The sequence below is a fragment of the Taudactylus pleione genome, unplaced genomic scaffold (assembly GCF_031769625.1).
Source record: "Taudactylus pleione unplaced genomic scaffold, aTauple2 ptg000671l, whole genome shotgun sequence".
Classification (NCBI taxonomy): domain Eukaryota; kingdom Metazoa; phylum Chordata; class Amphibia; order Anura; family Myobatrachidae; genus Taudactylus; species Taudactylus pleione.
In genome coordinates this window covers 2681767-3258482 of record NW_028285073.1, presented here as the reverse complement: position 1 = coordinate 3258482, position 576716 = coordinate 2681767, and the positions used below count along the sequence as shown (strand labels likewise).

At 44.0% G+C, this 576716-nt stretch overlaps 1 protein-coding gene across 2 annotated transcripts; it reads right to left on the bottom strand.

Moving 5' to 3' along the window:
- Window positions 1-180972: 180972 nt before the first annotated feature.
- MARCHF4 (membrane associated ring-CH-type finger 4) lies at window positions 180973-455676 on the bottom strand. Of its 2 annotated transcripts, XM_088455740.1 has the most exons (5): window positions 454934-455676; window positions 322163-322324; window positions 315472-315664; window positions 223848-224063; window positions 180973-181354 (listed from the first exon to the last, which is right to left on the bottom strand). In XM_088455740.1, exons 1-5 carry the CDS (start codon window positions 455384-455386, stop codon window positions 181329-181331), a joined length of 1050 nt encoding a protein of 349 aa, XP_088311866.1. In that variant the 5' UTR covers window positions 455387-455676; the 3' UTR covers window positions 180973-181328. The 2 variants fall into 2 exon arrangements, with proteins under 2 accessions (XP_088311866.1, XP_088311865.1); XM_088455739.1 differs by lacking the exon at window positions 180973-181354 and having other exon boundaries at window positions 221444-224063.
- Between the last annotated feature and the right edge of the window lie 121040 nt (window positions 455677-576716).

Genomic DNA, 576716 nt, shown 5'->3' with positions numbered 1-576716 from the left:
GGAGAGGTCCAAGAACAGAACCTTGGGGAACACCTACTGTAAGAGGCTGTGGGGGGGAGGAGTCGCCATGAGAGGAAACAGAGAAGGAACGGTCAGAGAGGTAGGAGGACAGCCAGGAGAGAGCAGTGTCACGTAGACCAAGTATATGCAGCAGTAGAGGGTGGTCCACAGTGTCAAAAGCAGCAGAGAGATCAAGGAGAATGAGCAGTGAGTAGTGGCCCTTGGATTTGGCAGCAAGGAGGTCGTTGTTGACTTTTGTGAGGGCAGTTTCAGTGGAGTGGAGAGAACGGAAGCCAAACTGAAAATATATATATGTGTGTGTGTTTTGTTAAAAACACACATACACATATAGGGCCTGATTCAGAGCCAGACGCAATTAGCGCTCGCTCGTCCAGAAAATAGGGGTGGCTATTCAAATCAACCGTTCGCTCTTTGCGGTCTGTTCACGCCTCTAGGTCTGAACGAGCGAACAAAACTTGCGGCCGTTTTTTGAAGAAATACGCCCCCTGGCCGCTCGCATCCTACGTCATGTCCGCTATTTATTAGATTAATCGAGTACATCGACCAGGGTATGAACTGCTCGCTATTCTTGTGGTTGGTTTTTGCTACCACAATTTTGCGAGCAGTTCTGGCTATAAAATAACCCAGTGACGTGGTCAATGACGCTGCTGTTTTAATTATGCACACCCATAAAACGCCCGTTTTGACCTTTAAGCACGCCTGCGTACGGATCTCCACTCCCCGTTTTCAAGCACCTTCCCCCGTTACCACCCACATACGCCTACTCCTGTCACTCAAATTATCAGGCATTCGCTATTTTGCGAGCACATGAATTTTCACCGCACTGACTGGTTCGCGCATGCGTATAACAATCCGTACGCATGCGCAGTTGGGCAAACATCGCTCGGAACGAACGAGCGGCCGCTTACGAGCGGCTCTGAATCAGGCCCATAATATATACAGCATAACACACATGTACATGTTATATATAACACATATACACATATATCCACACTAACATGCGTACATACACATATATTAAAACTTAAACATACATACACATATGTACACTCTACACATACAGATATATACATACGCATATATACACACTAACACATACAGACATACATACCCATATATACACACTAACACAGACATATACAGTACATACCCATATATACACACTAACACAGACATATGCAGTACATACACACTAACACAGACATATACAGTACATACACATATATACACACTAACAGACATATACAATAACACAGACATATACAGTACATACCCATATATATACACACACTAACAGACATATACAGTACATACACACTAACACAGACATATACAGTACATACACATATATATACACACTAGCACAGACATATACAGTACATACACATATATACACACTAACACAAACACAAACATATTTATTACTTACACTTCTGCACACCAGCTGGTTGCTAATGGGTGGCGGGCACCTTGCATTATTAGGCCCCGCCTCTAAGGAACAACGCGATTCGCTGGTGTTTGGGGGGCGTGGCTTGACACTGGCTTCACCCCCATTTAAAGCCGACTGAAGAGGGAAGTAGGGGAATCGTGATGGAAGGGGGAGGGAGGGGTTTCTCAGATTGGAGCAGGTCTACTTAATCAAGTTGTGCACACTGCATGCTGGTAGGCGGTAGCAGCGCCCCACTCCCTTTTCATTCAAGGGGGTAGTGCGGGGGACTATGCAGCAGTTGCAGGAGCAGGCCCGGGCCCCCTCCCGTTCTCTCCCGTTTTGCCAGTGTCTGGGCCCGGAACTCGAGTACCGGCAGTCCCCCCCTGATGGCGGCCCTGCGTAGGATCACATGTTAGCATTTTATATGTCACAGTGTCGGACAGCTGTCTATCAATTTTACACATATATTCAGTGATATTTTGTATAACAATTGCCCCGCCTTTATCCGCGGTGCGAACTATCACATCATCATATTTAGACAAGTCTCATAAAGCCCTCCATTCACCCTTAGACAGGTTACTGTAATTATATCTGTCATTCATCACGCTAGAGAGCTGTTTCACATCTTGATCAAGTAGACGAGTGAAATTCTTGATGGCAGCATTGTAGGACACCAGTTCAAATTGTGATCTAGGCTGTAATTTGTGCAAGGCCTTCGGAATATTACTATTCATCAATTGAGGGGATTGTGTACACTCCATTGTATAATTTGTGTGATTTCAACTGTCTATTCAGACGGTATCTCTCAATCTCCCATTGCATGGGATCGAAACTGGTGGTTGGTACAAAAGAGAGACCCAGGCTAAGAACTCTCTCTTCAAGTACAATGAGTGTATAAGAGGAAATGTTAATTACCGTAGATTCTGGTAAATTGGTGGTCTCCCCACCTTTCTTCTCTCTCGACCGCGTCCATTGTCTGCCCCTCCTGGTAAACGTCCACCTCCTCTTGGGGGCACTGAATGGTTGGTACCTCTCCCTAAAGGGCCCGGTAAGGTTACTGTATTAGTGGTGCCAGCATCTGAATCACTGGTATTCTGTTGTGATGAATCAGAATAACCATACGTCGGGCGAAAGCCCCGTTTTTCAAACCGGCGTGGTTAACTGCGACCATTATTAATCCAATTATAGACCCGGTTTTGTTCATAATCAAGAGTTACCTTGGCCATCTTATTCTTTTTAAATTGGATCAATTTGTGTTTATATGATGTCACCTGTGCATTAAGTTTTTCAAGCCATGCCGTATTTGTATCCAAATCAAATGCTGGTTTAAACTCTTTTTCAAAGATGGATAGTTTGTCTCTAATAACTGCAAGCTCCCTTGTAGCCTCCTCGATCACAAGCAATATAAGATCGTAGCTACTCTTATTGAGTATGGCTATCCACCTTTTACAAAAAGTAGTGTTGTGTCTGCCGATAGTAGGGCAATTCCTTATGCGAAATCCCCGCGGGATGCGTTTTTGTTTAAAGTAGTCGCTGAGGGTCAGACCATGCTAATGGAAGTCCAATTCCTTTTGTTTCAATTGTAGCTAATCATGATAAAGGTGCTGTAATGATCTCGTTGCTTCATCCTCACAAAATTGTTCCTTAAACAGGATGGTTTCAGCCTCAGAATCCAAATAAACAAATGTGCTCCACTGTGTTAGTAGGGCCATATTAATGGTCTGACAGGAACCATCAATACCCAATACCCTACACCAGTAGGGAACAATCACAGAGATGATGTGTAGTAAATGGTATAAATTTGATTTTGGGTGCCCAAACCCAGTGTAAGCAGTTCCTGTATAGCTGCTCACACGCACATAGAAAATCCAAGGGTGGAACTCTGAATAATCCTTAAATAAACCAGGTGCCTACCAATAGGGTCTGACACCAGTCAGCCCGAAATACAGTACCAATCCGGCGGCACTCTGGGCCTGATTCAGAGCCGCTCGTAAGCGGCTGCTCGTTCGCTCCGAGCGATGTTCGCACAACTGCGCATGCGTATGGGTCATAATGCGCATGCGCCAACCAGTCAGTGCGGTTGGAAATCGAGTGCTCGCAAAATAGCGAGTGCCTGCTAATTTGAGTGACAGGATGAGGCGTTTGTTGGTGGTAACAGGGGAAGGTGCTTGAAAACGGGGAGTGGTGATCCGAACGCAGGCGTGCCAAATGGTCAAAACGGGCGTTTTAAGGGTGTGCATAATTAACAAGCAGCGTCATCGGCCTCGTCACTTGGTTGCCTGAACTGTTCGCATGATTGCGGTAAGAAAATCCTACCACAAGCACTGCGAGCAGTTCAGATGCCTTTCGATGTACTCGATTAATCTAATAAATAACGGAGATGACGTAGGATGCGAGCGGCCAGGGGGCGTCTTTACAAAATAGCGAGCGCATGTTTCGTTCGCTCGCTCAGACATAGAGGCGTCAACAGACCGCAAAGAGTGAGCACTCAATTTAAATAGCAGGCCCCTTTTTCTGAATGAGCGAGCGCAAATAGTGTCCGGCTCTGAATCAGGCCCTCTGTTCAAAGAAGCAGACTTGACATAGGGATATACACCAATGTCTCGGAGCTTTAATACTCCATCATCAAGGTCAAACTTTATAATACAAACAAACTTATAAATACTCACATAACACCACGTGAGGTCCAGCACGTCCTGCGTCCGATATCGGGTCGCCCTGTTGTGACGTAACATCACCTGACCACTGTGGCGGTGCCCTCTGATGAGCTCTATGAGCACACAATTCTGTGAATTAGCAGCTCCACCATTTTGTGAGTGACAGCAATCTCATTCTGTGAGAGTGCTGAATCTGCCGTTAACCACAGGGTGTGATGGCGTACCATATATGTATTCTGCAAGGAACACATCCATTAAGGCATCAGCCTTAATGATCGTAATTTCATTGCTTTTTGAAGTTTGAGTGGCAGAAAATAGGTTTTGTGAATTTTCAGATTATGTCTAAGCAGCCTTAAAGGGACATGTGAAACCGTAAGGTTTTTTGTCTATGGAATTTCATAGCTTTTTTAAAATTTAATAACTATCAGGGTTTGGATGAGCAAACCAGGCCACCTGCATGGGAGAAGGGCAACAAAATGGTACACTAATGCAAGTGGAACAGGGGACAGCACACAGGTTTGGGAGGTGCAGAGTGCGAGACGGCTGTAAGCGTGTGGGGTAGCGACAGCAGCGGTGGTGAAGAGCAGTGGGAGCAGTGCAGTGCAAAGGGGGCATCTGTGGGCAACAGAGGGCTCATTGGTAGTGCGTTTGCACCTGAGAATATCAAATCAATAAGTCACAGATGCACGAATGCAGAAGTGAGGTCCATCTACGCATCTGGTTAAAAATTTAATGTATATAAAAAAAAAAGCGTAGCCCTACCCCCTAGAGGACAACCAGCACCGGGCTTCCTAGTACTGGTTGTGCTAAATACAGGGGACAAACGATGTAAGGGTCCCCCATATAAAGCACAACCAGCACCAATACGGGGACAAATGACATAGGGTTCCCCCGTATTTAGCGCCAACCAGCACTGGTCTCTGATCTTGTCCTGGTTCTGGAAATACAGTGGGGGAATTAGTAGGGTCCCCGTGTATTCTCCAGGACCAACACCGGACTATTTCTAACGAGGGACTGATGCCACAGCCAGGGGAGCTCTTTCACCGGGCCCCCCAGCCACAACATCAGCCCTGACCACTAGTCAGTCCAGGCCGGGGATCCCTGAGGACCTGGAGACACCCCAATGGAGGGGTACTCCCTCCTCAGGGCACCCCAGGCCTAGGCTGATAGCCCAGGGCTATCCCCAGCACCCCTGGGCGGTGGGTGCTGGTTTGATTGTGTGGTATGGTGCATTTTAAAGAATATTTTATTTTGCAGGTGAACTATAGGTCCCAACACGCCTCCCTGCATGCTGGAACTTGGAAAACCACAAGTACCTGCATGCTAGGCATTAGGGCCCTACTGTATGTAGTCCACCTGTAAAAAAAAATATTAAAATAACACAACACACTTTAATATTGTAATATTTTATTTTACAGGTCTTCACCTGGGGGACAGCGGCTTTTAAGCTATTTTACGTGGCCACCACCACCCCAGGGTTTAGGCCTCTTCGCCTGGCGGGTGCCAATCCACCAGGGCTTCAACGACTTCGCCTGGTGGGCGCCAACCAGCCAGGGCTCTGTGCCCGCCAGTGTGGTGATTATAGCCATTCACTATCTTGGTGAAGTTATACAAAGACAGAGCGATGGGGGGTATTTATAAGAATGCTGCATTAATACGTACCGCCCAACTGTCCTGAGTTTAGCGAGCGAGACAGACCTCACTCGAAGTCGGGATTCTGGTGTCGGTGTTGTGGTCGCATGTCGGGATTCGGGGGCAGGGATTTTGCCCGCCGGCATCTCTGTTGTCGGCCAAGTAACTACATCCCCCTAATGCAAGGACAGTCAAAATAACACACTATCTAATTCAGTGATTTATGCAATCAATATTGTGGGACCTTACATGATTAAATAAATCCTCAAACCAGCTACAGTTTTTTAAAACATAAATCTAAATAATTTATTGCCAGGTTAAACTCACTGCCCATGAAAACGAATTGTTTTCCTCTACGCTAGTTCCAAGTATCAATGACCAATTCGATTGTAATTAACTTGTTAAGTAAATCATGTAGCAAATAGAATTGAACTGTTCAATGGCTTCAAATAGATGCTCTGTGATCAGACACAGGCAATTGAGCCAAGAGATAATATGCTACAAGATGTTATCATTGCAAATAGACCACCCACACTGGTGTGATTAACATGTAATGGGCAATGCACACTATTAAGCAGATATTATGTTACTACATGTTACATCCGCATAGATAGTTTTTATTTGGAGACATTTTCGAACAATGGAAAATCACAGTACTCATCGCAGTACTCAAGGCAAACCCCAAACATGTGAGAAACATGTAAATCACGTGAGATTCCCCTGTAGGGTAGATCTCGCTTTGGATTAATGTTTTAATTTGTTTATTTATGTTTTTATTGTGCTTGTTTTTTGGTGATAATGAAGGAAATTGCCCGAGAGCTGTAAGCATTAACTCATCGTTGTGCCTTGCCAAATGCATGCAGCATGAACTAGATTGGTTCCACTTTGTGTAAGAAAATGTAAAAAAAAATATGTACATTTATCTAACAAAATAATCTTTTATTTATTTGAATTTTTTTGGAACATCTTTCAAGAATAGAGCATTTTTGTAATGCTTTTGGCTGTCATTACCAGGTACTTCGCTAGCAATAGCAATTTTTTTACCTTTTGCCATAAGGTTGACTGCGTCCGTCATACTGTACATGTGGAAATAGTAATTTCTGCATGTTTCATATGACGAACCCATTCACCAGTGCTGTCCCATTGTAGCCATGCATGCTCAGTGGAGTCAGCCGGGACTGAGACCCAATGCATCAGTGCTAGGCTGATGCACTGCATACTTGCCTACCTTTTGCTTCTCCTCCCCGGGAGAAGCCTGGGGAGGAGAAGCAAGTGGGTTGTGATGTGGGCGGGGCCTGATGGTTTGCATCATTAATCCCCACCCCCTTTCATAGCAAATTGCCACGAATGCCTTAAACTTAAGTAGGGATGGGGCTAAATGATGCAATTCATGGAGAATCGCGTCATTAAGCCCTGCCCCCTACACAGGGACCTGCGATCATTGGAGAAATTCCCTCCATTCTGCCCACTTCACTAGGAAGTGGGCAGAATGCAAGAGAAGTGCCTATCCTTCCTGGGGTGCGGAGGGTTACCCGAAAAATTGGGAGCCTCTCGCGAAAAACGGGAAGGAAGGCATGTATGATGCACTGTGGTCTCTAGCAGGGATTGCCAGAGAGGGAAGTTATCACTTCCCCGCTCCGGCTGATGAGGTGGTAATACATCTCATCGTTAGGGCTTCCTGCTTCGCCTTGGTAAAGAAGCGAAGCAGGAAGCCTTATAGAGGCACAATACATCTCCCCCACTGTTCCATACCATAGACACAATCCCTATGTTACATAGACCAACCAATTATACTGGAAAGTAGACAAGATAAGCAGTCCTTTAATATTTAATAATATTTATTAACATAAACAAAAGGAAAGACAAACCGTTACCAAAAAAAGAGACCATATTATGAAGGAAATTAAAATATTAAATTAATTGCATGGCCTTTACACAAGTAACCCCACCTGCAGGGAATACATACCAGGTAGGTCACCCTCTGCAGCACAGTTTCAGAGGGAACGGAACACTGCAAGGCTGCATATACTGTGCTGGGAACCTGCACACAGAGGCCCTGATTCAGACCCGCTCGCAAGTGCATAGCGCTCGCAAGCGGGTCGATGGTGGCCCAGTGCGCACGCGCGAGCGCAAAAAGCACTCGCTCCGTGGCTCACTACAAAAGGGGCGGTTGTCAAGGTTGATCTACCACAAGGGTCTCGTCGCAAGCCCGATGATCAAGACCATCGCAACCATCATCCTGGCCGCTCGCAATAGCTGTAGGTGGTCACCCACAGCTATGAGAGCGGCCAGGAGGCCGCTCCAAAATGCGCCCTGATTCAGAGTGAGCGCTCTTTCAGAGCGTCCATCTCTGAATCATGGCCAGAGGACACTATACTGCACATGCTGTGCTGGGAACCCACTACATCCATCACAGGGAGACCACTACACACACCACTGAAACCTGCCTATGGAGAGGCTATGCCAGTCCTCACCTGCTCGGTTATGTGCACCCTCTGCACGGTTATGAGGATCCCTAGACCCAGCATGTGTAACAACATCCCGTCGAAGCCACGAATGGGTGCATCAAGATGACATCATTGCGTATCAACACGATGCACGTCAGTGTAAACCATCACCATAGCAACAGGTAAGGGAAATACAATAACATAAAAAAAACATGGCTATTTTAAACCAAATTTATATCAAGAAAACAAAGTTGTACATAAATAATCATGGCATAAATGCATATGTCAATATGCAAAAATAGCCTTCAGCAAATCAAAAAAGAATCAATGGTAATACTATATGAGGATGCAGATACATCTAATGACCAATCATGTCTAACAATGCATATGGGACCTGATTCAGACCTGCTCGCAAGTGCTATGCACGAGACCCGGCTAGCGATGGGCACTCCGTTGCTCCGGGTCTCGCACCAAGAGGGGGCAACTGCCGATTTTGATCGACAGCTTGCACCGTTTTGGAAGCGGGCAGGGGGGGTGGCTGGCCAAACGGAGGCATTCCTGACAGAACGCCTGCTGTTTGGGGGCGGCCCCACTGACATCACGAGTGATGTCAGTGGTGAGCTTCCGGCTCTATTAAGAGCCAGAAGCTCACTGGGGCTTGCTGGAACGAGACCCTATCCAAGGGTCTAGTCGCAAGCCCCGATGGTCATGATGGTCGAGACCATCGCGACCATCACCTGGCCGCTCGCAATAGCTGTGGGTGGTCACCCACAGCTATGCGAGTGGCCCGGAGGCCGCACCATCTCTAGGGGAGATTACATCAAGGAAGTGTATCCAAAAAGCTTTTCGTTTAAGTAAAAGGTTATTACGATCACCTCTTCTCTTAAGTGGGGGAATATAATCAATCATCCGGTAACGTAGAAAAGCCAAATTGTGGCCAGCCTCAACAAAGTGCCGAGCCACAAGCTGATCACTGCTCCCATTCAACAAAGCTGCTCGTATCGAGGAACGATGTACCCCCATCCTCTCTTTGAATTTCCTGGATGTTTTGCCAATGTAAGTATAAAGGAAGAATCGCACATCAGATGGTGCCTAAAATGTAATTTTTTGCCTGAGTGTGGATTGAAAAATACGTCACCTGTAAGGAGATACCTACAGGTGACACATGTGCACTTATAGCAACCAGGTTTCTTGGCCAGTAAATTGTATTGATCTGGAGTAACATGGCATCAAAGTACAACCTGATAATCCAAGATCCTTATCTGTCTGTACTAAATTCCAGAGTTTTTTAGAACATACATGCCTACCCTCACGGTTTTCGCGAGAGCTCCCGATTTTTCGGGTAACTCCCCGCACCCCCGGAAGGGTAGGCATTTCTCCCGCATTCTGCCCACTTCCTAGTGAAGTGGGAGGAATGAGAATTTCCGTGGCGATCGCGGGTCTCCGTGAAAGGGGCGGGGCTTAATGACGTGATTCTAAATAAATCGCATCATTTGTTCCCGCCCCCTATGTAAATTGTAGCTAATCACAGTAAATTTACAGTGAAGGGGTGGAGCTTAATGATGCAATCATCAGGCCCCGTCCCCGTCACCACCCTCCTGCTTCTCTTATCCAGGATTCTCCTGGGAAGAGAATTTAAAAGGTAGGCATGTATGTTTTAGAAGCCTTATTAATGACGGGCGAAGCCACATTCTACTGAGTCACCCACGGAAACTTACTGGTAACCTCAATCTGTTGTTTTTTACATAATAATTCCTTTCTAGAATTTTCCAAACTATTCTGCACATTAGTTTTGAAAATTCTAGGATCAATACCACTGTGTTTAATAAGCAAACTGACTGTAAGAAGTGGATGGCAGAAGTTGCATCACTGCCATCCACTTGTTATTGTAACCCTGGTTAGGGTTTCGGAGATATAGTACATATAAATATAATCCATATATACAATTGAAACAGGTATATATTTTCATTCATCTATTTACAGCAAAATGCCATGTTTGAGGTAAATGTTAAATATACTGTAGGGATATATATGATTTAAATATAAGTAAATATGTGGAAATGTATGTACCCTGTGCATGTTAGATATCTATGATGCCAGTGGACTTTAGTGCTTCATGCTGCAGATATACATTTCACAGACATTGTTGATAGTTGCAGAAGGGGGCGGAGTAATATAAATGGGAGTGAATCGGTTCCTGCCAGTGAGCAGCGATATGCTGCCCGGCGCAGGGGGGCAGAGCCAGAGAGGGAGCCCAGCCGGAGCTGGGGAAGAAGGTGGGACAGCGGCACCCACTCTGTCTTGCCGATGATGCCAGAGAGGCGGCATCGCGAGAGGTTGACCCGCACCGATCGGGGCGTTCCCTGGTGAGAGGAGGCGGCTAGCTCAGACAGCAGGCCAATGGTCGCAGTGGGACTGCCGGCATCATGGAGCAGGCGCCGGCTACAGTTGGCCAGGAGGTGGCTGTCGGGAGTCCCCCTATGATGGAGGTCTGAGAGGCGGGTCCTGGGCAGGCAAATCAGCCTGAATTCAGGCTGACTGCAGAGGCAGAAGAAAGCAGCAGCTCCCACTACAAAGGACAGCCCGGAGGCTGTATCTTTATACCGCAGGGCTGTGAGTACAAATACAAGCACCACACTCACAATAATCACCAGCTGCCCTTCAAACATTACTCAAAGGTTTAATTTCTGCCTAATCATATAACCGACTTACTAGCAAGCTGAGGCAGCAAAGAGGAGGGACCAAAAGGGATAGATAACTCAATATCTATTACAGACTGGGGGGCCTATTCATTAAACCTAAAAATTCTCTAGAAATAATTAGGTTTAGAACTTGCATGGAGTTCTACCTAATTATAGGTGGAATTCATCATTCCACCTCTCCATAAGTATCTATTCCAAAAAGCTGTAATTTTTGCGATGACAGCTTTTCGGGAAATAGATACTTTTCCCTGCCTACACTACCTTATTGCATCTGGAAACAGTGCTGCACCTGCGCTGTTGCATCTGTAAAACCAGCACATGCGCAGCACTGCCTACAGATGCGTTAAGTTTGTGTACCCCCCTCCAGCCCCCTCCCCCCTCCGCTCACCCCCCCCCCCGACTTACCTGTCATCGCAGCAGCCTCCGGCTCCGTCCTGCTGGTCTGTCATGTGGTTTCCCAGCAGACCACATGACAGATTAGAAAAAAAACAAACTTTTTTTTTTTTTCTAAACTTTCTTGTGCTCTGCTGGGGAGCACACATGTCCGACCAGCCTCCGGAGCCTGAGGATGGAGCAGAGCACCGGAGGGACTCGTCGGGGGACCTGCACACGTGGATACAGGTAAGTCAATTCTGCTATTCGCCACCTCACAGTGGCGAATAGTAACTGCATCAAATTCCGAAAATTCATAATTTTTCGGAATTTGATGAATACCACAATTTCCACATCCCCATACTAATGTATGGGGAGTGTGGAAATTAAAGCAGGGGAACTTAGCAAGGAGATATCTGTGATATCTCCTGTGCTAAGTCTGTTCATGAATACCAAAATAACGTTATTTAAGGAAAATGTCCTTAAAAACGTTATTTTAGTGTTGATGAATGGGCCCCTGGGACTTAGGAAATAAAAAAAAAATTTCCTCAGGGAATACAGGAAGAATTTGCAGCCTGAGGCAGATATAAGTCAGGGGGATTTGGTATATGCATCTACTATCTAAAATATTGCCAGTTAAACTTATAATCCACAGCACACAGCACCAAACTCAGGTTTTTGCATTGGCAGGACGGCTGTATAAATATAATTATTTTGGAGTATGAATAGTTATGTTCATTGTGACTGTGATGGAATAACCCCACAGGACTATATTTGTTGATATTGCAAGGCTTATATACTTACCAAGGAACCAGCATAAGCACATTATATGGACTTACCTATATTGTGGAGGGGAGTCCAGTTATACTAATCTATGGCATGACAAAGGGCCTGATTCAGACCCACTCGCGAGCGGCTGTCCGCTCGCAAGTGGGTCGATGTTATGCACTGAGCATGCGCACGACGGAGGGAGCTCCGTCGTGCGCATGCGCCAGACGCGACGAGCGAAGGAAAGTCCTTCGCTCGTTGTGTCCGATCAAAGGGGGCGTGCTGTCAATGTTGATTGACAGCACGCCCCCTTTGGTGGGCGTGCCTCCCTGACGGGGGCGTTCCCACGGGAACGCCTCCCGTCAGAAGCCGGCCCACTGACATCACTAGTGATGTCAGTGGGAGTGATTTTGGCTCTGATAGAGCCAAAATCACTCCGGAGCTTGCGGTTGAAAACCTCAACCGCAGGCTCCGGCTCGCAATTTCGATGGTCGCGATGGTCTCGACCATCGCGGCCATCAAAAAGCACGCTCGTATAGCCTGTGGGTGGTGACCCACAGCTATACGAGCGTCCAGGAGGACGCTCCATGAAAATGGAGCCCGGCCCTCATTCAGAGCGTGCGCTCTGCTCAGAGCGTACGGCTCTGAATGAGGGCCAAAGTCTATAATACGACCAAGGAAAAGTGAAGGCTTGCTAGAGGAAAAGCCCCATAAGGATAATTAACAAAGACAATGGGCCTAATTCAGACCCGCTCGTGAGCGCTGAGCACTCGCAAGCGGGTCGATGTTGGCCAAGTGCGCATTTGCACGACGGAGGTGGCTCCGTCATGCACATGCGCGAGACCCGAATAACGATGGCCAAGCAGTCGTTATGGGCCTCGCACCAAAGGGGGCATGCTGTTGATGGTGAGTGACAGCACGCCCCCTTTGGTGGGCGTACCGGGGGCGTGGCTGCCCAGACGGAGGCGTTCCCATGGGAATGCCTACCATCTGGGGCCGGCCCCACTGACATCACAAGTGATGTCAGTGGGAGTGCTTTTGGCTCTGATAGAGCCAAAAACACTCCAGGGCTTGCGGCAATGAGACCCTACCGCAAGGGTCTCGTCGCAAGCCCAATGGTCGCTCTTAAATTCAGAAGGCCGGCCCTGATTCAGAGCCAGCGCTTTGTCAGAGCATCCGGCTCTGAATCAGGGCCAATATCTACACTTCAGAAACTGAACTGGGACTATAAACTCTGGATTGGAACTATTTATAAATATAGGCCCTCATTCAGAGCCACTCGCAAACAGCAGTACGCTCGTTGCGTTCCGATGTTGACTAACCGCGCATGCGTCGTTGTTACACTGCGCAAGTGCGTACGGCAGATTGCGAGCTTTTTTTCTCTCGTTCCTAAAATAGCGTACAGGAAGTGACATGTCAAATGTGATTGACAGAACAGGGCGTTTTTGGGTGTTGACGGGGGTGGAGATGGAAAAACGCAGGCGTGGCGAGGCGTTTTTGGGGCGTACATACATTAGCAGATGCGAACGTCAAATGTGTTCGGACCGTCACATACGTCACTGGAACATCCTCTTTCCCTTCAAAATGCTCGCACAGTTTAGGGTCTGGATTACTCGACCACATTGGCGATGGCCTTCTCCTCTGTCCCGGGACTCCATGATGTTGCAGCGATTAATCGCGGGTGGTCACAAAAGCAATTAGTGTTGTATTGAAAACCGGCTTGGTATGTGTTTGGAAAGCAGTTTATTGGGATAGCACAAAACCGTACGCAGGTGGAAATCATACCTGCTAATGTCAGGATTACACAATCAATTGGCGTACATTTTTTGGGGTTTTTTTTGGCCTCAATTTGTTGTTTATGGCCTATTGTGACAATAATGTCATCATGTTTTAATTAGCTCCCCTTTTTTTTTTTAATGTGGAATTTGCATCGTTATGTGATTTTTTAAACGTTCCTTCAAGAGGCCTTTTTTTTATACAAATGAAATGGTTTTTTGTGTCCTTTTTTGCCTTTAGGGCCTGGATTAAATGTAACCCATTTGTACAATAATGTCACAATACAATGTCAGATTTTTTTCATAAATTTATTGTTTAAACACAAACCAATTGGCATAATATATTTTTTTTTTTTTCTGCCAAAGATACTTTTTATCAAAAATAAATAATCAATAACTGATAACATAAACATACAAAAATAACTTAAAAACATTTCACAAGAATGGAGAGGGAAGTTTTGACCAGAAAGGAATATGAGCCAAGCACAGAAGGAGTGTGGGAAAAGTCACCATTGCTGTCACCGTTTTTTCGCCCGTTTGGATGGGGGAGGGTGGGCGCCAGACCGGGTCCGGGATGCCATCGGGCTGGCCTGTCCAGAGGCAGATGTTGTGGCCTCTGGACTAGGCACAGGGCTAGGCACATTTGGAGGATTGGCTGATGTTGTGCCAGAGGTGGAGGATCCTGATGTTCCGGCAGGAAGGGAGGTCGGCTCCACCATGTGCTGGCGAACGAGCTGCTCCAGGGCATCGGCGATGCGGATGTTGGCCCTGGTATTTTCCGCCAGGGCCTGACCAATGGTCACGTTGGCCGCAGCATTTTGCTCCAGGGCCTCAGCCACCCGTATCAGACTGGCGTCCATCCTCTGCAGAATCTCCGTATGGAAATCCGATTTGAAATTGAGTTCTGTGAGGAGGGCCACTGCCTGCGAGGGGGCACGCCCTGGACTGGCTTCTGCAGGGTCCTCAGCCGGATGTACTGGTTCCTCCCCTGCAGAGCCAGCAGAAATTCTGCGGCCAAGGCTTCCCTCTGGAGCAGACTCATCCGCCTGTGTCTCTGTTTGAAAAATGAGAAAAGAGTCACATTAGAATCTACATATTGGCACAATAGCATTTCAGAGTTGGTGACATCACAATACTTACCTGGGCCAACATGAGGAGCCGCAAAGTCTGGCATGTCCGTATCCATGTTGGACACGCCAAACACCTCCACAGGCTGCACACACCCCTGTGCCAGCTCTTCTAAATCCGTCAACTCCAATGACACAGGGGTGGGACCCCCACCTGTCCCCCTTGCATGCCTAGCCCTGTCCGTGAGTTTTTGCTTTAGGCGATATTTGAAGTCGCCCCATCTGTGGGGAAAAATGGAAGCCATTATCCTTTGGTTTAAAATGGGGTTTGTTTTTAGGGGGGGCAAGGGTTTACTTACCGCCGTTTGACATCCCGGGCTAGACGGACATAATCACCCACTCTATTGACAGCAACGGCTACCTCTTCCCACATTCTCCACTTCTGGCTTAGACTCATATTCCTGTCTGCCTGTGGCAGGATGTCCACACACTTCTGGATCAAAACCTCCATCTCCTTTCTTGTGAAATGTGGCTGCCTTTTTTTTTTCCCGCTTTGGCCGGAATACTGGGCCCAGCAGCCTCTTCCATGTCATCCTCCTCACCTATTTGTGTAAATTTACAGAATTCACAAAATCACAACTTGCCTAATCTTATGTTTCAAATTAATCGTTGATAGAAAATGCATGAAAGACTTACCGCCTGACTCTTGTGCATTTTTTCCCTGGTCTGTCGCCATGTCTGCGGTCCAAACAAGAAATACACCAGAATTTGAATGTGTTTTCGTGACGTATTTATACATGCATCCTTATTTTGCGGCCGCATCATTGATTGTGCGGCCCTATGATCCCTCCTTAATTTGTGCGGGAAACGAAACACTATTTATGGCTTGGTGTGTCTCAAGTCGAGGTGGCGTTTTTGGCTTGTTGGAGGTTATCTTGGCTGGAGTTTATTGATTGCGTAGAAAGGAGTTGGAGGTTGTAGATTCGTTTGTTGGTTAGATTTGCGTTTTTTTTTCCGTTATCTTTGTTGGTTTATATTTTTGGAACCTCGTTTGTTGATTTGGTAAGTTTTGTGAAGTCTAACTTTTGTTCAATTGTTGTTTCATTGTGTTTCGTATATTTTGTAATTTTTGGATCCCTAATTTCTTCTATTTTAGATTTTGTTTATTTTCGACCCCAAAGACCTTTTGATTTTGCATCTTAGATATTTGCTCTTGGTAAGTCCATTTTTTATCTTGTATTACCGAACTAATTAGCGATTTTTTAGTAGTTACTCTTGTGACTTGTATTAGCGAACTAATTAGCGCATTTTTAGTAGTTACTCTTGTGACTTGTATTAGCGAACTAATTAGCAAATTTTTAGTAGTTACTCTTGTGACTTGTATTAGTGAACTAATTAGCGCATTTTTAGTAGTTACTCTTGTGACTTGTATTAGCGAACTAATTAGCGAATTTTTAGTAGTTACTCTTGTGACTTGTATTAGCGAACTAATTAGCGCATTTTTAGTAGTTACTCTTGTGACTTGTATTAGCGAACTAATTAGCGAATTTTTAGTAGTTACTCTTGTGACTTGTATTAGCGAACTAATTAGCGCATTTTTAGTAGTTACTCTTGTGACTTGTATTAGCGAACTAATTAGCGCATTTTTAGTAGTTACTCTTGTGACTTGTATTAGCGAACTAATTAGCGCATTTTAAACAGCTTAATAATCATTCTAACTTTTTGGTGGTTTATCTTTCGCTTTTTGAGCCAACATTTCGACCCGTTTTGATGTACTGTGTTAAATGTCGCTTTGCGGTTTTGCTAAATGGGTGTTTGGCATATTTGAACTTTGGTCTAGCACAAAATGTATAAACAAAAATGCACAGAGTGAAATGTGTCAAGTAATTTTGTTGTTTATTTTCAGTTTGGACGTATCATGACAATACCCCGGCATGTAAGCAGCAATGGATGGTATCATCAAGCTAAGTTGTTTTAATATAGGTTTGGGGTGGGTCAAAAGCCTTACTTTGAAATCTTTGATTTTCAGGTTGATCTGGGGCGGATTGTTCTGGCCATGCTCCCGGAAGCCGACCAACCTCAATCTCATCCCAGGCATAGGCATCGTAGGCATGCAAGGCCCCAGATATTTCGAACACGTGTCACCCTTTTTGGAATGCCCGATGATGAGGTTTTAAGACGCTACCGTCTACCTCCCAAAATCATCATAGACACTCTCTCATTAATAGAAAGTGATCTTGAGCGGCAAATTGACAGTCCAACAGCAATACCACCACTGACGCAATTTATGGCGGTGTTACATTTCTGTGCCTCAGGATCATTTCAAACAACGGTGGGAATAGTGGTGGGCATCTCCCAATCCTCCTTTTCCCGGATCCTGAGGGCAGTGATGGAGGCACTTTTCAAGCACCTCCATCATTTTATTCAAATGCCTTTGGATATGGGTGCCCTTAGTGTGGCCAAGGCCAATTTTTACCAAATAGCTGGCTTCCCACACATCATAGGGGTTGTGGATGGTACTCACATACCACTTCAGCCTCCAGCATGGCTGGAGGCAATATTTAGAAACAGGAAACACTATCACTCCCTGAATGTAATGGTGGTATGTGATGCCTCCCTACAGATCCTGTCCCTGAATGCTAAGTTACCAGGAAGTGCACATGACTCCTTCGTCATCCGGCAATCAGGGATATGGCAGAAATTAACCAACCTACAAGCTGGTGATGCGTGGCTTCTGGGTAAGTGGAGACCTGTAGTACATAACAATGTTAAGCTTGATACACAGTGTTCCTGATGTTGTCTCTTATTTTTCACAGGAGACAGTGGATACCCTTGCATGTCCTGGCTGCTCACTCCTTATTTGGCTCCCACACCAGGCCCACAAAGTGAGTATAATTCTGCACTTACAGCCACCAGGCAAGTGGTGGAGCGCTGAATCGGCCTTTTAAAAGGCCGATTCAGATGCCTCCACCACTCTGGTGGCGAGCTCATGTATTTGCCGGATATGGTGTCGAAAATTGTGGTCCTGTGTGGGATATTTCACAACATCGCCATAAGGAGTGGTGTCCCAATGCAGCCAGAGGATGCCTTACCTGAGGATGGCCCCCCCGAGGTTGGTCGGAGGTCAGTATGTGGGGGGGCCATACGCGATGATGTGGTGGCCAGATTTTTTAGGTAAGTTTGACCCAAACTACAGTGTTTATACCTAATGTGTTTGTGTTTGTTTGCGAACATCTAATTTATTTATTTTTCTTTCACCATCTTCTGTTTGTTCACATAATCTTTGCCACTCCAACGCTCACTACTTCCTGCTACCCTTACCAAACCTGGATCTGGTGATTTTGGCCATATATTCTGGAACCCATATCGCAACGCCATGTTTGTGGAATCATGTTGGCATGGTCCTTCGTCAACCAGTTCTTGATTGTTTTTTTTTATTTAAATATTTTATTTGTATGTGTTGTATTTGAGATTATCACTGTTTTTTTTTTGGGGACTGACCACTTTGATTTCTCATTTATGTTGTGAATAAATGTTTGGAGAGTGAAATGGTCTTCCTTTTTTTGGACGTTAACAGCAAGTGTAACCAGGTTAACACACCTTACATTTGACTAAGGGGTAATCCAGTACTGACACCAGTTGATGTAAACTGAAATATGTTTGCAGGTTCCCAACCCACACCAAAAGGAAGCCTGTCCAAACCTTTGGATTTTGAAGATTGGCCTAAGCAGCTTGCACACCAACTAGGAACCAGTAAAATGGCGAAATATCTAATTGACACTACACCCAAAAAGGGAAATGACATTGTTACTGTTATGTGTTTCTTGTGGCTGTTTAACATACAAATACAAAATACAATCTAACTTTTAAAAAAGGGAAATCCTTGCAGGAACAGTCTACTTATGTCAGGGAAAACTATTTTTCTTTTTGAAAAAAAGAATGAGCCAGAACGTATATTAGAACTACAAAATTTATTTACAAAACGAAAATAAACAAAAAAAACTACTGGCGAAGGATGCCAGACAGCCAGTCAAGGCCCACAAGAATGCCAATGACATGTTGGCGCATCTGGCCAACACAATCGTCCACCTCTTGTCGACGCCTCTGTTCCTCTGTGGGTGAGAAAAGTGTGTGGATTAATAAAACAATAGGGAATCCACATTAAAAAAACAAAAACACAACGAAATCACTCCTAAACCGAAAAAAGAAAAACCAAAACAAAAAGGGGGTGCTGCCAAAAATACAAGGCCTATGTACAAATTCACACAGGTGTGATATGTGTATGTTGAAATCAGCAGGAAGAGGTAAAGGCAAACTGCTAAATCACCAAAAGTAAACCAAACAAGCACGAATAAAGGCACGACACATGATTACATACAAACAGTTTGTGGTTAAAAAAAATGAGAAAGAAAAACATACCGGGAGCCAAAACGGGAGCTCCGGAAGTCCCTCCATGTTCCTCCTCCGAGGAGCCTTCATTCCCCAAAGAACGGGGAGGAGTAATGATGGACTCCGGGGAGGGGGTAATTGGAAGAGGGGTGGGTGGAGGAGAGGGGGAAGTGGGACGGAGGGGAAGGAGGCCCGACAGTTCCGGGAGAGGGTCTGGGAAGGCTGGGGAGGAGTGGGGTATAGGGGAAATATTTGGGGTGGAGTGTTGGCTGGGGGTTGGGGATAGTGGCCGGGAACGCCGTCTGGCCGGACGGTGATGGCGTAGTGTTGGCTGTCCTCCTAAAATATGTCAAACAAATTGAGGTTAGTTTCTGGGCAAATCCGGGGCCCAAATAAAAAAAAAAAAACCAGAAACAAAAAACATGCAAATAGGAGTAGAATGAAAAAAACAGAAATAGAGGGAAAACAAGCACACGCTGATATGAGGACAAATAATTAATAGGACAGACAGGAAAACATGCACACGCAGATATGAGGACAAATAATTAATAGGACAGACAGGAAAACATGCACACGCAGATATGAGGACAAATAATTAATAGGACAGACAGGAAAACATGCACACGCAGTTTGCCCCACAAACACAAACATGAAAACCACAATACATAACACTTACTTTCAAGGATCTGCATGCGAAAGCATGCCAGCAAGCGGGGCGTTCGCCGTTGCAGGTCTGACCACCTGCGCTCCAGCTGCCCGATGTTGCGGCGTGAACCCAACGACCGCAGGCGGGACCGTGCCTCCGCATACGCGGAGCGCTTCTGCCGGTTGGTGATGGGTGGAGGCTGGCTGGTGATCCGCCTATCCATCACCTCCGTAAGCACCAGCAGCTCGCGCCTGGTGAATGCGGAGGCTCTCATGATGGCAATGGAGTTTTTCATACAAAACATTTTTGATAAAGTGTGCCAAAAATTTCTGATTGGCTAATGTATTTTGGAAATTAACAGGAGCAATTTTATTGGTTAGTGTATGAGTCATGTGTTCAACAGGGCCAGAAATCTCTGGAGAGTTATGATAGGCTTGATGCAGTGACATGCGTTTGCAAATTTAAATAAAGAAATGAACCCCGGATAATATGCGGGGATCCACAGCAATAGAACAATTGTTTAATTGTGGTTCACATGTTTTTTGAACAATAAAAGCGAATGTTCCATCCGTACGTATTCTGCGGGTAAACACAAACACGGACAAGAGTAAAGTTTCTTGCATTGTGTTGAAAAAAAAAAAAAATTAAGCTAATTGATACATTGATTGGCATGATACGATTGAGGGAGGTAGGCAGAATAAAGGAGCAGGTAATCGACATCTGACAAGGCCACTTCCGGTTTCACTTGTGCGTGCATTCCCTTCAAGCCATTTCGGGGATGTACGCTCGCTATTTCGCACGCTCGTTAGTTAGAGGAGGGGTCGCCTGAGTTTAGGGAGGAATTTTAGATGCGAACGAAAATACGAGCGAGCCATTGAATTTAAATAAGTTTGTACGTACGCCTAACGTACGTGCGCCCGCTTGCGAGTGGGTCTGAATGAGGGCCATAGTCTCCTATCTAATGTTAGAACATTGTTTAAGTTTAAGGGTTTTGTATATTAAGCATTGTATTGATGTAATACATGGAGTTGTGTTTATCCTCTGTATATTAACAGCAGTTTATATGCAAAGTACAAGTGAAGATCCTTTACTTATATTCCTTATAAAAGTAACTTTAATGTTTTTTAACTACTGTGTGTTTACTTACCTGGAGTGATTACAGTGGGAGATCCATTACTGCAGAATCCGTGGAAGGAAAAGACATTGGTGGTAAATGTGAAGTGAAATGATACGGTATTGTATTGTGATTACGCATTATCTATACACCACACTATGGGCTCTATTTACTACAATCCGCATATTGAATGCGGATTGTAGTGTGATATTACCGAGTGAATTCGCATTGGAAATTCAGGCAATATCACAGGGATTTACTATAAATCCCTTGCAGGGACAGAGCTTGTGATAAAGCTCTGTCCCTGCGGATCCCATCTGCACTCTAGTCGCGGTATCTTCGGAAAAAATACCGCGGCTAAGAGCCCGCGCATGCGCTGACCCACCATCGCTGCTACCCCCCACCAATGCTAAGCCCCGCCCACCGTGATCGCAGACCCCCGCGACCCCCCCCTCCCTTCATTACACTTACCTGCATAATCCTGGCCTCCGGTGATATTCTCCGGGCTTCCCGATCAGGTGATCTCCCATACTGCACTGGGACCCGATCACCTGATGACCGGGCCGTAGTGCACTATGGGAGACCAGCTGACCAGAGAGGAGCAATCACCGGAGGCCCGGTCACCGGTCCCTGGATTCAGGTAAGTAAAAAAAAAATGTTTCCATTTTTTTTTTTTTTACAGCAATCAGCTTGCGGTCTGTTTAGACCACATAGCTGATTACTGGTACTGGCTCCCGCCTCTGCTCTCCCCGTTAGAGCAGAGTGAGAGCCCGGAAACCGGGGGAGACCCTAGATAACGCCACCTCCAGGTGGCGTTATTATCGCAGGGCTTCCCCCGGTATTTTGTTACAATTTATTTTTAGTAACTCTGGTCGGATCACATTTCCCATTACAATTATGGGAAATGCGATCTGCTTTACTAAAAATAAGTGATACTAGGGGTTGGAGTAGAATTTTACTAATTCTACTCCAATTGCCCTGTAATAACTACAGGTGAAACTAAAATAATCTGAAAAGGGTGTGAAAACACACTTTTTCCCTTTATTTTAGTAAAAATAATGTTAATAAATAGAGCCCTATATATTCTATCACTGGGTTTTCCCAGGTGAGCCCTTTTGACATTTAAAATAATTAACCTGGGTGGAGGCACTGACGATGGGGATGTACATCACTAAGAGGGATGCTAAGGGTGGGTACATTAGGAGTAGGGGTGAGCGGGTTCGGATTTCTGAAATCCGAACCCCTCCGAGCCCCCCCCGATCCGAGGCCGATCCGAGTCAGGCTCGACTTTTTCCGCCTGACTCGGATCTGAAATCGAGGCAAAATGTCATCATCTCGCCTTCCGGGTCTCGCAGGTTTTGGATTCTATATAAGGTACCCGCGTCAGCGCCATTTTCTCACTTGGCTGTGGACAGTGAAGATGGAGGGTGGGAGTTAGGGCTGCCTGGGCTGTGTAGTGTAGTATAGTGTAGTGCAGTGTAGTGTTGTGCTTTGCTGTGCTGCGCTGTGCTGCTGTTTTCCATAGGGGCTGTGTCCACTCCTCCAAAGTCCATAGGGGCTGGCTGTGTTGTGCTGTGCTGCTGTTGTCCATAGGGGCTGTGTCCACTCCTCCAAAGTCCATAGGGGCTGGTTGGGCTGTGTTGTGCAGTCAGTTCTCCATAGGGGCTGTGTCCACTCCAAAGTCCTGTGCAGTGTCCCAGTCCTAAAGGGGTGCTGTAGTGTTGTCCAGGGGGTGCTCTGTCCATCAGGGGTGCTCCCCCCAAGTGCAAACAAAAAATTTTTGTCTGTGTTTGTGAATTGTGTGCGCAGTAGCCGCACGTTCATCAACAAGGTAGCGCCAAGCGTGTGCCTGTGTCATAAGTAAAGGCCCAGCTGGCTAGTCCGTTAAAGGGTGCTGTAACCCCCAAAGTGCACTCCAATAATATATATTTTTTTTCTGTGTTTGTGAATTGTGTGCGCAGTAGCCGCACGTGCATCAACAAAGTAGCGCCAAGCGTGCGCCTGTGTCATAAGTAAAGGGCCGGCTGGCTCATCCATTAAAGGGTGCTGTAACCCCCAAAGTGCACTCCAAATAATATATATATTTTTTCTGTGTTTGTGAATTGTGTGCGCAGTAGCTGCACGTGCATCAACAAAGTAGCGCCAAGCGTGCGTCTGTCTATCATAAGTAAACGGCCGGCTGGCTCGTCTGTTAAAGGGTGATGTAACCCCCAAAGTGCACTCCAAACAAAATAAAAAAATAATTTCTGTGTTTGTGAATTATGTGCACTGTGGCTGCACATGCATCAACAAAGGAGCAGCGCCAAGCATGCACCTGTGTCCCATAAGTCTGTTAAAGGGTGGTGTAACCCCCAAAGTGCACTCCACAAAAAATAAACAATTCTTTTTTTTCTGTGTTTGTGTGCGAAATGTATGCGCAGTAGCCGCACGTGCATCAACACAGCAGCAGCGACAAGCATGCGTCTGTCTGTTAAAGGATTACATCGGTGACAGCATCCAAATAGGCATGTCAGACAGTCCGTACCTGTACTGGCAGGAAAAAGAGGCAAATTGGAGGCCCCTGTACAAACTGGCTCTATTTTACCTGAGTTGCCCCCCCCTTCCAGTGTGCACTCCGAAAGAGTGTTTAGTGCAGCCGGGAACCTTGTCAGCGAAAGGTGTAGGAGGTTGCTTCCACAAAATGTGGAGAAGATGATGTTCAGAAAAATTAATTATCCAGGGAGACCAGCCTCCAGAACGTACAGAGGGACCTGTGATGGTGGATTCCAGCGGGGACGAATTAATACTCTGTGAGGATGAGGATGTACACAACACTGAAGAGGGTGAGGAATCGGTGGATGAGGAGGATGAGGACGACATCTTGCCTCCGTAGAGCCAGTTTGTGCAGGGACAGATTAATTGCCAGCTTGTTTTGTGGGGGCCCAAACGAACCAATCATTTCAGCCACAGTCGTGTGGCAGACCCTGGCACTGAAATGATTGGTTTGCTAAAGTGTGCATGTCCTGTTTATACAACATAAGGGTGGGTGGAAGGGCCCAAGGACAATTCCATCTTGCACCTCTTTTATTTCTTTGCATTATGTACTGTTTGGGGCCTAGTTTTTCAAACTGCCATCCTGTCTGCCACTGCAGTGTCACTCCTAGATGGGCCACGTGTTTGTGATGCCCACTCGTGTCGCTTAGCATAGTCATCCAGCTACTTCGGTGCAACCTTTTGGACATAAAAACACTATTGTGAAGTGTGAGGTGTTCAGAATAGACTGGAATTGAGTGGAAATTAAGGTTATTGAGGTTAATAACAGCATAGGAGCAGAAAAACCCACAAATTCTGTGATTTTAGCTGTTTTTATGCTTTTTTTAAAAAAAATACAGATCCAAAACACAAAACCCAGAACCCAAAACACGGAAGGGTGGTTTTGGCAAAACCAATCCAGATCCAAAACACGAAGAAAGATCCAGATCCAAAACCAAAACACAATACACGAAAAGTGGCCGGTGCACACCCCTAATTAGGAGTAACAAAGGTGGTAGTAACATGGTGACCCTTTAGTGATAAAAGGGGGGTTACATTATACAGGAAGTGCCTCTGCAGCCAATGTTCAGCATGTCTACAGCCAGTAAAGACACATTACTGCAGCTCTCCAGCATCCTATGGTGAATTTCAAACAGCTCATTTACATGGTATAAGAAGTCTGCCTGTGATGGCACAAGGTCTACGATAGTTTTCGACTACACCATTATGGACGCATGGCTCAAGTTCAAGAAGGAATGGCGCATATACTGTTGTGCTTGGCTTTCAGACAAGTCAAAAAAGGTACAGGCACATACTCTGCTCAACCTAGCTGTTACTGATGCTGTTGACGAAGCAGACACATCTGTCTATTCAGAGGAGGAGGATCAGAAGGATTCAAATAAACACTAATAAAAAGTTTGGTGAAATATGCTTACTGGTGAAAAATGGTATAATGGACATATATGCTTTTAACACTGCTGTGCAGAGCCCCTGAGAGTATCCAGTCATATGCTGCCACATTGAAACTACTGTACTAGCAATGAAATGTGATTATGGTGCATTAGGCAAGTGAGCTCATCAGGGTCGGCATTGTGCGTGGGCTTATAATGTTGTAACTTGTGCACATTTATTACTTGAGAAGGAACTAAGGGCCTGATTCAGCAAGGATCGCAAATGCGATTACGCATGCAATCGGCCGATTGTTGCATTCTGCGTATTCATCGCAGTGCACGTGCATGTGCACGAACCAGCCACTACGATAGGGACTGCGATCGCAGTGACTACGCAGAGTGATTGACATGAAGTACCATTTGGGGATGGTGATGGGGGGGTGGTCGGTGAAATGCAGGCGTGCCAGGGCGGTTGAATGCCTTTGCAGGGACGTGCATATATTATCCACTGTGATGCCATACGCAGCTTGCGTACTCACTGCGTGCAATGAAGTTTGCAATTCCTGAGTAAGGTCAGAGCTTGTGCAAGTGTGCATGAGGCTGCGATTGTACTCAATGTTACCGATGGTTTTGCAGTCTTGCTAAGTATTACGGATGTGTGTAAGGTAAGGTGGGCGTCCTTATGTTGTGCTGCAATGGCATAGCGATCGCAGTGGATTAGCATATCATCATAGAGAGTCTGTGTGCATAAACACTACTGCAATCGCAGTTGCAATCCGTAATGAATCAGACCCTAATACTAGACATTGCCATACACATATGCATGCTGCATGGGCAGTGCAATAAAAGTGCAATTCTTATGTATGCCCAATTATGTCCGGCTTTCAGTAGATGCTGCAACGCTTGTGGCAAACAAAATAATTTTGCACACTGGTGCAGATCCAAGCCTAAAGTTGTCCTGCAGGACTAAAATGCACGCCGTCTCCACGAAAACAAATGTGCATCGCGGAATTGAATAAACACCTACTCCAGTACACCACCACTATTCTCCACTACTCCACCACCATTCTCCAACATGTACCTCACCACTGCTGTATTTACAATCCTCCTAGCAACATCCAACCGCGCACCAGAACCAGCACACCACCAAACACTCCTGTGGACAATGAATAGACCACAACAACTGGCAGGAAGGCAGAGCTTCTGCTATCAAATGGATCTAATAACAATAGAGCGCAAATCCAATGCAGTTCGCTGACCTAAGTCATTCCCAATGATGGTAGAGAGGGAAAGAGTAGTCTGCAATTGTTGCACAGAATTAAATATAACTTTTATTAGTCTTTAAAATATGTATATCAATAATACAGCCCGTGAAATTTTAAAAGAAAGAAATTAAAGTGTTATATAGGTAAGAAAAAGTGTAATTAAAATAGATTCTTGGTATCGATACAGGTGTGTTTTGTAATATTTTTCTGAAATATATGGTAGTATCCTGGATATCTATATATTATTATTTATTTAATCTATAGCAATTAGGGGTGAGCGGGTTCGGATTTCTGAAATCCGAACCCCCTCGAGCCCCCCCGATCCGAGGCAGATCCGAGTCAGGCTCGACTTTTCCCGCCTGACTCGGATCTGAAATCGAGGCAAAACGTCATCATCCCGCCTTCCGAGTCTCGCGGCTTTTGGAACCTATATAAGGTACCCGCGTCGGCGCCATTTTCTCACTCGGCTGTGGACAGTGAAGAGGGAGGGTGGGAGTTAGGGCTGGCTGGGCTGTGTAGTGTAGTGTAGTGCAGAGTAGTGTTGTACTGTGCTGTGCTGCGCTGTGCTGCTGTTGTCCACTACTTCAAAGTCCATAGGGGCTGACTGTGTTGTGCTGTGCTGCTGTTGTTAATAGGGGCTGTGTCCACTACTTCAAAGTCCATAGGGGCTGGCTGGACTGTGTTGTGCAGTCAGTTCTCCCTAGGGGCTGTGTCCACTCCAAAGTCCTGTGTAGTGTCCCAGTCCTAAAGGGGTGCTGTAGTATTGTCCAGGTGGTGCTCTGTCCATCAGGGGTGCTCCCCCTAAGTGCTAAAAAAATAATATTTTTTGTGTGTTTGTGAATTGTGTGCGCAGTAGCCGCACGTGCATCAACAAAGTAGTGCCAAGCGTGCGCCTGTGTCATAAGTAAAGGGCCGGCTGGCTTGACCGTTAAAGGGTGCTGTAACCCCCAAAGTACACTCCAGTCCAAACCAAAAAAAAAAATATTTTCTGTGTTTGTGAATTGTGTGCGCAGTACCCGCATGTGCATCAACAAAGTAGTGCCAAGCGTGCGCCTGTGTCATAAGTACAGGGCCGGCTGGCTTGACCGTTAAAGGGTGCTGTAACCCCCAAAGTACACTCCAGTCCAAACCAAAAAAAAAATGATTTTCTGTGTTTCTGAATTGTGTGCGCAGTAGCCGCACGTGCATCAACAAAGTAGTGCCAAGCGTGCGCCTGTGTCATAAGTAAAGGGCCGGCTGGCTTGACCGTTAAAGGGTGCTGTAACCCCCAAAGTACACTCCAGTCCAAACCAAAAAAAAATGATTTTCTGTGTTTGTGAATTGTGTGCGCAGTAGCCGCACGTGCATCAACAAAGTAGTGCCAAGCGTGCGCCTGTGTCATAAGTAAAGGGCCGGCTGGCTTGACCGTTAAAGGGTGCTGTAACCCCCAAAGTACACTCCAGTCCAAACCAAAAAAAAAATGATTTTCTGTGTTTCTGAATTGTGTGCGCAGTAGCCGCACGTGCATCAACAAAGTAGTGCCAAGCGTGCGCCTGTGTCATAAGTAAAGGGCCGGCTGGCTTGACCGTTAAAGGGTGCTGTAACCCCCAAAGTACACTCCAGTCCAAACCCCAAAAAAAATTATTTTCTGTGTTTGTGAATTGTGTGCGCAGTAGCCACACGTGCATCAACAAAGTAGTGCCAAGCGTGCGCCTGTGTCATAAGTAAAGGGCCGGCTGGCTTGACCATTAAAGGGTGCTGTAACCCCCAAAGTACACTCCAGTCCAAACCAAAAAAATATATATTTTCTGTGTTTGTGAATTGTGTGCGCAGTAGCCGCACGTGCATCAACAAAGTAGTGCCAAGCGTGCGCCTGTGTCCCATAAGTAAAGAGCCGGCTGGCTCATTTCTTAAAGGCTGGTGTAACCCACAAAGTGCACTACTCTCCAGCAAAAATAAAAAAATATTTTCTGTGTTTAGCCGCACGTATATATCAAATCGATATAACATAAATGGAGGACCAAACTTTCTCCGATAAAAATAAAATAGAGAAAGATCAAGAACCACTTCCTCCTAGTGCTGAAGCTGCTGCCACTAGTCATGACATAGACGATAACATGCCATCAACGTCGTCTGCCAAGGCCGATGCCCAATGTCATAATAGAGGGCACATACAATCCCAAATGACAAAGTTCAGGAAAATAACCTAGAAAAAAACATTTAAATCAGCTGAAGAGAAACGTAAACTTGCCAATATGCCATTTACGACACGGAGTGGCAAGGAACGGCTAAGGTCGATCCCTAGTATGTTCATGACTAGTGGTTCAGCTTCACATGACGATGGAAGCCCTCCTCCCACTAAAAAAATCAAAAGAGTTAAGCTGGCAAAAGCACAGCGAAGAACTGTGCTTTCTAAGAAGATATCACAAATCCCCAAGGAGAGTCCAAGTGTGGTGGTGGTTGCGATGCCTGACCTTCCCAGCACTGGACGGGAAGAGGTGGCTCTTTCCACCATTTGCACGCCCCCTGCAAGTGCAGAAAGGAGCACCCACAGTCCACTTGCTGATATGCAAATTGAAGATGTCACTGTTGAAGTACAACAGGATGAGGATACTGGTGTAGCTGGCGCTGAGGAGGAAGTTGGCGAGGAGGATTCTGATGGTGATGTGGTTTGTTTAATTCAGGCTCCGGGGGAGACAGTTGTTGTCCGTGGGATGAAAAAGCCCATCACGGTCATGCCTGGGCAGAAGACCAAACATTCCACCTCTTTGGTCTGGCAATATTTCTATCCAAATCCGGACAACAACTGTCTTGCCATATGTACCTTATGTAAAGGTGGAATAAGTAGGGGTAGGGGCGTTAACCACCTAGGAACATCCCCCCTTATACGGCACCTGCAGCGCGTTCATAATAAGTTACTGTCAAGTTCAGAAACTTTGGCTAAGACCGTAAGCAGTCCAGGGACACCTAAATCCTGTTGTCCTGTTGTATCCAAGCGCCTGCAAACCACACCGTCAACTCCCTCCTCGTCAATTTCCTCCTTAGTCAGGATCGGAAGTAGTCCTGCAGGCCATGTCACTGGCATGACTGACTCTCCTATCCGGGATTCCTCCGGAGGATCCTGCATTGCTACGCCTCCTGCTGCCGCTGCTGCTATTGCTGCTGCTGGGAGTCGTTCATCATCCCAGAGAGGAAGTAGGAACACCACTACTTTTACCAAACAATTGACCCTCCAACATTCCTTAGCGAGGAGGATGAAGTACGACAGCAGTCATCCTGAAGCAAAACGTATAACTGAGGCCTTGACTGCTATGTTGGTGTTAGACGTGCGTCCGGTATCCGCCATTAGTGCAGTGGGATTTAGACAATTGCTGGAGGTAGTGTGTCCCCGGTTCCAAATCCCGTCTAGATTCCACTTCACTAGGCAGGCGATACCGAGACTGTACAGAAACGTCAGAAAAAGTGTCCTGTGTCCTGAAAAATGCCGTTGTACCCAATGTCCACTTAACCACAGACATGTGGACAAGTGGAACAGGGCAGACTAAGGACTATATGACTGTGACAGCCCACTGGGTAGATGTATCACCTTACGCAGCAACAGCAGCAGCGTCACCAGTCGCAGCATCTCAGAAACGCCAGCTCGTTCCAAGGCAGGCTACGCTGTGTATCACCGGTTTCAGTAAGAGGCACACCGCCGACAACCTCTTAGAGAAACTGAGGGAAATCATCGCCCAGTGGCTTACCCCACTTAGACTCTCCTGAGGATTTGTGATATCTGACAACGCCACCAATATTGTGCGGGCATTACATCTGGGCAAATTCCAGCACGTCCCATGTTTTGCTCACACAATAAACTTGGTGGTGCAGAATTTTCTGAAAAGCGACAGGGGCGTGCAGGAGACGCTTTGGGTGGCCCGAAAAATTTCAGGACACTTTCGCCATTCAGCGACTGCGTGCCGAAGACTGGAGCACCAGCAAACACTCTTGAACCTTCCCCGCCATCACCTGAAGCAAGAGGTTGTGATGCAGTGGAACTCAACCCTCTATATGCTTCAGAGGATGGAGGAGCAGCAAAAGGCCATTCAAGCCTATACATCCACCTATGACATAGGCAAAGGAGGGGGTATGCACCTGACTCAAGCACAGTGGAGAATGATTTCCGTGTTGTGCAAGGTTCTCCAGCCCTTCGAACTTGCCACACGTGAAGTCAGTTCAGACACTGCCAGCTTGAGTCAGGTCATTCCCCTCATCAGGCTTTTGCAGAAGCAGCTGGAGAAAGTGAAGGAGGAGCTAAGATGGAGCGATTCCGCTCGGCATGTGGGACTTGTGGATGAAGCCCTTCATTCGCTTTGCCAGGATTCCAGGGTGGTCAATCTGTTGAAATCAAACCACTACATTTTGGCCACCGTGCTCGATCCTAGGTTTAAAGCCTATGTGGTGTCTCTCTTTCTGGCCGACACAAGCCTGCAGAGGTGCAAAGACCTGCTGGTGAACACACTGTCAGCTGAAGTGGAACGTGACACGTCAACAGCTCCTTCCTCATTTTCTCCCGCAACTGGGGCTGCCAGGAAAAAACTTAGGTATCCTAAGCAACCCGCTGGCGGTGATGCAGGGCAGGCAGGACCAAGTTTGGACATCTGGTCCGGACTGAAGGACCTGGCAACAATTTCTGACATGTCTACTGTCACTGCATATGATACTGTCACCATTGACAGAATGGTGGAGGATTACATCGGTGACAGCATCCAAGTAGGCATGTCAGACAGTCCATACCTGTACTGGCAGGAAAAAGAGGCAATTTGGAGGCCCCTGTTCAAACTGGCTCTATTTTACCTAAGTTGCCCCCCCTCCAGAGTGTTTAGTGCAGCCGGGAACCTTGTCAGCGAAAGGCGTAGGAGGTTGCTTCCACAGAATGTGGAGAAGATGATGTTCATCAAAATTAATTATCAGCTCTTCCAGGGAGACCAGCCTCCAGAACGTACAGAGGGACCTGTGGTGGTGGATTCAAGTGGGGACGAGTTAATACTTTGTGAGGATGAGGATGTACACACTGAAGAGGGTGAGGAATCGGTGGATGAGGAGGATGAGGATGACATCTTGCCTCCGTAGAGCCAGTTTGTGCAGGGACACATTAATTGCCAGCTTGTTTTGTGGGGGCCCAAACGAACCAATAATTTCTGCCACAGTTGTGTGGCAGACCCTGGCGCTGAAATGATTGGTTTGTTAAAGTGTGCATGTCCTGTTTATACAACATAAGGGTGGGTGGGAGGGCCCAAGGACAATTCCATCTTGCACCTCTTTTTTTTCTTTGCATTATGTACAGTTTGGGGCCTAGTTTTTCAAACTGCCATCCTGTCTGCCACTGCAGTATCACGCCTAGATGGGTCACGTGTTTGTGCCGCCCACTCATGTCGCTTAGCATAGTCATCCAGCTACCTCGGTGCAACCTTTTGGACATAAAAACACTATTGTGAGGTGTGAGGTGTTCAGAATAGACTGGAAATGAGTGGAAATTAAGGTTATTGAGGTTAATAATAGCATAGGAGCAGAAAAACCTACAAATTATGTGATTTTAGCTGTTTTTATGCTTTTTTAAAAAAAAATACAGATCCAAAACACAAAGCCCAGAACCCAAAACATGGAAGGGTGGTTTTGGCAAAACCAATCCAGATCCAAAACACGAAGAAAGATCCAGATCCAAAACCAAAACACGAAAAGTGGCCGGTGCACACCCCTAATGGCAATAAATAATTATTTAAACCAAATGCCACTCTGTCAGTATTATTTCAAACAATAATTATAGCACTGCATTGAATGGAGTACATATATGTCCACAGAGCATAACATTAGTAGATACTGTATGTTCATTCCCACACAGATGCAACACCTTATAATACGGAAAGAAAAAACACCAACAAAGCAGTCGAACCACATACACATCCTACCGACAAGACATGGCAAAAAAACGTAACAAAGAGGGGGGAAAGGGGAGGGGAACATCGTAGCTAAACAGACTTGAGGCAAAAAACCTAAAAAAACACCAGAGTAAACTAACCATCACGCCATATCATACAATTCAGAAGCCAATTGGGCCCCCGGTGGAAAAATAAAAAATTCCTCATAGAATCACGCATTAGGTCGGCGAGTGGTTAGGCCTCCGGTGAGCTACGTTGGAGCAAAAATAGCCAAGCCCGGACAAATATAACGTCGGAACGCAGCAGACACCACCTACCAAGAGATTGGATATCCCTGTCGGATAAGCCAGCAGAAGCCGCAGATAAAGCAGCTCCTATTCCAAATGAGTGATTACCGAACACGCCCGGCTCGAGCTCTGAAAAAGCCAAACAACGCTGCAAAAAACATGACAAAACTGGTATTTCGTAACCTGGGATACATCCTTGTGCATCAAACAAGCCCCATCCCATCGCCATGTATCTGCTCAAAGGCGCACACCAGCACCACCGGACATACTGCAGGAATATATGGATATGGACTGCAATACGTACTGGAGCACTGTATAAGGCCTAGCATCGCTTCTGGGCATACAAATTATGTCCACAATAGTGAGAGGTGGGTCAGCCCTCTTAAAGGGGGCAACTAATTTGCACACCCAAAACGCTACATGAAGTGTCATGGCAATAACTTAATTGAACCAGCAAGCATTCAAAGCTGAAAAAAAAAAAAACTGAAGGGACCAAGTAAAGCAACATGGACATATCAATGGGACACCTGCAGTCAACCGCTTTAGGGGTCGATCTGGACCAAACCCTGCAGGCCCCTGAAATTATGAAGGACCTGAAGGGGCTGGGACTTTTATATAACACAGAGAAATTAGACACGCCTGCTAAAATATGCCGTACCACAGCAAGCGAGCGCCCTTGCAAATACAGGTCCCAAATAAATATCAGCATGACTCTCTGCAAGCTCTTACATGCCTGAGCCACCGAAACCAGAAGAAACGCTTCCATTCCAGCCAAGCCGCCTGATAACAGCGCAAAGTCCTGGGGGGCAATGGCCCTCAAAACTAATTCCTAAATGCCGGCCTGATGATCTGCCAAACATAAGGACACGGGTCACCTGCCAGAGAGGTAATTCCCAAATTTTTACTGGAAGCAAGAGACAGTGGCCCTTGGATTTTATATTGTGTACACATATATGCACATATTACAACATATCTGGCGTATTGTGTTTTGCGCTTATGAATAAGTTTATGTGGTGCACTACAGAAGTTGCAACAGTTGTTCATTTATTTTTTATTGTTCAATAAATTGATTACTTTAATGTACTATGTCTACATGATATTTATGTTTTACATATAAATGAGAGTACCATCGACTGGGACCGAATGACATATACAGGACCCCAATATCAGCATAATTGGGAAGTATTCCAACACTCTTATTCTGGCACCGTGCACACTTGAAATGTCACAGTAATATTTTCGCTACATATATTTCGAGTGTTTTGGGGTGGTACTATTTTGACATTTTATCTGCAGCCATATCCAAGTGCCATAGGCGCCCAGGATCACTGCAAATCATATTTTGTGTCCCCACCTGCCAGAGTGGCCTGAGGGGCTAATTCCTTGAACGGCAACAGCGCATTCGCAATCCCAATCTGTATACCAGGCACATGCCTGGACACTAATTGGACATTAAGCAGCAGGCAACACAGAACAATTCATGCTAGCAAATGAACAAATGGAAGAAAGGACGAATTCCAAGGTCAAGCACCTGCAACGCGCCCAGGTTGTTGCAATAAAATCATACTCACATTACCAAGTGGTCCTCCAAGAGTTCTAGAGCAACCACAATGGGGAACAGCTCAAGCAACAGCATGTTCTTAGTGAACCCCTACGCAACCCACGTCAACGGCCAAAGTGAAGCGCACCACAAACCATTGAGGTAAACTTAAAAAGCCAGTTGCGACAGCAGAGTCAGTAAAATTGGAGCTGAGTGTTACTGCAGGAGTACTCAGCCTCTTCCCTATGGGGATATAGCCATAGCCAGCGCCATATATGACCGAACCGCACAGGGGATGCCGTCTTACAGATATCCGCCACCGATAACTGGACGGCTGGGGGCAGTGTCAGATTCGGCATGGAGTCAAGCCTTTTCAGGGTGAGGCCTACTTTTTAGATTTTTTTTCCGTAGATATTCAATGACATTCAAATGTTCCTGAGGGTGGGTTACAGGGTAGCACATTGCAAATATAAAGTAAAACCGCCTGCCAATTATGGTAGGAGCAATAGGCCTCCTCACCTGTGCCCCCCTTCCCCAGAGCAGCATGACGCTGGCCAGCCAATGGGTCCAGCCAATGGGTCCAGCTGCGTCTGCACATGAGAAGGCAATGGGGAAGCAGCAACTGCTGATGACTGATCAATTGATGACCCAGATGTGGAAGACTGGGATGCTAGCAAAGGGGTCAAAAAATGCTGGCCCAAGTGACTGCGTATGGAGGGCAGCAATAGCAGGAGCTGGGTCAGAGGGGGGCGCCACAGTCGCGGGAGACAATGCACCCGGCGCAGGTGTAACAACCAGGGGAGTAGCAAGGGTGGTTCCAGAGGACCATGAAAGGGCACCATCCAGAGTTCCAGAATTCATGGGGCACTACATAGTATGACGGCCGCCTGTTAGTTTTATCTCGGTTAGTTTATACTATACCCTAAATAAGTTACAGGTTTTTTTTTATTATTAGGAGACCTGAAATAATAATAATGGTGGTAGACAGAACATGGTTAGTAATACTCACATTAATATAGGTGCAATGTATTTTGTAAAGTAGGAGGATAGCTGAGAAGGGAGCTTCCCATAGGTGTCCCCACTCCAGTGACAGCTGCTTGGGGCAGTGATTGCAATAATAAGCTGTGCACCCTGTAGAAATTCACTGTAGTACATGTATTCTGTAAATTTTTAAGTTAAATGCTCAGAGTACAGTATATAATACAATCTCCTCTATTGACTGATAACAATGATTTAAAGGAGATAAAAGCTAGATCCTAGGTGCTATACATAAATAAAGCAGTTTCAAAGCCATTACCCCTTACTGTCAGATAGCGCATCACTAAAGCATTCTATTCCCCCAATGGGACCTCAATGCCCAGCATAAAAAACTGCCACTGTTTGCTGCAACTGTTTTCTACCATTAAGAGGGCATAATCAGCACTTAAACCAGCTAGAATATACATCATACAAATGTATCAAATGAAATAATTCTGGCATATACAGGACCAGCAAACACAGTAAGCAATTATATGTAAAAGTAGAGCCATCCTGTCTGAGCTGAATCTTTTTATTTCATATGTGGGCTCCATTACACATCATTTGAGCAAGTTGGGGAACCTGGAGGAGGGCAGAAAAATAAACTGTGCACTGTCCTGGACATAGATGTACAGATTGGTCCCCTTATGTACTGGATGGTGTATTATCCAGTATTAATAATTGATCCTATAGATGGTCAATATCAGTGCACCCCAAACAGTGCATGTTTTCCAGATCTCCTAGTTGGTGCATAACTATTTTCATTACTGGCTTTTAAATTTTTTACTACTGGCTGACACATTTTAAAAGATCAACAGGGACTGTAGTGCTCGATATTTCATTGTGACACTAAGGGAATCCTAAAAAGCATGCAACTTTAGTATTATATGCTATTTCTATTGTGGTCATCATGGTGGGGGATGAGGGAGGGGGTTTAAGACAAGGCAACCATAAATCTCTCCTGAGTTTGCCTATGGTGCTGACCACTGCAGCCACAAAGGGGATGCAATTGGGAAGCCGGCTGACATTATACCGACAGCCGGCTTCCCGACTGTCATATCCTGGCGAGCGTGAAATGACAGGTGTCTAGACCGGTGTCGAAGGGATGCCGGGCACCACGAGCGGATAGCCGAGGGGGGGAGGGTTAGGTTTAGGGATCCCGGGGGGGACCTAGGGTTAGGCACCCCAACGGGAGGTTAGGGTTAGGCTAGGGGGATGGAGGGTTAGGGTTATGCACCCCCGGGGGGAGGTTAGGGTTAGGCACCCCCGGGAGGACTTAGGTTTAGGCAGCGGGGAAGGGGGGGTTAGGTTTAGAGGGTGGACTAGGGTTAGGCACTTGGGGGGGAGGTTAAGGATAGGCACCCCTAAGGGAGGGTTAGGGTTAGGGGGGTAGGGTAGGTTAGTTCATACTTACCTGGGGGACGATCGGGATTTCCAGCACTGTCAGGATGCCGCTACCGGGATCTGTTCCACTGTCGGCATGACGCTGCCGGGAATCGAACTGCCGGCCATTCGGGCGGCGGTATTACATACCGATTCCCCACAAAGATGAAATTGACCAGGGGCATTAAGGACTGAGGGGGAGCACCCCTCCCACACACTGGCATACTTTCCACAAACTGCTGCAGCAGCAGCCTGAGGGGGGATAGAACTATCAATAGGGGGAACACCCCTGCAGCCCCAAATAACATGGGGACACTGTGGAGTCAGGGACCAGGGTCTGGGGAGGCTGATTACTAGGCAGGACATAGCCACCCCACCCCTAGCAGAACAAGAAACCAGTGATAGGACAACGATTAAGGACAGAAAGGAAAGGTTAAAGCAATGACAGGAAGTAAGTAAATGAAAAGAATAACTAAAAACAATAAAGAACAGAGGGGAGAAGGAGTAGGAGAAGGAGAAGGAAAGCACTACGAGAGTTTTATTAAGGAAAATGACAACTGCCAAAATGCACTTCCCTGTCCTGCAAAAAAGCTGGAACAAAGAGGCAGATTTACATACATCACTCCATTATATACTCTTAGACCACTCCCCATGAAACATTAATTGGCTGCATAAGACCAGCTAAACTTAAAGGGGCAATATCCAATATGTTATTAAACTGGCAACACTCAAAACACTTGTGGTTAAATGTCCCTCATGTTTACATGTCATCCTTAGGGCTTACTATGAGTGTCCACATTGCAATCCAGAAACTTCCCATTGCAGTAAACCTATGTTTGTTGGACAGCATAAAACTGGAGTTAATAACTTTAAGTGCTCAATGCATGTCATTCAACAGGACATTCCAGTGTTAAGATAAATTGCTGATTTGATCATTTGTAATACTATTGGGAAAATCTTAGTCACCTATCACATGCATTTATATGAGGCTGTTTCTCCCACAGTATGTGTTCTCAGACCTACAGTATGCCTCTGGTCATGATGGGAAAAGTGATAGCATAGTTAAATCAAGTTATAGCCTTGGTCATCATTGCTCCAGTCAAAGAAGCCACCCCGTGGGTGTCGGCTATAGTTGCTACAGTGAAAAAAGATGGTTCTGTGCACATCTGCATTAATCCTGTGCATTTGAACAAAGATGAGACCACATCACCTCCTTAGAACAGTGGAGTAAGTAATAGCTCATATCCCTGTGCAAAGATATTTACCACCTGGAATGCCACCTGGAATGCCAGATGTGGATTCTGGCAGATCACATTGGACAGGGAATCATCCATGCTGACCATGTTCATGACATCTTTGGGCAGGTACACCTTCCTCCAAATGCCCTATGACATATGCACTTGCAGTGAAGTATTCCAATGTTTCATAGAGCATCTCTTCGAGGGGTACCCTTGTGAGATCACTGACATTCTAGTTTGGTGCCAGACAATGGCGGAACATGACATATTCTTCTGCAAGGTCCTCTAAAGAATCCATGGGATCAACTTGCAGTTAAACCAAGAGAAGTCTCATTTCAGAGTAAATGAGGTCCCATATATTGGCCATCTCCTAACTTCAGAGGGTGAAAAGACACAGGCTATTCAATACAGTCCTATCCCTGGAGACAAGCTGAGTCTGCTGTGTTTCTTATGTATGACTAACTGCCTTTTTCAACTGAAGTCTGCTCTTGTTTCTGCCCCAATCCTGTGGCGACCTGATGTACAGTAAATGCCTCATTTAATATGGTAATAGATGCCTCAGGAGTTGTGGTACTGAGTTATTAGTAGGGGTGAGCGGGTTCGGATTTCTGAAATCCGAACCCCCCCGAGCACCCCCGATCCAAGGCAGATCCGAGTCAGGCTCGACTTTTCCCATCTGACTCGGATCTGAAATCAAGGCAAAACGTCATCATCCCGCATTCAGAGTCTCGAGGGTTTTGGATCCTATATAAGGTACCCGCGTCGGCGCCATTTTCTCACTTGGCTGTGGACAGTGAAGAGGGAGGGTGGGAGTTAGGGCTGGCTGGGCTGTGTAATGTAGTGTAGTGTAGTGCAGAGTAGTGTTGTGCTGTGCTGTGCTGCGCTGTGCTGCTGTTGTCCACTACTTCAAAGTCCATAGGGGCTGGCTGTGTTGTGCTGTGCTGCTGTTGTTAATAGGGGCTGTGTCCACTACTTCAAAGTCCATAGGGGCTGGCTGGACTGTGTTGTGCAGTCAGTTCTCCATAGGGGCTGTGTCCACTCCAAAGTCCTGTGCAGTGTCCCAGTCCTAAAGGGGTGCTGTAGTGTTGTCCAAGGGGTGCTCTGTCCATCTGGGGTGCTCCCCCCAAGTGCTAAAAAAATAATATTTTTTGTGTGTTTGTGAATTGTGTGCGCAGTAGCCGCACGTGCATCAACAAAGTAGTGCCAAGCGTGCGCCTGTGTCATAAGTAAAGGGCCGGCTGGCTTGACCGTTAAAGGGTGCTGTAACCCCCAAAGTACACTCCAGTCCAAACCAAAAAAAAATTATTTTCTGTGTTTGTGAATTGTGTGCGCAGTAGCCGCACGTGCATCAACAAAGTAGTGCCAAGCGTGCGCCTGTGTCATAAGTAAAGGGCCGGCTGGCTTGACCGTTAAAGGGTGCTGTAACCCCCAAAGTACACTCCAGTCCAAACCAAAAAAAAAATAATTTTCTGTGTTTGTGAATTGTGTGCGCAGTAGCCACACGTGCATCAACAAAGTAGTGCCAAGCGTGCGCCTGTGTCATAAGTAAAGGGCCGGCTGGCTTGACCGTTAAAGGGTGCTGTAACCCCCAAAGTACACTCCAGTCCAAACCAAAAAAATATATATTTTCTGTGATTGTGAATTGTGTGTGCAGTAGCCGCACGTGCATCAACAAAGTAGTGCCAAGCGTGCGCCTGTGTCCCATAAGTAAAGAGCCAGCTGGCTCATTTCTTAAAGGCTGGTGTAACCCACAAAGTGCACTACTCTCCAGCAAAAATAAAAAAATATTTTCTGTGTTTAGCCGCACGTATATATCAAATCGATATAACATAAATGGAGGACCAAACTTTCTCCGATAAAAATAAAATAGAGAAAGATCAAGAACCACTTCCTCCTAGTGCTGAAGCTGCTGCCAGTAGTCATGACATAGACGATAACATGCCATCAACGTCGTCTGCCAAGGCCGATGCCCAATGTCATAATAGAGGGCACATACAATCCCAAATGACAAAGTTCAGGAAAATGACCTTGAAAAAAACATTTAAATAAGCTGAAGAGAAACGTAAACTTGCCAATATGCCATTTACGACACGGAGTGGCAAGTAACGGCTAAGGTCGATCCCTAGTATGTTCATGACTAGTGGTTCAGCTTCACATGACGATGGAAGCCCTCCTCCCACTAAAAAAATCAAAAGAGTTAAGCTGGCAAAAGCACAGCGAAGAACTGTGCTTTCTAAGAAGATATCACAAATCCCCAAGGAGAGTCCAAGTGTGGTGGTGGTTGCGATGCCTGACCTTCCCAGCACTGGACGGGAAGAGGTGGCTCTTTCCACCATTTGCACGACCCCTGCAAGTGCTGAAAGGAGCACCCACAGTCCACTTGCTGATATGCAAATTGAAGATGTCACTGTTGAAGTACAACAGGATGAGGATACTGGTGTAGCTGGCGCTGAGGAGGAAGTTGGCGAGGAGGATTCTGATGGTGATGTGGTTTGTTTAAATCAGGCTCGGGGGAGACAGTTGTTGTCCGTGGGATGAAAAAGCCCATCACGGTCATGCCTGGGCAGAAGACCAAACATTCCACCTCTTTGGTCTGGCAATATTTCTATCCAAATCCGGACAACAACTGTCTTGCCATATGTACCTTATGTAAAGGTGGAATAAGTAGGGGTAGGGACGTTAACCACCTAGGAACATCCTCCCTTATTCGGCACCTGCAGCGCGTTCATAATAAGTTACTGTCAAGTTCAGAAACTTTGGCTAAGACCGTAAGCAGTCCAGGGACACCTAAATCCCGTTGTCCTGTTGTATCCAAGCGCCTGCAAACCACACCGTCAACTCCCTCCTCGTCAATTTCCTCCTTAGTCAGGATCGGAAGTAGTCCTGCAGGCCATGTCACTGGTATGACTGACTCTCCTATCCGGGATTCCTCCGGAGGATCCTGCATTGCTACGCCTCCTGCTGCCACTGCTGCTATTGCTGCTACTGGGAGTCGTTCATCATCCCAGAGAGGAAGTAGGAACACCACTACTTTTACTAAACAATTGACCCTCCAACAGTCCTTAGCGAGGAGGATGAAGTACGACAGCAGTCATCCTGAAGCAAAACGTATAACTGAGGCCTTGACTGCTATGTTGGTGTTAGACGTGCGTCCGGTATCCGCCATTAGTGGAGTGGGATTTAGACAATTGCTGGAGGTAGTGTGTCCCCGGTTCCAAATCGCATCTAGATTCCACTTCACTAGGCAGGCGATACCGAGACTGTACAGAAACATCAGAAAAAGTGTCCTCAGTGTCCTGAAAAATGCAGTTGTACCCAATGTCCACTTAACCACGGACATGTGGACAAGTGGAACAGGGCAGACTAAGGACTATATGACTGTGACAGCCCACTGGGTAGATGTATCACCATACGCAGCAACAGCAGCATCACCAGTCGCAGCATCTCAGAAATGCCAGCTCGTTCCATGGCAGGCTAGGCTGTGTATCACCGGTTTCAGTAAGAGGCACACCACCGACTACCTCTTAGAGAAACTGAGGGAAATCATCGCCCAGTGGCTTACCCCACTTAGACTCTCCTGAGGATTTGTGATATCTGACAATGCCACCAATATTGTGCGGGCATTACATCTGGGCAAATTCCAGCACGTCCCATGTTTTGCTCACACAATAAACTTGGTGGTGCAGAATTTTCTGAAAAGCGACAGGGGCATGCAGGAGATGCTTTGGGTGGCCCGGAAAATTTCAGGCCACTTTCGCCATTCAGCGACTGCGTGCCGAAGACTGGAGCACCAGCAAACACTCTTGAACCTGCCCCGCCATCACCTGAAGCAAGAGGTTGTGACGTGGTGGAACTCAACCCTCTATATGCTTCAGAGGATGGAGGAGCAGCAAAAGGCCATTCAAGCCTATACATCCACCTATGACATAGGCAAAGGAGGGGGTATGCACCTGACTCAAGCGCAGTGGAGAATGATTTCCGTGTTGTGCAAGGTTCTCCAGCCCTTCGAACTTTCCACACGTGAAGTCAGTTCAGACACTGCCAGCTTGAGTCAGGTCATTCCCCTCATCAGGCTTTTGCAGAAGCAGCTGGAGAAAGTGAAGGAGGAGCTAAGACGGAGCGATTCCGCTCGGCATGTGGGACTTGTGGATGAAGCCCTTCATTCGCTTTGCCAGGATTCCAGGGTGGTCAATCTGTTGAAATCAGACCACTACATTTTGGCCACCGTGCTCGATCCTAGGTTTAAAGCCTATGTGGTGTCTCTCTTTCTGGCCAACACAAGCCTGCAGAGGTGCAAAGACCTGCTGGTGAACACACTGTCAGCTGAAGCGGAACGTGACACGTCAACAGCTCCTTCTTCATTTTCTCCCGCAACTGGGGCTGCCAGGAAAAAACTTAGGTATCCTAAGCAACCCGCTAGCGGTGATGCAGGGCAGGCAGGACCAAGTTTGGACATCTGGTCCGGACTGAAGGACCTGACAACAATTTCTGACATGTCTACTGTCACTGCATATGATACTGTCACCATTGACAGAATGGTGGAGGATTACATCGGTGACAGCATCCAAGTAGGCATGTCAGACAGTCCATACCTGTACTGGCAGGAAAAAGAGGCAATTTGGAGGCCCCTGTACAAACTGGCTCTATTTTACCTGAGTTGCCCCCCCTCCAGTGTGTACTCCGAGTGTTTAGTGCAGCCGGGAACCTTGTCAGCGAAAGGCATAGGAGGTTGCTTCCACAGAATGTGGAGAAGATGATGTTCATCAAAATGAATTATCAGCTCTTCCAGGGAGACCAGCCTCCAGAACGTACAGAGGGACCTGTGGTGGTGGATTCAAGTGGGGATGAGTTAATACTTTGTGAGGATGAGGATGTACACACTGAAGAGGGTGAGGAATCGGTGGATGAGGAGGATGAGGATGACATCTTGCCTCCGTAGAGCCAGTTTGTGCAGGGACACATTAATTGCCAGCTTGTTTTGTGGGGGCCCAAACGAACCAATCATTTCAGCCACAGTTGTGTGGCAGACCCTGGCGCTGAAATGATTGGTTTGTTAAAGTGTGCATGTCCTGTTTATACAACATAAGGGTGGGTGGGAGGGCCCAAGGACAATTTCATCTTGCACCTCTTTTTTTTCTTTGCATTATGTACAGTTTGGGGCCTAGTTTTTCAAACTGCCATCCTGTCTGCCACTGCAGTATCACACCTAGATGGGTCACGTGTTTGTGCCGCCCACTCGTGTCGCTTAGCATAGTCATCCAGCTACCTCGGTGCAACCTTTTGGACATAAAAACACTATTGTGAGGTGTGAGGTGTTCATAATAGACTGGAAATGAGTGGAAATTAAGGTTATTGAGGTTAATAATAGCATAGGAGCAGAAAAACCTACAAATTATGTGATTTTAGCTGTTTTTATGCTTTTTTTCAAAAAAATACAGATCCAAAACACAAAACGCAGAACCCAAAACACGGAAGGGTGGTTTTGGCAAAACCAATCCATATCCAAAACACGAAGAAAGATCCAGATCCAAAACCAAAACACAAAACACGAAAAGTGGCCGGTGCACACCCCTAGTTATTAGTAAACAAGCTTGCATTAACTAAGTGTCAGTATCTTCCAGAGGAAGCAAAACATCCAGTGATGGTCTACATGGACCATAAGAATTAGCTTTATCTCCAATTCACTTTTTGTTTGAACACACAACAAGCTTGTTGGTGACTAGTATTTAATGCCTTCAAACTGTTAATCACTTATTGACCGGGAAAAAAGAATAAGAAAGCAGATGCTTTGTCACATACCTGTAATACTCAAGACAAAGAACCATCAGTAAAGTGTAAACCAATCCTGAATCCATCCTGTGTCATTTCGGTCACCCAAAAGGTCACAGCAGGTAGGACTTATGTGTCTCCTACATTTCATTCCAAGATTCTGTAATGGGGACATACTTCTCAATTTTCAAGCCTCTCTGGAAAAAATAAACCTTGGAGTTCATCTTACGGTCCTGTAGGTGGCCTTCCTTCATCACTTTTATTTCTGCTTGTCCTCAGTGTGCCCAACAATGTGCCTAGACAAGTTCCTTTAGGAACCTCTGCTTCCTTTGACCATTCCTGAACATACCTCTCAATGGAATTTGTTACAGACTATCCTCTATGCTAAAGTTACAACATCATATGGTTCGTAGTTGCCAGATTTTCTAAAGCTGCTCATAACTTTAAAATGACTCCCTTCAGTTACTGCATGAGATATTTTATCTACATGGATTTTTGCTCAAAATAACATCAATTCGGGGAGCACAATTTGTTTTGAAGTTATGAAGAGCTATGTGTATACATTTCAAAAGGGTTGGGTATGAAATACCGGCGGCTGACTAGGTGCAGAATCCCGACAAGTGAAGGTAAGTAACCTAACCCTCCCCTCTCCCTCCCTTAGTGGTACATAACCATAACCTCCCTGGGGGTGCCTAACATTATTCTCCCCCCGGTGGTACCTAACCCTAATCCTCTTCCTGCACCCTAAATCTAAGTCTCCCGGGGGGGGGGTGCCTACCCCTAACCTCCCCCTAATTTCCCGGGCTAATGCGAATACTTACTCAGATTTTAGAATGTATCTCACCACTTCTCAAGATAATTGGGTAGAACTGTTGCCCTGAGCCAAATTCACTCACAACGTATTACTTGAAGCAATCTCCTATTCTCCATGCTTTATCCAATATGGTCGTTACACTTTCATGAAGCTCTGGGTTGCTCATCAGTTTCTACTGCAAATAATTTTGTTCAGAATTTCCATCACGTATGGGAGTCAGTAAAGAAAATCTATTAAAGTCTTTTAGCATTTTTTTGCATATTGTTAGAGCAGAGTAGTGTCTAAACTCTTACATGGTGACTGTGTATAGTCGTCAACTTGCAATCTACACCTTAGAGTGCCAAGTATGAAGTTGTCTTCTTGATATATTGGAGCTTTAAAAATGTGATAAATTATTAGCCCTGTGGTTTATTGTCTCAATCTCTCTTTGGGCTCTATTTACTACAATCCGCATATTGAATGCGGATTGTAGTGTGATATTACCGAGTGAATTTGCATTGTGAATTCAGGCAATATCACAGGGATTTACTATAAATCCCTTGCAGGGACAGAGCTTGCGATAAAGCTCTGTCCCTGCGGATCCCATCCGCACTCTAGTCGCTGTATTTTCGGAAAAAATACCGCGATCGTGGACCCCCGCGACCCCCCCTCCCCCCCGCGACCCCCCCCCCCTTCATTACACATACCTGCATCCTCCTGGCCTCCGGTGATCTTCTCTGGGCTTCCCGATCTGATGACCGGGCCCCAGTGTACTATGGGAGACCAGCTGACTGGAGAGGAGCCATCACCGGAGGCCCGATCACCGGTCCCTGGATTCAGGTAAGGAAAAAAAAATGTTTAATTTTTTTTTTCTTTTTTGTACAGCAATCAGCTTGCGGTCTGCTTAGACCACATAGCTGATTACTGGTACCGGCTCCCGCCTCTGCTCTCCCCGTTAGAGCAGAGTGGGAGCCCGGTAACCGGGGGAGACCCTGGATAACGCCACCTCCAGGTGGCATTATTATCACAGGGCTTCCCCCGGTATTTTTTTACAATTTATTTTTAGTAACTTAGGTCGGATCACATTTCCCATTACAATTATGGGAAATGCGATCTGCTTTACTAAAAATAAGTGGTACTGGGGGTTGGAGTAGAATTTTACTAATTCTACTCCAATTGCCCTGTAATAACTACAGGTGAAACTAAAATAATGTGAAAAGGGTGTGAAAACACCCTTTTTCACTTTATTTTAGTAAAAATAATGTTAATAAATAGAGCCCTTTGTCTTTACGAGTCCCAAACATGTTTCATTTCTCTGTTCAAGAGTACAAAATAAAAGAATTATTGGACTTCAAAATTTCTGTATGGTCTTTACAATTTTCAATTGATTAGAAAGGTTACAGTCCAGAGGAAAAATCTGCTGCAGAATCACAACAGTTGACCTGTAATTGGCCCCTTTTTGGGATGAGTGTTTGGTTCGATTATAAGGGGGACATTTATGAATCCCCAGAATCTCATCCAGCTTTTTGTAGCTTGATCCCCTAATAGTTAAAGCTACCTTGAGATGGCTTTAGCCATTGTAGGCTATGGGCTACAATGGAGTGGGATCCTAATGTTAGCCTATGCTTGCACATGCATGGCCAGGTAGCCGGGCATGCTGCAGGAACTGGAGGCTTCTGGTGAGGGACTGAAAATTACCACTTAGGAGCCCACAAATTCTATCTTCTATTTATTCTTACAGTTTCGGAGATAATGTTACAGCCATCATTCTTAAGGGCAGACCTCAATTATGATAATGTTGTTACAAAAGTGGCATAAAAACTGGTGGATTTCTTTCTCAATTAACAGTTTGCAATTTGCTTTCTCAACAGGTATTCCAATTATACAAATTATCTTTGGATAGACATATTTTGACAATTATGCGATTGCGATTTGATAGTGTAATAATCAGTAAACATTTTACAATTATCTGCACAAAAGAACGTAACAGTAATATATCTTTCCTGGGCCATACAGCTAGTAGAAGTGCTACACCTAGGAGTGTGCAATGGATTTAGTATATTTGTAGAGATATATAAACCATGGAAAATTGTGTTGTCAATTATTATCATTAAACCCAAAACACATACATAATTAACATTTGTATTATGCCGTATAGGGGCTGTGAGGTTGATTTACTAATGCTTCTAAAACTAAAAAGTGGTGGTGCCAGATTCTGTCTATCATTTCTCTTTTGCATCCTAGAAAATGATAGACAAAAGCTGATTGACTGGTTGCTATGGATAACACCACAACTGCATTAGTAAATCTACCTCTTTGCCTCAAAATGATGTACAACGTGTATTTGTGACATACTGTATAATGGTCTAGCAATGCTCTTTATTACTAAAGAGTAATAAAACAGTAAAAAACTACATGTCAGGATAATAAATGATGTGATCAGATCTAAACAGCAATTTGTGGCCAGTTATACAATGCAAAATGTTCATATATTGATGTATATTGTCATTGTCACTAATTAAACAATAAAACAGATAATGTTTAGTACGGCAGGGGTGTATCTAGGGGTCTGAGCACCCTTGGTAAGTAAGGGACTGGTCCCCCCCCCTTGTCAGTTAGTAAACAGATATAGATATACTGTACCTAGCACTGCACATACATAGCACACATACTGTACATAGCACACCACACACATATAGTGTACACACATACCTAGCACTGCACATACATATACATAGCACACACACACACACACATTGTACACACATACCTGGCACAGCACATATATAGCACACATACTGTACATGGCACACCACACACATATAGTGTACACACATACCTGGAACTGCACATACATATACATAACACACACACATTGTACACACATACCTAGCACTGCACATACATATACATAGCACACACACATATAGTGTACACACATACCTGGCACTGCACATACATAGCACACATACTGTACATGGCACACCACACACATATAGTGTACACACATACCTGGCACTGCACATACATATACATAGCACGCACACACACACACACACACATTGTACACACATACCTAGCACTGCACCTTCATGTACATAGCACACACACATATAGTGTACACACATACCTGGCACTGCACATACATAGCACACATACTGTACATGGCACACCAAACACATATAGTGTACACACATGCCTGGCACTGCACATACATATACATAGATAGCACACACACACATTGTACACACATACCTAGCACTGCACCTACATGTACATAGCACACATAAAGTACATGGCACACCACACACACACACACAATCACGTACCTGGGGCCGAGAGGAGGCATTCGGCAGCCGCAGCACTACATACTGTGAGGAGGGAGAGGGAGCAGCTGCTGCTGAGCATGTGCAGCAGCTCCCCAGCTCCCTCTTACATTCTGAGCTCTCCGTAGCTGTGATTGGGGCAGCGTTTGCCGCTTGTATTGAGATGGAGACACAGCTGTCTCCATCTAAAAAAAAAAATAATTGGACTCATCAGGGGGAAGTATTAGCTGCGAATGGCATTTGCCAGGGGCATCGGCCGGTGGGGGGACCCTACCGGCGCCCCCCACTGGCTGGCGCCCCTGGCAAGTGCCATCCTTGCCAATAGGAAGATACGCCCCTGAGTAGCGGGACTCACTAAGCATACTAACATGAAACATAAGAGCTCATTCAGACCCGCTCGCAAGTTGTGGCCGCTCGCTGGCAAAAAGGGCCGGATATTTAAATGAAGTTCTCACACTATGTTTTAGCGAGCTACGGTAAAGTGAGCTCTCAAGTGTATAAAGACGCCCCCTTGCCACTCGCAACACACGTCATCTCCAGGAAATGTAGGATTAATCGGGACCATCGAGAGCCATCGGAGCTGCTCGCAACCCTTGAGGTTGCTCTAACCCGACACGAGCACAGCGATCAGTGCAGGCTGAAATACATGCAGGTGACGTGTACAATGACGCTACTTTGCTAATTATGCACACCCTTTAAACGGCGTTTTGGCAGCCTGACACGCTTGCGTCCACAACACCACTCCCCCGTTTACAAGCACCTTCCCCAGTTACCACCAACAAACGGCACTATCTGTCACTCAAAGTAGCGACCTGAGAGTGGCTTACGAGCAACCAAAAACAGATCGCAAAGACTGGCTTGCGCACGCGCACTGCCAATTATATGCATGCGCAGACGGGCGAAAATCGCTCAGAGCGAGTGAGCGCAACTTAGCGACCGGGTCTGAATCAGGTCCATAGAACAATGACGGGAATAGAGGTTGTGTACAGACTCTGACAGTCAGGGCTGGAATCGGGTGGGTACGTCAAGTACATGTGTAAGGGAGCCAGACTGTTTTGAGGGGATCGGTATGAAATACCGCCAGACCTACAGTATGTCTGGTGGTTCAAATCCCAACGCCGGAAGACCGGCAGCAGTGAAGATCCCGACAACTAAAAAGGTGAGTATAACTAACCCTACTCCCTCCCCTAACCCTAACCTCCTCACTAGTGCCTAACCCTAACCCCCCCTAAGTGCCTAAACCTAACTCCCAAGGTCCCCACAGCCTAAACCTAAGTCTCCCAGGGGGGTACCTATAGGTAACCTCCCCCTGAGGGTGCCTAACCCTAGCCCCCCCTTCCCCTAGCCTAACCCTAATCCTCGTGGGGGAGTGCCTAACCCTAAGTCCCCCCCGGGAGCCCCTAACCTAAACCCCCTCTCCGCGGCTGTCTGCAACCGACGCCCGGCTTACCTTCGTTCGGTATGCTGGGCGTTGGGCTCCCGGCGTAGGTATAATGACAGGTGTCAGGATTTCGACCATCGGCTTCCTGACTACATTCTCGTTTTGAGGGGCACACTGGTGTCTGTCTTTTTTATGATTTTTTTTAATTATTTTTCTCAACCAGGAGAGAGGGAGTGTTTTTGGGGCGGCTGTCTGTACTCATCACCAGTGCCCACCCTTCAGCAGTTACTATATTCATGAGCATCAGCCTAACAGCGAATTAAATTGGCTGCCTGTTATTACAGTACAGCAGCCACATGGAGCTCTCAGCCTGTACGTCATTGTGGTGAGCAGGGAAGCTCTTAGTCTCGCCAAATTATCCTCATCTCCCGAGACTAAGGGCCTCATTTACCAACCAGTTTTATCATTCACAACGAGTGATAAAACTCGTCGTGTATCATAATGGTGCGACAGCTAATCAGCACCCAACTGTCTTCTTTTTGAAAAATTACAGGAGGTGATTGGCTGGAGCACCATATATCATACGCAACAAGTTTTATCACACTCGTTGTGAATGATAAAACTCAATGATAAATGAGGCCCTGACAGCTTCCCTGCTCACCCACCGACATACACCATGCTACCACCTCACTGTAATGACAGGCAGTCCCCCCTCCCCTCACCCCAACCAGGTGCGTGTCTATGGCTATAGTTTTCTATATATATTTACTGCTCTCTTTCTCTATCCCACCAGTTGTGTTTCTTTTTGCACACCCTCACCCTCCATGTGCCTCTGTCCATCTCCTCCATGTATCCTTCTGCCCACCACCTCAGTTGTGCTTCTGCCCACCCTTCCCATCTGTGCCTCTGCATGGGGGCCATACATGTTTACTATGTACAGGAGCACATGAGGAAGGTGGAAGTTATGCACCAAAACCTTTTTTAACACATCATGTTGGTATTTTAAGTTATTTAGCGATGGGAATATATCCATACTTGCCGACATTCAGCTCCCTCCTTCCGGGAGTGAGCTGAATGCCTGCGTACAGCAGGGAGCGTGTCCGGGCTTTGATGCTATTTTGGGGGCGGGGCCAGGGCATGACCACACAATCGCATCATCGTGGCCCCAAAATAAAGAAATAAAGGCATTGTGTAGCAGGGGGCGGAGCCACAATGACGCAATTCAGTGCAAATTGCATCATCAGGCCCCCCCCCCCCCGCCGCGGGGGTTTCTAGCACTAGTCTGGGGGGAGTAGGCGGCAGCCGGGAGGCTTGCCTGCCTTTCTGGGGGGTCAGGAGTGGCACCCGATATTCGGGAGGCTCCCGACCAAATCGGGAGGGTAGACAAGAATGAGTATATATATCGCAGAGGTGGATTCTGAGTACACAGAATCCCCACCTGATGAACCAATTATTTTCTCTATGATGGCTAACCCTGTTATATTAAGGTCCAGTGTCTTATCACAATTGCAAGTGTTTTTCACAATGGCTCCCATACTTACAGCAAATAGGTGTATTTATAATGGGTGCAGGGTGCAGTTTGTGCAAAGCACACAGGCCTCTGCACCCAGATTATACAGAAAGCGGTTCCTTCCACCTCTGCGGTGCATTTTTTTATAAGATGATGCTGCGCATAAAAGCAAAGATTCTGGCACTCTGGCAGAACCCTTGCTCTCTTGGGCGCCATCTTCCTGAATATCGCTTGGAAGATGGCGCAGCAGAGTAGGAGAGACCTGCTTGCCATCCGACAAAAAAGAGAAAGGCACTGCTCAGGGGAAGGCGCTCGTGTGCAACGGGCCCCCTCGGGCATCAATACACTCCTGGTACAGGAAATATGTGCACCTTCAGTTACATCCCTCTTTTTTTAAAACAAACAATGCTCAGCATACCATACACGTGACTTACAACCTTACACCATACTTACCGACATTCCTGGGCAGCTTTCCGGGAGCAGCAGGAAGGGACCTGCTGCTCTCCTCTTTGGGGGGCGGGGCCAGGCGATAGACAGCATTAGGCCCCACTCACTTTACAGAAAACACACACTATTTGCGGGTCTGTGAGGAGGGGTGGGGCTACATGACGAGATTTGCGTCATTTAACCTCGCTCCTCCCTACAGACCCGAAAATTCCAGGTAAAATCTCCCCATCCTGTCCACTTCACTACGAAGTGGGCAGTATGCGGGAGATATGCCTACTCTTCTGGGGGTGCGGGGGGTTACCTTGAAAATCGGAAGCCTCCCGCGATTCCCGGGAGAGTAGGCATGTATACCTTTGACGCCATAGTCAGATACTTAACAGATGAGCTATTTGCACCGGCATAGGATGCCATGCATTTCTAACTATATTATTTTACCCTGTATTGCTGACACTGAATATATTTAGTAGAGATGAGCGGGTTCGGCTACTGTTGTCCATATACAATCATAGGGGCTGGCTGACTACTGTTGTCCATATTAGGGGTGTGCACCGGCCACTTTTCGTGTTTTGGTTTTGGATCTGGATCTTTCTTCGTGTTTTGGATCTGGATTGGTTTTGCCAAAACCACCCTTCCGTGTTTTGGGTTCTGGGTTTTGTGTTTTGGATCTGTATTTTTTTGAAAAAAAGCATAAAAACAGCTAAAATCACAGAATTTGTGGGTTTTTCTGCTCCTATGCTATTATTAACCTCAATAACCTTCATTTCCACTCATTTCCAGTCTATTCTGAACACCTCACACCTCACAATATTGTTTTTATGGCCAAAAGGTTGCACCGAGGTAGCTGGATGACTATGCTAAGCGACACGAGTGGGCGGCACAAATACGTGGCCTATCTAGGAGTGACACTGCAGTGGCAGACAGGATGGCAATTTGAAAAACTAGGCCCTAAACAGTACATAATGCAAAGAAAAAAAAGAGGTGCAAGATGGAATTGTCCTTGGGCCCTCCCACTCACCCTTATGTTGTATAAATAGATCATGCACACTGCACCAATCATTTCAGCGCCAGGGTCTGTCATATGACTGTGGCTGAAATGATTGGTTTGTTTGGGCCCCCACAAAACAAGCTGGCAATTAATGTGTCCCAGCACAAACTGGTTCTACGGAGGCAAGATGTCGTCCTCATCCCAGGGTTGCCTACCCTCCCGATTTTAGCGGGAGGCTCCCGATTTCTAATGAAGCCTCCCGCTGCCCCGCAAAAGGTACATTATCTCCCGATTTATTTTTATTTTTTTTAGGCCATCGGACTGCGCATGCGCGAGTCCGGAAATGCTGGGGGCGGGGCCTGTATGGAAAAGTCATGCGTGACACTATGGTACTAAAAGGCCGGCCACCGCGGGGTTGTGAGTAGCGGTGGCCGGATAGTCAGCCCAGCAGTCCGCGTTCAGAGGGGACAGGCGGGCAGTGCCGCTACTGCGGCACTGATCACCGGCTGAGGTCGGCCCCCTCTGTGGTCAGCCGCTGTCACCAGACTGACAGTGGACCAGGGATGTCTGATGACTGGGCTGTTCCCTGCAACATGCAGCGCAGCACAGCCTCTATGGCCACAGTGCATGGCCCCACTTCCTACCTTTCCTCCCTGGGGCTTCTTTAAATTGAGCAGAAATGCTCTGGGACCCGCTCCTCCATGGCGGCCACACAGCAGTGAGCCTGTACTGCTCGCAGGCTGAAGGAATTGACCTAACCAACACAGAGCTCCACACAACATTGCCTCTCCCAAGGGACCAGCCAACCTACCTGAATGTGGATTGCACATATCAGCCCTCTTCAAACTGCTGACCTGCTCCTTGCCCGAGTCACTGCTTGTGCCACCCTCCTCACAACACTGCCCAGGCTCCCTGCTAAGTTTTTAAAGGAGAAAAAAGGTACCATGGGGGCACTGTGTACTGGGGGGTAATATGGGGGCACTGTGTGTACTGGGGGCACTGTGTGTACTGGGGGGGTAATATGGGGGCACTGTGTGTACTGGGGGGCAATATGGGCCACTGTGTACTGGGAACAATATGAGGGTACTGCGGGTAATATGGTGGTGCTCTGTGTACTGTGGGCTAATATGGGACACTGGCCCTGATTCAGAGCCGGACGCTTTGACAGCGCTCGCTCTGAATCAGGGCGTCTTTTTTTTTTTTTTTATGGAGCGGCCTCCTGGCCGCTTGCATTGCTGTGGGTTGCTACCCACAGCTAATGCGAGCGGCCAGGATGATGGACAGAATTGGCATTGAGAGCGGGCATTTTTGAGATACCAAACGGGGAGGGGAGGGGGGGTTTGTTACTGAAATAAAGCTTTAGAAAGGACCCAGTGGCAGGTGTTCAAAAATATATGGCAACAACAGTGAGCAACCAGATAATAATTGAACAGAATGTTGCACATCTGTGAGATGTCTTCACTCGTCTTATAATCGGACACAGTCCAGGGTCTGATACACAGGAAATCTGTTTCAGCATTGAAGGAAAGAGAAGGCAAAGGCATAGGTATCCAGCAGAAATGGAAGCAATACGAGGCAGTGGCCAAAGCCCAGTTCAGCAGCAGATAGTCCAAAAGGGACAAAGGGCCTGATTCAGAGCCGGACGCTCTTTCAGAGCGCTCGCTCTGAATCAGGGCGTTTTCTTTTTTAATGGAGCCAGCCTCCAGGCAGCTCGCTAAGCTGTGGGTGACCACCCACAGCTTTTGCGAGCGGCCTGATGGTCGCGATGCTCTCGACCATTGCGACCATCGGGCTTGCGACGAGACCCTTGTGGTAGGGTCTCATGGCCGCAAGCTCCAGAAAGCTTTCGGCTCTAACAGAGCCGAAAGCTCTCCCACTGACACTGGGGCGTGATGTCAGTGGGGCCGCCCCCAGGCGGTAGGTGTTCTCATGGCAATGCCTCCATCTGGGCAGCCACTCCCCCGGCCCGCCCACCAAAGGGGGCATGCTGTCACTCAACATCGACAGCACGCCCCCTTTGGTGTGAGACCCGGAGCGACGGATTGCCCGTCGCTATCCGGGTCTCGCGCATGCGCACGATGGAACCGGCTCCGTCGTGCACATGCGCTCTGGGCTACCATCGACCCGGTTGCGAGCGCTCAGCGCTTGCGACCGGGTCTGAATCAGGCCCACTGTGTGTACAGGGGATTACTATGGAGGCACTGTGGGGTACTATGGGGGCATTGCAACCATATATAAAAGGTAAAACTCATGATACATGATTGCAGTCTTTGTACACCTCTGGTAGTAGGCTACCCATAGAAAAACTAGCTCTGGTATGCTGCTCTTAGTACTATATTTTTCAACTGGCAATACAGGACACGCCCCCTGAGTGACAGACACGCCCATAGGTGAAGCTAGACATGCCCTTTGGGCGGAACATGACACGCCTGCGAAGCGCGTGCCGCGCTTTGCATATTCTGCTGCCACCTAGAATCTCCCTGAAACTAGTTTTCAAAAGTAGGCAAGTATGCCTCATCCTCCTCATCCACCGATTCCTTGGATAAAACAGGAAAAAGGGATTTAGGTGTCCCTGGACTGCTTACGGTCTTAGCCAAAATTTGTGAACTTGACAGTAACTTTTTATGAACGCGCTGCAGGTGCCGTATAAGGGAGGATGTTCCTAGGTGGTTAACGTCCCTACCCCTACTTATTTCACCTTTACATATGGTACATATTGCAAGACAGTTGTTGTCCGGATTTGGATAGAAATATTGCCAGACCAAAGAGGTGGAATGTTTGGTCTTCTGCCCAGGCATGACCGTGATGGGCTTTTTCATCCCACGGACAACAACTGTCTCCCCCAGAGCCTGATTTAAACAAACCACATCACCATCAGAATCCTCCTCGCCAACTTCCTCCTCAGCGCCAGCTACACCAGTATCCTCAATCTGTTGTACTTCAACAGTGACATCTTCAATTTACATATCAGCAAGTGGACTGTGGGTGCTCCTTTCAGCACTTGCAGGGGGTGTGCAAATGGTGGAAAGAGCCACCTCTTCCCGTCCAGTGCTGGGAAGGTCAGGCATAGCAACCGCCACCAATTTGGACTCTCCTTGGGGATTTGTGATATCTTCTTAGAACGCACAGTTCTTCGCTGTGCTTTTGCCAGCTTAACTCGTTTGATTTTTTTAGAGGGAGGAGGGCTTCCATCGTCATGTGAAGCCGAACCACTAGTCATGAACATAGGGAAAGACCTTAGACGTTCCTTGCCACTCCGTGTCGTAAATGGCATATTGGCAAGTTTACGTTTCTCTTCAGATGATTTAAATGTTTTTTTCAAGGTCATTTTCCTGAACTTTGTCATTTGGGATTGTATGTGCCCTCTACTATGACATTGGGCATCGGCCTTGGCAGACGACGTTGATGGCATGTTATCGTCTATGTCATGACTAGTGGCAGCAGCTTCAGCACTAGGAGGAAGTGGTTCTTGATCTTTCCCTATTTTATTTTTATCGGAGAAAGTTTGGTCCTCCATTTATGTTATATTGATATATACGTGCGGCTAAGGCGCACACAAACACAGAAAATATTTTTTTATTTTTGTTGGAGACTAGTGCACTTTGTGGGTTACACCACCCTTTAAGAAATGAGCCAGCCGGCCCTTTACTTATGGGACACAGGCGCACGCTTGGCGCTGCTCCTTTGTTGATGCACGTGCAGCCACAGTGCACACAATTCACAAACACAGAAATTTTTTTTTTATTTTCTTTGGAGTGCCCTTTGGGGGTTACAGCACCCTTTAGCGGTCAATCCAGCCGGCCCTTTATTTATGGGACACAGGTGCACGCTTGGCACTACTTTGTTGATGCACGTGCGGCTACTGCGCACACAATTCACAAACACAAAAAAATATATTTTTTTATTTTGTTTGGAGTGCCCTTTGGGGGTTACAGCACCCTTTAACGGACAAGCCAGCCGGCCTTTTACTTATGGGACACAGGCGCACGCTTGGCGCTGCTCCTTTGTTGATGCACGTGCAGCCACAGTGCACACAATTCACAAACACAGAAATATTTTTTTTATTTTGTTTGGAGTGCCCTTTGGGGGTTACAGCACCCTGTAGTGGTCAATCCAGCCGGCCCTTTATTTATGGGACACAGGCACATGCTTGGCACTACTTTGTTGATGTGCGTGCAGCTACTGCGCACACAATTCACAAACACAAAAAAATATATTTTTTTATTTTGTTTGGAGTGCCCTGTGGGGGTTACAGCACCCTTTAACGGACAAGCCAGCCAGCCTTTTACTTATGGGACACAGGCGCACGCTTGGCGCTGCTCCTTTGTTGATGGACATGCAGCCACAGTGCACACAATTCACAAACACAGAAAAAATATATATTTTTTTTGCACTTGGGGGGAGCACCCCTGATGGACAGAGCACCCCCTGGACAACACTACAGCACCCCTTTAGGACTGGGACACTGCACAGGACTTTGGAGTGAACACAGCCCCTATGGACAACTGGCCTGCACAACACAGTCCAGCCAGCCCCTAAGGACTTTGAAGGAGTGGACACAGCCCCTATGGACAACAGCAGCACAGCGCAGCACAGCACAGCACAACACTACACTGCACTACACTACACTACACTTCACAGCCCAGCCAGCCCTAACTCCCACCCTCCCTCTTCACTGTCCACAGCCGAGTGAGAAAATGGCACTGACGCGGGTATCTTATATAGGATCCAAAACACGTGAGACCCGGAAGGCGGGATGATGACGTTTTGCCTCGATTTCAGATCCGAGTCAGGCGGGAAAAGTCGAGCCTGACTCGGATCGGCCTCGGATCGGGGGGGCTCGGATTTCAGAAATCCGAACCCGCTCACCCCTAGTCCATATACAATTACATAGGGCTGGCTGGCTATTGTTCTTGTCCATATAGGGGCTGGCAGTTGTCCTGTCCACAGGGGCTGGCTGGCTACTGTTGTCCATATACATAGGGGCAGGCTGGCTACTGCTGTCCTTGTCCATATAGGGGCTGGCTGTTGTCCTGTCCATAGGAGCTGGCTGGCTACTGTTGTCCATATACAATTACATAGGGGCTGGCTGGCTACTGCTGTCCTTGTCCATATAGGGGCTGGCTGTTGTCTTGTCCCTGTCCATAGGAGCTGGCTGTCTGGCTGTAGTGCTGTTTTGTCCAGGGGGTGCTCTGTCCTTCAGGGGTGGTCTCTTCACCCACCCCCAGTGTGAAGAGCTACCCTTCATCAAAATAATTTTTACAGGGGCTGTCCTGTGGGTTGTACGCTGCCCTTCATCAAAACAAATGTTTACAGGTGTTGTACACTGCCCTTCATCAAACTCATATTTACAGGGGTTGTACGCTGCCCTTCATCAAACTAATTTTTACAGGGGTTGTACGCTGCCCTTCATCAAACTAATTTTTACAGGGGCTGTCATGTGGGTTGTACGCTGTCCTTCATCAAAGTAATTTTTACAGGGGTTGTACTCTGCCCTTCATCAAACTAATTTTCACAGGGGCTGTCATGTGGATGTACGCTGCCCTTCATCAAAGCAATTTTTACAGGGGCTGTCATGTGGGTTGTACGCTGTCCTTCATCAAAGTAATTTTTACAGGGGTTGTACTCTGCCCTTCATCAAACTCATATTTACAGGGGTTGTACGCTGCCCTTCATCAAACTAATTTTTACAGGGGTTGTACGCTGCCCTTCATCAAACTAATTTTTACAGGGGCTGTCATGTGGGTTGTACGCTGTCCTTCATCAAAGTATTTTTTACAGGGGTTGTACACTGCCCTTCATCAAAGTAATTTTTACAAGGGTTGTATGCTGCCCTTCATCAAAATCATTTTTACAGGGGCTGTCCTATAGGTTTTATGCTGCCCTTCATTAAACTAATTTTTACAGGGGCTGTCCTGTGGGTTGTATGCTGCCCTTCATCAAAGTAATTTTTACAGGGGTTTGTACGCTGCCCTTCATCAAACTAATTTTTACAGGTGTTGTCCTGTGGGTTTGTACGTTGCCCTTCATTAAAGTAATTTTTACAGGTGTTGTCCTGTGTGTTGTACGCTGCCCTTCCTAAAAGTAATTTTTACAGGGGTTGTACGTTGCCCTTCATCAAACTCATTTTTACAGGGGCTGTTCTGTGGGTTGTACGCTGCCCATCATCAAAATAATTTTTACAAGGGTTGTACGCTGCCCTTCATCAAACTAATTTTTACATGGGTTGTACACTGCCCTTCATCAAACTAATAAACTAATTTTAAAGCAAGGTAGATTAAAATAGTTAATCTGAGAGGAATAAATAATTGGAACATTATTCATCAGTCTCACTGAGAATTCTTCATATTATTCTCCCGACATTGAGCCCTGTGCCCAGACCCATAAAGCAGAGAGGACATAAGGAGGAACTGGACCAGCAGTTATCACATCCAGGGTAAGTGAGTTTCCAACTTACCTAACACTGCTATATCATGTCAAGAAATTCTCCTGATACTGCGTTCCCTATTTCTGAGGTCACGAGGAGCTGAGACGGAGGTAATTATTCCATCCCTCATGAATTAAGGATTGCAGTACAATTAAACAACACTCTGCCACAAGTTTTTGCTGAGCTGATACATGGTTACATGGGTTTTATCCCCCCACTCCGTTTGGATTAATACACTATATCTTGTGGTGATTATCCATTAACTTTCCTGCAGTAATTTATGGTTTAAATACTACTGATCAAGACTCAGCCTCAAGTTTTTGCCCACCTGAATTGTTTACTGATATAAACAATATTTATCATTGAACTTTTGACACATCATTAGAATAACAATCACAAGATCCAGCCTCAAGTTATTGCTAACCAGAACCATTTTCCCCTGGTTGATATACATAGAAATAGGACATTACTTTAGAACTTAAAAGCCCATTTTGCAGCATTAGTATTCCCCACTATCTCCCACTGTACACATTCCCCATTTTATATTCAGTGGGATTGGCATATATTTCATTTATAGATAGATACCGCAGAGCGCTTCCTCTCAGATTAACTATTTTAATCTACCTTGCTTTGATATTTCTGAGGGAGTCGGGACACTCCCTGAGGCAGCTGCTAGTGGCTTCTTTCATTTCTACCTTCTCACCTACTTTGCGAGCGCTGATCGCATATTTTTTTCTCTACTGTCTAATAAACTAATTTTTACAGGGGCTGTCCTATGGGTTGTATGCTGCCCTTCATCAAAGCAATTTTTATAGGTGTTGTACATTGCCCTTCATCAAAGTAATTTTTACAGGGGCTGTCCTGTGGTTTGTACGCTGCCCATCATCAATGTAATTTTTACAGGGGTTGTACGCTGCCCTTCATTAAAGTAATTTTTACAGGGGCTGTCCTGTGTGTTATACGCTGCCCTTCATCAAATTAATTTTTACAGGGGTTGTCCTGTGGGTTGTACGCTGTCCTTCATCAAAGTAATTTTTACAGGGGCTGTCCTGTGTGTTGTACGTTGCCCTTCATCAAAGTAATTTTTACAAGTGCTGTCCTGTGTGTTGTACGCTGCCCTTCATAAAAGTAATTTTTACAGGGGTTGTACGCTGCCCTTCATCAAACTATTTTTTACAGGGGCTGTCCTATAGGTTGTATGCTTCCCTTCATCAAACTAATTTTTACAGAGGCTGTCCTGTGGGTTGTACGCTGCCCTTCATTAAAGTAATTTTTACAGGGGTTGTACGTTGCCCTTCATCAAACTAATTCTTACAGGGGTTGTACGCTGCCCTTCATCAAACTCATTTTACAGGGGTTGTATGCTGCCCTTCATCAAAGTAATTTTTATAGGGGCTGTCCTATGGGTTGTACACTGCCCTTCATCAAAGTCGTTTTTACAGGGGCTGTCCTGTAGGTTGTACACTGCCCTTCATCAAAGTAATTTTTACAGGGGTTGTACGCTGCCCTTCATCAAACTAATTTTTACAAGGGCTGCCCTGTGGGTTGTACACTGCCCTTCATCAAACTCATTTTTACAGGGGTTGTACGCTGCCCTTCATCAAACTAATTTTTACAAGGGCTGCCCTGTGGGTTGTACACTGCCCTTCATCAAACTCATTTTTACAGGGGTTGTACGCTGCCCTTCATCAAACTCATTTTTACAGGGGCTGTCCTGTGGATTGTACACTGCCTTTCATCAAAATTGTTTTTACAGGGGCTGTCCTATGGGTTGTACGCTGCCCTTCATCAAAATAATTTTTACAGGGGCTGTCCTGGACAAAAGTCCATGAAAGATGATGTTTGTCCACGAAAGATGACGATTTGCCTCTTTCTGAGACCCGATTTTTGGTGGGAAAATCTGAACTAATCTGAGCCTGCAGATCCATAGTCTCTGTTACTGTGGTAACTCTCCTTTTGATAAGGATGAGAGTTATGGCTTCTACTGGATCGGTGGCTGGAAGAGGAATCATATCTGTGTGGGGGAGAATGATCGGATCCGTGACTGTACCGACTTTGGTGAGGAAGATAATGTGATGGCGAGTAACTAGGTTGGGCCATCATTGCTGTTCTGGAAACATGAGGGGCTTCCGACCTATAGAAGTTATTCATCATTGCTTGTCTTTGGAGATTGTCCGGAGAAGAGTAAGATCTTTGATAGTTTGGAACAGGAAGTGAAAGTTCAAAGTATTTTGTGAACTCCCCATTGCCATCATGCCTGCGGTCATCTGTTGATGGACTGTTTCCAGTAAAACTGCCATTTCCTTGTGGTGAGTAGGCTGCGCTATTTTCTTCTTCGGAGCCATGGCTGCTTCCTGATCTGAATTGAATTTTCAGTGGTCTCCCAAAGAGTTTTATTCCATTTAACAAACTCATTCCATAGGGAACAGACTCCTCATGTTTGAAACTGACAAAAGCAAATTGTTTCGACTTTCCATCCTTGTCCTTTGTAATTTTAACGTTAATTGCACAACCAGCCTGCAGAAACAGCTCGAACGGGATCTCCTCAGTGGCCCTGGGATCTAAGTTCCCCATGAACAGCATCCTATCAGCCTCTCTCCTGAGTCCAAACCTGTGTGCCCAGCAGCAGCAGTCGATGGGTGACACGATAAGTCACTGCGCAGCACCTTTTGTGACCTATTTTTTCAAACTGCCATCCTTTCTGCCACTGCAGTGCCACTCCTAGATGGGCCACGTGTTTGTGCCGCCCACTTGTGTTGCTTACCATAGTCATCCAGCTACCTCGGTGCAACCTTTTGGCCTAAAAACAATATTGTGAGGTGTGAGGTGTTCAGAATAGACTGGAAATGAGTGGAAATGTTATTGAGGTTAATAATAGCGTAGGAACAAAAAAAAATTAAAATTCTGTGATTTTAGCTGCTTTTATTCTTATTTCCAAAAAAATACAGATCCAAAACACAAAACACTAAACCTGGAAGGGTGGTTTTGGCAAAACCAATCCAGATCCAAAACATGAAGAAAGATCCAGATCCAAAACCAAAACACAAAACACGAAAAGTGGCCGGTGCAAACCCCTAATATTTAGTAGGATTGTGTAGCTTACACAATACAGCTGGCTATATGGAAATGGTGCATTCACCCAAATTATTTTATCATATAGGGCTTCACTAAGAGGCTTGCTTGGGTAAGCCTCTCAATAAATTATTACAGTCAACTAACATCTACACTTTACAGTGGGATACAGTCAGTTTACCAGCAGATGGGATGCCGGCTGTTAAAATCCTTTCGTCGAAATCCTGACCCGGGACTAAACATAATGACAAATGTCAAAATGCCAAAGTCAGTTTAGATACCGACAACGGAATCCCAACAGTCACCATGTCGATCGTAAGTATAGCAGGGAACCTAAGCTGTTTGCTGCAAGGTGTGTGGGGGGTGGGTTAGGGTTAGGCACCACTGGGGGGGGATAAGGCACTAAGGGGGGAAGGTTATGTTTAGGCACTAACAGGAAGGGTTAGGGTTAGGGAGTGGGGTGAGAAGGGTTAGGGGGAGAAGGGGGAGGATTAACATACTTACCAGACCCCTGTCAAGATACCGAGCATCAGGATGCCGCTGTCTGCATTTTGACAGAAGGCATCCTGACTGCCTGTATTTCATACCGATTCCCTTTACAGTATATGCATTCAACTAACTACAGTCAACTGACATTCACTTTACGGTATTTACATTTCATAACATTGACTATACACGAGTCCATCAGATAATTTCTTTATTTCACTGAACCAGTGACAGATCCCTCTGCTGCACAAGCTGACGTGTAAGCAATTCGGCCAGCCTGCGTAAGCTGAGGCTAACTCAGTTGGCTGGCGGCCCGGTGCCATCCACCATCCACCACAGCGACCGATGTGATACACATCCTGCTGCATTTGCATGTTTGCAAAGCTGGAATTACAAAGCTGCTTGTGTGCAGCTTTGCAATTCTGTCCCTAAGTCTTTGTTAGGTGGTTGCTGGTGATCCAATTATAACTATATGAAAATGGTGCATTTTTATATAGTTACAATTATAAATAATATAGATGAGCGGTTTGGATTCTGTGGAATTCAAACCGCTCCGAACATCGGGGATACGAGTCCACCCAAGCCAAGACATGTTCCCGCCTGACTCGGATTCCACATCAAGGCCGAACATCATCCTCCTGATGTCAGATTCTTACGAGAGTTCATTTCTATATAACGTGTTGCGACCGAGACTCGCACGCTGCGCACTGCTCTTCAATGTCTCTCTGCATATGTTAAAGTGGCTGTGTCCAGAGTGGCTGTGCTGGTAAAGTGACTGTAATGGGGCACACTGCACGCTGATGTATGCTGCACTACTCTGCTGATTAAAGTGGCTGTAGTAGCCTGTGTCCAATCCAGACTCACAAGTGGTTGTGCTGTTAAGTGACTGTGTATAGAGGGGCACACAGCACGGCACACTGATGTATGCTGCGCTATACTCTGCTGATTAAAGTGGTTGTGTCCAGACTCACAAGTGGCTGTATGTACAATGCATGCTGATGTATTCTGTGCTGTACTCATGCCCATCTGCTCCAGTGTAAAAAAAAGTAAAATAATATTTTTTAAAAAAGTATAAAAAAAAGTTACAAAAAAATTTATAAAAGTAAAATAAAAACTGTGTACTGTATGCAAGCACTGTGACTCATTGGGCCATAGCCCTCTATGTATACTGTATACAAGCACTGTGACTCCTTGGGCCGTAGCCCACTGTGTATACAAGTACTGTGACTCTGCTGGCCATACCCCACTGGGTGGCTGGGAGAGCCCAATGACAATTCCATCTTGCACTACCTTTTATTTCTGCCACCGCTGTGGCAATGTTTCTTATACAGTGCATCCGGAAAGTATTCACAGCGCTTCACTTTTTCCACATTTTGTTATGTTAAAGCCTTATTCCAAAATGGAATGAATTCATTTTTGTCCTCAAAATTCTACACACAATACCCCATAATGACAACGTGTAAAAAGTTTTTTTGAGACTTTTGCAAATTGAATAAAAATAAAAAACTAAGAAATCACATGTACATAAGTATTCACAGGTACATAAGTATTCACAGCCTTTGCTCAATACTTTGTTGATGCACCTTGTGCAGCAATTACAGCCTCAAGTCTTTTTGAATATGATGCCACAAGCTTGGCACACCTATCTTTGGGCAGTTTCGCCAATTCCTCTTTGCAGCACCTCTCAAGCTCCATCAGGTTGGATGGGAACGTCAGCGCACAGCCATTTTCAGATCTCTCCAGAGATGTTCAATCGGATTCAAGTCTGGGCTCTGGCTGGGCACCTCAAGCACATTCACAGAGTTGTCCTGAAGCCACTCCTTTGATATCTTGGCTGTGTGCTTAAGGTAATTTTTCTGCTGAGGTCAAGAGCGCTCTGGAGCAGGTTTTCATCCAGGATGTCTCTGTAGATTGCTGCATTCATCTATCCCTCTATCTTGACTAGTCTCACAGTTACTGCCACTGAAAAACATCCCCACAGCATGATATTGCCACTACCATGCTTCACTGTAGGGATGGTATTGGCCTGGTGATGAGCAGTGCCTGGTTTCCTCCAAACATAACGCCTGGCATTGATGCCAAAGAGTTCAATATTTGTGTCATCAGACCAGAGAATTTTGTTTCTCATGGTCTGAGAGTCCTTCAGGTGCATTTTGGCAAACTCCAGGCAGGCTGCCATGTGCTTTTTACTAAGGAGTAGCTTCCGTCTGGCCACTCTACCATAGAGGCCTGATTGGTCGATTGCTGCAGAGATGGTTGTCCTTCTGGAAGGTTCTCCTCTCTCCACAGAGGAATTCTGTAGCTCAGACAGAGTGACCATCAAGTTCTTGATCACCTCCCTGACTAGGGCCCTTCTCCCACGATCGCTCAGTTTAGATGGCTGGCCAACTCTAGGAAGAGTCCTGGTGGTTCCAAATTTTTTTTTTAATTTATTGATGATGGAGGCCACTGTGCTCATTGGGACCTTTAAAGCAGCAGATATTTTTCTCTACCCTTCCCCAGATTTGTGCCTCGAGAAAATCCTGTCTCGGAGGTCTACAGACAATTCCTTGGACTTCATGCTTAGTTTGTGCTCTGACATGCACTGTCAAGTGTGGATCCTTATATAGACAGGTGTATGCCTTTCAAAATCATTTCCAAACAACTGAATTTACCACAGGTAGACTTAAATTAAGCTGTAGGAACATCTCCAGGATGATCAGTGGAAAAAGGATGCACCTGAGCTCAATTTTGAGCTTTATGGCAAAGGCTGTGAATACTAATGTACATGTGATTTCTTATTTTTCTTTTTAATTAAATTTGCAAAAATCTCAAAAAAACTTTTTACAGGTTGTCATTATACGGTATTGTGTGTAGAATTTTGAGGAGAAAAATGAATCTATTATATTTTGGAATAAGGCTGTAACATAACAAAATGTGGAAAAAGTTAAGTGCTGTGAATACTTTACGGATGTGCTTTAAACTGCGGTGTCTGTGCCGCTGCTCAGTCGCTTTGTAACCAGCCAGCTCAGTGCAGCCTTTGCCCAATAATGGTGAAAACAATATTGTGAGTTGCGAGGTGGTCTACATTGATTGTAAATTACTGGAAATTAATGTTATTTAGGTTAACAATACTCTAGGATTAAAAAAAAAATTATGTGATTTTAGCTTTTTTTTGTCAATTCTTGTAAAAAATCCAAAACCAGTCACGGCGGTTAGGCAAATCCAAAGCCGGACGACGAATCAGAGCCAAATCCAAATGCAGCAAAAATGGTCCGGCGCACATCTCTAATTATAACTGGGACAATTTACAGCCATAGTTTTATTTAATAGCAGAGGCTAGTAGCTATTTTGGCTGGAAATGTATTCCTCCATTATAAGTGTAGGTAATCACAGTAGCTGGCGGTGACCTATCAATTATATAAATATATTTATATATACAAATGTCTGTTCACTTGAGATATATGCAATGGGCTCTATACAATTTCCTCTTTCATGGTTGTTTATTATTCCTAACATGCTAAAAGACTCTGGACTTTTACTAGTGTTTGCCTTTGTACTGTAGAAGCCATTTTGGAATAAGAATCCATTTTGTATGCCATGTATGTATGGAGGGTGGGTGCACAGGACAGGATGGAGTTAATTCATTGTACAGACCCTGTCATGTGCACAGAAAAGCATATGTACATATATGGTAAGGTATGCGATTCCAATGTTTAAACAGAGCTATAGTCTCACTGCAGATAATGAATACCAGATGTGTTAAACGGAATCTATAAATGTGGGCTGCTCTGTTAAAATAAAGGAGAGATGGAGATGCTTGTGGTACATACAGTTGTATCCTGTGTCTCCTTCTTTACACACATGAACATATGTAGGTTATAACAAACAAGCCTGTGGGTGACCAAGAACTAATTCATTCATTAGCTCTATAGCTAGTGATCAGAGTTGACAACATGGAGATTCCCACTGAGATGCCCAGCAGTATTGACCACCATTGGATAGATGTGAGATTGTGCTCTGGGGACAGAGTTGCCAGGACAATTTCCCGGGTGAGTAAACTGAAATGTTTTGCCCTCCTGGTAGCTGTGTCCCCATTGCAGTTGATGATCTGTCCTGCTGGAATTAATCCTTGGGTAATTATTGGTCACCATAAAGGTGTTGTTATTAAACATGTTATAATCTGTTGTTATATGTTCAGTGAATGATAGGTGAATGTTTAAAGTCTTGTTTGTCTGTTTGTTATGTACCAAACCTGTCCTTATTGTGTTTTTAGAGTAACTTTGACAATAGTCACTGATTTCATTTTAGAAGAGAGCCCCACACAATGATTTGTTTATGAAATAGAATAATGCCATGAAATTGCATTAGATTTAGAAAAGTACATCAGAGAAGGATTGGATACATTTACAGAAATGTGTTTTCATTTATTAATGTCTGAAAGAACAAAAAGGGAGACCCTGTCAGACAGTGTGTTCAGAAATAGGAGGAAAGTTACATCCAGTCAAAAGTGTTAATAACTGAGGCAGGAAAAGTTAGTGCGTGGCTGTCAGCCTATAGAAAAACATTTGATATTCTTGTGCACGAGAATAGTAACCTCTAATAAGAGGGGGCCATTATTTGGTCTGATTTTAGTCATAAGGGACTTTGACTAAGCTAGACAAGGGAATGTTCTAGCGAAGCTTTATGGGAATCATAAAGCAGGATATTTGATGAATGTTTAAAAAGTTGTCACCCCAGATACTGACTGGTTTAAACCTCACAAAATGAGATATGAGAAGCAGAGGTTAATAAATATAACCTAGATGACACACTGAAAGGTCTGATTGAGAAAAGTAATAAGCGTGAATAAGAATATAGAAATGACCCCCAGATGACAATGGAATGCAGGATGTCACAGAAAATGGCTACCGGGCTGTAACTGAATGTCTGCTTGTGAATGAGATGGGCCCATGTGTATGTGATAAAAGAGAGTCGAGTGAACTTGAGAAAGTAGAGTTGTGTGGAACAATTGTATTGATCAGATGTGACGTGTGAATGAATGTGCGTAGTGAAGGTGTACTAGGGAATTGTGGAGAAGTTGTGCAGGAATTGAAAGGGTTAATGGGGTAGATGTATTATAGCGGCACTTACCGTGCCGCTATAACGCTTCCCACTTCACCTCTTTACCGAGGCGAAGCAGGAAGCACTACCGATGAGATGTATAAACATCTCATCAGCCGGAGAGGGGGAGCGTTAACTCCCCCCTCCGGCGCTACCTGTTAGAGACAGCAGCGCATCAGCCTAGTGTTGATGCGCTGTGTCTCTTCCCGACCGGCTCCACTGAGCATGCGCGAGATCTCGCAAGTATCGCGAGATCCCCGCGTGGAGCTCTGGAGCCGGCAGCCGCCGCAGCAGGGACAGCACTGTCCCTGCTGTGGGGATAGGCTAGCGCCAGGCTGTAGCTGTCGATAATGACAGCTACAGCCGGACGAACGGTCAGACGATCTGACCGTTTGTACATAGCCCAGGCTATTAGCGCTGCTATCTTGTAGATAGCAGCGCCGATAATGACAGGGGCACATAGCGCCCCTGTCATTTACCGCCCAGACCCCTGATCATACATTGGGGAGAAGCGATATCAGCGCACATAACGTGCGCTGATACCGTTTCTGGGCTTCATACATCTACCCCAATGTGAGTGAATTGTCATTTTTTCATGGGGTGCATTGCAAGATTGGAAAAAGGATTGATGTTGAATGCATTAGTAATGAAATGCTTTGTTTGATATTTTCTATATTTTTTTTGTAACTCTGAGATCAAAAGATTGCAGAGACATATTGTAATTCTAAAAGAAACAGTAATTATTTTTGATTGCTGCAGAAGGGATTAATAATAGTAAAAGTGATGTACAATTTCCCTAACAAAATGTTTTATCAGTTCATGATTTCTTTAAACTGTTGAATGATGCATGCTTACAGAATAAGATGTTAATTGTATTAGAGAATATAGGTAGAATAGGGGCTGTTTAGATATGACTGGACTTAATTAATCAGAAGCAGCCCAGGAATGCATATTGCCAATACAGTTGCACAGGTCAAGTAAGCTTTAAATGAAAAGAAAAAAAATCCAATAATTCACTCCAGATGTTCCAAGTTCTGGAGTGTAAGGGAATGTGGTAATATACCCTTTTAGAAGATAAATTATCCTCAGTTGTATAATATCATGAGAAACTGTTAAAAAAGACATAGATTAAGGGATTGATGGATTGATAGGTACTTTCACCCTCGGAAATGTAAGGATGTTGAAACTAATTTTGTTTACAGGCATGTAACTAGAATTACACTGACACTACTTAAAACATGCCGGATGTTTTTTGTATGCTTCTAACTGATTTGGTTAAGATACTCAGATCAATATTAAAGTTTAGGATTAAGTAAGATAAACAGAAACAATTTTTTTGGTTCAAAGCTCCAACCCAACCTAACCAAGAGGGTGTGTCTGGACCCCAAGGGGGGGGATGGAAAATGTCGTACAAAAAGTGCCTGAACTAAAGATATTTAAACAATTGAGAGGATTTTTAGGTCTTATTGTATATTGTATTGTGCTTAAAAGGTGATAGGCAGCAGGAATTTAAAAGTACTGTAACTTAGTTCTGGTGTTAGCTCTGCTATATTACAGCAGTTAGTTAAGATTGAATCCAGATGTCACTTCGTTTCTCATGTATTCAAGAGGAGGGAGGAAATGTACTGTGGGGGGATGATGCTGGCATATGAGAGAAGATCCAGCAGCACAGCATATGTAAATTGGAAGGGTCTGAGGCTGCACATCCCTAATGCAAATACTATATGTAGTTCAGCTAGCAACCACAGGGGACTAGTGAGACACAGGAAGATGAAAATTATGATTACTTTTTTTTTATTTTTCATCTTTCTTTAATGATAATGATTGTTTTGAATTAATGAAATCTTTTTCGATAAGTTATGTTATTGTAAATTCTAGATAGATTCTACATAGTTTGTATTAGATTTTTTGTTTGCTGGTTTTCAAATGCCGACAAATTTAGTTTTAAGTAAGGTCAAAAGCACATATCAGAGAACATACCCCAGAAGAGGAACTGCTCCAGCAAACCAGGTTGGCCAAACAGGCTACAGTAATATACCTACCTGATATTTTGATATTGGTCGACCAGAAACAGCAGAAACATTGAACCTGAATTTGTTAAAAGTTGCAGTTACAGGTTCCTAAGAAGTATGACTTGGAAATGACTAGGTGCACGACTTCGGGTGATGGATGGATGATTAAGCACCACCTCTGTCTGCCACGTGCACTATTCTCAGTCTGAGCCCTAATACTTCATGGAAGCACTCATGAGTTTAGAGATGCTATGGTAAAAATAGCGAAGAAGCACTGGATAGCCCCAGGCTTCAGTTGGGCTGCATAAGCCTACCCCTAATCATTGCACAGCCCAGGAAAAGTGATCCAGGTACTAGAAGAAGAAAGAAAGGAGTACCTCACAGATGTTATTCCTTCCAGAAACTAAAGATTGATTTTATATAGTTGGTTAAGTGTTGGGTATGTTCTGTGCTCAGACCTGTTGTCAAATTGACTATGGTCTTGCAAGGTAGCAAACACAATAGACACAATAGAAACAATATGAACAATAGGAAAAAGGAAAATAAATGACAGAAGTAATTCGTACATGTGAAGTACTTGAGGTAATAGAGAGTGACAAAGGTACACATTTTATTAAAAACATTTCAAGAATGTATCTTGGAGAATCTGAGAATAAATAGGACCCAAAGCAATGATAGAGTGTAAAGACTGAATTATACAGTCAAATTGAATTATGAAAAGTTTGTTAGAATGTTTATTTTTAATATGATTGATAGTCAAGAACAGTCCCAGTGTGAAACGTAGGATGATAGCTTATGGAATACTATTTAGTATAGCTGTTAGAACAAGATGTGATTTCCTACAACAGTTACAATATGAGCATGGTAACTTGATTCAATATGTGATGCATATATAATAGAAACTAACCAAAGTCCACCACCAGGTGTTCTCTTATGTTCTAGATCCTAATTCAATTGCAGCACCTACAAACTGCAACCAGGTGATTGGGTCGTGATAAAGAAGCATCTAAGGAAAAGTCCTAGGACCCAGTTACAAGGTCCTTATCAAGTTCTCCTAACTACTCCGATGGCAGCAAAGGCAGCAGAAAAGAAATATTGGATTCACCTCACACTGCAAGATCTTTATATAAGGGGAGTTGGAGTAATTTGAAGTTATGAATTGTTATATATGTTGCTATGCCTTAAGCCAGACAAAGGCTTGTGAGGATGTACTGTATACTATGATTCGTTCTTGTTATAGTTTTGTTTCTAGTTTTATCAATATCCACACTTAGTGTAAAGAATGGTCACTATATAGAAGCTTTAGCCAGACTATTTAATACTGTTACAGATTAAATATTTGATGTGTTTGAAATAATTATGAATTAATTGAAATTCCAGGTGAAGGTTTTGGGACAGTTTAGGTTGATCCTTGAGTATCTCACAGCTGCACAGAGAAGTATGTGTAAAAAAAAAATGAGACCTGTTTGCTGTAATTATATAACTGATAATTTATCTGACCCGTTATATGTACACTTAGAGAAAGTTAAAAAATTGAATGACCAGTTTAGGAAGATACATAATGATCCAGACTATAATATTGATAGTAATGGATAGTTTACACGGTTGAATATGACAAGTTGGTTCAAGGAAACAGAAGAATAGTTTTCAGGTATTTTCATGTTAATAGCTAAAGGATTGAAATTACTAGTCATCTACATGATTGTCAGGATAGATATATGACTAATAAGGAAAATACTTACACTTGATTATTGTTCTAAGTTTAAAGCATCTAAAGAAATGTCAAAGACAACTATGATCCTGCTACATGGACATACCCAGAACTTTTGTGCAATTTGAAAGACAAGAGAACCATGGCTTTGCAGAGACTTATGTGAACAATGTATGGAAATAATTGAAGGCTTTTACAAGAATACGGATGAAAAGAAGATACAGGACTATAGGAACTGAGGGACTCATCGCCTATGTAGTCTTGAGTGGGCACTGCTCCATGCAGCTACCTTGTTAGGAGGGATAACTTGTTTTGTGATGTAGGGACCAGCTACATAGGGGGTGGGCAATGGCTAGGTAAGCTAGAAAGACAATAGTATGTAAAATTTGAATCAAAAGGGGGGAATATGTAGTAGCCATTTTGGAATAAGAATCCATTTTGTATGCCATGTATGCATGGAGGGTGGGTGCACAGGACAGGATGGAGTTAATTCATTGTACAGACCCTGTCATATGTGCACAGAAAAGCATATGCACATATATGGTAAGGTATGCGATTCCAATGTTTAAACAGAGCTATAGTCTCACTGCAGATAATGAATACCAGATGTGTTAGACGGAACCTATAAATGTGGGCTGCTCTGTTAAAATAAAGGAGAGATGGAGATGCTTGTGGTACATACAGTTGTATCCTGTGTCTCCTTCTTTACACACATGAACATATGTAGGTTATAACAAACAAGCCTGTGGGTGACCAAGAACTAATTCATTAATTAGATCTATAGCTAGTGATCAGAGTTGACAGTATGTATGGTATAAAGTTATTTAGCCCTTGCACTGTGCTGAATAAGGTGTAGGTTGGAGTTTACCTTACAAGGTTGCAATAGCTTTTTTGTTTATGTCACCTGCTGTCAAAAATTGGTTGAGTCAGGGCCAGGCCTCAGTACAGCTGCAGCTGTTCAAGGAGTCTTTGATCATCAGTGGGCTTTACCTTCATTAACACCACCCTCTGTCCATCTCCTGTTACCCCCTTTCGCTCTCTGAGAACCTCCATGCCAGGAATCAGTAGTCTAGTCTAGTCTGCTGCAACATAGGTTTCTCCGGCTCCGGTCCCTGTGAGCACCTAACCAGTGCCCGCTACAGAGATTCTGTGTCAGCTCCTCTGAGCACCTTATCAATACCTTCCTTTCCTTTCAAGATACATGCAGCAACAGCTGCTGCCTTTCTACACAATTCGCTGTTCCTAAGTAAGTTTCTGGCTGCAACACAAGCTACAGCCCTGGTTCTGCCCTTCTTGGTCGGGACAGAGTGTGGATTTGGAGACTGGCTCCTTCATCCTCAGTGACAGTGACTGACAGGGATTCTGTCATTCTAAAGCAGTGACTGAAAGGCAGAAGCACAGCTGTGCTGTAAAGTCACGTCAGGCAAGTCTCTCCTGGTGATACAGGGCCTCATTCAGAGGCGGTCGTAGGATGCAAGCAGTCGCTCAGAAACAGGGTGGGCGCTTGTATCCTGAACAGCCGCCTCCATGTCGGTCGTTAGGCTGTGGGTCAAGACCATCGTGTCCATCGGGGCTTACGACAAGACCCTAGGGTAGGGTCTCGTCAACCTTAAGCCCCAGGGAGCTTCCTGCTCTGTTTGAGCAGGAAGCTCCCCACTGACATCACTGATGATGTCAGTGAGGACGCCCACAAAACGGCAAGCGTTCCGAAAGGAATGCCTCAGTTTGGCCAGGCATGCCCCCAGCCCGCCAAGCAAATGGAGTGAGCTGTCAATCAACATCGACAGCTCGCTCCATCTGCTTCGAGCCCGCTAACGACGGGTGATCAGTCTCTGTCATGCGCTTGCCCTGTGGACCAACATCGAGTTGGTTGCGAGCACTCAGCGCTCGTGATCGACTCTGAATAAGGTCCACAGTCTCACGCACAACTTTTCCCTTCTTTTTACCTCCAGAGGTACCACACATTACAGGTACTGTACCTTCACAATCTTCTCATGACTACTGTAAAAGTGCTCCTTCTCTTATACTGTACCTTTACCTCATGAACTCACCGGGTATCTCTCCTACTCCCACCACATGAGGCTCTAGAAATCTCTGGCACCTTCTCTCCTGGTGCCATTACATTTACATACATTTCTATGTACAGTGGAACCAGTATATTGTTACTATACATATTAGTATGTTTTAGGCAAAAGAAACAGTACATCTATTCCATACACAATTCCCAAATGTAAAAATATAATATCTTGGCTGGTGTCAAAAATAAGACCAATCCTAGATCAGTCGATAGAAAAGCAGCAGCAACAAAGCAGTACTAGTGCTGTGGCTGCTGCCAGTCATGATAGTACTTCAACATCTACTAAAGGTGGTCAAGGGAAAAGAAAGTTTAAGAAAGGGCACCTGAAATTTAAACAATATTTCATAAAGTTAAAGAAAAAAACATCACCTCTAACAATAAAGAGAACATTTAATACCAAAAAATGTAAAATTGGCAACAATCCATACACCACATGCAGTGGCAAGGAAAGGTTCAGACTATAGCTTTCCTTTGCAAGTGGTTGTACTGCTACTATTCTGCCTATTCCAAAAGCAGGGGCCAAACACAGTCAGCCATCTTCTGTATCCTTGCATAAAACACTTTCTCGCTCTGAGTTTAAAGATGTCACCTGTCAAATAGGCAAATCAGGGCACAAAAAGAACAATAAGGATGAAGAACAAAATGTGTGTTCACAAACTTCACAAATCCCTGAGGAGAGTCTAAGGATGTCCACAAGTGCTATGTGTGAGTCTGACATTTTTAAAAACTGTAATTGTAGAGAAGCCTCCTTCCACCATTTCAGCACCCTGCACAAATGTGAGGATGCATATCAGTAAATGTAATAATAATTACATTGAAATTGAGGATGCTACTGTGGAAGTGAAAAGGATGAGGGGGATATTTGTGTATCTGATGCTAATAAGGATATTGAGGAAGAATGTGTTGGATCAGAAGAAGTAGATACAATTTAGGAGGAGGATGTTGTTTGTGTCAAAGTCAGCCACCAGTAGCAACAGTTCTTGCCAGCGATAAAAAAGTTATTGTCATGCCTGGGCATTAGTCCTAAGAAACCACCTCTTTCATGTGGAATTATTTTTTCACTCAAATACTGACAATTGTCAAGCCATCTGTACCGTTCAGGAGGCCAAAGTAAGGTAGGGACGTTAACCATCTAGAAAATTCCTCCCTGTTACGTCATTTGCAGTGAGTTCATGCAAATTATTTGGAAAATTAAAATAAATCCTATAAAATAATAACAATCAGCCCAGTATCAGCCTGCAGCAGCATGGACAGATCCCAGCACATGCAATCTCCACAGCCAACAACTTCATCATCAACTTCCTCATTAATAATCAGAGGTAGTCCTCTGAATCAAATTTCTGGATAGGGGACAAGTCAGTTAGCGAAAGCTCCCCTATCCAGAATTCCTAAGTAGGATCCATGTGCACTAGGGCTGCTGCTGTCGGTGAATCTTTATCACAGAAGGGGACCAAAAAAGGCTAGTAGTTTCAAACAACAATTTACTGTGAAACAATCATTTGTAAGAGGAAGTAAGTAAGAAAGCAGCCATCCAGTTGCAAGACAGAACACCGAAGCCATGATGGTTATGCAAGCATTAAATCTGCATCCAATATCCACCATCAATGCATCTGGTTTTAGACAGTTAATTTAGGTCCTGTGTCCCCACTACCAAATTCCATTGTGCCAAGTATCCACTTAACCACAGATATGTGGACAATCAGTGCTGGTCAAATAAAAGATTATAGGTTGAATTGGAACATTTAACATGTTTTGTTCTCACAATAAACTTGGTGGTTCAACATTTATAAAGAATGATAAGGACGTGCAGGACATGCTCTCTGTGGTCTGTAAAATTTCTGGTCATTTTTGGCATTCAGCAACTGCATGTTGATTGCAACAGCTGCAACAACAGTTCAATTTGCTATTCCACCAACAGAAGCAAGAGGTAGTAACCAGGTGGAATTCCACACTTTATGCTTCAGTGACTGGAGGAACAGCAACAAGCCGTTCAAACCTACATATCAAGCCATGACATAGGGACAGGAGGAGTTATGTACTTTACTCCAGCACAATGGTGGATACTCATTTTATGCAAGCTAATAAAACAACAAATAGAAAGGAAATGTGGAACAACGCATATAGACAAAATATTGGAAATTTGTACAACACTGGTATGGCAATGAAGGATCAAGACAAGTTCAAAATTTTGTAAAAAAAATATAGCAATTTATGGATAAAATATAATATAGTGTACATCAATATCCTAAAAATGACATATGTTATTGTCACCCTTCTAAAAAATTAATCACGCTGATATAATAAAATAAATAAACCTCCTTGGATATATTCAATAATACGTAGTTCGAGTGGGCATTGTGTATACAGTTTTAGAGAATGGATTTGTCTCTATAGAACCACATCTCCCAGAAAGTATATAGTTAGACCAGCTGAATGGTGATGCTTGTTCTTAATTACCAGATGATCCGGCTGTTAGGTAGCGCCCCAGGTCTGACTGCTGTACAGGTGGCCAACCAGTGATTATATCTCCTTTGCCACTCAGCACTGTGGTGTCTTTTTCTCGGACGGACATTTGGTGACAGTAGCCCTGCCACTGAATCAGATTTCCAAATAGGCAATGGGAGAGTCCTTGTAAACAATCCAAAGTGCTATAGAGAAGGTTAAAAACCAGCATAGAAAGATTGTCTGACTAGTTTTGCCCCCTATCAAGGAGGTTTTCTTAATGATAAGGATGATAAGGACTCTCTCGTTGCCTATTGGAAATCTGATTTAGAAGCAGTGCCACTGTCACCAAACATCCATTTGGTAAAGAGATGCCGCAGTAATTATCAGAAAAGGAGATATACAGTGGCCACCTATGCAGCAGTCAGACCTGGGACACTACCTTGTAGTTCCATAAAGACAAATCCATTCTTTTAAGACTTTATATAATACAGTGCCCACTCAAACTATTTTATAATATATCCAAAAAGGTTTATTTAAAGTATTTATTTATATCAGCATGATACATTTTAAATAAGGGTGACAATACCATATGTAATTTTTAGGATATTGATATCCTTTATATTGTATTTGATATTTTATCAATAAATTGCTATATATATATTTTTTTTAATTTTTAATGTGTCTTCACCCCTCATTACCATACCAGTGTTGTACAATTGTCTTTTCTATTTGTTGTTTGCACTTTAATGGGTGGATTGATTAATTAATTCCCAATTGGAAGTAGCTGCTATTTCCTATTCAACTATACATATATGTGGTTTTAGAAATATTTGTACGTGTGTTCACTTTGTTGATCAGCACTGAGGAACCCCTTTCTTTTATTTTACACTACTGAAACCATTTGAAATAGTAACCTATGAAGTGAGTTAAGGCACTGCCGGCCTGAGTCATGTATTTCTGTTAGTTATACTACTAGAAAAGCAGCTAGAGAAACTGAAAGAGGACATAACCTTCTCCAGGCGACCCACTAGTGATTAGTAAACTCAGCGCACCAGAGTGAAACACGATTATGACATCTAGTCAGAATTAAAAGAATTGCCCAGAATTATTCACACTTCTAGTTGACTCAATCTGATACAGTAAAAATCATTAGAATGGTCGAGGATTATTTTAATGATAATCTATAAATGAGCATGTCACACAGTCACTTTGAATACTAGTAGGAAGAATAGGGAATTTGGAGCCCTTTGTACACATTAGCTTTGCTTTACTTAAGCTTCCAAGAAATGGACTTCAGTCCTTAACAAATGTTCCTTATATTTACTATTACTAGTGATAAAAGAATCAAAGTGAGAGACTAACGTGATGAAGGACTAAATTAAGGCAGTTGAGGCCATTCACCTTCCTGTGTTATCCACTGACAGACAGTGTGAATGGGTCATCAAACTACTGTAAGCACACAGCTGTCATATCTTATCCCCAAAATACACAAGGATTTGATTAAGCCTTCCGAGCGGCTGATCATAGCCACCCATTGTTCTTTGTATCAGTTTCCACCTATTTAGGAACCTTTGTTGCAGTCTTGTATACATTACGTTCATTAAGGAACTGCGTTCAGCAACTTCGAATAAGCATTGTGACTCCAAGCGGTGTCTTTGTTGTTAAAAAAAAGTTTTAACGTTTTAAAAATTATATATTTGGTTCTATATTGTTTGGTGTTGGTACGGTTTTGTGTGCTATATCCCAGTGAGTTTGTTCAACTAAGAACTAAAAATCCCTTTAAATCCCCGCAGTGTGAATTGGGCTGCAAATTTAAAAATGGATAAAGATCAGTTTAGAGAAGAGCAGGAGCAGCAACTACATACTTTCGCTGCAGCTACTGCCACCAGTCATGACGATACTAATCCTTCAACTTCATCTACTAAAGTCAATGCCCAAGGGCATAGAGGGTTTAAGTCAGGGCATATAAAATCAAAGAACCAATATTTTACAGTGGTAAAGAAAAAAACACTTTTAATAAAGGAAAACTATAGTGCAGAAAAACATAAATTCACAGCACAAAGTGGGAAGGAAAGGCTAAGGCCTTGGCTTTTATTTATGAGTGGTGGTTCAGTGAGTCATCTTCTTCTGCCTCTCATGATGATGTAAACCCTTTTCACTCTAGAAGAGGTGTCAAAAAAATTAAACCCACTAAGGCACAGGAACCAACTGTGTGCTCAGAAACATCACAAATCCCTCAGGACAGTCTAAGTGTGTCTGTGGGTGCAATGTGTGAGCCTGACCTTTCCAATACTGTACTTGAAGTGGAGCCTCCTTTCACAATTTGTGCACCCTCTGCAAATGTGAAGATGAGCAGCACATGTCAACATGCTGATGTAGAAACTGAGGATGCTAGCGTGGAAGTGCACCAGAATGTGGGGGATATTTATGTAGCTGACACTGGTGCTAATAAGGATGTTGATGAGGATGTTGATTAGGTTGTTTGTGTGAGTCAGACACCAGTGGAAACAGTTGTTGCCCATGATAAGAAGAAGCCCATTGTCATGCCTGGGCATAAGACGAAAAAATCCACCTCTTATGTGTGGAATTATTTCTACCCAAATCTGGATAACAATTGTCAAGCCACCTTGCATGATTGTAAAGCCACAGCAAGTAGAGGAAAGGACCTTAACCATCTAGGATCCTCCTCCCTGTTGCATCATTTGAAGCATGTGCATGAAAAGTTTTTGGAAAAGCCAGAAAGTTTTGGCTAAAAAATTAACAACAAGCAGTCCAGCGTCAGCTAGCTCCCTTCTCTCTGCTAGATCCAAGCACCTGCCATCACCACCACCAACACCTTCATCAACAATATCCTCAATCATGATCAAAAGTAGTCCTGCATCCAATTTGATAAGGCTTACTGAGTCCTCCCCTATGCCTGCTGCTGGGGGAGGATCTTCATCCTAGAGTAGGTGACTAAGAAGACTACTACTAGTACCCTTGAACAACATGGACTAAATGCCGACTTTGAACTCAAGTGGTTTCTATAAACACTATGTATACCATGTATTACCTGCATTTTAATATATGTTTTAACATACGTATTAACATATATTTAGAATTTTTAACATATATATTTTTATATACACTATATATATACATTGTGATTTTACTGTGTATATTATGTTATCATTCTTATTTGTGTGATTTTACATGTTGCTTGGGCTCATTCTTATGGAACAATTATTTATGTTTTATGGGTGGGAACCTAACCACAATGTATATCAGTGGTCCCGCTGGATATTGTCATGTGTTTTATCATTCATATACTTACTGTTACAATCCTCTAGCAATTTCTAGGACTGAGATGGAGGTGTTGGAGATACGTGGCACATCGAAGAACAAACACAAGAAGTATAGTTAAATCATGGCAGTTTACTAAATAAATGATATGATGGACCAGTGAAAACACAACATGTCAATGGTGCAATAAGGAGCTGAAACCATAGGACAGTCAATAGAATATACTGTAGGTTTACAGTCCAAACTAAAGTTGTTAAATGGCCAGGAGGCCTAGTAGACAGCAATGCTTGAAACGTGGTGAAGAAGCAGGATTGCTGGATGGCCTGGAGGGCCTAGCAGACAGCGATGCTTGAAACCTGGTGTAGAAGCAGGATTGCTGTATGGACAGGAGGGCCTAGTAGACAGTGGTGCTTGAAACGTGGTGTTGAAGCAGGATTGCTGTATGGCCTGGAGGGCCTAGTAGACAGCGGTGCTTGAAACGTGTTGTTGAAGCAGAATTGTTGTTTGGCCTGGAGGGCTCAGCAGACAACGGTGCTTGAACCGTGGTATAGAAGCAGGATAGCTGTATTACCTGGAGGCTCTGTAGACAGCGATGCTTGAACCGTGATATAGAAGCAGGATAGCTGTATGGCCAGGAGGGCTCAGTAGACAGCTTTGCTTGAACCGTGGTATAGAAGCAGGATAGCTGTATGGCCTGGAGGCTCTGTAGACAGTGATGCTTGAACTGTGGTATAGAAGCAGGGTAGCTGTATGGCCTGGAGGGCTCTGCAGACAGTGATGCTTGAACCCAGGGTACTTGGGTCACTTCGAAGCCGGTGAGCAGAATACACGCAGCATGTACAAATTATAGCTGGAAATCTGGATGCACAGAAAGCAGGTTGCATAACCAAAAGTTCCACATGAAAACTCTATAGCCGACAGGGCGACGACAGTCCAGGAAGTTCAAATAGAATCAGCTGCCAATCTGGCAACACTAGGAGGAAGCATGTGAAATCCTCTGATGTCTGGGTCTCCTAGCAACCGGCAACCTAGAAAGCATGGTCAGGAGCAGGAGGAATACTGGCAGGAGACAAGACCTGGACTGGACTTGTAACAGTACACCCCCCTTGACGCGCGGTTGAAGAACCCCCAGATCCAGGTTTATCAGAAAACTTCTGAAAGAAAAGTCTTTCCAGTCTGGGAGCATGGAGTGCATCTTCCAAAACCCAGGAACGTTCCTCTGGGCCGTAATCCCTCCAATGAACCAAAAACTGTACTTTACCTCTGGAGAACTTGGAGTCCAGAATTCTTTCAACAACAAATTCCTGTTGACCATGGACAGTCACTGGACCAGGTTTGGTACTAGGCTTACTTCCAAATCTCGTGGAAAAAAAAAATGGTTTGAGGAGAGAGCAATGAAAAGTGTTCTTAATACATAAAGAATTGGGTAGTTGCAACTTGAAAATGATGGGATTCACTTGAGCAATGATGTGAAAAGGCCCGATGAATCTAGGTCCCAATTTATGAGTAGGTTGGCGTAGCTTGATATTCTTAGTAGAAAGCCAGACCAAATCTCCCTTTTTCAAAAAACATGGTCTTCGATGCCTGTCAGCAATACTCTTAGGTGTAAACAACGGAAGAAGACGACCAGGAGGAGCTGTCCGAGGAGTCTTATTACGGGCACAGACTTTACATGCTAACACAAACTCATGGACATCTTTGGCTAAGGATGGCCACCAGACAGAACGGGAGAGAATATCCATAGTCTTAGTAATGCTTGGATGACCAAAGGCTTTTTTAGAATGAAAATCCAAAAGGATAGTTTTCCTAAGTCTCTCAGGAACAAAAAGAAGATGAGCAGGAACATTCAATGGAGCTTCAGATTGGTATCTCTGAAGTGTCTCAGCCAGAGTCCGGGTTAAGGCAAAATTAATGAAATCTTTAGGAATGATGGGTTCTTCAGAAACGGAGACTTATTGGTCAGAGAAGAAACTTCTGGAGAGAGCGTCAGCTTTAACATCTTTAGAACCCGGAACAAGATTGATGGCGCAATCATATGGTTGATGTGGAGGCAATGCATTAGCTTTTTGTTTAGAAAACACATCAGCAAAATCCAAATATTGAGGAGGAATGCTACAAGCGGACGAAACTTCAGGACATTGTAGCATCCGCACAGGGAGTGAAAGGCATGAGGACTGACATTCAGGACTCCACTTAATAATCTCCCAGGAGGACCAGTCAATGGAAGGATTGTGTAATCTTAGCCACAGAAGGCCCAAAACAATTGGTACCAAAGGACTATGCATAAGAAAAAATAAAATGAGTTCTACATGTGAAACACCCACGGAAAGCCGAATAAAAGGTGTCTTAACCTAAAGAGTTCCTTTAGGGATTAAGGGGGTCATTCAGACCTGCTCGTGAGTGCAGGACGCTTGCAAGCGGGTCGATGTTCCCCTACTGCGCATGCGCACAACGGAGGGAGCTCCGTCGTGCGCATGCACGAAACCCGGGCTCTCCATCACTCCGGGTCTCGCACCAAAGGGGGCGTGCTGTCCATGTTGATTGACAGCACGCCCCCTTTGGTGGGCATGCCGGGGGCGTGCCTGCCAGACGGAGCCATTCCCATGGGAACACCTACCATCTGAAGCCGGCCCCACTGACATCACTAGTGATGTCAGTGGGAGTGATTTTGGCTCTGATATAGCCAAAATCACTCCAGGGCTTGCGGCAGCGAGACCCTACTGCAGGGTCTCCATTGCAAGCCCGATGGTCGCGATGGTCAAGACCATCGCGACCATCATCATGGACGCTCGCATATGCTGTGGGTGGTCACCCACAGCTATGCGAGCGGCCAGGAAGCCGCTCCATTTTCATGGAGGAGGGCACTGATTCAGAGTGAGCGCTCTGGTCAGAGCGTTCAGCTCTGCATCAGGCCCTAAGCCTCCATCCAGGCCACAAATGGAAACTTCTTGCTCTAATGGAACTGCAGAAATCTTAACTTCTGAAAGAACGCATAGTCCATAAAATTAGCTGCTGCTCCACTATCCAAAAAAGCCTGTGTCTTGAACTCTTTATTAGCTGAATGAATGGATACAGGAACAAGTACTGAATTCTTGGAGGAAATTGAGGCTAGACCTAAGTGTAATACCTTCTGTACACTTAGACCCTGCCTTTTAGCGAATATCAAAGGACAATCTTTTATGGAATAAGCATTGTCTCCACAGTACAAACAGAGACCTTGTGAACGTCTTCTACGCCTTTCACCCAGAGAGAGACGAGAAGCTCCAATTTGCATAGGTTCCTCGCGATCCAGTGAAGGAGGCAACAAAGAAGATCAGGGGACATAGTAGGCAACTGCTGCTCTCTCCGTCTTTCACGTAAATCATGGTCAATACGTATAACTGTCTGCATTAAGTCATCCAGAGTCTTTGCCGGGGAATGTTGCACAAGAATGTCCTTTATTTCCTCAGAAAGACCAATCCGAAATTGGTTACGCAAAGCCGAATCATTCCAGCCTGATTCCACTGCCCATCTAGGAAATTCAGAACAATAATCCTCAGCAGCTTTTTATCTCTGTTTAAGAGAGCGAAGCTTGGATTCTGCAAGTGATACCTTATCTGGGTCTTCAAACAACAGGCCCAGCTGGTGGAAAAAGGCATCCACAGTCTGAAGGGCAACCTGCGAGGAAGGCAGTCCATGCCCATGTTTGCGGATAACCCTGAAGCAGGGAAATAATAAGTCCAACTCTTTGTGTCTCAGAGCCAGAAGAGACTGGACGCATGCGGAAATAAAGTTTACAACTCTCACGGAAATTCACAAACAAGTTTCTGTCCCCAGCGAAACGATCAGGCAAGTTAATTTTGAGCTCCTTAAGAGCAGCTTGTAACGAGGAGGTACGGACATCTTCAACTTTAAGTGAGAGTTCATTAACTTTTTGAGTAAGAGTCTGAATTTCAGCTGCCAGAATTTGTGCTGGGTTCTGCGTATGCTCCATCGTAGTCCAAAGATTTGGTCGGCTATAATGTTACGATCCTCTAGCAATTGCTAGGACCGAGATGGAGGTGTTGGAGATACGTGGCACATCGAAGAACAAACACAAGAAGTATAGTTAAATCATGGCAGTTTACTAAATAAATTATATGATGGATCAGTAAAAACACAACATGTCAATGGTGCAATAAGGAGCTGAAACCATAGGATAGTCAATAGAATATACTGTAGGTTTACAGTCCAAACTAAAGTTGTTAAATGACCAGGAGGCCTAGTAGACAGCAATGCTTGAAACGTGGTGAAGAAGAAGGATTGCTGGATGGCCTGGAGGGCCTAGCAGACAGCGATGCTTGAAACCTGGTATAGAAGCAGGATTGTAGTATGGCCTGGAGGGCCTAGCAGACAGCGATGCTTGAAACCTGGTGTAGAAGCAGGATTGCTGTATGGCCAGGAGGGCCTAGTAGACAGTGGTGCTTGAAACTTGGTGTGGAAGCAGGATTGCTGTATGGCCTAGAGGGCCTAGTAGACAGCGGTGCTTTAAACGTGGTGTTGAAGCAGGATAGCTGTTTGGCCTGGAGGGCTCAGCAGACAATGATGCTTGAACCGTGGTATAGAAGCAGGATAGCTGTATAGCCTGCAGGGCTCAGTAGACAGCGATGCTTGAACTGTGGTATAGAAGCAGGATAGCTGTATGGCCTGGAGGGCTTAGTAGACAGCGATGCTTGAACCATGGTATAGAAGCAGGATAGGTGTATGGCCTGGAAGGGCCTGCAGACAGCGTTACTTGAAACGTGGTATAGAAGCAGGATAGGTGTATGGCCTGGAGGGGCCTGCAGACAGCGTGATTTGAAATGTGGTATAGAAGCAGGATAGCTGTATGGCCTGGAGGGCTTAGTAGATAGTGATGCTTGAACCGTGGTATAGTAGCAGGATAGGTGTATGACCTGGAGGCTGTAGAAGCAGGAAGGTGTATAGAAGCAGGATAGGTGTATGACCTGGAGGCTCTGTAGACAGCGATGCTTGAACCGTGGTATAGAAGCAGGATAGCTGTATGGCCAGGAAGGCTCTGTAGACAGCGATGCTTGAACCGTGGTATAGAAGCAGGATAGCTGTATGGCCTGGAGGGCTCTGTAGATAGCGATGCTTGAACCGTGGTATAGAAGCAGGATAGCTGTATGGCCTGGAGGCTCAGTAGACAGCGATGCTTGAACCGTGGTATAGAAGCAGGATAGCTGTATGGCCTGGAGGCTCTGTAGACAGCGATGCTTGAACCGTGGTATAGAAGCAGGATAGCTGTATGGCCTGGAGGCTCTGCAGACAGCGATGCTTGAACCATGGTATGGAAGCAGGGTAGCTGTATGGCCTGGAGGGCTCTGCAGACAGCGATGCTTGAACCCAGGGTACTTGGGTCACTTAGAAGCCGGTGAGCAGAATACACGCAGCATGTACAAATTATAGCTGGAAGTCTGGATGCACAGAAAGCAGGTTGCATAACCAAAAGTTCCACATGAAAACTCTATAGCTGACAAGGCGGCGATAGTCCAGGAAGTTCAAATAGGATCAGCTGCCAATCAGGCAACACTAGGAGGAAACATTTGAAATCCTCTGACGTCTGGGTCTCCTAGCAACCGGCAACCTAGAAGCATGGTCAGGAGCAGGAGGAATACTGGCAGGAGACAAGTCCTGGACTGGACTTGTAACAGTACCCCCCCCCTTGATGCGTGGTTGAAGAACCCCCAGATCCAGGTTTATCAGGAAACTTACCATAACCTCATCATCCGTTCTTAATATAGGATGCCAATTGTCATTTTAGATTTAGACACCACATTTAAAATAGCGTATCTAAGTTGAAAACATAAGTAAGCATGGCCATAAGTGGAGTTTTGCATATAAAACACTCATAAGTGGAATTAAATCCCAGCAATCTCACGGACAGAAGGTAAATATACTTGTTGGATGAAATAAACCATAGAGTACACTCCTCTGTCCAGTTATAGTTTGAATTGTAATTCTATAGAATAATGTTATTGAGAGAACAAGTCTCCCTAATGAAAAAAGGGGAGGTGATTACAACACTTCCTATAAATACCTGGTTAAACATTATAAGGATACTGAATTTGAACCTCTATACTCTTCTACCTATACCTTCTAAAACCTGCCTATAAACCTCTAAATTTGATGCTATTTGTGTACGCAGTCATACAGTAAAATAAAGACTTGAGACCTTGAACATGTCTTTCCAAAGCACAAAGTATTATTCAAGTAAAGTACAGTCAGTTTCACGCTGTGATCTAAGTACAATTTAGCGCAAAGAATTATACAGACCCAAGATACAGTTATACATATGCACACGCTCTGGATCAGATACCGGCATCAGCAAGAAACCTCCATCAATCAGCAATCAGCAAGAAGACTCCAGACTGGGGTCACAACACACACATTTATACCCTTACAGAAACAGACAACACAATAGAGAGGTTTGTTGCTGATCCCATTGGTTCCCCATCACGGTGCGTTTGTTACAGGACATTTAACAGGTTGATTCAAATGGACACAGAACAGCCTCTAACAGCTTGTTGCCTCCGTTTTCCCGCCTCATGCAAATCTTGGCTGTTGGTTTTACAATGTACATTTTGGTGCTTTAAGTCTCTACATTCCATAAGTTGAGAATGCATGTTGTAATCTTCACACCGATGATACCGGAAAGCTGTTGAGAAAGTGCAGATCAGAATAATACCAAACATGGCTTACTTATCACATATTAAACCTTAGATACCAAAATAGCCTTTATTTCACAGCATTTGTAATAAATGTTTAAAAACTTGAATCTTATACTTTAAAGCTATGGAATCATTTACGTGAATGTGCAATGTGTGAGTGTTAGGGGTTTTGGGAAAAGACGCTGGTTAACTTGGGGCAGATGTGTACGCACGAAGCTAATAAACAGCGTTTGTATGCTAGGTATTATGCATTCGTTAATGTGTGACATGTTAACAGTGCAACCATGTGTATTAATGTGTGTATGTGGTATGGTAAAAGATGCGATCGCCTGATGCTAATAATTGCATTGCCATATGTACTTAAGTGTGAGTTTAGCTAAAATGGCGCTGGGCGGCCATTCGCAAATTGGCGTCTTGCAGATCTCATTTTCAAGATGGTGTCTTGCGGCCAGTCACAAGATGGCATCGTTTCGATCTAATTTTAAGCTAATCTTATCTCAGCCAATTATCCAGCTTTGACAGTCCACCCTTTGATAGCGAACAGCATGCTATCACACTCTGATGCTAAAATTAATTTAGGCATACATTTATATATTATTTAATGTTATTATGGGATGGCATAAGGTGGTTCTTAATCCATCAATAATGTGTCTCTTGGGGGGTGACATAAAACTACCATTATAGGCACACCGCGGATCTTGGAAGATCATGGGAATAATGTGGGGATGTATCAATCCTATAAAGGAAGTCTTGAGGGGGATTAGGGACTTACATTATTTGAGATGTTTAAAAATAACATTTTAATAATACATTTTATGCATGTCTAAACATAATACATTATATGATGGTATTACCTAGTTCAGGGTTGTAATGCAGTTCTATATTTACCCCAGTATTCATATTGTCATTGCTGACCACCATCATAATGTCGTTCCTTCGTTTTACTTTATCTTTGCATTTTCCACACTTCACCACAGTAGGAGAACACCGGACACATATGCCAATTACTATGATGATGACCAGTATAAAGATCAGGAAGTTACCTACACTTGCGATCATTTCCTGGGCCCATTTCCCTAGGCCTGAGAACCATTTCATGGGGTTCAACCATGAAACCCATTCCTCTACTTTCTCCTCTACTTCAGCCACTGAAGCATTGTGGTTCTTCCGAAATTCCCATTTTAGCTGCAGAATTTCATCCATCTTACGGTCTATCACCTCCTTGGGGTCGCTGGTATCATTGGTGACATAGGTGCAACACTTCACTCCAAATTGAGTGGCCAAAGTTATGCAGTATCCTCCAGTGACAGCAGTTAAATAATTTAACACTAGCCTTTATTGCACCAGTTCTTTCTTGTACGCTTGCAATTCTCTACCTGTATACCTGAAGGTGTCATCATACATCTCGGTGATATTATCTATCAATTTAGCAAGGTCCTGAATATATCTAAAATTTAATGTACCCCGAGCGATCCTGGTGGGATCCAGTGCTACCAAAACTTGAAAGCCAGTTGTATCACTAATTAACTGAGAGGCTTTATGCACGTCACCAGGTATCATATTTCTTTTGCCTCTGTGTTCATACTGCGTGTGAAGATATGGTGATGTTGTGTTTTTATGAATACCAAGAATTTCAACATGTGTGAGGGTCATAACCTCTGGGACTACTCTTCCCAGGTAACACAAATCTTCGGAACTCAGGGAGATCCACTTATACGCTTTTCTTCCACATATAAAATATACATTATCAGGGAGAACATAAGGAATAGTATGCATCGTTATCATTAAACACATTTCCCTTGCAAACAATCCTATCTCAAGCTCTTCCATCTGGTACATGCAAGTTTCTGGTTGTATTATCTTAGCACAATATCCATCTGGTACCTTACCAATAATTTCTTGGTGCAACTCAATGTATACCGATACCTAAAATATCTCCCATTAGATTTAATTGAGTGTAACAGATCATGATTCATAGACTCATTATCGGCTCTCAGTGAGAAGGTCATCGTCTGATTATTCCCCGTCACTTCCCAATTCCCGGGTTTATTGGGGTTGGTTATGTTTAAGCACAAAAGTGATCTATCTACATGGAATTGATAAAGTATGAAATTAGGTGGTTTGGATGAGAGGAATTTCCCATGCAATGTTTTCCCTTTTTGCAATTCTAAAATTTCCATAATATTTAGCGGAAATGGCACCAACCCTACATTATGCTGACCCTGTGGCACGTGTGGGCACACCCAGCAATCAGTCTGGTTTAATACTTTTAACTACAAAAAATATAAGATCTGCACAGAATGGGTGATATATTACCAATCCCTGTTATTAATGAGTATATATTTTTTCAAATTATTTAATGTATACTGTTTATTCTATCTATACATTAGGGATATGGTGCTACCAAACTCATAAACTATTTCAGGAAAAAGAAAAAAGAGAAAGGATGAGTTGTTCTGGTGCACTCTAGGAAGTAATTCACCGTAATGATGATATAATAATTCCAAAATGTCCTATATAATAAAATATAACCTTTAATAACGATATTCTAAAATATGCTTGAAATAAATAAGTAGGCGAAATATTAAAAAGATATTAGGAGTGAATAAAGTATAGAAAAGTGAAATAAAATAGATTGCTATAACCAAGTGTGTGTGTGTGTATTCATTAATCAAAACCTGTTATTGGTCATAAGTAAGGAAAAGCCTGGGTCTTATATGTTAGTAATGATAGGGTAGGTATCTGAGTTACTGCCAAATATAATCTGATAGGCAACAACTCAAGAAACAGAATAATTGTCCTTGGGGTAGTGTATTCCTAGATGTTAAATGCCTGAATATATATAATATAGATTCAATGGAGTCCGCTGTTAGGGATCTTGTTTATGAGAAAGCATAATCTGGTATTATGACCTAAGTACGAGTATCAGTCACTGCTGAGAATCAGCAACAGTGTTATGTATTAAAACATTCAAGAATGTTGCAACATCGATTGTTACATAGATTGTAACATTATCATGTGGTTAGTACTGAACAGGCAGTCTCAGTATTGTAACTTCTATATCCATCTGAGATGCTGGTGTATTGTTAGATATAAGTAGAGCTATTTCACATGAATCAATGTTGTATCATGTAAAAATATCATATATTCATTTAAGATTATTAGGGCTAATTGCTGCCCGATATTAACATCAGCCTTACTCAGATAGAGGTGTCTATAATCGCTAAGTCTCAGTTGGTCTCATGTGTATATGGGCCAAGAGTGTATTGATATTTTATTCTGTGATCAATATATAGACACTACAGTATGGAGGGTATCATAAATACACATATTATCCAGACTGAATGACTGATTCCACAGCTGTATGATAGAAGTTAGCGGTGGCACTGTATGCCTAACAAATGAAGTTATAAAGTGGCTGTCTCTAAGATCGTCACTATAATGTTGCGGCTCTATTATTTATTCAGTCACACAATGAGGCATGGGGTAGGTTCAGATGTACAAATAAACGAGGGGTAGATTCTGATGGATGTTATTGATAATATTAATAATGTAAATTCCAAATAAACTTAGAAACCCTCTCTCATCCTCCGTATTAGTGTCATATGATAATATATGTATAGCAGTCACCTAAATAAATGGGTAAATCATATCTAGTGATCAGGAATCCTGTTAGGAGCTCCCTGCTGGATGAACTAAATTATAGTGAATAGCACAGTACTGACATATATATATATATATATATATATATATATAAATCCCCTGAGAGCACCGCTGAGATATTGCGGCTCTAATAAATATATCAATACCCCTGCTCGAAAATGCTATCTAATAAAGCCACACTGTTAAACATTCACTGTCCTTAATAAATGCCAGTGGATTATTGCTGTTCTATTGTGTATTCAAGAGTACTGCACAATAGGCTGTTAAAGTATAGCATATACACGTGGCACGCTATGTCCCCTGTTCGGAGATGTTTTTACAGCGTGGTTAGATCTCGCGGCTCTGATAACTGTTACAATATTATATTCATCATATTTTACTCGGAAATGCTTCCTGATAATACAACACTGTTGAACATTAATTGTCCTTTGTAAACGCCACTGTATTCAAGAGTACAGCACAATAGGCTGTTACAGTATAGCATATACACGTGGCACGCTATATCCCCTGTTCGGAGATGTTTTTACAGCGTGGTTAGATCTCGCGGCTCTGATAACTGTTACAATATTATAAGCAAACGCCACTGAGTTGTTACTGTTCTATTACATATTCAGCATTACTACACAAACAGGCTTTTCCAATATTGCACACACATACGTGGCACGCTATGTCCCAATGCACATTTCGCCCTTTGGCTTTGTCAAGGTAATACCTTGACAAAGCCAAAGGGCGAAATGTGCATTGGGACATAGCATGCCACGTGTGTGTGTGCAATATTGGAAAAGCATGTTTGTGTAGTAAAGCCGAATATGTAATAGAACAGTAACAACTCAGTGGCGTTTGCAAAGGACAATTAATGTTTAACAGTGTTGTATTATCAGGAAGCATTTCCGAGTAAAATATGATGAATATAATATTGTAACAGTTACCAGAGCCGCGAGATCTAACCACGCTGTAAAAACATCTCCGAACAGGGGACATAGAGTGCCACGTGTATATGCTATACTTTAACAGCCTACTGTGCAGTACTCTTGAACACACAGTAGAACAGCAATAATCCACTGGTGTTTATTAAGGACAGCGAATATTTAACAGTGTGGCTTTATTAGATAGCATTTCCGAGCAGGGGTATTGATATATTTGTTAGAGCCGCAATATCTCAGCGGTGCTCTCAGGGGAGTTCTATATATATATATATGTCAGTACTGTTCTATTCACTATAATTTAGTTCATCCAGCAGGGAGCTCCTAACAGGATTCCTGATCACTAGATATGATTTACCCATTTATTTAGGTGACTGCTATACATATATTATCATATGACACTAATACGGAGGATGAGAGAGGGTTTCTAAGTTTATTTGGAATTTACATTATTAATATTATCAATAACATCCATCAGAATCTACCCCTCGTTTATTTGTACATCTGAACCTACCCCATGCCTCATTGTGTGACTGAATAAATAATAGAGCCGCAACATTATAGTGACGATCTTAGAGACAGCCACTTTATAACTTAATTTGTTAGGCATACAGTGCCACCGCTAACTTCTATCATACAGCTGTGGAATCAGTCATTCAGTCTGGATCAGTGCTCGAAGTGTGCCGGTATGTAACGGTATGACATATCGGCACTTCAAGCACTAACCTTTTTCTTTTTTTGTTACTTTGCCGGGTGCAGGAGTAGGGAACCCGCTGGGACCTCCCTGACGATCGGATCATCATTGATGATCACAGCACTGACAGTCATCAGACTGACAGCTGTCAGCGCTGCCACCTCTCCAGGATTGCCTCTGACAGTGCAAACTGTCAGAAGCAATCCCACTGTCATCTGCACTGTCAGCCGCTGCCTGGCGCCGCTGGGGAGGTGAGCTCGCGAATGTTGCCGGCGGGAGGAGGGGACCTCTTAAGAGTCCTCTCGGTAGCCAATCTCTCTGCCACCCGGCCGGACTACAAGTCAGTGGCATCGCCGCGTCACAAGGGGGGTGCGGACCCACGACATCAAGGTACAGTCTCCGTCTCAGTGACAGGAGCCGAGTGCTGCACTGTAGTATTAAGTGCAGCACTCGGCTCCTGACACCGTGAGGGAGCCGGCACACTACACAGCCCGCACCTCCTCCACCCCCGGTAATAAACACTAGCACAATGTAGCATGGGGTTTGGGCTGCATGGCCATGCCCCCTTGTCCACGAGGCCACGCCCCTCACAGCGTCCCTCACCGGGTGATACCTGCACTGTTAGCCGCTGCCTCCTCCATCCGGTGTCCTGGAGAGCTCTCCCACTTCCTGTTTGTGCTCTGCTGTCCCATCCCCTGCCCACCAGCACATGAAGCCACAGGAAACACATGCATCAGCTGCACACAGACAGACACTGCTGCCTAGACTCTGCCCCACAGCACTGCTGACCTTCTACACTGTACCTAGGTAAGTGCAAATGGTGTCAGTGTTACAGTGCCTTGTTCTGTCACTTATCTCCTTCCTTATGTGACACCCCCGAGGGGTATCACACTTACACAGTATACTGGACATGTGTGTCATTCTGCGCCCTATATTTACTACCCACAGACCTTCACCCTCTGTCTCTATCAGTCCCCCTCTGTCCATCACTCTTTGCCTCTCCCTGTCACCCTCTGCCTCACCTACTGCTTCTCTCCGTCACTCTCTACCCTTCACTCTCAGCCTCTCCCTGTCACCCTCTGCCCATCACTCTTTGCCTCTCCCTGTCACCCTCTGTCTCACTGCCACCCTCTCCCTGTTACCCTCTGCCCTTCACTCTCTGCCCATCACCCTCGATTTCTCTGTCACCCTCTTCCTTTCACTCTTTGCCTCTCCCTGATACCCTCTGCTTCACTGCCACCTTCTGCCTCTCTCCGTCACCCTCTGCCCTTCACTCTCACCCTCTCCCTGTCACCCTCTGCCCATCACTCTTTGCCTCTCTCCGTCACTCTCTGCCTTACCACCACCCTCTCCCTGTCACCCTCTGCCCTTCACTCTCACCCTCTCCCTGTCACCCTCTGCCCATCACTCTTTGCCTCTCCTTGTCATCCTCTGCCCATCACTCTTTGCCTCTCCCTGTCACCCTCTGCCTCACCGCCACCCTCTGCCCATCACCACCTGCTTCTCCCTGTCACCCTCTTCCCTTCACTCTTTGCCTTTCCGATACCCTCTGCTTCACTGCCACCCTAAGCCGCTCTCCATCACCCTCTGCCCATCACTCTCACCCTCTCCCTGTCACCCTCTGCCCATCACTCTTTTCCTCTCCCTGATACCCTCTGCCTCACCGTCACCTTCTGCCTCTCTCCGTCACCCTCTGCCCTTCACTCTCACCCTCTCCCTGTCACCCTCTGCCCATCACTCTCAGCCTCTCCCTGTCACCCTCTGCCCATCACTCTCAGCCTCTCCCTGTCACCCTCTGCCCATCACTCTCAGCCTCTCCCTGTCACCCTCTGCTTCTCCCTGTCACCCTATTCCCTTCAATCTTTGCCTCTCCCTGTCACCCTCTGCCCATCACTTTTTACCTCTCCCTGTCACCCTCTGCCCATCACTCTTTGCCTTTCCTAGATACCCTCTGCCTCACCCTCGGGCCTCTCTGTCACCCTGTGCTCATCACTCTTTGCCTCTCCCTGTCACCCTTTGCCTCACCCTCGGCCTCTCCATCACCCTCTGCCTGTCACCCTCTGCCTCACAGTCACACGCAGTCTCTCTCTGTCACCCTCTACCCATCACTCTTTGCCTCTCCCTGATACCTTCGGCTTTACTACCACCCTCTGCCTCTTACCATCTCCTTCACTCTCACCCTCTCCCTGTCACCCTTTGCCCATCACTCTCACCCTCTCCCTGTCACCTTTTGCCTCACCGTCACCCTCACCCCGGCACCCTCTGCCTCTCTCTATCACCCTCTGCCTCTTCCGTTCACTCTCTCCCCATCAATCACTGCCTGACACACCCCTTATGATGCGTGCCCATGTTCATTTTTTTCTGCGCGCCCTCGACTCGTATCACTGCTGATGCGTTGTTTCTGGTTGCACCACTGCCGCAACTTCTACATTTGCCATACCCCCACTTCAAAATTCCCACTTCGACCTCTGGTCTGGATAATATGTGTATTTATGATACCCTCCATACTGTAGTGTCTATATATTGATCACAGAATAAAATATCAATACACTCTTGGCCCATATACACATGAGACCAACTGAGACTTAGCGATTATAGACACCTCTATCTGAGTAAGGCTGATGTTAATATCGGGCAGCAATTAGCCCTAATAATCTTAAATGAATATATGATATTTTTACATGATACAACATTGATTCATGTGAAATAGCTCTACTTATATCTAACAATACACCAGCATCTCAGATGGATATAGAAGTTACAATACTGAGACTGCCTGTTCAGTACTAACCACATGATAATGTTACAATCTATGTAACAATCGATGTTGCAACATTCTTGAATGTTTTAATACATAACACTGTTGCTGATTCTCAGCAGTGACTGATACTCGTACTTAGGTCATAATACCAGATTATGCTTTCTCATAAACAAGATCCCTAACAGCGGACTCCATTGAATCTATATTATATATATTCAGGCATTTAACATCTAGGAATACACTACCCCAAGGACAATTATTCTGTTTCTTGAGTTGTTGCCTATCAGATTATATTTGGCAGTAACTCAGATACCTACCCTATCATTACTAACATATAAGACCCAGGCTTTTCCTTACTTATGACCAATAACAGGTTTTGATTAATGAATACACACACACACACTTGGTTAGAGCAATCTATTTTATTTCACTTTTCTATACTTTATTCACTCCTAATATCTTTTTAATATTTCGCCTACTTATTTATTTCAAGCATATTTTAGAATATCATCATTAAAGGTTATATTTTATTATATAGGACATTTTGGAATCATTATATCATCATTACGGTGAATTACTTCCTAGAGTGCACCAGAACAACTCATCCTTTCTCTTTTTTCTTTTTCCTGAAATGGTTTAATACTTTGCCTACCATGCTATGATAATCCCCTAAAGGATACCCTCCCAAGTACGGGTTATATTTAGGTTGGCACCATTGGATACAGTTCTCATCAACTAGGGACCCACAAAATTCACAAATACAGGAATCTTCAGACGATAAACCTCCACACTGTTCCCGAGTATCCAGAATAACAGCTCTTTTAACAATCACAGTACTAAGATTGGTCAGACACTCCCCTGATTGGCATAGCACTCCTCCTGACTCCACTCCATCAGCGCTGCCATCAGCTCCCATCTCCTCTATCGGTCCCCTGACACAGAAACCGGACATTCCCGAACCAACCAGGATGGTGAACACTCTAGGAGAGAATATGAAAATGAACACAGCAGGCCAGTCCATTGCCACGACAAAGACCTGCAAATTTCTTTTAGTTCAGGTATCTCACTACGACCTTTTCAATCCTCCCGGAACAAGCTCACGATCGACAGGTCCACTTTATCAGCCTTGTCTCCGCCTTGTTTCTCCACCGGTGGGTTGACCTTTTTGCAGTGAGTGGAATGGACCCAGGTATCTCTCTCAGCCACCTTCAAAGATGTAGTACTTGTCAGCAGCACCTGGTATAGACCTTCCCACCAATCAGTCAAACAACCTGAATGCAAGAAATTTCTGATCATAACATATTCTCCTGGTTCAACATCATGACAGTTAGTGCCAGGCATATCATGGGACAACAATTTCAGTTTCTGCTGTTGCTATTTTAACTATTTAATCATTAATATAAGATACTTTACAGTTACCTCGTTGTTACCCTTCATGTCTTCCTGTGGACTTTTAATCAAATGAGGTTGTCTACCAAACAGTGTTTCAAAGGGGGATAGATTTAGAGGGGGTCTAGGAGTGGTCCTATGTAGGACCAACGGTAATGCTTCTGGCCATCCTAGTCCAGTCTCTGTCATGATTTTACTTAACTTATTTTTAATAGTCCCGTTCATCCTCTCTACCTTGGCGCTGGCCTGCGGTCGATAGGGGGTGTGAAGTCGACTATTAATACCCATCAGTTTGCACATATTTTGAAAAACATCACCTGTGAAATGAGTACCCCTGTCACTCTCAATAATTTTAGGGATATCGTATCTGCATACAAACTCCTGTACTATTTTCTTGGCTGTAAATGCAGGAGTATTAGTGGCCGCTGGGTAGGCCTCAACCCAGTTGGAAAATACATCAGTGCACACTAATACATACTTGAGATTCCTGCAGGGTGGTAATTGGATGAAATCAATTTGTATCACCTGGAAAGGTCCATCAGTCAGTGGAATTTGGGATGGTTCGGTAGGGATCGCTTTCCCTATGTCCTTCCTTAAGCAGGTCAGACAGGACATTGCTCTCTTTTTTGCTTGTGAAGAAAAACCCAGTGCGCACCAGTATGCTCTCACCAATTTGCACATACCTTGCTTTCCCAGATGAGTCAGACCATGTGCTGCCTCAGCCAGGCTGGGGTAATATGCCTTGGGGGCTACTGGCTTACCTTGTCCGTCCCTCCAGAGCCCGGTGGACTCTTGCCCACATCCCTTGGACTTCCAAACTGACTTTTCCTGGATTGAACACAAATTTTGCATCTCAATTAGTTTCAACATATCAATTGTTTAAAAAGACATAATTTATTCTGTTGTTATGTTCATTTTTAACCCGGCTGCCCATTTCGCAGCTTCATCTGCTTTGTTGTTGCCCAGTGACACCGGATCATCCTCACATGTATGGGTTTTACACTTATTTACTGCCACCATTTTGGGCAATTGGATTGCTTTAAGTAAACCTTTTATATGTTTGGAATGAGCAACTGGTGTGCCTGCTGCTGTCATAAAATTTCTCAGACGCCATAGAGCTCCGAAATCATGCACGACTCCGTATGCATACCTAGAGTCAGAATAAATGTTAGCAGATTTTCCTGCTGCCAGTTCACAAGCTCTTCTTAGTGCTACTAACTCTGCCACCTGGGCTGAGTGAGGAGGACCAAGGGGTTCAGCTTCTATGATGTCTGTGTCATTTACAACAGCATAACCTGTACATAATTCACCTGTGTCTGTTTGTCTATGACAACTCCAGTCCATGTAAAATGTCACATCCACATTCTCTAAAGGTGTGTCATGTATGTCAGGTCTAGCAGTAAAGGTCTGATTCAGATATTCCAACCAATCGTATGTATCATTATGTCCGCTGAACTCACTTCCCGCCAGCAACCCATCTCCTTCCACCCTTTGTACATCATGTTGTACATATGGTAAATACATTGCTGGATTCAGCGTATTACATCGTTTAACAGTGATGTTTGCAGGTGCAATTAGAGCTAGTTCCCATTTGGTAAACCTAGCTGAAGAAACATGTCTGGTTTGGGCAGAGTTCATCAGAGCAGATACAGCGTGGGGAGTATAGACAATCATATCATGGCCCAATACTACGTCCTCAATTTTACTCACCAATAGAGCCATTGCTGCCACTTCTTAAACACGTTCGGAGTGATCTTGCCACAGTGTCCAATTGGGCACTGTAGTATGCTACGGGACTACTGGCATCACCATGTTTTTGTGTGAGGACACCTGCAGCACAACCATTGGCTTCCGTACAATACAAATCAAAAGGTTTTTCATAATCAGGTATTCCCAATGCAGGTGCTTTTGTCAGACTATCCTTAAGATTAAGGAAAGCCTGCGCTGATTCCTCTGTGTGTATTATACGATCGGGTTTTGAGGAAAAGACTAATTCCTGTAATGGCAAGGCCAAAATAGAAAAACCTGGGATCCACATTCTACAGTATCCACACATTCCCAGAAGGTATGAATTTGCTGTTGGTTCTGCGGCAGTGTCATGTTCTGTATGGCCTCGATTCTGTCATTTGTGACATGTTGTAACCCCTGAGTTAGGCAGTTTCCCAAATATTTTATTCTGGATTGGCATGGCTGTAGTTTGTCCTTAGCAACCTTGTGTCCTGTGTGCAATAGGTGAAGCAACAAAAGTTTAGTATCATTTAAACATGACATAAACGAATCAGAACATAGCAATAAATCATCCACATATTGAATTAGAACAGACCCATTGGCAGGTTGAAAAGATTGTAAACAGTCGTGCAGGGCCTGGGAGAAGATATTGGGGTTGTCTATGAAACCTTGGGGCAATCGTGTCCATGTGTATTGTACACCCCTGTATGTGAAAGCGAATAGGTACTGACAGTCAGGATGAAGAGGCACAGAGATGAAAGCAGAACAGAGGTCAATGACAGTGAAATGGGTTGCATTTGGTGGGATCTGCATAAGAATGACAGCTGGATTTGGCACTACGGGAAATTGGCTCTCTACTACCTTATTAACACCCCTAAAGTCTTGTACCAGCCTATAACCTCTCCCACCACTCTTTTATACCGGGAAGATGGGACTGTTGGCTAGACTAGCTGTACGAACTAATATTCCCTGTTGTAATAATCGCTCAATTATTGGGTAAACCCCTAATTCTACCTCCTGTTTTAGTGGGTACTGGGGAATTTTTGGAGCTTGCCTACTGCCTTTTAAATTTACCATTACAGGGCTTACGTTTGCCATTAATCCAGTGCCCTGTCCATACTTGGTCCAAAGTGAATCTGGAATTTGGGATAACATTTGATCTACCTGAGATGGATTTTCATTTACATTGGTAGAGTGATACATTATCCTTTGGGAACTGTCCAACATATCCCTCACCTCGTGCGCAACTCTCTCTGGGATATCTAGAAATACACCATCAGTGGTACAATATATGACACATCCCATCTTACATAACAAATCTCTCCCCAGTAGGTTAGTAATAGCAGCAGCAGCCAGAAGGAAAGAATGCCTGGTATGCAACGGCCCGATAGTAACCTCTGTGGATTTTGTTAAAGGATAATGTTCCACTTTACCCGTTATGCCCACTGCTGGTACTGTCTCGTTGGTTACCTGTAAATTAATGGGAGATTTTATCACCGACCTGGTCGCCCCTGTGTCTACAAGAAAAGGATATTTAGTACCAGCTACATCAACCATCATGACTGGTTCTTCCCGAGTACTTCCTGTTTACCTGACTATCTGTAGACTACAGGTATGACCTGACCCCTAGCATTGGCTCCCACACTCCAATAAAGCATTAACGGCCACAATTGGAGCTGGTGCCTGTTAGACATTTGCTGGTCTCTGTGCATATCCTTTATGGGGATATCCAGGTTTTCCCTGGTTTGGGGGTCCTACCCTTTTTACCGTACAGTTTCTACTTAAATGTCCTGGCTGGTTACATTTAAAACACGTCCTTGGATTGGATGAAGAGAAGGATTGTTGTGTTGGTTGAGCAGGAGGGAGAGGTGGTGGGATATCGAGGGAAAGGATATGATGGGAGATATGAAGTTTGTGGGTAGTATGGGACTTGTGGTTGTGTAGGATAAGTGGGGTAGGGCTGTGTTTGCGGTGGTGTGGGATTAGTGAGGGCATGTAACTGTTCGGGTGCCGGTGTGTGTGTGGGTGCAGGTGTGTCTGCTGGCTGTAATGTTACCGTCATTCCTTCTAGAGATTGAATACTGACAGCCATTAGTTTCTTGCTCTTGGTCTCTCTCTTCTTTGAGATGTTTTTTCATGTTCTATGGCGGATTCTATGAGGGTATCGATTGTGACTCCCCTCCAGCCAGGCTGTGAGGTCTGAACCCGGATTTTTAGGTTCTCTTTAAGGCCATCCATGAGTATAGTGACAATAATTCCCCTGTGGTGAGTGCTATCTTTAATATGCTCTAACCCAGTGTACTGGGTGATAGCCTGCAGAGCCCGGTCACAATAATCTTCTGCAGATTCACTCTCCTTTTGCTTTATGGTGAAAATTTTGTTCCAGTTAACTACTACTGGAAAACCCAATTGAGTTACAATGCGGGAAATGTTACCTTGGTTTACTTGGTCTATTAAGGTAACGTCACCATCCAATACACAATCCGTGATAAATTTTGTCACGTCGCTATTGCATGGTATTGCATGGCCCTTAACACCACTCACCAATCTTTATTGGTTGGCTCGTGAGAACTACCCAAATTTCTCACAAATCTTTGACATTTGGCTAGTTCCTTTTTGGGATCGGGGAAATCATTCATGATGGAATTTAGCTCTGCTCTTGTCCAAGGACAATGCATTACCACATCCCTTGTGGGCACTACCCCGTTCGCAGACCGGCCGCACTGCTACCTTTGACCATATTACCTGGCTGGGGGTTTAGTCTGTTGCTGCAATGTATAGTATTAACAACTTCCTCCACGGGCGCAGAGTAGTTTAACACTTCCCGTGCTGTTACTGATGGAGATGGTGGCACCATTAGGGCTTGTCGTGGTGCCGCATCTAACATGTGTACAGCATGGGAAATGGCAGACATAACAATAGGCTCATCATCCACATCATAAACATTTTCCTTATGGTTACTTAAGAGAGGGTACAAATTGCTTGTTAAATTTTTATGGGTTATTTCAATAACTGTACCTGCACCCCCATCCACATAAGATGGTGTTGGTGCGCGTGAACTACTGGCAATACCTCCCGCAATGCTACCGTGCCGCACGTGTGAGTCATTTTGCAGCTCGCACGCATTGCAAATTAGTGCCTCGGGTGTATTTTCTGGCAATGCGTTCACAACGCTAGTTTGCATTGCTTGCACATTTTTAAGCCAAGCATCCCCTTCATGCTGCCACAATTTGAAACATTTGTTATGTTTTACCTTTTTCACTCAAGAACGCATCAGACTGATGTGATCCCGGACATTACTCAATACATCTTTATCAAAACTACCAATTCTGGGAAACGACCTAACACTCTTCATCATTATCTTATACCATACGTCACAATACCTTATTGCATAAGCACCATACTTAGTATGCATAATATGATGGGCCAATCCAAGCGGCGCTTCCATCAGCAGCACATCATTGTCTAACATCTCTACTGTTTGCGTGGCTCCATCTTGAGACAACTCCTACGTTTTTCAGTAAAGATTTAAACTGGTGAAAGACAATCAAGATACTTTCACTTACCTGCAGACACCTTTGAAAAAGGGTGTATCCACGAACCCTATGGAGGACCTCTAGATGCCTCCACTCACCTATGGGAGAAAAGCTGCTCCCACGCAGAAATCCCTTTTTGACTATGTTTCAACTGCTAGGGGGCAGCAAAGTACCCTTTGTTTTCCAGTTGATTTCGTCCACCCTCTCACCAGCTCACAATCATAATCTAACCAAAATTATGCAGTTCAATTATAGTGTTCAAATAAGCCTAACAGATCACACACATTGATTACTGAACACTATAATCACGCTGGGAGCCGAACCCTAACAAAAATAACAACCCATACACCTGACTTGTGTAAAGTAAATGGTATGCTGCTACCGAGTCACTAGGCCAACTTCCTGCGCCTAGCACTTAAGGGTCCTACGATACCCTTAACATTTAGGTCCCGTGTTACACCCTAAACAAGTACTCACAGTTACACACTTTTTTCCTACACAACTGTATGACTTAATGTTAGCTGCGTACGCAAAAGTGTGACTCAGCCGCGTGCGCAATACTGCGGCACCCCTTTTTAGCATGAAATTCTATCAACAAAGGAAAACAAACTTTTTCCTTTCTTGTCCCTGGATTCTAGTCAGCGTACCCTGACTCACACGATAACGGATAGCGATCTCTCAGCACCGAGGGGTTGCAGGTAAAACTTTGTGTGGCCACTATCCACCCTTTGGTGAGATATCGATAACCGTATGTTTATCGTGTGAATAGGTAAGTGACTTCACTCTACGAGCCCCCAACTAAGGATACTGAATTTGAACCTCTAGATGCTCCTACCTATAACTTCTAAAACCTGCCTATAAACCTCTAAAATTTACGCTATTTGCTTACGTAGTCATACAGTAAAATAAAGACTTGAGACCTTGAACATGTGTTTCCAAAGCACAAAGTATTATTCAAGTAAAGTACAGTCAGTTTCACGCTGTGATCTAAGTACAATTTAGCGCAAAGAATTATACAGACCCAAGATACAGTTATACATACACACGCGCTCTGGACCAGATACCTGCATCAGCAAGAAACCTCCGTCAATCAGCAATCAGCAAGAAGACTCCAGACTGGGGTCACAACACACACATTTATACCCTTACAGAAACAGACAACACAATAGAGAGGTTTGTTGCTGATTCCATTGGTTCCCCATCATGGTGCGTTTGTTACAGGACATTTAACAGGTTGATTCAAATGGACACAGAACAGCCTCTAACAGCTTGTTGCCTCCGTTTTCCCGCCTCATGCAAATCTTGGCTGTTGGTTTTACAATGTACATTTTGGTGCTTTAAGTCTCTACGTTCCATAAGTTGAGAATGCATGTTGCGATCTTCACACCGATGATACCGGAAAGCTGTTGAGAAAGTGCAGATCAATATAATGCCAAACACGGCTTACTTATCACATATTAAACCTTATCGTTTTGATCTAATTTTAAGCTGATCTTATCTCAGCCAATTATCCAGCTTCGACAATTACCTCCACATACACCTTGAAAAAGACCAGTGAATGGTCGAAACACGTTGGTGCAGGAGATTGAAGTGGTGTTATCCAGATCCATCCCAGGGAAGGTACTGCTCTATATGGGGAGCATTATACCCCTATATGTGTTTGATTGTACCTTTCATAAAAGGGCTCTGATGGTACGCGGCCATTTTATTATATTTTATACATTGAATAAATGTTTATGGGGACACAAAATTGTGTAAAACCAAATTGTGTTTTACATATGCTGATTTACTTCAAGTGAAGGACGGAAATATCTTCAGAAAAGACACTGCATTGACATTGAGGGGCTGTAGTGTTGAATCTTATTCATGTGATTGGAGGAACCAGGTCATTTCACCTTAAGGGATTATTTACTTCAAGTAAAGAACTGAATATCTTCAGAAAAGTGACTATACTCATTTCATTTATCTTAGGACTAATCATTCGGTAGACTGTACCAAAAAAGAGTGCTTTTAACTGTTTTATAGCTTACTACTAGTAGTAGTTTAAAAAAGCAATTGACTGTAAAACAATCCTTTGATAGAAAAAGCAAGTATGGCAGCTGCCACCCAGTTGCACAGCGGATCACTGATGCCATGATGACTGTGCTAGTATTAGATGGTGAAATAATAAAAATTGAGGATGATAGTTTGGAGGATGTGCAACAGGACGATGAGGGGATATTTGTGTCCTATCTGATGCTAATGAGGATGTTGATAATGAGGATGTTGTTTGTGTAAATCAGCCACCAGTGGCAGCAGTTCTGGCGTGACCCTCTGTTACTACTTGACTGGCTGGATTAGATCCTGGAAACGTTCGGGTGAAACACCAGCCTTATTGTTATTTACATCACTATTTATGCTTGCGGTGGTTTTAGACCGCCTCTTTGGTACGCGCGCTGACCTGGAGTCTCTGTTTTGTTATGTATTAAAACTTTTGTTTATATTTGATGCATGATGTGGCGCCCCCTTTTTGTGTAATATTTCAGATTTCTACCCATTCGGATCTGGGTCTGTGTGAGGGGAAGACACCGGCTGATTTGCAGTGGCTGCTGGCCTGTGCACTATTAAGATTTCATTTGAGACCAAAAAGACACAGTTTAGTGTGTCTCTGTGAAATCACTTCAGGACTGTGGTATCCTGTTCTATTTCATTGACTATTTTGTACTAGCGCACTGACTTTCTTTGTTGTTTATATATATATATATATATATATGTATATTTTTACAGTAAATATATATTAGAGATATGTGTCGACCCCCGTGTTTTGGTTTTGTATCTGAATTAACTTTCCTGTTTTGTTTTTGGTTCTGGCTTTGCAAAACCACCCTCACGTGTTTTGGTTTTGTACCTGTATTTTTTTTTTTAAATTATAAAAACTGCTAAAATCACATAACTTAGGCCTATTTTTGTGCCTAGAGTATTATTGATCTTAATAACAATAATTTCCAGGCATTTCCAATCAATTTTAACCACCTCACTGCTCACAATATTGTTTTAAGTACTTTTCAACAATATATGCCAAAGGCTGCAGCGAGCTGACTGGTTAAAATAGCCATGGCACAAACGTACGGCAGTTTAAAATAATATAGGATATCTATGAAACATTGCCACACAGCAGTAGCATATAGGATGGTGGTTTAATAAACTATAAAAATGGCAGTCAGCAATGACTCAAATAGTGAAAATACAAAGAAAAGAGGTGCAAGATGTAATTGTCCTTGGGCTCTCCCATCCTCTCTTATGTTGGATATTAAAAAGGACATGTACAGTTTAACAAACCAAGCATTTCAGCGACAAGGACTGACACTTTTGTGGCTGAAGTCCTTGGTTTGTTTGGGCACCCACAAAACTATTTTTTGGAAGGACTACTGTAGCTCCAATCATTAATGAGGAGGTTGATGATGAGGGTGTTGGTGATGGAGATTGCATGTGCTGATCAAAACTGCTGGTACTGTAGCTGAGGTAGTTTTAGGCCAAATATCAGCAGAAATATAGAAAATTCTGAAGGGTTCACAAACGTTCGAGCACCACTGTATATATATGTAAGTTCAGGAACTCCTGGGGGCAAAGATGGGTGGAGCTGTGGGTGATGTGGGCATAGCTACAATGGGGGCGAGTCATCAATTGGTGCGTAAACCAAATTGTCAAAGTTTGGGTTGTGGGGGTGAGTGTAATTATAACATGTCAATCTATCATATAATACATAAAACTGTACATATTCAAACATATAGGATAGTAAAATGCTGTAAATTCACACACAATAGAAGACCAGAATCCTTACTAAATATATAGGGAAAGCCATATTGATTCTACATATATAAGAAAATCACTATCCATATTAATATTGAAAAAGCCAGATCTATCTAAAATACAATGAAAAGGCCGGAATCACACAAAAAAACATTGCAAAAGTTTGATCCACATATAATACATTAAAAAAGCCAGATCCACATAAAAAAACATTGAAAAAGTATGATCCACATACTGTAAAATATATGGAAAAAGCCAGATCCACATAAAATACACAGAAAAAGCATAATCCACATAAAATAAATTGGAAAAGTATGATCCACATAAAATCTATATACATGCACCAAACTATGTAACTGCTTCGGGGCAAATTTACGGTTGGACGCAAGTCAAATTTATTACATGCCTCACAGAGTGAGCAGTACATGTCTTCTTTAGCGCTGCAATCATGGGTGTTGCTTTCACAATCTCTATGAAATGGTTTTTCAAAAGTAGGCAAGTATGGTTTAGCTATGTATTGAAATCAAAGAGAAACGTGAATTAATTTTCAATTAAAAATAATAATTGGTAACACGGGCTAAAAGCTCATTATCAAATAACAATAATACATATATAAGAAAGGAATGAATAGAATTGCATTAATTAATTGCTGAATGACTAGATTTTGTCACCCTCCTCCTATAATTTTCCTAGAGGATGTTTTCCAGTTGTGTGCTGTCCATTAAAGATATGAGAGTTGTACCTAGTTATGGTCTGAGTCCATTTAGTAATCACCATGACCAGCAGCCTAAAATGTGGAGCTACTGTAATTGTTTCCTGTTCTGAGCAGCCTCTCAATTGCCAGTAACAAGTGTAATTAATATGAACAGAAGAGGCTCTGCTGACATAAATTTATTTTCACTTCTTCCAGACTTTTTATTTTTCATGTAATTTTATTTGTATAAATTACCAAGACTTAGAGAATCTCCAGATGGGGAATTTTAATTGTATTCCTCATTCCTTTGGAAAAATGTATTGAAATGCTTAATAGATTTTACACAGTAATATGAGATTAATGGGGTGTTAGATTTAATTGATTAAATAATCTCTGTATGAATATATATTATAATATATATAGGCAGATATCTATTGGGTAGTAAGCTTTCATGTCAGAATAGGAACTAATACCACATACCACAATTATTATGTTTCCTAGATATGTACACATTTGCAGTAATGATTAATGCTGATCAGAACTGTTTCTAAATATGTAATATATTTGTGATACCCCTAAGAGGCAACTTACCATTTTGTCCTATGGACCGTGAGTTACTGGGGGTCTACCCATGGTGGTGCTGAGGAGCATTGGAGAGACATTTAGGGAGGAGGATAAGAGGTTGTTGGTACAGACATACACAGTGCAGAGCAGGAAACGGTGTTGACCGGAAGCATGTGCGGATGAGCTGAGGATCTCCCCCGAGGTCTGTATGTGGTGGGAAGACATTGTGAGTGAGTGAGTGAGTGAGAATGCCGAGATGGAGAAGGATCACCAAGTCCTGGTGTTTTGAAGCAATATACAGTGTTCAGTCCAGCGGGGCAATGCCGTGACCGCAACGGGTCTGTGGAAGCTGAAAGGCTACTGAGAGAGAAGACTTCCCACAGTATGTACCTCATTTTAGTATCTATATTTTTTTTAAATAAATTCTTTATTTTAAAAAAGGAAAATTGTAGTGTTGGTGATGCATACATGAACTGTACATGGAAATAACATGTACTGTAGCAAATATACATGGTACATCAAAAAAAAGAAAGGTTGGATTCCATGTAATTTAATCCTCCCAACATAAATAAGCAGAAGTCAAGTACATTTTAATAAAAAAAGAAATTAAAGTACAGTATGTCACACCAAGATGTCACCAAGGATATAAAAATAAAGAAGGAGGAAAAAAAGGGATAGTCAAGAAGATAAAAACAAAAGTAGAAGAAAAGAGGAGAGGGGTATGAGGGGAAGGAAAAGTAGGGGGGTGGGTCAGACAGTTACCAAGTTTGCATAAAAAACAACTCAAAGCCTTATCCGGGAATAAAAAGAAAAAGTCAGGGATTGCCTATCAGCCATAATATCGAGAAATTAGGGTTGTGGAATAAGGGCTATATAAAGCAGAGGATTTGAACTCAATCCAGCTGAACCATAGTGCCACAAGCTCAAAATGTTTTTCAGGGGCCTAGAAAAGGATATCATCCATGGTCATGTACAAGACAAAACGTTGCCTCTACTCCCACACTGGAGGGAGAACAACAGTGAAGTGGAAGCAGCGGCATAGCGGCATTATTAATGTGCTTAAGAAGCAATTTTTATCATACACCTGAATGGAGTAATTATTGAACGATCCCACCAAATATGTATCAGCGTCCCCGTTTCCTTGAGGCACCTCCAGCAGAGAGGGGTTACTGTTTGGAAATATTGGACAGCAATACCATCTTGTCAGTACCTTATATTGGTTTTCATTGCCTCCAAACTAGAGGAGCAGGCATTGGTGACTTGAAAAACTTTGTCCCAGTTTATTTGTATTCCCTTATGGGTGAAGTCTCTGTCCCAAGCCTTCCAAAGATTCAAAGGCCATCATATCCCTAGCTATTACAGAAAACCCCCCAAGGAATGAGGTGAAGTATTGGATCTGAATGTAGAGTTGTTGTGGAAAATGTGGAAAATGGGGGGATATCACTGAAGATGTGGGCCCACTGTCGGGTGGGAGGACAGGGCAATTTTAGAACACCATGGAAGTGTGCTCAAATGGATATTGGATGACTCAACCTCCAAGTCCACACACTGCTTTCACACCATGCCCTGAGACCATTCTAGAACCCTTCTAAGCACAATGGCCTAATAATAGGTGGTTATCTTTGGCAGCTGCTTCCCTACCCCTTATCTCTGTCTAAAAAGCACCTCATACTTGAATCTCAAACAAAATGCCAGTGCTGCCAGTCACCGCTAACTGTATGTGGACACTGAGAGGGAATAATTACCTAGTGTTGTTGATGCATGTCATAATAATATAGATACCTGGTGTATATCAACCACATAAATGTTGACACACTCAGTGGGACTAAATGTTGAGCATACTCTTTTACCTTATACGTGCAGATCAATCTGCAGAGACTGTTTGTGTGAAAATTCCTAGTGTTATGATTGGAACCACAAACACCACACTTATTTATGGAAACCAGTACAGCACCTAAAAATGTTTATTTAAATAAATTTATGTAAGAGTATTTTCACCAATCCATTATGAGTGCTTACCGGCCACAGCTTACTGTTTATAAATAAAACTGCGTCTTACAGACAACATAATTGTTAGTAATATATGATACATGTACTTGTTATAAACAAATACTGACATTGTAGCAATTTGAAAGACAGCAAATCATCCACTACAGAGACTCATGGCCTGATTCAGACCCGCTCGCGAGCGCTGAGCGCTCGCAAGCGGGTCGATGGTGCCCAAGTGCGCATGCGCACGACGGAGGCAGCTCCGTCGTGCGCATGCGCGAGACCCGAATAACGACGGCCAAGCCGTCGTTATGGGTCTCGCACCAAAGGGGATGTGCTGTCGATGTTGATTGACAGCACGCCCCCTTTGGTGGGCATGCCGGAGGCATTCCCATGGGAACACCTACCGTCTGGGGCCGGCCCCACTGACATCACTAGTGATGTCAGTGGGAGTGCTTTTGGCTCTGATAGAGCCAAAAGCACCCCTGGGCTTGTGGCAGCGAGACCCTACCGCATGGTCTCGTCGCAAGCCCCGATGGTCGCGATGGTCTTGACCATCGTAACCATCATTTTGGCCACTCGCTATAGCTGTGGGTGGTCACCCACAGCTATGCGAGCGGCCAGGAGGCCACTCCAAAAAGGAGCAGGGACGGCCCTGATTCAGAGTGAGCGCTCTGTCAGAGCGTCCGGCTCTGAATCAGGGCCTCTGCTCTATATATATATATATATATATATATATATATAAAAACATATTTAAGAGAGTTTAACTCATAGGTATCAGAGACACCCACTCATTATCAGTTGGACTGCAAACAACTTTACTAGCTTATTACATATTACTAATCCTATTGACGGCAGCAACAGGAAGTGTTTTAACCACCTATTTCATATATTTCTTTTACACCTTTTCTTTACTTAATATTTTTAATATTTCGCCATAACATCTGTACACCATATTTTAAAGTGATTAATAAAGGTTATATTTTACTTATTTTCCAGAGAGTATAACATTTATACATTAGACCTATGAATGTGCACCGGACCTTGTTTCTTATCTTTTTCTTTTTGAGGTGATACGGTGTTATACTTGAATAAGATAGTCTGGAGGCACCTCCACATATATATATATATATATATATATATATATATAATAAATTACCTATTGGTGGTTGAACAAAGAGAAGTATCATAATGAATGAATGAGGAATAATTTATTATTCTCTGATGAGGATAAAGAATATAATACATAAAGATATTGTCAGTGCGGTATCACTACAGTTTTTCCTTTACCAAAATGCGTAAAAGAGTATGTGCTTCTGATAAAAAGCTTGAGTGAAGACTGATCGAGGTCATCTGCAATAATTACAAAAGGCGCAGGAGAATATGAGAGAGAGAGAGAGAGAGAGGGGGGGCTCAGAATTTTGTTTTTATTGACAAGTGTGACACAGATTGCTGTTTATTCAATGTAGAGACTTATTGATAAGAACATAGCGCATCTTAATATTCTCCTATTTGTGTGGAACTACCGTACATGTCATTTGCATGGCGACAATTATTCTCTGCTTATCTGTTTCCATAATCTTTATTGTGTGGAACTATATTTCATTTGTATGTAGATCATTATTTCTTTCCTAATATATCATTGCTTGATATTATAACTTTGACATAATGTCCTTAGTTATTACTTTGCTAATAATAAACTTGCCAGATTATCCTGTCTATCAAGGTTGTCATGATAAGTCATTTTATTGTGTGTAGGCCTAGCCTCTCTGCTACAGCGCGGAAGAAAAAGGAGGTTGCCAGAAGAAAAAAGATACACTAAAGCTGCCATCTCTGCTGTAAGGTACCATCTGTACCATACTTATCTGTGCCCACACTTCCACCACATTTTTATGTATATAATTGTATCATACTTTCAAATATAATTCTGAAATACAAGTTCATCCATTGTGAAAAGTATTTTGCAATATTTACAAATATATTTATCTATCCGTATTATGAAATAATTAAAAAAATGAAACACTAGAACCTCCAATATGAACCATAGGGCCTGATTTAGGTCCTGATGGTGTTGCGAGTATTCTCGCAGTTTTCTGATTATTGGAATGGGTCCTGCGATCTTGCACACATATCCCCCAAGCTGCAGCATATCATTTGTTTGGGGGGGACCAGGGCCATGCCTGGACAGCGTTCCCAGAAAGGGGCGAGTTGCCCACATTTTCTGGAAGTGGTAAGGCCAGGGTCTGTTGGTGGACACAGATTTCCTGGCTTAGCAGGCTACCAGTAAGAGCATTGCTGTCAGGAGGCTGACAGCAATACTTCCTTACGGCTGTGCAATTCCGTCCGGACATGAATCAGGCCCATAGTCCATTCTTTTATTTAGGTTTGAAATAAAGAGAAACATTTATAGAATCATATTCCAATTTGTCCTATTCATTTAGGGTTTCAGGCATTGACATTATGGCAAAATAAAGATTGAGATAAATATTTTAAGCCTCATTTAGCATTGATAATGAGACTTTTGTGTAGTTACAAAAACAGATCTGTATACATATTTTGGTGTCACCCCCTTTGTATGGTGTCACCTGGTGCGGCCTGCAACCTCCTAGTCACTGCTTACCAGTAGGTTTTTGGATTGTAGGACAATAGCAGGTAGGGCCCAGGTTGGTATCGAATCCATGATCTCAGTGCTGGGAGGTAACAAAGCTAACCATTGTATTGCAGTGCTGCATGAGCCATAGAATGCACAGGATTACTTTTTATTTTATGTACAAATTAAGCACTATTTAAAATGAATTGCCCAGCTACTGTAGTACTGCAGCCCCATTTTGACTTGTGTTATTGCATTATACATCATGTATATATTTTCTGAATATTGATGCTTTCTAATTTCAGTGTCATTGTAAATGCAGAGCTATTAGAGTATAGATATTAGCAAACAAACAAGTAAATCTTGTCTCATGGACATAAATAACTTAGTCTCCGGGAGCTAGCTTATTAACCAAGTAATTGACAAAAATCTTTGCAAAGCTGGAATGGTTGTTCATTTTATTGACCCAGCAGAGATGCCAGTTGGCGCAATAGATCTGTCCTCAAAATCACTATTATACACATATACATCATGCAACCAGGGAGTTGTCTCATATTTATGAATACAAAATGGCGCAATGTGTTTTTTTAAGCTGATTAATTCAAATCTCAGACTCTTATATAATCTAATGAATAATGAAAAAAATACAAGACAAAAAATAAATAAATATCCTTATTCTTACTCCAAACTCAAAACTTTGAGCTGTGCAGGGAATCGGAGGAAAGACAATGTTGCTGGGTTAGGAGCATTTGGGAGTTTTGTTAGTTCCTCAATTTATAGATGATGTTAGTGGTAAGAATAAAGATTATTAAAGTATTACATGTACAAAACTAGTATAGATGTTGTTTTCTTGTGTGGATGGGGAGTCCATAAGTACTTTTACCTGTAGTACCTACATCTGGAACTCACCATCCAGGTCCTTTCACCTCCAAATACATTGGTGCAGGTTTCTCTGCTCAAGCTGGCTTGACTACAATAAAACATGAGCTCAGTGCAGATTCGGGCATATTACCCAAGTAAAATTTTTGGCATGTCCATCTCTGTCTTATTAAATAAATGGATCAACTTCAATATATTTTCCAAGTTATGTTTCATCATATCTTTCAGTGGTCACATTAGAGCATCACATCACTGATTGGGACTGACACTCTTTCCACTCCATTGGACACACACAGCTTCAAGATACCTCACATTGTGTTCTCTTGACAACAACAGGCCCACTCTCAGAGTCTTGATACTTTTCTGGGTGTCTGGGAGTGCCACCCGGGTGTAGGCAAGTATGACCTACAGCCAGGAGAATTTTTGCTGTTATCATATGCAGTGCCTCTCTCCTTGGAGATGACACCACCACCCGAGTGTGGTGCTGGATTCTGACATCATAGGCTAGCGTCACACTCCCAGTATATAGCAGTATATCACAGACAATGTAGTTTCACAGTTAAGACCAGATGGGACAGTTCCACCAATTGAGCAACATTACATCACTCATTTGGAGTTTGAGGCGTCCCTTAACCTTTGAAAAAACCTACTTGTTCCTAACTTAATACCATGCATTTATGGAATATGTGACTGAAGGTTATGGCAAATATCTCCTGACTACACACTGAACATCACGTTAAATTTTGATCACTTACTGTCTTGAAGATAGACAGGTCTGACAGCCTTTCATGGTCCTAACTATAATCTCCTTCCCTTATCTTCCAGCCCAAGAACCAGAATAATAATTGGATATAATTTCACTCTGCATTTCATGTCTGCATAGAAAACGTCTGTTCTTCTGCCTAATAAGATGACATCTCCTCCTACTGCTTTGAAACCTTCAATATGCTGTGAAATTTTCTCTTCATGTCTATAAACCAACAATCTTCCCTTATGACAGGCAGAACAGACAATGTGTGAAACTGGAACAAGAGGCTTTACTTAAAAAACAGAAAATGCTAATTCAAAAGTGTTTGTGTGTATACCTTATATAATCCATGAAAAATTAGAGTGTATAAAGTCACATTTAAAATTTGAAATCAAACTGAATGTTAGCTCAGATACAGTAGCATAATAAGTAGGGGTTCACGCAGGGCTTGTGCCCTGGGCACCGTGGCAAGCCCTGCAGGGGGGGGGTGCCGCTGCCAGGGCATTGTACCCGCACGCCGCTCTCCCACCCCCTTCCCCACCACCATTGTGTCCTGTCTCTCCTTTAACAAGCTGGCAAGTGTGCTGCTAGCCTGGTGCTGCCTGTAGGGGGAGCTGCAGCGGAAGTGCGCAGCCCCTCCTAGGCAGTCTTCCTGGACTAGAGCTGCCTGCCGTCTGCACTGGGTGAGGACTTGGAGTGAATGTGCCTTCCCCGGCGCTCTCCCTCTCCCACAGGTGAGTTTTGCGGGTGGTCGGTTCGAATGGATGACTAAGTTGCTACGGGGGGTATCAGTGGCTGGATGGCTAAGCTGCCGCAGGGGGGGGATGTGTCGGCAGGTGGATGGCTGAGCTGCTTGGCCCGGATGGATGGCTAAATTGCCTGGGGGGGTTAATTGTGGTGTCGGGGGAGGGGGTTTTGGGGGGGGCTGCTGGGTGCATTTGGGTGAAATAAGTTTGTGTGTCTGTATAGCGTGTGTCAGTGTGTGTATATGTGTGTCAGTGTTTGTGTGTGTCAGTGTGTGTGTTATACATAGGACCTTTCCTTCCCGTAGGTGTAACTGCTCAGGCCCTATTGCCGAGATGGACTTGATCTCTTTTGCTCACTCTAATTGTTACAAGTCACCACCACAGCTTGTTACTTTTATGCCACTTCTGCCGGCTGCAGGAACTGACAACTTCCCCTGTCACCAGGCAATGTGGACACTGAACTGGGATGGCACCCGCAGTTGCTGGGAGACCAAAACGCCAGCTGATCGCGGGTGCTACTGGGTCTGCCGGATAGACGTGCAGCATCCCAGCTCTCAGCTGTCAATCATCTGTGCACTCACTGCCCATTGGTGGAAAATCCTTTAGCTATATGTTTGGACTCGCACCACATTGCCGGTGATAGTTTATGCTTTGTGTGTGAACCCTGGTTCATGTCTAACCTTGCCTGTCTCTGTCTGCCTGTATTCTGCCAGTTCATACAACTCTGCCTTGCCTGTTTACCCAGCCGTTCTCTGCTATCCTGATATTGGTCTCAACCTGCGGCATTCACTACGGAGCGGCAATCTTCATCTCAGTCTGGTGCTATCTGCATTTGTAGCTCACGTCGTCTCCATCCGCTGCCTCATAGGTCACTCCTCAGCACTCAAGGCCACACCTTGGCCCTCCAGGCCGCACCTCAGTCCTCAAGGCTGCATCTCAGCCCTCAAGGCTGCAACTTGCCACACAGGTTGCACCTCATCCCTCAAGGCCGCACCTCGGTCCTCAAGGCCACATTCTGGCCCTCAAGGTCACAACTTTTCACACAAGTCGCACCTCGGCCCTCAAGGCTGCATCTCGGTCAGCAAGGTCATACATCATCAAACAAGTCGCACCTTGCCACACAAGTCGCATCTCTTGACCCTCAACTACCATAGTGACCTTTGCCAGTCTGAACCATTATCAGCTGCTACACATCCAGCGATTACCAGGATTGCCATTTAAGTCCCTACTGTCCTGGGTTTAAGACCAGGCGGCCACCTAAGTACCAGTGAGCGTATCAAGCTCTAAGGGAACAGCAGTGGCTGTGATTGGCAGAAGACCTTGCCGGCATGACTCTAAGGGTCTTACACAGTGGTTCCTCGGTGATTGTAACTATAATAAAAGGTTGCTGTCTTTCTGATGATTATTTCTGAGATGCCATTTGCTACTGAATCTGTCTATGTTAGTAGTCTCAGACAGGCCTATAATTGTATTCTGCTGTTAACCCTCTGTGTTATCATTGTTACCAATAAAAAAACAGTAATGATGGAATAACTTGCGCCTTTTAGTTGCCGCTCAGTCCCACTCACAAGAGCACCAATTCTTGAATAACATACACATATACAAAACAAGAGTAGTCCATAAGCGCTGCTAGAATTCAATATGGATATCTTGATTAAGGCGTCCTCTATACAGTGTTCAAAGATGAAGAACAACAAGGGGGTTGTGTTATCCAACAGTGTATATTACCTCTTCACTGTAATGGAAGGAACCTCTGGACTCACCTCAACTGAGTGAGATGCATTCATATAAATGTCTCTTTAATTCCCCCTGTTCTTCTTTCCAAAGAGAAACAATTCTCATACTCTTTAAGAATCACACTCACATAGGCTATAAGCCCCTACATGCACAAAAAGGTTTCTTTTATCCCTCATATAACTTCCAGATCACCAACATAATAGGCAGAATTAATCAATTTCCAAAACATTTAAAGAAGTTTTATTCCCATATAATAAAAGTTTCACAAAAAGGATATGACTTACATACTGTAGCAATCAGGAAAATAATATAAAAAATATAAAAACACAAAAAATTATACTACATAGCAACCCCTGTAGGTCGGTATGGTATGTTCCACTCTATTACCTAAGGCTCAACAAGATGAAAACAAAAAGATGGAAAAATAAACCACCTCTCCTCACTCCACTGTTCCCAGGAATCCAGTTCAGATGGAGGGTCCTAAAGATGGAAAAAATGGAGCCTAAGTACTATCCAATAGAAGTGGAACCAAACCTCAGGGGTCTTAAAATGTCAGTTTGTAATCCAGAGACCCCACTTTCACTCAGACCCCACTACTAGTTTCTAAATCATGAAATCACTATAGTGTCTGTCTGGGACAGCGCCAACATTGATGCAAGTGAGCGGCTTAAAATTCACAGTCAGTTTGTAATACAGAGACTCCTCTTTCAAACAGAGCCCACTACTAGTTTCTAAAGCCATAAAATCACTATAGTATCTAAGTCAGGGATGCACTGTCTGTGACTCCTGACCGGCTCAACTGGGCATGCGCAGTTCTATGAGACTCCACAGCATAGCGCAACTAGCGGGGTGCTACATGGCATATGGAGTGGCTCCACTGGGCATGTGCAGGAGATCCCATGTTCAACCCCCGGAGTTGGCAGCCACCACAGTGCTGACAGTGCTGCAAGTGTGCGTCTTAAAACGCACAGTCAGTTTGTAATCCAGAGACCCCTCTTTCACTCAGACCCCACCACTATTTTCTAAGTCATGAAATCACTATAGTGTCTAAATCTGGGACAGCACCGACATTGACGCATTAACATTGACAGTCAGTTTGTAATCCAGAGACCCCTCTTTCACTCAGACCCCACTACTAGTTTCTATATGGCGTATGCAGTGCCACACACCACTTTCTTGAGCACACAGTGCATCAGCAGTACAGTGGTATAAAGTAGCATAGATATGCCAGGTGGTATGAAGTTTTGTACAATGTATTGAGTTTAGTAGGCTTTGATAACAATACTGAAATTCAATTGCTCGGTCTTTATGCAATGCTGGGAGTGCGTCTGTTTGGTCAACAAAGATACCTGTATAAATGACAGAACTCACACACCACCAAGCGATTTATTTTTAATCCTGTAGTGAACATTAAAAAAAATTGTTCTTTTCCAGGTCTGAAACCTGAGACAAGCACTGTGCAAGGAGCTCACCCAAACCTCTAGCCCACAAATGCCAGCTGTATCAAGAGCCGCACCTGTCGCGTATGTGATGTGACGTCTGCGAATTACAGCAGGCAATGTGTACAATGTCAATAGCAGGCTCATCCGTGTGCACTCCACCCACCCGCTGCTGTTTTTAATAATAAAAAATGTGTCTTCCTTTCAAAATATTATACTAGTACATATACAGTATACACAGTACCCCACCATTAGAGAATAATTCATCCCATCTCATTGAAAGCTGTGCGTGCGTCTCATTAATCTACAGTATCGGTTATACCGTCATAAGAGCATGGCAATTACACTACTGTACAGTTATTTATGTGTACTGATTTGCGTCCAATTCTAAGAGCTTATGTGATATTAAAAAGATTGGTTGTGCGAACATGCAATATGCAAATACACTGAATGTGATATCCATCCAATTAACAGTATGGTGTTCAGTAATACAAATTTCATCAGTGGAGCAGTCGCCACCCAGTAGTTACGCGGTTTATTACATTCCATGGCTTATCTTTCGTTGAAGAATACCACGATACGCCAAAGTACAACCATCACGTAACGTTCCATGGCGCGACACAGAGGCCTGAATGGCGCAACAAACTAGCTGGGCCCATCTGTATAAAGGTTTCTTTCATTCCCCCTGTTCTTTCCAGAAAGAAACAATTCTCATACTCTTTAAGAATCACACTCACCTGGGGTATAGCCCCTACATGCAGATCACCAACTTACAGTAAAAGTCAGAATTCATCAATTTCCCAAAAATGTTTTAAAAAAGTTTTATTCCCATATACTAAGAGTCCCACAAAAAGCATATGATTTACATAGCAATCAGGAAAATAATCTAAAAAATATAAAAATACATAAAATGATACTACAAAGCAAGAGGAAAAAAAAAAGATGGAAAAATAAAGCACCTCTCCTCACCCCACTGTTCCCAGGAATTCAGTTCAGATGGAGGGTCCTCAAGATGGAAAAATGGAGCCTAAATACTATCCAATAGAAGTGGAATCAACACCTCAGGGGTCCTCTAAACACCAATGCGTTTTGAAATGACTTCCTCAGGGAGTAGAGGTGAACATACCATCTAAACAACAACAGAGCCTAAAAATCTGAATCAGGCGCAATAATAATTGAAACTAATATAGCAGATGTTTATCCTAATAGCAGCTCCAAAAAAGTATTCTGGGGATACTAGATAATGAACAATATTGAAAGACCATAAAGGCACATAGGGAGTGCTTAAAACACTTATTTAATATAATAATTTAGACATTTATATTCTAAATATCACATAGAATTTATAAAAGACATACATATATTAAAGGCTAAAAAATGAATACATAGAGAGTCAGGTGTTCCAATAGCAGGATATTAATCCACTTAGTAAGCTCCATAGGAAAAAATCCACAGCATAATAATTGAGAGAATTCTAATAGTAATAGCCACTTGAAAGCAACAATGTGTCTGAAAAACTGGCATAAATCACAACCTCTCCATTGTAAGATCAGCTCACTACCTGCACAGATATTAATCCCCGGACACAGTCACAGAGTAGCAACGGTGGGAGAAATCCTCAATGCATATTACTTTTTCACTGTAATGGAAGGAACCTCTGGTTGTTGTTACCAATAAACCTGCAAGCCTGGTTAGAGACTCCCTGTGTGGACAAACCTCAATTTCACATTCTGCTGAAACCCTATTGAAACCATCCAGTTTCTACCAATAGGTCATATCAGGGGCGTAACTAGACCTTAGGGGGCCCATAGCAAAATTTTCATGGGCCCCACCCCTAGGTCCCCACGCCCCCTTCTGTGCACCCTCCTCACTTCCCTTCCCTTGACTTACCTGCTCCATGGTCACGCTGCGCAGGGTAGGCACACCTCCTCTCCCGGTCTGCTCCATCTCTCCTCCCTGACTGATACTGGGAGGAGGTGGCCACACCTCTGAGGACATGACCACCGGGGGTGGGGCAAAGGAGCAGTAGAGGGGTGTGTGGTGAGTGAGAGGGGGGTGAAGAGGGGGGGAGGCCTGTCACCATAGGTGCAGGTGGAGGGCTGATCCCCATAGCAGCCACACCTCCTGCACCTACAGTAGTTACGCCACTGGGTCATATCAATAGGTTATGGGCCTAGCACCCCAAGTGTGAAGAATACAGGAAAGTTCTGTATTTGTACAGCACAGAAAATACATGGTGCAGTAGCCTGCATGAGCTTCACAAAATGTAGAGCTCAGAGAATTACACCATGTGGAAATTTGCTATGGAAATGCAGCTAAAGTGAGAGAAGGGGTGGAAATTCACAAATGATCAAGGTTGCAATCCAAACCCTGATGAAGTGCATAGAGCCATAGAAACCATTGGCCTAGCTGTAGAATAACACGTGTATTCTATAATTTAATTGTTAGCACATGTGGATAGCACTACAGCCAACGTATGAAGATAAAGGACTGATGAGGAGGATAAACATGTGCCTTACACTTTAAGGTACCAAACTGAGTGGCTGATGGTGGGCTAACTGCGCATCTGCAATACCCATTCTGCGCATGTGCAGAACGAGTTCTGCAATCACGGTCACAGTGCCCCTTGGGCTGCAATTCTGGAAAAGGGGTTGGGTCATCCCCATTTCCTGGTAGTGTTGAGGCCAGGGTTTGCATCTTAGGACACAGATTTCCTGGCCTTGCAAGTGGCCAGGAGCTGGCCAGGTTGAGTAAGCTTCAGCTGACGCACCCTGGCCAAAGCAGCAACAACCGTAGGTCACAATGGTGATATAAGACAGCGTCTACGGACACAGCACTCGGATTGCAGCTATATGCAGGAAGTGTCTATTTCCTACAGACACCTCCTGCTGCATTTGCATATTAGTTGGCCAGTATTGCAAAACCACTTCCTTGCGTCTGTCAATACTGCCCACATTTGAATTTGATTTCTTCCATTGTGTGAATTGGGTCTTCTGAGTCAGGATGAGACTATCAACATTAAGTGTGACAACAAGAGTGCAATTGACTACAGGGTGTGTGAATGGTGCCCCAGAGCACAGGGCCTTGTGGGAGGCAGTGTCTCTGCACCACGTGGCTTACAAGATGCCTGAAGCGGCACCTTGCAGCCACCATCACTACTGCAGAGCTTCTCTGGTCAGGCACATTGCAGCCTGTGGATCTTTAGAATGTGCCAAGCAATTCCCTAATTATCAGAGCCGTCAGTGGTGGCGCTGCCACAGGGTGGTATAAAGCCCTGTTGCAGCACTGCTTATCCTATAGCACCAAGGGCCTGATTCAGAGGCACTCGCTGTTTGCGAGTGCTCGCTCTGAATCAGGGCGTTTTTTGTTGTTGTTGTTTCAGCCTCTGGGCCGCTCGCAAAGCTGTGGGTGACCACCCACAGCTAGTGCGAGCGGCCTGGCGATGGTCGCGATTATCGCGACCATTGGGCTTGCGTCGAGACCCTGAGGGAGGGTCTCGGCTCCCGCAACCCCAAGTGGACTTCCTGCTCTAATAGAGCAGGAAGTCCACTACTGACATCACGAGTGATGTCAGTAGGGCCGCCCACAAATGGCAGGCATTCCTAAGGGAACGCTTGCGTTTCTGCAGCCACCCCCCCTCCCCGCCTACAAAACGGGGCGAGCTGTCAATCAACATCAACAGCTTCCCCGTCTTGTAGTGAGCCCCCGGGTGATGGAGCTGCCATCGCACGCTGGGGCTCATGCATGCGCACGCCGGAGGCGCATCGACCTGCTTGTGAGCGCTATGCACTCGTGAGCGGGTCTGAATCAGGCCCCAAATACCATGGATGGTCTAAGCACATTGCTATTAGATATTCTTGAGTTAGTGGAGAAAAAGTCTATCAGCAGTACCTCTGAAGAGAATGTTGCTGATATGCCAACAAAGGGACTGACGTCACAATTGCTAAATGAGAAACTGTGGATTGGAATATGTTTGAAGTAGGTGTGTGCACCGGCCCCTTTTCCTGTTTTGTGTTTTGGTTTTGGATCTGGATCTTTCTTCGTGTTTTGGATATGGATTGGTTTTGCCAAAACCACCCTTCCGTGTTTTGGGTTCTGGGTTATGTTGCTTATGTTGTATAAACAGGACATGCACATTTTAACAAAGCAATCATTTCAGCGCCAGGGTCTGCCACACGACTGTGGCAGAAATGATTGGTTCGTTTGGGACCCCACAAAACAAGCTGGCAATTAATCTGTCCCTGCACAAACTGGCTCTACGGAGGCAAGATGTCGTCCTCATCCTCCTCATCCACCGATTCCTCACCCTCTTCAGTGTTGTGTACATCCTCATCCTCACAAAGTATTAACTCATCCCCACTGGAATCCACCACCACAGGTCCCTCTGTACGTTCTGGAGGCTGGTCTCCCTGGAAGAGTTGATCATTCGTTTTGATGAACATCATCTTCTCCACATTTTGTGGAAGCAACCTCCTACGCCTTTCGCTGACAAGGTTCCCGGCTGCACTAAACACTCTTTCGGAGTACACACTGGAGGGGGGGCAACTCAGGTAAAATAGAGACAGTTTGTACAGGGGCCTCCAAATTGCCTCTTTTTCCTGCCAGTACAGGTATGGACTGTCTGACATGCCTACTTGGATGCTGTCACCGATGTAATCCTCCACCATTCTGTCAATGGTGACAGTATCATATGTAGTGACAGTAGACATGTCAGAAATTGTTGCCAGGTCCTTCAGTCCAGACCAGATGTCCAAACTTGGTCCTGCCTGCCCTGCATCACCGCCAGCGGGTTGCTTAGGATAGCTAAGTTTTTCCCTGGCAGCCCCAGTTGCGGGAGCTGTTGACGTGTCACGTTCCGTTTCAGCTGACAGTGTGTTCACTAGCAGGTCTTTGCACCTCTGCAGGCTTGTGTCGGCCGGAAAGAGAGACACCACATATGCTTTAAACCTAGGATCGAGCACGGTGGCCAAAATGTAGTGGTCTGATTTCAACAGATTGACCACCCTGGAATCCTGGAAAAGCGAATGAAGGGCTTCATCCACAAGTCCCACATGCCGATCGCAATCGCTCCGTCTTAGCTCCTCCTTCACTTTCTCCAGCTGCTTCTTCAAAAGCCTAATGAGGGGAATGACCTGACTCAAGCTGGCAGTGTCTGAACTGACTTCACGTGTGGCAAGTTCGAAGGGCTGGAGAGCCTTGCACAACACGGAAATCATTCTCCACTGCGCATGAGTCAGGTGCATACCCCCTCCTTTGCCTATGTCATAGATGGATGTTTAGGCTTGTATGGCCTTTTGCTGCTCCTCCATCCTCTGAAGCATATAGAGGGTTGAGTTCCACCGCGTCACAACCTCTTGCTTCAGGTGATGGCGGGGCAAGTTCAAGAGTGTTTGCTGGCGCTCCAGTCTTCGGCACGCAGTCGCTGAATAGTGAAAGTGGCCAGAAATTTTTCGGGCCACCCAAAACGTCTCCTGCACGCCCCTGTCGCTTTTCCGAAAATTCTGCACCACCAAGTTTATTGTGTGAGCAAAACATGGGACGTGCTGGAATTTGCCCAGATGTAATGCCCGCACAATATTGGTGGCGTTGTCAGATATCACAAATCCCCAGGGGAGTCTAAGTGGGGTAAGCCACTGGGCGATGATTTCCCTCAGTTTCTCTAAGAGGTTGTCAGCGGTGTGCCTCTTACTGAAACCAGTGATACACAGCGTAGCCTGCCTTGGAACGAGCTGGCGTTTCTGAGATGCTGCGACTGGTGACGCTGCTGCTGTTGCTGCGTAAGGTGATACATCTACCCAGTGGGCTGTCACAGTCATATAGTCCTTAGTCTGCCCTGTTCCACTTGTCCACATGTCCGTGGTTAAGTGGACATTGGGTACAACGGCATTTTTCAGGACACTGAGGACACATTTTCTGACGTTTCTGTACAGTCTCGGTATCGCCTGCCTAGTGAAGTGGAATCTAGACGGGATTTGGAACCGGGGACACACTACCTCCATCAATTGTCTAAATCCCACTGCACTAATGGCGGATACCGGACGCACGTCTAACACCAACATAGCAGTCAAGGCCTCAGTTATACATTTTGGTTCAGGATGATTGCTGTTGTACTTCATCCTCCTCGCTAAGGACTGTTGGAGGGTCAATTGTTTAGTAAAAGTAGTGGTGTTCCTGCTTCCTCTCTGGGATGATGAACGACTCCCAGCAGCAGCAACAGCAGCAGCGGCAGCAGGAGGCGTAGCAATGCAGGATTCTCCGGAGGAATCCCGGATAGGAGAGTCAGTCATGCCAGTGACATGGCCTGCAGGACTACTTCCGATCCTGACTAAGGAGGAAATTGACGAGGAGGGAGTTGACGGTGTGGTTTGCAGGCGCTTGGATACAACAGGACAACGGGATTTAGGTGTCCCTGGACTGCTTACGGTCTTAGCCAAAGTTTCTGAACTTGACAGTAACTTTTTATGAATGCACTGTAGGTGCCGTATAAGGGAGGATGTTCCTAGGTGGTTAACGTCCCTACCCCTACTTATTTCACCTTTACATATGGTACATATGGCAAGACAGTTGTTGTCTGGATTTGGATAGAAATATTGCCGGACCAAAGAGGTGGAATGTTTGGTCTTCTGCCCAGGCCTGACCGTGATGGGCTTTTTCATCCCACGGACAACAACTGTCTCCCCTGGAGCCTGATTTAAACAAACCACATCACCATCAGAATCCTCCTCGCCAACTTCCTCCTCAGCGCCAGCTACACCAGTATCCTCATTCTGTTGTACTTCAACAGTGACATCTTCAATTTGCATATCAGCAAGTGGACTGTGGGTGCTCCTTTCAGCACTTGCAGGGGGCGTGCAAATGGTGAAAAGAGCCACCTCTTCCCGTCCAGTGCTGGGAAGGTCAGGCATCGCAACCACCACCACACTTGGACTCTCCTTGGGGATTTGTGATATCTTCTTAGAACGCACAGTTCTTCGCTGTGCTTTTGCCAGCTTAACTCTTTTGATTTTTTTAGTGGGAAGAGGGTTTCCATCGTCATGTGAAGCTGAACCACTAGTCATGAACATAGGGAAACACCTTAGCCATTCCTTGCCACTCCGTAAATGGCATATTGGCAAGTTTACGTTTCTCTTCAGATGATTTAAATGTTTTTTTCAAGGTCATTTTCCTGAACTTTTCCATTTGGGATTGTATGTGCCCTCTACTATGACATTGGGCATCGGCCTTGGCAGACGACGTTGATGGCATGTTATCGTCTATGTCATGACTAGTGGCAGCAGCTTCAGCACTAGGAGGAAGTGGTTCTTGATCTTTCCCTATTTTATTTTTATCGGAGAAAGTTTGGTCCTCCATTTATGTTATATCGATTTGATATATACGTGCGGCTAAGGCGCACACAAACACAGAAAATATTTTTTTATGTTTGCTGGAGAGTAGTGCAGTTTGTGGGTTACACCACCCTTTAAGAAATGAGCCAGCCGGCTCTTTACTTATGGAACACAGGCGCACGCTTGGCACTACTTTGTTGATGCACGTGTGGCTACTGCACACACAATTCACAAACACAGAATTTTTTTTTTTATTTGGTTTGGAGTGTACTTTGGGGGTTACAGCACCCTTTAACGGTCAAGCCAGCCGGCCCTTTACTTATGACACAGGCGCACGCTTGGCACTACTTTGTTGATGCACATGCGGCTACTGCGCACATTCACAAACACAGAAAAAATTATTTTTTTTTTAGCCCTTGGGGGGAGCACCCCTGATGGACAGAGCACCTCCTGGACAACACTACAGCACCCCTTTAGGACTGGGACACTGCACAGAACTTTGGAGTGGACACAGCCCCTATGGACAACTGACTGCACAACACAGTCCAGCCAGCCCCTATGGACTTTGAAGTAGTGGACACAGCCCCTATTAACAACAGCAGCACAGCACAACACAGCCAGCCCCTATGGACTTTGAAGTAGTGGACACAGCCCCTATGGACAACAGCAGCACAGCGCAGCACAGCACAGCACAATACTACTCTGCACTACACTACACTACACAGCCCAGCCAGCCCTATCTCTCACCCTCCCTCTTCACTGTCCACAGCTGAGTGAGAAAATGGCACCGACGCGGGTACCTTATATAGGATCCAAAACCCGCGAGACCCGGAAGGCGGGATGATGACGTTTTGCCTCGATTTCAGATCCGAGTCAGGCGGGAAAAGTCGTGCCTGACTCGGATCGGCCTCGGATCGGGGGGGCTCGGGGGGTTTCGGATTTCAGAAATCCGAACCTGCTCACCCCTATTTTGAAGTGTGTCTATGTTTTACTGTTTATCATTTATTGCATAACCCATGTTTCTGGTTATAGATGGACTTTGCTGAGATATGCTTAAGTAAGGTATAATGTAATATATGTTTATGTGACTGGAAACAACCCTGAGTGGGTGGGAGGGGGAGGTTGTTGGAAAGGAGCGAGCTCCTGCATTGTCTTCTTTCTCCTCTGCAATACACACCAATGAACCAGAGGCATGACCTCCAACCTGATGCTGTAGTGCACATGCATGAACTGGCACATGCCACTATGTAGAGAAGTGGCGTAACTAGGAGGGTTCAAGTGGGGCATGTGCCCTGGGCGCTGTCAGACCTGGCGGTGGGGATGGAGCACCGCAAGCTGCCGTACAGGTCAGTGTGGACCGCCGGGTCCAACAGTGGCACTATACACTAAAACAAACACACCACCGCTGGCACCTGGTAGTACATTTAATGACAGTGAGTGTACTACCCAGCAGTGGTGTGTTTGTTTCAGCAGCCAATACTATTAATGGCTGCTGCACCCAGGGCCGGCACCAAGCTGGAGCTCACTCATGAGCTCCGCCTTCCAGCTTGCGCAGTGGGTGAAGGGAGAGACATCATGATATCTCTCCCATAGTGCCCAGTGGGACAGGAGGAGCAAACGGCTGTGGGTGCAAGAGCGGGGATTCAGGTAAGTATAATTGTGTGTTCTCTGTGTCTGTGTATTTTATGTGTAAGGGTCACTACTACTGGAGGCAGTTATAAGGGGCTCTACTGGGGGCACTGCATAAGATCCACTACTGGGAGCACTACTGGGGGAACTGTATAAGGGTCACTACTACAGGGGGTACTGCATAAGTAAGGGGCACTTCTGGTGGCACTGTATAAGGGGCACTACTAAGGGCACAACTGGGGGCACTGCAAAAGGGCCACTACTGGGGGCACTGTATAAGGGGCACTACTACATGGAGCATTGCATAAGGGGCACTACTACTGGGGGCACTAATACTGGGGGCATTGCATAAGGGGCACTACTTCTGGGGTCATTAAGATGCATATGGAATGGAAAGTAATGTTCCCAGAGTGACAAGAAATGATGGCGTATCATTTTGACCCGCCACCATTTTAAGTGACCACGCCCATTGTGGCATGTGGCCACACCCACTTTTGGCACTACATGTCTTCTGCTCACGCATACAGTTGGGGGGTGCCATTTTCATCTTGCCCTGGATGCCAAATACACTAGTTACGCCACTTATGTAGAGTGTCACAGTACTGCACAGTACCTGCTACATACCACTGCCATAGCCTATTACTGTATACCGCTGTTAACCCTGTGCATCACCGCTGTACTGCTGTAACTGCTGTTAACCTTCTGTATTACCGCTGTTACCAATATATTTTTTTTAAAGCAGCAGATTGGTCTTGCCTTTTACATTTCTGTAGTTTTTCGAAAAAGAGGTGCAAACCCACCAGAATCACGCCAATACCTGCATCTCGCAGGCTGTTACATTATTGAAATCAGTTGGAGACACAATTGATTTGATAATTAATGGGTCAGGTATAACGGTGTATTGATGAAAGCTCAAGCGCATATAGAGTAAAAATATAAATTTAATACTCAGCTTGGTTAATTAGCATGCGATCACATTCCGTTTCCAGTGAATCCCAATTCTGGCAAGTTGTTGGTCAACCATCTGGTATTTCATGCATGGAAATCCAGAGCTAAATTCCAGTGTCACATCATGAAACTCTAGTACCTTCATAGGTCCTGACCAAAATTCTTAAATCAATTCTGGACACTGCAATCTTTCTGTATCTCAGTCCACAGATGAAGCCAACAGGTCATATGACATCTAGGCCTTATATAGACTAGACACGGTGTAGTCTCTCCAAAGATGGATCTCTGCCCATCATATATACTACCCTATATGGCAACAAGCAGCAAAGTAATGGTCTTAATGCACATACGTGTCTCATGCACAGTAGAATATATCAATCACAATAAACAATTTAACCCTATCTGTAACTATTTCCATTTTAGTCTTTTTAAAGTTAATAAATTGTCTGAATATTAGATTTGGTGACTGATTTTTTTTACTGTGATTAAAGGAGTAGGAATTAATTTGTTTTCTCTCCCATTGTTTTTTAATTGGGAATTACTAGTTTTATGTAATTTACGGTATTTGGCAAAACCTTAAGGCAATGATTTTCAACCTTCTTCAACTCGAGGCACACTATGCAAGATTTTAAAATTGCCAAGGGACACTATCCGGTGATGTGGCATACACACATTGGCCTCCACAGGAATAAAACACACTACATTGGCCTCAACAGGAACAAAACACACGTACATTGGCCCCAAAGAAATAACACACACATACTATACATTGGCCCCAAAGAAATAATACATTGGCCCCACACAAGCATAAAACACACATACATTGGCCCCCACAGGAATACAACACACTACATTGCCTCCACAAGAATAAAACACACTACATTGGCCTCAACAGGAATAAAACACACATACATTGGCCAAAAAGAAATAACACACACATACATTGGCCCCCACAGGAATAAAACACACATACATTGTCCCCACACAGGAATGCAATACACTACATTGGTCTCCACAGGAATAAAACACAGTACATTGGCCTCAACAGGAATAAAACACACATAAATTGGCCCCAAAGAAATAACACATACATACATTGGCCCCCACAGGAATAAAACACACATACATTGGCCCCCACAGGAATACAACACACTGCTGTACATTGGCCTCCACAGGAATAAAACACAAATACATTGGCCCCAAAGAAATAACACACACATACATTGGCCCCCACAGGAATAAAACACACATACATTGGCCCCCACAGGAATACAACACACTATTGTAATTTGGCCTCCACAGGAATAAAACACATACATTGGCCCCCACAGGAATAATACACACATACATTGGCCTCCACAAGAATAAAACACACATACATTGACCTCCAGAGGAATAAAACACACTACATTGGCTCCCACAGGAATAAAACACAAATATATTGGCCTCAAAGAAATAAGACACACATACTTTGACCCCCACAGGAATAAAATGCACATGCATTGGCCCCCCACATAAAAAAATAACATTGGCTTGCCTCCGCAGAAACAAAAAGAACACATTGCTCCTCACAGGAAAAACAATCACATTGGCTGGTCACACAGATAAATATAAACCACATTGCTCCCTACAAAAAACCAATACAAAACTTTGGCTGACCGCTACAGAAAAAATATAAACCATATTGCTCCTAACAGGAAAAAAGCACATTGCTCTCCCCCAAAAACAATTATTCACACTGGCTCCCACATTAACAATAAATATACATTTTTGGCACCTACCTGGCCCATAATCAGCTGGCACAGAGCTGTCAGCACAGCAAACTGCAAGCAGGGGGGCGGGCTGACTGGCAGAGCTGGCGGGCGGGCTGGCTGGCAACGCAGTGTGTGTGACCTGCGTTGTCCTGCCGCTGTTTGTAGATAGGTCACGGCCCGGATGCACCTGAGCTTCCCAGAAGAGCTCAGCAGCGCTGCCTGGTCCACAGGTGCCTCTGACCACACCATGGCACACTGAACACTGAAAACTGCTGCCTTAAGGTGATGAATTTGGTGGGCCTTTATCCACCTGATCTGTGTACAGTAGTCTTGCCTCTGGCAATTTGCAGTGAAGTCATTTTGGCAGTGGTGGCTCCAGTGGTGGGGCTGCAGCGTAGTCCAAAACTCATATACGGGAGTCACACCAACTGCCAGTGAGTCCCGGCCAGCGATGTTTGGCAACTTTTGGTGTGGCTCCCCTATTGGAATTTTGGACTGCGCTGCAGCCCCACCTCTGGAGCCGCCACTGTATTTTGGTCCCTCTTTTTGGATGGTGGCTAATGGCAGACCCAATATATAGAAGCGTCAGCAAATATTATCAAACAGGAACTCTTTATTTATGTATAAACAGGAACAAAGGGCCTGATTCAGACCCTCTCGCGAGCGCACTGCGCATGCCAAGACCCGGCCAGCGACGGTCGCTCCATCACTACGGCTCTCGCACCAAAGCAGGGCAGCTATCGATGGTGATTGGCAGCTTGACCCATTTTGGAGGCGGGCAGGGGGGGGTGGCTGGGCAAATGGAGGCATTCCTGCAGTAACGCCTGCCGTTTGTGGGCCAGTGGCAAACGCAGGATTTTGAAGGGGGGGTTTCCAAATAATTGGTTACAGAACCAGTGACAAAAAAGTCTAACCAGAATAAGCCTGCAACATACACTTTATTGTGTACTTCAAGTGTTTTAATATAAATAACTATAAATAATATAAATAACAAGGCATCTGGGCATAAAACTTGATTATGCACTATGGGCCTGATTCAGAGCCGGACGCTATTTGCGCTCGCTCCTTCAGAAAATAGGGGTGGCTATTCAAATGAACTGTTCACTCTTTGCAGTCTGTTCACGCCTCTAGGTCTGAACGAGCAAACAAAACTTGCGGTCGTTTTTTGGAAAAATACGCCCCCTGGCCGCTCGCATCCTACGTCATGTCCGCTATTTATTAGATTAATCGAGTACATCGACCAGTGTATGAACTGCTATAAAATAACCCAGTGACGTGGTCAATGACGCTGCTGTTTTAATTATGCACACCCATAAAACGCCCGTTTTGACCTTTAAGCACGCCTGCGTTCGGATCTCCACTCCCCGTTTTCAAGCACCTTCCCCTGTTACCACCCACATACGCCTCTTTCTGTCACTCAAATTTTCAGGCATTCGCTATTTTGCGAGCACATGAATTTCGACCGCACTGACGATCCATACGCATGCGCAGTTGGGGAAACATCGCTCGGAGCGAACGAGCGGCCGCTTACGAGCGGCTCTGAATCAGGCCCTATGTATGAACAAAATGTAAACTACCAGTGCAATTTCAACATTTGAACTAAAATTAAAATATACTATTATGCCATAGTGGTGCGTCACCTTGACAAAGTGGCGTGTGCACCAAAATGTTGGCTGCTCATTCTAATGGCATGATTCAATTACATGTATGGCTCTACCCCTCTGATGCTTTCCACTGACCTATTTTTCTCCTAATGATATTATTAAAAATGGAACAAACATATTGGTGTACATGATGAAATGGTAGATAAACAATTAAAACAGATTCTTAGGAGGGGGCAGATCCTTTTGCTGATATAACACAAAAAATACACAAGCTTCCTTCAGCAACCACACAACATAAAAATTTGTCAGTCCCACTACTTACTGCTGGCATCTTCGGTGGGCATGATCTCGCATACTGCTTCACAGCCACAGTCCTATGGTGCCCTGGTATATATCACAGACAGACAAGGCAATGTAGCTTTTCAGTATATCACCGGCCGGCTACATCCCCTGCCCAACGGTGACAGCCCCCAGCCGCACAGCAAATGCACACTAACCATGGAGGCGGAGCCGTGAGGTGTCTCTCACGTGCTCCGCAATGGCCCATGGAGGAACTGCAGCGGCTCGGCATCTGCAGCAGCCCTCCCGCGGCCATCACATATTATTGCTGAAGGACCTTCTGTGCATGCGTCAAAGGTCATGACAGCTGCCCGATCGGAGCTGAGTTTCGATCGCGGCAGCGGTCATCAGAGCCGCTGGACAGTCAGTGCAAAGCGGCCCGACAGAGGTGAAAGGGAACCCGCTGGCCCAATCTGCCCCTGGCCATGGGGGGGGGTTTCCAGGTACTTGGAAACCCCCCCTGCGTTTGCGCCTGTGGGCGGCCCTACTGACATCACTCGTGATGTCAGTAGGTGGACTTCCTGCTCTATTAGAGCAGGAAGTCCACTGGGGCTACCCTACTGAAGGTCAACATTACATGTACATCATGCTGCAATTATATATATATAAATATATATATATATATAATTAATCCAGAATGGGCAGCACTCCAAATATATCAGCTGCAACGTCCCCAGGGTGCCCACAAATTTTTAGAGCCCCACACATGAAACTCAGATACAATATCAACATCAGTGGCAATCAGGCATGAATATAAATACACTTACAGGTAAGTATACTGAAGTTTCAAAGCTTTCATGCTTCAACTGTATGTGTATTTATTTTCATGCCTGAGTGCCACCAATGATGATATTATATCACTCTCTTTTTTATATAAAATCACATGGTATCCCTGACCTCACCCTCCATTACCATTATCGTGAGTATCCCTGCCCTGACACTCCCTGTAACTTCCCCTCAGTGTCCCTGCCCTGACCCTCCCTGTAACTCCCCCTCAGTGTCCCTACCCTAACCCTCCCTGTAACTCCCCCTCAGTGTCCCTACCCTAACCCTCCCAGTAACTCCCCCTCAGTGTCCCTGCCCTGACCTTCCCTGTAACTCCATCCCAGTGTCCCTGCCCTGACCCTCTCTGTAACTTCCCCTCAGTGTCTCTGCCCTCACCCTCCCTGTAACTCCCCCTCAGTGTCCCTGCACTGACCCTCCCTGTAACTCCCCCTCTGTGTTCCTGCCCTCACCTTCCCTGTACCTCCCCTTTAGTGACCCTGCCTGCATCCTCCCTGTAACTCCCCCTCAGTGTTCCTGCCCTCACTCTTCTTGTAACTCTCCCTCAGTGTCCCTGATGATATTATATCTCTCTCTCTTTTATATAAAATCACATGGTATCCCTGACCTCACCCTCCATTACCATTATCCTGAGTGTCCCTGCCCTGACACTCCCTGTAACTTCCCATCAGTGTCCCTGTCCTCACACTCTCTGTAACTCCCCCTCATTGTCCCTACCCTGACCCTCCCTGTAACTCCCCCTCAGTATCCCTGCTCTCACCTTCCCTGTAACTCTCCCTCAGTGACCCTGCCCTGACCCTCTCTGTAACTCCCCCTCAGTATCCCTGCTCTCACCTTCCCTGTAACTCTCCCTCAGTGACCCTGCCCTGACACTCCCTGTAACTTCCCATCAGTGTCCCTGCCATCACCCACCCTGTAACTCCCCCTCATTGTCCCTACCCTGGCCCTCCCTGTAACTCCCCCTCAGTATCCATGCTCTCACCTTCCCTATAACTCTCCCTCAGTGACCCTGCCCTGACCCTCTGTAACTTCCCCTCAGCGTCTCTGCCCTCACCCTCCCTGTAACTCCCCCTCAGTGCCCCTGCCTAGACCCTCCCTGTAACTCCCCCTCAGTGTCCCTGCTCTCACTCTCCCTGTAACTCCTCCTCAGTGTCCCTGCCCTGACCCTCCCTGTAACTCTCCCTCAGTGTTCCTGCCCTCATAGAAACATAGAATTTGACAGCAGATAAGAACCACTTGGCCCATCTAGTCTGACCCATTTTTAAACATACAGTACTGTTACCTCAACCCTTATTGATCCTTAATTTTTCTGAAGGATATCCTTATGTCTATCCCATGTATGTTTAAATTGCTCTACTGTCTTAGCCTCTACCACCTCTGATGGGAGGCTGTTCCACTTGTCCACTACCCTTTCTGTGAAGTAATTTTTCCTCAAATTTCCCCTGAACCTACCACCCTCCAGTTTCAGAACATGTCTTCTTGTTCTAATACTTCTCTTTCTTTGAAGAATGTCTCCTTCCTTTACCTTGTTAAAACCCTTTATATATTTGAATGTTTCTATCATGTCCCCCCTTTCCATTCTCTGCTCCAAACTATACATATTAAGATGTTTTAGTCTTTCCTGGTATGTTTTGTGGTGTAGACCTTGCACCATTTTAGTTGCCCTTCTTTGTACAGTCTCTAATGTATTAATATCCTTCTGGAGATATGGCCTCCAGAACTGAACACAGTATTCAAGATGAGGACGTACCAATGATCTATACTGTGGTATTATCACTTCTTTCTTTCTGCTACCGATTCCTCTCCCTATGCAACCAAGCATCTGACTCGCCTTCCTCATTGCTTTGTTACAATGTTTGCTTGCCTTTAAGTCACCTGAAATAGTGACTCCTAGATCCCTTTCCTCTTCAGTAATTTCCAGTATAGTGCCATTAATACTATATTTAGCCTTTGGATTTTTGAAACCCAAGTGCATGATCTTGCATTTTTTGGCATTAAACTGTAGTTGCCACTTTCTTGACCATTCCTCTAGTCTACCTAGATCATCAATCATTTGTTTTACCCCTCCTGGTGTGTCTACCATGTTGCATACCTTTGTGTCATCTGCAAAAGGCATAGTTTCCCTTCAATACCATTAGCAATGTCACAAATAAAGATATTAAAAAGCACTGGTCCAAGTACAGATCCCGGAGGTACTCCACTGGTAACATTACCCTCTTGAGACTGCACTGGACTGGACTACTACAACTCTCTGTACCTATCCTGCAGCCACGATCTTATCCATTCAACTATCTTTGTATCCAATCACATGCATTCCAGTCTATTTAACAGTCTGTGACGTTGAACAGTGTCAAAAGCCTTACTAAAGTCTAGATAAGCTATATATATGGCCCCCCCCTTTATCTATTTCCTTAGTCACCCAGTCAAAAAAGTCACTAAGATTTGTTTGACATGATCTCCCCCCAGTAAATCCATGCTGTTTGGGATCCTGCAAATTGTTGGATTTGAGATAATCTACGACTCTTTCATTTAAGAGTGTTTTCATCAACTTCCCAACTACTGATGTAAGGCTCACTGGTCGGTAGTTGCTTGCCTCTTCCTTGCTTCTACTTTTGTGCAGTGGGACAACGTTTGCTTTTTTCCAGTCCTCTGGAATTACTCCAGTAGCTCACTCTTCTTGTAACTCCCCCTCAGTGTCCCTGATCTCACCCTCCCTGTAACTCCCCCTCAGTGTCCCTGCCTCCAACCTCAATATTCCTTCCTCTCATATAATGCCAGTTATTTACTCCATGACACTCATTCACATTGACCCTCAATTTCCCTACACTCATCATTTACAGTATTCCTGCCAATCACACAATCACCCACAATATTACCATCACACACTCACCCTGCCACTCATGCTAAAGCTAGGCATACACTGTCTGAGAAAATGCCTATCAGACAGAGAGATAGTTTATCAGACAGCCTGTAACCCAGCAAATATCATGGGCATACTTTGTGAGATTTCTCAGTGTATTGGTCATGATATCTGGCTTCCTCCCCTGGGCAGAAGACATTACCCCATTCCTCCCTGGTGAAAGAACAGGGGAAAAGTCTGTCAGTTGGCCGCAGCAGTGCATACACTGCCCTATGTGGCCGACTTGTAACTTCAAAATTTCGCATTAGACAGACATGCTAGATGATACGGCATAGGCTTCATTCTAGCACTCTGCACCTGTCACAACCCATGCAGTTCCTCTTTCCTGTCTGGGGTGTCACTCTCTGCACTAGTGCTTCTAGCTTCACTCAGCTGATGCAGCAAACTTCTGATATACAGACCCGTGTGTGCTAGAAGCACATCATAAGAGAGCCACACCCCAGGTGGAAAAGATGTTCACTCTTAGCAGCACCCCGCTAAAACAGCCTGTGTGTTTCGTCCCCACCCGCAGGCTGCAGTATCCCGTGGGTGGGGAAAATGGCGGTGCAGCGGCCACTGCCAGTGATGGATGCTGGGCGCATGTGCCTGGCATCTATTCACATACACAGCAGTGCTTGGGGGCAGCCCGGCATGTCTGTAAGTGCCGGGCACGCCCCCAAGAGTGATGTAAAGGGGGCATCTTAAATACACCCCTTTTCTCATGGTGACACCCCCTTTTTGGGCACGCACAGCAGTGCTGCTATGTGGCATAAGTTCTGGCAAGGGTTTGGAACTGGGACCACCCATTACCAAATGTCTAGTTTTGCCTAGGAGCATTAGGGTTAGGTTTAGGGTTAGGGTTAGTCACTAGGGGGAGGGTTAGGGTTAGGCTGTGGGGAGGAGGGTTAGGGTTAATCACTAGGGGGAGGGTTATGGTTAGTTTTCGGGTAGGAGGGATAGGGTTAGGCTGCGGGAAATGTGGGTTAGGGTTAGAAAGAGCATTAGGGGTTAGGATACTTACCTTACTATGGGCCTGATTCACACCAGATCGCTATTGCGATAGCAGCTGCAATTACACATGGAGGTCTGCTGCAAAAATATGTTAATGAATGCAATCGCAAAGCCATCGCACAGCCAGCATAGAGATGCCCACTGCCACTCACTACTGCTATCTCACATCTGTAATAGCTTGCAGTCTTGCGTGTAAGTCGGGAACATCGAGTAACATTGGCCCTTCACGCATTACAATAGCCCTGACCTTATTCAGAAATTGATAATCTCATTGTACACAGTGAATACCCAAGCTGAGTATGCCGTCGCAGTGGCTAATTTCTGTACACCCATGCAATGGCCTTCAAACGGACAGGCACGCCTGCGTTTCTCTGACCACTCCCACATCACCACCACCAAACGCTGACCTCCAGTTGCTCACTCTGCGATTGCTTTCTTTCTGCGTGAGTGATTGCAGTGTGATTGCAAAGCTAACTCACGCATGCGCAGTATGCACCATCGACCAATCTGCTTATGCTGTTGCCGTTGCGATCCATGATGAATCAGGCCCTATTTCGAGATTCTGACTGACAGATGCAGCTGTCAGCTTTCTGACTGCCAGCATCCCAAACGCTGGGATCCTGTTCCCATCCCCCTACAAGCACTCCTTCTTTTGCATGAGCATTCCACTTTGAACATTTCTCCTTTGGAACATGTACAAATGCTTTACTTCCAGTTATATTTTATATGTTGTAGCAGGTTTCTTCCCATTCCACAGATCATATGGAGTCTTTTTAATGGTTTTTCCCAATAAACAATTTTGAAGATAGCAGGTGGTCATGATTGCTTCTCCCCAGTAAATTGCTGGCATATCTGCATCAAAGAGCATGATCTACCCACTTTTGCAGAGTGTATAATTCATCTTTCAGCAACACCATTTTGTTCTGGATTGTTTGGTACTATTGTCTGGAACACAGGGCTCTATTCAGACCTGCTCATTATGAAGCCTTCGCTCATAGCTGCCAATAGTTTGCATTATGTGCATGCGTATGCATCGCAATGAACGTGCGTGAACTAGTCCAAGCGATCAGGAAGTGTACGCTCGCCGAGCATAGACAACCCAGCTGAATGAGTGACAGGACAAGCCATTTGTGAGTGGTAATAGGGGCAGGCCACTAGAAATGGGGGAGTGGAGGCGCAAACGCAGGCGTGCTTGAGTATCTTAACGCTGTTTGAGAGGCGTGCATAATTAACAGGCAGCGTCATAGGACACATCACCTGGTTGTATTTTACACTGAAGTGCTCACAATGCTTGCAGTAGGGTATAGTCAACCACAAGCACTGCATTTGCTTCCCATGGTCCTCGATGTACCGATGGTTGCATACACTTCCTAGAAATGACGTGCACAAGTGGGCATCTTTAGACTGGCTGGTGGGCATCTGCATACACAAAGCGATAACATGCCAAGACATAGTGGGCATGCTTAAGCCTTGCTGTGCGATCACCTGCCATACCATCACTTAGCCGAATTTGCATATGCTGGGAGCAAGCGTACGTATCTAGCGAGCGGGTCTGAATCAAGCCCACAATTCCATATCTTTTCAGAATGACTAATGTCTTGCCACTTTATTCTGTAACATTATTTGCATGTAGTGTTTTTGGAAAACAGTCAAACTTGTTCTTTACTTGACCAAGATATTCTTTCCGATACTTCATGCTTACTGTGCAGCAGGTTTTGTGAACTTTAAATAATCATCAATGAAAGTGTATAATATTTATTTTGTCCTGGGTTACATATTTCATTGGTCCACATACATCTGTATGAATTAGGTCTAAACACTTCTGAGCTCTCCTGTATTGGATTTTGGAAAATGTTTTTGTGTCATTTCCATTTTAAATAGCTTACACATTTTATTTCTTGGGTGTGGGGATCAATCTTTATATCATTTGCATGCTGTTCTTAGGCTAGTATTCTTATGGCTTCTGGATTTCTGTGCCCTAGATGACAGTGCCATACATGAATATAGTTAACATGCTCCTGCTTAGTGGTATTAACAGCTTCATTACAATTTAACTGATACAGATGATTTATGATTTTTTTCCCTTCTATAAGTGTGTCTACTGTTTGTAATAATACATTTATTACCTTTAAATGTCACTGAGTAAAGAAAATCCTATCATTTGTCATATGACATGTAGCTCCTGAGTCAATACACAAAGCATTTATCAATGTGCCTGTGGTTGTATTGAAAGCACATTCAGCATTCAAATTTTTTTCCAGCTCTTTTATAGTTCTCTTTGCTTTTTAATTTACATCTTGTTTCTTTATCTGATTCATTCTGGCTTTCCAGACTGCAATTTGCCTTTAACTGACCAAGTTTCTTGCACACAACACATTCACGTGTTTCTAGTCTGTGACTAGTGCTTTTAATAATACAGTCCTGAACTGTCTTTTCTATATAATGCTTATTTACGCTGTCTATCTTGCTATTGAATTCATCCACAAGTTTCCTTTTAACATACTGTACTCTAATGTCAATTCATTATCTGGTCTGGCATGATGTGCTATTACAATTATCTTATAGTTGTCTGGGGGAGATCACTGAATAGTAGGGCTGTTATATGAAAGTCCTGCATTTCTTTTCCTATGCAGTGCAAACACTCAACCATCCCTGAGGTTCATATTATATAATAATGCACATGCTGTCCTATAAACAGTTTAATCTGGTACAACTTTTTTATTAAATATAGCTTATTGCGTAAATCAGTTCTCTTATGCACATTCTGCAGCACATCCCTCATTTCTCTTGCAGTATCAAAGTTACATATACAGTGGTGCTTGAAAATTTGCAAACCCTTCAGAATTTTCTATATTTCTGCTGAAATTTGGCCTAAAACTACCTCAGATTTTCACACAAGTACTAAAAGTAAAGAAAACCAAATTAGACATGCTCATTTTTTTGTTGAGGAAAATGATCCAATATCAAATATCTGTGAGTGGCAAAAGTATGTGTAAGTATCACAGCAGAGGCCCTCTACTTCCCACAACAATTATATAGATAATATAGTAAATGATTTATAATTTTGTTAAAGTAGCTTTCTGAGTCTCCCACCTGTTTGCTTTTTAATGTAACATGACCTATTGATGCACTGTGGTTAAATTTCATTCATAACAATATCAGACCTGATATTAATCGAGAACACAACATTACAGATTCCATAATTTGTCAATCATTATTACTTTTTCTGTGAGAGTGAGTTCTGTAAATAGCTAACTTACTGGGGACCTGACTCTGTACATCAGTCAGGCAGGGTCATACAGAGTTCTTGTATCTAACTACTTGTTAGCTTATGTGTGGCCTGCTGAGTAGAGTTTTCTTTTATACATAAATAGTAGGTATCAGACATATTCATTAGAAATTCTATGGTATCCGAGACCAGTAAAATAAAAGTAACCTATATTCTCAGAGAGCTGATAATGAAGTAAATGAACTGATATATACAATAATATCTATTTCTTTTAAAAATAGTTATCATTGCCATTTATTGCAATACTAAAATACAGATCTTATACGCTGGATGGAGCTGGATACACCATTAGAGGAATGCTATTTGAGCCTAATTATTTCATGAGGTGCAATGTTAAATGTAGAGGATGCAATAGTAGAAGGTAAAAACTGTGCTGCCTATTTGACAATATACACTAAGTGGCCACTTTGTTATTTGCACCTTTCTAGTTCAGGGTAGGACCCCACTTTGCCCCCAGAACAGTCTGAATTCTACTTGACATGGAACCAATGAATGAATTCTTAGACCAGGCATAGACAACCTTTAGCACTAATGCCACAGAATGGCACCTGAGGGGTGTGTCATTCTCCTACTACGCAGCTCCTCCACTCCTGTTGCGCCTCCTTTTCTCACAGAGAAGACATACAGCACACTAGATCCACTTCAACACACAGAGTCCAAGTTTGCTCTTCATACCAAATGTAATTTGGGCCTTGGGTGAGAGAACATACCAGAGTTGTACCTGCTCACAGTTGACTAACAACAGTACAAAAGTCTGAAGGATATTTTAGTCTCTAGATTAAAAAATTCAACCAGCTGTGATCTGAACAACTAGCTTTAAATAATGAAGGATCTTTGTATATGTTGTACTGGAGGTGTCTTTTTTTTTTCTTTTTGTAGCTTGTATTTCTGGCACCCAAAGAGAAAAATGTGACCTACCCCTGACTTAGACTCTAGTCCAGAGATGCTGACATTCTGGCTGCTCCTTCCGGGAGGGGGGGCAGCCAGATTGGCAAAATCGGGGATGGGCAGAGTGGAGGGCGTGACCATGTCATTTTGGCTCCGCCCCTGCTACACAGTGCCGATAATCCTGGCATTGTGAAGCAGGGGGCCACTCCTGGCCTCCCTACCCGGGAGGCCGGTAGTGGCATCCAATTTTCGGGGGGCTCCCAACCATATCAGGAGGGTAGGCAAGTGTGTTCTAGTCCAGGTTGAAATTGTAGCATCACACAGATGAAGTTACTGCAGATGTGTTGGTTACACATTCATGTTGCATCTTTGAAGTTCCCCTGCATCCCAAAGGTGAGATGAGGAGTGCTGAGTGACATGGGAAGTAGTCATTAAAAGATAGGTGTACTGTGGCCATAGAGGGACAAAAATGGTCAGCAACAAAACTCAGGTAGGTTGTAGCATTTAAATGATGCTTTACCTGAATTAAGGAGCTTAATGTGTGCAAGCAAACATTTCCCACACCATTACTCCACCACCAAAATAGACTAATAGCCATGTATGTTGTTAAATAACATTCAATTTCTGTCACTAGGGCAGGGACGTAACAATAGCCCCTGCAGACCACGCGGTGGCTGGGGGGCACAGTGTTTTGTGGGTGCATGTTTGTGGCCAGTGTTTATGCAGTTTCCATACAGTCTAGCAATCCACATAGAATCTGCTGAAAATGTCCCTCCAAAAATGGCTGCTGCCTAGGAGGTAACAGATGCTAAAGGTTGACCTCTAGCGTCTGTCAGGGAAGCACAGCGAGTATAGCGTTACCCGGAAGTGCCGGGAAAGATGCCGCTACTGGGAGAAGATGTAGAAAGCTGCATCTTCTGCCATGAAACCCCTGACAATGAGCATGATACCCATGGAAACGAGCATGGAACCCAGAACATGAAACCCCCATATTTTTAAAACCAGAACCGGGCTCAAGCTATCGGGGTGTAATGCTACAGCCAGGGGACCCTTTCACCAGGTCACCCTCACCAAAGCATTAACACCCCAAACTAGTCAGCCCAGGCTGGGGAAACCAGGGGAGGTGGGGACCCCCCAATGAAGGGGTCCTCCCTCTCCTGAGCACCCCAGGTCTGGGCTGAAGCCAGGGGCTCTTCCCTGCACCCCTGACTGGTGGGTGCAGTGGTAATAGTGATAATATTTAATGTGTACTATTGTTTTTCACAGTGGAACTACAGGAACCAGAATGCCTGCCCTTTGGCACTTTTGGAACTACAAGTGCCAGCAGGTGGCTGGCACCGGTACCCCCACTGTAAAAAAAAAAACAACAGTACACACACCATAGAAAGTATAAGTTTATTGCACACAAAACACACAAATGCATACTTATCTTGTCCCATTTTATCGGTCTCCTTGTCCAAAAAAAAAAAAAATACTCACCTACCTCCTGGCACAGTTTGGTCCTCTTTTCCAGTACAGTCCCGGCCATAGAAAATAACAACCCAAAATAACACTGACCATTCGGACAGTGAAGAGATGTACTGTATGTGTTTCCACATACATCTCTTCCCTGGTAAATGACGGAGACCAAATATGGTCTTTTCTTCCTCAGGGCTCCAAGCAAATGGGTTTTCAGGATGTTTGATTAGTAATTACCATTAATTTTCTGCCCACGGGGAACCCAGTGCTGTAGGATCATACCATGCACATCAAAGAAGAGCAGAAGCATGACTTTACATGCCGAAGGAATCACACAGAATTTTTTGGACGGTAGCGAATTCGCATGTCTCCATACACTGGACTGTTTGGATTCTGGATCATAATGACAAATCCATGATTTGTCACACGTCACAGTCGATGTCAAGAAATCGGGTATCCTCTCTCTCGACATTCGATCGGTGTTCTTGCACAATTCAACTCGTCATCACATCTGCTCTTCTGTGAGATTTCTAGGTACCCACCTAGGACACACGTGATACATGTTCAGTTCCTTTGTCACAATATGCTGAACCCGTTCGAATGAGATGCCAAGTGAGGCTGAAAGTTCACGCAAAGTTAACCTCCTGTCATTTTGCAACATCTCAACAGCTTTGGCAATGTTGACATCTGTAATCGCAGTGGATGGTCTCCCAGAACGTGCTTCATCAGTCATTTACGTATTACCCTTTTTGAAGTGCTTCCACCGTGGAAATACTGCAGCACGGCTAATTGTTTCTCCACTGTATGCTTGCCGTCACATTTCATGAGCTTCATTTTTGCTTTTTCCAAATTTAACACAGAATACAATCACACATCTCTGACGTAATCTTACAGACACGTCTTCCTCATCTGCCATGGCGAAACATACGATGAATTTTAACTCACTGTGACCCAACAAAGAAGATCATGGCAGTTCCACTGCAGGTTCAGACACATCGATGTACTGTATGAGCTTCACAATAACCAGATAGCATTGCCACGTCTATCTATGGGACAGAAAAACAGAGGCAGTCTCATTACTTTTCAATTAGCCCTCGTGTATATACAGTATAATATATATATATATATATACACACACACACACATATATACACACACGAAGATGGGCGGTAGAACTGCGCTCTCGTTGACGAGGGGGTGGTGTGTTGTGGTTTCAGGTGCTGCACCTTTGTGTGGGAGTACCTTTCCCGCACTGAAAACGTATGGGGGTAGGGGGGTAAGGTGCGCTCTTCCTACTAGTAATGGTGATGACTTGTGTGTGTTTGTGAGTGGTGTTAATTAGAATGTTTCTTCTGGTGGTGGTGATGTTTTGGGAGTGAGGAGGGTGTGATTGGGTATGGAGTGTAGTTTGGAGTAATGTGAAAAGGGGAATGGAATAGGATCAAAATGAGGCCAGTGAGACACAGTAATTTTGGGCAAAATCTTTTATTGAGTAGTCACAATGCTGGTCTGTTAAGATCCCGGGCAGGTGGGTGGGGTTCAGTGATGAGTGGTGATGAGACTGGGGAGGTAGGTGGACCCTTTTAGGGGGCTCCTTCCCGTGCGGTTCAGTGACCTTGCACGTCACCCCTGCTGGACCTATGGTCGACAGTCTAGGAAGTCTCGGGGGGTGGGGGAAATTTGCAGAGTGGGTTGGAACACCTGTGCGGCGTCCCGCGTGTTGGTGAGAGTCTTGGCAGTACTTACCTACCGGTAGGTTTTTTGTTATGGTGATGTAGGTCGATGTTGCGGCCGTTGCAGATAGGTTGGAAGCTGCAGGTTTGTTGGTGAGCTGGATCAGCGTGTTGCTGGTGTGCTGCAAGTGCACGGCTGTTCTGATTGGTCTGCGGAGGTCAGCGACCATAGTATGCAGCTGAAATTGGCTCTTGGTCGTGCCGCTGGTGGTGCGGAGCCAGAGGTGTGGATGGGTGAGCTGCTGGGAGGCTGGGTTGCAGCGTGTGTGCTGGGACCACCCCTGGGGGGTGGTCTGCCTGAGATACTGATTCAAAAAAAGCCAGGGAGGAGGGGGGATGTGGAAAGTGTGACCGGGATGGAGCTGGTCACTGGCGATGTTGGCTGGGTGGACTTGCGGCCGGATGTGCGGGATGCTCTTATCACTGACGGTCCCTCGTGGAAATGGGGATCGACGGTGGAGACACCCCTGGCCAGGAGTGAGTTGCTGAGCACACCTGGGAGCAGGGGGGGAGAGGGGCTGGTCCGGGGTGGAGCCGGTCACTGGAGGTGTGAGCGGTGCGGACCAGCAGATGGGTGGGATGAGAGCTTTCTGCACTGGTGGTCCCTGGTGGGGATGGGGATCTTTAGTGGAGGTCAGCCTGGATCGGTGTCGGGTTTGATGTGAGGGTCTCCAACGCGTTTCGGCACAGGTGCCTTCTTCAAGGAGGTGTGAGAGGATCAATGCTTCTGAGGTTCTTATGTAGGGCACTTCCGGGGGTGGGGGTGTGATCAGGTGACTCATGGGGCCAATGGTGTGTTTGAAAGGTAATGTGGTGCAGGTGTGTGCAGGGACTTGCTGAATGGTGATGCGGTGCAGGTGTGTGCAGGAACTAGCTGGAGTGATGAATTTAATCAGATTAGGCCACTGGTGTGTTTGATAGGTAATATGGTGCAGGTGTGTGCAGGGACTTGCTGATTGGTGATGCAGTGCAGGTGTGTGCAGGAACTAGCTGGAGTGGTAAGTGTAATCATATTAGGCCAATGGTGTGTTTGAGAGGTAATGCGGTGCAGGTGTGTGCAGGGACTTGCTGGAGTGATAAGTGTAATCATAATGGGCCAATGATGTGTTTGAAAGGTAATGTGGTGCAGGTGTGTGCAGGGACTTGCTGATTGGTGATGCGGTGCAGGTGTGTGCAGGAACTAGCTGGAGTGGTAAGTGTAATCATATTAGGCCAATGGTGTGTATGGGAGGTAATGCGGTGCAGGTGTGTGTAGGGCTTTGCTTTTTTTTTTTTTTTTAAATGTAATGCGGTGCAGGTGTGTGCAAGGACTTGCTGAATGGTGATGCGGTGCAGGTGCGTGCAGGAAGTAGCTGGAGTGGTAAGTGTAATCATATTAGGCCAATGGTGTGTTTGAGAGGTAATGCGGTGCAGGTGTGAGCAGGGACTTGCTGAATGCTGATGCGGTGCAGTTGTGTGCAGGAAGTAGCTGGAGTGATAAGTGTAATTAGGTTAGGCCAATAGTGTTTTTTTTTTTTTTTTAAAGGTAATGCGGTGCAGGTGTGTGCAGGGACTTGCTGAATGGTGATGCGGTTCAGTTGTGTGCAGGAAGTAGCTGGAGTGGTAAGTGTAATCATATTAGGCCAATGGTGTGTTTGAGAGGTAATGCGGTGCAGGTGTGAGCAGGGACTTGCTGAATGCTGATGCGGTGCAGTTGTGTGCAGGAAGTAGCTGGAGTGATAAGTGTAATTAGGTTAGACCAATAGTGTTTTTTTTTTTTTTTTAAAAGGTAATGCGGTGCAGGTGTGTGCAGGGACTTGCTGAATGGTGATGCGGTTCAGTTGTGTGCAGGGACTAGCTGGAGTGATACGTGTAATCATATTGGGCCAATGGTGTGTTTGAAAGGTAATGCGGTGTAGGTGTGTGCAAAGAATTGCTGAATGGTGATGCAGTGCAGGTGTGTGCAGGGACTAACAGGAGTGATAAAAGGTGAGGTGATAGGGGTTGGGGCTGGAGTAGAGCGTGGGTGGGCTGGTTGGAGATTACTTCGTTATAACGGATTTGACTTCGTTATCAATGTTGAGTCCGCCTCTCCAGTTTTTTTGCATGTGTTTGATTCCTATGAAAGTGGTTCCTTGTGTGCTGCTATGGTGGTATTCTTTGTAGTGTACGGGTATGTTATGGTTCTCTGTTTGTTTGGTGATGTTTCTCAGATGTTCGGCAATTCTGGTTTTTAGTGGTCTGGTGGTCCTGCCTATGTATTGTTGATTGCATGGGCATTGTATGAGGTAGATTACGTTGTTAGTGTTGCATGAATTGTGTTCTTTAATTTTATACGTGGTGTTTGTCTGTGTGGATGAGAATGTTGTAGTGGGTGTGGTGCTTCTATATTTTAGTGTGAGCCGCAGTGGAAGAAACCCCCTGTGAGTTTGGAGTTGTCTAGAGTGCTTTGTGTTCGGATGGGTGGAGGAATGTGGTTGGATACGAGTTTGTTATGGATGTTGGGGGCCTTGTGGTAGATGACTTTGGGTCTGTTGGGTAGGATACTTGTCAGTTGTGCATCTTCCTTAAGTAAGTGCCAGTGTTTGTTGATGATTCTTTTTATTTGTGTCGCCTGGGTGTTGAATTGTGTGATGAAGGGAACGTGGTTGTCTGTGTTTTGTGGTTGTTGTTTGTATTCCAGAAGTGGTTTCCTATCTTCTAGTCCTATTCGGGTGAGTGTGGCTTCTAATGTGTCCGGTTTGTATGCTTTGTCCGTGAATTTCTGTTTAAGTGTTGTGGCTTGTTCGTGATAGTCCGTGAGTTTTGTGCAGTTGCGTCTGATCTGCTTGAACTGTCCTGTGGGGATATTGCTGAGCCTGGAGGGGTGATGACCACTACTGGAGAGGATGTAACTGTTGACGTCTACGGGTTTTTGAAAAGTCTTGGTCTGTATCTGGTGATTATCAATGTATATTTCTAGGTCTAAGAAGTTGACGGAGGATTGGCTGTAATTGGTCGTGAATTTGAGGTTCCAGTCATTGTTGTTGATGTATTGAATGAAGTCAAGGAGTGTGTGTAGGGGACCCTTCCAGATGCAGAGGACGTCGTCTATGTATCTGGTCCATAGGACCAAATTCGCATCCCAGTCATGACCCGTCCATATGTGGGAGTCCTCCCAACTGCTCATGAACAGGTTAGCATAACTGGGCGTGAACTTGGTCCCCATAGCGGTGCCAGTCCTCTGCAGGTGGAAGTCCCCAATCGAACCAAAAGTAATTGTGTGTGAGAATGTATTCAATGCCCTGGAGAATGAATGCAATCTGTTCTGGTTCCAGTGTGCCATCGTGATTGAGATGGTGTTTGATGCTGTCAAGACCCTGTTGGTGATTGATGATCGTGTATAGGGATGTGATGTCGCTGGTGACTAACCAGTGGTCATCCCCCCAGGTGGTGTCCTCGAGTATTTTTAGTATGTGTGTTGTGTCCTGTAAGTGTGAGCTTTGGCGTTTGACGTATGGTTGAAGATAGTGGTCGATGTATTGTGATAGATTAGATGAGATGGAATTGATGCCGGAAATGATGGGTCTACCTGGAGGGTGTATCGTGCTTTTGTGTATCTTGGGGAGATAATAGAATATGGGTATGACCGGGTTTGGGTTATGGATGAAGTTATATTCCTGCTTATTGAGGATGCCTGTGTCTAAACCGGTCAGGAGTATGCGTTTGAGTGTTTGGTTGAACTTGAGTGTCGGGTCAGAATTGAGTTTCTCATATGTGTCTCTGTCTTGAAGGATGCGCTGTGATTCTGCGATGTAGTCGAGTTGTCCAGGAGTACTATGCCCCCCCCCTTGTCTGCTGGTTTGATTATCAGGTTGCTGTCCGATTTGAGATTGTTCAGTGCACTTTTTTCGTTAGTGGTTTAAATCAAGGTAAGCTTCAAATTTGTTAAGAGGGTTATGTGGGGCGAATTTAAGTCCTTTGTTTAGTACGGAGATGTAATTCAGTGTGAGGGTGCGGCTGCTTAGATTGAAGATACCTGTACTGTTGGGTGGTGTGGGATTGGTCAGTGTTTTGGTGGTTTGTCCACTTCTGCATCCTCGTCTCATTGGTCTAGCTTGCATTTTGGCCTTGTTGGGGTGTGTGTTAGGGTAGGTGGTAGGCAGGCACGGTTGCCTGCCTCCAGATCTAAAAAATGCTGTGACCATTGTTCGTCTGTGTGGATGGGTGTACATGGAGGTGGCAGTGGTGGTCGGGTGGCTTCTTGTGTGTTGTCTGTTTGTGTTACTGTTTGGTCTGGTGTCCCTCTGAAACATTCTAATTAACACCACTCACAAACACACACAAGTCATCACCATATATACACACACACACACACACACACACACACACCAAACCCAACAAGCTGAAGTCATGTTATCAATTTATACTATCGCCACCACCCACACATGTAAGTATATATCTATGTGCTCTTTCCTAGTCTAATGTGATGTGTTTTAATCAGTACAGCACTCATTCTCATACATGTCAATGTCCTATTTTAAAGTGGTTTGGTTTACCTCAATGCAAACAATGGCAATGAAGTATGTGCAAATTAATATTATAATGAATACTGTGCCTAGTATACACTATTTCTATACATGTGTTATAGAAATAAAAACTAAAGTGTATAATTTGTGTTACTAAAAAGTTATTAATGCAAACTTTAGTAGGCAAAAGCTGTATAAGCTTGCGAATAAATAAGAATACTGTTTTTTTGCTGATTGGCAGTCATGACAGCCTTGTTGCTGGGCAGTTTAGTTGGTGTAATTTGGTCAGGGGTTTAGTTTGGCCCAATAGAATCCTTGTAGGTGTGGTCTGGATGTTCAGTATATATAGGATGGCTTGCATGGAGTCAGCCTCTTTTTTAGAATCTTTGAAACAGATCCAGGCTAAGTATTGCTGACTCCTCTTTATGTACCCCTAGGCCTTTGTGTACTCTTTTTATATTTCTGCCCCATTTTAATTCTGCTCCTATTTCTTCCTGTATCTGACTATGCCCCCCCGCCGTTATGCCCCCCCTTCCCTTCCCCCCGCTGGCTGGCTGTTTTTGCACGCTGCTGCTGCACACGGGCAGGTGTACCCTCCTGCCTCCCTCAGCTTCCCCCAGTGTAAGCCTTGGCCCCTGTGGTCACGCTGGCCTCCGCTGCACCAGCGGTAGCACCTGCTTCCGTGGTTCCCGTTGGTCACTCTGCCATTCCGCCCCCCCCTCTCAGTGGCTAGCGCTGTGGTGGGGTCCCCGGGCCCTGCTATGACAGGCCCCCTGGTGGCTCATAGTCCGGGCCCTGCTAATGCAGGTCCGGCAGCCATCACTTGTGTGGCAGTAATTTTGGATGGCATTGCTACAGTGCTATCCAGCCACGGCAGCCAGGCTGCCATTCCATTTCTTGCAACCACCCCATCTGCCCAATGGCTTCAAGCTCCCCTTTCAGGTGCCCCCAACAGTTTCACGCCCTCTGTGTCCTGGTTCCCCCTATGGTCTCACCTGCCCCCTTTTTACAATTCTGCCCAGGTGGTTTCAATTGCTGACCCTTCCTGGCATCAAGCATCCTGGAGCTCTGGTGTTTCCTCCCCAGTGTACCCTTCTACTTCTGTGGCCACTTCCTCCTCTGTTTTACCCCCTTTTGCTCTGCCTACCTTTGCTCCTTACTCCTTCCCCTTTTTTCCACCCTCAACCCACTATCCTTACTTTCACCCTTGGTAGTGTGTCCCCACTCCTTCCATGGCTTTCTCCCAGCTCCCACCTGATCTCTGCCCAATGCCCCCCCTCCCCCAGGTTCTGCTGCCCCCTGTTTTTCACTGGCTTCACCGGCATGGTCCAGCTCTGGCCCTCCACCTCTGCCAGCTACTGCCAAAGGAGTCAAGGTACTTGTATACACAAAGGGCTAAGGCCCAAGGAGTCACAGTGCTTATACACACAGAGGGCTATTGCTCAAGGAGTCACAGTGCTTATTCACAAAGAGGGCTATTGCTCAAGGAGTCACGGTACTTATACACACAGAGGGCTATTGCTCCAAGAGTCAAGTGCTTGTATACACAGAGGGCTACTGCAAAAGGAGTCACAGTGCTTGTATACACAGAGGGCAACTGCACTGCCCAAGGAGTCATTTTAATTAGCATAGTAGCGCAGCATCAGCGTGCAGTGTGCCCCCCCTACAGACACTTAACAGCACAGCCAGTAGCCACTAGTCTGGAGTCTGGACATAGCCAACTTCCTTGCAGAGCTTTGCGCAGCATGCATGCTGATTGGGTCCGACTAATAAATGGCGCAAAGTCCCGGATGCGCGGCGCCTTATATAGAGGCCGAACGTCATCCAAGTCTCGCAAGAATCCAATGTCGGGACGATGATGATAGGCCTTGAAGTGGGATTCGAGTCAGAGTCCACAGAATCCGAACCACTCATCTCTAATTGTCTTTTCATAAAGTTTATATATCAATTTATTTTTTTATTGAAGACAGCCCTTTTAAGACCTCCTTCCTTGAGCTTTAGAGGGAAAAAGAATGCCTGTGGAAGGTTAAGTTAAAGTGGTACTCCAAAAAAGTGCTGAAAAATGCGGCCATCCAAGAGTGAGTGGATTTAATCAAACTGCACTACAGTTGTGTGGACACAGAGTGGATATGCAAGAAAATTCAGAACTTCAGGACAGTCTTCTTAAAGGAACATAAAAAATGAAGTCCTCAATGGCTTCAGGAGCAGGGACAGATGACCAACATATCCCATTGCTCTGGTACTATAACCTGATGACATTCACGTTAGATCAGGACCCACATCAGCCTTCCATCATCTCTCTGGAACCAAGGCTGGGAGAAGAGGAGGAGGAAGCTGTGGGAGAAACTTCAAGCGTTGATTTGGTAAGTAGAAACAGTGCACAGACATCATTCCCAATGTTCAACAGTACAATAATACACGTTTTCCTATTAAATTTAATTACTTGATTAAGTCATCCTGACATGGACCTACCCCTACACCATTAAAATATGACATGTATTCCTACTGGACTTGTTTGGCACAAGCAGAGGCTGTTGGTGCAACCCCTGCTGCCACAGAAGACCACCTATCCATGTCATCTGTGTGGTCTGGGTCATCTGGCATAGTTGTGTATGCAGGGGGATAACTAGACCTAGGGGGGCCACATAGCAAAATTTTCATTGGCCCTCTTAGGTCTCCTGCCCCCCCCTATTGTGGCTCCACTCCCTCCTTGACTTACCTTTGCCCTGTGGTTATCCTCCATCAGAGTGTGTTGCGCAGGGCAGGCACATCTCCTCTTCTGGTCAGCTCCATCTCTTCTCACTGACTGATGCTGGGAGGAGGCGTGGCTGTGCTTAGCCTGCTGGGACATCTCCAGATCACGGCCATGCCTCCTCCCAGTATCATTCAGTGAGGAGAAACAGAGTCAAAGCCAACCAGGATGGCAGATGTGCCTTGCCCTGTGCTGCACACTGCTGAAGGAGGACATAACCATGGCTTGACTGGCAGTGTAGGTGCAGAGGGACGGCCGGGCCCCATAGCAGCAGCACCCCCTGCACCTATGGTAGTTACACCAGTGTGTGTATGTTCTCCTTTGCTGGTGAGTTTTGCAGTGTAGGAAATTATGCAGTACACAGCATGCAGTGACACCCAAGTCAATCTTGTTTACATGCAGATTGATGGCTGTATGGAAGATTCTAAAGCAATTGCTTAGAATTCCATTCAAAGGCATTTTCAACAATACTCCATGCTCTTGAAAGCCTGAAGTTGAAAATGCGGTTCTCATTGGTCAGTCCCCTTTGTGCATATGGCTTCATAATGTGCTCATGTAATGTGAAGGTCTTACTATGAACACAAAATTGAGGCCATGCTTTGTTTCCTCAGCAGATGGTAAATTGAGGGTTTCATAGACAGTTGTCTGCTTAAAGGACCCACCACCAGAAGCTCAATCATTCTTGCCAGTGTCCAAAATATGAATTTGTAGTTGGCATTGACCATGGCTATGAGAATAAGAATCCCTTGTAGCTATAGTAATAGGATCTGCTGTTGGCAGGTGGGGTTATCCGCACGTTTCCCATCTATGGCTCCCACACAATTAGGGAAGTTCCACCGGGTTTCAAATTCTTCAGCAACACTTTTACATTCCTCCACGGTTGTAGGGAACTAGAAAAAAAATGTAAATACTTCAACTTACCATATCTTTAATATTTTACAGGCTGCAACACCTGACCTCCCGGTAGACATTTCGCTGGAAACTAGCTGCATCCTCCCGAAATGTGAAGGGGCAACTTCTGTACAACCCCTGCTGCCCCCCACAGAGCCCAGGAAAAAAAAATATAGTGCAATAGAGAGTTGACACATTGCAAATGTCCCAAGATGTCCTGGCAACTGCACAGCAAGTGCTACAAAAATCACATTATGAGTGGGACATACACATTGCATGCAGGATGATATGTGATGAAACGCGTTAGGCGGGACAATTGTTCACACTCACCTTGTTACACTGTTGCCTTGCTGCACTGATTTGATCCTTTATTGATGCTCACGCTCCGGATCCCGTAGAGCGGCTCTTTCGACAGCAGTACCCGGCTTGGACTCTACATATCCTGATTCAATTTATGGGACTCCGGATTAAAGAGAGGGGGCCCGCAATTAGACAGCAACTATCCGAGAGTACATACAGTCCATACCGTTTGAACAATTGTTGCTGGCTGATTGCCTGACAGATTGGACACTGGGCCTGATTCAGACCCACTCGCGAGCCGGCTCCGTCGTGCGCATGCGCGAGACCCGGATAGCGATGGGCAAGCCGTCGCTCTGGGTCTCATACCAAAGGGGGCGTGCTGTCGATGGTGAGTGACAGCACGCCCCCTTTGGTGGGCATGCCAGGGGTGTGGCTGCTCAGACAGAGGCGTTCCCATGGGAACGCCTACCATCTGGGGCCGGCCCCACTGACATCACAAGTGATGTCAGTAGGAGTGCTTTCGGCTCTGTTTGAGCTGAAAGCACTCCAGGGCTTGTTGCAACGAGACCCTACCACAAGGGTCTCGTTGCAAGCCAGATGGTCGCGATGGTCTTGACCATCGCGACCATCTTCCTGCCCGCTCGCGAGTGGGCAGGAGGCCATCCAAAGAAAAAAAAGCCCGGCCCTGATTCAGAGCGAGCGCTCTGTCAGAGCGTCCGGCTCTGAATCAGGGCCACTGTGCGGATATCTCTATCTAGAGATTGTGGGCCTGATTCAGACCCGGACGCAAGTGGCCGTTCGCTCGTCCGCCGTACGAGCTAAAAAATGTAAATTCAAGCGCTTGCTCGTATGTTCACTCGCAGCTAATCTTCCGCCCCATATTCTCCCAACCCCTCCTCTAGCTAGCAAACGTTCGAAATAGCGACCGTCCATCTCCTCTTTGGTTGCAGGGAACGCTCGCACAAGTCAAATCCGGAAGTGGCCCTGTCAGTTTTCGATTGCCTGCTATTTCATTCAGCAAACATACTTGAATCGATTAATAGCAATCACTATATTAATTAGTTTAATTGTTATTCACATGTTTGCAATCCTTTTTTTTTTCAATGTCAATAAACTTTATTATTGTTAGTGTGTGTCATTGCTTCCGCAGAATACGTACGGTTGAACCAAGGGGATTGTTGTTCAAAATTAAAAGTTTGTTTGAATGCTACTCTTGTTTTGCGTTTTTTTTCTAGCCCGATTTTTCATCTTTTTTATTAATATTTAAATTAGCTTACGCATGTCACTGTATCAAGCCTATCATAACTCACATTATATTTGTGAGGGTGTAGGTCACATGACTCATGCAATAACCAATAGAATGCTTTCTGTTAATTTACAAAGTACATTAGCCAATCCAAATTTTTCTAAGACCTTTATTAAAACTGTTTTGTGTAAAAAAAATCATTGCCATCATGAGAGCCGCAGCTTTTTGTAGATGTGAGCTCCTGGTCCTCACTGATGTGATGGACCGGAGAATCACAGAACAGCCGCACCCCATCACTAACCTCCGCAAGCGGCTTGCCTACGCGGAGGTGCGGCGCCGCCTGTGTACGATCGGCTACCGCAGGAATATCGGCCAACTGGAAAGAAGGTGGTCCGATCTGGGGCGCAGATCCTGTTGGCCAATTTGCGTCAGCAAATACAGGAAAGTAAGTGTTTTTTTTATTATATTTAAAATGTAAGCATACCTGCGTGTGCATGTTTACTGTACAGCCCTGTTTCTTTATTTTGGACATACCTGCGTGTGCATGTTTACTGTTCTGCCCTGTTTCTTTATTTTGGACATACCTGCATGAGCATGTTTACTGTATAGTCCTGTTTCTTTATTTTGGACATACCTGCATGTGCATGTTTACTGTATAGCCCTGTTTCTTTATTTTGGACATACCATCTTGTGCCTGTTTACCGTATAGCCCTGTTTTGTTTTTTTTTGGTGTGTAAATTATTGAAACAAAAAATTAAATATGAAATAATATAATATTTTTCAACATCATTTAGGGGCTGAGCGCAGACTACAATGTCACCAACGTCATCAACGTTGGGCTCGTCCCCTATCCCCCACTCCCACCCAAACCTCCTCTGCCCACTCTTCCCCAAATTCCCCCTCCAACCCAGACCTGGCCGACTGTGAGGCCCCTCCCTCTCCTCACATTCCCATCCCTTCCAATTCACACTACCCTCAACCCCCCCCTCTCTTTTCCTCACCCTCAACTTCCTCCCAAATCACCCCTCCTCCATCCCTGCTGCACTGTCCCACCTCTGATGAGGACGATTTTGGGGTTCCAGGACCAGGCACCATTATGACCGGTATGTTTCCCTTTAAAACTATGGCTGTTTTTTCATTATTTTGATTTTGGTTGATGTTGTCCTTTTGCCTGTGCAGTTCAAAATTGTAAAGTATTTGTAATGTTTTTGATATATATCTTTGTGAAACAATGTCTAGGATGTTTTCCCCTTACACATATGACACATGTCCAAACACTCATACTTGTGTCTTTCTTGTTTACGGTACCAACAAATGTTGTATTTTTGCACAGTTGTAACTTTCTTTTATGTTATTTTTGCCAAATATTTTTTGTCTTTGTTTTTCGACAATCTTTTCGTTTGGCATTCCTTTTGTTTTGTAGTTTTTTTTTGTCACCTTTTTTTGTATAGTATGATTTTTTAGTTGTTTTTTCACATATAAATTAAGGTGTCATTTTAGTAATCCGCCCATTTTTTTTACCCACAGAGGACCAGAGGCGTAACGAAGAAATTTATGCAGGCTTGCAGAATTTGAGGGGCCATGTAGTTGCCATGCTTGTGGTCTTGGATCACATTTTGGCGCGCCTGCGCCACTAATTATTTTATGTTTCCCTCCAAAAATGTTTTAAAAAATAAAATTTATTTTGATTGATTTAAGTCTCATTCCTTGTGTGTAAATCTTAGATTGTTGAACCTTACATAAGTCTACTATTTGTCCCTGATTTTTAAAGAAATGTAAATGTGTTTGTCGAAAGCTCAAGTAAGTATGCAAGCTTGCACATTAAACACATAACAATACCAATAGGTTTGGAGAAGTAACCTCAAAATGTGATTATTTTTTGGTGTGGGAAATGTTAAATTTAAAGCTACCTGCTTAGGCCTACAATTGCAAACATACTGATTCACCATAATACCTGTGGTGTTTGTTTTTAGCAACAAAGCAGGGTACTAAACTTTTCCAAATAAGAACTTACAGTATTAGGCATTAAGCAACTTTGCATTTTTAGAAACAGGTTACACTTGGTTGTAATTTACGATGGAAATCGTTGGTGAACGTAAAATAAAATTTTAATACACACAAATAATAAACACAAAGTGAATACACACAATAAATACAAAAATTCAAAACACACACGCACACACACACACACACACACACACACACACACGTCAAAAACACACCAAAACCCCCCAAAAAACAAAATCAGGTACTGTTTGAAGAAGGAGCATGCCAACATGAATCCACAAATGAGGAAAAGAAATCATTGTTCCCGAAGTTATATCCAATGTGTCCACATAAAGTCATTTGTGTCAGGTAGTAGGCATGATTTTTTATGGTCATTTTAGGGATTAAAAACAAAAACACAAAAATCAGTTAAAAGTGTACTTTAAAATATTACATGTCTACATTGTGGCATTTTTAAACATTATGAAGAAATCATTACCTAAAAAATCTGGCCACAACTTCATCGCGTATGGCCCCCCACATACTGACCTCCGACCAACCTCGGGGGGCCGTCCTCAGGCAAGGCATCCTCTGGCTGCATTGGGACACCACTCCTTATGGTGATGTTGTGAAATATCCCACACAGGACCACAATTTTCGAAACCATAGCCGGCAAATACATGAGGTCGCCACCAGAGCAGTGGAGGCATCTGAATCGGCCTTTTAAAAGGCCGATACAGCGCTCCACCACCTGCCTGGTGGCTGTAAGTGCGGAATTATACTGACTTTGTGGCCCTGGTGTGGGAGCCAAATAAGGAGTGAGCAGCCAGGGCATGCAAGGGTAACCACTGTCTCCTGTGAAAACAGATAAAAAAACATCGGGACCATTGTGTAACAAGCTTTGCATTGGTTTCAACAGAAGGTGTCAACTTACCCAGAAGCCAGGCATCACCAGCTTGTAGGTTGTTTAATTTGTGCAAAATCCCTTATTGCCGGATGATGAAGGAATCATGTGCGCTGCCAGGGAATTTGGCATTCAGGGACAGGATCTGGAGGGAGGCATCACATACCACCATTACATTCATCAAGTGAAAGTGTTTGCGGTTCCTAAATATAGCCTCCAGCCTTGCCGAAGGCTGAAGTGGTATGTGAGTGCCATCCACAACCCCTATGATGTGTGGGAAGCCAGCTATTTGATAAAATTTAGCCTTCGCCACATTAAGGGAACCCATATCTAATGGCATTTTAATAAAATGATGGAGGTGTTTGAAAAGGGCCTCCATCACTGCCCTCAGGATCTTTGAAAAGGAGGATTGGGAAATTCCAGCGACTATTCCCACAGTGGTTTGAAAGGATCCTGAGGCACAAAAATGTAACACCGACATTAATTGCGTAAGTGGTGGTATTGCTGTAGGACTGTCAATTTACCGTTCAAGATCACTCTCTATTAATGAGGGAGTGTCTATGATGAGTTGTGGCGGAAGGTGGTAGCGCCTTAACACCTCATCATCTGGCATTCCAAAAAGGGTGACATGTGTTCTTTATATCTGGGGCCTTGCACGCCTACAAGGCCTACGCCTGGGACGAAGTTGAGGTTGGTCGGGTTCTGGAACCATGGCCAATATAATACGATCAACATCAACCTGAAATGTTAAGCAAGGTAGTTATAGGTATAGACAAATGTATTAAGAAAAATATACTTATCTTTTCCAAGAAAACCAAAGATGCTTACAGGCCTGGGACGTGTCATGGGCAAATCAACCTACATTTCAAAATTTTAAAATGTTTAAGATACTAATTTAAAAAACTATGATTTTAAAAAAGTTCGTATTCTAAAAAATAGAGAAGGGAGCACACATTAGTTCTCAAAATAGTACGCTACATTTAGTGGTAAGACATGATTTTACACAGAAAAATTGAAAACACATTAGTTCGCTAAATAGTACGCTACTTTTATAGTTGACTAAGGATACATTAGTTCGCTAAATAGTATGCTACTTTTAAAGTTGACTAAGGATACATTAGTTCGCTAAATAGTACACTACTTTTACAGTTGTATAAGGATACATTAGTTCGCTAAATAGTATGCTACTTTTAAAGTTGAATAAAGATACATTAGTTCGCTAAATAGTACGCTACTTTTACAGGTAAATAAGGATACATTAGTTCGCTAAATAGTATTCTACTTTTACAGTTGAATAAGGATACATAAGTTCGCTAAATAGTATGCTACTTTTACAGTTAAATAAGGATACATTAGTTTGCTAAATAGTACGCTACTTTTACAGTTGAATAAGGATACATTAGTTCGCTAAATAGTATGCTACTTTTACAGTTGATTAAGGATAAATTAGTTCGCTAAATAGTACGCTACTTTTACAGTTAAATAAGGATACATTAGTTCGCTAAATAGTACGCTACTTTTAGTGGTAAGTCATGATTGTTCACAGAAAAAAAACAATTTACTTAGCGAAACATATGCTAAGACCAACACATCAAATTTGTAAAATCATGAAACCAAAAACACTTACCAAAAACAGACAAATATTCCAAAGTTCAAAAACTTCACTCGGTCACTACCAAAATAACTGTAAAAAAAGAAAATATAGAAACAAATGTAAACTATTTACTATTATTTTTTATGGTGGTTTTTTTAAATACTTACTCAAAAATGCAAATCGAAAAAGCCGAAAAATATAAAAAAATGCTAACGGAAAATAACGAAGAAAAAAAGCCAAAAGATCAAAAAAAAACAGTCCTCCTTCTACAAACCAATCACCAACAATCAACTCCAACGCTAAACCTCCAACAATCAAAACATACCACCTCGACTCGAGTCACACCAAGCCATAAATAGGCTTTATTTTCCCGCTCAAATTAAGGATGGACAATAGGAATGATGCGGCCGAATAATGCTGACGCATGTATAAAAACGTCACTGAAGGCCAAAATCGGTCTGCTACATTGACCAAAAAAAATTAGTACAGAGCAGCAAAGTACTAGCCAACAGGCACCATGTAAGTGTTTTGTTTTTTTTATGGGAAAATGAGTATGTTTAACATTACATTTTAAAACATTTTACTAAAAATCTTTTTTAACATTTTAAAAAAAAGGTGTGGAGGATGCCATGGAAGAGGCTGCTGGCCCTAGTAGGCAAACTAGGGCCAAAAAAAAAGGCAGCCACAATTCACAAGGAAGGAGATGGAGGTTTTGGTGCAAATGTGCAATGACAACCTGGCACAGGCACCAAGGAATATGGGTGCAACCCAGAGATGGAAACTGTGGGACGACATAGCCAGTGGTGTCAATGGTGTGGGTGAGTTTGAACGTTCAACCCGGGAGGTCAAACGCCGGTAAAAACTACATTTTAGTAAAAAGTGTTTACAGGTCAAAATACTGCAGGAATAATGCCAAATTTTAAACCAACAGCTGGAGCGACTTCAAATATCGGCTTAAACAAAAACTGGCTGATAGGGCTAGGCATGCAGGGGGGACAGGTGGGGGTCCCACCACTGTGTCACTTGAGCTTTGGAGGAGCAGGCCCAGGGGTGTGTGCAGGATGAGGAGGTGTTTGGCGTGTCGAACATGGATACCGACATGCCAGACTTTGCGGCTCCTCATGTTGCCCCAGGTAAATGTAAGGTTACCAACTCAGAAATGTGTTTTTGACAATATCTAGATTATAATTTTACTCTTTTCTCTTTTTTCTCACAGAGACACAGGCGGATGAGTCTGCTCCAGAGGTGAGCTTTGGCCGCAGAATTTCTTCTGGCTCTGCAGGGGAGGAAGCAGTAGATCCGACTGGGGACCCTGTGGCAGACAGTACAGGGCATTCCCCCTCGCAGGCAGTGGCCCTCCTCACTGATCTCAATGGTAAAATGGATCAGCAGACCGAGATTCTGCTGAGGATGGACGCCAATCTGCTACGGGTGGCGGACGCCCTGGAGCAAAGTGCTGCGGCTAACGTGACCATTGCGGAAAATACTGGGGCCAACGTGCGAATAGCAAATGCCCTGGAGCAGCTCATTCGCCAGCACATGTTGGAGCCGGCCTCCCTTCCTGCCAGAACATCAGGACCCTCCACCTCTGGCACAACAACAGCCATCCCTCCAAATGTGCCTAGCCCTATGCCTAGTCCAGAGGCCACAACATCTGCCTCTGGCCAGGCCAGCAGAAGGACTTCCCGGAAGCGTTCAGGCTCCCTCCAACCCCCGGCCAAACGGCCTAAAAGGCGAAGACAGCACTGGCTAATTTCCCCACAATCCATCTCTGTGTTTGCCCCATATTCCTGCATGGCAAAAACCTCCCTCTCTTTTCTTGTGAATTGTTTTTATTTGTTTTAATTCTGTTCAAATGCCACTTATTTTGTGGGTGTGTGTGCAAAATGATTTGTAGATTTTGTCCGATGAAAAAAAATACGTTTACTTTAATAAAAACTTGCCACAAAAATAAACAAAAAATTATTACACTTTGGAAACAAAATTGCAAAAATCTATTGTTGATTTATTCACAAACTGGTTAAAAGGTAATCCCTCTAACAAACTTACAAACAGTACAACGGAAATATATACATTTCATATTTTGCCTAAAAAATAAGGGTTAAAATCAATTTATTAGTTTTAATTAACAATTATCCAAAAAAAAAGGACGATTGGTTTCTTGGTCAAAAAAAAAAACAAAAAAACATGCGTACAATATTGTTTGTCTACAAAATAAACACTTACAAATATGTAAAAAGCACTCCAAAAACCCAAACATTTGTTAACTAATTGATTGTATGCCCCAGAAATTAGCAGCTGAGTAGTTCACCTGCGTTCAGTTTTTAACTACTAAAAAAGGTCTATTTGCGAAACACCTTAGAAGCTGTTTAGCAATTAAAAGTTAATTGTTTTTGTTGCCTCACTTGATTAATCGCAACACCATCGATGAGTCCGGGGAAGTACGAGGAGACCATCGCCATTGCGATAGACTATACCAGACCCAAAGCTGAGCGAGCAGTCTTAATGGAAATTGGATCACACAGTGACGTGTACAAAATAGCATCCACATTGGACGTTCGCACAAGATAATACATGTACGCCCCAAAAACGCCTTGCCACGCCTGCGTTCTCATCTCCACCCCCGTTACCACCCATAAACGGAACATTCTGTAATCAAATGACATAGGTTACTTCCTGTTCGCTGTGTATACGAGTGATCGAGAAATGGCCGCAATGATCCGGCCGCACATGCGCAATGAGAACCGGACGCATGCGTGGTTTAAAACAATCGAATGCGTAAGAGCGAACGGCTGATAGCGTCCGGCTCTGAATGAGGTCCTGTGTTCTATTTTTCACAGTGGATTTAAGCCTATATAGGACACATTATGTTGGATGATCTCATGTGTGCATACAAACAACGTAAGGCTTACTAAAACCTATGGAATACAACAAGCGCTTGTGACCACAATTCGGTCACTGACTTTAATTGCCTGTCTAATAGGCTGAATTTAATGATCTAACAGCTTTATATATGAGACAATTCTCCAAATCAATGTTTGACCCGTTATTCAAACAGGTATAACATTGTGCTTATTTATGGCAGCGTGATTAATTCCACTTACAAGAAAGCCTTCTCAGTTCACGATCACCGTATCTGTTTGCCTTTTTTTGTATCCAAAAGTGGCAAACTACAATCTAGCAACATTCTAAACAATCTATGTATTAATTACAACAGTGTAACTTTGTGATTTTCCATTTATGTATTGTCAGATTCATATTTATTGTTTATTAATTTTTACAATACTAACCCATCTATGGGTCATTTTTAGTAGTTAATATGTATAAAAATATTTATTATCATTCACCCATTATTTACATCCATTCAGATTGATTTTTTGATTCTAGAGAGGTGTATAGAGTTAGCACAGATCACGTCTTTTTTCTTGCATGACCAGAGGGTTCATTTAGAAAGAATGGTGTATGACCTGGTGGAAATGAAGGATTGCAAGGCTACTGAAGCCACAAATTCACATTACAGATCCACCAGAGCAGCTCCCCGTTACCCGCAGTCCCATACTGCCTTCCACCACATCAGTGGCAAATCCCTCGCCGACCTATCACTCCACCATTTCAAATGGCATTTATTCTGTAATGATAAATTACCCTCAAACCTCACCTGATTAGCCACATTTGTATCATTTGTAAGTTTTTGTAAGTCATTAAGTTTTATTATACGCAATAAGTTTTATGGTCTATGATGTATGTTGCTCCCGCCAATCACTTCCCAGATGTCATTTATCAAACAAGTGACAGTTATAGGGCCTAATTGGAGCACCATATATCATACACCACAAAAGTGATTGCGTATAAAAAAACTTGTTGTGAAATTATCCCAAAAGTTTAAATTGTTTACTATGTGTCCAAATTGTTGTCGGACTATGCCTGATTCAGGAAGGATCGCAACTGCGAATATGCACGTAATCGGGCGATTATTGCATTCTGCGCATGCATCGCAGTGAGCGAACCGACCACTGTGATAGGGACTGTAATCACAGTGACTACACAGGCCCATCGCAGAGTGATTGACAGGAAGTGTCGTTTGTGGGTGGTGATGGGGGAGTGGTCGGCGAAACGCAGGCGTGCCAGTGCATTCGAACCCCTTGCAGGGTCGTGTAGAAATTATCCACTGCGATGGCATACTGAGCTCTCACTGTTTACCGATAGGTTAGCAATTTCTGAGTAAGGTCAGACCTTGTGCAAGTGTGCGTGAGGCTCCGATGGTACTCAATGTTACCAATGGTTTTACAGTCTTGCACAGTATTATGGATGTGTGTAATATAAGGTGGGCGTCCTTGTGTAGTGCTGTGATGGCACAGCGATCGCAATGGATTAGCATATCATCGCAGTCAGACTGCATGCATAATCACAGCAGCGATTGCAGTTGTGATCCGTAGTGAATTAGGCCCTATAACCGTTATATTTAAATTTATAATATTCTCATATTTATGTTTTGTTGCACTTTAAAAAGGAAAAACAATAATTTAAAATGTTGCCATGCTTCCAATACGGTGCAGAGTTTATATTTTAATAAGAAACTTTTTTTCACAAGAAATTGTAGACTAGTGCAGAAGTCCCCAAACATGGTCCTCAAGGTACCACAACAGTTCAGGTTTTAAGGCCTCCATACAAGGTGCAATATGCACCTTGCGACACGACAGCCGATCCAATGGCCGATATATCGGGTGGTCCCCACACATGGAGTGTTCCACTGCCTGACTACCCGATATGCTGGCACCCCCCTCCCCCACCTGAATGGGATCGTACATTGCTCCCCCAGATCAAGTAAACATGCAATAAGATCTGGAGGTGCGATGTATGACCCCACAGGAGTGCGCACAGGCTGATATCATGTCCACACACAGTACGTTATAGCAGAGATATCGTACCAATCCATCAGATCGGCTGCTATATCGCACCATGTGTGGGGGCCTTTAAAGATATCCAAGCTTAACCACAGGTGACTTAATTAGTACCTCAGTCAATTTGATTTAACTACCTGTGATCAACCATGGATCTCTCTAAAACCTGAACTGTTGGGATGCCTTGATGGCCGCCTTTGGGAACCTCTGGACTAATATTTTTCTTACCTTTAAAGTACTGCTGTTTCAGGACAGAAAAAATAGCTTTGCATGTCTCAGGAATGATGTTCCCCAAAGCTTTACGTGAGATGAGGAAGCCAAACTGTAGGTCAGCCAGGGACTTGCCAGTAGACAGGAACCTCAGGATATTTAATTATTTATTACCAGTTATTTATATAGCACACATATCTTCGGCAGCTATTTACACATGGCCCATCTATATTCCCTATCACATGTACACACACACACATACACACTAGGGTTCATTTCTGTTGGGAGCCAATTAACCTAATAGTATATTTTTTTTAGTGTGGGAGAAAACCGGAGCACCTGGAGAAAACCAACACAAGCACAGGGATAATATACAACCTACACACTTTTAGGGACGTAGTGGGAAATAAACTCTTGACCTCAGTGCTGTGAGGCAGTAATGCTAACCATTACAGGGTAGCCACCAGCTTCTCCTCAGGGATGGCCCCCCTAAGCCTGGTATTCTGCCTCCTGATGTAGGTAGTCACTAGACACAGCAAATCCTTGAAGGTGGCATCATCCATGCACAGGAAATTGTTCTCCCGAATCTCCATGAGCAGTGGCATGTGAGATAGAGAGTCCCTCTGCATTAGCCACTCCTTTGTCAAGCAGGACCTCACTCTTCTCCTACTCTGTGCAGTCTCCCTATTAGCCAACACTATACCCAGGGGTATATTTACTAAAGTGAGAGTTTTTAGAAGTGGAGATGATGCCCATAGGAACCAAGAGAATAAAGAATAAAGTATAGAAGCACTTTGTTAAGCCAAGCAATACAAAAAAGAGCAGTAAACCAATGTACAATATTCAGCAGGAATACACCAAGAGTCACTAGTCACAGAGCAGAACTGCACAGAGCCAAAATGGCGGCCACTTTTTATCCCCTCTAAAAAGTCCTACCCACTATTTAAATTTTGGGACGTGGGACTCCAGAGAGGTATTATTATGGGTGCAGGGTGTGCGATGCGGGGTCCCCCTGGACCCAGGTGCCCGTGTTCCCCGCACATCCTGTGACCTGTGTATAAGGTGTGTGATATTGGTGTGACCCAGGGCCGTAGCTAGGATAGTGCGGCTGGTGCCTTCGCACAGGGCACCGCAGGGCAGGGGGCTCTGTTTGGGCCTGTCAAATTTCTGTTTATTATCATTCTTGCTTGTAGCTTCCTCTTATTTCACCCCCAGCATCTCCTGGCCTCTCCTATCTCTTCCCTGGCCCTTCCGCATGAAGCCATGGCCCTTTTTTGGGTGCATTATGTCCCTTTGAAAAATGAGGGGGGGCGCCAATGCACTTTCTGGCACAGGGCACCAAAAAGTCTAACTACAGCTCTGGTGTGACCTGTGCATAAAGTGTGTGACATTGGTATGACCTGTGCATACAGTGTGATATTGTGTATAGAGATCAGCGCATACTGTATCAGGTGTGTTATATAGGTGTGACCTTTATATCGTGATTGTCGTATATAAATGTTACCTATATAGTGATGTTATATTGTGCATATGTGGTAAATAAATAAAACTTTTGTGGTGGAATTAGGCTAAAGGTGCCCACACACATAGCGATTTTTCATCCAATTTGGATGAGGATGACGAACTGGGTAAAAGAAGTCCAAATCGTGAGTTTATACTCACGAGCATGATGCCCACTCGTCGTACCTTGCATCATCTTCCATGCTGTAGGTCAGATTAGCCAACCTGGATCACAATGGGAGCCGATCGTGAGGGTTTTTTTCTCATGACAAATCATACGATTCATCGCACAACGCGGAATTTGATTGACAGCTTCCTGTGCATGTCCCATTGCCATCTTGTGTAGCATTGTGTATGGAGGAAGATAGATGCACATTGGAGCCTGCACACTGAAGTGTTGTTTTGTTTTTAAGTTTGATGAGTATATTTGTACAGTTTAAATGCAACCACACTTACCACCAATATGTGCCCCCCCACTGCCCACCAATGTGCACCCCCAGGTAATAAATGCATGACCCAGCCACGGCCCACTGCAATGAGGTGGGCGGTGGCTGGGTCATGCATTAAGCTCCCCCACTGCCCACCAATGTGTGCCACCCAGGTAATAAATGCATGCCCCAGCCACCGCCCGCCGTAATGAGCCGGCTCCGCGGGGCCCCAATCGACCCGGTTGCGAGCGCTCTACCCAGGAGAGGGACTCCCTAACCTAACTGTGTCACAATATGGTGGAGAATGCGGGCAACCACACACACTGAAGTTGCAGCAAGAGGAAGACTTTCCGTTTAAAAATTAAAGGGACAGACACGCAATTTGTGAGTGTGGAGATAACACTGTGTCCTTGGAGTCCCATAGAGGAGGCGTCAGCCAATGCTCAGAGAGGCAAGGTTCAGCTTCCAACCTACACCCCAGGACAAAATGGAGGACATGAGTAAGGCCTTGCTCCAAGCTACAGCAGCTCAGCAGGAATCTACCAGAGCTCAGCAGGAGACGAACAAACTTCAGCAGGAATCTACCTGGGCTCAGCAGGAATCCACCAGGGTGCAACTGTTGGCCTTGGAGACAGAGGCAACAACAGGTCGCCATCGAGGAAACCCGCCAGGCCTTAGCGGAAAACAGCCAGGCCATAAAAGAGGTGGTACAGCACCTGGTCGCCAAGCCCAGAGATGTTGCTACTGGTCCTCCCACCACCACTCACTCCATACGAGCCAGTCACTTCCTCCAAAAGATGACTTCGGGCGATGATGTGGAGGCCTATCTCGCTGCATTTGAAAGAAAGGCCGAAAGGGAGAGTTGGCCAAGGAGCAGTGGGCAAGTCTGGTGGCCCCTTTTTTGTCTGGGGAGCCACAAAAGGCCTATTTTGACTTATGCCTGGCTGATGCCAAGGACTATAAAAACTAAAACAGGAGATCCTAACTCACTTGGGAGTCACCACCTTTGTTCGTGCCCAATGGGTCCACCGCTGGGAGTTCCATATGGACAAGCCTCCACGTTCGCAGATGCATGACCTCGTCCATCTGTCCTCAAAATGGCTACAGCCCGAGACGCTGACGGGACCACAGATCATGGAAAGGGTCATGATGGACCGGTACCTGGGATCGTTACCTGCGACTCTGCGCAAGTGGGTGAGCCATGCAGACCCTAAGTCCGTGGACCAGTTGGTCGAGCTGGTGGAGAGGTACGTGGCGGCTGAGGAGCTGATAAGTATGCCCCACCGAGCCCCAATGGTGCACCGGCGAACTCCCACAGACACTTGTAAGACTGTTCCAGGGGAGAAGGGTGCTGGGCAGTGGAATGTACCTAAGACTGAGGGTGTAGAACCTGGAGACAGGCCTGCCAGGCCAGGAAGGTTCTTGCCCCGCAAACGACTAGACATTAATATGACTCAGTGTTTCCAATGTGGTGGCTTTGGCCATATTGCCACTAATTGTTCACTTACAACTGAACCTATGCAATGTGATACTGCTCATGTCTACCGCAGGGGGTCTTTCTTTGCACAGACAGCCTGTATGGCTGACCGGCAGGCTGAGACTGAAAAGCACATGTGTGTACTCACTGTAGATGGCAACCAAGTAGAGGCACTGTTAGACTCTGGTAGCTTGGTGACACTTATAAAAGCTGAGCTGAGCCTATGAACCCCTTGAGGCATACAGGGAAAACTGTTGGTGTGACCTGCATACATGGGGATACTCGAAATTATGTTGTGGCCGAGGTGAACATCGAGACACCATGTGGCTCTGCTATAGTTTCTGTGGGTTTGGGACATGGTCTGGTGTATGATGCAATATTGGGGAGAGACTTTGCTCACTTCTGGAAGTTGTGGGAAAGCCGTTTTGTTCCTGAGGTGAACAACCCCGATCCATTTGAGAAGGTTGTCGATGTAGTGGAGGAGGGAGTTTCTTCTGAGTCAGAGTTATTCCCTTTTTCTACTATGGTTGGCGAACTAGAGAATGCGGAACGTGACGGTGGCCCACCAACTGATGTGCCTCCCATTGAGGTGGGAAGTGTTGTTGGGCCAGGTGATCGTCTGCCTGATTTAGAGGTCAGAAGAGAGGTCTTTGCCGTGGAGCAGTTGAATGACCCTACTTTGGTAAAAGCCAGGGAGAATGTAAAAGTAGTTGATGGTAAACCCGTAGACCCTGATAGTCCTTTGTCCTATCCCCACATGGCAATGTGTCAGGATTTGTTATATCAGGTGACTAAGAAGGGGGAAGATATTGTGGAACAACTAATAGTTCCCAAAGCCTACAGAAGAACAGTGTTGGATCTGGCCCATGGTCATATAACGGCAGGCCATCTAGGGGTAGAGAAAACCACTGAGCGAATAATGCAGAGGTTTTTCTGGCCCGGGCTTCATGAAAAAGGTGTCTGACTTTTGCGCATCCTGCCCTGAGTGTCAGTATCATGCTCCCAGGCCACATTTTAAGGGTCCACTAGTTCCATTGCCTATTATAGAGGTGCCGTTTGAAAGAATAGCGATGGATTTGGTTGGACCCTTAATGAAGTTTGCCAGGGGACACCAGTATATTCTGGTCATAATGGATTACGCTACCAGGTACCCGGAAGCGATCCAGTTGCGCAATATGTCAACCAAGACCATTGCCAGAGAGCTAGTTCATGTCTTTAGCAGGCTGGGTATACCCAAGGAGATACTAACTGACCAGGGTACACCGTTTATGTCAAAAGTCATGAAAGAGTTATGTCGCCTGTTCAAAATGGAACAGTTAAGAACTTCGGTTCATCACCCCCAAACCGATGGGCTGGTCGAGAGGTTTAACAAGACGTTAAAACACATGCTTAAGAAAGTGGTCGACAAGGATGGTAGGGATTGGGATTACTTATTGCCGTATTTATTGTTGGCCATAAGAGAAGTTCCCCAGTCCTCCACCGGGTTTTCACCCTTCGACTTGTTGTATGGGAGACACCCAAGGGGGTTACAAGACATTGCCAAAGAGACATGAGAGGGGCAGTCTAGTCCTTACAAAACGGTGATTGAGTATGTTTCTCAAATGCAGGAGAGAATTGGTGCGGTAGTGCCGATAGTGAGAGAGCACCTGGAACAGGCTCAACAGGCACAGCAGAGGGTATACAACTGCAATGCTCGGTTATGCAGCTTTGCTCCTGGGGACAGAGTGTTAGTATTGGTTCCCACTGTGGAAAATAAACTTTTGGCTAAATGGCAAGGGCCCTTTGAAATCTTAGAAAGAGTGGGGCAGGTCAATTACAAAGTTTACCAGCCGGGGAAAAGAAAGCCGGAACAGATATACCATATAAATCTGTTAAAGCCCTGGAAAGATAGAACTGCACTGTCGGCCGTCCGAGCCCCGCCAGTAAATCCAGGGCCCTTAGTTCCCGAAGTGACAGTGGCAAAAACCCTGTCGGCAATTCAACAACAAGAGGTCAAGGAGTTTCTGATCAGAAATAGGGTGCTGTTCTCTGACGTACCTGGGAAAACCTCGGTCATTAAACATGACATAATCACTGACCCAGGGGTTAAAGTTAATCTAAAGCCCTATAGGTTACCAGAAGCACAAAGAGAATCGGTGTCGAAAGAAATTAAAAATATGCTAGAGTTAGGGGTTATTGAAGAATCATATAGTGAATGGTCAAGTCCCATTGTGTTGATCCCAAAGCCCGACGGGAGTGTGCATTTCTGCAATGACTTCCGAAAGTTGAACAGTGTTTCAAAATTCGATGCCTACCCGATGCCAAGAGTGGATGAACTTATTGAGAGACTAGGTATTTAACCACTCTTGACCTAACCAAAGGGTATTGGCAAGTACCGTTAACCGAGAGCGCCAAACAAAAGACAGCTTTTTCAGCGCCAGAGGGCTTGTTTCAGTACAAGATGTTGCCCTTCGGGCTACATGGGGCACCTGCTACCTTGCAAAGAATGATGGACAGGATTCTAAGGCCCCATAGATGGTATGCCGCTGCTTATCTGGATGACGTGGTCGTTCATAGTCCTGATTGGCAGTCTCACTTACCCAGGGTACAAGCAGTGTTGGACTCCATCTATAAGGCAGGTTTGACAGTCAACCCAAAAAAGTGTTGTCTAGGCATGGAGGAAGTAAAATATCTGGGATACACCATTGGCAGAGGCCTGATAAAGCCTCAGCTCAATAAGGTTGATGCCATACAAAACTGGCCACGGCCTCTGAATAAGAAGCAGGTGAGAGCCTTCTTGGGAATTACGCGGTTCTACAGGAGGTTTATACCCAACTTTGCCACCATGGCAGTCCCACTGACTGACCTGATCAAAGGCAAACAAAAAGTCATGGTAGAATGGAGTCCTGAGGCAGAAAAAGCTTTTCAGGAGTTGAAAGTAGCGTTGTGTTCCCAACCAGTCCTGATGACTCCTAATTTTGACAGGGAATTCATAGTACAAACCGATGCATCAGAAGTAGGTATAGGAGCGGTCCTGTCCCAGAACAAGGAGGGTGAGGAACACCCTATTTTCTATCTTAGCAGAAAGTTGAATGTACATGAGAGAAACTATGCCACAGTGGAGATGGAGGCGTTGGCCACAAAGTGGGCAGTAGAGGCTCTCAGGTACTACTTGGTTGGAAGAAAGTTCAAATTGATCACTGACCATGCCCCTTTGAAGTGGATGTCCGAAAATAAGGACAGTAATGCGAGAATTACGAGATGGTTCTTGGCGTTACAAACTTTTAAATTTGCAGTGGAACACAGGCCAGGAAGCCAATGCAGACGCGTTGTCATGCATTCATTGTTTGGGGGCTTCAGTTGTTCCGCCCCACAGGTCGAAACAAAGGGGGGGGATATGTGATAGGATCACTGGTAAAGTGGTCTGTGGCAGGTACATTTGTCCCAGATTCCTGTCTTATGTGTTCTAAACCCCCAGGAGAAAGTCTGCAGTGTAGCAGGCTTGAGTCTCGGCTTTTTGAAAAGCCGGTTTGGGACCTGGGAGTTGTGGGTGAGAGGAGAGGGAGGGCTCCACCCATGGCCACTCCAGGTTTTGGATCTTGCAGCCTGGTAACAGGCTTGTTAGGGTTTCCACCTGAGAGTGGCCAATATAAGCCTAGAATGTTGAGGGCTGATTGTCTCACCTGGGAGAGCAGACAGGGAGTTTGCTCAGAGACACTTGAAAACCTATTTGTGAGTACTGTGCTGTGCCTTGTTGCTGGTGAGGGCGTTAGGCCCTGCCAGGTTCTGGTAGAGAGGGAACTACCTGTGAAGTTAGTGCCCCGACAGGGCTAGGATTTATGTTTATGTTTTCTTTATGTTTGTTTCTGACATTGCACAATAAAGACTGGCGCCGACCAGCTTGTACTTGCATCCAGTCTGGCGCACTGTTTCCCAGCTGCTGTGTGTGAAAGGAAGGAGTCCTCTACCCAGGAGAGGGACTCCCTAACCTAACTGTGTCACAATATATATATATATATATATATATATATATACACAGTCAGGTGCATAAATATTGGGACATTGACAGAATTTTCAGATTTTGGCCTCTATTCACCACCACAATGGCTTTGAAATGAAACAAACAAGATGTGCTTTAACTGCAGACTTTCAGATTTAATTTGAGGGTAATTACATCCAAATCAGGTGAACGGTGTAGGAATTACAACGGTTTCTATATGTGCCTCCCAATTTTTAAGGGGCCAAAAGTAATGGGACTATCAACTCAAAAGCTATTTCATGGACAGGTGTGGGCTATTCTCTCATTATTTCATTATCAATTAAGCAGGTAAAAGATCTGGAGTTGATTCTAGGTGTGACATTTGCATTTGGAATCAGTTGCTGTTGACTCTCAATTTGAGATCCAAAGAGCTGTCACTATCAGTGAGGCAAGCCATCATTAGGCTGAAAAATCAAAACAAACCCATCAGAGAGGTAGCAAAAACATTAGGTGTGGCCAAATCAACTGTTTGGAAAATTCTTAAAAAGAAAGAATGCACCGGAGAGCTCAGCAACACCAAAAGACCCGGAAGACCATGGAAAACAACTGTGGTGGATGACAGAAGAATTATTTCCCTTGTGAAGAAAAACCCCTTCACAACAGTTGGCCAAATCAAGAACACTCTCCAGGAGGTAGGTGTATATGTGTCGAAGTCAACAATCAAGAGAAGACTTCACAAGAGTGAAAATAGAGGGTTCGCCACAAGAAGTAAACCATTGGTGAGCCTCAAAAACAGGAAGACCAGATTAGAGTTTGCCAAACAACATCTAAAAAAGCCATTACAGTTCTGGAACAACATCCTATGGACAGATGAGACAAAGCTCAACTTGTACAAGAGTGATGGGAAGAGAAGAGTATGGAGAAGGAAAGGAACTGCTCATGATCCAAAACATACCACCTCATCAGTGAGCCATGGTGGTGGTAGTGTCATGGCGTGGGCATATATGGCTGCCAATGGAACTGGTTTTCTTGTATTTATTGATGATGTGACTGCTGGCAAAAGCAGCAGAATGAATTCTGAAGTGTTTCAGGCAATATTATATGCTCATATTCAGTCAAATGCTTCAGAACTCATTGGACGGCGCTTCACAGTGCAGATGGACAATGACCCGAAGCATACTGCAAGAGCAACCAAAGAGTTTTTTAAGGCTAAAAAGTGGAATGTTATGAAATGGCCAAGTCAATCCCCTGACCTGAATCCGATTGAGCATGCATTTCACTTGATGAAGACAAAACTGAAGGGAAAATGCCCCAAGAACAAGCAGGAACTGAAGATATTTGCAGTAGAGGCCTGGCAGAGCATCACCAGGGATGAAACCCAGCGTCTGGTGATGTCTATGCGTTCCAGACATCAGGCTGTAATTGCCTGCAAAGGATTTGCAACAAAGTATTAAAAAGTGAAAGGTTGATTTAGGATTGTTTAGTTTGGCCCATTACTTTTGGCCCCTTAAAAAGTGGGAGGCACATATACAGATCTGCCCAGCTATTTTGTTGCTCATGGCGTGGCGTGAGTCGTGCCTTGGACTTGTGGCGTGGCGTGCAGGCCTCCGAGTCGCGCCATGGACTTGTGGAATACCGTGGTATTCTTCAACGAAGGATATGCTACGGCATGTAATACAGTGCTTAACCGCTGGGTGGTGAGTGCTCCACTTTTGTAATTGCATGTAATATAGTGCTTAACTGCTGGGTGGCGAGTGCTCCACTGTACTGAATGTCTTGTGCAGAATGCCATAATGTTAAACTTACAGTAAATTGGGTGGATATCATATTCACAGCATTTTCATGAACGCACAACCCATACTGTATTTTTAATGTCGCATAATATACATATACAGTATAGAGTACTGTACCGTACTGTACGTAACATCTTATAACAGGATGCAAATCACTGCACATACTGTATTGTACATACGGTACGGTGCAGTAACTGAATAGTAGAAAAGTTGCCGGAGTTGTTGTCACGGTACAACCGATACTGTAGATAAATGAGATGCACGCACAGCTTTCACTGATATGGGATGCATTACAGTATGACAATTTTTTTTTTTATTATTAAAAAACAGCAGCGGGAGGAGTGCACAAGGATGAGGCCACTCTCTGTGGTTCACTGTAGCTGTCGTGTGGGCTAGTGTTTAGGTGATCACTTTGGTAGAATTATGGTCCGGGGTTCGATCCCTGGAAAAGAATATACCGTACTGTATGTTTTTTTTTGTCACTGTCTGCTCTGGACACTATAGTGAAACTTGTTTAAAAGGCTATAGTGTTGTTGTTTAAAAGGCTGCTTAAAAGTAAGACATTACAAACAGATTGTGTGTTTCAATAGTGCAAAACATTCGTCAATGTCTGCGCTTTCGTCAATCGGATTTCATGCGCATGCCCAGTGGAGGGTTTACAATGGGATCTGTAGTGCCCAGAGAGGGCTCTGTACTGTACTGTATTTCACTGAATAGTGATTTCATACTGTGGCTATGGTGGATGACAGGGCTCTGCATCTGCAAACTGACGGTGCCGTACAATTTAGCACCACAGAATAGTGATTTCATAACTGCAGATACTGTTAGTGAATCTACTGTCTAGAATGTGAGACAGGGCTCTGCATCACATACTGTGCGCCCAAAAACCGCAAAACGCAAACATGCGACAACGCATATGCGGTCTCATCCTTGTGCACTATGGCTACGTCCCTTGGACTGTGTCTGAGAGTGGTTTCCGTCTGTGAGAGAGCGCTCTGTGTTCAAAGCTGACTGTGCGTTTGAAGCGCAAAATAGTGTTGCATCGCAAACTTATGACATTGGTGATGCTGCTCCAACCTTGCACACTAAGTACGGTAGTAGTGGGATCTGTATGAGAGAGTGCTCTCTGTATTACACGGTTGGTGCTATGGTCGCTGTCAGCCATCTGCGATGGATTACAAATGGAGGGGGGTACAATGGGATCTGTGGCGCCAAGCCATACGCCATGTAGCGCTATGCTATCACTGAGCATGCCGAGTTGGCTGTATTACTGCAGTTGGTACAGTATTGTATTCTGTTGCATTTCCATCTCTGGCGGGCGCATGCCCAGTAGGAGGGTTGCGATGGGATTTCTGGCGCATGCCCAGTGGGCCGACAGTCATACACAGTGCATCAGGTCCCTTCCCCCAAAGCAAGCCAAGAGCCTCACATTACCATAATAAAGGAAGCTTTGTTAATCCATTTACTGTAAGCAGTCAGCTCTTCCCTAGTGTCCTGAAAAATGCTACGAATTGTCACCATTGCCAAGGACACCATCCCCCATCTGCTAGGACAACTAGTGTGCCACTATGAATGTGCCTGTAGTGAATATTCAAAACTGACGGTGCCGTACAATTTAGCACCACAGAATAGTGATTTCATAACTGCAGAAACTGCTAGTGAATCTACTGTCTAGAATGTGAGACAGGGCTCTGCATCACATACTGTGTGCCCAAAAACCACAAAACGCAAACATGCGACAACACATATGCAGTCTCAGCCTTGGCGATGCTGCTCCAACCTTGCACACTAAGTACGGTAGTAGTGGGATCTGTATGAGAGAGATCTCTCTGTATTACACGGTTGGCGCTATGGTCGCTGTCAGCCATCTGCGATGGATTAGAAATGGAGGGGGGTACAATGGGATCTGTGGTGCCAAGCCATACGCCATGTAGCGCTATGCTATCACTGAGCATGCGCAGTTGGCTGTATTACTGCAGTTGGTACAGTATTTGTACTCTATGCTGTTGCATTTCCATCTCTGGCGGGCACATGCCCAGTAGGAGGACGCCGTGCGTCGTGCGTCGTGCAAAGTACGACTTGCGTCACTGGCTAGTCAAAATGGCTTCTATGAGGGCAAGACGCTACTCGTCCGGCGAGCTCTTTGTGTTGGTTAAGTGGCGGGACCAAGCGTTCGCCACTAACCAAGACAAAGAGCTCGCCTACAGAAGTGCAAGCCGTGAAATACACAGGCTATACGGCCTGCGCCGCAACGTTCGCTCACTGCAGCGCAGGTGGTCGGACCTGCTGAGGAGGGATAGGCCTCGCCTAGAGCGCATCCGGAGGCGTATAAGGCGAAGTAAGTACAGTATTGCTGTATAATCACATGAATTACAGTATACTGTACAATAACGAATACAGTACAATGCACGACTCTGACATACGCTACATTACTGTACACTGCACTGTAGGGTGTTGGATAGTACAGTATCTGACGATGACTGACAGTTGTTAACACATACTGACATGACTGGCAGACATTTGATTGACAGGCTGATTAAATCTACAGTACTGTACATGGACTAAAGGGTTACACACTATTGGTCGACATGGCTTGTTTGATTAATAAACCTACAGTAACAAAAGGCAAGTTGATTGATCCACCATTCTAATCTCTGTCGACCAAATCTATGTTAACCTACAGTACTGTACACACTATTTTTCTGTGCTGGCCCTGTCCCCTTTAAGTCTGACATTATTACTGTACATCATGGACAGATTCAGGGGTCTCCAATCAGCTCCCAACTGTCATCTCACAGGCTGTGTTTGAAAAATGACAGTTGGGAGCTGATTGACTTGTATCTTTTCACTTCTCACTCTGTGCCCCATTTACAAACGAACGGAAATACCAGGGGGAAATTTTGTTTGGTATCACTGTGATACAAATGAAAATTCCACTGGTGCTGTATTTATTCATACCGTACGTACCCCTCCGGCGAGGTCTCGCAAAGTCCTCAGCGGGGTCCTCCACTGGGTTCGGGCTCCAGTGTCATGCGCATATGCCATCTTGTACAGCTCGTGGGGTGGCGACAGTGCCACCCACATAGCCTACAGTATGTGTGACGTTGCACCACTTGGTCATACAGTACTTTACTGGACTGTATATTTTTTCATATACAGGACAGTACAGAACCATACTGTTTTATGTTGGGCCCAATGCCAGCTTCACAGACTACAGTAGTTTTTGTACTACAGTATACTGTATTGGTTTGTATTTTAATCAATAGCTAATTCCCTAAGGCCATCTACAGTACTGTACCGTAATCCCTCTCCAATTTGGAATAGAGGTCTGAACTCTTGTTTTCAAATTCTCCTTAATGACGACATGTATTTTTCCCCACAGGGCAAGAAGCCCCCCCTGCCCCGGCAGCGCCACCACCACCGACACCACCACCACCACCGGCAGCAGCCGGGCCCAGTGGGGTGAATTTTCGGAGTAAGTACAGTACACACTACTCTACACTGTTCTTTTTCTCTCTCTCTCTCTCTCTCTCTCTCTCTCTCTCATTTGTGTGTTTGTTTTTGGTGTTATGGAGACTCTGGACAAAATTTGTACAGTTTATTTGTTTTTAAAATGGTTTTGAGGGAAACTGACAGTACAGTGTTCTTTTTCCACAGTCCTACCTCCACGACCACCAGCACCACCACCTTCTGCAGCCTCCTCAAATGACAGTGGTAATGATTACAACAGTTACAGTATGGACACAATAGTGTCATGCTACTGCCTTTTTGATTTTTTGTATAATATTTTTTTTCTTATACTGTACACACAGACAGACTCGTCATTGATGAGGAGGCTGCAGGAAGCCCCCTGCCCTGTAAGTACAGTACACCACATTGTTTTCTACAGCACTGTAGATCTCTCCTTTTCTTCCCTTGTCAGTCTCTCTCTACCTACGGTATCTCTTTCTCTCTCTCTCTTTATCCCTCTCTCTCTTTCTCAGTGTCTCTCTTTTCTGTACTAGTGTAATAGTAACATTATTTTTTTTCAACAGTATCACCAACGGAAGCCTACAGTCCTGGCCCCAGTGGCCTCATCTGGCCTCGTAAGTACACTACACCACATTTTTTTCTACAGTACTGTATCTCTCTCTCTCTCTCTTTCTCTCTCTCTTTTTTTCTCTCTCTCTCTCTTTACATGTTTTTTTTCCCACAGTGCCAGAGACGGTACCCCCAGCTGCCCCCAGCGAGAGTCTGCGTAAGTACAGTACTGTACTTGGGCCTGATTCAGAGCCAGTCGCTATTTGCGCTCGCTCGTCCAGAAAATAGGGGTGGCTATTCAAATGAACCGTTCGCTGTTTGCGGTCTGTTCACGCCTCTAGGTCTGAACAAGCGAACAAAACTTGCGGTCGTTTTTTGGGAAACTACGCCCCCTGTCCGCTCGCATCCTACGTCATGTCTGCTATTTATTAGATTAATCGAGTACATCGAACAGGGTATGAGCTGCTCGCTATTCTTGTGGTTGGTTTTTGCTACCACAATTTTGCGAGCAGTTCTGGCTATAAAATAACCCAGTGACGTGGTCAATGACGCTGCTGTTTTAAATATGCACACCCATAAAACGCCCATTGTGACCTTTAAGCACGCCTGCGATCGGATCTCCACTCCCCGTTTTCAAGCACCTTCCCCTCTTACCACCCACATACGCCTCTTTCTGTCACTCAAATTATCAGGCATTCGCTATTTTGCGAGCACATGAATTTTGACCGCACTAACTGGTTCGCGCATGCGTATAACGATCCGTACGCATGCGCAGTTGGGCAAACATCGCTCGGAGCGAACGAGCTGCCACTTACGAGTGGCTCTGATTCAGGCCCATTGTTCTCTCTCTCTCTTTTTCTCTCTCTCTCTTTTTCTCTCTCTTTCTCTCTCTCTTTCTCTCCCTCCCTCTCTTTCTTTCTCTCCCTCTCTTTCTTTCTCTCCCTCTCTTTCTTTCTCTCCCTCTCTCCCTTTCTCTCTTTCTCTATCCCTCTCCCCCCCTCTCTCTTTCTCTCTCCCTCTCTCTCTTTCTCTATCCCTCTCTCCCCCTCTATCTTTCTCTTTCTCCCTCTCTCTCCCTCTCCTTTGTTTCTCTCTCTCTCTCTCTCCCTCTCTCTCTCTCTTTTTCTCTCTCTGTCTCTTTCTCTATTTTTTTTCTCTCTCTCTTTTTCTCTCTCTGTCTCTTTCTCTATTTTTTTTCTCTCTCTCCCTTTCTTTATCTTTCTCTCTTTCTCTATCCCTCTCTCCAACTCTATCTTTCTCTCTCTCCCTCCCTCTCCCCCCTCTCTCTCTATTTTTCTCTCTCTTTTTTTCTCTCTCTTTCTCTCTCTCTTTCTCTCCCTCCCTCTCTTTCTTTCTCTCCCTTTCTATCTCCCTTTCTCTCTCCCTCTATCTTTCTCTCTCTCTCTCTCTCCCTCTCCTTTGTTTCTCTCTCTCTCTCTCTCTCTCTTTCTCTCCCTCCCTCTCTCTTTCTCTCTCTTTCTGTCCCTCCCTCTCTTTCTTTCTCTCCCTCTCTCTCCCCCCCTCTCTCTCTCTTTTTCTCTATCTTTTTTTCTCTCGCTTTCTCTCACTCTCATGTTTTTCCCTTTCTCATGTTACATGTTTTTTTTTCCCACAGTTCCAGAGACCATACCCCCAGCCAGCCCCAGCGAGAGTCTGTGTAAGTACAGTACATTGTTCTCTCTCTCTCTTTTTCTTTCTCTGTCTCTTTCTCTCTTTTTTTCTCTCTGTCGTGTGTTTTCATTAATTTTTTGACTTGTCAACATTTGTTTTTCTTTGACACACAGATGACTGCTTTATCGTGGAGGCAGGCAGCACCCCTGCCCCGATCTGTAAGTACAGTAGTGTACTGTACATTACATTGTTCTACCACTGTATACTTACTGTCTCTCTCTCTCTCCATGCATCTCCAACCTCTTCTCAATACACGCTAATTCTTTCTCTCCTTGTGTTTTTCTTATTTTCCAGTACTGTACAGTATGTTTCGGTGACCTGTCTTTAGGTGCATACACGCTAGATGATTTGGATGAACGCTAACAATATTGTTCAATTTTTTTTTACCCACAGTGCAAGGCACAGAAGGTCACCAGCCTCCCATGGAGGATTGGAAACGTAGGCAATCTATTTTGTGTAAGTACTGTAACGTTTTACTTTCACAGTGTCTCTCTCTCCCTCCCGTACTACAAAGACCCATCTCACTTGCTCTGGGGCTCGCGTGCGCACTGCCGGACAATCGACCCAGTTGCGCACGGATCTGAATCAGGCCCTACTGTAATTCTTTCTCTACTGTACTTGTATAACAGGAACATTCTGTTTTTTTCCCCCCACAGTTCTGCAACAAGGAAAGCCCCGGCGCCAGTCCCCCACTGACCCAAATTTGGCTTTTTGCCCGCGTAAGTACTGTACCTTACACTACTACAGTACTATAAATTGTCTTCTACTGTATCACTCTCGTTTTTTGTGTGTTTGTATTGGTGTTATGTACAGTATGGAGGTGTCATTTTTTCTACCGTATCATCGTTTTTTCTTAAACACACAGTCAAAAAATTCAAACAGGAGCAACAGGAGCCACAGCTCCCTGGCCTCTGTGCGCGTATGTAGAGTACTTTATCTTTTTCTGTCTCTCTCTTTTTCTCTCTCCCTCTCTATCTTTCTCTCCCTCCCTCTCTCTTTTTCTCTCTCTGTCTTTCTCTCTCTCTCTCCCCCTTGATGGAAACTGTTCTTTTTCCACAGTCCTACCACCACCAGCACCAGCAACACCACCACCACCGAGTGACGTCTCCATGCTGCGTAAGTAAAGTACACCACATTGTTTTCTACAGCACTGTATCGCTCTCCATTTTTTCCCTTGTCAGTCTCTCTCTCTCTCTGTCTTTCTTTCTCCCTTTCCCCCTCCCTCCCTCCCCCATCCCTCTCTTTTTCTCTCTCTTTTTCCCTCTCTCTTTCTCTCTCCCTCTCTGTCTCTCTCTCTCTCTCTCTCTCTCTCTGTCTTTCTCTCTCTGTCTCTGTCTTTCTCTCTCCCTCTCCCACCCCTCCCTCTCCCCCCTCCCTCTCTTTTGCTCTCCTTTTCGCTCTCTTTTTCCCTCACTCTTTCTCTCCCTCTCTCTTTCTCTCTCCCTCTCTGTCTCTCTCTCTCTCTCTGTCTTTCTCTCTCTGTCTCTGTCTTTCTCTCTCCCTCTCCCACCCCTCCCTCTCCCCCCTCCCTCTCTTTTGCTCTCCTTTTCGCTCTCTTTTTCCCTCACTCTTTCTCTCCCTCTCTGTCTTTCTCTCCCTCTCTCTTTCTCTCTCCCTTTCCCCCCCCTCCCTCCCCCCATCCCTCTCTTTCTCTCTCTTTTTCCCTCTCTCTTTCACTCTCCCTCTCTGTCTTTCTCTCACTCTCTTTTTTTCTCTCCCTCTCTCTCTCTCTCTCTCCCCCTCCCTCTCTCTCTGTCTGTGTTTGTTGTTATGGAGGCTCTGTTCAAGATTTATGGTGCGTACACACTGGGCGATAAAGTGGACGACTCAGGGAGCATATTGTGTAGTGTGTACGCACCATTACACAGTTTATTTGTTTCCAAATGGTTTTGATGGAAACTGTTCTTTTTCCACCATCCCAGCACCAGCAACACCAACACCACCAACAGCAGCAACAGTAGCAACACCACCACCACCCAGTGGCGTCTCCATGCTGCGTAAGTAAAGTACACCACATTGTTTTCTACAGCACTGTATTGCTCTCCTTTTTTTCCCTTGTCAGTCTCTCTCTCTCTTTTTCTCTCTGTCTTTCTCTCTCCCTCTCCCCCCCTTCCCTCTCCACGCCTCCCTCTCCCCCCCTCCCGCTCCCCTCCCTCTCCCTCTGTCTGTGTTTGTTGTTATGGAGGCTCTGTTCAAGATTTATGGTGCGTACACACTGGGCGTTAAAGTGGACGACTCAGGGAGCATATCGTGTAGTGTGTACGCACCATTACACAGTTTATTTGTTTCCAAATGGTTTTGATGGAAACTGTTCTTTTTCCACAGTCCTACCACCAACGGCGGCAGCGGAGGCCCCACCACCACCACCAACGGCGGCAGCGGAGGCGGAGGCACCACCACCAATGGCGGCAGTGGAGGCACCACCATTTTCCGCATTTAGAACGCGGCTTGCCGCCCTGAGTAAGTACCGTGCACTACTGTACTGTACATTGTGCTCTCCTTTTTACAGTGCCTCTCTCTTCCTCCTGTACTCCAAAGACCCATCTCCAACCTCTTCTCCTTACACACTAATTGTTTCTGTACTTGTGTAACAGGAAGATTTTTTTTTTCCCACAGTGCAGGAACGTGGAAGGCCACAGCCCCCCACCGGCCAGTTGCCAGAAGCTGGACCAAGCAGGCCGTGTAAGTACTGTACCCTACACAATTGTACAGTATATTGTCTTCTTCTGTACTGTCTCTCTCTCCTTTTTTTTGTTTTCACAGCATCTCTTTCTCTCTCTTCTTTACTACAAAGACGCATCTCCAACCTCTTCTCCTCACAGACTTCGTGTTTTTTTTTTTTTTATAAAGTACATTACTCTAAAGGTGCCGGTATGACAACCACTGCATGATTACAACATTGTAATCATGCAGTTGTTTGTCAGTACAGTAAGTGATGAGCCTACTCTGAACAAGCAGTTGTTCAGTGCAGGGTCATCAATCATTTGCAAACATGCTTTGCAGATACTGTACAGTAATAGTCATTAAATTGTGGGAGGTTACTGTACTGTATCTACACCGCACCAAAAGTATCCCTCTGTCTGCCAGCTTCAGTCAGTATAATCACCTTTGGTGTAGCAAAGTTTAAACTGTATAGTACTTTTCCTGCATTGTACCGTACTGTAGCCATTGTATTGTTCTGTTTGTTTATGTACTGTACAGTACTTTGTTAGGAGCTACAGTAGCCAAACCATTTAAAGTAGCACCATACCATATAAAGGTAAATACAGCACTGTTAATGTGAATATATTTTTTTCCAATACAGTCTTCAGTCATGGACCCTCAGGGAGGCAGGGACCCCAAGGGAGGCAGGGACCATGCCTGACTCGAGGTAGAGTACAGTATTTACGTTAGTGTCAAGATTGTACAATATTGTGTATTAGTGTTGTAATACTGTACCTTTTTTTTCTCTCCACAGAACAAATTATGTTCTTTTTAGGCCTGTACTGGCAGATGACCCACCACCTAGTATATCTTTTTTTTTATTTTTTGGTTACTTTATTTTTGTTTATTTATGATTTTTATTAAAATTTGTTTTATTCAGTAAAACGTTTTCTGTCTTTACTTGGTTCTGTGGATAAAGTACAGTATACTGTATTTACATTTATTGATACTGTAACAACTAAAAGGTAAGAAAATACAGTACAGTAAGTCACCCATTCAGTACTTTTATTAATTGCACTCCACTCTTAAGGGGTGATTTAATAAAGCTTGGAGAGAGATAAAATTGGAGAAACTGTAAATACAGTAGCACCAACCAATTAGCTACTGTACTACAGTAACTGTCATTTTTCAAACACAGCCTGTACAGTGACAGTTAGGATCTGATTGGTTGGTGCTATGTATCTACAATTTTATCTGTCTAAGCTTTAACTAAATAAATACACGACAACAGTAAACTTTTTTTACCCAATCACGTGTTTTTGCTCCAATAGGTGAAAAAGTGCCAACTAATGTGCTCCCAACTGTCATCTCACAGGCGGTGTTTGAAAAATGACAGTTGGGAGCTGATTGACTGACACCTTATCACTTTTTTATCACTTCTCACTGTCTCCTAACACTACTTAGTACAGTAAATACACCCCTTGGAGTGAAAAGACGAGACCGGCTAAAAATAGTAAATAGACCACCCCAAAATTGAAAACGGCCCTCAGTGTATACAGTACTGTATGTCTACTGTACTGTATTCTACTGTAAGTGCCGGGCAGCTGTGAAATCACTGTGATGGGCAACAGGGATACTGTACAGTATATGACTGTGGGCGGCAACCCCCATCGGCCGGCGCGCCCCTGGTGGTTGAAATCATGGCCAATAGGACGATACACTCCTGCACCTTTTAATGACAGATGCACGTGTTGGGTCTCAGGCGCACTTAAAGACTGAATTACATACAGTAGAAACACCAATTGTATAAATTAATGACAATTTTTATTTAACCTACAGTAACATGCTTTACAGAGGGGGGGGAACTTCTTTTGCTTTCCACCCCCGTAGTCCTCTACTGTACCCCGCTTCTTTCTTCTGCCGCTGGCATGTCCAGGAGTTCCAAGCTGGACACGGACATGACTACTGTACAGTACCTAGGAGGAAAGAGATGACGTGAGAACAGTCCTTACTCAATGCTGACCGATACGCCCTACTGGACCGAGGACTACACAAAAAGAGTAGGCTTTTAAGTTAAAATCATCACTGGCACTTTTGGCCTCAGATGCAGAGTTTCACCTATACCAGGTGCAGACTCTACCTTGCATCATAGTGCAAGGTCCACTGTACGCCCTGAAGTAAGGAGGATAGGCAGAGACAAACAGACAGTAAAAGACAGACACACAGGTATGGTAAAGTACATACAGTACTCACCGGAGATACTCTTGTTCTTTGTCCCGCTCAATCCCACACAGAGGTCCCTGTAGGAGAGAGAATATGCCATGCAAGGCCCTTTCCTGCTCTAATAGTGTCACACTAATACTACTGTATCTCACCAGCCTAACAAACTACAATATAAATTAATGTACAGTACAGTTGGCCTCACAGAGGGCCTACCGGTACCTGTTATGGTGGAAGAGGCTTTGATGGGGGGAACTGCTTTAGCTCTTTTGCTTTCCACCCCTGTAGTCCTCTCCTGTCGTCCGCTTTTCTCTTCACATGGGTCTTCCTCTCTTCAGACCTGTTGGTCTACTGTAGGTTGGTTTAATGTTCCGTTGGCCTCACATAAGGCCTATCTGTTATGGTGGAAGAGGCTTTGAGGGGGGGAACTTCTTTAGCTCTTTTGCTTTCCACCCCTTTAGTCCTCTCCTGTCCTCAGCTTCTTTCTTCTGCCACTGCCACGTCCTGGACAGCGGCGGCGCCGGGTCTTCCTGTCTTCAGACAAGTCCCTTCAAGTCGTGTTTCTTGATTGCAGATCTGTACTTGTATGCGTGACTGTCCTCCATGCATGTTTCCTTGGCATGCGCAGCACCCCATTCAGCGTGTCCTTTATCCGGGTAAGTTCTTCTTTTCCAATCCTGAATCTTGTCCGGCATCTTGAGAGGATATCTTCTCTTAAATTGTTGGGGATTGGCACTTTCTTCTGACTTCCATCAAAGTTCACCCGCTTCGTCCAATTGCAATACAGGTCATAGGGCACGTGTTCCAGAAATATTGCTTGTGCATATTGATGCATCTCACAATTCACAGCTCTGTAAATTTCATTGTCCTTGTCAATGTTGATCACAGCCATTGGTATATCCGGTAAGGGTGTTCCAAATACAGTCAGTGTTGCTGGCGTGCTCGACATGACAGGCGTTCCTGGTGAAAGTACAGGCATGCTTGCATTGTTGATCCTTGATTCTTCAACTGACCATTCAGGCAGGCGATGTGATGCCACTGGTGTACTCTCCCACTGAGACAGGCTGCATGATGGCACTGGTGTCATGTCCAAGTGCTCTGATGCTACTGTATTGTCCATATGTAGCAAGTGGAAGGATGGGTCAGTCTCCAAGTTGAAATCGTCGTCGTTCTCCTCAGGCTCAAATTCATCCGGTGTGACCATTTCATACTGGATTGCCTGGTCATGTCTCTTCCTGGTACTCTGGGCAGCGGCCTCTTGCCATTCTTCTTTACTTTGCCGGATTGCTTCTTTCATTGCTTCTGCAATGGTCTCCTTCAGCCCTTCCTTCAGCTCTTCTTTCAAGTTGTCAATTTTCGCTTCCAGTTGACCAACTTTTCCGACGAGGTCTCTCACCATCCTTGCACAGCTACATGTGCATGCGTTATCTTCTTGGAATGACAGTTTTCGCCGAGTTGGTGAGCAGGATACATCTTCAACAAGAGGCTCAAAGGTGTCCAATTCTTCTGGCCCATAAATGACTGGTGTTTCCTCCTGGTTGGGGACGTTCATGGGTTGCTCCACATTCCCTGGTCCATTTTCTCCGATGTCCACTTGCAAAGTGTTGTTCTTCGCCTTTGCATTCTTCCTTGCCTTGACTAGAAGAGGTACCTGTAAATTTTCCTTACCTGTTTTCTTCTTGGAAGGTTTGCTTGTAGACCGTTGTGGGACTAGTGCACTCAGCCTTTTGGTCAGTGGAAGTGGGCAAGATTTGTTTCCGTTGTAAAAACCTTTGCTTTTCACCATTTTGACAGTTCGGTGCACTCTGAAATACACAAGTATAAAGACACTAAATACAATGTTAAGTAAAATAGTGGAAATACATGTACTGTATACAGTAAATGTTTCACATTACAACACTGTAAACAATTACAGTACTCTTTCTGTCTCCTAAGACTGTGCATGTGTTATACAGTATATACAGGTAAATATAGGAGATTACACAGCGCTAAAACTGTTTAAGCACTAACCACTATTGTGAGATTGTATAGAGGCACAAGATAATAAATATGATAAATACAGGTGTATAAAAAACACTCCCTAATTATATACTGTACGGTAAGGTACAGTAGGTGTCAGCTCAACAGTAATAACATGTGTGAATATCTCAACTGATATACAGTACAGTACTGTAAAGTACAGCACCAAATTTGCTATTTTTATAACATAAATCAAAACTTAGTGTGTACATGACCATTAAAACCACTAGTCTCAAAGTTAAATTTGCAAAGTGGTGCAATAATGCAAACACACGTTAAACACAGCAATATTGTGACTGAAACAAAATGGCCACCGAGCAAAACAAGATGGCGGCGGTCAGTCACGGGAAACTATGAGGGGCAACGGGAGGCTAGGAACGATCGGTATGTGTGTGTGATAGTTACTGGATTCACAAGTAAGCCTCTACGGGGATGGGTGAAGGACGGGGCATACCGAGGCAGCGGGACGATAAACAGCAATATTGCGACTGAAACAAAAATGGCCGCCGAGCAAAACAAGATGGCGGTGGTCAGTCACGGGAAACTATGAGGCGCAAATCAGCGTCTAACACAGCAAACTGCAAAAACATAGCAAGCTACCGTACTTACAGTACCAGCGAGTTGATACTGTAGGAAACAGCTGTAGAAGCTCACGGTACAGCAACAAAGGTGACTCGGAAGTCAGGCAGAGTTGCAGAGGTAGATCACGGTAATGAGCAGCAACAACAGCGACTTACAAGTCAGGCAGTGTTGCAGGTAGTAGTACAGTATCTCAAGGGTTCGTACTGTTGATACGTGCCGATGAGACAATCCGAGCAGCAAGTCCGTACAGTTAAGTAGCAGATTCACAGTGTGGATAGCTAGTGTGGTCTGAGACGCTCTTTTATGCTACCAGAGACAAAGAAAACCTTGCCGCCGAAACTCTGCCATGCCATTGGACCACAAGGAAGTGCATTTTTCAAATACACCAATCAGCGGCAAGATTTTCTGCGGGAAGGAATTCTTTTGTCTCTGGTAGCATAAAAGAGCGTCTCAGACCGCACTAGCTATCCACACTGTGAATCTGCTACTTAACTGTATGGACTTGCTGCTCGGATTGTCTCATCGGCACGTATCAACAGTACGAACCCTTGAGCTGCTGCTACTGCTACTACTACTACTGCTACTACTACTACTACTACCTGACTTCTACTGTAAGTCGCTGCTGTTGTTGTTGCTGCTCATTGCTGTACCCTGGTCTTCTACAGGTGTTTCCTACAGTATCAACCCGCTGGTACTGTAAGTATGGGAGCTTGCTAGGTTCACGGTCATTTTGCAGTTTGCTGTGTTAGACGCTGATTTGCGCAGCGAGTTTTCAATGCATATACGGTACCGTTTTGTTTTGCTCGGTGGCCATTTTAGTTTCAGTGGCAATATTGCTGTGTTTATCGTGCCGCTACCTCGGTATGCCCCGTCCTTCACACATCCCCGTAGAGGCTTATTTGTGTATGGAGTAACTATCACACACACAACGATCATTCCCTAGCCTCCCGCTGCCCCTCATAGTCTCCCATGAGTGACCGTCGCCATCTTGTTTTGCTCAGCGGCCATTTTAGTTTCAGTCGCAATATTGCTGTGTTTATTGTCCTGTTTGTCTCCTTCATACGGTAGATGCATATTTGCGTATTTAGGGGCATACTGTATGAAAGCTTGATGTGAGATTAAATTGGGAAATATATATCACAAATTAGCTCAAAACTATCATTTATTAAACACAGCCTGCAAAATGAAATTTACTAGCTGGTTATACTGTACATGTTACGGCTGATGTACAGTAAGAATGTAATACCCCCCTGTGTTTAAGAAACTGAACATTAAATTATGTACTGTATACTGTACTCAGTCTGTATACACAGCAACAGTACTGTAACGTATTTCTCTTGTTCTTTACACAGATTTTGTCGTCAAACATGGCAAAAATCAGCAAAGCCATCAGCAAGATAATTGCAAGCATGAAAAAAGAACACAAAACAACACGACAGATCCATGCCTGGCTGAAAGAGTGTGGTGTTCTTGTTAGTTTACAGACTGTGCGCTATCATGCATTTGAGAGAACGCGGACCAGATATAGATTTCCTTCTAAATGCACATGGTAGGTACTTTACATCAACCTTTTTTTATTACAGTATACTGTATGTTGCTAGATTGGTACTGTATTGTGTTCCAATTTCAACACTAACTGTCCAATAATTGCTATATGCTCTGTATGTGTTCTACCGTAGGAGCGTCAAAAAGATTGTGCACAAATTGACTTGTGAGGATGATGAGCGTACAGCTTTACAAATAAAACGTATTCTAAAAGCAGAATGTGACCTGGACATCTCCTGTTCCAGCATCAAACGGATGCGTAAGGAACTGGGATGGACTTTTGGCCCTACAAGGTACTGTACATACTGTAAAATATATATATATATACTGTATATTAATAATGCACTGATTTTACATGACAGTAAACTAAAACTTGTTTTTATTTCACAGGATAAATCCCATGATAAGGGATGTTAATAAAGTAAAGAGAGTTGAACAAGCACGACGGTGGATAGATAGTGGAGAGAATTTTAATGACGTCATTTTCACAGATGAAACTTTGGTTTCTCTCGAGAGGTTCTCAAGACTGTCCTTCTGACACCGTGCACATCTCTCACTTAAACCAAGTCCGAAGCATCTGTTAAAAGTCCATGTATGGGGAGGTATATCTCGTTGGGGTGCAGGACCGATCTATATTTTTGAAGGTGCAGTACAGTAATGCTTGTTCTAAAAATTATTTACAGTCCTGTACAGTGTACGCTTGTTGCTGACAATTTCTCATCTCTTTAGGCATCATGGATAAGACCTTCTTCCAAGAAAAAATAGTAGATTGCTGTATGGTGCCATTTGTGAGAAAATGCTTCCCATCAGGACATCGATTATTCCAAGTTTTCAGGTTCCTTTAGTTCATATACAGTACAGTAGTAGTGGCTGCTTCAACATCCACATCCATAGTTGCAGACATACAGTAGTGGGTGCACCATGAATTGAGAGACAGGCTTCTACTGTACATCTCCAGTATGATTAGAGCGGCGGTCCCTTCGACATCAGGATAAGGTGAGATTTTTGGTAATGTTAGTGCTCTGTTATCGTATTCAGACAGCTGGTGTTCACCTCCATGTGGGGCACCCAAATAATGTCTTGTTTCATGTTTTTTTTTTTTATCGTTATATTATGGGCTGTGGGCCTAGGGGCACTGCTTACAGTATTTCACCACCAGGCTTAATTACAGTATAATACAAATTACTGTAGTTATTAATAAAATTGTTAGTCTGGTTAGTTAGGGCATATATTAATGTGGAGAAGTGGATTAGTGTGACACTGTTAGAGCAGGGAAGGGCTCTGCACAGCGGATTCTCTCTCCTACAGTACAGGGTGTGTGGGATCAAGCAGGATGAAGAACAAGAGCATCTCCGGTGAGAACCTGTGTGTCTGTCTTTTACTGTCTGTTTGTCTCTGCCTATCCTCCTTTCTTCAGGGTGTACAGTGGACCTTGCACTCTGATGCACGGTAGAGTCTGCACCTGGTATAGGTGAAACTCTGGATCTGAGGCCAAAAGTGCCAGTGATGATTTTAAATTAAAAGCCAACTCTTTTTGTGTAGTCCTCGGTCCAGTAGGGCGTATTGGTCAGCATTGAGGAAGGACTGTTCTCATGTCATCTCTTTCCTCCTACTGTAGGTACTGTACAGTAGTCATGTCCGTGTCCAGCTTGGAAATCCAGGACATGCCAGCGGCAGAAGAAAGAAGCGTGTGACAGTAGAGGACTACAGGAGTGGAAAGCTAAAGAAGTTCCCCCGCCCCCCCCCCTCTGTAAAGCATGTTACTGTAGGTTAAATAAAAATTGTCATTAATTTATACAATTAATGTTTGTACTGTATGTAATTCAGTCTTTAAGTGCGCCTGAGACCCAACACGTGCATCTGTCATTAAAAAGGTACTGTACAAAAAGTCAATAACACACAGATGCAGGGGTGTATCATCCTATTTGCCAGGATTTCACTCACCAGGGGCGCGCCGGCCGATGGGGGTTGATGCCCACAGTCATATACTGTACAGTATCCCTGTTGCCCATCACAGTGATTTCACAGCTGCCCGGCACTTACAGTAGAATACAGTACAGTAGACATACAGTACTGTATACACTGAGGGACGTTTTCAATTTAGGGGTGGTCTATTTACTTTTTTTAGCCGATCTGGTATTTTCACTCCAAGGGGGTCTATTTACTGTACTAAGCAGTGTTAGACAGTGAGAAGTGATAAAAAAGTGATAAGGTGTCAGTCATTCAGCTCCCAACTGTCATTTTTCAAACACAGCCTGTGAGATGACAGTTGGGAGAACATTGGTTGGCACTTTTTCACCCATTGGAGCAAAAACACGGGATTGGCTAAAAACAGTTTGGGAGATTACGTCATTTTGCCAGGCGTAAAATTATCGCTGTATTCAATTTGAAAGCTTTTCTGCCTACTGTAGGTGGGAAGTCAATGCAATGTACAGTAAGACAGTATGTTAAAAAGTTTTGCCTACTGTATGAATAGCAGGCGGAAAAATTTGGTGAATTGGGGTGCAATGTTGCGGGAAGCCTTCAACGTCCCCTAAAGGTACTGTAAACTGAGTAACTTTTTTTTAAAAAAGTCAGAACACACTAAAAATTCACTTTCATTTTGGGGGGCGGAAGAAAAAACATTGGGGGGAAAAAGTGAAACTTGTAGGGGTAAATTTACTAAGATGGGAGTTCTATTTAAGAAGTTACTGTACTGTATGTTGCCCATAGCATCCAATCAGATTCTACTGTACTTTATCTACAGTAGCACCTTCTAGAAGATACTGTACAGTAATACCTGGAATCAGATTGGTTGCTATGGGCAACATCACTTAATAGCACTACCATCTTAGTACATTTACCCCCTAATATATAAAATGTACTGAGTTTAGTAAAAAAAAAAAAAGCGCTAAATGGGTATACAGTAGATCTGGGCATGCGCCTGAGATACGATGATGTACAGTATTGTAGGAAACACTCAAGCCAGGTGCAAACTTGGTATTGCAGGCGGCTGTAGTGTAATGGTAAATAATCAAACCAATACATTACGCTGCCTGTGCAACCCTTTTGCGGGTTCGAAGCTTGAAAGGTTACACTTTTTATTTTTTATTAACAAGGTTAGACTTTTTGGTCAAAGTACTGTGGCATAGAAATACCAGAATTTCTGGATAATGTACTGTATTAGTGAAGATTTAAAACAAAATAAAATTACCGTATACAGTATGTACTTTAAAGGTCTTGAACCAGCGGGACAAGAAAATGGTAGATGCAGTAGGGCTAGGCATTAGCCCCCTAGACTACTGCATCTACTGTACTGTAGTTCCTAGAGTCATGGAATCACTACAATGTCTACCGTATTTTACTTACAACTACAGTTATAAGTACCGTATTATAACAGACAACTGGGCATGCGCACTGCTATGAGACTCAATACGCCACAGTGTAGCGCGCAACTAGCAATGCGGTATACTGTATGGCATACCGTATGGAGCAACAAACTACAGTACTGTAGCTGGGCACATCTACAACAAGACTGAACTACAGTATTATAGTGAACATTAAAAAAATAAATTAAATTATAAAGGTCTCAAACATAAGGAGAGAAGTGTAAGCAAGATGGATCACCTAAGCCCTTGCTCACAAGTCTCTCCTAGTCCTCTACAGTACTTTATGTGACATCTACAGTACCATACGATGAAGTATAGTACTCAGGCGTCTGTAGCGTAGAGGTAAGAAATCGAACTTCTACATTGCAGACGTCTGTACAACCCGGGTTCGAAACCAGGAAGCTTAATAATGAAGCTTTTCATTATTATTAGACAGTCAAGGTTATACTTTTTATTTTTAATATTATTATTACACAGTCAGTGTAATAATAACACACTTTCACTGTGACCCTGTGACTTTTCAATCATGACCCGGTACTGTACAGTATGATATTCCATACTGTATGCCATAGCGCTACAAGGGTATGGCTATGGCGCAGCACCACTTGCAATGCATTGCAACCCCGCCACTGGGCACAAGCCAGAGATCCTATTTGTACCGTAACCCATCAGAACTGGCTATAAGTTACCACAACGCAAACTGTGCTGACATTGACGCAATTTTGCGGTTTAAACGCCGAGTCAGTTTGTACTATAGAGACCCCTCTCTTATACACAGTCAACTATCAGTTACTAAACATATTAAATTACTAATGTTACCAAGTCTAGGACAGCATTTTCATTGACGTAAGTTTGCGCTCTGCATCTGCCCTACAAACTGCTGTTAGTCCACTACTGTAGCACCTTTTGTAGTAATGAATTTACTATTGTGTATACTGTGCGGTACTGTAAGTCTCGGACAGTGCAGAATGGCACTAGTGTGAAAATTCAACAGTACTGTTAGCAATACAGACAACTGGGCATGCGCCATAAAATAGCGCTACTTAATGTATGGCTTGGCTCCACTGGACATGGGGCACACATTCCATTGTGATTAAAATCTGACCACTGGGCACGCGCAGACATTGACGCAATTTTGCGGTTTAAACGCGCAGTCAGTTTGATATACAGAAACCAGTCTCTTTAACAGGGCCCATTGCCACTTGATGGTCATAATAAATCACTATAATGTCCGCGTTCATGTCAGCGCCGGCATTGATGCAAGTTTGCGTTCTAAGGTACAGTACTGTATGTACAATAATAAAAATCCTAGTTTCGCTGTTTGACTCCTGAAGCACTGGGCAGACATGCGCTCCACATGTACTGTATTGAATACTGAATATTTTAAGTGAAGATTTTAAAAATAAATTAAAAAAACATACTGTATTTTCAAGGTCTCGAACCCACGGAACAAGAAGAGAGGAGAAGCAGTGAGACTAGGCATTAGACCGCTAGGCCACACGCTTCACCCATTACTAGAGTTCTGTAGTTTGTAAAGTCTAATGTCTAAGCTTCTGTCAAACAATCATCGGCCGGTGATACAGAACATACCGTATGGTACATTGGAAAGTGACACCTGGTGGGCAAAATGTTGTATTACACGTAATGAAATCAGACGCATGCGCTATGTAGTTTAGGAAAAGTGATATCTGGTGGGCAAAATGTTGTATTACACGTAATGACTTTTTTCACTAATAAACTTTCTTTGTGGCGCGACTCATGGCATGGTGTGTGGCACGCCAAGCGTGGCGTGAGAGATAGCGCTGTGATGCCACGTTATAGCTGGGCACATTAGTAGAAACAGTTGTAATTCCAACACCGTTCACCTGATTTGGATGTAATTACCCTCAAATTAAATCTGAAAGTCTGCAGTTAAAGCACATTTCGTTTGTTTCATTTCAAAGCCATTGTGGTGGTGAATAGAGGCCAAAATATGAAAATACTGTCAATGTCCCAATATTTATGCAGCTGACTGTATATATATGTATATATAACTATGATCAGAAACCTTCCACTCTCTTTCAATGTCTAACTTGACTGATACAAGCTAATTTCCAATAGGTTGCTGTCAGGGTTGTGGCATGGCTAGAGCCGGTGGAGAGTGCGATATAGGACAGGAGGCACTGCCAGGAGCAGACTGCCCATGATTTTATATTCCACAATTCGAGTGATTGACCGCCGGGATCGCCCACCTGGTTCCTGGTGGTTGAACAGATGCCAGAGGCAGCATGCAGTTACTGTATTCCCATTGGTAGCGTAGCTCTTCATCTTCACATGGTGCATCCCATGACCCTTTGCTATGCTCTCTTCATTCCAGCCATCACATCTGGACCTCTGCTCTTTCCTGTTTCCCGCACATGACAGTTTAAGTACAGTAAGTTTATTCCTACTCACCAACCTAATAAGGCTCCTATTTAGTGTTTGTATGTCTGTCTGTTTTCAGCTACACCTGTGACCTCCCCCCACTTACTTCTTCCATTTGCTTATGCTACCCATCTTTCCAGGGGCATTGTAAGAGAGGAGGGGGCCCATGTGGTGACTCAGTGGGGGCCACCTCTTCTCTCCGGTGGTCCCACAGTGCACTGTAGATTCTGGCTTAGTCTGTGCCATTTTCCCAGGGACACTAGTACTGCACATGCATAGGTTACTGGGAAAATGGCCACCAACATTTCCCCAGTGATTTTTTGTGATCTGCACCGCCGGCTCAGCGCTGCAAAGCAGCACAGTGGAAAGGTAGGTATAAGACTATAGGTGCAGGGTGTGTGGTGTAGGCCCCTCTGGACCCAGGGGCCCATATGCCCCACACCCATTATAGATACACCCCTGCATTTTTCCTCTGTGCCCCCGCCACCCTCTTTCCTGAACCATACTTGCCTACCCTCCCGATTCGGCAGGGAGCCTCCCGAAAATCGGGTGCCGCTTCTGTTCCCCCAGAAAGGCAGACAAGCCTTCCAATGGCTGCCGACCCCACATTGATTACTTGAGAAACCCCCACATCGGGGGGAGGCCGGTGACGCGATTCATGCTGAATTGTATAATTTTGGCCCTGTCCCCTGTTTCACAATGTCTGTAATATTGGCATTGTGTAGTGGGGGTGGGGCCAAAATGCCCTTGCGCAGACCACGCCTCCGTTATGCCGATATGACTGCTCCCTCCAGGAAGGAGAAACCAGTAAGTCAGCAACCATGTCCTGAACCCGTTACCCCTTTTTTCTTGAACATCTTCTATCTTTACACCTTAACTTCTTCCTCCTTTTCTCCTGTAGTCATTGGAATCCTACTGGAAACCAAAGTGACATGGAGAATCCTGAGCATGGCAGTAAGGCATAATCTTCTGATTTTAATTATTTAAGTTTTCTGACACCTCCTGCTTAAAAACCAAAAAGTCAGAAAGATTGTGAGGCCGCGTTCACGGTTTGTATTCATACTGAAAATCAAGATCAAGCAAACTTTTGCCCCTCTGCTCCCCTGGTCCTCTCCTCCTAAGGCTATCCCATCTCCCTTGCCTTGGTACACGTCTGAACTTACGCATTGAGGAGATGCAGCAGTCTTACAACAAATTTTAATGTAGTGTGTCTATACACACACACATACATATATATATATTTTTTTTATATTGATGTGTGCCGACACCGGTGTTCTGGTTTTGGATCTGTATCTCCTTCAAGGTTTTGGATGTGGATTTTTTAAATTAAAAAATAGATTAAAAGTTTTAAAAACAGCTAAAATCATATCATTTATGCAATCCAAAACACCAAATTCGGATTTAAAATCTGAATTCTGAACCGCAAAATGATCAAAACCGCCACCCTGATTTACCCGGATCTCCTCAGGAGATTAGTACCGCGACTCGGATTTACGAAATTCATGTGGATTTGGATTTCTGGAGAACCAAACTGCACATCTCTGCCAGCACTGCTGTGCTGGCAGAGTGACTCCTGATAGTTCCCACTGACACAGAGTAGGACCCAAGCCCTTTGGACTTGCCATATTTATTAGGAGTGGGAGACTGTCTTGCCCCAGACACTCTGAAGCAGCCCAGACAGGGCTGCTTTGTCCACCCCCCTTCCTGCTTCTCACTTGCAGAGTACATTCCACCATGCTTTGCATCCCTACTGATCGCATATGCACTAAAAAATGGGATCAGTAGCACAATGGACAGCTCTTCCAATAAGAGTTGTCCTTTGCAATGTGCGCTGTGCCGTGTACTTCCGGGTTTATGACACGGGAGTCCATCTGTGCATGTGCAGAGTGATGCAGAGGCCGCGGGGCATGCTGGGAGGGATCCAATCGAATCCCTCATAGCAGCACGATGCGATAGAAGCCCATAGGCTTCAATAGGGTAACACCAGCAAAAGCTGGTGTTCCCTCAGCATCGTAGACCCAGCAGTCAGGTGATGATGCATACGGAAAGTGCTAGTAAATCCCCGAAAACTGGGTTTTTACTGCATTTTCCATTTAGTACATCCCGCCCTTGCTCTCCAGTGGTAAAAGTTCTTGGGCACTCTCAGTACAAGGAGTGTAGTACCCTCGGGGGCATATACTTGGGCAAGCTTTTAAAGTTGTATCCTCCATAACTCCCCTACCTCACAAATACACACCACTGCCAGTGGTGAGATATGTTCCACATACAAGGGGTTCTAACTTGGACTGATAAAGCAAATCCCCTGATAAAGCGTCAATGTGTATCACGGGCACTACAATGTGGTATAATGTGTATTGAAGGCACTATAGTGTAGCATAATGTGTCTTGGGTCACTATAATGTGGTATAATGTGTATTGGGGCACTGCAATGTGGTATAATATGTATTGGAGCACTATAATGTGGCATAATGTGTATCGGAGCACTATAATGTGGCATAATGTGTATTGGGGCACTGAAATGTGGTATAATGTGTATTGGGGCACTATAATGTGGCATAATGTGTATTGGGGGTACTTTGTGGCATAACGTGTCACGGAGCACTATGATGTGGTATAATGTGTACCCTGGGCACTACAATATGGCAAACTGTGTTCCCGGGGCACTACAAAGTATATTGGCAGGGCCGCAACTAGGGGGGGCTGGAGGTGCACGTGCAGCAGGTGCGTTGCTACACCCGGCATCAGTGACCTCCAATCCGGCGCCGCAGGGAGACTCTAAGGTGGGTGCCTGCTGAGATTTTATTACCAGAGGGCGCCTGGCTCTTCCCTGCAGTGCCGCGCTAGCCGGAGGCTGGAGTTCTCTCCTGAACTCCAGCTTCCGGTTCTCCCCACAGGCACTATGGGAGACACGTCATGATGTCTCTCCCATAGTGCCAAGGAGCAACCAGGTGGACCCAACGGCGGCGGTCACAGGAGCGGGGTTTAAGGTAAGTATTTTTTTTTGTGTGTGTGTAAGCGGCACTATGGGGGTATTACCAGGGGGACTACAGGAGCATTACCAGGGGGCACTATGGGGGCATTACCAGGGTGCACTATGGGGGCATTAGCAGGAGGCTGTACATGGGCAATACTAAATGGGCACTACAGGGGCATAACTATTGGTATTACTACATAGGCACTACAGGGACATTACCAGGATGCTCTACAGGGGCATTACTAGGGGGCACTACAGGGGCATTACTAAATGGGCACTACAGGGGCATTACTAAATGGGCACTACAGGGGCATTACTAGGGGTATTATTACATGGGCACTACAGGGGCATTACTATATGGGGACTACAGGGGCATTACTATTTGGGCACTACAGGGGCATTACTATGGGAACATTACCATATGGCCACTAGTACAGGGGCATTACCTCATCTCTGTATGTAGCCACTTTCATTGACAGGCCCCCACAACTCTCATAATGTTCCCACTGAACGGACAAGATTTTCATGCATTTTAGCCACCTCCCAGTCACCACCCAGGAACACCCATCACTTTCCACAACATATCTGATATCATGCTTCTCCATCACAAAAGTGCTTTAGGGTTTTTTAGGAATTGCAAAAGAAGAAGTTGCAAAAAATTGCTCAACTATGTGAACATTGGCATTGCCTGCAGCTCTATATCAGGTCCATAATGTGTATTGGAGGCAGTACGATGTGGCATAGTGTGTTCTGGGGGCAGTACGATGTGGCATAATGTGTATTGGAGGTAGTACGATGTGACATAATGTTTATTGGAGGCAGTACGATGTGGCATAGTGTGTTCTCGGGGCAGTATGATGTGGAATAATGTGTATTGGAGGAAGTATGATGTGGCATAATATGCATTCGGAGTACTAAAAAAAAAACTGATGGTGATCATTTTAGCATATTCAGAGCACTAACATGTGGCAGTTCAGCTTCAAACAAGGCACAGAGTGGCATTGCAGTGGTAGACAGGATGGCAGTTTAATAAACTATACAACCCCTAGGAATTTTAAAAACCAAGAATGTTTTCCTTAACTAGGTCAGATACCCAACAGAGTTGGAATGTTTATGGACTGAAGACAGGGAAAGGACAGAAGGAATGATTAGATTTTAATTTATTTAATTTAATATTTTGATTCTTTAAAAAAAAAGTATGAGGGTAGATCAATCTAGGATCAAGTTTTTCAGTTCCTAAAAGACATCTTTAATCTGGAGGAGGTTTTTAATTTTTTTAAACATCATGATCTAATAAAAAAAAAAATTAGGTGGCCTTGCTTGTGGAGATGCTGCTAGAACATACTGTAAACAGACGTTTACTAGTTTGTACTCAGGGAGGTTGTTAGGGATAATGGGACAAAGACTTGCTGTTTACATCAGAGGAAAGCAGCCTGTAGTTCTCCGCCCACCCCATCAATTTGGTGGTTCAGAATTTTCTTTAAAAAAAATGAAAGGGGCATGCAGAGAGACACTGTCTGTGGCCATTACAATTTCTGGACATTCATAAACCATAAAATTTAAAAGGTCAGACAGCAATGCCTGAAAAAGCACATAATGCAAAGAAAAGAGGTTTCAAGATGGAATTGTCCATGGGCCCTCCCACCCACCCTTATGTTGTATATATGAAACAGGACATTCACAGCTTAACAAACCAATCACTTCAGCTACAGTGACTGCTACTTGTGGCTGAAATGATTGGTTTGTTTGACCCCCCCACAAAACAAGCTGCCAATGCACAGTGGACATTGGTGGCAATGATCCCATACACAAACTGGCTTTACAACATAGGGAAGATCAGATGTCATCATCATCATCATCTCCAACAGTGTGTACATCCTCTTCTTCTCACAATATTAATTTGTCCCTGCTGAAATCCACCATTACAGATGCTTCTGTATTTTTTGTTTTATTAATTGCTGGTAAAGGTCTTCCTCGTGGAATTTGTAATTCATTTTGATGATCATCTTTTCCACATTTTGGGGAAGTAATATCATACGGCGATCACTGACAAGGTTCCCGGCTGCGCTAAAAACTGTTTCAGAGTACACACTGGAGGGTGGGCCACTTAAGTAAGGCAAAGCCAGTTTGTGTAAGGGATTACAAATTGCCTCTTTTTCCTGCCAGCAGTGAAACGTACTTTCTGACATGCCTATTTGGATGCTATACCTAAAATAATCATCCACCATTCTCTGAATGGTGACTGTATCAGAAAGTCACCATAGACAAGTCACTCATTGTAGACAGTTCTTTCAGACCCAACCAGATGTCATTTGTTTTGCTGACTGATATGCATCACCGAAAAACAAGAAAAAAATGTATTCCTATTTGGGGCACTCATAGGATCATATATTGTATTGATATAATTAATTAATCCTCTAGAGTATAAGAATAAAGACTACTGCTCAAATGACATAAAATATAACTTTTATTTCATAATTATTTTAAAAAAGCAAGCAAAATATTAAAATGTGAAAAAATGAAAAAATCAAATGGTGATAAATTATCTTGTTTGTAATATAATATGTAAGATCTCTATCTAAGATCGTATGTTATACTGGGTTGTCAGATTTAGATAGGTTTCATGAAGACCCACAGATACAGATATACAATAATTAATAAAGTAGTTTGAGATCTAACTGATCCTACAATATTCACAGATATCAAAAATGTTGTTGACTGGACTATCCTATCGTAATCATTGGCAACATGGGTCCACATTTAACAAATGGTCACAATATGACCATCACAGCCAGAAAAATATATTCAACACATATATGTCCTCCGTGGAGACTCAATTACCAGTTGTCTCATTAAAAGGAATATTATGGAGAGTCCAGGGAATCTCTACTGGAATTAATTTAGCATAATCACTATATCCACCAGAGATATATAAATTCTCCAACAGTGCACAAGTCAAAGTAATACTTATAATGATCTGCATGATTTAGTGCCTCAAAACGGGATTGTATATAGCCGCTTAAATAGTTGTTGCTGCACCCCTGTTAATTAATCTCATATTCACCATATGGTTAAATAAAATCATATGTCTAGTTGTCATAGTTATAAGTAGTATAATATTATTACTGTTTATTCAGAGGTATTTCAGTGTCCCTAAGTATAATGTAATACTTCTCACTTAGCGTAATTCACATCTCTCCCTAATGTTTTTAATCAGATTGTAAATGTTGTATTTCACAGATCATATGGAATTGCACTGTTTTTAATTTATTAAAGGAGAATCAATTGTAATTACTTCCTGTTATATTGTAGCAGGAGTAGTGCAGTATGTCAATATTGTCACTATTCACAAAGTATCTCCTTATTTTCTGGGTGTAGATGTTAAACCCATTTAGATTCATGTATCTCTTGTGGGCATTTAATTAACCCTCTTTAGGGTCCACACAATTATACAAGACTGAACAAACCACGTGGAGTGGACAAGATGATAAACTTAGGGTAATAAATCTGACAGATATTGTTTTAAGTGATAGACATATAGATGTATTGAGTAGAGGTCTGACTTTTTCTCCAGAAACACACTTCAACAGATTCAAATGGGAGAAGGATCTCCACCTATTCGGGAGGAGGCTCCTTCTTAGGAAATATTTTGCTGAATCATCACCAATAGAAAGAACGAACATAGAAAACCCAATTGATTCTGAAATTGAACTTGCAAGTGATGAACTCCAAGCTATCTCAGATTTAGAAGAACTGGCCACAGAATCTGATATACCTGAAACCACCTCGAGATATATATGCAAAAAGAGGAGTAACTTTTGTCCATCTGGTAACATCTGTCCAGAAGTAGGGACATTTATGAATTTAGTCTCACGTGATCTGGACAAACTATGGGATGATCAGTCTAGATTTCAGAAAAGGATAACAAATCTGAAAAAAGAGGAAATTGTGGCACTAAAAGAGATTCAATCCTGGGAAGGAGTAATAATCAAACCTTCTGACAAAGGAGGCAATGTTGTTCTCTGGGGGAGAGAACAATATATAATGGAAGCCATGAAACAACTTAATGATGTAACATGCTATAAACATCTATTACTGAGCCCCATGGAAGAATATAAGAAACAATATGAGAATCTTATAAACAGAGTATATGAAAATGGGATCATCACCAAAACAGAACGAGACTTTCTAACTGTGACAAATCCGGTTGTGGCAACCTAATATATGTTACCCAAGATCCATAAAAATGAACAACAACCCCCAGGACGCCCAATTCTATCTGGAATTAAGGGATTAACAGAAAAAGCGAGCCAATTTCTAGATAAACATCTTAGAGGTTTTGTGCACAGTCTCCCTTCTTATATACAGGACACTATGGATGTCTTACAAAGACTGGATCAAATACATGTGGACTCTGATGTGCTACTGGTTACATGTGATGTGGAATCACTGTATACCAGTATAAAACATGAGAAAGGCATAGAGGCCATAAAGTTCTTCCTTGCTAAAGAAAGTATGACAGAATTTAACCAGTTTTTGATGATTTTGCTCACTTTTGTCTTGACCAAGAATTTTTTCGTATTTAACGATAAATTCTATTTACAGATTCGTGGGACTGCGATGGGGGCAGCGTGTGCCCCCACGTATGCCAATATATACCTAGGATGGTGGGAGGAAACTATGGTACTCAATGAGCAAAATGAGAAATATACCAAATATGTGCTCATATGGATGAGATAGATAGACGACCTCTTGTTACTATGGGATGGCTCCAAGAAGACACTAATAGAATTTATTGAATTATTGAACAACAATGATTTAAATCTAAAATTGGCCTATGAAATGAGTGAGAATGAGGTAACCTTCCTGGACTTGAGAATTAAAAAGATGGAAGATGGCCAAATATCCACGGATCTTTATAGAAAAGAAACCGCGACTAATAGTGTCCTACACAAAAATAGTGCACATTTCCCTCCGGTATTGAAGGGTATACCTAAGGGAGAATTTTTACGTCTCAAAAGGAACTGCTCCAGTGAGGCACAGTTTCAGAGTAGATCACAGGAACTCACACAAAGATTAATACATAGGGGTTACAGTAGGAGGGAAATTAAAAAGGCACGTTATGGAGTCACCATGAAAGATAGGAATTCCCTTCTATATAGAAAGGAACAGAAAATTAAATCAGAAGTAATTAGATTCGTTGGAGATTTTTGCATGGAATGGTGACAAATTATGGAAATCATTAACAAACACTGGCATGTGCTTACATTAGATCAAGACCTAGTACTAGGGTCAAAAGAATCTTTAAGTTGGAGACGTTCAGCAAACCTCAAATATAAGCTGGTACATAGCCATTTTGTTAAGAGGAAGAGGAAAACCCTGGAAACAAAGGGTTCCTTCAAATGTGGAGGATGTAAAGCGTGTAAATTTATGCAAAAAACTAAGGAATTCAAGGATAGGTATGGCAAGACACACCAAATCCAAGATTTAATCAACTGCAGAACATCTGGAGTCATTTACTGTATCACATGTCCATGTGATATGCATTATATTGGCATGACTACTAGACCATTAAAACAGAGGGTGTTGGAGCATGTAGGATCCATTAGGAATTCCAAAAGGGATCTTGAAAAATGTAAACAGCTCACATCAGTGGCCAGGCATTTTTGTGATAAACATCACAGAAGTCCCGAAGTATTAAAGGTTTTTGGCATAGAACAAATACATTTAGGTATAAGAGGTGGTGACCTTACACAAGAATTATTAAAACGAGAAAGCCAATGGACTTTTCTTTTTGGGAGTCTACAACCAACTGGATTAAATGAATATATCAATTATAATGTCTTTTTGGAATGAATTTGATATGACACTTGTATATTGCACTTTTAGGAAAATGTATAATATAATCTAATTGAACATAATTTAATATAGAACTTACACTACATTAATTTTAATTCTTTTACCAGGACTAATTAATTGATTGGACTTTGGAATATTGCACTTTCTTTAGACACTATATTTTAATTATGGAACAGTAATCATAATTCTTATAACACGATTAGTCAAACATTTATAAATTCATAGATATTTTTTACACAAATAATTAGTTTTCATTTATCTAATATATTTTTTAATCTTACCAAAGATCAAATAAGGGTATAACAATCGATTTATTCACTTTTTTCCTTTTTTTTCTTTATATAAAAATTATTATTAATTATTATTAATACTTCACATATAATTAATTATAGTTGTTATTTATTATTATTGACATTTATTCACATTAATATATAAGGCTGAGAAGTAATTTAATTTCATCTGTATTTTCAACCTCTTTTATTTTATGACAGTTGTCTATTAGATATATCTCTAAAAACATATATATAATATCATAATATGAGAAATAACTGAAGGACATGGTGAATGGTTATTAATTAATAGAAATCAACATCAAGGACTCTCCACTGATAAGTCAATCGATATCAAAGAATAATTTAATTCATTTTATTTTATCCTATTTTATTCTGAATAAGTAAAACATCTATTATGAGTTGGATAAACAACAGCGCTGATAGGCTTACATCTCCATCTATCAAATCCCGGAGATGTAATTGGTTCTAAAGGTGAATAAAGAAGCAAGCACCCCAGCCGTCGGGTTGCTCCTATGATTAAGCTCAGTGCGAAACGTACGTCAGGGTAGCAGCACGCGCCTGACAGCATGTGCCTGATTTTAACAGTTCTAATCTATATGATGAGATCTTACGAATATATGTGATGTTACATCAGGCTACAACATATGTTTAGTAGCTACACTGGGTCCGATTAAGGTTATGTTTGAAATGCCACAAGGGCTTCATATTTATAATTGTTATTGTGAATGTCCGTCCTCTTAGATACAGAAACTGGGGAGAGACGCTGACCACTCCACGTGGTTTGTTCAGTCGTGTATAATTGTGTGGACCCTACAGAGGGTTAATTAAATTCCCAACAGGAGATACATGAATCTAAATGGGTTTAACATCTACACCCAGAAAATAAGGAGATACTTTGTGAATAGTGACAATATTGACATACTGCGCTACTCCTGCTACAATATAACAGGAAGTAATTACAATTGATTATCCATTAATAAATTAAAAACAGTGCAATTCTATATGATCTGTGAAATACAAAGAATTTATATATCTCTGGTGGATATAGTGATTATGGTAAATTAATTCCAGTAGAGATTCCCTGGACTCTCCATAATATTCCTTTTAATGAGACAACTGGTAATTGAGTCTCCACGGAGGACATATATGTGTTGTATATATTTTTCTGGCTGTGATGGTCATATTGTGACCATTTGTTAAATGTGGACCCATGTTGCCAATGATTGCGATAGGATAGTCCAGTCAACAACATTTTTGAAATCTGTGAATATTGTAGGATCAGTTAGATCTCAAACTACTTTATTAATTATTGTATATCTGTATCTGTGGGTCTTCATGAAACCTATCTAAATCTGACAACCCAGTATAACATACGATCTTAGATAGAGATCTTACATATTATATTACAAACAAGATAATTTATCACCATTTGATTTTTTCATTTTTTCACATTTTAATATTTTGCTTGCTTTTTTAAAATAAATATGAAATAAAAGTTATATTTTATGTCATTTGAGCAGTAGTCTTTATTCTTATACTCTAGAGGATTAATTAATTATATCAATACAATATATGATCCTATGAGTGCCCCAAATAGGAATACATTTTTTCTTGTTTTTCTTTGAGTCTATTTTTATTCCTGGGTGCACCCCTTCCACAATAAAGAGATATTTATTTACTATAGGACAGGAAGGAAATATCATACTTGATTTTGTAACAAATATTGGTCTGTGCGGATACAATTTGTGTTTTTTGTCCTTGATATGCATCATCCCAAGCAGTGGGTCTCTTGGGAAAAATTTTTACTTTCCTGGCATCCACAGAAACTGGAGGAGATGCTGCCATGTAAAGTGCCTCTTGAGCTTACAATTATTTCACCAACAGCTCTTTGTATCTTTTCAGATTTTTGGAAAGAAAGACACAAGGTATGACTTAAACCTAGGACCAAGTGTGGTCGCCAAAATATAGTGATATGATTTCAATAGATTGATGGCCCTTTGATCCTGGTGAAGTGAATGAAGGGCATGATCTACAAGTCCCACATACTTAGCAGAATCACTCCGTTTCAGCTCCTCCTTCAGTTTCTCCAGATGCTTTTGACAAGATCCTGTATAGTGAATGGCATTTAGGCTTTACATGGATGTGTGCTTATATGGATAAATACACTTATCTCACAAGGTGTATCTCACAAGGAATAGACCAAAGTTTAATCCACTGATTAATATATATATATATATATATATATGTGCGCTGAAAAATAAGAAAACATGCACCTAATAGTGTAGTATTTAAAGTAAGGCAAGTGGTGCTCAATATAGGTATTGTGCGTACCAAACAATAACTTTCAATAAAGCTTATCTGATGTCCAGGTCATCCTCCTATGGTCAGGAAACAAAAACTGCCAATAGATTCCGGATATCAATCCAAGGACAGGTACCCTCTTAAATGGACCTTAAATGAAAGGGCTCCAACCAAGCCCATACATGTATTATGGTGTAGTAATTCATTCAGCCATTTAGAGTGGATAACAAATAAATATTTCTGCGTACCAGATAAAGTAAAATGTAGTGTGTATAAAGATAAGCTTCTTCCTGTTCTGTGTGTTACCAGGGATCACCCTCTACTTCATACATCAGGGGTATCCAGCCTCAAACCATAAAAAGGAGATTGATCTCTATAAATAATTTTTTATTTTCCAAACACATGTAAAATGAACAGACAAACTGTTAACAGGAATAAAATAAATAAAAGATGCTTATCTTTAGTAAGTTTAAGCAGAAAAGAGTCCACTTTGTTGGAGGTGCAGAATAACCAGACCCAACGCGTTTCGTCCTATTTGGACTTCCTCAGGGGTGATGCCCTGATTGTGGAGTGCCTCCTTTATATACCCCTTAGTAGGGGTGTGCCCAAATTTCACATTGAACATGCTAAAAATGCCGTCTGCACATGTTCTTTGCGCGGTGGCCATTTTGATGACATCATCAACTTGCATCATCTATTATGGAAACAGATTAACAACACTAAACTTGCATCCGCATTGTTCATCACAGTGAACACGCGGTATAATGCATAAACTGCCTCAAATCAGCATGCACCTTATGCTTAAAAGTCCATATTCAGAATAATAAGCCGCGATCCGTACACCGGAAGTGTTGCAACGCACTTCCGGGTCCGGCGCCATCTTGGTTGGGGACGATGTATTATCCTCTTAATTCCTTATACAGGAAGTGCGGCCGCGCACTTCCGGGTCTGGCGCCATACTTGTGGAAGCTTAATGTGTATCTAAGCCCCAGAATCTAAAAAAATTGTGCACCAGTATTTCTGTATCTCAGTATAACACTATATTGGCTATTGTACCGGCAGCCATATTTTTTCCCTTCACTGTATATTTTCAGATCACTTCAAAAATGTTTAGGTCACATGGTCTAGGTAATAAAAGATCAGATCTTTGCCAAAGAATCTTTGGGGAATCAAATACGGTAACCCACATAAATCAGGACAAGAATATTGATAGTTTCTTTAGGGATATTGAAAAACTCCTTATAAAGGAGACTAAGATTTGGTGGGATATACAAGGCTTAGAATATTCCCTAAAAGCAAATAGAATACCTAGGGGCCTACGTATCCAAAAAACTCCAAGTTTTGGTTTAAATAACCCTCCCTTTATGGAGAAATGGGATTTTATTCTTCACGATTGTGCTAATAATCTAATGAAATTGATTATAGAAGAAAAAAGAAACCAATTGGAGAGTCTAGAACACCAAATCAAACTAAAGGAATCTAACATGTTAGCCCATAAAGAGAAAGAAGATTATAAACAAAATGAGGTAGTACTACAAAAGAAACTAGAAAAGGTTGAGGAGAACGTTATAAAAATAAAAGAGAAAACATTTCTCAGAGATAAATTTGACTACAAAAATAACCAGATTAAAAATTGGAGTTGCCCAAAATTTTTTTATAGGAATAATAATAGGTCCACATCACATAATCGGGCCTACAAGGAATGGAATTTAGTTCCGAAAAAATCGAACACACCAAGATTTAACCCAAGCCCGCTTGATAGGGAGGGGCTACCGCTAAGAAACAGGTTTTCAGCACTAACTAGACTAAATTCAGATAACGATAATGATTTTTTATCCCCTGCTCCTACGCCTTATCAGCAAAGGATGCAGAAAAGAACAATGTTCAGGGATCAGTCACGACCTGCTTCTCCATTAAAAAGAAGACACACAGAGGAAGGAGAGCAGGGTGCAGAAAGGGACTCAAAAAGGAATTTTCAACATTTCAAACCACCCACTTTCCTCACCAGAAATTTCTCTCTTAACAAAAGGTTTAAAATTTGCACCTAATCAGAGAAGCAATACATTTCAAAATGTTTGTAGACCTGAATAAATTTACTAGAAAACTTACACTAAAGAGGCATTTTTTACACAAAGAAACAGCAGTCATGGCAAATTATGAGGCTTCTAAGTCAGGTCTAAATCTTCTAAGTTTTATCCACTCGAATCAAAGAGTTCTAACATCTCAATGTTTCATGAAATGGTGAAAAAGGATTTATTTGATATGGATGTTATAAGCTCTACAAAAAACAATATTAATCCTAAAGAGAAACAAGCTTTAAAAAATCTTCAAAATAATGAAAATATCGTTATAAAACAAGCTGATAAGGGGGAGGGATTGTGATAATGAATAAGGTTGATTATGTTAAAGAGGCTGTACGGCTCTTATCTGATCATAAATCCTATAAATCCCTCCCATCTGACCCTACAGAAAGTTTTGTTAATTCCCTAAGATTTTAAGCAAGGATGAATACCAATATATTATGTTATCTAACCCAGTGATTCCCATATTCTATCACCTTCCTAAAATTCATAAAGATTCAAGAAATCCATCAGGTAGGCCCATTGTTGTGGGTATTGACTCTGTGACCTCGCATGCATCTGAATACATTGAAGTCTTTCTAAAAAAATATGTAATACAGCTACCATCCTATCTAAAAGACACTACAAGTCTTCTAAACTTTAAAACAATAGAATGGGAAAGTGATTTTTTTATGGGTAACTATTGATGTCCAATCACTTTACACTTGTATAGAACAGAACAAAGCCATAGGAGCATGTAGAGATTTTTTAGAACAAGACCCAGAGATGTCCATACAACATAAAGATTTTATTTGTGATCTAAATTTATTTGTTTTAACGCATAATTATTTAACATTTTTAGATCAAATTTAGTAACAAATTTGTGGGACTGCAATGGGCACAGTGTTTGCGAATAGTTATGCAAACTTATTTATGGGCAACTGGGAGGCAAATTTTATCTATGCCAATAATCCTTTTAAAGAGAACATCTGTTTTTACAAACGTTACATCGACGATATTATCATTATTTGGAAGGGAGATGAGAAGGTTTTAAATTAATTTTTTAATCATATTAATAATAATGATTTTAATCTTACATTCACCTCCAATGTACAGAAAAAGGAGATTGAATTCTTGGACATAGTTTTAAAAGGTAAAGGGAACAAAATTGAGACCAAAACGTTCATTAAATCGGTCGACACTAACAGTTACCTTCATTATAGAAGTGGGCATGTCAAAAAATGGAAGGATAACATTCCCTACTCTCAGTTTCACCGTATAAAGAGGAACTGTTCTGATACAGGGGTTTGTTCACAGCAATTGGATATTTATTCTGAGAGGTTCCCAGAATGAGGTTACCCCGAGAATTTAATCTCTGAAGCCAGAAATAAAACTGAGACACTCCAAAGAAATTACCTGATGCAATATAAAGTTAAGGAAGAGAAAGGGGAGTTGGTTCCCTTTGTAACACAATTTAATACTGATGATAAGAGAATTAAACAGGTGATGAATAAACACTGGGGTATTCTGAAACTAGACCCAGTTTTGAAGGATATCCTGCCTCAGAAAGCTAAAAATCTGAAAGACATGCTAGCACCCAGTCTTTAAAAAGAAAAGGATCTATGAAGTAATACCTTGAATAGGTGTGTGGGATCTTTTAAATGTGGGAAATGCAACATGTGTAAATACCTTCACCCCAATAGACAGATGTTCTCGAATTTTAATGGCTCTATCACTTTTTCAATCAAACATTTTATGAACTGCAACACGTGCTCTGTGATTTATTTACTAGAATATACATGTGGTTTAAAATACATTGGTAAGACGAAAAGAAATTTAAAACTTCGTATCAAAGAGCATGTGAGGAATATTAAAAATAAGGTTGAAAGTCATTCTATCTCAAGACATTTCAAGTTATATCATGACTCTAATCCAGAATTACTCACATTTAAAGGTATTGAACTAGTCAGCTTGGGACCTAGGGTAGGGGATTTAGCTATCAAATTATCACAGAGAGAAATGTATTGGATATTTGAGCTTAATACTATGCTGCCCAATGGTTTAAATGATTATTATGAAATAGCTTCATTTCTATTATGTGACTATACCATCCTTCAGTATTCTTAATTATATTGTATTTATTCTTTTATTTTTGAATCAACCCTTTTTTAACACACCTGTTTTAAGATATTGCATTTTATCTGTCTTATCCTTGCTAAAAACTGGTTTTATTATGGGTTCCTTATTTATAGAAATCTCATACATCACAAGATTTTTTATATATGTATATATTCTGCACTGTATAAATTGGTTTCCCGATGTTACCAATCAGTGTTATTGTTAAGAAAGATGGCTGCCAGATATATTTAAATATTACACCTAAAATGGTGGACGATGTCATTTGGTCACTGATATGGGGCTATTACACAATTAAAATGGCTGCCATGAGCACTATGTAATATACAATGGCCACCGCTGTATGATTCATAAAGCGGAGTTATCCCCCGCCCCACGCAAGATGGCCGGGGCTTAGATACACATTAAGCCTCCACAAGTATGGCGCCAGACCCGGAAGTGCAGGGCTGTGCTTCCGGTATAAGGAATTAAGAGGATAATACATCGTCCCCAACCAAGATGGTGCCGGACCCGGAAGTGCGTTGCCACACTTCCGGTGTACGGATCGCAGCTTATTATTCCGAATATGGACTTTTAAGCATAAGGTGCGTGCCGATTTGAGGCAGTTTATGCATTATACTGTGTATTCACTGTGATGAACAACGCGGATGCAAGTTTAGTGTTGTTAATCTGTTTCCATAATGGATGATGCAAGTTGATGATGTCATCAAAATGGCCGACGTGCAAAGAACATGCGCAGACGGCGTTTTTAGAATGTTCAATGTGAAATTTGGGCACACCCCTACTAAGGGGTACATAAGGAGGCACTCCACAATCTGGGCATCACCCCTGAGGAAGTCCAAATAGGACAAAATGCATTGGGACTGGTTCTCCTGCACCTCCAACAAAGTGGACTCTTTTCTGCTTAAACTTACTAAAGATAAGCATCTTTTATTTATTTTATTCCTGTTAACAGTTTGTCTGTTCGTTTTACATGTGTTTGGAAAATAAAAAAAATTATTTGCGGAGATCAATCTCCTTTTTATGGCTTGAGGCTGGATACCCCTGATGTATGAAGTAGAGGGTGATCCCTGGTAACACACAGAACAGGAAGAAGCTTATCTTTATTCGCACTACATTTTGCCTTATCTGGTACGCAGAAATATTTATTTGTTATCCACTCTAAATGGCTGAAGGAATTACTACACCATAATACGTGTTTGGGCTTGGTTGGAGCCCTTTCATTTAAGGTCCATTTAAGAGGGTACCTGTCCTTGGATTTATATCCGGAATCTATTGACAGTTTTTGTTTCCTGACCATAGGAGGATGACCTGGACATCAGATAAGCTTTATTGAAAGTTATTGTTTGGTACGCACAATACCTATATTGAGCACTACTTGCCTTACTTTAAATACTACACTATTAGGTGCACGTTTTCTTATTTTTCAGCACCCATGTTTTCCTGTTGCCACACGGATTATTAGAAGATTGCAGCCACCTGTTATCATCAGGAGTATTTTTTTTCTCCCCATTCATGAGTGTCACAAAGAAACAATTGGTGACAATTTGTCATAAGACTATTTACAGATGGAATCTAAAATAATTGTGCGCCAGTATTTGTATATCTCTGTGTGTGTGTGTGTATATATATATATATATATATATATATATATATATACACACACACACACACATACATACACACACACACACACACACACATTAACATACATTAAAAATCATTCAAAAATCATAATTAGAATTGCATATATGCATGAGGGATTTTCTCCAGCTGTTTTTGCAAAAGTCTGATTAGGGGAATGACCTGACTGAAGCTTGCAGTGTCTGGACCAATTTCACATGCGGCAAGTTCAAAAGGGTTTGAGAACCTTGCACAACACGGAAATTATTCTCCACTGTGCTTGACTAAGGTGCATTCCCGCTCCTCTCCCTATGTCATAGGCCATAGTGTAGCCTTGGATGGCCTTTTGCTGCTCTAACATCTGCTGAAGCATATAGAGGGTAGAATTCCACCAAGTTACTACCTCTTGTCTCAGCTGATGGCAGGGCAAATTCAATAGTTCTTGTTGGTTCTGCAATGTTCGACATGCAGTTGCTGAAATTGGCAGAAATCTTTCGGGCCACCGAGAACATCTCCTGCACATCCCTTTCATTTTTTTTTTAAATGTTGCACCACAAAAATTAATTGGGTGAGTAAAACATGGGATGTGTTTGAATTCGCCCACAATATTGCTGCCAGACATCACAAATCCTGAGAAGAGTCCAAGTGGGGTAAGCCATTTTGCAATGATTTCCCTGAGATTTTCTAAAACCAGTGATACACAGAGTAGCCTGCCTCTGATTGAGCTGGCATTTGATAGATGCTGCTGCTGCTGTTTGCACTGTTGGAGGCAATACACCTACCCAGTGGGCTGTCACAGTCATGTAATCTTTAGTTTGCCCTGTCCCACTTGTCCACATATCTGTGGTTAAGTGGACAGTGGGCACAACAGCATTTTGGAGGACATTAATAAGGTTTTTTTAATATCCTTGTACAGACTGGGAATTGCTATTCTAGAGAAGTGGAATCTAGAAGGGACATGGTAGTGGGGACACAGGACCTCCATAAACTGTGTAAAACTCACTGCATTAATGGTGGATACTGGACACACATCTAATACCAGCATAGTTGTTATGGTGACAGTAATCCGCTGTGCAGCTGGGTGTCTGCTGTCATACTTGTTCCCCATTGCAAAGGGTCCCCTTTTGGGATGAAGACCCACTCACAGCAGCAGCAGCAACAGGCGTAGCACTCAAGGATCCATCAAAGGAACCACAGATAGGAGAGGAGTCAGTCATTCTTATGAAATTAAATGCAGGACTACTTCCAATCCCAATTGAGGATGTTGACGAAGATGCAGGTGCTTGGATCCAGACAAAAGGGAGCTGAATGTGAATTTCTGAATTTGAAAAACCCTTTTCAATTTGATGAATGTGCTGCAAGTGATGCAACAGGGAGGGGGTTGCTAGATGGTAAAGGTCCTTACCTCTACTCACTGTTACTTGACAACGGTTACAAATGGCTTGGCAAATTATCCGGATTTGGGTGGAAATAATTCCACAAATGAGAAGTGGATTTTTTGGTCCTTTGCATGACAACAATGGGATTTTTCCCACCATGGGTAACAACTGTTGCCTGATTTACAGTTTTTACATCAACATCCTCATCAACATCCTCATCATCCTTGTTGTTATTACCAACTACATAATTATCATCCTCATCTTACAGGTGCAATTCCACAGAAGAATCCTTGATTTCTACGTCAGCATGTCGACTTGTCCTGCTCATCCCCACATTTGCAGAGGGCACAAAAATGGTGGACGGAGGATCCTCTTCAAGTACAGTATTAGAAAGGTTAGGCTCACACATGGCAACAGCGGACACACTTGGACTCTCTTCGGGGATCTGTGACTTTTCTGAGCACACAGTTGGTTCAGGCATCTTACTCATCTTAACAATTAATTTTTTTTATACCTCTACTACAAGCAATAGGGCTTACATCATCACAACAACTAGAACCACCAGTCATAAATAAAGGCCAAGGTCTTATCCTTTCCTTGCCACTTCGTGTAGTGAATGGCATATTGCCAATTTTTTGTTTCTCTAAAGCAGACTTCACTTTAGATATTTTTTTCTTTAACAGGGTAAAAATTTTTCATGGCTCTGGGGCATCGGCCTTCATAGATGACTTTGACGGCCTTGCATCATCAACATGACTGCTGCCGGCAGCTACAAGACTGGTATGTGGTTCCTGCTCTCCTGTCATGTGACTGTCCTCCATACTCATTGCAGTCTTGCAGCAGTGTCACCAAGAAATGATAGCGCAGCTAACTTGTGGCTAACGCACACAACCACCCAAAAAAAAAAAACTGTTTTTAAAAGTGTTGAAGAGCACCCCTGAATGACTAAAAAAACTTTATATATATTTTTTTTGCACTTGAGGGGGAGACATACATAAATAAAAAAAAAACACTTTTTTTATTTTTATTTTTTTCACAATGAGGGTGAAGAGCACACCTGATGGACAGAGCACCCCCTGGACAACACAGCAGCACCTTTTTATGGACTGCAGTGACACAGGAGCCACTGAAGCCCCCTCTTTTGTCTGTGGCACAGCTCCTATAGACTACACAGCCCTTATGGACCACAGCACAGTCCAGCCCAGCCAGCCCCTATAGACAACAACAGCCAGCACCTATGGACAACAACAGCAGTCAGCACCTATGACAACAGCAGCAGCACAGCTGCTATGGACAACAACAGCACAGCCACTGCTTCCTCTTCACTGTCCACAGCCAGAATGAAAATGGCGGCAAGCGCGGGAACTTTTATACATCCCTGTGGGATGATGACGTTTTGCCTCGCGTTGAGATCTGAGTCAGGTGGGAAAACCCAAGCCAGACTCGGATCTCACCTCGGATCTGTAAGTTCGGGTGGGATCGGTTCTCAGAGAGCCGAGCCCAATCATCTCCAATTATGGGTCACCTGGGACTCACATACTGTCATTTTTGTGCAAGATTGATCACTGTATAGATAGATAGATAGAAAGAATGAATGTGTTAGTATTGTGAGTAACCATTAATGTTAATAATATATCTTAGATATACCACACCCCCTGTGTAGACCAAACCCCCCACAACAGTTTCCAGACCCTGTGCTGTGCTGGTCACACCTCCTGTGCAGGCTCACAATAGGCCCTTCATAAATTTCAGCTCCAGGCCCTTGTGGACCTTAATCTGGCACTAGGTGACTCCTCCCTTATCCAGTATTCCTCAAAAGAATCCTTGAGTGTTAGGCCTGCTGCTGCCGCTGGGGGTGGATCTTCATCCCAAAAAGGGACCAAGAAGACTACTACTACTAGTAATTTAAAGTAAACAAATTGACTATTAAACAATCCTTAGAAAGAGGAAGCAAGTATAACAGCTGTCACCCAGTTGCACAGCGGATCAATGACGCCATGACGGCTGTGCTAGTATTAGATGAGAATGTGGAGGAAGTGCAAAAGGAGGATGAGGGGAAAATTTGTGTCCTATCTGACGCTAATGAGGATGTTGATGATGAGGATGTTGTTTGTGTAAATCAGCCACCAGTGGCAGCAGTTCTTGCTCGTGATAAAAAGAAAGCCATTGAAAAGCTATGTCTCTTGGGTGTGGAATTATTTTAACCCAAATCCTGACAGTTGTGAAGGTATCTGTACCATTTGTAAAGCCAAAGTTAGTAAAAGTAGGGATGTTAACCATCTAGGCACCTCCTCCCTGTTACATCATTTGCTGCAAAGTCATGAAATTTATTTAACATAATTATAATAATTTGTAAATTAATAATGTTAATAACAAACAGTCCAGTATCAGTTACCAGCAGTTTTGACCAGCACATGCAATCTCCACAACCAACACCCTCATCATCAACCTCCTCCTTAATAATTGGAGGTAGCACTTCCAAAAAATGTTTTGTGGGGGCCCAAACAAACCAAGGAGTTCAGCCACAAAAGTGTCAGTCCTAGTCGTTAAAGAGCTTAGTTTGTTAAACTGTACATGTCCTTTTTAATATCCCACATAAGAGTGGGTGGGAGGTTCCAAGGACAATTCCATCTTGCACTTCTTTTCTTTACATTTTGCAAAATTTGGGGCATTGCCGACTGACATTTTTATAGTTTATTAAACGGTCATTCTATCTGCCACTGCTGTGTGGTAATGTTTCATAGATGTCATATTTTGTTATACTGCTGAGCGTTTGTGCAGCTGCTCTTTCGTTTACTTTGGCCAGCCAGCTCACTGCAGCCTTTGGCCTATATTGGTGAAAAGTAGTGAAAACAATATTGTATGCTGTGAGGTGGTTAAAAATGCCTGAAAATGATTGTTATTAAGGTTAATAACACTATAGGAACAAAAACAGTCCCAAATTATGTGGGTTTAGCTGTTTTTATATTTAAAAAAAAAAAATACAGATCCAAAACCAAACCAAACCATGCAAGGGTGATTTTGTAAAACCAAATCCAGATTCAAAACCTTGAAAGAGATACAGATTCAAAACCAAAACATGGGGCTAGGCACATAGCCCTACATAAAAAGTCATCCTGTCCCTCCAAGGAGGCTTCATGTCATACTCCGGAAGGGGGCTGCCAGGTCGGTGCATCAGGGAGTGTGAGGGCGGCTTAAGTGGGTGGTGCGGGGGCATGATGGCATTATCGCTTCCCTGCCCCCCGCTTTATAATGGCAATATTACTGGCATTGTAAAGCAGGGGGCGGGGCTATGATGATGATCAGGAATGGCCTTCAATGATGGCCCACAAATATGTGGCCAATTTCCCGGACGATTGAAAAGTAATCCATCATTGATATTTGCTGTAATTACGCATTGTCGAAGCTGGATGATTGGCTGAGACCAGATCTCAAGTTAATATCGGGCAACGCTATTTGATGTTGCCCCTGACGACGCCATCTTGCGTCGTCAGCATGAAACCATTTTGTGCGATGCTAATATGCTATTATTAGCATCGTGCGACTGCATTGCTACCACATATTGTTAAAATTCCTACCATACCCCATACGCACATTAAATCATACATATAATATATGACGCACAGCGCACAGTTGCGCTATTTATTAAAACACTCTGCACATAAAACGCACCACGCATATTAGCAACTACACGCTATGTGCTTACACTTACACATACCAAAACTTATAAAAAGGTTCCCTAAGCATTAAGGTTAATATTAGAGGTTTTATACGTTATCAAGTCTATTGTGAAATACATATATTTGGTATCTAAGGTTTAGTACATGATAAGCAGACCATGTTTGGTGCCATTCTAAACCACTGTTTATTTGCAGACTTCCGGTTCCATCAGCAAAGAAATCGCAACATGCGTTTGAAAGTTATGGATCATAGAGAGATGGGCATTGAAATGTACTCTGTAATGTAATATTTATTAGCCAGTTTAGACTTGTTCTTCGGCGGGAAAACGCACACAAAGAGCTGTTGGAGGGCTGAACTATTACAATACAAACTGACCTATGAACTGTATAACAGAAGAACCAGGAGGAAGAACCAATGGGATTATGCCAACTCGTTCTATTGTATTGCCTATCTCTGCAAGGGTACATATGCAAGCACTCTAGATCTGGTAGTTAGTCATCTTTCTTTCTGTTGGCGGAGGTTTCATAGTTGATGCCGGGAAATCTGGATTCAGAGCGCATGTGTATGTATCGACTGTACCTTGTATAACCTTTGCGCTAATTGTGTTATAGATCAAGGCTATATGCTTTTATGTGAATAATATCTTTTTGTGCTCTGGAATCACAATCAAAGTCTGGAAAGAGATTATTTCTTGTGCGTACGCAACGCTAAATAGCGACATTAGGGTATAAAGATTAATAGGAATTCACAGCATCATAATTTATACTGGTATATAGCAGTCAGTGATGTATAATTATTCCCTTGTTACATTTTTGGTATGCAGAAGGATTAAATATATTTTTCCCTTCTTGACACTTAGAGGATAAATGTGACAAAAACCCAACAACGTAAGTGTTCTGTTTTTGTGTGGAGGAAAACAGTATGGAAGTAATGGCAACTCACTCCAGCTAACACTCACTTAAGGTAGTAGTCACTACAACAGATGTCCACTCCAGCTTGAACTCAATCTTGTTCATGGATATTTCATCCATATCACTCTTCCTAAACTGCATCCTTTGTCCACTGCATAGGCTACAACATGGCTGATATGGCCACACATATGGTAAGACAACCAAATATATTTGCCAGACGCCCACTGAGATTTTGTTACCAGCGGGCACCCGGCGGCTTCCTCCCATCAGTTGGAGGATGGAACTAACTCATGAGCTCCGCCTTCTGCCTCCAACAGTGGGTATAGGGAGAGATGTCATGACGTCTTTCCTACAGTGTTGAGTGGGAGGAGCGGTCAGGTGGTGGTGGGCGCAGGAGCGAGGCTTCAGGCAAGTATAATGTTGTGTGGGTGGCTGTGTGCCATTATGTGTAAGGGGCACTACTACAGTGGGCATTGAATAAGAGGCACCACTACAGTGGGCATTGCATTAGGGGCATTACTACAGTGGGCATTCCATAAGGGGCACTACTACAATGGGCATTGCATAAGGGGAACTACTAAAGTGGGCATTGCATGAGGGGGACTATTACTGTGGGCATTGCATAAGGGGCCCTACTACAATGGGCATTGCGTAAGGGGCACTACTACAATGGGCATTGCGTAAGGGGCACTACAGTGAGCATTAAGGGGCACTACTACAGTGGGCATTAAGGGTAACTACTGTGGGCATTGCACAAGGGGCACTACTACAGTGGGCATTACATGAGGGGCACTACTGAGGGCATTGCATAAGGGGCACTACTACAGTGGGCATTGCATGAGGGGCATTACTACTGTGGGCATTGCATGAGGGGCACTGCTACAATCGGCATTGCATAAGGGGGACTATTACAGAATCTGTATTAAATACCGCCAGGCGTGAGCCTGGTGGACCTAATACCGACACCGGAAGTTAGAAGATGAAGATCCTGACAAGGTAAAATTTTTTCCTATCACTAACCCTTTCCCCCCCTAACACTCCCTTAGGGGTGCCTAAGCCTAATCTCCCCCCTAGTGCCTAACCCTAACCCCCCATAGTGCCTAAACCTAATGCCCCGTCCCCGCAGCCTAAACCTAAGTCTCCTGGGGGGGTGCCTAACCTCCCCCCTAGTGCCTAACCCTAACCCCCATAGTGCCTAAACCTAATGCCCCCATCCCCGTAGCCTAAACCTAAGTCTCCTGAGGGGTGCCTAACCCTAATCTCCCCCTGGGAGTGCCTAACCTTAACCCCTCATTCCCTAACCTAACCCTAACCATCCTGGGGGGGTGCCTAACCTTAAGTCCCCCCCAGGAGCCCCTAACACAATGCCCCCCCCCACAGCTGTCCACGCCGGCTTACCTTCGTTTGGTATGCCGGGCGTCGGGCTCCTGGTGTAGAGATTTTGATGCCTATTAGTCCCCTGCTGGGATTTGAGAGTCAGGAAGCCAGTGGTCGTTATTTCGACCGCCGGCTTATTGGTTTAATAATTACTGTGGCATTTCATAAGGGGCACTACTACAATGGGCATTGCATATGGGGCAATACTGTGGGCATTTCATAAGGGGCACTACTGTGGGCATTGCATATGGGGCACTACTGTGGGCATTGCATATGGGGCACTACTACAGTGGGCATTAAGGGGCACTACTACAGTGGGCATTGCATATGGGGCACTACTGTGGACATTGCATAAGGGGAACTATTACAGTGGGCATTACAAGAGGGCCACTCCTACTGAGGGCATTGTATAAGGGGCACTACTACAGTGGGCATTGCATAAGTGGCACTACTGCTGTGGGCATTATGTGTAAAGGGCACTACTTTCTATGTCATTAGGTCCCACCCATCACAGCAAATTGCAGCGAATTGTGGGACTGCAAGGCAGAGGTGGGGCTAAATGGTGCATTTTTGCATCATTTAGCCCCGCCCCCACTATACTGAGACGCAATTCCTGCCAATAATCTGCCCACTTCATAAGGAAGTGGGTGGGATGCAGGAAATCCAGACATTCTTCCGGGTGTGTGGGGGGCTACCCAAAAATTCGGGAGCCTCTTGCAACTTCCGGGAGAGTAGGTAAGCATGGGGTTATTTAATCTGGAACATTAGCAAATTAAAACATGTAGGATTACTACTGGTCAAAACAGGGTAAATTAGTTGTGCAGGATTACAGTAACTCTTAAGGGGATGTTCCAGAAGAATGCTTTTCAAAATAATTCTGTAGCAGGTCACTGCCCACAATAATCCTCAGGGTAGGGTAAAAAGGTAGGGCAGTCACTTATACCCCTTTCAGACAGAGAAAAGAACCCGGTCATTTTCCGGCTCTAGCCGGGTCGACCCGGGTTTTTTTTCTGTCTGAAAGGGTCAACACGGGAGCTAATTCCCGGTACTTCGACCCAGGTATTTACCTGGGTTTTTCCCGGGTCTTACACGGCTTGGTGGCTGTCTGAAAGGTGCCGACCCGGGTTTTTCTACTCCCGGCATAGTAAGCAGCGCTTATTGGCTGAGATGGTGGTGCATGGGCTGCAGTTTTCATGACTTCATCTCTGTGTGCCATAAAGCAGTCCATTTATTATGACACACTGTATATTGCAGGGATAATCTGTTTTCTGTGTGAAAGGGGTCGACCCAGGAATTTCCCGGGAATTATGTGCTGTGTGAAAGGGGGTTAGGAGCAAATTCCTGGGTCCTTCCCGGGTTGAAAGATGTGGGAAAAACCCAGGTTTTAGGGATTTTTCCGCCTGAAAGTGGTATAAATCAAACCTTTTGTTCTAACATGTACCTGACCTCATCCATAAAGAATTCTCACTCCAACAGATCCTTTCTTTAATATTTACTCTCACACAGATGATCACACAAGCAGATGCTGGTTGCAGTATGCACTCTGTTTAACACTCACCCGTCCCAACACTCATTCCACACCGTCCACAACATCACTCCAGGATATATGGGCTGCAATACTGTATGTACTGCATAAAACTTCAACTTCACTTACAGTAATTCGCACTTCACAAGATATTAACTCATCACTCCAGCAGATACTGGTTACAGAATGAACTTTAAATGATACTCGTCATTCCAGAAGATATTCCCTCTACACAATACTGGTTACAATCAGAGCCATAACTAGACTTTTAGGTGCCCTGTGTGAGAGAGAGCATTGGCGGAGCCTCCCCCTCCCCCCAAATGTTTTAAATAGGGACATAAGATAGTGCACCTGAAAAAGAGCCATGGCCTCATGGGAAAGGACCAGGGAAGAGATAAGTGAGCCCAGGAGATGCTGGGGATAAAAGAATAGGAAGCTACAAGTGAGAATGATAATAAACAGGAAAATTGACAGGCCCAAACAGCGCCCCCTGCCCTGCGGTGCACTAGTGCCATGGCACTGGTCCCACTACCCTAGTTACAGCCCTGGTTACAATATGCAATCCAGAAGATACTCAGGGGTCTATTTACTAAGCCTTGGGTGGAGATAAAGTGAACAAAAAGTTAAAGTCCCAGCCAATCAGCTCCTAACTGCCATATCACAGGCTGTGTTTGAAAATCGACAGATATAAAGTGCAGCCAAACAGCTTCTCTCTGTCCACTTTATCTCCATCCAAGGCTTAGTGAAAAGACTCCTCAATCATAATTCTCACTTGACAACACATTCCCCACTGCATCAGACTCTGGTTATGATAATCTCTCTACACAATACTTACATATAACCTTAGATATTAGTTACAATATGGAATCCAGAAAACTTTCCATATAATGCTGGAGATATGCACTACACAAGATACTAATTTCAGATAACACTCATTCTACAAAATATTTACTCCACAGCATAATTAGTTAATTACCAATCTGACAGATACCGGTTACCATACAGTATGTACTCATGATTATTATTATTATTATTACCAGTTATTTATATAACACACACAACCTGCAGCACTTTACAGAGAATATTTCTCCATTCACATCACATATTCTCAAACTTCACTCCAAAAGGTACAGTATTTAGCAATCACTCCAGAAGATATTCAATCAAGAAGATACTCACTTATAACTCCAGAAGGTACTCACTGTTCACATCAGAATATACTCACACCAGACGATATTCATTCATCAAACCAGAAAATATATTACTCTAGAGCAGAGATTCCTAAACGTGGCACCTCAACAGTTCAGGTTTTAGAGCTATCCATGGTTTAGCACATGTGGTTAAATCAAATTGACTGAGGTACTAATTAAATCACCTGTGGTCAATCATGGATATCCTTAAAACCTGGACTGTTAAGCTGGCCACACACTAGACCAACTTACATCCAACTAGTTGATTGGTTGGAATGAAAATCTGGTAAGGTATGAAAGCAAATGACAATCAACAATTTGCTCCCAAATCCTGGAAAATGGACAAAAACTATTGTTTGAACAAATTGTTTAGATCAAATATTTATCAAACTTGTCTGACAACCAATTTCATCTGTTTTCTGGCATTTATGAGCAAATTGCTGATCATCATTTACTCCCATACGTTACCAGATTTTCATTCCAACCAATCAACTAGTTGGATGGTTGGATGAAAGTTGGTTTAGTGTCTGGCCAGCTTTAGAGTGCCTTGAGGACCAAGTTTGGGAACCTCTGCTCTAGAGGATACTTATGCTGGCCATACACGGGACAATTGATCACACGATTTGGGCAGTTTTTACAGGTTGGACAGACCAATCTTATGAAAATAGTTGTATTTTGAGTTTTCTGTGACCTTGATGCGCGTCACTGCCGTCGTCTAGTTGGATCGCAGATCAGATGGTTTTGCAGAGAGACCTCAACCTATCGTGTATGATTTCCAATCTTATGTGAAATCGTTGTATTTTCAAAGCAAATCGTCCAGGATCTTAAGGGAATCATTTCAAGGGAAATCGTACAACTCATCTTACCAACTTTTGAATCTCACCGTGTATGGCCACCATTACTCAAGGCCAAGCTTGCTACAATACTCACTCTAGCAGCAACTCAAACTAGCACAGTAACACACTTAAGTAGGTATTCACTCCAGAAAGTGCTCACTCCAGCTTGTATTTATTCATTAACTGTCCACTTTGTATTTGTTTATGGAAAAATAAAACTTTTTTTATGAAGTACAGCTTCCATTAACACACATCAGGAAAAGTAACAGATATAATGCATCTTTGTCACAGATTTTCGTGTGACATTAAAAGCACACCATGTTCTTGTGAAAGGAACTGAATATAATTGTATACAACGTGGGTTTTGTTTTTCTATCCATACATATTACAAATTGTTGTAATGGGAGAAAGATTCTAACCTGTTGGTTGGATTGATTGATTGATTACTCCCTTCAGGAGTCTCTGAACTATGTTTTTACAGGAGCAGAAAAAGCACCACTGTCCATGCAGGTAATGCTGCAACACTGGCGCAGGTTCTGGAATGACCTCATAGTTATACTGGTGCAAGCAGCGCAGGAAGATTTTGAATTTTGAATATTTTCCAGTGCTGCAGTGTTACTGAAATGATACTACAGAGCAGAGGTTCCTAAACTCAATGATCAAGGCATCCTAACAGACCAGGTTTTAAGTATATCCATGCTTGATCACAGGTGACTTAATTAGTACCTCAATTAATTTTATTAAACCACCTGTGCTCAAACATGGATATCTCTAAAACCTGAACTGTTGGGGTACCTTGAGGGCCACATTTGGGAACCTATGGTATAGTGCACAGGTTCTCAAACTTGGTCCTCAGGACCCCAAACAGTGCATGTTTTCCAGGTCTCCTCACAAGTGAAATAATTAGCACCACCTGTGGATCTTTTAAAATGTGTCAGTGAGTAATGAATACACCTGTGCACCTGCTGGGTGACCTGCAAAACATGAACTGTGTGGGGTCCTGAGGACCGAGTTTGAGAACCACTTGTATAGTGAATTACTTTAGTGACAATACCAAAAGTACTGCAATGTATTACCAATATCAATATTATAATATTAGCACAGGAGTTTTGCAGGTATCATAACAGATACAACAGGAATCACAGTAGTAATATACTAATACTTTTAAAAGTGCTGCGTTAAAACATCAACACCCACTGTGCTAAATAATGTTACACCTTTAGAGTACGTTTATAATATTTGGCTCCATTGAAGTTATGTATTATTGGATTTTAAAACATCACGTGTGTGAAGAATATATAAAATATATATCTCACATAATAAGATGAGTTGCACAAAAAAACCTCTGTCTGTCTAAACATGCAGAAATACCAGAGAAGGAAACAGCTCTGTTATGGAGCATACACACGGTCAGATTTGTCAGATTTGTCAGATCTGTCAGATGAACGATTGAACGATTTGAACGATTTTACCAAAGATTTGACGATATGAACGATTTAAACGATTGAACGATTTTTTGACTGCATTAAAATGAATGGAATCGTCCAAGTCTGACTGCAAACACATCAGATGTCAGATATCGTTATCTGACCATCGGGAACGCGCATCGTTCAAATCGTTCATCTGACAGATCTGACAGATATGTCAGATATGTCAGATTTTCCTTCAGATATGAACGATTGAACGATTTTTGACTGCATTAAAATTAATGGAATCGTCCAAGTCTGACTGCAAACACATCAGATGTCAGATATCGTTATCTGACCATCGGGAACGCGCATCGTTCAAATCATTCATCTGACAGATCTGACAGATATGTTAGATATGTCAGGTTTTCCTTCAGATATGAACGATTGAACGATTTTTGACTGCATTAAAATGAATGGAATCGTCCAAGTCTGACTGCAAACACATCAGATGTCAGATATCATTATCTGACCATTGGGAACGTGCATCGTTCATCTGACAGATCTGATAGATATGTCAGATATGTCAGATTTTCCTTCAGATATGAACGATTGAACGATTTTTGACTGCATTAAAATTAATGGAATCGTCCAAGTCTGACTGCAAACACATCAGATGTCAGATATCGTTATCTGACCATCGGGAACGTGCATCGTTCAATTCGTTCATCTGACAGATCTGACAGATATGTTAGATATGTCAGGTTTTCCTTCAGATATGAACGATTGAACGATTTTTGACTGCATTAAAATGACTGGAATCGTCCAAGTCTGACTGCAAACTAGGGATGTGCAGGCTCGGTTCTACTCGGTTCCGTTCGTTTTTTTTTACCGAATCTTATTGGCTATCCAAAACTCGTGACAGCTGAAACCCAATAAGATTCGGGAAAAAAAAACGAACGGAACCGAGTAGAACCGAGCCTGCACATCCCTACTGCAAACACATCAGATGTCAGATAACGTTATCTGACCATTGGGAACGTGCATCGTTCAAATCGTTCATCTGACAGATCTGACAGATATTTCAGATATGTCAGGTTTTCCTTCAGATATGAACGACTGAATGATTTTTTCAATCATTATCGTTCAGATCTGAAGAAAAGTCTGACCGTGTGTATGCACCATTCGACCCTTGCAGTCTGAAAGAGGTTCTACCGTGTCAGGGGACCACTGCACCATAAGGAACTAGATTGCTCTATTTATTAAAAGCAGACTGGAGATTTAGGTGAAAAGCTAACTGAATTGTAGTCTTTCATTAAGACCCAAGTGACTCAGCGCTCAATGATAAAGCTCTGCACTCATGAGGTTTATTTGATCCATAGATTTAATGAGTGAGCCCCATGGGTCTTAATGAAGGGCTAGACCTATTCACCTAATCCTTCATTCTGATTATAACTTAGAGCAGTGGTTCTCAAACTCGGTCGTCAGGACCCCACACAGTTCACATTTTCCAGGTCACCCAGCAGGAACACAGGTGTAATCATTACTCATGGAAACATTTTAAAAAATTCACAGGTGAAGCTAAATATGTCACATGTGATTCTTTGAGGAGACCTGGAAAATATGCACTGTTTGGGGTCCTGAGGACCGAGTTGGAGAACCTGTGACTTAGAGCACAGGCAATCAAACTCGGTCCTCAGGACCCCAACCAGTGCATGTTTTCTATGTCTCCTCACAGAATTACAAGTGAAATAATAATCTCCACCTGTGGATCTTTTAAAATGTGTCAGTTATACCCCTTTTACACCAGAGCTAAAACCCGGGTTATTGCAGGGTTAATCCGGGTAGCTCCTTGGTGTAAAAGTGGACATGGTTGGATTCCCAGGTCGAGTGACCCGGAGTTGGAACAAAGTTCCGGATCAGACCCGGAATTTTGCCGGCGCCGACTCGGGATATTTCCGAGTCAGCGCCGCTCACACCGCAGTCGGGTCTGCATAGACCCGGATTTTGCGGAGTGAAAGTGGTCGCTTGGAGATGACATCATCTCCAAGCGCCACTGAAGCCGGACCAATCGGCCGGCTCGCAGCGCACTCCAGGTCATCGTGACCCGGAGTGCGCTGTTCTCACAGCAGGGTTTCACGGACTACGCCCGTGTTAAACCCTGCTAATTACCTGGGTTGGATTGCCGGGTCTCTCGACCCGGTGATCCAACTCTCTCCCCTTTTTCCACCAGGGAGCTGCCCGGGTTAACCCTTCAAAAACCCGGGTTTTAGCTCCGGTGTAAAAGGGGTATTAACTTGCAGGGTTTAACATGGGAATGACCCGTGAAACCCTGCAGTGTAAACCGGATCACGATGACCTGGAGCACGCCGCATGCCGGCCGATTGTCCGGCTTCAGTGGTGCTTGGAGATAACGTCATCTCCAAGCATCCACTTCCACACCGGAAGAGCTGGGTCACTGCAGACCCAGCTCCAGTGTGAACGGCACCGATTCAGGAATATCCTGGGTCTGCGTTGGCTAAATTCCGGAGCTGATCCAGTTTGGAATCCTGTTCCAACCTCCGGGTCAGACCCGGAATTTAGGTATAAAAGCGGTATGAGTAATGAATACACCTGTGCTCCTGCTGGTAACCTGGAAAACGGGAACTGTGTGGGGTCCTGAAGACCAAGCTTGAGAACCACTAACTTAGAGAATGATACCTACAATTTTGTTTCAGGTGGAGTTTCCCCCTCCCCTCTCTTATAGAATTTAATTATGGGCTAGATTCAGAGATGAACGCTAATGTGGCTGTTGCAAATTTGTAAGTAGCTGCTGTGAGAAAATATGCAAATGTTGCAGCTGCAAGTTCAAGCATCTGCATTCAAAGACTCAGCATCGGTCGCAGATCAGCCTATTATATCGGACTTCTGAGCAGGGCCAGCTCTAGGGGTGTTCGACCAGTGTGGCCGAATAGGGGCACCACCCATAGAGGGTGCACCCCTCCCCAACATCCCGATTTCAGTGGGACAGTACTGTTCCGCTGTTCCACCCGTGGTCCGAAGTGGCCCACGGGTGGTCAAATCAGGAGGCTGGGGACCCCCACAGCCGCAGAAGTTCGGTGGTGCCAGACCCCGGAGTCTGAATGGATGCTGTGCGCATCCGCGTGGCATCCATTCAGTGATGGGAGAGGGCTGGGGGAAGCCCAGCTAGTGAGGCTCCCCCCAGCCTGACATTATTTGAAGGCATGCCATGCGGGGCCGCCTCCAATTAACGTCATGTAGGGGGCATGGCCTATGATAATTAGGCCACGTCCCATTTTTGGCCATGCGCGCAATGTTGGGGCGCCATGTAGAGAGCCGGCACAGGGTGCTCCAACCCCTGGAGCCGGCCCTGCTTCTGAGTAAATTTATGATCACATATAATGGCTGTCGGAACCATTTTTACTGAGTACGAGTTTGCAGAGACACGCCCCACAACAGTCGTGACACTCCTGCGTTTGAGTTGCCACACCCCGTTGCTACTCACAAACAGTCTCTGCCTGTCAATCACTTTGCAAACAAATCCTCACTGTGAGCGACATTGGTAATGAAATTTGACGCATGGACAATGTGACTCAGCTGCCTGCGCAGACCACCGATAATCGTTCAACTGCATAAACATTGTCCATCTCTGGATCAGGCCCTATAATACAACAATTAACTTCTGATTATCCCTAGTGCTGCAGTGATGGTAATACAGGTTTAATTTACAGTAAAAAAAAATCAGAATGTGTGCAGCCGCTTCTCTTTACATTACTTTGCAGATCTTGTTATTATAAGTTGAGTAAATTTAGTTATATTACCATTTTGATATTAATATACTTGTTTTATTGCAATTATAGTTGTGCTTTTCCCCAGCTGCCTGAATACAGCATCAGGAGAAGTGGATACAATCACCAATTCCCTGACATTGTTAAGACAATTTTTTGTATCCTGTGCTTTCATCAAAGTGTGGGGAAATTGACTGTGCTAGACTTCAGCAGTAATTTGTCACACTAACGGAGACTGGGTGAATAATTATCGCCTGGGGTCAATCAGGCTAAAGAATCTGAGAGTAGAAATTCAGCCACGAGCATCAAATGCTTTCCTGATGAATAAGAGTGGTAATAGAGGATTGTGCGCGTTCCTTATGCCTCCGCCAGCTTTTCTCTCGGCAGCCCTGACAGATTTAGGGACAGGGTGAGTCAATGAGCGTAAATAACCTTGATGTGCTTTAAAAACCTCAGGGGGATTAGTTAAATTAAAATAAACGGATTCTCCACAGTAGAAGCCGGAGCCCAGAGTTTCTTTTTAGCAAAACATTTAACCGATTCACCATTGTGCTTGTTGGCACTTCTGGCCAAAACTGAGCACAGACTTGTAACAGTGTAAATCTCAGCCTATAAACAGAAAAAGAGACATGGTGGACATTGCAAGAGGTCAGTTTACTCTCCCTGCTGCCTGCAAGAGCCACCAGCTTAGATGGGTGCAATAATCATGCTTGTGTCTTTACTCGGTATACAGTCAATATTGCACTTTAGGATTAGCCATGGACAGGGCTGGACTAGCACCACATCAGCTTCCAGGACCTTGTGAAAGCTCTCCACCTGTGAGAAGGTCCAGCCGAGGTCTCATTTTAAAACAAAAAGGCACACGTCTCCCAGAATAAGGCCTTCTGGTCACCTCAGACAGTGGTCACTCTCATTACAAACTCTCTGTTTGTGCTAGTTTGACTCCTTTGTTCGTGTGGTCTAAGATGGCTAAGGATGTGAAAGAAGGTGTAAGCACAGTGGTGGTCCGAAAAAGCCCCTGCATGGCCATGGCTATGATTACCATTGTCACCAGGGGTGGCGTTATTGGCAGCTTCAGCAGTGGTGGACGAGTTATTAGTCTGGGACGAATTACGCTGGTTTGTCCGCTGGCTGCTTCCTAATTTCTGATCCTCCAAATCTTTAGTCTTGTCGTAGTTCAGAACTTTCCACTGTTGATTCACTGCCTGCCATCGTTTAAATATCCGATAAACCGAAGGTCCCTCATGGATAATCAGTCCTGGAAACAAGGAGAAATACAGTTCAAACATCACATTATACACAATCACTCCCTGCCTACATTCAGGATATCAGAGGGACATCATGGAAGTTAAAAGTCAACATTTTTTGTATCTTGCACCATTGTCACACACAAATTATCACTCAGGGAGAGATGTATCAAACCTTCTAAAGAGGACAAGTGAAGAAGTTTCCCATAGCAACCAATCAGATTTTAGTTATCATTTATCTTGTACATTCTATATAAAGATAGCAACAATATTCAAAAACATAAAAACATTTGCTTTCTGAATTCTATGTATGATTGGTCATTTATTACTGTATCTCTATTGTTTATAAATGTCCTGCCATTGACAGAAGAAAGACTAGCATGTTCATTGGTGTCACAGTACCTGTGGTATTCATTCATCAAAACTGGACACATACGGTCGGGCATCCAGAAGATGAAGTGGGTGTGACCAGAACCAGTTTTAGCCAAAGAGAACATTAGAATGTTAACAGCTGCAAAGAGACGTTCTATACTGCTACTGTACATGACCATTTATATTCAAGATTGAAGAGGGAGGGGTTAGGGCAACATGAATTCAATCCGAGCATCAAAATGAGGCCCCTGTTAAACTGATGCAGGAAGATTATGGAGTAAATTGTCAAAAGGGCAATGGCCAGTTAGGGAAAAGCGTGACATGGGCAGATCAGGACATAGTCATGCAAATTACTTATGGCATTATCTAATTGATCACAATCAGGGATAGAGAGAAACATGACAATTTAAGGTTTACATTAATTTATTAATATTTTATAGATGCACAAAACTGTATTTGAAATAATTAAATGGCAGACTCTTAGGGCCTGATTCAGAGCCGGACGCTCTGACCAGTGCCCTCCTACCTAAAAATGGAGCGGCCTCCTGGCCGCTCGCATAGCTGTGTTTGACCACCCACAGCATATGCGAGCGGCCAAAAAGATGGTCGCGATGGTCAAGACCATCGCGACCATCGGGCTTGTGACGAGACCCTGCGGTAGAGTCTCGGTGACCGCAAGCCCTGGAGTGATTTTGGCTCTATCAGAGCCAAAATCACTCCCACTGACATCACTAGTGATGTCAGTGGGGCCGGACCCAGACGGTAGGCGTTCCCATGGGAACGCCTCCGTCTAGCAGCCACACCCCCGGCACCATCAGTCACCATCGACAGCACGCCCCCTTTGGTGCGAGACCCAGAGCACAGCTTGGCTGTCGCTGTCCGGGTCTCGCGCATGCACACGACGGAGCTCCCTCCGTCGTGCGCATGCGCACTGGGGTAACATCGACCCGCTTGCGAGCGTCCTACGCTCGCGAGCGGGTCTGAATGACCCCCTTAATATGGTACCAGTATAAAGGGTATAAACCTTTAATTTGTGGCTCTTGGTGTTAGTTTGAAGGAGGAGGCGGGAGAAATGGATCCCTCCTAATAAAAGCACCTTTGTCAAAGGAGCTCAGTGCTCCGAAACGTTGGTTTTCTGATTATGTGACACCATTCAATATATTTGCTTTATAACTAGACTCTGAGTGCCGCAGCCTTTTTTGCCTTATTTTTCATTTCATCAGTCACTGAGGGCACTGGAGCCAGCTGTTTCTAACAAGAAGGAGTGCCAGACCGCAATTCTCTGTATATATATATATATATATATATATATTTTGTCGAAGCCCGATGATTGGCTGAGACCAAATCGTGTAAATTAAAATCTGGCGACGCCATTTTGCGTCAACTCTGACAACACCATTTTGCGTCCTCGGTACGATACCATTGTGTACGATGCTATATTTGATTATTAGCGTCGTGCATCTGTTTTGCTACCGCATAATGTTGAAAGTCCAGTCAAAACCTATACACACATTAGATAATACATTTAAAACATACAAGGCGCACAACGCATAGTTACGCTGTACATCAAAGCAGATAAGCACAAAACACATAGACGCACAACGCATACTAGCGAATTTACACAATATTCTCAGACTCACACATGCAATCACTTATAACAAGGTTCCCGAGCATTAAGGTTAATATTAGAGGTTTTATTAGCAAATACTTATGTTGTGAAATGTCATGTATATGATATTTAAGGTACATAAGCTAGTAGACATGTCATGTTTGCTACCATTCTAAATCACTGTTTATTTGAAGATCTCTGGTTCTATCGGCAAGGAGATCGAATCATGCGTCTGCAAGTTATGAATTATAGGAAATTAGTGGTTAGAATGTATATCTGTATGTAGTGTCTTTTGACTAGCAATGTCTGAGGAACTGGGACCCCCAGTGACGCTGTATGAACTGTCCAATGATCTGCATCGTACCAGAATGTCCAGGAGCAAGACCCAATAGAAATCTGTCAACTAGTTTCTTTGCTCTGTAAGGTATATAACCTGAGTACTAATTATAGTATACAGCCATTTTTCTTGGATGACCACAGGCTTCTGGATAGACGACTGTATACTGGAACCAGTGCGCACGCTTATATATCGGCTTGTACCGTTGTATTTACTTGCTTTTTGCGCTAATTGTCTAGATCACAGCGCGTTATACTTTTCATTGAACAATATAACTTTTTGTGCTGTGGAGCCACAATTGGATTGGAAAGCAATTATTTCTTATGCAGCTTGTAGCGCTACATAGCGTCATTTGGTTATAGAAATTTAGAGGTATCAATAATATATATATATATATATATATATATATAAATATATATAAATATATATATATATAATCAATACATACATAAAATAAGCTTTCACAGAAATATTCATCAGCAGGTGGTTTCATTTATTTATCTTTCATTATTTGTATTATAATGTCCAGTCCTGTCCTGTTATTTTTTGTGAATCCATGGCCTCTTGATGCCATGTATGGCTCTGTAATATTGGCAGGCAGTCTATTGTTTTGCAAGGTCTAGCTAGAGGCAGCTTTAAAGAAACAAAGAATTCAAGAGACGGTCCTTTATCGCTGTATCAGTACATCTTCAATGAGCGCCTCTCATGTACTTTGGATACAATCACAAATGCCACTGTGACGGAATGAAGCTAACAGCATCTGTGCGCCTGAATCAATCACACCATAGAAATGAACAGTGTCTTGTTTTTTTATATCCTCTCCTTTCCAGTGCTTAAAATTGGGTATTGATTTCCTGTGCTGAGATCAGGAATCAGTACAATGAGAGATGGAGGGATGGACCAGTTGCAAATGGACTTGTTTGTAACAAGAATCACTGCATGGAATAATGTGAGAAGTTAGCCCGAAGGCTGACAATTAAGCATGAGGGACATTAAACCACGAGTGTTTGAGTGTTGCCATTTTAATAAGGTGTTGGTTATTGCCCCTTTAAGTTTAGTTTTGATAGGCAGCCAATGACTGGTTTGGTGGGAGTGGTTAAGGTGTATATAGAGGGGAGAAGTAGTGTGATCTGCCTCTTTGTTCCACTTTTTGTCCAGGACAGAGAAGTACAGCTGTAATATCTCCTTAATATAATTCTTAGTGCTTTTAATCTCCTTCTCTTTCTCTCTTGCTGTTCTTTCCTGTATATCTTCTCATTCATTTTGCTGTCACTATTTCACACCTCTCCATTTCTGTCTTATTCCTCGATTTTCCCTGCTCTATTCCCTGTATCATACCGTGTCCCGCCCCTCGCACATCCTGTTCCCCATTTGGGAAGAGACCTGCTAATGGAGAGCACTGCGGCTGAAGGCTCTCCTGTTGTCCCCATCAGCGGCGGCCGTACCTCAAAGCATCATGTGTCAGGGGTGGAGGCCTTGCATCCTCAATTGGGCAGGGCCACAGCTGAGGATGTGGGAGGAGGGTGGTGCTATCAGCCACTCTTACCTCCCAGCCCAGTACCCAGTGCGGTCGGCATGCTTCGGCTGTGGTATGGTAGTTGGGCGGAGCCGTGGCTGTGCCTGTTGCCGCTGGCTCTGCCTCCTTCCAAGTCAATCAGCGGCAGGCAGCAGCGACTGCCACCACTGATCAGTTTGCTTATGTCTCTGGTCGCGGTCAGTAGCGTGCCCGCGATTCAGGCCTGCGGGGGGCGTGGCTTTGCCGCACTTCGCAGCCACCATCTTGCTGAAGGGAAGGCTGCTGCCGCATGCCCCCATCGTGTTGGGTTTCCCTCCACAGTGCCCTGGCTTCGTCATCTGTGTCAGAGATCAGAGGGGGGTTCTATAGCTTCCCAGCCCTTAGCTGTCACTCAAAACCATTTAGGCAGTATTGGTGCCTGTTGATTCCCAGCCAGTAGCTGTCACTCAAACCTTTCAGGCAGTATTGGTGCCTGTTGTCATGGGTAATGGGGCCTCTGCGACTATAGTTGACCCTTCTAACTGGAGCGGGTGTGGGTGTGTGGCTGAGTGGCAGGGTTAGGACTCCTCTGTCCAGGCAGCGTCGGTCCAGGGGGTTGGTCCGTCTGCGCCTGCATCAGCAGTTGGCCTATGCCTCCTGCATAGAGCTCAGCTGTCATGTCTGCAGCGAGCTTGGTTGCTCCCTAGGTGGCTATCCAATGTTGCCTCTGTGGTTACACCTGCATCGCCCCCCTTTTGCCCCACTTTAGTAGCAGGTTCCCCAGATTCTGGTGAGGCATTACCTGTGTTACATTTGCTGGCATCTCTGGCCGTTGTTTTGATCCCTTTTGTTATCAATGGCTGTGGTCTCTCCAGGTGTGTCTGGCGCAGTCGTCATCATTGCTGCCCTCTCAGGTTTTGGTGCAGCTTGGCCCGTTAACTGTCCAGCTCCACACTGTGCTGGGTATTCAGGCTACCATTCCCCTGCCTTCTTCTGTTTCTGCTACAACTACACCATTGTATATTTTGCAGCCCCTATGTTTTCCGGTGTTGCTGCTGTTCCTGCGGGTCCCCCTTTGACAGTCATGGCAGGCGAGCCGAATGCAACCAGTAATGTGTCGGTTGATGATTCTGGCTCCTGTCCTCCAGGTGAGTCCATTTCGCCTACTCATCTAGTGAGGACAGTTCGGTTCCCCCGGGGGTGTCTAGGGATGGAGTGGTACACTGTGATAATAAGGCGGTTCTTTGAAAGCTGCATTGGAGGATTCATGACAGAGTTCACATGGGCGAATATGTTAATGTTTTTTCCCCTTCTGGCAAAATCTACAAAGGATTTCAGGGTGGCTAAGTGACGTGGGGTTATGGGGGAGGAGGCATATTACTCATACCATAATTGGCAGGCGGGTTTCTTTATATTTGTGGTGTGCTATCTGGCATGCCGCCCTTAGAAGCACTTGAATGTCATTGGGTGCCTTCATTTGATGCATTCTATGTTTTCGTTCTGTGAGTAACTCATCCTGTAGGACATATGACGAGGAATTCCAGAATAAGCAGTCGGGATCCCCAATCAATGATTTTGTCTGCAGGGATGTGGAGGTTTGGCTAGAGGTGACTCAGCCGGCTCCCCACTCCGTCAGTTAAATTCATGTTTTTTTCGCTTGCAGGATGGTTTATACATGGACAAATGCGTGCCTATGTGCTGTTCCATATCGTGCGCCCCTTTCATGTGCATTGGTCCAGCTGATTCCCTCACTGCAGTAATTTACTTTCAATGCAGTCGTTATTTTCTTTTTCGGGGTCTCCGTTGCGTGCGAGAAAATGGAAGGGCCTCTGATGCATCTCTCCTTCCTGTGTACCAAGATCGATACCTTGTCAGGTTGCGTCGTCTTCTCCAGGACAAATTATATGAGTTGCACAGGTCGAATGTGGTTGCATTAGGCTTGGGTAAGCTCACCCTGCATCAGGTGCAGTCTATGCTTGGTTTTTTTTCCACTTTCCCATGGGAAGGATCTTCTGCTGGAGATTGTAAGGGTCTATTGCAGGCGTCCTCTACCCGATTATTTTGTAAGTTTGTCGGCTGAGATTAAGCGCGACTTGCGAGTTTGGAATGTGTTCTTTTCCCAATGGAATGAGTATCTGGCCTATCCCACCCTGCAGTAACACTCAGCTGCCACTTTTTACTGATGCTGCTGGCGCGACTGGCTTTGGAGCCTACCTCAATCGGTTAGGGGTGCGCTGCACCTTGGCCGTTGAGGTGGGCAGCAGAAGGGTTTACCAAGAGCATGCTGTTCCTTGAGCTGTTCCCCACTGTAGTTGTGTTGGAACTCGGGGGGGACCGCTTGAGTACCGCTAGTATCAATTTATGTTGCAACAACTTGGGTGTAGTGCATGCGATTAACCGCCAGAGTTCATCCTCTCTTCCGGTTGTTTGTCTGCTAGCAAGACTTGTGCTGCATTGCCTGCTGCTTACTGTCCATTTTGTTGCCAGACATGTGCCTGGTGTTCAAAATGGAATTGCGGATGCACTGTCACGGTTCAACTGGCTTCAGTTCCCTTGAGCCAATCTGTCCAGTGACCCATGTTCTCCTTATGTTTGGCAGTTCATCAGGCCGGCATGGAGGAATTAGCTTGAGGGCCATTGCCCTGGGACTTTACACTGTTATTAGATAGGTTGGCTGTAATGGGAGCATTTCCGGGTTTCAATGGCTCAGGCAGGTAAGAGCTTGCAGCAAGTCATGTTGGTTTTTATTTTGGACCTGTATTCGCAAGGGCACTCGCTCGCTCTGGTACAGCGTATTTCAGCAGGTGTGTCAATTTTCTCTGCATTATATGACGGGCGCAACCCCTCCAGGTCCTTCATAATTTCAGGGGCCTGGAGGGGTTGGTTATGGTCGACCAGTACAGTGGTTGACTGCAGGCGTCCCATTGATATTTCCATGTTGCTTTACTAGGTGGCTGTGGTCCATTCAGTTTGTTTTTTAAGCTTTTTGTATGCTTGCTGTTTAAATTAGGTTTTGCCATGGCGCTTCATGGAGCGTTTTGGGTCTGTGAATTAGTTGCCCCCTCTAAAAGGGCTGATCCACCACTCATTAGCATGGACGTAATTGTACGCCCAGACGCGATGCTATGCCTTATAGCAGGGGTCTTCAAACTTGGCCCTCCAGATGCTGTGGAACTACACATCCCAGCATGCACTGCACATAGTTTTAGCATGCTGTTATATCAAAAAGGTGGCAGTGCATGCTGGGATGTGTAGTTCCACAGCAGCTGGAGGGCCAAGTTTGAAGACCCCTGCCTTATAGGGTGCTCCAGTACGGACCAGGCTGGTAGATGGCGCTGGCTTTCACTTCAACCATATCCCATTCCTGCAGTATGTCCAGTGGCGCTGGCGTGCGCTTTTAAGCAGATGCGTGGCGATCAAAATTGGGAATGGTTGATGCACAAGGAAGGACCCCTAGTTATGAAATACCAATGTTGTCCTGTTTTGAAGCATTGCTTGGCATCTTTAGGGCTCGAACCGGGTGAGTTTGGTACTCACTCATGTAGAATAGGAGTTGCTACATAGGCAGCTTCTGCTGGCTTATCTAACTGGGATGTCCAATCCCTTGGTCGGTGGCGTTCTGCTGCATTTTGACACTATATTCATCTGGGTTTAGCTGTTTTTGTTCCAACGTAGCTCACCAGAGGCCTAACCACTCGGCGACCTACAGTGGGAGTCTAAGAGGAATTTTTATTTTCCCCCGGGGGCCCGGTTGGCTTCTGAATTATATGATATGGCATGATTGTTAGTTTACTCTGTGGGTTTTGTATGTTTTTTGCCTTAAGTCTGGTTAGCTACATTGTTCCCCTCCCCCTTCCCCACTCTTTCTTACGTTTCCATGTCTAGTCGGGGTGGTGTGTCTGTGGTTCAACTGCTTTGTTTGTGTTTTTCTTTCCATGTTATAAAGTGGTGCATCTGTGTTGGAATGGTTAGGTCAGCGCACTGCCCTGGTTTTTGCTCTCTGTTGTCATTAGGGACTTCCATTTGAGGACAGAAGCCCTGCCTCCCTGCAAGTTGGTGTAGTCCTTCATTGTGCATAGGAGTATTTGGAGGAATGCTGGTTCTAGTGCATGGTTGGATATGGCTGGGAGGAACATCAATATTGCAGAGGTGAAGTACATGTGGAGAATGGTGGTGGTGTAGTAGAACATGTGGGGATGCAATTCCAGGATGCTCATTTGTATCGTGGAGATGGCGTACAGCTTAGTCCTGCGGGTTTGGCTTCTGTTTCTGGAAGGCATTTTAGCTGCTGGTTGAGGTGTTTATGGTTACAGGGTTGAGTTATGGTGGCGGCGCATTGGCTCAGGACTCGCTTGGCGGAAAAGAATGGCTCTTGGAGTTAGTTTATGTTTATTATTGGGTGCGCTCTCCTTGAAGTGGAGTAAGGCAACAGCCAATTGTCCTGGACGGGAAATGGCTATACCACTTGGACGGGTGGCTGAAGGTAAAGGAGAGTTCATCACCAATGCTTGGCTTGTGTGTGTGTGTGTGTCTGTTTGAGCTGTTTGGTTGTTATTGTCCTATGCGTTCATTTTGTGCCGTCACCATTATTATTATTAACTTATAGCCTAAAATTGAATGACTTGTCAAAAATAAATTTGACAATAATTTTAAACACCAACGCTGTTATCTATGTCTTTATTTTAGAAGTTAAGTTTTATTGTATTTAAGAAGGTTATTATATGGTAACACGATAATACATGTTAGTGAGTTTATGATGAATGTGAGATGAGAGGCAGGTCCCTCCCTCCGCCCCGCCCCACCCTCTCAAATCATTCCAGGGAAAAGTAAGAAAAACTTCCCACTTGTCTAGTAGTTTAAAAATATAATCTTTAGGTTGTTACTGCATCTGTCACCAAAACAGTGCAGCACGAGGTGTATTTGTTATACAGAATATAAAAGCTGAATACAAAAGCTGTTTAATTACAATTTCTCATACAATTACTGTATGGTTACATAATCCAGTTCTCTAGGTACGTGTTAGCTATATTTATTATTAATCAAAAGGAAAATACAATTATTTGATAAATATTGGCCATGTGCCTGATTCGGAGATCCACCCAATACCCGACACTGCTGCGATCCTGTATGCAGCAGACTTGCTAAAATATGCTAATGATGCAGCTGCCGTCTTGTGCACAGAGATGCCCACCTCCAGTGCCTCACACCCGACGCTTACATACAAAAGCAAAAACATAAGTAACATCGGTCGCACATCACTCTGAGCAAGCCTATGCTGTTTCAGAATGAGCGTCTCACCTAAGATGCCAGGGCCCCTCCAGGTGCAAACGAATTTGCAAAGACTCACTAGGGCACTGCCAGAAAACAGCCCCAACATGCTATCTCCCATAATCTGTATAGCAGAGCAGCGGTGAATGGATGCCCTGCAATACACTAGGGAGAGGGACTGGGGGCAGCCCAGCAACTCTGAAAGAGCTGGGCATACCCCCAGAGTGACAAAACGGGGGTGTGATGTACGATCACACCACCATATCATGAACCCACACACCTGTATTGTGAGGCCATGTCCCTTTTTCATGTGCTTGCACCCACTCGCACAATGTCCTGTTCCTCTCCAGCCCCAATTTTGGGAGGTATGAAATAGCACATAAAGTTATCAATATAAAATATAACAATATAACAATTTCTACAGCTCAGAACACCAAGTTATGTCCAGCTACTTCCAGGTAGAAATACTGAGTTTTCCACCCCCTTTAGATACTTCCATCATGACCAGCTGAACCAAATGCTATATGTAAAAATGAGCACATAACTTGAATATGTTCTGCACCACATTCACCCTTCAATCTCTTTAAAAAAAATGTATCCGTGCTGGATAATGGTTCAGACTTCTCAAGTCTTTGGTCAAGTTTATACAAATATTATCAGATACATTTAAATATCTATCGTGTTAACTGTAAGTGTAGTAACCTAAAATGTAGATTGTAAATCACTAGACTGTAAGCTCTCATGGGCAGAGCCCTTCACCAAGCATAGTAACTAGCGCTCCCGGTGGCCAGTGCCGGCTACGCCCCCCATTTCTAGGCACCCTGCTAGCCAGATGAGGGAGCCCCGGGTGAGTGATAGTGCCGCCCACAAAGCGATGCATTGTCTGTGGCTGCACCGCACACTCGTACACCCCTAGATACGGCCCTGCCTTCACCCTCCTGGTTATCATCCTGCACTATCCTTATCTCCAGTGCTCTCCCTCTCAGTCAATGTCTCTGATCCTTTTGGTCTGCTCTTTCCAGGGCATTGGGTCATATAGTACTTTTAGATACATTTGTTAACTGTCACTCACTTAGTTGTCTTAATATCTGTTTACTTTTTCCTCTGTACTGTCTGTTTGAACCTTTTTATACTGTACTAGCTAATGAACCAGGTTTCACCTGGGTAGACTTTAGATATTTACTGTTTCCATCTTACCACTCCAGTAACACATGAATCTGTCACCTCTATAGTGATGCATCCCTTCCCTCACTGCTATAGTAAGACATTATCCTCCCTCATCTGTGTACTAACACATTCCACTCCCTCACCTCTTTATTAACACATTATCCTTGCTCACCTCTGTAGTAATATATTTCCCTCCCTCACTGGTGTTGTAGCACATTTGACATTCCCCTTCCTCACCTGTGTAGAAATACAATCACACCTGTAGTAACACATTACCCTCACTTACACCTGTAGTAACTAAATCCCCTCCCTCACCTCTGAAGTATCACATTCTCCTTCCTCACCCCTGTAGTAACACATTACCCCCATTCACCCCTCTCTCGCCCCACAGTAACACCTTTTAAATTCCCCTCTCTCATCTGTGTAGTAACACATTTCCCTTCCTCCTCTGTGTAGTAACACATTCCCCTCACTCACCTCTTTAGTAACACATTTTCCCTGTATGGCACTATAGACACTTGGTGGAGTTATATAAATTGTAGACGATAATAAGAATAATAATGAAAGGGATGTAGTTAAAATACCGACGGGCGGGATGCCATCTGTTGATATCCCGGCATCGGAATCCCGATACGGGATTTAACATAGGCGGCTAAATCCCGACGCCAGCCCACTGACCGGAATCCTGACAGATAGCATCCCGATCGAAGGTAATGTAAGTCGGGGTGCCCTTAGCTGTTAGCCGCAGAGGGGAGGGTTAGCTTTAGGCACCACAGGGGGGTTAGAGTTAGGCATTGAGGGGGATTTAGGGTTAGGCACCACTGAGGGGGTTAGGGTTAGGCACCACTGGGGGGGTTAGGCACCACTGGTGGGGTTAGGGTTAGGCACTAAGGGGGGAGGGTTAGGTTTAGGCACCAAGTGGGGAGGGTTAGGGTGCGGGGTGGGTTAGGATTAGGGTGCAAGAAGGGAGGGTTAGGGGGAGAAGGGGGGGAAGGTTAACCTACTTACCTTACCACTGTCGGGATTCCCAGCATCGGGATGCCACTGTCAGCATTTTCACAGCAGGCATCTCGACTGCCAGGATTTCATACCCAACCCTAATGAATAACTCCTATTTAAAAATGTAACACTATAAGGTATGAAATCTTGATTATCAAAACAATGTACCTTTTTTTCTGCTTGAGTGCATTGCCTTATATGTGACAATCATGTGTCCACTAAGGTGTTTCCACCATGTGTATGCAGCCGAGGCAATTTACAAAGCACAAAATTAGTAAGTCCACAGTACAAATACAGGTTTAGTTCTGCTAAATTTCTGCTGGGGTGTATAGGTTTGCAGAAGAAGTGGGTGCATTTCCAGGGGATCAGCAGTTTCAATAGTTGGGTGCATGCTGGATTAATAATAGTGGTAATGGGACTGAAGCCCCTGGCCTCCATCAGGATTATGATGCCTAAGCAACTACATGGCATCCCATCCAGATTCCCACTAGTGCAACTTGCTGACTTCAACAGTGCAATTGTGGCACCCCATCAACGTCCTGTGTTCCTACCCACACTGATGTGCCCCTATGAAAATGTAAAGTATTAATGTGACTCCTGCCATTGTCTAATATAGGGCATGATTTAACTGGTTTCATTAAGGTTCAGGGACTTTTTGCACTGCCCACTCAGCAGTGGTGGACGTTAGGGGACCATTGAGTACTGTAGCAGGCTCAAGGATTTGAACTAGAGAAAAACGGTAGTTGGTGGCTGCACTGTGCTGAGGTAACTGCCAGTGGGAGCAAAGCTGCATGTTGTGTGTGTTTCACCGGATTCCCAGTGGTATTTCCCAGTGACCGGAGGGCTTCTCCCTTGACAGGCACTCTGTGGGCTGCAGAAGAAGGTATCCAATCAGTTGGAGAGAGCAATGGCTACAGATAAAGAGGACATCTAGTCAGCCCTCAGTTATTAGTTTGAGCCAGCGTTAGTGTATGGTACAGGTGGGAAGCCTTGCATTACTATCCACACACAGCCCAAGTCCATATTAGAGAGGGACAATGCCAGAGACAGTATAACCCTATAGCTGAACAAAGCATAGCCTCAACTATTTGCCACTTCCCATAACAGTGTTGTTAATACCACCGAGTGAGGAGTTACTACCATAATGTAACAGACAGTTCCTCTGAGAGTGCCAGAAAAGACTATAGAGAGTCAGTCAGCTGATTGCACAGATCTAATAGCTCTGCCTTATAGGAGGAGCTAGGACTGGGCAGTATAATGAAAGTACCCAGTCAGTCAGTACAGAGAGGATATAGGGTGGTATGTAATAGAGTTCGAGTTTTTAGATTTTTCGAGTTTCCCAGAAAACTTGCACATTTGGTAATCTCGACCAATGTAATAGCGTGCGCGTTTCTGCAAACTCATATTTTTCCAAATACAAATTTCTCAAACTCGCATCCAGATGTTTCCCCAGGTTGTACATACAACTCGTGCAATGTAATAGGGTGCAAGTTCGAAACCTGCACATAAAACATTACCATAATCGCACCAAAAAATAGACCAAAGTGACAATGGAGAGTTGTATGTTAAAAATATAAAAAAAAATTCAAAAAGGTTACAAAGGAGTCTTTCAATCCATAAACATATATAAATATGCATATAAGTGTAAATCACCTTTTTAAGGATGTAAATACTCATAATTCTTAATTCTTTTAAAAGTGTCTAAATAGAACCCATATTCGATTAGGAGCCAAAATTCCTGACTTTTTTTCAAACCCTATTGTGTGCTGACAAATGATCCCCATTTTTTTGCAGACTTTTTGCCCTCGGTGAAAAGTCTTGGCGATAAGTTTTCGCCACGGTGAAAAGTCTTGGGGATAAGTGTTCACCACGGCGAAAAGTCTTGGGGATAAGTTTTCGCCACAGCGAAAAGTCTTGGGGATAAGTTTTCGCCACGGCGAAAAGTCACAATCTGTGTTTTTTTTTCCTGGAAATCAACTTTTTGCAGCTAATTAAATACAAACATCTGTTCCATTTAAATATAGTTCAAAATAAACAAAACAATCAACAGTAAGTATAGTTTACAAAGAAAGACAGACATAAATTTAATGCAACTTACTTTACTAAACTAGTAAGGTATCAGGAAAAAAACCCACAAATTATAAAAACAACCAAAATTACTGTGAGGCAGATGAGCCTCTACCCATCCCTGACCCTGTAGTTGCACCCCCCCGTGTACGGGCACTTCGCCTCAGGGGACTAATTTGTGAGGCCGTTTGGGGACTTGTGGCTTGTGAACTGGGTGTAGATGCTGATGGCACTTCCCTAAGGGCCCTTTGTGCCACCAGCTGCCTTTCTAATGCCACAAAGGCCAGTGTTTGCTCCCGTATGGCAGCATTTTGGTCTCTGGCGGCCTGTGTTTGCTCCCGTATGGCAGCATTTTGGTCTCTGGTGGCCTGTTAGCTCCACCAGATGCCTACTGAAGTCACTAGCCATAAGGGTGCAGGTCTCCTGGGCTACTGAGGAGGTCCTATTTAGCTTCCTGAGCTGGTGTGTGATGCTGTCCATTTGAATTTTTTGCATCTCCATGTACTGCATCTGGTGTTGACAGAAGGTGAGCAGGGACTGAGCCAGCTCATCGGCACTGGGGGTGGGTGGCTGTGCTGTTTGCTGTGTTGGTGCTGTGCAGGTGGATTTTGACTTGTTGCCTCCACAGGACTAAGATGAATTGTTGCCTCAGCCTCAGATGTGTAGGCCACCAAGCCAAAATGACTTCCTGGGACCCTAGACGCTGATGGTGTGGTCCGCGGTGGAGGCACAGAAACTCCTGATGGTCCTGAAAAATGTAAATAAAATCTAGTAGAACTAAAATGTTTAAAAGTGTGTTTGGATTAATTTGGAGTTTGAGTTTCACACATATAAAAAAAAACAGGTACATTCAGTAGTGACTGCAATAAAGTGAAACAATGGGTGTATCTGCATGATAAATGCTACGTTACAGTGGCATCGCTTATGACACTGTAACGTAGCATTTGGCATGCAGATACACCCGGTGTCTGTCCAAAAATATAGGTATGTCACATATCATTGGAATCAGCTGCTTCTGTATTCTTTTTCCATTGATGTGCAAATAAAACACATTGTTACAATTAAAATGTCTATAATATAAAAAAAAAATCTAAGGCCTGTTTAACATGCAAGCTGGGCCGTAGAGAGCTGCGGTGGGCCCAGGTACCATGGGGGCGTGGCCTAATTGTGGGAGATGTGGCCACACCCCCTCGAGCAAAAAAAAAAAAAGTTTTGCAGCACCGCCTGCCAGGGAGGGGCGCTGTAAGCCTCTCAGCCCGGTGCAAAGCTAGGGGGGGCGCGATCAGTGTGATCGCTCCCCCCCACAGGCATAGGAAACTGCTGTGGCTGCTTCTCAGCAGCCACAAGCAGTCTCCCACTGCAGCTCAGCACATGCTGTGTGCTTGGCTGCTGAGAGAGAGAGAAGGGAGGGGGGAGCAGCACCGGACGGGACCCTGCCGGGTCCCTCTGGAAGCCCAGGCCAGGGTAATCTGTACCCGCTCCCCCCCCTCTCGGCACCCCTGCATGCAAGGAGGCTATGTATGTGTACACATCTCTATCATTACCTTTTAATTAATACTATAATAAATAATATGTGTAGAACATAATTTCGACATTTCTATTGTTGTAGACTGTAATGTCACAATGCTAAGGTTAATTAAGTAATGTGACATATTTTATAAATTCAAAACTTAAAAGAAAAAAGACTGTGTAAGTGGGTTTTTCAAACATTGGCTGCTCCATTGACCTTTCCATGTGAGGTCTTTTAGGAGTTCTTGACCTCCTTGGTGCAGCAGCTGTGTTTTATTAGAATAAATTTAAAAAACAGGCAAAGTAAGCGGAAACTCCGGGAGGCGGAAAAGTATTGCGCGTCCTGTCGACGTTTTTCCACCTGCAAAACTGGCGAAGTAGGTGGAAAGTCCAAGAGGTGGAAAAGTATCGCAGGTGCGAATCAAATTGAATAAGGGCCCAAATTGAATATGGCCTAATTATGGGAGTGCCTATAGGTGCGTACACACTACACCATTTAAAATCGAAAAATAAAAGGGATCTACAATACTTTTAAAAAAAGACAGTGAAAAGTAGTAACATTTGTTTGCTTACTCACCACGACATCTAGGGGTTGCTGGCCGGTCAGTGTCTACAATATGTGGACCTGGAAAAACCTCAGGAGCAAAAACCGGCTTCAGCTCCTGTTCATATGGATGGAAGTGAACTCTCACTGCTCATCATCCTCCTGTCACGCTGCCTATGCTCTTCAGCCATTTGTTCCTTTTAATATCATTATAGCGCTTTTTGATATTTTTAAGGTCACGCCGGTATTCACTCACTGCATTCACTGCATCAGTGATGTTATGCCACATCTCCTTTCGCCACGCTGCTGACGTCCGGTGTGATTGTGCCCCAAGTAGGTTTGGAAAAACAGGTACTATTGCACGGACCAGGGCACAATTTTCATCTTGCTGAAGCGTATATTACGCCCAGTACGTGTTTTCCCAGGGGCTGGGGGTGCTTCAGCCTCCTCATCCTCAACATTACCCTCTGCCTCAGATTCTAGCTCCTGCGCTTCCTGCTCTTCCACCTCTTCACTGCTCACCTCCTCACTTCTCATCTCCTCACCAATATCAGGTTGCAGTACAACCTCCTCCTCCTCCTCCTCCTCCTCCACCATCCTGGCCACCCTCCTTGCTTTTCTGGATGCCATGCTGCAGCACAATAACAATACAATTGTAGGCTCTTTTTAGACTCTCTCTCACCACTCCTTCACAAAACTCCTCACTACCTTTCAAAGGACAAAATGGAGGATAGGGGTTTATATAGGGTGTGTGAGGTAGACATCAGGAGACTTTGGAGGGCCAATGAGTGACTTTGTTTAAACTCGACAGAACAGTAAATGAAAGTCACATCCGGTTGGTCCAAAAAACTGCATACTTCCGGATCTGTATTCTCGCGAGAACACGCACGCAAATTCGCAATTTGATGAAAAAAAATCACACCCCATTACATCGCACGAGTTGTATGGGAAACACGATCAAAACAAATGTGCGAGAATGTGCGAGTTTAGAAATGACTAAAAGCTCAAACTCTATTACATCCCACCCATAGTGTTCAGCCCTGACCAAGGAACAGCACCAGAATCTTATTAACATCTTTTGAGCCAGGAAACTTTCCAGTAATAATATTCTCAGAGACTTTCTAGAGCACACTATTAATGAAAAATTGTTGCTAATGCTGGGATGTTTACAAAGTGACAACTGAGATCGCATCAGTGTGTTGCAACTATTTCTATGCAAAACTAAGACACATTAGTCCTTAATTCAGTACAGTTTAGCAAACACAGTATGTGCTGTATAACATATATAAATTGCAGGCTCCATAACTCTGATAAAATGTCTAGAAGGAGGAAATACGTTCTGGCAAGTGCACCACCGAGCCCCATCTTACTGAACTGATTTACAGTATCTCACTTTATGAGGCCCCGAGGTTAAAGTTAATATATTAACTGCCTTGTTCTATGTAAAATATTGTTGACACTGATCTGTTATTGAGTGTTAGTAAGTATTAGAAGTTTGTTTTGCTATAGAAGTGTTTTATTATAGGGATAATACAACCGCATAAGTGTAATATTACAAAGCAAAACAAGTCTACCCAGTCAAGTTTCCAGTTAAATAAATTGTATAAAACATTATTGTGGTGAAGGTTATTAGATATTGTAATACTTTCTATGTGCAACGATCCTGCTTTACTTCTCTGTTGAGTAACAGTGGAACCTGCACTGAAGCGGCGTAACAGAATAATATGTTTTGATAAGGAAGAAACTTCACGACTCGATACTGCTTACTTGAGTATCACACAATTTTAGAGGCCTCTGTGAATCCTGAATATGTCTCTCTATCTTGATCAATGCTGAAGTAGCACAAAGATTTGAGATGACCAAATTGCTGGCTGATGCGCATGCTCAGTCATAGCAGTTCCTTCCACTGTCTATTATGAATCTCAGATGTTAGGTGGGGCATGCAGGGGTAAGTTGTACCAGCAAATTTGTGCTGTGATCTGACAATGCTGCTTACCTGGCCTGCTGGTTTGAAAATTGCAAATTGACAAATTTGAGAATAGTAGTATAACTGCTAAACTCATTGGTCAATTACTGAAGACTCTAGTCCACTTCTGCAAGCACCCCATGTGTTCAGGGCAAGGTGAAGAATGACTGTATAACTGTTTTCTGCAGGTGTGCTCAGGCCCACCTAGAGCCGAGGCGGGCCCGGGTAAAAGGGGGCATGACCTAATCACAGAAGGCATGGCCACACCCCCTTTGGTAAACAAAACAAATGTTTTGCAGTGCCGTGAAGCGGTGCTGCGTGCTGGGGAGGGGGCGCTCTGAGCCCCCTCAGCCTGGCGCATAACCATTGGGGTCGCGATCAGCTTGATCACTTTCCCCATAGACATAAGAGACTGCTTTGGCTGCTTTTTAGCAGCTGCAAGCAGTTTCCCAATGCAGCCCAGCACACAGCAGTGTGTGCTGGGCTGCTGTGATGTAAGAGGGGGGGAAAGTGGTGCCAGACCCAGGCCCCCGCCGGGTCCCTCCAGCAAGCTCGGGCCCGGGTAATTAGTACCCACTCCCCCCATCTCGGTGCCCCTGGGTGTGCTGCCAGTGTTCTTATCACCATTTTCACTTAACGGTGTTTTCTAGGGTACTAGTAGAGGCTGGCTGGTAAAATGTAGCCTTGGAAAGCCCAGAGTTCTCACCCAGAAGTTGTGGCTCATGCATAAGGGGAACTTTTCAGTACAAGAAGGACTCTGTTATCATAACATATTTTTGCCACTGGTATATTTTGTTTAGTATCACTGAATCTTTGCTGTGATACTATTACATCACCAGTATTTACCAATACTCACCTATTCGGCGAGACTCAACAGTGTCTCCCTCCATGGTATAGTCCTCATAATGTTGCAGAGACAGGTCCCCAGTACTGGCATTGGAGATCTTATTGGTAATATCATCTTGTGAATACAATGAAGTCACTGTCCCCATGAGGTCTACAGTATGTAGATGGCAGTAACTGTGGGTGGAGACTGTGGAACTCCTTTGATAAATGGGCCAAATAAATGAAAAAGCCTATTTTCTGTCAGTTTTAAAATAAGATGGCTTTTCACTGCTCTGTAAATATTTATATATAATAAAAAGTTATCTTAGTATTGCTTAGCACAAATATACTTTATTTTTATTGATTCATACAAAATGAAAGGTACTTGTAATTACACTGACACCAGTGCAGCTTCCATTTAAACAGTCGTTTTCTGTTCCTGGTTGCAGCCTGTGGCATACTTCTGCTGGTTCTGCCTATGTGGGTGCCTCCTACTGACAGAGGCTCCCATCTTGTAAGACTAGCATATTTGCATATTAATATGGACGCCTCCTATTAAGAATAAGGCTCCAATTCTATTAATTACTTTGTCTGGGCAATGGGTGTAGGTGGACATTTAGAGCACTTGGGAGATGCAGCACTATGGTTGTTACCAGATGGAGAGAGGTCGAGAAGGCTCCCACTGAGATGAAAATGTTGGTAGGTGAACAAATAGTCAGTGGACTAATGCGTTTCACTGTGTTGAATCACAGCTTCATCAACTTTTTTTTTATAAGGGAAAGAGTGTATGAGAATTATAATTATCATTTATTGAAGTACTTCTATTGTAGGGGCTATGAGATTACTACCCCTAATTTTGGATTTTAAATGTATTTTTGGATTTTAAATGTAATTTTGGATTTTTAGTCCCTAAATTGAGACATATCATTTCACTTAGCACTCCATACAGTGGGCCTGATTCAGATTCAAGTCGTCGCTCTGGGTCTTGCTACAAAGGGGGCGTGCTGTCGATATTGAGTGATAGCACGCCCCCTTTGGTGGGCGGGCGAGGGGTGTGGCTGCCCAGACGGAGGCGTTTCCATGGGAACGCCTACCGTTTGGGGCCGGCCCCACTGACATCACAAGTGATATCAGTGGGAGTGCTCTTGGCTCTGATAGAGCCAAAAGCACTCCAGGGCTTGCGGCAATGAGACCCTACCACAATGGTCTCGTCACAAGCCCGATGGTCACGATGGTCTTGACCATCGCGACCATCTTTATGGCCGCTCGCTATAGCTGTGAGTGGTCACCCACAGCTATGCGAGTGGCCAGGAGGCCGCTCTAAAAAAATAGGACGGCCCTGATTCAGAGTGAGCACTCTGTTAGAGCGTCCGGCTCTGAATCAGGGCCAGTATCTCTATCATTGCACATGGATCCAGTACTACGGGGGAACCCTTATGATAGTGCAGCTGCAGAGTGATATTTTCAGATATTATTAGAAATTAGTGCAGTCGGTCAAACCAACATCTAATCACCATGTATGTAAGAGTTACAAATTATAACAAACAAGTCTGACAATTCAATGGTTTGAATTCAATTAGCCGGAAGCAGCTGCCGAAACGACTTTTGGGGGCTTGGCAGCATATGTCTCGCTAGCTGATTTTAAATGGTTAAATGAGTGAAAAATAAATCATGCTTTAGATATGTTTTATTTGTGGATTTAACATATTTCCATGCATTGCCCTCCTACCAATAACATTTATTGTACAAGCAGCATGCATTAACCATACTTGTCTACTCTCCAGGAAGATTATTATTATTATTATTACATTTTATTTATAGGGCGCCACAAGTGGCCCGCAGCACCGTACATACAGTAAAGGGAACACAGAACATTACATTACAATACAGTAACCAAAATATAAACAGAACATAAGTAACAATTAGCAACACAATTCTCTATACACAGTACAGCTGTGAAGGTGAAGGCTGTCATAGAAGTGCTAGAGAAGAAGGTTGTGAGACAGTGGAGAGGAGGACCCTGCTCCTGGGAGCTTGCAATCTAGGAGTGGTTTACAAGATGCAGGAGGCTCCTGATTTTTTTTGGCCAGTCCCCTGCACCCCCGGTAGAATGGCCGGATCTCCCACATCCTGTTCACTTCCTAGTGAAGTGGACAGGATGGGGAGATACAACCACCAGGAATTAGGGCCATAGAGAGGGGCGATCACAACATTTTAGCACCACTGCTTCCCTATGGACCCATGAATTGCAGCATTTTGCCCTGATGGGTATGGGGCCTATTGATGTAAAAGCACAGACATTCCCCCAATGTAGGCACAGAAACAGACAAATCTCAGGTGCACAACTCAAAATTATTAATAATATATATAAATGCAATAAAATTTTGCAATCAATAGAGGTTTTTAGCATAATCATGGCCAAGGTTATGGGCCCACCCACCATATCCAGGTAACCTCTTTCAGGTAGGTCCCTAACATACTAGGGTTCAAATCCAGAGCGCAGGACCCCCCAAAACTGGCCCAGCCAAGCCGCCCCAGGGCACCACCATAGTAAGAAAAGTGCAGTGTGAAGAGATAGTTAGGAGCAGCTACAGCTGCATATAAAGAATGAAAATAAAAAAGTGAAGTATATATATATTAAACACACACAGTGAAAGGTTAAAATGTGTTATAAAGCAAAAATGTGTTATAATGCGGTGCCCTGAGACAGATTAACCAACGCAATTCAGGGGGACCCACACCCCAAAAATGAACCAAAGTTGCACTACAGTATATAACTTGTAGGACTTATCTAGAATTGTGCGTAATACAGTGTGCATATACATTACCATACTCCATGCTTTTAAACCAATGAGGAAGGGTGCTAGTCCAGAATGGGGGCGTCTCTTTTCCCTCAGAAGTGCAATGAAGCACATTAAATGGAGCATATGGGAAAGATTTCTGGATTGCACAACCTGACTATATATATGATGGGAGGTGCTACCTGATGAGACTAATTGCAGGCACAGAAACAGACAAATCTCAGGTGCACAACTCCAAATTATTAATAATATATATAAATGCAATAAAATTTTGCAATCAATAGAGGTTTTTAGCATAATCATGGCCAAGGTTATGGGCCCACCCACCATATCCAGGTAACCTCTTTCGGGTAGGTCCCTAAAATACTAGGGTTCAAATCCAGAGCGCAGGACCCCCCAAAACTGGCCCAGCCAAGCTGCCCCAGGGCACCACCATAGTAAGAAAAGTGCAGTGTGAAGAGATAGTTAGGAGCAGCTACAGCTGCATATAAAGAATGAAAATAAAAAAGTGAAGTACATATATATTAAACACACACAGTGAAGGGTTAAAATGTGTTATACAGGAAAATGTGTTATAATGCGGTGCCCTGAGACAGATTAACCAATGCAATGCAGGGGGACCCACACCCCAAAAATTAACCAAAGTTGCACTACAGTATATAAGTTGTAGGACTTATCTAGAATTGTGCCTAATGCAGTGTGCATATACATTACCATACTCCATGCTTTTAAACCAATAAGGAAGGGTGCTAGTCCAGAATGAGGGCGTCTCTTTTCCCTCAGAAGTGCAATAAAGCACATTAAATGGAGCATATGGGAAAGATTTCTGGACTGCACAACCTGACTATATATATGATGGGAGGTGCTACCTGATGAGACTAATTGCAGGCACAGAAACAGACAAATCTCAGGTGGACAACTCCAAATTATTAATAATATATATAAATGCAATAACATTTTGCAATCAATAGAGGTTTTTAGCATAATCATGGCCAAGGTTATGGGCCCACCCACCATATCCAGGTAACCTCTTTCGGGTAGGTCCCTAACACACTAGGGTTGAAATCCGGAGCGCAGGACCCCCCAAAACTGGCCCAGCCAAGCCACCCCAGGGCACCACCATAGTAAGAAAAGTGCAGTGTGAAGAGATAGTTAGGAGTATAGTAACAGTATAGTAACTATATCTGTGATAATATAAATGTGTCACTGAGTGACAGAGGTGAGTATATCTACTGAGGCAGGTGGGAGGAACGCTAACAGGATATGAAGTATTCAGGTCAGACATTCACTGTTACATGCTGGATGGCACCAAATGCTGACAGAACTATCAGCTTCTGCATAAAAGAGCTTGCAATCTACCGCACATGCAGATAAATGAGTGCCATATGCAAAAAAAATCTAACTTTATGTTATGTAACAATAAATGTAGCATTTAAATCAGCAGATAATTTTTGCTATTTTACTACAGTTGTTTGGTTTTCCTATGAAGCAATAAAAATGATTGATTTTAATGAGAGATGAGAACTGCTCTATTAAGGACTTGATTAAGGGTTCTGGACACCCTAGTCCAGTGGCTCTCAAACTTTTTTGAAACACGGCACCCTAGAGGATCAGCATTTATTCACGGTACCCCTAATGGGGCATACACACGGTCAGATTTGTCAGATTTGTCAGATCTGTCAGATGAACGATTTGAACGATTTTTACCAAAGATTTGAACGATTTGAACGATTGAACGATTTTTGACTGCATTAAAATGAATGGAAATCGTCCAAGTCTGACTGCAAACACATCAGATGTCAGATATCGTTATCTGACCATCGGGAACACGCATCGTTCAAATCATTCATCTGACAGATCTGACAGATATTTCAGATATGTCAGATTTTCCTTCAGATATGAACGACTGAACGATTTTTAAATTGTTATCGTTCAGATCTGAAGGAAAAATCTGACCATGTGTATGCACCATAAGCCGAAAGTTTGTTATTGAGAAATTCAGAAAAAAACTATTATGTAAATTGTGCTTACCTGTCACTCTAAGCTTTAGTTGTGTGATGGTGGACGCGCTTCTGTTTGACCACATATTTTATGTTTTTGCCTCTTGCATTGACGATAAATAATTTGATTTGGTGCTGGACCACCAACCCGAGGCACCCCTGCATGTGTCCTGAGGCACCCCAGGGTGCCACAGCACCCAGTTTGGGAACCACTGCTCTAGACTAATACAGTTGTAGAAGTCCCTGTAATGCTACTAAACACAGAGCACACTGTGTATGCACGCTTAGGAAGTCACCATTCATACTGCGCATGTTCAGCTAACGAAGGTTATATAACTGACATGTTTTATCTCAGCACCTAATGATGTTTGTGGAGTGTAAGGGAGACTTTAGCATCTGGGGAATGCGGGGAAGAATAAAGAAAATTGCACATAGCTATTTGGGCTTCCTAGATGGCGCTGTAGCACAATGATTTTAGCAGAAAGTTACATGGTCACATAGACACAGCCATCTAGTAGTCACGGTCCCCTCAACAACGCCAATGGATGAGTGGATAACTAACAAGTATCTTCAATTAAGCTATGTGGCCACACCAACATGGAATGAATTCGGTCTTAATTTTATTCTCCGGCTGCCCATTGTGTGCTGCCATCTCCAAATCCTGGAGCCCTAGACTGCAGCCTAATCAGGCTAATGGTTGATAAGGCATTAGCTTTATTTCTCTTGATTAATATTATATACCAATATAATTACTTAATTTAATATTTTCACTAATTTCCTGTAATGTTGTGTACAATGACCAGGCTAATTACGAAAATGGTAAGTACCACCAGTATACAACTGATATTAAACCATGGTCATTCCAGTAAATGTTTGGACTGTGTGGCAAAACATATTGCAGTACAAAACTGGAAACAGGCAACGGAACTTATCAATAACAGCAATGCAATATTCTAGTATATGATTCAGAAGTGATAACAAGAAATCTGCCCTAATTAACAATATTAGTCAATTTCAGTAGGAGCCAATTACCCTACCAGCACAGTATGTTTATGGGCTATGAGAGGAAAACAAAGTATCCACGTGAAACCCTTATAGAGTATCTACCTATATATCTATTTGCCTACATGGATGATGATGTAGAGACAAAAACTGTTTCCAATAAGAAACTGAAATAGCCAGGGGCATAGCGAGAACAATATGGGCCCCATAGGATCATTTTGAAGGTGACAGATTATATTCCATTGATCTCTTATCTCCACCTTATTTGCCAATGGAGATTTTTTTAGTGCTCCATCACTATTGGCAGCTTTTGAATCATACATGGCAGCCCCATGTCTCCAGGGACTGCAGAGATGTTTGCAGTTTATAATGAGTGCAAAGATAGGGTAGGAGGGGGCTTTGCCCAACCTGCTCCTACTTCCTAATGAAGACAATTTCACTTTGGGTGGGGATTTTCTTAATTGCAGCACAATGTCCCTTTCTGGGACAATCCTAATCTTTGACTGCAATCCCTGCCACCAGCTCACTTCACAAAGGCTGTAATCAGGGCCCATTTTGGGACAGTGGAAATCCCCAGTTGGCCCCATTGCCTGGGGGCCCTCCCTCCTTCCTTATGGGCCTAATTATGGATTGCACACTAAAATAATATATTGTTACTCTACTACTTGGGAGAGAAAGACCATGTACTGGTGGCTGACATGAGTCCCTACAGCGGCATTCTCCACAGTAGGTTCTTCCTGCCCCAGTCCAACACTGGCTGTAATCAAGGAGAAACCTAGATGTGCCTGTGAGGGTGATATGGGAATGAAGGAGATTGACCATCTCAGTTTGAAACTTTACTGAGAGAGAGAGACAGAGACCGCCAACCATATATGCTATAAGGAGTCCCCTTTTCAGGCCAGGCAAAGAGCTGGACCCAATTGCTTAGCGGGCAATTTTGGGAGCTAATGACCTCTGGACCCCATCGCAAGGGCACCGCGCTGCACTCACAATAGTTAGTCCTATGAAAACACCTGAAAAAAAATTAATATAAAACAGCTTTTAACTCTGCAAATATATATATATAAAATATTGAATAAGAAATTACAAGAGCCATATATATATATATATATATATATATATATATATATATATATATATACAAATAAGTATGAATGGTGGCACTCACGGGTCTTGAAGAAATAAGAATACACTGACAACTGTGTCATTCCTGGATTGACACAGTTGTCTGTGTATTCTTATTTCTTCAAGACCCGTGAGTGCCGCCATTCACCCTTATTTGTGCATGTGCTGTTCCTTAGGGAACATTGTGGAGGGCACCAGGGCATTCCTGATGCTATATGTGGAGTGCCAGCCATTACGTTTGTTTATATATATATATATATATATATATATATTATAAATGGGTACCCTACAGTATACTCAATCTTTGGAAACTGTCCGTCATCCTGCTTGAATATACAGTAGATCTAAGAATTGTAAATATGACAGAATTGTTTAAATATAATTTCATTCAGCGTATTAAGGTCTGTGGGGGCCCCTGGGCAACAAACAAGTTTGTATGTATGTATATATATATATATATATATAGAAGAAACATAAACTGGCACTCAGAGTCAGCATAAGGTCATCTGTATGTATTTTGTCCTGATGACGAGGTGGTGACCTCGAAAACGTTTGATGTAATACACCATGCTTTGACCTTATGCTGACTCCGAGTGCCAGTTTATGTTTCTTCTGGATGTTCTTTGCTACACTGGATGCACCGGAGCAAGTTGCTTTCAATTTCAGTAGAGTGCCGGCAGACTGTGTTTTCTCTCTCTCTCTCTCTCTCTCTCTCTCTCTCTCTCTCTCTATATATATATTTATAGATATATATTTATATTATATATCTATATAGATATGTATCTAAATAGAAACTGTATATATCTATATAGATTATATCTATCTATATAGATATCTACATAGATCTATATAAATAATTTCACTTGGGGTGTGACTACCTGCCTCTCTAGAATGTAGCCTCTTTCTAGCTTTCTCACAGTACAGGGCAGGGAACAAACACAGTGTCACTGGGCTGGCAGTGGCTGAATGTTTAAACAGCCACCGAGGAACTTAATGAGTGAAAGAGCACCTTGGGCATCTCACTCACAGTGCCGCAGTAGCCTCACAGACTCTTACATTCATTGTCTTGCAGGATGATAACATCAAGTCGCGAGACCCCGACTCCTCGGCGGCTGCTGTAAGAAAAAGCTGAGCCATCTAATAAGGGCACTGCAGTGCAGCGAATCACCAGCGGCAGTGATTTAAAAGTACAAGTAGTGGAGGAGTGTGGCAGTGTGTGGGGGAGGGCCCTGGGACAACCTCCCCTTTCGCCCACCTACAATCCAGCCCTGATTATAGAGAAAGTGTCCTTCTTCCTGGTACCGACGGCCCTGCCCCCTTAGTGTGATGTAATATGTTCAGGTAGCAGGGCTAGCACAGGAAGGAAAATAATCCTGCTCTGGCACTATGGGGAGCAGCAGGGGAGAAGTCAAGGTGGAGGGTATTAATTGTAGAGATGTGCGCCGACCGCCGTGTTTCGGTTTTGCATCTGTATGTCCTTGACATAAACAGCTAACACCACATAATTTGGGCCTGTTTTTGGTCCTACAGTATTATTAACCTTAATAACAATAATTTTCAGGCATTTCCATGCATTTTTTACCCCCTCACAGCCAGAGGCGGATTTAGACCTGCTAGGGCCCTAAGCAAGACACCGATTTGGGCCCCCCCTTCCTCAAACACTCCATAACACTATATTTTCATTCCTAATTAATTCCCCTTACATTATTTGTAATTTTTTCTCCTTATATTCAACTTTTTCAAATTTACATCAATTCACGATTATCCTGCCAAAATAGGGACAACTGGGAGAAGCAGCAGCTCCTACCTTCTTGCATGATGGGGGCTGCCATAGCTGCTGGTTCTGTCGGCTGTGTCCCGGCACCTGTGCAATGGAACTGGCAGGTGCTGGGACCAGCACATGCACACAAGTGGTGGTGGCACAGTGTATGCGCATAACACCAGCTTCTAGGGACTGCATCGGCTGCAGCCCCTAACAGCTGTGTATGGCTGCCCAAAAAGCAGAGCAGCCGCTTCCACTGGAAACAACTCTCTGCTAATCTCAGCTCACACTGGCAGCCCCAGGGGAGAAAACACCTCCATCCCAGGGGCTGCCTGTGTATGATTGCTAGGTAGTGCTTCCAATAGGAAGCCACTCCAGTGCCAAGGTGTAGCCAGTGCTGTCATGGACTGCAGCTGGTTTACTGAGGTGACAGATTTTACTGGGGTGGCTGCAGCTGTGCAGCCCCTAGGTAAAATCTGCTACTGGTTAGGAGGTATTTACAGTTTACACTGCATATCTACTATATTACCTAAATTCACAGACATTTATTATGGGGACTGGTTCACTTGCATTTTCTGAAAAAGACAATCATTTGACTTTTTAATCAATCATTCTAAGGGTAATGAACTAAGGCAGACTGTACATCTTTCTTAGCTATGTGCTGTGTGCAGCTTTACAATCTGTGGGGCCTATGTTTTTTTGCATAAAATTATGTAGAAAAGGCAGTTTATGCATAATTTTATGTATTTTAGCTATGTACTAATGGCACAACGCAGGAGATTTCACAGAAATTTCTGGCAAAGTGCTAGTTAGATCGCAGTCCCCATTATTGTCCCCCATGTACCAAATTCCAAAAAGCAAAGCTATTCGCAGTATGACCCTAGGAGTTTACACCATCTTTAGATGGTGTAAATTGCTTTAAATCTATGGAGGCTTAGGAGCAGGAGAGAGATTTTTCGATCTATCTCTCGCAGCCTTCAGTCAGTTCCAGAAGCCAACACTGTGCGCATGCGCAGTGTCAGCTTCCCCCAGGGAAGCAATTATTGTCCCTGTGAGTTCCCCTTTGTGCATAGCAGGGCTATTTTCATTACAATTGAAAATATCCCCTGTGATATGGTTACTTAACAATCTTAGCAGTACCATGATTATTAGTACTGCGGTGTCTTTAAATGTGGTGAAACTACGAATCTAAACATAACTTTGGCTGGGACTTTGCAGTGTTCTTTTCAAAACCAATTGATACCTGTTCTCATTGAGAGAAAGAGGTAATATACAGGGAGGTGTGTTATATATATATATATACACAGAGTAGTGAGTTATATATCAATTCTCTTGTTTGCAGAGCTCATTGCTAATTACACATCCCACAATTTGCTCCCTCCTTCTTCGTGAGTCTCACCAATCTCATTTCCTTCCCTTCTAGTATATTATCCCAGTTCCTGTCCCCCATTGCTACCATTACATCTGGGTCTGTTTCTTCCCTATTGTCCAGTCTCCCCACTGGATTATGATAAGTGACAGAACCCGGAACCATCTCTGTTGCTGTATTTAGTATTAACCTTAATAACAACCCATACAGTCTGCCAGGGTTGGGTATGGGAGATTGGCAGTCAAGATGCCAGCTGTCAAAACACTAACAGTGGCATCCCTGAGCTCAGAATCTCAACAGGGGCTCTGTAAGTATTCTAACCACCACCCCCCTCCCCCCGCACGATCGCCCCCCCACTGGAGTAGATGGTGTGGACTGCTGGAAACTAGCACCCCCCTCCCCCATGGGTGCCCCCCCGCACGATCGCCTCCCCACTGGAGTAGATGGTGTAGACTGCAGGAAACTAAGTTAACCCCCAACTGACTTACCTTATATGTACCTTCTCTAGACGCACCTCAGCTTCTCTTCTCGGCTCCTTTCTGCTCTTTCTATGTGTGTGACATCCCATGCAGCACACAGTGCAGGGAAGAAGAGTGTGAGCCAGAACGGCACCCGGCTGCTGTCTAATCAATGTGCTGACAGTCTGCCGGGCCCTGAAATATGTAACACAAACTTACACTATGCAGCCCTGTTGGCGGGCCCCCTGGACCCGCCGGGCCCTAAGCGGCTGCTTGTGTTGCATAGTGGTAAATCCGCTACTGCTCACAGCTCACAATATTGATTTCACTATTTTTCACCAATATAGGCCATAGGCTGCAGCGAGCTGGCTAGCTAAAGTAAGCAACAGAGCAGCAGCACAAATGCACGGCAGTTTAAAAAAATAGAGGACATCTATGAAACATTGCCACACAGCAGTGGCAGACAGGATGGCAGTTTAATAAACTATAATAATGTCAGTCGGCAATGCCCCAAATTGTGCAAAATGTAAAGAAAAGAGGTGCAAGATGGAATTGTCCCTCCCACCCACTCTTATGTGGGATATTAAAGAGGACATACACAGTTTAACAAACCAAGCACTTTAGCGACTAGGACTGACACTGTTATGGCTGAACTCCTTGGTTTGTATGTGCCCTGACAAAATATTTTTTGGAAAGACTACCTTCAATTATTAAGGAGGAGGTTGATGATGAGGGTATTGGTGGTGGAGATTGCATGTGCTGGTCCAAACTGCTGGTAGCTAATACTGGACTGCTTGTTATTAATTTACAAATTATTATAATTTTGTTAAACAAATTGCATGAACTCGCTGCAAATTATGTAACAGGGAGAAGGTGCCTAGATGGTTAACGTCCCTTCCTCTGCTAACTTTGGCTTTACAAATGGAACAGATGCCTTCACAACTGTTGTCAGAATTTAGATTCAAATAATTTATTTTTATCATGAGCAATAACTGCTGCCACTGGTGGCTGATTAACGCAAACAACATCCTCATCATCAACATCCTCATTAGCATCAGATAGGACACAAATTTCCCCCTCATCCTCCTTTTGCACTTCCTCCACACTATCATCCTAATTTTCTATTATTTCACCATCTAATACTAGCACAGCCGTCATGGCATCAGTGATCTGCTGTGAAACTGGGTGACAGCTGTTATACTTACTTATTCTATCAAAGGACTGTTTAATAGTCAATTGTTTTTTTAAATTACTACTAGTAGTAGACTTCTTGGTCCCTCTCTGGGATGAAGATCCACCCCCAGTAGCAGCAACAGGTGTAGCACTCAGGGATCCTTCTGAGGTATCACGGATAGGAGTTATTCAAGCTTATGAAATTGGATGCAGGACTACTTCCAATCACGATTGAGGATGTTGATGATGATGCAGGTATTGGTGGTGGAGATTGCAGGCGCTTGGATTCAGATAGAAGGGAGCAGCTAGGTGAGACTGGACTGATTGTTGTTAGTTTTTTATCCCCAAAGTCTCTGAATTTTAAATTTGATTTCTGAATTTCCAAATTTGATGAATGCGCTGCAAGTGACGTACCAGTGAGGAGGTTCCTAGATGGTTAAGGTCCTTACCTCCACTCACTGTTACTTGGTAACGGTTACAAATGGCTTGGCAAAGGTTGTCCAGATTTGGGTGGAAATAATTCCACACATGAGAGGTGGATTTTTTGGTCCTTTGCCCAGGCATGGCAACAATGGGATTTTTCCCACCATGGGTAACAACTGTTGCCTGATTTACAGTTTTACACAAACATCCTCAGCATCAACATCCTCATCATCATCAACATCCTCTTCATCCTTGTTGTTATTGCCAACTACATAAATATCCTCCTCATCCTCCTGGTGCAATTCCACAGAATTACTCGATTTCTACGTCAGCATGTTGACTTGTGCTGCTCATCCCCACATTTGCAGAGGGCACACAAATGGTGGAAGAAGGATCCTCTTCAAGTACAGTATTAGAAAGGTCAGGCTCACACATGGCAACCGCAGACACACTTGGACTCTCCTCGGGGACCTGTGACTTTTCGGAGCACACAGTTGGTTACGATGTCTTACTTGTCTTAACAAGTAAACATTTTTTTTGTACCTCTCCTACAAGCAGAAGGGCTTAAATCATCACAACTACAACCACCAGTCATAAATAAAGACCAAGGCCTTATCCTTTCCTTGCCACTTCATGTAGTGAATGGCATATTGCGAAGTTATTGTTTCTCTAACGCTAACTTAGCTGTTGATTTTTTTTCTTTAACAGGGTAAAAGTTGATTTTACATGGCCTGACTTAAGCCCTGGTGCATCGGCCTTCATAGATGACGTTGATGGCCTTGCATCGTCATCATGACTGCTGCCGGCAGCTTCAAGACTGGTATTTGGATCCTGCTCTCCTGTCATGTGACTGTCCTCCATACTCACTGCGGTCTTGCAGCAGTGTCACCAAGCAATTATAGCACAGCTAAGTTGTGGCTAACTCACACAACCACACAAAAATAAATATTGTTAAAACTGGGGAAGAGCAACCCTGAACGAGGCAGCAGCCCCTTGATAAATGACAGATAGCAGCCCTGCGCAGCTACGTTGCTGATAAGTGTGGCTAACACGCACACACACACAGAAAAAGAAACAATTTGATTTATTTATTAATTTTTTTTTGCCACTTGGGGGAAGAGCACCCCTGAACGAGGCAGCAGCCCCTTGATAAATGACACAGGCAGCACCCTTGCACAGCTACTTTGCTGATAACTGTGGCTAACGCACACACACACAGAAAAAAACACAGATTTTTTTTTCTGGCACTTGGGGGAGAGCAACCCTGAACGAGGCAGCAGCCCCTTCATAAATGATACAGGCAGCACCCCTGTACAGCTATGTTGCTGGTGATAAGTGTGGCTAATGCGCACACACATACAGAATAAAAACCACTTTTATTGATTGATTGATTCATTCATTTTTTTTGGCACTTGGGGGGAGACACCCCTGAACGAGGCAGCAGCCCCTTGATAAATAACACAGGCAGCACTCCTGCGCAGTTACGGTGCTGATAACTGTGGCTAATGCACACGCTCACAGAAAAAAAACACTTTTTTTTGGTACTTGGAGGAGAACAACCCTGAACAAGACAGCAGCCCCTTGATAAATGACACAGGCAGCACCCGTGTGCAGCTACATTGCTGGTGATAAGTGTGGCTAACGTGCACATACACACAGAAAAAAAACACTTTTATTGATTGATTAATTAATTCATTCATTTTTTTGGCACTTGGGGGAGGGAGAGCACCCCTGAATGAGGCAGCAGCCCCTTGACAAATGACACTGGCAGCACTTCTGCATAGCTACATTGCTGGAGATAAGTGTGGCTAACGCGCACACACACAAAGAAAAAAAAACACTTTTATTGATTAATTTTTTATTTGGCACTTCGGGGGAGAGCACACCTAAACAAGGCAGCAGCCCCTTGATAAATTACACAGGCAGCACCCCTGCGCAGCTATGTTGCTGGTGATAAGTGTGGCTAACGCACACACACACATAGAAATAAAACACTTTTATTGATTGATTTTTTTTGGCACTTGAGGGGGAGAGCACCCCCTGAATGAGGCAGCAGCCCCTTGATAAATGACACCGGCAGCACTCCTGCGCAGCTACATTGCTGGTGATACATGTGGCTAACGCGCACACACATAAAGAGAAAAAAAAACAGTTTGATTAATTTTTTATTTGGCACTTGGGGGTAGAGCACACCTGAACAAGGCAGCAGCCCCTTGATAAATGACACAGGCAGCACCCCTGCGCAGCTATGTTGCTGGTGATAAGTGCGGCTAACGTGCACACATACATAGAATAAAAACACTTTTATTGATTGATTGATTTTTTTTGGCACTTGGGTGGGGAGAGCACATCCTGAATGAGGCAGAAGCCCCTTGATAAATGACACAGGCAGCTCCCCTGCGGAACTACGTTGCTGATTAGTGTGGCTAATGTGCACACACACACAGAAATTATTTTTTATTTTTTTCACACTGGGGGTGAAGATAAGGAGCATCCCTGATAGATAGAGCAGTGAGCACCCCCTAGACAACATAGCAGCATAGCCAGCCAGTCCCTATGGACTACAGACAGACAGCCCCTATGGACAACAGCCAGCCCCTGTGGACATTAAGCAGCCAGCCCCTGACACAAGTGACAACAGTAGCCAGCCCTTATCAGCACAGCAATCACAGCCCCCTCCTTCCTCTTCACTGTCAACAGTAGCCAGCCCCTATCAGCACAGTGATCACAGTCCCTTCCTCCCTCTTCACTGTCCACAGCTGGAATGAAAATGGCGGCGATCGCGGGGATCCTTTTATACTATCCAAAACCCATGAGAATCCAACAGCAGGATGATGATGTTTTGCCTCATTTTGAAATCTGAGTCAGGCGGGAAAATCCGAGCCGACACGGATCTTGGCTCAGAATTGAAAGTTCAGGTGGTTTCGGTTTTCTAAGAACCGAACCCGCTCATCTCTAATTAATATTGCTTTTATACCGAAATTCCGGGTCTGACCTGGAGGTTGGAACAGAGGACCTCATTCAGAGTTGGTCGAAGCGGCCGCACGGTCGTACGGAAAAAGGGGCCGGATATGCAAATGATTCCGTCGCAAGTTGCGTCCCTAAGTTCGGATCGGTAGTTTGCCGACCAAAGGGAGGAAGCGGTCGGAAGACAAAAAAATACGCCCCCTTCTCGTACGCATTGCACGTCATCTCCGGGCATATAAGGATTAATCGAGACCATCGGGAACCATCGGAACTGGTCATAGAGCTTAAGGTTGACCATACCCTCTCTTAAGCTCTACGATCATGTCAGTGTAAAAACCTCCCATGTCACATGTGCCATGACGCTACTTTGTTAATTATGCACTCCCATAATCCGTATGCACTCCCATAAATGTTCGCATAATGAGGCACGCCTGCGTTCGGATCTCCACTCCCCCGTTTTCAAGCACCTTCCCCTGTTACCACCCACAAACGCCTCCATCTGTTACTCAAACTACCGACCTGGCTGTGTTCAAGGAGAGAGAAATTTCTGATCGTAGCGGCTAGTTTGCACATGCGCATTGCAAACTTTACGCATGCGCAGTATAGCAAACATCGGTGGCGTAGGACCGTGCGGCCGCAACAACCGTCTCTGAATGAGGTCCAGAGTTCCAAGTACTCCAGCGCCGATCCCGGATATTCTTGAATTGGCGCCGTTCACACCAGAGCCGGATCTGCAAGTGGATGCTTGGAGATGATATCATCTATAAACGCCACTGAAGCCAGCCAATCGGCAGGCCATGCAGCACAATACAGGTCACAGTGACCTGGATCGCGCCGTTTACACTGCAGGGTTTCACAGGTTATTCCCATGTTAAACCTTGCAAGTTACCTGGATTGGATTGCCGGATCACTCGACCCGGTGATCAAACCCTCTCCCCTTTTACACCAAGGAGCTAACCCTGCATTAACCCTAGTTTTAGCTCTGGTGTAAAAGGGGTAAAATTGTGGTTATCCTTTTGTGTTTCCACAATAGTTTTGTACAATGTGCAAAAGTACAATACGGTCATTTAGCAGAGCCTATGTATGTTGTTAGAGATCATGGGGAACATGATAACTGGCCTATAGGCCAGATGGCCAGCTGTTGGATGACACTGCACTAGTATAGTATTATTTACCCAATATCATGCTAGCAGTTTGTTCCATAAATAATTAATTAGTTGATTAGTTTTCCAGTTAAACCATCTTTTCTGCTAGCATTTCCTGCCTAGTTCTAGTGACTGGAAATGCAAGAAAGAAAGAGGAAACAGACTCAGCAGTATCCTTGAAGTATAAAAATATATATATTTTTTCACAGTACTTTAGAATTTTAGTGAAAGCATAATTAGAAAAATAATTTTGCGTATCTCATACACAGTCACCTCGACAGATAGCTTTCAAAGACACTAGGGCAGATATAGAAGTGAACACAGAGCCTGATTCTGGATGGTTCACAAGGCTACGTTCTCACGCAGCCAGTCGATGTTTGCATTTTGTGGATGCATATAAGACACAGTGCAGTTGCGCGAACTGGTCACTGCAATCGGGAAGCGATTGCAGTGAGCACGCAGTCTTCACACAGTGATTGACAGGAAATGACCGTTTGAGGGTGGTGACAGGGTGGTGGTCAGAGAAACGCAGGAGTGCCTGGGCGTTTAAACACCGAAACAGGGATGTGTATAATTAAACCCCTGCGATAGCATATGCTGGCAGAGGTCTAGATGGCGACAGGAAGTTTAGCAGTTTCTGCGGTAGGGTCAGGTCAACCACAACTGTGCGGATGGTTCCGATGTTACTTGATGGTACCGATGTTTTTGCTGACTTGCGGATGCATGTCATGGGAAGTAGGCGGCTTTATACAGTGGTGGGCGTCTTGGTATAGAGCTGTGGTTGCAGTGCGATTGCATTCATTAGCATATTTTCGCAGCAAACGGGGTGCGTGCGAACTCAGCCTTGTGAACCAACCTGAATCAGGCCCACAAATGGGCCATAAGTACCTCACTATTGCATACATGGAATTAAATGCATGTGTGCTAGCCTCCTTTCCATACACTTGGTGTACTGCTAGTCAGCTTCATCAGTGCACTAGCTTATGTTGGTGTAAATCACAGGTTCTCAAAATCGGTCCCCAGGACCCTAAACAGGTCATGTTTCCCAGGTCTCCTCACAGAATTACAAGTGAAGTAATTAGCTCCACCTGTGGATCTTTTAAAATGTGTCGGTGAGCAATGAATACACCTGTGCACCTGCTAGGTGACCTGGACAATGTGACCTGTGTGGGGTCCGAGAAACGAGTCTGAGAACCACTGGTGTAATGATAAGCCTGGAAAAAGTTATATTTACACTTACGTCTAACTTTGCATAGGCGCAGTTCCATGGCTCTCTCTGAATTTTGCTTACGTGTGAACGCCCTGTTACGGCTCCTCAGTCACATGTGGAAATATGATCAGAATGCATACATGACTCTGCTTCATCCGCAATTGCATACACTTGGCTCGGGAGCATGCGCAGTGTGAAAACATACAAAACCTGCTCCAAAAACAGGCTTGTGTTCAACTCTAATGGAGCGTACACACGGTCAGATTTGTCAGACTTGTCAGATTTGTCAGATGAACGATTGAACGATTGAACGATTTTTGACTGCATTAAAATGAATGGAATCGTCCAAGTCTGACTGCAAACCCATCAGATGTCAGATATCGTTATCTGACAAACGGGAACGCGCATCGTTGATCGTCCATCGTTCAGGCATGTCAGATATGAACGATTTACCTTCAGATATGAACGACTGAACGATTTTTAAATCGTTATCGTTCATATCTGAAGGAAAAATCTGATCGTGTGTATGCACCATAAAAGTCTGCCCAACTAATGTGGTTTTCACTAGAAATCCTCATCATCGTGCTCTATTCTGACAATCACTCTTGTCCAGATGCACCTGCTCTTTCTCATATCACATCAAACCTCTGCTATTGAGCTATCAATGTCTGTCCATCTGCCAGATTATGCCGCTTCACTTTAGGCCAGAGCAGGACACTGCGACTGAGCAGCTGGAGAATCATCTTCAGCTCTGAGCTCCAGACAGGAGGGGGCTCCAATGTAAGACCTCTGCGTCTTGTTTGCAAACTGCCCATTCTCCATGCCACAAAAAAGCAGGCCATAGTTTCATATAGAAGACTTCACGCTCGCTGAGTTTATGCCCATAAAACAATAAACTGCTTGGTATGAGAATTGCAATGATTTGGAGACAACTGACTGATCTGGGCAGATGTTTTGGGCAGAGATGAAATGGCTTCCTGGCTGGCAGACAATGAACGTAATTAGGGTAAAGTGATAATGGAAAGATCACACCACTTAATGTATCTCTTCTTTCACAGCCTTAAATGGGCTCCAGACTTGCTAATACAAATTATTGCTATGAATTTACATACTTCATTCAGTGTTGTATGTCTAGCAATATTACTACTATAATAATAAACTATAGAGTTTTACTGGCCTCAGGTTACTTTCACCAATTGGCTTCCAGTTGCCTTCTGGTAATTATTACAAAACACATTTAATTTGTATTACAGGTTGAGTCTCCCATATCCAAATATTCCAAAATACAGAATATTCTGAAAATAAAGACATTTTTTAGCATGACTGGGATAGTGAAACCATTGCTTTTTGATGGTTCAAAGTACACAAACTTTATTTAAAGTACACAATTATTAAAAATATTTTATAAAATTAACCTTCAGGCTGTGTGTATAAGGTGTATATGAAATGTCGAAGCTGGATAATTGGCTGAGACGGAATCTGCTAGAATTAAAATCTGCACGACGCCATTTTGCGAATGGCAACAAGACGCCATTTTGCGAATGGCCACACAACGCCATTTTAGTGAATCCCACAATATCAGTATATACGGCGATGCTATTATTTAGCGTTGTGCGATTCCCAAGCAATAGAACAATGTTAAAAATCCTCATTATATAAATACATACATTTACAAAAACATTTAATATGAACAACCCTGCAAAATACGTACCATGGTGTACTCCACAAACACTTAGTAGCACAACGCTAACTAGCTTCTTTTCTTAATATCCTTATACTTACACACTGCACACTTACATAGAAAGGATCCCCAGCATTAAGGTTAATATCCAAGGTTATATTCATTACTAATTATGTAATAAAGAGACTGTATTTATGATCTAATGTTTATTACATGATAAACAGACCGTGTTTGGTGCCATTCTGTACCACTGTTTATTTTCAGATTCCCAGTTCCATCGGCAAGGAAATCGCAACATGCGCCTGGGAATTATGGATCATAGAGAGATAGGCATTGAAATGTAGTCTGTTCATGTAATGTAATTAGCCAGTTTAAACTTGTTCTTCGGTGGGGAAATGGACACAAAGAAGCTGTTGGAGGCTGAACTATTACAATACAAACTGACCTATGAACTGCATCGTAACAGGAGAACCAGTAAGAAGAACCAATGGGATTATGCCAACTTGTTCTATTGTATTGCCTATCTCTGCAAGGGTTTATATGCAAGACCCTGAATCTGCTAGTCAGTCATCTTCTCTTTGCTGTTGACGGAGGTTTCATAGTTGGATTCAGAGCGCATGCGTATGTAGTCGACTGTACCTAGTGATTGTATAATCTGTTTGCGCTAATTGTATTTAGATCACAGCGTGTAACTATCTGCTTTTTGGTGAATAATATCTTTTTGTGCTTTGGAACCACAATCAAAGTCTGGAAAGCAATTATTTCTAGTGCGACTTATAACGCTAAATAGCGACATTTGGGGTGTATAGATAGGCAGGAATTCATAGAAACATGAATTAATTTTGTGTATGTACACAAATTTTGTTTGAGCCACAAAATTATTGAAAATATTGAAAATATTGTAAAAAATTACCTGCAGGCTTTGTGTATAAGGTGTATATAACACAGAAATGCATTCTGTGTGTATATTTGGGTTTCTTTCATAATGGTGCACAATTATTCTAAAATACGTAATATTCCGATATCCAAAATACTCCTGGTCCCAAGCATTTTGGAAACAACTCAACCTGTAGCTGTTTTCTGTGCTTTTTAAACATGTGTTTAAGCTATTCAGCAAATATGTTTATGTTTTTTTGCCCTGGTTTAAGACCCAAAACTTATTTCTGGATATAAAAACAACAAACAGCAATGAAAAGAAATTCTACTTTATAATATAAACAGATGGCAAAAAAGCAGTGGCGTCACTAGGGGCTGCGGGCTGCAGCAGGTGACCATCCAAGGTCTTACATTTTGTTGTATCACTGAGTATATCCTTTACTGTTTTTAGGTCCCCCATAATGGTGGTTGTCACCTTATAAACCAAAAATCCCTCAAAAAGGCCTATGTTATTTGGCTCTGACCATGGTGGGCAGAGGGAGAACTATGAGATGGCACTTTCAGCTCATCTTATAACATTTTTTTTTTTTTTTTATTATTTTATATTTGCAACTTTTCATAAAATTAAATTTTTCATAAGTGTACATTTTCCATACAGAGTAAGCCATTTATTAGTAGTGGGGAGTACCAAGTATTGGATAAATGATTATTTAAAAATAAGGGGAGCTGCCCATTTCATTTTAACTAAGGGTCTGATTCAGAGATGGACGCAAAGGTGAGTACACACGCAGATCGAGCGATTGTTTGCATAGCAAACGCATGGGGTGTTTCTGGTTGCATGGAAACTCTCCTCCCCAGCCCACACCATGACTAAAATAGAATTTTACTAGTGCTGCATGTTCTTCTAAGTATCACAAATTAAATAACTAGCACCATCTGTGGATCTTTTAACATGTGTCAGCCAGTAATAGACCTGTGCATTAACTAGGAGATCTGGAAAACATGCAGTTAGGGGTGCACTGTTATAGACCATCAATGGGGTTAATTATTAATACTGCATAATAATACACTATCCAGTGAATAAGGAGACCAATTTGTACATATATGTCCAGGGCAGTGCTAGGTTCTTCTGCTGCTCCGCCAGACTCCCGGACGTGCCCACATGCAGGGCTGGCTCTAGGGGTTTTCGACCAGTGCGGTCACACAGGTCCGCCACCCATAGAGGGCGCACCCCTCCCCAACATCCCGATTTCAGCGGGAGTGGCCCGCGGGTGGTCAAAGCGGGAGATTGGGGACCCCCACCGCAGCTGTGGGGCGGTGCCAGACCCCCAGAGTGTGAATGGATGCCGCACGCATGCGAGCGGCATCCATTCACTGATGGCAGAGGGTTGGGGGAAGCCCAGCGGGCTGGGCTTTGCCCCCAGCCTGACGTTATTTGAAGGCGTGCCATGCGGGCATGCCTCCAAATAAAGTCACACAGGGGGCGTGGCCTATGGAAATGAGGCCATGCCTCCAATTTTGGTCACGTGCTATCTACCGGGCCGGCACGGGGTGCTCAGACCCCTGGAGCTGGCCCTGCCTACATGTGAAATAAAAACATTCAGCTCAGGCAGGATTGTCCTCCTGACGCATCTAATGGCTTACTGTGATCGCTGGTCCTGTATATGCTGGAATTATGACAGACAATACACTTTGTATGACGCATATTAAAGCTGGATAAGTGCTAATTATGTCCTCTACATGGACTGGGCACACTCTATCTAAAATCAAGCATTTGGAAACCCCCCTCTAGAAATCCTGCGTTTGCCACTGTTTGCCATCATGCATGTATATAAGCCATACTGCGGGTGCACAGTGATTGCAGTGCAATTACGGACGCATAGAGGAATCCATTGCAAAGTGCGTGACAGGTTGTCAGGGTTTGGGGGTGGTGACGGGGGGTGGTCTGAAAAACGCAGGCGTGCCTGTACGATTGAACTCCATTTCATGGGCATACATAAATTAGCCACTGTGAGCTCCCAAGGCTACGGCAGGTCAGACCAGTGGCAAGGGAAAGATGGCCGCTGATGTGCGGCGATGTTATCGATATTTATGCAGGAAAGCAGAAAGCAGCAGTGGGTGTCTTTATGCTCGGGTGACCTTTGTGAACATTAGCATATTTTCGCGGCTGCGTTGCGTATGAAAACGCAGCTGCGATCGCATTAGCATCCATGTCTGAGTCAGGCCCTGAGCCCACACAATTTCAGGCGGCAGGCTTGGTAACGCAGGTTAAATTAGTTCACATTTCTAAGCAGAAATACAGGAGATGGGGCGGACTACATAATGTTCTGAGTGGCTGGCTAAAAAAATATACGGTATCAGGCAACAGCCGTCAATGATTTATAAATGAGAAATAGGAGATTATTACCTAACAGCCGGAGTGTTACAGTTTAGTATTGAAGCAATAAATAAGATACAGTGACATCAATTTAGCAGACTACCAACACTATTAGTCTCTCGGGCATGGGCTTTTTCCTCTCTCTGGGCCATATTCAGCAGTGGTGATGTGCAGTTGTGATGTGCAGCAGAGCAAAGCACCGTTTATTATGGTAACCCAGCTGTTACGAGCCAGCGCAGCTCATCTCGGCTGCATCCCGGTCATTGCTAGGAGACCGGGACATCAGCTCACTTACAGCCAGCAGCTCCCCGCCGGTTGCTAGGCAACAGGACACCTAGCGCCCACGGGGTTGTTGGGAGCTATGTGGAAACGTACAGTGCTCCAGCAGCATGAGATTCATTCTATCAGGGGCTTGTCTGGGGTTGGCTTCTGGTTCATCTTTCCTTTATATTCTAGTCAATCTTTCCTTTATATTCTAGTCAGCCCTGCCAGACCCTGCTGGTTATAGCTTATGCTTGCAGCGTGAGCCTCAGGTCCATGTTCATGGTGTCTGTATTCCTCTGTCTGCCATTGGTCCTGTTGGTTCTAGTGCCTGCATCCTGAGTAGCTGGCCTGCTACTATCCTTTCCTGCATTGCTGCTTCTGCCATCTTCCAGCTAGAATCCTGAGTAGCTGGCCTGCTCCAACCCAGATTTGTATCCTGCATTGCTGGTTCTGCCATCTTCCAGCTAGAATCCTGAGTAGCTGGCCTGCTACAAACCTGACTCGTATACTGCATTGCTGGTTCTGCTACAACTCCAGCTAGAGTTCTTCATACTACACCGTGTCTGTCGTATTTCCTGTTTCTATGCCAGTATGGAGTGACCCAGCCAGGGGACCACGAGCTGCCCGTCGGATGCCGCGAAGTCCAAACTTTCTTTCTTTCCCTGGCAAAAACCGGTGGCGGATTAGACTGCACTCAGTGTTCTACACATCAAGGACACCCAACTGATTGATCTCACCTAGTAACCTAGGGTCTCTTATAGATTAATCCGGGTGTATCAAAACATTATAACCGGCCAAATTACTGAGAAGCCAAAGAAGCCAGCCCAAATTCTCGCTGGTCAGATTCAAGGATTGACTCTCCCTCCAAGTGGCCTCTCAGGAAAATCAAAATAGGACAGTTTATCCTGCTCATGGAGTTAAAGAACCTAAAGTTAATCTCCCAGACAGGTTCTCCGGAGATCGTAACGTATTTTTTAATTTTCGTGAAAGCTGCAAATTATACTTTAATCTCTGACTGCAATCCTCTGGTACTGAAGCTCAGTGGGTAGGGATTATCATCTCTCTTCTTCAAGGAAATCCGCAGATTTCGGCTTTTGACCTACAACCAGGTTGTGAAGCACTTCAGTCCGTAAATGCCTTCTTCCCTGCAATGGTACTCCTTTATGATGATCCCGACAGATCAGCATCTGCTGAACCACATCTGCAAGCATTCAGGAAAGGGCGGAACCCTGCCGAAAATTATTGTACTAAATTCAGAAGATGGGCGGTGGATTATGGGTGGAATGATCTGGCCCTTAAAAGTCAATTTAGGTTAGATCTCTTTGAACAGATCAAGGATTGTCTTTTTCAATATCCTGTTACAGAAACCTTGGAAAGCAGCCAGGCTTATGCAATTGGCCATCCGGGTGGATAGACGTTTCCGGGAATGGAAAAGAGAGAAAGAGGTCGAGTTGCACACTTGCTCGTCCTTCTGGCTCTGACTTTTTGGGAACCCATGCAGCTTGGTGCCTTCCACTTATCCACAGAGGAGAAGAATAGAAGACTATGTCTGTCTTTGTTTACATTGCAGGGAACAAGGACATTGTGTTAATACTTGCCAGCAGAAGCCAATAAAAGACAAAGCCTAAGTGAAGTCGGGGGGATTCACTTAGGTTTATCAACCATCTCACCCTCCAATTCCATCTTGGATCCGGCCTAAGTTTAGAAGTATCGAAGGCATAAAACCTGATGAAGGTATGAGCAGACAACCATGTGGCAGCCAATACAGAGCTGTTCTGCAGAAACCCCACAGTGCGCTGCCCAAGAAGTCGCCACTGACCGGGTGGAATGGGTCGTCACCATGGCAGGGGTAGGAAGGTTTGCCAAGGAGTAAGCTTGGCAAATAGTGAAGCGGAGCCAGTGGGCCAAGGTCTGCTTAGTAGCCAGCCAACCCCTCTTATGAACATCATATAAGATGAACAGAGAGTTCGACTTGCAAAGCCCTTACCACATCCAAGGAAGCTTCTGGCTGAGAAGAATCCGCAGTCTGGAACGCAGGTACCACATTCTCCTGATTAATGTAGAAGCGGGATACCACCTTGTGATGAGATGCCATCATGTCGATGTCCTGTAGGTACCAAAGGCTGACCAGTAGCTTGAAGACGTCTGGATGTAGTGCCTATTCACCTGCATGAACGTCCTGATGACTTAGGAAGTCCGGTTCCCAATTCTAAACTCCCAGAATGAAAACTGTGGGCAGTGCTGGAAGATGATGTTCTGCCCAGCGAAGAATGCAGCTGACTTCCTGCATGGCAACCTGACTGCGAGTGCCGCCCTGGTGGTTGATGTAGGCCACCACTGTGGCATTGTCCAACTGTACCTTTACCAGACATCCCTGCAGTAGGTGCTGTGCCTGAGACAGGGCCCTGTATATTGCAGGAAGTTCCAGAATGTTGATGGAAAGCTGACATTCCCATGATGCGTACTGAAAGGCCTTGAAAGGTTGACAAGTTACTGCCCCCCACCCCCGAAGGCTTGCATCGGTGGTAAGAGTTACCCAGTCATGGATCCAAAAGGATGGTCCTTGTCCAGATGGAGCTATCACAGTAGGGCTAGATGTGCCTCCTCGGGAAGAATGAGATTCTGAGCCTTGAGGTTCGGGCAAGACTTGATCCATCACTGTAGAATGACCCTTTGGAGAGGCTGGGAATGGAACTGACTATACTCCATCATGTCGAATGTTGAGAGCAAGGACCCCAGAATCTGCATGCATGAGTGTATGGACACACGACGCTAACTGAAAAAGGAGCGTATTCTGGTTTGTAAGGTCAAGATTTTGTCTGGAGGGAGGAAGACTCTATGAAATCTGTAATCCAACAAGGCTCCCAGGTAGAGAATCTGCTGGGATGAAGATAGCATGGATTTCTTCCAATTGATTATCCATCTGTGTGACTGTAGAAGCTCTACCGTCAGAAGGATGTGATCTCTGTGAATTGTCAGAGATTGTGCCAGGAGAAGCAAGTCATCTAGGTATGGTAAAATTCTGACGCCCTTGTGGCACAGATGTGCTGCCATTACTGCCATGACCTTTGTGAACACACGAGGGGCCGTGGACAGACAAATGGTGATCCCTAAAACTGATAGTGGTTGGTTTGTATAGCAAGCCTGAGGAAATGTTGGCAATTGGCTCATATAGAGATATGCAAGAAGGCATCTTGTATAATCCAACGATGCCATAAAGTCCCCCGGTTTCAGTGCTAGACTGACGGACCGAAGGGACTCCATGTGGAATTTGGGAATCCGAAGAAATTTATGCAGGTGTTTCAAATTGAAAATAGGTCGAAAGGAGCCATCTGGCTTCTGAACCAGAAATAGATTTGCGTAAAAGCCTAACCCTCTCTGGGATGGGGGAACAGGAATAACAACCCCTGAGGCCATGAAAGAGCAAATAGACTCCTCAAGAGCTTATTCCTTTTCTGGCTGTGTAGGAAGGCTGGTGAAAAAAAAACGGAAAGGCGCACGCTGTCAAAAGGTGAGAGCGTAGCCTTGAAACATGACATCTATGACCCAAGCATCTATTGTGGTCTGCATCTACACTGCCGAAAAGTTAAGAAGCCGGCCTTCCACTCCGAGGTCCCCTGGGAGGAGGCCCGCCCCATCATGTGGCAGGCTTTTCCACTGGCTTTGCAGCTTGATGTCTAGTGGACCAGGGTTGCTTACCTCTGGGCTTATAGTTTTTAGAGGCTGAACTGTGGCTTTTGGGAAATGGTTGACCTCTAGTTTAGCCCTGTGGACGAATGGAGCGAGATGCTGAAGTCATAGATCTCAGGTTGGTGACTGATGGCAACAAAGCAGATTTAGATCCTGCCAACATAGTCACTAACTTGTCCAACTTTGTACCAAACACAACATCACTCGAATAGGGAAGGACTTCCAGGACCTTCTATTATTCCGTGTCTACCTTCCAGGTGCAAGGCCAGAGAGCTCTTCTGGTTGCAACTGTTGAGGCTGAAATTTTAAAAGTTAAAATTCCTGAATCTATAAGCTGCTTCAGGGAGATAAGAAGCTGCCTCTCTAGCGTGTGTAACCACAGTGACCAATTCAGCTCTGTGCACACCAGAGGTAAGTCCTTCCTCCAAAGCGTCAGCCCAGTGGCCGACAGCCAGAGCCCCTGCATTCACATAAATAGTTTTTAAGAAATTTTACAGTTTCCTATCTGTAGGATCTTTTAGAGATGCCATGTTAAGGATGGGTAGGAGGGATGACCTAATAAGACAAGTAATGTGGGCATCCACTGGGGGAGGAGACTCCCACTTAGCTGTATTCGCTGCTGGGGGAGGGTAGAAGGTAGAAATTCACTTGGAAACCTGAAAGCATCTACTAGGGTGAGTCTATGCCTCCCCCAGGAGATATCTAGCTGTGTTGAAGACTGAAATTCTGGCACTGTCTTTTTCTGTCTCTTAAAAACAGGTGCCTTGGATATAGGAGGTTTCTATGAGACCTCCACTAGAAGAATAGATTTTACAGCTCTGATAAGTCTATGTCTACTGAGGACATAGCTTCCTCTGGGACAGAAGACATCTTCACATCTGAGGTAATGAAAGCATTAGCCTCGCCATCTAAAGTATTCTCTGAATCCGAACCTCCGCCTGATAACGGAGTGCAGCTTTTGGGTGGAGCAGGCCTACGTCTAGGAGCTCTATCCTTATCTAGCATTTGCTGAAAGGACATGGACACCTGAGCCAACCCCTGGACTGACTGTGCAAAAGTCTACATCCAGGGTGGCTCTGCCATGGGAAGCTGTGGCACAGCAACAAGGACAGGCGGCACTGTCAAACGATCTATAAACTGTGACATTACCTGAGTCAGCCGTGAGGCCCAAGCTAGTTGTTGACTAGAATCCATGAGCACAACCACCTGTTGCAGGACCCTAAAGCAACTGACACACAGGCCATCATGCACCAGATCCTGAGAAGAAATTACAGTAAGACACTTTTTACATGTGCGCAATGCTGTAGCACCTACCTCCTTGGTAGTCTTATTTCTGGACATCCTGAGAGTCGCTGAAATCCCCACACACACCCAAATAAGTTATGGTATGTAAAGCAAATAGGGTTTTTAGGCAGTGTCAGTATATGATGATTGTGGTGCCCATTGTGATACAATACATAACTTGGCCATTAATTATGACAGATCCAGTAAGAAAATATATTTAAAGCCATCGCTGCTTAGCATCAAAAGAGTTCAGAATCTAACAGTACTGCTAGTGACACTGAATTGTAAGCCTCAATTGGTGACTCTTAAAACACGGCTGACTGATACAAGATTAGATAGCATTTCCTGTAAAAACTGCACCACATGTAGATCATTTAATGTCGGCGACAGCTTTCCTCACCATTAAAGTTGGAAATAGCTTCATATTCAATTTAGGCTTTTGAGTATCATGGACCATTTTGTACATACAGTATAATGAAATGCCCATGTGGATTGAAATGTGGAAAAACTACTAGGACTTTTTGTGAAAGGTGATGTAGTTATGAGAGACCGAATCCCGATAGCGGAATCCCGGCAAGGGATGTAACATAGGCGTCAAAATACCAATTCCTATGTTAATCCATATGCCGGAACGCCGAGGACGCCAGCCTGAACTGAGATAAGTCAGGGACACCCTTAGCGTTAGCCGCGCGGGGGGGAGGGTTAGGATTGGGGAGGCTAGCGGGGTTAGGTTTGGGGGGATTAGGTCTAGGCACCCCTTGAGGGGGCGGGTTAGGCACCCCTAGGGAGAGAATAGGTTTAGGGAGCGGTAAGAGGGGGTTAGGATTAGGCATCCCTGGGGGGAGGTTAGGGTTAGGCACTAAGGGGGGAGGTTAGGATTGGGCACCTCTAATGGAGGGTTAGGGGGGAAACGGGAGGGTTAGGGTACTTACCTGCCCCAGTCTGGATCTTAATCCATCGGACATATGCTGTCGGCTAAACAACCGCCAGGGTTTCTATTCCTTTCCTTTTGAAAGATTAACTTGACGTCCATCTTCAATTCATCCTGCATATTCCAATAAAACCTGTTTCAATACAATTCTAAGATCTCCGATATACTTGTCTGATTATTGATTGGGGACCCATTATTCCTAGGGCAGGTGTCATAGAAGTTTGGCATGTCTCAAGAAGCAAAATGGTTTCATCTTTTCAATACTGTAGTTCCTTGAGACCCCCGCTTTTCACTTCTGAGCTTTAGAAGCTTCACTATGCATGCTCGAGTCCTTGCCCATTCTCAGAAGAGCAGAGTGAGAGCTTTAAGAGGGTAGTGAAGTATAGCTAAGCCACATTCAAATCCAAGCCCTGTATTAGCCTCATCCTCTCCACTGGCAGTAGTTCTGGCACTGATGCAAAGTGTATTAATTTTCTTGCTTCTATAATGAATTGTATTTTCATGAATTAACTAAATGAAAAAAGTACGTGGGTGGAAACAGTTTTGGATCATATTAACTATAAAACTGGCATTTTATTAATGCAATTGTAATTAGTTGTGGTCTTTCCTTTGTTTAGAGTATAGAAAACTTATATTGTCTTTACTAACAGCTGCAATTTCTTACTCAGATCTGCTGTGTTTTAGAAGTGGGTAATGTCTATTTGGGTGCTAATAAGTCTACGCAGAGCTGATGTCTGCAGCTGTGTAGGCAGGCAATTACATGTAGCATTTCAAATCAGTGTCATTATATTAAGACTTGTCTTGCTGCAGTTGTTTGACATTGTTACAAAAACAGAAATGTGCTTTCTCCACACCCCCGCTGGCGGAAGCAGGCAGTTCATTGTAATCAGATTATGGGGGAGAGGGTGAGTGGTCTGCAACGTACACTGTGCAGGGTGACTCATAAGGACATTACATTGCAGATTAAATGACTGTCAAAATTCCAGAATGCAAAAAAATAGACTGAATTTTTGAATACCTGATTCCATAATGCAAAATTAAGGCATGTCAGATTTCACTTTCCAGACTTGTTTGTTAAAATTAGGGATGTGTGCCGACCCCCGAGTTTTGGTTTTAGATCTGTATCTCCTTCGTGTTTTGGATCTAGATTTGGATTTGCCAAAACTGCCCTTGCGTGTTTTGGTTTAGGTTTTGGATCTGTATTTATTTAATTTTTTTAAATTGCTAAAATCACATACAGTAATTTGGTCTTTTTTTGTTCCACAGTATTATTAACCTCAATAACATAATTTCCACTCGCTTCCAATCAATTTTGACCACCTCACAGCTCACAATATTATTTTCATCCAGTTTAGACGAAAAATTTGAACCAAGCTAGCTGGCTGACTAAGCTAAATGGCAGCAGTGGGTGGCAAAAACACGTCGTGGTTCAACTTCCAACATGGCACATAAGGAAATATATGCTTTTATTAATCAAAGGCCTTTGGGAGATGGAGTATGTATGTAGTTGAAGGCAGGGAAAGGAAGGGTTGATTAATAGTAAATGTAATTTCATATTTTGATTCCGAAGCAAATTTATGAGGGAGTAGGGGAGAGCATGGGTGAACAATATAACCCATGTTTTGACCACAAAATCAACTTGGTGGTTTCAGGATATTTTTTAAATTAAAGGGGCATGCAGGACATGCTGTGCTTGGCAGCACACAAACTGGAAACTCTGAACAGGAAGGAGGCAGAGGGATTTAAAAGTCTGGTACTAAACATCTCCAGGATTATGTATGGGCAGGCTGGGAGGGGAGGAGAGAGAACATCTCCAGATACCATCACAAAATAGTCTTTCCATTTGGTATTTCGGTTGCATCTGACCAAACATGACTGTTATGATCAAGGAAAACAAAGCCCACCAGGTGAAAGATGGAATTGTCGTTGGACCCTTCCACTAACCCTTATGTTGTATATATTAAAATGGACATGCACAGTTTAACAAACCAATCACTTTAGGTTCCTAGATGGTTAAGGTCCCTACCTCTACTTAATACTCTGATTGGAAGTAGTCCTGCATTCAACTTGATAAGGCTAACTCAGTTCTCCCCTATCCAGGATTCCTCAGAAGAATCCTGCTGCTCCTGCTGCTGCTGGAGTGGATCTTCATCCCGGAAGGGGACCAAGAAGACTAATAGCAGTAGTTTAAAAAAATTATTTACTGTCAAACAATCCTTTGCAAGGTGGAGCAAGTATGACAGTAGTCACCCAGTTGTGCAGCGGATCAGCCATAACATCTATGCTGGTATTAGATGTGCATCCAATATCCGCCAATAATGCAGTGGGTTTTAGACAGTTAATTCAGGTCCTGTGTCCCTGCTACCAAACCCCATCTAGATTCCACTTCACTAGAAAAGCAATTCCCAGCCTGTACAGGGACGTTAATAAACTTAATTAGTGTCCTCCAAAATGCTGTTGTACCCACTGTCCACTTAACCACAGATATGTGGACAAGCAGAACAGAGCAAATATAAGATTACATGACTGTAGCAGCCCACTAGGCGGGTGTATTGCTTTCAGCTGTACCAACAGCAGCAGCATCTAAGTTCATTTAGAGGCAGGCTACTCTGTGTATCACTGGTTTCACTAAGAGGCATACTACTGACAACCTTTTAGAAAAACTAAGGGAAGTGTTACGAATTCCGATGCCTACTCCATGTGAGACCACAAGAACCCAGCTAGCGAGATCATCCACCAATAACATCCCCAATCCCTTACAACTAGGATACATTCACCGGTACTTAGGCAGTCGCTGGACTTATGCTCGGGGTAAAAGCGGCTCATATGGATATACAAGGGACTGACACAGTTGATGGTGATAAGAATATCGATGGTGTGGCGATAGTTCCGAAAGTGCAGAAATTGCCGTTAGAGTACTGTTTGGTTTTACAATGGCATGGGAGCCAATGGTGCGGCAATTGTGCCGATGGTGCGGCAAAGGTGCCGATGGTGCAGCTCTAGCTGTGAGAGTACAGTTTGGTTTTTTGGACAATGGCTTGGGAGTGGCAGTTGTGCCGATGGTGCGGCAATAGTGCCGATGGCGCAGCAATAATGCTGATGGTGCGGCAAAAGCCGTTGGTGTGGCTATAGTCGTGAGTACAGTTTGGTTTTTTTGGACAATGACTTGGGAGCCGATGGTGCAGCAATGGTGCCGATGGTGTGGCAATAGCCGTTGGTGCGGCTATGGCCGTTAAAGTACAGTTTGGTTTTTGGACAATGGCTTTGAAGCTGATGTTGTAGCAATTGTGCCAATGGTGTGGCAACTGTGCCAAAGGTACTTTCTAGTTTTGAAGAACAGATGGTAGCACGGGGGCTGCTTGGTGCTGCTGGAAGCCATATGGAGATAGCTGAGCAGACAGCAGCATGGGGGCTGCTAGGTGTGGCTAGGAAGCTGTATGGAAGTTCAGTGAACAGATAGCAGCACAGGGACTGCTTGATGCGGCTAGGAAACTGAATGAGGATTTGCTGAACAGAAGGCAGCCCGGAGGCTGCTTGGTGCGGCTAGGAAGCCGAATTGGTGTTCGTATCCACAGGAGAACAGGAACAACCTGACTATGCAGCCAGGCCGAGGGAACTCAAAGACACCCTACAGTCGGCACAGCTGCAATAGTCCAGTGAGTGCAAATACGCTGAAGCTCCAATCAGGTTTGCCATGTGGTTGACACATCACTTCCTGTGGCGTGCCGATCGCCTAGCAACAGGAAGAACTGGAGTAACCCCATCCTGTCTGGGCATACTGTCAGAAAGTGTCAAGTCATGACCGCAACTATTAACAGTACCCCCCCCCTTGACGCCGTGTTGAAGAATCCCCAGAACCTGGTTTGTCTGGAAAATCCTGAAAGAAACATTTTCTCAACCTGGTAGCATGTAGTGCAAAATCAGGAACCCAGGAATGTTCAGACCATAGCCCTTAGAGTGGACTAAAAATTGTAGACGACCCCTGGGAATTCTAGAATCCAAGATTTTCTCCACTATGAACTCATGTTGACCATGGACCATGACTGAAGCAGGCCTGGAAGAGGACCTGAGTTTGAATTTGGCTGAGGAGAAGACCGGTTTGAGCTAGTAACGATCAAAAGTATTATTGATACGGAGAGAGTTGGGTAATTGAAGTTTGAAGGCTACCGGGCTCACCTGTGAAATAATTCGAAACGGACCAATAAACCTTGGACCCAACTTCTGCATAGGCTGGCGGAGCTTGATGTTTTTTGTGGAAAGCCAAACCAAATCACTCTACTTAAATCCAAACGACCTTCAATGTTTATCAGCAGAATCTTTGGAGTGGAGAAATACCTTCCGAAGGCTTTGATGAACCTTATTCTAAATATGATGGAGCCGAGAGACAGAAGATGGTGCTGGTGAACCGGTGTTGAAAGCATTTGCCCTTCGGATGTTGCCCTGTACCACAGAAGAATGGGGATAGTGAAGATGCAGAATGGCATGAATTATTAAAAGCAAACTCAGCAAGCGACAGATGAGATACCCAGTCATTATGACACTTGAAACCATAGCAGCGTAGATATTGCTCCAGACTCTGATTAACGTGCTCAGTCTGTCCATTAGACTGTGTATGGTAACCTGAAGAAAGACTAAGATCAATGCCCAGAGAGGAATAAAACACTCTCCAGAACTGTGCCACAAATTGTGATCCTCAATCTGACATGATATCCATCGGTAAGCCATGTACCCGAAAAATGTGTTGAAGAAACAGGCTGGAGAGTTCCTTAGCAGAAGGAAGTTTTTGCAATGGTATGAAGTGTGCCATTTTGCTGAACCGATCCACCACCGTCCAGATAATGGAACATCGGGCAGATATTGGGAGGTCAATGATGAAATCAATGGTGATGTGAGTCCAGGGTCTATTAGGTATGGAAAGTGGAAGTAACATACCAGAAGGAGCCATCCGAGGTGTTTTATTATGGGCACATATCTCACATGCCAAGACAAGTTCACGTACATCTTTGTTCAAAGACTGCCACCAAACAGAGCGAGAGAGTAATTCTAAAGTCTTACTGATGCATGGATGACCAGAAACTCGAGAAGCGTGAAAATCCAGAAGAACTGCTCTTCTAAACTTCTCTGGGACAAACAATCGACCAGAAGGCTTCTCCGGAGATGATTCCGATTGACATGCCCGAATGAGATCTGCCAGATTTTGCGTGAGTGCACAGTGGAAGAAAGAGTCAGGAATGATAGCTTCATCTGACCTGGATATCTACTGAATAGGTCCAAAACTCCTGGAAAGGGTGTCAGGCTTGATGTTCTTGGAACCAGGATGGAAGGAGATGAGGAAGTTGAACCATGTAAAAATAAAGCCCAATGTGCTTGCCAGGAATTCAAACTTTTAGCGGACTGAACATAGGACAGGTTCTTGTGGTCAGTAAGAACCAAAATTTGGTGTTTGGTCCCCTCCAGTCAGTGTCTCTAGTCCTCAAAAGCCCATTTAATAGCTAGTAATTCTCGATTTCCTATGTCATAATTGCCTTCAGCAGAGGAAAATTTGCGAGAAAATAATGCACATGGGTGCAATTTACTATCTGCAGGGTCTTTCTGTGACAAATTGGCTCCAGCTCCTACTTCAGAGTCATCTACCTCTAAGACAAAAGGAAGGTCAGGATCAGGATGTCGAAGAACAGGTGCCTGAGTGAAAGTGACCTTGAGAGTTTTGAAAGACTGGATTGCCTCAATTGGCCAGTTTAAAGTATACGCTCCTTTTTTGGTCAGATTAACAATGGGCGCCACAATGCTAGAAAAAGATTTAATGAATCGGTGATAATAATAAGAAAAGCAGAGGAACCGCTGGATGGCTCGAAGGGAAGTTGGTTGGTCCCACTTAAGTATACACTTCTCCATGATCCATTGAAAATACCTGGGAAGAGATGGTATACCCCAGAAAAGAAACGTGACGTCAAATTCACAATTTTCCAACTTGGAGTACAGATGGTTCTCCCACAATTTTTGGAGAACCTGACGTACGTGGTGATGATGTTGATCCAGTGAATGAAAAAATGAGGATGTCATCCAGATATACGACCACGAACACCCCCAAAAACTCCCCAAGAATGTCATTAATCAGGTCCTGAAAAACAGCTGGGGCATTGTCAGAATCTGCAGCTTCCAGCCTATAACAATGCATTAGTTACTGCCTGTCTGTGTGCAGTGTCAGGTGCATGCTATTAATGCCCCTGTTTGTGCACAGCTGCACACTGGTCTACTATTAAGGGAGACTTGCTCTGTTTGGGCCTTGTTCCTGTTAAATTCCAGCCATTCCATCACTCCATGCCGGGGACAGAAGTTTTTTAATACCTCCATGTCACGGCTTGACGTGAACCTGGATCCAAAGTGAAGTCAGATGGTGATTGAAGGCTCGCCTTTTAGTACTGTAATGCAGCCGGTCTTAGAGGGGTATGACTCATGAATGGTAAGTGTAGGTCAGGGTATACTGCGGATAACCGTAGGGCGAGGAATAGCTAAGGTACGAGGCAAGAGGAGAGTGCACTGGGACACTCTGAAACTGCTTAACGTATGGAGCAATGGGAGCACAGAGAACTAGCTCACAGCATTAGCTGTGATAGACGTTGCACTGGCAACCAAAGGACTTCCTGACAGCCCTTTAGTACCACCAGGTGGCACAGGATAGCTTGCTAGCGCTCTGAGGCCAGATTGTGACTGGATTGGCCCAAGCAGTGACATGGCCTAGATCCCAGATGGCCGTGCCCAGCAGTGAACAGCGCAGAAGCGCCTCCAGACTCACCCCCTCTCACCCGCCTCCAGGTGGATGCCTTCAGCCTCCGGAGCCTCACAGTGCCCAGCACTGCTCTCCAGGACCCTTCACCTCCATGGGAAAGCCCCACGCCAGAGCGCCCAGAGCGGTAGGGACTGCGACCTCGGCTGCCTCTCTGCCCTGGTCGTGATACTTTGGTTCATGTCTCCTGCTTGTCAGTCGAGTTCCTGAGTCAGTCTAGCTGTGTTTCATGTGTGCCGTTTACTCCATCCAGGCGGCTCCACCTGCATCCCATCCACACATGCTGCTTGTACCATCTGGGCAGCACGGAGTGCTTCCTATCCCAGAAGCGTCTGTCACCATCCGGTGGCCAGTTTCATCCCGGTGGCACTGGTAGCAGCTCTGTGTTCCAAGTGCGCAACCTCGCACACCATCACCAGTGTCATCTCGGTGGCACTGGTAGCAGCTCTGCATTCCAGGTGCGCAAATTAGCATACCATCGCCAGTGTCATCCGGGCAGCACAGGGAGCAGCTCTGCATTCCAGGTGCACAACCTCGCACACCGTCACCAGTGTCATCTCGTGACACTCTGCATTCCAGGTGCGCAAATTAACACACCATTGCCAGTGTCATCCCGGCGGCACTGGTAGCAACTCTGCGTTCCAGGTGCGCTATTAAGCACATCGTCATCAGTGTCATCCCGGTGGCACTGGTAGCAGCCCCACGTTCTGTTGCATACCTCACCTGAGTGTCATCAGCCCAAAGGCTGCAATGCTTCTGGAGTCCCAGGTCTCAATCAGCCCCCAAGGCTGCTGCAACAGCCCAAAGGCTGCTTCACACCATTAGTCCCTTGGCCATGACTATAAAGGCCACAATCAGCCCCCAAGGCTGCTCCAACAGCCCAAAGACTACTTCACACCATCAGTCCCTTGGCCATGACTATAAAGGCCACAATTAGCCTCCAAGCCTGCTCCAACAGCCCCAAGGCTGCTTCACATCACCAGTCCCTTGGCCACAACTATAAAGGCCAAAACCACTCCCCAAGGCTGCTCCTACAGCCCACAGGCTGCGTCACATCTCTTGCCCTCGGCACAACTAGTACAATACATTCCAGCCCTCAAGGCTGTAATCAGTTGGCTCTACATTTATACCATCGATTCCCTCCAGGAATCATAACAGGCATTGGATAAGCCAAGTGGCATGACTAAATACTCGTAGTGTCCGGAGTGAGTACTGAAGGCGATTTTCCACTCGTCTCCACTCTTGATTCGAATCAGGTTGTATGCCCCTCAGAGGTCCATCTTGGAGAAGACATTAGCCTGATGCAGTTGATCAAACAGTTCCGGAATGAGAGGTAACGGATATGAATTTTTTACCGTAATGTTGTTGAGTCCTCTGTAGTCAATACAGGGACGAAGAGATCCATCCTTCTTACCCACGAAGAAAAAAATAGCTCCAAATGGTGAGTTTGAGGGATGGATGAATCCTTTAGCCAAGGCATCCTCAATGTACTCTCTCATAGCTTTGTCCTCCAGTATAGAAGGGAATACAACCGGTTTTTGGGTAATTTGGCGTCTGGAATCAAATTGATGGCACAATCGTAAAATCTATGTAGAGGAAGAACATCCACAAGTTTTTTGGAGAAAACATCAGCGTAATCCCACTACTGACGCAGAATAGCTAGAGATGTCTCAGCAACCATAGCAAGTACGGACCAAATAGGCATGGTCAAACAACGATTCTGACAGGTCTGACTCAATCGCATTAACTCACCATATTGCCAATCAATCATGGGATTATGTTCCCTAAAACATGGAAAACCAAGAACGACTGGAGCCAAGGGACAATGGAGGAGATAAAAAGACAAAGTCTCAGAGTGTAAGGAACCCACCAATAAATGGAGAGGAGGTGTCTTAAACTTCACATGACCTGATGAAATCAAACCTCCATCTAGACCACAGATAGGAATTTCTTGTTCCAAGGGGACAGCTGGTACTCCAAGAGTGTGAAAGAAAAGCCATAAAATTGCCTGCTGCCCCGCTATCCAGGAAGGCTGAAGGAGACAAAGTGGAATTAGCAAGCTGGATGACTGCTGGGACTAAAATAGAATTTTTGGAGGAAATGGACGCCAGGCCTAAGTGTAAATCCTCCCGAACACTTAGGCCTTGTCTTTTACCGGTCTGAGCGGACAGTTATTCACCATGTGCCCCTTGTCTTCTGCGTCTCTCTACCTACGATAGGTGAGAGGCGCCAATCTGATTGATTCTTCTGTGACTGAGGACGGAACCCAAGCGAGAGAACGAGGCGATCTGACGGGAAGATCATCTTCATGTTTGCATTCCCGTAACCGCCGGTCAATCCTAATGGCTTGTTGCATGAGGTCATGCAAGGACTCAGAAGATGAATGTTGAACAAGGATGTCCTTGATGGCCTCAGAAAGACCTAGACGATATTGGCTATTTAAAGCCAGCTGATTCCAATCGGAGTCAGTTGCCCATCTGCAGAACTCTGATGAGTAATCCTCTGTTGCCTTCTGGCCCTGTTTGAGAGCATGCAATTTGGACTCGGACAAAGCAGCATGGTCCGGGTCATCATACAATAAGCCTAAGGACATAAAGAAAGCTGACAGTAATGCTGCATGAGTAGAAGGCAGTCCGAAGGACCAATTCTGTGGGTTCCCCTGAAGGAGAGAGATTACCAGTCCAACTTGTTGCAATGGTGTCCCTGAAGAGGCCAGACGAAAGTCGGAATTAGAGCTTGCAACTCTCACGAAAGTTTAAAAACTGTCAGTGATCCCCAGAAAACCGATCTGGTAAATTCATCTTAGGTTCTAGATGAGGAGCTGCATGCACAGGAGAATGGTGATTTCCTGAAATTTCTGGGTAAGAGTTTGGATCTGGGCTGCAAGCATCTGAGCAAGATTCTGTCCCAGCTCCATGACAGCAGAGGATATAAGTCCAACTCTTTCTGTATCTATATCCTAGTGTACCAACTATTATTTTTTGGGCCGACTATAATGTTATGAATTCTACTGCCTACTCCATGTGAGACCAAAAGAACCCAGCTAGCGAGATCTTCCACCAATAACAACCACCCGTTGTTCCCTTAAAACTAGGATACGTTCACCGTTACTTAGGCGGCTGCCTGGACTTATGCTCGTGGTAGTAGCGGTTGACATGGAGATACAAGGGATTTCAATAGGTAAAAATGTACAGTTAGGACTGACACAGTTGATGGTGATAAGAATATCGATGGTGCAGCTATAGTGCTGATAGTGCAGCAATTGCCATTAGAGTACTGTTTCATTTTATAAGGCTTGGGAGCCAATGGTGCGGCAATTGTGCCAATGGTGCAGCAATGGTGCTGATGGTGCGGCTCTAGCCATGAGAGTACAGTTTGGTTTTTGGACAATGGCTTGGGAGCCGATGGTGCGGCAGTTGTGCTGATGGTGGGGCAATAGTGCCGATGGTGCGGCATAGATGCCGATGGTGCTGCAATAGCCGTTGGTATGGATAAAGTCATGAGAGTACAGTTTGGTTTTTTGGACAATGGCTTGAGAGCCGATGTTGCGTCAATTGTGCCGATGGTGCGGCAAAGGTGTCGATGGTGTGGCAAATGTGCCAATGGTGCGGCAATAGCCATTGGAGCGGCTATAACTGTGAGAGTACAGTTTGGTTTTTGGACAATGGCTTGGGAGCCAATAGTGCGGCAATGGTGCCGATGGTGTGGCAATGATGCTGATGGTGTGACAATGGTGCCGATGGTGCAGAAACAGCCGTTGGTGCGGTTATAGCCGTGAAAGTACATTTTGGTTTTTGGACAATGGCTTTGAAGCCGATGGTGCAGCAATTGTGCCAATGGTGTGGCAACTGTGCCGAATGTACTGTTTAGTTTTGCAGAACAGATGGCAGCATTGGGCTGCTTGGTGCAACTGGAAGTCGTATGGAGATAGCTGAGCAGACAGCAGCACAGGGGCTGCTAGGTGCGGTTAGGAAGCTGTATGGAAGTTCAGTGAACAGATGGCAGCACAGGGGCTGCTTGATGCGGCTAGGAAGCCGAATAGGTGTTCGTATCCACAGGAGAACAAGACAACCTGACTATGCAGCCAGGCTGAGGGAACTCACAGACAGTCTATAGTCGGCACAGCAGCAATAGTCCAGTGAGTACAAATAGGCTGAAGCTCCAATCAGGTTTGCCATGTGGATGACACATCACTTCCTGAGGTGTGATGATAAACTAGCAACAGGAAGAACTGGAGTAACCCCATCCTGTCTGGGCATACTGTCAGAAAGTGTTAAGTCATGACTGCAACTTGTAATAGGAAGTCATAACAAAATGGCTTATCCCGCTTGGACTCTCATCAGGATTTCTGATTTCTGACAACACCACCAATATTGTGAGAGCATTACAGCTGAGCGATGTCCCATGTTTTGCTCGCGCAATCAACCTGGTGCTTTTTTTAAAATGACAGGGCCATGCAGGAGATGCTCTCTGTGGCCTGAAAAATTTCTCTACATTTTCACCATTCAGCAGGCACATGTAGAAGATTGCAGCACCTGCTAGAAATTTTGAATTTGCTTTGCCACCAGCTGAAGCAAAAGATAGTTACAAGGTGGAACTCCACCCTTTATATGCTTCAGCGGATGGAGGAACAGTAAAAAGCCATCCAAAGCTACACAGTGAACTATGACATAGGAAGAGGAATGTACCTTATTCAAGCTCAGTGGAAAATACTTTCCTTGTTGTGCAAAGTGCTGAAACCCTGTGAGTTCAGACACTACCAGCATGAGTCAGGTTATTCCCCTAATTAGACTGTTGGAAAAGCAGCTTGAGAAACTGAAGGAGGAGCTCAAATGAAGCAATTCTGCTTAGCATTTCAAACTTGTATATCAAGTCCATTACTTGCTTCACGAGGTCCAAGGGTTATCAGGACCTTCCAATCGGATTAATAAATTTTTCCGACTGTGCTTGATCCTAGGTGTAAATCATATGTCGTGTCTTTCTTCCCAATGGACACAGGGCCTGATTCAGAGCCGCTCACTGTATGTGAGCGCTCACTCAGAATCAGGGCAGGGATTTTTTTTTACCTCCTGCCCGCTAAGCTGTGGGTGCCCACCCACAGATTATGCGAGCAGGCTGGAGATGGTCGCGATTATCGTGACCTTCAGGCTTGCAAAGAGACCCAGCTGTAGGGTCTCAGCTCTCGCAAGCCTGAGTGGACTCCCTGCTCTAATAGAGCAGGAAGTCCATTACTGACATCACGAGTGATGTCAGTAGGGCTGCCCACAAATGCCAGGTGTTCCTAACCACCTCCCCTCCATGCCTACAAAATGGGGCGAGCTGTCAATCAACATCGACAGCTGCCCCATCTTGTAGCGACCCCTGGAGCGACTGAACTTCAGTCACTCACTGTGAGCCCCAGTGAGTGACTGAAGTTCAGTCCCTCCAGGGGTCGCTACAAGATGGGGCAGCTGTCGATGTTGATTGACAGCTCGCGTATGCCAGAGGTGGTGCATGCACAAGGGGCAGACATCAACCTGCTTACGAGCGCTGTGCGCTTGCGAGCGGGTCTGAATCAGCCCCACAGATCTGAAGTGATGCAAAGAGCTGTTGGTAAGCAAATTGTCAGCTCAAGTGGCATGTGATGCAGTGATGGCTTCTCCTTCAGTTTCTCCAGCAAGTGTATCTGCCAAGAAAAAACTAAACTTTCCCAAAAGACCCACTGGTGATGCAGATGAGTCAACACAACTAAGTTTTGACATCTGGTCAGGTCTAAAAGAATTGCCTACAATTAATGAGACCTCTAACGTGACTCCATCTGATACGGTCACCATTCAGAGAATGGTTGACTATTTAAACACTTTTAATGATAGCAACCAAATAAGCATGTTAGACAATCCATTTGACTACTGGCAGGAAAAAAGGCAATTTGGAGGCCCTTGCACAAACTGGCTTTGCTTTACTTGAGCTTCCGACCCTCCAGTGTGTACTCAGAAAGAGTTTTCAGCACAGCCGGTAACCTTGTCAGCGATCGGCGTAGGAGGCTACTTCCTCAAAATGTGGAAAAGTTGATGTTCATGAAAATGTACAACAAATTTCAGGAGGAAGACCCTTACTGGCAATTACGTCCAAAACTTACAGAGGCACCTGTAATGGTATATTCCAGCAGGGACGAATTAATATTGTGTGAAGATGATGTACAAACTGATGAGGGAGAGGAATCTGATGATGATGGTGACAACATCTTGCCTCTGTAAAGCCAGTTTGTGCCAGCAATGTCAGCTGCCCATTGGTAGCTTATTTTATGGTGGCCCAAACAAATTAATCGCTTCATGATTGAGGATATTGTTGATCAATGTTTTGGTGGTGAAGATGGCAGGTGTTTGGATCTAGCAGAAAGAAGGGAGCTAGGTGATGCTGGACTGTTTGTTGTTAGTTTTTTAGCCAAAGTTTCTGAGTTTAGCAAAAACTTTTTTGATGTATTTGCTGGGAGGAGGAGGTTCCTAGATGGTATAGGTCCTTACCTCTACTTACTTTGGCTTTACAAAGGGTACAGATGGCTTCACAATTGTTGTCCGGATTTGGGTAAAAATAATTCCATACATAAGAAGTGAATTTTTTTGTCTTATGCCCAGGCATGACAATGGGCTTTTCCTTATCATCACCTACAGTGTCACATTACGTGTATGAATATTACACTGTGGTACCACTTACAGTGTCACAATACTTGGATGATACTGGGGTACCACCTACAGTGTCAAAATAAATGTATGAATATTACATATGAATATTACACTGTGGTCTGACCAGCAGTTTGTCTTATGACCAGGCATAACAATGAGCTTTTCACCAACTCTGAAATGACATGGTCTCCTATGCTTGTCTGCCCATGCCTTGGATCGCCCAGACGCTTGAAGTAGAGCCTGGTGTATCTTCTTCCATACTTGACACAGAAGAGACATGAGTTCCCATAGCAGAAGGCTCAAATGAATTACTCCTAAGATGTGTCCCATAGGTACAATAAAATGGAGAGACGGAGGATGCAGAATGGCAGGAACTGTTGTATGCGAATTCCGCAAAGGGCAGAAGTGGCACCCAATCATCTTGACATTTGGAAATGAAGCAGTGGAGGAACTGCTCCAACGACTGATTGGCCCGCGCCATCTGACCATTGGACTGTGGATGGTATCCTGAGGACAGGCTGACGTTGATACCCAGATCGGCACAGAAGCATCTCCAAAACCGAGCAACGTACTGCATACCACGATCCAAGATGATGACTACTGGAAGTCCATGGAGCCTAAAGACATTGTGGATAAATAGTGTAGACAACTCCTTAGCAGATGGTAACTTGCTCAAGGGAATAAAGTGCACCTTTTTTGGAGAACCGATCCACGACAGTCCAGATGACACAGCAATGTGAGGACACTGGCAGGTCGACAACAAAGTCCATAGCAATATGGGACCATTGCTTAGAGGGTGTAATAAGAGGACACAGCAACCCTTGAGGAGCAGTCCGAAGAGTCTTATTTCTCGAAGAGACATCGCATGCCAAGACAAATTCCTGTGTCCCATGACATGGACTGCCACCAAACAGAACGGGACATCAGCTCCAGAGTTCTGGCGATGCCGTGATGACTCCCCGTCTTGGAAGAATGAAAATCCTTCAGCAGCTCCTTGCGCAGTCTCTCAGGGACAAAGAGCACTCCAGTTGGTGTCTCACAAGGGGCTTCAGACTGGCACAAGTTGAGAGAATCTGCCAAGGTCCTGGTCACAGCAAAATGGATTCTGGATGTCGGCACAATGTTCTCTTCTGAGGCTCTTAGAGGGTGAGTGATGGAAAAACTTCGAGACAGGGCATCCGCCTTGATGTTCTTAGATCCAGGTCTTAACGAGATCACATAATTAAATCAAGTAAAGAACAAGGCCCAGCGGGCCTGTCTCGCATTCAGCCTTTTTGCAGTCTCAATATAGGCAAGATTCTTATGGTCCATGAGAACCGTCACCACATGATTAGCCCCCTCTAACCAGTGCCTCCAATCCTCAAAGGCCCACTTGATGGCCAAAAGCTCTTGATTGCCCGTGTCATCATTTCTCTCTGCTGAATCAAACTTCTGTGAGAAAAAGGTGCATGGGTGAAGCTTGCCATCTTTGACATCCTTCTGTGACAGGATAGCACCTACTCTAACTTCCGATGCATCAACCTCGACAATTAAGGGAAACTCAGGATTGGGATGCTGGAGGACAGGAGCTGACACAAAAGCCTCTTATAGGATACTAAAGGCCAGAATAGCCCCAGGAGACCAATTCACAACCTCTGCTCCTTTCTTCGTTAACTTCACAATGGGTGACACAATCAAGAAGGACTTAATGAACCTCTGATAATAGTTAGCAAAACCCAATAATCGCTGGATGGCCTTCAGCGTTGTGGGTTGTTCCCAATCCAAGATGGCTTTTACCTTGCCAGGATCCATAGAGAAGCCTTGCAAAGAGATTATATACCCCAAGAATGACATCTCCTTCATGTCAAATTCACACTTCTCAAGTTTGGCATATAGTCTGTTGGTCAAGAGTCTTTGTAAGATCTGCTGTATGTGCCCACAATGTTCCTCTACAGACTTTGAATAGATGAGGATGTTGTCTAAGTAAACTACTACAAAGACTCCCAAGAAATCCCTTAGAACCTCATTGATGAAAGCTTGGAAGGCAGCTGGGGCATTGGAGAGGCCAAACAGCATGACAAGGTATTAAAAGTTTCCAGAATGCGTGTTGAATGCGTCTTCCTCTCATCTCCTTTTCTGATGCAAATGAGGTTGTTTGTGCCTCTAAGATCTATTTTAGAAAAGATGGAAGCCTCTCACAGTTGGTCAAACAGAATGGAGATGAGCAGTAAGGGATACGCATTTTTTACTTTGATCTGATTTAGTCCACGGAAGTCAATGCAGGGTCTGATGGATCCATCTTTTTTCTCCACAAAGAAAAACCTCACTCCCACTGGGGATTTAGATGGACGAATGAAGCCTTTTTCCATGGCCTCCTGAACATAGTCCTGCATGGCTTTGTCCTCCGGTATGGACAAGGCATATAATCGGCCTTTGGGAAGTCTGGCACCTGGCAGCAAATCAATGGCGCAGTCAATGGAACGGTGATGAGGCAGGACATTGGCTTTTTTCTTAGAAAAAGCTTCAGCTAGGTCACGGTATGGAGCCAGAATAGAAGGAGCAACTGCAGCAGCAGCTAGCCAGATGGGCCGAGACAGGCATTTGGAGAAGCATGACATACCCCATTCCAAAATTTCACTGATCTACCACTGGATCACAGGGTTATGCTTCTTCAACCAGGGTAACCCCAAGACCACCAGAGCCAGCGGACACTGCAAGAGCAAAAAAGACAGTTCCTCTTGATGGAGAGCCTTGACTGACAGCTGCACATGAGGAGTCCGATAAAACACTGGGACTTTGGAAAGACTGTATGCATGCAGTCCAATTACTGACACAGGTGTGGACAATGACAGCGGAGTCAGACCCAGGGTTTGGAAAAAAGACAAATCCATAAAATTGTCCGCTGCACCACTGTCAATAAATGCTGGGACAGAGACCTGTGTATTGGACAGATGAATGACTGCATGGACCAGGACAGAATTCTCTATGGAGACAGATGCAAGGCCTAGATGAATCTCCCCAAGTTCACCTAGACCTTTCCTTTTCCTGACTGGCATAAGCCCAATGAAAATCTCCTGTGTTTCTCCTCAGGGGTGAGGCAAAACACTCCCAACTGCATGGGTTCATTGAAGTCAGGTGGCACAGTCCATAACAGAGACCGAGGGGCTTGAGGAGGTAACTTCTTCTCCATTCTGCATTCCCTAAGCTGTCCATCAACATGAATGGCCAGGCTCATGAGATTGTCCAGAGAACTTGGGGCTGGATATGGGACCAGGATATCCTTGATTTCATCTGACAAGCCCCACCGGCACTGACTATGCGAAGCCGGATCGTACCACCCAGAATCGACAGCCCACTTGTGGCACTCCATGCAGTAATCTTCTGCAGCTCTACTCTCCTGTTTAATGGATCTGAGGCTTGCCTCTGCTAAAGCTACCTTATCTGGGTCATCGTAGAGTAGTCCTAGTGCCTTGAAGAATGCATCCACAGTCAAAAGAGCCAGACTGGAGAGTTTGTGGGTCACCTTGAAGCAGGGAAATGACAATGCCTACTTGCTAATTCTCTAAACCCGACTACCTGGGTCGATGTTGGAAATAGAGCTTGCAGCTCTTTTTGAAAGTCTATCTGGTTTCCGGAGAACCGGTCAAGAAGGTTCAGTTTAGGCTCTACTATAGTGAATGCAGTGGTACCATGGGTTTCCTCCACTCGGAGAGATGAGTTCCTGCACTTTTTGTGTCAAAATCTGGATCTGGCTAGACAGGATCTGAGCCGGATTCTGACTGGGGTCCATGATGGAAAAGATCACAAACCCTGCAGATATATAATTTCTTTTTGGCCGGTGATAATGTTAAGGGCTCAGAGTCACTAGTGGGGAAAAGTCCTGCACAGCCTTGACAGCTGGAGTATCTTGGCAAGATGCAGCCGTATAACTGTGATGTGGTCTTTGGGCCTGTCGCAGCCCCTGGGCTGATTGAGGCCTGAGGGCCAGTAAGCTGTGGTGCAGCCTTTGGGCCGGTAGCAGCCTGTGGGCCTACGAGTTGTGATGCGGCCTTTGGGCCAGTAGCAGCCTCTGGGCTGGTTGAGGCCTGAGGGCCTAAAAGTAGTGATGTGGCCTTTGGGCCGGTAGCAGCCTGTGGGCTGGTTGAGGCCTGTGGGCCTATGAGTTGAGATGCAGCCTTAGGGCTGGTAGCAGCCTCTGGGCTGGTTGAGGTCTATGGGCCTATGAGTGGTGATGCGGCCTTTGGGCCAGTAGCAGCCTCTGGGCTGGTTGAGGCCTGTGGGCCTATAAGTTGTGATGCGGCCTTTGGGCAGGTGGCAGCCTCTGGACTGGTTGTTGCATTGAGGGCAGAACAACTTGGCAGGAGGATGCTGAGTTGCTACCAGTGCCGCCTGGATGACACTGGCAATGGTGTGCTGGATTGCGCACTGAGGATGTTGAGTAGCTATTAGTGCCGCCAGGATGACACTGGCGACGGTGTGCTGGATTGTGCACTTGGACCGCTGAGTTGTGGCCAATGTCGCCAGGTTGACACTGGCGCTGGACACAGACTGGTGCTTCAGGTGGAGGAAGCGCACCGTGCAACCTAGATGACACAAACAGCATGAGCAGGTGGAATGCACACTGCGCCGCCTGGATGGGGCAAACGGCAGCAGATAAACACAGTAGACTGGCTCTGGAACTCTACTGGAAAACAGGAGACTGGAACAACTGGAAGTACGAGAAACTACCACCGGTAAGGAGTGATGGGCTGGCTGGAATTTAACAGAAACTGGGCCTAACCAGAGCAAGCCTCCCTAGTGACAAATTATTGAGCACCTGGGCTGTGTCCAGACAGGAGAATCAATCAGTGTGCACCTGATAGTGCACACAGACAGGCAGTAACTAGTGCAGAGGCTCAGGAGCAACCAGGACTGGAACTGCAAACAATATGCTGCTAATCACAGACTCTAACAGGAGGAAGGAGGAGACTTCAGTGAATGCTTGTCCGGCGTTCACCCCGCATAGCATTGGCAGCGCGGCGGCTTGTGACAATGAGAATCCGACAGAGGGAGGATGTTTTGCTTTGTTTTGGATTCAGAGTTAGGTGGGCAAACCTTTGCCTGACTCGGATCCTACTTGGATCCCCTATGTTCGGGTGGGTCTGGTTCTCGGAGAAGCGGACCCACTCATCTCTAGTTAAAATCCCTTGTACTGATTTTTTATCATGTGCTCAAATTAACAGCATCCTATTACTTTTACAACAATTAGTGGTGACCTCTTCAGGTCCGTCTCCTTAATCTTTGAGTACTGTATTTGGGGGAAGAGGAAACTAATATATTTTTCTTTCAAATATTTTTCCTTTGAAATACTTACTATATACAAATCACTATTTATAGATGTATCTACTTCATAGGAAAAGAGTGCAAACACTGCATTTAATTAGGGATGGACATCGAAATCAGATAATTACTATCCAGAGATGTTTTTGTATTGTGAAGGAAGAGATATATTACAAAAAATTATATAAACTCCCAAATTTTAAATAATTATGATATAAAGTGATAAGGCAGTAATGGAGGAGAGCAGGCTGGTACAGAGAAACAGAGGCAGTGGACTCAGGGCCCGATTCAGACCCGTTCGCTAGCAAGCGTACACTCGTAGCTAGCGATGTTTTGCAATGTGCGCATGCGTATGCATCCTAGTGCGCATGCGCGAACTAGTCCGATCGATCGAGAAGTGTATGCTCACCCAGCACAGACAGCCCAGCTGAATGAGTGACAGCTCAAGCCATTTGTGGGTGGTAACAGGGGCAGGCCACTAGAAACGGGGGAGTGGAGGTGCAAATACAGGCGTGCCTGAGCATCTTAACGCCGTTTCAGAGGTGTGCATAATTAACAAGCAGTGTCATAGTACACGTCACCTGGTCGAATTATACACTGAAGTGCTCGCAGTGCTTGCAGTAGGGTATAGTTATATAGGGTATGTGCCGATGATTGCATACACTTCCTGGAGATGACGTGTGCTAGTGGGCGTCTTAAGACAGGCTAGTGGGCATCTGCATACACAGGGTGGTCGCACGCCCAGACATAGTGGGCGTGCTTATGCCTTGCCATGCGATCGCCTGCCTTGCCGTCACTTAGCCGAATTTGCATATGCTGGGAGCAAGTGTACACCTCTAGTGAGCGGGTCTGAATCGAGCCCTCTGTGTAGATCCATGATGCCTGTCATATTGTATGACAGAAGTGACAGTGCAGGTAACAATGGATAGCTGACTACTAGTAGAGTGGGGAAGGCACCTCTCCAGCCTGAAGCCCTCTGCATCACGCTGTTGCTATGCAAACAAACCATCAGGGATGGACATCCGAAGCACACCATCAAATGCTGGCTGGGCTTCCACCATTTAAACTTTCGATGTAACGGTAACTAACCATCACATCAAACGAATTTGATGGCAAAAACTATTTAAATGATCTCTCCAAGATGCTGGGCTGCCCCCATGCTCTCCCTATAAAAAGAACAGATGCTGTGCTCATGGGCACGGCATCTATTCTCCTGATGCAAACCCTTTACCCCCGTAGTCAGCCATTGGATGGGCATCGGAAAGCTTCGGAAAGCTGCATCTGATGGCTGGCAACCATCAAATTCCTGGTATACGATGGAAAAAATACTTCCATCGAATCGTAAACATTGATGGTTGTTAACCATCGGTTTTCAATGTCCATCCCTACTAACCATTTATGTGTGGATGGAGCAAGTAAGGACAAACACAGGATTCCAAGAGTGGGGTTTACTAAAGCTAAAATTCAGAGTAAATCACATAATAGCCTGCAACAGACACTTATTCCCAGTCATATTGTTTGGCATAAATATCAAGTTTGTTGAGTCACAAAGTGTCGCTAATACATAACTAAATATGGACCTTTGAAGGAAGCCGGAGCACCCTGATGAAATCCACACAAACATTGGGAGAGCAGACAAACTACACACAGACAGGGCTTGGTCATAATTAAAACCACAAACCCCAGCACTTTGAAACAGCAATGCTAACCACTTGGTCATCATGCTTCTATTGTATCCTTCTAATTTTTGCAGTCAGAGAAAATGTCATATAGATCAAAAGTTAGGACGTGTCCCAATGCACTAATGAGTCTTTCCGAAAAGGGAAATAGTTATTGAGCACTGCTATAACTACCACGCCGAAACCACCACAGCCTGCCAATGTCTTTATTAGTAAATGAGACAGGCTATCATAAAATGAACACAAATCGTATGAATTTGCTTTATTTTAACGTCATCCCATCTGCATGAGAACACAGCAGCGGGAGGTAAAAGCTATTACTCATCAGAATGATTTCTCCCCCGTCAGGATTTTACTGATGGAGCGTTTCCAGTCTGTGAGAACGGAGCTCTGTCATCTGAATCATTTTTGCCAAGGGGAGATGCAGCCATTTCCATGTTCTGACATCAGCAGGAGAAAAGGACATCTAGTGAACCGAAAAGCTCTTAACACAAATCAGAGACATTTACATTTTTTTTTTTACTTTTTAGAGGAAATTAAGCAAAATTAATAGGTGCAACCGCATTTTTACCTATTATATTAGCCAATGTTTCCATGCAAATTAATCACGGATTTCAAAGCTGTAAAGTTCACTGCCGGCTGGTGCTTCGGGCTTACTTGCGGGATCATAAAACAGGACGTCAGACTGAAATGGCATTGGCTCGCCGCCGTCTCTCTCATTATGTAGATTGCAGTCTCTATTAGGCTCCGACTCACATCCTTTTGATCTTGACAGATGGTAATGGCAAACAATTATTTACTTGAGTATGCTCATGGTTGTGCTATCTATGCTCTATACAGTAGTTCATTTTGGTATGCTGGAGATGTGCTGTGAAAATTTGAGTTTTCATGTATTTATTCCTCTGTAGCACAGAAGACACGCTGCTCACATAAAGACTACTTGGGATAAATTTACTAAGAATGGTCCAAGATTGCCCGAGTTGAAACACGCTCAGCATCGCTTAAACATGGGAGACTTTGGCAGCTCAAACAATTAAAATTACTAAGAATGAGATTTGCTGAATTGTGTTTTTCGATGGTGTATGTGATTGTGTTTCTCCCCTGTTTCTGACCCCAGCCAAACACTCCCGAATAAGCAGCCTGCACATATCAGTGAGATACGTGCAGGCTGTTTGTGTGTAATAAGTATTAAAAGAAAGGGTTAATGAAAAAAAAAAATTACGCGGGGTTCCCCCCCAAGCATATCCAGCCCTGAGCTCCTGAGCCAGTCCTTGTTTTAAAAATATGGGGGACAAAATGGCGTGGGGGTCCCCGTATTTTAAAAAAAAACACCAGACTCAAACTAGTTGGAGTGTAATTCCACAGCCAGGGGACCATTTCAGCGGATCACCCTGGCAAAGCATTCATACCCCAAGCTAGTCAGCCCAGGCTGGGGATCTCAGGGGAGGTAGGGACCCCCCAATAAATGGGTCCCCCCCTCTCCAGAGCACCCCAGGCTTAGCTGAAGCCCTGAGCTCTTCCCTGCACCCCTGGCCGGTGGGTGCAGGGGTAATAGTGGGAATAATAGATGTGTACTATTGTTTTTTACAGTGGGACCACAGGTCCCAGCAGGCGGCCGGCACCCGTACCCCAACTGTAGAATAAATATTACAAAAAATCACAGTAACATTTAATTACACACTAAACACACTCACACATACAGTACTCACCTTCTGCCCGGTGATTGGTCCCCTTGTCCAGTAGGAATCCAATGGTTCTCCTAAAAAAATAAATAAATAAATTCCCGAAACCCATAGCAGTGAATGGTAAGTAATTTTCTAACTCCTACCTTAACCCACCTTTCCCGGTGCCTAACCCTAAACCTCACCCCCTAGTGCCTAAACCTAATCTACCCCACCCTGCACCATAACACCCCCTCCCCAGTGCCTAAACATAACCTCCACCTAGTGCCTAAACCTAACCTTCCCCTCCCCGCACTCTAATACTAATCCTCTCTCCCTTGTGCCTAACCCTAACCCTCCCTCTAGTGCCTAACCCTAACCCCACTAGGGGTCTGGATTTTGGCACCGGTATTAAGACCGTCGGCATCCTGCATGCCGGGATGCTGACTATATCCCGGACATCTCTTTCCTCTGTAAATGATGCAGCCCTCGTGGGTTATGTCATTTGCAGGACCACCAGCCAAATCAGAGACTGCTCTAGAGTAAGCAGCCGCTGATTGGCTTTGACCCATGTGGCTGTTGATTGACAGCCATGCGGCTTACAGTGGCTGCTTACTCTAGAGCAGCATATGATTGGCTGGTGGCCCAGCAAATGACAGAAACCACCCGGTCTCCATAATTTACTGGGGAAGAGATGCATGTGGAAGCACATACATCTCTTCAAGGTCTGAGTGGTCCGAGCTCACTCGGGTTGTTATTTTGCCAAGGCCGGGACTCTACTAGAGAAGAGGTCTGACCTGCGCCAGGAGATATTTTTTTTTTTTAGGAAAATACTTGGATTACTACTGGACATGGGGATTGATCACCGAGGAGATGGTAAGTATGTGTGTGTATAGTGTATAATAACATATTACTATCTACGATGTGTGTGTACTGTGGTTTTTTTACAATTTTTTTTTACAGTGGGGGTACAGGTTCCAGAGCCTGTTGGCACCTGTAGTTCCACAAGTGCCAAAGGGCAGGCACACTGACACCTGTAGTCCCACTTTAAAAAACAGTATTACACATCTATTACTCCCACTATTACCCCTGCACCGACCGGCCAGGGGTGCAGGGAAGAGCCCTGGGCTTCAGCTTAGGCCTGGGTTGCTCAGGAGAGGAGGGGCCCCATTATTGGGGGGCTCCCCACCTCCCCTGAGATCCCCAGCCTGGGCTGACTAGCTTCTGGTGTTAATGCTTTGGCCAGGGTAACCCAGTGAAATGATCTCCTTTTGTCTATGCTAACCGGACATGGTACATCCATGTCTCTGCGCTTAACACATGATAAAATCATTTCAGATTTCATATTGGCCATAGACGATGGAATCTATTTAATAATCTAATTTCCACCCAAAAATTACATGGAAATGGCAGCTTCTGCATGATTTAAGTGACCTGCCTATTTAACAAACTCTGAATGCAGAAGATATCAATTATATCTTCTACAGTACACTGAGCAAACTAAAGATGTAGACTGCTGTTTCCATGTTTTTTCAAAGGGGACTGGCCCAATTTAACAAGCTCCAAAATGTTTTGTTTTTTAATCTAGGAAGTGAAGTATTTCATCCACCCTGTGTCACCCCAGGCTCCCCCTGTGTTACTCTAGGCCTATGTTTCTCAAGGCTTCTCTTTTGTTACTCCAGGCCTCCTATGTGTCACTCCAGGCCCATACTGTGTTAGTCCAGGCCTTCTCTCTGTCACTCCAGGCCCACACTGTCACTCCTGACCTATCCTGTGTCACTCCAGCCCTCGTGTCTCTACAGGCCCACCTGTGTCATCTCCTGTGTCTCCCCAGGCTCCTCTATGTCACTCCAGCCCCCAATGTCACCTATCTGTGTCTCTACAGGCTCCCCTATGTCACTCCAGGCCTACTGTGTCTCTCCAGGCTCCCCTGTCACTTCAGCCACACAGTGTCACTCCTGATCCATCATTTGTCAATCCAGCTCCTCTGTGTCTCTCCAGCCCCCCCCCTGTGTCATCTCTTGTGTCTCCCCAGGCTCCCCTGTTACTTCAGGCCTCAACTGTGTCACTCCAGGCCCACACTGTCACTCCAGACCCCCATTTCCTCTAGGCCTCATCACATCATGTGTTTCTCCATTGTCCCCTGTCACTCCAGGCCCCCTATGTGTCACTCCAGATCCCCCCATGTCACCCTGTTGTGTCTTTCCAGGCCCCCCATGTACTCCTTAGTGTTTCTCCAGTCTCCCCTGTGTCTCTCCAGGCTCCTGTTTCTCCAGGCCGCCCTTGTGTCACTCCAGGCCCCCAACTCTCACTCAAGGCCCCCTTCTGTGTCTCAAAGCACCCTCTGTGTCTCTCAAGGCCCCCTTGTGTCAATCCATCATTCCAGGCCCCCCATCACTCTAGGCTCCCCCAATGTTACTCCAGGCCCCCCTGTGTCTCTTCAGGCTCCTGTGCCTATCCAGGTCCCTCTTGTGTCACTCCAGGCCCCAACCTGTCTATCCAGGCCCCATGTCACTCTAGACTCCCTGTGTAATTTCAAGCCTCCTCTGTGTCTCTCCAGACCCACTCTGTGTCTCTCCAGGCCCACCCTGTGTCATCCAGGCACCCCCTGTGTCACTCCAGGCCTCCAGTGTCTATCTAGGCCCTGTGTCTCTCTAGGCACCCCTGTGTCTTCCCAGGATCCCCTGTCACTCTGGCCACCATGTCCATCCCTCTGTCTCTAAATGCCCCTCATGTCATTCTGGTGTCTCTTCAGACTCCTCTGTGTCACTATAGGCCCCTCCCTATGTCTTTCAACATCCCCTCCTGTGTCTCTCAAGGTCCCCTCCTGGGTCTTTCTGGGGTCCCCTGTGTCACTCCAGACCCTTACAACCCTCTGGCTCCAGCCACTTACCCTTACCTTATTCTATTCTGGCTGCTGCTCCTCTTTACATTGGCCCACGGTGCCTCTGCTTCTCAGCAGTGCAGCATGATGTCACAATGACACATATGCTGCACTGCAATAACAAAAAAACTTTATTGCACCAGTTGAATGTGCCAGATAGGGGCCTGTGAAACGGCCTGGTAGGGAAGGGATGACCCCGACCGGTGAGTGCCATCCTGGCCAAGGAGTAAGATATGCCCCTATTGTCCATTTAACATTGTATCAAGGAGCAAAACCAGGAGGGGGCAGGGCATACGTGCCCTGGATGTGGGTGGCACCATCACGGGTGCAGATTGGGGTGGGTACCACTAGCATGGATGTTTGGGGATGCATCAGTGCTGCTACACTAGTACACACATTGACTTAAGAGTTGCAGTGGGAAGATCCTGCAGATCTCACACACTCTTAATCACTCCCATGAGACTAAGCACAGGGATTCAGGGGATACCAAGAGCGGGGTGGGGAGGCAAGTGATTACCCTGGCCCAGGTTCATCTGGGGAGCCTGGATGGGGCTAACCATGGATGAGATGGAATGCACCCTATTAGGTGCATGCCAATTTGAGGCATAATATTTTAGATCAAAATTTTAATGAGTGGTTGTGGTCACACCGCTATGTTTGGACATGCCCCCTCTAACACCCGGGCCCACCATATGTCTCAACAGCCCTGGAGGTCAGATTAGAATGTGCTAACTGTGATTAGAGATGATCACATGATTCTTTGACCCCTGGAGATCAGTAGCTTTATGGGAGTGATCTGCTGCAGATTGATAGCTACAGAATGCATGGAAATTTTGCCAGTATGATCACGAATGGAGGGAAGCGGATGGCATTTATAATAGTCTGAAAATATGTTTAGGAGGTCTGAATGCATTGGGGGGAATTTGGTGTTTGGTGGCATAAGGAGGGGGACTGGTGGAACATGGAAGTGGTCTGGTAGTAAGTGAAGTGGGTCTGGTGGCATGCAAAAGGGACATGAGGGAAAAGAAATAGAAGAGATATGGTCAAAATAGGTGCAAAGCGGAATGATAAGACTATGGCTCTCTGACTGCAGAGTTACAGTACCAAACTTTTCCAATAATTTCCAGGGACATATTCCTGCTCGGTTTTTGCATCTAAGCTCATTACAAGTGGTCCTAGATCTAAAATGGATTCAGCTGGGATCCCAAGGGTAAAATGTAATAGGGTGCAAGTTTTATTTGCAAGACAAACTCAGACCTTCTTGCATATTTAAAGGTTCGAGTTTGTCCCACAACTTTTGAGTTTGAGGCTATTACATTATGTGTCTGTGCAAGCATTCTCCTATGAAAACTCGGACCTTGTAATGCAAATTTCATTACAAGGTCTGAGTTATACAGAGGCCTTCACAGATCAGTGAGATCTGTCAAGGCTTGTGGTGAAAAAAATAGTAAAATGTTTAAAAATTAAATAAATAAATGTATTTTATGAACCAGCACCAGGCTCTGTTGAATCGGTCCTGGTTCTGGAAACACAGGGGACAAAATGAGTCCCATAACCAGCACTGTGCTCTTTCTAGTGGGGGTGTAATGCCACAGATGGTGGATCCTTTCACCGGGGCCCGCGGCCAAAGCATTGACACCCCAGGGGTGATGCAGTGGGTGATGAGAGAGATGTCATGACGTCTCTCCCATCGTGCAGAACAGGAGGACAAGGGACACTGCATAGGGGAGACCACTCACGGGGGCCTTGTATATGGGGCACTACTGGGGGCATTGTATATGGGGCACTACTGGGGGCATATTTTCATTCTATATATGCAGCTGTGACTGCTCTTCACTATCTCTTTTACACTGCACTTTTCTTACTATGGCGGTGCCCTGGAGCAACTTAGCTGGGCCATTTGGGGGGGTCCTGTGCTCTGGATTTGAACCCTAGTATGTTAGGGACCTACATAAAGAGATTACCTGGATATGGTGGGTAGGCCCATAACCTTGGCCATGATTATGCTAAAAACCTCTATTGATTGCAAAATGTTATTGCATTTATATATTATCAATAATTTGGAGTTGTGCACCTGAGATTTGTCTGTTTCTGTGCCTGCAATTAGTCTCATCAGGTAGCACCTCCCATTATATATATTCAGGTTGTGCAGTCCAGGAATCTTTCCCATATATACAAATCTATGTATGTGCATAGAAAATTCTCTTTTTATTTGACTTTATTTTTTTCTATTTTATTATTTATATATTTTTACATTTGTGTTACAAAATATCTGAAATTAATATAACACTATCCCACTCCCCAAGGCTTCTGGGGACTATACAGCCCACAGGCGATTCACATCAAATTTCCATGCTAGCTTCTCACTTCCACTACAATATATTTCACTATTGTTGGTTATAATATGTTTGTGAAAGGCAGTGTTTAATTTCCGTTTTGTACAAATCATGTTTTTGCTGCAACATATTTTATCTTATTCACTGTCATGCAGAGTGTTATATGTGTTCTGATTCACCAATACCAGTAGCTGTTCCGTCTTTCTCTCCTGAATTGTCCCTTGTGTTTTTTATGTACACCTCCTTAACTGCTTGACAAAAATGTCAGGATCTCACATCACACAATATACAATAATTTATATAATGATAGAGCCTATTGTGGCGGTGGTCACAATAGGTGTCAGGCAGAATGTGAAAGTGACTGTTACGCCACACAGATATTCCTTAACCAGGATGCTGAGTTCATTGTTATCAACAGGGTAACAGTGGTAACGCAGTGGTATCAGCGGTAAGCAAAATAGCAGTATTGCAGGGGTTAACAGTGGTTTTTAGGTGTCTCACCTTGCCCAAGTACTGTGCATCTGCAGTAATGATGGTGCCAGCTGCACATGAGCAATAGCCCAGCGTTGACGTCATCAGGTAGAAGGTGACTTTGGGTCCTAGTACCCAGCGTGTACAGTAGAGAGAGGAGATAGTGTCAGAGTGCACAGCTCTCTAACACCCTCCTTCGCTCTGTGCTGTCTCTTGTTACATAAAAACATTGTAACATAAAAACATATATCACACTTTATTCAATAATCATTTGGTAAAGTCCATTCTGTAACCAAAAACATTTGGGCTGTGCATAAAAAAACAATGAAACATGTCAACACTTATCAAATGTTTTCCAGTCCACACACTTTTAGGATTCCATTCGTATAGTAGTCAATACAAAATTTTGGAGAAATCATTGAAGAAGCATTGGACAATATTGCAAAAAGATCCGATACTTGGTCCCCTATTACCAGAAGCACCTAAATGTATATATAGAAGAACACGCAACATAGGCTCCCGCATAGTTAAAAGTGCATTACCAAAAGATAGAAATATGGGAAAAATGTTATCCAAAGGTTTTTACCATTGCGGGGCTTGTTTGGGATGTAGGGGGATCAAAGGAAATGGTAATAACAAAATTGTAGAAGCAAGTATCAATGGGAAGAGATATCCCATAAGAGACTTTATAACGTGTAATACAAAAAACGTTATTTATGCAATAGAATGCAAGTGCAATTTGTTTTTTATTAGAAGGACTTCTAGACCTTTAAAGGTCCGGATTGGGGAACATTTGCGAAGTATTCGCAAAGGATTGGAAACTCATGCTCTTTCAAATCACTTTAAAAAATGTCACAATAGCAATCCAGATGAGATCATATGTTTAATGGGCCTACAAAATATAAAAGGCCACTGGAGAAGAAGAGATTTGACAACACAGTTAGCCAAAGCTGAAATGAGGACAATCTTTGATTTAGGAACCTTACATCCAGGAGGTATAAACCTGGATTTTGAGGTTAAATGGTTCCTCTGATTATAGCTCATACCCTTTGCACATTTATGGAATATCTTTTAATATTATTATGTTGTGGCACTATGAGCACATGCTTTATCTTCACTATTGCACTTTACATCTTTATATTTTTATTGTATATTTTATATTTTTATAAAATATGTTTTATATATTTTTGTGTATAAGTAATCTATTATATTTTCTCTTATTGAGGACCGTGTCCCTTAGGATTGATATACCAAGTGAGCGTCTGTACCACTGATGAGATGAAGGTACGATCGTTAGTCTTTGTTATCATGACTACGATAAACAACAGTAACGGATAGGACACATCAAAACAGAAGTCCGTCCTCCCCTGCATTTAACAAAGGAATCAATCCGCGTTTTGGGGATGCCGGAAATGATACAACAGCCAGAGGAAATAGGAGTCCGCCCTCCTCTATACCTACCAAAGGGTCCTATCCATGTATCGGGGATGCCGGAAATGACGTAATATTTAGAGGAAACACGTGTCTGCTGCCGCAAAGGATCATGGACATTGTAGTCGGTCTCTACTTAGGGATCAGCTGCGACAGCACAGTGATTGGTTAGGGTCGGTATTTAAAGACAGTGCAGCACAGACTACAATTCACCTTGAAAAAGACCCCAGTACATGGGATCGAAACGCGTTGGTGTTTTATGGATTATCTCCTTGGACTTATGCTATGCAGAGCTGAACTGGATGATGAAGTGAGCAGTGCCCAGCGGGGAACCCGGGACTTCCACTGAGACATTACTACACTCTCTATTTATTGGATCATCCGGTAATTGCACTTTATTGTCCATGTGGGATACCTCCATAGGAATATATGCTGCATATTCCTGCCTTTTTTTGATTTAGATCACCTCATGTGGAGGGATATACATCTTGTCTATATTGTTTTAATTTGTGTTTTTATTGTCATTCATGTTTATTAAAAAAACGTACTTCACTATATGCATTTATTTTATCTCTTGTGGGGTATACTATGATCTCTGAGAGGACATTTCCCTAGAGATATATATGATACACAGATCATTGTCCAGTAAAGAGATACCACCTGAGAAACATATCCAGGTTGATTGTCAGTCAAGCGCAGGTTATGTGATTTCTACTCTTTTTCAAAATCTATTGCACAGCTACTGCCACACTCTATGTTGATGGTTTCATCCAGTTCCAGAAGACCCAATTCACAGAAAGTCTCTTAGGTATAACGCTTCCTTAGCTGACTCAGTAAGTGCCATATACTCCACCTCAGTGGTGTATAGAGAAACAGTGGGTTGCTTCCCAGGATTAATGACAAACTGATTCACTCGGCTTATGACATGTGAAATGTCAGGTTGAGTACCAATATTTGCATACATTAAGCTTCCAACAGCCCTCTGATAAGGAATCCTTTTCATATCCTCTATTTCTTCCTCACTTGTTGGTGACTAAGCTTTTGTTAATTTTGTGCCTGTGCCAATGGGAGTATTTACTGGCTTTGCATTTGACATTGCATACTTGTAAAGTAATGCATCAATATATCCTTGTTGATCAACTGTGACAATTCCTTTAGTCAAGTTTTGCAATATTTCTTAAGCTTACTTAGTGATGTGAAGACCCTAAAAAAAACCTGATTCAGACCTGCTCGTTAGTAAGTGGCCACTCATTGCAGATGATGTTCGCTAATGTGCGCATGCGTTTAGTTCACAGTGCACGTGCGCAAACTAGTACGAGCGATCCGATTTTGCTTGCTCGCCCTACAAAGACAACCCTGTGGAATGAATGACAGGAGAGGCCATTTGTGGGTAATAACAGGGGCAGGGCAGTAGTAATGGGGGAGTGGAGTTGCGGACACAGGCGTGCCAGAGTGTTTCCATGCCATTTCTGGGGCATGCATAATTAACAGACAGGGCCATAGTACACGACACCTGGTTGAAAAATACACTGAAGTGCTCACAGTGCTTGCGGTAGTGTACAGTCAACCGCAAGCGCTGCAGTCAGATCAGATCTGATGTAACCCAATGTACCGATGGTTGAATATACTTCATGGAGATGGTGTACGCTAGTGGACGGCTAGACAGGCTAGTGGGCATCTGTAAACACAAAGTGATCGCTCACCAAGACATAGTGGGCATGCTTATGTCTTGCCGAGCGAGCGGCTGCCTTGATGTCACTTTGCAAAATTTCCATACGCTGGGAGCGAGCGGCCGCATCTAGCGAGCGGGTCTGAATCAGTCTTCCAACTTTAACTTCTGCTCTAACAGATTCTTGACACTGTCAATGTACTTTTTTTAACCTGCTTTTAACAAGTCATCCATATACACAACAATGATGAATAGTCTCTACTCTAATGTTTTATGGTATAAACAGTGATCAATTTCTGAATGTACAAAGTCTGTTTGGAAAAGTAATGCATTAACTTAACAAACCAGCAGCGGCCACTCTGCTTTAGACCACACAATGCTTTCTTTAATAAACAGACTTTTTCTTCTTGGAACATGTCATCATTACAATGTTTAGGAGGTTCCATATACAGTATATTTCTTTTTCTAAATCTCCATTCGGGAAAGCAGAATCAAAATCTAACTTGTACAGCAATAAATCATACATGGCAAAAATGGCTATGACTAAATGCAGTGCACTATACCTTGCCACAGGCGAGAGGACCACTGAAGTGAATACCGGATTTTTAAATATATCCTTTAGCAACAAGACAGGCTTTGTAATGGGCAACAGTTCTGTCTACATTTACCTTCTTACAGAAGACCCACTTGTGCTTGATTTTCTTGCGGTTACTCGGCCTGTTTACAAAAGTCAATGTATTATTGTCATGCAATTATGTCAATTATTTGTCTATTGCTGACTTCCATTTTTCCTAGTCGCTGCTTGATTTTGCCTCTTGGATATTTTGGGGTTCACAGAAAGTGATATTTTCAGACTGATATCTTTTGAGGGGCTTTCCTTTGTTTGTTCTTACAGAACTCTTGTTCTGTGATTGGATATCCACACTGGCAGTCTCCAACTCAGACACACTTCCAGCTGTAGGCATATCCAACAAAACAAACTTGTGCAGTGATTCCTGTTCCAGCCTCTCGTTAGGTGGTGCTGTTTCACAGAACACTACATCCCTGGACTTTATAAATGTTTTATTTGTAATGTCCCATAGTCTGTACCCCTTGCATTCTTGACAGTAGCCAAGCAAGATACACTCCACTGACTTGGGATCAGACTTGTGTGTCTCTTCTTTTGGAATGTGCATATAAGCTTTGCATTCAAACAATATGAAATGAATAACATTTGGCTTGTTTGCAGATTATGCTCCAGCGCTGTTCTGCCTTTTACATCAACTGTGGGTGCACAATTCTTTAAGTATACTGCTGTAGACACTGCTACTGCCCAAAAACACTTTTCAAGGCCCGCGTCACTCAGCATAGCCTGCCCTCTCTCCACAATTGTGCAGTTTGCATGCTCGCTGACACCATTTTGTACTCGCATGTACGCAATGGTTAACTGATGCTCTATGCCATTGTATTTAGGAAGACAGTTACATTCTTGTTTTTGTATTCGCTGCCATTGTCAAATCATATTATTAATTTCTGACCCCTTTGAGTTTTCACCAGGTTTTTGTGATCTGCTATTTTGTTCACTACTTCACTCTTGATAAAGTAAACGTGTCATTCTAGTGAATTAATCAATGAACATTAAGAAATATTTGTATCCACATATCAATTTTACTTCCATGGGGCCATCCACGTCTGTATGCATCAATGCTAATGGTGCCTCAGCTCTTGTTGCTGACTTTGGGAAGGGTCAGCAGGTCTGCTTACCCATTATACAACTGTCACATGCCAGTCTCTCAGTATTACTCATGGCCATTCCATCAGAAGCTTTTGGCCTGTGCCACAACTCCACAGACTGACATTTCTCAGAGGCCAACATTATAGACCACACTTCTCTGTGTCTAAGGGGTCTATTCAATAATTTACATTCCTACTCACTGCGAGCACATTGTTCCTGTGCAGAGACAGCTGATCCAAAAATCAGCTGTCTACCCAAACACAATGCTATTGCACCTGCGTGAACTAGAGTATACGCAGGCACACAAAGTCCCGCCATCCGGCGGAAGGAGCTGGACAGGGGCGGAGGGTTCCTTCAGGATCCCCCTTCAGAATCCGGGACTCCTTCCCATAGGGAGCTAAGTACTGTGAATCCGCACAGTACTGTGATTCTCTACACAGTAAACAGCGCCAGCTGCACATGAGCAGTAACTCAACAGTGATGTCATCAGGTCGGAGGTTGCGCTTACTTCTAACTCTGGGCCCTAGTACCCAGCATATATAGTAGAGAGAGGAGACAGTTCCGGAGCGCATTAACATTATATTGTGACTTTTTAGCATTGGCAGCCTAAGCTTACTATATCATAAAGCCTGATGAGATGCAGACACACATCTAAAATTGCAAGAAAACATATAGATTTATACCAGTGTGCAATATCTCTATGACCATCACTTTTGGTAGAGGGAGAATAAGTATGGGCAGTGGTGGCAGTCATCGGTGGTGGTGGTGATGGTAGTGTTGGGCCAAGTACATTCTTTAACCCAGGTGAAAGAAAGCCTAGCTGTACCCCTGATCTCTTTGATAAGTAGAGTTATACCTGTGGTTGCTGGAGATTAAATGGAGCTAACTACATATCAGGAGCTGGAATGTTTGGTGTGTGTCCCATAAAAGGAAGGGGGTACTGTGTATGCAAGTGGTCCATCCACATCCACAGCAAAGCAGAATAGGGACTTTGGGAGGATGGACAAGTAGTTTTAGGCTTTACCACAAACTGCTGCTATACCTATTCTGTTAGCGCCATCTCAGTGTGCCGATAACAGAAAGAACCCATTGAAAATGCTTTATTATATCAGTAAAGCAATCATTTTAAGCTTGAAGAGTTTCCTCTTTGTTCTTATTTTTATTTTTAACTAGAACTGAAAGCCCCAATCAGGTCATCTTAATAGTAAATCTAGTACTACTGTGACCTTTATGTTCTGATACCATCCACATGGACACTTACACATTGGTGTCACAAACCACAGTTTTCATACAGTTTTCTACAGTTTTCATATAAACAGGTTCCAACAACTAAATAACCATTTATGTCTATTGTCAAGAGTGGTGGCATCTTTTGGACAATTACTGCATGGGAATGCAAAAAGGTAAAAAGAGTGTCCTCCGATATCCCTATTTGATCAACCATCTTGTGCTTCTCCCTACTGTAATTTAAGTTATCTCTTACTCCCCACTAGGGCAACTAACACTTGGCTGCTTATGCGTTAAGGTCGCTAATATAGCAATGTTTATCCATGTCCTGTATTGTATTGTATTGTAAGTCAATGGTTACTTATTTGTCTATGTACTTTGTAAGGCGCTGCGGAACACTTGTGGCGCCATATAAATAAATGATAATAATAATAATAATAATAATAATAATAATAATAATAATAATAAAAGTGTACACAATCACGTCTGATATGAGACATCACTGACATTTCCCTAACACCAGTAAGTAACCAATCTGGATGCCACTTATCGAACACTGGACCTAAAATACAAGCCTGTTATAGAACGGTTGTTCACAGATATATATGTAATAGTTTCCAAGCCTTGACAGAGTTCGAGACATTCAATTTGCTATTTGCCTTATTATTATATTTCTCTATTATCTGCCATTCTCTGCAACAGCCTGAAATCAGGAGGATTCTTTTAAATAGGATTACTGACAGGGAGTTTGCTGTGAGCAATAACAAATCTTCCGTTCTAACAAGCTCCTAAAACAATATCATATGTATGTGTGAATTTAGTAGTATACATTTTAATATACTACAACTTTTATTTTAGGCTTACAGTAGTTGTCCTTTAACCATCACCAGGGAAAATCCACCTGATGACTGCTGGAAGTATAGTGTACCTGCTCACAGGTACCACACATCTGCAGAAGCAGGATGCAGGATGAGACACTGCAATGTGACCTATGGGATGCATTTCAGAGAAGGACAACTGAGGCTACGCTACAGCTGTGTATCTGTGTAGTCTGTCTCAGAGATTGTAGTTAGTTGTAACAGACAAGTGGAACATCATGAATATGGTTATTCTAGGTTCTTTACAGTGGTAAATGCAGGATTTACTGGGGATATATATATATATAATATATGTATATATATATATATATATATTGCACACACACACACATACTTAGCACCCCACACACATACAAATTGCGTACACATACACATTGCAAACACATACAAAGAACACTACACACACGTATACAGAATGCTACATACATACACATTACACACACATACACAGCATACTTGACAACTCTCCCGCAGTGGCTGGGAGGCTCCCGGACTGGCCATCACCCCCCACCCCCTCACACTTCCCCCCACCTCCCCTTCACCCTGGTGAAAGTGGACTGTCCGGATGGGGCCGATTACGCGATTCAAACTGAATCGGTCATAGTAGCGCCGCCCCCTGCTTTACAATGCAAAAAATCTCAGCATTATATATCGTGGGGGCGGGCCCACAAAGTTGCCGCCATGCCCCTGTACCGCCCACCATTGCCACCACTACACCATCAGCTGCGCCAGCCTGACTGCCCCCTCCTGGAGAGGTCTGCCAGAAAGTCGGCATGTATAATACAATTTGCACACACATACACATGACATACAGACATACATACATACATATATACTGTACACAATCACATATCTGGGGCTGAGAGGAGGAGACATGGTAGCCATGGCACTGCAGAATGTCAAGATGGAGAGGGAACAACTGCACAGCAACTCCCCAGCTCCCCCTGGCATTCTGAATGCTGAGAGCTCTGCCGATCAGAGCGCTATGTAGAAGCAGCTGTGATCTGTGATCTCGGTTTGTGTAGAGATGGAGACACAGCTGTCTCTATCTATGAAAAAAGAATTGGGCACTTTGGGGTGGGGTGTTCTGGGTACTCAGAAATCCCCCCTGCGTGCGCCACTACTTTATAACTCACTGATCTTAATAAAATAACTTGAGCTAAATTTCCATAAATGGTGAAGCTAAATAAAATGTAAGTAGAATATCACTTTAAAAGGTTACACACACACTGACGAGTAAACATAAGCAATAACCTCATGGGTTTTTCAAAGAGCTAAAGGAAACGTTTCAAAACATGTGTACACTAAAGGCTGCTTTATGAATATCCTGCTCAGTGCAACCCTGGAGTTTTCAATTGTTAACACTATCCTTTCCAGATCACACATCTTACAAGGATCAATAACCATAATAGTGCAAGTAGGATTAATAACCATAATAGTGCAAGTAATAATCTATAACAAGTCTACCACATATTTATTCATAAAAAATGCATGATCATAAACTATGCAACTTATTCTCATAAATAAAGTATATTTTCCATCTGCTCTCCAATCTACTAAAGAGTCTATGTGCTATTAAACCTGTGCTTTAGAACTGGTGTGAGGAAACAGATAGAGTATATACAGTAATAACTTGCTCTTTGTAATCATTAGCAGCTCATTAGCAAACCACTGATTCTTTCAGTCTCTCAGGACTGTCTAGACACTGAAAAATACTAGGGGTGTGCACCGGCCACTTTTCGTGTTTAGTGTTTTGGTTTTGGATCTGGATCTTTCTTCGTGTTTTGGATCTGGATTGGTTTTGCCAAAACCACCCTTCCGTGTTTTGGGTTCTGGGTTTTGTGTTTTGGATCTGTATTTTTTTTAAAAAAAGCATAAAAACAGCTAAAATCACAGAATTTGTTGGTTTCTCTGCTCCTATGCTATTATTAACCTCAATAACCTTAATTTCCACTCATTTCCAGTCTATTCTGAACACCTCACACCTCACAATAGTGTTTTCATGTCCAAAAGGTTGCACCGAGGTAGCTGGATGACTATGCTAAGCGACACGAGTGGGCGGCACAAACACGTGACCCATCTAGGAGTGACACTGCAGTGGCAGACAGGATGGCAGTTAGAAAAACTAGGCCCCAAACTGTACATAATGCAAAGAAAAAAAAGAAGTGCAAGATGGAATTGTCCTTGGGCCCTCCCACCCACCCTTATGTTGTATAAACAGGACATGCACACTTTAACAAATCAATCATTTCAGCGCCAGGGTCTGCCACACAACTGTGGCTGAAATGATTGGTTCGTTTGGGCCCCCACAAAATAAGCTGGCAATTAATGTGTCCCTGCACAAACTGGCTCTACGGAGGCAAGATGTCATCCTCATCCTCCTCATCCACCGATTCCTCACCCTCTTCAGTGTGTACATCCTCATCCTCACAAAGTATTAACTCGTCCCCACTTGAATCCACCACCACAGGTCCCTCTGTACCTTCTGGAGGCTGGTCTCCCTGGAAGAGCTGATAATTCATTTTGATGAACATCATCTTCTCCACATTCTGTGGAAGCAACCTCCTACGCCTTTCGCTGACAAGGTTCCCGGCTGCACTAAACACTCTTTCGGAGTACACACTGGAGGGGGGGCAACTCAGGTAAAATAGAGCCAGCTTGTACAGGGGCCTCCAAATTGCCTCTTTTTCCTGCCAGTACAGGTATGGACTGTCTGACATGCCTACTTGGATGCTGTCACCGATGTAATCCTCCACCATTCTGTCAATGGTGACAGTATCATATGCAGTGACAGTAGACATGTCAGAAATTGTTGCCAGGTCCTTCAGTCCGGACCAGATGTCCAAACTTGGTCCTGCCTGCCCTGCATCACCGCCAGCGGGTTGCTTAGGATACCTAAGTTTTTTTCTGGCAGCCCCAGTTGCGGGAGAAAATGAAGAAGGAGCCGTTGACGTGTCACGTTCCGCTTCAGCTGACAGTGTGTTCACCAGCAGGTCTTTGCACCTCTGCAGGCTTGTGTCGGCCGGAAAGAGAGACACCACATAGGCTTTAAACCTAGGATCAAGCACGGTGGCCAAAATGTAGTGGTCTGATTTCAACAGATTGACCACCCTGGAATCCTGGCAAAGCGAATGAAGGGCTTCATCCACAAGTCCCACATGCCGAGCGGAATCGCTCCGTCTTAGCTCCTCCTTCACTTTCTCCAGCTGCTTCTGCAAAAGCCTGATGAGGGGAATGACCTGACTCAAGCTGGCTGTGTCTGAACTGACTTCACGTGTGGCAAGTTCGAAGGGCTGGAGAACCTTGCACAACACGGAAATCATTCTCCACTGCGCTTGAGTCAGGTGCATACCCCCTCCTTTGCCTATGTCATAGGTGGATGTATAGGCTTGAATGGCCTTTTGCTGCTCCTCCATCCTCTGAAGCACATAGAGGGTTGAGTTCCACCGCGTCACAACCTCTTGCTTCAGGTGATGGCGGGGCAGGTTCAAGAGTGTTTGCTGGCGCTCCAGTCTTCGGCATGCAGTCGCTGAATGGCGAAAGTGGCCAGAAATTTTTCGGCCCACCCAAAGCGTCTCCTGCACGCCCCTGTCGCTTTTCAGAAAATTCTGCACCACCAAGTTTATTGTGTGAGCAAAACATGGGACGTGCTGGAATTTGCCCAGATGTAATGCCCGCACAATATTGGTGGCGTTGTCAGATATCACAAATCCCCAGGAGAGTCTAAGTGGGGTAAGCCACTGGGCGATGATTTCCCTCAGTTTCTCTAAGAGGTTGTCGGCGGTGTGCCTCTTACTGAAACCGGTGATACACAGCGTAGCCTGCCTTGTAACGAGCTGGCGTTTCTGAGATGCTGCTACTGGTGACGCTGCTGCTGTTGCTGCGTAAGGTGATACATCTACCCAGTGGGCTGTCACAGTCATATAGTCCTTAGTCTGCCCTGTTCCACTTGTCCACATGTCCGTGGTTAAGTGGACATTGTGTACAACGGCATTTTTCAGGACACTGAGGACACTTTTTCTGACGTTTCTGTACAGTCTCGGTATCGCCTGCCTAGTGAAGTGGAATCTAGACGGGATTTGGAACCGGGGACACACTACCTCCATCAATTGTCTAAATCCCACTGCACTAATGGCGGATACCGGACGCACGTCTAACACCAACATAGCAGTCAAGGCCTCAGTTATACGTTTTGCTTCAGGATGACTGCTGTCGTACTTCATCCTCCTCGCTAAGGACTGTTGGAGGGTCAATTGTTTAGTAAAAGTAGTGGTGTTCCTACTTCCTCTCTGGGATGATGAACGACTCCCAGCAGCAGCAACAGCAGCAGCGGCAGCAGTAGGCGTAGCAATGCAGGATCCTCCAGAGGAATCCCAGATAGGAGAGTCAGTCATGCCAGTGACATGGCCTGCAGGACTACTTCCGATCCTGACTAAGGAGGAAATTGACGAGGAGGGAGTTGACGGTGTGGTTTGCAGGCGCTTGGATACAACAGGACAACGGGATTTAGGTGTCCCTGGACTGCTTACGGTCTTAGCCAAAGTTTCTGAACTTGACAGTAACTTTTTATGAACGCGCTGCAGGTGCCGTATAAGGGAGGATGTTCCTAGGTGGTTGACGTCCCTACCCCTACTTATTTCACCTTTACATATGGTACATATGGCAAGACAGTTGTTGTCCGGATTTGGATAGAAATATTGCCAGACCAAAGAGGTGGAATGTTTGGTCTTCTGCCCAGGCATGACCGTGATGGGCTTTTTCATCCCACGGACAACAACTGTCTCCCCCGGAGCCTGATGTAAACAAACCACATCACCATCAGAATCCTCCTCGCCAACTTCCTCCTCAGCACCAGCTACACCAGTATCCTCATCCTGTTGTACTTCAACAGTGACATCTTCAATTTGCATATCAGCAAGTGGACTGTGGGTGCTCCTTTCAGCACTTGCAGGGGGCGTGCAAATGGTGGAAAGAGCCACCTCTTCCCGTCCAGTGCTGGGAAGGTCAGGCATCGCAACGACCACCACACTTGGACTCTCCTTGGGGATTTGTGATATCTTCTTAGAAAGCACAGTTCTTCGCTGTGCTTTTGCCAGCTTAACTCTTTTGATTTTTTTAGTGGGAGGAGGGCTTCCATCGTCATGTGAAGCTGAACCACTAGTCATGAACATACTAGGGATCGACCTTAGCCGTTCCTTGCCACTCCGTGTCGTAAATGGCATATTGGCAAGTTTACGTTTCTCTTCAGCTGATTTAAATGTCTTTTTCAAGGTCATTTTCCTGAACTTTGCCATTTGGGATTGTATGTGCCCTCTACTATGACATTGGGCATCGGCCTTGGCAGACGACGTTGATTGGAATGTTATCGTCTATGTCATGACTAGTGGCAGCAGCTTCAGCACTAGGAGGAAGTGGTTCTTGATCTTTCTCTATTTTATTTTTATCGGAGAAAGTTTGGTCCTCCATTTATGTTATATCGATTTGATATATACGTGCGGCTAAACACAGAAAATAATTTTTTTTTTGGTTTGGACTGGAGTGTACTTTGTGGGTTACAGCACCCTTTAACGGTCAAGCCAGCCGGCCCTTTACTTATGACACAGGCGCACTCTTGGCACTACTTTGTTGATGCACGTGCGGCTACTGCGCACACAATTCACAAACACAGAAAATAATTTTTTTTTTGGTTTGGACTGGAGTGTACTTTGGGGGTTACAGCACCCTTTAACGGTCAAGCCAGCCGGCCCTTTACTTATGACACAGGCGCACGCTTGGCACTACTTTGTTGATGCACGTGCGGCTACTGCGCACACAATTCACAAACACAGAAAATTATTTTTTTTTGGTTTGGACTGGAGTGTACTTTCGGGGGTTACAGCACCCTTTAACGGTCAAGCCAGCCGGCCCTTTACTTATGACACAGGCGCACGCTTGGCACTACTTTGTTGATGCACGTGCGGCTACTGCGCACACAATTCACAAACACAGAAAATAATTTTTTTTTGGTTTGGACTGGAGTGTACTTTCGGGGGTTACAGCACCCTTTAACGGTCAAGCCAGCCGGCCCTTTACTTATGACACAGGCGCACGCTTGGCACTACTTTGTTGATGCACGTGCGGCTACTGCGCACACAATTCACAAACACAGAAAATAATTTTTTTTGGTTTGGACTGGAGTGTACTTTCGGGGGTTACAGCACCCTTTAACGGTCAAGCCAGCCGGCCCTTTACTTATGACACAGGCGCACTCTTGGCACTACTTTGTTGATGCACGTGCGGCTACTGCGCACACAATTCACAAACACAGAAAATAATTTTTTTTTGGTTTGGACTGGAGTGTACTTTCGGGGGTTACAGCACCCTTAACGGTCAAGCCAGCCGGCCCTTTACTTATGACACAGGCGCACGCTTGGCACTACTTTGTTGATGCACGTGCGGCTACTGCGCACACAATTCACAAACACAGAAAATAATTTTTTTTTGGTTTGGACTGGAGTGTACTTTCGGGGGTTACAGCACCCTTTAACGGTCAAGCCAGCCGGCCCTTTACTTATGACACAGGCGCACGCTTGGCACTACTTTGTTGATGCACGTGCGGCTACTGCGCACACAATTCACAAACACAGAAAATAATTTTTTTTGGTTTGGACTGGAGTGTACTTTCGGGGGTTACAGCACCCTTTAATGGTCAAGCCAGCCGGCCCTTTACTTATGACACAGGCGCACTCTTGGCACTACTTTGTTGATGCACGTGCGGCTACTGCGCACACAATTCACAAACACAGAAAATAATTTTTTTTTGGTTTGGACTGGAGTGTACTTTCGGGGGTTACAGCACCCTTAACGGTCAAGCCAGCCGGCCCTTTACTTATGACACAGGCGCACGCTTGGCACTACTTTGTTGATGCACGTGCGGCTACTGCGCACACAATTCACAAACACAGAAAATATATTATTTTTTTAGCACTTGCGGGGAGCACCCCTGATGGACAGAGCACCCCCTGGACAACACTACAGCACTCCTTTAGGACTGGGACACTGCACAGGACTTTGGAGTGGACACAGCCCCTATGGAGAACTGACTGCACAACACAGTCCAGCCAGCCCCTATGGACTTTGAAGTAGTGGACACAGCCCCTATTAACAACAGCAGCACAGCACAACACAGCCAGCCCCTATGGACTTTGAAGTAGTGGACAACAGCAGCACTACACTACACTACACTACACAGCCCTAACTCCCACCCTCCCTCTTCACTGTCCACAGCCGAGTGAGAAAATGGCGCCGACGTGTGTACCTTATATAGGATCCAAAACCCGCGAGACTCGGAAGGCGGGAAGATGACGTTTTGCCTCGATTTCAGATCCGAGTCAGGCGGGAAAAGTCGAGCCTGACTCGGATCGGACTCGGATCGGGGGGGCTCGGGGGGGTTCGGATTTCAGAAATCCGAACCCGCTCACCCCTAAAAAATACTAAAGACAATCGTAGCATGGCAACTGTACCAACTATTGATAGTGACTAGTATAATATAAACAGATAAATAATCACAGTAACTGCGCACACAAGCAGTGTAATCTGCAGCACGCCATGGCTGCACAGAGGACAGAACATATACTGTATGCACAGGTATTTATAGCCAAATCCGAAAGAAATAACCGCTCATCCAGTTACATTTACTAGCTGTTCCTGGCAGCATCTGAATGGGATTGCCGATATTTTCGGCCAAGTATGTCCAAAATGACCTTGTTAGCTTTGTTCATTATGATAATGTCATTTTTTTAAATGATGCACAGAGTCACTGTTGGGGGCCCGGCTACCATATTGCCAGACTGTGGGTATGAGCAGTTGCAGCACAGTGCATAAAGTCTTATGCTTGGCTACACTCATGAAAGCATACCCTGGTACAGATGACTACAGGATAGTATTTTGTAACCATAATTCAAATAGAGGAGCCACACCAGCTGAATTTCCAAATGCTGCCAAACATCGCCGGCCAGGACTCATTGGCAGTTGGTGTGGCTCCCCTATTTGAATTTTGGACTACACTGCAGCCCCACCTCTGAAGCCGCCACTGCCCTGACTTACGACAAGTATTATTTGTAGCACTGGCTACTGTACAGGATCTGTCACCATGTTCAATATATTTTATAATAAGGTTGCTATGGTCAGTTACTTATTTCATATTTTAAATAATTTTTTGTCACAGGTCTACAGATTGTCTATTTCTGATTTACATACAGTACATCAGTGAAGTTTGATGTAGTAATAAGTAGTTAACATTTAAGGATAAGTAAGCAGCAATAATCTTCAGATATGAGAAATGATGATAAAAGTACTGTATATTGTTCTGTTACCCTGATATTCAATTAGAGCATCCATTACAGACAGCTGAAGCTCCTCCAACATCTTTAGGACCAGGTCAAAGGTAAATAAAGTTAAGACTACAAACATTTTTCCCTCTTCCCTCCTTCACTTAATTATACTTTAATTTACAGCAGCATCAAACCCTTGGTTGCTGAAACCATGCTGCTTATTTAAGTGTTATGCTGCAATGTATAAATCATGTGTCTGTCCTGCATTGTTTGTACTGTTAAAAACTGCTTTCTTGTGCGCTCATTTATTTATGTACTGTGTAAGGCGCTGCGGAACCCTTGTGGCACCATATAAATAAAGGATAATAATAATAATGGTTCATCACCCACAGTGCAACCTTGGTAGTGCACCCATCATGGCTGCCTCACTGTTACACTCGTGGATGGGATGAAAAATACATGGACCGTCCTACTCCCAGCATCAGGACACTGCAACCACACCCATTTTGTGTCATCTCTTCTAGGCGTAACCTATTCCACCCAAGGTAATCCTATGTAGTGCGCCCAAGACGGCTGCCTCATTTGGTACCTTTTGTGAGTGGAATATATAACCCATGGAAGTTATTTCCCAAAATGTCTGCACCAACCCTACAATATGCTTATTGTGCTCTCTAGGTTTCGGTTGATTTTAATTATCTCTTTATCTCTGTGTGGTTTTCTATTTTTTGCAACACCAAACCTTTGTACAATGTACCATGTATTCTGATGTCTGTAAAACGACTTTGAGCCCTACGGGAGAAAAACGCTACATAAATAAAATTATTATTATTATTATTATTATTATTATTATTATTATTTTAGTCGTTACTGACACTGCTCATATATTGTGTCTACACATTACATTTCGGCAGACCAAGGCTGCAAATCTGTTAGTCTCAATCTGTCTGTTCCATTAAGCATGTTCCTCTCTGTTAACAAGGCAACTTGCCAGAAAGGAGCAAGAGAGAGAATGACAAACATATGTACTTACAGTATTATCATGTATATTTTTCAGCTCAATAATAAACAGGTTTTCAAGTCTAATAATATCCCCTAGTGATTTCACTTTCAAATGGAGCTTGCAAAATAGTGAGGTTGGTCATCAAAAATGGGATGTTGTCATGTGACCGACGGCCCCAAGGCCACCGGTCACAATCCTGACAGCGGAATGCCGGCTAGGGTTTTATGATAGGCGTCAAAATACTGACGCCTATCATAATTCCGACGCCAGAACGCTGAGGACGCCTTCCCAAACTAAGGTAAATCCGGGGCGCCCTTAGCGTTAGCCGTGGGAGGGACGGTTAGGATTAGGGAGTCTAGCGGGGTTAGGGTTAGGTTTGGGGGGGAGATTAGGGTTAAGCACCCCTAGGAAGGAGGGTTAGGCACCCCCAGGGAGGGTTAGGTTTAGGGAGCGGTAAGGGGGATAAGGGTTAGGCACCCCCCGGGGATAGGTTAGGGTTAGGCACTAAGGGGGAGGTTAGGGTTAGGCACCAATAAGGGAGGGTTAGAATTAGGGTGGGGGACAGGGGAGGTTAGGGTACTTACCTGCCCCTGTCAGGATCTTGATCCTGTCGGGCATCCGGTGTCGGGATTTGAACTATTTCAATCCCATTCCTTCAAAAATGAGTTGTTACATTAATACATAAATATACATTTTGAACCCCAGCATATTTACCTATACAGACAATGTCCATGAACCCATACATCCCATAGCAGATCTGGAAGAGCAGGTCCTGCCGCTGCCACTTTGCTGAGGGACTGAAGGTGGACCAAATGAGCCAAGAGATGCTGGCGATGAGGAAGAGGGAGCCCAAGATGGCCGCTGCAATCTGAACCTTCTCAATCACGGTTAGGGAGATGGCTTGCCACTGTGAATATCAAGAAACACCACACATGGATGAAGAATAACAATATCTCAACTGCGCTTATTGCTGGATATGGAAACTTCTCTCTGTAATTCTAAGCATATTAACCCTTACCAGCTGAATGACAGAAGAGCATACTGGTAGATGTAGTATACAATGCCAGCACACAAGGTCACCTTCAAATGCCCTGTCTGCCCTCACCAATATAAAATATAAAACTTTGCAAAACATTGGAATTTAATTTAAATATGTCTTAAAGCGTAATTATTAATTATTCCAATAACATATGTGCAATATTATGTTATATAGATAAACCAATTTTGCATGAACAATCTTTTTTTATATTTAGAAAATGCCCTAATACTGGGGAAGATCATTGAGTGTTATTGATCATGCATCATAGCACGCATCCAAACAAATTGGAAATATTATTATTCGAGGTGTGGCTATTAAATAACGAGACTGATTCTATAATTTATGCTTAATTATATTAAGTACATTTTAACTCCGTTCCCCTTCTATGTACTCCCCTTCTGCATCCACATACTGCTGCATTCTTATTTTCCATTGGTAAAAGCTGTGCTGTAGCTCATTATCTGGCAGCTGCCTCAACAGCTCCATAATTTTCTTCTTTACCTCAGTAACTAATACAAAATGGATTCCCTTGAGTACAGATCTGACTTTAGGGAAAAGAAAGAAGTCATGCGGTTCTAGGTCTGACAAGTATGGAGGGTGTTCTAGCACTGCAATCTGTTTCTCAGCCAAAAACTGATTCTCACAGAGAGCTGTGTGGGCTGGGTGCGTTGTCCTGATGGAGGATGAAACCATTTTACCACAACTCTGGCCTCTTTCTTCTGATTCTTTCCAGCAAAGCTGCTAGAACATTTCTCTAGTAATGTTGATTCACCGTTGCGCCTTCTGGTACCCAGACTTCAAAAATGACACCCTTGATTTCAAAGAAAACAATTAACATGGCTTTGAATTGGATTTGCTTGATGTGCTTTCTTTATTCTCTGTGATGATGGTGTTTTCCAGTGCATGAACTGGCGTTTTGTCTCAGGATCGTACTGGAAGATCCATGTTTTATCACAGGTAATAACTTTATCTAAAAAATGTGAATCCAGTTTAATTAATTCCAAAATGTCTGTACAAATTTACTTTCAATTTTATTTCTGCTCGGCAGTAAGATGCCTTGGAACCATCTTAACACAAACGTTTTTGATGTTAAGATCTAGTTGCAAAATTTGCCTAACAGTTTCTTTGTGGATGTTTACCATTTCTGCTATCATTCGGATGCTGAGTTCATGGTCAATTCGAACAATTTTCTAATTTTTTCCCACATTTTCATTTGTTTTTGATGTGCAAGACCTTACTGGACATTCATCATCTTCAACATCCTCACAACCGTCACAAAGAGCTCTATCACTATCAGTCGTTTTTTAGTAAAATAATATGGAAAATGGTGTTTTCACACCCTTTTCACATTATTTTAGTTTCACTGAAATGTACTAAAGGGCTTTTAATACAGCACTAGTCAGCGTTGGAGGCACTCTCTGTATTTTTTGTGATAAAAACAGTGAGAATTGTGCTGTGATGATTCGCAGGGACAGAGCTTTCTCACAAGCATGTTGATACATTCTCGTGATAGTTCCTAATATTGCAATGCGAATTTAGGTGAAATTATCACACTACAATCCGCATATGAAATGCGGATTGTAGTAAATAGGGGCGTAAATCTTTTTTTCCACTCAAACACATGTACACGTGACATACAATCTGCACCGTAAGCCTCGGTAATCATACGGAACGAGTCTGGGGGAGTTTTGTTCAACTTAACTAAAAATTTTAAGTTAACACTTTGCTCTACTTTTGAACTAAGTCTTTTTACGATGCACAGGAAAAACACAATTTCTTCAAACGCTGTGTGACGGCAAAATATCTACGCGAGAGGGGTGAAACTTGCAAAACCGTTTTGGGATAGTTCAAGGTACCCCACTCCCTTTTAACTCACGCAGTATGGTTTATTTTTTACAAGTACTGTACAGTCTCATTACTTAATAGCCACACCTTGTATGTCTGAGACATATGCGATAACTGCCTGATCTGACAAGAAAATGACATACAAATTACTTACTGTAGTTCCCAGTCTTAGCCTGTAATCTATTTCCAGTGTCTAGCACACAATGAGCCAACACGTCTAAGGTCACCAGTAGCTGACATTGTACTTCAAAAAATGGTGTCCAGCAGTGTCTGTTGTTGTTATCAGTGTTGGTTAGTGCACTTAACCACTGAACCATTAATTTTTCATAATTAGGCTGCCAATTTGGCAGTGCATGCTAATATGTCCTCACAATGAACAATACAATTCATTAGTATTATTAAAACTATCAAACTATTTATACACCATGAAATGCACTTTGTACTTAGCTATCCTTCCATGCTATATAACAATGCCATTCCAGTTATGCTCCTTTTTCCTGTGCAACTATATTCTACATTTTCCACTATTTTCTAAAGTGACATCACAGATCATTCTTCTAAGTTAAATCAACAGATTTTAGACAATCTATTAAATCTAATTTTTAATATATACATTGTAAAGGTTATTTACGAAGCTGTAAAAATGTGGGCGCATATAGAAATTGCAATGAGTACCGGTAAGAACAATGCATTAGCAAGTTAGCAGTGAGCATGGGAGAAAATCTGTGCTCGTTCTCATGGAAGGCGCTAGACGCATCTGCCTTTCCTTTCTAAATGGCAAGCTCAAGCTCTTTGTATTGAAACCACATTCAAGTCTGAATTTCTATACTTCTATACTCATTACACAACATAGTTAGATAAATGCACAGAATGAGGGACAAATTGCACTGAAAGCCTTTCTGGAAATATCTTGGATACATGCTTATTTCTCCCTGTAATCAAAGAACTAGATGGTAGGAACTGAAGGAGAGGGAAACTGCCTGAAATCTGTATAGAACAACTAGTCATTAACTAGAATGAAAAATGTAGTGTGTGGCCCCTTATATCTGCATTTTTAATATGAGGCAGGAAATTGTGTCAGTGCTTTTATAAGAGTCCCAAGCAGTGACGGCTCCAGGAGTGGGGCTGGAGCACAGTCCAAAATTCAAATAGGGGAGCCACTTCAGCTGGAATACTTTTAGAGCTCTATTTATTAACATTATTTTTACTAAAATAAAGTGAAAAAGGGTGTTTTCACACCCTTTTCACATTATTTTAGTATCACCTATAGTTATTACAGGGCAATTGGAGTAGAATTAGTAAAATTCTACTCCAACCCCCAGTATCACTTATTTTTAGTAAAGCAGATCGCATTTCCCATAATTGTAATGGGAAATGTGATCCGACCTAAGTTACTAAAGATAAATTGTAAAAAAATACCGGGGGAAGCCCTGTGATAATAACGCCACCTGGAGGTGGCGTTATCCAGGGTCTCCTCCGGTTACCGGGCTCCCACTCTGCTCTAACGGGGAGAGCAGAGCCGGGAGCCGGTACCTGTAATCAGCTGTGTGGTCTGCGCATGCGTATAGGTCGTAATGCGCATGCGCCAAACAGTCATTGCGGTCGGAAATCGTGCGCTCGCAAAATAGCGAGTGCTTGGTAATTTGAGTGACAGGATGAGGCGTTTGTGGGTGGTAACAGGGGAAGGTGCTTGAAAACTGGGAGTGGTGATCCAAACGCAGGCGTGCCAAAAGGTCAAAACGGGCGTTTTAAGGGTGTGCATAATTAACAAAGCAGCGTCATCGACCACGTCACTTGGTTGTTTCTTAGCCTGAACTGTTCGCATGATTGCGGTAGGAAAATCCTACCACAAGCACTGCGAGCAGTTCAGATGCCTTTCGATGTACTCGATTAATCTAATAAATACCGGAGATGACGTGTAATGCGAACGGCAAAGGGGCGTCTTTACAAAATAGCGAGCGCATGTTTCGTCCGCTCGCTCAGACATAGAGGCGTCAACAGACCGCAAAGAGCGAGCGCTCAATTTAAATAGCCGGCCCCTTTTTCTGAACGAGCGAGCGCAAATAGCATCCGGCTCTGAATCAGGCCCAGAGACCAGAGCCAACCTCAGTGATCAGCTGTGTGGTCTAAACATACCACACGCTGATACACTGCAAAAACAATAAAAAAAAAATAGTAAAGAAAAAATTAACTTACCTGAGTCCAGGGACCGGAGTTCGGGGCTCCAGTGATGTCCTCCCTCCGGTCAGCTGGTCTACCATACTGCACTGCGGCCCGGTCATCAGGTGACCGGGTCCCAGTGCAGTATGGGATGTCAGCTGACCGGAGTCATGGAGGACATCATCGGAGCCTGGATCATGCAGGTAAGTGCAATTAAGGGAGGGAGGGACGTGGTGGGGTCTGCGATCACGGGGGCGGGGCTTAGTGCCATGGGCGGGGCTTAGCGTCGGTGGGGTAGCAACGGCGACCGGTCAGCACATGCGCGGGCACTTGTCATGGTATTTTTTGCAAAACTACCATGATAAAGCTGCGGAGGGGATTCGCAGGGACAGAGCTTTATCGCAAGCTCTGTCCCTGCAAGGGATTTATAGTAAATCCCTGTGATATTGCCTGAATTCGCAATGCGAATTCACTCGGTAATATCACACTACAATCCGCATTCAATATGCGGATTGTAGTAAATAGAGCCCTTAGCCACATATAAGTAATACTAACAGAAACCACGATTTTTGAAACTGTTAACTTAAGAAGACACAAAGTGTCGTTTTAATCAATAAAGTTTTATGAAAGAAAAAAGAGGAAAGGAAATCATGGAGGAGGAATAAAAAGTTCCCCCAGGAGAGTAAACGTCATCCACAAAGTACGTATGGTACGAAACGCGTTGGAGACGGAAACAAAGTTTACAGGCTGCTCGATTGATCTCTCCACCCCATTGAAAGCAAGATGCTGACTGACCGCCTCGCAAGGAGGCACAGCACGCAAAAGCTGAAAGGGACGGAGGAAGCATCGCGCGCCGCACTGATAAAGGAATACCGGAGGGACAGCAACCATAGGGTAAGAATAGGGACAGTGTGCTATTTTTACTAACGCCTATGCTCCCGCATTCACCGGACTACCTTTGAGACATTCCACTCCATACCACTCTATCAGAGAAAGAGCTATAGACATCGAGTGTGTATAGGAGGTTCTGTTTATGATTTTAATTGAATCGTGGTTTATTTATTTAGTGACATAGAATTTATTGCATAAACAAATATATGTTCAAGCGCTCATTTTTTAACATTTAACTTATGGTATTATAATTTAATTGAGCAGCTCATATCCGTGCAACACTTCAGTTATCATATTTGCTTATTAACTAGAATGAAAAATGTAGTGTGTGGCCCCTTATATCTGCATTTTTAATATGAGGCAGGAAATTGTGTCCGTGCTTTTATAAGAGTCCCAAGCAGTGAGGGCTTCAGGAGTGGGGCTGGAGCACAGTCCAAAATTCAAATAGGGGAGCCACTTCAGCTGCCAGTGAGTCCCAGCCATCTATGTTTGGCAGTGTTTGAAATGGCAGTTAGTGTGGCTCCCCTTTTTGAATTTTGGACTGTGCTGCAGCCCCACCTCTGGAGCCACCACTGGTCAAAAGTGATTCAGAGAGTGTGCTAAAAGTTATATCATTGTTCCTGGAACCCTGATCAATGTGAATGCTATGGGTCAGATTCAACAAGCCCACGTTTCCTAAATGCACATTTCCAGATAAGGTTGGGTATCATTGGTTGTATTTTGCCTGCATGTCTATGGGACACAAGCAAAAAGAAGCAATGTTTTCCTAACCTAATGTCCGGATATGATGGAACCTCACAGTTAATTGAATCTGCTCCTTACAGAGGAAATTATGTGACATCACTGCAGTGACATCACCAAGACGTAGAGGGTCACATCAAATCTGTACCTCTGTCAGGTCTTTTCTGACTAATAGCACATTTGGATTCATAAAACAAACAAGGTCTTCTCAAGACAAGTTGAAATAGTACAAGTAAGAACATACTTGCATTTAAAGACTTATCCATTCTTCAAATTGAAAATAAACTGTACATACTAAGTAAAGCTAGAAGATTATACCATTATGTAAATTGATGGGCTTTTATCAGCACTATAGAATTCACAAAAAAGCAGAATCCTGTAAAAATGTTTTCCTATTTCCCTATGTAATGAACTTGTAAAATAACAAAAAGCGATTTATGATACCCAAAGAAAAACAATACAAATCTCACATTGATAAAGTAAAAAGAAAAACAAAAACTATTTTCTGTGGAAACAGATGCACTCAAAACCAAAAAGTCAGCTGGGTTATGAAGCTTTCAATATTAACATAGTATATAAATATAGATGGATTTAAATATAAACATATGTTAAATGTTTCATTCTAGATATACACAAAACACAAGTGTTGATACAATCAAACAACTAATATATTGATATACCAAACAAAGTATTGTGTAATTATACTCAATCAAAACGTGGTTTACCTACCTTTACCTGAAGAGGGTTTTTTGTGCTTATAGCGATCACATGGTACTTGTAATAACACAGTTCACAGCTCCAGGATCCCCTCTCAGAGATCCATCTAATAAGACAAGGCTGGTGTGTACAACGCACCGATCCGTCACAGCGACATGGGCTCAGCAGCTCCCCCTGCAGGTTCAGCAGATACAACACAATTAACCCTGTATTTTGTGGAACAAGTAACAGTTTATGAGCAGAAAGCAGCAACTACTGTACTATGTAGCCAATAAACATAGGAAGCATTCTTTTATATGTAACCTGTCACACGTGTTACTGCTCCCTTCTGCAGCTCGCTAGTAAGTGGTTCATGAGGTACAGGTTACACTTTTGTTATTGGGAATGATATAGGGGGATATTTCTAAAATCTTGGAGAGAGATAAAGTAGAGAAGCTGCCAATAGCAACCAATCAGCTTCTGTCATTTTACAGGCTGTGCAAGAAAAATGACAGAAGCTGATTGATTGCACTGAGCTACTTCTCCGCTTTCTTTGTCTCCAAGATTTCATAAATCTCCTCCATAGTTTTGTGATTATAAAACAACTTTATAGTAGAAACTAATTGTACTATTTTGTGAGCAAGTCCTAGTGAGAAGAAAGCTGAGTAAAAATAATGATGTCAGTGAAGGAGAGATCTTAATCATAGGGGGAGATTTAATACAGCTTGGAGAGAGATAAAGGGCACAATTTACTAAGCAGTGGGTTCTAAACCCGGCGGTTTGGTGACTGTTTGGCTGCGGTTTTGCTATCTGCAGACTTACTAATGCCAAAACCGCTGCAAAACCGCCATCAAACCACAGTCAAAACACATTTTAGAATAGAACAGGGCTGTCATTTAGAAACTGTTACAAAACTGCCACCAAACCCCCGTGGTTTAGAACAGAAAGCCATCAAACCACCACCAAATGGCCGGGGTTTAGAACCCGCCGCTTAGTAAATTTTGCCCAGAGTATCAACCAATCAGCTAACTTTACAGCAGAAGTTCCCAAATGCCACCATTACAGTCCAGGTCTTAAGGCTATCCATGCCTGCAGAGCTGGCCCTAACCAATTTGATGCCCTAGGCAAAATTTAGGCTGGTGCCCCCTAGCACGGCCAGTAGGTCTGTCTCTGACCCAGCACCCCTCTCCCAGCAGTGCAGATCACAGCAGCAGCCAGCAACACATTCGCCCACAGCAATCCTCAGCCAGCACAGCACCCCTCACCCAGCAGCACAGATCACAGCAGAACCCATCACCCCTCACACCGGCCAGCACACAGCACCTCTCACAGCAGTCAGCTCAAACCCCTCACTGATGCTGAGCTGACTTGCACTGGGTACACGCTTAGCGATGTGTACCCAGCACTGATGTCGCATGCGGCAGAACCCGGCGGGGTACCAGCATCGGCAAGTGGATACACTCTTGTCGATGTTGGCAGCAACAGTGGGAGCCATGCTGCAGTCGGCAGTATGGTCCCTGCTGGGGATATTGTCTGTCGGACAAGCATGCAGGTCTGATGGGCGAGTTGAGTTGAGAGTGAACATCGTCAGCGACATAGTGGGTACACACTGGCCATTGTGCCAGATTTGTCATCTGATTAGTGTGTACCCAGCATAAGTCAAAAACTCGCTCTTAAGAGCTGCCAGGCTACCTGTGAAGCTGATTGCTGAAGCACATATGAGAATGCAGCTGCCGTGCATCCACCCCTGTTGTTTCCAGGCTCCTAGTCCTTCCTGTGCTTGGTGGCTGGCAAATACATTGCCCCCACAGGAAAACACACACTGCTCCCAACAGGGAAAAATTATATATATTGCCCCACAGTAAAAAATCATATACACTGCCGCCACAGGAAAAAAATCATATACATTGCCCCCACAGGAAAAAATCATATACATTGCCCCCACAGGAAAAAAAAAAACATTGCCCCCCACAGGAGAAAATCATAAACATTGCCCCCCCACACAGAAAAAAAATCACTGCCTCACAGAGGAAAATATTCAAACCCCCCATCTCCCTGCCCACAGGGCATTGCAGTTATGGTACTGTTGGGACGAGAGATATTTACTGTGGAGCAGCAATGCAGGACAGGCAGACTGACAGGTCTCAAGGCTGGTTTGGCTGTGCTGGGCTGGCAGGGTTTCCCTTCCCTGCTAGGTTTTCTTTTGTGGCGCTGGGGACGGTTAAAAAAACAAATTCCCGGCGGCAACTGCAGGAGGAGAGGATCCACACAGAGAGGCGGCGACGGAGGAGAGATGAACAGAGGTGAGTGGAGCGTCCGGACCGCCTCCTACTTCCTCTTCTCTACAGCCCGTGGCTGTCAGCGTACTATGATGAGTCAGTCTGACTCATTATTAGTACCTTTCTGGTGCGGCCGGCTGCGAGCCCCTTCATAGCTGCGTGCGCTGGTGCCATGCACTGGCTGTTCCGCCGCTAGCTCCACCGGATCATTTTAGTTGCTGTCCGCTGCATAGTAGCCAGAGCCACCATCCAGATGCCCAAAAACTTCCCAGCCGGGCCTTGGCTTGGATTGCCCCTAGGCATTTCAGATGCCCCTAGGCATTTGCCTATGTTGCTTATGCCTAGGGCCGGCTCTGCATGCTTGAGTCCAGATGGTTAAATCAAATTGACTAAGGTACTAAATAAGTCGCCTGTGCTCAGGCATGGATATCCTTAAAATGTGGACTGTAATGGCGGAGTTTGGCAACCGCTGCTTTGGATGCTGCATTTGAAAAATAACAGTTAGGAGCTGATTTGTTAGTACTTTAACTCACTTCACTTTATATCTCTTTAAGCTTTGATAAATCCCCCTATAATAATGCAATGTCTTAATTACTCAAACAAAAGTCAGACTAATAAGAGCAAACCCTAATGAATGAGTTGGGTTCTGTGGAGCTGGCCTGCAGCTTGTACTAATTTTACACTTTATTATTAAGTATTTTGATGGGAATGAAGATCTTTGATACTAAATTGTGTAGAACAAAACAGCACAAACAATAAAATTTTGCAACAATATTAAAACTAAGTAATAAACAAGTTAATGTTTTGGATCCTTCAGGAGAAATTTTCAAGACAACAAATATCCCAGAAGATGGCACTTGAAAGAACCGAAACATTAACTTGTTTCTAATACCACTGTTATATCGAAATTTCGGGTCTGACCCAGAGGTTGGAACAGGGTTCCAATCCAGAATTTCCCTGGCGCCGACCCAGGATATTCCTGACAATGCTGTTCACATCGGAGCCGGGTCTGCAGAGACCCGGCTTTTACGGCGTTGAAGTGGACACTTGGAGATGACGTCATCTCCAAGAGCCACTGAAGCCGACCAATCGGCAGGCATGCGGCATGATCCAGGTCACCATGACCTGGTTCAGGACGTTTACACTGCAGGGTTTCACGGGTTTTTCCGGTGTTAAACCTTGCAAGTTACCTGGGTTGGATTGTCGGGTCCAACCCTTTCCTCTTTTACACCAAGGAGCTACCCGGGCTAACCCTGCAATAACCTGGGTTTTAGCTCTGGTGTAAAAGGGGTATTACTGTTGCTTTGATGGTTTATTGATGCATTAAATATCACTTTTTACTTTTTGAAAAATGGTGAGTGCCCTCTTATTTTAACTTTGTTTGGAAGCTGTGGCTGGATTCGCCTACTGGAAGTGACAAAGGGCTATATTTATTATCATTATTTTTACTAAAATAAAGTAACCCTTTTCACATTATTTTAGTTTCACCTAAAGTTACTACAGGGCAATTGGAGTACAATTAGTAAAATTCTACTCCAACCCTTAAGTATCACTTATTTTTAGTAATCAGATCACATTTCCTATAATTGTAATGGGAAATGCGATCTGTGTGCAAGTTACTAAAAATTGTGAAAAACATACCTGGGGTCTCCCCCGGTTACCGGACTTGCTCCGCTTTAACGTGCAGAACAGAGGTCCTGATTCAGAGCCGCTCGTAAGCGGCCGCTCGTTCGCTCCGAGCGATGTGCGCACATCTGCGCATGCGTATAGGTCGTAATGCGCATGCGCCAAACAGTCATTGCGGTCGGAAATCGTGCGCTCGCAAAATAGCGAGTGCTTGGTAATTTGAGTGACAGGATGAGGCGTTTGTGGGTGGTAACAGGGGAAGGTGCTTGAAAACTGGGAGTGGTGATCCGAACGCAGGCGTGCCAAAAGGTCAAAACGGGCGTTTTAAGGGTGTGCATAATTAACAAAGCAGCGTCATCGACCACGTCACTTGGTTGTTTCTTAGCCTGAACTGTTCGCATGATTGCGGTAGGAAAATCCTACCACAAGCACTGCGAGCAGTTCAGATGCCTTTCGATGTACTCGATTAATCTAATAAATACCGGAGATGACGTGTAATGCGAACGGCAAAGGGGCGTCTTTACAAAATAGCGAGCGCATGTTTCGTCCGCTCGCTCAGACATAGAGGCGTCAACAGACCGCAAAGAGCGAGCGCTCAATTTAAATAGCCGGCCCCTTTTTCTGAACGAGCGAGCGCAAATAGCATCCGGCTCTGAATCAGGCCCAGAGACCAGAGCCAACCTCAGTGATCAGCTGTGTGGTCTAAACAGACCACACGCTGATACACTGCAAAAACAATAAAAAAAAAATAGTAAAGAAAAAATTAACTTACCTGAGTCCAGGGACCGGAGTTCGGGGCTCCAGTGATGTCCTCCCTCCGGTCAGCTGGTCTCCCATACTGCACTGCGGCCCGGTCATCAGGTGACCGGGTCCCAGTGCAGTATGGGATGTCAGCTGACCGGAGTCATGGAGGACATCATCGGAGCCTGGATCATGCAGGTAAGTGCAATTAAGGGAGGGAGGGACGTGGTGGGGTCTGCGATCACGGGGGCGGGGCTTAGTGCCATGGGCGGGGCTTAGCGTCGGTGGGGTAGCAACGGCGACCGGTCAGCACATGCGCGGGCACTTGTCATGGTATTTTTTGCAAAACTACCATGATAAAGCTGCGGAGGGGATTCGCAGGGACAGAGCTTTATCGCAAGCTCTGTCCCTGCAAGGGATTTTTTAGTAAATCCCTGTGATATTGCCTGAATTCGCAATGCGAATTCAGTCCGCAATATCACACTACAATCTGCATTCCCAATGCGGAATGTAGTAAATAGAGCCCAAAGAAACCACCCATTTGGTAGACAGTTGCATGAGTGCATTCAGATATATCCATACAGTGGTTTGCAAAAGTATTCAAGCTCCTAAAATGACAACTGAGAACAATGAAAGGTGGAACAGGACTAGTAAATAGGAAAACTGACTATGCAATAAACAAGTGTGTGACTCTGGGAAAAAGGAGAAGGCTCCAATCACAAGTTCAATATGTAAATATATAAATTTAATAAAACAAAATGAATAACAAAGTTGCAATAAAATTGGTACTATTGCAATAAATATAGAATGTTGCATATAATTCATAGATAACTAATAAAATCTAACCTTTGACCTCAAAAAACATCCATTGGGAGTAAATACAAAAGTAAATTCCAAAAGAAACATGGATATAGTGAGAATCTATGAACAGAAAATCACAATTTCCATTTACAAAGGAAAATTGGCCCAATACAGATTTCGTAATAGAGATCAACCTGTGATCATTGTCCAGGGTTCCGAGCTGGGTTAAAGCCAGGGTTTTATGTCTGAAAGGGGTATTACTCTATTTCCAAATCTGAATCAGGCCCAATGTTTAGTCCGTAACTCTGTTTTGCCCTCTGACAATGGTGCAGCTAGGTGTAATCATCACTAATAATAGGTTATTCTGAAACACATTGTTTATAGATTATTATGAGCAAGTGTACTCAGAGTATTTTGACTTCTTCATTCTGTATTTTACTCCTATATTTTCGCTTTCTTTCACATATCTCTTATATTGTCAGAATGCTCTGACATTAAGTGGATTGTTTTATTTAGAGGACAATCAGCCCAGGGTTATACTAAGATAACTGCAAACATCCAGATGTACTGTGTTGATACAGATTGACAACCTACCTGTACTTCCTTGTTACTTTTTTCCACTATGTTTGTTTGTTAAAAGTGTAATGTAGGTCAAACTAAAATGTATGTCATGGACCTTTTATAAGTTTTGTTATCTAGTTGCTCCCCTCTAGAAGTACTTCTCTCACGTATGTGGGTAATTTTTTTTTTGATTGATTGATTGTTTTGCTTCTGGGAGCAACCAGCTTGTTAAAAGTGGTTGACACAAAAATGTATACCAGTGCTAGGGCTACATCTCCCCTTTGCACAAGTGGTGAAGAATGGTATAAAGCAGTATTTTTTGGAGAACATAAGTAGTCCTGTAAATTTGGGGTACCTGAAAATGGGTGCTAGCATCTTTTAATGTCTCTAAAGTGAAGATTAAAAAAAAGTGAAATTCCTCCCCCATACAAGCACCTGCAATCCCAAAAACACTTGACCCCTTCTTAGAGCACCCCCAGAACCTTATTTCGCTAGTTTGCTAATTAGTGCCCCCACTTTGTGTTTTTCGCCCCCAAATTTAAAGCACTTTTTTGGGGTATTCTTAAGTTTTTTTCAGAATTTTTTTGACACAGCTGTCCATTGGAGGCTGTCCCCAGGGTTCTGAGAGGTTTCCCCACCTTTACATCCCCAAACAAAAATGTTGCACTTCTTTTCTCCTGCTATTCAGAGGCAAATCTTTTTTGCCTATTACATCGCATTGACTTTCTGCGTATGCGAAAAGCGGATGGAATTGAATACGGAGAAAAGTTTCCGTCAGGAGAAAAGTCGCAATCGGCGATACTTTTTCACGGATCTCGGCTTTTCATGTCTAATTGAATACGGGCCTTAGACTAAGTTTAGTGAAGGAGTGTAAAATGTGTGTAACTGGGACTGCAGGATATGTAGAGTTGTTTTCAGATGCATCTCTTGCCTACGGCTGGTGAAAGTATGTGCTGGTAATGATGATGAAAATAAATGTGTGGCTAATGTCAGTGTATTGCATAATACATACAATTCATCTAGCGAAGATGGAGGAATTCAAAAGTTGGAAGGTGTGTATATAAATCAAAATGAGTTGATGATCTGAACACAGAAAATAGTGAGAATGATGTCACTTTTATTACTCTGATGACACTAATAAAAGCTGAGATCTCATTGGCAGTTATAGGTTATAGCACATCATTGCTCTTAGCAACATGATATTAAATAAACCGCAATGTGGCGTTAAATATAGTTATGAAATATTACAGATTGCTAGTAACTAACAACTATACACCATAAGGCCTATTTCACAATTGCCAGTTTTGCCTGCTGGCAAAAAACCAGGCAGAAGCCAGCTGTTTTTGTTCAGGCACTCAGTGCCTTTCACATACAGCGGCTTTCAGCAGTTTTTAATGTTTTTTTTTCTGGGCATGCGCAGCAGCAGGAAGCTGAGAAAAGCCTGCCGGCAAATGTGAAAGGAACCATTGTTTCCTATACACCACTGGCTTGCAGGGATGGCATGGGCACAGCACGTCAAGGCAGCCGTCCTTCTCAGTGGATAGTCCCGGAACTAACACGGCAGCCCTGCCAGGCCCGGGCCGTCTGAAAGGAGCCACTTGCTTCCATGATTAATGAAATTTAACACCTGGCAAAAAACTGGGCGGTTTTTAGACGGCCAGCCAAAACCAGCAAGTGTGAAATAGCCCTAAGAGTTAACAAGAACTGCAACAAATATGTTATCTACTAGGAAAGAACGGACAGACAATAGAGGTCAAAAACAGCAGCCCCAGGAGGTTAAAAACATTTCTACGTACTATTCTGTCAGCACAGCAAATGGCCCAAGAACAGCCGGCTGGCAGATGGCATAGTCTCTACAGTGAAGAGACAATATTCAGTAATTAGAAGTGAAATCTCTTGGCTTAGGGATCCCTGTTAGCTTTGAAATATGTCCATTCCTTATGTATTTATTTACAGACACAGAACGTGGCAGAAATGTGACAAAGTTCATCTTTCTTACAACTTTTTCCATCTGTTCAGATCTTTAGAAAAAGTAAGGATCAGAATTTATAAGTGACGGACTTGGGGAAGTTTTGCGGCTGCATGGCACCTCTCTGTGGCTCCTCCACTACAGATGAGAATGTGGTTTAAACTAAAGTAATAAATATTATGTTTTCAGAGCTTGATGAATTCTGATGATGAATAGAGATGGCTAGGGGGTGGGCGATTGATTCATTGCTTTCAGGAACAAGTGAAAGCAAGCGCAGAGGCATGTCAGCAGAGTCTGGTTAGAAGAAGCCCAGTATGGAAACTGTTGCAGCAATCAATGCGGGAGACAATGGGCCTGATTCAGATATGTATGTATACCCAATGGTTTATGTACATATGCGATGTTTGGTGGTCTGCACATGCGCAGGACCCATTCTGTGCCATACTTGCCAACTCTCCCTCATTGTCAGGGAGACTCCCTGAAATAGCAGCAATCTCCCTGTCTCCCTGAAGAGTCTACCAATCTCCCTCATTTCACCTTACCCCCATTATGACACTGTTATATAAAAGAAAAAACAGAGCTATATACATTCAAATGGGATCATTAGTACAATTTCCCTGCATTGGTTATAAGGCACAATGACCCCTATGGCTACATGTATTTTCTGAGAAGTATCAGTGTGTTTTCATCAATCAGTAGATCTTACTAACTGCTTTGGGGCTCATTTACATGTGGATGTAAATCAATTTTATGACACGCCTCTCAGATGTAGCAGTACACGCCCACTTTACCACCGCAATCATAGGTGTTGCTTTCACAATCTCCCTGAAATGTTTTTTCAAAAGTAGGCAAGTATGTTCTGCGCATGTGCAGCACGGGTCCTGTGTGATTGCTGGCAGTCCCCCTTAGACGCAGCATGATTGACATATTGTAGCATTTGGGAGGGCGGCAGCCAGGACCTTGACGATGCCGTTTTATAGGTGTGCCGAGCACAGGGTCTGCATTGTCCGACGCAAACTTCCTGGACCTGGCAGAAGGGTTCCGACAGCTATGATGAGTAAGCTTCACTTTACGCAGCCAGGCTGAGGGCATCGACCGTCGTGACCGATAGTTGCGATTTTGATCCAAAGCAGCATCTACAGACACTGCACTATTGCAGCTGCATGCAGGGGGAATCTTTCCTGCAGGCACCTCCTTCTGCATTTGCATTTTAGTTGGACAGTTCTGCACAGCCGCTTACTTGCACAGTTTACGCATATTTTAGGTATCGCGCCATTCATCATCAGGGGTCCGAGAGGACCACCTGATATTCAGAAAACTCAGAAAACTTAAAGATTTCGGAGTTTGCCTGCGAGAACAAATGCCATCTCTGAGGGGAAGGAGTTCCAGGGATGCGAAGAGGGATCCAAGTGGATCCCTCCGCCGCCTCCTCACTGCCTCCCCATAAGCTTTGCGAATTCGTGACCTCAGGTAAATAATGCTGCTACTTCTGTAGTAGTGTTACTAATCGTAACTAAACAGCTGCTTTACGGAGCGATGGAGCAATGATGAATTGCTCTGGTGATAAGTATCCCCGCAGCGAGGTGGATACTTAGAGGCCTATTCATAATCACTTAATTTTTACAAAAGTAGGTAAAAGTGAACATTTTCACCTGCAACTGTAAAAATTAAAGGTGCTTACACACACAATGATTTAACTATAAAGACGTCGTTATCGTTCAATCGTTTAAAAAAATAGTTGTATTTTTTAGCCTAAACGATGAACGATTATCGTTCATGCGCGTTCACATTTGTAGTTTGTAGTTTGTTGTTCATCGTCCATTCTGACTGAACAACTTAATGATTTTCATTAAGGGAAAGTTACAAAAATCGTTTGTAGTTCAAAAAAATCGTTCATTACATTTTGTTAATTAACGATTTTAGTAAACGATTTTCGTTGTGTATGCAGCTTAAGGATTCGGGCCATTCATCATGAAGGTAAAGCAGAAGATATCACCACGGATATCTCCTGCTTACCTTCCTCTGGTGGAATGGCCCGCTGTCCCCATACACTAGTATGGGGACAGAATCAATAAAGCTCCAAAAATATTATATTTTCGGAGCTTGAATGCGGGAGCATTTGCCATCTTCAGATGGCAAATGCTCCCGATACCCGCTCCTTCCTTTCGGATCCCTCCGCCCCCTGTCTGTCTCCTTCCACCGGGCTTCGGAGCTCTTGTGCGCATGTGTGACCAGAGGGTCGCACATGCGCACTCCCGTCACTTACAGTGAAGACACTCGCGGAACAGCTGACTTTCGCATCAGCTGTCAACGCGCCGGAGCAATGATGAATTGCTCTGGAATCTGCGGCGAGTTAGAATGTTAATTATCAAGGTACGAACAGACGCCGATAATTAACATCATGAATAGACTCCTTGGCCCCCGTGATGAATAGACCCCCTATTGGGTGATGGGAGACACGTGATGTTTATGAGGTTAGCTGGATTTCTGTATTATTGTGATGATCAAGTGCTGTAAGTTCAAATGTTTTGATCCAAGTATGAACAAAATCCCCATGCTTTTATTTGCTAGATACACACAGATTTGCAGTATATTATCGTCAGTGTCAATAACAAAAGTCTTTCTGCTTTGTATACATATATGGCATTAATACTGCAACACAGCTGGTACCGTGTAAAATATGGGTAAAACCGAGCACTGGAACATTTCTTTACTGTTGTGAATCAGCTGTATGTGTGTGGTGCATGTGGGTTAGACCTGGATTTGGCGATATATACATTGCTCAAAAAAATAAAGGGAAGACTAAAATAACACATCCTAGATCTGAATGAATGAAATATTCTTATTAAATACTTTGTTCTTTACTTAGTTGAATGTGCTGACACCAAAATCACACAAAAATGATCACTGGAAATCAAATTTATTAACCCATGGAGGTCTGGTTTTGGAGCCACAGTCAAAATTAAAGTGGAAAAACACACTACAGGCTGCTCCAGCTTTGATGTAATGCCCTTAAAACAAGTTAAACTGAGGCTCAGTAGTGTGTGTGGCCTCCATGTGCCTGTATGACCTCCCTACAACACCTGGGCATGCTCCTGATGAGGTGGCAGATGGACTCCTGAGGGATCTCCTCCCAGACCTGGACTAAAGCATCTGCCAACTCCTGGACAGTCTGTGGTGCAACGTGGTGTTGGTGGATGGAGCGAGACATGACGTCCCAGATGTGCTCAATTGGATTCAGGTCTGGGGAACGGGCGGGCCAGTCCATAGCATCAATGCCTTTGTCTTGCAGGAACTGCTCACACACTCGAGCCACATGAGGTCTAGCATTGTCTTGCATTAGGAGGAACCCAGGGCCAACCGCACCAGCATATGGTCTCACAAGGGGTCTGAGGATCTCATATCGGTGCCTAATGGCAGTCAGGCTACCTCTAGCGAGCACATGGAGGGTTGTGCGGCCCCCCAAAGAAATACCACCCCACACCATTACTGACCCACTGCCAAACTGGTCATGCTGGAGGATGTTACAGGCAGCAGAACGTTCTCCTTGACGTCTCCAGACTCTGTCACATGTGCTCAGTGTGAACCTGCTTTCATCTGTGAAGAGCACAGGGCGCCAGTGGTGAATTTGCCAATCTTGGTGTTCTCTGGCAAATGCCAAACGTCCTGCATGGTGTTGGGCTGTAAGCACAACCCCCACCTGTGAATGTCGGGCCCTCATGCCACCCTCATGGAGACTGTTTCTGACTGTTTGAGCAGACACATGCGCATTTGTGGCCTGCTGGAGGTCATTTTGCAGGGCTCTGGCAGTGCTCCTCCTGTTCCTCCTTGCACAAAGGCGGAGGTAGTGGTCCTGCTGCTGGGTTTTTGCCCCCCTACTGCCTCTTCCATGTCTCCTGATGTACTGGCCTGTCTCTTGGTAGCGCCTCCATGATCTGGACACTAATCTGACAGACACAGCAAACCTTCTTGCCATAGCTCCCATTGATGTGCCATCCTGGATGAGTTGCACTACCTGAGCCACTTGTGTGGGTTGTAGACTCTGTCTCATGCTACCACTAGAGTGAAAGCACCGCCAGCATTCAAAAGTGACCAAAACATCAGCCAAAAAGCATAGGAACTGAGAAGTGGTCAGTGGTCACCACCTGCAGAACCACTCCTTTATTGGGGGTGTCTTGCTAATTGCCTATAATTTCCACCTGTTGTCTATTCCATTTGCACAACAGCATGTGAAATTGATTGTCAATCAATGTTGCTTCCTTAGTGGACAGTTTGATTTCACAGAAGTGTGAATGACTTGGAGTTACATTGTGTTGTTCAAGTGTTCCCTGTATTTTTTTTAGCAGTATATATATATATATATATATATATATATATATTAGGGGTGAGCGGGTTCGGATTTCTGAAATCCGAACCCCCCCGAGCCCCCCCGATCCGAGTCCGATCCGAGTCAGGCTCGACTTTTCCCGCCTGACTCGGATCTGACATCGAGGCAAAACGTCATCATCCCGCCTTCCGAGTCTCGCGGGTTTTGGATCCTATATAAGGTACCCGCGTCGGCGCCATTTTCTCACTCGGCTGTGGACAGTGAAGAGGGAGGGTGGGAGTTAGTGCTGTGTAGTGTAGTGTAGTGTAGTGCTGCTGTTGTCCACTACTTCAAAGTCCATAGGGGCTGGCTGTGTTGTGCTGTGCTGCTGTTGTTAATAGGGGCTGTGTCCACTACTTCAAAGTCCATAGGGGCTGGCTGGACTGTGTTGTGCAGTCAGTTCCAAAGTCCTGTGCAGTGTCCCAGTCCTAAAGGGGTGCTGTAGTGTTGTCCAGGGGGTGCTCTGTCCATCAGGGGTGCTCCCCCCAAGTGCTAAAAAAATAATATATTTTCTGTGTTTGTGAATTGTGTGCGCAGTAGCCGCACGTGCATCAACAAAGTAGTGCCAAGCGTGCGCCTGTGTCATAAGTAAAGGGCCGGCTGGCTTGACCGTTAAGGGTGCTGTAACCCCCGAAAGTACACTCCAGTCCAAACCAAAAAAAAAATTATTTTCTGTGTTTGTGAATTGTGTGCGCAGTAGCCGCACGTGCATCAACAAAGTAGTGCCAAGCGTGCGCCTGTGTCATAAGTAAAGGGCCGGCTGGCTTGACCGTTAAGGGTGCTGTAACCCCCGAAAGTACACTCCAGTCCAAACCTAAAAAAAAATTATTTTCTGTGTTTGTGAATTGTGTGCGCAGTAGCCGCACGTGCATCAACAAAGTAGTGCCAAGCGTGCGCCTGTGTCATAAGTAAAGGGCCGGCTGGCTTGACCGTTAAAGGGTGCTGTAACCCCCGAAAGTACACTCCAGTCCAAACCAAAAAAAAATTATTTTCTGTGTTTGTGAATTGTGTGCGCAGTAGCCGCACGTGCATCAACAAAGTAGTGCCAAGCGTGCGCCTGTGTCATAAGTAAAGGGCCGGCTGGCTTGACCGTTAAGGGTGCTGTAACCCCCGAAAGTACACTCCAGTCCAAACCTAAAAAAAAATTATTTTCTGTGTTTGTGAATTGTGTGCGCAGTAGCCGCACGTGCATCAACAAAGTAGTGCCAAGAGTGCCCCTGTGTCATAAGTAAAGGGCCGGCTGGCTTGACCGTTAAAGGGTGCTTTAACCCCCGAAAGTACACTCCAGTCCAAACCAAAAAAAAATTATTTTCTGTGTTTGTGAATTGTGTGCGCAGTAGCCGCACGTGCATCAACAAAGTAGTGCCAAGCGTGCGCCTGTGTCATAAGTAAAGGGCCGGCTGGCTTGACCGTTAAAGGGTGCTGTAACCCCTGAAAGTACACTCCAGTCCAAACCAAAAAAAAATTATTTTCTGTGTTTGTGAATTGTGTGCGCAGTAGCCGCACGTGCATCAACAAAGTAGTGTCAAGCGTTCGCCTGTGTCATAAGTAAAGGGCCGGCTGGCTTGACCGTTAAGGGTGCTGTAACCCCCGAAAGTACACTCCAGTCCAAACCAAAAAAAAAATTATTTTCTGTGTTTGTGAATTGTGTGCGCAGTAGCCGCACGTGCATCAACAAAGTAGTGCCAAGCGTGCGCCTGTGTCATAAGTAAAGGGCCGGCTGGCTTGACCGTTAAGGGTGCTGTAACCCCCGAAAGTACACTCCAGTCCAAACCAAAAAAAAAATTATTTTCTGTGTTTGTGAATTGTGTGCGCAGTAGCCGCACGTGCATCAACAAAGTAGTGCCAAGCGTGCGCCTGTGTCATAAGTAAAGGGCCGGCTGGCTTGACCGTTAAGGGTGCTGTAACCCCCGAAAGTACACTCCAGTCCAAACCTAAAAAAAAATTATTTTCTGTGTTTGTGAATTGTGTGCGCAGTAGCCGCACGTGCATCAACAAAGTAGTGCCAAGAGTGCGCCTGTGTCATAAGTAAAGGGCCGGCTGGCTTGACCGTTAAAGGGTGCTGTAACCCCCGAAAGTACACTCCAGTCCAAACCAAAAAAAAATTATTTTCTGTGTTTGTGAATTGTGTGCGCAGTAGCCGCACGTGCATCAACAAAGTAGTGCCAAGCGTGCGCCTGTGTCATAAGTAAAGGGCCGGCTGGCTTGACCGTTAAAGGGTGCTGTAACCCCTGAAAGTACACTCCAGTCCAAACCAAAAAAAAATTATTTTCTGTGTTTGTGAATTGTGTGCGCAGTAGCCGCACGTGCATCAACAAAGTAGTGCCAAGCGTGCGCCTGTGTCATAAGTAAAGGGCCGGCTGGCTTGACCGTTAAGGGTGCTGTAACTCCCGAAAGTACACTCCAGTCCAAACCAAAAAAAAAATTATTTTCTGTGTTTGTGAATTGTGTGCGCAGTAGCCGCACGTGCATCAACAAAGTAGTGCCAAGCGTGCGCCTGTGTCATAAGTAAAGGGCCGGCTGGCTTGACCGTTAAGGGTGCTGTAACCCCCGAAAGTACACTCCAGTCCAAACCAAAAAAAAAATTATTTTCTGTGTTTGTGAATTGTGTGCGCAGTAGCCGCACGTGCATCAACAAAGTAGTGCCAAGCGTGCGCCTGTGTCATAAGTAAAGGGCCGGCTGGCTTGACCGTTAAAGGGTGCTGTAACCCCTGAAAGTACACTCCAGTCCAAACCAAAAAAAAATTATTTTCTGTGTTTGTGAATTGTGTGCGCAGTAGCCGCACGTGCATCAACAAAGTAGTGCCAAGCGTGCGCCTGTGTCATAAGTAAAGGGCCGGCTGGCTTGACCGTTAAGGGTGCTGTAACTCCCGAAAGTACACTCCAGTCCAAACCAAAAAAAAAATTATTTTCTGTGTTTGTGAATTGTGTGCGCAGTAGCCGCACGTGCATCAACAAAGTAGTGCCAAGCGTGCGCCTGTGTCATAAGTAAAGGGCCGGCTGGCTTGACCGTTAAGGGTGCTGTAACCCCCGAAAGTACACTCCAGTCCAAACCAAAAAAAAAATTATTTTCTGTGTTTGTGAATTGTGTGCGCAGTAGCCGCACGTGCATCAACAAAGTAGTGCCAAGCGTGCGCCTGTGTCATAAGTAAAGGGCCGGCTGGCTTGACCGTTAAGGGTGCTGTAACCCCCGAAAGTACACTCCAGTCCAAACCTAAAAAAAAATTATTTTCTGTGTTTGTGAATTGTGTGCGCAGTAGCCGCACGTGCATCAACAAAGTAGTGCCAAGCGTGCGCCTGTGTCATAAGTAAAGGGCCGGCTGGCTTGACCGTTAAAGGGTGCTGTAACCCCCGAAAGTACACTCCAGTCCAAACCAAAAAAAAATTATTTTCTGTGTTTGTGAATTGTGTGCGCAGTAGCCGCACGTGCATCAACAAAGTAGTGCCAAGCGTGCGCCTGTGTCATAAGTAAAGGGCCGGCTGGCTTGACCGTTAAAGGGTGCTGTAACCCCCAAAGTACACTCCAGTCCAAACCAAAAAAAAATTATTTTCTGTGTTTGTGAATTGTGTGCGCAGTAGCCGCACGTGCATCAACAAAGTAGTGCCAAGAGTGCGCCTGTGTCATAAGTAAAGGGCCGGCTGGCTTGACCGTTAAAGGGTGCTGTAACCCACAAAGTACACTCCAGTCCGAACCAAAAAAAAATTTATTTTCTGTGTTTAGCCGCACGTATATATCAAATCGATATAACATAAATGGAGGACCAAACTTTCTCCGATAAAAATAAAATAGAGAAAGATCAAGAACCACTTCCTCCTAGTGCTGAAGCTGCTGCCACTAGTCATGACATAGACGATAACATGCCATCAACGTCGTCTGCCAAGGCCGATGCCCAATGTCATAGTAGAGGGCACATACAATCCCAAATGGCAAAGTTCAGGAAAATGACCTTGAAAAAGACATTTAAATCAGCTGAAGAGAAACGTAAACTTGCCAATATGCCATTTACGACACGGAGTGGCAAGGAACGGCTAAGGTCGATCCCTAGTATGTTCATGACTAGTGGTTCAGCTTCACATGACGATGGAAGCACTCCTCCCACTAAAAAAATCAAAAGAGTTAAGCTGGCAAAAGCACAGCGAAGAACTGTGCTTTCTAAGAAGATATCACAAATCCCCAAAGAGAGTCCAAGTGTGGTGGTGGTTGCGATGCCTGACCTTCCCAGCACTGGACGGGAAGAGGTGGCTCTTTCCACCATTTGCACGCCCCCTGCAAGTGCTGAAAGGAGCACCCACAGTCCACTTGCTGATATGCAAATTGAAGATGTCACTGTTGAAGTACAACAGGATGAGGATACTGGTGTAGCTGGCGCTGAGGAGGAAGTTGGCGAGGAGGATTCTGATGGTGATGTGGTTTGTTTAAATCAGGCTCCGGGGGAGACAGTTGTTGTCCGTGGGATGAAAAAGCCCATCACGGTCATGCCTGGGCAGAAGACCAAACATTCCACCTCTTTGGTCTGGCAATATTTCTATCCAAATCCGGACAACAACTGTCTTGCCATATGTACCATATGTAAAGGTGAAATAAGTAGGGGTAGGGACGTCAACCACCTAGGAACATCCTCCCTTATACGGCACCTGCAGCGCGTTCATAAAAAGTTACTGTCAAGTTCAGAAACTTTGGCTCAGACCGTAAGCAGTCCAGGGACACCTAAATCCCGTTGTCCTGTTGTATCCAAGCGCCTGCAAACCACACCGTCAACTCCCTCCTCGTCAATTTCCTCCTTAGTCAGGATCGGAAGTAGTCCTGCAGGCCATATCACTGGCATGACTGACTCTCCTATCCGGGATTCCTCCGGAGGATCCTGCATTGCTACGCCTACTGCTGCCGCTGCTGCTGTTGCTGCTGCTGCTGGGAGTCGTTCATCATCCCAGAGAGGAAGTAGGAACACCACTACTTTTACTAAACAATTGACCCTCCAACAGTCCTTAGCGAGGAGGATGAAGTACGACAGCAGTCATCCTGAAGCAAAACGTATAACTGAGGCCTTGACTGCTATGTTGGTGTTAGACGTGCGTCCGGTATCCGCCATTAGTGCAGTGGGATTTAGACAATTGATGGAGGTAGTGTGTCCCCGGTTCCAAATCCCGTCTAGATTCCACTTCACTAGGCAGGCGATACCGAGACTGTACAGAAACGTCAGAAAAAGTGTCCTCAGTGTCCTGAAAAATGCCGTTGTACACAATGTCCACTTAACCACGGACATGTGGACAAGTGGAACAGGGCAGACTAAGGACTATATGACTGTGACAGCCCACTGGGTAGATGTATCACCTTACGCAGCAACAGCAGCAGCGTCACCAGTAGCAGCATCTCAGAAACGCCAGCTCGTTACAAGGCAGGCTACGCTGTGTATCACCGGTTTCAGTAAGAGGCACACCGCCGACAACCTCTTAGAGAAACTGAGGGAAATCATCGCCCAGTGGCTTACCCCACTTAGACTCTCCTGGGGATTTGTGATATCTGACAACGCCACCAATATTGTGCGGGCATTACATCTGGGCAAATTCCAGCACGTCCCATGTTTTGCTCACACAATAAACTTGGTGGTGCAGAATTTTCTGAAAAGCGACAGGGGCGTGCAGGAGACGCTTTGGGTGGCCCGAAAAATTTCTGGCCACTTTCGCCATTCAGCGACTGCGTGCCGAAGACTGGAGCGCCAGCAAACACTCTTGAACCTGCCCCGCCATCACCTGAAGCAAGAGGTTGTGACGCGGTGGAACTCAACCCTCTATATGCTTCAGAGGATGGAGGAGCAGCAAAAGGCCATACAAGCCTATACATCCACCTATGACATAGGCAAAGGAGGGGGTATGCACCTGACTCAAGCGCAGTGGAGAATGATTTCCGTGTTGTGCAAGGTTCTTCAGCCCTTCGAACTTGCCACACGTGAAGTCAGTTCAGACACTGCCAGCTTGAGTCAGGTCATTCCCCTCATCAGGCTTTTGCAGAAGCAGCTGGAGAAAGTGAAGGAGGAGCTAAGACGGAGCGATTCCGCTCGGCATGTGGGACTTGTGGATGAAGCCCTTCATTCGCTTTGCCAGGATTCCAGGGTGGTCAATCTGTTGAAATCAGACCACTACATTTTGGCCACCGTGCTCGATCCTAGGTTTAAAGCCTATGTGGTGTCTCTCTTTCCGGCCGACACAAGCCTGCAGAGGTGCAAAGACCTGCTGGTGAACACACTGTCAGCTGAAGCGGAACGTGACACGTCAACGGCTCCTTCTTCATTTTCTCCCGCAACTGGGGCTGCCAGGAAAAAACTTAGGTATCCTAAGCAACCCGCTGGCGGTGATGCAGGGCAGGCAGGACCAAGTTTGGACATCTGGTCCGGACTGAAGGACCTGGCAACAATTTCTGACATGTCTACTGTCACTGCATATGATACTGTCACCATTGACAGAATGGTGGAGGATTACATCGGTGACAGCATCCAAGTAGGCATGTCAGACAGTCCATACCTGTACTGGCAGGAAAAAGAGGCAATTTGGAGGCCCCTGTACAAACTGGCTCTATTTTACCTGAGTTGCCCCCCCTCCAGTGTGTACTCCGAAAGAGTGTTTAGTGCAGCCGGGAACCTTGTCAGCGAAAGGCGTAGGAGGTTGCTTCCACAGAATGTGGAGAAGATGATGTTCATCAAAATGAATTATCAGCTCTTCCAGGGAGACCAGCCTCCAGAAGGTACAGAGGGACCTGTGGTGGTGGATTCAAGTGGGGACGAGTTAATACTTTGTGAGGATGAGGATGTACACACTGAAGAGGGTGAGGAATCGGTGGATGAGGAGGATGAGGATGACATCTTGCCTCCGTAGAGCCAGTTTGTGCAGGGACACATTAATTGCCAGCTTGTTTTGTGGGGGCCCAAACGAACCAATCATTTCAGCCACAGTTGTGTGGCAGACCCTGGCGCTGAAATGATTGATTTGTTAAAGTGTGCATGTCCTGTTTATACAACATAAGGGTGGGTGGGAGGGCCCAAGGACAATTCCATCTTGCACCTCTTTTTTTCTTTGCATTATGTACAGTTTGGGGCCTAGTTTTTCTAACTGCCATCCTGCCTGCCACTGCAGTGTCACTCCTAGATGGGTCACGTGTTTGTGCCGCCCACTCGTGTCGCTTAGCATAGTCATCCAGCTACCTCGGTGCAACATTTTGGACATAAAAACACTATTGTGAGGTGTGAGGTGTTCAGAATAGACTGGAAATGAGTGGAAATTAAGGTTATTGAGGTTAATAATAGCATAGGAGCAGAAAAACCTACAAATTCTGTGATTTTAGCTGTTTTTATGCTTTTTTTCAAAAAAATACAGATCCAAAACACAAAACCCAGAACCCAAAACACGGAAGGGTGGTTTTGGCAAAACCAATCCAGATCCAAAACACGAAGAAAGATCCAGATCCAAAACCAAAACACAAAACACGAAAAGTGGCCGGTGCACACCCCTAATATATATATATATATATATGATACGAATAAAGATAATTGTGGGATGTGTGTGAAAGTATATTGTGGTGACAGGTTGAGGATGTTACAGTCAGTGTATACAGATAAGAAAAAAGTTCCTAAGTGTTAATTATAGCAGAGTGGATTATTGAGCAGGCAATTTGCACAGAGGGGTGAGATGGATGCAGGGAGAGTGAAAGATGTTATAGCCTTAGAGATGATACCATGGAGCGAAATGAATAAACACAATTTATTATACATTGTGATTTATGAATAAAATGCAAGATCTTATTTCAAATAAAATATTATTATACAATCATTTAAAGTTGAAATGTCCTATTTACATAGGGCCTGATTCAGCAAGGAACGCACCGATGCAGGCGCACGCACTCGTCCGCTGCAAGAATATGCTAATCAATGCATACGCACGGAGACCGCATCACAAGATGCAGATTCTCTCCTTTGCGTCCCTTTCTGAATCAGGCCCATAATCCAAGATAATGAGATAGCAGGTGTAGCAGGTGAAAATGGTCTCTTAATGTCCTCACTTCCCTGTTAGTTCAACTGTTTGTTTAACTGTTATTTCATACACTTTATGATAAAAATAATGAAACTACAGTGTGCTTGTTTCATGAGTTTTCTCTAAATTTGGGTGTGCTATTTTTTGTCAACATTCAGAATGTCAACATGGTCTGAATGTCGTCTTTCAGAATGTCAACATGGACATTATGTTGACATTGTGTATGTTGACAATTGGCTTGTCAACATAACATTTTCTAGTGTAAGGGAGGAGATGTACTGAGCCGTGGAGAGTGATAAAGTGGAGAGCGATAAAGTGCCAACCAATCAGCTCCTGTAGTGTTTCAAACACCGCCTGTAAAGTGACAACTGATTGGTTGTTACTTTATCTCCATCCACTTTATTACTCTGGAAGACGGGGTAGACGTATGAAGCAGAATAGAGAGGTGTGCCAGAGGAGAAGTTACCCATGGCAACCAATCAGCACCTACCTAATATTTTATAGCATGTATTTGACAAATGCAACCTCAAAGCTGAATTGGTTGTCATTGGGCAGCTTCTCCACTGGCACACTTCTCCACTCTTTTCATTTATTCATACATCTACCACCAGTACATCTTCCCCGTAGAGCTATAACCCTAACGGCAGCCTAACCCTAACACTGTACTGTCAACTTTCACCATGTTGACATGTTTATTGCTGACATTCTGACCATGTTGACAGTCTGATGTTGATATTTTGAATGTCGACAATCAAAGTGTCAAGATAATGGCTACAAACAGTAAATTCACCCAACCAGTAACACACAGCTGAATCGGGACACTGGTTGAGAATGACTGAACAGGTAATCAGTGCTCCACTCCCTTGTCTACAACTCCCCTTCAGCCACTCTGTTTGAACTCACAAAAAAGACATAGCATGTACTCGTACCCTTGCCACTCTTACTTGTCTCCTACTCAGACTCTGATGTCATAGCAATGTTTTATCTATGATATGTACTTATGCTATTGTTACCTTGTGCATTGTATTGTGTACTTGGTTATTGTATATTAAATCCATTCATGGCTACAATCCCGGTTTTCGTGGGAGGCTCCTGATTTTTCCGGTAACACCCCGCTCCCCCGGAAGGGTAGGCATTTCTCCCGCATTCTGCCCACTATCTAGTAAAGTGGGCAGAATGGGGAGAATTTCTGTGGCAATCGCAGGTCCCCGTGTAGGGGGTGGGGCTTAATGACATGATTCTTCATGAATCGCGTCATTTAGCCCCACCTCCTATGTAAATGTGCGCCAATCGTGGCGATAATATATCCAGCGAAACGCGTTGAGCGCCATCTGTTTATACTGACCAAGCTCTGGAAGTTTGTTGATTTCTATTGTGTGGACAAAGAACTTTTTCCTTGGAATTGGCAGGAACAGCAGAGATCCGGACATCTTCACAAAGAACCCATTCATATGCAACTATAACGCTGCTAAGGGACTTATCATCTGTGAGAAGGTGTAGTACACGTTAACCCTATCCGTGCAAATTACGCTGCCCAGGGATTGTGTAACATTCATCATACTTGGATCCGGTAAACTCATATTGCCTTAAAGGGAAGCTCCAGTCCACTAATACGGATTTATTAATCAGGATTTTTCACTCCATGAGCTATAGGTCTTAGTATATAAGACATTGCCATTCTATTCATTGGTTCACCTGTGGTGATTTTATATTTATAATGTTATATTAAATATGTGATTTTACACCTACCATCAACTTTACCATCATTTCTTATATTTTATATATATATTTTATGTTCATTTAGCGCTGATGACTTTGCATTTTTATTGTTGATATTATAAGAGGTTGACACCCTCTATACCAGCTGCTCCTTGTCAGCGCTTGTGGGTTCTTGTTGTTTCTAGATACCCAGAAGACATTCTCGAACAAGCACTCAGTAAAAGTGAACAAATAGATAGACAGAAACTACTGATTCCAGTTACCAAAGAAAGGAAAGAGAAAAAAGAGGCTTTTATCCCTTTCATCACTTGATACAACAGTGAAGAAACTAACAATTAGGAAAGTCATTGGCAAATACTGGAATATACTGAAGATGGATCCTATACTAGGACAAATACTTCCAAATAGACCAGATATTGTCTTTAGAAAATTGAAAAATTTGAAAGAAATATTAGCTCCTAGCAGATTAAAAGAAAAAACAAAGGAAAACAATAAACAAATAATGTCTAAGTGCGTGGGATCTTATAAATGTGGTCACTGCAACATCTGCTGATATGTTGATCCTAATCGGAGAAGTTTCTTTAACTTTGATTCTACTAAGGAATATACATGAAAACATTTCACGAACTGCAATACTACCTCAGTCATATATATGATTGAGTACAGTTGCAAATTGAAATATATTGGTAAAACTAAGAGATTGCTCAAACTAAGAAATACAAGAACATTCACACAACATTAAGAACAAATTAGAGAGCCATCCTCTATCAAGACATTTCTCTTCCAATCACAATTCATCTACAGGTAGTTTTACATTTAAGGCGATTGAGCATGTAACTTTAGGACCAAGAGGAGGAGATTTATTGAAATTACTGGCACAAAGGGAGATGTATTGGGACATGTATTGAGTGCCCTGTAGAGGGTGACCCCTTTATTGGGGGGGTCCCCAGCTCTCCAGGGATCCCCGGCCCGGGCTGACTAGCGGTCAGGGCTGATGCTGCGGCTGGGGGGCCCGGTGAAAGAGCTCCCCTGGCTGTGGCATCAGCCCCCTGCTAGAAAAAGTCCAGTGCTGGTTCTGGAACATACAGGGGAACCCTACTAATTTTTTTCCCCTGTATTTCCAGAACCAGGACCAGATCAGAGACCAGAGCTGGTTGCGCAGAATACGGGGGACCCCTACGTCGTTTGTCCCCCGTATTTTGGCAACCAGCGCTGGTTCTGACTAGCCCGGTGCTGGTTGTGCTTAAGTACAGGGGACCCCTATGTCGTTTGTCCCCTGTATTTAAGCACACCCAGCACTGGGTCACTAATGCCCAGGGCTGGTTGCTCTTTTTTTTGGGGTGTGCACGCCATTTTTTTCTATTTTTTACACAGGTTTTTTTTTTTTTTTATCACAGCAGCACAGACGGGTCTCATGGACCCGTCAGTGCTCTGTGTCAATGACACAGATGCAAGTAGCACGGATCTCCTGGTCCGTGCGTGCATCTGTGTCATTGAAATACAGAGCAGCACAGACGGGTCTCACTGACCCATCTGTGCTCTGTGTCATTGTCAATCACACAGATGCATGTAGCACGGATCTTCCGGTCCGTGCTACATGCAAATGAGCACCATAATGCTGATTGGCTGAGAGCCGTGACAGACGGCTCTGTCAGCCAATCAGCACTTTGCCCATTAAAGGCAAAGGCATTTTTTGTAAATGGCCGCTCGAGGCAAAACCTCGAGATCCGACAGCAGATCTCGAGGTTTTCCCTCAGGAAAGGGATCCGGGGCAGACAGGGAGATCCGAGCTTCGGCTCGGATCGCCCCGGATCCCTTAAGTTCGCGTGGGTTCGGTTCTCAGAGAACTGAACCCGCTCATCCCTAATATCTATCTATCTATCTATCTATCTATCTATCTATCTATCTATCTATCTATCTATCTATCTATCTATCTATTACAGTGTTGGCTAACCTTGACAGTGCAGCAGTTATGGAACTACATAACCCAGCATGCACTGCTACAGTTTTGCTATTAGGGCATGCTAAAACTGTGGCAGGGCATGCTGGGATATATAGTTCCACAACAGCTGGAGTGTCAAGGTTAGCCAACACTGATCTATTACATATGCACAAAAACACTAATGTAAAATAGCCTTAAGCGGGGTGAATATATTATGGGCAATGGAGGAGGTGCCCCTTCAGTGCTGGCACCCGATGGCAGGCGCCTCCATTGTCTCAATGTTGGATTGATCTTAAATGGCGCACACAGGAAAAGTAGAGGACAGGGAAGGGATGGCAGGAATAAGCAGTCTTGTATTTGATATGTGTGTGTTGTGCTACCCACATAATAATAAGTATAGGTGATAAGCTTAATTCTAATCATACATTTATTAAGTATAAACATATAATACATGAAAATATATATCGTAATAGTGTAAAATCTATGTTCTCTACTGTATTCCTTTGCCTTAATCAAGTATGCAAAGTATGTGTCTACAATAAAATATATGAGCTAAAACAATGGTCAGTTATGTATGTAAGTTCCTTAAAATAGTAGAGGTACTGATAATGTATATTAAGATGTATAAAAGTGGAGATATGTGGCATATATATGGCAGATAATAAACAAATAAATATCAGAATAATTTCTCAGAATATACTGTGCACACTGAGGCCCTGATTCAGAGCCGGACACTCTGACAGAGCGCTCGCTCTGAATCAGGGCCGGGCTATTTTTTTTTAGAACGGCCTCCTGGCCACTCGCATAACTGTGGGTGACCACCCACAGCTATAGTGAGCGGCCAGGCAGATGGTCGCGATGGTCTTGACGAGACCCTTGTGGTAGGGTCTCGTTGCCGCAAGCCCCAGAGAGATTTCGGCTCTAACAGAGCCGAAATCTCTCCCACTGACATCACTCGTGATGTCAGTGGGGCCACCCCCAAACGGAGGCGTTCACATGGGAACGCCTCCGTTTGGGCAGCCACTCCCCCGGCCCGCCCACCAAAGGGGGCGCGCTGTCACTCAACATTGACAGCACGCCCCATTTGGTACGAGACCCGGAGTGACGGATTGCGCATCGCTATCCGGGTCTCGCGCATGCGCTCCTTCGACCCGGTTGCGAGCACACAGCCATGGGTGGTGGGTGCCAGGTTGATTATGTAAAGTGTGGTGCAAGTAAAGTTTGAATATTGGCTTTTGCTGTGAAACTACAGTTCCCAGCAAGCCTCCCCCACATGCTGGTACTTGGAGAACCACAAGTATCGGCATGCAGGGCATTATGGGCCTGCTGGTACCTGTAATTGCACAGCAAAAGCAATATTAAAAAACCAAACACGTACACCGTAGAAAAGTAAAATGTAATTAAAACATACATGCACACTACACACAGACACGTGTACTCACACATGCACACACTATCTCACATACTCACCTATGTATCCTTGTAGCCAATCTGTCCAATGGAGCACCTGTAAATATGAAAAAAATTAATTGTGCCCCACCCCCCAAAAACAACCAGCCTCGAGCTTTGAAGACCCAGTACTGATTGTGCTAAATACAGGGGACAAATGACATAGGAGTCCCCCATATTAAGCACAACCAGCACCAGGATTTTCAGAACTAGTCCTGGTTGCCAAAATACAGGGGACAAATGACGTAGGGGTCCCCCGTACTCAGTTCAACCAGCACTGGGCTCTGAGCCGGCCCTGGTTCTGGAAATACATGAGAAAATGTGTGGGGTCCCTGTATATTTACCAGAACCAGCACCGGACTCTTTCTAGCGGGGGGGTGATGCCACAGCCAGGGGAGCCCTTTCACCAGGCTCCCCATCCAAAGCATCACCACTGACTGCTAGTCAGCCCAGGCCAGGGATCCCTAGGGAGCTGGGGACCCTCCATAAAAGGGTCTCCCTCTTCAGGGCACCCCATGCCCAGGCTGATAGCCCAGGGATTATCCCCAGCACCCCTGAGTGGTGGGTGCTGGGTTGATTGTGTTGTTTGGTGCATATGAAAATATAAATATTGTCTTTTGCAGTAGTACTATAGGTCCCATCAGGTATCCCTGCATACTGGCACTTGGAGAACCACAAGTATCAGAAGGTGGGGCATTAGGGGCTTGCTGGGAACTGTAGTTCCACAGCAAAAGCCAATATTTTAACTCTTTACCTGCACCACACTTTACACAATCAACCCGGCACCCACTGCTCCAGGGGTGCCGGGGATAGCCCTGGGCTATCAGCCTGGAGTGCCCTGGAGAGGGGGACCCCTTTATTGGGGGAGTCCCCAGCTCCCCAGGGATCCCCGGCCTGGGCTGACTAGCGGCCAGGGGTGATGCTTCGGCTGGGGGGCCCAGTGAATGGACTCCAATGGCTGTGGCATCACACCCCCACTAGAAAGAGTCCAGTGATGGTTCTGGTAAATACAGGGGAACCCTATGCAGTTTTCTCCCTGTATTTCCAGAACCAGGGCTGGCTCAGAGGCCAGTGCTGGTTGCGCTGAATACGTCATTTGTGCCCAGTATTTTGGCAACCAGGACTGGTTCTGAAAAGCCTAGTGCTGGTTGTGCTTAATATGGGGGACCACTATGTTATTTGTCCCCTGTATCTAGCACAACCAGTACTGGGTCTCCAAAGCCAGGTGCTGGTTGTTTTTTTGGGAGGCGGGGCCACGCCATTTTTTCTTTTAAACACAGAAGCAGGTATCACGGATCTTCCAAATCCGAGCCTGCATTCTGTGTGCTGCTACCTCCCCTGGGTCCTAACGCCTGCCCCACCGCTGCCTGCACTGCCGCCCGCACCGCCGCCGCTAAGGCCTGCTACTGTCCCTGGGTTCTGGCCGCAGCTAACGCCCGCTATCCCCCCAGTCTTTCTCCTGGGTCCCACTGCAGCTAATGGCCGATTCTTTCTCCTGAGCCCACCACCACTAAAGCCCGCAAACGATGGCCATCTTTGTGCAACCAAGTGAAGCCACAGTGAGTGGAGGATGCTCCTACTGCGGTTGCGCAACAAGTTGAACTTTCCTATCTATTCAATGGCGCATTCTTGAGGTAATAGTTTAAAAACTGTCATTTCTAATTTACCTGAACCCCAAAAGCACATACCCTGGCACAATAGCTACCTAATAAAACAAACCCCAACTGTAAATTCGTCCCCTACCCTGAGTTATGCCTTCCCAAAAATCCCCCATAGAGGGCATAGAACAGCAGAAAAGTGGTCCTATTTGAGAATGTCACAAAAAAGTGGCAGTTGGAGCTTTAGATTACTCCCAAATCCTCACTTATGTTTATGCCCTGAAATTTGGCATGCAGCACTGAGCTACAGTTCTACCCGGCCATGCTGAATTTCAGCTCGGTACCTCCAACAGCTTTTGAGGTGTAGCCCCTTAAACACCATGCCCCCCCTGCAGAATTCTCTATGGAGATTTCCATTTTTTTGTAGATGCAGCCTTAATATAAGGGCACGACTGTGCCCTTATAATATATGTATATTGCGTATTTTTTATTATATTGCATTTTTTATTATATTTTTTATAATCTTGTGGTATAGTACATATGAAAACCTATTTTAATATTTTTATTAGTCTAAATAGTTTAATGGATTTGTTATGACTACCTGTATGTGGTTAGTCCCCTTAAAACATAGGGGCATGTAATTTTTGACTAATTTTAGACTATTTAGAATATATATGTACTTTTAACTATCTATACCTAGAGTCTATATTTACATTAGTTTGTATACACTCTACTAATTAGGTATTATAGAATTTCTACACCTGAGCCTTATATGCCACTATTCTCTAATATATACTTCCACAATAAGGAGCTGACCATATGGACTACAATAAAATGGCGGGCGCAGTAATATTTCAAACCATATATGGTATTATGTGGATATATGGTTTAAGGAATGCTTGTATAAAGCACCTTATACTGGTCCCTGAGAGACCACAACGCTATGCACATGCCCCTATATTGTGGCCTCTACTCCGGGATGCACCTGCGACTCACTCAGTGACTCACTCTTCCGGTTCCAGTCAGCCGCAGACCGGAAGTGCATCCAAATTGGCGCCAAAATGCATTAGAGCTGAGGGGAACAGTTGGTTTATAAGGTCTGCATGCTCCCAACATCACTAACCCCTGAGGAAACCAGAGAACTTGTGAAATACGTTGGTACCCTTAATCCTTACTTAACCATTTGGTCACCCTTTATTTTCCTGTTTGGACTCATTTGCATGTCTTACATCACATCTCAACTACCACAACTAAGATAAGCACCTTTTATTACTTAGTTTTTATCTATGTGCAAAATTTGGTGAATAAAATTCAATTAAATTGTGAAATAATACCACACTATGGAGGCAATTTATTTTGCTTGAATAAGGTTGCTGCGATATCATTTGGTGGTGAATAGATTTCCAAGTGGAAAGAGGGTTCCAAAAACTGTTTACTGGTGGGATATCCTGAAGCTGACTGCAAAAGATTGTTTTATACGCTTAACCGACAAGTGTATCCATGGTACGCATATACATTGGAATATCTGGATGAGATTAACTGGTATTTAATATACTACACTATTAGGCACTTGTCTTTCTCCCCCCTTTTTTTACCATAGAAATCTAACGTCTTTACCAATCATTAAATTGAAATTGATCAGCCACTCACAATAGAAGAGGAGCATAGTGACGATCATATACAGGGAGAAAAGCAAAAACCTTCCCCTCAACACGGATAAACTTTTAAACATCTACAATAATCTGAGTTATTTCTAGAGACAGCGCCACCTTTCTATCATTGTACTTCTACATATATATACAGTCAGGTCCATAAATATTGGGACATTGACAGAATTTTCAGATTTTGGCCTCTATTCACCACCACAATGGTTTTGAAATGAAACAAACAAGATGTGCTTTAACTGCAGACTTTCAGATTTAATTTGAGGGTAATTACATCCAAATCGGGTGAACGGTGTAGGAATTACAACAGTTTCAATATGTGCCTCCCACTTTTTAAGGGGCCAAAAGTAATGGGACTATCAACTCAAAAGCAATTTCATGGACAGGTGTGGGCTATTCCCTCATTATTTCATTAACAATTAAGCAGGTAAAAGGTCTGGAGTTGATTCTAGGTGTAACATTTGCATTTGGAATCAGTTGCTGTCAACTCTCAATATGAGATCCAAAGAGCTGTCACTATCAGTGAAGCAAGCCATCATTAGGCTGAAAATTGAAAACAAACCCATCAGAGAGATTGCAAAAACATTAGGTGTGGCCAAATCAACTCTTTGGAACATTCTTAAAAAGAAAGAACGCACCGGAGAGCTCAGCAACACCAAAAGACCCGGAAGACCACGGAAAACAACTGTGGTGGATGACAAAAGAATTATTTCCCTGGTGAAGAAAAACCCCTTCACAACAGTTGGCCAAATCAAGAACACTCTCCAGGAGGTAGATGTATATGTGTCAAAGTCAACAATCAAGAGAAGACTTCACAAGAGTGAACATAGAGGGTTCACCACAAGATGCAAACCATTGGTGAGCCACAAAAACAGGAAGACCAGATTAGAGTTTGCCAAACAACATCTAAAAAAGCCATTACAGTTCTGGAACAACATCCTATTGACAGATGAGACAAAGATCAACTTGCACCAGAGTGATGGGAAGAGAAGAGAAGGAAAGGAACTGCTCATGATCCAAAACATACCACCTCATAAGTGAAGCATGGTGGTGGTAGTGTCATGGTGTGGGCATGTATGGCTGCCAATGGAACTGGTTCCCTTGTATTTATTGATGATGTGACTGTTGACAAAAGCAGCAGAATGAATTCTAAAGTGTTTCAGGCAATATTATATGCTCATATTCAGTCAAATGCTTCAGAACTCATTGGGCAGCGCTTCACAGTGCAGATGGACAATGACCTGAAGCGTACTGCAAAATCAACCAAAGAGTTTTTTAAGGCTAAAAAGTGGAATGTTATGCAATGGCCAAGTCAATCCCCTGACCTGAATCCGATTGAGCATGCATTTCACTTGATGAAGAGAAAACTGAAGGGAAAATGCCCCAAGAACAAGCAGGAACTGAAGACATTTGCAGTAGAGGCCTGGCAGAGCATCACCAGGGATGAAACCCAGCGTCTGGTGATGTCTATGCGTTCCAGATTTCAGGCTGTAATTGCCTGCAAAGGATTTGCAACAAAGTATTAAAAAGTGAAAGTTAGATTTAGAATTGTTTAGTTTGTCCCATTACTTTTGACCCCTTAAAAAGTGGGAGGCACATATAGAAACCGTTGTAATTCCTACACCGTTCATCTGATTTGGATGTAATTACCCTCATATTAAATCTGAAAGTCTGCAGTTAAAGCACATCTTGTTTGTTTCATTTCAAAGCCATTGTGGTGGTGAATAGAGGACAAAATATGAAAATTCTGTCAATGTCCCAATATTTATGGACCTGACTGTGTGTATATATATATATATGTGTATGTATGTATGTATGTATATAGTAGGGATGAGCGGGTTCGGATTTCTGAAATCCGAACCCCCCCAATCCGAGTCGGGAAACGAGTCCGGCTCGGGTTTTCCCACCTGACTCGGATCTCAAATCGAGGCAAAACGTCATCATCCCGCCTTCCGGGTCTCGCGGGTTTTGGATTCTTTAAAAGGTCCCCGCATCAGCTCCATTTTTCACTCCGGCTGTGGTCAGTGTAAAGGGAGGGTGGGAGCTAGGGCTGGTTGAGCTGTGTTGTGCTGCTGTTTTCCATAGGGGCTGTGTCCACTCAGTCCATAGGGGCTGATTGGGCTGTGTTTTGCTGCTGTTGTCCATAGGGGCTGGCTGGGCTGTGTTGTGCTGCTGTTGTACATAGGGGCTGGCTGGGCTGTGTTGTGCTGCTGTTATAGGGGCTGGCTGGGCTGTGTTGTGCAGTCAGTTGTCCATAGGGGCTGTGTCCACTCCAAAGTCTATAGGGGCTGGCTGGACTGTGTTGTGCAGTGTACGATAAAGGCTGTAGTCCTAAAGGAGTGCTGTAGTGTTGTCCAGGGGGTGATCTGTCCATCAGGGGTGCTCCCCCAAAAGTGCACTCCAAAAAAAAAAGTTTTCCTGTGTTTGTGAATTGTATGCACAGTAGCCGCACGTGCATCAACAAAGTAGCGCCAAGCATGCGCCTGTGTCATAAATCAAGGGCCGGCTGGCTTGTCTGTTAAATGGTGCTGTAACCCCCAAAGTGCACTCCAAAAAAAATAAATAATAATTTTTCTGTGTTTGTGAATTGTGTGCGCAGCAGCCGCACGTGCATCAACAAAGTACTGTAGCGCCAAGCGTGCGCCTGTGTCATAAGTAAAGGGCTGGCTGGCTCATCTCTTAAAGGGTGTATAACCCCCAAAGTGCACTCCAAGAAAAATAAAAAATAATTTTCTGTGTTTGTGAATTGTGTGCACTGTGGTTGCATGTGCATCAACAAAGGAGCAGCGCCAAGCGTGCGCCTGTGTCCCATAAGTAAAGGGCCGGCTGGCTCATCCCTTAAAGGGTGGTGTAACCCCCAAAGTGCACTTCAAAAAAAAAAATTCTGTTTTTGTGAATTGTGTGCACTGTGGCTGCACGTGCATCAACAAAGGAGCAGCGCCAAGCGTGCGCCTGTTTCATAAGTCTGTTAAAGAGTGGTGTAACCCCCAACGTGCGCTCCACAAAATATAAACAATTCTTGTCTTTTTCTGTGTTTGTGTGTGAAATGTATGCGCAGTTGCCGCATGTGCATCAACAAAGGAGCAGCGCCAAGCGTGCGCCTATGTCAAGTAAAGGGCCGGCTGGCTCATCCCTTAAAGGGTGGTGTAACCCCCAAAGTGCACTTCAAAAAAAAAAAATTCTGTTTTTGTGAATTGTGTGCACTGTGGCTGCACGTGCATCAACAAAGGAGCAGCGCCAAGCGTGCGCCTGTTTCATAAGTCTGTTAAAGAGTGGTGTAATCCCCAACGTGCGCTCCACAAAATATAAACAATTCTTGTCTTTTTCTGTGTTTGTGTGTGAAATGTATGCGCAGTTGCCGCATGTGCATCAACAAAGGAGCAGCGCCAAGCGTGCGCCTATGTCAAGTAAAGGGCCGGCTGGCTCATCCCTTAAAGGGTGGTGTAACCCCCAAAGTGCACTTAAAAAAAAATTAAAAAATCTTCTTTTATGTGTTATGAATTGTGTGTGCTGTAGCCACACGTGCATCAACAAAGGAGCAGCGACAAGTGTGCGCCTGTGTCATAAATCAAAGGCCGGCTGGCTTGTCTGTTAAATGGTGCTGTAACCCCCAAAGTGCACTCCAAAAAAAATTAAAAATTCTTTTTTTTCTGTGTTTGTGAATTGTGTGCGCAGTAGCTGCATGTGCATCAACAAAGTAGCAGCGCCAAGCGTGCGCCTGCCTCATAAGTAAAGGGCCGGCTGGCTCGTCTGTTAAAGAGTGCTGTAACCCCCAAAGTGCACTCCAACAAAAATAAAAAATTCTTCTTTTCTGTGTTTTGAAATTGTGTGCGCTGTAGCCGCACATGCATCAACAAAGGAGCAGTGCCAAGCGTGCGCCTGTGTCATAAATCAAAGGCCGGCTGGCTCGTCTGTTAAAGGGTGGTGTAACCCCCAAAGTGCACAACAAAATCAAAACAATTTATTTTTTCTGTGTTTGTGACTTGTGTGCGCCTTAGCCGCACGTGCATCAACAAAGTAGCAGCGCCAAGCGTACACCTGTGTCATAAGTCAAGGGCCAGTTTGGACATTTGGTCCGGACTGAAGGACCTGCCAACAATTTCTGACATGTCTACTGTTACTGCATATGATACTGTCACCATCAACAGAATGGTGGAGGATTACATCGGTGACAGCATCCAAGTAGGGATGTCATACAGTCCGTACCTGTACTGGCAGGAAAAAGAGGAAATTTGGAGGCCCCTGTACAAACTGGCTCTATTTTATCTAAGTTGCCCCCTCTCCAGTTTGTACTCCGAAAGAGTTTTTAGTGCAGCCGGGAACCTTGTCAGTGATAGGCGTAGGAGGTTGCTTTCACAAAATGTGGAGAAGATGATGTTCATGAAAATGAATTATCAATTCTTCCAGGGAGACCAGCAGTGGCGTAACTAAGGGGGGTCGAGCAGGGTGTGTGCCCTGGGTGCCGTATGACCGGCAGCACGGGGGGGGGCCCGCCGGCCACGGAACCGACCCGCTCTAGTTAGGCAGTGTAGTGCCGATCGCAGTGTGTGCGGTCAGCGCTACACATTTACAAAGGACCGGTGCTAGGCTTCCCTGCGCCCAGCGCCGGTCCTTTGCTGCACAGCCGAGAACTTCCCTCCCCCTGAGCGCTTACCCAATAGCGCCAGGAGGAGGGTGGGAGGCGGGCGGTCTCAGGCTGTGCAGTAACACACACATCGCCACCAGTGCGGCAGTGATGTGTGTGTTAACCAGCAGCCAATGAGAATCAGACAGACTCTCATTGACTGCTGCTGCTGCTGCACACACATCACCGCCGAGCGGCAGCGATGTGTGTGTTAAACAGCAGCCAATGAGAGTCAGACAGACTGGATTCAGGTAAGTGCATTTTTTTTTTAAATGTTCTACTTGTGTTGTGTGTCTGCACATCGGGGGGGCACCATTACAGGGGGGGACCACTACTGGGAGCACCATTGCAGAGGGGGAGCACTACTGAGGGCACCATTACGGGGGGGGACCACTACTGGGGGCACCATTACAGGGGGGAGCACTACTGGGGGCACCATTACAGGGGGTGAGCACTACTGGGGGCACCATTATGGGGGGGAGCACTACTGGGGGCACCATTACAGGGGGGGAGCACTACTGGGGACACCATTACTGTGGGGGACCACTACTGGGGGTTGGGCACAACTGGGGACTACAACTAAGGGGGACTACTATTGGGGGCACTGCATCGGGAGGAGGGGGGAACTACTACTGGGGGCACTATATAAGGGGCTTACTACTAGGGGACTACTGGTGGGGGCACTACATAGGGAGGAAAACTACAGGGGGCACTGGATAGGCGGGATCACTGCTGGGGGTCTGCATAAGGGGGACCACTACTGGGGGCACTGCATAAGGGGGGGACTACTGCTGGGGGCACTAAATAAAGGAGCACTGCATAAGGGGGACCACTACTGGGGGCACTTCATAGGGGGGGCACTGCATAAGGGAGACCACTACTGGGGTACTGAATAAGGGAACTAATGAGGGACTGCATAAGTGGGACCACTACTGGGGGCATTGCATACTGGGGGTACTGTATAAGGGGAACTAATTGGAGGATGCAAAAGGGGGACCACTACTGGGGGTACTGTATAAGGAGCACTACTATGGGCCTGCATAAGAGGGACCACTGTTTGGTGCACACCAAACAGAGTTTCTTTTCTTTGTTTTTCTCTTCATTTGATAGTTTGTATGACTCTAGTGAGCACTGCCACTCCTCCTATATTTTACTTATTTTGATTAGTAATAATTGCGAGATAAGTGGTCCATCAAAATATGTACAGATACATGTACATATAGGTATATTTATACCAACGTATACAACTCTAGAAATTTTCCTGCCTGTGCGACCAGTCTTCCTGTCCCTTACCCCATATTTTATAAGAGGGACCACAACTGGGGACATTGCATACTGGGGGTACTGTATAAGGGACACTACTGGGGTTAAGGTGCATATGAAAAGCAATGTTCATAGTGACGATAAAGGGGTGTGTCATGTTGACACGCCCCATTTTAAGTGGCCACACCCACTTTTTTTGCAGCGTGCGCACATAGGGACGGGGTCTCCATTTTTACATTTGCCCTGGGCTCCAAATACCCTAGTTACGCCACTGGAGACCAGCCTCCAGAAAGTACAGAGGGACCTGTGGTGGTGGATTCCAGCGGGGACGAATTAATACACTGTGAGGATGAGGATGTACATAACACAGAAGAGGGTGAGGAATCGGTAGGTGAGGAGGATGAGGACGACATCTTGCCTCCGTAGAGCCAGTTTGTGCAGGGACACATTAATTGCCAGCTTGTTTTGTGGGGGCCCAAACGAACCAATCATTTCAGCCACAGTCGTGTGGCAGACCCTGGAGCTGAAATGATTGGTTTGTTAAAGTGTGCATGTCCTGTTTATACAAAATAAGGGTGGGTGGGAGGGCCAAAGGACAATTCCATCTTGCACCTCTTTTTTTTCTTTGCATTATGTACTGTTTGGGGCCTAGTTTTTACAAACTGCCATCCTGTCTGCTACTGCAGCGCCGTGTCGCTCAGCATAGTCATCCAGCTACCTCGGTGCAACCTTTTGGCCTAAAAACAATATAGTGAGGTGTGAGGTGTTCAGAATAGACTAGAGATTAGTGTAAATTAATGTTATTGAGGTCAATAATAGTATTGGAGCAGAAAAACCCACAAATTCTGTGATTTCGGCTGTTTTTATGCTTTTTTCCAAGAAAAATACAGATCCAAAACACAAAACCCAGAACCCAAAACACGGAAGGGTGGTTTTGGCAAAACCAATCCAGATCCAAAACATGAAGAAAGATCCAGATCCAAAACAAAAACACAAAACACGAAAAGTGGCTGGCGCACACCCCTAATATATAGTGAAATATTTAGGTTTATTTTAGTATTTTTTATTATATATTCTTGAACTGTCGCTTCTGTATTTATTCATTGGAGAATATTATAATATTGTTTTAACATTTTATTAATTTTCATTTGACATGTAGATAGAATAATATGTTCTGAATTATATGGTACTAAAATCTTTTTTACTATATGCCTATTCAAACACACAGTACTGTGCAAAAGTTTTAGGCAGCAGTGGAAAACATGCTGGAAAGTAATGCTGGGTACACACGGAACAATCTGTACCACCAACGACTTGAAAGATATCTTTCAAAGATATCTTTCAGTGATGTCATCCTGCCACATCTCTTAACAGGCAAAGTTGACGATATCGTCCAGAATGGCCTGCATGTAAGAACGATTATAGATATCGTTATTGTTCATGCGGGAACCTCGCATCGTTGGTCGTTCACTGCATAAAAATGAACGATAAGAACGATATATCATTGAACGATATTGTTATCATTCATATCGTTCATAGGTATCGTACTGTGTGCAGGCCTGCTGAGAGCCGCTGTGGGCCCAGGTAATAGAGGGCGTGGCCTAATCGCGGGAGGTGTGGCCACATCCCCTTCCCGAAAATAAAAGTTTTGCAGCGCTGTGAAGATGGGGGCGCTGTGAGCCCCTCAGCCCGGTGCAAAGCCAGGGGGTGCCGCGATCAGTGTGATCACTCCCCCCCACAGGCATAGTAGACTGCTGTGGCTACTGCTCAGCAGCCATGAGCAGTCTCCCACTGCAGCTCAGCACATGCTGTGTGCTGGGCTGCTGTGAGGGAGGGGGGTGACACCGGACCCAGCCCCCACCGGAATCCTCAGGAAGCCCGGGCCCAGCCAATCTGTACCCACCCTCCCCCTCCTCTTGGCGCCCCGGACTATGTGTATGACTATGCACCTTTAGAATGCTTTTCAAATTGAAGTGTTAATAGTTTATTTTTATCAATTAGCAAAGTGAATGAACAAAAGAAAAATCTAAATCAAATCAATATTTGGTGTGACCACCCTTTGGCTTCAAAACAGCATGAATTATTCTAGGTACACTTGCACATAGTTTTTGAAGGAACTTGGTGGGGAAGTTGTTTCAAACATCTTGGAGAACTAACCACACATCTTCTGTGAATGTAGGCTTGCTCAAATCCTTCTGTTTCTTCATGTAATCCCAGACAGACTCGATGATGTTGAGATCAGGGCTCCATGGGGGCCATATCATCACTTCCAGGACTCCTTGTTCTGCTTAACGCTGAAGATAGTTTTTAAGGACATTGGCTGTAAATTTGGGGTCGTTGTCCTGCTGAAGAATAAATTTGGAGCCAATCAGACACCTCCATGATGGTATTGCATGATGGATAAGTACCTGCCTGTATTTCTCAGCATTGAGAACACCATTAATCCTGACCAAATCCCCAACTCCATTTACTGAAATGCAGCAGCAAACTTGCAAGGAACCTCCACCATGCTTCACTGTAATGCTCTCCATTCCTTTGATGAACAACTGCCTTCTGTTACAGCAAAATATTTAAAATTTTGACTCATCAGTCTAGAGTTTCTATGTTTTCGTGCATTGTTGAGTCGCTTGGCCTTGTTTCCACGTCAAATGTATGGCATTTTGGCCACGTTTCTTCATTGAAGACCACTTCAGGCCAGACTTCTCCGAACAGTAGATGGGTGTACCTGGGCCTCACTGGTTCTTGCAAGTTCTGAGCTGATGGCACTGTTCGACATCTTCCGATTTTGAAGGGAAGTAAGCATAGTGGCGTAAGTTCATCTATCCGCACAAAAACACCAATATAGAATATGTGAATTTGTTTATATTAGACCTATTTGCTAAAGTAAATTTGCAGGATATGCCCCCAAAACACTCTTTTTTGGGTATATATAGCTATGCGTTCGTCACAGTTAAGATAATGACCTGTATAGTGCAATTAGCATGAGGCTCAGAGTCCTCCTGATGGAGACGAAAGCCACCTGATGTGGGGTGGGGAGCCCTGCTTATAGCCCAGATAGAAGGGAAAACCACCTGATGTGGAGGCTTTGAGGACTGAGTTGGAGTCAAGATACTGTAAGACTGCTACTGTCTTGGAACTACAAATCGCAAAATGCCCAATCTACTGCCGACTGATTCACATGCCGGGAAGTTGCTCCACCAAAGAGCTGCCCCCAGAGTCAGTTGCTAGAGCTGCCACAAGGAATGAGTGGGATGGGGAGTTGTGGGTGAGAGGGGGCATCAGAGTCACACTGGCATGAGAAGCTGCTGAGGAGCAGCGACATCGATGAGCGGGTACAGGCTATAGATAGACGGAAGCGGTGTCAGGAAAAGGTGCCATGTATTGGGCGGCCGTGACTGTACATTCTGGGTACATATTTACAGCCCTAAGTGGGATGAATATATAGTGGGCAATGGAGGAGGCGCCCCTTCAGTCCTGGCGTCTCCATTGTCTCCCATAGTTCTGCCAAGTTTCCTTGGCCAACAACTGCATCTATGGTCCTCAACAATGCCTGTTCTTTGTGCTTCTTTAAAAGAGCTTGAACAGCAATTCTTGAAACCCCAGACTGCTTTGAAATCCTTGCCTGGGAGAGACTTTGCTGATGCAGTATAACTACCTTGTGTTTTGTTGCTGTGCTCAGTCTTGCCATGGTGTATGACCTGTGACATGAAACTGTCTTCCACAACCTCACCTTTGTAGCAGAGTTTGGCTGTTCCTCACCCAGTTTTAAGCCTCCTACACAGCTGTTTGGTATATAGTCAGGAAGCCGGTGGTCGAAATGCCGACCGCCGGCTTCCTGATTGTGAAATCCCGGCATGGGACTAATAATAGGCATCAAAATACCGATGCATATCATTATCAAGGTGCCGAAATCCTGACATCCGGCATACAGAACGAAGGTAAGCCAGGTGGCCGTCAGGACATCTTAGCCACGAGAGGGGGGAGTTAAGTTTATGGACGGGAGGGTTAGGCTAGGGGAAGGAGGGGTTAGAGTTAGGCCAGGGCCATCTCTACCTATAGACTAAATGGGCAGTTTCCCAAGGGCCCCAGGATTCCAAGGGCCCATGGCCAATAGCACCCCTACCTCCCATTGCATAGCTGCCAACACTGACTGTCCTGCATGGGGAGGAGGCAGAGGTGGGTACCGGCTCAGGGAGGGGGCCAGCAGTGGCTGTGTATTTATTATAGCAGCCAGTGAGAGTCAGACAGACTCTCATTGGCTGCTGCATTGTCCATTGAGGGAGCCGGCTGGGACTCATTCATGAGCTCCGCCTTCCGGCTCCCCCCGCAGCGGGTGATGGGAGAAACATCATGATGTCTCTCCCATTCCATAGTGCAGAGTTTTGTGTGTGTAAGGGGGGCACGGGAACTTGCAGAGCATAGAGGGGGTGCTACAGGGGGCACTATATAGTGGGGGGGCACTACTGGGGCCACTGTATGGGGATGGTGGCCGCTACTGGGGGAATTGTATAGGGGGAGGCGCTACTAGGGACACTGTATGGGTAGAGCTTATTTCCCATATCGGGAGGGTAGCCACTACTGGGGGCACTGTATGGGGGGGACTACTACTGGGGGCAATGCATAGGGAGGATTACTACTGGAGGCACTGCATAGGAGGATTACTACTGGGGGCATTGTAAAGGAGGGACTACTGGGGACACTGCATATGGGGACTACTACTGGAGGCACTACATAGGGGGATTACTACTGGGGGCACTGCATAGGGGTACTACTGGGGGCAATGCATAGGGGGATTACTACTGGGGGCACTGCATAAGGGGATTACTACTGGGACACTGCATAGGGGGACTACTACTGGGGGCAATGCATAGGAGGATTACTACTGGGGGCAATGCATAGGGGGATTACTACTGGGGGCACTGCATAGGGGGATTACTACTGGGGGCACTGCATAGGGGGATTACTACTGGGGGAACTGCATAGGGGGACTACTACTGGGGGCAATGCATAAGGGGATTACTACTGGGGACACTGCATAGGGGAGACTACTACTGGGGGCACTGCATAGGGGGACTACTACTGGGGGCACTGCATAGGGGGACTACTACTGGGGGCACTGCATAGGGGGACTACTACTGGGGGCACTGCATAGGGGGATTACTACTGGGGGCACTGCATACGGGGGACTACTCTACTGGGGGCACTGCGTAGGGGGGACCACTTCTGGTGGCACTGTTTAAGGGGCACTACTGGGGGCACTGCATAGGATATTTGTTGTACTATACATGTTCAGACAGTGACTTTTTTTCCTGTAAATGACTTCTATTTTCTGCGGATAGCCAACACCCGCCCCCTCCCCGTCACAGCCTCCACTGATAGCATCCCATCCCCTGCAGAGGATTTTTTTATAGGGCCCCAGTGCATTGCTTTGCCCAGGGGCCTGCACTGCTGTTAAGTCAGCCCTGGGATAGACACCCCCAGGTGGAGGTTAGGGTTAGGCACCCCCCGGGAGGGTTAGGTTTAGGGTGCGGAGAGGGGGGGTTAGGTTTAGGCACCCCCGGGGGAGGTTAGGGCTTAGCACTAGGGGGAGGTTAGGGTTAGGCACCCCTTAGGGAGGGTTAGGGTTAGGGGGGAGAGGAGAGGGTTAGGGTTAGAATTTACCTTAGTCTGGATTTTCAGCTTTCTGCCTTCCAGCATCGGTATTACATCCGCCGGGCTTACGTCTGGCGGTATGTCATACTGATTCCCAACTGTTTCTGTTCCAGTTAATTACTGTGTTTTAACCTACATATGAATATGATGATCATTATCACCTGTTTGGTATGATTGGTTATTCATACACCTGACTATAATCCTACAAAATCCCTGACTTTATGCAAGTGTACCTAGAAGAATTGATGCTGTTTTGAAGACAAAGAGTGGTCACACCAAATATTGATTTGATTTAGATTTACCTTCTGACGTGATTCAGCGCAAATTGCGTCATCGCACCCCTATACTGCCCACTTTTGCGGCAGTCGCGTGGGGGCGGGGATCCCGGGGGGTCAGCTGCCATTCCGGAAGGCTTGCCAACTCTTGCGGGGTGCCGGGAGGGGCACCAATTTTCAGGAGGCTCCGGCCAGTCCCGAGAGAGTAAGCAAGCATGTATTAAGGGTTTACATATCACACTTGCCAACTCTCCTGAAACTCGGGTGGTCCTCCCGGCCACCCAGAAAAGCGGGCAAGTGCCAGCCTGCCACCTACCCCCTGCCCCCTCCACCGCACATGCTCTCACATTGAAGGGGCCAATTACATAATATGGCTGAATCGCGTCATAATGGCCCCCCGCCTGCATTACAATGCCTGCAATCTCGGCATTAGGTAGTGGGGCTGGGGCCACGATGACGCAATCATGTGGTCATGCCCCCCACTCCGCCCTCTAATGCCGGGTAATGTCCCCGGCCATTCACCCATGCCACGCCATGACCCTCTCCCCTTGCTATGCCGCCCTGGGGCAGCCGCAATGTCAGCAACCCTAATATGTATATAAACTAGGGGTGTGCACCGGCCACTTTTCGTGTTTTGTGTTTTGGTTTTGGATCTGGATCTTTCTTCGTGTTTTGGATCTGGATTGGTTTTGCCAAAACCACCCTTCCGTGTTTTGGGTTCTGGGTTTTGTGTTTTGGATCTGGATTTTTTTGAAAAAAGGCTTAAAAACAGCTTAAATCACAGAATTTGTGGGTTTTTCTGCTCCTATGCAAATATTAACCTCAATAACCTTAATTTCCACTCATTTCCAGTCTATTCTGAACACCTCACACCTCACAATATTGTTTTTATGGCCAAAAGATTGCACCGAGGTAGCTGGATGACTATGCTAAGCGACACGAGTGGGCAGCACAAACACGTGGCCCATCTAGGAGTGATACTGCAGTGGCAGACAGGATGGCAGTTTGAAAAACTAGGCCCCAAACAGTACATACTGCAAAGAAAAAAAAGAGGTGCAAGATGGAATTGTCCTTGGGCCCTCCCTCCCACCCTTATGTTGTATAAATAGGACATGCACACTTTAACAAACCAATCATTTCAGCACCAGGGTCTGCCACATGACTGTGGCTGAAATGATTGGTTCGTTTGGGCCCCCACAAAACAAGCTGGCAATTAATGTGTCCCTGCACAAACTGGCTCTACGGAGGCAAGATGTCGTCCTCATCCTCCTCATCCACCGATTCCTTGGATAAAACAGGAAAAAGGGATTTAGGTGTCCCTGGACTGCTTACGGTCTTAGCCAAAGTTTCTGAACTTGACAGTAACTTTTTATGAACGCGCTGCAGGTGCCGTATAAGGGAGGATGTTCCTAGGTGGTTAACGTCCCTACCCCTACTTATTCCACCTTTACATATGGTACATATGGCAAGACAGTTGTTGTCCGGATTTGGATAGAAATATTGCCAGACCAAAGAGGTGGAATGTTTGGTCTTCTGCCCAGGCATGACCGTGATGGGCTTTTTCATACCACGGACAACAACTGTCTCCACCGGAGCCTGATTTAAACAAACCACATCACCATCAGAATCCTCCTCGCCAACTTCCTCCTCAGTGCCAGCTACACCAGTATCCTCATCCTGTTGTACTTCAACAGTGACATCTTCAATTTGCATATCAGCAAGTGGACTGTGGGTGCTCCTTTCAGCACTTGCAGGGGGCAAGCAAATGGTGGAAAGAGCCACCTCTTCCCGTCCAGTGCTGGGAAGGTCAGGCATCGCAACCGCCACCACACTTGGACTCTCCTTGGGGATTTGTGATATCTTCTTAGAACGCACAGTTCTTCGCTGTGCTTTTGCCAGCTTAACTCATTTGATTTTTTTAGCGGGAGGAGGGCTTCCATCATCATGTGAAGCTGAACCACTAGTCATGAACATAGGGAAAGACCTTAGCCGTTCCTTGCCACTCCGTGTCGTAAATGGCATATTGGCAAGTTTACGTTTCTCTTCAGATGATTTAAATGTTTTTTCAAGGTCATTTTCCTGAACTTTGTCATTTGGGATTGTATGTGCCCTCTACTATGACATTGGGCATCGGCCTTGGCAGACGATGTTGATGGCATGTTATCATCTATGTCATGACTAGTGGCAGCAGCTTCAGCACTAGGAGGAAGTGGTTCTTGATCTTTCCCTATTTTATTTTTATCGGAGAAAGTTTGGTCCTCCATTTATGTTATATTGATATATACGTGCGGCTAAGGCGCACACAAACACAGAAAATAATTTTTTATATTTGTTGGAGACTAGTGCACTCTGTGGGTCACACCACCCTTTAAGAAATGAGCCAGCCGGCCCTTTACTTATGGGACACAGGCGCACGCTTGGCGCTGCTCCTTTGTTGATGCACGTGCAGCTACAGCCCACACAATTCACAAACAGAAAATATTTTTTTCTTTTGTTTGGAGTGCTCTTTGGGGGTCACAGCACCCTTTAACGGACAAGGCAGCCGTCCTTTTACTTATGGGACACAGGCGCACGCTTGGCGCTGCTCCTTTGTTGATGCACGTGCAGCCACAGTGCACACAATTCACAAACACAGAAAAAATATTTTCATTTTGTTTGGAGTGCCCTTTGGGGGTTACAGCACCCTTTAGCGGTCAATCCAGCCGGCCCTTTATTTATGGGACACAGGTGCACGCTTGGCACTACTTTGTTGATGCACGTGTGGCTACTGCGCACACAATTCACAAACACAAAAAAATATATTTTTTTATTTTGTTTGGAGTGCCCTTTGGGGGTTACAGCACCCTTTAACGGACAAGCCAGCCGGCCTTTTACTTATGGGACACAGGCGCACGCTTGGCACTGCACCTTTGTTGATGCACGTGCAGCCACAGTGCACACAATTCACAAACACAGAAAAATATTTTTTTTTTTTGCACTTGGGGGGAGCACCCCTGATGGACAGAGCACCCCCTGGACACTACAGTACCCCTTTAGGACTGGGACACTGCACAGGACTTTGGAGTGGACACAGCCCCTATGGACAACTGACTGCACAACACAGTCCAGCCAGCCCCTATGGACTTTAAAGGAGTGGACACAGCCCCTATGGACAACAGCAGCACAGCGCAGCACAGCACAGCACAACACTACACTGCACTACACTACACTACACAGCCCAGCCAGCCCTAACTCCCACCCTCCCTCTTCACTGTCCACAGCCGAGTGAGAAAATGGCGCCGACGTGGGTACCTTATATAGGATCCAAAACTCATGAGACCCGGAAGGCGGGATGATGACGTTTTGCCTCAATTTCAGATCCGAGTCAGGCGGGAAAATCGAGCCTGACTCGGATCGGCCTCGGATCGGGGGGGCTCGGGGGGGTTCGGATTTCAGAAATCCGAACCCGCTCACCCCTAATATAAACACACACACACAGCTCTGTGAAGTGATCAATACAACACATTCTGACTATACAGTAAGGTCACATTCGCACATTATTGAACCATGTAATTACAATTAAGTTGCTACATTCAGTGAATTGGGAATAAAGGTAATTTCACAACAACAGCACATACTGTATAGCACAGGGATCTGACATTCTGCAAGAACAGCATAATCCGAAAATAACATTACAGTACTGTATATGTGTAATTCAAACAGCAAACAGTAATTTCCAAATGTTGGGAGGTATGGTAATGTCTCAATATGCACAAATTCCAATTTAAAAAATCTGAATGACATTTGCTTGAAAAGGTAATGTCAGGTCTATTATTCATAATTTCAAGTTATTCACAATGTTCCAAATTATTTTTGTATTTACTGGGACTTTTAACTTGTTGCTGAAACCAAAGGACCTTTATAGCTGTGTTTCAGATTTTAGAAATGAGTCCTGTCCCAGGAAAAGTCCCTATTTTTTTAACCATTTACAACTTCTCTTAACCTGCATATTGAATGCTATTTACTATTATTCCTGAGACTATATAAAATAATTATTTAAACTGCATATTGAATGCTATCTACTATTATTCCTGAGACTATATAAAATAATTATTTAAACTGCAGAAATGAAGATTGCAATGCACAAAAGTTCACCAGACCCATGGTTGTCAATTTATTGCTCTCCAGCTATTTTGGAGGTACAAATCTTAGCATGCCTTACCAAATACTTGCCTAATCTCCCGGAATGGCTGTGAGGCCCACGAAAATCAAGTGTCCCCCCTGGCCACCCAGAAAAGTAGGCAGGACTCCTGCACCCGGACCCCCCCTCCACCCGCTTGAACCCCCCACGCAGCCGGCCACTTACAGAGCACAAGTGGTTGGTCCGGAGGGGAGGGTCGATGATGCGATTTGCTGTGAATCGTGACATAGTAGCCCCGCCCCACACTATACAATGATGCCTGTTTACTTACCACTGTATAGCGGGGTATGGCATGATGATGCAATTGTACAACTATGCCCCCTGCACCGCCAACTTTCCTGCTTGCCATGCCCCCTCTCTGCCGACCTGGCAGAAGTCGATAAGTATGCCTTACCAGCCGCTGGATAAGTTTAATCCATACCATATCACACGTGATGTGTTTAGATGAACTTACTCAAGAACAAAGGTTTCCTGCATATCATCAGGCGGAGTATTGTTTGTGTCCTATCTTGTTCCTACATAAAGAAAGGAGATTTTGATGTGTGTGGACTTATTCAAATGAGGTTCAACTGGGAAAACACTGCGCATTTTTGTGAGTCCTGACTGATAAAGAGGGGGCAGCTGGAAAAGATGGAGGATCCCAGGGGAACTACATGTGGGTATGGGATGCCGGCGTTCGGGATCCTAGCATTCAAAGGGCCTGATTCTGAGCCGGACGCTATTTGCGCTCACTCATTCAGAAAAAGGGGCCGGATATTTAAATAGAGCGCTCGCTCTTTGCGGTCTGTTGACGCCTCTGTCTGAACGAGCGAATGAAACATGCGCTCGCTATTTTTTAAAAAATGCCCTCTGGCCGCTCGCATCCTACGTCATCTCCGCTATTTATTAGATTAATCGAGTACATCGAAAGGCATCTGAACTGCTCGCAGTGCTTGTGGTTGGATTTTCCTACCGCAATCATGCGAGCAGTTCAGGCTAAAAGACAACCAAGTGACGTGGTCGATGACGCTGCTTTGTTAATTATGCACACCCTTAAAATGCCCGTTTTGTCCGTTTGGCACGCCTGCGTTCGGATCTCCACTCCCCATTTTCAAGCACCTTCCCCTGTTACCACCCACAAACGCAATAAACAAGGTGATTACATATACATGAGTCAGGTCACTTATTTTACAATTTTACAATATTGCACATTACATTTCAACAATGAAACATTGCAAAATGACATGCCAAAAGGACATATTTGTAGGAGGGTGCAAATTTATAGTTTGCAAGGGGGTGACGTACACCCTAGCACCAGCCCTGGGTGTGGACTGTGGGCCTGTTTCAGCTTGGATCGCAACTGCTAATACTCATGCAATAGGCCGATTGTTGCGTACTGCGTATGCATCTCAGTGTGCGAACCAGCCACCGCGATTGGGACTGACCCATCGCAGAGTGATTGACAGGAAATGCCGTTTGTGGGTGGTGACGAGGGGGGTTGTCGGGGAAACGCAGGCGTGCCAGTGCATTTGAACGCCGTTACAGGGGCGTGTATAAATAGCCACTGCGATGCCCTACACAGCTTGAGGACTCATAGCGTGCGATGAAGTTAGAAATTTCTGAGTAAGGTCAGACCTTGTGCAAGTGTGCATGAGACTGCGATTGTACTTGATTGTACCGATATATTCGTAGTCTTGCTAAACATTACAGATGTGTGTAAGGTCAAGTGGGCATCCTCATGTTGTGCTGCGGCAGCGTAGCGATCACAATGGACTAGCATATTATCGCAGTTAAACTGCATGCGCAATCGCTAATGCATTCACAGTAGTGAATCAGGCCCCGTGTGTTGGTGATTTGGGGGTATATTTACTAAAGTAAGAGTGTATAGAAGTGGAGATGTTGCCCATAGCAACCAATCAGATTCTACTTAACATTTAAATAGTACCATCTAGAAGATAATAATTAGAATCTGATTGGTTACTATAGGTTACTATGGGCAACATCTCCACTTCTAAAAACCCGCATTTTAGTAAATATACCCCTCAGTGTTTCTCCTCCTGGGTGGGTTAGCAGGTAAGTTGTGGAGATTTTGAAAAAGGGGACAGACCCCCTTTTTATCACTCTGGTTCCCAAGCTGTTGGGTTGCCCATAGTCTCTCTACAGGGTGCATCCATTCACAGCTTAGAGGGAGACCGCCCAACCTTGCACCACCCCTTCCCAAGGGACATGCAGCCCATGGGTGTGATGACGGGCAGGGCTGCCAAAAGAAATCTTGGGCCAAAGTACAGCAACTTCACAGGGCCCCCTCTGGAGGAGGTGTGCCCACAGCATGTTGGGGGGCGTGGCTGTGCTGTGGCATAATATGAACTGTAGGCACTGTATACCACTATATATTGGAGCACAGATGTGTAGAATAAATCTGAAAGCACTGAAATCAACAGGTATAAATCACTGAGCAATACTACACTAAACAGCACTGTGCAATACTACAGTACATATCACACAGTACTGTGCAATACACTATAAAAAAAAATACATAGCACTGTGCAATATACAATATACAGCACTATGCAGTAAACACTGTACACACAAATGTGCATTACACTATATACACATAATTATTAGAACTGTATACAGAACTCACATATACCCTGTACTGTGCAATATACACTAAACAAATACCCAGCACTGAGCAATACTACACTACACCATACTTGTCTACCCTCCCGATTTGGCCAGGAGCCTCCTGAAAATCGTGTGCCGCTCCCGGCACCCCTGAAAGGCAGGCAAGCCTCCCGGCCCCCAACGACCCCCCCCCCATCCCCCATGATTACAATATAAACCCCGTGAAGTGGGCAGAATGGGGAGAATTTCCGTGGCGATAGCAGGTCCCCGTGTAGGGGGCGGGGCTTAATTGCGCGATTCTTCATGAACGACGTTATTTAGCTCTGCCCCCTATTTAAATTTGAGGAAATTTTCCACAAAAGGGGTGGGGCTTAATGATGTGAACCATCAGGCCCTGCCCCCGTCGCAAAATATCTGAAGCCGGGGAGGAGAAAAAAAAGTAGGCAAGTATGATAAAGTATCTTATAGTAGACCTACAAAAAAAGTGGGATCATTTATATTTACTCCAACTTTTTGATACATTCCCTTCCCACTGTCATGTAATATTCTCCAGGCTGTAGTTCCTCCAAAGCAGTGACCCTGTGCCCATATCTGGGAGTAAATGTTCCTTACTGCTTTCAAGGGGGCTTGAAGTTGTAACCAACCTGTCATATCTTTTAGAAAGGCATCAAACGTCCCCATTCACTTCTTATGGATTAGCATGCGGCATCCAAGTTCAAGGGGTCTCACTTCCTGTAAACGCATTGACAGCAGGTTGTTGGGCTAGGGGAGCTAGCGATTACCTCCACCTCCTGCACCTGCTGCTGGCTGCATAGTATAATATATCCCACACAGGGCTGCCTGCTCCAGGCTCCCAGTCCCAGAGCCTACAGAAGAGACTCGCGAGATGATGATGTCATCATCACACGAGACCCGTTGCTCCGCAGTGGCGAGGCGGCTGTGTTCAATTAGCCACTGGGTTTACTCCCCAACTAATTGCCTGCAAAAATCCCTGTGGCGCAGGGAAAGGCTATTAAATGAAATAGCTTTTTCCCCATGCGCAAACCCGATTTTGTGTTTTTTTCTGCTGACTTTACCTCACAGCTCCATGAGCTGCGAGGCTCAGTCCGACTGGAGGACTCGCGTGCAGGGTAATCCCCGCTAATTAACTAGCTCCGGCACAATAATTAGCCACGGGGGCTAATTGAATACCACCCTATATGTGTATATATATATATATATCAATAAGTAAAATAATCAAGATTATTAATAGTAGTTTATATTATTAGCAAAAGTGAATCTCCATCAATAATATATCCATATTCCATGAAACACTGTAGTATAAAACTATCCCAAAGCTCAAACTAAATGATAAAAAGCACTTGTTCGAAATTACTTGTTAATAATAACACTCTCTTTACATTGGAGGACTCTATTCTTCATTTTAACAGTCTTAGGGGCCTATTCATCAACACTAAAATAAAGTTTTTAAGGACATTTTCCTTAATTAACATTATTTTAGTATTCATGATGACACTTAGCACAGGAGATATCACTGATATCTCCTTGCTTAGTCCCCCTGCGTTAATTTCCACACTCCCCATACATTAGTATTGGGATATGGAAATTAAGGTATTCATCAAATTCCGAAAATTATGTATTTTCGGAATTTGATGTAGTTACTATTCGCCACTGTGAGGTGGCGAATAGCAGGTAACACTTACATGCTTACAGCTGGACAGGTCCCCCAACGTTTCCCTCCGGCGCTCTGGTGAGTCCTCTGGCTCCGTCTGCTATGCGGTCATGTGTTCTACCAGCAGAGCACAATAAAGTTTAGAAAAAAAAAATGTTTTTTTTCTTCTAAACAGTACTGTGTGCTCTGCTGGGAGACCACATGACCGCATAGCAGATGGAGCCAGAGGCTGCTGAGCGGACAGGTAAGTGCTGAACGGGAGGGGAGGTGAGCGGGGGGGGGGTGCAGGTGAGCTGAGGGGGGGGGACACAAACTTACCGCATCTGTAGGCAGTTTTTTCAGATGTAACAGCGCGTGCGCAACACTGCTTCCAGCTGCGGTAAGTTAGAGTAGAGAGGGATAACTATCTATTTCCCGAAAAGCTGTCATCGCAAAAATGACAGCTTTTCGGAATAGATAGTTATGGAGAGGAGGAATGATGAATTTCGACCCAGCGATGCGATGTAACAATATGTTGCATTGCCATACACACACTATACAGTGGTCATTGTGATCCACTGCGGGTTGCAAGAATGGCCAATATATCATATACAGTAGTGTGTACCAAGGGAATGAGTTGGGAGTTAAGTAAAAAATAGCAAGTAACTTTGCAACTTGAAAATCATGTTACACTGCAGGTGGAGCAGATTTAAAATGTGCATAGAGATTTACATTTAAGAGGTGTGTGTCCTGTTGGAAATTTTGGGTGGGATGTACTAAAGCTTGAAATGCGGTAAAACCCCCAAAAATGCGTTTTTCAGGGGTTTTGCCGCATTCCCCAAATGTACTAAGCACCAGAATGCTTCGTCCCGATGGGTAACGCTACCTTCAGGTGGCGTTACCCAACAGAAGCCTGTGGGCTTCTTTCCAGGATGGTCCCCCTTGGGATGGATCCAATCAGATCCCTCCCATCACCCTCCGCAGCCTTCTGTGCATGTGCAGAAGGGCATCAGAGGGACTTCTGGGTGTTAAACCCGGAAGTCCTTCTGTCCGGAGCCATCGCAAAGGACAGCTCTTATCGGGAGAGCTGTCCTTTGCAATATTCTTGGTACATAGGACCTCATTCAGAGTCTTTCGCTAGCACTGTGCGCTCGCAAGCGGCCCAATGGTTTGCGTACGCGCATGCGCACGCTTCATTCTGCGCTTGCGCATACTACTCTGTGCGATCGCAGGCCACTCGCTCACCCAGCAAAGATCGCCCAGTGAAATGGGTGACAGGAGAGACCGTTTGTGGATGGTAACAGGGGCAGGACACTAATAACGGGGGAGTGGAGGTGCGAACGTAGGCATGCCTGGGTGTTTCAATGCCATTTTATAGGCGTGCATAATTAACAAGCAGCGTCATAGTACACATCACATGCATATTTTTTACACTGATTTCCTCGCAGTGCTTGCGGTAGAGTAAGGCAACCACAAGCGCTGTGATCACTTCCCATTGTCCTCGATGTACCAATGTTTTAATACACTTCCTGGAGATGACGTGTGCTGGTGGGCGGCTCTGCCTGTGCGAATGGGCGTACGCTGGCCGCTCGCTAAGACATGGTGGGCGTGCTTACGCCTTGGCAAGCGATCGCTTCCCATGGTGTCACTTTGACAAATTTGCATATGCTGGGGGCGAGCAATCGCATCTAGCGAAAGACTCTGAATGAGGTCCATAGTGTGGTAATGCAATGCAGTATGTACCTGAAGACAGGCAGGATGTATCGCTTCGCGGATGCAATGCTTAGTACATCTCGCCCTATGTGTGTGCATATGTTAATAATGCAGAGTTATGCAGGCTTACACCTGTGGATCACTCAAACTATGAACAGTCCAGTTAATTAACCAGTGGTGTTGGTTTATTGATAGTTAACAGGTACAGCCATACTCAATGTCACATGTACACTGGTGATGGAGCAGAGCAAGGTTCTATACATCTGACTACACCTGTGTAGGCTGTAAAGGAGTAGCCATGCAGGGATGCTGGAGCTTTAAATGCCTTTATTATACAGGTTTCCTTTAAGAGCTAAGTAGTCTCCCACCATGTCACTCTACACAGTACAGAGTAGAAAAGATGGCTGCAGTCACATGAGCAGTAGCACATCAGGTTGGAGGTTGGACCTCCCTGCAGACTCTAGTCCTAGTGCCCAGCATGTATGCACAGTGAAGGGAGCAGGAGCACACTGCTTTCTAATATCCCCACTCGCTACAAGCTTCTCCATGTTACACAAACATTTAATTTCAGCTTTTCTGTAGCGACCATTAAAATAAATTGGGTTAAACACATGTTGAAATTGTAGGGTAAAAATAAAGCTGTTCAGCATTTGTGGGCTGCATACAAAGGCAGACAGTATTTGCACTGCATGCAAAAATATAAATGTATTTGCACCCCTTGCATTGCAACATGGTTTGTCCAGACACACAGTTACTTTTTTTGCTTTAATTCCACCTCAGAATAAGAATCAGGCCCTTAATACATACTTGCCGACAATCAGCTCCCTCCTTCCGGGAGGGAGCTGATTGTCTGCTAACAGCGGGGGACGTGTCCGAATATCTGTGACACGTTGGGGGCGGAGACGGGAGCGGGGCCACACAATTGCGTCATCGTGGCCCCCCTCTTCACAATGCCGTTATTTTCGGCACTGTGAAGCAGGGGGCGGGGCCACGATGACGCGATTCAGCGCGAATCGCGTCACGGGCCCCCCCAACTATGAGGATTTTCAGTGTGTTCTGGGGGGAGGTTGTGAGGGTTTGGGGAATGTCGGGAGGCTCCCGGCCAAATCGGGAGGGTAGGCAAGCCTGCCTTAATATGTTTTTCCAAACATATGACAAAAATTTTAATTGCTGTCAGTAGTCTTTTAATGGAGTGTGTATACCAGTTTGTAGGTTGCTTATAAGAACCTGCATACAATATTTACCTTGTGATGGTGTCCCTTGCGTGCAGATGTCTGTTTCCTTTCCTGCCTTTAGTTAGGTCATATGAGCTGGTTATACTGAAGCACTGAGCAGCATTAATCTGTCCTGAATTTGTAGTCCCTTGCTGGCAGATGGGCAGAGCTCTTTTTCTGCATGATGATGCATTCGTAAAGTGCATAATTGGTCCATCGAGACCTGCTCGTCTGCTTCTTTTTCCCAAACGTAATCCTACTGCACATGCTCCCAAGTCTCCCCCTGCTTATCTAATTGGTGATGAGGAAAGTGTTCTCTGATTGGCTGGATCACTGGACCGGCTGGACCAGCAGAGAGGGCTGGCTGGTTACGTACTGACATTGATGTCACCAGCGCCCGGACCCAACGATGCTGATTTCCACACTGTCCGGAGGTTCTCTGATGGGTGACAATCCTAGTGAAGAGGCACTACTGTATGCTGCTGAAGGGTGACTTTGCCATATTAAAGGTTCAACTGCACCTCCTTGGCAGACCCTAATCTGCTTTCAAGCCCAAGGGGGCTATTCATCAACACTAAAATAAAGTTTTTAAGGACATTTTCCTTTATTAACGTTATTTTAATATTCATGAAGAGACTTAACACAGGAGATATGATTGATATCTCCTGGTTAAGTCTGCCTGTGTTAATTTCCACACTCCCCATACATTAGTATGGGGATATGGAAATTATGCTATTCATCAAATTCTGAAAATTATGTAATTTCGGAATTTGATTGAGTTACTATTCGCCACTGTGAGGTGGCGAATAGCAGGTAAAACTCACCTGTGTCAGCGTGAATGGGTCCCCCGGCTTCTCCCTGTGGCGCTCTAGTCCGTCCTCTGCTGGGAGAACACATGTCAGACCAGACGCCAGAGCCTGGTCTGACATGTGTTCTCCCAGCAGAACACAATAAAGTTTAGGTTTTTTTCTAAACTGTACTGTGGTCTGCTGGGAGAACACATGTCAGACCAGCCACCGGAGCCAGAGGCGCTGCAATGGGAAGGTAAGAGGTAAGTGCGGGGACGGGGGGAGGTGAGCACAGGGGGGAGGGGACAAAATTACCGCAGCTGTAGGTAGTGCTGTGCATGTGCTGGTTTTACAAATGTAACAGCGCATGCGCAGCACAAAGTACAGCTGCGGTAAGTTAGTGTAGATAGAGATAACTATCTGTTTCCCGAAAAGCTGTCATTGCAAAAATGACAGCTTTTCGGAATAGATAGTTATGGAGAGGAGGAATGATGAATTTCTCCAGTAATTAGGTGGAATTCCATGCGAGTTCTAAACCTAATTACCTCCATCGAATGTTTAGGTATGATGAATAGGCCCCCAAGACCCTGTAATTTCAGAGCTTCCCTATATAAACCTGCTTGGATTAGACTCTGGGCCTGAGAAGAGCCCATAGGACCCATACATACTGGTTTGGGCCTCCTTCCCAATAAAAAACTCTCATGATGCCTTTCTGACCACAGTGCTTCACCGCCAGCAGTATTCTAGTTTACTCTGTTGTAGACAATGATGTCAGTGATCTGCCCAAATGGCAATGTGAACAAAATAAGATTTTAGTCAGCATCCCTGCCACCATACCTGACTAGCACCCTGGCCAATAACCTGGAATTAGTGAGTTTTGCAAAATTATTTAAAAAAAATATGAAATGTTGTTATGGTGGGGCAGCTCACCTATTTCCATAACTACATTGAAACACATTAATACGTTGTACAGAAACTCCAGATGGAATGTTCCAAAATGTCAATACAGTATGTATAAAGGTGTTTATATGGCCACTGGCCTAAATGTGGGGCTGTGTTATTTTTGGCAGTGGGCTTTATTGGTGAGTATGGGGCAGTGAGTGGCAAGTCTATCAAATTGTACACAAAGCTGTTAACCATAGAACTGTATATGGTGGGTATGGAGATGTTATGGAGAACACACGGTTGTAAATACAGTATGGAAGCATAGAGCTGGATTCAGAGATGGATGCAATGCCGATATTTACACTGATTGAGCGTTTGTCATTGTTTACAGGGCATACATAAATTAGCCATGAGAGATCGCAGTTGCATTAGCATAGATCTCTGAATAAGTAAAGGATCGCTATGGACATGAAAGTGAAGTGGGAAGAGCTGTGGAAAATCACAAATGATCTAGGCAACAATCCAAATACTGATGTGGATGGAGCCATGGGAACCATAGGCCTAGCTGTAGAATAGCATGTGTACTTCATAATTTATGAAAACGTACTAGCACATAACATGTGAATAGCCCTGCAGGCATCATAAGATAAAGGTCTCATGAAGAGAATAAACATGAGGCGTACATTGTATGGTACCAAATAGTGCATGCAGTGACATGCGTAAGTACATTGAAAGAACGTTGTCCATATCTCAGCAATTAACATCTGTAGGAGTCCAGGTGGATGACGAAGAAGTTGTAATGGCAATGCTGCAGAATCTAACATCTGAATTTGATTTCAAGGTGGTGGCTTAAAAATCCAGTATGACTAAGCTATCAATGAAGATTCTGAGGGCTAAACTGCTGCAGATCCAGGTATACATATCAATTGAGACAAGTACTGAGAGTTCTGCTTTACTCACAAAGGCCACTAGGCCCAAAAAGCCTAAGTACTTGATATGTCACAAAGTGGGACATAAAGCCTCTAAATGCAAACTGAAAGATTCAAGTGGCACACAGAAGTGTGATAAAAGCGAGTCAGCTTTAAATGTCATAGACAGTCGCAGGATGGGGAAGTAGTCAGCATCCTGGCACTCAGGATCCCAACAGTCATAAGAATACAGTCTCCGGAATCCAGTTGGTCGGAACCCCGATAGTAAGTTTAGGGTTAGGGGTTAGGTTTAAGGTTAGGCACTAAGGGTAGGATTAGGGTTAGACTGTAGGAAGGGACAGTTAAGGTTAGGCTGCAGGAAGGGATGGTTAGGGTTAGGCTGCAGGAGGGGGGTAGGGTAAAGGTTACCAACACCAACATGCATTGGGATGTTGACCATTGGGATTCCGGAGTCGACGTCACTGTCGCATTTCTGACCACAGGAAACCTGTACCCAACCCGCAGGAAGGATTGCTGGTATATGGACTCGGGGCCACAAGGCATTTCAGTTGCAATTAAGAATGATTTACATCAATACACATATGTGACCCTGTAATAGTCAGGGAGATTGGACATAATGCCCTTACACAAAAGTCAGGACAATCATGGTGCATCTGAGAATAAAAGGTGAAACCATAGTCACAGAAATCCAAAATGTGTTATTTATACCAGATTTGGGGACAAACCTCATTGCCATAAGTGTCCTGAAGACAATGGATTCAAAGTCAAGTTCATAAAAACAAGTGTGTTGTGCAAAATAAAAGAGGGGCTGTTATAGCAAACTGAGGTCCCCATTTATCAACGAAGCATAACCCCTTTAGTGCTTGCTAAAGGGGTTATGCCACCCTTTCTGGATTTAACAAACAGCGGTAATCTAAGATTACTGCTGTTTGTCAAGCATCGCTCTCTCCATCTTTTAGATGGCGAGAGCGATGCGGATCCCATTGTCAGCAATGGAGACCCGGCAGTGCCCGTGTCATGCACCACATGCACAGATGGACCATCGCGCATGCGCATAATGTCACTGGCAGTGTTAGGCTGCCAGCTTCCCAGCGGAGGATCTCACAAAGGAGGAGGACTTCGTGGGACCTTGCCGGAGGGGTATTGGTGTATACCAGTACATTTTTTGTGTGTATATACCTGTAAATTGTGCTGGTGTTTATTATTGTTGAAAAATGGGGGCCTGCATGTCCTAGACACAGAAGAGTGTTATGCAATTACAACTAGTGATTTAAGCCAGTCTATGAAGCTGTTCCACAGGTACCTAGGCCACCTGGAGTATGATAATTTCCAGAAACTCTTTGATGGAAATGCAGGGCCATATTAAGGCTTGTGGGGGCCCTGGGGCAACTAAGTTGTGGGGGCCCCCACCAAACCACACAGAGCCTACCCTCCCTCCCCCGCCACACGGAACCTACCCCCACCCTCTCTGATTACTTACCATCTGGCTCTGTGTTGTGAATGCAGCAGCACAGTCAACGCTGCTGCAAAGAGTGCAGAGTGGCTACTGAGGCCCGACATCAGTGATCAGCATCGCGGATAGGATGTCACGCGATGCTGATGAGGGGACTAGGGAGCCGCTCTGCGCTTTATGAGGCAGCGCTGACTGTGCTGTTGCATTCAGAACACAGATCAGCGGCAGCTCTGCCCCCATCCGGGAACAGAGTCCACTGGACACCTGCTCTCCGCAGGGTCACCCCGACCCTATGTGGGTAGGGGCAAGTGTAGGATTTTCTGATGGGGGGTTTACATACATTATATATATTTATTCATTATTATTTATTTATGCACGTGTGTATTAAACACGCACACACACATATATATATATATTTATATATATATATAGCAAACGTATAGAATATATATATATATATATATATATATATAAAATACACACATATACAGTACACACACAAACACATACATCCACACATATACAGTATACACACACACATAAACACATACAGTATAAACACACATAAATGCATACACACTAACACATATACAGTATACACACACCTACACACATACATAAACACTAACACATACACACACACACTAACACATATATACACATTAACACATACATACACATATATACACAATAAAACAGTACATTTACACTTACTTTATATACAGCTGCTGCTCACATTGTTAGGCTCCGCCCCCTCGCGCCGTCATTCCGTGATTGGCGGGTCATTTGGGGGTGGGGCTTGACGGCCACAGTAGCAGGGGAAATTGGTCCATCAGGGGGGTTTCTAGCTACTCAGAAACCCCCCCTGCGTGCTCTAGAGGTGGGGGCCCCGCTGTGTGGGGAGGCCCCAGGACGACTGCCCCTGTCGCCCCCCCTTAATCCGGCCCTGATGGAATGTGACGAGAATAGCTGTAAGCAATACAGAGTGACCGGCATGTGAAGCTGTATAATGGGTAAGCCGACTAGCTATCCCAAGAGTTTGGGGGAGACTCAAATGGGTCAGAAATTGAATATTGAGATCTGACAATGGCAGTGAGTATGAAAATAAAAATGGCATTGAGCACCAGCTAACCAATACAATTACGCAAGAGCAGAATGCTGTCAGTGAGTGTTCCAACTGTACAATTGTGAAGAAAGTGCTTACTACCTGAGTGACACAGTCCTAGAAATGTGTTTTTGGGCAGAAGCATTGTCTACCACAGTGTAACTGAAGAACTGTGCACCCACAGTAGCTGCGAAAGGCAAAACACCACTAGATGTTGCCCATAGCAACCAGATTTTAGTCAACATTTATCTAGCACCTTATAGAAGATAATAGCTAGAATCTGATTGGTTGCTATGGGCAAATTCTCCACTTCTAAAAACCTGCACTTTAGTAAATATTCCCCTTGGTGTTCTGTTAAAAAAAAAACACCAAACGTAAAGCTGGATAATGAAACCCAGCACAAATTTGTTTAGTTGGATATACCAACAATTGGAAGTGTGCCTGAATTAGAGACTGTCAATGTGGATACCCAATTGCAGAACAGGAGTTCTTTGAGAAATAATAAAGGAAACCCCCTAAAAGATATTATGAGGTGTTTGCAAACACTGCTTTCTGTGAACCCAAAATGTCTAAGAGGCAAAGTCAAGCAACAACCGGGAGGAATGTAAGTCAGCAATAGATTAAGAAATGGCATCATTACATTACAAAATATGTGGACTCTTGTTAATAGGCCGAGTGACTGATTTCAGCTTTTTGAATCGAGAATTAATTGAAGAAATGTGTATAGATTCTCCTGAGCATAATGATGAGGACATGTTCCAACATGTGTCTGTTTTTTGAAAAAAGTATTGCAGGGTCTAAAACAGTGGTTGGTGTTAGTACATTAAGCCGTACTTGCCGATATCCTGGCTTCCCCTTCCGGGAGGGAGCAGCCATGTCGGCTTAGCAAGGGGGGTGGGGCTGGCAAAAGGGGCGAGATCAGGACAAATGTGATGTTTAGGGTGGGGCTAGGGCGGAGCCACATACTCACATAATTTTGCCCTGCTACACAATGACGATATTTACGGCATTGTGGAGCAGGGTCATGAGGAAGCAATTTAGTGAGAATCGCGTCATCAGCCCCCCACGCTGTGGGTGTTTGGGTAGGTAGTGTGGGGGGGAGTGGAGAGGCCGGGAGACATGCCTACTTTTCCGGGGGGCCTAGAGCAGCACCCGATTTTCGGGAGGCTCCCAACCAAATCGGGAGAGTAGGCATGTATGCATTAAGCTAGACACTGCACTATTACCAATGGACTTTGTACATGCAGAGACTGATCACTGTCTATGCCATAGTACAATAGAGCAGAAACTATTGCTCATTGATGTGTATGTGGAGGATTACATGGTGGCTGATAATTGCATACACAGAGCAGTGGCAAATGCAGGAATTCTAGAGGGGGGGTTCCAAATGCTTGATTTTAGAGTGAGTGTGGCCAGTCCATGAAGAGGGTAAAATTAGCACTTAACCAGCTTTAATATGTGTCATACAAAGTATATTGTGTGTCATAATTCCAGCATGTAGAGGACCAGGGATCACAGTAAGCCATCAGATGCAGCAGAGCTGTATGGTTTTATTTTAGATGGGGGCACCATTCCAGAATATTAGAGCAATTCTGGGAGTCTAGGGGAGCAGCAGAATAACCTAGCACTGCCCTGGACATATATGTACATATTGGGCTCTATAGCAGTACATCCCTAACATTTAATGTTTTCCAGATCTCCTAGTTGGTGCACAGGTTATTTATTACTGGATGATACATTATTATTATTATTATTGTTTATTTATATGGCGCCACAAGAGTTCCGCAGCGCCTTGCAAAGTACATAAATAGATTGATTTACAGTGACTTACAGTACAATACAATACAATACATTAAAGGTAATGGATAATATACATTGCTACATTCGCGACCATAACACCCAGATAAGCAACAATGCAAAGCAACCAAGTGTTAGGTGCCCTGGTAGAGAGTAAGAAGTAGATGAAGGTAGAGTAAGGAGACGCACAAGAGGGTAGAGGGCCCTGCTCATAGGAGCTTACATTCTAAGGGGGAGGGACAGACAGAGGTGAAACAGATGGGGTAGACAGGGAGAGAGAAGTATGTAGCAGCAAGTTAAGATGAGAGCTGGAAGGCTTTGATAAAATAGTGGGTCTTGAGAACCCGTTTGAAGGATTGAAGAGAGGTGGAGAGTCTGATGGGAAGCGTGAGAGAGTTCCAAAGGTGGGGAGCAGCGCGGGCAAAATCTTGGAGGCAGGAGTGGGAGGAAGTAATCAATTGGCATGAGAGGCGGCATACATTGTTGAACTAAGAGGGTGGACAGGAGAGTGAAGGGAGATGAGATCAGAGATGTAAATGGGAGAGGAATGGCTGAGGGCTTTGTAAGTGAGCGTGAGAACCTTAAATTGGGTTCTAAAAGGGAAGGGGAGATAGTGGAGAGCTTGTACGAGAGGGGAGGCAGATGCAGAGCATTTTGAGAGGAAGATGAGCCAAGCAGCAGCATTGAGGACAGACTGGAGAGGGGAGAGAAGGGATTTGGGGAGGCCAGATAGGAGGAGGTTACAGTAGTACAATCTGGAGATGACCAATGAGTGTATGAGGGTTTTAGTGGCATCCTGGGTGAGAAAGGGTCTAATGTTGGAAATATTTTTAAGATGAAAACGACAGGACTGTGAGAGATTCTGGATATGTGGTTTGAGGGAGAGGGAGGAGTCCAGGATAACTCCAAGACAGAGCACTTTGGGGCTAGAGGAGATAGTACATGTTAAAAGATCCACAGGTGGTGCTAATCATTTCATTTGTGATACTGAGAAAAACATGCAGCACTAGTAAAATTCTATTATATTACTATTTCTATTGTGGTCATGGTGTGGGCTGAGGAGAGGGGTTTCCAAGCAGATGGAAACCCCCCTGCGTTTGCCTATGCAGAGCCTGATTCAGAGGTGTATGCAGACACATCTGTTCCTTTATGCTAATGCCACGACTGACTCTGGGCCTGATTCTGACCCGCTCGCGAGCGCTGAGTGCTCGCAAGCGGGTCCATGGTGCCCGAGTGCGCATGCGCACGACGGAGGCGCCTCCGTTGTACGCATGCACGAGACCCGAGCTGTCGTTATGGGTCTCGCACCAAAGGGGGCGTGCTGTCAATGTTGATTGACAGCACTCCCCCGTTGGTGGGCATGTCGGGGGCGAGGCTGCCCAGACGGAGGTGTTCCCATGGGAACGCCTACCGTCTGGGTCCGGCCCCACTGAAATCACTAGTGATGTCAGTGGGAGTGCCAAAAGCACTCCTGGGCTTGCGGCAGCAAGACCCTACCGCAGGGTCTCGTTGCAAGCTTGATGGTCGCGATGGTCTTGACCATCAGGACCATCATTTTGGCCGCTCGCTATTGCTGTGGGTGGTCACCCACAGCTATGCGAGCGGCCAGGAGGCCGCTCCAAAAAGGAGCAGCGACGGCCCTGATTCAGAGCGAGCGCTCTGTCAGACCATCCGGCTCTGAATCAGGGCCTCTGGGGGTCATTCAGACCCGCTCGCGAGCGCAGGACGCTCGCAAGCGGGTCAATGTTGCCCCACTGCGCATGCGCACGAAGGAGGGAGCTCCATCATGCGCATGCGCGAGCCCCGGATAGTGACGGGCTCTCCGTCGCTCCGGGTCTCGCACCAAAGGGGGTGTGCTGTCAATGTTGATTGACAGCACGCCCCCTTTGGTGGGCGTGCCAGGGGCGTGGCTGCCAGATGGAAGCGTTCTCATGGGAACGCCTACCATCTGAAGCCGGCCCCACTGACATCACTAGTGATGTCAGTGGGAGTGATTTTGGCTCCGATAGAGCCAAAATCACTCCAGGGCTTGCGGCTGCGAGACCCTACCACAGGGTCTCCGTCGCAAGCCTGATGGTTGCGATGGTCTTGACCATCGTGACCATCATCATGGCGCTCGCATAAGCTGTGGGTGGTCACCCACAGCTATGCGAGCGTCCAGGAGGATGCTCCATTTTCACGGAGGGCCCTGATTCAGAGCGAGCGCTCTGGTCAGAGCGTTCGGCTCTGAATCAGGCCCTCTGTTCATACAGTGGCAATAATCCATCTCGCTAAGTCTTTAAACACACCATCAAGACTTGCACCAGCCCTATGTCAGGTGCATTTTTCCATCTGAACATAGCGTCCTGTGTCAGCATTACTGCGTCTTTAGAAGCAGTCAATATTAGTGACACATCTGCATCTGCCCAACCACCCCCACTGAATGCCCACTGAAATCCACAGCTCTTGTGCCCAAACTAATTCTGATACTCCTGGTGGTAACCATTGGAACGCATGCACAGTTCAACTCAGATGCATGCACAGACTTAAAACATTGGCCAACTGCAGGCATTGACACTGTGTTTCACATGCTCAGACGATCATTATAGCAGAACATGGCAAAGAACCCTCTTTGCCACATACCCTTCCTCTTATCTTCAACATGCTTGTAGCGGACACCTCTTTTGCTGGCCCTGTGTCCCCTTTAACTTTTGCTTTAATTTTGAATCTGGGACTATAGGAAGGGGTACCCAGGGAACTTTATAATTAGTTCTAGGTACGGTCTATTGGCAGTCTGTGCAGCTTGGCAGTACTGTATCTCCTAATCGCCATGCCGATGCCTGGACAGTAAAACCTCTGGAGTATCCAATTGAGAGTTTTCTGTTCTCCCAAATGTCCTCCCTTGGGGTGTACATGGGCCACTGCCAATATCAAAGGGACATGTACATATGGCACTATGAGCTGTTTAACTAGTTTCCCTTGAATCACCACTACTCTACAGAACAGGTCCCCTTCTATTCTAAAGTATGGATCTCTTTCAGCCAGTCCCTCAGCCTTCCACACTCCATTCATTTCTACAACATTTTTACAGGCATTTGCCAATGCACAATCCTTTAATTGGTCTCTAGGAAAGTCTTGGAGTGTTACAGTCCAGGACACAGGAGACCAGTCTTCTCCACCAGCTGGCCAGGTTTCTGCTTTCTTCCATCCTTTTCCAAGCAAGCCTTCTTCTTTACATCTTCTGGTAGGCGCTGCTGGTCTGATTGCAGCCAAAGCCTGGCACCCAGGCTCCAGATCTTGCTGCTTTCTGATTTCTTCCTCCCGTTCTGGAATATGAGTAACAGGATCATGTAGGATTGGACATCCAACTGGTAATTCTGTTGCCAGCATGTCTGGACCAATCCGGTTGAGTATGATCTCCTGGAACAGGGGAATGTCTCATCCCAGAATAAGGGAATATGGCAACCTTGGTGCTATTGCTGCTATCACTTGCACTGTTTGTCCCCTCACAGTCACGTGATGACAGACATGGTCATATTCCTCAGTGTCCCCATGGACACACAGGGCATTTACTGGTGGCAGTCAGTCCATCAGTCTTTCTGGAACCAGAGTGCTGGATACCAGGGTGACTTCACTGCCCGAATCCATGAAAGCCAACACTGCCTGTTGCTCAATCAGGAATGGCACTCAGAAAAGCAGTGGGCTATCCAGGTATGAGGACATGGTCACACAGACAGGGAATGTGGGGCCCCTTTGCCCCACCAAACAATCCATCGGTTCCTGGTCATTTGGGGCCTGATTCAGCAAGGGTCGCAATTGCAAAGCTGCATGTAAGCAGCTTTGCAATGCAATCCTTGCAATCATACAAATGCAACAGGAGGTGTATGACACCCCCTGCTGCATTTGCGATCCTAGCACTGCGATGGAGGTCACAGTGCTGGGATCACCATCGCACCTATCATGATCATCGGTGGTCGATGGTCGTGATGGTGGATGGCGCCGGGCCGCCGGCTAACCGGCTTGCAAGCCCAGTAGACTGGTCACTCCCGGAAAACAGGGCTGACACACCCCGTTTCCAGGAACGCCAGCCGATCCCGCACTGCCCCTTAAATGCCTCTGCCTGTCAATCAGGCAGAGGCATTCAAGGGCTAGCGTAAGTGTTAGTAGGACCCATCCTGCACACTCGCAGAATGGGTCCTGAGCATGCGCAGATTCCCAATAATCGGGAATCTGCGTTTAGCAGTTCATGCAAGGCCCTTGGACAATTCCTCTGAAAGTGTCCCGGTTGGCCACAATTAAAGCACCGTTCTGGGGTCACCCTCTGCTCTGTGCCCACATCTTGTGCTGATTATTTTCTGAATATCAGTCTGACAACCTTCTCTGCTCTCTGGGCCATATTTCCCAAGGCATAACTTCAGTTAATGGCTTCCGCAAGTTCCTCAAAATGACTGCGGATTGTTCTGCATGGCCCATTTTTTCAGCTCTTGCTTTAGGTTCCACACACAATGGTCAATTGCCATGATCCTGTCCAGTGGGTTTTGTTCAGGTTCTAACCAACTCTAGGTTAACTTCGCCAGACTGCCTAGCTGAGCACACGTTGTGGACCCCAGCCTATATGGCCAATCATAGAAATGCTGTGCTTTCCCAGGTCATGTCACACCTACACGCGCAAGAATTGCAGCTTTTGGCTGCTGATAATTCATAAGGCATATCCACATAGGCCCGTTCGGCTGCCCCCATCAAATAAGGAGCCAAAAAGGACAACAGAAATGCCTCAATATTGTCTGATGGAGTCATCTTCTGCATCATGGTAGGCCTGCATTCTCCCAGCCACAGCTGACTGAGCTCTGCCCGCAACAGCTTGTTGCTCTCCACCTGGGCCTCAGCGACTGCTAGCATCTGGGCTTGCTGAGCCTGTTGTGCTACAGCTACATTAGTTAATGTTCGGAGGATTTCCTCCATCTTGCTGTCTGAGCTGACAGTCGCGAAATTGGTCTTCTCTTATCATGCATCGGCAAGCCAGTGTTTTGGCACTAATATAATCTAGCTGCCAGTGGCCACTGCGTATTACCTTCTAAAGAGGCAGAACACATTAGTAAAAATAACTTCCCCCTTTAAGTGGGTTTAAACAGTCTTGCAAATGAATTGTTTGTTCACAATACAGACAGGAACAAACTTCCTTGGTTTCCTTGGTACTTATACCGCATAGTTTTTTTAATACAAACAATTCTTCATGTGTCACTACAATAACTCTCTTCCCCCTGAATCCCAGAACCCTTTATGCTTCACACACACACAGACCAATCAGACCTATGTGATGCAGCTGTGTTTTAAAGGTATCCTGCCTCTTTGTTCCAGAGAATGAGTCATGTTCTTTATTGCAGCTGGTTTCCTTTGTCCATACTATTTAGTTGTACATGCAGACACTAAGGTATAAATTAAGTTTAAGATGACTGAAATAGTTTTTTTAATGTACATTTATATATATATGGGTGTATGAAAGTGTATATGTGTGTGTGTGTGTCCAATTACTTTGTGTAACAAAGAAATCATTATTTCTCTATTTCTGAGCTTGGTTAATGCTGGACATTTTGGTGATGCAGTTTAGAAAAGACCTGACATGATGTAAAAGGTAGTTTAACATCACACTTCATGTTTCTTATAAACATAAGAATGCTCATTCTAGTATTAACCACTAGCCGCAGATATCTGGTCTTGGGATTATTACTTCTGGAATTATTGTTATGCGGAATTACAGGGTCAGCTTTACTGGGATTAATCTTTATCCATCCTGTACAGTTGTTGTTGTGTTTTAGATCCCAGGATAAGCTGATTAAGGGACTAAGAAGTGAATGAGAAGCCAGTGAGATATAGGCAGCGTGGTGGAATTGTCCGACGTGTTATTGACCTGTGCTTGCTGAAGCACAATCTGTCAAATAATGAGCAGTGATGACAGGAAACAAGTTCAACCTTCAACTTGGATCAGATGGATTTAGGTTACTAGATGCCGAATGAACACCACATAGATGTGCATAAAGTCATAGGGACAAGTTGTCATCTGGACACGCAAATTAAACTGTATCTGGGCATGATATATTTAGTTCAACAAGCATTAGATGAGCGACACAGTGGAAAAAATATAATTTATACAAGGCTGCTGTGAATTAAAAGTTTTCCCTTGATAACTAAGAATTTGTAGTATCAGACACGTATCTTGTCCTGATCCAAGTCAGGTGGTTGTGACGCTGGCTTCTTGCAATTTGCCCTAACGATAAATTATACCTCTATTCTACCACCAAGGAATTAGTTTAGGAAGGAACTCCAACCACAGTGGTCCTTTGGTTCCACTCGCAGTGCATATGCTTTAAAAATCAGTAGCATGCGCCCCACAAGGCCGTAGGTCTAAGAACACTGAATAGTAGAACTTAATATTAAGTTTACATTTCTGCCTACCTGCCATTAGCTTTTCCGAATACACTTAAAAATGCATATGGTGGAAAGATCACAAAGTCCAACCTATTTTGACTTTCCTACTATCCCCTTCAATCATTGTAATAACGATACTGGATCAGAACCTCTATATACCTCTGCCTGTACCTTCTAAAACCCTTCCTATAAACCTCTAAGGATGACGCTAATTTGCGTACGCAGTCATACCATAAATAAAGACTTAGACGTGGAATCTGTGGTTCCAAAGCACAAGTGTTATTCAGGTAAAAGTTCAGACAGTTACACGCAATTGATCAAGACACAATTTAGGCGCAAAAGGAAAATTATACAGACCCAAGTACAGTATACATACGCAGGCGCTTCTGGACCCGGAGATAGGCATCAGCAAGAGACCCCTAGTCATACAGCGTTCAGCACGAAGACTGAGAACCAGCATTTGTGCACACATATTTATAGCCCCCCAGAATAAACAGGACAATAGGGAAGTTTGTTGCTGGTGTCATTGGTTCCCAGGGGAGAAGCATCTGTTGCAGCACATTTAACAGGCTAGTTCAAATAGACTCTCCCTGCCTCTAACAGCTGGGGATCTTCCTCTTCACGCCCCCTGCAACATCCTAACAGTTGTTCCTAAAATATACATTTTGTTGCTTGTAGGCTCTGCGATCCATAACCCGAGAATGCATGATGCGATCTCCCCACCGATAACACTGGAATACTTTAAAAAGAGTACGCATCAGTACAACTCCAAACACGACTTGTTTAGCATGTATAATACCTTAGTTATCAAATATCTTTATTTCTCAGCATTTAAAATAACTGAACCAACTTAAATCATACACTTGAAAGCGTATTGAACCTTATGTGTGAATATGTAATGTGTGGGTATTCAGGGTTTGATATAAGGATGCTAGTTAACTTGGGGAAGATGCGTGCGCATAAAGCTAATACAACAGTGGTTTCATACAAAGTCCTATGCATTCGCTAATATGCGACTAGTTAACAGCGCAATTGTGTGTATTAATGTGTGTATGAGAAATGATGAAAGATGCAAATGCATAGTGCTATTAGTATTATCGCCACATGTACTAAAATGTGAGTTTATCTAAAATGGCGCTTAGGCGGCCATTCGCAAAATGGCGTCTTGCAATCTCATTTTCAAGATGGCGTCTTGCAGCCATTCGCAAGATGGCGTCGCCGCAATTAAATTTTAAACTGAACTTGTCTCAGCCAATTATTCAGCTTCGACAGTAAACCCTTTGATAGCAAACAACATGCTATTACAATCTGCTATTAGAATTTAATTTAGGCTTTCATTTACATATTATCTGGTGTTATTATGGGATGGCACAAGGTGGTTCTTTATCCATCAATAATGTGTCTCTGGGTGGGGACATAAAACTACTATTATATGCACACCGCTGATCTTGGAAGATCATATGAAAGGTGTGGGAATGCACCAGTCTTATAATAGCAGTCTTGAAGGGGAATTGAGACTTTACATTATCTGAGGTGTTCTATGAATAACATTTCAATAATACATTCTATGCATGTCTAAATATAATACATCAAACGATTGTATTTCCTAGTTCAGGGTTGTAATGCAGTTCTATATTTACCTCGGTATACATATTGTCATTACTGACCACAATCATAGTTTCACTCTGTTTTTAAATTTTCCACACTTCAACACAATAGGAACACACCGGACGCATATGCCAATTATTATGATAACAATCAGTATAAGGATTAAGAATTTGCCTATGCTGGCGATCACTTCCTGGACCCATTCCCCTAGACCTGAGAACCAGTTCACTGGGTTCAGCCATGACACCCATTCTTCTATCTTTTCCCCTACTTCAGCCACTGAAGCGTTATGGTTTTTGTGAAATTCCCACTTTAGCTGCAAAATTTCATCCATCTTCCGGTCTATCACCTCCTTAGGGTCGTTGGTATCATTGGTGACATAGGTGCAACATTTTACTCCAAATTGGGTGGCCAATGTTACGCAATACCCTCCAGTAACAGCAGTTAAAAAATTCAACACTAGCCTGTGTTGCACCAGTTCTTTCTTGTACGCTTGCAATTCTCTCCCTGTATACCTGAATGTGTCATCGTACATGTCGGTGATATTATCTATTAATTTAGCAAGTTCCTGGACATATCTAAAATTTAATGTACCCCGAGCGATCCTGGTGGGGTCCAATGCAACCAGAACTTGAAAGCCAGTTGTCTCACTGATTAACTGAGTGGTTTTATGTATATCACCAGGTACCATATTTCTTTTGCCTCTGTGTTCATATTGTGTGTGAAGATATGGTGACGGTGTGTTTTTATGTATACCCAGCATTTCAACATGTGTGAGGGTCATAACTTCTGGGACTACTCTTCCCAGGTAACACAAACCTTCGGAACTTGGGGAGAGCCATTTATACGCTTTTCTTCCACAGATGAAATATACATTATCAGAGAGAACATAAGGAATGGTATGCATCATTATAATTAAGCACATTTCCCTTGCAAACAATCCTATTTCTGGTTCTTCCATCTGGTACATGCAAGTTTCTGGCTGTATTATTTTAGCACAATAACCATTTGGCACCTTACCAATAACTTCTTTGGTGGAACTCAATGTATACCGATAGCTAAAATGTTTCCCATCAGACTTAGTGGAGCACAGCAGATCATGGTTTATGGACTCATTATCAGCTCTTTGTGAGAAGGTCATTGTCTGAATGTTCCCCGTCACTTCCCAACTCCCGGGTTTATTGGGGTTGGTTATGTTTAAACACAAAAGTGATCTATCTACTTGGAATTGATAGAGTTTGAAATGAGGTGGTTTGGATGAGAGGAATTTTCCATCCAATGTTTTCCATTTTTGCAATTCTAAAATTTCCTTGATATTCAGCGGGAATAGCACCAACCGTATGTTATGCTGTCCCTGGGGCACATGTGAACACACCCAGCAATCAGTTTGATTTAACACTTTGCCTACCATGCTATGATAATCCTCTAGAGAATACCCACCCCAGTACGGATTATATTTAGGTTGGCACCGTTGGATACAGTTCTCATCAACTAGGGACCCACAAAGCTCACATATACAGGAATCTTCAGACAATAACCCTCCACACCTTCCCCGAGTATCCGGAATGACAGCTCTCTTAACAATAACAGTACTAAGATGGGAGAGACACTCCCCTGATTGGCATTGCACTCCTCCTGATTCCACTCCATCAGCACTGCCATCAGCTCCCGTTTCCTCAATCGGTCCCCCATCACAGACACTGGATATCCCCGGACTGACCAGGATGGTGAACACTCTAAAAGAGAATATGAAAATGAACACAGCAGGCCCGTCCATTGTCACAACAAGACCTGCAAATTTCTCTCAGCTCAGGTATCTTACTACGACCTTTTCAATCCTCCCGGAACAAGCTCGCGAGCGACAGGTCCACGCTATCAGCTTTGTCTCTGACTTGTTTCTCCACCAGTTGATTAACCATTTTGCAGTGAGTGGAATGGACCCAGGTATCTCTCTCGGCCACCTTCAAAGATGTAGTACTTGTCAGTAGCACCTGGTACGGACCTTCCCACCGATCAGCCAAACAACCTGAACGCAAGAAATTTTTGATCATTACATATTCTCCTGGTTCAACATCATGACAGTTCATTTCAGGCACATCATTAGACAACAATTTCAGTTTCTGCTGCTGTTGCTTTAACTGCTTACTCATTGATATAAGATACTTCATAGTTACCTCGTTGTTACCCTTTAGATCTTCCTGTGGACTTATAATCAAATGAGGTTGTCTACCGAACAATATTTCAAATGGGGACAGATTCAGAGGAGGTCTAGGAGTGGTCCTTATGCTATGTAGGACCAAAGGTAATGCTTCTGGCCATCCTAGTCCAGTCTCAGTCATGATTTTACTTAGCTTATCTTTAATAGTCCCGTTCATCCTCTCTACCTTTGCACTGGCTTGTGGTCAGTAGGGGGTGTGATGTCGACTATTAATACCCATCAGCTTACACATATATTGAAAAACATCACCTGTGAAATGGGTACCCCTATCACTCTCGATGATTTTAGGGATACCGTACCTGCATACAAATTCCTGAACTATTTTCTTGGCAGTAAACGCAGCAGTATTAGTGGCCACTGGGTAAGCCTCAACCCAGTTAGAAAATACGTCTGTGCACACTAATACATACTTAAGGTTCCTGCAGGGTGGGATTGGATGAAATCAATTTGTATCACCTGGAAAGGTCCATCAGTCAGTGGAATATGGGACGGTTTGGTAGGGATCGCTTTCCCTATGTTCTTTCTCAAGCAGGTCAGACAGGACATTGCTATCTTCTCTGCTTGTGAAGAAAAACCTGGTGCGCACCAGTATGCCCTCACCAACTTGCACATACCCTGTTTACCCAGATGAGTCAAGCCATGTGCTGCCTCAGCCAGGCTGGGGTGATATGCCTTGGGGGCTACTGGCTTACCATGTCCATCCCTCCAGAGCCCAGAGGACTCTTGCCCACATCCCTTGGACTTCCAAATGGATTTTTCCTGAATTGAACACAAATTTTGCATCTCAATTAATTTCAGCATATCAATAGTTTGAAATGACATAATTGTTTCAGTTGGAGAAAACATTTTTAACCCTGCTGCCCATTTTGCAGCTTCATCAGCTCTGTTGTTGCCCAGTGACACCGGGTCATCCTCACATGTGTGGGCTTTGCATTTAATTACTGCCACTGCTTTGGGCAGTTGGATTGCTTCTAAAAGATGTTTTATGTGTCGGGAATGTGCAACTGGTGTGCCTGCTGCTGTCATAAAATTTCTCAGACGCCATAGAGCCCCAAAATTGTGCACCACCCCGAACGCGTACCTCGAGTCAGTGTAAATGTTAGCAGATTTGCCTGCTGCCAGTTCACATGCTCTAGTCAGTGCTACTAACTCTGCCACCTGGGCTGAGTGAGGAGGACCGAGAGGTTTAGCTTCTATGATGTCTGTGTCATTTACAACAGCATAACGCATACATAATTCACCTGTCTGTTTGTCTATGACAACTCCCATCTGTATAAAAAGTCACATCCACATTCTCTAAAGGTGTGTCATGTATGTCAGGTCTAGCAGTAAAGGTCTGATTCAGATATGTCATGCAATTGTGCATATGATTATGTCTGCCAAACTCAACTCCCGCCAGCAACTCCTCTCCTTCCACCCTTTGTACATCATGTTGTACATATGGTAGGTATGTTGCTGGATTCAGCGGACTGCAATGTTTAACAGTAATATTTGCAGGAGCGATTAGAGCTAGTTCCCATTTGGTGAACCTAGCCTAGGAGACGTGTCTGGTTTGAGCTGATTTCGACAGAGCAGATACAGCATGGGGAGTGTAGACAATAATATCATGGCCCAATACTACATCCTCACTTTTACTCATCAAAAAAGCGGTAGCTGCTACACTTCTCAAACAGGTGGGGAGTGATCTTGCTACCGTGTCCAATTGGGCACTGTAGTATGCTACGGGCCTACTGGCATCACCATGTTTTTGTGTAAGGACACCTGCAGCACAACCATTGGCTTCCGTACAATACAAATCAAAAGGTTTTTCATAATCAGGTATTCCCAATGCAGGAGCTCTTGTCAGACTATCCGTTAGATTAAGGAAAGCCTGTTCTGATTCCTCTGTGTGTATGACACGATCGGGCTTTGAGGAAGAGACTAATTCCTGTAAAGGTAAGGCCAAAAGAGAAAAACCTGGTATCCACATTCTACAGTATCCACACATTCCCAAGAAGGTATGAATTTGCTGTTGATTCTGCGGCAGTGTCATGTTTTGTATGGCCTGGATTCTATCTGTTGTAAGGTGTCGTAACCCCTGGGTTAGGCAGTGTCCCAAATATTTTACTCTGGATTGGCATGGCTGTAGTTTGTCCTTAGCCACCTTGTGTCCTGTTTGTGAGAGATGAAGTAACAAAAGTTTAGTATCATTCAAACATGACATAAATGAGTCAGAACATAGCAATAAATCGTCCACATATTGAATTAGAACAGATCCATTGGCAGATTGAAAAGATTGTAAACAGTCGTGCAATGCCTGGGAGAAGATACTGGGGCAGTCTATGAAACCTTGGGGTAATCGTGTCCATGTGTATTGTAAACCTCTGTATGTAAAGGTGAATAGATACTGACAGTCAGGATGGAGAGGCACAGAGAAGAAAGCTGAACAGAGGTCAATGACAGTGAAATGGGTTGCATTTGGTGGGATTTGCATCAAAATGACAGCTGGAATCGGCACTACGGGGAATTGGCTCTCTACTACCTTATTAACATCTCTAAGGTCTTGTACCAGCCTATAACCCCTCCCACCACTCTTCTTCACTGGAAAGATGGGACTGTTGGCTACACTAGCTGTACGAACTAAAATTCCCTGTTGCAATAATCGCTCAATTATTGGAAAAACCCCTAATTCTACCTCCTGCTTTAGTGGGTACTGGGGATTTTTTGGAGCTTGCCTTCTGATTTTTAAATTTACCATTACTGGGCTTACATTTGCCATTAATCCAGTGTCCTGTCCATCTTTAGTCCAAAGGGAATCTGGAATTAGGGACATTTCATCTACCTGTGATGGAGTTTCATTTAAAACTGTAGAGTGATACATTGGGGGTCATTCAGACCCGGTCGATGGCACCGATGCGCTCGGACCGGGTCGATGGCTCCCCACAGAGCATGCGCACGACGGCGCCATCGTGCTCATGCGTGAGACCCGCTACGGCCGAGAGCGCCGGTCGGAGCGGGTCTCGATCCAAAGGGGGCGAGCTGTCGATGTTGATTGACAGCTCACCCCATTAAGAAGGCGGGCCAGGGGTGGTAGCCCAAACGGAGGCTTTTCCATGGGAACGCCTACCATTTGGGGGAGGCCCCACTGACATCACTAGTGATGTCAGTGGAGAGCTTCCGGCTCAGACAGAGCCAGAAGCTCTCCGGGGCTTACGACAAGCGACCATCACCGGAGCGGTCGTTAGAGCTGTGGGTGTTAACCAACAGCCTAACGACCACAACAGAGGCAGGTGGTCAGGATGCAAGCGGCCGCCCAGTTTTGGAGCGACCGCTTGCATCCTCCGACCGCCTCTGAATGAGACCCATTATCCTTTGAGGAGTGTCTAACATATCCCGCACCTCGTATACCATTCTCTCTGGGATATCTAAAAATACACCATCGGGGGTGCAATATATAACACATCCCATCTTACATAACAAGTCTCTGCCCAGTAGGTTAGTAGGAGCCGCAGCAGCCAGAAGAAAAGAATGCCTGGTATGCAACGGCCCAATAGTAACCTCTGTGGACTTTGTTAAAGGATAATGTTCCACTTTACCTGTTACACCCATTGTTGGTACTGTCTCGTTGGTCACCTGCAAATTAACGGGAGATTTTATCACTGACCTGGTCGCCCCTGTGTCTACAAGAAAAGGATATTCTGTACCAGCTACATCAACCATCATGACCGGTTCTTCCCTAGTACTTCCCGTTAACCTGACCATCTGTAGACTACAGGTATGACCTGACCCCTAGCGTTGGCTACCATTCTCCAATAAAGCATTTACAGCTACAATTGGAGCTGGTGCCTGCTGAACATTTGCTGTCCTCTGTGCATATCTCTTATGGGGATATCTAGTTCTTCCCTGATGTGGATCCCTACTCCTTTTACTGTACAGTTTCTACTTAAGTGTCCTGTTTGTTTACAGTTAAAACAGGTTTGTTTCGGGTGAAGACATGTGGTGTTGTGAGGTTTGCGCAGAGGGTAAAAGTGGAGGATATGGGTAAGGATAGGGAGGGTAAGGGTATTGTGGGGGATAAGAAGTTGGTGGATAGCCTGGGACCTGTGGTTGCATCGGGTTAGTGGGATAGAGTTGTATTTGTTGTTAAGTGGGGTTAGTGAGAGCACATACTTGTTTAGAAGTGAGTGTGTGTGCAAGTGCAAGTGTGTCTGTTGGCTGTGATGTTACCGTCATTCCCTCCAGAGCTTGTATACTGACAGCCATTAGTATTTCGCTCTGGGCTTCTCTCTTTTTGGAGATGTTTTTATCATGTTCAATGGCGGTTTCTATGAGGGTATCTATTGTACCAGCCAGGCTGTGAGGTCTGAACCCAAGTTTTTAAACTCTCTTTCAGACCATCCACAAGTACCATAACTATCATTCCCCTGTGGTGAGTGCTATCTTTAATATCTTCTATCCCAGTGTACTGGGTGATAGCCTGCAGAGCCCGATCGCAGTAATCTTCTGCAGTCTCACTCTCTTTCTGTTTAATGGTGAAAATTTTGTTCCAGTTAACTACTACTGGAAAATATATACCCAATTGAGTTACAATGCGGGAAATGTTACCTTGGTTTACTTGGTCTGTTAAGGGAACGTCACCATCCAATACACAATCCGTGATAAATTTTGTCACGTCGGTATTGCGTGGCAGATAGGCCCTTAACACCACACGCCAATCTTTATTAGTGGGCTCATGTGAACTACCCAAATTTCTCAAAAATCTTTGACATTTGGCTAATTCCTTTTTCGGATCGGGGAAATCATTTATGATGGTATTTAGTTCTGCTCTTGCCCATGGACAATGCATTACTACTTCCCTCGTGGGCACTATACCGTTTGCATTTCCATTTGGAACAGTTATTGTCTGAATGGGATGCAGACCGGTAGCGCTGCTACCTTTGACCTGGTTACCTGGCTGGGGGTTTAATCTACTGCTGCTGCGTATGGTATGAACAACTTCCTCTACGGGTGCAGAGGGTGTTAACACTTCCCTTGCTGTTACCGATGGAGATGGCGGCACCACTCGTGATTGTGGTGATGCAGCATCTATCATCTGCACAGCATGGGAAATGGCAGACATTACAATAGGCTCATCATCCGCATCATGAACATTTTCTTTATAGTTGCTTAAGAGAGGGTACAAGTTGCTTGTTACATTTTTATGGGTATTTTTGGTAACTGTAATTGCACCTCCATCCACATAAGGTGGGGGAGGTGAGCGTGAACTCCTGGCAATACTCTCCACAACGCTACCTTGCCGCATGTGCGAGCCAATTTGTGGCTCGCCGGATTGCAATTCAGCGTTGCGGATGCATTTTCTGGTAATGCGCTCGCGACGCTAGTTTGCGTCGCTTGCACATTTTTAAGCCACGCATCCCCCTCATGCTGCCAAAGTTTTAAACATTCAAAATATTTAACCTTTTTCTCTCAGCAGCGCATCAAACTGATGTGATCCCGGACATTGTCTAACACATTTTTATCGAAACTACCAATTCTGGGAAACTCTTCCTCATCATATTAAACCATAAATCACGATACCTTATTGCATAAGTACCGTACTTGGTATGCATGAAACGACAGGCCGATCCGATCGGCGCCTCCATTAGCAGCACATCATTGCCTAACATCTCTACTGTTTGTGTAGCTCCCATTCTGAGACAACTCCTACGCTTTTCAATAAAGATTTAGGGGGTCATTCAGACCCGGTCGTTAGCGCGATGCGCTCGGACCAGGTCAATGGCTCCCCACAGAGCATGCGCGCGCCGTCGTGTGCATGCGTGAGACCTGCTACGACCGACAGCGCCAGTCATAGTGGGTCTCGATCCAAAGGGGGCAAGCTGTTGATGTTGATTGACAGCTCGCCCCGTTTGGAAGGTGGGCCGGGGGGGTGGCAGCCTAAACGGAGGCGTTCCCATGGGAATGCCTACCGTTTGGGGGAGGCCCCACTGACATCACTAGTGATGTCAGTGGAGAGCTTCTGGCTCAGACAGAGCCAGAAGCTCTCCGGGGTATCGACAAGGGAGCCCCTACCCTAGGGTCTCGTCGTAAGCCCCGATGGTCGCGATGGTCTATGACCATTGCGACCATCACCGGAGCGGTCATTAGAGCTGTGGGTGTTAACCCACAGCCTAATGACCGCAACAGAGGCGAGCGGTCAGGATGCAAGCGGCCCAGTTTCTGAGCAACCGCTTGCATCCTCCGACCGCCTCTGAATGAGGCCCTTAAACCGGTGAAAGACAATCAAGACACTTTCACTTACCTGTGGACGATTTAAGTCGGCGGCGCCCACACACCTGGATAAGATTTAGTGAGGCAACTTCCACACCTGGATAAGATTTGAAAAAGGCAACTTCCACACCTGGATAAGATTTAGTAAGGTGACTTCCACACGAATGAGAGTTTATATGTCGGCTACTCTCACACACCTCTCTACAACAAAGACAAACATGTACACCTGCTACTGTGTATAGAACGGTAAAGGTGCTTACCGAGCGGCTAGACTAACCCTTGCACCTAGCCCTTAAGATCATACGATACCCTTAACTTTGTTCAACAAATATTCACTGTTACACACTATTTTCCTGCGCATAAAAATACACGTTAACCCAGATATTGGTAATAGAAAAAAAATGTAAACCTCAATGGCTTTGTTCAAACACGTGGCAGCACAACCGGAAGTACGTATATGCTGTTGTGCGACCAGTCGCATACACAATAATGCGACTACCACACAACCGTATAATGGCTTTTTAACTGCATACGCAAAAGTGCATCTTTGCTATGCGCAAACCTGCGACTTAGCCGCGTACTCAGTACTGCGACACCCCTTTAAAAGTAAGGTTCTATCAACAGAGGAAAAACAAACTTTTTCCTCTCTTTTCCCTGGATTCTAGTCAGCTTCCTTGATTCACACAGAGATGGATAGTGATCTTTCAGCACAAAGCGGTTGCAGGCAAACCCTGCATGTGGCCACCCCACCCTTTGCTGAAATATCGATAGACGTATGTACCGTGTGAGCAGGTAAGTGATTTCACTACGAGCCCCCAACTAATGATACTGGATCAGAACCTCTATATACCTCTGCCTGTACCTTCTAAAACCCTTCCTATAAACCTCTAAGGATGACGCTAATTTGCGTACGCAGTCATACCATAAATAAAGACTTAGACGTGGAATCTGTGGTTCCAAAGCACAAGTGTTATTCAGGCAAAAGTTCAGACAGTTACACGCAATTGATCAAGACACAATTTAGGCGCAAAAGGAAAATTATACAGACCCAAGTACAGTATACATACGCAGGCGCTTCTGGACCCGGAGATAGGCATCAGCAAGAGACCCCTAGTCATACAGCGTTCAGCACGAAGACTGAGAACCAGCATTTGTGCACACATATTTATAGCCCCCCAGAATAAACAGGACAATAGGGAAGTTTGTTGCTGGTGTCATTGGTTCCCAGGGGAGAAGCATCTGTTGCAGCACATTTAACAGGCTAGTTCAAATAGACTCTCCCTGCCTCTAACAGCTGGGGATCTTCCTCTTCACGCCCCCTGCAACATCCTAACAGTTGTTCCTAAAAGATACATTTTGTTGCTTGTAGGCTCTGCGATTCATAACTCGAGAATGCATGATGCGATCTCCCCACCGATAACACCGGAATACTGTAAAAAGAGTACGCATCAGTACAACTCCAAACACGACTTGTTTAGCATGTATAATACCTTAGTTATCAAATTTCTTTATTTCTCAGCATTTAAACTAACTGAACCAACTTAAATCATACACTTTAAAGCGTATTGAACCTTATGTGAATAAGTAATGTGTGGGTATTCAGGGTTTGATATAAGGACACTAGTTAACTTGGGGCAGATGCGTGCGCATAAAGCTAATACAACAGTGGTTTCATACAAAGTCCTATGCATTCGCTAATATGCAACTAGTTAACAGCGCAATTGTGTGTATTAATGTGTGTATGAGAAATGGTGAAAGATGCAAACGCATGGTGCTATTAGTATTATCACCACATGTACTAAAATGTGAGTTTACTAAAATGGCGCTTAGGCGGCCATTCGCAAAATGGCGTCTTGCAATCTCATTTTCAAGATGGCGTCTTGCGGCCATTCGCAAGATGGCGTCGCCGCGATTAAATTTGAAACTGAACTTGTCTCAGCCAATTATTCAGCTTCGACAGTAACTATTCAGTTTTTCTCCTAAAATACTGCTCTGTAGTATTTATAACTTAAATTATTCCTGAGAGTGAGGGAACATCTGTAAGGTCTTTGTTACATGTGAAAGTTTTATATGTTTGATGACTTTTATTATATTGGGTAAGGTCTTCATAAAAATGATCTTTACCCAGAATCGCAAATTGCAACTATTAGGTGAGAAATGTGCTGCATTATAATACAGGAGACACAATCTTTAGAACCTCAAGTCCTTTTTCAGGGAGGTAACAGTTCTTTACCTCATGTAAAGCACAGGGTGCACTTGTAATGGTGCCTTCTTGCTCCCTTTATCTTATACAAAAATCCTAAACTACAAAATTAAATCTTGTTACTAATCTCAGTACATAACTAGTGGACATATATTCAATCAGGTGCACGATTTTTGCAGTAAAAATGACAGCAGACAATGGGATTATTTTTTCATTACTGAGGTATTGCGTGCTCCTGATACCTGCAGTATCAAACTCATTTAAAAAAGTGGTAATTTGAGCAAAGGTTTCTAGTATCAACTAGTAGTTAGTTGATGAAAATAGTGATAAGCTGGCCAGGGGTGCCTCTTAGGGCTTGGGTATGAGATCCCGGCGGTCGGGATGCCGCCAGTCAGAATACCAACAGCAGCATCCCGAAAGTGAGAATTCCAACTCCCTTAAGGTAAGTACCCTAACCCTCCCTCTCTCCCTACCCTAACCCTCCCTCCCCGATGCCTAAACCTAACCTCCCCCCTAGTCCTGAAACCTAACCTCCCTCTTCCCTCCAGGCCCGGCAACAGGGGGGTCAAAGGGGACACCTGTACCGGGCCCCTACATTGTGAGGGGCCCCAAGGTTTTGAGAGGCAGTAAGCAAGGCTACGGCAGTGCTGCGCCTAATAATGTATTATAAATTAAGTGGAGCGCTGCCTGTGGAAGGGATAGTGGCTAATAGTTATTTGCAGCCTCTCAACTCCCCTGGTCTCTTGTCACACTATCCGGATCCACAGCCCGTACAGGCCAGGCGCAGCATCATACATTGCATGAGTCATGCGTCCTACTGTTATGTATGACATCACGCCGCATGGCTCACACGATGCATGATGCTGCACCCGCTCCACTCCTTCCCTCCCTGTTCAACTTCTAAGTCGGGAGCAGCCGAAGGAGCAGGAGGTACAGCCACAGTGTGCAAGAACTGTCCTGGACAGGTTAAGATTAGTGGCACTACTGCCAGACTGTTAGTAAAGTGAGTGGGGGAGCCAGCCCAGCGCTGTCTCATTGTTAATAGAAAATTATAAAAATTTATTTTAAAAAAACCAAAGATAATTAATATTCAGTATGCAATGTAATAAACTACTGCTGAGAACAGTGGGCCATAATAGCACTATCTGCACTTTGACTAGAAGCCCTCTACCAGTGACAATATATTTTTTTAATTAATATTGTTGAATTACTGGCATAATGTTATTTTATTATAATTATGTGCAATTATGGTACTACATTGTCTCATATTCGGCAATACATTTTTTGGAGAGATGTGTGCCTGGGGTCAAAGGGTGAGGGGGCCCAGACATGTTATTGTACCGGGCCCCAAAATTTCTATTGCCGGTCCTGTTTCCTGCACCCTAAACCTAACCCTCCCCCCTTAGTGCCTATCCATCCCCCAAGTGCCTAACCCGAACTCCTAACCCTAAACCTAACCCTTCCTTAACCCCCGATACTTACCTTCGGGATGCCGGCGGTCGGGATTCTGGAGCTGGGATCCTGCCGCTGTACTTTTATTGCATTGACAAGTTCCTTTTGAAACTTCATTTGACCCCATTTCTTATGTACATACTGTACTGCAAAATAACATTTGCATGGAAAATTATATATAAGAAATATAGGTCAAACTTTAGTGGTTCCCACACTTTAGCAGATGTGGCTTCTAAAGACCAGTAAGGAGAACATGGAGGTAGAGGGTTCCCTAAAGCTGGGTACACACTACGTGATCCATTGCACAATATATTGTTTCAACGCTGATCAGAATGATATTATAGTGCAGATTGCATAGTGTGCACAATCAGGGGCATAACTAGACCTAGAGGGGCCCCATACCAAAATTTTCATGGGCTCCCTTGGTCCCCAGCCTCCCCCCTCAGTTCACCCCCCCATCCAAACTCCCCGCACCCTCCTCACTCCCCTCTAATCGACTTACCTACTCCATGGTCTCCCAGTCGGCTCCATCTCTCCTCACTGACTGAGAGCCGGAGGTGGAGCCGACCAGGAGGACGCGACCACGAAGGGGAGGACGTGACCACAGAACAGGTAAGTCGAGGAGAGGGAAGTGAGGAAGGTTTGGGGTGGATTGTGGAGGGGGGGCGCAGATTTAGGCCTGAACCGTAGGTGCAGGGGTAGGACCTAGCCCCAGGTCGATCCAGGCCCCATAGCAGCTGCACTCCCTGCACCTACGGTAGTTACGCCACTGTGCACAGCCATTCATCGCACTGTCCCATCTGCTGTGCAGCACAGAAGATGGGACAATGCGAGGAATGACGCCATGCTGCTAAATGCAGCATGGAACTACACATCGCACCATTGTCCACTGCATCTTGCAGTGTGTACAGACGGCGTGATGTTTTGCGCCATCACATCGTCGCTGGATACACAGAACGTGTAGTGTATAGCCAGCATTAGTCTCCCTCTGGTGTTGCAGATTTCCTGGACATTACCCAACTAAAACACTATGTGATTCTGAGTAGGGTCACTGCACTGCACTGCATAGAAGATATATAACGGTGAGAACTGCTATCCTAAAACAAACATCTTTCCCATAGGCACACCTGGGAAAGGGGATTTACATAAGGAAGTCCAGCCAAATTTTGTATTTAGAGTACACTTACAAGTACGTCCCCAGGGCTTGACACAGAATGTAGCCATAAAGTCAACAATAATAATGTCGATATTCATAACATTGACATCACATTATGATCTCAACATTGATAAAGTGTCGACATTGTCAGAATGCTAACTTTGGTGCTTCAGGATGGGGGAGTTAGGGTTAGGCACTAAGGGGAGGTTAGGGATAGGCTACAGGAGTGAGGAGGTGTAGAGATTAGGGTTATGGGGATTATACTTGCCAGAACGCCGCTCCATCAGTGACTTCATTGGAAGTGACATTCCGCTGGAACCTAGAAGACGTTGCTGGAGCTGCTGCAGCCGCCAGGAGCAGGTAAGTTACAGCTTGGCCAACAGGGACTGTATGTTGACATTCTAATATGTCAACAATCCATCAGTGTCTACATGATGAATGTTGACATGGTCAAAGAAACACATTATGACCATGTCGATATTCTCATGTTGACACTAGGGAACAGTTTGAGTGAATACAATTATATACACAGTTACAGAAACCTTTTGAATCTGTATTGTTAGAATGATGTTTGTTATATCCATAACTTCCAACAATGGCGTGCGCAGAGCAGGACAGGGCAAGTGGCTGTGGCACAGAGGTGTGGTTAGGCTGACCCCTATCCCTCTCCCCCACTCATTCACTGCCTGAAGGTGGGTACACACCTGACAGATATATCTGCAGACCAAGTGATATACCTGCAGATGGTCGTTCATACACACTGAACGGCCATCATCTGTATCTTGCTGCGGGTCCCGGCGACCATGGGGCACGTCCCGGTGAGTGGGGGGGGGTGTGTCCCCCCCGTGGCTACCGCTGTGTGTACAGGCAGTCTGCAGACCGCCCATACAAACCTGCCGATGGACAGATATGTTGCATTGGCTGTCCAGCACATATCGCATTGGCATTGCCGTCATACACCGACATATCGCGGGTGCACACTGCTCAACAGGCAGCAGATAATACATTGGCCGATCAATTGATCGGCCAATGTATCTGTCAGAGTGTACCCAGCTTTATACAAAAGTCAGGAGATCAGGACAATTCAGTCATAACATCGGGAAAGAACCATCAAATATGGACTGTCTCTCTGTATTCAGGGCAGTTGGAAGTTATAAAATATCTACCGATTAATTCTATAAGCAAATTCCTTTATTTTATTTTGCAAATGTCTGAGTTCTTGGTTCTAGTACCTTACAGCTGTGATGGCATATTTGTTGGTAATAAATAATGTTACACTGGTGCCCAATATCAGGTGAGTCAATCTATTTGACAGCTGTCATATCTGTGATCTGTTGAAAGGAATTGAAATGCCAACTATAGATCACCTGCAGAACAGTGCCACCAAGTTATTGTGAAAAGATAAAAACAAAATACTTGGCTTTAATGACCATTCAAAACATTTTGAACAAAGCATCTCAGATATGTGAAGATTCTTGTTTAACACAACAAGAAGATATCTACAGGCCATGAATTGTTTTCAAAATAAATATGTCTCTTTTGTGCCCCTTAAAACCCCACTGTCTAGGGAGCAGGTGTTACATGGCTTAGCTGACTGCAACTTTGCAGGTTTCCATTATACTCTAGATGTCCATTTGTAGTCAATGTCTCTTGTGTTTTGCACATTTCACTGAGTGTAAAGGGCGTTAAACTAGCAAAGCCATTTATGTTTTATGTGTAATATTTCTTGGCTATTTAATCCCTGTGTGAGACTGTGCACTGATAGAACCAGTCACTGCTGGTTTCAGAACTCTCCCAAAAATCTCAGAAATGCTGGGATTAGACAAACTGCTGATGCATTAAAAACACCAGCATTTTAATTACTGTATATCAATGTTCCAATCCTGAGATCCCAAGGGAGACTTCATTGCTATTTAACTGATCTAAGAGAAATGGGCCCGGCTCCTTCTTGCTGTGTCTCTGCGTTTAACTAGCAACATACAAGAAGGATCTTACACAGCAATTAAATTTAAAACACAATGAATTCTGTGGAGTAAGTAATAGGGGATGTGTAGAATATTGAGAACACTGCTGGGGTCCGCTATGTGGAATTTGCATGGCTGTGTCTCTCTTTTAAGTTCAGATAGCTGGAGTTAAGAATAAATTGTAAACACTATTTGCTTTTATTTAATTGAATTGTGATTAGTTTACTTTATAGTGGATACAGAAAATCTCTGTATTTTCCACAAGGTCTAAAAAACCTTTTGCTGCAAACTCAATTCGATAACTCCCGAGAGTCCAGATTTTCATACACCTGTTACACTTTTTATATATCAAAAGGACAGTGGCCTAAATGAAAAGGAATAAGAACTAATTCGCGAATCAGTTGTGTAAATCTTACTTGCCTACTATCACCAACCATCTGTGAGACTTACACATTTTTCGGGAGCCTCACAGACCCCCTGGGTGAGCAGGACGCCATCCCGCATTCCCACTTGCTTTTTTGTATATTTCTTATCGAAATGCGTCATCATGGTCCAGGAACCTGTACATGATGCCCCAATGTAATGTGGTAGAAATCTGGGGTAAAATGACACAATCTCCCCGCCCTGCCTTCCTAGGTGGCTACCTGCATCTCCCCTCTTATTACTCTCTTGGAGGTAAAAGAAGAAAAAAAAAGGTAACACTGTGGCATATATTTGCTTAGTCAGACATGATTTCTAGTTTTCTTTTAAGTCAGGAGGAAAATGACTCACTAATGCTGGCCATACACTTGCACGATTTCGGGCCGATTGCCCGATTTTCGACGCATCGTAAGATGAATCTTGTAGAAATCATGTATTTTATAAGTAGGATACGATCCGATGTGTGCTCCCGCAGCTCCTAAAATGTATCATATGATCAGATGTGTAGCCCATATGATACGTAGTATTCATATGCTGATCATGCCGTGTTTTTCACCATGCGATGCATCGCGCATCTGATCGCTGTAATTTCAGTGACATTTTGAAGAATGATGATCAGTTTTTCAGCAGGCACATGATCGATCGTAACGTGAGATCGTATGTACATCGTATGTCCAAAGTGCATTCTGGTCTGCCAGGGAGCTGCGGGGGAGTTCAAGGGAAATGGTAAGATGAATTTTATCTTATGCTGGTCGTACTAGTGTATGGCATAAGATAAAGATAAGATAAAGAAAACAATTTGCGGATCAATGGCTTTAAGCTGGAGTTGGACCTTCCTATAACAACAGGGAAAGAACTAGAAATAAGCATAATTATAATCTGGCATCATATTTACTGATATAGTAAATCATATATGTAGAACAATAGAGTCTAATTATAATAGTGTGAAATATGCCAATAACTGTTCCTCAAAGCTTAGTAAAACTGTATTACACACCTACCTTGCTCACTCACACATACTTACCTGTGCCAGCTGGTCGGTCCACTTCTCCCATGTAGAATCCATTTGGAGTACCTGGAATAAAGATCCTATACTCACCTCCATCCTCGCACTGCTCTCCGTAGCAATCAGGGCACTTGAAGGTCTATTTACTAAGCTGTGTTAGGAGATAAAGTGAACGGTGATAAAGTACCAGCCAATCAGCTCCTAACTGCCATTTTTCAAACACAGCCTGTGACATGGCAGTTAGGAGCTGATTGGCTGGTTCCTTATCACTGTTCACTTTATCTCCTAACACAGCTTAGTAAATAGACCCCTTGGCAACATAACAAACCGAGTAACCGAACCCATACAGATAAGTATTGGGGTATGTGTTGGCACACATACCAATACTTTGCGAATGCCAGCTGACGGGCCTCCTCGGGAAATTACACGGCCCACCAGCCAATCAGAGGCCGCTTTACATGTAGCGGCAGCTCATTGGCTGGTTCCACGTGGGTCCTAGCCAATGAGATGACTGACCAGCCCACATGGGAACTGTCAGGAGACGGAGCCAATCAGCGGCCGCTCTACAATTAGGGGCAGCTGAGTGGCTGGCGGCTCCTGACAGTTCACACTGATCAGTCAGGAGCCGGGTAGCGGTGTATGTGGTCACACAAATCGATTATGAAGGTATATGGATCGGGTGCCGGTTTGTTTTTTCGCCAAGACCCCTGGATGCTTCGGAGACCAGCACGAGGATAAAGGTGAATATAAGATCTTTTTTCAGGTACTCCAAACATTTTCTACGGGGACAAGTGGATGTGAACATCTGGCAGCAGCTAAGTATGTGTGTGAGGTAGGTGTGTAATAAAGTTGTAGATGGTGTGTGTGTACTGTGTTTTTTTAACTGTTTATTTTACAGTGGAGGTAAGGGTGTTGGCTGCCTGCTGGCACTTGTAGTTCCACAAGTGCAAAAGGGCAGGCATGCTGGTACCTGTAGTACCACTGTAAAATACAATAGTTTTCAACTATGTACCACATTACTACCCCTGTACCCACAGCCCAGGGGTGCAGGGAAGAGCCCCGGGCTTCAGCCCAAGCCTGGGGTTTCGGGAGAGGGGGGAACCCCTCTTGGGGGGGTCTTCACCTCCCCTGAGATCCCGGTCTTGGGCTGAACGGCTTGGGGTGCAAATGCTTTGGGCATGGAGACCCCAGAAACGGCAATATTTTCACCAAAAAACAGGCGAAAACGCAAATGGCAAAAAAAAATGGAGACAAGTTTTCTCCATCCCAGACCAGGCGAAAAAAAATTAAAAATCCCTATTTTGGGCTAAAAATGTGAGGATTTCTTTCAGAACCCTTTGGACACCCCCCCTAATGATAGATTACTCCCCAAAAAATCGTAAATTGCGCACTTTGGCGAAAAACGACCGAACAATTTTGGGTAAAAAAAAACAAAAAAATGTTGAAAATGGTTTTAATGTATTGGGTCTGATTTTTCAGGGTGTGGTATGGATGTGTGAAGTGTTTTAAACATCGCACGCGGTTGCAGCAGGCGTTTTTTGGGGGTTTTTAAAAATGCGTTCTTACGACCGACACGAAAATACACTTGCACCCATTTTAATGTACCCCCAATTTACGTGGAACAGTAATTTCCTGGAAAAAAATAGCTTTGTATCATTTACAACTTTTGTTATTTTTTTCACTCAAAATTGCTTATTTCACCAAAGTGCGCAACTTACAAATTTTTTTGGGGGTAATTTATTATTAGGGGGGGTGTCCAAAGGGTTCTGAAAGAAATCCCCACATTTTTAGCCAAAAATAGTGATTTTGCATTTTTTTCACCTGGTCTGGGATGGAGAAAACTTAACTCCAGTTTTTTTCACCAACTGCGTTTTTCCCTGTTTTTTGGCAAAAAATATCGCCGTTATTTGGCAAAAAATTTCCGTTTTCGCTAATGGCGAAAAAAACGGCCGTTTTCGCCGCTAATTGAATATGGCCCTTTATGCCACATAATAAAAATCAGTCATCCTCCGTGCTAGAGGACTACCTAACTACATACCCATTATGTGCCATAAATTGTCATAATCATTGCACTAAACCCGGTCACAGTAGCGTTAAACTTTGACACAGTAGCGCTGAGCCCCGTCCTGGTAGCGCTAAGCCCCTTCAAAGTTGCAATAAATAAATGACAAACAAAGCATGTAAACATGCCTGTATTTTGACTGAATGTTTAACTATGTAAAGTTACCTACATTTTGAATGTCAACATTTTCACATGGTCAAAATGGCAACATATAAAATACAGACATCTAGGTACAATATGTTGCTTTGGTTCTTATTGGCACCTTCTAACTTCAATAGCATTCTTTGTGTTTATTTACATTTCCGATATTAATGAATGTCACTATGGGCATGATTCAGAGATGGGAATTGGTTAACATATCATCGATAGCTTGTCACCAATGATCGATGGTCTTGCCATTAATGGAGGAGATCCAATTGGCTCTCCACCACTGATGGAAAAAGGCAGCAATGTTATTTTTTCCTTCCCACACAGGTGAATGGAGTTTAGATCTGCCCCCACTCAGTCATGTACCCCTCTGCAATCGGCCTGCCAGATAGCTCATCCCCATTCAGTTCCGCCCTATTCCCTGATTGAACAGCTGCTCAAAGTAGGAATGCCCATTGATGTGTGAAAACATTTATCATTTCCTATTGACCTTCTATGATGTCCCACTCAATGGCCACCCAACCCCCCTTAAGCCCCCAGCTTTGCACCTGCTCTACAGCCTGATTCAGAATAGTTTCTTTTGGAACTCTCTCACCTAGAGAATCACATTTGCCACAGGTCACATTCATAAACTTTTACTAACCAACAAGCTGATACCTTTTTACCTATAAACTGGGGATCCGGTCAATATCCTGACAGTCGGGATTGCCGGTGCTTAGAATCCACCTGTCAGTATCCTGGCGCCGGCATCCTGACCACTGGAATCCTGACAGTAAGTATTACGATTAGTGGAAGGGTTAGGTGTTAAGGTAAGGCACTAGGGGAAGGGTTAGGCACTAAGGGGGGAGTGTTATGTGTAAGGTGTGGGAGGTTAGGTTTAGGCAGTGGAGGGGATGGATAGGCTCAGGCACTGGGGAGGGAGGGTTAGGGTTAGTTTAGAGGGAGAGGAGGGTTAGGATACTGACCGACAAGTATATCCTATCCCGAGCGCCGGCATCCCGTACCCAACCCATTAACTGTTATATAATTATCATTTCCTATCACTTTATATATTACAAATTGACAAAAACAAATATTTACTCTTCAGTCATATTAAAATCACACAATATTTGTTGCTGTAATAGATGCAGATGTTTAGATGAAAGGGATTCATCAATTATAGCAGTAGGCAGGTTTATGAGCGCTCACTGCCCCAGTTTTTGCAGATTTAATAAGTGCTACTTTAAGTAATTTATTCTCAAAACTAAAATGATAAATATACTAATTTTATACAGAGAAATGTATCTGCCCCATGGTCACATTCCTGAAAAGCTTTTTGTGCAGTATGAATTAAACTCACCATATTTTATTTAGCATATGTAAAACGTGTGTGCTATAAACTGTCCCTGAGCCTGCAGTGGAAAAGTTTAAATGTAACAAGCTCTTAATAAACAGATCTTTGCAGATAGGTTGTTACATTCATCTGAGGGACTTCTCATTTCCTAGGATAAAACATGTCAAACTGATGTACTTGATGGGTAAGAACGATTCATACCAAGGAAACAAAATATGTCTTGTTAGGCAGCGCAGTCATAGATAATTTATTCCTGTCATTTGGAGGCGCCATGAGCGCTTGCAACCCTCAGTGCTGAGGATATGTCCCAAATTGCAGGAAAAACACAATATATATCCAGACTTTATTATTTATTTATTTATTTATATATATTTATTTATTTGCAATACTTTTCACATTCCTACATGTGGTTAAGTAAGAAAATGTGCTTTTCTGATACCTGAAGAAACAGGCCTTAAAAAAGATAAGGTTTTGGGGATAATGTATTTAAGAATATTAAAAAAAATGTCTACTCCCACCTCCCCCCCCCACAATTTCCCCACTTCAATGCTTTATATTCAGACCCCAAGCAAAGTCACCAGACCAGCAAAGCACCAATATTATGCTCAATATCTAATTGCCTTGATCATTGGAGCTGTGAGTGCCCCAATATTTGTGTTGGCCTTGAGCAGGCTTTCATGGAACTTGTGCATAATGTATATTTATGTTTTAAAAAATAAACATAGATTTACATTGATCTGATCTATCCCAAGCTTGGGTGGTAACTATGTATGAATTAAAACAATATTTATTTATATCAAGGCTCTATGCATAACAGATTCTAATATGGATTGCTAAAGATTTGTAGCTGATTTTGCTAAGTATACTGTAGCTCAGAAAACCTGTAACAGACTAGTTGAATGAAGAGAGATATATATTACCAGTTGAGACTGACTGCTGTGTAAGGTTCTTGCAGGGACACTCAATTATATAAACAGCATAAAACTTTAGGTAATTGCTTTTGTATTTTCATTACTGTGCATTCTTGTCTGCCAAGCATATTTCAAGGTGCATGCCCACATTCTGGTATTTAGATCTGCCCAAATCACTTCAAATTGTAACCTATCATCACAAAATGATCACAACATCCATTCAACTTTTATATTTTTCTGAAAAAACTACCCTCAACTTAGTTTCATTTATGTCACAAATCATGAGTGTGAGGGAACTTTGTATTCGCATTGCCAGAAATTAACATTCCCATTTACCCTGCACCTCGAAGATGCTCCCAAGAAAAATTACATCTACATTCCCGGAAAACAGGAGATTTCTCATAAAGGGGGAGATGTATCAAACCTATAAAGGGGATAAAATGGACAAGTTAGGCATAGCAGTGAATCAGCTTCTGTCATTTCATAGACTGTGCTAGATAAATGATGGAAGCTGATTGGCTGCTTTGGACAACTGCTCCACTTTATCTCTCTCCAAGACTTGATACATCTTTCCAAAAGGCACCTGCTTCTCCCCTTTTATCAATCAAATGTCCTTATCCCACAAAACTAAATCTAACAATTGTGGGCGCTCAGGTAACTGTATCCATGTCTCCATACTGCACTCAGTAAAGGTGCATACAGACGTAACGATTTTTGAACGATTTGTCGTTAACGAAGTCGTTATCGTTCAATCAGTCAAAAAAATGTTCAGTTTCTGTGTTATAATGATGAACGATAATTGTTCAAGCGCGCTACCGTTTGTAGTTTGTAGTTATCGTTCATCGTCCATTTCAGACTGTCCAACATAATGATTTTCATTAAGGGAAGGAACATTTTTCGTTCTTCGTTGTAAAAATCGTTCATTACACTTCAAAAATCGTTCACTTTTTCAAGGGAAAATCTGACAGAAAATCGTTGGTTACAAAATCGTTACGTGTGTATGCACCTTAAGAAACATTTGGAAAATGTTGCACTTTTTGCAGATGCCGCCATATGTGGCTGCAAATTCATATGCTTGGCAGCAGCATTTGTGCTGCACTTTACTACATGACTATGAGGGGGTGATTCAATCAGACGAGAATATTGCCCACATTGCGGCAATGTGCCGCTGTCTTTGTGTGGTAATTATACGTCATAATGCTGAATTTACTGCACAAATCAATTAGATCCTTAACACAACAGATTTTAGCAGTGGAGCATCTTATATATGGTAATTTTCTGATCAACTTTGATGTCTGTAGAGTAACTGTTCTGTGCCCAATTGTTATTATACTGAAACCAAAAATATTGTAATTTTTCCTAAATGAATGCACTTTCTTTAATAAACTGGAAAAGTAAACTGCACTTTTTTACAACAGAATCCAATGCACTGGAACTATGAAATGCTCGATGGAACTGCAATGAAAACAAAAAAAAAATTACAAATGATCCATTTCAATTTATCAGTGGTTTTCAACACAAATGTGTAAAATACAGCAACCAACAGTTGTGTCACAAACCTCAGAGGGTGAGAACAGCAGCACAGCACCGGATCTGTCTAGACAGAGGACACAGCTTTAAGGACCCCGAAGGGGCGTTATATAACTCCTGTTAATGATGTGCACTGTTCAGCTGCAATAACACTATTTATGAGTTTTGTTAGCAGCCAGGAACAGCTTCCATATCCTGCATCATCTACAAAAACAACATTCTGACAGAGATCTGGTTACATATTTATCAAAGAATACTGTCAGCTGTGACTATAGCCGAATATCACCAGCAGCTACTGGCAGCTGTTATTATAGCCGAATATCACCAGCAGTAGCTGGATACCGTCAAAAATGGCCAGTAGTAGTTGGATACTGTCAGGTACAGTGTAGCTGAATATCGGCAGCAGTAGCTGGATACCATAAGTTGTGACTATCGCTAAATATCGCCAGCAGTAGCTATCAATGTGGCATCTGGCTATCACTTCCCCATGCTTTGTGTGGGAAAGCTAGCTATCACCTGTTTAACAAAGACATCTCAGAATGGCACAGTGAATAAAGCATTTTTTATTAAGGAAAAATAGAGAAAAATAGAAAAAATAATTTACAGAGTGAATTACAGATGGCCAATGACAAGATTTGCATTGACTTGCTTCAACACAACCCCATCTCCCACTTCACAAACTTGTAATCGTGGCGTTGGCTAGTTGGGGTGGGCCACAATGACGAAATTGCACCATTATGGCCTTGCACTGCCCACGTTACCAGGGCGACCTAGCTGCCCCTGCCCAAAGGTTCATAAGAATGGATGCAAGAGGAAATGTGTGTGGATTGCATATGACTCTGCTTTGCCCCTAGTTGCGTGCCCATGGTTCCAGAATATGTGTAGAGTAAAGACACAAAATATACGCTCCGCAAATGGACATGCATTCAACTCTGTTTCAGCCCCTTAGTGTTTCCAGATCAATTGCAAAACAATAAACATTACTTTTAGTAATGTGTTTGTTTTAGTAATGTGAATTAGAGGGCACTTAACTATTTTTAAAGGCTGTGAACATACATAGGAAACACATAGCTTGTCATGATATTGTCTCCTAATAGAAATTTGTATTGCCCCATCCTCTACTCTTCCAGCTGGAAGCAATAAAGACTTTTCAGGCCTCAGACAAGAAATCCATGCACTGTGTCTGACCCCAGATTACCGATGAATCATTAGTGCAGCTTATCCGGCCGGAATGTAGAAGCTCGCACCTTCAGTCATGGAGAAAGAGAGGATAATGCGCCGTGCAGTCTGTAAAATAGCAACAAGCTCTTCAGCCACAAGAATGCATCAGTCTCTATGAGGAGGAGGGGAGCAGCTGCTCATAATAAAATATATTGGATATACTTTATATTTTTTGTTACATTGAGTATAATTTAATAACAGTTTGTGATGCATTAAAGAATATAGCCATCAGACAAAATGATGCAGATATACCGACAGCACAAATTCAAGACATAGCATTTATCTCCTTTAAAAAGGGCTCCTTTGTTAAAAATAAATGGCTTTTAAAAGACAACTCAATCCCAATATCCAGCTGTTATATATCAATAAACCAGTGGTTCCCAAACTTTTTTGAATCACGGCGCCCTAGAGTATCAGCATTGTTTTCACTGCACCCCTAAGCCAAAAGTTTGTTATTGATTCAGAAATTCAGAAAAAAATGTAGTAATGTAGCAAAGTGAAATAAATTGTGATTACCTGTCATTCTTAGGTTCAGTTATGTGGGGGAGGACAGGTTTGCACTTCTGTTTGTTCATATATTTACATTACATTGACCATGAATAATTAGATTTGGTCCTGGACCACCAACCTGAGGCACCACTGCAAGTGTCCAGAGGCACCCCAGGGTGCCACGGTGCACAGTTTGGGAACCACTGCAATTAACAAATCAGGGAGCAGATTATTGGGCCTGATTCAGCATGGATCGCAAGTGCAACAGCGTACGCAGATCAATCGATGGTGCATACTGCACTTGCGTATGCAGTGCAGTGTGCATGCGTGAGTTAGCATTGCGATCGCTTTACGATCACTCAAGCAGAATAAAAGCCATGGCACAGTAAGTGACAGGATGTGAGCGTTTGGTGGTGGTGACGGGGGAGTAGACAGAAAAGTGTGACTGTCCGTTTGAAAGCCATTGCATGGGCGTGCATAAATTAGCCACCTTGACGGCATTCGTTAGCCACTGACACTGTAACGTAATCTGTGTGCGGGTGTATCTGCATGTGAAATACTATGTTACTTGCTGCTTTAAAAGTACGAACATACTCGCATGTATTCCCCCGTGGCGCTGGCTCACAATCTATTACATTTAGCCCTTTATCTTAAATTTATAGGTTCAATATTGTCTCAGCGCACTTACTGCATGTCTTCATTTTATGCAGATTACAGGTACACTACAGTTAGGTGTGCACTATTGTGCTTGGCTATTGTGAGAGATTGGGTGTGTGCGCTGCAAACATGGGTTTATCCATCTAATACACCTATGAACAAAGTCTGACAAAGTTACAGATGCTGTGGCCTTCAGGCCCTCTAGGCCTGCCAGGTCCCAGGTGACTCGGCTGCACAGAACGTCTTATTCACTCAAACTGTGCATCCTTTTCAAACACATAAAACAACTGGAAGCAATTATCAATTAGATGTGCGACATTTGTACATCTGTGTGGGAATGAGTCTGAATATGAAAGTCTATGAGCAGCGGCCGCAGATTTTTCTCACTCCAAGTTCCATTGTGCTTCACCTGTGTTTTTGAATGTGTTTTAAATAAATTCCTGTGAGGTTAATGACGCAGTCCAACGTCTCTAGTACACTGAGAGTGGTGTTTTGCTGCGTCTGTGATGTAAATAACAGGCAAAATGTAAAGAAAATGTCTTGCGTAATATAGCGTATTGAGGCAAGGTAATGAGGACACATCTGTATCCACAGCCATGGATTGCTTCCAGGGCCGGATTAAGGCTTGTGGGGGCCTCTACCAATAAAATTTGCAATATGATATGCTGGTGATTTATTATAAAAGTATAATGTGTAAATACTCCCAGCACCACACATGTGTTAAACACACTATAGTGCTTTCAGGTCACATTATGGCACCCCATTTCACATATCCCACAGTGCCCTCCACACTGGTGATGTAGTTACGTGTGGGAACCCATGGGCGACCGCCCCCAGCTGCCCTGCGGTAGGAGGAAGTTATGGTATTATAATAGAGCTGTGGTCTGTAGATCTTGAAAAAGTAGCGAAAGGCATTTGAGACTACTACTACACTGTTAACAGCTTCATTTCATATTTAATTCTTATTTCTATTTTAACTAGTTATTGACTTATTTAATACTTTAATTATGTTTCCCATTTTAATATGTCATCTTATACTACTAGTTAGTCTATCATTATACTATTTTAATGTATTATTATTATTATTATTATTATTATTATTATTAAAGTGATTGTTTTAACTATTGATATAGCCTCACCTCCTCTTACCCAACCTCTCTACATCTGTCCAACTCATTTTGCCTGTAACACAAACTCTCTCGTTACACCTCCCTCACATCTTGCATTTTATCCAATCTACTTTACACACCTTTTCTACATACAGTATGTCCCCCTATACACCCATTTCCCATCTCTAATTCATAGTGCACTTTACTCCGCTCTAACATACAGTACAACCACTGCTATCCTCCTATTACATATGTACCTCTACATACTTCCATTATAACCCCGGTGCGATAAAACATATCTCTCACCATCTGATTATCACTTACAGTCAAGTGCATAAATATTGGGACATTGACAGAATTTTCATATTTTGGCCTCTATTCACCACCTCAATGGCTTTGAAATGAAACAAACAAGATGTGCTTTAACTGCAGACTTTCAGATTTAATTTGAGGGTAATCACATCCAAATCAGATGAACGGTGTAGGAATTACAACGGTTTCTATATGTGCCTCCCACATTTTAAGGGGCCAAAAGTAATGGGACAAACTAAACTATCCTAAATCTAACTTTCACTTTTTAATACTTTGTTGCAAATCCTTTGCAGGCAATTACAGCCTGAAGTCTGGAACGCATAGACATCACCAGAAGCTGGGTTTCATCCCTGGTGATGCTCTGCCAGGCCTCTACTGCAAATGTCTTCAGTTCCTGCTTGTTCTTGGGGCATTTTCCCTTCAGTTTTGTCTTCATCAAGTGAAATGCATGCTCAATCGGATTCAGGTCAGGGGATTGACTTGGCCATTGCATAACATTCCACTTTTTAGCCTTAAAAAACGCTTTGGTTGCTTTTGCAGTATGCTTCGGGTCATTGTCCATCTGCACTGTGAAGCGCCGTCCAATGAGTTCTGAAGCATTTGACTGAATATGAGCATATAATATTGCCCGAAACACTTCAGAATTCATTCTGCTGCTTTTGTCAGCAGTCACATCATCAATATATACAAGGGAACCAGTTCCATTGGCAGCCACACATGCCCACGCCATGACACTACCACCACCATGCTTCACTGATGAGGTGGTATGTTTTGGTTCATGAGCAGTTTCTTTCCTTCTCCATACTCTTCTCTTCCCATCACTCTGGTACAAGTTGTCTCACCTGTCCATAGGATGTTGTTCCAGAACTGTAATGGCTTTTTTAGATGTTGTTTGGCAAACTCTAATCTGGTCTTCCTGTTTTTGTGGCTCACCAATGGTTTATATCTTGTGGTGAACCCTTTATATATTCACTTTTGTGAAGTCTTCTCTTGATTGTTGACTTTGACACATATACACCTACCTCCTGGAGAGTGTTCTTGATTTGGCCAACTGTTGTGAAAGGGTTTTTCTTCACCAGGGAAATAATTCTTCTGTCATCCACCACAGTTGTTTTTCGTGGTCTTCCGGGTCTTTTGGTGTTGCTGAGCTCTCCGGTGCGTTCTTTCTTTTTAAGAATTTTCCAAACAGTTGATTTGGCCACACCTAATGTTTTTGCTATCTCTCTGATGGGTTTGTTTTGATTTTTCAGCCTAATGATGGCTTGCTTCACTGATAGTGACAGCTCTTGGGATCTCAAATTGAGAGTCGACAGCAACTGATTCCAAATGCAAATGTCACACCTAGAATCAACTCCAGACCTTTTACCTGCTTAATTGATAATGAAATAATGAGGGAATAGCCCACACCTGTCCATGAATTAGCTTTTGAGTTGATAGTCCCATTACTTTTGGCCCCTTAAAAAGTGGGAGGCACATATAGAAACTGTTGTAATTCCTACACCGTTCACCTGATTTGGATGTAATTACCCTCAAATTAAATCTGAAAGTCTGCAGTTACAGCACATCTTGATTGTTTCATTTCAAAGCCAATTGTGGTGGTGAACAGAGGCCAAAATATGAAAACTCTGTCAATGTCTCAATACTTATGCACCTGACAGTACATATGTGTGTTTTACCTAATAAATAAATATATATATATTAAATATTTATCAAATGTAGATACATTTGCATAGGTATACTGCTATACCTTTACATTTCACCACCTACTAATAACATCATACAGTAATTCCTTTTACACTAGCTCACACCACTCTATATTCTGCATCCAATCTATTTCCAACATCCTGACCAACCTATTTTTCCTACAAACTCTCCACACTCCCCCCTCTTCTACCTAACCCCTTCACCCCCATCACCCACCTGTCCGCTTTCTCTGCCCATCTTCCACCTCTACACTCAGACCTCTTATCCATTTTCTATGGACCATGATGGCATCCCCATATCCACCGTTTACTTACAATGGCAACTGTACAACACCACTTCCAACATAAATAAATACATTTATTGTATCACTCTTTAAAATGGCTAAGATGAGGGTTCTCCCTCCCCCTCCCAGCCCTGCCCCCTTATGTCCCATAGGCAACCTGAGGTGCCCTCTATGCTCTCAGAGCAAAGGCCCAGTCTGAACATTATGTGTCAGGGCATAAGAAAAGACTCAGGATGTTTGGTAAATACTGTATGAGAAATTAAGTTGCAAAAGAAAAAAAGAATCAGTAATAAGCAGAACATTCCCACATTATTTATTTTATACTATTATTTATGTATTTATAGTCTTCTGTTAGATACATTTATGCAACCTTCCAATAACTCAAAATATAGATGCCCATTGTCCTATTACACATATACCTGGGGCTGATCAAAATCACTCAGATTCCCAAAAAGGACAATAGCATACATAAAATTGGGACTGACCCTCCAGAACTGGGACAGTTGGCAGACTTTGGATATAAAATGCAAAGGCTATATGTATTATTTTTTGAGTTCACAGAACAAAGTGTTAATCTCCTATATCAATCATACAGCAAGTACTGGCAAACGTAATGCCCCTAAAATGTAATACATGGAACTAAAGGAGACTTTGAGGCTTAGGCCCGTATTCAATTGCCGTCGAAAAGTCTGCTAAGTTTCGCCTGCCGGACTTTTCGTCGACATCGCGTGCTTTTGGAGAAAACACTTTTCGTGAGCGAGGCCGCTTTTCGTCCCTTATTCAATTCCAAAGGACGCGAAGACGCATACCGGTGAAACTCGAACAGGCGAAAAGTGCTGTCAGATTTGGGAAATCAGCCTGGCACACCCAAAAGATGCACTGACATGGGGGATCACTATGGATACCCCCGATTAGCCCTGTTGAAGGTATTTGTTGTGCTTAAATGCTCTCAATAGCGGCTATTTAGAGTCTTTGCACAAGTGGTGAAGAATAGCATTTAGCAGGGTTTTTTTTACAAAAATAAGTAGTCCCAGCAAATTTGGGGTAGATGAAAATGGGTGTAAGCATGGTTAAAAATCGCTAAAGTGAGGTTTTAAAAAACGCACCTTCAGAACACACCTGCAATAAAAAAAAACACTTGCAGTATACTTGGGGGACCCCCTGGAGTCTATTTCGCTAGTTTTTAAGTTTGTCCCCAACTTTGAACTTTTTCACACCCAAAACGAAAGTACTCTTTTGGGGTAAGTTTTTTTTTTTATTTTTTGACGCAGTTTAACTATAGGGGATGGTCCCAAGACTGCAGGAGTGTTTCTGCAACTTTGCACCCCAAACCCCCAATTCTGCACTTTTTTCCGCCTGCATTCAGAGGCGGATCTTTTCGCAACGGAATTGAATACGCGGATAAGTTCTCGCCTAGAGAAATTATGTCATCAGCGGAAACTTTCCACCAAAAACGGCTTATCGCGGCTTATTGAATACGGCCCTTAGTAGTAAAGCAGAGTTTACAGGCAACAGGAGCTGCAGAGGAACTAAACAAGAAATCAACAAAAATAATAATACAATTTTGAAAATGTTCACACCTTTGCTCTCCATGGACCTCTGTCTCTGTGCTGTTTGGGGCATACTTGCCATATTGACAATTCTCCAGGCTTATCTTCCCATTAGGCCCTGCCTCTTCATGGCATAATGGGGAGATGTATTATAGCAGCACTTATCATGCCACTATAATGCTTCCTGCTTCACTTCTTTACCAAGGCCAAGCAGGAAGCACTAACGATGAGATGTATTAACATCTCATCGGCCGGAGCGGGGGAGTGATAACTCCCCACTGTGGCGATCCCCGCTAGAGACCACAGCGCATCAGCCTAGTGCTGATGCGCTGTCTCAGTCCTGGCTGGCTCCAATGAGCATGCGCGAGATCCCGCATGCAGCCCTGGAGCCAGCAGCCCCGCAGCAGGGACATCGCCAGGCTGCAGCTGTCGATACCTGTAGCGGGCGGAATGGTCAGGCGAACTGATCGTTCATATATAGCCCTGCCTATCGGCGCTGCTATCTTGTTGAAAGGAGTGCCAATAATGACAGGGGTGCTTACCGCCCAGCCCCCAATCATACATGGGGGAGAAGTGGTATCAGCGCACATAACTTGCGCTGATGCCGCTTCTGTGGTTAATACATCTCCCCCATTGTAACAAGTCACTGGTCAGTGACCCCTTTTCTATCATTGTATAACTTTAGCATATACATGTGTGACTTATTTATATTGTTAATTCCGTGTTCTGTGTGCTCAGGGCCTGAATCAGGGCCGGCCTTCTGTTTTTTCAGAGCGGCCTCCTCACCGCTCGCATAGCTGTGGGTAACCACCCACAGCTATAGCGAGCGGCCAGGAAGAAGGTCGCGATGGTCAAGACAATCGCGACCATTGGGCTTACGACGAGACCCTTGTGGTAGGGTCTAGTTGCCGCAAGCCCTAGAGTGCTTTCGGCTCTACCAGAGTGCTCGCTCTGAATCAGGGCCATCCTAGTTAAATTTGGAGCGGCCTTTTGGACGCTCGCATAGCTTTGGGTTACCACCCACAGCTTATGCAAGCGTCCATGATGATGGTTGCGATGGTCAAGACCATTGCGACCATCGGGCTTGCGACGAGACCCTGCGGTAGGGTCTCGCTGCCACAAGCCCTGGAGTGATTTTGGCTCTATCAGAGCCAAATTCACTCCCACTGACATCACTAGTGATGTCAGTGGGGCCGGACCCAGATGGTAGGCGTTCCCATGGGAACGCCTACCGTCTGAAGCCGGCCCCACTGACATCAGTAATGATGTCAGTGGGAGTGATTTTGGCTCTGATAGAGCCAAAATCACTCCAGGGCTTGCGGTCACCGAGACCCTACCGCAGGGTCTCGTCGCAAGCCCGATGGTCACGATGGTCTTGACCATCGCAACCATCTTTTTGGCCGCTCGCATATGCTGTGGGTGGTCACCCACAGCTATGCGAGCGGCCAGGAGGCCGCTCCATTTTCAGGTAGGAGGGCACTGATTCAGAGCGAGCGCTCTAGTCAGAGCGTTCGGCTCTGAATCAGGCCCTCTGTACTTAAAATCCCTTCCTAGCCAGCCTCATGTCTTACCTGTCAGTTACAGTAACACTACACCCTGTCACATACTCAGCCTGTCACCTGTAGCACTACACCCTGTCACATACTCACACTCACCCTGTCACCTTTAACACTACACCCTGTCACATACTCGGCATGTCACCTGTAGCACTACACCCTGTCACATACTCGGCCTGTCACCAGTAGCACTACACCCTGTCACATACTCACACTCACCCTGTCACCTGTAACACTACACCCTGTCACATACTCACACTCACCCTGTCACATACTCACACTCACCCTGTCACCTATAACACTATACCCTGTCACTCACTCACACTACACCCTGTCACATACTTACACTCACTCAGTCACCTATAGCACTACACCGTCACATACTCACACTACACCCTGTCACATATTCACACTCACCCTGTCACCTGCAACACTACACTCTGCCACATACTCACACTCATCCTGTCACCAGTAACACTACACCCTGTCACATACCAGCAGGAACAGCTGGCAGGAACCCTCCCACATTCTTCACTCCTCGGTGCCCGGCGGCATGTAAAACAGAGAGTCAGCCGTGGGCCCGGGTGTCCAGCTGTCAGCCCGCACAGGAGCAGCCAGCAAGTACCCTCCCACATCCGCCGGTGCCCGGCGGCATGTGGAACGGAGAGTCAGCCACGCTGCCAGGAGGCCGAGCGGGGGAGGATCCAGGGACAGGGAGGAGGAGGCAGGGGGAGGACCGGCGGTGAGCTGCTGGGATGGGTGAAGAGGAGGTGCCGGGAAGTAGGGGGTGGGTGACTGCCTCTCTCACCAGCGGGTGCCAGGCCCTGGACGGACATCATAGGGGCGTACCTGGGACTCCCCAGCTGTCCTTTCTTTATTCTACCCCCTGACCATGGGAGGCACTGCCGAACGGCGCCCCCCCTCGGCCGGCGCCCCTGGCGAGTGCCATCCTGGCCAATGGGTAGATACGCCCCTGCCTGGAAGGAACCAGTTACTTTCCAATCAGGAAATTCCTCCTTTGCAGGTACAGGTGCTTTCAGGTTGCATAAACTATGAATGTAATACAATTATAATCAGTGGGAATGAGCGATACATTTCACCACAGCCTCTGCGTGATAACATTTCAGGACAGTCAGATACGTCAGTGTATTTTTGCATCTGTAGATCACAGTATTTATTGGGTAAAGCTATCATTAAAACTGTGACATTCTGCACAGTGAGACACCTGCTTCACCATTCAAAGTAAGAGTTCTGTTGAGTTTACCTGGTCTCTGCATTTAAGAACAGAATTTTCTTTTCATCCCACTAATGGCGCAAAATTGCAATAATGATTGTGCAGATTTTTGTCCCGCATTCATGTGTCATTCAGAGTGAACAGACCTCGACATGTGGGAAGGTCACACAGACCTAGGAGGAATTGTGGGATAGTCAGCTGCCACTTGTTTCATCATTATATAATCTATTTTTCCCTTTGTATGCCTGCCTGCTTAAAAAAAATCAATAAACTTCAATTATCATTGTAATTACTGGTAGAATATTTTCCAGACTATGGGGCATTAATGAACACTCATCCACAAGTAACTTTGCAGAAAAGCAGTTATTGTCCACAGTAGCCAATGAGAGAGAGAAGAGAGAGAGAGAGAGAGAGAGAGAGAGAGAGAGAGAGAGAGAGAGAGAGAGAGAGAGAGAGAGAGAGAGAACCGGCTATCATGCTCAAATGCACTGTACTGTACGATTGTAAATTGCATCACTGAAAAGAGGTTATATTTCTTGCAATGTTGAAATCCCCTCTTTATAATGTTGAAAAAAGAAAGTAGTAGAAAAAGAGTAATGTTTTCCCATAATCAGCCCACAAAAACTTTTTTCTGTGAGAGTCCCATGTGATCAGGGGATAAAGTACATTCCAGGCCAACAGACCTTGGATCGGAGTAGTGGATGGAACGTTAGCATTTCCAAAGAGGTCCATTGATCTGCTGAGTGCTGAACACTGTCTCTGGGGAGTTGTGACTGCTTTTAAATGTAGCATTACCTCTCAGAGAGCTGCAGACGCTACAAGGAAGGATTAGATGCGCTGGGCATGTTTAGTCAAGAAGAAAGAAGATTAAGGGAAGATAACATAGCTGTGTTAAGGATCCTAAAGAGGATACAGAGGAATAGAAAATAGACAAGTATTATCTACTGAACTGTGGGGGTATAAAATCAAATGTAGGGAAAAAGTATAGAGCAAACTAAGGCCAAAAGGACAGATAAGTTTTACACCAGTCTATAAACGGAACCGGTATAAAATACAGATGGACGGGATTCCGGTTGTCAGTACACTGACAGCAGCATCCCAATGGTTGAAATCCCGACAGGAGAATGGTAAGTAATGTTCCCCTGTCCTATTTACCCCCTAACCTTAACCCTCCTTTCCTGCACCCTCATACTAACCCTCCCCACCCTGTACCCTAACCCTCCCAGTAAGTGCCTAAACCTAACCCTCTCCCCTTAGTGCCTAACCCTCCCCCCTTAGCGCCTCACCCTAACCCCCTCCTGGTGGTGTTTGAACCTAACCCCCCTGCCCGGAGCCTAACCCTAACCTCCCCCTTCCCGCAGCCTAATACTAAATCCCCCCTGGCTGCCTAAATATAACCTTCCCCCTTGCAGCTGATACTTACATTCCCCGGTCTTCTTACGATCGGGATGCAGTCTGCTGGGATACCGGGATCGGCATCCCCAGTCATGTCAGGATTTCGGCGCCGGTGTTCTCTTGGCGATTGGGATTATGGTACTGCCGTCACGGTTGTCGTGATCTTAATCGCATCCCCTATAAACAGTCTGTTCCCTCTTCTCATTCCCTGCATATTCAAACAATGGTTCAGTTCCCATGATAGTAAGAAAGAGGCGTGCTAGTCACAGCCCTCTCCTCCACTTCTGTGGGCCTAACAGGGCCGGCCCAAGCCCAATTATTGATAAGCAAAAATATATTTTGGAGCCACCTGGTGTACTTTTGCTCATGGCAAAGGTGCGCTCCTGAGGGGGTGTGGTCTCATGGGAAAAGCCTAGCAGTAGTGCCCCTTACACATTATGCCCACAGTAGTACTGATCCTTACACATTATACCCACAGCATAAGTGCCCCTTACACATTATACCCACAGTCCCCTTACACATTACGTCCACAGTAATAGCGTCCACATGCTCCTTACACATTATGCCCACAGTAGTAGTACTCATTACATATGCCCACACTAGTAGTGTCTATACACATTATGCCCACAATGGTACTGTGTGATACACACAGAAATGAGAAATGCACTCTGGTGCACCCCCCCTGGGCAGTGCCTGGCCTGGAACCAAGCAGGCAGTGTTGCTGGCGCCGGTGTCTAGGCACCGCACCACACTACACTACAGTGAAGATACTCAAAATAAACTACAGCTGCCGGGCAACAAGGGCTGCTGGGAGCTGTAGTTTATTTTGAGGATCTATCACTGTAGTGTGATCAGGGAAGTAGAGAGCCTGGCCGGACCCAGGTAACAGAGGAGGCGTGGCCTAATCACGGGAGGCGTGACCACGCCCCCTTGTAAAAAAAAGAATAAACCACTTTTGCAGCACCGTGCGCTGGGGAGGGGAAAGCTGTAAGCCCCCCAGCCCGGTGCTAAGCAGGGGGGGCACAATCAGTGTGATCGCTCCCCCCCATAGCCATAGGAGACTGCTCCGGCTGCTGCAGCAGCCGTGAGCAGTCTCGCACTGCAGCCCAGCACAAGCTGTGTGCTGAGCTGCTGTGAGGGGGGTGGGGGGCGACGCCATGGTCGGGCCCCTCTAGTAAGCCCGGGCCCAGGTAAACTACCCGCTCCCCCCCTTTCGGCGCCCATGAGTGTGGTAACACTGTTTGCATGTCGCGGGTGCGGCCGAGCCATGGCGCCAGGGCCGTTTCTAGGGGCAGGTGACCCGTGCACGGGGCGTGTCGCCTCCGACCTCTGCAGCAGAAACAGCCTATTAACTGCCAGACGCCCGCTGAGATTCAGTTACCAGTGGGCGCCCGGCAGAGCAGCCGGAGAGACGAAGGCTCCGGCTCCCGGCTCCCCCAGTGTGCACTATGGGAGGACGTCATGACGTCTTTCCCATAATGCAGAGGAGCAGCGGAGCGGAGTGGGGCTGAAGGTAAGTATCTTCCTGGCCGCTCGCTATAGCTGTGGGTGGTCACCCATAGCTATGCCATGAGGCCCCTCTAAAAAAACAGAAGGCCGGTCCTGATTCAGAGCGAGCACTCTGTCAGAGAGTCCGGCTCTGAATCAGGCCCAGCGCCCACTACTAATTTCTAAAGCACATACCTCAAGAATACCACTGTGCAGAGTCCTCCTTCCTGTGCTCCTCCAGAACCAACGTGTTTCAAGAATAATCTCTTTACCACACCTTGATAAAGAGCTTATTCTCAAAACGCGTTGGTTCTGGAGGAGCACAGGAAGGAGGACTCTGCACAGTGGTATTCTTGAGGTATGTGCTTTTTTCCTTTTTCATAGAGCGACCTAGGATTTTTTATTAGCTCTGTCGCACATACCTCATTGTACCCTGGTGCAGACTCCGATTTGTCACTTAGATGCTTTTTATATTTTGCTGACCGCATGTTTTAAAGTATTATATCCTTTTAATGAAGATGTGGAAATAAATGTACACCTTTTAATTCCAATTATTTGAGTACTGGACTCTCTGGAATATGAGATAAAGAAACCCAGATGCACTTACCAACCCCATGCCACATGTGAGTATGGGTACGCACCATACATTTCCTACTGTCCAAGGTATACTCCGAAAATAGGGGAGATATTGTTATATACACCCTTAAGAAAAAAAGAAACCTCTATGAGTTGATAACCACCTATGTTTGTGTAAGTTAGGTGTGTACCTATTAATTTAGAGGAATATTAATGAAGATAGGACGTCACCATTAAGAAAGGATTCTAAAGATACCTATATAAGTAGTATCTAGCACGACTTATCCGTAAGTCAGGTGTGTTTTCAAACGAATCACATAGTAGAGTGTATACCACCTAGCATTTCCACATAGATCCATATTCAGCCTTGACGGGGATGATTGTGATTAATTTTTTCATGATATAATTTTCATCATAAAGGATACTACACATTGCTTGTTATAATTTTATTTACATATTTGGAGTACCATATTTGGAGTACCATATTTGGAGTACGTTTGCTGGACAATCAAAAATCACAACAGAACCGGAAAAAACAGGACATCTTTTTTGAGATAAGTATTTATTTTTACATACCAAGAGCACTCCTTGTGTATTATAAGAGATATCGCCCATTTTTCCATACGTTATTCCACTAAATTTCCATTTATTTTCTAGACTTCCAGGGATAAGTCTAATTAGTGTGGAAAGGCAGAAATCTCTTAGAATACAGCGCCATCTTGCCCACCCAGACCCTTTTTTCTTTGTCTATGCGTAGTACTATGATTTTCCGTACACCACGCCATAGCGCGACTGGCGTATGCAGCGGCTCCACTGGGCATGCACCAGAGATCCCATTGCAACCCCCAGATCTGACAGCCACCACAGCGCTGACGTGCCAACAGTGCCGCAAGTGTGCGTTTTAAAACACACAATCAGTTTGTAATGCCTCACTTTTAAACAGCCCATTACTAGTTTCACCATAGTGTCTAAGTCTGGGACAGCGCCGACAGTGCCAAAAAAATATATATATTTTCCAGGGCTCGAACCCGGGACAAGCACTGTTGCAAAGCGATCACCTAACCTCTAGCCCACAGGCCAGCTATATCAAGAACCGCACATAGCGGGCTCATCCTTGTGCACTCCACCCACCCGCTGCGGTTTTTAATAATAAAAAGATATGTCTTCCTTTCAAAAATTTAAACTAGTACATACATACAGTACACAGTACCCCACCATTAGAGAATAATTCATCCAATCTCATTGAAAGCTGTGCATGCATCTCTTTAATCTACAGTATCGGTTATACCATCATAACAGGGCAACTACACTACTGTACAGTTATGTACAGTATGTGTACTGATTTGCATCCCGTTCTAAGAGCTTATGTGATATTAAAAAGATTGGTTGTGCGAACATGCAAATACAGTGCGTGAATGTAATATTCAGTACAAATTACAACAGTGGAGCACTCGCCACCTAGCGGTTAAGCTCTGTATTACGTGCCATAGCGTATCTTTTGTTGAAGAATACCACGGTGCACCAAAGTCCAGCCATCACGTAACGTTCCATGGTGCAACACAGAGGCCTGAATGGCACGCTATGAGCAACAAACTAGCTGGACCCATCTGTAGGTACAGGAGGATGAGTAGAAACAAATTACCCTTGGATATGGTGGTGAGAATGTCATTGGTGAGGACAGTTTTAGTGGAGTAGACAGGGTGTAAAACAGATTGAAGTGGGTTGAGAAGGCCATAGGATAACAGGAGGACGTGAGTTGACGGTAGACAATTCATTTGGATAGCTTGGAGGTAAGGGAGGTAGACAGAAATCTAGGTCGTTAGCGGGAGAGTTGGAGTCAAGGGAGGGTTTCTTGAGGATGGGTGAGACAAGGGAGTGTTTGAAAGAGAAGGGGACTGAATTGGAGGACCGGAACATTTTGATGAGATACACTGAACAGATAAGTAAAATGAGAGCAGTCTTTAGTAGAGACAGAGCAGAGTAGGTCAGAGGGAATAGTGTCCATGGAACAGGTGGAAAGGGATGCATAGAGAGAAGTATGCAGGCCCCGGTGTTGGGGGAAAAGGCAGATTGGGTGGGAAGGTGAGTGATAGGGAAGAGATAGGCAGTAGCTGGTATGTGGAGATATCATTCAATACTAAGAATAGCATTCTTTTCAGTTCAAAAATCTGAAGAATTTAAATATATATTTTGTTCTACCTCTCACATACCCCAACCTATTATTTTCAGCATATTTGTGGCTGCCAAGTGCTCTAAATCATTTTCTCAAAATGTATGACTGTGTTGATCATAAACAGATGGCATTATTTCAAAGACAAAATATATATGATGAATTCATGTATGAATGTCTCTTTTACAATAGACCCAAAGGGGCCTATTAATCATTCAATATTTGTGACATATTCCCCGAAAACACCCGTTTTCCAGGAATACCCGCAAATATTAAGTATCACCCCAATATATGAAGGAGGGACTGCAGCAGATATCTCCATATCTACCATGGTCCCTCCATTTCCGATAGTAGCTACAACCTCCTAGGTTTATATGGGAGCTGCGAAGCTGTCAGATTTACCAAGAGTTTGGCCCCCACTGTTAACGCCACCTGAAGATGGACTTAGCCGTTGTTGTCTACGGGCTACTTTTCACAAAGTACCAGAAGAGTGTTCTTCTGGAACCCAGCAAAGGCCACCGCACATGCAAGGTTAGTAGACGGTGCGAGAGCAGTAACACACAGGAGTCCCGATAGAGGAGTGAAGAGACAGCTGATGCAGTCACTTCACTTCGGACACATCTTAGGAAATGGCTCCTTTTGTAGCCCCTGTTCCTGCATGTGGTATGTAATACATTTGGTCGGTATATAACTTTTTATTGCCACGAATAGCTGCGATAAGAAATTACAATGATCAGGTCTGAAAACCGATAATTGACACATATGTCCCCAAATGAGAAACCTCTTAGAGGGAACAAACTAGCACTGGCCTTTTTACAGAAAATCATATCCTGATCTAACTTTGCAGGAAATGTTGTTCTTGTGTAAATAATTCACATAAATAAACAGGTGGGGAGGTATCAATATTTGACAGTATTGGGGTTACAATAAAAATAATTAAATTGCAACAATCCTTAAAAAGAGCCCACAATTCTCTTCAGATCTTGAGGAATTTTCCACACCGATTCCTCTGAATCTCTCTGAGGGTATTTGCTCATTGTGTGAGTGAGTCATCCTAATACTGTATATAACAAAATGCATTTGAATATTGCTATGCATTGGAAGGCTTTTAGCTTCTCTACCACAGTCTAAATGCATAAGGCTGGAATACAGCTGGGCAAGCAGGGACAAAAAACAGAAATGACCCATAGCCAGGATAGTTGCAATGGGCTTCTTTGTCTGGGAGTATGGATTCAATTGTTTGTGATGCCCACAGACTTGCTGAGCATCATGGGAGCTGTAGATAGTTCAACAGCTGTCAGAATATTGGTGATTGTCCATTATTGCTCTAAGTAAAGGTGTTCATTGTCTGACTTGTGTAACTTGAAATCTAGAGTTCAGTGTTTAATTTAACTACATTTCAAATACCTACTAGATGTTTAGACTGTTCATAAAAATTTTTACTATATTTTGTTAATGTAAAAAAAGAGCTAAAACGCATTAACGAGCCGCATGGCCTATCATTTTCTAACAAAGGTTAGCCATACTTGCTGGTAGGGGAGGACCATGCAAGAGCTTCCACAAACTAGAACTGTGGTTAGATATGGAGAGTTGGAAAAATCTGGAGATGTGCACTATGCTAAAGCATAAACATCATAAACTTTTCCACAAAAGTGCACAAGGACAGTGCAAAATGCATCCTAATACAAGTACGAGACAACACCTAGTATTGTCAGTTCTGGGCTGTATCAAGTATTTTTGCAGAGTGAAAATGACTGTTTCAAAGAGCACCCCAAAATCTAAGCTTTCGTCACCCCTTTATTTAATTTCACTCTGCAAAATGCAATCTTACACGCATCTTCAAAACTCGCCAAACTGGTGTGCCTACTTCCATTGCCGAGCAAACTTCTGCCTTTCTGTATCATCTTGCTCCATGGATCCATGCACATTGTTAGTAATCTAAGTGCAAACTGAGGCATAGAAGACTTTGCACAGCACCTCATTTGTTTTGCCCAACATGAAGGACTTCCAGAGTATCAGAGACAAACAGATTCCAAATATTCCAACATCAATACTTTGAGGCCTGAGTCAAAGATGGATGCAATGCCGATATTTACGCAGATTGAGTGATTGCTTGCCATTGCACATGCATGTAAGCCACACTGCGCAGGTGCAGCGATTGAATTGCGGTACTGCTCGCACAGAGGATTCACTCGCAAAGTGAGTTAAGAGAGAGTTTAGTGGGTGACCAGACTGCTGTGAAATCAGTGCTCTTGACACATTCATTTCTGATGACCATTGGCTAGCTATCATTTAACATATTTTAGTTCCACCACAAACCTTCATTACACTTTGGATCAGATCATTTCTCCCAACTTTAAGGTATTTTAAAATATTACACATGATGAGCTGGAAGAATGACATTAGGAACACTAGCATTAGGGAACACTGGTATTAGGAAGCACAGGTATTAGGGAACACTGGTATTAGGAAGTACTGTCATTAAGAAGCACTGGTATTAGGACGAGCTGGCATTAGGAACACTGGCATTAGGAAGCACTGGTATTAGGGACACTGGTATTAGGAACACTAGCATTAGGAAGCATTGGCATTAGGAAGCAATGGCGTTAGGGACACTGGTATTAGGGCCACTGGTATTAGGAACACTAGCATTAGGAAGCATTGGCATTAGGAGACACTGGTATTAGGGAGCATTGGCATTAGGTAACACTGGCATCAGGGACACTGGTATTAGGGACACTGGTATTAGGAACACTGGTATTAGGAAGCATTGGCATTAGGGACACTGGTATTAGGAACACTGGTATTAGGGGCACTGGTATTAGGAACACTAGCATTAGGAAGCATTGGCATTAGGGACACTGGCATTAGGGACACTGGTATTAGGAAGCATTGGCATTAGGTAATTCTGGCATTAGGGACACTGGTATTAGGAACACTGGTATTAGGAAGCACTGGTATTAGGGGCACTGGTATTAGGAACACTAGCATTAGGAAGCATTGGCATTAGGGACACTGGCATTAGGGACACTGGTATTAGGAAGCATTGGCATTAGGTAGTACTGGCATTAGGGACACTAGTATTAGGGACACTGGTATTAGGAACACTGGTATTAGGAAGCATTGGCATTAGGGACACTGGTATTAGGGACACTGGTATTAGGAAGCACTGGTATTAGGGGCACTGGTATTAGGAACACTAGCATTAGGAAGCATTGGCATTAGGAGACACTGGTATTAGGGACACTGACATTAGGGACACTGGCATTAGGAGCATTGGCATTAGGAAGCATTGGCATTAGGGACACTGGTATTAGGGACACTAGCATTAGGAAGCATTGGCATTAGGAGACACTGGTATTAGGGACACTGACATTAGGGACACTGGCATTAGGAGCATTGGCATTAGGAAGCATTGGCATTAGGGACACTGGTATTAGGGACACTAGCATTAGGAAGCACTGGCATTAGGAAGCTGAGGTATTAGGAGCCCTTGCATCAGGAAACACTGTTAATAAGAAGAACTTGTATTATGAACAGTGACTTTTGGAAGCACTGGTTAGCAAGCATTTACAATATAAAAAAAAATAAGAAGTTAAATAATCCTGTGGTTTTGGAAAAATTGTTCATATGATATTATGAATATTATATACCCATTCTTTCCTTTCCTGTACAGTAGATTTACGCGGCCTGATTCAGAGAGGTCTCTGATATTTAGCGGCTGTGCAATACCATCCATCTGTGATTGGTGATCACGTGATCACCAGACAATACTTATAGGGGTCACATCATGTGAAAGTGGATATTCTTCTCTTTCAAACGTGGGTGCCCCCACATGTAGAGGTTTAATATTTGTTGTCCATATATGCAGGCACCTCCTCACTACCACCCTCGACCCCACCACCCACACATCCCTCCCCTGCATGTGTGACATGTGATGTATGATAATGTTAATTGACAGTTATGCCAGCCTTTAAATAAAGTAAAAATTAGGGGTGTGCACCGGCCACTTTTCGTGTTTTGTGTTTTGGTTTTGGATCTGGATCTTTCTTCGTGTTTTGGATCTGGATTGGTTTTGCCAAAACCACCCTTCCGTGTTTTGGGTTCTGGGTTTTGTGTTTTGGATCTGTATTTTTTTTTTAAAAAGCATAAAAACAGCTAAAATCACAGAATTTGTTGGTTTCTCTGCTCCTATGCTATTATTAACCTCAATAACCTTAATTTCCACTCATTTCCAGTCTATTCTGAACACCTCACACCTCACAATAGTGTTTTCATGTCCAAAAGGTTGCACCGAGGTAGCTGGATGACTATGCTAAGCGACACGAGTGGGCGGCACAAACACGTGACCCATCTAGGAGTGACACTGCAGTGGCAGACAGGATGGCAGTTAGAAAAACTAGGCCCCAAACTGTACATAATGCAAAGAAAAAAAAGAAGTGCAAGATGGAATTGTCCTTGGGCCCTCCCACCCACCCTTATGTTGTATAAACAGGACATGCACACTTTAACAAATCAATCATTTCAGCGCCAGGGTCTGCCACACAACTGTGGCTGAAATGATTGGTTCGTTTGGGCCCCCACAAAACAAGCTGGCAATTAATGTGTCCCTGCACAAACTGGCTCTACGGAGGCAAGATGTCATCCTCATCCTCCTCATCCACCGATTCCTCACCCTCTTCAGTGTGTACATCCTCATCCTCACAAAGTATTAACTCGTCCCCACTTGAATCCACCACCACAGGTCCCTCTGTACCTTCTGGAGGCTGGTCTCCCTGGAAGAGCTGATAATTCATTTTGATGAACATCATCTTCTCCACATTCTGTGGAAGCAACCTCCTACGCCTTTCGCTGACAAGGTTCCCGGCTGCACTAAACACTCTTTCGGAGTACACACTGGAGGGGGGGCAACTCAGGTAAAATAGAGCCAGCTTGTACAGGGGCCAGCGGGTTGCTTAGGATACCTAAGTTTTTTCCTGGCAGCCCCAGTTGCGGGAGAAAATGAAGAAGGAGCCGTTGACGTGTCACGTTCCGCTTCAGCTGACAGTGTGTTCACCAGCAGGTCTTTGCACCTCTGCAGGCTTGTGTCGGCCGGAAAGAGAGACACCACATAGGCTTTAAACCTAGGATCAAGCACGGTGGCCAAAATGTAGTGGTATGATTTCAACAGATTGACCACCCTGGAATCCTGGCAAAGCGAATGAAGGGCTTCATCCACAAGTCCCACATGCCGAGCGGAATCGCTCCGTCTTAGCTCCTCCTTCACTTTCTCCAGCTGCTTCTGCAAAAGCCTGATGAGGGGAATGACCTGACTCAAGCTGGCTGTGTCTGAACTGACTTCACGTGTGGCAAGTTCGAAGGGCTGGAGAACCTTGCACAACACGGAAATCATTCTCCACTGCGCTTGAGTCAGGTGCATACCCCCTCCTTTGCCTATGTCATAGGTGGATGTATAGGCTTGAATGGCCTTTTGCTGCTCCTCCATCCTCTGAAGCATATAGAGGGTTGAGTTCCACCGCATCACAACCTCTTGCTTCAGGTGATGGCGGGGCAGGTTCAAGAGTGTTTGCTGGCGCTCCAGTCTTCGGCATGCAGTTGCTGAATGGCGAAAGTGGCCAGAAATTTTTCGGCCCACCCAAAGCGTCTCCTGCACGCCCCTGTCGCTTTTCAGAAAATTCTGCACCACCAAGTTTATTGTGTGAGCAAAACATGGGACGTGCTGGAATTTGCCCAGATGTAATGCCCGCACAATATTGGTGGCGTTGTCAGATATCACAAATCCCCAGGAGAGTCTAAGTGGGGTAAGCCACTGGGCGATGATTTCCCTCAGTTTCTCTAAGAGGTTGTCGGCGGTGTGCCTCTTACTGAAACCGGTGATACACAGCGTAGCCTGCCTTGTAACGAGCTGGCGTTTCTGAGATGCTGCTACTGGTGACGCTGCTGCTGTTGCTGCGTAAGGTGATACATCTACCCAGTGGGCTGTCACAGTCATATAGTCCTTAGTCTGCCCTGTTCCACTTGTCCACATGTCCGTGGTTAAGTGGACATTGTGTACAACGGCATTTTTCAGGACACTGAGGACACTTTTTCTGACGTTTCTGTACAGTCTCGGTATCGCCTGCCTAGTGAAGTGGAATCTAGACGGGATTTGGAACTGGGGACACACTACCTCCATCAATTGTCTAAATCCCACTGCACTAATGGCGGATACCGGACGCACGTCTAACACCAACATAGCAGTCAAGGCCTCAGTTATACGTTTTGCTTCAGGATGACTGCTGTCGTACTTCATCCTCCTCGCTAAAGACTGTTGGAGGGTCAATTGTTTAGTAAAAGTAGTGGTGTTCCTACTTCCTCTCTGGGATGATGAACGACTCCCAGCAGCAGCAACAGCAGCAGCGGCAGCAGTAGGCGTAGCAATGCAGGATCCTCCAGAGGAATCCCGGATAGGAGAGTCAGTCATGCCAGTGACATGGCCTGCAGGACTACTTCCGATCCTGACTAAGGAGGAAATTGACGAGGAGGGAGTTGACGGTGTGGTTTGCAGGCGCTTGGATACAACAGGACAACGGGATTTAGGTGTCCCTGGACTGCTTACGGTCTTAGCCAAAGTTTCTGAACTTGACAGTAACTTTTTATGAACGCGCTGCAGGTGCCGTATAAGGGAGGATGTTCCTAGGTGGTTGACGTCCCTACCCCTACTTATTTCACCTTTACATATGGTACATATGGCAAGACAGTTGTTGTCCGGATTTGGATAGAAATATTGCCAGACCAAAGAGGTGGAATGTTTGGTCTTCTGCCCAGGCATGACCGTGATGGGCTTTTTCATCCCACGGACAACAACTGTCTCCCCCGGAGCCTGATTTAAACAAACCACATCACCATCAGAATCCTCCTCGCCAACTTCCTCCTTAGCGCCAGCTACACCAGTATCCTCATCCTGTTGTACTTCAACAGTGACATCTTCAATTTGCATATCAGCAAGTGGACTGTGGGTGCTCCTTTCAGCACTTGCAGGGGGCGTGCAAATGGTGGAAAGAGCCACCTCTTCCCGTCCAGTGCTGGGAAGGTCAGGCATCGCAACCACCACCACACTTGGACTCTCCTTGGGGATTTGTGATATCTTCTTAGAAAGCACAGTTCTTCGCTGTGCTTTTGCCAGCTTAACTCTTTTGATTTTTTTAGTGGGAGGAGGGCTTCCATCGTCATGTGAAGCTGAACCACTAGTCATGAACATACTAGGGATCGACCTTAGCCGTTCCTTGCCACTCCGTGTCGTAAATGGCATATTGGCAAGTTTACGTTTCTCTTCAGCTGATTTAAATGTCTTTTTCAAGGTAATTTTCCTGAACTTTGCCATTTGGGATTGTATGTGCCCTCTACTATGACATTGGGCATCGGCCTTGGCAGACGACGTTGATGGCATGTTATCGTCTATGTCATGACTAGTGGCAGCAGCTTCAGCACTAGGAGGAAGTGGTTCTTGATCTTTCTCTATTTTATTTTTATCGGAGAAAGTTTGGTCCTCCATTTATGTTATATCGATTTGATATATACGTGCGGCTAAACACAGAAAATAATTTTTTTTTTGGTTTGGACTGGAGTGTACTTTGTGGGTTACAGCACCCTTTAACGGTCAAGCCAGCCGGCCCTTTACTTATGACACAGGCGCACTCTTGGCACTACTTTGTTGATGCACGTGCGGCTACTGCGCACACAATTCACAAACACAGAAAATAATTTTTTTTTGGTTTGGACTGGAGTGTACTTTCGGGGGTTACAGCACCCTTAACGGTCAAGCCAGCCGGCCCTTTACTTATGACACAGGCGCACGCTTGGCACTACTTTGTTGATGCACGTGCGGCTACTGCGCACACAATTCACAAACACAGAAAATAATTTTTTTTTGGTTTGGACTGGAGTGTACTTTCGGGGGTTACAGCACCCTTTAACGGTCAAGCCAGCCGGCCCTTTACTTATGACACAGGCGCACGCTTGGCACTACTTTGTTGATGCACGTGCGGCTACTGCGCACACAATTCACAAACACAGAAAATAATTTTTTTTTGGTTTGGACTGGAGTGTACTTTGGGGGTTACAGCACCCTTTAACGGTCAAGCCAGCCGGCCCTTTACTTATGACACAGGCGCACGCTTGGCACTACTTTGTTGATGCACGTGCGGCTACTGCGCACACAATTCACAAACACAGAAAATAATTTTTTTTTTGGTTTGGACTGGAGTGTACTTTGGGGGTTACAGCACCCTTTAACGGTCAAGCCAGCCGGCCCTTTACTTATGACACAGGCGCACTCTTGGCACTACTTTGTTGATGCACGTGCGGCTACTGCGCACACAATTCACAAACACAGAAAATAATTTTTTTTTGGTTTGGACTGGAGTGTACTTTCGGGGGTTACAGCACCCTTAACGGTCAAGCCAGCCGGCCCTTTACTTATGACACAGGCGCACGCTTGGCACTACTTTGTTGATGCACGTGCGGCTACTGCGCACACAATTCACAAACACAGAAAAAAATTTTTTTTTGGTTTGGACTGGAGTGTACTTTCGGGGGTTACAGCACCCTTTAACGGTCAAGCCAGCCGGCCCTTTACTTATGACACAGGCGCACGCTTGGCACTACTTTGTTGATGCACGTGCGGCTACTGCGCACACAATTCACAAACACAGAAAATAATTTTTTTTTGGTTTGGACTGGAGTGTACTTTCGGGGGTTACAGCACCCTTTAACGGTCAAGCCAGCCGGCCCTTTACTTATGACACAGGCGCACGCTTGGCACTACTTTGTTGATGCACGTGCGGCTACTGCGCACACAATTCACAAACACAGAAAATAATTTTTTTTTTGGTTTGGACTGGAGTGTACTTTGGGGGTTACAGCACCCTTTAACGGTCAAGCCAGCCGGCCCTTTACTTATGACACAGGCGCACGCTTGGCACTACTTTGTTGATGCACGTGCGGCTACTGCGCACACAATTCACAAACACAGAAAATAATTTTTTTTTGGTTTGGACTGGAGTGTACTTTCGGGGGTTACAGCACCCTTTAACGGTCAAGCCAGCCGGCCCTTTACTTATGACACAGGCGCACGCTTGGCACTACTTTGTTGATGCACGTGCGGCTACTGCGCACACAATTCACAAACACAGAAAATAATTTTTTTTTGGTTTGGACTGGAGTGTACTTTCGGGGGTTACAGCACCCTTTAACGGTCAAGCCAGCCGGCCCTTTACTTATGACACAGGCGCACGCTTGGCACTACTTTGTTGATGCATGTGCGGCTACTGCGCACACAATTCACAAACACAGAAAATAATTTTTTTTTGGTTTGGACTGGAGTGTACTTTTGGGGGTTACAGCACCCTTTAACGGTCAAGCCAGCCGGCCCTTTACTTATGACACAGGCGCACGCTTGGCACTACTTTGTTGATGCACGTGCGGCTACTGCGCACACAATTCACAAACACAGAAAATAATTTTTTTTTGGTTTGGACTGGAGTGTACTTTCGGGGATTACAGCACCCTTTAACGGTCAAGCCAGCCGGCCCTTTACTTATGACACAGGCGCACGCTTGGCACTACTTTGTTGATGCACGTGCGGCTACTGCGCACACAATTCACAAACACAGAAAATAATTTTTTTTTGGTTTTGACTGGAGTGTACTTTCGGGGGTTACAGCACCCTTTAACGGTCAAGCCAGCCGGCCCTTTACTTATGACACAGGCGCACGCTTGGCACTACTTTGTTGATGCACGTGCGGCTACTGCGCACACAATTCACAAACACAGAAAATAATTTTTTTTTGGTTTGGACTGGAGTGTATTTTCGGGGGTTACAGCACCCTTTAACGGTCAAGCCAGCCGGCCCTTTACTTATGACACAGGCGCACGCTTGGCACTACTTTGTTGATGCACGTGCGGCTACTGCGCACACAATTCACAAACACAGAAAATAATTTTTTTTTTGGTTTGGACTGGAGTGTACTTTGGGGGTTACAGCACCCTTTAACGGTCAAGCCAGCCGGCCCTTTACTTATGACACAGGCGCACGCTTGGCACAACTTTGTTGATGCACGTGCGGCTACTGCGCACACAATTCACAAACACAGAAAATAATTTTTTTTTGGTTTGGACTGGAGTGTACTTTCGGGGGTTACAGCACCCTTTAACGGTCAAGCCAGCCGGCCCTTTACTTATGACACAGGCGCACGCTTGGCACTACTTTGTTGATGCACGTGCGGCTACTGCGCACACAATTCACAAACACAGAAAATAATTTTTTTTTGGTTTGGACTGGAGTGTACTTTCGGGGGTTACAGCACCCTTTAACGGTCAAGCCAGCCGGCCCTTTACTTATGACACAGGCGCACGCTTGGCACTACTTTGTTGATGCACGTGCGGCTACTGCGCACACAATTCACAAACACAGAAAATAATTTTTTTTGGTTTGGACTGGAGTGTACTTTCGGGGGTTACAGCACCCTTTAACGGTCAAGCCAGCCGGCCCTTTACTTATGACACAGGCGCACGCTTGGCACTACTATGTTGATGCACGTGCGGCTACTGCGCACACAATTCACAAACACAGAAAATAATTATTTTTTTGGTTTGGACTGGAGTGTACTTTGGGGGTTACAGCACCCTTTAACGGTCAAGCCAGCCGGCCCTTTACTTATGACACAGGCACACGCTTGGCACTACCTTGTTGATGCACGTGCGGCTACTGCGCACACAATTCACAAACACAGAAAATAATTTTTTTTTGGTTTGGACTGGAGTGTACTTTCGGGGGTTACAGCACCCTTTAACGGTCAAGCCAGCCGGCCCTTTACTTATGACACAGGCGCACGCTTGGCACTACTTTGTTGATGCATGTGCGGCTACTGCGCACACAATTCACAAACACAGAAAATAATTTTTTTTTTGGTTTGGACTGGAGTGTACTTTGGGGGTTACAGCACCCTTTAACGGTCAAGCCAGCCGGCCCTTTACTTATGACACAGGCGCACGCTTGGCACTACTTTGTTGATGCACGTGCGGCTACTGCGCACACAATTCACAAACACAGAAAATAATTTTTTTTTGGTTTGGACTGGAGTGTACTTTCGGGGGTTACAGCACCCTTAACGGTCAAGCCAGCCGGCCCTTTACTTATGACACAGGCGCACGCTTGGCACTACTTTGTTGATGCACGTGCGGCTACTGCGCACACAATTCACAAACACAGAAAATAATTTTTTTTTGGTTTGGACTGGAGTGTACTTTCGGGGGTTACAGCACCCTTTAACGGTCAAGCCAGCCGGCCCTTTACTTATGACACAGGCGCACGCTTGGCACTACTTTGTTGATGCACGTGCGGCTACTGCGCACACAATTCACAAACACAGAAAATAATTTTTTTTTGGTTTGGACTGGAGTGTACTTTTGGGGGTTACAGCACCCTTTAACGGTCAAGCCAGCCGGCCCTTTACTTATGACACAGGCGCACGCTTGGCACTACTTTGTTGATGCACGTGCGGCTACTGCGCACACAATTCACAAACACAGAAAATAATTTTTTTTTTGGTTTGGACTGGAGTGTACTTTGGGGGTTACAGCACCCTTTAACGGTCAAGCCAGCCGGCCCTTTACTTATGACACAGGCGCACGCTTGGCACTACTTTGTTGATGCACGTGCGGCTACTGCGCACACAATTCACAAACACAGAAAATAATTTTTTTTTGGTTTTGACTGGAGTGTACTTTCGGGGGTTACAGCACCCTTTAACGGTCAAGCCAGCCGGCCCTTTACTTATGACACAGGCGCACGCTTGGCACTACTTTGTTGATGCACGTGCGGCTACTGCGCACACAATTCACAAACACAGAAAATAATTTTTTTTTGGTTTGGACTGGAGTGTACTTTCGGGGGTTACAGCACCCTTTAACGGTCAAGCCAGCCGGCCCTTTACTTATGACACAGGCGCACGCTTGGCACTACTTTGTTGATGCACGTGCGGCTACTGCGCACACAATTCACAAACACAGAATATAATTTTTTTTTGGTTTGGACTGGAGTGTACTTTCGGGGGTTACAGCACCCTTTAACGGTCAAGCCAGCCGGCCCTTTACTTATGACACAGGCGCACGCTTGGCACTACTTTGTTGATGCACGTGCGGCTACTGCGCACACAATTCACAAACACAGAAAATAATTTTTTTTTGGTTTGGACTGGAGTGTACTTTCGGGGGTTACAGCACCCTTTAACGGTCAAGCCAGCCGGCCCTTTACTTATGACACAGGCGCACGCTTGGCACTACTTTGTTGATGCACGTGCGGCTACTGCGCACACAATTCACAAACACAGAAAATAATTTTTTTTTGGTTTGGACTGGAGTGTACTTTCGGGGGTTACAGCACCCTTTAACGGTCAAGCCAGCCGGCCCTTTACTTATGACACAGGCGCACGCTTGGCACTACTTTGTTGATGCACGTGCGGCTACTGCGCACACAATTCACAAACACAGAAAATAATTTTTTTTTTGGTTTGGACTGGAGTGTACTTTGGGGGTTACAGCACCCTTTAACGGTCAAGCCAGCCGGCCCTTTACTTATGACACAGGCGCACGCTTGGCACTACTTTGTTGATGCACGTGCGGCTACTGCGCACACAATTCACAAACACAGAAAATAATTTTTTTTTTGGTTTGGACTGGAGTGTACTTTGGGGGTTACAGCACCCTTTAACGGTCAAGCCAGCCGGCCCTTTACTTATGACACAGGCGCACGCTTGGCACTACTTTGTTGATGCACGTGCGGCTACTGCGCACACAATTCACAAACACAGAAAATAATTTTTTTTTGGTTTGGACTGGAGTGTACTTTCGGGGATTACAGCACCCTTTAACGGTCAAGCCAGCCGGCCCTTTACTTATGACACAGGCGCACGCTTGGCACTACTTTGTTGATGCACGTGCGGCTACTGCGCACACAATTCACAAACACAGAAAATAATTTTTTTTTGGTTTTGACTGGAGTGTACTTTCGGGGGTTACAGCACCCTTTAACGGTCAAGCCAGCCGGCCCTTTACTTATGACACAGGCGCACGCTTGGCACTACTTTGTTGATGCACGTGCGGCTACTGCGCACACAATTCACAAACACAGAAAATAATTTTTTTTTTGGTTTGGACTGGAGTGTACTTTGGGGGTTACAGCACCCTTTAACGGTCAAGCCAGCCGGCCCTTTACTTATGACACAGGCGCACGCTTGGCACTACTTTGTTGATGCACGTGCGGCTACTGCGCACACAATTCACAAACACAGAAAATAATTTTTTTTTGGTTTGGACTGGAGTGTACTTTCGGGGGTTACAGCACCCTTTAACGGTCAAGCCAGCCGGCCCTTTACTTATGACACAGGCGCACGCTTGGCACTACTTTGTTGATGCACGTGCGGCTACTGCGCACACAATTCACAAACACAGAAAATAATTTTTTTTTGGTTTGGACTGGAGTGTACTTTCGGGGGTTACAGCACCCTTTAACGGTCAAGCCAGCCGGCCCTTTACTTATGACACAGGCGCACGCTTGGCACTACTTTGTTGATGCATGTGCGGCTACTGCGCACACAATTCACAAACACAGAAAATAATTTTTTTTTGGTTTGGACTGGAGTGTACTTTTGGGGGTTACAGCACCCTTTAACGGTCAAGCCAGCCGGCCCTTTACTTATGACACAGGCGCACGCTTGGCACTACTTTGTTGATGCACGTGCGGCTACTGCGCACACAATTCACAAACACAGAAAATAATTTTTTTTTGGTTTGGACTGGAGTGTACTTTCGGGGATTACAGCACCCTTTAACGGTCAAGCCAGCCGGCCCTTTACTTATGACACAGGCGCACGCTTGGCACTACTTTGTTGATGCACGTGCGGCTACTGCGCACACAATTCACAAACACAGAAAATAATTTTTTTTTGGTTTTGACTGGAGTGTACTTTCGGGGGTTACAGCACCCTTTAACGGTCAAGCCAGCCGGCCCTTTACTTATGACACAGGCGCACGCTTGGCACTACTTTGTTGATGCACGTGCGGCTACTGCGCACACAATTCACAAACACAGAAAATAATTTTTTTTTGGTTTGGACTGGAGTGTATTTTCGGGGGTTACAGCACCCTTTAACGGTCAAGCCAGCCGGCCCTTTACTTATGACACAGGCGCACGCTTGGCACTACTTTGTTGATGCACGTGCGGCTACTGCGCACACAATTCACAAACACAGAAAATAATTTTTTTTTTGGTTTGGACTGGAGTGTACTTTGGGGGTTACAGCACCCTTTAACGGTCAAGCCAGCCGGCCCTTTACTTATGACACAGGCGCACGCTTGGCACAACTTTGTTGATGCACGTGCGGCTACTGCGCACACAATTCACAAACACAGAAAATAATTTTTTTTTGGTTTGGACTGGAGTGTACTTTCGGGGGTTACAGCACCCTTTAACGGTCAAGCCAGCCGGCCCTTTACTTATGACACAGGCGCACGCTTGGCACTACTTTGTTGATGCACGTGCGGCTACTGCGCACACAATTCACAAACACAGAAAATAATTTTTTTTTGGTTTGGACTGGAGTGTACTTTCGGGGGTTACAGCACCCTTTAACGGTCAAGCCAGCCGGCCCTTTACTTATGACACAGGCGCACGCTTGGCACTACTTTGTTGATGCACGTGCGGCTACTGCGCACACAATTCACAAACACAGAAAATAATTTTTTTTGGTTTGGACTGGAGTGTACTTTCGGGGGTTACAGCACCCTTTAACGGTCAAGCCAGCCGGCCCTTTACTTATGACACAGGCGCACGCTTGGCACTACTATGTTGATGCACGTGCGGCTACTGCGCACACAATTCACAAACACAGAAAATAATTATTTTTTTGGTTTGGACTGGAGTGTACTTTGGGGGTTACAGCACCCTTTAACGGTCAAGCCAGCCGGCCCTTTACTTATGACACAGGCACACGCTTGGCACTACCTTGTTGATGCACGTGCGGCTACTGCGCACACAATTCACAAACACAGAAAATAATTTTTTTTTGGTTTGGACTGGAGTGTACTTTCGGGGGTTACAGCACCCTTTAACGGTCAAGCCAGCCGGCCCTTTACTTATGACACAGGCGCACGCTTGGCACTACTTTGTTGATGCATGTGCGGCTACTGCGCACACAATTCACAAACACAGAAAATAATTTTTTTTTTGGTTTGGACTGGAGTGTACTTTGGGGGTTACAGCACCCTTTAACGGTCAAGCCAGCCGGCCCTTTACTTATGACACAGGCGCACGCTTGGCACTACTTTGTTGATGCACGTGCGGCTACTGCGCACACAATTCACAAACACAGAAAATAATTTTTTTTTGGTTTGGACTGGAGTGTACTTTCGGGGGTTACAGCACCCTTAACGGTCAAGCCAGCCGGCCCTTTACTTATGACACAGGCGCACGCTTGGCACTACTTTGTTGATGCACGTGCGGCTACTGCGCACACAATTCACAAACACAGAAAATAATTTTTTTTTGGTTTGGACTGGAGTGTACTTTCGGGGGTTACAGCACCCTTTAACGGTCAAGCCAGCCGGCCCTTTACTTATGACACAGGCGCACGCTTGGCACTACTTTGTTGATGCACGTGCGGCTACTGCGCACACAATTCACAAACACAGAAAATAATTTTTTTTTGGTTTGGACTGGAGTGTACTTTTGGGGGTTACAGCACCCTTTAACGGTCAAGCCAGCCGGCCCTTTACTTATGACACAGGCGCACGCTTGGCACTACTTTGTTGATGCACGTGCGGCTACTGCGCACACAATTCACAAACACAGAAAATAATTTTTTTTTTGGTTTGGACTGGAGTGTACTTTGGGGGTTACAGCACCCTTTAACGGTCAAGCCAGCCGGCCCTTTACTTATGACACAGGCGCACGCTTGGCACTACTTTGTTGATGCACGTGCGGCTACTGCGCACACAATTCACAAACACAGAAAATAATTTTTTTTTGGTTTTGACTGGAGTGTACTTTCGGGGGTTACAGCACCCTTTAACGGTCAAGCCAGCCGGCCCTTTACTTATGACACAGGCGCACGCTTGGCACTACTTTGTTGATGCACGTGCGGCTACTGCGCACACAATTCACAAACACAGAAAATAATTTTTTTTTGGTTTGGACTGGAGTGTACTTTCGGGGGTTACAGCACCCTTTAACGGTCAAGCCAGCCGGCCCTTTACTTATGACACAGGCGCACGCTTGGCACTACTTTGTTGATGCACGTGCGGCTACTGCGCACACAATTCACAAACACAGAATATAATTTTTTTTTGGTTTGGACTGGAGTGTACTTTCGGGGGTTACAGCACCCTTTAACGGTCAAGCCAGCCGGCCCTTTACTTATGACACAGGCGCACGCTTGGCACTACTTTGTTGATGCACGTGCGGCTACTGCGCACACAATTCACAAACACAGAAAATAATTTTTTTTTTGGTTTGGACTGGAGTGTACTTTGGGGGTTACAGCACCCTTTAACGGTCAAGCCAGCCGGCCCTTTACTTATGACACAGGCGCACGCTTGGCACTACTTTGTTGATGCACGTGCGGCTACTGCGCACACAATTCACAAACACAGAAAATAATTTTTTTTTTGGTTTGGACTGGAGTGTACTTTGGGGGTTACAGCACCCTTTAACGGTCAAGCCAGCCGGCCCTTTACTTATGACACAGGCGCACGCTTGGCACTACTTTGTTGATGCACGTGCGGCTACTGCGCACACAATTCACAAACACAGAAAATAATTTTTTTTTGGTTTGGACTGGAGTGTACTTTCGGGGATTACAGCACCCTTTAACGGTCAAGCCAGCCGGCCCTTTACTTATGACACAGGCGCACGCTTGGCACTACTTTGTTGATGCACGTGCGGCTACTGCGCACACAATTCACAAACACAGAAAATAATTTTTTTTTGGTTTTGACTGGAGTGTACTTTCGGGGGTTACAGCACCCTTTAACGGTCAAGCCAGCCGGCCCTTTACTTATGACACAGGCGCACGCTTGGCACTACTTTGTTGATGCACGTGCGGCTACTGCGCACACAATTCACAAACACAGAAAATAATTTTTTTTTGGTTTGGACTGGAGTGTATTTTCGGGGGTTACAGCACCCTTTAACGGTCAAGCCAGCCGGCCCTTTACTTATGACACAGGCGCACGCTTGGCACTACTTTGTTGATGCACGTGCGGCTACTGCGCACACAATTCACAAACACAGAAAATAATTTTTTTTTTGGTTTGGACTGGAGTGTACTTTGGGGGTTACAGCACCCTTTAACGGTCAAGCCAGCCGGCCCTTTACTTATGACACAGGCGCACGCTTGGCACAACTTTGTTGATGCACGTGCGGCTACTGCGCACACAATTCACAAACACAGAAAATAATTTTTTTTTGGTTTGGACTGGAGTGTACTTTCGGGGGTTACAGCACCCTTTAACGGTCAAGCCAGCCGGCCCTTTACTTATGACACAGGCGCACGCTTGGCACTACTTTGTTGATGCACGTGCGGCTACTGCGCACACAATTCACAAACACAGAAAATAATTTTTTTTTGGTTTGGACTGGAGTGTACTTTCGGGGGTTACAGCACCCTTTAACGGTCAAGCCAGCCGGCCCTTTACTTATGACACAGGCGCACGCTTGGCACTACTTTGTTGATGCACGTGCGGCTACTGCGCACACAATTCACAAACACAGAAAATAATTATTTTTTTGGTTTGGACTGGAGTGTACTTTGGGGGTTACAGCACCCTTTAACGGTCAAGCCAGCCGGCCCTTTACTTATGACACAGGCACACGCTTGGCACTACCTTGTTGATGCACGTGCGGCTACTGCGCACACAATTCACAAACACAGAAAATAATTTTTTTTTGGTTTGGACTGGAGTGTACTTTCGGGGGTTACAGCACCCTTTAACGGTCAAGCCAGCCGGCCCTTTACTTATGACACAGGCGCACGCTTGGCACTACTTTGTTGATGCACGTGCGGCTACTGCGCACACAATTCACAAACACAGAAAATAATTTTTTTTTTGGTTTGGACTGGAGTGTACTTTGGGGGTTACAGCACCCTTTAACGGTCAAGCCAGCCGGCCCTTTACTTATGACACAGGCGCACGCTTGGCACTACTTTGTTGATGCACGTGCGGCTACTGCGCACACAATTCACAAACACAGAAAATAATTTTTTTTTGGTTTGGACTGGAGTGTACTTTCGGGGGTTACAGCACCCTTAACGGTCAAGCCAGCCGGCCCTTTACTTATGACACAGGCGCACGCTTGGCACTACTTTGTTGATGCACGTGCGGCTACTGCGCACACAATTCACAAACACAGAAAATAATTTTTTTTTGGTTTGGACTGGAGTGTACTTTCGGGGGTTACAGCACCCTTTAACGGTCAAGCCAGCCGGCCCTTTACTTATGACACAGGCGCACGCTTTGCACTACTTTGTTGATGCACGTGCGGCTACTGCGCACACAATTCACAAACACAGAAAATAATTTTTTTTTGGTTTGGACTGGAGTGTACTTTTGGGGGTTACAGCACCCTTTAACGGTCAAGCCAGCCGGCCCTTTACTTATGACACAGGCGCACGCTTGGCACTACTTTGTTGATGCACGTGCGGCTACTGCGCACACAATTCACAAACACAGAAAATAATTTTTTTTTTGGTTTGGACTGGAGTGTACTTTGGGGGTTACAGCACCCTTTAACGGTCAAGCCAGCCGGCCCTTTACTTATGACACAGGCGCACGCTTGGCACTACTTTGTTGATGCACGTGCGGCTACTGCGCACACAATTCACAAACACAGAAAATAATTTTTTTTTGGTTTGGACTGGAGTGTACTTTCGGGGGTTACAGCACCCTTTAACGGTCAAGCCAGCCGGCCCTTTACTTATGACACAGGCGCACGCTTGGCACTACTTTGTTGATGCACGTGCGGCTACTGCGCACACAATTCACAAACACAGAAAATAATTTTTTTTTGGTTTTGACTGGAGTGTACTTTCGGGGGTTACAGCACCCTTTAACGGTCAAGCCAGCCGGCCCTTTACTTATGACACAGGCGCACGCTTGGCACTACTTTGTTGATGCACGTGCGGCTACTGCGCACACAATTCACAAACACAGAAAATAATTTTTTTTTGGTTTGGACTGGAGTGTACTTTCGGGGGTTACAGCACCCTTTAACGGTCAAGCCAGCCGGCCCTTTACTTATGACACAGGCGCACGCTTGGCACTACTTTGTTGATGCACGTGCGGCTACTGCGCACACAATTCACAAACACAGAATATAATTTTTTTTTGGTTTGGACTGGAGTGTACTTTCGGGGGTTACAGCACCCTTTAACGGTCAAGCCAGCCGGCCCTTTACTTATGACACAGGCGCACGCTTGGCACTACTTTGTTGATGCACGTGCGGCTACTGCGCACACAATTCACAAACACAGAAAATAATTTTTTTTTGGTTTGGACTGGAGTGTACTTTCGGGGGTTACAGCACCCTTTAACGGTCAAGCCAGCCGGCCCTTTACTTATGACACAGGCGCACGCTTGGCACTACTTTGTTGATGCACGTGCGGCTACTGCGCACACAATTCACAAACACAGAAAATAATTTTTTTTTGGTTTGGACTGGAGTGTACTTTCGGGGGTTACAGCACCCTTTAACGGTCAAGCCAGCCGGCCCTTTACTTATGACACAGGCGCACGCTTGGCACTACTTTGTTGATGCACGTGCGGCTACTGCGCACACAATTCACAAACACAGAAAATAATTTTTTTTTTGGTTTGGACTGGAGTGTACTTTGGGGGTTACAGCACCCTTTAACGGTCAAGCCAGCCGGCCCTTTACTTATGACACAGGCGCACGCTTGGCACTACTTTGTTGATGCACGTGCGGCTACTGCGCACACAATTCACAAACACAGAAAATAATTTTTTTTTTGGTTTGGACTGGAGTGTACTTTCGGGGGTTACAGCACCCTTAACGGTCAAGCCAGCCGGCCCTTTACTTATGACACAGGTGCACGCTTGGCACTACTTTGTTGATGCACGTGCGGCTACTGCGCACACAATTCACAAACACAGAAAATAATTTTTTTTTTGGTTTGGACTGGAGTGTACTTTCGGGGGTTACAGCACCCTTAACGGTCAAGCCAGCCGGCCCTTTACTTATGACACAGGCGCACGCTTGGCACTACTTTGTTGATGCACGTGCGGCTACTGCGCACACAATTCACAAACACAGAAAATAATTTTTTTTTTGGTTTGGACTGGAGTGTACTTTCGGGGGTTACAGCACCCTTAACGGTCAAGCCAGCCGGCCCTTTACTTATGACACAGGCGCACGCTTGGCACTACTTTGTTGATGCACGTGCGGCTACTGCGCACACAATTCACAAACACAGAAAATATATTATTTTTTTAGCACTTGGGGGGAGCACCCCTGATGGACAGAGCACCCCCTGGACAACACTACAGCACTCCTTTAGGACTGGGACACTGCACAGGACTTTGGAGTGGACACAGCCCCTATGGAGAACTGACTGCACAACACAGTCCAGCCAGCCCCTATGGACTTTGAAGTAGTGGACACAGCCCCTATTAACAACAGCAGCACAGCACAACACAGCCAGCCCCTATGGACTTTGAAGTAGTGGACAACAGCAGCACTACACTACACTACACTACACAGCCCTAACTCCCACCCTCCCTCTTCACTGTCCACAGCCGAGTGAGAAAATGGCGCCGACGCGGGTACCTTATATAGGATCCAAAACCCGCAAGACTCGGAAGGCGGGATGATGACGTTTTGCCTCGATTTCAGATCCGAGTCAGGCGGGAAAAGTCGAGCCTGACTCGGATCGGACTCGGATCGGGGGGGCTCGGGGGGGTTCGGATTTCAGAAATCCGAACCCGCTCACCCCTAGTAAAAATACATTATGACTTGTCCCTCTGTCATTGATGATGCAGGGTGTAGTTCTTGTCTGCCGTCTCTTGCAAGATCTCCTTGTTGACGGTGATGTGGATGCCTCAGGGGTAGGAAGGAGAGTGTCTGTAGCCAGCCATCCTCAGTTCTCAGCAGGGGCGTTTTAAGAGAGGAGGGGGCCCGAGTGCTCTGACATGGCTGGCCAGCCACCGGAGCATTAGTAGACTCCAGTCCCACTAGAGTGTGCCCGGAGTCTACTGCACATGCGCAGAACGCTGGGAAAATGGCCTCGGCAGCCATTTTCCGTGTTCTGAGCAGCGCTGACACACCGCCTGGTCAAGGTCACATCTGACCAACCTGGCAGAGCCCAGCGCTGCCCAGACCAGGTTACAAGAGAGATGCGCAGCGGTGGGTATGGGTCCCGGTGGCAGCCGCACTGCACCAACTGGAACAGTGAGTCCACGGCCCCATTTTGTGCTTCTGTGCACCTCGGGCTCCTCTGGATCTCGTGGCCCGGTACAGGTATCCGCTTAGACCAATCCCTGTCGCCGGTCCTGCATATATGTAAAAATGTTTTCAGTAATGCTGTGTAACATTGTCTGGTGATCACAGATGACCACCAGACAATAAGCACTAAGGGGTCCCATTATTTTAAAGACCCCCTCTTTCTAAAGTGGGTGCCCCTTAATTATTGGATGCCACGTTGAGGAAGACCCTCCCCACTTCCTGGACTCCATGATATTTATTTTCAAGGGGAGAATGTCTTGTGATCACACTGATTATGGTGATGACACTCACTCTTTCAAATGAAGGGGGTTACCCAACTTTCTAGCTGCCGTGGATGTGGAGACAGAGGGACTTACAGCTTTAATGTTTGGATTTAGATGCCTTTAAACCTTTTCTTCTTTGTATATGTGGAGTATGAATTTAATAATGTATTCTCCCCAACTTTTATGCCTCTGGAGGATTTGCAGGGAGCAGTGCCCCAGGGATGGATTTAGAATCATTGGCCCTCAGATCAAACAACTTATGGTCGGTCCCTGTCACTAACACTTCATTGTGCCTCTCTTTTAATCTAGCTGTTTGGATGTATGTGTGTATACCTACAGATGTGTCCACATACATCTTACTTCTTTGTGCATAAACAGCCCTATTAGTCACGTCATGCCAGGGAGTGACTCGGTAGCTTTGTGTGACTTTTTACCTTCAAATGTGTCTTTTTCACAAAGTGCGCATAGGATGTACAAGTAGCTTCTGTTGATTAAAATGATATGTGGCATGTTTATATTCTGTGTGCAACTGCGGGTGTCTCTGCATGTGGAATGCTACGTTACAGTGTCACAGACGTACACAGTTTCATGCCCCTTCTATCATACAGAGACTCTCTCATAAACACAGATTCACGCTCTCTCTCCTGAACTCACATTCCCTCTTTTATACACATCACCTTACACTCTCTCTCTCATATACACAGACTCAGTGTCTCTATCAAACACACAGACTCACACTATCTCTCCCTCTCCCATACACAATGACTCGCATGCTCTCTCATACGAACTCACAGTCTCTTATGCACAGCAAATCACAGCCCATCTCTCATTCCATTTCAGCCCGACTATCACAACCTCTGTAATAGGAATACATACGAATTACCGCCGGACACGAGTCCGGTGGTTCAAATCCCGACAGTGACAGGCCGACACAGCTGAAAATACAGATCATCCCCAGGTAAGTTTGAACTAACCTAACCCCCCTAACCCTAACCCTCCTTAGGGGTGCCTAACCCTAACCTTCCCCCCAGTGCCTAACCCTAATCCCCCCTCTAAGTGCCTAAACCAAACCTTCCCCCTTCCCCGCCGCCTAAACCTAAGTCCCCCGGGGAGGTGCCTAACCCTAACCTCCCTCCAGGGGTGCCTAACCCTAACCTCCCTCCATCCCCCTAGCCTAACCCTAACCTCCCAGGGGGGTGCCTAACCCTAAGTCCCCCCCGGGGGCCCTAAACCTAACCCTTCCCCCCCCCACAGCTGTCCGCAGAGGCGCCCGGCATCACTTCGATCGGGATGCCGGGCGCCGGTCTCCCAGTGTGGGTAAAATGACCGGCGTCTACATCTAGACGCCGGTCAGTTCACCCTCGCCGGGATATGACAGTCGGGAAGCCGGCTGTTGGTATAATGTCAGCCAGCTTCCCGATTGCATACCCTGTAATATACACAGACTCACACTCTCTCATACACAGAGAGTTCCTCTCTCTCACAGACACATATCTCACTATGGGCGGGATGTACTACGCATCACATTTTGTATGCAGTACTTCCCACCACTTATCAGGTACATTCCTAAAATTGCAATTAAAATTGCAAAGGAAAGCTCTTCTGAAAAGAGCTGTCTTTTACTATAACTGGATTTCTGGGTTTATGACCCAGGAGTCCTTCTGCGCATGCATCGTATGACACTTGCACTGCGGGTGATGCTGGGAGAGGTCCGATTGGATCCCTCCCGGTGCACAATATGAAAAGAAGCTTGTAAGCTTCTCTTGGGCATTACCCACAGGGTCCAAGCTCTGGAAAGTAATGTATTCCGGAGCTTGGTACATGTGGGAAATGTGGCCAAAACTCTGACTACTGCAGTTTTCAGATTTTTGCCTGCATTTTCCTTTTAGTACATCCCACCCTCTCTGTCTCATACTACACACTAACTCACACTGCCTCTCATGCACACCAACAAACTCCCTCTCTCAGACAAACTGACAAACTCTCTCTCTCTCATATACATCGACTTACACTCTATCTCATGCCATACTTTTTATTATTCCTTTGCGGGAGAAGCTGGGAGCACTGGTTATGGGGGAGGGGCATAATTATGTCCCCTCCCTTTCCCTAAAAATGTCTGCGATTTGCAGGTCTGAGATGAAAGGGCGGGGCTAAATTTTACATATCGAACTGTTTAGCCCCTCCCCTACTCGCGGACCCAGAAATTCCCCATTAAATCTCCCCATCCTGCCTGCTTCACTAAGAAGTGGGCAGGATGCAGGAGATCTGTCTACACTTCCGGGAGTGCGAGGGGGGCTACCCGAAAATCGGGAACCTCCCACGTCTTCCGGGAGTGTAGGTATGTATGTCTCATACACACTGAGTTAGAACTGAATCATCTAGTCACATATAGTATTTCTAGGAAAAGTAGGCACACATATCAAATGTAACTATCTGTACACAGCAAAACATATGTTTTGTTACAGAGTAAACTGCTACAACTGATTAAGATTAACAATTAAATTAAAAGTAGTAAACAGCTTAACAAGTCAGTGCAGTTTTAAGTAAAGTGGTTATAGATCTGCTTGTTTCTACCTTTTCTTCCTCTACGTGACCTTGATATGTTATAATGATACTAAATAAAATAATCATAGAAACATACATAAGTCCAAATATGGCTCACACAGGCATTTAGTAACACTATGAGCAGTAGGTAATTTGAATAAAAATCTTTTAAATTTACTACAGTGTTGGGTTCTCCTGTGTCACATTTTTCCAAGGACTATCTCGTGTCTTACTGCAGGATTGTAGCATTGCTTATTTTCTATAAATTCAGAATAATGATAACCTTAAAACTGTAAGATTAGTACGAATAAGTTACATAGTTGCATGGTTAGCAAGGAGTAAAAAAGACAAAAGTCCAAGTACAACCTTATCTTATGGGCAATAAGGGGCGGTCTTGGAGAAATACTAACGTTTCTGCTTTACTGGGCGCTTTTTTTTTATCACTGGTGCTGACAGCAGGAGAAACCCCAGTCACTATTGTAACACACTATGTTTATGTTTAAAGCAATTCATGCTACACTGTATTTCCTCTATGGATTTTCTCTAAATGTTTAACTTCTATTCATGTTATTTATGTTTACTTTTATTTATCTTATCCTAGGTTCTTCTGCAATATCTGTAAACATTTTTCTGTTAATTTCTCAACATTTCAGGCATCAAAGTTAGTCAATAAAATAAAACACTTCAACTATTTAATTAAAGTTATAGTATTTTACTTTCTTTGTCACTTTTAGGAAAATACCATCAACCAGTTTAACTATCCAACTAAGGCTATGTTACTGTAGTTAATAAACAAAATAACATAATTAAAAAGTATGCATTTATATGTATGTTTTGCTTGTAGTGTTTATGCAAATATCATCGGCGTGGAAACCTGTGTATGTACCTTGTTCAGGCAGCTGAACTCACCAGCAAGGGGACTCGAGGTGTGCTGGTAACACCTGGTTCAGGAATTGGTGGCTGTGTTCAGAGCTGGTTTCAGGAATTGTGGGGCTGATAGCTCCTTGTGTAATGTGTCTGACTGCAATGTATTACAGTATTTTTAAATGTGTGTTACATAAAAGAGGATGTGACTGAAGGTGCTTGGGAAGGTGGCCAGATAGAGGGGGAGTCAGGGAAACTGGCGGAATGACAGTGTGGTCACCCATACACACCGAACGATATATCATTCAGTAGCCACATTCAGAAGCATGGGGTCATATACAATATCTTCTGATTGACCGTGCAGCACGGCCAACCAGAAGATGTCATATATGACCTGTGGCAGCATGCAATCGGATGTACACACTGTGCGATCCACCTTGCCTGGAGAGAAGATATTGTGCTGATATCGCTCGAGTGTGTACCCATTCTTACTCACACTCTCTGTAATACAATCACAAACACACGCTCTTATAAATAACTGGGCAGATTCAATTAGCCACAGGTTTAGCTCTTGGATTATGTGCCTGGAGATATTTAATTACTGCCTGCATTTAGCCCAACTATCTCTAGACCCCGGATTAAGTGCAGGAGGTATGCAATTATTGCCCACAGTAAGCCTGCAACTAGCTCCGATGGTGCACTGAATGTGGATGTTTACGTGCAGTCAGAAGCTGGCATAACTAGGTATTTGAAGGCCCCAGCCTCCAGAGCTGTGAGAAAGAATCTGTGTTAAGTGCACCATATGGGCTAGTCAGTGTTTACCGCATGCAGTTATTGAACAGCTCCAAGCACTTAACACGGGCGCTAAAGCTGCGCAATAAAGCCAGAGGCTAAATTAATCTGCCCCACTGACACAAACTTTCTCTTATAGGCACTGACCCATACTCTAATACATACCTCTCAACTTTGTATATGATAAGGTCGGGACCCCCGAGTGCCTGAAAAGGGGGTGTGGCCTTGCTGTGAAGGAGTTGGGCTGTCCAACTAAAAAGAGACTTTATATAATTCTTATAAATAATGTTTACAATTGCAAGACTTTGCATACTGTATACTAACTAGATCACGTCCTCTTACATTTATAAAAATCTATTAACATTTATTTATATTGCGCCAGCATATTTCTTTGTACTTTAAAATTAGGAACAAACCAGTAATACAATGAGACTGGGTTTACTTTTAACAGACAAAGAGGTAAGAGGGACCTGATTCCAAGCTTACAATCTATAGGGATAATCATTTCCATTTGCAAGGTTGAGTACACACCTTTCCAAGTGTTGATGGCACATATAAAATAATTTATGGAAAAAAAGAGGAGCTATATAATACTGTATACTAACTGTGATTACACTTACATCAATATACATAAAAAGAAACACAAAAAAGTTAAAGTTCAGATGGTTTCAACTTCATTGACCTTTACACCACTAAGTAAAATATGTAAATTGTGAATTTTGTACTGCCAAAGATAAGATACATATAATAAACATTTCCGGCTTTCCTTTAGCAAGCACCATAGACATGCCTAAAAGGTGTCTAATTGATGTGTACAGTAAACAGATTGATATTCATTCCATGCAGGAAGTACTGCAGCAATCTCTATACAATACAATACAGAACCTACAAACATGTTTCCTTTCCGGACATGTGCTTTCAAGCAGTATGCAATCTGTAACGTTTGAACCCCACAAACATACAACATTTCATCTCTATTTTTACACCAAGGAAGAGTGAGAAAGAATGAAAGGATGATAAAGGTTGGGCCATTATAAAATTTAGCAAGTAACACAAATTACACATTGAAGAAGTAAACATACCTAGTGCATTAGGCAAGAATGAACAGGTCTTCAGTAAAGATCACTTACATTATTCAGAGCCTTCCTGATTCAGCTGTTGATGAATTAAACCCCTGTATGTGTCCCTCAAACAGCAGCTGACACTTGTAGTTCATCCCTATCTGGATAACCATACATTGACCAGCTGACCTGATATGTTTTGTTCTTTTGGTTTATTTTTATTGGGGTTTTTTACACAGATGTGGAATCAATTTAGTCAAGACTAGCAATCAATTTGTGTTCACTTAACTCAGACTCATCCTGGGTCCAGGTAACGATTATCTCATTTATTATCATATTAGGGAACTGTCTAACCAGCCACAGACAGGAATTATTGGAGATGGGCTTACTACATTTAGATAAGCTGTGATCAATGCAAATCGATTTGTTCTACAAGGATTGGAACTCACCTGCTCAGGTCCTTGGAAGCAGATCCTGCAAAGAGGTGTCCTCATGCCACTGTCCAGGCTGCCAAGGGAATATCTGTCTTCTGCTTTCCCTTTATAGAACTCATCCGAGGATGTGCTGCTGACCATGGACATAGGCTGGTGCTGGAGCCCCGGGGCTGTAGCTGGATAACACCAGTCCTCATCAGGAGTGCTTCCATCTGCTCGCACTCTCCAGGCTCGTCCCAGTGCTGTCAGGTTGTTGTTGTTGACCGCCAAGCCTCCTCCGGCGCCTAAGTCACATTCTGAGCTGTTCATAGGCAAACAAGGCGCCTGCGGAGGGCGCCGGAGCAAGAGGACCTTCAAGTCATTGAAGAGCATGCGGCACCGGCACTTGAGGAGACCCTGATGGCGCAACATCTGTCTTGGACTCAAAGATCCGCAGCACCATAAGAGCAGGATGGTTCTCAAGAACATGTGCGGGCTTTTCACTCAAAGATATAAAGGGAAAAAGTCCCAGGTCAGCGCCTAGGAGTGTGCTCTAAGCTTGGGCTGTGCTCACTTTCTATTGACGTATCTACAAACAACTCCAACAACTGATCAGTAAAAAAGTGCTCATCTGCTTAGCAAAGAGAAATTATTCGTATAAAACAGGACACGAAGCACACAGGCAGCTGCAAAATAGCCTTGTCCGCCCCTTCCTCCTAGCTAGCAGCTTACTCCAAAGTGTAATAAAAAGTAAACGTCAAGAATAAAAATTTGCATTATCAACATCAAGTTACTCACTGATTTTCAAGCAATAACTACAGTATCATTTTAGGAATAATCTTAAATTTCTCATTTACTCCAATTGTCTCCAACCTCTCATTTTAAACCAAGCAGAGTCTGTGTGCATGACAAATTCCTTGCCATTTACAAAAGTAAGGGAGAGAGAGGGCTGCAACACTCCAAAATATCATTACGACAAATTGTAAGCTCTCATGGTTCCAACAAACGTCTGTTTCTGACTCACGTCTTCTCCATTCATCATATCAGCAACGTCACCAAGAGCAAAATACTGCCCCAAATAAAACAAAGACTGAGCAGCAGTCATACTGCATAGTCCGTGCCTCTAGCCCACCTCAGTGCCAGGGAATGCAACCCCATCAGCTCAGGATCCTTTCCTATGCCCCTGATGATGCTGTCTTGCCTTGGCATGGCATGCCATCATCTCCACACCAGTCCCTGAATGCACGCAAGCTCCTGGGATGCTAATAATCCCTACAACGGCTACCTGGCTCAGCTCAGGATGCTGCCCTCCTGACGATATCTGCTCGTCCGGCTAGTGGTGATAATGATGATGCTGGTGGGTAACCTGCTGTTGGTTCTGCTGCTGTTGCTACCTCCCTGGGATGCTTGAGGAAGGATTCAACGTTGAAGGGTTCAGTGCTAACGTTTCTCCTCTTCCAATGCGAAGGAAGAATAAGATACCTGCATCATTAAGACTGTTGGTATTCCTAGGTGAAACATGGTAATGCACCAGTGTCTGGGGGATGGGTGGAAGGGGCATGGATTGGGCAGGGTGCTGCTGGGAGTTACAGGACGGCAGCTGCTGCAGTTTCAGCACTCTGTTCCTGTGGACAGCTCCCTCCCAGTCTGCAACGTCACCCTGCTGGAGGCGCTGACGCAGGCAGCTAGAGAGAGGGATGGGGAGGGTTGGGGACTGGAGCTGGATTAGTTTCCAGACAAGAGAAAGTCTTATTGACATGATGATCCTCTTTACTATCAGCCTTCCAAGCAGCTCAACTATAAATGTAGCAATGTATTATCTACAAGGCTATATTGGAAAATATAGATAATGGTCACTGGTGTGAGCTGCAGGTTGATGAGCTGATGTAGAATGAATACTAACCAATATTTTGCGTAGTGTATCTTGCGTTTTCTTGTAATGTGCATGCTCATAAAGTGAACACATGCATATACTGTATATACCGTATATATATATATATATATATATATATATATGTATATATATATATATATATATATTTTACAGGGCTTTGGTATATTAGGTCGAGTCACAATGTTGACATTCATAGGGCCTGAATCAGAGATGTACACACTGCTTATATTGGACATACTGGAGCAGTTCTTGCTATTGTGTGTGTGTCTAACGCTGGATACACACTAAATGATGTGTGTACCCAGAGATGCGACGGACAACTGCATGGTTGACGGACCTACATATTCGGCGGCCGCTACACATTACACAATCCCGTGCCCGACCGCCCGATATGTTGGCACCAGCTGCATCCCGCTGCATGCGGTCGTCAGTTGCATTGTAAAATTGAGCTGCATGTAGGGACGACCTGACAATGCAACTGATGACCAAATGGAAGCCGCATATGCCAACATAGTGGGTTTTCAGTCGATTTTGACGATATGTCGGCCCGATCTGTTGGATCAGGCTAAATATTGTCTAATATGTACCCTTCTTAAGTTGAATCGTGCATGTGTTCTGCTTGTGATTTCTGGCGCACGCAGGGAGAAATGTAGTGAAAATGTAGTGGCCATTCCTGGTCGGTTACTAGGAGGTGTATTAGCACTGGCACGGAGATGGTCCATCTAATGGGAGTGTCGTGTGTGTGTCAGTTAAAGTGGTTGCATACACAGACGCTCGAACATTCACATACGTGTCCATACACAGCCGAAGAAACTACACCTGCCATAGAGCTGGTGCAAGTTTCGATGGTGCAATAGACGGTGACATCTAAGGATGCACCAATCGCTATTACTGTGTGTACGGACACTGAAAATGGGCTTCTCAGTCCTTACGCATTCGGCCACATGGATGAACACATGGGAAGGATTTTGTGGTGGCATTTGAATAATGTGATGGGTGACCGCCTATAGACACAGATATGTTAACATATTCAGCATGTCGACACTGATTAAATGTTTACATGATCACAATGTTGACAGTACATTTTTTAGGTAACCCTAATGCTAACCTTAACACTACTGTTGAACATTTTCACATAATGTCCATGTCATCACTTTGCAGATACCGACATCAACCATATTGATATAATATTCCACATTCTGAGTGTCAACATAGTGAATGGCGACATCATGGCTGCATACTAATTATAGACCTACACGCAGCTGACTACCACTGGAGAGATGGCACAAGGGAGAGATGAGGCGGTCTAATGTAGGCTAAACCAGTGTTGGAATGGTAGACAGGTAAAGGGGAAATCCCAGGTGGGCCCCACTTCCAGGGGACCCCCCCCCCCTCCTCCAAGGGTCAGGTTCCAGACTGTGCACTGAAATTTTACATTGCTACTCTATTAGAGGGTCATTTACATTGTTGAGCAGAACCATGAAGCAACTTGGGTGCTTGTTTCACTTTTATAGAAACTACACCAAGATTCTCCTGCCAATCAAAGTGGGCAGTCATGACACACCCCTGTTCCTGCCAGTGATTAGAATAGCATTGTAGCTGTGCCAACATTCACTAACCTATATTTAAGCCATCCCAGTGGTAAGAACTTAGGGCCTGATTCAGATATGTACGGAAATACAGAGCCACCAAACAAGCGGCTGTGCAATTCCGTTCATCTAAAATGCAAATGCAGCAGGAGGTGTCTTTAGGAAACAGACACCTCCTTGCTGCATCTGTGATCCAAGCGCTATTACCAAGGTCACAGCCTGGGATCACCAGTCATGATGGTTTCCCCTTTAGCCAGGCTATGGTAGCTGAAGCTTACTGCAGCCTGACCGGGTCTTGGCAGCATGCAAGGCCAGGAAATCTGCATCCACTGATGCAGATCCTGGCCTCGTCCCTCCTGAAAATGTGGATGACACGCCCCCATTTCCGGGAATGCTACCCAGGAATGCCCCCGCTCCACCTCCCAAATGCTGCAGCATGTTAATCCGGTCGGCCCTTCATGCCCTTAAGCTGGGTACACATTAGAAGATCATGATCAATGGGACCCAGCAGGGGTGCCAACATCGGTAAGTGCATACACATTTGCCGATGCCGGCAGCGAAGGACCGACAGCGAGTGGGTAGTGGGGGCCATGCTGCATTCGGCAGCATGGCATTACGTGCTACATCCTCAGATTTTTCTGCAAGTACAAAAGATCTGAGGATGCAACGGACGACCCGAATCGACCGTGTCAGAATCGGCCAAATAACTCAAGATATCACCTAGCATCTAGGGGCCTTTAGACTGACACTGGGCTGGACACTGTAAGGACAGAAACATGTATATAAGCCTTATAGGAAGTGTACCTCTTGCACCTGCTATGCCGCAGGCTAGGGATATTCATCAGTGTGCCCTTCAAAGATGGTTGCCATCGTTGGTAAAAATGGTGGAGGGCACCATTCATGGTAGGAAACTATGCGATGGTTGTAACTATCGAAGGTACACATATGATATGCGCAGCTCTGGTCAGAGCGTCCAGCTCTGAATCAGGCCCTCTGTCCTCCCCCATGTTCTGTTTCTACCTCACTCTTTCAGCTATCCACAGAATTGTGCATTAACAGCCACTACCATCATTTACAGTAACTATTCCTGGTAACTTTTCTTCAACCTTTTTAACATTTTTCTATATCCCACCTGTGCACTCTATTGGATCATGCATATTCCCCGTTTTTCACCACTAACTACTGACTTCATCATTCTATACGCATGCCAACAAACTATCACAGCACTGCAGGACACCGCACTCTGCCGTCTACTGCCGATCAGGCATTTATGTTCCTTTGTTAATACTTTACTCTGACCTACTGAAACTGTACCATTCAGAATGTATTCACTTTTGTGTTTGTATATTTGTGTGTAACACTGTGACTTTATTCTTGACACGTAAAGTCCATATTGTATTGTATTAATAAATTGCATTATAACCTATACACCAGTCTGATCTATGGACACACAAGCATTAAATACACCATCCAGGGGTTGAGCGCGGTAACCACTCCCTTCTATTTGCAAATCCCAACTGTGACTGCACGTTAAATTAAGGAGAATGTGAAGTAGCTTGATATAGTTAGAATTCAATTGAAACAGCAGATAGCTCAATGGTAAGCTATCTGACTCCTGGAAAATAAGTGTACATGTTTGATTCCCAGCTTTGACTGTATTTTAAAATGTGAATATGATTGACGGGGTGGAGTTGTGATCAGATCCTGGGAGGAAATGCCGGCCCGGGACTCACAGAGCAGGGGATGCCGGCCTGGGACTCAAAGAGAGGATACATTTCCAAGGGACATTTCTTGTAAAACGGCAACTTCAGGATACGCTGGCCTGGCCGTGGCTCCCCCCTCTACTAGGCCCTGCTACGTGACCGCACACAGCCCCTGCTGTGCCTCTGCCTGATAGACAGGCAGAGGCATTTACGGGACGGTGCAGGGAAGAGGACTGCTGATGTTCCAGGGAACGGGGGCGTGTCACCCCACATTTTCCAGGAGTGACAAGGTCAGGATCTGCATCCATTGGTGCTGTTTCCTGGCATTGCAAGCCGGCCAGCCTGCGTTAGCTGAGGCTTACTCAGCTGGTCCGCATCTTCCACCAGCCTGGTCACAGTGCTAGTAACACAAATGCAGCAGAGGGTGTCAGACAGGAGGGGGCCCAAACAGAGGCTGCACACGGGCCTCCTCCTCTCTTAAAACACCCCTGCCTAGATGTATTAGACCAGTGCTGGACGTTGTTTTTGTTTATTTTCTCTATATTTTCCAGTTGTGTAACATTTATTTGGGTTTCGGGCCTCTTGCTATGTAATTTACGTGGTTTAGCTTTCTTCCCTCTTTTTCTTTTGTACCCCCTTTTATTTATTGTCAAGCAATAAAAATTATTGTGAAAAAATAAGGAGTGGGCTGGGCAGGCTGATGACTGACAGCTGAGTCTATAAAGCCAGAAGCTAGAAGTAGAGATTGAACAAGTGCGGATCAATCATCCTGGCACACTCCCCGCTATATGTGAGTGAAGCGGGGGCAGGGCTTGACTGTTGACTGACAGCTGAGCTCAGCCAGTGTCAAGTCAGAAAGGCTGGCCAGACCATCACAATTCTGAATCCTGGCACACATGATGTCACATACACTGACTGACTGTGTTAGTGGTATAGTTACTAAGAAACACCGGGCACGCATGGACACGAGTGAATTTGTTGCAAGTAAACTCTTGTATTTGACTGAATCATGTTTGTCGATGTTGTATGCAATCTGTTTTGCAAGTACGGTGTTTGTGTTCAGCCATATTTGGTTTGAAAACAATAGACCTGCCTGTATATACAGTATAGTGTTCGTTATGGTCTGGGTAAGTCGCTGTTTTCTGAAGACCGGATTCCCACTAGACAAGAGGACCAACTGGCGCCATGTAGTGTAGTGTGAGTGCGGGTGAGTGAGTGAATGTGTAATTCTAACATTGGGTGTGTGTGTTTTGTATTTTTTTATAATATTTTTACCACAGTGGGGGTACCAGTGCCAGTAGCCTGCCAGGGCTTTTTTTTTTGGCAGAGGGGGTTCCCCAGTTTCTGAGAAATGCCAGACCTGGGCTGACCAGTTTGGGGCTGGAAAATGATTTGGTAGGGGGGCCCCACGCTGTGTACACCATTGCTGTACCATTACCACCAAAGCTGGTTCAGCTCAGTGATGGTTATAGGAAAATAAGGGGAAACACCTATCAGTATTTTCCCTGATTTTTCACTACGAGAACAGGCTTAGAGGTCCAGGGCTGGTTATGTTTTTGGGAGGGAGGGGCACTATGGCGTTTTATTTTTTGTAAATGAACCCTTTTATTACCGTACAGGCGCACGCTTGGCACTACTTTATTGATGCACGTGCGGCTACTGCGCACACAATTCACAAACACAGAAAATAATTTTTTTTTGTTTTGGACTGGAGTGTACTTTGGGGGTTACAGCACCCTTTAACGGTCAAGCCAGCCGGCCCTTTACTTATGACACAGGCGTACGCTTGGCACTACTTTGTTGATGCACGTGCGGCTACTGTGCACACAATTCACAAACACAGAAAATAATTTTTTTTTGGTTTGGACTGGAGTGTACTTTGGGGGTTACAGCACCCTTTAACGGTCAAGCCAGCCGGCCCTTTACTTATGACACAGGCGCACGCTTGGCACTACTTTGTTGATGCACGTGCGGCTACTGTGCACACAATTCACAAACACAGAAAATATTTTTTTTTTGGTTTGGATTGGAGTGTACTTTGGGGGTTACAGCACCCTTTAACGGTCAAGCCAGCCGGCCCTTTACTTATGACACAGGTGCACGCTTGGCACTACTTTGTTGATGCACGTGCGGCTACTGCGCACACAATTCACAAACACACAAAAATATTATTTTTTTAGCACTTGGGGGGAGCACCCCTGATGGACAGAGCACCCCCTGGACAACACTACAGCACCCCTTTAGGACTGGGACACTGCACAGGACTTTGGAGTGGACACAGCCCCTATGGACAACTGACTGCACAACACAGTCCAGCCAGCCCCTATGGACTTTGAAGTAGTGGACACAGCCCCTATTAACAACAGCAGCACAGCACAACACAGCCAGCCCCTATGGACTTTGAAGTAGTGGACAACAGCAGCACAGTGTAGCACAGCACAGCACAGCACAACACTACTCTGCACTACACTACACTACACTACACTACACAGCCCAGCCAGCCCTAACTCCCACCCTCCCTCTTCACTGTCCACAGCCGAGTGAGAAAATGGCGCCGACGCTGGTACCTTATATAGGTTCCAAAACCCGCGAGACTCGGAAGGCGGGATGATGACGTTTTGCCTCGATTTCAGATCCGAGTCAGGCGGGAAAAGTCGAGCCTGACTCGGATCTGCCTCGGATCGGGAGGCTCGGGGGGGTAACATGTTCCCTAGTTAAGGGTATCGTATGACCCTTAAGTGCTAAACACCTGGTGTCGGCCTAGTAGCTCGGTAGTAGATACCGCAGTCTATACACATAAGCAGGTGTAGTTGTTGTCTTTGTTGTAGTTTCGGCTCTCAGTGTGATTACAGTATTCAGTGATCAGTTAGGGTTATTTGAGCATTGTAATTGAACCGCACAGTTTTGGCTAAACTGTGATTGTGAACTGAGCAGAGGGTGGACGAAATCACTGAAAAGGGTAGGTGTTGTTGGAATACTTACATGCTAGCAGTTGAAGGTAGTCAAAAAGGGATTAGGTGGTTGGAAGCAGCCTGTTTATTCTTCCATAGGTCCATAGGGCACATCCTATTAATATCATCCGCAGGTAAGTGAAAGTATCTTGACTGTCTTTCACTGGTTTAAATCTCTGTTGAAAAGCTTATGGTTCTCCCACAATGGGAGCCAAGCAAACGGTAGAGATGTTAGATGATGTGCTGCTGTTGGAAGCGCCGCTTGGGTCGGCAAGCCATATTATGCATACTAAATACCGTGCTTATGCGATTAAGTACTGTGATGTATGGTTTAAAATGACGATGAAGAGTGTTAGACCGTTCCCCAGAATTGGCAGCTTTGATAAGGAGGTATTGAACAATGTCCGAGATAGCATCTGTATGGTGCGCTCTCGAATGAAAAAGGTAAAATATAACGAGTGTTTACAATTAGGTGTGCGCGTGATGAAAACTAGCATCGCGAGCGCGTTACCGGAAAGTACACACGCAGCACTAAACTGTGGTGCGTGCATGCCGCAAGATAGCATGCATTTGCAGCAAGGTAGCATTGCGGAAGGTATTGACAGTGGTTCACGCGTACCACCACCGCCCTATGCAGATGGGGGTGCAGGTACAGTTGTTGTAAAAACCCATAAAAATGCAACAAGTAACTTGTACCCTCTCTTGAGTAATCACAAAGAAAATGTTTATGATGCGGATGATGAACCTGTTGTTATGTCTGCCATTTCCCATGTTGTACACATGTTAGATGCTCCATCACAACAAGCACAAGTGGTGCCACCATCTTCATCAGTGATAGTACAGGAAGTGTTAACATCCACTGTATCCGTAGAGGAATTTGTTAACCCTATACACAGCAGCAATAGACTACATCCCCAGCCAGGTAACAAGGTCAAAAGTAGCAGCGCGGCCGGTCTGCATCCCATTCAGACAATAACCGTTCCGAATGGGAATGCGGATGCGAATGGTATAGTACCCACAAGGGAGGTAGCAATGCATTGTCCTTGGACAAGAGCGGAGCTAAATTCCATAATGAATGATTTCCCTGATCCTAAAAAGGACTTAGCCAAATGCTAAAGATTTTTCAAAAATTTGGGTAGTGATCACGAGCCAACCAATAAGGATTGGCGAGTGCTTGTCTTCCACACAATACCGATGTGAAAAAGTTTATCACGGATTGTGTATTGGATGGAGATGTTCCCGTAACAGATGAGAGTAACCAAGGCAACATTACCCACATAATAACTCAATTGGGTGTATATTTTCCAGTAGTAGTTAACTGGAGCAAAATTTTCACCATAAAACAAAAAGAGAGTGAATCTGCAGAGTATTATTCTAACTGAGCTCTGCAGGCTATCACCCAGTACACTGGGTTAGAGGATATTAAAGATAGCGCTCATCACAGGGGAATGATCATCACTGTACTTATGGATGGTCTAAAAGAGAATCTAAAGACCCGAGTTCAGACCTCACAACCTGGATGGAGGGGAGTTACTTTAGACACACTCATAGAATCCGCTATTGAACATGATAAAAACATCCTCAAAAAGAGAGAGACCCAGAGCGAGAAGCTAATGGCTGTTAGTATTCAAGCTCTAGAGGGAATGACGGTAACATCACAGCAACCAGACACACATGCGCCTGCACAGCTACACGTCCTCACCAATCCTGCACCACAACAAGTACAGCCCTACCCCACTTATCACACACAGCCTCAAAACCCATACTACCCACAACCACCATTTTACCCTCAACATCCTTATCCACACCCACAATCTTGCTTTAACTGCAACTAAGTAGGACATGTAAGTTGGAACTGTAAGGTGTAGAAGGTAGGACCCCCTAACCAGGAAGTACATGGATATCCCCATAAGGGATATACACAGAGTACAGGAAATGTACAACAGTCACCAGCTCCAATTGTGGCCTTAAATACTGTATTTGAGAGTGAGAGTCAACGCTAGGGGTCAGGTCATACCTGTAGTCTACAGACAGTCAGGTTAACGGGAAGTACTAGGGAAGAACCGGTAATGATGGTTGATGTAGCTGGTACTAAATATCCTTTTCTTGTAGACACAGGGGCGACCAGATCAGTGATAAAATCTACAGCTAATTTACAGGTGACCAGCGAGACAGTACCAGCAATGGGTGTAATGAGTAAAGTGCAACATTTTCCTTTAACTTAATCCACAGAGGTCACTATCGGGCCATTGCATACCAGGCATTCTTTCCTCCTGGCAGCAGCGGCTCCTACTAACCTACTGGGAAGGGATTTGTTATGCAAGATGGGATGTGTCATATATTGTACCCCTGATGGAATATTTCTAGATATCCCAGAGAGAGTTCCGCACGAGGTGAGGGATATGTTGGACACTCCCCAAAGGATAATGTATCACTCTACTGGTTCAGGTAAAAATCCATCTCAGGTAGATCAAATTTGTGGGCAGGGAGGGGGCGGCAATGGCCTCCATTTCCCGAAATGGAGGTGTGCCGATGCCGTTGGGGGGGAGAGAAGAGAGACCAGGATCTCCATTAGCTGACGGAGATTTCCTGGCCTCTTTCTCTCATCTATGGCGTCCGGCTTGCATGACCCCATAGGTCACCTTAGCTGCCCGATGTTCCAGCAGGGTATCTGATGCTGCATTGGACGCAGCTCAAATAAGTAATGCAGCAGGATGCATTACCATATCTGCAAGGATCGTAATTGCAAAGCTGCCTGCGTGCGATCCTTGCTGAATCAGGCCCTTAATCCCCACCATAAAGACCAAAAATGTTTAGCTGATTAGCCTCTGTTTTTAATTCACATCATTTATATTACATCAAGATATATTGATTGCAATTTTTTATACCTGTATTGCACTCTAGCTTTTTCGCCATATTATTTGTTTATCCAACAATCCTTAAATAAAAGCATTTTTTTAAACAATGAGACCAGCAATTCAGTTTCTAGACAATGTCACAAAAAACCTGATTAATTTTCCAGCTTTGACATTTAGTTACTGCTACAAAATTGCCCTTGTGTTCCAACATTAAAGATAGGTTGTGATCATTTTCAGCAACATAATGAAAGAGACTGTTGTTTTACATTAAAGCATCTTTGGATGCTTGAATACGCATACAGTACATTTATTATTCTGTACAATTGTTCTACATGTTTGTATTTATTACCATGACTGAAAGCGGTCACAGTACTTCATCAATCATGGTACAATTAAATCTTATCCATTTACTGTACTGGAACAATGACCAAATTCTAAATGGAGTTAATTGACAGGTTACAGTCTCATGAATAGTACAGTCTCATAAAATAACCGCCTCCACTGTGTAGGCAGCGGGTCCACTTCAAAAACTCCCCTTTAATAACAATGTGTTCAGAAAGAATATAGAACAGGAAGAGATGAGCAAAACTGTATTCAGTATACAGACAAAAAAAATAGCACTGTTTAGTTGCCCAAGTATGCAAAAAATACTAATGTACAAATGAGCAGTAACCTATTGTCACAACTGACTTTATTTTTAAAATTGTGTTACACGAATGGCAATTTCATTGCTATTGGTTACTATACATTTTCACTTTTTTAGAAATTACCTCTATTGAAATTAATCCAGAGCTAAACCATTAAATTTGTGACTGTACCTGAAATTGGAGAACATTTGCAAGTTTGTAGGAAATAAGGTGCGATACAGTGGGTAAAATAACGGTAGCAACTAGGAGTAACCAATGCCCGGCTGTGACTCATATATGCTTGAGTTTCTGTGCAAGCAAGATAGTGACAGACAAGTGGTAAGGGAGAACAGGTATGAGGGCAAGTGACAAGTATATGGGAGAACATGCATTAGTGAGAGACAAGATGTAAAGGAGAACATGCATGAGGTGGTCAGTCAAGGCATGAAGGAGATTATGCAGGAAGAGGTCAGACAAGGGTTAAGGAAGAATGGGCATGAAGGGGAGAGACAAGGGTAAGGGAGAGCAGGCATGAAGTAGAAATAAAAGGGTAAAGGAGAACAGGCATGAGGGGGACAGACAGGGTGTAAGGGAAAACAGGCATGAAGAGGTCAGTCAAGGTAAAAGTGAGAACATACCTGAGGGTGTCAGCCCAGTTGTTAGGGAGAACATGCATTAGGTAGTCAAGCAAGGGTTAAGGGAGAACGGACATGAGGGGGAGATACAAGGGTAAGGGAGAGCAAGCATGAGGGGGAGACACAAGGATAAGAGAGTACAGGCATGAGGGTGACAAACAAGGAGTAAGGAAAAACATTAATGAGGGTGTCAGTCAAGACAATGGGGAGAACATGCATGAGGTGTTCAAACAAGAGTTAAGGGAGAAACAGGCATAAGGGGGAGAGATTAGGGGTAGGGGAGAACAGGCATGAGGGGGTCAGACAGGGGGTACAGGAGATCAGGGGAGATAAAACCAGTAAGGAACAACAGGCATGAAGGGGTCAGAAAAGAGTTAAGGGATAATGGGCAATGAGGATGTTAGACAAGGGGCAAGGGGCAATAGACAACACGTTTGAATGGGAGAGACAAGTGGTAAGTGAGAACAGGCATAAGGGGGACAGGCAAGGGGTAAGGGAAACAGGCCTGAGTGGGTCAGACAAGGAATAAGGGAGAACAGAAATGAGGGGGATAAGGGATAAAATAGAACAGGCATGAGAGGACAAGACACAGTGTAAAGGAGAACAAACAAAGGGAGAGGCAAGGGGTAAGGGAGCAAAGGCATGAAAGGGACAAACAAGCAATATGGGAATACAGGCATGAGGAGGTCAGACAAGCATTAAGGGATAGTGGGCAAATACAAGAGAGAATAGGCATGAAGGGGCCAGACAAGAAGTAAAGAAAACAAGGCATAAGGGAGTCAGTAAAGAAGTAAAGAAGAAAGGTATAATGGGGTCAGACAAGAAGCAAAAAAGAAAAAGGTATGAGGGTATCAGACAAAAAGTAAAGAAGAGAAGGTATGAGGGGGTCAGACAAGAAGAAAAGGTATGAGGGGGTCAGGCAAGAAATAAAGAAGAGAAGGTATGAGGGGGTCAGACAAGAATAAAGAAGAGAAGGTATGGGGGGGTCAGACAAGAAGTAAAGAAGAGAAGGTATGAGTGGGTCAGGAAAGAAGTAAAGAAGAGAAGGCATGAGAGGGTCAGACAAGAAGTAAAGAAAGAAGGCATGAGGGAGAGACAAGAAGTAAAGAAGAGAAGGCATGAGGGGGTCATATAAGAAGTAAAGAAGAGAAGGTATGAGGGGGTCAGACAAGAAGTAAAGAAGAGAAGGTATGGGGGGGTCAGACAAGAAGTAAAGAAGAGAAGGTATGAGGGGGTCAGACAAGAAGTAAAGAAGAGAAGATATGAGGGTGTCAGACAAGAAGTAAACAAGAGAAGGTATGATGGGGTCAGATAAGAAGTAAAGAAGAGAAGGCATGAGAGGGTCAGACAAGAAGTAAAGAAGAGAAGGCATGAGGGAGAGACAAGAAGTAAAGAAGAGAAGGTATGAGGGGGTCAGACAAGAAGTAAAGAAGAGAAGGTATGAGGGGTTCAGACAAGAAGTAAAGAAGAGAAGGTATGAGGGGGTCAATTAAGAAGTAAAGAAGAGAAGGTATGAGGGGGTCAGACAAGAAGTAAAGAAGAGAAGGTATGAGGGGGTCAGACAAGAAGTAAAGAAGAGAAGGTATGAGGGGGTTAGTTAAGAAGTAAAGAAGAGAAGGTATGAGGGGGTCAGACAAGTAGAAAAGAAGAGAAGGTATGAGGGGGTCAATTAAGAAGTAAAGAAGAGAAGGTATGAGGTGGTCAGACAAGAAGTAAAGAAGAGAAGGTATGAGGGGGTCAGACAAGAAGTAAAAAAGAGAAGGTATGAGGGGGTCAGTTAAGAAGTAAAGAAGAGAAGGTATGAGGGGGTCAGACAAGAAGTAAAGAATAGAAGATATGAGGGGGTCAGACAATAAGTAAAGAAGAGAAGGCATGAGGGGGTCAGACAAGAAGTAAAGAAGAGAAGGCATGAGGGAGTCAAACAAGACGTTAAGAAGAGAAGGCATGAGGGAGTCAGACAAGAAGTAAAGAAGAGAAGGTATGAGGGCGTCAGACAAGAAGTAAAGAATAGAAGGTATGAGGGGGTCAATTAAGAAGTAAAGAAGAGAAGGTATGAGGGGGTTAGACAAGAAGTAAAGAAGAGAAGGTATGAGGGGGTCAGACAAGAAGTAAAGAAGAGAAGGTATGAGGGGGTCAGTTAAGAAGTAAAGAAGAGAAGGTTTGAGGGGGTCAGACAAGAAGTAAAGAAGAGAAGGTATGAGGGTGTCAGACAAGAAGTAAAGAAGAGAAGGTATGAGGGGGTCAGTTAAGAAGTAAAGAAGAGAAAGTATGAGGGGGTCAGAAAAGAAGTAAAGAAGAGAAGGTATGAGGGGGTCAATTAAGAAGTAAAGAAGAGAAATAATAAGGGGGTCAGACAAGAAGTAAAGAAGAGAAGGTATGAGGGGGTCAGACAAGAAGTAAAGAAGAGATGGTATGGAGGGGTCAGAAAAGAAGTAAAGAAGAGAAGGTCTGAGGGGGTCAGACAAGAAGTAAAGAAGAGAAGGCATGAGGGGGTCCAGACAAGAAGTAAAGAAGAGAAGGCATGAGGGAGTCAAACAAGACGTTAAGAAGAGAAGGCATGAGGGAGTCAGACAAGAAGTAAAGAAGAGAAGGTATGAGGGGGTCAGTTAAGAAGTAACAAAAAGAGAAGGTATGAGGGAGTCAGACAAGAAGTAAAGAAGAGAAGGTATGAGGGGGTCAGACAAGAAGTAAAGAAGAAAAGGTATGAGGGGGTCAGTTAAGAAGAAAAGAAAAAAAGGTATAAAGGGGGTCAGACAAGAAGTAAAAAAGAAAAAGGTATAAGGGGATCAGACAAGAAGTAAAGAAATAAGGTATGAGGGGGTCAGACAAGAAGAAAAGGTATGAGGGGGTCAGAGAAGAAGAAAAGGTATGAGGGGTTTAGACAAGAAGAAAAGGTATGAGGGAGTCAGACAAGAAGTAAAGAAGAGAAGGTATGAGGGGGTCAGACAAGAAGTAAAGAAGAGAAGGTATGAGGGGGTCAGACAAGAAGAAAAGAGAGAATAGGCATGAAGGGGCCAGACAAGAAGTAAAGAAAAATAGGCATAAGGGGGTCATTTAATAAGTAAAGAAGAAAGGTATAAGGGGGTCAGACAAGAAGTAAAAAAGAAAATGGTATGAGGGGATCAGACAAGAAGTAAAGAAGAGAAGGTATGAGGGGGTTAGACAAGAAGTAAAGAAGAGAAGGTATGAGGGGGTCAGACAAGAAGTAAAGAAGAGAAGGTATGAGGGGGTCAGACAAGAAGTAAAGAAGAGAAGGTATGAGGGGGTCAGACAAGAAGTAAAGAAGAGATGGTATGAGGGGGGACAGACAAGAAGTAAAGAGAGAATAGGCATGAAGGGGCCAGACGAGAAGTAAAGAAAAATAGGCATAAGGAGGTCAGTTAAGAAGTAAAGAAGAAAGGTATAAGTTGGTCAGACAAGAAGTAAAAAAGAAAAAAGTAAGAGGGGATCAGACAAGAAGAAAAGAAGAGAAGGTATGAGGGGGTCAGACAAGAAGAAAAAAAGAGAAGGTAAGAGGGGGTCAGAAAAGAAGTAAAGAAGAGAAGGTACGAGGGTCAGTAAAGAAGTAAAGAAGAGTAGGTATGAGGGGGTCAGACAAGAAGTAAAGAAGAGAAGGTATGATGGGGTCAGACTAGAAGTAAAGAAGAGAAGGTATGAGGGGGTCAGACAAGAAGTAAAGAAGAGAAGGTATGAGGGGGTCAGACAAGAAGTAAAGAAGAGAAGGTATGAGGGGGTCAGACAAGAAGTAAAGAAGAGAAGGTATGAGGGGGTCAGACAAGAAGTAAAGAAGAGAAGGTATGAGGGGGTCAATTAAGAAGAAAAGAAGAGAAGGTATTTGGGGGTCAGACAAGAAGAAAAAAGAGAATGTATGAGGGGGTCTGAAAAGAAGTAAAGAAGAGAAGGTATGAGGGGGTCAGTAAAGAAGTAAAGAAGAGTAGGTATGAGGGGGTCAGACAAGAAGTAAAGAAGAGAAGGTATGAGGGGGGTCAGACAAGAAGTAAAGAAGAGAAGGTATGAGGGCGTCAGTTAAGAAGTAAAGAAGAGAAGGTATGAGGGGGTCAGACAAGAAGTAAAGAAGAGAAGGTATGAGGGTGTCAGACAAGAAGTAAAGAAGAGAAGGTATGAGGGGGTCAATTAAGAAGTAAAGAAGAGAAATAATAAGGGGGTCAGACAAGAAGTAAAGAAGAGAAGGTATGAGGGGCTCAGACAAGAAGTAAAGAAGAGATGGTATGGAGGGGTCAGAAAAGAAGTAAAGAAGAGAACGTATGAGGGGGTCAGTTAAGAAGTAAAGAAGAGAAGGTATGAGGGGGTCAGACAAGAACTAAAGAAGAGAAGGTATGAAGGGGTCAATTAAGAAGTAAAGAAGAGAAATAATATGGGGGTCAGACAAGAAGTAAAGAAGAGAAGGTATGAGGGGGTCAGACAAGAAGTAAAGAAGAGAAGGTATGAGGGGGTCAGTTAAGAAGTAAAGAAAAAAAGGTATAAAGGGGGTCAGACAAGAAGAAAAGGTATGAGGGGGTCAGAGAAGAAGAAAAGCTATGAGGGGGTCAGAGAAGAAGAAAAGCTATGAGGGGTTTAGAAAAGAAGAAAAGGTATGAGGGAGTCAGACAAGAAGTAAAGAAGAGAAGGTATGAGGGGGTCAGACAAGAAGTAAAGAAGAGAAGGTATGAGGGGGTCAGACAAGAAGAAAAGGTATGAGGGGGTCAGAGAAGAAGAAAAGCTATGAGGGGTTTAGAAAAGAAGAAAAGGTATGAGGGAGTCAGACAAGAAGTAAAGAAGAGAAGGTATGAGGGGGTCAGACAAGAAGTAAAGAAGAGAAGGTATGAGGGGGTCAGACAAGAAGAAAAGAAGAGAAGGTATGAGGGTGTCAGACAAGAAGTAAAGAAGAGAAGGTATGAGGGGGTCAGACAAGAAGTAAAGAAAAGAAGGTATGAGGGGGTCAGACAAGAAGTAAAGAAGAGAAGGTATGAGGTGGTCAGACAAGAAGTAAAGAAGAGAAGGTATGAGGGGGACAGACAAGAAGTAAAGAGAGAATAGGCATGAAGGGGCCAGACAAGAAGTAAAGAAAAATAGGCATAAGGGGGTCAGTTAAGAAGTAAAGAAGAAAGGTATAAGTTGGTCAGACAAGAAGTAAAGAAGAGAAGGTATGAGGGGTTCAGACAAGAAGTAAAGAAGAGAAGGTATGAGGGGGTCAATAAAGAAGAAAAGAAGATAAGGTATGAGGGGGTCAGACAAGAAGAAAAAAAGAGAATGTATGGGGGGGTCTGAAAAGAAGTAAAGAAGAGAAGGTATGAGGGGGTCAGTAAAGAAGTTAAGAAGAGTAGGTATGAGGGGGTCAGACAAGAAGTAAAGAAGAGAAGGTATGAGGGGGGTCAGACAAGAAGTAAAGATGAGAAGGTATGAGGGCGTCAGTTAAGAAGTAAAGAAGAGAAGGTATGAGGGGGTCAGACAAGAAGTAAAGAAGAGAAGGTATGAGGGTGTCAGACAAGAAGTAAAGAAGAGAAGATATGAGGGGGTCAGTTAAGAAGTAAAGAAGAGAAGGTATGAGGGGGTCAGACAAGAATTAAAGAAGAGAAGGTATGAGGGGGTCAATTAAGAAGTAAAGAAGAGAAATAATAATGTGGTCAGACAAGAAGTAAAGAAGAGAAGGTATGAGGGGGTCAGACAAGAAGTAAAGAAGAGATGGTATGGAGGGGTCAGAAAAGAAGAAAAGAAGAGAACGTATGAGGGGGTCAGTTAAGAAGTAAAGAAGAGAAGGTATGAGGGGGTCAGACAAGAATTAAAGAAGAGAAGGTATGAGGGGGTCAATTAAGAAGTAAAGAAGAGAAATAATAAGGGGAATAATAAGGGGGTCAGACAAGAAGTAAAGAAGAGAAGGCATGAGGGGGTCCAGAGAAGAAGTAAAGAAGAGAATGCAAGAGGGAGTCAAACAAGACGTTAAGAAGAGAAGGCATGAGGGAGTCAGACAAGAAGTAAAGAAGAGAAGGTATGAGGGAGTCAGTTAAGAAGTAACAAAAAGAGAAGGTATGAGGGAGTCAGACAAGAAGTAAAGAAGAGAAGGTATGAGGGGGTCAGACAACAAGTAAAGAAGAAAAAGGTATGAGGGGATCAGACAAGAAGTAAAGAAAATAAGGTATGAGGGGGCAGACAAGAAGAAGAGGTATGAGGGGGTCAGAGAAGAAGAAAAGGTATGAGGGGTTTAGACAAGAAGAAAAGTTATGAGGGAGTCAGACAAGAAGTAAAGAAGAGAAGGTATGAGGGGGTCAGACAAGAAGTAAAGAAGAGAAGGTGTGAGGGGGTCAGACAAGAAGAAAAGAGAGAATAAGCATGAAGGGGCCAGACAAAAAGTAAAGAAAAATAGGCATAAGGGGGTCATTTAATAAGTAAAGAAGAAAGGTATAAGGGGGTCAGACAAGAAGTAAAAAAGAAAACGGTATGAGGGGATCAGACAAGAATTAAAGAAGAGAAGGTATGAGGGGGTCAGACAAGAAGTAAAGAAGAGAAGGTATGAGGGGGTCAGACAAGAAGTAAAGAAGAGAAGGTATGAGGGGGTCAGACAAGAAGTAAAGAAGAGAAGGTATGAGGGGTTCAGACAAGAAGTAAAGAAGAGAAGGTATGAGGGGGACAGACAAGAAGTAAAGAGAGAATAAGCATGAAGGGGCCAGACAAGAAGTAAAGAAAAATAGGCATAAGGGGGTCAGTTAAGAAGCAAAGAAGAAAGGTATAAGTTGGTCAGACAAGAAGTAAAAAAGAAAAGGTATGAGGGGATCAGACAAGCAGAAAAGAAGAGAAGGTATGAGGTTGTCAGACAAGAAGAAAAAAAGAGAAGGTAAGAGGGGGTCAGAAAAGAAGTAAAGAAGAGAAGGTATGAGGGGTCAGTAAAGAAGTAAAGATGAGTAGGTATGAGGGGGTCAGACAAGAAGTAAAGAAGAGAAGGTATGATGGGGTCAGACTAGAAGTAAAGAAGAGAAGGTATGAGGGGGTCAGACAAGAAGTAAAGAAGAGAAGGTATGAGGGGGTCAGACAAGATGGAATGAAGAGAAGGTATGAGGGGGTCAGACAAGAAGTAAAGAAGAGAAGGTATGAGGGGGTCAGACAAGAAGTAAAGAAGAGAAGGTATGAGGGGGTCAGACAAGAAGTAAAGAAGAGAAGGTATGAGGGGGTCAATTAAGAAGAAAAGAAGAGAAGGTATGAAGGGGTCAGACAAGAACATAAAAAGAGAATGTATGAGGGGGTCAGAAAAGAAGTAAAGAAGAGAAGGTATGAGAGGGTCAGTAAAGAAGTAAAGAAGAGTAGGTATGAGGGGGTCAGACAAGAAGTAAAGAAGAGAAGGTATGAGGGTGTCAGACAAGAAGTAAAGAAGAGAAGGTATGAGGGGGTCAGTAAAGAAGTAAAGAAGATAAGGTATGAGGGGGTCAGACAAGAAGTATAGAAGAGAAGGAATGAGGGTGTCAGACAAGAAGTAAAGAAGAGAAGGTTTGAGGGGGTCAGTTAAGAAGTAAAGAAGAGAAGGTATGAGGGGGTCAGACAAGAATTAAAGAAGAGAAGGTATGAGGGGGTCAATTAAGAAGTAAAGAAGAGAAATAATAAGGGGGTCAGACAAGAAGTAAAGAAGAGAAGGTATGAGGGGGTCAGACAAGAAGTAAAGAAGAGATGGTATGGAGCGGTCAGAAAAGAAGTAAAGAAGAGAAGGTCTGAGGCTGTCAGACAATAAGTAAAGAAGAGAAGGCATGAGGGGGTCCAGACAAGAAGTAAAGAAGAGAAGGCAAGAGGGAGTCAAACAAGATGTTAAGAAGAGAAGGCATGAGGGAGTCAGATAAGAAGTAAAGAAGAGAAGGTATGAGGGGGTCAGTTAAGAAGTAACAAAAAGAGAAGGTATGAGGGAGTCAGACAAGAAGTAAAGAAGAGAAGGTATGAGGGGGTCAGACAAGAAGTAAAGAAGAGAAGGTATGAGGGGGTAAGTTAAGAAGTAAAGAAAAAAAGGTATAAAGGGGGTCAGACAAGAAGTAAAAAAAAAAAAGGTATGAGGGGATCAGACAAGAAGTAAAGAAAATAAGGTATGAGGGGGTCAGACAAGAAGAAAAGGTATGAAGGGGTCAGAGAAGAGGAAAAGGTATGAGGGGTTTAGACAAGAAGAAAAGGTATGAGGGAGTCAGACAAGAAGTAAAGAAGAGAAGGTATGAGGTCGTCAGACAAGAAGTAAAGAAGAGAAGGTATGAGGGGGTCAGACAAGAAGAAAAGAGAGAATAGGCATGAAGGGGCCAGACAAGAAGTAAAGAAAAATAGGCATAAGGGTGTCATTTAATAACTAAAGAAGAAAGGTATAAGGGGGTCAGACAAGTAGTAAAAAAGAAAACGGTATGAGGGGATCAGACAAGAAGTAAAGAAGAGAAGGTATGAGGGGGTTAGACAAGAAGAAAAGAAGAGAAGGTATGAGGGGGTCAGACAAGAAGTAAAGAAGAGAAGGTATGAGGGGGTCAGACAAGAAGTAAAGAAGAGAAGGTATGAGGGGGTCAGACAAGAAGTAAAGAAGAGAAGGTATGAGGGGGTCAGACAAGAAGTAAAGAAGAGAAGGTATGAGGGGGACAGACAAGAAGTAAAGAGAGAATAGGCATGAAGGGGCCAGACAAGAAGTAAAGAAAAATAGGCATAAGGGGGTCAGTTAAGAGTTAAAGAAGAAAGGTATAAGTTGGTCAGACAAGAAGTAAAAAAGAAAAAGGTATGAGGGGATCAGACAAGAAGAAAAGAAGAGAAGGTATGAGGGTGTCAGACAAGAAGAAAAAAAAAGAAGGTAAGAGGGGGTCAGAAAAAAAGTAAAGAAGAGTAGGTATGAGGGGGTCAGTAAAGAAGTAAAGAAGAGTAGGTAATGGGGGGTCAGACAAGAAGTAAAGAAGAGAAGGTGTGAGGGGATCAGACAAGAAGTAAAGAAGAGAAGGTATGAGTGGGTCAGACTAGAAGTAAAGAAGAGAAGGTATGAGGGGGTCAGACAAGAAGTAAAGAAGAGAAGGTATGAGGGGGTCAGACAAGAAGTAAAGAAGAGATGGTATGAGGGGGACAGACAAGAAGTAAAGAGAGAATAGGCATGAAGGGGCCAGACGAGAAGTAAAGAAAAATAGGCATAAGGGGGTCAGTTAAGAAGTAAAGAAGAAAGGTATAAGTTGGTCAGACAAGAAGTAAAAAAGAAAAAAGTAAGAGGGGATCAGACAAGAAGAAAAGAAGAGAAGGTATGAGGGGGTCAGACAAGAAGAAAAAAAGAGAAGGTAAGAGGGGGTCAGAAAAGAAGTAAAGAAGAGAAGGTATGAGGGTCAGTAAAGAAGTAAAGAAGAGTAGGTATGAAGGGGTCAGACAAGAAGTAAAGAAGAGAAGGTATGATGGGGTCAGACTAGAAGTAAAGAAGAGAAGGTATGAGGGGGTCAGACAAGAAGTAAAGAAGAGAAGGTATGAGGGGGTCAGACAAGAAGTAAAGAAGAGAAGGTATGAGGGGGTCAGACAAGAAGTAAAGAAGAGAAGGTATGAGGGGGTCAGACAAGAAGTTAAGAAGAGAAGGTATGAGGGGGTCAATTAAGAAGAAAAGAAGAGAAGGTATGAGGGGGTCAGACAAGAAGAAAAAAGAGAATGTATGAGGGGGTCTGAAAAGAAGTAAAGAAGAGTAGGTATGAGGGGGTCAGTAAAGAAGTAAAGAAGAGTAGGTATGAGGGGGTCAGACAAGAAGTAAAGAAGAGAAGGTATGAAGGGGGTCAGACAAGAAGTAAAGAAGAGAAGGTATGAGGGCGTCAGTTAAGAAGTAAAGAAGAGAAGGTATGAGGGGGTCAGACAAGAAGTAAAGAAGAGAAGGTATGAGGGGGTCAATTAAGAAGTAAAGAAGAGAAATAATAAGGGGGTCAGACAAGAAGTAAAGAAGAGAAGGTATGAGGGGGTCTGACAAGAAGTAAAGAAGAGATGGTATGGAGGGGTCAGAAAAGAAGTAAAGAAGAGAACGTATGAGGGGGTCAGTTAAGAAGTAAAGAAGAGAAGGTATGAGGGGGTCAGACAAGAACTAAAGAAGAGAAGGTATGAAGGGGTCAATTAAGAAGTAAAGAAGATAAATAATATGGGGGTCAGACAAGAAGTAAAGAAGAGAAGGTATGAGGGGGTCAGACAAGAAGCAAAGAAGAGAAGGTATGAGGGGGTCAATTAAGAAGTAAAGAAGAGAAATAATAAGGGGGTCAGACAAGAAGTAAAGAAGAGAAGGCATGAGGGGGTCCAGAGAAGAAGTAAAGAAGAGAATGCAAGAGGGAGTCAAAGAAGACGTTAAGAAGAGAAGGCATGAGGGAGTCAGACAAGAAGTAAAGAAGAGAAGGTATGAGGGAGTCAGTTAAGAAGTAACAAAAAGAGAAGGTATGAGGGAGTCAGACAAGAAGTAAAGAAGAGAAGGTATGAGGGGGTCAGACAACAAGTAAAGAAGAGAAGGTATGAGGGGGTCAGGTAAGAAGTAAAGAAATAAAGGTATAAAGGGGGTCAGACAAGAAGTAAAAAAGAAAAAGGTATGAGGGGATCAGACAAGAAGTAAAGAAAATAAGGTATGAGGGGGTCAATTAAGAAGAAAAGAAGAGAAGGTATGAAGGGGTCAGACAAGAAGAAAAAAAGAGAATGTATGAGGGGGTCAGAAAAGAAGTAAAGAAGAGAAGGTATGAGGGGGTCAGTAAAGAAGTAAAGAAGAGTAGGTATGAGGGGGCAGACAAGAAGAAAAGGTATGAGGGGGTCAGAGAAGAAGAAAAGGTATGAGGGGTTTAGACAAGACGAAAAGTTATGAGGGAGTCAGACAAGAAGTAAAGAAGAGAAGGTATGAGGGGGTCAGACAAGAAGTAAAGAAGAGAAGGTATGAGGGTGTCAGTCAAGAAGTAAAGAAGAGAAGGTATGAGGGGGTCAGTTAAGAAGAAAAGAGAGAATAAGCATGAAGGGGCCAGACAAGAAGTAAAGAAAAATAGGCATAAGGGGGTCATTTAATAAGTAAAGAAGAAAGGTATAAGGGGGTCAGACAAGAAGTAAAAACGAAAACGGTATGAGGGGATCAGACAAGAAGTAAAGAAGAGAAGGTATGAGGGGGTCAGACAAGAAGTAAAGAAGAGAAGGTATGAGGGGGTCAGACAAGAAGTAAAGAAGAGAAGGTATGAGGGGGTCAGACAAGAAGTAAAGAAGAGAAGGTATGAGGGGTTCAGACAAGAAGTAAAGAAGAGAAGGTATGAGGGGGACAGACAAGAAGTAAAGAGAGAATAGGCATGAAGGGGCCAGACAAGAAGTAAAGAAAAATAGGCATAAGGGGGTCAGTTAAGAAGCAAAGAAGAAAGGTATAAGTTGGTCAGACAAGAAGTAAAAAAGAAAAGGTATGAGGGGATCAGACAAGCAGAAAAGAAGAGAAGGTATGAGGTTGTCAGACAAGATGAAAAAAAGAGAAGGTAAGAGGGGGTCAGAAAAGAAGTAAAAAGGAGAGAAGGTATGAGGGGTCAGTAAAGAAGTAAAGATGAGTAGGTATGAGGGGGTCAGACAAGAAGTAAAGAAGAGAAGGTATGAGGGGGTCAGACAAGAAGTAAAGAAGAGAAGGTATGAGGGGGTCAGACAAGAAGTAAAGAAGAGAAGGTATGAGGGGGTCAATTAAGAAGAAAAGAAGAGAAGGTATGAAGGGGTCAGACAAGAAGAAAAAAAGAGAATGTATGAGGGGGTCAGAAAAGAAGTAAAGAAGAGAAGGTATGAGGGGGTCAGTAAAGAAGTAAAGAAGAGTAGGTATGAGGGGGTCAGACAAGAAGTAAAGAAGAGAAGGTATGAGGGGGTCAGACAAGATGTAAAGAAGAGAAGGTATGAGGGGGTCAGTAAAGAAGTAAAGAAGATAAGGTATGAGGGGGTCAGACAAGAAGTAAAGAAGAGAAGGTATGAGGGTGTCAGACAAAAAGTAAAGAAGAGAAGGTTTGAGGGGGTCAGTTAACAAGTAAAGAAGAGAAGGTATGAGGGAGTCAGACAAGAATTAAAGAAGAGAAGGTATGAGGGGGTCAATTAAGAAGTAAAGAAGAGAAATAATAAGGGGGTCAGACAAGAAGTAAAGAAGAGAAGGTATGAGGGGGTCAGACAAGAAGTAAAGAAGAGATGGTATGGAGGGGTCAGAAAAGAAGTAAAGAAGAGAAGGTCTGAGGCTGTCAGACAAGAAGTAAAGAAGAGAAGGCATGAGGGGGTCCAGACAAGAAGTAAAGAAGAGAAGGCAAGAGGGAGTCAAACAAGACGTTAAGAAGAGAAGGCATGAGAGAGTCAGATAAGAAGTAAAGAAGAGAAGGTATGAGGGGGTCAGTTAAGAAGTAACAAAAAGAGAAGGTATGAGGGAGTCAGACAAGAAGTAAAGAAGAGAAGGTATGAGGGGGTCAGACAAGAAGTAAAGAAGAGAAGGTATGAGGGGGTCAGTTAAGAAGTAAAGAAAAAAAGGTATAAAGGGGGTCAGACAAGAAGTAAAAAAGAAAAAGGTATGAGGGGATCAGACAAGAAGTAAAGAAAATAAGGTATGAGGGGGTCAGACAAGAAGAAAAGGTATGAAGGGGTCAGAGAAGAAGAAAAGGTATGAGGGGTTTAGACAAGAAGAAAAGGTATGAGGGAGTCAGACAAGAAGTAAAGAAGAGAAGGTATGAGGGGGTCAGACAAGAAGAAAAGAGAGAATAGGCATGAAGGGGCCAGACAAGAAGTAAAGAAAAATAGGCATAAGGGTGTCATTTAATAAGAAAAGAAGAAAGGTATAAGGGGGTCAGACAAGAAGTAAAAAAGAAAACGGTATGAGGGGATCAGACAAGAAGTAAAGAAGAGAAGGTATGAGGGGGTTAGACAAGAAGAAAAGAAGAGAAGGTATGAGGGGGTCAGACAAGAAGTAAAGAAGAGAAGGTATGAGGGGGTCAGACAAGAAGTAAAGAAGAGAAGGTATGAGGGGGTCAGACAAGAAGTAAATAAGAGAAGGTATGAGGGGGTCAGACAAGAAGTAAAGAAGAGAAGGTATGAGGGGGACAGACAAGAAGTAAAGAGAGAATAGGCATGAAGGGGCCAGACAAGAAGTAAAGAAAAATAGGCATAAGGGGGTCAGTTAAGAGGTAAATAAGAAAGGTATAAGTTGGTCAGACAAGAAGTAAAGAAGAGAAGGTATGAGGGGGTCAGTTAAGAAGTAAAGAAAAAAAGGTATAAAGGGGGTCAGACAAGAAGTAAAAAAGAAAAAGGTATGAGGGGATCAGACAAGAAGTAAAGAAAATAAGGTATGAGGGGGTCAGACAAGAAGAAAAGGTATGAAGGGGTCAGAGAAGAAGAAAAGGTATGAGGGGTTTAGACAAGAAGAAAAGGTATGAGGGAGTCAGACAAGAAGTAAAGAAGAGAAGGTATGAGGGGGTCAGACAAGAAGAAAAGAGAGAATAGGCATGAAGGGGCCAGACAAGAAGTAAAGAAAAATAGGCATAAGGGTGTCATTTAATAAGAAAAGAAGAAAGGTATAAGGGGGTCAGACAAGAAGTAAAAATGAAAACGGTATGAGGGGATCAGACAAGAAGTAAAGAAGAGAAGGTATGAGGGGGTTAGACAAGAAGAAAAGAAGAGAAGGTATGAGGGGGTCAGACAAGAAGTAAAGAAGAGAAGGTATGAGGGGGTCAGACAAGAAGTAAAGAAGAGAAGGTATGAGGGGGTCAGACAAGAAGAAAATAAGAGAAGGTATGAGGGGGTCAGACAAGAAGTAAAGAAGAGAAGATATGAGGGGGACAGACAAGAAGTAAAGAGAGAATAGGCATGAAGGGGCCAGACAAGAAGTAAAGAAAAATAGGCATAAGGGGTTCAGTTAAGAGGTAAAGAAGAAAGGTATAAGTTGGTCAGACAAGAAGTAAAAAAGAAAAAGGTATGAGGGGATCAGACAAGAAGAAAAGAAGAGAAGGTATGAGGGTGTCAGACAAGAAGAAAAAAAAAGAAGTTAAGAGGGGGTCAGAAAAAAAGTAAAGAAGAGTAGGTATGAGGGGGTCAGTAAAGAAGTAAAGAAGAGTAGGTAATGGGAGGTCAGACAAGAATTAAAGAAGAGAAGGTGTGAGGGGATCAGACAAGAAGCAAAGAAGAGAAGGTATGAGTGGGTCAGACTAGAAGTAAAGAAGAGAAGGTATGAGGGGGTCAGACAAGAAGTAAAGAAGAGAAGGTATGAGGGGGTCAGACAAGAAGTAAAGAAGAGAACGTATGAGGGGTCAGACAAGAAGTAAAGAAGAGAAGGTATGAGGGGGTCAGACAAGAAGTAAAGAAGAGAAGTTATGAGGGTGTAAATTAAGAAGAAAAAAAGAGAAGGTATGAGGGGGTCAGACAAGAAGAAAAAAAGAGAAGGTATGAGGGGGTCAGAAAAGAAGTAAAGAAGAGAAGGTATGAGGGGGTCAGTAAAGAAGTAAAGAAGAATAGGTATGAGGGGGTCAGACAAGAAGTAAAGAAGAGAAGTTATGAGGGGTTAAATTAAGAAGAAAAGAAGAGAAGGTATGAGGGGGTCAGACAAGAAGAAAAAAAGAGAAGGTATGAGGGGGTCAGAAAAGAAGTAAAGAAGAGAAGGTATGAGGGGGTCAGTAAAGAAGTAAAGAAGAATAGGTATGAGGGGGTCAGACAAGAAGTAAAGAAGACAAGGTATGAGGGGATCAGACAAGAAGTAAAGAAGAAAAGGTATGAGGGGGTCAGACTAGAAGTAAAGAAGAGAAGGTATGAGGGGGTCAGACAAGAAGTAAAGAAGAGAAGGTATGAGGGGGTCAGACAAGAAGTAAAGAAGAGAAGGTATGACGGGGTCAGACAAGAAGTAAAGAAGAGAAGGTATGAGTGGGTCAATTAAGAAGTAAAGAAGAGAAGGTATGAGGGGGTCAGACAAGAAGTAAAGAAGAGAAGGTATGAGGGGGTCAGACAAGAAGTAAAGAAGAGAAGGTATGAGGGGGTCAGTTAAGAAGTAAAGAAGAGAAGGTATGAGGGGCTCAGACAAGAAGTAAAGAAGAGAAGGTATGAGGGGATCAGACAAGAAGTAAAGAAGAAAAGGTATGAGGGGGTCAGACTAGAAGTAAAGAAGAGAAGGTATGAGGGGCTCAGACAAGAAGTAAAGAAGAGAAGGTATGAGGGGATCAGACAAGAAGTAAAGAAGAAAAGGTATGAGGGGGTCAGACTAGAAGTAAAGAAGAGAAGGTATGAGGGGGTCAGACAAGAAGTAAAGAAGAGAAGGTATGAGGGGGTCAGACAAGAAGTAAAGAAGAGAAGGTATGACGGGGTCAGACAAGAAGTAAAGAAGAGAAGGTATGAGGGGGTCAATTAAGAAGTAAAGAAGAGAAGGTATGAGGGGGTCAGACAAGAAGTAAAGAAGAGAAGGTATGAGGGGGTCAGACAAGAAGTAAAGAAGAGAAGGTATGAGGGGGTCAGTTAAGAAGTAAAGAAGAGAAGGTATGAGGGGCTCAGACAAGAAGTAAAGAAGAGAAGTTATGAGGGGGTCAATTAAGAAGTAAATAAGAGAAGGTATGAGGGGCTCAGACAAGAAGTAAAGTAGAGAAGGTATGAGGTGGTCAGACAAGAAGTAAAGAAGAGAAGGAATGAGGGGGTCAGACAAGAAGTAAAGAAGAGAAGGCATGAGGGAGTCAAACAAGATTTTAAGAAGAGAAGGCATGAGGGAGTCAGACAAGAAGTAAAGAAGAGAAGGTATGAGGGGGTCAGACAAGAAGTATAGAATAGAAGGTATGAGGGTGTCAATTAAGAAGTAAAGAAGAGAAGGTATAAGTTGGTCAGACAAGAAGTAAAAAAGAAAAAGGTATGAGGGGATCAGACAAGAAGAAAAGAAGAGAAGGTATGAGGGTGTCAGACAAGAAGAAAAAAAAAGAAGGTAAGAGGGGGTCAGAAAAGAAGTAAAGAAGAGTAGGTATGAGGGGGTGAGTAAAGAAGTAAAGAAGAGTGGGTAATGGGGGGTCAGACAAGAAGTAAAGAAGAGAAGGTGTGAGGGGATCAGACAAGAAGTAAAGAAGAGAAGGTATGAGTGGGTCAGACTAGAAGTAAAGAAGAGAAGGTATGAGGGGGTCAGACAAGAAGTAAAGAAGAGAAGGTATGAGGGGGTCAGACAAGAAGAAAAGAAGAGAAGGTATGAGGGGGACAGACAAGAAGTAAAGAGAGAATAGGCATGAAGGGGCAAGACAAGAAGTAAAGAAAAATAGGCATAAGGGGGTCAGTTAAGAGGTAAAGAAGAAAGGTATAAGTTGGTCAGACAAGAAGTAAAAAAGAAAAATGTATGAGGGGATCAGACAAGAAGAAAAGAAGAGAAGGTATGAGGGTGTCAGACAAGAAGAAAAAAAAAGAACGTAAGATGGGGTCAGAAAAGAGGTAAAGAAGAGTAGGTATGAGGGGGTCAGTAAAGAAGTAAAGAAGAGTAGGAAATGGGGGGTCAGACAAGAAGTAAAGAAGAGAAGGTGTGAGGGGATCAGACAAGAAGTAAAGAAGAGAAGGTTTGAGTGGGTCAGACTAGAAGTAAAGAAGAGAAGGTATGAGGGGGTCAGACAAGAAGTAAAGAAGAGAAGGTATGAGGGGGTCAGACAAGAAGTAAAGAAGAGAACGTATGAGCGGTGAGACAAGAAGTAAAGAAGAGAAGGTATGAGGGGGTAAATTAAGAAGAAAAGAAGAGAAGGTATGAGGGGGTCAGACAAGAAGAAAAAAAGAGAAGGTATGAGGGGGTCAGAAAAGAAGTAAAGAAGAGAAGGTATGAGGGGGTCAGTAAAGAAGTAAAGAAGAATAGGTATGAGGGGGTCAGACAAGAAGTAAAGAAGAGAAGGTATGAGGGGATCAGACAAGAAGTAAAGAAGAAAAGGTATGAGGGGGTCAGACTAGAAGTAAAGAAGAGAAGGTATGAGGGGGTCAGACAAGAAGTAAAGAAGAGAAGGTATGAGGGGGTCAGACAAGAAGTAAAGAATCGAAGGTATGAAGGGGTCAGACAAGAAGTAAAGAAGAGAAGGTATGAGGGGGTCAATTAAGAAGTAAAGAAGAGAAGGTAAGAGGGGGTCAGACAAGAAGTAAAGAAGAGAAGGTATGAGGGGGTCAGACAAGAAGTAAAGAAGAGAAGGTATGAGGGGGTCAGACAAGAAGTAAAGAAGAGAAGGTATGAGGGGGTCACTTAAGAAGTAAAGAAGAGAAGGTATGAGGGGCTCAGACAAGAAGTAAAGAAGAGAAGTTATGAGGGGGTCAATTAAGAAGTAAATAAGAGAAGGTATGAGGGGCTCAGACAAGAAGTAATTTAGAGAAGGTATGAGGTGGTCAGACAAGAAGTAAAGAAGAGAAGGAATGAGGGGGTCAGACAAGAAGTAAAGAAGAGAAGGCATGAGGCAGTCAAACAAGACGTTAAGAAGAGAAGGCATGAGGGAGTCAGACAAGAAGTAAAGAAGAGAAGGTATGAGGGGGTCAGACAAGAAGTAAAGAATAGAAGGTATGAGGGTGTCAATTAAGAAGTAAAGAAGAGAAGGTATAAGTTGGTCAGACAAGAAGTAAAAAAGAAAAAGGTATGAGGGGATCAGACAAGAAGAAAAGAAGAGAAGGTATGATGGTGTCAGACAAGAAGAAAAAAAAAAAGGTAAGAGGGGGTCAGAAAAGAAGTAAAGAAGAGTAGGTATGAGGGGGTCAGTAAAGAAGTAAAGAAGAGTAGGTAATGGGGGGTCAGACAAGAAGTAAAGAAGAGAAGGTGTGAGGGGATCAGACAAGAAGTAAAGAAGAGAAGGTATGAGTGGGTCAGACTAGAAGTAAAGAAGAGAAGGTATGAGGGGGTCACACAAGAAGTAAAGAAGAGAAGGTATGAGGGGGTCAGACAAGAAGTAAAGAAGAGAACGTATGAGGGGTCAGACAAGGAGTAAAGAAGAGAAGGTATGAGGGGGTCAGACAAGAAGTAAAGAAGAGAAGGTATGAGGGGGTAAATTAAGAAGAAAAGAAGAGAAGGTATGAGGGGGTCAGACAAGAAGAAAAAAAGAGAAGGTATGAGGGGGTCAGAAAAGAAGTAAAGAAGAGAAGGTATGAGGGGGTCAGTAAAGAAGTAAAGAAGAATAGGTATGAGGGGGTCAGACAAGAAGTAAAGAAGAGATGGTATGAGGGGATCAGACAAGAAGTAAAGAAGAAAAGGTATGAGGGGGTCAGACTAGAAGTAAAGAAGAGAAGGTATGAGGGGGTCAGACAAGAAGTAAAGAAGAGAAGGTAAGACGGGGTCAGACAAGAAGTAAAGAAGAGAAGGTATGAGGGGGTCAATTAAGAAGTAAAGAAGAGAAGGTATGAGGGGGTCAGAGAAGAAGTAAAGAAGAGAAGGTATGAGGGGGTCAGACAAGAAGTAAAGAAGAGAAGGTATGAGGGGGTCAGACAAGAAGAAAAGAGAGAATAGGCATGAAGGGGCCAGACAAGAAGTAAAGAAAAATAGGCATAAGGGTGTCATTTAATAAGAAAAGAAGAAAGGTATAAGGGGGTCAGACAAGAAGTAAAAAAGAAAACGGTATGAGGGGATCAGACAAGAAGTAAAGAAGAGAAGGTATGAGGGGGTTAGACAAGAAGAAAAGAAGAGAAGGTATGAGGGGGTCAGACAAGAAGTAAAGAAGAGAAGGTATGAGGGGGTCAGACAAGAAGTAAAGAAGAGAAGGTATGAGGGGGTCAGACAAGAAGTAAATAAGAGAAGGTATGAGGGGGTCAGACAAGAAGTAAAGAAGAGAAGGTATGAGGGGGACAGACAAGAAGTAAAGAGAGAATAGGCATGAAGGGGCCAGACAAGAAGTAAAGAAAAATAGGCATAAGGGGGTCAGTTAAGAGGTAAATAAGAAAGGTATAAGTTGGTCAGACAAGAAGTAAAGAAGAGAAGGTATGAGGGGGTCAGTTAAGAAGTAAAGAAAAAAAGGTATAAAGGGGGTCAAACAAGAAGTAAAAAAGAAAAAGGTATGAGGGGATCAGACAAGAAGTAAAGAAAATAAGGTATGAGGGGGTCAGACAAGAAGAAAAGGTATGAAGGGGTCAGAGAAGAAGAAAAGGTATGAGGGGTTTAGACAAGAAGAAAAGGTATGAGGGAGTCAGACAAGAAGTAAAGAAGAGAAGGTATGAGGGGGTCAGACAAGAAGAAAAGAGAGAATAGGCATGAAGGGGCCAGACAAGAAGTAAAGAAAAATAGGCATAAGGGTGTCATTTAATAAGAAAAGAAGAAAGGTATAAGGGGGTCAGACAAGAAGTAAAAATGAAAACGGTATGAGGGGATCAGACAAGAAGTAAAGAAGAGAAGGTATGAGGGGGTTAGACAAGAAGAAAAGAAGAGAAGGTATGAGGGGGTCAGACAAGAAGTAAAGAAGAGAAGGTATGAGGGGGTCAGACAAGAAGTAAAGAAGAGAAGGTATGAGGGGGTCAGACAAGAAGAAAATAAGAGAAGGTATGAGGGGGTCAGACAAGAAGTAAAGAAGAGAAGATATGAGGGGGACAGACAAGAAGTAAAGAGAGAATAGGCATGAAGGGGCCAGACAAGGAGTAAAGAAAAATAGGCATAAGGGGGTCAGTTAAGAGGTAAAGAAGAAAGGTATAAGTTGGTCAGACAAGAAGTAAAAAAGAAAAAGGTATGAGGGGATCAGACAAGAAGAAAAGAAGAGAAGGTATGAGGGTGTCAGACAAGAAGAAAAAAAAAGAAGTTAAGAGGGGGTCAGAAAAAAAGTAAAGAAGAGTAGGTATGAGGGGGTCAGTAAAGAAGTAAAGAAGAGTAGGTAATGGGAGGTCAGACAAGAATTAAAGAAGAGAAGGTGTGAGGGGATCAGACAAGAAGCAAAGAAGAGAAGGTATGAGTGGGTCAGACTAGAAGTAAAGAAGAGAAGGTATGAGGGGGTCAGACAAGAAGTAAAGAAGAGAAGGTATGAGGGGGTCAGACAAGAAGTAAAGAAGAGAACGTATGAGGGGTCAGACAAGAAGTAAAGAAGAGAAGGTATGAGGGGGTCAGACAAGAAGTAAAGAAGAGAAGTTATGAGGGTGTAAATTAAGAAGAAAAGAAGAGAAGGTATGAGGGGGTCAGACAAGAAGAAAAAAAGAGAAGGTATGAGGGGGTCAGAAAAGAAGTAAAGAAGAGAAGGTATGAGGGGGTCAGTAAAGAAGTAAAGAAGAATAGGTATGAGGGGGTCAGACAAGAAGTAAAGAAGAGAAGTTATGAGGGGTTAAATTAAGAAGAAAAGAAGAGAAGGTATGAGGGGGTCAGACAAGAAGAAAAAAAGAGAAGGTATGAGGGGGTCAGAAAAGAAGTAAAGAAGAGAAGGTATGAGGGGGTCAGTAAAGAAGTAAAGAAGAATAGGTATGAGGGGGTCAGACAAGAAGTAAAGAAGACAAGGTATGAGGGGATCAGACAAGAAGTAAAGAAGAAAAGGTATGAGGGGGTCAGACTAGAAGTAAAGAAGAGAAGGTATGAGGGGGTCAGACAAGAAGTAAAGAAGAGAAGGTATGAGGGGGTCAGACAAGAAGTAAAGAAGAGAAGGTATGACGGGGTCAGACAAGAAGTAAAGAAGAGAAGGTATGAGTGGGTCAATTAAGAAGTAAAGAAGAGAAGGTATGAGGGGGTCAGACAAGAAGTAAAGAAGAGAAGGTATGAGGGGGTCAGACAAGAAGTAAAGAAGAGAAGGTATGAGGGGGTCAGTTAAGAAGTAAAGAAGAGAAGGTATGAGGGGCTCAGACAAGAAGTAAAGAAGAGAAGGTATGAGGGGATCAGACAAGAAGTAAAGAAGAAAAGGTATGAGGGGGTCAGACTAGAAGTAAAGAAGAGAAGGTATGAGGGGGTCAGACAAGAAGTAAAGAAGAGAAGGTATGAGGGGGTCAGACAAGAAGTAAAGAAGAGAAGGTATGACGGGGTCAGACAAGAAGTAAAGAAGAGAAGGTATGAGGGGGTCAATTAAGAAGTAAAGAAGAGAAGGTATGAGGGGGTCAGACAAGAAGTAAAGAAGAGAAGGTATGAGGGGGTCAGACAAGAAGTAAAGAAGAGAAGGTATGAGGGGGTCAGTTAAGAAGTAAAGAAGAGAAGGTATGAGGGGCTCAGACAAGAAGTAAAGAAGAGAAGTTATGAGGGGGTCAATTAAGAAGTAAATAAGAGAAGGTATGAGGGGCTCAGACAAGAAGTAAAGTAGAGAAGGTATGAGGTGGTCAGACAAGAAGTAAAGAAGAGAAGGAATGAGGGGGTCAGACAAGAAGTAAAGAAGAGAAGGCATGAGGGAGTCAAACAAGACATTAAGAAGAGAAGGCATGAGGGAGTCAGACAAGAAGTAAAGAAGAGAAGGTATGAGGGGGTCAGACAAGAAGTATAGAATAGAAGGTATGAGGGTGTCAATTAAGAAGTAAAGAAGAGAAGGTATAAGTTGGTCAGACAAGAAGTAAAAAAGAAAAAGGTATGAGGGGATCAGACAAGAAGAAAAGAAGAGAAGGTATGAGGGTGTCAGACAAGAAGAAAAAAAAAGAAGGTAAGAGGGGGTCAGAAAAGAAGTAAAGAAGAGTAGGTATGAGGGGGTGAGTAAAGAAGTAAAGAAGAGTGGGTAATGGGGGGTCAGACAAGAAGTAAAGAAGAGAAGGTGTGAGGGGATCAGACAAGAAGTAAAGAAGAGAAGGTATGAGTGGGTCAGACTAGAAGTAAAGAAGAGAAGGTATGAGGGGGTCAGACAAGAAGTAAAGAAGAGAAGGTATGAGGGGGTCAGACAAGAAGTAAAGAAGAGAAGGTATGAGGGGGACAGACAAGAAGTAAAGAGAGAATAGGCATGAAGGGGCAAGACAAGAAGTAAAGAAAAATAGGCATAAGGGGGTCAGTTAAGAGGTAAAGAAGAAAGGTATAAGTTGGTCAGACAAGAAGTAAAAAAGAAAAATGTATGAGGGGATCAGACAAGAAGAAAAGAAGAGAAGGTATGAGGGTGTCAGACAAGAAGAAAAAAAAAGAACGTAAGATGGGGTCAGAAAAGAAGTAAAGAAGAGTAGGTATGAGGGGGTCAGTAAAGAAGTAAAGAAGAGTAGGAAATGGGGGGTCAGACAAGAAGTAAAGAAGAGAAGGTGTGAGGGGATCAGACAAGAAGTAAAGAAGAGAAGGTTTGAGTGGGTCAGACTAGAAGTAAAGAAGAGAAGGTATGAGGGGGTCAGACAAGAAGTAAAGAAGAGAAGGTATGAGGGGGTCAGACAAGAAGTAAAGAAGAGAACGTATGAGCGGTGAGACAAGAAGTAAAGAAGAGAAGGTATGAGGGGGTAAATTAAGAAGAAAAGAAGAGAAGGTATGAGGGGGTCAGACAAGAAGAAAAAAAGAGAAGGTATGAGGGGGTCAGAAAAGAAGTAAAGAAGAGAAGGTATGAGGGGGTCAGTAAAGAAGTAAAGAAGAATAGGTATGAGGGGGTCAGACAAGAAGTAAAGAAGAGAAGGTATGAGGGGATCAGACAAGAAGTAAAGAAGAAAAGGTATGAGGGGGTCAGACTAGAAGTAAAGAAGAGAAGGTATGAGGGGGTCAGACAAGAAGTAAAGAAGAGAAGGTATGAGGGGGTCAGACAAGAAGTAAAGAAGAGAAGGTATGAAGGGGTCAGACAAGAAGTAAAGAAGAGAAGGTATGAGGGGGTCAATTAAGAAGTAAAGAAGAGAAGGTAAGAGGGGGTCAGACAAGAAGTAAAGAAGAGAAGGTATGAGGGGGTCAGACAAGAAGTAAAGAAGAGAAGGTATGAGGGGGTCAGACAAGAAGTAAAGAAGAGAAGGTATGAGGGGGTCACTTAAGAAGTAAAGAAGAGAAGGTATGAGGGGCTCAGACAAGAAGTAAAGAAGAGAAGTTATGAGGGGGTCAATTAAGAAGTAAATAAGAGAAGGTATGAGGGGCTCAGACAAGAAGTAATTTAGAGAAGGTATGAGGTGGTCAGACAAGAAGTAAAGAAGAGAAGGAATGAGGTGGTCAGACAAGAAGTAAAGAAGAGAAGGCATGAGGCAGTCAAACAAGACGTTAAGAAGAGAAGGCATGAGGGAGTCAGACAAGAAGTAAAGAAGAGAAGGTATGAGGGGGTCAGACAAGAAGTAAAGAATAGAAGGTATGAGGGTGTCAATTAAGAAGTAAAGAAGAGAAGGTATAAGTTGGTCAGACAAGAAGTAAAAAAGAAAAAGGTATGAGGGGATCAGACAAGAAGAAAAGAAGAGAAGGTATGATGGTGTCAGACAAGAAGAAAAAAAAAAAGGTAAGAGGGGGTCAGAAAAGAAGTAAAGAAGAGTAGGTATGAGGGGGTCAGTAAAGAAGTAAAGAAGAGTAGGTAATGGGGGGTCAGACAAGAAGTAAAGAAGAGAAGGTGTGAGGGGATCAGACAAGAAGTAAAGAAGAGAAGGTATGAGTGGGTCAGACTAGAAGTAAAGAAGAGAAGGTATGAGGGGGTCACACAAGAAGTAAAGAAGAGAAGGTATGAGGGGGTCAGACAAGAAGTAAAGAAGAGAACGTATGAGGGGTCAGACAAGGAGTAAAGAAGAGAAGGTATGAGGGGGTCAGACAAGAAGTAAAGAAGAGAAGGTATGAGGGGGTAAATTAAGAAGAAAAGAAGAGAAGGTATGAGGGGGTCAGACAAGAAGAAAAAAAGAGAAGGTATGAGGGGGTCAGAAAAGAAGTAAAGAAGAGAAGGTATGAGGGGGTCAGTAAAGAAGTAAAGAAGAATAGGTATGAGGGGGTCAGACAAGAAGTAAACAAGAGATGGTATGAGGGGATCAGACAAGAAGTAAAGAAGAAAAGGTATGAGGGGGTCAGACTAGAAGTAAAGAAGAGAAGGTATGAGGGGGTCAGACAAGAAGTAAAGAAGAGAAGGTATGAGGGGGTCAGACAAGAAGTAAAGAAGAGAAGGTAAGACGGGGTCAGACAAGAAGTAAAGAAGAGAAGGTATGAGGGGGTCAATTAAGAAGTAAAGAAGAGAAGGTATGAGGGGGTCAGACAAGAAGTAAAGAAGAGAAGGTATGAGGGGGTCAGACAAGAAGTAAAGAAGAGAAGGTATGAGGGGGTCAGTTAAGAAGTAAAGAAGAGTAGGTAATGGGGGTCAGACAAGAATTAAAGAAGAGAAGGTGTGAGGGGATCAGACAAGAAGCAAAGAAGAGAAGGTATGAGTGGGTCAGACTAGAAGTAAAGAAGAGAAGGTATGAGGGGGTCAGACAAGAAGTAAAGAAGAGAAGGTATGAGGGGGTCAGACAAGAAGTAAAGAAGAGAACGTATGAGGGGTCAGACAAGAAGTAAAGAAGAGAAGGTATGAGGGGGTCAGACAAGAAGTAAAGAAGAGAAGTTATGAGGGTGTAAATTAAGAAGAAAAGAAGAGAAGGTATGAGGGGGTCAGACAAGAAGAAAAAAAGAGAAAGTATGAGGGGGTCAGAAAAGAAGTAAAGAAGAGAAGGTATGAGGGGGTCAGTAAAGAAGTAAAGAAGAATAAGTATGAGGGGGTCAGACAAGAAGTAAAGAAGAGAAGTTATGAGGGGGTAAATTAAGAAGAAAAGAAGAGAAGGTATGAGGGGGTCAGACAAGAAGAAAAAAAGAGAAAGTATGAGGGGGTCAGAAAAGAAGTAAAGAAGAGAAGGTATGAGGGGGTCAGTAAAGAAGTAAAGAAGAATAGGTATGAGGGGGTCAGACAAGAAGTAAAGAAGAAAAGGTATGAGGGGGTCAGACAAGAAGTAAAGAAGAGAAGGTATGAGGGGGTCAGACAAGAAGTAAAGAAGAGAAGGTATGACGGGGTCAGACAAGAAGTAAAGAAGAGAAGGTATGACGGGGTCAATTAAGAAGTAAAGAAGAGAAGGTATGAGGGGGTCAGACAAGAAGTAAAGAAGATAAGGTATGAGGGGGTCAGACAAGAAGTAAAGAAGAGAAGGTATGAGGGGGTCAGTTAAGAAGTAAAGAAGAGAAGGTATGAGGGGCTCAGACAAGAAGTAAAGAAGAGAAGATATGAGGGGATCAGACAAGAAGTAAAGAAGAAAAGGTATGAGGGGGTCAGACTAGAAGTAAAGAAAAGAAGGTATGAGGGGGTCAGACAAGAAGTAAAGAAGAGAAGGTATGAGGGGGTCAGACAAGAAGTAAAGAAGAGAAGGTATGACGGGGTCAGACAAGAAGTAAAGAAGAGAAGGTATGAGGGGGTCAATTAAGAAGTAAAGAAGAGAAGGTATGAGGGGGTCAGACAAGAAGTAAAGAAGAGAAGGTATGAGGGGGTCAGACAAGAAGTAAAGAAGAGAAGGTATGAGGGGGTCAGTTAAGAAGTAAAGAAGAGAAGGTATGAGGGGCTCAGACAAGAAGTAAAGAAGAGAAGTTATGAGGGGGTCAATTAAGAAGTAAATAAGAGAAGGTATGAGGGGCTCAGACAAGAAGTAAAGTAGAGAAGGTATGAGGTGGTCAGACAAGAAGTAAAGAAGAGAAGGAATGAGGGGGTCAGACAAGAAGTAAAGAAGAGAAGGCATGAGGGAGTCAAACAAGACGTTAAGAAGAGAAGGCATGAGGGAGTCAGACAAGAAGTAAAGAAGAGAAGGTATGAGGGGGTCAGACAAGAAGTATAGAATAGAAGGTATGAGGGTGTCAATTAAGAAGTAAAGAAGAGAAGGTATAAGTTGGTCAGACAAGAATTAAAAAAGAAAAAGGTATGAGGGGATCAGACAAGAAGAAAAGAAGAGAAGGTATGAGGGTGTCAGACAAGAAGAAAAAAAAAGAAGGTAAGAGGGGGTCAGAAAAGAAGTAAAGAAGAGTAGGTATGAGGGGGTGAGTAAAGAAGTAAAGAAGAGTAGGTAATGGGGGGTCAGACAAGAAGTAAAGAAGAGAAGGTGTGAGGGGATCAGACAAGAAGTAAAGAAGAGAAGGTATGAGTGGGTCAGACTAGAAGTAAAGAAGAGAAGGTATGAGGGGGTCAGACAAGAAGTAAAGAAGAGAAGGTATGAGGGGGTCAGACAAGAAGTAAAGAAGAGAAGGTATGAGGGGGACAGACAAGAAGTAAAGAGAGAATAGGCATGAAGGGGCCAGACAAGAAGTAAAGAAAAATAGGCATAAGGGGGTCAGTTAAGAGGTAAAGAAGAAAGGTATAAGTTGGTCAGACAAGAAGTAAAAAAGAAAAATGTATGAGGGGATCAGACAAGAAGAAAAGAAGAGAAGGTATGAGGGTGTCAGACAAGAAGAAAAAAAAAGAACGTAAGATGGGGTCAGAAAAGAAGTAAAGAAGAGTAGGTATGAGGGGGTCAGTAAAGAAGTAAAGAAGAGTAGGAAATGGGGGGTCAGACAAGAAGTAAAGAAGAGAAGGTGTGAGGGGATCAGACAAGAAGTAAAGAAGAGAAGGTTTGAGTGGGTCAGACTAGAAGTAAAGAAGAGAAGGTATGAGGGGGTCAGACAAGAAGTAAAGAAGAGAAGGTATGAGGGGGTCAGACAAGAAGTAAAGAAGAGAACGTATGAGCGGTGAGACAAGAAGTAAAGAAGAGAAGGTATGAGGGGGTAAATTAAGAAAAAAAGAAGAGAAGGTATGAGGGGGTCAGACAAGAAGAAAAAAAGAGCAGGTATGAGGGGGTCAGAAAAGAAGTAAAGAAGAGAAGGTATGAGGGGGTCAGTAAAGAAGTAAAGAAGAATAGGTATGAGGGGGTCAGACAAGAAGTAAAGAAGAGAAGGTATGAGGGGATCAGACAAGAAGTAAAGAAGAAAAGGTATGAGGGGGTCAGACTAGAAGTAAAGAAGAGAAGGTATGAGGGGGTCAGACAAGAAGTAAAGAAGAGAAGGTATGAGGGGGTCAGACAAGAATTAAAGAAGAGAAGGTATGAAGGGGTCAGACAAGAAGTAAAGAAGAGAAGGTATGAGGGGGTCAATTAAGAAGTAAAGAAGAGATGGTAAGAGGGGGTCAGACAAGAAGTAAAGAAGAGAAGGTATGAGGGGGTCAGACAAGAAGTAAAGAAGAGAAGGTATGAGGGGGTCAGTTAAGAAGTAAAGAAGAGAAGGTATGAGGGGCTCAGACAAGAAGTAAAGAAGAGAAGTTATGAGGGGGTCAATTAAGAAGTAAATAAGAGAAGGTATGAGGGGCTCAGACAAGAAGTAAAGTAGAGAAGGTATGAGGTGGTCAGACAAGAAGTAAAGAAGAGAAGGAATGAGGGGTCAGACAAGAAGTAAAGAAGAGAAGGCATGAGGCAGTCAAACAAGACATTAAGAAGAGAAGGCATGAGGGAGTCAGACAAGAAGTAAAGAAGAGAAGGTATGAGGGGGTCAGACAAGAAGTAAAGAATAGAAGGTATGAGGGTGTCAATTAAGAAGTAAAGAAGAGAAGGTATAAGTTGGTCAGACAAGAAGTAAAAAAGAAAAAGGCATGAGGGGATCAGACAAGAAGAAAAGAAGAGAAGGTATGAGGGTGTCAGACAAGAAGAAAAAAAAAAAGGTAAGAGGGGGTCAGAAAAGAAGTAAAGAAGAGTAGGTATGAGGGGGTCAGTAAAGAAGTAAAGAAGAGTAGGTAATGGGGTGTCAGACAAGAAGTAAAGAAGAGAAGGTGTGAGGGGATCAGACAAGAAGTAAAGAAGAGAAGGTATGAGTGGGTCAGACTAGAAGTAAAGAAGAGAAGGTATGAGGGGGTCACACAAGAAGTAAAGAAGAGAAGGTATGAGGGGGTCAGACAAGAAGTAAAGAAGAGAACGTATGAGGGGTCAGACAAGGAGTAAAGAAGAGAAGGTATGAGGGGGTCAGACAAGAAGTAAAGAAGAGAAGGTATGAGGGGGTCAATTAAGAAGTAAAGAAGAGAAGGTATGAAGGGGTCAGACAAGAAGTAAAGAAGAGATGGTATGAGGGGGTCAGACAAGAAGTAAAGAAGAGAAGGTATGAGGAGGTCAGTTAAGAAGTAAAGAAGAGAAGGTATGAGGGGCTCAGAAAAGAAGTAAAGAAGAGAAGTTATGAGGGGGTCAAGTAAGAAGTAAATAAGAGAAGGTATGAGGTGGTCAGACAAGAAGTAAAGTAGAGAAGGTATGAGGTGGTCAGACAAGAAGTAAAGAAGAGAAGGAATGAGGGGGTCAGACAAGAAGTAAAGAAGAGAAGGTATGAGGTGGTCAGACAAGAAGTAAAGAAGAGAAGGAATGAGGGGGTCAGACAAGAAGTAAAGAAGAGAAGGCATGAGGGAGTCAAACAAGACGTTAAGAAGAGAAGGCATGAGCGGGTCAGACAAGAAGTAAAGAAGAGAAGGTATGAGGGGTCAGACAAGAAGTAAAGAAGAGAAGGTATGAGGGGGTCAGTTAAGAAGTAAAGAAGAGAAGGTATGAAGGGGTCAGACAAGAAGTAAAGAAGAGTAGGTAAGAGGGTGTCAGACAAGAAGTAAAGAAGAGAAGGTATGAGGGGGTCAGTTAAGAACTAAAGAAGAGAAGGTATGAGGGGTTCAGACAAGAAGTAAAGAAGAGAAGGTATGAGGGGGTCAATTAAGAAGTAAAGAAGAGAAGGTATATGGGGATCAGACAAGAAGTAAAGAAGAGAAGGTATGAGGGGGTCAGAAAAAAAGTAAAGAAGAGATGTATGGAGGGGTCAGACAAGAAGAAAAGAAGAGAAGGTCTGAGGGGGTCAGACAAGAAGTAAAGAAGAGAAGGCATGAGGGGGTCCAGACAAGAATTAAAGAAGAGAAGGCATGAGGGAGTCAAACAAGACATTAAGAAGAGAAGGCATGAGGGAGTCAGACAAGAAGTAAAGATGAGAAGGTATGAGGGGGTCAGACAAGAAGTAAAGAAGAGAAGGTATGAGGGGGTCAGACAAGAAGTAAAGAAGAGAAGTCATGAGGGAGTCAAACAAGACGTTAAGAAGAGAAGGCATGAGGGGGTCAGACAAGAAGTAAAGAAGAGAAGGTATGAGGGGTCAGACAAGAAGTAAAGAAGAGAAGGTATGAGGGGGTCAGTTAAGAAGTAAAGAAGAGAAGGTATGAAGGGGTCAGACAAGAAGTAAAGAAGAGTAGGTATGAGGGTGTCAGACAAGAAGTAAAGAAGAGAAGGTATGAGGGGGTCAGTTAAGAACTAAAGAAGAGAAGGTATGAGGGGTTCAGACAAGAAGTAAAGAAGAGAAGGTATGAGGGGGTCAATTAAGAAGTAAAGAAGAGAAGGTATATGGGGATCAGACAAGAAGTAAAGAAGAGAAGGTATGAGGGGGTCAGAAAAAAAGTAAAGAAGAGATGTATGGAGGGGTCAGAGAAGAAGAAAAGAAGAGAAGGTCTGAGGGGGTCAGACAAGAAGTAAAGAAGAGAAGGCATGAGGGGGTCCAGACAAGAATTAAAGAAGAGAAGGCATGAGGGAGTCAAACAAGACATTAAGAAGAGAAGGCATGAGGGAGTCAGACAAGAAGTAAAGATGAGAAGGTATGAGGGGGTCAGACAAGAAGTAAAGAAGAGAAGGTATGAGGGGGTCAGACAAGAAGAAATAAGAGAATAGGCATGAAGGGGCCAGACGAGAAGTAAAGAAAAATAGGCATAAGGGGGTCATTTAATAAGTAAAGAAGAAAGGAATAAGGGGGTCAGATAAGAAGTAAAAAAAAAATGGTATGAGGGGATCAGACAAGAAGTAAAGAAGAGATGGTATGAGGGGGTCAGACAAGAAGTAAAGAAGAGAAGGTATGAGGGGGTCAGACAAGAAGTTAAGAAGAGAAGGTATGAGGGGGTCAGACAAGAAGTAAAGAAGAGAAGGCATGAAGGGGACAGACAAGAAGTAAAGAGAGAATAGGCATGAAGGGGCCAGACAAGAAGTAACGAAAAATAGGCATAGGGGGACAGTTAAGAAGTAAAGAAGAAAGGTATAAGGGGGTCAGACAAGAAGTAATAAAGAAAAAGGTATGAGGGGATCAGACAGGAAGAAAAAAGAGAAGGTATGAGGGGTTAAGACAAGAAGAAAAAAAGAGAAGGTATGAGGGAGTCAGAAAAGAAGTAAAGAAGAGAAGGTTTGAGGGGTCAGACAAGAAGTAAAGAAGAGTAGGTATGAGGGGGTCAGACTAGAAGTAAAGAAGAGAAGGTATGAGGAGGTCAGACAAGAAGTAAAGAAGAGAAGGTATGAGGGGGTCAGACAAGAAGCTAAGAAGAGAAGGTATGAGGGGGTCAGACAAGAAGTAAAAAAGAGAAGGTATGAGGGGGTCAGTTAAGCAGTAGAGAAGAAAAGGTATGAGGGGGTCAGACAAGAAGTAAAGAAGAGATGGTATGGAGGGGTCAGACAAGAAGTAAAGAAGAGAAGGTCTGAGGGGGTCAGACAAGAAGTAAAGAAGAGAAGGCATGAGGGGGTCCAGACAAGAAGTAAAGAAGAGAAGGCATGAGGGAGTCAAACAAGACGTTAAGAAGAGAAGGCATGAGGGAGTCAGACAAGAAGTAAAGAAGAGAAGGTATGAGGGGGTCAGACAAGAAGTAAAGAAGAGAAGGTTTGAGGGGTCAGACAACAAGTAAAGAAGAGTAGGTATGAGGGGGTCAGACTAGAAGTAAAGAAGAGAAGGTATGAGGAGGTCAGACAAGAAGTAAAGAAGAGAAGGTATGAGGGGGTCAGACAAGAAGCTAAGAAGAGAAGGTATGAGGGGGTCAGACAAGAAGTAAAAAAGAGAAGGTATGAGGGGGTCAGTTAAGAAGTAGAGAAGAAAAGGTATGAGGGGGTCAGACAAGAAGTAAAGAAGAGATGGTATGGAGGGGTCAGACAAGAAGAAAAGAAGAGAAGGTCTGAGGGGGTCAGACAAGAAGTAAAGAAGAGAAGGCATGAGGGGGTCCAGACAAGAAGTAAAGAAGAGAAGGTATGAGGGGGTCAGACAAGAAGTTAAGAAGAGAAGGTATGAGGGGGTCAGACAAGAAGTAAAGAAGAGAAGGCATGAAGGGGACAGACAAGAAGTAAAGAGAGAATAGGCATGAAGGGGCCAGACAAGAAGTAACGAAAAATAGGCATAGGGGGACAGTTAAGAAGTAAAGAAGAAAGGTATAAGGGGGTCAGACAAGAAGTAATAAAGAAAAAGGTATGAGGGGATCAGACAGGAAGAAAAAAGAGAAGGTATGAGGGGTTAAGACAAGAAGAAAAAAAGAGAAGGTATGAGGGAGTCAGAAAAGAAGTAAAGAAGAGAAGGTTTGAGGGGTCAGACAAGAAGTAAAGAAGAGTAGGTATGAGGGGGTCAGACTAGAAGTAAAGAAGAGAAGGTATGAGGAGGTCAGACAAGAAGTAAAGAAGAGAAGGTATGAGGGGGTCAGACAAGAAGCTAAGAAGAGAAGGTATGAGGGGGTCAGACAAGAAGTAAAAAAGAGAAGGTATGAGGGGGTCAGTTAAGCAGTAGAGAAGAAAAGGTATGAGGGGGTCAGACAAGAAGTAAAGAAGAGATGGTATGGAGGGGTCAGACAAGAAGTAAAGAAGAGAAGGTCTGAGGGGGTCAGACAAGAAGTAAAGAAGAGAAGGCATGAGGGGGTCCAGACAAGAAGTAAAGAAGAGAAGGCATGAGGGAGTCAAACAAGACGTTAAGAAGAGAAGGCATGAGGGAGTCAGACAAGAAGTAAAGAAGAGAAGGTATGAGGGGGTCAGACAAGAAGTAAAGAAGAGAAGGTTTGAGGGGTCAGACAACAAGTAAAGAAGAGTAGGTATGAGGGGGTCAGACTAGAAGTAAAGAAGAGAAGGTATGAGGAGGTCAGACAAGAAGTAAAGAAGAGAAGGTATGAGGGGGTCAGACAAGAAGCTAAGAAGAGAAGGTATGAGGGGGTCAGACAAGAAGTAAAAAAGAGAAGGTATGAGGGGGTCAGTTAAGAAGTAGAGAAGAAAAGGTATGAGGGGGTCAGACAAGAAGTAAAGAAGAGATGGTATGGAGGGGTCAGACAAGAAGAAAAGAAGAGAAGGTCTGAGGGGGTCAGACAAGAAGTAAAGAAGAGAAGGCATGAGGGGGTCCAGACAAGAAGTAAAGAAGAGAAGGCATGAGGGAGTCAAACAAGACGTTAAGAAGAGAAGGCATGAGGGAGTCAGACAAGAAGTAAAGAAGAGAAGGTATGAGGGGGTCAGACAAGAAGAAAAGAGAGAATAGGCATGAAGGGGCCAGACAAGAAGTAAAGAAAAATAGGCATAAGGGTGTCATTTAATAAGTAAAGAAGAAAGGTATAAGGGGGTCAGACAAGAAGTAAAAAAGAAAACGGTATGAGGGGATCAGACAAGAAGTAAAGAAGAGTAGGTATGAGGGGGTTAGACAAGAAGAAAAGAAGAGAAGGTATGAGGGGGTCAGACAAGAAGTAAAGAAGAGAAGGTATGAGGGGGTCAGACAAGAAGTAAAGAAGAGAAGGTATGAGGGGGTCAGACAAGAAGTAAAGAAGAGAAGGTATGAGGGGGTCAGACAAGAAGTAAAGAAGAGAAGGTATGAGGGGCTCAGACAAGAAGTAAAGAAGAGAAGGTATGAGGGGATCAGACAAGAAGTAAAGAAGAAAAGGTATGAGGGGGTCAGACTAGAAGTAAAGAAGAGAAGGTATGAGGGGGTCAGACAAGAAGTAAAGAAGAGAAGATATGAGGGGGTCAGACAAGAAGTAAAGAAGAGAAGGTATGACGGGGTCAGACAAGAAGTAAAGAAGAGAAGGTATGAGTGGGTCAATTAAGAAGTAAAGAAGAGAAGGTATGAGGGGGTCAGACAAGAAGTAAAGAAGAGAAGTTATGAGGGGGTCAATTAAGAAGTAAATAAGAGAAGGTATGAGGGGCTCAGACAAGAAGTAAAGTAGAGAAGGTATGAGGTGGTCAGACAAGAAGTAAAGAAGAGAAGGAATGAGGGGTCAGACAAGAAGTAAAGAAGAGAAGGCATGAGGCAGTCAAACAAGACATTAAGAAGAGAAGGCATGAGGGAGTCAGACAAGAAGTAAAGAAGAGAAGGTATGAGGGGGTCAGACAAGAAGTAAAGAATAGAAGGTATGAGGGTGTCAATTAAGAAGTAAAGAAGAGAAGGTATAAGTTGGTCAGACAAGAAGTAAAAAAGAAAAAGGTATGAGGGGATCAGACAAGAAGAAAAGAAGAGAAGGTATGAGGGTGTCAGACAAGAAGAAAAAAAAAAAGGTAAGAGGGGGTCAGAAAAGAAGTAAAGAAGAGTAGGTATGAGGGGGTCAGTAAAGAAGTAAAGAAGAGTAGGTAATGGGGTGTCAGACAAGAAGTAAAGAAGAGAAGGTGTGAGGGGATCAGACAAGAAGTAAAGAAGAGAAGGTATGAGTGGGTCAGACTAGAAGTAAAGAAGAGAAGGTATGAGGGGGTCACACAAGAAGTAAAGAAGAGAAGGTATGAGGGGGTCAGACAAGAAGTAAAGAAGAGAACGTATGAGGGGTCAGACAAGGAGTAAAGAAGAGAAGGTATGAGGGGGTCAGACAAGAAGTAAAGAAGAGAAGGTATGAGGGGGTAAATTAAGAAGAAAAGAAGAGAAGGTATGAGGGGGTCAGACAAGAAGAAAAAAAGAGAAGGTATGAGGGGGTCAGAAAAGAAGTAAAGAAGAGAAGGTATGAGGGGGTCAGTAAAGAAGTAAAGAAGAATAGGTATGAGGGGGTCAGATAAGAAGTAAAGAAGAGATGGTATGAGGGGATCAGACAAGAAGTAAAGAAGAAAAGGTATGAGGTGGTCAGACTAGAAGTAAAGAAGAGAAGGTATGAGGGGGTCAGACAAGAAGTAAAGAAGAGAAGGTAAGACGGGGTCAGACAAGAAGTAAAGAAGAGAAGGTATGAGGGGGTCAATTAAGAAGTAAAGAAGAGAAGGTATGAAGGGGTCAGACAAGAAGTAAAGAAGAGATGGTATGAGGGGGTCAGACAAGAAGTAAAGAAGAGAAGGTATGAGGGGGTCAGTTAAGAAGTAAAGAAGAGAAGGTATGAGGGGCTCAGACAAGAAGTAAAGAAGAGAAGTTATGAGGGGGTCAATTAAGAAGTAAATAAGAGAAGGTATGAGGTGGTCAGACAAGAAGTAAAGTAGAGAAGATATGAGGTGGTCAGACAAGAAGTAAAGAAGAGAAGGAATGAGGGGGTCAGACAAGAAGTAAAGAAGAGAAGGTATGAGGTGGTCAGACAAGAAGTAAAGAAGAGAAGGAATGAGGGGGTCAGACAAGAAGTAAAGAAGAGAAGGCATGAGGGAGTCAAACAAGACGTTAAGAAGAGAAGGCATGAGCGGGTCAGACAAGAAGTAAAGAAGAGAAGGTATGAGGGGTCAGACAAGAAGTAAAGAAGAGAAGGTATGAGGGGGTCAGTTAAGAAGTAAAGAAGAGAAGGTATGAAGGGGTCAGACAAGAAGTAAAGAAGAGTAGGTATGAGGGTGTCAGACAAGAAGTAAAGAAGAGAAGGTATGAGGGGGTCAGTTAAGAACTAAAGAAGAGAAGGTATGAGGGGTTCAGACAAGAAGTAAAGAAGAGAAGGTATGAGGGGGTCAATTAAGAAGTAAAGAAGAGAAGGTATATGGGGATCAGACAAGAAGTAAAGAAGAGAAGGTATGAGGGGGTCAGAAAAAAAGTAAAGAAGAGATGTATGGAGGGGTCAGAGAAGAAGAAAAGAAGAGAAGGTCTGAGGGGGTCAGACAAGAAGTAAAGAAGAGAAGGCATGAGGGGGTCCAGACAAGAATTAAAGAAGAGAAGGCATGAGGGAGTCAAACAAGACATTAAGAAGAGAAGGCATGAGGGAGTCAGACAAGAAGTAAAGATGAGAAGGTATGAGGGGGTCAGACAAGAAGTAAAGAAGAGAAGGTATGAGGGGGTCAGACAAGAAGTAAAGAAGAGAAGTCATGAGGGAGTCAAACAAGACGTTAAGAAGAGAAGGCATGAGGGGGTCAGACAAGAAGTAAAGAAGAGAAGGTATGAGGGGTCAGACAAGAAGTAAAGAAGAGAAGGTATGAGGGGGTCAGTTAAGAAGTAAAGAAGAGAAGGTATGAAGGGGTCAGACAAGAAGTAAAGAAGAGTAGGTATGAGGGTGTCAGACAAGAAGTAAAGAAGAGAAGGTATGAGGGGGTCAGTTAAGAACTAAAGAAGAGAAGGTATGAGGGGTTCAGACAAGAAGTAAAGAAGAGAAGGTATGAGGGGGTCAATTAAGAAGTAAAGAAGAGAAGGTATATGGGGATCAGACAAGAAGTAAAGAAGAGAAGGTATGAGGGGGTCAGAAAAAAAGTAAAGAAGAGATGTATGGAGGGGTCAGAGAAGAAGAAAAGAAGAGAAGGTCTGAGGGGGTCAGACAAGAAGTAAAGAAGAGAAGGCATGAGGGGGTCCAGACAAGAATTAAAGAAGAGAAGGCATGAGGGAGTCAAACAAGACTATAAGAAGAGAAGGCATGAGGGAGTCAGACAAGAAGTAAAGATGAGAAGGTATGAGGGGGTCAGACAAGAAGTAAAGAAGAGAAGGTATGAGGGGGTCAGACAAGAAGAAATAAGAGAATAGGCATGAAGGGGCCAGACGAGAAGTAAAGAAAAATAGGCATAAGGGGGTCATTTAATAAGTAAAGAAGAAAGGAATAAGGGGGTCAGATAAGAAGTAAAAAAAAAATGGTATGAGGGGATCAGACAAGAAGTAAAGAAGAGATGGTATGAGGGGGTCAGACAAGAAGTAAAGAAGAGAAGGTATGAGGGGGTCAGACAAGAAGTTAAGAAGAGAAGGTATGAGGGGGTCAGACAAGAAGTAAAGAAGAGAAGGCATGAAGGGGACAGACAAGAAGTAAAGAGAGAATAGGCATGAAGGGGCCAGACAAGAAGTAACGAAAAATAGGCATAGGGGGACAGTTAAGAAGTAAAGAAGAAAGGTATAAGGGGGTCAGACAAGAAGTAATAAAGAAAAAGGTATGAGGGGATCAGACAGGAAGAAAAAAGAGAAGGTATGAGGGGTTAAGACAAGAAGAAAAAAAGAGAAGGTATGAGGGAGTCAGAAAAGAAGTAAAGAAGAGAAGGTTTGAGGGGTCAGACAAGAAGTAAAGAAGAGTAGGTATGAGGGGGTCAGACTAGAAGTAAAGAAGAGAAGGTATGAGGAGGTCAGACAAGAAGTAAAGAAGAGAAGGTATGAGGGGGTCAGACAAGAAGCTAAGAAGAGAAGGTATGAGGGGGTCAGACAAGAAGTAAAAAAGAGAAGGTATGAGGGGGTCAGTTAAGCAGTAGAGAAGAAAAGGTATGAGGGGGTCAGACAAGAAGTAAAGAAGAGATGGTATGGAGGGGTCAGACAAGAAGTAAAGAAGAGAAGGTCTGAGGGGGTCAGACAAGAAGTAAAGAAGAGAAGGCATGAGGGGGTCCAGACAAGAAGTAAAGAAGAGAAGGCATGAGGGAGTCAAACAAGACGTTAAGAAGAGAAGGCATGAGGGAGTCAGACAAGAAGTAAAGAAGAGAAGGTATGAGGGGGTCAGACAAGAAGTAAAGAAGAGAAGGTTTGAGGGGTCAGACAACAAGTAAAGAAGAGTAGGTATGAGGGGGTCAGACTAGAAGTAAAGAAGAGAAGGTATGAGGAGGTCAGACAAGAAGTAAAGAAGAGAAGGTATGAGGGGGTCAGACAAGAAGCTAAGAAGAGAAGGTATGAGGGGGTCAGACAAGAAGTAAAAAAGAGAAGGTATGAGGGGGTCAGTTAAGAAGTAGAGAAGAAAAGGTATGAGGGGGTCAGACAAGAAGTAAAGAAGAGATGGTATGGAGGGGTCAGACAAGAAGAAAAGAAGAGAAGGTCTGAGGGGGTCAGACAAGAAGTAAAGAAGAGAAGGCATGAGGGGGTCCAGACAAGAAGTAAAGAAGAGAAGGCATGAGGGAGTCAAACAAGACGTTAAGAAGAGAAGGCATGAGGGAGTCAGACAAGAAGTAAAGAAGAGAAGGTATGAGGGGGTCAGACAAGAAGAAAAGAGAGAATAGGCATGAAGGGGCCAGACAAGAAGTAAAGAAAAATAGGCATAAGGGTGTCATTTAATAAGTAAAGAAGAAAGGTATAAGGGGTCAGACAAGAAGTAAAAAAGAAAACGGTATGAGGGGATCAGACAAGAAGTAAAGAAGAGTAGGTATGAGGGGGTTAGACAATAAGAAAAGAAGAGAAGGTATGAGGGGGTCAGACAAGAAGTAAAGAAGAGAAGGTATGAGGGGGTCAGACAAGAAGTAAAGAAGAGAAGGTATGAGGGGGTCAGACAAGAAGTAAAGAAGAGAAGGTATGAGGGGGTCAGACAAGAAGTAAAGAAGAGAAGGTATGAGGGGGAAAGACAAGAAGTAAAGAGAGAATAGGCATGAAGGGGCCAGACAAGAAGTAAAGAAAAATAGGCATAAGGGTGTCATTTAATAAGTAAAGAAGAAAGGTATAAGGGGGTCAGACAAGAAGTAAAAAAGAAAACGGTATGAGGGGATCAGACAAGAAGTAAAGAAGAGTAGGTATGAGGGGGTTAGACAAGAAGAAAAGAAGAGAAGGTATGAGGGGGTCAGACAAGAAGTAAAGAAGAGAAGGTATGAGGGGGTCAGACAAGAAGTAAAGAAGAGAAGGTATGAGGGGGTCAGACAAGAAGTAAAGAAGAGAAGGTATGAGGGGGTCAGACAAGAAGTAAAGAAGAGAAGGTATGAGGGGCTCAGACAAGAAGTAAAGAAGAGAAGGTATGAGGGGATCAGACAAGAAGTAAAGAAGAAAAGGTATGAGGGGGTCAGACTAGAAGTAAAGAAGAGAAGGTATGAGGGGGTCAGACAAGAAGTAAAGAAGAGAAGGTATGAGGGGGTCAGACAAGAAGTAAAGAAGAGAAGGTATGATGGGGTCAGACAAGAAGTAAAGAAGAGAAGGTATGAGTGGGTCAATTAAGAAGTAAAGAAGAGAAGGTATGAGGGGGTCAGACAAGAAGTAAAGAAGAGAAGTTATGAGGGGGTCAATTAAGAAGTAAATAAGAGAAGGTATGAGGGGCTCAGACAAGAAGTAAAGTAGAGAAGGTATGAGGTGGTCAGACAAGAAGTAAAGAAGAGAAGGAATGAGGGGGTCAGACAAGAAGTAAAGAAGAGAAGGCATGAGGGAGTCAAACAAGACGTTAAGAAGAGAAGGCATGAGGGAGTCAGACAAGAAGTAAAGAAGAGAAGGTATGAGGGGGTCAGACAAGAAGTAAAGAATAGAAGGTATGAGGGTGTCAATTAAGATGTAAAGAAGAGAAGGTATAAGTTGGTCAGACAAGAAGTAAAAAAGAAAAAGGTATGAGGGGATCATACAATAGGAAAAGAAGAGAAGGTCGGAGGGTGTCAGACAAGATGAAAAAAAAAGAAGGTAAGAGGGGGTCAGAAAAGAAGTAAAGAAGAGTAGGTATGAGGGGGTCAGTAAAGAAGTAAAGAAGAGAAGGTAATGGGGGGTCAGACAAGAAGTAAAGAAGAGAAAGTGTGAGGGGATCAGACAAGAAGTAAAGAAGAGAAGGTATGAGTGGGTCAGACTAGAAGTAAAGAAGAGAAGGTATGAGGGGGTCAGACAAGAAGTAAAGAAGAAAAGGTATGAGGGGGTCAGACAAGAAGTAAAGAAGAGAAGGTATGAGGGGGACAGACAAGAAGTAAAGAGAGAATAGGCATGAAGGGGCCAGACAAGAAGTAAAGAAAAATAGGCATAAGGGGGTCAGTTAAGAGGTAAAGAAGAAAGGTATAAGTTGGTCAGACAAGAAGTAAAAAAGAAAAATGTATGAGGGGATCAGACAAGAAGAAAAGAAGAGAAGGAATGAGGGTGTCAGACAAGAAGAAAAAAAAAGAACGTAAGAGGGGGTCAGAAAAGAAGTAAAGAAGAGTAGGTATGAGGGGGTCAGTAAAGAAGTAAAGAAGAGTAGGAAATGGGGGGTCAGACAAGAAGTAAAGAAGAGAAGGTGTGAGGGGATCAGACAAGAAGTAAAGAAGAGAAGGTTTGAGTGGGTCAGACTAGAAGTAAAGAAGAGAAGGTATGAGGGGGTGAGACAAGAAGTAAAGAAGAGAAGGTATGAGGGGGTAAATTAAGAAGAAAATAAGAGAAGGTATGAGGGGGTCAGACAAGAAGAAAAAAAGAGAAGGTATGAGGGGGTCAGAAAAGAAGTAAAGAAGAGAAGGTATGAGGGGGTCAGTAAAGAAGTAAAGAAGAATAGGTATGAGGGGGTCAGACAAGAAGTAAAGAAGAGAAGGTATGAGGGGATCAGACAAGAAGTAAAGAAGAAAAGGTATGAGGGGGTCAGACTAGAAGTAAAGAAGAGAAGGTATTAGGGGGTCAGACAAGAAGTAAAGAAGAGAAGGTATGAGGGGGTCAGACAAGAAGTAAAGAAGAGAAGGTATGAAGGGGTCAGACAAGAAGTAAAGAAGAGAAGGTATGAGGGGGTCAATTAAGAAGTAAAGAAGAGAAGGTATGAGGGGGTCAGACAAGAAGTAAAGAAGAGAAGGTATGAGGGGGTCAGACAAGAAGTAAAGAAGAGAAGGTATGAGGGGGTCAGTTAAGAAGTAAAGAAGAGAAGGTATGAGGGGGTCAGTAAAGAAGTAAAGAAGAGTAGGTAATGGGGGGTCAGACAAGAATTATAGAAGAGAAGGTGTGAGGGGATCAGACAAGAAGCAAAGAAGAGAAGGTATGAGTGGGTCAGACTAGAAGTAAAGAAGAGAAGGTATGAGGGGGTCAGACAAGAAGTAAAGAAGAGAAGGTATGAGGGGGTCAGACAAGAAGTAAAGAAGAGAACGTATGAGGGGTCAGACAAGAAGTAAAGAATAGAAGGTATGAGGGGGTCAGACAAGAAGTAAAGAAGAGAAGTTATGAGGGTGTAAATTAAGAAGAAAAGAAGAGAAGGTATGAGGGGGTCAGACAAGAACAAAAAAAGAGAAGGTATGAGGGGGTCAGAAAAGAAGTAAAGAAGAGAAGGTATGAGGGGGTCAGTAAAGAAGTAAAGAAGAATAGGTATGAGGGGGTCAGACAAGAAGTAAAGAAGAGAAGTTATGAGGGGTTAAATTAAGAAGAAAAGAAGAGAAGGTATGAGGGGGTCAGACAAGAAGAAAAAAAGAGAAGGTATGAGGGGGTCAGAAAAGAAGTAAAGAAGAGAAGGTATGAGGGGGTCAGTAAAGAAGTAAAGAAGAATAGGTATGAGGGGGTCAGACAAGAAGTAAAGAAGAGAAGGTATGAGGGGATCAGACAAGAAGTAAAGAAGAAAAGGTATGAGGGGGTCAGACTAGAAGTAAAGAAGAGAAGGTATGAGGGGGTCAGACAAGAAGTAAAGAAGAGAAGGTATGAGGGGGTCAGACAAGAAGTAAAGAAGAGAAGGTATGACGGGGTCAGACAAGAAGTAAAGAAGAGAAGGTATGAGGGGGTCAATTAAGAAGTAAAGAAGAGAAGGTATGAGGGGGTCAGACAAGAAGTAAAGAAGAGAAGGTATGAGGGGGTCAGACAAGAAGTAAAGAAGAGAAGGTATGAGGGGGTCAGTTAAGAAGTAAAGAAGAGAAGGTATGAGGGGGTCAGACAAGAAGTAAAGAAGAGAAGGTATGAGGGGGTCAGACAAGAAGTAAAGAAGAGAAGGTATGACGGGGTCAGACAAGAAGTAAAGAAGAGAAGGTATGAGGGCGTCAATTAAGAAGTAAAGAAGAGAAGGTATGAGGGGGTCAGACAAGAAGTAAAGAAGAGAAGGTATGAGGGGGTCAGACAAGAAGTAAAGAAGAGAAGGTATGAGGGGGTCAGTTAAGAAGTAAAGAAGAGAAGGTATGAGGGGCTCAGACAAGAAGTAAAGAAGAGAAGTTATGAGGGGGTCAATTAAGAAGTAAATAAGAGAAGGTATGAGGGGCTCAGACAAGAAGTAAAGTAGAGAAGGTATGAGGTGGTCAGACAAGAAGTAAAGAAGAGAAGGAATGAGGGGGTCAGACAAGAAGTAAAGAAGAGAAGGCATGAGGGAGTCAAACAAGACGTTAAGAAGAGAAGGCATGAGGGAGTCAGACAAGAAGTAAAGAAGAGAAGGTATGAGGGGGTCAGACAAGAAGTATAGAATAGAAGGTATGAGGGTGTCAAATAAGAAGTAAAGAAGAGAAGGTATAAGTTGGTCAGACAAGAAGTAAAAAAGAAAAAGCTATGAGGGGATCAGACAAGAAGAAAAGAAGAGAAGGTATGAGGGTGTCAGACAAGAAGAAAAAAAAAGAAGGTAAGAGGGGGTCAGAAAAGAAGTAAAGAAGAGTAGGTATGAGGGGGTGAGTAAAGAAGTAAAGAAGAGTGGGTAATGGGGGGTCAGACAAGAAGTAAAGAAGAGAAGGTGTGAGGGGATCAGACAAGAAGTAAAGAAGAGAAGGTATGAGTGGGTAAGACTAGAAGTAAAGAAGAGAAGGTATGAGGGGGTCAGACAAGAAGTAAAGAAGAGAAGGTATGAGGGGGTCATACAAGAAGTAAAGAAGAGAAGGTATGAGGGGGACAGACAAGAAGTAAAGAGAGAATAGGCATGAAGGGGCAAGACAAGAAGTAAAGAAAAATAGGCATAAGGGGGTCAGTTAAGAGGTAAAGAAGAAAGGTATAAGTTGGTCAGACAAGAAGTAAAAAAGAAAAATGTATGAGGGGATCAGACAAGAAGAAAAGAAGAGAAGGTATGAGGGTGTCAGACAAGAAGAAAAAAAAAGAACGTAAGATGGGGTCAGAAAAGAAGTAAAGAAGAGTAGGTATGAGGGGGTCAGTAAAGAAGTAAAGAAGAGTAGGAAATGGGGGGTCAGACAAGAAGTAAAGAAGAGAAGGTGTGAGGGGATCAGACAAGAAGTAAAGAAGAGAAGGTTTGAGTGGGTCAGACTAGAAGTAAAGAAGAGAAGGTATGAGGGGGTCAGACAAGAAGTAAAGAAGAGAAGGTATGAGGGGGTCAGACAAGAAGTAAAGAAGAGAACGTATGAGCAGTGAGACAAGAAGTAAAGAAGAGAAGGTATGAGGGGGTAAATTAAGAAGAAAAGAAGAGAAGGTATGAGGGGGTCAGACAAGAAGAAAAAAAGAGAAGGTATGAGGGGGTCAGAAAAGAAGTAAAGAAGAGAAGGTATGAGGGGGTCAGTAAAGAAGTAAAGAAGAATAGGTATGAGGGGGTCAGACAAGAAGTAAAGAAGAGAAGGTATGAGGGGATCAGACAAGAAGTAAAGAAGAAAAGGTATGAGGGGGTCAGACTAGAAGTAAAGAAGAGAAGGTATGAGGGGGTCAGACAAGAAGTAAAGAAGAGAAGGTATGAGGGGGTCAGACAAGAAGTAAAGAAGAGAAGGTATGAAGGGGTCAGACAAGAAGTAAAGAAGAGAAGGTATGAGGGGGTCAATTAAGAAGTAAAGAAGAGAAGGTAAGAGGGGGTCAGACAAGAAGTAAAGAAGAGAAGGTATGAGGGGGTCAGACAAGAAGTAAAGAAGAGAAGGTATGAGGGGGTCACTTAAGAAGTAAAGAAGAGAAGGTATGAGGGGCTCAGACAAGAAGTAAAGAAGAGAAGTTATGAGGGGGTCAATTAAGAAGTAAATAAGAGAAGGTATGAGGGGCTCAGACAAGAAGTAAAGTAGAGAAGGTATGAGGTGGTCAGACAAGAAGTAAAGAAGAGAAGGAATGAGGGGGTCAGACAAGAAGTAAAGAAGAGAAGGCATGAGGCAGTCAAACAAGACGTTAAGAAGAGAAGGCATGAGGGAGTCAGACAAGAAGTAAAGCAGAGAAGGTATGAGGGGGTCAGACAAGAAGTAAAGAATAGAAGGTATGAGGGTGTCAATTAAGAAGTAAAGAAGAGAAGGTATAAGTTGGTCAGACAAGAAGTAAAAAAGAAAAAGGTATGAGGGGATCAGACAAGAAGAAAAGAAGAGAAGGTATGATGGTGTCAGACAAGATGAAAAAAAAAAAGGTAAGAGGGGGTCAGAAAAGAAGTAAAGAAGAGTAGGTATAAGGGGGTCAGTAAAGAAGTAAAGAAGAGTAGGTAATGGGGGGTCAGACAAGAAGTAAAGAAGAGAAGGTGTGAGGGGATCAGACAAGAAGTAAAGAAGAGAAGGTATGAGTGGGTCAGACTAGAAGTAAAGAAGAGAAGGTATGAGGGGGTCACACAAGAAGTAAAGAAGAGAAGGTATGAGGGGGTCAGACAAGAAGTAAAGAAGAGAACGTATGAGGGGTCAGACAGGGAGTAAAGAAGAGAAGGTATGAGGGGGTCAGACAAGAAGTAAAGAAGAGAAGGTATGAGGGGGTAAATTAAGAAGAAAAGAAGAGAAGGTATGAGGGGGTCAGACAAGAAGAAAAAAAGAGAAGGTATGAGGGGGTCAGAAAAGAAGTAAAGAAGAGAAGGTATGAGGGGGTCAGTAAAGAAGTAAAGAAGAATAGGAATGAGGGGGTCAGACAAGAAGTAAAGAAGAGATGGTATGAGGGGATCAGACTAGAAGTAAAGAAGAAAAGGTATGAGGGGGTCAGACTAGAAGTAAAGAAGAGAAGGTATGAGGGGGTCAGACAAGAAGTAAAGAAGAGAAGGTATGAGGGGGTCAGACAAGAAGTAAAGAAGAGAAGGTATGAGGGGGTCAGACAAGAAGTAAAGAAGAGAAGGTATGAGGGGGTCAGTTAAGAAGTAAAGAAGAGTAGGTAATGGGGGGTCAGACAAGAATTAAAGAAGAGAAGGTGTGAGGGGATCAGACAAGAAGCAAAGAAGAGAAGGTATGAGTGGGTCAGACTAGAAGTAAAGAAGAGAAGGTATGAGGGGGTCAGACAAGAAGTAAAGAAGAGAAGGTATGAGGGGGTCAGACAAGAAGTAAAGAAGAGAAAGTATGAGGGGTCAGACAAGAAGTAAAGAAGAGAAGGAATGAGGGGGTCAGACAAGAAGTAAAGAAGAGAAGTTATGAGGGTGTAAATTAAGAAGAAAAGAAGAGAAGGTATGAGGGGGTCAGACAAGAAGAAAAAAAGAGAAAGTATGAGGGGGTCAGAAAAGAAGTAAAGAAGAGAAGGTATGAGGGGGTCAGTAAAGAAGTAAAGAAGAATAGGTATGAGGGGGTCAGACAATAAGTAAAGAAGAGAAGTTATGAGGGGGTAAATTAAGAAGAAAAGAAGAGAAGGTATGAGGGGGTCAGACAAGAAGAAAAAAAGAGAAAGTATGAGGGGGTCAGAAAAGAAGTAAAGAAGAGAAGGTATGAGGGGGTCAGTAAGAAGTAAAGAAGAATAGGTATGAGGGGGTCAGACAAGAAGTAAAGAAGAGAAGGTATGAGGGGATCAGACAAGAAGTAAAGAAGAAAAGGTATGAGGGGGTCAGACTAGAAGTAAAGAAGAGAAGGTATGAGGGGGTCAGACAAGAAGTTAAGAAGAGAAGGTATGAGGGGGTCAGACAAGAAGTAAAGAAGAGAAAGTATGACGGGGTCAGACAAGAAGTAAAGAAGAGAAGGTATGACGGGGTCAATTAAGAAGTAAAGAAGAGAAGGTATGAGGGGGTCAGACAAGAAGTAAAGAAGAGAAGGTATGAGGGGGTCAGACAAGAAGTAAAGAAGAGAAGGTATGAGGGGGTCAGTTAAGAAGTAAAGAAGAGAAGGTATGAGGGGCTCAGACAAGAAGTAAAGAAGAGAAGGTATGAGGGGATCAGACAAGAAGTAAAGAAGAAAAGGTATGAGGGGGTCAGACTAGAAGTAAAGAAGAGAAGGTATGAGGGGGTCAGACAAGAAGTTAAGAAGAGAAGGTATGAGGGGGTCAGACAAGAAGTAAAGAAGAGAAGGTATGATGGGGTCAGACAAGAAGTAAAGAAGAGAAGGTATGACGGGGTCAATTAAGAAGTAAAGAAGAGAAGGTATGAGGGGGTCAGACAAGAAGTAAAGAAGAGAAGGTATGAGGGGGTCAGACAAGAAGTAAAGAAGAGAAGGTATGAGGGGGTCAGTTAAGAAGTAAAGAAGAGAAGGTATGAGGGGCTCAGACAAGAAGTAAAGAAGAGAAGGTATGAGGGGATCAGACAAGAAGTAAAGAAGAAAAGGTATGAGGGGGTCAGACTAGAAGTAAAGAAGAGAAGGTATGAGGGGGTCAGACAAGAAGTAAAGAAGAGAAGGTATGAGGGGGTCAGACAAGAAGTAAAGAAGAGAAGGTATGACGGGGTCAGACAAGAAGTAAAGAAGAGAAGGTATGAGGGGGTCAATTAAGAAGTAAAGAAGAGAAGGTATGAGGGGGTCAGACAAGAAGTAAAGAAGAGAAGGTATGAGGGGGTCAGACAAGAAGTAAAGAAGAGAAGGTATGAGGGGGTCAGTTAAGAAGTAAAGAAGAGAAGGTATGAGGGGCTCAGACAAGAAGTAAAGAAGAGAAGTTATGAGGGGGTCAATTAAGAAGTAAATAAGAGATGGTATGATTGGCTCAGATAAGAAGTAAAGTAGAGAAGGTATGAGGTGGTCAGACAAGAAGTATAGAAGAGAAGGAATGAGGGGGTTAGACAAGAAGTAAAGAAGAGAAGGCATGAGGCAGTCAAACAAGACATTAAGAAGAGAAGGCATGAGGGAGTCAGACAAGAAGTAAAGAAGAGAAGGCATGAGGGGGTCAGACAAGAAGTAAAGAATAGAAGGTATGAGGGTGTCAATTAAGAAGTAAAGAAGAGAAGGTATAAGTTGGTCAGACAAGAAGTAAAAAAGAAAAAGGTATGAGGGGATCAGACAAGAAGAAAAGAAGAGAAGGTATGAGGGTGTCAGACAAGAAGAAAAAAAAAAGGTAAGAGGGGGTCAGAAAAGAAGTAAAGAAGAGTAGGTATGAAGGGGTCAGTAAAGAAGTAAAGAAGAGTAGGTAATGGGGTGTCAGACAAGAAGTAAAGAAGAGAAGGTGTGAGGGGATCAGACAAGAAGTAAAGAAGAGAAGGTATGAGTGGGTCAGACTAGAAGTAAAGAAGAGAAGGTATGAGGGGGTCACACAAGAAGTAAAGAAGAGAAGGTATGAGGGGGTCAGACAAGAAGTAAAGAAGAGAACGTATGAGGGGTCAGACAAGGGGTAAAGAAGAGAAGGTATGAGGGGTCAGACAAGAAGTAAAGAAGAGAAGGTATGAGGGGGTAAATTAAGAAGAAAAGAAGAGAAGGTATGAGGAGGTCAGACAAGAAGAAAAAAAGAGAAGGTATGAGGGGGTCAGAAAAGAAGTAAAGAAGAGAAGGTATGAGGGGGTCAGTAAAGAAGTAAAGAAGAATAGGTATGAGGGGGTCAGACAAGAAGTAAAGAAGAGATGGTATGAGGGTATCAGACAAGAAGTAAAGAAGAAAAGGTATGAGGGGGTCAGACTAGAAGTAAAGAAGAGAAGGTATGAGGGGGTCAGACAAGAAGTAAAGAAGAGAAGGTATGAGGGGGTCAGACAAGAAGTAAAGAAGAGAAGGTAAAACGGGGTCAGACAAGAAGTAAAGAAGAGAAGGTATGAGGGGGTCAATTAAGAAGTAAAGAAGAGAAGGTATGAGGGGGTCAGACAAGAAGTAAAGAAGAGAAGGTATGAGGGGGTCAGACAAGAAGTAAAGAAGAGAAGGTATGAGGGGGTCAGACAAGAAGTAAAGAAGAGAAGGCATGAGGGGGTCCAGACAAGAATTAAAGAAGAGAAGGCATGAGGGAGTCAAACAAGACATTAAGAAGAGAAGGCATGAGGGAGTCAGACAAGAAGTAAAGATGAGAAGGTATGAGGGGGTCAGACAAGAAGTAAAGAAGAGAAGGTATGAGGGGGTCAGACAAGAAGAAATAAGAGAATAGGCATGAAGGGGCCAGACGAGAAGTAAAGAAAAATAGGCATAAGGGGGTCATTTAATAAGTAAAGAAGAAAGGAATAAGGGGGTCAGATAAGAAGTAAAAAAAAAATGGTATGAGGGGATCAGACAAGAAGTAAAGAAGAGATGGTATGAGGGGGTCAGACAAGAAGTAAAGAAGAGAAGGCATGAAGGGGACAGACAAGAAGTAAAGAGAGAATAGGCATGAAGGGGCCAGACAAGAAGTAACGAAAAATAGGCATAGGGGGACAGTTAAGAAGTAAAGAAGAAAGGTATAAGGGGGTCAGACAAGAAGTAATAAAGAAAAATGTATGAGGGGATCAGACAGGAAGAAAAAAGAGAAGGTATGAGGGGTTAAGACAAGAAGAAAAAAAGAGAAGGTATGAGGGAGTCAGAAAAGAAGTAAAGAAGAGAAGGTTTGAGGGGTCAGACAACAAGTAAAGAAGAGTAGGTATGAGGGGGTCAGACTAGAAGTAAAGAAGAGAAGGTATGAGGAGGTCAGACAAGAAGTAAAGAAGAGAAGGTATGAGGGGGTCAGACAAGAAGCTAAGAAGAGAAGGTATGAGGGGGTCAGACAAGAAGTAAAAAAGAGAAGGTATGAGGGGGTCAGTTAAGAAGTAGAGAAGAAAAGGTATGAGGGGGTCAGACAAGAAGTAAAGAAGAGATGGTATGGAGGGGTCAGACAAGAAGTAAAGAAGAGAAGGTCTGAGGGGGTCAGACAAGAATTTAAAGAAGAGAAGGCATGAGGGGGTCCAGACAAGAAGTAAAGAAGAGAAGGCATGAGGGAGTCAAACAAGACGTTAAGAAGAGAAGGCATGAGGGAGTCAGACAAGAAGTAAAGAAGAGAAGGTATGAGGGGGTCAGACAAGAAGTAAAGAAGAGAAGGTTTGAGGGGTCAGACAACAAGTAAAGAAGAGTAGGTATGAGGGGGTCAGACTAGAAGTAAAGAAGAGAAGGTATGAGGAGGTCAGACAAGAAGTAAAGAAGAGAAGGTATGAGGGGGTCAGACAAGAAGCTAAGAAGAGAAGGTATGAGGGGGTCAGACAAGAAGTAAAAAAGAGAAGGTATGAGTGGGTCAATTAAGAAGTAGAGAAGAAAAGGTATGAGGGGGTCAGACAAGAAGTAAAGAAGAGATGGTATGGAGGGGTCAGACAAGAAGAAAAGAAGAGAAGGTCTGAGGGGGTCAGACAAGAAGTAAAGAAGAGAAGGCATGAGGGGGTCCAGACAAGAAGTAAAGAAGAGAAGGCATGAGGGAGTCAAACAAGACGTTAAGAAGAGAAGGCATGAGGGAGTCAGACAAGAAGTAAAGAAGAGAAGGTATGAGGGGGTCAGACAAGAAGAAAAGAGAGAATAGGCATGAAGGGGCCAGACAAGAAGTAAAGAAAAATAGGCATAAGGGTGTCATTTAATAAGTAAAGAAGAAAGGTATAAGGGGTCAGACAAGAAGTAAAAAAGAAAACGGTATGAGGGGATCAGACAAGAAGTAAAGAAGAGTAGGTATGAGGGGGTTAGACAAGAAGAAAAGAAGAGAAGGTATGAGGGGGTCAGACAAGAAGTAAAGAAGAGAAGGTATGAGGGGGTCAGACAAGAAGTAAAGAAGAGAAGGTATGAGGGGGTCAGACAAGAAGTAAAGAAGAGAAGGTATGAGGGGGTCAGACAAGAAGTAAAGAAGAGAAGGTATGAGGGGGACAGACAAGAAGTAAAGAGAGAATAGGCATGAAGGGGCCAGACAAGAATTAAAGAAAAATAGGCATAAGGGTGTCATTTAATAAGTAAAGAAGAAAGGTATAAGGGGGTCAGACAAGAAGTAAAAAAGAAAACGGTATGAGGGGATCAGACAAGAAGTAAAGAAGAGTAGGTATGAGGGGGTTAGACAAGAAGAAAAGAAGAGAAGGTATGAGGGGGTCAGACAAGAAGTAAAGAAGAGAAGGTATGAGGGGGTCAGACAAGAAGTAAAGAAGAGAAGGTATGAGGGGGTCAGACAAGAAGTAAAGAAGAGAAGGTATGAGGGGGTCAGACAAGAAGTAAAGAAGAGAAGGTATGAGGGGCTCAGACAAGAAGTAAAGAAGAGAAGGTATGAGGGGATCAGACAAGAAGTAAAGAAGAAAAGGTATGAGGGGGTCAGACTAGAAGTAAAGAAGAGAAGGTATGAGGGGGTCAGACAAGAAGTAAAGAAGAGAAGGTATGAGGGGGTCAGACAAGAAGTAAAGAAGAGAAGGTATGACGGGGTCAGACAAGAAGTAAAGAAGAGAAGGTATGAGTGGGTCAATTAAGAAGTAAAGAAGAGAAGGTATGAGGGGGTCAGACAAGAATTGAAGAATAGAAGTTATGAGGGGGTCAATTAAGAAGTAAATAAGAGAAGGTATGAGGGGCTCAGACAAGAAGTAAAGTAGAGAAGGTATGAGGTGGTCAGACAAGAAGTAAAGAAGAGAAGGAATGAGGGGGTCAGACAAGAAGTAAAGAAGAGAAGGCATGAGGGAGTCAAACAAGACGTTAAGAAGAGAAGGCATGAGGGAGTCAGACAAGAAGTAAAGAAGAGAAGGTATGAGGGGGTCAGACAAGAAGTAAAAAAGAAAAAGGTATGAGGGGATCATACAATAGGAAAAGAAGAGAAGGTATGAGGGTGTCAGACAAGAAGAAAAAAAAAGAAGGTAAGAGGGGGTCAGAAAAGAAGTAAAGAAGAGTAGGTATGAGGGGGTCAGTAAAGTAGTAAAGAAGAGAAGGTAATGGGGGGTCAGACAAGAAGTAAAGAAGAGAAAGTGTGAGGGGATCAGACAAGAAGTAAAGAAGAGAAGGTATGAGTGGGTCAGACAAGAAGTAAAGAAGAGAAGGTATGAGGGGGTCAGACAAGAAGTAAAGAAGAGAAGGTATGAGGGGGACAGACAAGAAGTAAAGAGAGAATAGGCATGAAGGGGCCAGACAAGAAGTAAAGAAAAATAGGCATAAGGGGGTCAGTTAAGAGGTAAAGAAGAAAGGTATAAGTTGGTCAGACAAGAAGTAAAAAAGAAAAATGTATGAGGGGATCAGACAAGAAGAAAAGAAGAGAAGGAATGAGGGTGTCAGACAAGAAGAAAAAAAAAGAACGTAAGAGGGGGTCAGAAAAGAAGTAAAGAAGAGTAGGTATGAGGGGGTCAGTAAAGAAGTAAAGAAGAGTAGGAAATGGGGGGTCAGACAAGAAGTAAAGAAGAGAAGGTGTGAGGGGATCAGACAAGAAGTAAAGAAGAGAAGGTTTGAGTGGGTCAGACTAGAAGTAAAGAAGAGGAGGTATGAGGGGGTGAGACAAGAAGTAAAGAAGAGAAGGTATGAGGGGGTAAATTAAGAAGAAAAGAAGAGAAGGTATGAGGGGGTCAGACAAGAAAAAAAAAGAGAAGGTATGAGGGGGTCAGAAAAGAAGTAAAGAAGAGAAGGTATGAGGGGGTCAGTAAAGAAGTAAAGAAGAATAGGTATGAGGGGGTCAGACAAGAAGTAAAGAAGAGAAGGTATGAGGGGATCAGACAAGAAGTAAAGAAGAAAAGGTATGAGGGGGTCAGACTAGAAGTAAAGAAGAGAAGGTATGAGGGGGTCAGACAAGAAGTAAAGAAGAGAAGGTATGAGGGGGTCAGACAAGAAGTAAAGAGGAGAAGGTATGAAGGGGTCAGACAAGAAGTAAAGAAGAGAAGGTATGAGGGGGTCAATTAAGAATTAAAGAAGAGAAGGTATGCTGGGGTCAGACAAGAAGTAAAGAAGAGAAGGTATGAGGGGGTCAGACAAGAAGTAAAGAAGAGAAGGTATGAGGGGGTCAGTTAAGAAGTAAAGAAGAGAAGGTATGAGGGGCTCAGACAAGAAGTAAAGAAGAGAAGTTATGAGGGGGTCAATTAAGAAGTAAATAAGAGAAGGTATGAGGGGGTCAGACAAGAAGTAAAGTAGAGAAGGTATGAGGTGGTCAGACAAGAAGTAAAGAAGAGAAGGAATGAGGGGGTCAGACAAGAAGTAAAGAAGAGAAGGTATGAGGTGGTCAGACAAGAAGTAAAGAAGAGAAGGAATGAGGGGGTCAGACAAGAAGTAAAGAAGAGAAGGCATGAGGGAGTCAAACAAGACGTTAAGAAGAGAAGGCATGAGGTGGTCAGACAAGAAGTAAAGAAGAGAAGGTATGAGGGGTCAGACAAGAAGTAAAGAAGAGAAGGTATGAGGGGGTCAGTTAAGAAGTAAAGAAGAGAAGGTATGAAGGGATCAGACAAGAAGTAAAGAAGAGAAGGTATGAGGGGGTCAATTAAGAAGTAAAGAAGAGAAGGTATATGGGGATCAGACAAGAAGTAAAGAAGAGAAGGTATGAGGGGGTCAGAAAAAAAGTAAAGAAGAGATGTATGGAGGGGTCAGACAAGTAGAAAAGAAGAGAAGGTCTGATGGGGTCAGACAAGAAGTAAAGAAGAGAAGGCATGAGGGAGTCAAACAAGACATTAAGAAGAGAAGGCATGAGGGAGTCAGACAAGAAGTAAAGATGAGAAGGTATGAGGGGGTCAGACAAGAAGTAAAGAAGAGAAGGTATGAGGGGCTCAGACAAGAAGAAATAAGAGAATAGGCATGAAGGGGCCAGACGAGAAGTAAAGAAAAAAAGGCATAAGGGGGTCATTTAATAAGTAAAGAAGAAAGGAATAAGGGGGTCAGATAAGAAGTAAAAAAAAACCGGTATGAGGGGATCAGACAAGAAGTAAAGAAAAGAAGGTATGAGGGGGTCAGACAAGAAGAAAAGAAGAGATGGTATGGAGGGGTCAGACAAGAAGTAAAGAAGAGAAGGTCTGAGGGGGTCAGACAAGAAGTAAAGAAGAGATGGCATGATGGGGTCCAGACAAGAAGTAAAGATGAGAAGGCATGAGGGAGTCAAACAAGACGTTAAGAAGAGAAGGCATGAGGGAGTCAGACAAGAAGTAAAGAAGAGAAGGTATGAGGGGGTCAGACAAGAAGAAAAGAGAGAATAGGCATGAAGGGGCCAGACAAGAAGTAAAGAAAAATAGGCATAAGGGTGTCATTTAATAAGTAAAGAAGAAAGGTATAAGGGGGTCAGACAAGAAGTAAAAAAGAAAACGGTATGAGGGGATCAGACAAGAAGTAAAGAAGAGTAGGTATGAGGGGGTTAGACAAGAAGAAAAGAAGAGAAGGTATGAGGGGGTCAGACAAGAAGTAAAGAAGAGAAGGTATGTGGGGGTCAGACAAGAAGTAAAGAAGAGAAGGTATGAGGGGGTCAGACAAGAAGTAAAGAAGAGAAGGCATGAGGGGGACAGACAAGAAGTAAATAGAGAATAGGCATGAAGGGGCCAGACAAGAAGTAAAGAAAAATAGGCATAAGGGGGTCAGTTAAGCGGTAAAGAAGAAAGGTATAAGTTGGTCAGACAAGAAGTAAAAAAGAAAAAGGTATGAGGGGATCAGACAAGAAGAAAAGAAGAGAAGGTATGAGGGTGTCAGACAAGAAGAAAAAAAAAGAAGGTAAGAGGGGGACAGAAAAGAAGTAAAGAAGAGTAGGTAAGAGGGGGTCAGTATAGAAGTAAAGAAGAGTAGGTAATGGGGGGTCAGACAAGAAGTAAAGAAGAGAAGGTGTGAGGGGATCAGACAAGAAGTAAAGAAGAGAAGGTATGAGTGGGTCAGACTAGAAGTAAAGAAGAGAAGGTATGAGGGGGTCAGACAAGAAGTAAAGAAGAGAAGGTATGAGGGGGTCAGACAAGAAGTAAAGAAGAGATTGTATGAGTGGTCAGACAAGAAGTAAAGAAGAGAAGGTATGAGGGGGTCAGACAAGAAGTAAAGAAGAGAAGGTAAGAGGGGGTAAATTAAGAAGAAAAGAAGAGAAGGTATGAGGGGGTCAGACAAGAAGAAAAAAAGAGAAGGTATGAGGGGGTCAGAAAAGAAGTAAAGAAGAGATGGTATGAGGGGGTCAGTAAAGAAGTAAAGAAGAATAGGTATGAGGGGGTCAGACAAGAAGTAAAGAAGAGAAGGTATGAGGGGATCAGACAAGAAGTAAAGAAGAAAAGGTATGAGGGGGTCAGACTAGAAGTAAAGAAGAGAAGGTATGAGGGGGTCAGACAAGAATTAAAGAAGAGAAGGTATGACGGGGTCAGACAAGAAGTAAAGAAGAGAAGGTATGAGGGGGTCAATTAAGAAGTAAAGAAGAGAAGGTATGAGGGGGTCAGACAAGAAGTAAAGAAGAGAAGGTATGAGGGGGTCAGACAAGAAGTAAAGAAGAGAAGGTATGAGGGGGTCAGTTAATAAGTAAAGAAGAGAAGGTATGAGGGGCTCAGACAAGAAGTAAAGAAGAGAAGTTATGAGGGGGTCAATTAAGAAGTAAATAAGAGAAGGTATGAGGGGGTCAGACAAGAAGTAAAGAAGAGAAGGTATGAGGTGGTCAGACAAGAAGTAAAGAAGAGAAGGAATGAGGGGGTCAGACAAGAAGTAAAGAAAAGAAGGCATGAGGGAGTCAAACAAGACGTGAAGAAGAGAAGGCATGAGGGAGTCAGACAAGAAGTAAAGAAGAGAAGGTATGAGGGGGTCAGACAAGAAGTAAAGAATAGAAGGTATGAGGGTGTCAATAAAGAAGTAACGAAGAGAAAGTATGAGGGGGTCAGACAAGAAGTAAAGAAGAGAAGGTATGAGGGGTCAGACAAGAAGTAAAGAAGAGAAGGTATGAGGGGGTCAGTTAAAAAGTAAAGAAGAGAAGGTATGAGGGGGTTAGACAAGAAATAAAGAAGAGAAGGTATGAGGGTGTCAGACAAGAAGTAAAGAAGAGAAGGTATGAGGGGGACAGACAAGAAGTTAAGAGAGAATAGGCATGAAGGGGCCAGACAAGAAGTAAAGAAAAATAGGCATAAGGGGGTCAGTTAAGAAGTAAAGAAGAAAGGTATAAGTTGGTCAGACAAGAAGTAAAAAAGAAAAAGGTATGAGGGGATCAGACAAGAAGAAAAGAAGAGAAGGTATGAGGGTGTCAGACAAGAAGGAAAAAAAAGAACATAAGAGGGGGTCAGAATAGAAGTAAAGAAGAGTAGGTATGAGGGGGTCAGTAAAGATGTAAAGAAGAGTAGGAAATGGGGGGTCAGACAAGAAGTAAAGAAGAGAAGGTGTGAGGGGATCAGACAAGAAGTAAAGAAGAGAAGGTTTGAGTGGGTCAGACTAGAAGTAAAGAAGAGAAGGTATGAGGGGGTCAGACAAGAAGTTAAGAAGAGAAGGTATGAGGGGGTCAGACAAGAAGTAAAGAAGTGAACGTATGAGGGGTCAGACAAGAAGTAAAGAAGAGAAGGTATGAGGGGGTGAGACAAGAAGTACAGAAGAGAAGGTATGAGGGGGTAAATTAAGAAGAAAAGAAGAGAAGGTATGAGGGGGTCAGACAAGAAGAAAAAAAGAGAAGGTATGAGGGGGTCAGAAAAGAAGTAAAGAAGAGAAGGTATGAGGGGGTCAGTAAAGAAGTAAAGAAGAATAGGTATGAGGGGGTCAGACAAGAAGTAAAGAAGAGAAGGTATGAGGGGATCAGACAAGAAGTAAAGAAGAAAAGGTATGAGGGGGTCAGACTAGAAGTAAAGAAGAGAAGGTATGAGGGGGTCAGACAAGAAGTAAAGAAGAGAAGGTATGAGGGGGTCAGACAAGAAGTAAAGAAGAGAAGGTATGACGGGGTCAGACAAGAAGTAAAGAAGAGAAGGTATGAGGGGGTCAATTAAGAAGTAAAGAGGAGAAGGTATGAGGGGGTCAGACAAGAAGTAAAGAAGAGAAGGTATGAGGGGGTCAGACAAGAAGTAAAGAAGAGAAGGTATGAGGGGGTCAGTTAAGAAGTAAAGAAGAGAAGGTATGAGGGGCTCAGACAAGAAGTAAAGAAGAGAAGTTATGAGGGGGTCAATTAAGAAGTAAATAAGAGAAGGTATGAGGGGGTCAGACAAGAAGTAAAGTAGAGAAGGTATGAGGTGGTCAGACAAGAAGTAAAGAAGAGAAGGAATGAGGGGGTCAGACAAGAAGTAAAGAAGAGAAGGTATGAGGTGGTCAGACAAGAAGTAAAGAAGAGAAGGAATGAGGGGGTCAGACAAGAAGTAAAGAAGAGAAGGCATGAGGGAGTCAAACAAGACGTTAAGAAGAGAAGGCATGAGGGGGTCAGACAAGAAGTAAAGAAGAGAAGGTATGAGGGGTCAGACAAGAAGTAAAGAAGAGAAGGTATGAGGGGGTCAGTTAAGAAGTAAAGAAGAGAAGGTATGAGGTGGTCAGACAATAAGTAAAGAAGAGAAGGAATGAGGGGGTCAGACAAGAAGTAAAGAAAAGAAGGCATGAGGGAGTCAAACAAGACGTGAAGAAGAGAAGGCATGAGGGAGTCAGACAAGAAGTAAAGAAGAGAAGGTATGAGGGGGTCAGACAAGAAGTAAAGAATAGAAGGTATGAGGGTGTCAATTAAGAAGTAACGAAGAGAAAGTATGAGGGGGTCAGACAAGAAGTAAAGAAGAGAAGGTATGAGGGGTCAGACAAGAAGTAAAGAAGAGAAGGTATGAGGGGGTCAGTTAAGAAGTAAAGAAGAGAAGGTATGAGGGGGTTAGACAAGAAGTAAAGAAGAGAAGGTATGAGGGTGTCAGACAAGAAGTAAAGAAGAGAAGGTATGAGGGGGACAGACAAGAAGTAAAGAGAGAATAGGCATGAAGGGGCCAGACAAGAAGTAAAGAAAAATAGGCATAAGGGGGTCAGTTAAGAAGGAAAGAAGAAAGGTATAAGTTGGTCAGACAAGAAGTAAAAAAGAAAAAGGTATGAGGGGATCAGACAAGAAGAAAAGAAGAGAAGGTATGAGGGTGTCAGACAAGAAGGAAAAAAAAGAACGTAAGAGGGGGTCAGAAAAGAAGTAAAGAAGAGTAGGTATGAGGGGGTCAGTAAAGATGTAAAGAAGAGTAGGAAATGGGGGGTCAGACAAGAAGTAAAGAAGAGAAGGTGTGAGGGGATCAGACAAGAAGTAAAGAAGAGAAGGTTTGAGTGGGTCAGACTAGAAGTAAAGAAGAGAAGGTATGAGGGGGTCAGACAAGAAGTAAAGAAGAGAAGGTATGAGGGGGTCAGACAAGAAGTAAAGAAGAGAACGTATGAGGGGTCAGACAAGAAGTAAAGAAGAGAAGGTATGAGGGGGTGAGACAAGAAGTAAAGAAGAGAAGGTATGAGGGGGTAAATTAAGAAGAAAAGAAGAGAAGGTATGAGGGGGTCAGACTAGAAGAAAAAAAGAGAAGGTATGAGGGGGTCAGAAAAGAAGTAAAGAAGAGAAGGTATGAGGGGGTCAGTAAAGAAGTAAAGAAGAATAGGTATGAGGGGGTCAGACAAGAAGTAAAGAAGAGAAGGTATGAGGGGATCAGACAAGAAGTAAAGAAGAAAAGGTATGAGGGGGTCAGACTAGAAGTAAAGAAGAGAAGGTATGAGGGGGTCAGACAAGAAGTAAAGAAGAGAAGGTATGAGGGGGTCAGACAAGAAGTAAAGAAGAGAAGGTATGACGGGGTCAGACAAGAAGTAAAGAAGAGAAGGTATGAGGGGGTCAATTAAGAAGTAAAGAGGAGAAGGTATGAGGGGGTCAGACAAGAAGTAAAGAAGAGAAGGTATGAGGGGGTCAGACAAGAAGTAAAGAAGAGAAGGTATGAGGGGGTCAGTTAAGAAGTAAAGAAGAGAAGGTATGAGGGGCTCAGACAAGAAGTAAAGAAGAGAAGTTATGAGGGGGTCAATAAAGAAGTAAATAAGTGAAGGTATGAGGGGGTCAGACAAGAAGTAAAGTAGAGAAGGTATGAGGTGGTCAGACAAGAAGTAAAGAAGAGAAGGAATGAGGCGGTCAGACAAGAAGTAAAGAAGAGAAGGTATGAGGTGGTCAGACAAGAAGTAAAGAAGAGAAGGAATGAGGGGGTCAGACAAGAAGTAAAGAAGAGAAGGCATGAGGGAGTCAAACAAGACGTTAAGAAGAGAAGGCATGAGGGGGTCAGACAAGAAGTAAAGAAGAGAAGGTATGAGGGGTCAGACAAGAAGTAAAGAAGAGAAGGTATGAGGGGGTCAGTTAAGAAGAAAAGAAGAGAAGGTATGAAGGGGTCAGACAAGAAGTAAAGAAGAGTAGGTATGAGGGTGTCAGACAAGAAGTAAAGAAGAGAAGGTATGAGGGGGTCAGTTAAGAACTAAAGAAGAGAAGGTATGAGGGGTTCAGACAAGAAGTAAAGAAGAGAAGGTATGAGGGGGTCAATTAAGAAGTAAAGAAGAGAAGGTATATGGGATCAGACAAGAAGTAAAGAAGAGAAGGTATGAGGGGGTCAGAAAAAAAGTAAAGAAGAGATGTATGGAGGGGTCAGACAAGTAGAAAAGAAGAGAAGGTCTGAGGGGGTCAGACAAGAAGTAAAGAAGAGAAGGCATGAGGGGGTCCAGACAAGAATTAAAGAAGAGAAGGCATGAGGGAGTCAAACAAGACATTAAGAAGAGAAGGCATGAGGGAGTCAGACAAGAAGTAAAGATGAGAAGGTATGAGGGGGTCAGACAAGAAGTAAAGAAGAGAAGGTATGAGGGGGTCAGACAAGAAGAAATAAGAGAATAGGCATGAAGGGGCAAGACGAGAAGTAAAGAAAAAAAGGCATAAGGGGGTCATTTAATAAGTAAAGAAGAAAGGAATAAGGGGGTCAGATAAGAAGTAAAAAAAAACCGGTATGAGGGGATCAGACAAGAAGTAAAGAAGAGAAGGTATGAGGGGGTCAGACAAGAAGAAAAGAAGAGATGGTATGAGGGGGTCAGACAAGAAGTAAAGAAGAGAAGGTATGAGGGGGTCAGACAAGAAGTTAAGAAGAGAAGGTATGAGGGGGTCAGACAAGAAGTAAAGAAGAGAAGGCATGAAGGGGACAGACAAGAAGTAATGAGAGAATAGGCATGAAGGGGCCAGACAAGAAGTAACGAAAAATAGGCATAGGGGGACAGTTAAGAAGTAAAGAAGAAAGGTATAAGGGGGTCAGACAAGAAGTAATAAAGAAAAAGGTATGAGGGGATCAGACAAGAAGAAAAAAGAGAAGGTATGAGGGGTTAAGACAAGAAGAAAAAAAGAGAAGGTATGAGGGAGTCAGAAAAGAAGTAAAGAAGAGAAGGTTTGAGGGGTCAGACAACAAGTAAAGAAGAGTAGGTATGAGGGGGTCAGACTAGAAGTAAAGAAGAGAAGGTATGAGGAGGTCAGACAAGAAGTAAAGAAGAGAAGGTATGAGGGGGTCAGACAAGAAGCTAAGAAGAGAAGGTATGAGGGGGTCAGACAAGAAGTAAAAAAGAGAAGGTATGAGGGGGTCAGTTAAGAAGTAGAGAAGAAAAGGTATGAGGGGGTCAGACAAGAAGTAAAGAAGAGATGGTATGGAGGGGTCAGACAAGAAGTAAAGAAGAGAAGGTCTGAGGGGGTCAGACAAGAAGTAAAGAAGAGAAGGCATGAGGGGGTCCAGACAAGAAGTAAAGAAGAGAAGGCATGAGGGAGTCAAACAAGACGTTAAGAAGAGAGGGCATGAGGGAGTCAGACAAGAAGTAAAGAAGAGAAGGTATGAGGGGGTCAGACAAGAAGAAAAGAGAGAATAGGCATGAAGGGGCCAGACAAGAAGTAAAGAAAAATAGGCATAAGGGTGTCATTTAATAAGTAAAGAAGAAAGGTATAAGGGGGTCAGACAAGAAGTAAAAAAGAAAACGGTATGAGGGGATCAGACAAGAAGTAAAGAAGAGTAGGTATGAGGGGGTTAGACAAGAAGAAAAGAAGAGAAGGTATGAGGGGGTCAGACAAGAAGTAAAGAAGAGAAGGTATGAGGGGGTCAGACAAGAAGTAAAGAAGAGAAGGTATGAGGGGGTCAGACAAGAAGTAAAGAAGAGAAGGTATGAGTGGGACAGACAAGAAGTAAAGAGAGAATAGGCATGAAGGGGCCAGACAAGAAGTAAAGAAAAATAGGCATAAGGGGGTCAGTTAAGCGGTAAAGAAGAAAGGTATAAGTTGGTCAGAAAAGAAGTAAAAAAGAAAAAGGTATGAGGGGATCAGACAAGAAGAAAAGAAGAGAAGGTATGAGGGTGTCAGACAAGAAGAAAAAAAAAGAAGGTAAGAGGGGGACAGAAAAGAAGTAAAGAAGAGTAGGTAAGAGGGGGTCAGTATAGAAGTAAAGAAGAGTAGGTAATGGGGGGTCAGACAAGAAGTAAAGAAGAGAAGGTGTGAGGGGATCAGAAAAGAAGTAAAGAAGAGAAGGTATGAGTGGGTCAGACTAGAAGTAAAGAAGAGAAGGTATGAGGGGGTCAGACAAGAAGTAAAGAAGAGAAGGTATGAGGGGGTCAGACAAGAAGTAAAGAAGAGAACGTATGAGTGGTCAGACAAGAAGTAAAGAAGAGAAGGTATGAGGGGGTCAGACAAGAAGTAAAGAAGAGAAGGTAAGAGGGGGTAAATTAAGAAGAAAAGAAGAGAAGGTATGAGGGGGTCAGACAAGAAGAAAAAAAGAGAAGGTATGAGGGGGTCAGAAAAGAAGTAAAGAAGAGAAGGTATGAGGGGGTCAGTAAAGAAGTAAAGAAGAATAGGTATGAGGGGGTCAGACAAAAAGTAAAGAGGAGAAGGTATGAGGGGATCAGACAAGAAGTAAAGAAGAAAAGGTATGAGGGGGTCAGACTAGAAGTAAAGAAGAGAAGGTATGAGGGGGTCAGACAAGAAGTAAAGAAGAGAAGGTATGAAAGGGTCAGACAAGAAGTAAAGAAGAGATGGTATGACGGGGTCAGACAAGAAGTAAAGAAGAGAAGGTATGAGGGGGTCAATTAAGAAGTAAAGAAGAGAAGGTATGAGGGGGTCAGACAAGAAGTAAAGAAGAGAAGGTATGAGGGGGTCATACAAGAAGTAAAGAAGAGAAGGTATGAGGGGGTCAGTTAATAAGTAAAGAAGAGAAGGTATGAGGGGCTCAGACAAGAAGTAAAGAAGAGAAGTTATGAGGGGGTCAATTAAGAAGTAAATAAGAGAAGGTATGAGGGGGTCAGTTAAGAAGTAAAGAAGAGAAGGTATGAGGTGGTCAGACAAGAAGTAAAGAAGAGAAGGAATGAGGGGGTCAGACAAGAAGTAAAGAAAAGAAGGCATGAGGGAGTCAAACAAGACGTGAAGAAGAGAAGGCATGAGGGAGTCAGACAAGAAGTAAAGAAGAGAAGGTATGAGGGGGTCAGACAAGAAGTAAAGAATAGAAGGTATGAGGGTGTCAATAAAGAAGTAACAAAGAGAAAGTATGAGGGGGTCAGACAAGAAGTAAAGAAGAGAAGGTATGAGGGGTCAGACAAGAAGTAAAGAAGAGAAGGTATGAGGGGGTCAGTTAAGAAGTAAAGAAGAGAAGGTATGAGGGGGTTAGACAAGAAGTAAAGAAGAGAAGGTATGAGGGTGTCAGACAAGAAGTAAAGAAGAGAAGGTATGAGGGGACAGACAAGAAGTAAAGAGAGAATAGGCATGAAGGGGCCAGACAAGAAGTAAAGAAAAATAGGCATAAGGGGGTCAGTTAAGAAGTAAAGAAGAAAGGTATAAGTTGGTCAGACAAGAAGTAAAAAAGAAAAAGGTATGAGGGGATCAGACAAGAAGAAAAGAAGAGAAGGTATGAGGGTGTCAGACAAGAAGGAAAAAAAAGAACGTAAGAGGGGGTCAGAAAAGAAGTAAAGAAGAGTAGGTATGAGGGGGTCAGTAAAGATGTAAAGAAGAGTAGGAAATGGGGGGTCAGACAAGAAGTAAAGAAGAGAAGGTGTGAGGGGATCAGACAAGAAGTAAAGAAGAGAAGGTTTGAGTGGGTCAGACTAGAAGTAAAGAAGAGAAGGTATGAGGGGGTCAGACAAGAAGTAAAGAAGAGAAGGTATGAGGGGGTCAGACAAGAAGTAAAGAAGAGAACGTATGAGGGGTCAGACAAGAAGTAAAGAAGAGAAGGTATGAGGGAGTAAATTAAGAAGAAAAGAAGAGAAGGTATGAGGGGGTCAGACAAGAAGAAAAAAAGAGAAGGTATGAGGGGGTCAGAAAAGAAGTAAAGAAGAGAAGGTATGAGGGGGTAAGTAAAGAAGTAAAGAAGAATAGGTATGAGGGGGTCAGACAAGAAGTAAAGAAGAGAAGGTATGAGGGGATCAGACAAGAAGTAAAGAAGAAAAGGTATGAGGGGGTCAGACTAGAAGTAAAGAAGAGAAGGTATGAGGGGGTCAGACAAGAAGTAAAGAAGAGAAGGTATGAGGGGGTCAGACAAGAAGTAAAGAAGAGAAGGTATGACGGGGTCAGACAAGATTTAAAGAAGAGAAGGTATGAGGGGGTCAATTAAGAAGTAAAGAGGAGAAGGTATGAGGGGGTCAGACAAGAAGTAAAGAAGAGAAGGTATGAGGGGGTCAGACAAGAAGTAAAGAAGAGAAGGTATGAGGGGGTCAGTTAATAAGTAATGAAGAGAAGGTATGAGGGGCTCAGACAAGAAGTAAAGAAGAGAAGTTATGAGGGGGTCAATTAAGAAGTAAATAAGAGAAGGTATGAGGGGCTCAGACAAGAAGTAAAGTAGAGAAGGTATGAGGTGGTCAGACAAGAAGTAAAGAAGAGAAGGAATGACGGGGTCAGACAAGAAGTAAAGAAGAGAAGGCATGAGGCAGTCAAACAAGATGTTAAAAAGAGAAGGCATGAGGGAGTCAGACAAGAAGTAAAGAAGAGAAGGTATGAGGGGGTCAGACAAGAAGTAAAGAATAGAAGGTATGAAGGTGTCAAATAAGAAGTAAAGAAGAGAAGGTATAAGTTGGTCAGACAAGAAGTAAAAAAGAAAAAGGTATGAGGGGATCAGACAAGAAGAAAAGAAGAGAAGGTATGAGGGTTTCAGACAAGAAGAAAAAAAAAGAAGGTAAGAGGGGGTCAGAAAAGAAGTAAAGAAGAGTAGGTATGAGGGGGTCAGTAAAGAAGTAAAGAAGAGTAGGTAATGGGGGGTCAGACAAGAAGTAAAGAAGAGAAGGTGTGAGGGGATCAGACAAGAAGTAAAGAAGAGAAGGTATGAGTGGGTCAGACTAGAAGTAAAGAAGAGAAGGTATGAGGGGGTCAGAGAAGAAGTAAAGAAGAGAAGGTATGAGGGGGTCAGACAAGAAGTAAAGAAGAGAACGTATGAGGGGTCAGACAAGAAGTAAAGAAGAGAAGGTATGAGGGGGTCAGACAAGAAGTAAAGAAGAGAAGGTATGAGGGGGTAAATTAAGAAGAAAAGAAGAGAAGGTATGAGGGGGTCAGACAGGAAGAAAAAAAGAGAAGGTATGAGGGGGTCAGAAAAGAAGTAAAGAAGAGAAGGTATGAGGGGGTCAGTAAAGAAGTAAAGAAGAATAGGTATGAGGGGGTCAGACAAGAAGTAAAAAAGAAAAAGGTATGAGGGGATCAGACAAGAAGAAAAGAAGAGAAGGTATGAGGGTGTCAGACAAGAAGAAAAAAAAAGAACGTAAGAGGGGGTCAGAAAAGAAGTAAACAAGAGTAGGTATGAGGGGGTCAGTAAAGATGTAAAGAAGAGTAGGAAATGGGGGGTCAGACAAGAAGTAAAGAAGAGAAGGTGTGAGGGGATCAGACAAGAAGTAAAGAAGAGAAGGTTTGAGTGGGTCAGACTAGAAGTAAAGAAGAGAAGGTATGAGGGGGTCAGACAAGAAGTAAAGAAGAGAAGGTATGAGGGGGTCAGACAAGAAGTAAAGAAGAGAACGTATGAGGGGTCAGACAAGAAGTAAAGAAGAGAAGGTATGAGGGGGTGAGACAAGAAGTAAAGAAGAGAAGGTATGAGGGGGTAAATTAAGAAGAAAATAAGAGAAGGTATGAGGGGGTCAGACAAGAAGAAAAAAAGAGAAGGTATGAGGGGGTCAGAAAAGAAGTAAAGAAGAGAAGGTATGAGGGGGTCAGTAAAGAAGTAAAGAAGAATAGGTATGAGGGGGTCAGACAAGAAGTAAAGAAGAGAAGGTATGTGGGGATCAGACAAGAAGTAAAGAAGAAAAGGTATGAGGGGGTCAGACTAGAAGTAAAGAAGAGAAAGTGTGAGGGGGTCAGACAAGAAGTAAAGAAGAGAAGGTATGAGGGGGTCAGACAAGAAGTAAAGAAGAGAAGGTATGACGGGGTCAGACAAGAAGTAAAGAATAGAAGGTATGAAGGTGTCAAATAAGAAGTAAAGAAGAGAAGGTATAAGTTGGTCAGACAAGAAGTAAAAAAGAAAAAGGTATGAGGGGATCAGACAAGAAGAAAAGAAGAGAAGGTATGAGGGTTTCAGACAAGAAGAAAAAAAAAGAAGGTAAGAGGGGGTCAGAAAAGAAGTAAAGAAGAGTAGGTATGAGGGGGTCAGTAAAGAAGTAAAGAAGAGTAGGTAATGGGGGGTCAGACAAGAAGTAAAGAAGAGAAGGTGTGAGGGGATCAGACAAGAAGTAAAGAAGAGAAGGTATGAGTGGGTCAGACTAGAAGTAAAGAAGAGAAGGTATGAGGGGGTCAGAGAAGAAGTAAAGAAGAGAAGGTATGAGGGGGTCAGACAAGAAGTAAAGAAGAGAACGTATGAGGGGTCAGACAAGAAGTAAAGAAGAGAAGGTATGAGGGGGTCAGACAAGAAGTAAAGAAGAGAAGGTATGAGGGGGTAAATTAAGAAGAAAAGAAGAGAAGGTATGAGGGGGTCAGACAGGAAGAAAAAAAGAGAAGGTATGAGGGGGTCAGAAAAGAAGTAAAGAAGAGAAGGTATGAGGGGGTCAGTAAAGAAGTAAAGAAGAATAGGTATGAGGGGGTCAGACAAGAAGTAAAAAAGAAAAAGGTATGAGGGGATCAGACAAGAAGAAAAGAAGAGAAGGTATGAGGGTGTCAGACAAGAAGAAAAAAAAAGAACGTAAGAGGGGGTCAGAAAAGAAGTAAACAAGAGTAGGTATGAGGGGGTCAGTAAAGATGTAAAGAAGAGTAGGAAATGGGGGGTCAGACAAGAAGTAAAGAAGAGAAGGTGTGAGGGGATCAGACAAGAAGTAAAGAAGAGAAGGTTTGAGTGGGTCAGACTAGAAGTAAAGAAGAGAAGGTATGAGGGGGTCAGACAAGAAGTAAAGAAGAGAAGGTATGAGGGGGTCAGACAAGAAGTAAAGAAGAGAACGTATGAGGGGTCAGACAAGAAGTAAAGAAGAGAAGGTATGAGGGGGTGAGACAAGAAGTAAAGAAGAGAAGGTATGAGGGGGTAAATTAAGAAGAAAATAAGAGAAGGTATGAGGGGGTCAGACAAGAAGAAAAAAAGAGAAGGTATGAGGGGGTCAGAAAAGAAGTAAAGAAGAGAAGGTATGAGGGGGTCAGTAAAGAAGTAAAGAAGAATAGGTATGAGGGGGTCAGACAAGAAGTAAAGAAGAGAAGGTATGTGGGGATCAGACAAGAAGTAAAGAAGAAAAGGTATGAGGGGGTCAGACTAGAAGTAAAGAAGAGAAAGTATGAGGGGGTCAGACAAGAAGTAAAGAAGAGAAGGTATGAGGGGGTCAGACAAGAAGTAAAGAAGAGAAGGTATGACGGGGTCAGACAAGAAGTAAAGAAGAGAAGGTATGAGGGGGTCAATTAAGAAGTAAAGAAGAGAAGGTATGAGGGGGTCAGACAAGAAGTAAAGAAGAGAAGGTATGAGGGGGTCAGACAAGAAGTAAAGAAGAGAAGGTATGAGGGGGTCAGTTAAGAAGTAAAGAAGAGAAGGTATGAGGGGCTCAGACAAGAAGTAAAGAAGAGAAGTTATGAGGGGGTCAATTAAGAAGTAAATAAGAGAAGGTATGAGGGGCTCAGACAAGAAGTAAAGTAGAGAAGGTACGAGGTGGTCAGACAAGAAGTAAAGAAGAGAAGGAATGACGTGGTCAGACAAGAAGTAAAGAAGAGAAGGCATGAGGCAGTCAAACAAGAAGTTAAGAAGAGAAGGCATGAGGGAGTCAGACAAGAAGTAAAGAAGAGAAGGTATGAGGGGGTCAGACAAGAAGTAAAGAATAGAAGGTATGAGGGTGTCAATTAAGAAGTAAAGAAGAGAAGGTATAAGTTGGTCAGACAAGAAGTAAAAAAGAAAAAGGTATGAGGGGATCAGACAAGAAGAAAAGAAGAGAAGGTATGAGGGTTTCAGACAAGAAGAAAAAAAAAGAAGGTAAGAGGGGGTCAGAAAAGAAGTAAAGAAGAGTAGGTATGAGGGGGTCAGTAAAGAAGTAAAGAAGAGTAGGTAATGGGGGGTCAGACAAGAAGTAAAGAAGAGAAGGTGTGAGGGGATCAGACAAGAAGTAAAGAAGAGAAGGTATGAGAGGGTCAGACTAGAAGTAAAGAAGAGAACGTATGAGGGGTCAGACAAGAAGTAAAGAAGAGAAGGTATGAGGGGGTCAGACAAGAAGTAAAGAAGAGAAGGTATGAGGGGGTAAATTAAGAAGAAAAGAAGAGAAGGTATGAGGGGGTCAGACAAGAAGAAAAAAAGAGAAGGTATGAGGGGGTCAGAAAAGAAGTAAAGAAGAGAAGGTATGAGGGGGTCAGTAAAGAAGTAAAGAAGAATAGGTATGAGGGGGTCAGACAAGAAGTAAAGAAGAGAAGGTATGAGGGGATCAGACAAGAAGTAAAGAAGAAAAGGTATGAGGGGGTCAGACTAGAAGTAAAGAAGAGAAGGTATGAGGGGGTCAGACAAGAAGTAAAGAAGAGAAGGTATGAGGGGTCAGTTAAGAAGTAAAGAAGAGAAGGTATGAGGGGGTTAGACAAGAAGTAAAGAAGAGAAGGTATGAGGGTGTCAGACAAGAAGTAAAGAATAGATGGTATGAGGGGGACAGACAAGAAGTAAAGAGAGAATAGGCATGAAGGGGCCAGACAAGAAGTAAAGAAAAATAGGCATAAGGGGGTCAGTTAAGAGGTAAAGAAGAAAGGTATAAGTTGGTCAGACAAGAAGTAAAAAAGAAAAAGGTATGAGGGGATCAGACAAGAAGAAAAGAAGAGAAGGTATGAGGGTGTCAGACAAGAAGAAAAAAAAAGAATGTAAGAGGGGGTCAGAAAAGAAGAAAAGAAGAGTAGGTATGAGGGGGTCAGTAAAGATGTAAAGAAGAGTAGGAAATGGGGGGGTCAGACAAGAAGTAAAGAAGAGAAGGTGTGAGGGGATCAGAAAAGAAGTAAAGAAGAGAAGTTTTGAGTGGGTCAGACTAGAAGTAAAGAAGAGAAGGTATGAGGGGGTCAGACAAGAAGTAAAGAAGAGAAGGTATGAGGGGGTCAGACAAGAAGTAAAGAAGAGAACGTATGAGGGGTCAGACAAGTAGTAAAGAAGAGAAGGTATGAGGGGGTGAGACAAGAAGTAAAGAAGAGAAGGTATGAGGGGTTCAGTTAAGAAGTAAAGAAGAGAAGGTATGAAGGGGTCAGACAAGAAGTAAAGAATAGTAGGTATGAGGGTGTCAGACAAGAAGTAAAGAAGAGAAGGTATGAGGGGGTCAGTTAAGAACTAAAGAAGAGAAGGTATGAGGGGTTCAGACAAGAAGTAAAGAAGAGAAGGTATGAGGGGGTCAATTAAGAAGTAAAGAAGAGAAGGTATATGGGGATCAGACAAGAAGTAAAGAAGAGAAGGTATGAGGGGGTCAGAAAAAAAGTAAAGAAGAGATGTATAGAGGGGTCAGACAAGAAGTAAAGAAGAGAAGGTCTGAGGGGGTCAGACAAGAAGTAAAGAAGAGAAGGCATGAGGGGGTCCAGACAAGAATTAAAGAAGAGAAGGCATGAGGGAGTCAAACAAGACATTAAGAAGAGAAGGCATGAGGGAGTCAGACAAGATGTAAAGATGAGAAGGTATGAGGGGGTCAGACAAGAAGTAAAGAAGAGAAGGTATGAGGGGGTCAGACAAGAAGAAATAAGAGAATAGGCATGAAGGGGCCAGACGAGAAGTAAAGAAAAATAGGCATAAGGGGGTCATTTAATAAGTAAAGAAGAAAGGAATAAGGGGGTCAGATAAGAAGTAAAAAAAAAACGGTATGAGGGGATCAGACAAGAGGTAAAGAAGAGAAGGTTTGAGGGGGTCAGACAAGAAGAAAAGAAGAGATGGTATGAGGGGGTCAGACAAGAAGTAAAGAAGAGAAGGTATGAGGGGGTCAGACAAGAAGTTAAGAAGAGAAGGTATGAGGGGGCTAGACAAGAAGTAAAGAAGAGAAGGCATGAAGGGGACAGACAAGAAGTAAAGAGAGAATAGGCATGAAGGGGCCAGACAAGAAGTAACGAAAAATAGGCATAGGGGGACAGTTAAGAAGTAAAGAAGAAAGGTATAAGGGGGTCAGACAAGAAGTAATAAAGAAAAAGGTATGAGGGGATCAGACAAGAAGAAAAAAGAGAAGGTATGAGGGGTTAAGACAAGAAGAAAAAAAGAGAAGGTATGAGGGAGTCAGAAAAGAAGTAAAGAAGAGAAGGTTTGAGGGGTCAGACAACAAGTAAAGAAGAGTAGGTATGAGGGGGTCAGACTAGAAGTAAAGAAGAGAAGGTATGTGGAGGTCAGACAAGAAGTAAAGAAGAGAAGGTATGAGAGGGTCAGACAAGAAGCTAAGAAGAGAAGGTATGAGGGGGTCAGACAAGAAGTAAAAAAGAGAAGGTATGAGGGGGTCAGTTAAGAAGTAGAGAAGAAAAGGTATGAGGGGGTCAGACAAGAAGTAAAGAAGAGATGGTATGGAGGGGTCAGACAAGAAGTAAAGAAGAGAAGGTCTGAGGGGGTCAGACAAGAAGTAAAGAAGAGAAGGCATGAGGGGGTCCAGACAAGAATTAAAGAAGAGAAGGCATGAGGGAGTCAAACAAGACATTAAGAAGAGAAGGCATGAGGGAGTCAGACAAGAAGTAAAGATGAGAAGGTATGAGGGGGTCAGACAAGAAGTAAAGAAGAAAAGGTATGAGGGGGTCAGACAAGAAGAAATAAGAGAATAGGCATGAAGGGGCCAGACGAGAAGTAAAGAAAAATAGGCATAAGGGGGTCATTTAATAAGTAAAGAAGAAAGGAATAAGGGGGTCAGATAAGAAGTAAAAAAAAAACGGTATGAGGGGATCAGACAAGAGGTAAAGAAGAGAAGGTTTGAGGGGGTCAGACAAGAAGAAAAGAAGAGATGGTATGAGGGGGTCAGACAAGAAGTAAAGAAGAGAAGGTATGAGGGGGTCAGACAAGAAGTTAAGAAGAGAAGGTATGAGGGGGTCAGACAAGAAGTAAAGAAGAGAAGGCATGAGGGGGACAGACAAGAAGTAAAGAGAGAATAGGCATGAAGGGGCCAGACAAGAAGTAACGAAAAATAGGCATAGGGGGACAGTTAAGAAGTAAAGAAGAAAGGTATAAGGGGGTCAGACAAGAAGTAATAAAGAAAAAGGTATGAGGGGATCAGACAAGAAGAAAAAAGAGAAGGTATGAGGGGTTAAGACAATAAGAAAAAAAGAGAAGGTATGAGGGAGTCAGAAAAGAAGTAAAGAAGAGAAGGTTTGAGGGGTCAGACAACAAGTAAAGAAGAGTAGGTATGAGGGGGTCAGACTAGAAGTAAAGAAGAGAAGGTATGAGGAGGTCAGACAAGAAGTAAAGAAGAGAAGGTATGAGAGGGTCAGACAAGAAGCTAAGAAGAGAAGGTATGAGGGGGTCAGACAAGAAGTAAAAAAGAGAAGGTATGAGGGGGTCAGTTAAGAAGTAGAGAAGAAAAGGTATGAGGGGGTCAGACAAGAAGTAAAGAAGAGATGGTATGGAGGGGTCAGACAAGAAGTAAAGAAGAGAAGGTCTGAGGGGGTCAGACAAGAAGTAAAGAAGAGAAGGCATGAGGGGGTCCAGACAAGAAGTAAAGAAGAGAAGGCATGAGGGAGTCAAACAAGACGTTAAGAAGAGAAGGCATGAGGGAGTCAGACAAGAAGTAAAGAAGAGAAGGTATGAGGGGGACAGACAAGAAGTAAAGAGAGAATAGGCATGAAGGGGCCAGACAAGAAGTAACGAAAAATAGGCATAGGGGGACAGTTAAGAAGTAAAGAAGAAAGGTATAAGGGGGTCAGACAAGAAGTAAAGAAGAGAAGGCATGAGGGGATCCAGACAAGAATTAAAGAAGAGAAGGCATGAGGGAGTCAAACAAGACATTAAGAAGAGAAGGCATGAGGGAGTCAGACAAGAAGTTAAGATGAGAAGGTATGAGGGGGTCAGACAAGAAGTAAAGAAGAGAAGGTATGAGGGGGTCAGACAAGAAGAAATAAGAGAATAGGCATGAAGGGGCCAGACGAGAAGTAAAGAAAAATAGGCATAAGGGGGTCATTTAATAAGTAAAGAAGAAAGGAATAAGGGGGTCAGATAAGAAGTAAAAAAAAAACGGTATGAGGGGATCAGACAAGAGGTAAAGAAGAGAAGGTTTGAGGGGGTCAGACAAGAAGAAAAGAAGAGATGGTATGAGGGGGTCAGACAAGAAGTAAAGAAGAGAAGGTATGAGGGGGTCAGACAAGAAGTTAAGAAGAGAAGGTATGAGGGGGCTAGACAAGAAGTAAAGAAGAGAAGGCATGAAGGGGACAGACAAGAAGTAAAGAGAGAATAGGCATGAAGGGGACAGACAAGAAGTAACGAAAAATAGGCATAGGGGGACAGTTAAGAAGTAAAGAAGAAAGGTATAAGGGGGTCAGACAAGAAGTAATAAAGAAAAAGGTATGAGGGGATCAGACAAGAAGAAAAAAGAGAAGGTATGAGGGGTTAAGACAAGAAGAAAAAAAGAGAAGGTATGAGGGAGTCAGAAAAGAAGTAAAGAAGAGAAGGTTTGAGGGGTCAGACAACAAGTAAAGAAGAGTAGGTATGAGGGGGTCAGACTAGAAGTAAAGAAGAGAAGGTATGTGGAGGTCAGACAAGAAGTAAAGAAGAGAAGGTATGAGAGGGTCAGACAAGAAGCTAAGAAGAGAAGGTATGAGGGGGTCAGACAAGAAGTAAAAAAGAGAAGGTATGAGGGGGTCAGTTAAGAAGTAGAGAAGAAAAGGTATGAGGGGGTCAGACAAGAAGTAAAGAAGAGATGGTATGGAGGGGTCAGACAAGAAGTAAAGAAGAGAAGGTCTGAGGGGGTCAGACAAGAAGTAAAGAAGAGAAGGCATGAGGGGGTCCAGACAAGAATTAAAGAAGAGAAGGCATGAGGGAGTCAAACAAGACATTAAGAAGAGAAGGCATGAGGGAGTCAGACAAGAAGTAAAGATGAGAAGGTATGAGGGGTTCAGACAAGAAGTAAAGAAGAGAAGGTATGAGGGGGTCAGACAAGAAGAAATAAGAGAATAGGCATGAAGGGGCCAGACGAGAAGTAAAGAAAAATAGGCATAAGGGGGTCATTTAATAAGTAAAGAAGAAAGGAATAAGGGGGTCAGATAAGAAGTAAAAAAAAAACGGTATGAGGGGATCAGACAAGAGGTAAAGAAGAGAAGGTTTGAGGGGGTCAGACAAGAAGAAAAGAAGAGATGGTATGAGGGGGTCAGACAAGAAGTAAAGAAGAGAAGGTATGAGGGCGTCAGACAAGAAGTTAAGAAGAGAAGGTATGAGGGGGTCAGAAAAGAAGTAAAGAGGAGAAGGCATGAGGGGGACAGACAAGAAGTAAAGAGAGAATAGGCATGAAGGGGCCAGACAAGAAGTAACAAAAAATAGGCATAGGGGGACAGTTAAGAAGTAAAGAAGAAAGGTATAAGGGGGTCAGACAAGAAGTAATAAAGAAAAAGGTATGAGGGGATCAGACAAGAAGAAAAAAGAGAAGGTATGAGGGGTTAAGACAAGAAGAAAAAAGAGAAGGTATGAGGGAGTCAGAAAAGAAGTAAAGAAGAGAAGGTTTGAGGGGTCAGACAACAAGTAAAGAAGAGTAGGTATGAGGGGGTCAGACTAGAAGTAAAGAAGAGAAGGTATGAGGAGGTCAGACAAGAAGTAAAGAAGAGAAGGTATGAGAGGGTCAGACAAGAAGCTAAGAAGAGAAGGTATGAGGGGGTCAGACAAGAAGTAAAAAAGAGAAGGTATGAGGGGGTCAGTTAAGAAGTAGAGAAGAAAAGGTATGAGGGGGTCAGACAAGAAGTAAAGAAGAGATGGTATGGAGGGGTCAGACAAGAAGTAAAGAAGAGAAGGTCTGAGGGGGTCAGACAAGAAGTAAAGAAGAGAAGGCATGAGGGGGTCCAGACAAGAAGTAAAGAAGAGAAGGCATGAGGGAGTCAAACAAGACGTTAAGAAGAGAAGGCATGAGGGAGTCAGACAAGAAGTAAAGAAGAGAAGGTATGAGGGGGACAGACAAGAAGTAAAGAGAGAATAGGCATGAAGGGGCCAGACAAGAAGTAACGAAAAATAGGCATAGGGGGACAGTTAAGAAGTAAAGAAGAAAGGTATAAGGGGGTCAGACAAGAAGTAATAAAGATAAAGGTATGAGGGGATCAGACAAGAAGAAAAAAGAGAAGGTATGAGGGGTTAAGACAAGAAGAAAAAAAGAGAAGGTATGAGGGAGTCAGAAAAGAAGTAAAGAAGAGAAGGTTTGAGGGGTCAGACAACAAGTAAAGAAGAGTATGTATGAGGGGGTCAGACTAGAAGTAAAGAAGAGAAGGTATGAGGAGGTCAGACAAGAAGTAAAGATGAGAAGGTAGGAGGGGGTCAGACAAGACGCTAAGAAGAGAAGGTATGAGGGGGTCAGTTAAGAAGTAAAGAAGAGAAGGTATGAGGGGCTCAGACAAGAAGTAAAGAAGAGAAGGTATGAGGGGGTCAGACAAGAAGTAAAGAAGAGAAGGTATGAGGGGGTCAGTTAAGAAGTAAAGAAGAGAAGGTATGAGGGGCTCAAACAAGAAGTAAAGAAGAGAAGTTATGAGGGGGTCAATTAAGAAGTAAATAAGAGAAGGTATGAGGGGCTCAGACAAGAAGTAAAGTAGAGAAGGTACGAGGTGGTCACACAAGAAGTAAAGAAGAGAAGGAATGACGGGGTCAGACAACAAGTAAAGAAGAGAAGGCATGAGGCAGTCAAACAAGACGTTAAGAAGAGAAGGCATGAGGGAGTCAGACAAGAAGTAAAGAAGAGAAGGTATGAGGGGGTCAGACAAGAAGTAAAGAATAGAAGGTATGAGGGTGTCAATTAAGAAGTAAAGAAGAGAAGGTATAAGTTGGTCAGACAAGAAGTAAAAAAGAAAAAGGTATGAGGGGATCAGACAAGAAGAAAAGAAGAGAAGGTATGAGGGTTTCAGACAAGAAGAAAAAAAAAGAAGGTAAGAGGGGGTCAGAAAAGAAGTAAAGAAGAGTAGGTATGAGGGGGTCAGTAAAGAAGTAAAGAAGAGTAGGTAATGGGGGGTCAGACAAGAAGTAAAGAAGAGAAGGTGTGAGGGGATCAGACAAGAAGTAAAGAAGAGAAGGTATGAGAGGGTCAGACTAGAAGTAAAGAAGAGAAGGTATGAGGGGTTCAGACAAGAAGTAAAGAAGAGAAGGTATGAGGGGGTCAGACAAGAAGTAAAGAAGAGAACGTATGAGGGGTCAGACAAGAAGTAAACAAGAGAAGGTATGAGGGGGTCAGACAAGAAGTAAAGAAGAGAAGGTATGAGGGGGTAAATTAAGAAGAAAAGAAGAGAAGGTATGAGGGGGTCAGACAAGAAGAAAAAAAGAGAAGGTATGAGGGGGTCAGAAAAGAAGTAAAGAAGAGAAGGTATGAGGAGGTCAGTAAAGAAGTAAAGAAGAATAGGTATGAGGGGGTCAGACAAGAAGTAAAGAAGAGAAGGTATGAGGGGATCAGACAAGAAGTAAAGAAGAAAAGGTATGAGGGGGTCAGACTAGAAGTAAAGAAGAGAAGGTATGAGGGGGTCAGACAAGAAGTAAAGAAGAGAAGGTATGAGAGGGTCAGTTAAGAAGTAAAGAAGAGAAGGTATGAGGGGGTTAGACAAGAAGTAAAGAAGAGAAGGTATGAGGGTGTCAGACAAGAAGTAAAGAGAGAATAGGCATGAAGGGGCCAGACAAGAAGTAAAGAAAAATAGGCATAAGGGGGTCAGTTAAGAGATAAAGAAGAAAGGTATAAGTTGGTCAGACAAGAAGTAAAAAAGAAAAAGGTATGAGGGGATCAGACAAGAAGAAAAGAAGAGAAGGTATGAGGGTGTCAGACAAGAAGAAAAAAAAAGAACGTAAGAGGGGGTCAGAAAAGAAGTAAAGAAGAGTAGGTATGAGGGGGTCAGTAAAGATGTAAAGAAGAGTAGGAAATGGGGGGGTCAGACAAGAAGTAAAGAAGAGAAGGTGTGAGGGGATCAGACAAGAAGTAAAGAAGAGAAGGTTTGAGTGGGTCAGACTAGAAGCAAAGAAGAGAAGGTATGAGGGGGTCAGACAAGAAGTAAAGAAGAGAAGGTATGTGGAGGTCAGACAAGAAGTAAAGAAGAGAAGGTATGAGAGGGTCAGACAAGAAGCTAAGAAGAGAAGGTATGAGGGGGTCAGACAAGAAGTAAAAAAGAGAAGGTATGAGGGGGTCAGTTAAGAAGTAGAGAAGAAAAGGTATGAGGGGGTCAGACAAGAAGTAAAGAAGAGATGGTATGGAGGGGTCAGACAAGAAGTAAAGAAGAGAAGGTCTGAGGGGGTCAGACAAGAAGTAAAGAAGAGAAGGCATGAGGGGGTCCAGACAAGAATTAAAGAAGAGAAGGCATGAGCGAGTCAAACAAGACATTAAGAAGAGAAGGCATGAGGGAGTCAGACAAGAAGTAAAGAAGAGAAGGTATGAGGGGGACAGACAAGAAGTAAAGAGAGAATAGGCATGAAGGGGCCAGACAAGAAGTAACGAAAAATAGGCATAGGGGGACAGTTAAGAAGTAAAGAAGAAAGGTATAAGGGGGTCAGACAAGAAGTAATAAAGAAAAAGGTATGAGGGGATCAGACAAGAAGAAAAAAGAGAAGGTATGAGGGGTTAAGACAAGAAGAAAAAAAGAGAAGGTATGAGGGAGTCAGAAAAGAAGTAAAGAAGAGAAGGTTTGAGGGGTCAGACAACAAGTAAAGAAGAGTATGTATGAGGGGGTCAGACTAGAAGTAAAGAAGAGAAGGTATGAGGAGGTCAGACAAGAAGTAAAGATGAGAAGGTAGGAGGGGGTCAGACAAGACGCTAAGAAGAGAAGGTATGAGGGGGTCAGTTAAGAAGTAAAGAAGAGAAGGTATGAGGGGCTCAGACAAGAAGTAAAGAAGAGAAGGTATGAGGGGGTCAGACAAGAAGTAAAGAAGAGAAGGTATGAGGGGGTCAGTTAAGAAGTAAAGAAGAGAAGGTATGAGGGGCTCAAACAAGAAGTAAAGAAGAGAAGTTATGAGGGGGTCAATTAAGAAGTAAATAAGAGAAGGTATGAGGGGCTCAGACAAGAAGTAAAGTAGAGAAGGTACGAGGTGGTCAGACAAGAAGTAAAGAAGAGAAGGAATGACGGGGTCAGACAAGAAGTAAAGAAGAGAAGGCATGAGGCAGTCAAACAAGACGTTAAGAAGAGAAGGCATGAGGGAGTCAGACAAGAAGTAAAGAAGAGAAGGTATGAGGGGGTCAGACAAGAAGTAAAGAATAGAAGGTATGAGGGTGTCAATTAAGAAGTAAAGAAGAGAAGGTATAAGTTGGTCAGACAAGAAGTAAAAAAGAAAAAGGTATGAGGGGATCAGACAAGAAGAAAAGAAGAGAAGGTATGAGGGTTTCAGACAAGAAGAAAAAAAAAGAAGGTAAGAGGGGGTCAGAAAAGAAGTAAAGAAGAGTAGGTATGAGGGGGTCAGTAAAGAAGTAAAGAAGAGTAGGTAATGGGGGGTCAGACAAGAAGTAAAGAAGAGAAGGTGTGAGGGGATCAGACAAGAAGTAAAGAAGAGAAGGTATGAGAGGGTCAGACTAGAAGTAAAGAAGAGAAGGTATGAGGGGTTCAGACAAGAAGTAAAGAAGAGAAGGTATGAGGGGGTCAGACAAGAAGTAAAGAAGAGAACGTATGAGGGGTCAGACAAGAAGTAAACAAGAGAAGGTATGAGGGGGTCAGACAAGAAGTAAAGAAGAGAAGGTATGAGGGGGTAAATTAAGAAGAAAAGAAGAGAAGGTATGAGGGGGTCAGACAAGAAGAAAAAAAGAGAAGGTATGAGGGGGTCAGAAAAGAAGTAAAGAAGAGAAGGTATGAGGAGGTCAGTAAAGAAGTAAAGAAGAATAGGTATGAGGGGGTCAGACAAGAAGTAAAGAAGAGAAGGTATGAGGGGATCAGACAAGAAGTAAAGAAGAAAAGGTATGAGGGGGTCAGACTAGAAGTAAAGAAGAGAAGGTATGAGGGGGTCAGACAAGAAGTAAAGAAGAGAAGGTATGAGGGGGTCAGTTAAGAAGTAAAGAAGAGAAGGTATGAGGGGGTTAGACAAGAAGTAAAGAAGAGAAGGTATGAGGGTGTCAGACAAGAAGTAAAGAGAGAATAGGCATGAAGGGGCCAGACAAGAAGTAAAGAAAAATAGGCATAAGGGGGTCAGTTAAGAGGTAAAGAAGAAAGGTATAAGTTGGTCAGACAAGAAGTAAAAAAGAAAAAGGTATGAGGGGATCAGACAAGAAGAAAAGAAGAGAAGGTATGAGGGTGTCAGACAAGAAGAAAAAAAAAGAACGTAAGAGGGGGTCAGAAAAGAAGTAAAGAAGAGTAGGTATGAGGGGGTCAGTAAAGATGTAAAGAAGAGTAGGAAATGGGGGGGTCAGACAAGAAGTAAAGAAGAGAAGGTGTGAGGGGATCAGACAAGAAGTAAAGAAGAGAAGGTTTGAGTGGGTCAGACTAGAAGCAAAGAAGAGAAGGTATGAGGGGGTCAGACAAGAAGTAAAGAAGAGAAGGTATGTGGAGGTCAGACAAGAAGTAAAGAAGAGAAGGTATGAGAGGGTCAGACAAGAAGCTAAGAAGAGAAGGTATGAGGGGGTCAGACAAGAAGTAAAAAAGAGAAGGTATGAGGGGGTCAGTTAAGAAGTAGAGAAGAAAAGGTATGAGGGGGTCAGACAAGAAGTAAAGAAGAGATGGTATGGAGGGGTCAGACAAGAAGTAAAGAAGAGAAGGTCTGAGGGGGTCAGACAAGAAGTAAAGAAGAGAAGGCATGAGGGGGTCCAGACAAGAATTAAAGAAGAGAAGGCATGAGCGAGTCAAACAAGACATTAAGAAGAGAAGGCATGAGGGAGTCAGACAAGAAGTAAAGATGAGAAGGTATGAGGGGGTCAGACAAGAAGTAAAGAAGAGAAGGTATGAGGGGGTCAGACAAGAAGAAATAAGAGAATAGGCATGAAGGGGCCAGATGAGAAGTAAAGAAAAATAGGCATAAGGGGGTCATTTAATAAGTAAAGAAGAAAGGAATAAGGGGGTCAGATAAGAAGTAAAAAAAAAACGGTATGAGGGGATCAGACAAGAGGTAAAGAAGAGAAGGTTTGAGGGGGTCAGACAAGAAGAAAAGAAGAGATGGTATGAGGGGGTCAGACAAGAAGTAAAGAAGAGAAGGTATGAGGGCGTCAGACAAGAAGTTAAGAAGAGAAGGTATGAGGGGGTCAGAAAAGAAGTAAAGAGGAGAAGGCATGAGGGGGACAGACAAGAAGTAAAGAGAGAATAGGCATGAAGGGGCCAGACAAGAAGTAACGAAAAATAGGCATAGGGGGACAGTTAAGAAGTAAAGAAGAAAGGTATAAGGGGGTCAGACAAGAAGTAATAAAGAAAAAGGTATGAGGGGATCAGACAAGAAGAAAAAAGAGAAGGTATGAGGGGTTAAGACAAGAAGAAAAAAAGAGAAGGTATGAGGGAGTCAGAAAAGAAGTAAAGAAGAGAAGGTTTGAGGGGTCAGACAACAAGTAAAGAAGAGTAGGTATGAGGGGGTCAGACTAGAAGTAAAGAAGAGAAGGTATGAGGAGGTCAGACAAGAAGTAAAGAAGAGAAGGTATGAGAGGGTCAGACAAGAAGCTAAGAAGAGAAGGTATGAGGGGGTCAGACAAGAAGTAAAGAAGAGAAGGTATGAGGGGGACAGACAAGAAGTAAAGAGAGAATAGGCATGAAGGGGCCAGACAAGAAGTAACGAAAAATAGGCATAGGGGGACAGTTAAGAAGTAAAGAAGAAAGGTATAAGGGGGTCAGACAAGAAGTAATAAAGAAAAAGGTATGAGGGGATCAGACAAGAAGAAAAAAGAGAAGGTATGAGGGGTTAAGACAAGAAGAAAAAAAGAGAAGGTATGAGGGAGTCAGAAAAGAAGTAAAGAAGAGAAGGTTTGAGGGGTCAGACAACAAGTAAAGAAGAGTATGTATGAGGGGGTCAGACTAGAAGTAAAGAAGAGAAGGTATGAGGAGGTCAGACAAGAAGTAAAGATGAGAAGGTATGAGGGGGTCAGACAAGACGCTAAGAAGAGAAGGTATGAGGGGGTCAGTTAAGAAGTAAAGAAGAGAAGGTATGAGGGGCTCAGACAAGAAGTAAAGAAGAGAAGGTATGAGGGGGTCAGACAAGAAGTAAAGAAGAGAAGGTATGAGGGGGTCAGTTAAGAAGTAAAGAAGAGAAGGTATGAGGGGCTCAGACAAGAAGTAAAGAAGAGAAGTTATGAGGGGGTCAATTAAGAAGTAAATAAGAGAAGGTATGAGGGGCTCAGACAAGAAGTAAAGTAGAGAAGGTACGAGGTGGTCAGACAAGAAGTAAAGAAGAGAAGGAATGACGGGGTCAGACAAGAAGTAAAGAAGAGAAGGCATGAGGCAGTCAAACAAGACGTTAAGAAGAGAAGGCATGAGGGAGTCAGACAAGAAGTAAAGAAGAGAAGGTATGAGGGGGTCAGACAAGAAGTAAAGAATAGAAGGTATGAGGGTGTCAATTAAGAAGTAAAGAAGAGAAGGTATAAGTTGGTCAGACAAGAAGTAAAAAAGAAAAAGGTATGAGGGGATCAGACAAGAAGAAAAGAAGAGAAGGTATGAGGGTTTCAGACAAGAAGAAAAAAAAAGAAGGTAAGAGGGGGTCAGAAAAGAAGTAAAGAAGAGTAGGTATGAGGGGGTCAGTAAAGAAGTAAAGAAGAGTAGGTAATGGGGGGTCAGACATGAAGTAAAGAAGAGAAGGTGTGAGGGGATCAGACAAGAAGTAAAGAAGAGAAGGTATGAGAGGGTCAGACTAGAAGTAAAGAAGAGAAGGTATGAGGGGTTCAGACAAGAAGTAAAGAAGAGAAGGTATGAGGGGGTCAGACAAGAAGTAAAGAAGAGAACGTATGAGGGGTCAGACAAGAAGTAAACAAGAGAAGGTATGAGGGGGTCAGACAAGAAGTAAAGAAGAGAAGGTATGAGGGGGTAAATTAAGAAGAAAAGAAGAGAAGGTATGAGGGGGTCAGACAAGAAGAAAAAAAGAGAAGGTATGAGGGGGTCAGAAAAGAAGTAAAGAAGAGAAGGTATGAGGAGGTCAGTAAAGAAGTAAAGAAGAATAGGTATGAGGTGGTCAGACAAGAAGTAAAGAAGAGAAGGTATGAGGGGATCAGACAAGAAGTAAAGAAGAAAAGGTATGAGGGGGTCAGACTAGAAGTAAAGAAGAGAAGGTATGAGGGGGTCAGACAAGAAGTAAAGAAGAGAAGGTATGAGGGGGTCAGTTAAGAAGTAAAGAAGAGAAGGTATGAGGGGGATAGACAAGAAGTAAAGAAGAGAAGGTATGAGGGTGTCAGACAAGAAGTAAAGAGAGAATAGGCATGAAGGGGCCAGACAAGAAGTAAAGAAAAATAGGCATAAGGGGGTCAGTTAAGAGGTAAAGAAGAAAGGTATAAGTTGGTCAGACAAGAAGTAAAAAAGAAAAAGGTATGAGGGGATCAGACAAGAAGAAAAGAAGAGAAGGTATGAGGGTGTCAGACAAGAAGAAAAAAAAAGAACGTAAGAGGGGGTCAGAAAAGAAGTAAAGAAGAGTAGGTATGAGGGGGTCAGTAAAGATGTAAAGAAGAGTAGGAAATGGGGGGGTCAGACAAGAAGTAAAGAAGAGAAGGTGTGAGGGGATCAGACAAGAAGTAAAGAAGAGAAGGTTTGAGTGGGTCAGACTAGAAGCAAAGAAGAGAAGGTATGAGGGGGTCAGACAAGAAGTAAAGAAGAGAAGGTATGAGGGGGTCAGACAAGAAGTAAAGAAGAGAACGTATGAGGGGTCAGACAAGAAGTAAAGAAGAGAAGGTATGAGGGGGTGAGACAAGAAGTAAAGAAGAGAAGGTATGAGGGGGTCAGTTAAGAAGTAAAGAAGAGAAGGTATGAAGGGGTCAGACAAGAAGTAAAGAAGAGTAGGTATGAGAGTGTCAGACAAGAAGTAAAGAAGAGAAGGTATGAGGGGGTCAGTTAAGAACAAAAGAAGAGAAGGTATGAGGGGTTCAGACAAGAAGTAAAGAAGAGAAGGTATGAGGGGGTCAATTAAGAAGTAAAGAAGAGAAGGTATATGGGGGTCAGACAAGAAGTAAAGAAGAGAAGGTCTGAGGGGGTCAGACAAGAAGTAAAGAAGAGAAGGCATGAGGGGGTCCAGACAAGAATTAAAGAAGAGAAGGCATGAGGGAGTCAAACAAGACATTAAGAAGAGAAGGCATGAGGGAGTCAGACAAGAAGTAAAGATGAGAAGGTATGAGGGGGTCAGACAAGAAGAAAAGAAGAGAAGGTATGAGGGGGTCAGACAAGAAGAAATAAGAGAATAGGCATGAAGGGGCCAGACGAGAAGTAAAGAAAAATAGGCATAAGGGGGTCATTTAATAAGTAAAGAAGAAAGGAATAAGGGGGTCAGATAAGAAGTAAAAAAAAAACGGTATGAGGGGATCAGACAAGAGGTAAAGAAGAGAAGGTTTGAGGGGGTCAGACAAGAAGAAAAGAAGAGAAGTTATGAGGGGGTCAATTAAGAAGTAAATAAGAGAAGGTATGAGGGGGTCAGACAAGAAGTAAAGAAGAGAAGGTATGAGGTGGTCAGACAAGAAGTAAAGAAGAGAAGGAATGAGGGGGTCAGACAAGAAGTAAAGAAAAGAAGGCATGAGGGAGTCAAACAAGACGTGAAGAAGAGAAGGCATAAGGGAGTCAGACAAGAAGTAAAGAAGAGAAGGTATGAGGGGGTCAGACAAGAAGTAAAGAATAGAAGGTATGAGGGTGTCAATTAAGAAGTAACGAAGAGAAAGTATGAGGGGGTCAGACAAGAAGTAAAGAAGAGAAGGTATGAGGGGTCAGACAAGAAGTAAAGAAGAGAAGGTATGAGGGGGTCAGTTAAGAAGTAAAGAAGAGTAGGTATGAGGGGGTTAGACAAGAAGTAAAGAAGAGAAGGTATGAGGGTGTCAGACAAGAAGTAAAGAAGAGAAGGTATGAGGGAGACAGACAAGAAGTAAAGAGAGAATAGGCATGAAGGGGCCAGACAAGAAGTAAAGAAAAATAGGCATAAGGGGGTCATTTAAGAGGTAAAGAAGAAAGGTATAAGTTGGTCAGACAAGAAGTAAAAAAGAAAAAGGTATGAGGGGATCAGATAAGAAGAAAAGAAGAGAAGGAATGAGGGTGTCAGACAAGAAGGAAAAAAAAGAATGTAAGAGGGGGTCAGTTAAGAAGTAAAGAAGAGAAGGTATGAAGGGGTCAGACAAGAAGTAAAGAAGAGTAGGTATGAGAGTGTCAGACAAGAAGTAAAGAAGAGAAGGTATGAGGGGGTCAGTTAAGAACAAAAGAAGAGAAGGTATGAGGGGTTCAGACAAGAAGTAAAGAAGAGAAGGTATGAGGGGGTCAATTAAGAAGTAAAGAAGAGAAGGTATATGGGGGTCAGACAAGAAGTAAAGAAGAGAAGGTCTGAGGGGGTCAGACAAGAAGTAAAGAAGAGAAGGCATGAGGGGGTCCAGACAAGAATTAAAGAAGAGAAGGCATGAGGGAGTCAAACAAGACATTAAGAAGAGAAGGCATGAGGGAGTCAGACAAGAAGTAAAGATGAGAAGGTATGAGGGGGTCAGACAAGAAGAAAAGAAGAGAAGGTATGAGGGGGTCAGACAAGAAGAAATAAGAGAATAGGCATGAAGGGGCCAGACGAGAAGTAAAGAAAAATAGGCATAAGGGGGTCATTTAATAAGTAAAGAAGAAAGGAATAAGGGGGTCAGATAAGAAGTAAAAAAAAAACGGTATGAGGGGATCAGACAAGAGGTAAAGAAGAGAAGGTTTGAGGGGGTCAGAAAAGAAGAAAAGAAGAGAAGTTATGAGGGGGTCAATTAAGAAGTAAATAAGAGAAGGTATGAGGGGGTCAGACAAGAAGTAAAGAAGAGAAGGTATGAGGTGGTCAGACAAGAAGTAAAGAAGAGAAGGAATGAGGGGGTCAGACAAGAAGTAAAGAAAAGAAGGCATGAGGGAGTCAAACATGACGTGAAGAAGAGAAGGCATAAGGGAGTCAGACAAGAAGTAAAGAAGAGAAGGTATGAGGGGGTCAGACAAGAAGTAAAGAATAGAAGGTATGAGGGTGTCAATTAAGAAGTAACGAAGAGAAAGTATGAGGGGGTCAGACAAGAAGTAAAGAAGAGAAGGTATGAGGGGTCAGACAAGAAGTAAAGAAGAGAAGGTATGAGGGGGTCAGTTAAGAAGTAAAGAAGAGTAGGTATGAGGGGGTTAGACAAGAAGTAAAGAAGAGAAGGTATGAGGGTGTCAGACAAGAAGTAAAGAAGAGAAGGTATGAGGGAGACAGACAAGAAGTAAAGAGAGAATAGGCATGAAGGGGCCAGACAAGAAGTAAAGAAAAATAGGCATAAGGGGGTCATTTAAGAGGTAAAGAAGAAAGGTATAAGTTGGTCAGACAAGAAGTAAAAAAGAAAAAGGTATGAGGGGATCAGATAAGAAGAAAAGAAGAGAAGGTATGAGGGGGTCAGACAAGAAGTAAAGAAGAGAAGGTATGAGGGGATCAGACAAGAAGTAAAGAAGAAAAGGTATGAGGGGGTCAGACTAGAAGTAAAGAAGAGAAGGTATGAGGGGGTCAGACAAGAAGTAAAGAAGAGAAGGTATGAGGGGTCAGTTAAGAAGTAAAGAAGAGAAGGTATGAGGGAGTTAGACAAGAAGTAAAGAAGAGAAGGTATGAGGGTGTCAGACAAGAAGTAAAGAATAGAAGGTATGAGGGGGACAGACAAGAAGTAAAGAGAGAATAGGCATGAAGGGGCCAGACAAGAAGTAAAGAAAAATAGGCATAAGGGGGTCAGTTAAGAGGTAAAGAAGAAAGGTATAAGTTGGTCAGACAAGAAGTAAAAAAGAAAAAGGTATGAGGGGATCAGACAAGAAGAAAAGAAGAGAAGGTATGAGGGTGTCAGACAAGAAGAAAAAAAAAGAATGTAAGAGGGGGTCAGAAAAGAAGTAAAGAAGAGTAGGTATGAGGGGGTCAGTAAAGATGTAAAGAAGAGTAGGAAATGGGGGGGTCAGACAAGAAGTAAAGAAGAGAAGGTGTGAGGGGATCAGACAAGAAGTAAAGAAGAGAAGGTTTGAGTGGGTCAGACTAGAAGTAAAGAAGAGAAGGTATGAGGGGGTCAGACAAGAAGTAAAGAAGAGAAGGTATGAGGGGGTCAGACAAGAAGTAAAGAAGAGAACGTATGAGGGGTCAGACAAGAAGTAAAGAAGAGAAGGTATGAGGGGGTGAGACAAGAAGTAAAGAAGAGAAGGTATGAGGGGGTCAGTTAAGAAGTAAAGAAGAGAAGGTATGAAGGGGTCAGACAAGAAGTAAAGAATAGTAGGTATGAGGGTGTCAGACAAGAAGTAAAGAAGAGAAGGTATGAGGGGGTCAGTTAAGAACTAAAGAAGAGAAGGTATGAGGGGTTCAGACAAGAAGTAAAGAAGAGAAGGTATGAGGGGGTCAATTAAGAAGTAAAGAAGAGAAGGTATATGGGGATCAGACAAGAAGTAAAGAAGAGAAGGTATGAGGGGGTCAGAAAAAAAGTAAAGAAGAGATGTATGGAGGGGTCAGACAAGAAGTAAAGAAGAGAAGGTCTGAGGGGGTCAGACAAGAAGTAAAGAAGAGAAGGCATGAGGGGGTCCAGACAAGAATTAAAGAAGAGAAGGCATGAGGGAGTCAAACAAGACATTAAGAAGAGAAGGCATGAGGGAGTCAGACAAGAAGTAAAGATGAGAAGGTATGAGGGGGTCAGACAAGAAGTAAAGAAGAGAAGGTATGAGGGGGTCAGACAAGAAGAAATAAGAGAATAGGCATGAAGGGGCCAGACGAGAAGTAAAGAAAAATAGGCATAAGGGGGTCATTTAATAAGTAAAGAAGAAAGGAATAAGGGGGTCAGATAAGAAGTAAAAAAAAAACGGTATGAGGGGATCAGACAAGAGGTAAAGAAGAGAAGGTTTGAGGGGGTCAGACAAGAAGAAAAGAAGAGATGGTATGAGGGGGTCAGACAAGAAGTAAAGAAGAGAAGGTATGAGGGGGTCAGACAAGAAGTTAAGAAGAGAAGGTATGAGGGGGCTAGACAAGAAATAAAGAAGAGAAGGCATGAAGGGGACAGACAAGAAGTAAAGAGAGAATAGGCATGAAGGGGCCAGACAAGAAGTAACGAAAAATAGGCATAGGGGGACAGTTAAGAAGTAAAGAAGAAAGGTATAAGGGGGTCAGACAAGAAGTAATAAAGAAAAAGGTATGAGGGGATCAGACAAGAAGAAAAAAGAGAAGGTATGAGGGGTTAAGACAAGAAGAAAAAAAGAGAAGGTATGAGGGAGTCAGAAAAGAAGTAAAGAAGAGAAGGTTTGAGGGGTCAGACAAGAAGTAAAGAAGAGTAGGTATGAGGGGGTCAGACTAGAAGTAAAGAAGAGAAGGTATGTGGAGGTCAGACAAGAAGTAAAGAAGAGAAGGTATGAGAGGGTCAGACAAGAAGCTAAGAAGAGAAGGTATGAGGGGGTCAGACAAGAAGTAAAAAAGAGAAGGTATGAGGGGGTCAGTTAAGAAGTAGAGAAGAAAAGGTATGAGGGGGTCAGACAAGAAGTAAAGAAGAGATGGTATGGAGGGGTCAGACAAGAAGTAAAGAAGAGAAGGTCTGAGGGGGTCAGACAAGAAGTAAAGAAGAGAAGGCATGAGGGGGTCCAGACAAGAATTAAAGAAGAGAAGGCATGAGGGAGTCAAACAAGACATTAAGAAGAGAAGGCATGAGGGAGTCAGACAAGAAGTAAAGATGAGAAGTTATGAGGGGGTCAGACAAGAAGTAAAGAAGAGAAGGTATGAGGGGGTCAGACAAGAAGAAATAAGAGAATAGGCATGAAGGGGCCAGACGAGAAGTAAAGAAAAATAGGCATAAGGGGGTCATTTAATAAGTAAAGAAGAAAGGAATAAGGGGGTCAGATAAGAAGTAAAAAAAAACGGTATGAGGGGATCAGACAAGAGGTAAAGAAGAGAAGGTTTGAGGGGGTCAGACAAGAAGAAAAGAAGAGATGGTATGAGGGGGTCAGACAAGAAGTAAAGAAGAGAAGGTATGAGGGGGTCAGACAAGAAGTTAAGAAGAGAAGGTATGAGGGGGTCAGACAAGAAGTAAAGAAGAGAAGGCATGAGGGGGACAGACAAGAAGTAAAGAGAGAATAGGCATGAAGGGGCCAGACAAGAAGTAACGAAAAATAGGCATAGGGGGACAGTTAAGAAGTAAAGAAGAAAGGTATAAGGGGGTCAGACAAGAAGTAATAAAGAAAAAGGTATGAGGGGATCAGACAAGAAGAAAAAAGAGAAGGTATGAGGGGTTAAGACAAGAAGAAAAAAAGAGAAGGTATGAGGGGGTCAGACAAGAAGTAAAGAAGAGAAGGTATGAGGGGGTCAGACAAGAAGTAAAGAAGAGAAGGTATGACGGGGTCAGACAAGATGTAAAGAAGAGAAGGTATGAGGGGGTCAATTAAGAAGTAAAGAAGAGAAGGTATGAGGGGGTCAGACAAGAAGTAAAGAAGAGAAGGTATGAGGGGGTCAGACAAGAAGTAAAGAAGAGAAGGTATGAGGGGGTCAGTTAAGAAGTAAAGAAGAGAAGGTATGAGGGGCTCAGACAAGAAGTAAAGAAGAGAAGTTATGAGGGGGTCAATTAAGAAGTAAATAAGAGAAGGTATGAGGGGCTCAGACAAGAAGTAAAGTAGAGAAGGTACGAGGTGGTCAGACAAGAAGTAAAGAAGAGAAGGAATGACGGGGTCAGACAAGAAGTAAAGAAGAGAAGGCATGAGGCAGTCAAACAAGAAGTTAAGAAGAGAAGGCATGAGGGAGTCAGACAAGAAGTAAAGAAGAGAAGGTATGAGGGGGTCAGACAAGAAGTAAAGAATAGAAGGTATGAGGGTGTCAATTAAGAAGTAAAGAAGAGAAGGTATAAGTTGGTCAGACAAGAAGTAAAAAAGAAAAAGGTATGAGGGGATCAGACAAGAAGAAAAGAAGAGAAGGTATGAGGGTTTCAGACAAGAAGAAAAAAAAAGAAGGTAAGAGGGGGTCAGAAAAGAAGTAAAGAAGAGTAGGTATGAGGGGGTCAGTAAAGAAGTAAAGAAGAGTAGGTAATGGGGGGTCAGACAAGAAGTAAAGAAGAGAAGGTGTGAGGGGATCAGACAAGAAGTAAAGAAGAGAAGGTATGAGAGGGTCAGACTAGAAGTAAAGAAGAGAAGGTATGAGTGGGTCAGACAAGAAGTAAAGAAGAGAAGGTATGAGGGGGTCAGACAAGAAGTAAAGAAGAGAACGTATGAGGGGTCAGACAAGAAGTAAAGAAGAGAAGGTATGAGGGGGTCAGACAAGAAGTAAAGAAGAGAAGGTATGAGGGGGTAAATTAAGAAGAAAAGAAGAGAAGGTATGAGGGGGTCAGACAAGAAGAAAAAAAGAGAAGGTATGAGGGGGTCAGAAAAGAAGTAAAGAAGAGAAGGTATGAGGGGGTCAGTAAAGAAGTAAAGAAGAATAGGTATGAGGGGGTCAGACAAGAAGTAAAGAAGAGAAGGTATGAGGGGGTCAGACTAGAAGTAAAGAAGAGAAGGTATGAGGGGGTCAGACAAGAAGTAAAGAAGAGAAGGTATGAGGGGTCAGTTAAGAAGTAAAGAAGAGAAGGTATGAGGGAGTTAGACAAGAAGTAAAGAAGAGAAGGTATGAGGGTGTCAGACAAGAAGTAAAGAATAGAAGGTATGAGGGGGACAGACAAGAAGTAAAGAGAGAATAGGCATGAAGGGGCCAGACAAGAAGTAAAGAAAAATAGGCATAAGGGGGTCAGTTAAGAGGTAAAGAAGAAAGGTATAAGTTGGTCAGACAAGAAGTAAAAAAGAAAAAGGTATGAGGGGATCAGACAAGAAGAAAAGAAGAGAAGGTATGAGGGTGTCAGACAAGAAGAAAAAAAAAGAATGTAAGAGGGGGTCAGAAAAGAAGTAAAGAAGAGTAGGTATGAGGGGGTCAGTAAAGATGTAAAGAAGAGTAGGAAATGGGGGGGTCAGACAAGAAGTAAAGAAGAGAAGGTGTGAGGGGATCAGACAAGAAGTAAAGAAGAGAAGGTTTGAGTGGGTCAGACTAGAAGTAAAGAAGAGAAGGTATGAGGGGGTCAGACAAGAAGTAAAGAAGAGAAGGTATGAGGGGGTCAGACAAGAAGTAAAGAAGAGAACGTATGAGGGGTCAGACAAGAAGTAAAGAAGAGAAGGTATGAGGGGGTGAGACAAGAAGTAAAGAAGAGAAGGTATGAGGGGGTCAGTTAAGAAGTAAAGAAGAGAAGGTATGAAGGGGTCAGACAAGAAGTAAAGAATAGTAGGTATGAGGGTGTCAGACAAGAAGTAAAGAAGAGAAGGTATGAGGGGGTCAGTTAAGAACTAAAGAAGAGAAGGTATGAGGGGTTCAGACAAGAAGTAAAGAAGAGAAGGTATGAGGGGGTCAATTAAGAAGTAAAGAAGAGAAGGTATATGGGGATCAGACAAGAAGTAAAGAAGAGAAGGTATGAGGGGGTCAGAAAAAAAGTAAAGAAGAGATGTATGGAGGGGTCAGACAAGAAGTAAAGAAGAGAAGGTCTGAGGGGGTCAGACAAGAAGTAAAGAAGAGAAGGCATGAGGGGGTCCAGACAAGAATTAAAGAAGAGAAGGCATGAGGGAGTCAAACAAGACATTAAGAAGAGAAGGCATGAGGGAGTCAGACAAGAAGTAAAGATGAGAAGGTATGAGGGGGTCAGACAAGAAGTAAAGAAGAGAAGGTATGAGGGGGTCAGACAAGAAGAAATAAGAGAATAGGCATGAAGGGGCCAGACGAGAAGTAAAGAAAAATAGGCATAAGGGGGTCATTTAATAAGTAAAGAAGAAAGGAATAAGGGGGTCAGATAAGAAGTAAAAAAAAAACGGTATGAGGGGATCAGACAAGAGGTAAAGAAGAGAAGGTTTGAGGGGGTCAGACAAGAAGAAAAGAAGAGATGGTATGAGGGAGTCAGACAAGAAGTAAAGAAGAGAAGGTATGAGGGGGTCAGACAAGAAGTTAAGAAGAGAAGGTATGAGGGGGCTAGACAAGAAGTAAAGAAGAGAAGGCATGAAGGGGACAGACAAGAAGTAAAGAGAGAATAGGCATGAAGGGGCCAGACAAGAAGTAACGAAAAATAGGCATAGGGGGACAGTTAAGAAGTAAAGAAGAAAGGTATAAGGGGGTCAGACAAGAAGTAATAAAGAAAAAGGTATGAGGGGATCAGACAAGAAGAAAAAAGAGAAGGTATGAGGGGTTAAGACAAGAAGAAAAAAAGAGAAGGTATGAGGGAGTCAGAAAAGAAGTAAAGAAGAGAAGGTTTGAGGGGTCAGACAACAAGTAAAGAAGAGTAGGTATGAGGGGGTCAGACTAGAAGTAAAGAAGAGAAGGTATGTGGAGGTCAGACAAGAAGTAAAGAAGAGAAGGTATGAGAGGGTCAGACAAGAAGCTAAGAAGAGAAGGTATGAGGGGGTCAGACAAGAAGTAAAAAAGAGAAGGTATGAGGGGGTCAGTTAAGAAGTAGAGAAGAAAAGGTATGAGGGGGTCAGACAAGAAGTAAAGAAGAGATGGTATGGAGGGGTCAGACAAGAAGTAAAGAAGAGAAGGTCTGAGGGGGTCAGACAAGAAGTAAAGAAGAGAAGGCATGAGGGGGTCCAGACAAGAATTAAAGAAGAGAAGGCATGAGGGAGTCAAACAAGACATTAAGAAGAGAAGGCATGAGGGAGTCAGACAAGAAGTAAAGATGAGAAGTTATGAGGGGGTCAGACAAGAAGTAAAGAAGAGAAGGTATGAGGGGGTCAGACAAGAAGAAATAAGAGAATAGGCATGAAGGGGCCAGACGAGAAGTAAAGAAAAATAGGCATAAGGGGGTCATTTAATAAGTAAAGAAGAAAGGAATAAGGGGGTCAGATAAGAAGTAAAAAAAAACGGTATGAGGGGATCAGACAAGAGGTAAAGAAGAGAAGGTTTGAGGGGGTCAGACAAGAAGAAAAGAAGAGATGGTATGAGGGGGTCAGACAAGAAGTAAAGAAGAGAAGGTATGAGGGGGTCAGACAAGAAGTTAAGAAGAGAAGGTATGAGGGGGTCAGACAAGAAGTAAAGAAGAGAAGGCATGAGGGGGACAGACAAGAAGTAAAGAGAGAATAGGCATGAAGGGGCCAGACAAGAAGTAACGAAAAATAGGCATAGGGGGACAGTTAAGAAGTAAAGAAGAAAGGTATAAGGGGGTCAGACAAGAAGTAATAAAGAAAAAGGTATGAGGGGATCAGACAAGAAGAAAAAAGAGAAGGTATGAGGGGTTAAGACAAGAAGAAAAAAAGAGAAGGTATGAGGGAGTCAGAAAAGAAGTAAAGAAGAGAAGGTTTGAGGGGTCAGACAACAAGTAAAGAAGAGTAGGTATGAGGGGGTCAGACTAGAAGTAAAGAAGAGAAGGTATGAGGAGGTCAGACAAGAAGTAAAGAAGAGAAGGTATGAGAGGGTCAGACAAGAAGCTAAGAAGAGAAGGTATGAGGGGGTCAGACAAGAAGTAAAAAAGAGAAGGTATGAGGGGGTCAGTTAAGAAGTAGAGAAGAAAAGGTATGAGGGGGTCAGACAAGAAGTAAAGAAGAGATGGTATGGAGGGGTCAGCCAAGAAGTAAAGAAGAGAAGGTCTGAGGGGGTCAGACAAGAAGTAAAGAAGAGAAGGCATGAGGGGGTCCAGACAAGAAGTAAAGAAGAGAAGGCATGAGGGAGTCAAACAAGACGTTAAGAAGAGAAGGCATGAGGGAGTCAGACAAGAAGTAAAGAAGAGAAGGTATGAGGGGGACAGACAAGAAGTAAAGAGAGAATAGGCATGAAGGGGCCAGACAAGAAGTAACGAAAAATAGGCATAGGGGGACAGTTAAGAAGTAAAGAAGAAAGGTATAAGGGGGTCAGACAAGAAGTAATAAAGAAAAAGGTATGAGGGGATCAGACAAGAAGAAAAAAGAGAAGGTATGAGGGGTTAAGACAAGAAGAAAAAAAGAGAAGGTATGAGGGAGTCAGAAAAGAAGTAAAGAAGAGAAGGTTTGAGGGGTCAGACAACAAGTAAAGAAGAGTATGTATGAGGGGGTCAGACTAGAAGTAAAGAAGAGAAGGTATGAGGAGGTCAGACAAGAAGTAAAGAAGAGAAGGTATGAGGGGGTCAGACAAGACGCTAAGAAGAGAAGGTATGAGGGGGTCAGTTAAGAAGTAAAGAAGAGAAGGTATGAGGGGCTCAGACAAGAAGTAAAGAAGAGAAGGTATGAGGGGTCAGTTAAGAAGTAAAGAAGAGAAGGTATGAGGGGCTCAGACAAGAAGTAAAGAAGAGAAGTTATGAGGGGGTCAATTAAGAAGTAAATAAGAGAAGGTATGAGGGGCTCAGACAAGAAGTAAAGTAGAGAAGGTACGAGGTGGTCAGACAAGAAGTAAAGAAGAGAAGGAATGACGGGGTCAGACAAGAAGTAAAGAAGAGAAGGCATGAGGCAGTCAAACAAGACGTTAAGAAGAGAAGGCATGAGGGAGTCAGACAAGAAGTAAAGAAGAGAAGGTATGAGGGGGTCAGACAAGAAGTAAAGAATAGAAGGTATGAGGGTGTCAATTAAGAAGTAAAGAAGAGAAGGTATAAGTTGGTCAGACAAGAAGTAAAAAAGAAAAAGGTATGAGGGGATCAGACAAGAAGAAAAGAAGAGAAGGTATGAGGGTTTCAGACAAGAAGAAAAAAAAAGAAGGTAAGAGGGGGTCAGAAAAGAAGTAAAGAAGAGTAGGTATGAGGGGGTCAGTAAAGAAGTAAAGAAGAGTAGGTAATGGGGGGTCAGACAAGAAGTAAAGAAGAGAAGGTGTGAGGGGATCAGACAAGAAGTAAAGAAGAGAAGGTATGAGAGGGTCAGACTAGAAGTAAAGAAGAGAAGGTATGAGGGGTTCAGACAAGAAGTAAAGAAGAGAAGGTATGAGGGGGTCAGACAAGAAGTAAAGAAGAGAACGTATGAGGGGTCAGACAAGAAGTAAACAAGAGAAGGTATGAGGGGGTCAGACAAGAAGTAAAGAAGAGAAGGTATGAGGGGGTAAATTAAGAAGAAAAGAAGAGAAGGTATGAGGGGGTCAGACAAGAAGAAAAAAAGAGAAGGTATGAGGGGGTCAGAAAAGAAGTAAAGAAGAGAAGGTATGAGGAGGTCAGTAAAGAAGTAAAGAAGAATAGGTATGAGGGGGTCAGACAAGAAGTAAAGAAGAGAAGGTATGAGGGGATCAGACAAGAAGTAAAGAAGAAAAGGTATGAGGGGGTCAGACTAGAAGTAAAGAAGAGAAGGTATGAGGGGGTCAGACAAGAAGTAAAGAAGAGAAGGTATGAGGGGGTCAGTTAAGAAGTATAGAAGAGAAGGTATGAGGGGGTTAGACAAGAAGTAAAGAAGAGAAGGTATGAGGGTGTCAGACAAGAAGTAAAGAGAGAATAGGCATGAAGGGGCCAGACAAGAAGTAAAGAAAAATAGGCATAAGGGGGTCAGTTAAGAGGTAAAGAAGAAAGGTATAAGTTGGTCAGACAAGAAGTAAAAAAGAAAAAGGTATGAGGGGATCAGACAAGAAGAAAAGAAGAGAAGGTATGAGGGTGTCAGACAAGAAGAAAAAAAAAGAACGTAAGAGGGGGTCAGAAAAGAAGTAAAGAAGAGTAGGTATGAGGGGGTCAGTAAAGATGTAAAGAAGAGTAGGAAATGGGGGGGTCAGACAAGAAGTAAAGAAGAGAAGGTGTGAGGGGATCAGACAAGAAGTAAAGAAGAGAAGGTTTGAGTGGGTCAGACTAGAAGCAAAGAAGAGAAGGTATGAGGGGGTCAGACAAGAAGTAAAGAAGAGAAGGTATGAGGGGGTCAGACAAGAAGTAAAGAAGAGAACGTATGAGGGGTCAGACAAGAAGTAAAGAAGAGAAGGTATGAGGGGGTGAGACAAGAAGTAAAGAAGAGAAGGTATGAGGGGGTCAGTTAAGAAGTAAAGAAGAGAAGGTATGAAGGGGTCAGACAAGAAGTAAAGAAGAGTAGGTATGAGAGTGTCAGACAAGAAGTAAAGAAGAGAAGGTATGAGGGGGTCAGTTAGGAACAAAAGAAGAGAAGGTATGAGGGGTTCAGACAAGAAGTAAAGAAGAGAAGGTATGAGGGGGTCAATTAAGAAGTAAAGAAGAGAAGGTATATGGGGGTCAGACAAGAAGTAAAGAAGAGAAGGTCTGAGGGGGTCAGACAAGAAGTAAAGAAGAGAAGGCATGAGGGGGTCCAGACAAGAATTAAAGAAGAGAAGGCATGAGGGAGTCAAACAAGACATTAAGAAGAGAAGGCATGAGGGAGTCAGACAAGAAGTAAAGATGAGAAGGTATGAGGGGGTCAGACAAGAAGAAAAGAAGAGAAGGTATGAGGGGGTCAGACAAGAAGAAATAAGAGAATAGGCATGAAGGGGCCAGACGAGAAGTAAAGAAAAATAGGCATAAGGGGGTCATTTAATAAGTAAAGAAGAAAGGAATAAGGGGGTCAGATAAGAAGTAAAAAAAAAACGGTATGAGGGGATCAGACAAGAGGTAAAGAAGAGAAGGTTTGAGGGGGTCAGACAAGAAGAAAAGAAGAGATGGTATGAGGGGGTCAGACAAGAAGTAAAGAAGAGAAGGTATGAGGGGGTCAGACAAGAAGTTAAGAAGAGAAGGTATGAGGGGGTCAGACAAGAAGTAAAGAAGAGAAGGCATGAAGGGGACAGACAAGAAGTAAAGAGAGAATAGGCATGAAGGGGCCAGACAAGAAGTAACGAAAAATAGGCATAGGGGGACAGTTAAGAAGCAAAGAAGAAAGGTATAAGGGGGTCAGACAAGAAGTAATAAAGAAAAAGGTATGAGGGGATCAGACAAGAAGAAAAAAGAGAAGGTATGAGGGGTTAAGACAAGAAGAAAAAAAGAGAAGGTATGAGGGAGTCAGAAAAGAAGTAAAGAAGAGAAGGTTTGAGGGGTCAGACAACAAGTAAAGAAGAGTAGGTATGAGGGGGTCAGACTAGAAGTAAAGAAGAGAAGGTATGAGGAGGTCAGACAAGAAGTAAAGAAGAGAAGGTATGAGAGGGTCAGACAAGAAGCTAAGAAGAGAAGGTATGAGGGAGTCAGACAAGAAGTAAAAAAGAGAAGGTATGAGGGGGTCAGTTAAGAAGTAGAGAAGAAAAGGTATGAGGGGGTCAGACAAGAAGTAAAGAAGAGATGGTATGGAGGGGTCAGACAAGAAGTAAAGAAGAGAAGGTCTGAGGGGGTCAGACAAGAAGTAAAGAAGAGAAGGCATGAGGGGGTCCAGACAAGAAGTAAAGAAGAGAAGGCATGAGGGAGTCAAACAAGACTTTAAGAAGAGAAGGCATGAGGGAGTCAGACAAGAAGTAAAGAAGAGAAGGTATGAGGGGGACAGACAAGAAGTAAAGAGATAATAGGCATGAAGGGGCCAGACAAGAAGTAACGAAAAATAGGCATAGGGGGACAGTTAAGAAGTAAAGAAGAAAGGTATAAGGGGGTCAGACAAGAAGTAATAAAGAAAAGGGTATGAGGGGATCAGACAAGAAGAAAAAAGAGAAGGTATGAGGGGTTAAGACAAGAAGAAAAAAAGAGAAGGCATGAGGGAGTCAGACAAGAAGTAAAGATGAGAAGGTATGAGGGGGTCAGACAAGAAGTAAAGAAGAGAAGGTATGAGGGGGTCAGACAAGAAGAAATAAGAGAATAGGCATGAAGGGGCCAGACGAGAAGTAAAGAAAAATAGGCATAAGGGGGTCATTTAATAAGTAAAGAAGAAAGGAATAAGGGGGTCAGATAAGAAGTTAAAAAAAAACGGTGTGAGGGGATCAGACAAGAGGTAAAGAAGAGAAGGTTTGAGGGGGTCAGACAAGAAGAAAAGAAGAGATGGTATGAGGGGGTCAGACAAGAAGTAAAGAAGAGAAGGTATGAGGGGGTCAGACAAGAAGTTAAGAAGAGAAGGTATGAGGGGGTCAGACAAGAAGTAAAGAAGAGAAGGCATGAAGGGGACAGACAAGAAGTAAAGAGAGAATAGGCATGAAGGGGCCAGACAAGAAGTAATGAAAAATAGGCATAGGGGGACAGTTAAGAAGTAAAGAAGAAAGGTATAAGGGGGTCAGACAAGAAGTAATAAAGAAAAAGGTATGAGGGGATCAGACAAGAAGAAAAAAGAGAAGGTATGAGGGGTTAAGACAAGAAGAAAAAAAGAGAAGGTATGAGGGAGTCAGAAAAGAAGTAAAGAAGAGAAGGTTTGAGGGGTCAGACAACAAGTAAAGAAGAGTAGGTATGAGGGGGTCAGACTAGAAGTAAAGAAGAGAAGGTATGAGGAGGTCAGACAAGAAGTAAAGAAGAGAAGGTATGAGGGGGTCAGACAAGACGTAAAGAAGAGAAGGTATGAGGGGGTTAAGACAAGAAGTAAAGAAGAGAAGGTATGAGGGGGTCAGACAAGAACTAAAGAAGAGAAGGTATGAGGGGGACAGACAAGAAGTAAAGAGAGAATAGGCATGAAGGGGCCAGACAAGAAGTAAAAAAGAAAACGGTATGAGGGGATCAGACAAGAAGTAAAGAAGAGTAGGTATGAGGGGGTTAGACAAAAAGAAAAGAAGAGGAGGTATGAGGGGGTCAGACAAGAAGTAAAGAAGAGAAGGTATGAGGGGGTCAGACAAGAAGTAAAGAAGAGAAGGTATGAGGGGGTCAGACAAGAAGTAAAGAAGAGAAGGTATGAGGGGGTCAGACAAGAAGTAAAGAAGAGAAGGTATGAGGGGGTCAGACAAGAAGTAAAGAAGAGAAGGTATGAGGGGGTCAGACAAGAAGTAAAGAAGAGAAGGTATGAGGGGGTCAGACAAGAAGTAAAGAAGAGAAGGTATGAGGGGGACAGACAAGAAGTAAAGAGAGAATAGGCATGAAGGGGCCAGACAAGAAGTAAAGAAAAATAGGCATAAGGGGGTCAGTTAAGCGGTAAAGAAGAAAGGTATAAGTTGGTCAGACAAGAAGTAAAAAAGAAAAATGTATGAGGGGATCAGACAAGAAGAAAAGAAGAGAAGGTATGAGGGTGTCAGACAAGAAGAAAAAAAAAGAAGGTAAGAGGGGGTCAGAAAAGAAGTAAAGAAGAGTAGGTATGAGGGGGTCAGTAAAGAAGTAAAGAAGAGTAGGTAATGGGGGGTCAGATAGAGAGTAAAGAGGAGAAGGTGTGAGGGGATCAGACAAGAAGTAAAGAAGAGAAGGTATGAGTGGGTCAGACTAGAAGTAAAGAAGAGAAGGTATGAGGGGGTCAGACAAGAAGTAAAGAAGAGAAGGTATGAGGGGGTCAGACAAGAAGTAAAGAAGAGAACGTATGAGTGGTCAGACAAGATGTAAAGAAGAGAAGGTATGAGGGGGTCAGACAAGAAGTAAAGAAGAGAAGGTATGAGGGGGTAAATTAAGAAGAAAAGAAGAGAAGGTATGAGGGGGTCAGACAAGAAGAAAAAAAGAGAAGGTATGAGGGGGTCAGAAAAGAAGTAAAGAAGAGAAGGTAAGAGGGGGTCAGTAAAGAAGTAAAGAAGAATAGGTATGAGGGGGTCAGACAAGAAGTAAAGAAGAGAATGTATGAGGGGATCAGACAAGAAGTAAAGAAGAAAAGGTATGAGGGGGTCAGACTAGAAGTAAAGAAGAGAAGGTATGAGGGGGTCAGACAAGAAGTAAAGAAGAGAAGGTATGAGGGGGTCAGACAAGAAGTAAAGAAGAGATGGTATGACGGGGTCAGACAAGAAGTAAAGAAGAGAAGGTATGAGGGTGTCAATTAAGAAGTAAAGAAGAGAAGGTATGAGGGGGTCAGACAAGAAGTAAAGAAGAGAAGGTATGAGGGGGTCAGACAAGAAGTAAAGAAGAGAAGGTATGAGGGGGTCAGTTAATAAGTAAAGAAGAGAAGGTATGAGGGGCTCAGACAAGAAGTAAAGAAGAGAAGTTATGAGGGTGTCAATTAAGAAGTAAATAAGAGAAGGTATGAGGGGGTCAGACAAGAAGTAAAGAAGAGAAGGTATGAGGTGGTCAGACAAGGAGTAAAGAAGAGAAGGAATGAGGGGGTCAGACAAGAAGTAAAGAAGAGAAGGCATGAGGGAGTCAAACAAGACGTGAAGAAGAGAAGACATGAGGGAGTCAGACAAGAAGTAAAGAAGAGAAGGTATGAGGGGGTCAGACAAGAAGTAAAGAATAGAAGGTATGAGGGTGTCAATTAAGAAGTAACGAAGAGAAAATATGAGGGGGTCAGACAAGAAGTAAAGAAGAGAAGGTATGAGAGGGTCAGACAAGAAGTAAAGAAGAGAACGTATGAGTGGTCAGACAAGATGTAAAGAAGAGAAGGTATGAGGGGGTCAGACAAGAAGTAAAGAAGAGAAGGTATGAGGGGGTAAATTAAGAAGAAAAGAAGAGAAGGTATGAGGGGGTCAGACAAGAAGAAAAAAAGAGAAGGTATGAGGGGGTCAGAAAAGAAGTAAAGAAGAGAAGGTAAGAGAGGGGTCAGTAAAGAAGTAAAGAAGAATAGGTATGAGGGGGTCAGACAAGAAGTAAAGAAGAGAATGTATGATGGGATCAGACAAGAAGTAAAGAAGAAAAGGTATGAGGGGGTCAGACTAGAAGTAAAGAAGAGAAGGTATGAGGTGGTCAGACAAGAAGTAAAGAAGAGAAGATATGAGGGGGTCAGACAAGAAGTAAAGAAGAGATGGTATGACGGGGTCAGACAAGAAGTAAAGAAGAGAAGGTATGAGGGGGTCAATTAAGAAGTAAAGAAGAGAAGGTATGAGGGTGTCAGACAAGAAGTAAAGAAGAGAAGGTATGAGGGGGTCAGACAAGAAGTAAAGAAGAGAAGGTATGAGGGGGTCAGTTAATAAGTAAAGAAGAGAAGGTATGAGGGGCTCAGACAAGAAGTAAAGAAGAGAAGTTATGAGGGTGTCAATTAAGAAGTAAATAAGAGAAGGTATGAGGGGGTCAGACAAGAAGTAAAGAAGAGAAGGTATGAGGTGGTCAGACAAGAAGTAAAGAAGAGAAGGAATGAGGGGGTCAGACAAGAAGTAAAGAAGAGAAGGCATGAGGGAGTCAAACAAGACGTGAAGAAGAGAAGGCATGAGGGAGTCAGACAAGAAGTAAAGAAGAGAAGGTATGAGGGGGTCAGACAAGAAGTAAAGAATAGAAGGTATGAGGGTGTCAATTAAGAAGTAACGAAGAGAAAGTATGAGGGGGTCAGACAAGAAGTAAAGAAGAGAAGGTATGAGGGGTCAGACAAGAAGTAAAGAAGAGAAGGTATGAGGGGGTCAGACAAGAAGTAAAGAAGAGAAGGTTTGAGGGGTTCATACAAGAAGTAAAGAAGAGAAGGTATGAGGGGGTCAATTAAGAAGTATAGAAGAGAAGGTATATGGGGATCAGACAAGAAGTAAAGAAGAGAAGGTATGAGGTCTCAGAAAAAAAGTAAAGAAGAGATGTATGGAGGGGTCAGACAAGAAGTAAAGAAGAGAAGGTCTGAGGGGGTCAGACAAGAAGTAAAGAAGAGAAGGTATGAGGGGGTCAGTTAATAAGTAAAGAAGAGAAGGTATGAGGGGCTCAGACAAGAAGTAAAGAAGAGAAGTTATGAGGGTGTCAATTAAGAAGTAAATAAGAGAAGGTATGAGGGGGTCAGACAAGAAGTAAAGAAGAGAAGGTATGAGGTGGTCAGACAAGAAGTAAAGAAGAGAAGGAATGAGGGGGTCAGACAAGAAGTAAAGAAGAGAAGGCATGAGGGAGTCAAACAAGACGTGAAGAAGAGAAGGCATGAGGGAGTCAGACAAGAAGTAAAGAAGAGAAGGTATGAGGGGGTCAGACAAGAAGTAAAGAATAGAAGGTATGAGGGTGTCAATTAAGAAGTAACGAAGAGAAAGTATGAGGGGGTCAGACAAGAAGTAAAGAAGAGAAGGTATGAGGGGTCAGACAAGAAGTAAAGAAGAGAAGGTATGAGGGGGTCAGACAAGAAGTAAAGAAGAGAAGGTTTGAGGGGTTCATACAAGAAGTAAAGAAGAGAAGGTATGAGGGGGTCAATTAAGAAGTATAGAAGAGAAGGTATATGGGGATCAGACAAGAAGTAAAGAAGAGAAGGTATGAGGTCTCAGAAAAAAAGTAAAGAAGAGATGTATGGAGGGGTCAGACAAGAAGTAAAGAAGAGAAGGTCTGAGGGGGTCAGACAAGAAGTAAAGAAGAGAAGGCATGAGGGGGTCCAGACAAGAATTAAAGAAGAGAAGGCATTAGGGAGTCAAACAAGACATTAAGAAGAGAAGGCATGAAGGGGACAGACAAGAAGTAAAGAGAGAATAGGCATGAAGGGGCCAGACAAGAAGTAAAGAAGAGAAGGTATGAGGGGGTCAGACAAGAAGTTAAGAAGAGAAGGTATGAGGGGGTCAGACAAGAAGTAAAGAAGAGAAGGCATGAAGGGGACAGACAAGAAGTAAAGAGAGAATAGGCATGAAGGGGCCAGACAAGAAGTAAAGAAAAATAGGCATAAGGGGGTCAGTTAAGAAGTAAAGAAGAAAGGTATAAGGGGGTCAGACAAGAAGTAATAAAGAAAAAGGTATGAGGGGATCAGACAAGAAGAAAAAAGATAAGGTATGAGGGGTTAAGACAAGAAAAAAAAAAGAGAAGGTATGAGGGAGTCAGAAAAGAAGTAAAGAAGTGAAGGTATGAGGGGGTCAGACAAGAAGCTAAGAAGAGAAGGTATGAGGGGGTCAGACAAGAAGTAAAAAAGAGAAGGTATGAGGGGGTCAGTTAAGAAGTAAAGAAGAAAAGGTATGAGGGGGTCAGTCAAGAAGTAAAGAAGAGATGGTATGGAGGGGTCAGACAAGAAGTAAAGAAGAGAAGGTATGAGGGTGTCAGACAAGAAGAAAAGAGAGAATAGGCATGAAGGGGCCAGACAAGAAGTAAAGAAAAATAGGCATAAGGGGGTCATTTAATAAATAAAGAAGAAAGGTATAAGGGGGTCAGCTAAGAAGTAAAAAAAACGGTATGAGAGGATCAGACAAGAAGTAAAGAAGAGAAGGTATGTGGGGGTCAGACAAGAAGAAAAGAAGAGATGGTATGAGGGGGTCAGACAAGAAGTAAAGAAGAGAAGGTATGAGGGGGTCAGACAAGAAGTAAAGAAGAGAAGGTATGAGGGGGACAGACAAGAAGTAAAGAAAGAATAGGCATGAAGCGGCCAGACAAGAAGTAAAGAAAAATCGGCATAAGGGGGTCAGTTAAGAAGTAAAGAAGAAAGGTATAAGGGGGTCAGACAAGAAGTAATAAAGAAAAAGGAATGAGGGGATCAGACCAGAAGAAAAGAAGAGAAGGTATGAGGGGGTAAGAAAAGAAGAAAAAAAGAGAAGGTATGAGGGGGTCAGAAAAGAAGTAAAGAAGAGAAGGTATGAGGGGTCAGACAAGAAGTAAAGAAGAGAAGGTATGTGGGGGTCAGACAAGAAGTAAAGAAGAGAAGGTATGAGGGGGTCAGTAAAGAAGTAAAGAAGAGTAGGTATGAGGGGGTCAGACAAGAAGTAAAGAAGAGAAGGTATGAGGGGATCAGACAAGAAGTAAAGAAGAGAAGGTATGAGGGGGTCAGACTAGAAGTAAAGAAGAGAAGGTATGAGGGGGTCAGACAAGAAGTAAAGAAGAGAAGGTATGAGGGGGTCAGACAAGAAGTAAAGAAGTGAAGGTATGACGGGGTCAGACAAGATGTAAAGAAGAGAAGTTATTAGGGGGGCAATTAAGAAGTAAAGAAGAGAAGGTATGAGGGGGTCAGACAAGAAGTAAAGAAGAGAAGGTATGAGGGGGTCAGACAATAAGTAAAGAAGAGAAGGTATGAGGGGGTCAGTTAAGAAGTAAAGAAGGGAAGGTATGAGGGGGTCAGACAAGAAGTAAAGAAGAGAAGGTATGAGGGTGTCAATTAAGAATTAAAGAAGAGAAGCTATGAGGGGGTCAGACAAGAAGTAAATTAGAGAAGGTATGAGGGGATCTGACAAGAAGAAAAGAAGAGAAGGCATGAGGGGGTCAGACAAGAAGTAAAGAAGAGAAGGCATGAGGGAGTCAAACAAGACGTTAAGAAGAGCAGGCATGAGGGAGTCAGACAAGAAGTAAAGAAGAGAAGGTATGAGGGGGTCAGACAAGAAGTAAAGAAAAGAAGGTATGAGGGTGTCAATTAAGAAGTAAAGAAGAGAAGGTAAGAGGGGTCAGACAAGAAGTAAAGAAGAGAAGGTATGAGGGGTCAGACAAGAAGTAAAGAAGAGAAGGTATGAGGGGGTCAGTTAAGAAGTAAAGAAGAGAAGGTATGAGGGGGTCAGACAAGAAGTAAAGAAGAGAAGGTATGAGGGTGTTAGACAAGAAGTAAAGAAGAGAAGGTATGAGGGGGTCAGTTAAGAAGTAAAGAAGAGAAGGTATGAGGGGTTCAGACAAGAAGTAAAGAAGAGAAGGTATGAGGGGGTCAGTTAAGAAGTAAAGAAGAAAAGGTATGAGGGGGTCAGTCAAGAAGTAAAGAAGAGATGGTATGGAGGGGTCAGACAAGAAGTAAAGAAGAGAAGGTCTGAGGGGGTCAGACAAGAAGTAAAGAAGAGAAGGCATGAGGGGGTCCAGACAAGAAGTAAAGAAGAGAAGGCATGAGGGAGTCAAACAAGACGTTAAGAAGAGAAGGCATGAGGGAGTCAGACAAGAAGTAAAGAAGAGAAGGTATGAGGGGGTCAGTTAAGAAGTAACAAAAAGAGAAGGTATGAGGGAGTCAGACAAGAAGTATAGAAGAGAAGGTTTGAGGGGTCAGACAAGAAGTAAAGAAGAGAAGGTATGAGGCGGTCAGTTAAGAAGTAAAGAAAAAAAGTTATAAAGGGGGTCAGACAAGAAGTAAAAAAGAATAAGGTATGAGGGGATCAGACAAGAAGTAAAGAAAATAAGGTATGAGGGGGTCAGACAAGAAGAAAAGGTATGAGGGGGTCAGACAAGAAGAAAAGGTATGAGGGGTTTAGACAAGAAGAAAAGGTATGAGGGAGTCAGACAAGAAGTAAAGAAGAGAAGGTATGAGGGGGTCTGACAAGAAGTAAAGAAGAGAAGGTATGAGGGGGTCAGACAAGAAGAAAAGAGAGAATAGGCATGAAGGGGCCAGACAAGAAGTAAAGAAAAATAGGCAAAAGGGTGTCATTTAATAAGTAAAGAAGAAAGGTATAAGGGGGTCAGACAAGAAGTAAAAAAGAAAACGGTATGAGGGGATCAGACAAGAAGTAAAGAAGAGAAGGTATGAGGGGGTTAGACAAGAAGAAAAGAAGAGAAGGTATGAGGGGGTCAGACAAGAAGTAAAGAAGAGAAGGTATGAGGGGGTCAGACAAGAAGTAAAGAAGAGAAGGTATGAGGGGGTCAGACAAGATTTAAAGAAGAGAAGGTATGAGGGGGTCAGACAAGAAGTAAAGAAGAGAAGGTATGAGGGGGACAGACAAGAAGTAAAGAGAGAATAGGCATGAAGGGGCCAGACAAGAAGTAAAGAAATATAGGCATAAGGGGGTCAGTTAAGAAGTAAAGAAGAAAGGTAAAAGTTGGTCAGACAAGAAGTAAAAAAGAAAAAGGTATGAGGGGATCAGACAAGAAGAAAAGAAGAGAAGGTATGAGTGGTCAAGACAAGAAGAAAAAAGAGAAGGTAAGAGGGGGTCAGAAAAGAAGTAAAGAAGAGAAGGTATGAGGGGGTCATACAAGAAGTAAAGAAGAGAAGGTATGAGGGGATCAAACAAGAAGTAAAGAAGAGAAGGTATGAGTGGGTCAGACTAGAAGTAAAGAAGAGAAGGTATGAGGGGGTCAGACAAAAAGTAAAAAAGAGAAGGTATGATGGGGTCAGACTTGAAGTAAAGAAGAGAAGGTATGAGGCGGTCAGACAAGAAATAAAGAAGAGGAGGTATGAGGGGGTCAGACAAGAAGAAAGAAGAGAAGGTATGAGGGGGTCAGACAAGAAGTAAAGAAGAGAAGGTATGAGGGGGTCAGACAAGAAGTAAAGAAGAGAAGGTATGAGGGGGTCAATTAAGAAGAAAAGAAGAGAAGGTATGAGGGGGTCAGACAAGAAGAAAAAAAGACTATGTATGAGGGGGTCAGAAAAGAAGTAAAGAAGAGAAGGTATGAGGGGGTCAGTAAATAAGTAAAGAAGAGTAGGTATGAGGGGGTCAGACAAGAAGTAAAGAAGAGAAGGTATGAGGGTGTCAGACAAGAAGTAAAGAAGAGAAGGTATGAGGGGGTCAGTTAAGAAGTAAAGAAGAGAAGGTATGAGGGGGTCAGACAAGAAGTAAAGAAGAGTAGGTATGAGGGTGTCAGACAAGAAGTAAAGAAGAGAAGGTATGACGGATTCAGTTAAGAAGTAACGAAGAGAAGGTATGAGGGGGTCAGACAAGAATTAAAGAAGAGAAGGTATGAAGGGGTCAATTAAGAAGTAAAGAAGAGAAATAATAAGGGGGTCAGACAAGAAGTAAAGAAGGGAAGGTATGAGGGGGTCAGACAAGAAGTAAAGAAGAGATGGTATGGAGGGGTCAGAAAAGAAGTAAAGAAGAGAAGGTCTGAGGCTGTCAGACAAGAAGTAAAGAAGAGAAGGCATGAGGGGGTCCAGACAAGAAGTAAAGAAGAGAAGGCAAGAGGGAGTCAAACAAGACGTTAAGAAGAGAAGGCATGAGGGAGTCAGACAAGAAGTAAAGAAGAGAAGGTATGAGGGGGTCAGTTAAGAAGTAATAAAAAGAGAAGTTATGAGGGAGTCAGACAAGAAGTAAAGAAGAGAAGGTATGAGGGGGTCAGACAAGAAGTAAAGAAGAGAATGTATGAGGGGGTCAGTTAAGAAGTAAAGAAAAAAAGGTATAAAGGGGGTCAGACAAGAAGTAAAAAAGAAAAAGGTATGAGGGGATCAGACAAGAAGTAAAGAAAATAAGGTATGAGGGGGTCACACAAGAAGAAAAGGTATGAGGGGGTCAGAGAAGAAGAAAAGGTATGAGGGGTTTAGACAAGAAGAAAAGGTATGAGGGAGTCAGACAAGAAGTAAAGAAGAGAAGGTATGAGGGCGTCAGACAAGAAGTAAAGAAGAGAACGTATGAGGGGGTCAGACAAGAAGAAAAGAGAGAATAGGCATGAAGGGGCCAGACAAGAAGTATAGAAAAATAGGCATAAGGGGGTCATTTAATAAGTAAAGAAGAAAGGTTTAAGGGGGTCAGACAAGAAGTAAAAAAGAAAACGGTATGAGGGGATCAGACAAGAAGTAAAGAAGAGAAGGTATGAGGGGGTTAGACAAGAAGAAAAGAAGAGAAGGTATGAGGGGGTCAGACAAGAAGTAAAGAAGAGAAGGTATGAGGGGGTCAGACAAGAAGTAAAGAAGAGATGGTATGAGGGGGTCAAACAAGAAGTAAAGAAGAGAAGGTATGAGGGGGTCAGACAAGAAATAAAGAAGAGAAGATATGAGGTGGACAGACAAGAAGTAAAGAGAGAATAGGCATGAAGGGGCCAGACAAGAAGAAAAGAAAAATAGGCATAAGGGGGTCAGTTAAGAAGTAAAGAAGAAAGGTATAAGTGTGTCAGACAAGAAGTAAAAAAGAAAAAGGTATGAGGGGATCAGACAAGAAGAAAAGAAGAGAAGGTATGAGGGGGTCAGACAAGAAGAAAAAATGAGAAGGTAAGAGGGGGTCAGAAAAGAAGTAAAGAAGAGTAGGTATGAGGGGGTCAGTAAAGAAGTAAAGAAGAGTAGGTATGAGGGGGTCAGACAAGAAGTAAAGAAGAGAAGGTGTGAGGGGATCATACAAGAAGTAAAGAAGAGAAGGTATGAGGGGGTCAGACTAGAAGTAAAGAAGAGAAGGTATGAGGGGGTAAAATAAGAAGAAAAGAAGAGAAGGTATGAGGGGGTCAGACAAGAAGAAAAAAAGAGTAGGTATGAGGGGGTCAGAAAAGAAGTAAAGAAGAGAAGGTATGAGGGGGTCAGTAAAGAAGTAAAGAAGAGTAGGTATGAGGGGGTCAGACAAGAAGTAAAGAAGAGAAGGTATGAGGGGATCAGACAAGAAGTAAAGAAGAGAAGGTATGAGGGGGTCAGACTAGAAGTAAAGAAGAGAAGGTATTAGGGGGTCAGACAAGAAGTAAAGAAGAGAAGGTATGAGGGGGTCAGACAAGAAGTAAAGAAGAGAAGGTATGACGGGGTCAGACAAGAAGTAAAGAAGAGAAGGTATGAGGGGGTCAGACAAGAAGAAAAAAAGACTATGTATGAGGGGGTCAGAAAAGAAGTAAAGAAGAGAAGGTATGAGGGGGTCAGTAAAGAAGTAAAGAAGAGTAGGTATGAGGGGGTCAGACAAGAAGCAAAGAAGAGAAGGTATGAGGGTGTCAGACAAGAAGTAAAGAAGAGAAGGTATGAGGGGGTCAGTTAAGAAGTAAAGAAGAGAAGGTATGAGGGGGTCAGACAAGAAGTAAAGAAGAGTAGGTATGAGGGTGTCAGACAAGAAGTAAAGAAGAGAAGGTATGACGGGTTCAGTTAAGAAGTAACGAAGAGAAGGTATGAGGGGGTCAGACAAGAATTAAAGAAGAGAAGGTATGAAGGGGTCAATTAAGAAGTAAAGAAGAGAAATAATAAGGGGGTCAGACAAGAAGTAAAGAAGAGAAGGTATGAGGGGGTCAATTAAGAATTAAAGAAGAGATGGTATGGAGGGGTCAGACAAGAAGTAAAGTAGAGAAGGTCTGAGGCTGTCAGACAAGAAGTAAAGAAGAGAAGGCATGAGGGGGCCAGACAAGAAGTAAAGAAGAGAAGGCATGAGGGAGTCAAACAAGACGTTAAGAAGAGAAGGCATGAGGGAGTCAGACAAGAAGTAAAGAAAAGAAGGTATGAGGGGGTCAGACAAGAAGTAAAGAATAGAAGGTATGAGGGTGTCAATTAAGAAGTAAAGAAGAGAAGGTAAGAGGGGGTCAGACAAGAAGTAAAGAAGAGAAGGCATGAGGGGGTCCAGACAAGAAGTAAAGAAGAGAAGGCATGAGCGAGTCAAACAAGACGTTAAGAAGAGATGGCATGAGGGAGTCAGATAAGAAGTAAAGAAGAGAAGGTATGAGGGGTTCAGACAAGATGTAAAGCAGAGAAGTTATGAGGGGGTCAATTAAGAAGTAAAGAAGAGAAGGTATGAGGGGGTCAGACAAGAAGTAAAGAAGAGAAGGTATGAGGGGGTCAGACAATAAGTAAAGAAGAGAAGGTATGAGGGGGTCAGTTAAGAAGTAAAGAAGGGAAGGTATGAGGGGGTTAGACAAGAAGTAAAGAAGAGAAGGTATGAGGGTGTCAATTAAGAATTAAAGAAGAGAAGCTATGAGGGGGTCAGACAAGAAGTAAAGTAGAGAAGGTATGAGGGGATCTGACAAGAAGAAAAGAAGAGAAGGCATGAGGGGGTCAGACAAGAAGTAAAGAAGAGAAGGCATGAGGGAGTCAAACAAGACGTTAAGAAGAGCAGGCATGAGGGAGTCAGACAAGAAGTAAAGAAGAGAAGGTATGAGGGGGTCAGACAAGAAGTAAAGAATAGAAGGTATGAGGGTGTCAATTAAGAAGTAAAGAAGAGAAGGTAAGAGGGGTCAGACAAGAAGTAAAGAAGAGAAGGTATGAGGGGTCAGACAAGAAGTAAAGAAGAGAAGGTATGAGGGGGTCAGTTAAGAAGTAAAGAAGAGAAGGTATGAGGGGGTCAGACAAGAAGTAAAGAAGAGAAGGTATGAGGGTGTCAGACAAGAAGTAAAGAAGAGAAGGTATGAGGGGGTCAGTTAAGAAGTAAAGAAGAGAAGGTATGAGGGGTTCAGACAAGAAGTAAAGAAGAGAAGGTATGAGGGGGTCAGTTAAGAAGTAAAGAAGAAAAGGTATGAGGGGGTCAGTCAAGAAGTAAAGAAGAGATGGTATGGAGGGGTCAGACAAGAAGTAAAGAAGAGAAGGTCTGAGGGGGTCAGACAAGAAGTAAAGAAGAGAAGGCATGAGGGGGTCCAGACAAGAAGTAAAGAAGAGAAGGCATGAGGGAGTCAAACAAGACGTTAAGAAGAGAAGGCATGAGGGAGTCAGACAAGAAGTAAAGAAGAGAAGGTATGAGGGGGTCAGTTAAGAAGTAACAAAAAGAGAAGGTATGAGGGAGTCAGACAAGAAGTAAAGAAGAGAAGGTTTGAGGGGTCAGACAAGAAGTAAAGAAGAGAAGGTATGAGGCGGTCAGTTAAGAAGTAAAGAAAAAAAGTTATAAAGGGGGTCAGACAAGAAGTAAAAAAGAATAAGGTATGAGGGGATCAGACAAGAAGTAAAGAAAATAAGGTATGAGGAGGTCAGACAAGAAGAAAAGGTATGAGGGGGTCAGACAAGAAGAAAAGGTATGAGGGGTTTAGACAAGAAGAAAAGGTATGAGGGAGTCAGACAAGAAGTAAAGAAGAGAAGGTATGAGGGGGTCTGACAAGAAGTAAAGAAGAGAAGGTATGAGGGGGTCAGACAAGAAGAAAAGAGAGAATAGGCATGAAGGGGCCAGACAAGAAGTAAAGAAAAATAGGCAAAAGGGTGTCATTTAATAAGTAAAGAAGAAAGGTATAAGGGGGTCAGACAAGAAGTAAAAAAGAAAACGGTATGAGGGGATCAGACAAGAAGTAAAGAAGAGAAGGTATGAGGGGGTTAGACAAGAAGAAAAGAAGAGAAGGTATGAGGGGGTCAGACAAGAAGTAAAGAAGAGAAGTTATGAGGGGGTCAGACAAGATTTAAAGAAGAGAAGGTATGAGGGGGTCAGACAAGAAGTAAAGAAGAGAAGGTATGAGGGGGACAGACAAGAAGTAAAGAGAGAATAGGCATGAAGGGGCCAGACAAGAAGTAAAGAAATATAGGCATAAGGGGGTCAGTTAAGAAGTAAAGAAGAAAGGTATAAGTTGGTCAGACAAGAAGTAAAAAAGAAAAAGGTATGAGGGGATCAGACAAGAAGAAAAGAAGAGAAGGTATGAGTGGTCAAGACAAGAAGAAAAAAGAGAAGGTAAGAGGGGGTCAGAAAAGAAGTAAAGAAGAGAAGGTATGAGGGGGTCATACAAGAAGTAAAGAAGAGAAGGTATGAGGGGATGAAACAAGAAGTAAAGAAGAGAAGGTATGAGTGGGTCAGACTAGAAGTAAAGAAGAGAAGGTATGAGGGGGTCAGACAAAAAGTAAAAAAGAGAAGGTATGATGGGGTCAGACTTGAAGTAAAGAAGAGAAGGTATGAGGCGGTCAGACAAGAAATAAAGAAGAGGAGGTATGAGGGGGTCAGACAAGAAGTAAAGAAGAGAAGGTATGAGGGGGTCAGACAAGAAGTAAAGAAGAGAAGGTATGAGGGGGTCAGACAAGAAGTAAAGAAGAGAAGGTATGAGGGGGTCAATTAAGAAGAAAAGAAGAGAAGGTATGAGGGGGTCAGACAAGAAGAAAAAAAGACTATGTATGAGGGGGTCAGAAAAGAAGTAAAGAAGAGAAGGTATGAGGGGGTCAGTAAAGAAGTAAAGAAGAGTAGGTATGAGGGGGTCAGACAAGAAGTAAAGAAGAGAAGGTATGAGGGTGTCAGACAAGAAGTAAAGAAGAGAAGGTATGAGGGGGTCAGTTAAGAAGTAAAGAAGAGAAGGTATGAGGGGGTCAGACAAGAAGTAAAGAAGAGTAGGTATGAGGGTGTCAGACAAGAAGTAAAGAAGAGAAGGTATGACGGGTTCAGTTAAGAAGTAACGAAGAGAAGGTATGAGGGGGTCAGACAAGAATTAAAGAAGAGAAGGTATGAAGGGGTCAATTAAGAAGTAAAGAAGAGAAATAATAAGGGGGTCAGACAAGAAGTAAAGAAGGGAAGGTATGAGGGGGTCAGACAAGAAGTAAAGAAGAGATGGTATGGAGGGGTCAGAAAAGAAGTAAAGAAGAGAAGGTCTGAGGCTGTCAGACAAGAAGTAAAGAAGAGAAGGCATGAGGGGGTCCAGACAAGAAGTAAAGAAGAGAAGGCAAGAGGGAGTCAAACAAGACGTTAAGAAGAGAAGGCATGAGGGAGTCAGACAAGAAGTAAAGAAGAGAAGGTATGAGGGGGTCAGTTAAGAAGTAATAAAAAGAGAAGGTATGAGGGAGTCAGACAAGAAGTAAAGAAGAGAAGGTATGAGGGGGTCAGACAAGAAGTAAAGAAGAGAATGTATGAGGGGGTCAGTTAAGAAGTAAAGAAAAAACGGTATAAAGGGGGTCAGACAAGAAGTAAAAAAGAAAAAGGTATGAGGGGATCAGACAAGAAGTAAAGAAAATAAGGTATGAGGGGGTCACACAAGAAGAAAAGGTATGAGGGGGTCAGAGAAGAAGAAAAGGTATGAGGGGTTTAGACAAGAAGAAAAGGTATGAGGGAGTCAGACAAGAAGTAAAGAAGAGAAGGTATGAGGGCGTCAGACAAGAAGTAAAGAAGAGAACGTATGAGGGGGTCAGACGAGAAGAAAAGAGAGAATAGGCATGAAGGGGCCAGACAAGAAGTATAGAAAAATAGGCATAAGGGGGTCATTTAATAAGTAAAGAAGAAAGGTTTAAGGGGGTCAGACAAGAAGTAAAAAAGAAAACGGTATGAGGGGATCAGACAAGAAGTAAAGAAGAGAAGGTATGAGGGGGTTAGACAAGAAGAAAAGAAGAGAAGGTATGAGGGGGTCAGACAAGAAGTAAAGAAGAGAAGGTATGAGGGGGTCAGACAAGAAGTAAAGAAGAGATGGTATGAGGGGGTCAAACAAGAAGTAAAGAAGAGAAGGTATGAGGGGGTCAGACAAGAAATAAAGAAGAGAAGATATGAGGTGGACAGACAAGAAGTAAAGAGAGAATAGGCATGAAGGGGCCAGACAAGAAGAAAAGAAAAATAGGCATAAGGGGGTCAGTTAAGAAGTAAAGAAGAAAGGTATAAGTTGGTCAGACAAGAAGTAAAAAAGAAAAAGGTATGAGGGGATCAGACAAGAAGAAAAGAAGAGAAGGTATGAGGGGGTCAGACAAGAAGAAAAAATGAGAAGGTAAGAGGGGGTCAGAAAAGAAGTAAAGAAGAGTAGGTATGAGGGGGTCAGTAAAGAAGTAAAGAAGAGTAGGTATGAGGGGGTCAGACAAGAAGTAAAGAAGAGAAGGTGTGAGGGGATCAGACAAGAAGTAAAGAAGAGAAGGTATGAGGGGGTCAGACTAGAAGTAAAGAAGAGAAGGTATGAGGGGGTAAAATAAGAAGAAAAGAAGAGAAGGTATGAGGGGGTCAGACAAGAAGAAAAAAAGAGTAGGTATGAGGGGGTCAGAAAAGAAGTAAAGAAGAGAAGGTATGAGGGGGTCAGTAAAGAAGTAAAGAAGAGTAGGTATGAGGGGGTCAGACAAGAAGTAAAGAAGAGAAGGTATGAGGGGATCAGACAAGAAGTAAAGAAGAGAAGGTATGAGGGGGTCAGACTAGAAGTAAAGAAGAGAAGGTATTAGGGGGTCAGACAAGAAGTAAAGAAGAGAAGGTATGATGGGGTCAGACAAGAAGTAAAGAAGAGAAGGTATGACGGGGTCAGACAAGAAGTAAAGAAGAGAAGGTATGAGGGGGTCAATTAAGAAGTAAAGAAGAGAAGGTATGAGGGGGTCAGACAAGAAGTAAAGAAGAGAAGGTATGAGAGGGTCAGACAAGAAGTAAAGAAGAGAAGGTATGAGGGGGTCAGTTAAGAAGTAAAGAAGGGAAGGTATGAGGGGGTCAGACAAGAAGTAAAGAAGAGAAGGTATGAGGGGGTCAATTAAGATTTAAAGAAGAGAAGGTAGGAGGGGGTCAGACAAGAAGTAAAGTAGAGAAGGTATGAGGGGGTCTGACAAGAAGAAAAGAAGAGAAGGCATGAGGGGGTCAGACAAGAAGTAAAGAAGAGAAGGCATGAGGGAGTCAAACAAGACGTTAAGAAGAGAATGCATGAGGGAGTCAGACAAGAAGTAAAGAAAAGAAGGTATGAGGGGGTCAGACAAGAAGTAAAGAATAGAAGGTATGAGGGTGTCAATTAAGAAGTAAAGAAGAGAAGGTAAGAGGGGGTCAGACAAGAAGTAAAGAATAGAAGGCATGAGGGGGTCCAGACAAGAAGTAAAGAAGAGAAGGCATGAGGGAGTCAAACAAGACGTTAAGAAGAGATGGCATGAGGGAGTCAGATAAGAAGTAAAGAAGAGAAGGTATGAGGGGGTCAGACAAGAAGTAAAGCAGAGAAGGTATGAGGGGGTCAGGCAAGAAGTAAAGAAGAGAAGGTATGAGGGGGTCAGACAAGAAGAAAAGAAGAGAAGGTATGAGGGGGTCAGTTAAGAAGTAACAAAAAGAGAAGGAATGAAGGAGTCAGACAAGAAGTAAAGAAGAGAAGGTATGAGGGTTCACACAAGAAGTAAAGAAGAGAAGGTATGAGGGGGTCAGTTAAGAAGTAAAGAATAAAAGGTATAAAGGGGTCAGACAAGAAGTAAAAATGAAAAAGGTATGAGGGGGTCAGACAAGAAGAAAAGGAATGAGCAGTTCAGGCAAGAAGAAAAGGTATGAGGGAGTCAGACAAGAAGTAAAGAAGAGAAGGTATGAGAGGGTCAGACAAGAAGTAAAGAAGAGAAGGTATGAGGGGGTCAGACAAGAAGAAAAGAGAGAATAGGCATGAAGGGGCCAGACAAGAAGTAAAGAAAAATAGGCATAAGGGGGTCATTTAATAAGTAAAGAAGAAAGGTATAAGGGGGTCAGCTAAGAAGTAAAAAAAATGGTATGAGGGGATCAGACAAGAAGTAAAGAAGAGAAGGTATGTGGGGGTCAGACAAGAAGAAAAGAAGAGATGGTATGAGGGGGTCAGACAAGAAGTAAAGAAGAGAAGGTATGAGGTGGTCAGACAAGAAGTAAAGAAGAGAAGGTATGAGGGGGTCAGACAAGAAGTAAATAAGAGAAGGTATGAGGGGGACAGACAAGAAGTAAAGAGAGA

Bases quoted from the DNA above. Each gene is read 5' to 3' on its own strand.
- MARCHF4 (XM_088455739.1), bottom strand. From the start codon at position 455,386: ATGTTCTTGAGAACCATCCTGCTCTTATGGTGCTGCGGATCTTTGAGT. The intron at 315,665-322,162 runs GTAGGTAAACCA...TGATATTCACAG, and splicing joins AAAACCCTCTTCAGGTAAAG to TGGCAAGCCATCTCCCTAAC. The intron at 224,064-315,471 runs GTAAATATGCTG...CCTTGTTTCCAG, and splicing joins CATGGACATTGTCTGTATAG to GACTGATTATCCATGAGGGA.